Raw genomic sequence first — 576,716 nt, forward strand, 5'->3', positions numbered from 1 at the left:
GCCCCTAACTTGTTCCTACATCAGCTTAATGGAAAGGTCAAGTTAATTACCTGAGACTCCTTCTAAATAATTGCAAAATAAAAACTAAACAACTTTCAAATGTGAGGAAAAACTTGAGTGGCCCATACACATAAGCCTATAGCCTGCAAATCTGAAGTGTGCACTGAACAAAAGAAGCAGGTGTTCAAAGACCAGTTAGATAATTAGATGCTGCAGTATAATGGGTTTTACCAGTAATGACAGTTGCAGAGATCACTGGAAAACCTAACTCTAGAACATTGGAGTGTGAGGAAGGTAAATGGAGGAGTATTAAAATCAATGATCTTCCTGACTTGACTCTGAAACTTGAAGTAACTCAAGAGAAACCATGGAACTAAGTATCTAAAAGCACCACCTTAGCCTTACTAAAGCAAAAGCCAAAGAAAGGATTAATAACAATGTAGCCTCCATGTTCTGGGTACATGCTCTGTGCCAAATACAGTGAGAAGCTCTTTCTGTGCATTAGCTCATTTAATTTAATCCTCTCCACAATATTATTAATCTGATTTTACAGAGGCACCTATTTAGTCTTAGTGAGATTAACTAAATTGCCAAGGTCACAAGGTTTGTAATGGAGGAGCTAGGATATGAACAGATCAATATGACTCCAACATATGTCATTTAATGATCTTGAGAGTTTCAAAAATTCCATCATTTATCAACATTTTTTTCAAAGATCAGTTTAAAAAGTTCTAAATAAGATTCAGATAGCCTGTATGAACATACAACCTGTATGAACATACAACCACAAGAATAGATTGAATCAGAGATGAAATGGGATCATATTATGTAACAAAGCATGCCTAGAATCTCTCACAGGGAGAGGAATGGCACCCTACAGTCTGTGCTAGTGCTGAACAGTTCAACTTACTACTATGGTCTCAATAGTGAGTTGAAATCCTCCCTTCAGTTTCCATTCATTGGTTCCATTCAACTCTGTTACACATAGAAATAAGCTGAATCCCTTCTCCACATTCTTAGGTAGCCAGCATGTCACCTCTCTATTCTCTTCAGGTAAAATAGCTTTGTTTCTTCAACCATCCCTCATATTAGAGTTTTCATGGCCCTTGACCCTCCTGTCTTCATCTAAACTCATCTTTTTCTTTATAAATATCTAAGTATAGTATCAAATCTGAATAATATTTCTGGAATGGTCTAACCATTGGGGAGTATAATGGAACCATTATAGACTAGTTTTGCTACGGATGTTATTACTCGAACCTAAAATCACCCTAGCTGTTTTGGCTGTCATATAACACTACTGGCTTATTCGTATTGGGCCTTCACTTTTTTTTTTTTCTTTTTTGCACACACCCTCATTTTAGACAAGAAAATTTGAAGTTCTAAATATAAAATCCTATATTTATCTTAAAGTTTTTTTTTCTTATAAAACTTCATTAAATCCTAAACTGTCAAGGTAGATTTGAGTTACTCTAAGCCAAAGACTGATACAGATGTTAGATCCTACAGAGTTGTTTTCCCCCTCTGCCATTTTGACTAGCAGTAATCTAGATGATGGCTGCTCTGTCGATCTAGATCCCAGAATGAGGACAACATTGTTGTGAATCAAAGCCCTCTGGTGACCCGTGGTGGACATGCAGTGGAACAAGAAATATTCCTTTGTTATTTAAACCATTCAGATTTTGGAGTGGCATTTTACTATGATCTGGTCTAACCTGGTGAATAAGAGTTTTGCAATATAGCATCTGACTCCCTAGGTACCAGATGCTAGTTCCAGCAGTCCATCCGTGATACAATTCCAAAAGCTAAAAGACAAAAAATTCCTCACTTATTCAATGTTACTAGGAAAGAGCTCTTCAGAATTGCTTCCCTATCTGGGAAATTCACTATTACCACCACTGTATGTATACACACACACACACACACACACACACACACACACACATCCACACCTACCTTTCTCAGATTCTTTTTATTTTTTAAAATATTTTATTATATGTGAGAGACACAGAGAGAGACGCAGAGACACAGGCAGAGTAAGAAGCAGGCTCCCTGCGGGAAGCCTGATGCAGGACTCGATTCCAGAATCCTCGGATCACAACCTGAGCCAAAGACAGATGCTCTAACACTGAGCCATCCAGGCACCCCCTTAAGTTCCTTTCTCCAAAAACATAATTCTGTTTTTGAGACTGGTTTTAAAGTCTAACGACTCCATTACTCTTGGACTGGTAAATCCTAAGATGGATACATGCAATTCTTGTCCAAAGGACTACAATTACAGCATCATGCTGTTTTCAAAATGCCATCAGCACACTACAAAAAATCCTGTGCTGTTTACTTTGGTGGATGGTTAGGGTAAGATTATATTATTGGAAAAGGGAAAGAAAGGTTTAAATAAAAATTACAAATGGAATTTACAATATATGACAAGAGGAATTTGACCTTCAATCAAATAGGTAGTCTGGAGCAGCTCATCCTGCCCATGGGTCCTGTCCCCATGCTTTAATAAAACCACCTTTTTGCACAAAAAATAACAATAACAATAAAATAAAATAAATATTCTGGGAAGATACCTAAATAGTAATTTAACAACTCTCTCAGGAATCACAGATGTATTACTTCAGCTCATATTAATCAATTCTGTACTCAAATAGTGATAGTTTGACATAGTATGTCACTTAATAACTACTCACTGTTTTCTAATTATCTCTTGTGTATTTTTCTTGTTCTCTTAGGTTAGAAATAAAGGGAATATAAAACTTTAAATTTCATTTAAACCAACGACATCTCCCAGGCTTGTGTATAAAGGCTGTTTATGCCACTACCGTACCATTTTGATAACCATAGCTTAATAATATTCCTCAGTGGGCAGCCCCAGTGGCTCAGCAGTTTAGCACCGTCTTCAGCCTACAGCCTGATCCTGGAAACCCGGGATGGAGTCCCATGTCAGGCTCCCTGCGTGGAGCCTGCTTCCCTTTCTGCCTATGTCTCTGCCTCTCTCTCTCTCTCTCTCTCTCTCTCTCTCTCTGTCTCATGAATAAATGAATAAAATCTTTTTTAAAAAATAGTATTGCTCAGAATCTGGATATGTGAATGGTTCCTGCAGTGTTCTCCTTTCTCAGAATTTCTTTAGGTATTCAGTCTTTTGTGGTTCCATATAAATTTTAGGAGTGTTTTTTCTACTTCTGGAAAACAAACAAACAAAAAAAACAAAAAAACAAAACAAAACAAAAAAAACACCACAAGAATCTAGATAGGGATCGCATTAAATCTATAGATGGCTTTTGGTAGTATTGAGATTTTAATAATATTAATTTTCCAATCCATGGAACACAGGATAAGTTTCCATTTGTGTTTTCTTCCATTGCTTTCATCAATGTCTTATAGTTTACAAAGTACAGTCTTTCATCTCCCTTGTCAAATTTACTATTTTATTATTTCTGATGCTACTGTAAATGGTACCAATTTTTCATAAAGCTCATTGTTAGTATATAGAAAGACAACTGAGTTTTGTATGTTAATTCTGTACCCCGCAACTTTATTGAATTCATTGTTTAGATCCAACGGGTTTTCAGTTGAGTCTTTAGGATTTTCTGTATATAAAATCACATCTTAATCAAGAAAGGATGCTGTATTTTGTCAAATGCTTTTCCTGCATCTACTGAGATAATCATACGATTCTTTCCTTTCATTCTATTAATGTGATATATCACATTGATTAATTTGCATATGTTAAGCCATCTTTGCATTCCAGGGATGAATCCCAGTTGATCATAGTGTATGATCCTTTTATTTTTTATTTTTTTATTTATTTTCTTTGTATGATCCTTTTAATGTGATGCTGAATTTGGTTTGCTAATATTTAATTGAGAATTTTTATAACTGTACTTACCAGCAAACTGGCCTGTGGTGTTCTTTTCTAATAGCGCATTTTTCGGGTTTTCAGTTCATGACAATGCTGGCTTCATAAAATGAGTTTGGGAGTGTTCTTTAAATAGTTGATAAAATTTACCAGTTAAGTCACCAGACCCTGGGCTTTATCTTCATTGGAGATTTTTGATTACTGATTCAATCTCCTTACTAGTAATTGGTCTTTTCAGATTTTCTATTTCTTCCTGATTCAGTCTAGGTGGGTTGTATGTTTCTAGAATTTTTGTATTTCTTCTGGGATGTCCAGTTTGTTGGCATATTGTTGTTCATAGTAGCCTCTTATGATCCTTTGGATTTCTGTGGTATCAGTTGTTTTTATAAAAAAGATTTTATTTATTTATTCATGAGAGATATATATAGAGATATATATAGAGATATATATAAGCAGAGACACAGGCAGAAGGAGAAGCAGGCTCCATGCAGGGAGCCCTACGTGGGACTCGATCCCGGGACTCCAGGATCACGCCCTGGGCTGAAGGCAGGCGCTAAACTGCCAAGCCACCCAGGGATCCCCTGTGGTATCAGTTGTAATGTCTCCTTTTTCATTTATAATTTTGTTGATTTGAATTCTTTCTCTTTTTTTCTTGGTTAGTGTAGCTAAGCATTTGTCAGGTTTTTTTTTCTTTTCTTTTCTTTTCAAAGAACAAATTCTTAGTTTGGGTAATCTTTTCTATCTTTTTTCTTCTCTGTTTCATTTATTTCTGCTCTAATCCTTATCCTTTTTTTTTCTTTCTTTCTTTTCTTTTTTTTTTTTTTTAGAAAGAGAGAGCAAGAGCAGGTGGTTTGGGGGGTGTACAAAGAGAGAGGGAGAGAGAGAATTTTAGCAGACTTCACACTCAGTGCAGAGCCTGAGGGAGGGCTTGATCTCATGAGCCCAAGATCATGACCTGAGCTGAAATCAAGAATTAGATGCTTAACCAACTGAACCACCCAGGCCCTCCATATTTCTGCTGTAATTATCTTCTTTCTTCTGTTAACGTTGAGCTCAGTTCTTCTTTTTCTAGTTCCTTAAGGTGTAAAGTTATATTGGTTATTTGCTATCTTCCTTGCTTCTGAACATAGGCATTTATTGCTTCTTCCCTCTTAGGACTGATTTTGCTGCATCCCACAACTTTTGGTATGTTGTTTTTATTTTCATTTGTCTCAAAAAAAAAAACTATTTTTATTTCCCCTTTAACTTATTCTCTGATCCACTGGTTGTTCAGAGGAGTGTTAAATAATTTCCATTTGTTCATGAATTTTCCAGGTTTCATCTTATTATTGATTCCTGGTTTCATGCCACTGCAGTCAGAGAAGATGCTTGGTATTATTTCAATCTTCTTGAATTTGCTAAAACTTTTTTGAGTTTAAAATATGATCAATCCTAGAGAATGTTCCATGTGCAGTTGAGAGGAATGTATATTCTGGCATTGTTGGATAGAATGTTCTGTATGTGTCTGTTAGGTCCATTTCATCTACCACATTGTTCAAATCCACATCTGATCTTCTGTGTCAATGATTTATCCATTATTGACAATGAGATATTAAAGTCCCCAACTATTACTGTATTATTGTTTATTTCTCCTTTTATCTCCATTAGTTTTTGTTTTATATATTTATGTGTTCCAATGTTGGGTACATAAATATTTACAATTGGTGTATGTTCTTAACGTGCTGACCCCTTTATCATTATATAATGACCTGCTTTGTGTCTTTTTACTATTTTAGTTTAGAGTCTATTTTTTAGGCTTTGGGGTTTGGAGTTTGTTTGTTTGTTTGTTTGTTTTTTGGTTACCATTTAGTTGAAATTTTTTTTATCCCTGCACTCTCAGTCTCTGTTTTTGAGGCTTAAGTGAGTCTCTTGTGAGCAGCAAATTTCTGGATCTTGTTTTTTATCCATTCAGCTATTCAATGTCTTCTAATGGGAGAATTTTATCCATTTTTGTTTAAGTAATCATTTTTAGGTAAGAACCTTCTATTATCATTTTGTTCATTGTTTTTTAGTTGTTTTATAGATCCTCCAATCTTTGTTTCTCTTACTTTTTTTGTGTTTTTATGTCTTTTGGTATCAATATACTTTGACTTCTTTATCATGTTCTTTTCTGTAATAACTACAGTATCTTGGGATCCCTGGCTGGCTCAGCGGTTTAGCGCTGCCTTCAGCCCAGGGCCTTATCCTAGAGACCCGGGATTGAGTCCCACATTGGGCTCCCTGCATGGAGCCTGCTTCTCCCTCTGCCTGTGTCTCTGCCTCTCTCTCTCTCATGAGTAAATAAATAAAATCTTTAAAAATTAAAAAAATAAAATAAAAAAATAACTATAGGATTTTCCCTTATGGTTACCATGGAGGCTTATACAAAATATTTTAGGCTTACAGCACCCTATTTTAGACTGATAACAACTTCAGTAGAATTTGTAAACTTTACATTTTAACGTCTCACATTTGAGGTTACTGTTGTTACAATTTCCATATTTTTATATTGTCTAACTAATAACATATTATAGTTGTGGTTATTTTTACTGTATTCATTCTTTAACTTTTAAGCTAGAGTTTTAAGTGAATTATGCACCACTATTACTATATTTCAGAATCTAACCATGACTATATATTTACTATTACCCATGAAATTTACACTACGTTTTATGCTTTTATGATGTTAATTAGTGTTCTTTTATTTCCATTCAAAAAACTTCCTTTAGCGTTTCTTGTAAGGCAGGTCTGGTAGTAATGAACTCCCTCAACTTTTGTCTGTTCAGGAAAGTCTTTGTCCCTTCTTCACTTCTGAAGAAAAGTTTCACTGGATATAGAATTCTTGGCTGACAGTTATTCTTTCTTACAGTGTTTTGAAAATGTCATCCCATTCTCCCTGGCCTAAAAAGTTCTGTTGAAAAATCTACCTATAGTTTTGTGGGGGTTGGGTGGCTTCCTTGTATGGAATGTCTCTCTTCTCTTGCTGTTCTTAAAATTCTTTCTTTGACTTTTGACAATTTAATTATAATGTGTCTTAGTATAGCCCTATTTATGTTCAACCTAGTTGAAGTTCTTTGGACCTCATGGATCTAAATATCTATTTGTCTCCCCAGGTTTAGGAAGTTTTTAGCCATTATTGCTTTAAATACACTTTATGTCACATTCTCTTTCTCTTCTCTTTTGGAATTCCCATAATGCAAATATCATTTTTTTAAGTGTCTTTTATATCATTGCTGTTGGCTTTCTTCACTCTTTTTCATTCTTTGTTCTTTTTGCTCCTCTGGGTAATTTCCAATGTCCTATCATCCAGGTCACTTATTCTTCTGCAGAGTCAAGTCTACTTGAATTCTTTTTGAATTTTGAAACTCTCTATTGAATTCTTCAGTTTGGCTATTGTATTTTTCAACTCTAGAATTTCTAGGGTTTTTTCACTTTTGTTTTTCATGGCTGCGATTTTCTTGTCAAACTCATCATTTTATTCCTGTATTGTTTTTGCTGATTTCATTTTGTTGTCTGGCTATGCTTTCCTGTACCTCACTAAACTTCCTAGGAGGTTCATTTTTAATTCCTTGTCTGACAGTTCATATATCTCCATTTCTTTAAGGTCAGTTATAGCAACTTTACTAGATTCCTTTGGTGCGTCATATTTATATATAATGTTTCATGATCCTTGATACCATACACTGGTATCTACATATTTGAGTAATCAGACTCTACCAGATGTTACAGGTTTGCTTGATAGAGACAATTCTTCACCAGTCACCTCAGTTTGAGTTTCTAGGTATGTTTACTAGTAATGGGCTTAGACAGGTGAAGCCTACTATTAAGTCTACTTTTAGGTGAAGCAACTATTGAAACTCTGAAGACAGGGATGAGGGATATGCCATGGCCTGAGAACAGTTAAATAAAACTGCTGGCTTTGATTTCTACCTAAGTGAGGCAGTAGGGAGGGTTACACACTTGCCTGGATTCTCTGATCAGGATTACTAGATAATAGAGACTGACTACTATATTCAGCAGTGGATGGGGCTATGAATTAACTTCTCTGCCCTGGCAGGGGTGCAGGATGGGACTTGGAGCCTGTATAACTTGTTGCTTGGGTATCAGAATCAAGCCAAAATGTGCACTAAATTCCCTGGTCTGGTGATGGGACTGATTTTGCTCTACAAATGGGGGAAGCCACAGGCTGTGCCACTGCATGAGGGCTGCAGCTTCCCATATGCTGTGGTTAGGTTCCTTGGTCAGATAAATAGGCTGTATTCTGTGATAAGCAGGGCTACACATTAGATTCCCTGCCTGGGTGCTGTGGGAGAAGCCGTTCTACAGCTGGTAAAATTTTGTTTGTTATCTTATCTTAAACTGATCAGACCCCAAGTTCCCTGACTGAATAGGGCCACTGGCTTTGTTCTACTAACTGGCTTTGCTTCCCCACCTGTTGGCTCAAGTGCTACTGGGCCACACAACTTCCAGGAGTGTCTCCAGCCCCTCTAATGAGATGAGGACAGAAGATGCTCTTCACAGCAAGTGGCTCTATGTCTCAGCTTCCTTGCCTGAGTGGGAGGTGGAGGAACTGCTCCAGGCTACTCTCAATTTCCAGAATAGGTTCTGCAGTTGGTAGTGACTGAGAGCTACACTTAGCCTTTGCTATGAATTAATCCTCCTGCCTATGTGTAGCACAAGAACAGTCCATGCCTGATAGTGGTTTTGTTCTAAGTTATGACCAGCTTTGCTTGCCAACCTTTTCAGCTGGAGTGCCACTGGGCCACAATGCTCCCAGGAATTGTCAGTCATCCTGGTCAGATGGAGGCAGAAGATAATCTCCACAGCGGTTGGGGCTATGATTCAGCTCCTTTCCTGGTCAATGGCAAACCAAGCTCTAAAGTAGGCAAAACTCATTTGAGGATCACAATCAGGGAGATTTATACCCTGCTGAGTTCCTTGGTCACAAAGTGCCCCTGACTTGATTCTGCCTATAAACAAAACCACTGCTTGGGATTACTACCTGGGCACTGCAGGTATGAACTTGATCTGCCAAGATCTATGTGCTGGTTGTTGACCTCACTGTGACCAAAATCCAGATATACTTTTTTAATCTTTTTTTTTTTAATTCCAGTATAATTAACATAGAATGGTATATTAATTTCAGGTGTACAACACAGTGATTCAACAATTCTGTACAATGCTCATCATGGTAAGTGTACTCTTAATCCCCTTCATCAGTTTCACCCATCCCCTCACCGTCCCTCCTGGCAAGCACCAATTTGTTCCTTATATTTAAGAGTATGTGTTCTTTGTCTCTTTTTTATTTTGTTCATTTGTTTTGTTTCTTACATTCCACATTTGAGTGAAATATGGCATTTGTCTTTCTCTGACTAACTTATTTCACTTAGCATTATACCCTCTAGATCCATCCATGTTGCTGCAAATGGCAAGATTTCATTCTTCTTTTTGGATGAGTGATATTCCATTACATATGTTCACCACATCTTTATTCATTCACCACATCTTTATTCATTCATCTATGAATAAATATTGGGTTGCTTCCATACCCATCTGGCTACTGTATATAATGCTGCAATAAACACAATGATGTATATAACTTTTAAAATTAGCATTTTTGTTTTCTAACGCTAAATAATAGTAGGATTACTGAATCATTTGGTAATTCTATTTTTAATTTTTTGAGGAACCCCCATAACTGCTTTCCACAGTACCTTCCCCAGTTTGCATTCCCACCAAAAGTGCACAAGGGTTTCTTTGTCTCTACATGCTCACCAATATTTGTTTCTTCTTGATTCTAGCCATTCTGACAGATGTGAGGTGATATCTCATTGTGATTTTGATTTGCATTTCCCTGATTATTAATGATGTTGGGCATCTTTTCATGTGTCTGTTGACTATATGTCTTCTTTGGGAAAATGTCTGTTCATGTCTTCTGTCCATATTTTTTAAAGATTTTATTTATTTATTCATGAAAGACACACACACACACACACACACACACACACACAGAGAGAGAGAGAGAGAGAGAGAGAGAGAGGCAGACACAAAGACAGAGGGAGAAGCAGGCTCCATGCAGGGAGCCCTATGTAGGACTCAATCCCAGGACTCCAGGATCACTCCCTGGGCCAAAGGCAGATGCTTAACCGCTGAACTACCCAGGGATCCCTGTCCATTTTTCAATTGTATTTTTTTTTTTTTTTTGGTGTTGAGTTGTATACATTATTTATATATTTTGGATACTAACCCCTCAAAAGACATACCATTTGCAAATATCCTCCACCCTTCCTTTTTGACTGTCTTTTTGTTTTGTTGATGGTTTCCTTCATTGTACAAAAGCTTTTTTACTTTGATATAGTCCCAATAGAAAAACCCAAACTTTTAAAACAAGCAATTAAATCATTACAACTTTGAATATTCAGCCCCACTAAAACATTTTATATAAGTTGATATATTTTAAAAAAAAAACAGATTACTGTAGTACAGATGATAATAACAAGTAAAAACTTGGGAAAATTACTAGCTAGAAATCAAACTGCCCGTTATATCTTACTTTACACCAGCGATTCTTAATGTTTTATGGGATGCAGATTTACTAAGGAATCTGATGAACACTTTGAACCAACTTCTACCCTCAGGAAAATAGACACACAAAGTTTTATAAGAATTTTACAGAAAATCGTAACACTGAGTTGTGAACAATATTAAAACAAATAAACCAATTAAGATCTACAAGTCTACTATTAATTGGAAGAAGTCTCCAACTTGAAATGAGTTACCTCATGGGACCAATTTAATAAAATGGCACTTAGAACCCCAAGATAGGCCACAATATCAGTAAGTTATGTGGATAAAATACCATATATGTAACTTTTTTAAATAATAGAAAATAACCTCTACTAACTGGAATTGATAATTACCTCTTGGATATCTACTGTATATGCAACTGAAGTAGGCCTATCAGGTATGCAAAAAAAAGTAGAAGACTTGGCCATAACTCTTTAGATAAGGACTGCTAACTATCCCTCAATATCTTTTCTTCTACTTATGAAGAACCCTCAATGTTTGCCTGGGCTTCAGGCAACCAGAATAAAGATTACATTTCCCATCCTCCCTTGAAGCCAAGTTCTAAGTTTTGGCCAGTTGGGTATAAGTGCAAGTGAATTGTTCTACTTTTGGGAAATGTCCTTAAAGGGAAGGAGCTCCCCCCTTCCTTGCCTTACCTCCTTCCTGTTGCTGCAACATAAACATCATGGATAGGGCTTTTGCCTTCATTTTAGACTACATAGTAATCATTAAAATGGAAGCCTCACTTGGTAGAAAAGCAAAATAGAAGGATCCCAGGCCTCTAACATCATGGAGAATCATGCCAGACCCTCACTCAGTTTATACATGAGAAATAAATGTTTTTCTTGTTTAAGCAGCTATTATTTTGGGTGTTTGATCACTTGCACACAAACCTAATCTTCCTTCAAAAAGCTTATAATGGTATTGAGTATGAAAACTAGTTTATGTGAAACTATGCAAGTAAAACAGCACAGCCAGTGTTAAATTAAAAACCAGCTGAGTTCCAGTTGTACAAAAGTTTTCAGTTTGAAATGGGATGTATTTTCCCATAAGAGTAATTTAATAAAATTATGTTTAAGAGACCCGGCATAGCCCACAAAAAGCAAAAGCATAACGTGGTTAAAAACTTGTACTTCAGGCTCAGGGAGCCTGCTTCTCCCTCTGCCTATGTCTCTGCCTCTGTGTGTGTGTGTGTGTCTCATGAATAAATATTTTTTAAAAAATTGTACTTAAGGGGATCCCTGGGTGGCTCAGCGGTTTAGCACCTGCCTTCGGCCCAGGGCATGACCCTGGAGTCCCGGGATTGAGTCCCCGCATCAGGCTCCCTGCGTGGAGCCTGCTTCTCCCTCTGCCTGTGTCTCTGCCTCTCTCTCTCTCTCATGAATAAATAAATAAAATCTTTTTTAAAAAATTGTACTTAAAAAATTTTAACAGTAAAATAAGTAAATTAATAATATATTTGAGCTTACAGAATCTATGAAAGTGTATTCAAAGAGGAACAACACAGGACTTCACAATAAACTACAATATTAAAACTGGGAGAAAAATAGTGAAAAATAATAAAAAATAAATAGTAAAAATTCATCATTAATGCTGGTACATTTGGAATCATGTAATAAGCTTTTAAAACTGCTGATTCCTAAAACCTACCCCAGACTAAATCAGAACCTGGGGATTAGGGGCAAGGCCCAGTATCAATAGTTTACAAAGCTCCTAGTAATTCTAATGGGTAGCCATAGTTGAGAACTACTGCTGGAGAAAATTAAAAGGGCTGTGACATATCTAAATGGGACATTCAAGGGCTTCAGCAAGTGATGCTATCAGTTTTTTTTAATTTTTGTCTGGGTTTTACTGAAAAATAACTTACAGGGCACCTAGGTGGCTCAGTCAGTTAAGCATTTGCCTTGGGCTCAGGTCGTGATCCCAGGATTCTGGGATCAGCCCTGCACTGCTTCCCTGCTCAGAGAGGAGACTGCTTCTCCCTCTGCCTCTCCCCACTTGTGCTTGTGCACATGCTCTCTCTCTCTCTCTCTGTCTCAAATAAATAAATAACATCCAGAAAGAAGAAAAAAGGGACGAGAGAGAGAGAGAGGGAGGGAAGAATAAGGAAGAAAGAAAACTTGCTTTTAGGTGTTTTGTTGTTTTGAAGTTGAGGGTTTTTTTTGACCCAGCTATTATCACACATCACATCTTACTCAAAATTAAGTTAATTGGAGGTTTATAAATGGACTAAACAGTTTCTACTTTCAGTGTGAATATAACATAATTTCTTCAACTGCCAAAGCTAAATATCCCTCTTAATCAACAGTTTTCTTAACCAAGATCTATATTCCTATCTCTCTCAGGGTTTCTATCTCCAACTCTTTCCATGTTTCTCTCTCCACTGACTTCATGTTCTCCCCTCCTTCCAATCCCAAAAGAGATGCTTCCTCTCATCCTCTCCACTGTCCAGTTTTATGGGAAAGGCTTAAGTCCATGAAGATGGAGATAGTCAATGAACAGGCCAAAGCCAAAGACTGAGACCCAGAGAGCAGAAGAGCATCATCAATGAGCATTATTGAGAACACACTGGGAGTCTCCAGGTATAATGAGAGTTTGCCTGCTGAGAAAGATACTGCTAAAAAATATTTTTGAGGCAATCAGAGAAATTTGAATATTGGCTGGAATGAATTATCATTAATGTTGTTAGATTGATGGCATTGTAATTATAAGAAAAAACCCTTATCAATTAGATATATTCCATCAACTATATATGTAATTACATGATGTCTGGGGATTTGCTTCAAAATACTGTGGCCAAAATTAAATAGGAGTGAGGAAGATGGGTGAAACAAGATTAACAGATGTTGATAATTGTTGAAGTTGGGTAATTGAGGCTATTATACCATTTCACTACTTTTATGTTTGAATGTTTGAAATTTCCCCTAATAAGAAAATTGGCTTGAAATATGGTTCCAACTATAGCATTCATGAAGAAAATAATAGAAAATAAAAATAATAGACTATGTAGAAAATATTAGAAACTGCTCTCTAGATCAATTGGCATGGAGAATGTGTCAGTCAGAAAATTAAAGGAGACAGAGATAAGTGGTATGGAAGGGGGAAAGATTTGATTGAGAGGGGAAACTAGATCCAGAACTTTAGGAGTCATAATTTAACATGTTTAAAAACAAGATAAATAGCCATTTTGATTAGGGGAGGGATTTTCTTCAATAAAGATAGGAATGATGTCACCCCCATATCATGATGTAGGAGATTAAAATTAATTTTTATGGAAAAATATTAATAAAGGTATTAACAATAATAATAAAACAACTAACAGCAATTGAGTGCTTACCACTTTCCAGGCAGTATGCAAAGTACTTTATATACATTTCTCATATAAGCTTCACAGCAGTCTTATGACCTGTAGGCTATTATTAGCACCCAACCCCTATTCTTTTAATATTTGAAGAAACTGAGCTCAGACAGGTAACGAGAGATTGCCCAAAGTCACACGCTACCAAAAGCCAGAGCTGGGACTTTAATCCAGGTCTGCTTAAATCCAAATCCCAGGTCTTTAATCATCTCGTTATTCTATACCCTCATGTCATTGTAAACTTCTTTTTGTATAAGGAAGTATAAGGGGTATTCGGGGCTGTGATTCCTGGCATCAGTGATTTCCTCTTGTTGCCTGGAGTGTTTAGTAGGAATCTAATAAAGAAATGCAGAGAATGCCTCAGGGAAAGGGTTACAACAAGGCAAGTACACCATACAAGAACAGAAGTACTGTACCTCTGCCAAAGAGGTAAAAAAGAATAAAGGGAATCACACATCTCTTATACATCCAGAACTGATTAAAAAACAAACAAACAAAACAAAAAGCCCAGCTAGAGAAAAATTGAAGAGTATATATGCCAGGGTTACATTCTACTCTTCGAATCAATTTCCACTCTAACAACAACCCATCTGTCTTCCCAATTACAGGTTCCCAGGTTGTTCTGTGCTCTCCTCCAGGGAACCTTTCTCTTAGGCAACAAACTCCTATCTAGATATATCTATTAGGATAGAATAGTATAGCTGTCTAGCCTCCCCCAGGTATTTGTTTTAAGCCTCTACCACCCCTGGTGACAATCAAAACAATCTCCATCCCTCCTTGAGCAGGTGGGGGTTAGAGGGGAGGCATGTGCACTGGAAAGCCAAGAAACTGTTTCCTGGCCCCTGAAATGTGCATAGTGTGAATGACAGATTCCTTATGTTATGGTGTTAGGAAGTGAGTACACATGAATAAATAGTATCCATCTGGGAGCTGGAGGACCTGTGTTTATGTTTCCCACTTCTGGTACTAGATTATCTTTAGTAAGTCACTTTACCACTCTGGGCTTCAGATTCCTTATTTAATATGAGGGGGTTATAATAAAGAATTTTATAACATTTCTAGTTGCAGAATCCTTTCACCAAATGATAGCTCTCAGGGAAACTAACAATGTATATAACAGACAAAATGTGAAACTACTCTGAGTGAGGGTCAAAGGGACCCTTTCCCATGCCCTATTGTAATGGATCATATTAAGGTGCTTCTTATTTTAAATGTTCTATGATTATAAGTAAACTCCTTGTAGCCTGAGGAGAAGGCAGGGTCCATTTGAGCAGCTGCATCAGAGGATCCTCTGGCCCCCAGATGGCTGCCCTCCTTTATCAGTGAGCCTCTTCCTAAAGCAAATAAGCAAAGAAAAAAATCCCACAGAAACAGAGTCCGACGTGAGGACTCAGGGAGCCAACAGAAAATTCAAATCCATCCAGGCAAACTAAAACACATTCCAAGGAAGAGATAAGGTTTATGAAAAGGAAACTAACACAATCACTTAAAAGAATTTAAACATTAAACCACTCAGGCCAGGCTGCCAGGCCACACGGAGGCTACAAAATGTCCAAGGTCGGCCCTGAAAAAAAAAGACTTCACAGGGACGCATGCCTTGATTTTCCTCTTTTGTTTCTCATTGCCCTGGGGTCAACTTCTTTCAGGTCCCTGTGTGTGGGAAGTGGCAGTACATTGTACACAGCATACATTTCTTCTGGCACTGAGTCCTACAGGAACTCAGCATTTTGGAAAAAGGGATTATAGGAAGCGTGACTATAGATTAATAAATCTGAACTTTTACATATATCAGAACAAAGTAGCCAACTCAATAGGGTCACCTGATGAAAAATACAACACCCTGTTTTTGAATTTTAAACAAGAGATTTCAGATAAACATATTTTTTTTTAGTATAAGTATACTCTGAATATTGAATTCTTTAAAGTATTGTTATTTACCTAAAATTCAAATTTAACTCCACATCTCACATTTTTATTTGCTAAATCTGCCAATCCTAACCCTCAAAATGAAAACATATTCCAGCTATATTTTCAATATCCAAATCATTTTTTTAAAACTCCTCCTTGGAAATGGCCTTTACAAGATGAGGAACATTCCTTCCCCAAGCCTCTATGGAATTAAAGCCTCAGCCTTGGAGACTGGATTAAATTTCTGAAAACTACCAAATGTTATTCATCAAGTGTGTGAGTGAAATGAGAATGATTAAGCAAGGTGACTCCACTTGGGGCCAAAACATGAGGTGTTGTTCTACGCAAATGAAATTAGGTGTCTTATGATACCCACTGTCCTTATTAACTCTCTATTGCCTACAGAATAAATACTCAGTTTTGTAATACTGCATCAAGGTATCCAGCCAAATCTACCTCTTCAGCTTGTTTTTACCCACTGGGGCCACACAAGCTACCCGTTGATGGATCCTTTCATACTACTACTCCTGTTATTGCCTTTAACAAGAAAGTCCTTTTTGGTCCTACCTACCTGATGGACACATGTCTTTCAAGACTCAGCCCAAATGTTACTTTTCCAAAAACCACCTTAAATCCTTTCTGAAATATGTGGAAGGAAGGATGAATGGATGGATAGATAGATGAACTAATAAAATTTCTTCATAAAATCTTCTTGCTTCTATTCTCAACTCCCAAACACAGGTTAAAAACATGGGCTTTGGAGTTAGGTAGACCTGAAATCAAATCTTAATTGTGTTACTGAGTAGATATGTGATTTGGGGGGAGAAATTTAACACCAATAAATTGCAATACCCTTGTCTATAAAACTGGAATAACACAGCTTGTCCCACAAAGGGTTATGGGGATGATTAAATAAGAGTAAGAAAAATCACTTGGCATAGTGCCTAACTCAGAGTAAACATTTGATAAATTGTAGCTATTATCTTATTAGTATTACTCCTTTCTTTGTGTTCTGCATTTAACAATTTACACAGCTTCTAGCCAAGAATCACTTTTTTTTTTTGCAGAGGGAGAAGCAGGCTCCATGCAGGGAGCCTGACATGGGACTTGATCCTGGGTCTCCAGGATCCTACCCTGGGCTGAAGGCGGCACTAAACCACTGAGCCACCAGGGCTGCCCTTTTTTCTCTTTTTTAAAGCATCAGCTCCTACCTCACTGTTCCTAGGGGTGTAGAAGAACAAGGGAATGAAAAGGGAGGAATATAATATTTACTGACTCTAACTATGTAAATATATACAGGGCACTATGCAGGACATTACTACTTAACCTCTGTACAAGAGTTACAAAGTAGATAAAATTATATCTACTTAAGAGATGAAGAAACTAAATCGTAAAAGCTCAGTGATTTACTCAGGATTCAAAGTTAGGTAATGGCATGAGCAGGATTTGCCTCTAGGCCTATCTGACAACATGCCTGCCTGGGCACACCACCCATACAAGAGATTAGTGTCTTTACTTTTCCATTTCCAGCTCTTCCCAAGGTCAAAATGAGTAGTTTGTGGAAATCAATGGAAAGTTTTGCTTAGTAGAGGTAAACTAGGGATTGTGATAAGGAGTAGGGGAAAGCACAAAGGGAAAGACTTGTCAGGCAAAACATAGCAAGACAAGAGGAAGGCTATCTTGTGCCAATTATCTCAATTTCTTTTTTCTTCCTACAAAACTGCTTCATATATGATATTTAATAAGTCTTTAACTCATTATTTTTCAGTTAACATCTAATAACATCAATTATAAATGAGTCGTTATACTTTTTAAAATAAATCAAACATTATAGATAACAAAGTCCTCTTTGCCCCTCTTCAATCCTGCTCCCATCCCTACTTCCTCCAAGGTAAAAAGATACTGGATTAGGTATGTGCTCTTTCAGATATTTAAAACTACATTTGCATAGAGAAATGTGTAGCCACATAAAATATATATTGTTTCATGTATAATTAATGTATAAATTATTTTCACTGTATATGCAAAAAGAACAAAAAAATAAAATAAAACCCTGATTTACCCAACTCCTATTCTATGTATGCATTCTCTAACTCCAAAATGGGTCTTCCCATTATTTCAGACATTTCTGATAAAGAGACAAAGCTAATTTACTATTTAGTATTGGTATGACCTACTCAAAAATGGATTCTAAGACAGACATTGCAAAAGAAAACCAAAATAAAGACAACTACCAGAATTCAGAACTGGCCACATTTTTTTTAAGGTGGTTTGTTTCTTGTTTTGGTTTGGTTTTTAGTTTGTTTGTTTTCACAGAGAGAAAGCAAGAGAGAGTGGGAAGGAGCAAAGAGAAAAAAATCGGCTCCATACCCAGTGCAGAGCTCAATCCTATGACCCTGAGATCATGACCTGAGCCAAAATCAAGTGTCATTTAACTGACTGAGCCACCCAGGCGCCCTTGACCACTTTTTTTTTAAGCGAAATTCAAGCCAAACTTTTGCAGAATACTTAAAGTGCCTTCATGAGTGGAGCCCCATAAACATAGTTTGAAAACACTTGACTTGGTATTTTCTAGGCCTTTCCTAGGACTGTATGTCTATGATTAATAAAGTGAGTGCATATCAAATCCAGACTCTGAAAAGGACTTGATTCTTTGGATGCCTACTCCAAATATCAGAAATCATACACCCATGAGCCTCAGCCAGGTTGGAGCCAGTTCTGAACCTTAAAGAGTGCCTCCCTGCAATGCAAACAGTCCCATATTGTTTCCCCTTCCTGTACCAAAAAAAAAAGAAAAGAAAAGAAAAGAAAAGAAAAGAAAAGAAAAGAAAAGAAAAGAAAAGAAAAGAAAAGAAAGAAAGAAAGAAAGAAACATAGACATATCTTTAAGTGTCAATTTCCTTGTTGAGACCATATTATAATGGAAAGGTTTTGCTAAGAGCTATAAATAGTAATTTCCTTCAGTAGTGATAGACTATTTCTGGTAAGAGCAAGGAAATCCACCAGCTTCTTCCTGGCAACACTATGCTACTTGCATAAGAAAGTGACCAACTGAAGCAGGATGGTCATATATAAGGTAAGAAGATGGGTAAGGAGCCTGGGAAATGGGAAGAAACAGGGGTGATTTTACTTTAATCTCCTGAAACTCCATCACCTGATTTCTATATATGAAAAAAAAAAGTAGAAAGATGTCTCCAGGGGATCCCTGGGTGGCGCAGCAGTTTGGTGCCTGCCTTTGGCCCAGGGCACGATCCTGGAGACCCGGGATCGAATCCCACATCGGGCTCCCCGGTGCATGGAGCCTGCTTCTCCCTCTGCCTATGTCTCTGCCTCTCTCTCTCTCTCTCTCTCTCTCTCTATCGTAAATTAAAAAAAAAAAAAAAGAAAGATGTCTCCATGGTCTCCCCCTCCCTCACCAAAAATACCACCTGGAGCTCTCCTCCTCGGGGCATGAAGGATTTTAGATTAAAGGAGACTTAAAAGACATATATAGACCAAATAAAGCAAGTAGACCCTTTTTTTGGCTCTAACCGGAAAAGTAATAGAAAAGAAATGTTAAGACAATCAGACAAATCTGGACTGGGTATTAATAACAAATATCAGGAATTATTGTTAATTTTGTTAGGTGTGACATGGCATTGTACTTGAGTCAAAATCTGTCCTTTTTTAAATGCATCCTGGAGTATTTAAGGGTAAAATGCCATGCTACTTGTGAGGGTACACTTGAAATTTTTCGTGATATTTTCAAAGAAGTGAAGTAAAGAGTATGGCATAATACTGATGGTTGTTGAAATTAAGTGACTAGTTGATAGAGGTTTGCTGAACTTATTTTTGTATATGTTTGGAAATTTCCATAATAAAAAGTTCACTTTGAGACTTCTGAAATGTGACCCTTTCCTTTACCTAACCACACCCCCATGCTTTTCATCTTTCCCATCCATCCACTATATTGATTTATCACTCCAGTGATTGGCAGCAGAGTTTAGTGGTTAAGTTGCAGGTTCTAGAACTACATTGTCTGGGTCCCTGCCTGGGTTCTAGCATTGCCCACTTGACCTTATGAGAGGTCATTAACCTCTACATCTCATCTGTAAAATGGAGATGTAAAATTTGCCTTTTGGGCTGTTATGAAGATAAATGGGTTAATAAATGTATTTAGAATAGTGGCTGATATAAGTACTCAATAAATCTTAGTCCTTATCATAATTAACTTCTGAAAGTAGGAAGGTATACTACAACATCATCTAGTCCAGTTCTTTGTTTAATAAAAGAAAAATTTAGGGTCAAAACGTCAAAACGCTTTTAAAAAAGAAAAAAAGAAATCTGCCTAAGGACACAAAGCTGGATAAAAGGCAGAGCAGATTAGAATTCAGCTTTCCTAGAATCCAGGTCAATGTCCTTATACTTTATTCACTTTTTTTTTTAAGGTCTTTATTTATTTATGAATGAGAGACAGAGAGAGAGAGATAGGTAGAGACACAGGCAGAGGGAAAAGGAGGCTCCATGCAGGGAGCCCGACGTGGGACTCAATCCTAGGTCTCCAGGATCATGGCCTGGGCTGAAGGTGGCACTAAACCTCTGAGCCACCCAGGTTGCCCACTTTATTCACTTTAATACATATTCAATATTGAATCAGTATTTGCCATGCTCTCTGTGTAGTACTATGTAAAATATTAGATCTTTTAAGTAATTACTACCTAGTTGTAAAATAGTAATAAGGGATCCCTGGGTGGCGCAGTGGTTTGGCGCTTGCCTTTGGCCCAGGGCACGATCCTGGAGACCCGGGATCGAATCCCACATCAGGCTCCCGGTGCATGGAGCCTGCTTCTCCCTCTGCCTATGTCTCTGCCTCTCTCTCTCTCTCTCTGTGACTATCATAAATAAATAAAAATTAAAAAAATAAATAAATAAAATAAAATAGTAATAATACTAGATTTTGTACAGTAACTCACTTTTCAAAGTGCTTCTAACAAGCTCAAGGGCAGGAAAACTAATCTCTAGTGACAGAAACCAGAATAGTGGTAGCTAATGGGTGGAATACAAAAAACTTGAGCAAACTTCCCGGGGTGATAGAAATATAGTATATCCTGAGTGAAGTGTTTGTTACAGATATATACATTTTTAAAACTCATCAAACTGTACACTTAAGACATACGCATTTTACTGTACGTAAATAAATTTTACCCCTAAGTTTTTTAAAATCCCTCCACATACATGTATTTTCCTGGCTTCTAAACACTGTTAACTATAGCAAGTAGAAATTTCCTGAAAGTTGAGAAACGTGGAAGTTTTAAAAGGGCACGTTCAAGGATATACAAAGCTAAAGCTAGAAGTAGGTCTCGATTCCTGGCTCAATATGACTTCAAATTCAAGAGTGAACTCAGACAACACAGGTATTAGTATAAATGGGAAAAGAGGGGAAGACAGAAGAAACACTAGCCTTGTTTGGAGAAAATATGGAAAAGACAGGAATCAACACAGAGCAGATGCATTAGGGAAGACTCTATGGGCAAAGTGGGATTTACCTGAGTCTGTCATAAATGCTCTAGTGGCATCTGCCCCTCTCTATCAGAATGCCTCAGGCTATTTGAGAGCAGGAATCATATTGTATGAAGTGGACTCCAGGCATAAATACTATCACCTCAACTTGTCCTCTGGGCCCTCTAATTCTCCTTTTTCATTGCCCCTTGCAACTCCTTTCCAATGAGCTCCTAGGATGCTGTTCAATCCCCCCAGGATAAACTCTGAGCCAAATGTCTTTACTTTTCCTAATGGCAAAAGCCTTGAGACCAGGAGTAGTAGAACAAGGCCCCAGGCATTCTGTGGGATACAGTGAGTGTTCAGTAGTTAAAAAAAAGTCCATTGTCTCTTATTATTCCCTCTAGATTTTATCAACATGGAAAATAATGCCCTTCACGCAATGGCAAAGTAAAGTACAATGTGTCTTTAATCTGTCCTTCAGTGTTTACATGTGAGCTATTTGGCACCAAGTAAGCAAACAGAGGTTCACTTAAGTGGGGGAAAAGTTGTCACTTTCACACAATGCATATGAGCTAAGTGGTGTGATGTAACTACTGTCTTAAAGCAGAACTACCCACTAAGGAGTTCTGCTCCTGCTGTTACTGGCTTAGATGGCCTGCAGTTTAACTGCACACAGCTGAATGACTCAGTAGTTCACTGCTGTATATAATTCTCATGATCTACAATGCACTACCCTTTAAATCTGGAAGTTTCCTTTAATCCTTTAGATGTGGATGGGAGGTGGGGTCCAGTATCATGTCAGAGCTGCCATGTCTTGTGACCAGAATCCTTCTAGTGGATTTTAACTTGCAATTGGTATTTGACTATTCCCCAGCCTCTTAGTCTCTAATTGTTCCATCCCTAGTAGCTTTGCTTATCTAATGACAATAAGAGTTCTGAGAGAGACTCCTAGGCTCTAGCAGATAATAACTTCATACCTTACTCACAGGAATTGTCATTTCATGAACACCTACCATATGCCAGACACTGAATTTTTACAATGACTCTGTGAGTTGAGTACTGTAATCCTCACTCTACAAACAAGAAAACCAAGCTACCAAAGTAAGTTGTGGCAGAGCAATAGTTTGGTCTTATGTCTAAGTAAGAGTCCCATGTACTTTTCACTTACCCACACTTGAATCATGGAATTTCCATGGTAAGAAAACTTCTGTAGCTTCAATTATCTATTAACTCTAACTTTAGTGATTCCTTTCTGTTATGTTAAATTAAAACTTTTCAAGCTATCCTTCAGCACTGTCTTAACAATTGCTTTTCGGAAGCATGAGATGGAATTATCTCAGGGACCAATGGCTGGATATTCTTTATTTGTCCTGCCAGATCCATTTTCCACTTACCTCTGTGCCCTAGGAAGTAGCCTTTATGCACTACATCATTTATTTCCTTATCCTCTGGCTTTCAGCTGGGTTTACCCACTAGGAACACTAGATGGAAGTTAAGGGAGAGAAAAGAGTCTTGGTAATAATGATGTTTTCCTTTTGCTTTTAACTCTGACATCACTGGACACAAGAGAAGTCCTTCAGGTTGGCTGGGTTTATCTACAATACCCACCAGCTCCTCTCCTGTAGTTCTCTTCTAGAACTACAGCTATTTTCTTTGGGGTGAAACTTCAGGGTACTTCACCATTCCTTGTTACTTTCCCTTAAACCTATTTCACCTGAATAAATAGTTCCTAAATTAATTTTTCCTTAATTGTTCCATTTGAAGATCTCATATATTCTGCAGGTTTTCAAACTGATACAACTTGAGCTCTAGAATCTTCTTGATGCTTTGGATCACTGAACAAATACAAGATGCCTTTTCATGCATGCATTTATATATTCATTCCACAAATATTTATTGAGCACCTATTGTGTGCCAGGCACTGGATTTACAATGGTAACAAATGTGGCCACTGCTCTCCTACATAAAATACAGTAAATAAATAATCACACACAAACTAGAAGAACACTATAATTGTGCCATATGCTATGGCCCAATGAGGGCTAATGAGAGGAGTCAATCTGGTAGGGAGATCAATAAAGGCTTGCATAAAAAAGTAAAACTTGAGCAAAAGACAAAGAGGTGTTTATTGGGCATAGAAGAAAAGAAAGATCATTCCTGGCAGAAGCTGATGGCTGATAAAGGCTGGCGTAGCAGGAATAGAGAAAGCAGGAGATGCTTGAGGAGATATAAAACTGAAAAGGCTTTGCAGGCCTCCTTGAAAAATTGCCTTTTTCCTACAGTTACAGTGTGATATTGGGTTGGAAGGCCAGACTGGATTGAACACAGACCAGGCAGACAAAGGGAGAAGTAATCTAAATGGTGGTGGGAAAAAAAAATGGAGAAAATAGATTGATCTTCTATATAAGTATAGAGAGATACTGAAAAATAGCCTTGCTCCTGGGAGATTTCAGTGCCTGATTCCTTGAATACATTAATACAACTGTCTTAGGGCAATGACATCTCAATAAATGGAAAAACGCTGCCTTCTCATTGTGGGATGGGGTCAAGAAAGATTATGCTATATCTAAGAAAGAGGATGAAACTCAGTAATGCAGTTATATACATAGGGTTGGAACATAAAAACTGTTCCTATATGGACTTCCTGTCTTGACTTCTAACAATTCTCACCCCTTAGAAATTCTGTAAGGAGAGACTAATTCTAGAGAGAGCTGAGAAACTCAAAGAGACTAGAGTTACCATCTTGGCTCTCCCACTTACTGTGTTGACTATGCAATTAGTTAATTTCTCTGATCTTCACATTCCTCTTCTGTAAAATGAGAATGATAAATATTTCATAGAAGTGTTGTGAGAATTAAATAAGGTAATGTATGTGTATACATATGATGTTCACTAATTCAAGTAACAGAAAACTGATTTAAAATAACTTCAAACTTATCTAACATATTGGGAAATCTTAGGTATGACAAACTTCAAGTTTTATTGACTGAGCAGCATAATCAATTTCTAACTTTCCCCTCTGTCATCCTTGATGTGTTGTTGACTCTTGAATTGGCTCCACTTGTGATCAGGAGTCAGAAGCATCACATTTAAAGAAAGAAATATCTAAAGTGGAAAGAAATACCTTTTTTGCTATGCCCGACTTGAATGTGAAAACCTTTACCAAACAACAATAGACTTATATCTCATTAACTAGAACCTAAAGTAAAATATACAAGGGCAGGAATATTTGTTTGTTTTGCTTACTGATGTATCACCAACATTCAGAATAGTGGTTAGGCCTTGAAAATATTTGTTTGAATGGACTGCATGCCTAATTCTAATCTAACCACTAATAAACAAAGTGGGATTACCACATACTGGCACTTTTTCTGTAAAAGACAAAATAGTAACAATCTTAGGCTTCGTGGGCTGCATAGAACCTCTGTAGCAATTCTTCTTCTTTCAACCCTATAAAAACATAAAAAAAAAATTCTTAGCTCATGGGTCTTCCAAAAACAAGTCTAGGAATGGATGTCCCACATGCTATTGTTTGCTGCCCCCTGGCTTAGATTAATCACGTGGGATGAAATGGAAGGACAGTCAAGCACCACAACCAGTAGAATATGTACAGCACTCAGCAGAATCCTCCACATGTAAAAAGCACTCAATAAATATTAGCTGTCATTGTTTTTCGATGATGTATTATTTTCCTTGTTCTTGTTTCTCTAGGATAGCTGGACTCCAGAGACCTCTGTTCTATGATAACCTGTCTTAAGTTGTGGGCTGCCTCCGACTCTGGGCTGAACCATGTCAGCCAGTACACAGAAAGACAAAACATACAACAAGAAAGAAAATAGAAAAAATAAGCTCAGGGTCAAAAACCAAGATGCACAAAATTAGGAGAGGATATGAAAAGTGTATTATGATGGAGGAAATGAATCCTATTCTCAAATACTAGAAAATTCAGTTAAAAAGATAAAATAAATTACTCTCAGAATCTTGAATAGGCTAATAGGCAACCAATCTCACCAAGATAAAAACCTCTGACATCTGTGTTATTTTCAATACAACAGAATTCTTTCTCCAGAGGCCATTGCTATTACATTTTAAAAAATACTGCCTTTTGAGGTTTATAGCTGGTATGTCATCTTCATTGTTTTATACTATCTGATCTTCAGCAGCAGCCCACTGAAGCCAGGAAGAATGTTATTATTATCCCACTCACTGACAATATTACAAATATTTAATTATTAATATAGCTTGGGACCAACCATAGTTCTGGAATGAGAGGAGTCCTTAATGCCCCGTGCTGAATCCCACACCGATGCTTTTGTTAGTAAATTATGAGGAGGTGGGTGGGAATCTCAAAGGAAGGGGTCAGTTAGAGTAGCTATTCACCAAACAGTACAGAAGGGGTTCAATATTTTAATAGTAATGTGGCTATACCAGCGCATACCAGATGACTATGAGCCCACCTATTTTTGCCAAACATAAAAGAAAGGAAGGAAGGAAGGAAAAGGAAGGATAAAGGAAAGAAAGAAGAAGAAATGGCTTTTCTAGGACTATAAAACAGTGAATGGCAGAGCTCAGATTCAAAATTAAGTTTTCAAAAAAAAAAATTAAGTTTTCAAGAATCCAAAACCTCTACTTTTTTTTTCTGTTATCCATTTTCTTTACGTGTATGTTCTATTTCACATCCTGTGGATCATCCTAGTCAATGACTCAGATCATAGAAAAGAATATCGTATTTAGAGACAGAAGATTTATGTTCAAGTCTTACTTCTGCTATTTATTAATTGTGAGACCTTGGGCAATTCACCTGATCCTACAAGGCTGAGCTTCTTCACTGGGGAAATCACAGCAATTATGTCTGCATAGCAGGGCAGCTGAAGAAAAGCTTTGTAAAATACTAAGTACTATTCAGACATCAGCCATTCACATTATGCACAAATTGGCAGTTTTCATCTTAAAAAACCTGAATGTTGGAACTGGAATTCTTTTTCCAGATGAGAAAACTCAGACTTCTGAGAGATTAAGTTACTTGCCCAAGGTCATACAACTAGTGATGATAGAGCCAGGAATGATTTCAAAGCTCTGGACTTCTAATTCATAGCTTTTAACTGGGTGGCCTCCAAACTCACATCACAGGCTGCCTACAAAGATGGAAATGTGAATGATCCTAACTTACAGTCAGAGCTCTGCTGGCAGACCTTTGTCATCAGCTCCTTCCAAGTCTGCAGGAAGAAGGCCTGCTTCTGGCCCACCATACATCTTATATAGTTCAGGGTATACCTAGCCAATTGCTAGGTCATTCCAGCAGCTGCAGGACTGGAATAGCAAAATTATGGAGTTAGCGACAGTATTTCTGCTACGGATATGCAAGATAAAAGATAGCATGGATGGGAACAGAGCCTCCCCCAGAGGATCTGACTTTCAAGCCCTCATCTGCCACAGGCCAAAGGATCTTGATGCATAGTATGACAACTGAGAAGGAAAAGTTATTCTCAGCTTAGGAAAATCAGGCTAGATTGCCTCAAAAAAGTCAACCCTCACTGAAAAGCATGAGAAAGTCAAACGATATGAATATCCCCAATTCCAGAACTCTAGGCAAACTGAGTAAAGCAATGTGGTTTTGTAAAATCTGTCTTTGCAGTCAGGTAGTTTTTGGATTCAGAAACCCAGACATCCACTTACTAGGTCGGGTAGTCATTTGCACTGCCCCTGAAATTTCTTTGTTGTCTTCCAGGTATAGGACTACACTTCCTAGCTTGTCTGTGGTTCGGTAGAGTCATACAATTAATCTTGGCAAATACATCGTGAGTAAAAGGGATGTATGTCACTTCTAGGCCAAGGTTTTATTGGTGATGTGACACTCTCTAGAGGTCTTTTCCTCTGGTACAGCAGTATTTGTGATGGTTGCTGCTCTGCAGCCTGGATCCCTAACAATAAGCAGGGCCCTCCTGCTGACTCACTGTGAACTTGTGACAGAAACCTTTGTGTTTTAAGTCACTGAGATGTGGAGGTTGTTTACTACTGCAGCAAAATTGTGCCTATCCAAATTGATACATTAGCTATATTATTTTTAATAAGTTACTTAGCGTCTGAGTTTCTGACTCTTTAAAATAAGGATGCACACCTTTTTAGGATTGTGAGGATTACCAATAGTTTATGTAAAGCACCTCACAGCTCCTAGCACAAATTTTGTCCTTAAGCAATGTTATCTATTACTATTCTAAAAGTCAGGGAGAAAAGCAGGTGGAAGCAGGACATCCTTAAGCAAACACACAGCTCTTAAAGTACTCATCCAGCCACCTAGATAGAGCTTTGCCAGCCAGGTGCTCCAGCTAGAAGGAGGCCCCTGAATGCCTCTGGTCACTTGTTCATTTTTTCACTTTGTAAATAGATACTGAGTACCTACTATGTGACAGACACTACTTAGAAACTGGAACTATAAGAGAGACAAAGTCCCAGCTCTAATGGTCTTTACTTAGATCATCTAATGCATTTGAATGGGTATTTTTCGGATTACCTAATTGTACCCTCAGAGAAAACAAAGAACCTGGAATTTGTTTTTTGTTTTAAGATTTTATTTATTTATTCATGAGAGACACAGAGAGAGAGAGAGAGAGAGAGAGAAAGAGAGAGAGAGAGAGAGAGAGAGGGAGAAGCAGGCTCCCTGCAGGAAGCCTGATGTGGTACTAGGTCTCGGGGCTCTGGGATCACGCCCTGAGCCGAAAGACAGGCGCTCAACCGCTGAGCCACCCAGGCGTCCTGAGCCTGGAATTTGATTCTTTCCATTTTAGAGATTTTTAATTCCCTGGAAATATTTTTGCATATATTAACAGATTCAATTCTCACTGCACTTTGACAGAAACGCAAGGAAACTATTACCATCTTACCATTCACAGGTGCAGAAATTACGGCTGGAAAAAAATTGTTTTTATTAACATCAGTGGCAGTGCCAGATCTAGAATCTGCACTCTCAAGGTTCCTCATTAAGGGTCATTTTCTTTTTTTAATCCCAGGTTGACAATAAAAACTTGAATCACTATCTTGCCCACGGATACTCCCAGATAACAACTATATTAAAGTACCATAGGTGAAATACAAAAATGGAGTCATTCTGTGATTGTAGCAATAATAAACCGTTACAAATAGGATACTAAACAGAACTATCCTATAACAAATTCTGCCTACTAATGGATTAAATTTCAGGAAGTTCCTACTTCACAACTCCACGTGCAGAAAGAGACCTAAGCACACATTTAATGTAGGTGATTTTACTGCCTTGGTGCAGTATGAAATAAGAAAAGAGCAACGAAAATATTTTCTGGTCTCCTGGAGTCTTTATTGTTGGAGTAAATGTCCTAGAAAGCTCGGCCACATCTAGTTGCTCACTAATAGCTCAGTATTTTTAAGCCCATGCCTTAAAAATCCAACATGTCAAGGATCAATTCAAATGCCATCTTTTAGGGCAGTCTGGGTGGCTCCGCGGTGGACTGCCACCTTCAGCCAGGGGCCTGATCCTGGAGTGCCGGGATCGAGTCCTCTTCCGGCTCCCTGCATGGAGCCTGCTTCTCCCTCTGCCTGTGTCTCTGCCTCTCTCTGTGTGTCTCTCATGAATGAATAATAAAATCTTAAAAAAAACAAGTCATCTTTTACTGAGACGCTCAGTAGTTGAGCATCTGCCTTGTGCTCAGGGCGTGATCCGGGGTCCAGGGATGGAGTTCCACATCAAGCTCCCTGCCAGGAGCCCGCTTCTCCCTCTAAGTCTCTGCTTCTCTCTTTGTGTCATAAATAAATGAATGAATCAATAAATTTTTAAGTCATTTTTTATGAATACTTCCTTAATTGCCTTATCAAAAGTGATATCCTAGCATCCCTCATTTGTATCTTAATCTGGTTTCTACTGTAACCTAAAGTCACATCCAGATGACCATGAAACAGACTGAGCTACTGGCTGCATAGAGGGAAGTGATGGAAAAGATGAGAAATACAGATCTCAGGTGAACAGTGGAGGCCTCTGAATACCAGACTAAAAAGTTAGATTTTCCTCTACAGGCAGGAGTAGCTCCTGGGAAATTTGGAGTATTTACAAAATAGAATCCTATGATCACTGATCTACTCAAAGAAAGGGAGGTGGAAGAGAAATCAGGGTTTCAATCACGTGAGAGTCTAGAAACAGTTCCTTTGGTCTTGGGGATATTTTCGATCCACATTGGAGTAGCTGGATTTGTTTCAAATCTGATAAACACGCTGCAGCTGAACCCCGGAATCCAGACCTGGGAAACCACATGCTCCGTGCCCTCATCTGTGAACCCCTGAGGGAATCCTCCTAGATCGCTGCTACTGTCAAAGAAAATACCCCCTGCTGCTTTCCCAGGAGATCAGAGAACTGCGAAACAGGAGTAGTCTCTCCACAAAGCTAAGAAGTTGAATTCAGAGACGGCCGGGTGGCTCAGTGGTTGGCGTCGGCCTTCCGCTCCAGTCGCGATCCTGGGGTCGCGGGATCGAGTTCCGCAACCGGCTCCCTGCGCGGGGCCTGCTTCTCCCTCTGCCTGTGTGTGTGTGTGTGTGTGTGTGTGTGTGTGTGTCTCATGAATAAATAAAATCTTAAAGGAAAAAAAAAAAAAGAAGTTGAATTCACCACATACTGAGTGGCCTGGGAGAGGGAGTTTGCACAGACGTCCTTGTCCTCATCCCCAGGGGACCCTGGGCTGTTCGGCCGGCACACCCGTCACTCTCGGCGACCAACATCCCGACACCGTCCCGAGTCGGGCGCGCAATTCTGAGGCAATTCTGAGGCGCTCGCTTGCACGCCTTTAGACGCACGGACCGCTGTGCCGGAGCGCGGCTCTCGGCAGGTCCCAAGGGAAGCAGTGACGGCTCCGCTCCCGCAGCACCGACTCCAACTCACCGGCGGGGCGGGCGGGAGCCCTTCACGTCCCATCTCGCGGGAGCCTGTCCCGGCGGCGGCCGTTGCTCCAAGCCGACCCGCCGTCGCCACCCCGGCAGCACCCCGCGGCGCCGCGCCTCGCCTCGCAGTCAAACGGCCGCCATCTTGCTCGCCGGCGCGGGTTCCCGGAGCCACTGGCGTGGGCGGCGTGCGCCTCTCTGTCCCTCGGTCATCCAGCGCCCTCTATGGTGCACCCGGGGACCCGCCGGCCTGCCGGCCCCGCCCCTCGCGCCCGGGCCTCCGCGCCCGCTGCTCCGCGCTCCCCGCCGCGGGAAGGCGCCGGCCTTGGCGCGCCCCCTGTGGTAGCCGCCTCCAGACTTCTTACATTTACTCCCGAAAGATGGAAAGTTGAGCACCCATTCACGCGTTTTTAACTTCTATCCTTCAAAATTTCCCATCGGCAATTTCAATCATGGGCAGCCCGGCTGGCGCAGCGGTTTAGCGCCCCCTTCTGCCCAGGGCGTGACCTGGGGACCGGGGATCGAGTCCGCGTCGGGCTCGCTGCGCGGAGCCTGCTTCTCCCTCTGCCTGTGTCTCTGCCTCTCTCTCTCTGTGTCTCTCATGGATAAATAAATAAAGACTTAAAAATAAATAAAATCTTAAAAATAAATTTCAATCATTTCAAAGGGTGATATTTCCAGTGCACTGTAAATAGTGACATTTAAAACCAAAACGATTGCATCTCTTTATAAATCTGTCCAATGAAGTCTAAATACCACAATGATTTGATAATATCCATCCGTATGAAAATCAGTAAAATGAACACTTCTTTCATCATGTATTTTACACGGTGTTTTGTTTTGCTTTCTGTTTTGTTTGAGAGCTAGAGAGCAGGAGCAGTGGAGGTTGGGTGGGGAAGAAAAGATCCAGAGAAAATCTTAGGCAGGCTCCCTGCCGGGCCTGCAGCTGCATCTCAGGACCTGAGCAGAAACCAAGAGGTGATGCTTCACCCACTGAGCTACCCGGGCACCCACACTGTTGCTTTTTCAGTCATCAAAAAGAACGCCCTCAGAGAATCTGTCCAGAGATATATATCTCTATGCTTTACTGACCCCCCATCATAGTTCTCTACAACAAAAACATGTTATTCAAATATGTATTTATGTTTTTAATTTTGTATATCCATAATTCTTTTATGTTTATGATTTCTTCTAGATTGAGTTCCCCATTAAAATTACTAGCACAAGACTGTTCCAAACAACATATATTACAAAATTTGATAATTCTTGAATAAAAGAGTGAAATTTTACTAGTCATATCTTTTAATATGTAAACAGAATATATATTACGTATTATATATTATACATATATGCATTACAAAATACATATTATGTATTTTACAAATACCTCACAGGAAATGTAGAGCTGAAGTTGCAATAGGAAGGCCATCAGAGCAATGACAGTCTTTTTCGAGGTGCAGAAGGCAGTGGCAACCTCCTTGATTTCTACAAAAACCCTTCAGTGCATATGGGAGAAAGCCCCAATTCCAGCCAGTGATTTGAAAACCTCCCAAATGGAGCCTAAACTTCTCTTTCTAGATTTTTTTTTTTATTGCACTTTCCTTTACCACATGCTCTCTTTTTCTGCCAACACATGTTTTTCTCATTTCTGTTTTCTGCTTAAATGAGAACCTCTCCCCAGGCAATGCAGTATTCAGACTCAGTAAAATTCAGAAATGCTGGGAGGTATGCCTTTCTTTTGTCAAGTGGTGGAAAGGTGACTGTGAAAGGAAAGTTGGGAAAGAGAACTAGAATGACATCCAACTCAGGCTGATCAATTTTAGGACAAAGTAAATGCGGAGCTTTAGGATTTAGAAACGTGTTCCCTAAATCTCTCTCACCCACTCAACCCCTCCCAGGAGTTTCTATGCACCCTAGGGGTATAAGTAATCCAGTTTGTTGACAGCTGATCTAAATAGAGGGTAGATATTTGGATTTCAAACGGCTCAACTGATAGGCATTTCCTGGAAACAAAGTACAAATAAACAGGCAGAAAAGAGAAATAAGTCCTTATTGAGACCAGACTTTGAGTCAGGCACTGGGCTAGGTGCTTTCACACGCAACTAACCGATCTCAGTCCATGCATAACTTTGATAGAAAGATGGAGCATGTGTGAGCTTCTTCCACAGCACTGGCATGCAAATATTATCACATGCTTTTAATTTTTTAATTCAAATCAAATTTGGCTTAGCCTCACCTGAGATAGCTAAAACCCAGCCACCACTTACTTTCCTCTTTCCAGGACAATCTCTGATTTCCAGACAAAAGCTCTGGGTGATGATGGCCTCAGCAGAGGGGAATGCCTAATACACAAAGAAACTTAATTCCGTTAGGAATCAGGCAGCACAGAACTCCTGGATATAGTGCATGTGGAATGTGCCAAAGAAAGGGGAAATTATTTTTTGAACCTCCTATCTTTCTATAACATTGAAACCAAACAAGAGGGGAGCCTGGGTGGCTCAGTGGTTGGGCATCTGCCTTTGGCTCAGGGTGTGATCCCAGGGTCCTGGGATGGAGTTCTGCATGGGGCTCCCCATGGTGAGCCTGCTTCTCCCTCTGCCTATGTTTCTGCCTCTCTCTAGTGTCTCTTAGGAATAAATAAATCTTTTTAAAGAAATGAAAAGAAACCAAACAAGATGGCAGTTAACATCTGAGTAAAACTTCTAGTGGCCTAGCTTCTATTATCCACACTATAGAGGTGAGGTGAGAAAACAAAATCAGGGAGTTTAAGCAATTTGCCTAAAGGCAGACAGCTAGGAAGGGCTATTGATTTAAAATGGCCTTGCTCCAGTTTTAGCTATTCCACTAATTAGATACAGGCATATTTACATTTTGCCCACCCCCCCTCCCCCCACCACCCTGCGATTCCTCTGCAGTTGTCACACATGAGTTTGGAAACAAGACAGGCCTTCTCAGTGGACATATGTAGATATACCTATAAGTGAAACACTGGAGCCTTGGTGAGATTTACTGCTCAAAATAAGATATAAATGAGATGCTTGTGTGCCAAGTGTCCTCCACTTTTCTTGCTTCTTCCATGGACATCTGTGCTTTTGGTTGGCAGAATAGTCACTTGATCGCACTGGGATCATTCCACTGGAAAACTTAAAGCCAAATGGCAATCCAGTCTTTTCCTTTCTTATTCTGTTAGCATTCATAGTATAAACAACACAATTGACCACTACCAGGTACCCAGAGCCCCCACAGTCTGGCTCTGCGGTGTTCTTTGATCAGTCTCTCCTCTTCAAACCTCTAATGAAAGATCTCTTGAGCCTTTCTACCCTCCACCTGAGCTTAGGGTGGAGTCCTCAGACAATAATCCAGGTTCAGTGTTGAGCCAATACTTGATTATCTTCTATTTATCAGCTCCCATACCAGGGTCAGAGGGAAATATTCTGTAGCCACAGAATTCAATCATTTTTAAGATTTAAGACTTTTAATACATAGTCCCAGTGAGAAAAATCTCATCAATGAGTTCCTTTCTACTATTTCAATTCAAATATATTTTTAAACCATTTCTATTTGCTTGATGCCATAGGGTCTATAAAAATAAAATGCTTGCAATAGAGCTGAGGATCTAAAATGTTTAAGAGCAAGCAACTTAGTTTCTTAGTAACTGAAACGGAATTTTCGCTCTGCTTATAATCCTGTGTGTTGGCACAAAAGGAGAGCATTTGGTAAAGGAAAGTGCAATAAAAAATCTAGAAAGAGAAGTTTAGGCTCAATCTGGGAGATTTTCAAATCCCTGGCTCAAGAGTTAGACCTTTCTCCTATATGTACTGAAGAGTCTTTGTAGAAAGCAGAGAGGTTGCCACTGCCTCTGTACCTTGTAAAAGACTGTTATAACTGATGACCTTCCTAGTGCAATTTCACCCCTACATTTCCTATGGGGCATCTGGTAAAATACATAATAAGAAAACTCTGTCACTAAGGCTAGGAGACAGATAGGTCTGTGTTTGTGTATGTGTGTATCTTTGCCTGGAGGGAAGCTTCAGAGTTACTGCAAAAAAAAAAAAAGAAAAAAAGAAAAAAAAATTCAGAAAATTCATATGTGCAAACTGCACTATCTGTAAAATACATAAATAATATCTCACATATACAAGTACTACGATTTGTAAAATGTATATAGATATAAATACTGTTGGGATTAATAAAATATATATTAATCTAAATATATGGACTAAATTTAGAATCACTACTGTTACATATTTCCTCAGTCTGACTCAACTAATCTCATATAAGGCTTGGTGAGTGCTTTGTTATTAGATAGGAGTCTTCATCCTCTGGAATCTTGATAATCACTATGCCAAGGAAAATTCTTCAACTTGGAATCTGATGAGTCATCATTATCCCAGAACATGAACACACACATTGAAGGAAACAAACTCCTTCTCTGAAATTGTCAGTGGGAGAATCTTCACAAGAAGATATAGCCAGACCTATCAGCCGCAAATCTTAAGGTCGAGGGTTCATCTTCTTCTTAAGGAAGGTAGGTAAAGAGTAATTGAGTAGTATTATAATAGTATTGTATGATGACAGATGGTAGATGACAGATGGACTTGTAATAAGCATAGCATAACAAATAGAGTTGTTGAATCACTATTATGTACGCCTGAAATTAATATAACACTATGTGTCAACTATACTACAATACAAAGAAAGAACAATTGGGAAACTATTGGATAATTATCTCACTAATTAATGGGATACAGAAAAGTAAGAGGGAACATGAGCCCCACCACTACGGCAGGTTGATTGCATTAATAACCCTGATTTTTCACCTGTCAGGCCCTTACAGGTCACGTGCTTTGCTTTGCCCAACAGTATATTAGCAGACATGCCATAAGCAGATGCTTGAAGACCACTTCCATGTTTTTGCTTAATGCTCTTGCCCTCTGCTATGCCATCAGATGGGCATGCCTAGGCTAGAATGCTGGAAGATGAGCAAGAAGTGGAACAAAGAAAATTCTAAGTCATCCCGGCCAAAGTCATTCTCAATTAGCCAATGACCAGCCAAACCGCCAAACCCATGGCATGTGAGCCAGCCTCGCCAAGATCAACAGAGCCACAGAGTCATCCCAGAGCTGGCCACAAGAGTGAGACGAGCTAAGGGAAGCTAAATCCATATTAGATTAGCTGAACCTCACAGACTCATGTGCAAAACAAATGTTTGCTACTATATGCCATTGAAGCTTTGTGGTTATTTACTATGCAGTATTATCATAGTGATTGATAACTGAAACTACCACGTACCAGTTCTGTAACCTTCAACTATAAAGTGAAAGTATAAAGGTACTTACTTCAAAGATTAGCATAAGCATTAATTGAGACAATATGCATGAAATTCTTAATACTGTGTTTGGCATATAGAGAGCTTACACTCTAAAAGTAGTTAGTGATATACAGAGAATGAGATAGTAAGAGTGAAAATGAATGAGAGAAGGAATGTGGGAAGAGAGAATGAATTCCTGCTATCCTCACTACCCTGACCTCAGGGGGGCATTACTGGTTTTTGGCACAAATGGCAGTGTTGCCAAGATCAATTTTAAGCACTTTAATAAAACTTCGCTGAAGTTCTCAGATCACAAAGGGGAATTAGAGTAAAATGAAGCAAGATGCTCTGTCTTGTAGAGTATCTTCAGCTGTGTCTTCCAACATATCTTTTGTGAGAGTACTGCTTGATATGCACCCTCTACCTCCAGATAGAAAGAAGAATTTTTCCTCACCACTCAGTAAGGACCTTGAATCCATCTCAAAGTCCAGACTCATCGGGGCACCTGAGTGACTCAGGCAATTAAACATCTGACTTTGGCCTAGGTCATGATCTCAGGGTCCTGGGATTGAGCCCCACATCCGGCTCCCCACTCAGGGAGACTCTGCTTCTCCCTCTCCTTCCACCCCTCTCCCCCGCTTGTGTGTGCTCTCTCTCTCTCTTTCAAATAAATAGAGAAAATTTCTAAAAACAAAAACAAAAATTCTAGACTCACAAAGAAGTAGACTTAAAAGAAGCAGATGTTTTCTCCGTGTCTAAGAGTTGCCTCTCCAAAATTAGGAGAATCAGTATCCTAACAGAAGAATGGTCCCTTCTGTAGATGATGTACCCAGAGACCCATCCCCCTTTAGAGGGGATCCCATTACCTAGTCATGATAGAGTGGCCTTAACAAAATAACCACGTCAGAACATAATACAATAGTTTCTGTACCTGTCCAAGATATGTGAACAGGCAGGGCACATTGGGAGATGAGCTCACGGATAGAAGACAAAACAATGCTGACAGAGTATTTGTCTATTATATGTTCTACCTGCAATGCCAGATCCCCCTCTCTCCCTACTATTTCCATTGTTCCAATTCCAACTCATGCTTCAAAGCCATCCCATTTGGCCTCTTCTCTGAAGTTTTCTCTGATCATCATCCCAGTTCAAATTCCTGCAGGCATTTGTCCATATAGTAATCACATAGAAGAGGGGGAAATAGAACTCTCCCGATCAGAATCCCAGCAATGCCACTCATCAGTAGTGGAATCTTTGGCAAGTTGTTTAATCTATCTGACCTCAGTTTCCTTATCTAAAAATAGAGATGGTAATAGCACTTGCTTTGAATAATGATGAAGTAGTCTGTTAAAGTACTTGGTAAGGCCTGGCATATGGCAGATGTTCAAGAAATGTTATATATTATTATTATTATTATTGAAATAATTATTTTGTAGTAGGTGATGATAGTAGCATAATATTTGCCACATAGTAGCAAAATATGTTATTATTATTAATTAGTAATCACTTTATATTCTATATCTTTTAGTTTTCCTAAGGATTCTTTATTCACATTAAGAACTTCTTTTATAGTGAGTCCCTTACCCATCTTATCCCCTGAGTGAGATTCCAGATTCTTGAAGACACATTGTTCCAAAACAATTTATCTGTGGATGGCAGAGAAATTTGAGGTATTAGAGTTTTAGTGTTACTTGCTCTCTGGTCAGAAATTGCTAACCTCCCTACTAATGAAAGAAATACTACCGTTATATGCAAGTCCAGCTGTGCTGCTTTATAGGCTAAGTGCATTCGGGGTAGGAGGGACACATGGTCTCTTTTGCCCTTAGCATCCAGAAAGAATTAAATTAATGTATCAGATCTCCAGCATTCCCTAGGCAGGCCAGACAGACAGACAGCCTGGAAAGAGACTATATAAGTTGTGACTGGGAAAACAAGATCTTTCTGCAGTGTTAATAAATATGGCAAACCCCAGATAGCCTGGGTGCCTAGGTCCTAGGCAGAATTTGATTTAGGATTTCATTTTTCCCAGTGAATTGTAATTGTCATGGTCCTAACACCTGTCACCAGAAAAAGGCAAAATGAGTGTAATCACCAGAGCAGTTGCCTCAGGAATACATTCTTTCAGCAATTTGGTTGGAGCAAGCTCAAGAATGTAAGTAATGAGTTGATTTCAAATGTGAAGTGACCAGAGTTGGCTTAAATACTGAGCTCTCTGAATTTACAGAAGAAAAGAAGGGAGAGAGAGTTATTTTATTATTAACAACAGCAGGAAATCAAGTTATTGAAGACTCGTTTAGTAATGGATAAAATCAGCTCTGATACCAACATTTGTGGTCTGCCTGAACCTATGAACCTATGAAAAAAAATTATTGGATTCCCCAACAGAGCAATTAGTGATGGGGTTGGCCAGATGAAAAGATGAGAATTAATGGCCAAAAGAATAATTATCTGGGATTTCACCCACCTTTTTAAAATAAAGCCAGACAAAAAGATGCCTAAGCAAGGAAAGGGTCTTTAGATGGTAGGGTGATGGTTACCAGTTGACAGTAGTATGCTGGTAATATTATTTTCTTGTTGTCCATGTTATTAAATTCCTTAAAGTTCATATAGGGAGGGCATCTAGATGAAATGAAAACCACAAATCAATGTAGTCATCTTGTTCCTAAACCATCAACTTTGAAATTCCTGTTGCTGATGGCCCAATATTTTTGAAATCATTTTAGCAAATCAAACTATAATAGAATCTGACTCTAGTTTTGATGTTTAATCTGTAACAACTTTTAAGCCTTACCTCTCCTGCTTCCCCTTTTACTCCACAGCTGAGCAAGCCATAAGGCCCACATATTTTTTTCTGGTACCAGCAGAACATTCAAACCATGCAAATAATGGCCAGAGGTAACACATATCCTGGCCCCACCCCCACATCCCAAGGTAACTTGTCTCTCCTCTCACTCAAGCCATTCCAGACCGGCTTGACTATCTGCCCTATTCTCCCTCTGGAAGAAAAGAAATGAAAGGCATACAAATTGAAAAGAAGACTTAAAACTGTCTTTGTTTAACTATAGCACAACTAGAGGCATCTGGGTGGCTCCGTGGTTGAGCATCTGCCTTTGGCTCAGGCCATGATCCCGGAGTCCTGGGATCAAGTCCTAAATCAGGCTCCATGCAGGAAGCCTGCTTCTTCTCCTTCTGCCTGTGTCTCTGCCTCTCTCTATGTGTCTCTCATGAATAAATAAATAAAATCTTTAAAAATAAATAAATAAATAAATAAAGCACAACTATAAGAAATTCTAAGGAATCTAAAAAAAAACTAAACTAGTATGTGAATTTAACAAGTTTGCAGTTTATGGAGTCAGCATTTTAAAAATCAATTGTATTTCTATCAACCAGCAACAAATGTAAATGGAAACTTTTAAAATTATCATTTATAAAAACATCAAATCATAGGATTTTTAGGTATAAACCTAACAAAATATATGCATGGTCTGTACACAGAAAACTATAAAACATAGCTAAAATCTTTTAAAGACATAAATTGAGAGATATCCTACACTGTGGATCAGAATACTCAATATTGTTAAGATGTCAATGCCCTCCAAAATAATTTATAGGTTCAATGAAATTCCAGTAAAATATCCAAGCAGACACCTTTTAGAAACTGAAAGCTGATCCACAAAAGTATATAGAAATACAAAGGAACTAAAATAACCAAAATAATTTTGAAAAAAAGAATAAAGTTAATTTCAGGACTTATTATAAAGCTACAGTAAACAAGAAAGATTGATATTGGCATAAAGTTAAACATACAGATCAAAGGAGCAGAATTAAAATTTTATAAACAGACCCTCATATAAAGAGCCAATTGATTTTCAACAAATGTTCCAAGGCAAATCAGTGAGGTAAAGGAAATCTTTTCAACAAATGATGCTGAAATAACTGAATATCCATATGCAAAAAAGAAAACTCTTTATGTTCTCCAATATGCAAAAATTAACTTGAAATGGATTGTAGAATCAAACATAGTTTTAACAGAAGCTAAAACTATAAAATTTCTAGAAGAGACTATATGAGAAAATCTTAGTGACCTTTGGTTAGTCAAAGTTTTTAAAATTGGATACAAAAAGCATAAAATATTTAAAAATAGAAAAATTGGATTTCATTAAAATTGAAAATGTTTGCCCTTCCAAAGACACTGTTAAGAAAGTGAAAAGGAGGGGATCCCTGGGTGGCTTAGCGGTTTAGCGCCTGCCTTCAGCCTGGGGCGTGATCCTGGAGTCCGGGGATTGAGTCCCGCATTGGGCTCCCTGCATGGAGCCTGCTTCTCTCTCTGCCTATGTCTCTGCCTCTTTGTCTCTCTCTCTCTCTCTCTCTCTCTCTCTCTCTCATTCTCTCATAAATAAATAAAATCTTAAAAAGAGAAAAGGCAAAGCACTAACTATATGTGAACAGATAGTAGCAAAACATATATCTAATGAAGGACTTTTACCCAAATTATATTTTTAAAAATGCTTACAATACATTAGGAAGAAAATAACAACAAAAGGAACAAAAATTTTGCATAGACACTTTACCAAAGGAAATATATGAATGGCAAAAAAGTCTCAACATCATTAGTCATCAGGGAAATGGAATTAAAACAATACTTGAGGGGCACCTTGGGTGGCTTAATCAGTTAAGCATCCTACTCTTGGTTTGAGCTCATGTTATGATCTCATGGGTCCTGAGATCTAGCCCCCCAAGGACCGGCTCTGCACTCAATGGGGAGTCTGCTTAAAAGAGTATCTCCCTCTGCACCTTCCCCTACTCTCTCTCCCTCTTCTCTCTCTCCCTCTTTGTCTCTCTCTCTCTCTAAAAATGAATAAACTTTAAAAATAAATAAATAGAACCATAATTGATTATACCACTGAGACTCTAGAACTCCTAAAATCAAAAAGAGTGATAACCCAAAGATTGGCAAGGACATAGGGCAACTGAAATGCTCACAAATTTGGATTTCTTAAAAAGTTAAGCATGCATGTGACCCAGCAACTAAGATTTTAAATATTTACTCAGGGCAGCCCTGGTGGCTCAGCGGTTTGGCGCCGCCTGCAGCCCAGGGTGTGATCCTGGAGACCCGGGATGGAGTCCCATGTCGGGCTCCCTGCATGGAGCCTGCTTCTCCCTCTGCCTGTGTCTCTGCCTCTCTCTGTGTCTCCCATAAATAAATAAAAATCATAAATAAATAAATATTTACTCAATAAAAGTGAAAATACATGCTTACATGAAAACTTGTGCTCATGTATTCATGGCAGATTTACTCATAATAGCTAAAAAAAGTGGGAGAAAAACAAATATTCATCATATAGTAAATGGAATAAATATTTTGTGATGTACTTCGTGCAGTAGAATATTACTCAGCACTAAAAGAAATGACTACCAATAAACATGCATGATTGATTCTCTAAAGCACTTTGCTAAGTAACAAAAGTCAGACCAAAAAACAAAACAAACAGAAACATCTACATACTGTATGACCTCATTTACATAAAATTCTAGAAAAGGCGGAACTATAGTGTAAGAAAGCAAGTCAGTGGTTAATGGAGCCAAGGAATGGGGCAAGGGGAAGGATTGCAAATGACATAGAACTTTTTCAAGTGATAGAGAGGTTCAGTATCACGGTTATGATGGTTGTTACACAACTGTAGCTATTTGTCAGATTTCATCAAATTGTGCATTTCATCCCATTAATTCTCTCCTAAAAATCTATTCTAAGGAGAAATCGTTGATATGTGGAAAAATAAGCCAAATCGTATTTATTGCATTTTTAAAATAATGGGGTAATGTCCAATTGCAAGAAATTTAATATTTAAGTTCCAAAATCGAAACCACTGCACTCTCCAACATTCAGACCATAATCATGTTACTTTATTTGAGATACTGAACCCACGTACTTTGCTCATCATCATTTTCTCTCAGAAGATCCGTGATCCCTGACTACCACTTTATCCCTCATCCCAGTACATCAGACAAGTAAAAATATTGATATTTGAACTTCAGTTGTGGATTAAATTCAATTTTCCTTCTACAACAAGTCAAAGATGCACCTAGATAATTGCCTCAGCGTCCTTGAACTGCAAATCCAAGGACAATCTCCAGAGGTCCTCTGGAAATTCCACGATAGAAAACAACCTGCTGAAGGGAATGAGCACTTCTAAAAGGTATCCCCAGTGCCTGACATACAGAAGATGCTTAGTAGTATTTGTTAATTATTTGCTAGATATACTGAGAATAAAAGCATGAGCAAAAGATTGTTTGGACTGGTTATTGCCCTGACTTAATCTGGGAGGATTTCCTGAAAGAACTGGAATTCTCTGGATTAAAAGGAATGTCTACACCCTGCTTTCACCCTTGTTACTGTTATATTTGGAGTAATTCCAAAACAGAAATGTTTTCTGCTAGTCACTAGGATGCTTTCCATCTCATCAGCTGGGGTATCTATAGTCCAAACCTATTTCCAATGTTTTCTACCAAACTTTCCAGTAGTGCTGAGGAGGGCTGAGCAAATCAAGCAATGAGCAGTTTGGTCCAAATTCTCCCACTCTTTTTCAATATTCTGGATTCACTAAAACCCCAATCATATTCCTACCTGGCAGTTTTCTATGTTATTTTTCAAACCCAGTGGATTTTCAACAAAACTGAATCGCTGTTACAAATCTGTTTGTGTTCTATTCCATCCTAACTCAACTTTGCCAGAACCATCCAGTATTTCTACTTAGAAGCCTCCAAAGTTTTATATAAGCCTAAGGAAAGGATAGCAGGGAATTTCAGTTTACACTTGAACAAACTAAGTGTTTAAAAACCAAATTTGAATAGAGACTGTAATATAATAAAATCCAAATTACAAATTTTGATTTAGGGTGTAGAAAAATGAATGCATACCTAGGAGTGGGATATTGAGTCCAAAATCTGCTTTTATGGTTTGCTTGATTAAGGCAGGGCACTTAAACTTTCTGAGAAAGCTCAGTTTCCCCCTTTATTGTCTAGGAGAACTTGTTTCTTTTATTTGGGTCACTAAGTTCCTTTCAACTCTAGTATTCTATGATTTTATAATGTTCTCTTACAGATGCTTAAGGGAGGCAGTCATCTGGCAAGATGCTTCCCCAGTTCCTGCCATGTGTCATTGCTTGTCAGTGTGTACAACAACTGTAAATAACCCAGGGGTTGCAAGAAAAGTACGTGTTGGATCAAGCTGATATGTCTGCTCTTTGCCTTTTGGAGAGAACAGAGGAAGCTTTGATGTTGTCAGAATGGGTTCCACATTTTGACCTAGAGACCCTTCAATTCCAAGGGGCCTCCCTTGCCAAATATATGGAACAATTATTTACAATTAAAGAAACCTTCTGTACCTCTTTCAAAATTACCAGTTTTTTATTTTTAAGAGAAAAACAAAGTATAATCCCAAAGATTAAATCTGTTACCTGGAAATGGAAGAAAAAGGCCCAGGATGAGCAAGAGACCTGGAACGTTCTCTATAAGTACTGTTTCTGTTCAATGGCAGGTAAGGGACAAGGTAAGTGATATAGCCAGTCTGCATGCTAATAGGAGGTTAATCCAGATTTCTGGTTTATCTTATTTTATTTTATTTTATTTTATTTTATTTTATTTTATTTTATTTATTTTACTTTATTTTAAAAAAAGATTTTACTTATTTATTCATGAGAGACACAGAGAAAGAGGCAGACATAGGCAGTGGGAGGAGCAGACTCTAGGGGAGCTGGATGTGGAACTTGGGGAGCTGGATGTGGGGGTCCCGGGACTCCGGGACCACGCCCTGAGCTGAAGGCAGATGCTCCACTGCTGAGCCACTCAGGCACCCCCAGATTTCTGGTTCATAATGAAGAAAACAGACATGAAACAGATATGTGTAATCCTACATGGTACCCAGAAGTCTTGAGGCCTCCTGCTCTCCATATCAACTCTTTCCTTGGGCTGAGACTTTATAGTGGCCCATAGGATGGTAATGTACAAAATGCAGCACAATTCTTGTCACATGAGAATTGTTACTTCCTTTTCCCCCTTCCCAAATAACCTGTAGAGATATCCAAAGGTCTGCCTTCTTCCACATTCACTCAATTCTTTCAGAGTAGAATGACATTTTCTGGAAGGTGTCCTATGGAACTCTAATCCTGACAAATAAAGTGACACATGTACTAATAAGTTTGCAATGTGCTACATAATCTTCTTTTGAGTTTCACTCAGAATATCAAAGGCTCCACACACAATAAATTGTGCTTTTGTTATTGGCTAGGAATGCTGAGCCCTTTATTTGTCTATAAAGATTCTCCATCTTTCCTGATCCCAAACTTCCTCTCCGACTTATACCCCCAGACCACTCCCACCAGTCAAAAATAATCTCTCCTCCGCTAAACTAGATCTTTATTTGCATCTATCTCATAAACTTTTTAATTTTTTTCTATATTATAGATATATATATATAGATATGTCTTATCTTTCCTGATTGCCTGTACCTTGCTAGAGAACAGTCTTCATTCTTCAATTTTTTATCTACGATAGAAGACTTCGTACACGTGGTCTATCTATGCATATTTGGTTGAATGGATCAGTCTAGGAGCTATCAACTTCTAAATATATGTACCTTCCCTTGGCAAATAACAGTGGAATCACAAATTCTCAAATAGTTAAAAAAAGTTAGAGTTGTAAAAATGACAATATTAACACTACAGGTATAAGCACCAAATGTCACTTCACTGATTCAATTACAGAAAAACTGGATATCATCACTCTTGCATCTTCAGATCTGGAAGTGTGCTTCCTAGTCATGCAATTTAAGGTACCTAAATTGACTTCAGAGGGAAATGTTGATTTCAGGGAATTAGTTATAAAGGGATTATATTATTATTTGTGAATAGCATGGTGTGGGTTTAATATTCAAAGAATTAAGATATTAAAGGCTTTGGTGCCATGTCTTATTTGTTAGAATAGTGATTGTGCTAGTTAATTTTACATTGTAATTATTTAAAAATTACCAAAGAAGAGGTAATAAATGATCAATTATGAATCAATTTTAGTTTCATAAAATATACCCAATATTAAAACCAGACTGACAGAATTAAGCAAATTTATGAAGGATGTGGGTATTGATCCCTAGGAGACAAATATGAATAAGATATAATCTCTATCCTTAATAGGTGTATCATATAGTAGGGTATCTCAAACTTGGCACTATTGACATTTTGGACCAAATAGTTCTTTGCTGTATGAGGCTGTCATTACTAAATATACCTGCTGAGAGACAAAACTGCCCCAGTGGATAACTTTTGCCATGCAGGAAGAGATACTTAGCTGAACAGGGTTTCAGAGTCATCTTCTGACCACCAATTTTCATTTTATTATGCTATTAGATATAGGAAGTGGAAAAAACCTTGGGATAATTGTAGACCACATCCAAAACCCAACAATAAATGTTTGATATTAGTTCCTTTATCTGTAGAAGAATAGAATAAAAATAAAAATATTTGTACTTTCTGGGGCTTAAATACATCATAAATAATTCATTTATTGAATTCTTCTTTGCATAGAGCAGCCAGCTAAGCATAATGAAGATAAAAGGGTCTGATATGGTTCCATGTGCAATAGAAATCTACTTGAACAACAGAAGTAATAGAATTAAACAAATGGCATCTTAGAGATGATCTACATATTCCTCTGTTTTTTATATGAAAAAACTAGATCCAGAAAAATAAAAAAGATGATATGACTTAAGGACATCTGCCTAGTAAATGAACTTGGGCGAAAACATAAATGGCTTGATTCCAAGTCAATAACTTAGATAAATACCAAATATTAGCTAACTGCTAAATAATGTAAGACAGGTTACAAATTTGAAAGGTGAGCAGAGTAAAAGGAAACTGAATAAGGGCTGGAATAGTCTGAAAAGGCAACAAAGAAGAGGAGGGACTCAAGGCAGGCCTTGAAGATCACAGGTGGCTTCAGGAAAGTGATTGGAATGGCTATAGCTTTCCCACGGCCTGGGTGCTAAGCCGGGAATGACATGAGCGGAGACAGAGAGGCAAGAAAGCATCTTATATGAGCCAGGAACTGAGTTCATGAAGGGAAAGAATAAAAATAAGATTTGGGATAGTTTTCAAAATCATTCTGAGGAATCCCAGATTACCTTCTTTTCTGGATATTGTTCCCACTTTTGTTCTTCAATCTGCAAGTGCAAAATATCCTACTGGCTCACAGAGGGCCTTTGAGAGCAGCTTTGCTAGAGGTGAAAGATAACCCCAAGTTTTCAGGCACTCTTGGAGCCGCCAGCCCCAAAAGCCATCATCTTTATGATTCAATTTATGAATTCAAAAAATTTTCACACACCAAAGTGCTAGGAACAAAAACAATCTTTGTGTTTCTAAAACTGAAAATTTCATCACTGCTTTCCCTTTAGTATTTGTTCTTGAATATTAAATGGGCTTGATTCCTTTTGTCTTACACAAGTTAAATTTTCCCTGTGTATCAAGGGATGAGTCTGGCATCAATGAATGGATTAAGTAAATCATAAGAAAAACGAATCTGATTATATGGTTCAAAAATTGAATTAAATAAATAAATAAACCCAAAGCATGAAAATTTCATCAAAACCTGGAAAAGATCCACTGACAAGACTTCTTCAGGAAAGCAGATGGAAGTCAGCTCACTAATATTTGAGCTTCTTAGAAAGATTGCCTGGAAAAAAGAAAGAGAGAAGCCATACTTCATCATATCAGTCACTTTATTAAGAATGGAGGTGAGCCTTCCAATGTGTGTGTATACATATGCCTGGAGAGAGAGAGAGAGAACGAGATTGTGATGGAGGACTGGCATTGAATCCAGAAGGAAAAAATGAAAAAGGTAGTCAGCAAGTACAACTCTAATACAGTGTTTAATACCACGATCACAAAGTGAGAGTCAAGGTAAATAAAACAGTATCGTCTTTCTCTCACTCTCCCAGGCATTTCTCAGGCAAAAAACAACCCTGAGGCATTGAGTTGATTTTGCCCTCTGTTCAAGCCTTCTAAACAGATTTGCTTAGTACCAAATATGTATTCCTTTTCTCTCCTATAATCAAACTTCACTTGTATGAAAATGTTTAGAGAAGTAGAACACCAACTGGAGGAGACATCATGGTGTCTATTTCAGATATTACTCTCAACCCTATCTCTGAGTCCAGTGAAGGAGGCTGAAGTAGAAGCCAAAGGAAATGTTTTGAAAGGGACTCTATGAGACATGGGGACCTGCTAAGTAAGACACTGATGTTTTAGGTGACAAAGTATGGCACAAAGCTGGGAAACAGGCCTTCTCCACACCTCTGTGTGAAGCATCTCTTCAGTACAGTGAGAACTTTAGAAAGAACATGAGGAGACTGCACCCTGAATGGGTCGATGCTTAGAAAAAGTACCAGCAGTTGGGACTCTGTTGGGACACATCCCTCAAGGAGCCTTTTCGTGTATTGAACATCTCGATAAAAGTTTATTGAACAGATCTCTATGCCAGCCACTCTTTTAGATGCTGAGGATTCCACAGTGAGCAAGAAGCAAGGGCAGAAGAAGGCAATAAGAAAAATAGAACAGCACATGAGAAACTATTTATGAGCTCCAGAGACTCCCAGAAATAACTGGAGTAGAGTAGAGCTGGAAGGCTATAGTTGGAGGCTGGAACTAAGCAGATGAAGATGCAATTCAGTTAAATTTCGCTTCATAGTCTTACTGTGACCCCCGTTCATATATGCACACTGCTGTATACATGCATATATAAAGGCTGTAAGAAAATACCAATATAGTAACAGTGCTTATTACGGGCAGTAGGATTATGAATATTTTCATATAATTTCATATGATATTATCTATATTCAGATGTTATAAAGTAAATAGATATTATTATAAACAGAAAAAGATTTTGATTGGGGGGGAGGTGGCATTACTTCATCATTACTTTGCTTTTGGTAGTATAATTCTCTAGGGGAAACTGATCTTGCTGTTTATTTAGAAGAAATGTGTTTCATGATAAACTTACCAAAACAATGGATTAAGATGAAATGTGTTTCTAAACAACATTATAGAAAGAAGAACTGACAAATTTCTCTGTTGATGGTTTATAATTAAATCTTTTTTTAAAGATTTTATTTATTTGACAGAGAAAAAGAGAGCACAAGCTGGAGGGGCAGTAGAGGGAGAGAGAAAAACAGACACTCCACTGAGCAGGGAGCCCGATGCGGGGCTCAATCCCAGGACCCTGGGATCATGACCTGAGCCAAAGGCAGATTCTTAACTGACTGAGCTACCCAGGTACCCCTTAAATGTCTATCTTAATGCATCTTTTACTCATTTCAACAAAGTAAATTTTTCCAGAACTGAAAAAAAAAGTGGGTAATTATCTCTCTCTAGGAACAATAATAAAAATCAGCTCTATAACTTCCTAGAAGATCAATTCTACATCAATAAGTAGGTAATTAATTGAACTTTCCAGACAATTCAAGAATTTAATATCACACGTTTGTCTTGGTGTCTCTATAAAGAGATGCAATGGTTTTCATGTGTTCTATATCCTGTTTTCATAAATGTGTACTTTCTACTTCATTTGTAAGGAGTTCCCTTTGAAACATTAGTCTTCAAAAGTTTAATGTTAACTCTGGGAAACAAACAAAGGGTTGCAGAAGGTTAGGCGGGTGGGAGGATGGGGCAACTGCATGACAAGCACTAAGGATGACATTTGATGGGATGAGCACTGGGTGTTATACTATATGTTGGCAAATTGAATTTAAATTAAAAAAAGTAAAAACCAAAAACAAAAAGACCCAAAAGTTTACTGTATGTCTAATGAAACCATGCACCTTAATGTTATCTATATGAATTGCTTCTCCTGGAGAGCTATAATTCAACCTAGTATATGATTCAGTTAGTATTCCTTTGTTTAAAAAAAGAAGCAACAGGAAATTGTATCTAGTTTCTCCCCCTGCAAACCTAATTGCAATTTAAAAAAATGGAAGGTTAATTTTCCTTAAAACAATGCACTTTATACCAACACAAGCCACATGACTTTGCCAGAGTTGGAGAAATGAGTAAGATACAGAGATATGTAGCAAGCCTGGAAAAGCCAGGCTTCGATGGGGCATAAAAATGAGGGATCAGCGTCAGGACCACAAAAGTGGAAATTCCTGAAAGAAAGAGAGTGATGGCATTGATGTAACGTTGTCCCCAAATGGGTCACTCACTAATTACTGCTTGATGATGATGTTAGTGGCAAGTATGCACCTGTATCACTACTCCCAGAAAATAAACTATAAACACGGATCTGGTTGATTGAGACCTTCAATAGAATTTGTCCAAGACCTTCGAAGAATTTCCAAGGAGGTTTACTGTCCATAAAACATTCATAATTCCAATCAGTCCAAACACCAGGGCAAGCTCATTAGGCTTCAGAAGCCAGAATGGGTCCATCATAAAGGATGGTTCAGGCATCCCAGCCAGGACACTTAAATTCATGGGTATGTATGTGTACTATGTCCTGGAAGTGCAGAAGTTAGGGTCTGTTTGTGCCCTTTTAGACCTGATTGTTTAAGAGATAACCTTTGAAATGAAGAAGTTCCCCGTGTTTAGGTCAGGTTCATTGGAAATCTTGGATGCATTAGACCTTCCTTTAAGCCATGTTCCCTTCAGAGGCCATCTATAAGATTTCCTGGAAAATCAAAGAGTTGTGAGGGGCATCACAGATCGCAGCCAACCTATAGAAACGCTTGACAGCTGGGTCTTTCTACCACATTGAAAGTGTGGGAACTCTTCAGGCAATACTTTACTGTTCAGTCTCAGCCTGCCCTGGGAGCCAGGCAAAGCCAGTTGGAAGATATGAGATATTGGGGCAGCTCTCCTCTGTCTCATGGAGATAAACCAAGTTGGATTCTCAATATACCTCTAAGCCTCGCCAAATGAGCTGTTCTGCCTGACTGACAGTCCAACAACCTTATTGTAAAAATGCATACACTTTTCCACATTATGAATGTCATACAGCTAAAAATGCAAGCCCTTCCATGATTGTCAAATCACACAAGAGGATGGGAATGGCATTCGTGTTGAATTACAATTCACCATCCCTGTGGTACTTGCCAGAGCTTTCTCATTGCTTCTACTTTTTTTTCTCTTACAGGAGAAAAACAGATAAAATATGCTCTGAGTTTTTCCCACTTAAAAAAAGAAACACAGACGTAAGTAAATAGTACATCTTTATAGTTCTTCTCATGCTTTGAAGGGAGAAAAACAAGTGGAAAAAGTATTAAATACATGAGTAGAGAAGGAGACTCCTTCCCCTTGAAGCTAGAATGTGGATGAAAGAAATAGTCATATATCAGAAAAAAAAATTATTTTGACCCACGTTACCAAGCTAAATTCCAAGAATCATCTGGAAAATATGTTCTGAGGCAAATTAATCTGATGCTATTTTGTGGCATTCACCAGTTGGAGTTATTAAGATTTGGGTCATATTTCCTAGTCTACACTGCTGAGGCTTAGAAATTCCCTTATGGAAGCTTTCTTAGATAGGAAGGTAAATCTGTCTAAGAAAAGAGTGAGAATGAGGCAGGTGAACTCGATGCCAAAACTTAGGCCTGCCATTTACTAGCATTGTGTCCTTGGGCAGATGAATTAACCTCTCTGAGCTTTGGCCTCTTCATTCATAAATTGATGATAACAAACTTTGGTCTGTAGGCCACCAGTTTTTATAAACAAAGTTTGATCAGAACACAGCCACACCTATTCATTTACATAGTGCCGATGGCTGCTTTCTAGCTACAGGGACAGAGGCCTTGAGATAGAGACTGGGTGGTTTGTAAAGCTGATATTTGTTATCTTGCCCCTTCCAGAACAGAAAATCCAATCCCTGTAAAACTATAAAAAATATTATATGATAGCTTGCTTTTCTTTTTTTTTTTTCTTTTTTTTTAATGTAAAAATAAATTGACTTTCAGAAAAGTGTAGCAACTCAGTGAAAATCACCCAGCAAGGTAGTGATAGGGCTTTTCATCCCTTCTCCCACCCTATATTCCTTACTGTACTTATAGAATCTCAAATGAAGTCGTTTTTTCAGGAAGCATATTTAGCATCTTGTCTCATAATACATTTACTATTTTTTCAACTGATTGACTTTCAATTTAAATTTAACTTATTGGGCAGCCTGGGTTGTTCAGCGGTTTAGCGCCCCCTGCAGCTCAGGGCGTGATCCTGAAGACCAGGGAGAGAGTCCCACATCAGGCTCCCTGCGTGGAGCCTGCTTCTCCTTCTGCCTCTTTCTCTCTCTTTCTCTCTCTCTCTCTCTCTGTCTCTGTTTCTCATGAGTAAATAAATAAAATCTTGAAAAAAATAAATTTAACTTACTGAAACCAACTATTACTATTGACTGCTTTGAAGGTGATTATAAGTTGTACATAGCTTAGTTCATCCCAAGAACCCTACCCCAAAATATTCTGGATACAAATTTAGCTCAGATATCCCTACTGTGTTTATTATCTAAGTCTGGGCTCAGTTTGCTTTGAAGTCAGTGAGAGCACAAAACATCCCCAGAGCGGGAGTGTGCCCAGATAGAGCCCTAATATCTGAAAATAAGTTCAACAAAAGCCTCAGAGTCATCCAAGTCATCATTGAGTCAGTGGGTTAAAAACTGAGAAGCACAGACAAATTGGCAGTTAAAAATTAAAGTTTTCCAGAAAGACAGTTCAACTGAAAAAGCATTTTACTTCCACAACACCCTGGCTCACTTACTGATAAGCTACAAAGAGACATTTTTATAAAGTGAATTTGATGTGCAGCTCTGTTCTGTTCACTTCTACCCTCTGAAGTCCCTTGCTATTAAAATAAAGAGCAGAATTTGAACTAAAATTTTAAAGTGGGAAAAAATAATGCAAGTAACATGAGAGAAAAAGCAACTGAAGCAGGATTTCTGTGGGTTTGATCTCTGAGGTTGAAGAAAGACAGCATCAGAACGCACACGAATGGTTCCTCCTAGGCCTTCATGTTTTCTGCCCTTCCACTGTGTAACCTTTATGAAACTACTCTGTTAAAAACAAGAATATTTTAAAAATAGAATTATTTTCTCACCCAGATGCTTACTTGGTTTACTTGCAGAGATAAAAAGTGCTTCTCTGATCTCAAAATGAACTTCTAAGGTATACTCAAAGTCATACAGATGAGATAACTGAATTCAAAAATAATGCTTTAGGATTTGTGGTTGGTGAAAAATAGCAACTAGATTTGAACAATTGGAGGTTTTTCCTGTTATTTAGACTCTTCAGCATTTCATTCAATTTAAGATAATTTATTTTCATCTTTCCTAAATGGCTCTGGGATTGAGAGCAAGTCTCAGACTTGAGGCAGAACTTTACAGTCAAGTTACAAAAGCCTGACAAATTCGTAATGGGAAAGCTGATACCATCTTAACACAACAATGTGACTGGCACCACTATTACTGCAATCAAAATATTCAGGAAATAAATTGCTTGCCAGAAACAGACAAGAGAATATGAAATTGCCACATTGAAATAGAGCACATTTTCTGGTTATTCACTGGATTCTGACATCATAACCATTTTTGCACAACATGAGGAGACTTGAGGGAATATAGAAATTCAATCACCACATGCTTAAGAGATGTGGACACATGTGATGGCCAACTTGTCTCACTTCCTCATTGAAAGCAACTGGAATCTTCCTATAATAAGCAACTTTCAATTCATAAGTATAAGTTCATCAAGAGGATTAAAAAAGAGGGGGAAAAAATACTGAAGCCTGATCACATAAAGTAGGAAAAACAGCACAACAACCCAGCTGTCCAACCCAGGGCAGATATAAAATAAAACAAAATAGCTTAGATGCAGGTCTTGGTATGGTGTTCCTTCAGGATGGAATGGAACAGAAAAGAAATGAGAATACAAGAGCTGGTCCCTTAGAGTCACAGAGCTCCATCCCAGTTGGAGCGCCATAATATTACACGTGTTCATGAACAGATGGGTCATATCTCAGTATTGGTGCAGAGTGTCCCCACTTTCTTATCCCTGGTGGAATCTGATTACTTTCTATCCTTTGGAAAGTAGATTGGACCTGCTACCACCAATAGAAAAGTTAACTCATGGCCTTCCTTTCTGTTCTGTCTTTTTATATTTTTTTATTTTTTTATTTTTTTATTTTATTTTTTTTTTGTCTTTTTATATTTTTTTAAAAGATTTTATTTATTTATTCATGAGAGAAACAGAGAGAGAGAGAGGCAGAGACACAGGCAGAGGGAGAAGCAGGCTCCATGCAGGGGTCTCCAGGATCAGGCCCTGGGCTGAAGGTGGCACTAAACCGCTGAGCCACCCGGGCTGCCCTGTCTTTTTAAATTTTGAGCTCCTCTGTTTTCTCAGCTTTTCCTAGGAGGATGTTTACATTTACTTTTCCTTATTGTCATCATCTGTATAACTTATAATTAATTATATAGCAGTTTCCACTTTTTATACTCTTTCAAACACCCCACAGCCTCCCTTTGCAGTATTATTATTATTATTATTCCCAGTTTACTCAGGAAATGAAGCCAATATTAACACAGTCAATTTATATACATGATCCATTCCACCCCTATCCTGAGAAAAGGATTTATTGTGATTTCACATTTATAAGCATCATGCAGATGACTTTTCCATATAAGCAAAACTTCTTTTTGGACATCAAAATTTCATTTTAACTATTTTGTAGGAAATCCTTCTCAAAAGATTTATATATCACAAAGGATGGGAAAACTTGGATGGCTACATGCAAAAGAATGAAATGACCACTTTCTCATACCATACACGAAAATAACTTAAAAATGGATTAAAAACCTAAATGTGAGACCTGAAACCATAAAATTCCTAGGAGAAAACATAAGCAGTAAAATCTTTGGCATTGACCATGGCAACATTTTCCTAGATATTTCTCCTCAGGCAAGGGAAACAAAAGCAAAAACAAACTTTTAGGACTACACCAAAATAAAAAGCTTTTTGCACAGAAAAGGAGACCACCAGCAAAACAAAAAGACAACCTACCAAATGGGAGAAAATATTTGCAAATGATACATCTGATAAGGGGTTAATATCTAAGACATATAAAGAACTTACACAACTCAACACCAAGAAATACAAATAATCCAACTAAAAAATGGGCAGAGGACCTGAATAGACATTTTTCCAAATAAGAAATACAAGATGAACAACAGACACATGAAAAGATGCTCAATATCACTCATCATCAGGGAAATACAAATCAAAATCACAATGAGATATCACCTTAAACCTAAGTGAAATCATATGGTGCTTTTCTCTTCTGACTTATTTCACTTAACACCCTCTAGGTTCATCCATGTTGTCATAAATGGCAAGATCTCATTTTTTATGGCTGAGTCATATTCCACTCTGTGTGTGTGTGTGCGTGCATGTGTGCACATGTGTGTATCACATCTTCTTTATCCATCCATTTCACTTATAGGTAGAATTAAAAAAAAAACAAAGTAGAAGCTGACTCATAAATACAGAGAACAAACTGGTGGTTGCCAGAGGGGAAGAGAATGGGGGAATGGGCAAAATAGGTGACAGAGGGTGGAAGATACTGGTTTCCAGCTTTGGAATGAGTAAGTCATGGCAATACAAGGCACAGCATAATGAATATAGTCAGTGGCATTGTGATAGTGTTGTATGATGACAGATGGTAGCTACACTTATGGTGAGCATGGTATAGTGTATAGAGTCCTCAAATCACTATTTGTACACCTGAAACCAATATAACAGTGTGTCAACTATACTTCAATTCAAAATTTAAAAAAGCTTATATGTAACAAAGGTTGGCAATGTAATTTAACTTTTTCTTGAAGACATAATGTCATAAAAATCTTGTCTTTTATAATGATGTATAGTATAGCTTTGTCGGGTTTTTTGAGTCTGGGAATTTCCTCCCTTCTATCAGGCTATCTGCTGTGGTTTCTTATTTTAGTGAGCCTACCTCTTACCGTACCATTTCTGTTTCAAACTCTCCAGAGTCATCTAAACCAATAATTAGATTACCATGTTTATTAAGAATTGCATGTTAGATAAGGTTCAAAGGATGATATAGAAGTTCATGTTAATGAGTTTGCTGCAGAAACTCTGAAAAAGCTGGGCAGCCCCAGTGGCCCAGCGGTTTAGTACCTGCCTTCGGCCCAGGGCGTGATCCTGGAGACCTGGGATTGAGTCCCATGTCAGGCTCCCTGCATGGAGCCTGCTTCTCCCTCTGCCTGTGTCTCTTCCTGTCTCTCATGAATAGGTAAATAAAATCTAAAAAAAAAAAAAAAAAAAAAGAAAGAAAAGAAACTTTAAAAAAGCTATTACACTTTTCAAAGAAAGTCCTTTTTCACTTACTTTCCATTCAGGAAAACCTGAGGTTGCTAAAGTCTAAACTTTAGATAAGCCAGGTGTTTGTGAATTTTGATTTCCATTTTCATTCTCATCTACTCAATTTCTTACATTCTCCAGTGAATTATATGCAAACAGGTCTCAAGGCAGAATAGTAATCTCTAAATAATGTGACTTTTTTTTTGCCCAGTGTTATTGGTATAATCTTAAATCACGGAAATTTGAGCAATCTATCCAAGATCTCCAATTACTCAGGAAGTAATTTATTCAGGAAGAAAAAGAAACAAATGAACAAAAACATTATCAAAGTTGAGAACTGTTGCAAAACATCATTTGCAAGCATTATTCAGTTTAAAAAGAAAAGTCCACTGGACTAGACACCAGGAATCCGGTTTTAATGCTAACTAGCTACATAAACTTAGCTAAGTCATTTTTATCTATCTTGTCAAAATAGTCTGCTTTTGTTTTCAATTAACGGACATGACTGAACAGATATGATTTTTAAGGTCCCACTCAGCTCCCAGATATCCTGGCAAATTTTAAATATAATATGACTAGCACAAAATCTGTGAGAGCATGACATCTAGTGGCTTCTTCGTTTATGTATATTCTGACTAACAATTCCAATGAAGTCACCACTGATGACTACAATCCCATACATTAAAATATTTACAGTTTTAAAACATAGAGGAGTGGGTACCTGGATGGCTCAGTGGTTGAGCGTCTGCTTTCACCTCAAGTCTGTGATCCCAAGATCCTGGGATCGAGTCCCACATAGGCTCCCCAGGGGGAGCGTACTTTTCCCTCTGCCTATGTCTCTGTCTCTCTCTCTGTGTCTCTCATGAATAAATAAATAAAACCTTTTTTTAAAAAATAGAGGAATCTAGACCATCATCTAGTTCAACCCACTCCCTTTATACTTATATCAGCTGAGAACCAAAACAGTCATGTCCTTGCTTAAAGACACACAGCTAGAGGTTACCCAAGTCTACTGAGTCTAAATCTGGTGTGTTTGGTTTGGTTTTTACATTTTTAATTTCCCCACAAAAGCCAAAATAAATAAACAAATAAAAGGCAAGAAATAATGCCAGAAAAGACCAAGGAGGATTTTATTCCTTTGTACAAGATTATTATCTGTTGACGGTTATCATACTGTTTTCTAATGTTTATTTAGATGTTTAACTAACCCCATTAGTCATGAGGTTCATGAGGCTAGGAACCCCAGGTGTCACTCATTTCTGCAGCCCCAGCACTAGAGTTATACTGAACCTATTACTCAGACTCCAATCTATCCATTATCTTTCATCCCTCTACCTATCTTTCATTCAAGGTTTAATAACATACTGTCAATGCATCCTTTTTAGAATTCAGCGAGGAGTGTGCAATCCTATAAGATATGAATGTAACTGTGTATTTTTAAAATGCAACTGTGTATTTTATGTGTGCCCAAAAATAAGACAAATTTATTGAACTATTTTCTTCCCAACTTTCTGTTGGAAAACTATCTATCTCGGGATGCCTGGGTAGCTCAGCTGTTAAGCATCTTCCTTTGGCTCAAGGCGTAATCGAGTCTCACATCGGGCTTCCTGCATGGAGCCTGCTTCTCCCTCTGCCCATATCTCTGCCTCTCCCACGCACTGTCTCTTTGTCTTTCATGAATAAATAAATCTTAAAAAAAAAAAAAGAAAGAAAAAGTATCTTCATTCTGCATCACTTATGTGGGACTGACCCAATCTTTCTCAGTGCCAAAAGTTCATGATGAAGGGCAGGCCAGTCCCTGCTGTCTTTCCCCTAGCCAAAGTTATTGGGTTGGAGACTTTTTTGCTAAAGCCAACGGGAAAAATGCCTCCTCTTCATCTGGAATCTTGAGATGATATAGACTTGAAATAGCGAGTGGCCATTTTTCCAACCACATGGAAGAAACTCCTCTAAAATTGTAGCTAGCACATGAAGGAAATTAGAGATAGAGACTGGCCTGACAATATCAAAGATCCTGAATCTGGCCATTGGTTTTCTTTTTACTTCGAACGTTCTTGAGTGGGTTTCTGTCTCTTGAAAGCAAGTGCTGATAATACTAAGATAAATGACTCCAAAAGCAATTTTGTTTTCCAAAAGCAATTTTTGAGGACAATTCTTTCAAATTTAATTTCTGTTTCCATGTAAGACGAGGCAACAGGATCCACTCAGCATGAAAATAGAAAGCCATATCCTAGATATGAAATACAAATTATCTCTTCCTCCAAATGCCTATAGAATGCATTATCTGATTCCACAATTAAATATTTATTGATAGCCTCTATGTTGAGATATTTTATTTCTTTAAGCATATTGTGGACTCCCATAAGGTACAAATCACAGAATAGCTTAGAGCAAAGCAAGCACTTAATAAATATTTCGTAATGAGTGTAAGGTCTAAATTGTGTGTAACTATTCAGTTATATGTAACACCCTCAGAAAATATTTTATGATAATTATTTCAAATGAAGAAAAAAGAATTTCCTAATTAAACAAAACTTTCAGTAAAGGAGAGACTTATTATATAATTTACAGAATTGTCTCCTAAGTGGCTGGTGTCATGTGGCCCTGACTGCTAGTTTCCCACTAAAATCTGTTCTTCCCAACAATGACAGAAATTAAGCTAGGTACATGACTATCCAGGTAGAGACTGGATTCCCCAGTCTCTAGGAGCTATGCAACTAAGATTGGACCAATGGGATGTGAATTGAAGTGATGATGTGCCACTTCTGGGTCTGGGCCTTAACAAATTTGGCTTGGGGACGCCTGGGTGGCTCAGGGGTTGAGCGTCTGCTTTTGGCTCAGGGTGTGATCTTGGGTCCAGGGATCAAGTCCCACATCAGGCTCCCTGTGAGGAGCCTGCTTCTCCGTCTATGTCTCTGCCTCTCTCTCTCTCTCTGTGTGTGTGTGTGTCTTGTGAATGAATAAAATCTTTAAAAAACAAGCAAACAAATTTAGCTTGAACAATTTCGTTATCTGTTTCCTTTCTTTTTGTACATTACAATACACGAGTGCCAGCAAACCAAGTGCAACCAGGCAGATGAGAACAACACTCTAAGTCAGGGGCCAGTAAACTATAGCCCACAGACCAGTCACTTGCTTTTTTTGTAAATAAAATATTGGAATACAGCTATCCTATTTGTTTACATAGTGTTTATAGCTGCTTTTGCACTACAATGACAGAGTTGACTGAGTATTTGCAACAAACACTATATTTGTCTGCAAGCCTACAATATTTACTATCTGGCTCTTTCAGATAAAGTTGCCAAACATAGGGATTCACTATGGCTAGAAGAAAGCATGAATGTACCACCATGTTCCTTTTGGCTCCAGGAAAGTTGGACCAACAGAGTGTTCCACTTTAATTAACTCTCCAAACTGAGAAGAACTTAGCTAACTATATATGTCCTCTAACTAGCTCAGCAACTCAGATTGAAGTCTCAAAATCAACCCTGCCAAGTCAGTTCTTGGGAAGATAATTAAAGATTATCCAAAAAGTCAATGGGAAGATGTAATAGTTAATTTTCTGTGTCATCTTTAGTAGGCCAGAGGGTGCCTGGATATTGGTAAAACATTTTGGGGGGATATGTCTATGTTTCTAAGTAAGGAAAACATTTGAATAAGTAGACCGAATAAAGCAGATTACCCTCCCCAATGCCGGTGGCCTCATCTAATCAATTGAAGCCCCGAATAGAACAAAAAAGTTGAGTTAGAGGGAACTACAACATACCCTTTGGAGATGGGTCCAGAACCTCCAAAGAGCTATTCAAATATTCTTAGGAGGCAAGGGGCATATGATTTCTTGTCTGCATCAAACTTGAGCTCTTATTTTTAAAGAACATTGATTACTCTAAGGCAAAATTAAGCAGAAAACTAAAAGAGCAAACAGAAGTAAAAAAGTCAGTGCCCAAGCTGTGTCTCTAGACCAGTGTCTCTAAGCCCTGGGTGGCAAAGCACAAGGTATTCAACACTCCCCACTCTGCCCTGCAAGAGTGCTGGGGGAACTAATTTTTAAAACCTGGCAGTCAGCTTTACTCTAAGCTTCATGTATTATCAGGATCCTGGCAAGAATAGCTGGCATTTATAAACTAAGTAATTTGAAGAAAAATTAATAAATGGACTATTTCCAAAGGTATGGGCATGACACCGGGAAAACACAGGATATAGTGTATTACTTTGAACTAATAATACCGCCCTTACTCCTGAAATGTTATTGGGAAGGAGCATCTCACGAACCACTGGATTCAGAGAGCTATTTAGGAAAGACAGTCTAATGAGGGCTATGACATTTAATCAAGGGATGCAGCCAGGCCATGAAGACCCTAAAAGGAAAGTAGTTGAGGAATAAATATAGCCATCTCACTTCCCCTCACTCCTTCTGATTGAATGCTGGTACTTCGTATTGACTAAATCCAATGGGTATTGAGAAAGCAAGAGGATTATTTGATGAAAGTCATTGTCTGAATCCATTCAGGATGCTATAACAGAATACCATAGACTAGGTGGCTCATAAACAATAATAATTTATTTCTCATAGTCTGAAGGCAGTCCAAGATCAAGGCATCAGCAGATTTGGGCTCTGGTGAGAGCCACTTCCTGGTTCATAGATGTCTTCATGTTGCAACCTCAGATGGTGGAAGGGATGAAGGAGCTCTCTGCAGTCTCCTTTATAAGGTCACTGATCCCATTCATGAGGCCTTCACTTCAATATTTAGCACTTCCCAAAGGTTTCACTTTCTAATGTCATCATATTGGTGGTTAGGATTTCAACAAATGAATTGTTGGAGAAACACAAATATTCAGCCTATTAAAGTCCGTCTCCAACTCAGACCCAGGGGAAGAGTGGGAAGTAGATCTGGAGGAAAAAATCAGAAACTCTACAACAGGTTCCATCCATTGTGATCCTCAGCATGCATTCTTGTCCTTAATTCAAATGAAAAATTCATGTCATCAGCATATAAACCATTTAATTCTGATTGTTACCCATTCATTCATGTTTCCACCTGAAAACTAAATGTTAGCTAGCATTATTATTCTTCATATAATGAAGAGGGATAGAAATAATAAGAAAAAGAAACAGATAAAATATATATAGTACAGCACTTCTATAGTTGTTAACTAGCCTAAAGCTGGTAGTCATGGCTATCTGCTTTCCCCACTCATTTCAAAGTCCTTTTACCGCCTGATCACGTGTCAGCTGGATTCTTTAGTTGGTAGGGAAATCCAAATATTTTATTTCCAGGGTGTACTAGTCTTTGCCGACCTTGTCTTTACTGGATTGCCACAGCTTTACATCGAACAGGACTATTTGTCATAGGAATGTTATAAGGTACTCTAGTGACTCTCTGGGTTCTAAACATAATCTTCCTTGCATTCACTGTAGAGTGGAAACCTAATTTCCCACTGATTAACAGAATTAGGCATCCTGGCTAGTACGGTCACATGAAAGGTGGAGAGGAGGTGAGGAAGTAAAGCTAGATCCCAAATAAAAGGACCACATCCCTCTGTCTCTACTCCATACCACTATGATCTACTCTCTATTGCACAGAGTGACATTCCTAAAGCAAATCTGATAGATCACATCCCTCTTACAGTTCTTCATTGTTCCTGGAAAAAGGCCTATGCTCTTTATATCTTGGCCATTATCTCTAAATTCTGGCTTTCTGTCCAAGAGAGGCAGAATTCTTTTACCACCCCCCCCCATTTCCACATGCCCCCTTATAGACACAGGCCTGTAAACGTCTTTCAGTTTTATTGTTTTCCACATGCTGAGGTTATTCTTCACTTGCAAGACTGTCATTCAGCAAAGAAAAATTAGATCATCCCATTTACATATACATAAAAAGAAAACAGCTAACATAACCTATTTATCCTTAAAAACCTTTCTGGAACAATTAACTAATAAATAGACAGTAAACACATGCTATATATTAATCCCTTGGAAAAGGTGCAACAATGAATACAGTGGTGTAAAATAACATTTGTGTCTTCAGTTAGCCTTATAAATAATATGGAGACAATATTCTTAGACATTAAAATAAAAATTAAAAATGATAAAAGATACAAACACTAAGATCAAAGTAACAACAGAAGTTCCTTCATATGCTTTCATATGACCATCTATGATTGCCAGGAAATAACCTAAGGTGGGGGTAATGCAGTTTGTAAGCAGAAGAAATACAAATTTTGGAGACAAATAGACCTGTGGTCCACTCCTAATCCTTTTCCTAACTGTAAAACGACCAAACCACTTAACCTTCCTAAATCTGTTTCCTCAATGATGAGGTATCATGCAGCATGATCATAGGATTAAATGAGTTGCTCAAGAGGAATTGCTGTTATTAAGATAAGATTTCCACCTGGAACACAGATATTTAAATGAGAGGCACCTAGACTGGAATCCTGTTAAAAAGAAAACCACAGTCCCAAGATGGAGTCAGTCATGCTATGCCAAATCACCAAACCAGGGCTTAATACCTAATCTAATTTCAGTTTCAACCTCTTTCAGAAATGTAGTTTTAACAGACCAGGAATTTTCTGGTCACCAATGAGATCATCTTCCAGGCGCCCCTCTCCATTCCCCAAAAGAAGTTGAAGTAATAAAAAAAAAAAAAAAGAAGTTAAGGTAATCTGCATGATTAGACCCCCTGCCCACTCCCCTTCAGGGAAAGAACCTTGGCTGATGCAATACTTTTTTTTGCTAATGATTTCTTGTCCTACCCTCCTTCCTAAAAAACCTTTTCCATTCTTAACTACTCCTCTCCAACCTCTCTTCAACTTGCTAGGTGAGATGATGCCAGATTCATGAATAGCTTTAAAAACCCTATTAGATCTTCAAATTTACTCAATCGGATTTTTGTTTTTTAACACCCTTGAGATGTAAATGACCATTCTGCAGACAGAGGGCCCCTGACTGGTGAGGAACTGAAGAGAAGAATCCCATCTCTATCCATCTTGGAGGAAGAAAAATCTCTGGAAAGAAAAGTGGCTTCTAGCATCTTAAGAAGAATGGGAGATACATTGAGTCCTATGGGCCGCACAGAAAAAGGGTGAGGTGAGAAACTGAAAATGTATCTCTTAATTGCTAGGAGGCATATTAAGGTCTCCAACATTTGATGGATTTCCAAGAGAATTGTATACCTGATATATGCTCTAGACATAAATGGTAACTATGGGTTTGCTAAGGTCTTATGCTGGGTATTGAGAGATGGCAAGATTTAGGTGGATCTGAAGGATAAGTATGTGAACAAGTGAGCAAAGGCCAGGACACAGAAAAACAGTATGTCAGTTTTCCTGGGGCACATCTATTTCACTGGAAGCTATGAGTGCAGAGAAGAAAGATAAACTGGGAAGTGATTAGGATCCAAGCTGTGAAAATCTTTTAATGATAGGATCAAAACAACCATTGCTCTAGGCAATGAAAGACCATCATAAGGTTGTCAGCAGAGAAGAGAGAGGACAAAAGTGAAGATTAATTCCGGGGGATTTTTCTGTATAGCTTCTAAAGAACCTAGAATAAGCCTGAGAGGGTAATTAACCAGAACATTCATTTCCCCAAACAAAATGAACTTTTATAGCCCTTTAGAGTTTTCAAAGTACTTTTCATACATCTACTTTCATTTTACTTTCCCAGCAAGTTCCAGAATCATGTGTTAATCTCATTTTACAGCTAAAGAACGCAAATATATCACACAAGGTCCAAACAGGAAACAGATGGCAAACTCGAATTAGAGTAATTTAAAGTGTTTATTTACAACAGGTCATAAAAGGATAGTGGAGGTGTAGAGAACCTGGGGCCAGTAATAGTGGGAAATCTGTAACCACTCGTAGGCCAGGAACGGTGAGGAAAGCCAGCCGTACTGGAACCTACAAGGAAAGAATTGTGTAGAAGGGATTGCCATGAGATGAGCAGTGCCTTTGGCAGTGAAACATCAGCCCGCCAAAGCAACCTCCTCTGAAGGAAGTGTCAGGGGAACAAAAACCATGATTTTGTTTTCTGCCTCCCCTTTCCTGTTAAGGGTCCCATTGGCTGGACACAACTAGAAGGTAATGACCCAGGAGTCTGTTGATGCAGGCCATAGCTTTTCCCCTTCAACATCTTCTCACATCTTTCCTCCACATGAAAAGTTTATATCCCTAACACGAAAGACACATGAAATCCCTTATGATTATGATTGTGTGTCATCATGGAGTGGTATTGATTCAATAATATCCCCTCATGATACCTAAAGTGTTAGCTACCTCTGGTGTTCTTCACATGTGACAGGAGGAAAAGTTGGGATGGGGGGAGAAAGAAGTGATGTGAAACATAATTACTACAATCCATACTTCTTTCTGATCATGAGGGTTAAATCAGTAACCATAGCACCAGGACAAGCTTCATGGGTGTACATCCCCTGCGGCCACATGGAACCCTAAACTTAGAAGGGTCCTGGACCTTGTCAACACTCTCCTGTTGATATACTGAAGCTCCTAATAATATTTGAGCAAGGGGCCCACATATTTATTTTGCCTTGGGTTCTGCAAATTATGTAGCCAATCCTGCATAGCTTCCTTTTTTTGTAAAGATTTATTTATTTATTCATGAGAGACACAGGGAGAGAGAGAGAGGCAGAGATACAGGCAGAGAGAGAAGCAGGCTCCTCGCAGGGAGCCCAGTATGGGACTCGATTCTTGATCCACATCCTGAGCCAAAGGGAGAAACTCAACCGCTGAGCCACTCAGGCAACCCAATAGCTTCCTTTTTCTAGCATCTAATCAAGTTACCTTAGCCTTTGTCAGAATTTGACCCAAACCTCCTTCCTTGTCTTTATTGGGTTTTCCATTAGATAACACAGTACTTAAAAAACGGCTTGTTAATATTCTGGGTTCCTGACAAAATCCTCCTTTATATAGCAGAAACCCATTTGGCCTTCACTAATTAGGATCAATTATTCTGGCCAGAACAGCAACCTCCAATTCTGCTTGTGGGTATAGCAGCCTGTGGAGCCCCAAAAGGTCAGGGGGGGGCAGTCCCAACCAATTCATTTGAATCATGACTGTACCCGCTTAGGGACTAGGACCTTCAAAATTATCTAGCCCAAAGTTATAAGTACCAGAAACAGAAATTCTTCAGATGAGTTATTGAGGGTTAATAATGAGAAAGATATCTCCTTCATCCCTGAATTCATGAATTCTGGCCATAGAATTAAAAGTCCCATACATTGGCAAAAGTTTAGGGCATATAACCAATGGTATATTGGTAAATGTTTAACAACCAGCTCTCTGAGAAAACAATAAGCCCTGATTTGTAAGCTTTGCCAGTTTCTGAGGTATAAATATTCCCACCATGGCTAATTTCAAGCTACTAACATCTGAACTCTGTTTTAGGAACAGATATGCAGTATATAGTATTTAACATGCTCATAAAATAGACAAAAATGAGCTCAAGAACATAGATAATACTTTATGTAGTAAAATAATTAGGAAGTGGGAAGTTTTGAATATTTATTACCTCTTTTTTTATTTATTTATTACCTCTTAAATACAATATTTAACTTTAGATTATAGAACCATAAATTAAGTATATATGTATTATATATATATATACCATTTATATATGTGTATACATGGCAAATATGTAAAGTTATTTCAGAATAAAAGTTTCTATACTTTGTATTTTAAAATCATTCTATATTTACAGGAGAATTGCAAAAAGAATACAGAGTTCCCATGTGCCCTTCACCCAGATTCTTCTAATATTTTATCTTACATGACTATGGTACATTTATGAAAGCTAAGAAATTAACACTAATGCAATATACAAACTAAATTGCAGACTTCATTTGAATTCCATCAGTTTTTCCACTAATATCCTTTTTCTGTACCCAAATCCAATAATCCAATTCAGAATACCACGTCACATTTAATATAATTTAATTTTTAACCACAGCTATGCTTAACAACTGACGTACAAAATTTCTGAACCGTTTTGCAACTGTTTATATTGTGACCAGGAGCAGATTTTTTACATTAGTTATAGCTGGCATTTAACTGGAGCAAGCCAGGCACCTGTCCTTATAAGCAGGTTGTATGGGCCTCAAAGAATGGCTATGTCAGTTTTTCCTCGCACTGAACACTGGGCTTGGATATTCTATTAGGTATTACAAAACAAAACAAAACAATATTTGTTTTTCACAGTATTTTTCAGCCAATGTACAAGATGATAAAGTACAAAGGCAACTAATATGTATGGGCTATGGAGTAGTCCTGTGTGATAGTAGTAGTACTAGTTTAAGTATTAGGTCTAGGTATCCAGAGATAGATCAACTGCCCTAAAATCTATGCCTGTTTCCATGGTTTTGGAACTGTATTTAAAGGTAAAGATAAAAGTAAAGGTAAAGGTAAAAAAAAAAAAAAAAAAAAAAAACTTTTAAAAAATTTTGTGCTTTGTCCAGAGGTTTCACAAGTAGGTTCTTGAGAGTTAAGAAAATTAAAGAATAAATAAATAAATAAAGATTGGTGTTATTGACAACAATAAAAAAAAAAAGAACATGGGCCTTTTATTATAAAGAGAATATGCTCTCTGGGGTACTGAAGTAGAGAAGAAATTCAATTAAATTATTGTAAACCTAGAGGTTTATAATACAACCCAAAAGTAATTAAATTTTTAAAAAGATAAAAGAAGGCTGGTTGATTATGCTGGGAAAGACAGATGTTCCCTCAAAAATTATTATATTAGAAGAAAGAAAGGAGAAGTGGAATCTTTAAGGAAAGGATAAATACGTATAAAATGGAGTAACTTCTAAATGTAGTAGAGGAGTAAGGTATTCTTCAAAAAAGTAGTAGAAAGCAGGGGTATGTTCAATGTTATTAGACCAGAACAATAACTAAGAGATCCAATGAAATCCAACCTAACAGAAGATGGAAAGCAAGGTCTCTAGACAAACCAGAATAACTCACTTATAAGAAACCAGGATTCAAATACCATAGAAAATGCCCTCTTTAAAGTATAGATACATTCTCTATTTTGGAACTATCTACCAAAGGCTGACACTGTCATGCAAGGTGCCCTAAAGACATTGGAGTTTCAGGTTGACAGTTATTATATCTGTGCCCTGAGTAAACATCATCTCCTAAAATTGCATTAGCATTATCTTCTGTGCTATTGCCTATATAGATGTATTTTGTATGGTATGAATGTGTGTGATGATTGGTATCATTTCTAATGATATTCACAATTTTAATCATATTTTTTTAGATTAACTGTAAAGAAATCAGAAGAAAAAACTCACATCAGTAAGGACCACATGTCTGATAGCTCTAAATATTTTACACTAAAACATAAACCAAGGAAAATGTTATTTGGAAAACATTACGTCAATCCAAGTATGACTGGTGGGCAATTTTATCATAATGAACACCTTGTAAGTGTAGCGTCACATTTCCAAAGTACATTCACGAAACAATTTCTGTTAGATACTGTCAGAAGTTCAGCATCCCTACCTCCCCTTCCAACAAAAACTCCCACAAAAAACTCCGTTTTAAGAGAAATAGCTCTCAAATTTTTTATAGTGAAAGTATTGCCAAATGAATCACAAACACATTTTGCCTTAGAGATATTATTCATAGCACCTGTCATGGTCAGCATCCTCCCCCCTTTTTAAAAAAGATTTTATTTATTTATTCATGAGAGACACAGAGAGAAAGGCAGAGACATAGGCAGAGAAAGAAGCAGGCTCCCTGCAAGGAGCCTGATGTGGGACTTGATCCCATACCCTGGGATCAGGTCCTGAGCCAAAGGCAGATGCTCAACCACTGAGCCACCCATGCGTCCCAGTGAGCATCCCCTTCTAAAGATGCCCACGCTCCATAATGAGGAAAGCATCTTATGGCTGCAGTGTGATGGCTAAACCATATGACCAGCCCCACAGCCACTGCTGAGTAGGCTAGGGGAGACACCTGACCTTCAGGAACAACCAATCAATTCGTAAGCTAGCCTGTGGCCTATGATTATACAGTCTAGTAATTAGCCACTCTCATTCTCCTTGGAAATTTGAACCATGACATATAAAGTAAACTGGTCAGCTGGTAATAGGAGGAGGAGTAAGAGACAAGAGTAACTGAATCATGTTAATAGTGGAGTATTAGAGCTCAAGTCACACCTTCTTGTCACTATAGTTAACTATCAAGCTACAGTCCCTGCCCCCTCCGGGGAGGCCCAATTATTTATTTTTTCCTGCAGTCCACATGGCCTGGCTATATAGATGAGATTTCTATTTCCCCTTCTACTTCATGTAGTTTTATTTTTTTTTAAAGATTCATTCATTTGAGAGAGAGAGAGAGAAAACGAGCATGAGAGACACCATGAGTTGGGGGGAGGGCCAGAGGGAGAGAATCTTCAAGCAGAATCCCTGCTGAGAACGGAGCCCCAAATAGGGTTCCATCTCACATTGTGAGAGCCAAAACCAAGAGTGCCACACTCAACTGACTGAGCCACACAGGTGCCCCTACTTCATGAAGTTTTAGAATAAATTCATTTGTCAAAAATCACCAAATGACTCCGTTTCTTGCAACTAAAAGTGCACCTTTCCCCATTCTCCCTGTAATCAGATTCATAACTAACTGGCCATTTCCCAGCGGTGTGTTTTCCTGAGATGTACTACAACCAAAGCAGAACTTTCCATGCATATTTTCCATTGTTGCATACTCTAATTTTTTTTAAAAAATGTTTTTACATGAGTGATTTAAAAATTATTATATTGAATCTTCTCTACTTCATATTTTTAAAAAGTTGATTATATGCAATCATCTATTATTTGTAAAATTATTTGTTGTATAGTTCATAAATAATTTTGTTTCACTTCTGAAGGCAGAGCTGTTGAGAGTTACTGTCATAAAAAGTGTATAGGTTAGAGGGCATCAATTATAACACTGGAAGTCAATCAACAGTCTTCTTGTTAGTAAACAGACAAAAGTTGAAAAACAACATATAGTGCTCTGGATCTGGGATCTGTTGGAAGCTCCCATTATCTTTGCTCAACCCTAAATGCACATACGATAAGGAAAAAAAACCCTGATCCTAACATTAGAAGGTACTGTGCCATTGGAATAGATATTCCCTGAGAGGTTTCCACACTAGCAGCTAATTTTTATAGCTTCTCCTACATTCCCATAGCATATTCAATCTCCCAGAAAAGATTTCTGCATTTTCTTTCTTAGACCAGGACTGGTTCTGAGGTTGAATGAGAATAAGGGGTTAAGAAAAGCTGCTACAGGCCAAGTTGCATAGCAGTAAAAGGAGCCTGCAATTGTTAGCCTATACTGTTCTTCGTCTAGCAAATTCAGTAATTTTGATCTTTCTGGTCCTCATTATCCTCATTAAAAATTAGGATACAATTCAGGCACACACATATACAATGAACATAATTAAATCATTTTACATTGGAAAGTAAGACTAGATCTTGTTAATTCTCATTCTAATTTAAATACGTCAGATTGGTCTACTTAAGCCTATTAAAATTGTGTATAACTGCTGGAACTTCTTAAGAACACCCAACAAGTAGTAATAGTGATCTACTCTTAATATAAACCTTCCACATACAGTAATTTCGGGAGTTTGGCTTCTTTCTTTGACAGTACAAATTAAGTAATTTTTCAAATAAAATTTGTCTCAACACTTACTGCCCTCACATTTACTGAACAACTGTGTTCCAGGCTTACATCTAGTAGGTGCTGGCAAAGGATATACAAGTTGTGCTTTCGTTTTCAAAGGAGACAATAACCTTCTGGAATCGTGAAAGTGATTGGCTAGGTGCTGAGAGCTACATGAAGCTACCTGCAGATAAACAGGGAGATGTGCTCCATCCAGTAAGGGTGGTCAAGAAATGGTTCCCCTACGAAAATGGTTCTTGAGATCTGACAAATAAGTCGGGGCTCATATGGGCAAAAAGTGTGCAGGGGGAAGACAGAGATGAAGATGGAGAGAGCCATCTCAGTGATGACATTTTGCAATATAGGTGAGGTCCGGAGCCTACAAGCAAGAAAGAATTATTGAGCCATCTTTGGTGCAAAATGATGATTTTATTAAAGCTCGGGGCCAGGTTCCCTTGGGCAGAAGAGCGGCTGCCTCCCCTCCCCCACCCCCCGCCCCGGCCAGGGAAGGGTGGCTGATTATACACACCCAGGAGGTGGGGGAAGTAAGCAAAAGGGAGATTTCAAAAGGATTTTCCTATGCTAAGGAGGACCTACAAGATACTGGAGGCCTTGCCTTCGTCAAGTTAAAGATTGCTTTTCCCTCCAGCAAGGTATTTACGTTAAGACAACTGGAAGCTTCCTGAAGAATGTCACACAGATCCCACCCTGGGGAGGGATTGTTTGTGGGAGATCAGCTGTGCTTTATCCTCAGTTGGCCCTGCTCCCTCATCATTTGCACGTACAAAATAATAATAATAATAATAATTATTATTATTATTATTGTGGGAGAGCACCTAAGGAAAAAAAGTTTACTACGGCTCCAGTTTAATGTGTAGTGAAGGGGCGAGAAAACGGAGCAACCAGGAGCCTTCAAAGCCCTGTTTATTCTAAGAGTAACGGAAAGCCTCTTAAGAGTTTTGAGCAGAATGTGGCCGTGATCACAGGTGCATTTGAAAAAGACCATCCTGGTGCCTTTTGAAAACCGAGACGCTGGGTTCGTTGATGTTTGTGTTAGGAGGACTCGGAAGGTGGCGGGTTGTCGGGGGCTGACGCTGAGTTAAGTGAAATCCGTTCAGTTCGGGGATGAAGTACCGCAGCTGTGGAGCTCACCGCACTTCCGGTTCCAAGTCATCAATTGTTTTGGAGCCGGCTGGGAAAAAAAGGAGAATAGGCCCGTTCGATCCCAAGCACGGAGGCTTCCGCGCGAGATGCGTGGAGCCAGCGCGTGCATTTCCGTAAGTAAGAGCCTCACTGCACTTCCACGGGCCCCCGGACGTGCTCTCCGGGGCGTCCCAGGTTAGAGGCGGCTGCTCGTACCGAGGAAAGGCGCCCGTCCCGGCGTCACCCAGGCCTGGGGCTCGGGGAGCCCGCACTGCCACGAGGAGGGCCCCAGATCCCTGTAGAGACCCCAGAACTCGGCCGTCACGCCAGGCCCGGCGGAGCGGAAGCCGCAGGACGCTCCGGGCTCCACGCCGGGGTCCGTCCAGTGACCGGGACGCCATTCATGTCCCCGGAAGCTTCCCAGGGGCTCGGAGCAAGCCCCGCCCAGGCGCTACGGTGGCTGCAGAGGTCCCCGACTCACGGCGTGGAAGACGCGCACGCGCATTGAGGACTTCAAGGCTCAGGACGGGTTAAACCCGCCTCCGCAGGGACTTCAGCGCCGCAGATCCCTTTCCCAGACCTCCGCTCCGGTTTCCTAAAGGACTGTCACGCAACATGGTTTTCCATTGGTTTACAGACGGAAGGACCCGCCTTCCCCCGTCGTCGATTGGCTGCCCCTGGATCGGGAGGCGGGGTTTGGGCGCCTTCCGATTGCATCAGCGGGTCCCTTCCGGGCCACGTGGCGCAAGCGCAGTGTTCCCGTGCCTCCGCTTGGCTCTGAGCGGCCTCGGCTCTCCTCTCGTCCAGGGCGTCGCTTCGGGGTTGCGTCTTCGGTTCGTGGTGCGTTGATGTCCCAGGAGAAGGACAGAAGCCCTGCAGGGGAGATGGGGGTCGAGGAGAAGCCGGTGAGCGAACTGAGAGGAGCCCGGAGGCCAGCTGGGGCTCTGCTCCGTGTCCGTGGTGCCCGGCTAGGCGGGAAGGAGGAAGCGGCCCGGGCGTGGGGGGCCAGGGGACCCCAGGGGGATGGTGGAGCCCCTGGGCGAGTCAGAGCCTCTTTGGGGGGAACGATCGTCCATTTATAAAGTGGGGCAGGACCTTGCAGGTCGGTCTCTAGGTCCATCCCCTTTTTGCAGATGAAGAAGCTGAGACCCTGAGTGACAGACTAGCTTGCAGCCGGACGCCTAATTAGAAACCGAGACAGAATTGGAATCTAGGACTCGGGATTCCCAGCGTAATGTTTTTGATTCCACCTTAGACGAGAAGAACATTGCAAAACCTCATTTAATCCTAAAGCCCTGTAGGGATGGATAAAGGGCTTCAGTTTAAGGAAGGGAAAACCGAGTCCTTGAGATCTGACCCAACTTAGCCCACGTTTGGGTGGTTTATAATAAGCGGTGGCGGCCGGGTGACCCCAGGTGACAAACCTTAGAGAGATTACACACTTCCCTTCCTGGTGCTGTAGATGTGCCTTATCACATTCACACATGCTGATCGTTTCATCTTTGAGCTTTCCCTTTGGTGTCCTCCATCCCTTAGGAACAACCCCCAGGTCACTGTCACACCCACCAGGATGACTTTTTTTTTTTTTTTAATTATTATCAACAAACATCATGTATTCATTCTGCTGGAAGATGAAGCTAGGAAGGTGAAAAGGACCTAGTGGCTGACATAGAGGTGTGTGAGGCAGGAAAACAGTCATTGTGCAGCGTGATCGGCTCGGATTACTGAAAAGAGGGAGCTCCTAACTCTGCTTGGGAAGGGCTCGTTTGAGTTCATTTGGAAATTATAGGAGTCTAAGTTCACCAGGTAAACCGGGCAGGGCAGTGCTCCCCAGGTAAAGGTAGCAAGGGCCGTGAAAAGGCACACCCAGAAGTGCCTGTGAGGTTGCTTGCAAGGGATGAGCCCGAAGGGGGAGCTACAGTTCTCAGAAGGACTTGAGATACTTGAAATTGTATTCTACAGGTGAAAGTTTTTAAGTAGGGAAATGTTCGATGTGGATTGTAGTTTTAAAGATTCTGGGGACACCTGGGTGGCTCAGCAGTCGAGCATCTGCCTTCAGGTCAGGACGTGATCCCAGGTCCAGGGATCGAGTCCCACATCAGGTTCCTGCATGGAGCCTGCTTCTCCCTCTGCCTTTCTCTGTCTCTCATGAATAAATAAATAAAATCTTTTTAAAAAAATAAATAAGGATCATTCTGGCATGGGATGGAAGGTGTGTTGGAAAGAGGTGAGGCCACAAGCAGAGGAGGCTGTTGCAGCAGTCCAAGTGAGAAGTGGCGATGTCTTAGGCTAAAGAGCCTCAGCCCTAACTCTGAAAGGATAAGTCACATAGAAGCTACAATTTTCTCATCAGTAAAATGAAGATGTCCTCTAAGTCAGGAATAGAGTGGGGGGAAATGCAAATGTGCACATTGTAAACTGTATAAATCAAATTTAAGGGCATAGTTTTCCCCGTTTATATTTTTTCCACTTAAAAATGATATCTTTATTGTTTTGTAACTTGTTTACTTTTTTTTTTTTTTTTTTTGCTTAATAGTCTGTATTCAACAATTTCCCATGTCCACAAATATGTTATGCCATTCTTAACTGGAGGTGATGTAAAGCTATCAAATAAATACATAATTTCTCCTTTCTGTAACAGTAATTATACAATACCTCATATTATGCACTACATGCATTAATTCAACTTTTTCAGTCCTTACAATTGAACTAGGTTCTGTTATTGTCCTCATTATACAGATGAAGAAATAGGCAAAGAGCAAGTAGCTTGCTCAAACCCAGTTTTCTGTAACCAATACTCATAGCTCCAGTGCTGTCCTGCGTCCTGTCACCTGCGTGGAAATGAGTCCGGGACAGATAACTCCATCAAACTACATGACTTCCAGGACATACCTCTCACAGCTGTGCCAGTCTCTGGGGTTGAATTTAATTAAACTACACTGTAGTTACTTTCGGTACTTTCCCTTCAACTCCTAAGTATCGCGAGGAAGGTAATTCTGGAGCTTCCCTTCACAATCCAAACTGTGTTCTAACTTTTGGATTGAAATTTTAGGGCGCTTTTACGTAAATGCATAATGCATAAACTCACATTTTTTGTTCTGTTTTAATTGGAAATAGAGAACAGTCACCCAACGTTTTCCTAATTGTTGTAGTAAAGACGGAATGGACCTCAGGGTTCTAGAGAAACCTGTTTTAATGTCGTGGCTCTACTCCTTACTAGCTGTATACAAATAAGCAAAATATATTACCTTCTTTGGGCCTGTATTCTCATTTGTAAAAAAAAAAAAAAAAAAAAAAAAAAAAAGTATTTAGAACACAAAATCTTTCTGTTAATTTTCTACCTTTTCCTCTATCCCTGTTGGTTTGGCAAATACTCATATATGACCAAAACCAAAAATATATAATCAGAAAAACAAGTATCATTCTTTTTCCAGTTAAACGTGCACAAAAAAAATAAATAAACCCGCATACACCTGCAATTTTATCCCTCCTCTTACCAGGGATAATTGACTAGTTACATTATTTTTATAGTAGAGCATTGGCATATAGAGGATCTTGTAACCCTATAACTTTATTGTTTAGTATAGGCTTTAGTTATGTTCATTATTTATCTATTGGCTATAAATGAACCTGAAAAGTTTATGAAACCCAGAATCCCTGAGTGGGAGAAGTTTTAGTTCAGCTTGAAATTAGAAGTCATATATTTTTAATTTAGTTTATTTTAAAAATTAATATAAGTATTACATTTCAAAATGCCCAATGGTTATATGGGTAAATAAATAATGGAATATTATTTGGCAATAAAAAATAGTGAAGTACTGATGTATGTAACATGAATGATCTTGAAATCATGCTAAGTGAAAGAAACGAGTCACAAAAGACCATATACTGCATGCCTCTCTTTAAATGAAGGCCCAGAATAGGCAAATACGTAGAAACAAAGTAGATTACTGATTTCCAGGTCCTAGGGAAAAGGGAAAATGGAGCCACTGCTAATGGGTACAGTGTTTCCTGTTGAGGTGATGAAAGTGTTCTAAGATTGACCTTGGTGATGGTTTAATGAATACATTAAAAACCATTGAATTATATACTTGATACAGGTGAATTGTATTCTGTAGGAAAAGATCTCAATAAAACTGAAAGAAATAAAAAACCACAAACATATAGGAGACTATAATAAAGTCCCCCCTTGTTCCCAGTTCTCCCCCCAAAACTCCTTCACTGCTGATGATAACTTCCCTCCTTGGAGCGGACCACTGTCAGCACCTGGATGGGTATCATTCCCGTGACTTAATGTGTGAACCTAGAAAAATTATCTAGGTTTTTCCAGTTTAATAGTGTGTGTAAGATGGAAATGATAATGCCAATCTCACAGGGCTGTCGAGAACCAGATATGATTGATTGTGGGAAGCTTTGTAAGTTGTAAAACTTTTGTAGTGCAGTTTGCTTTAGGATGAATCTGTCAGAGCAGGGAAGTAAGGAATTTCTGCAAAGATATCTTCACAGTGTCCCATAATGCATTTCAGGGTTTCTTGACCTTGTGGACTGGATAATTCTTTGGGGAGGCTGACCTGTGCACTGTGGAATGTTTAATAACCTCCCCCATCTCTACCCACTATATGCCAGTTGCTGCACTCCCCAGTTGTGACAATGTTAGCTGATATTGCCAGGTACCCGCTAGGGGGCAAAATTTCTTCCGGTTGACAACCACCAGTATAGGCCAACTATACTGGTTGCCTTTTTGCACAGGACTTAGTACTTTAAAACTTTCTATGGCTTCATGTACTAATAAGTAAAGTCTACATTCCTTATGGTAACCCCATAGCCTTAGATGCTTGGTTGTCTGAGCCCTGGTTAGTCTTAACTGACATGATTTCAGTCTGTTTTAGTCAGCCTGGTTTTATCATTGTCTCTCATTTTTTTCTCATTTTCAATATTTTTTAACAGTTCTCCATTCTCAAAATCCAGCCTGTTGAAATTGTCATCTTTTAAAGTCAGTTGTCCTAACTTATTTGACATCTAATCATAGTGCTGCAGCTGTGTTCTTTCTTCCTCTGGGAGCTTCTCACATGTGTATGCCTCAGTTTCCCTGGAGAAATTAAATCTGCACACTGTAGGGGTTGGGTCTTATGTTTGCGTCTTTCCTAAGGTCTAACAAATGAAATTCAAGGACTGGAACATTATCAAGAAACTCCTGTCTTATTTTTTAAGATTTGTCTTTATTGCAGTGGTGAAATTTTTTAGCCTTTCAAAATCAGATTTACCCCCCTTTTTTTTTGAAATACATGCTAAAATAATATCCTCAGAACTTTTTTGGGTGCAGCATGAAGGAGTGTCGAATTAGAGTAAAATATAAAATCTTATTTCTCCTTTGCTTATGTAGGTTGGTGCTGGGGAGGAAAAGCGAAAGGAAGGAGGCAAGAAGAAGAACAAGGAAGGATCTGGAGATGGAGGTCGAGCAGAGGTGAATGTTTTAGAGCCCTGTTACCAAAGATTGACAGGTGGCGGGAACTGTCTCAGACTTACTCTGCGTAAGGTTGTAATGATTTACATGGCACAAGATGGAACATTCAGGGAGAAGAATTAGGAAAGTCTTAGGGGGGAAAAGATCTGCAGCTATTTATTATTGGAAAAGGAAAACAACATTGAAGTATGATTGCAAAATAATCTGGAGTTAGATATGAAAATCAGAGAAAAAGTGTTGGAAGGAAGGGATTGGTAATTACTCAATTGCAAGATTGGATGCCAGTTGTCCGATCATTTGATTCAGGGAGATAATAGGAGGTAGAGACTTGATGTTTAAGTTTACATTGAATGCACCAAAAACTAAAGAAGGCCCAATTATTTGACCTGTCTCAGTGTTTCCATGAGGACTTGCTACTAGCGTTTGGTTTTGAGCGAGATCTGAGGCCTCTCAGTTGTAAAGAAATGCTTACAGTTCCCCCCAGCTCACACTAAGAGGAGCTGGCATTTCAAAAGTCAGCCCAGAATCAACCTGGTTTCTGGGTAGACTGCTTCAGAAGGCAGTTAAACTTGTCTTCCCACTTTATTTTTGAAGTTGAACTGCTGTGAACCAGGCTTCAGTTTTTGCTTTAGTCATTGCATTTTATTAGAGACTCCTTAGAAGACTACCAGGATGGAGAAGCACAAGGGAGCAGACTTTGTAGAAGTGTACTGTAGCACAGTAAACTGGCTTTACAGAGCTGCTCCTGTTATTGCTGCGTTGCTAAATGTGTAGTGCTGTCATTTACTGAAGGAAGGGTCAGTTTGTAGGTGATCAAGAACTACTAAGTGTTGCTTAGAGCCCTACCTAACCATTTCTCTTAGTTTTTGTCCATTATAGTCCACTGTAATTACGGGGGAAATCGTTGATTGTGAATTTTAAAATTTGCAGGTAAATAGAAAAATGCATGTTTCCTCATGTTTTTCATGCTTTTGGATACAGTGGTACATGTTACTCCGTCACAGCTTCAAAATTAGCCTGCAAAGAGGAAAGAAAAGGTGCAATTAAAGTACCCTTCTGCATAGAGTATTTTGAGTACAAAACATGGTTTTATATGTCTTAAATGATCTGTCTGGAAAATTTGCAACGAGATGTCCAAGACCTTTCCTCCCCCTCTCTGCTCCCATCGCTTATCTACTTCTCTTACCTCCTTTATAAGGGCAACGTGCAGGTATTATTCTCTGAATTTGACAAGCACTTGCCTTGAATGGAAGCCCTTAAGTCAAATAAATTGATAGTTGGTTAAGAATTTTAAGTGGATGTGTAGTCTAACTAGCTGCATCAATTGATCATCCCTTGAACAAGATTGAAACAAAATGGTGGGACACCTGGGTGGCTCAGTGGTTGAGCTTCTGCCTTTTGCCCAAGGTGTGGTCCTAGAGTCCCAGGATCAAGTCCCATATTGGACTCCCTGCGTGGAGCCTGCTTCTTCCTCTGCGTGTCTCTGCCTCTCTCTCTCTCTCTCTGTCTCTCTTTTACAATCTTTAAAAAAAAAAATTGAAACAAAATGGAAAAGCCATTTTATTTCCAGTATTCTTCATAGCTATGTGTCAGTTAGTTAGAAAAGACCTTCAGAGAACATTGTAAAAGGAAAAAAATCACCTTAATGCAAATAGCAAATGGTAATAATAGTTGTCCATTTAAGATATTAATAGCCCACATGTCTATTGTTACTTATATCTTTCTATTTTTTTATTTTTCTATTTTTAAAAAAGTATTACAGTAAAAATTGTAAGAAGACCACATTTATTTCCTTTTCTAACCTTAATTTAAGACAGGATTAAGTCAGTGCTTAATGATTTGGGCAATCCATTTACCATGTTGAATTAGTAATCATAATTTTTGTATTGTCTGTTTTTATTATTTCTTTACTTTTTCTAAAAGAAAGCAAGTATTTACTGATCATTTATTTCTTCATTTGTTGTCTTGCAGTTGAATCCTTGGCCCGAATATATTAACACACGTCTTGAGATGTATAATAAACTAAAAGCAGAACACGATTCTATTCTGGCAGAAAGGGCAGAAAAAGACAGTAAACCAATTAAAGTCACTCTGCCTGATGGTAAACAGGTCAATGCAGAATCCTGGAAAACTACACCATATCAGATTGCTTGTGGAATAAGGTATAAGCTATACCTGTCTTGACCTTCTGTTTGTAACTAAACTTTTTTGGTATTGTCAAGTTTTATCTTCATGATACTTTTATGTTACTGTTTGTGTTTTTAATGTTTATATTATTTGGGATTTAAGAGAATCAAAATGATGTGGAGCTTATACTCAGGATTCAAAATTAATTTCTTAGTCCACTGTGGTCTTAATCTTACAAAGGATCTTATATTATTAGTTCTTCTACTTGATCATAAATACCGCAAAACCAAGTAGACCGTGTGTTTTACCTATTTTTACTTGGCTGTTTTGATGTTAAAAATGAAGGTAGAAATATCACATGGGAAAGTTAAAAAGCTAATATATGACACATGAAATTAATGTACTATTTTTATAAATCCAAAGAATCACCATGTCTGATCTTAAAACTTGTATTGGGTTGGGAAGAAATAACTGAGAATTAGATGCATATTTTGAGGTAGAGTCATCTGATATGATTGGAATCAATAGTTGTTTATAGGAAATGATAAAGATGGGAAAGCGTAAATTGATGCACATATCTAATACCAGATATTGGCAAACTGTGGGTCATAGCCTAGTTTTGTATAGCCCAAGATTAAGCATGGCTCTTAAATGATTTGAAAAAAAATAAGAAAACTAAGGTGTGAGGTGTGACAGGGATCATTTGTGACCCAGTCTGAAATATTAATAAGCCCCTTACAGAAAAAAGTTGCCAACTTCTGTCTTAAATATTTCAACTTAAAATATGTAAAAATAGATACATTCATTATATCCTTCACCATATATATATATGTAATTATTTCTATTCATTTTTCATTATTTCATTCTGTGTTGAATTGAACCACCTGCAATCACCATGTGATTGTCAAAAGTGGTTGATTATCATCAGTTTCATGTTGTTGAACATAAGACCTAAAGAACAAGTACATAAAAAGGTTTGGGAACCAACCTGGCTGATTAGCAGTAAGCCCACTCTCCAGCTGGTGAGTGTAGAAGCAGTTGGCTTATGAGCCGTGAATCTTTTTTTTCTTTTTTTTTTTTTTTTTGAGCTGTGAATCTTTATTGTGCCATGACACCGGTTAGTATTTTTACAAGGAAAATAATATGTTTCAGTTAATTTGAGCATATTTTCTACCTAAAGTACTCCCACCTTACTTCAAAGGAAGTAAGAAGAAAATTGTAATATCAAGCATTTTTCCATGTGAGGTTATAAATAACTGGATAGACCTCCAAATAGACGTTCAGCCTTTCATTTTAGAGGTAACTTGGAAGGGTATTTTGATTAAGATATCCTTCCATTGTTACACGCTGAGATGGTAGCTGTGTTGGTATTGAAATTCAGGCTCCTCTTAGTTCAGAACTTCTTTTCTACATTCTCCAGTATTGTCCTCCAGATTACATTGTAATTCAGTAAATAACCAATTAGAAAATATTTTTTTGAAAACTGCAAAATTTTGCATAAGGCATTGATCTCCAAGTGGGGTTGCTTATGACATTTTTACAAAGCCCCAGAATAAGTTCTTGCTGTTGGGTGAAGAATTATAGCATGAGTAACAAACTGTTGAAAGGTTTGGATGATGAGTTGTGACTATAAAAGGGAAGAAAAAAGAAGGCGTGCTCCATTTGCTTCAAAAGGTTTTTCTTTGAAGTTTTGTCTTAAATCTGAAAGTTTAGATTACTTTATCCCTTCTTTAGAAAATTCAAGTGATCTATTGTGGTCTGTATATCTGCACATTCTGTAGATAATACAGTAATATCTATATTTTCAAAGGAACTCTGCTTTTAGTGTCTTAAGGCATCATTTTGGACCCTGAGGTAATAGCTGTTTTCTTCCCAAAGAATATAGAGAATATTAGTCACCTTTTGGTCAATTCTTTAATTTTTTGAAAACTTTACACTAATATGATAAAATATATTTCTCTCTGCCAAATCCATGTATATCCTACGAAATGTGTATTTTTTTTTCATTGTATTGGCTTTATATGACTGTTTCAGAAGGAAAGAAAACAATGGATGTAATCTGTGGGAAGTTCAGTGAATTTAAAAATGAGATAAGAATTTATGGTTTGTCTTCTGATAGTTCTGTCCTGATCCTCAAGTAGGGGAGGTTGTATATTCTTGGTTGTACTTACACTGAGTAAGAAGGGAACCACCCAACACTGCATGTTTATTAGTTAGCTGAAACCTTCTGGTGGTAGATTTATTTAGTATAAAGACTGTAAACTTTCCCTTCATAGTGTAGAGTGTTGTCCGGTTTGGTTGAGTGGGTAGGCTATTATAGACTGTCACTTCTCTAGCTACACATTTAGACCTGTAATCTAATTAATCTTACTCAGTTCTCTAGCTACACAGCTTCCTGAACTTTTCTTAACTCCCATCTCCCCCGTCTGCAGTGCCATCTCCTCTCCTTTTCTCCCTTTCCAGGTCTTCTGATCCTTCAGCCCCTCATTACTTTATCCTCAAAGCCTGACCAGACTAATCTGACTTTGCTTGCTTTGCAGTCCTCAGAATTCCTGTGTCTCTTACACTTGGTGTGGTCTGGTAGTGTGGTCTTAATCATTTGGTGATAGTTCATACTGTATACTCTGTGCTGTGTGTGTAGATGACTTTTAAAATCCATATTATAAACAAGCTTTATTGAAAAATCCTTTGTTTTACCTATATGCTTGTTATAAATCATACCATTTTGGTCATTTACAGAATTTATTACCTCAGAGAAAAGATCCATTACAGATTTCAAGTAGGAGGAAGGGCAAAGGAGTTACTCAGTGCCCCTTCTTTTTCTTTTTTGGAGTCTACATAGCTTGGCTTTGTGGAAAATGTTTTTTGGAGAAATGAAAAGATTAATCAAACCGCTGAAAATTGTTTATCACAATTGTGTCTGCTTGAATAAGGCATTAAGTGTGAAATAATAGTATTCTGGATTTTTGGGATCCTCTGCTTGGTGCATACTGGGGGTTTGTTGGTTTTTCCATTTTTATTTCAGAAATCTATTATATATATATGTGTGTATGTAATATATGTAGTATTGAGATAGAATAAATATAGTGTTTATTTTCCTATTCTTGTTCTCAGATTAAGTGTTGTACTACAGAAGATTCTCTTTTACATTCTTTTGTTTAAATACATGCTTGTGTGCATATTTTTTAAGTCAAGGCCTAGCTGACAACACAGTTATTGCTAAAGTGAATCAAGTTGTTTGGGACCTAGACCGTCCTCTGGAGGAAGATTGTACCTTGGCGCTTCTCAAATTTGAGGATGAGGAAGCTCAAGCAGTAAGTTTTTATTCAGTTGTCCCTGAATTTCAAGATAAAGGTTCACGTTTTCAGTTTGTTCCTGCTCCCACTGTTAGTGGGTATAGAGTTTATTGGTGTCTCATTGTCATTTCATTTTTCATTTTAGGGAGCAGCATAAGAGAACTTGCCTTGTGTATTTAAGAAGTGAACTTGAATAAATTTATTTTCATTACTGGATATTTCAGAGAGAAAAAATTTCTGGGATTTTTATTAAACTTTTATTAAAAATTGGTAAAGCAAGTAAACATTGATTTTCTACCCTGTCAGTCAATACTTAAGCAAGATCTGTAGATTATACAAATAAAATGGAACATTTCTTTAAACTACTCTCCCTATTAGACCATTAATTTCCCTATTTCCCTCATCTTAAAATGCAAATCTGCTGAAAACACTATGAAAGTCAGCCTGCATTTGATGTCAAGGTTTTCTTCTAATTTCTCCATGAAAGTATACCGTATAAAGAAAAATAAAATCTTTTGTTTTATTATCGTAGTTTACTATGTGTATCACTGGTTTTCAAATGTATTCTACATTCCTTAAGTTTTAATGAAAACTTAAAAAATCCATTTAATACCTTACAGATTTTAAAAATATAACTTTGGATATATTCTAACTTATCTGACAACCTTAAAAACCAAGTATAGATGACCCCTGAATGATATGGGTTTGAACTGTGCAAGTCTACAAATATATGGATTTTTTTCTATGAATAAATATAACTATTTTTTTATAAAGTAGATATATTTCTCATATTATTTTCTTTTTTTCCATTTTTCCCCCCATATGATTTTCTTAATTTTTTTTTCTAGCCTACTTTATTGTAAGAAGAATACAGTATATAGTATACAAAACGTATGTCAATTGACTATGTTCTCAATAAGGCTTTTGATCAACAGTAGGCTATTAGTAGTTGGGTCTTTAGAGAATCATTAAGTTACACTAAGATTTTTGACTGCACAGAAGGTCAGCATCAGTAATCCCTGCATTGTTCAAGGGTCAGCTGTACTGCCATTAGATTTCAGTGTCCATATGTTTGTTCTTATGTTTTATAAATGAATTGTGGGACAAGTTACAGCAACTTAGTTGTTTGAGGCTGATAAGGAAAAAGAGAATGTAATTCTTAAGTAATGTTCCATGGCTCGGTAGTGGCCACAGCAGAGCACATAGGATGTGGGATATATAGGCACATTGACTCAAAAGATTCTAGCTCATTACAGTCACTAAGTTACATTGTGAGTGGCAGTTGTTTTCAGGGTACAGAATCCATCCCTTTTAATTAATGATGCTTATTTGAATTTAATTAGTTTGGAAACAAACCAGATGATCTCTAAAGTACATAAACAACTTAGTGGTTAAAACTTAAATTATTTTGGCTCTGCATAGAATCACACCGAAGTTTATATATTTATAAATTTAGATTTTTCATGTCTTGGGCTTATTTATAGTAAATTTTATATATCTTTTTCAAGATAGCCATATTAATTTATAGCATATATGTTTAGACCATCCCATTTTTTTCAGGTATATTGGCATTCAAGTGCTCACATAATGGGTGAAGCTATGGAAAGAGTCTATGGTGGATGTTTGTGTTATGGTCCACCAATAGAAAATGGATTCTATTATGACATGTACCTTGAAGAAGGGTAAGTTATGTAACTGAATAAAGAAAAGTTCTGAATTATTAAGAGTCCATTATTTTTAAAGAGTTCTCAATAAGGAAAGAATATCAAATTTATTGCTTAATAGTCACCAAGTATTTCCACTATCAAAAGTTGAAGTGTTGTAGTAACTTATGAAGTGCTGGTAACTTATGAGAGCTCTGTTGTAGATTGATCAGGTAGAGCCCTAAGATAATGTCAGGAAGTAAAATGAAGCCAATCATAGAGGTGGAGGGATGGTTCACCAGTGAGAACAGTGTCTATGATGACCAAAATAGAAGTCACTGAAAATATAAAATATAAAAATAATAATATCTAGTTTAAAATTTGAATATATGGGACCCTTGGTGGCTCAGTGGTTGAGCGTCTGATCATGCCCTTCAGCCCAGGCAGGGCATGAACCTGAAGTCCCGGGATCGAGTCCTTCATTGGGCTTTCTGTATGGAATCTGTTTCTCCCTCTGCCTGTGTTTCTGCCTCTCTCTCTCTCTCTGTATCTCTCATGAATAAATCTTTAAAAATAAAAAATAATAAAATTTGAACATATGATTCAAGGGACTATTTCTTTATATTAAAACTTTTCATTTTTTTTTTTAAAGAAATAGTCCTCCAAGCTACTATGTGAGTAGAATAGAGTGGAAGGAGATTAAATTTACTTCCTTTTCCTTCAGGGGTGTGTCCAGTAATGATTTTTCTTCTTTGGAAGCTTTATGTAAAAAAATCATTAAGGAAAAACAGGCTTTTGAAAGACTGGAAGTAAAGAAAGAAACCTTACTAGAAATGTTTAAGGTAAGTTAAGTTGTCTCAACATAATGGCCTCCACCTCGGTATCACTCTGTAATGTTACTTGAAGTTGTCAGGGGTTTTAGTGAATTAATTTGAAGCCTGTTCTTTTCTTTAGAAAAATGTAACTGTTTTTGAAACATGAGGTATTGACATATTTATTTTCCTACAATGCTTCGATAAGATGTATTTTGAGTCATTTTAGCTTTAATATTTAAAGATAGTAGTTAAAGGAAGGTTTTTTTAAAAAATAATTTTTCATATTTTTAGTACAATAAGTTCAAATGCCGGATACTGAATGAAAAAGTGAATACTCCAACTACCACAGTCTATAGGTGAGCATGTCAAATCTCATTAAATGTAACTAGCTGCTGTATATGTCATTTTAAGTCTTTGTTAAAATTGCTTTTATTTTATCTCTAGGTGTGGCCCCTTGATAGATCTCTGTCGGGGTCCTCATGTCAGACACACTGGCAAAATTAAGACTTTGAAAATACACAAAGTAAGCAATGTAACTTTAAAAACGATATGAATGTATATATCTAGTATAGGTATATGTTTAAACTTCCTCTTAGTTTCTCTTTCTGCCTATTTTTCTGTTGCAAGTGTAAAGATGGATTATGGGATTTTTATTAAACTTTTATTAAAAATTGCTTCATGTCCCTAGTCTTTTTTAGCTGAAAATCCGAAGCAGTGACTTGACTTACCATTCATCACCAGAGCCCATGAAGTGGCTCATGGTGATGGAACTTTAGGGGATTCACAAAAATTACACAGTCATGGTCTAAGAGCTTTGAAACTTACGATTAGTATGTGCTTTTGCCTTTTGTTTGTCTAAAGTAATAATTACTTCATTTATGCTTTTTAACCAAACTAGTCCTGCCAGGTTTTGCTGGATTTTTATGACTGAACATTCAAATGCACTTTAAAGTAAAAGAATAAATTGAGTAATTTCAAGATATTTTTTTGTTGGTTTATTTTCCACTTTTACTTAATCTTGTGGGACGTACCCTTGCATCTCATGTTTGTGGAGTTGTGGTTTGGAAGGGAATTGATAGGGAGGTATTTTTGAGGGAATTAAATGGCCAGCTTTGTAGTCTAGCCCAGCCTCAGAGCAATTGTGAGATGTGTAGTAAGTGTGCACTTTTACACCATTTTTCTTATCATAAGGACTACTATGAATTTGACTCATAGGCCACTATAAGAAATAACATCTAATTCAAAATAAGTGAGGTATTAACAAATTTGAATATTGTTTCATGGTTCATCTTTGTTTTCAGAATTCTTCCACGTACTGGGAAGGCAAAGCAGATATGGAGACTCTTCAGAGAATTTATGGCATTTCATTCCCAGATCCTAAAATGTTGAAAGAATGGGAGAAATTCCAAGAGGAAGCTAAAAACCGAGATCATAGGAAAATTGGGAGAGTATGTTTAAAGAATAATAATGTTTCTAGACTGAATTTTATGTTCATTTGCATCTTAGTTGTATTAAGTACTAGGATTTCCTTTTAAAAAGATGAGGTAACTTTCCAGTAGTTATTGTGCTGTATGCTATATAACCATAAATCACTTACTGATTAGCTTACTGCTGTCTTACTGTTTACTGTCCACATTATCTTTCTAGGATGTGCTTGGTACCACACTAGTACTCCTTTTAACTACTTATATTAAGAACAAATACTGATTACCTAGTTTTCTATAAAAGAAGCATAGTAGTGTTTTATAGAGCTGGGAGTTATTTTGGAAATTTCCTGGTCTCACTGACTTATTTTAAAGATGTAGAAACTGATTTCCCCTAAAATTAATCTATTTATTGCCCCAGATGACATAGCAAGTCACCAATGGATACTGTGGTGTCACTTTATCTCACTACCCTTCAGTGTTTTCTTTTTTTTTTTTAAGATTTTATTTATTTATTCATGATAGAGAGAGAGAGAGAGAGAGAGAGTGAGTCAGAGACACAGGCAGAGGGAGAAGCAGGCTCCATGCCTGGAGCCTGACGCGGGACTCGATCCCTGTACCCCAGGATCGCGCCCCAGGCCAAAGGCAGGCGCTAAACCGCTGAGCCACCCAGGAATCCCCACCCCTCTGTTTTCTAAGCTGGAAATTAGGTTTTATAAAAATATACCTTTCTAAAATTGAGTTTACTCTGTGCCATCAACTACTCTTGTCTCTTGATGGCTTGAGATAAATTCCAGTGGTAAGGAAGTATCAACAGTTGGTGGGGCCCCTCTGTGAGGATTCTGGGCTTTTGTGGGGTAGTGGTAGGCAAGAAGGTAAGGGCATGCTTTTTGCCAAGACCCAAAGTCAGGCAACTTCATCTACATCTTCTCTTCCATTATCATTGTTATTTTCCTGGTCTCTGCTGTTCCTACTTTAAAAAAAGAAAAAAATTATACTCATATCTTAGATCTTTGAGGAATTAAAACTACTATGACAGCTCCCACTGTGGATAGTCGAAAAGAACTAAGACCACTGCTCCAGGTCATTCTTGGGTAAACTTGACTGGATTCAGGAATGTAACAGTCAGAGAACATATTTGTGCAAAGTTGTAAATCCACTGCAATTCTATGCTTTTGAATTGTACACCAGAAATGTTGACAGTATTTTCTTTGATTCAGGAATGACACACATTAAAATATGAGCTATTACAGTAGTATTCTGAACTCAGGAACACTGAAGTTTACGTTGATACTCAATGCATATATAAACATTCTTTTGCTTTTCTTTTACTTAGGACCAAGAACTATATTTCTTTCATGAACTCAGCCCTGGAAGTTGCTTTTTCCTGCCGAAGGGAGCATACATTTATAATACACTTATTGAATTCATCAGGGTAAACCATATTCATTATTTTCTTTGGTAAATTTAAGATAGAAGTTGGTTATATTAAATAAGTTGCGCCAAAAGGAAAGTTAATCTTGTATTTGAGAGGAAACATTTAAAAGAATAAAAATGCAAATGAGAATTTTCATAAAATGTTTAAAAAATTCCTTCCCCCTGGGGCACTTGGGTGGCGCAGTCATTTAAGCATCTGGACTCTTGATCTTAGCTCAGGTCTTGATAACAGGGTCATGTTTGAACCCTACATTGGGCTCCATGCTGGGCATGGATCCTACTTTAAAACAAAAAATCCTTCCTCTTAATACATGATTTTGTCCTTATACTACATGGGTACATAATAGGGAAGCTAGTGACCTTGAAGTGGGATCTGCAACCCTTTACATGGGAGCTCTGTATACTCTTTGTATTTTCCTCAAAAAATCAAGTTAGTCTTTACATTGCTTTTTAAATTCTTTATATGAAGTCTTTTAGGCTCAGGTTTGTAAAGAATAATACTGCCACCACCTGCATACTCACCACCTGATTTTACCATACATGTATGTTGGGCTATATTTGCTTCAGATTTTTTTTTTTAAAGATTTTATTTATTCATGAGGGACACAGAGAGAGAGGGGCAGAGACACAGGCAGAGGGAGAAGCAGGCTCCTCACAGAAAGCCTGATGCGGCACTCAATCCCAGACCCAAGATCACACCCTGAGCTTAAGGCAGACACTTAGCCACCCAGCATCCCTGCTTCACATTTTTTTTTATTGAAGTAATACATGTAAAGAAAAAAGTTCCCTTTTAGAACCCCTTTTGATCCATTTCCCTCTTTTTCCTAGCAGAAACTCTTCTTTGAAGTTAGCATAGATTCATGTTATTTTATATCTACCTCATACATATGTGCCCTAAATTTGTGTTTGTGTAGTTCAGATTTACATACATGAAGTCTCATATGGTATCAGTCTGCCTAATGCAAAAATCATAATATTTTTAAAATCCTGTTTATTTTTACTTGTTACTTAATTCTATTCTGTAACTACCATACTATGCCGATTCCTTTATTGATAGACACTGATGTACTTTCTAATTTTCTTATATTACTAATTGTACCAGAGTAGCATTGGTTTGATAGGCCTCCTTATGTGTAGGTGCAGGAGTTTCTTCTTTGGTGTATACCTCCAAGTGGAATTTCTAGATTATAGCATATGTCCACCTTGAAAACTTCACTACATAGTATAAAATTGCTCTTTAAATTTTATTCCCACTAGAAGTATGAACTTCTGTTTCCTACCTGTTGTTATGTTTGTTTTCTCACAGAGTGAGTATAGGAAACGAGGATTCCAGGAGGTGGTCACCCCAAACATCTACAATAGCCGACTCTGGATGACCTCGGGCCACTGGCAACACTATAGCGAGAACATGTTCTCCTTTGAGGTGGAGAAGGAGTTGTTTGCTCTGAAACCCATGAACTGCCCAGGACACTGGTATTCAGCAGTTTTGAGTTTCTATCAAAGTTTCCCATGCTGCAATTTGTCCTGCGTTGCTCTCCCTCCTTTGAAAGAATTTCTATTTAAAACAAATTATGGAATCAGAAGAATATTTAAATGTAATGTTATTGTACTACCATAACATCTTTCATGCCCACTTAGATCCTCAGATATGTAGACATTCAAGTAATGGTAGTGGGGTAATAGCAAATGGGCGGAATATAAAGCAGGGAGACTGAATGCGGACATAGCAGTTCTCTAGATGTTTTTTTTTTTTTTTTCCTTAAATGTTCTTTTAAAACTTACTGCTAAGGAATTGACTTCCTTGGGAGATTTTCCTCACTTTGCAGCTGTTCCACTTTCTATCCTTGAAAGTTAGATGAAGAGAGGCTTCAGGAGAAGACTAGGGAGCTGTGGCCACCACTAGCTCGGTCTGTACAGCTCCTAGCACCAGGGAGGGCCTCAACGGTGAGGGGTGAGAGAAGTCTCCCTGAGGGAGCTGGGTTGTAAGTCAGGGAACCAACTAGGTTTGTTCTTAGTTTTCCCAGATTCTCTAAAGTTGCTGAAGCATCTTCAGACTGACAGAACTGAAGCAGTTTTAGGAGTGACAAGAAAGCGCACAGTCTTTGGTTTCCAGTATATTAAATGATTAGTATGGAACTAAGGTGTTTTTTTTTTTTTTTAATATGAGCACTGAAAGCAGCCTTCAAATTAATGGAAGTATTGAGCACAAGGATTTGACTCCAGACCCATGGGAATCAGTTTTTATTCTCTCTTGGTTGTGTATTGTTGTATTATAATTTATTTATTTCTGCAAGTGCTTACATGAAGTCCAGAATTTGAGAAATGTTGTTTATATGTATAGCCTTTCATAAAGTAGAAAAGCAGTTTTATTCTTGTGAAATTAAATATCAGTGGGTTTTCATTTTCTTCTTCAGCCTTATGTTTGATCATCGGCCAAGATCCTGGCGAGAATTGCCTCTGCGGATAGCCGATTTTGGGGTACTTCATAGGAATGAGTTGTCAGGAGCACTCACGGGACTCACGCGGGTACGAAGATTCCAACAGGATGATGCTCACATATTCTGTGCCATAGAGCAGGTATTATGAGACTCTGGGATAAAATATTTTGAAAGAATTGTGAAGAAAGTCCAGGAAAGTTACTGTTGTCTTTTTTATATTTTAAAGATTGAAGATGAAATAAAAGGTTGTTTGGATTTTCTGCGTACAGTATATAGCATATTTGGATTTTCTTTTAAACTGAACCTATCTACTCGACCAGAAAAATACCTTGGAGATATTGAAGTATGGAATCAAGCTGAGAAAGTAAGTGGTGTTTTTCAGCATGCTTGAATACTATTGGACTGAAATGAACTTGTTCCAAGAAACACAAGCCTCTTTATTTATTTATTTATTTATTTATTTTAAAGATTTATTTATTCATTCAGAGAGAGCGAGAGAGAGGCAGAGAACAGGCAGAGGGAGAAGCAGGCTCCATGCAGGAAGCCCAATGTGGGACTCGATCCCGGGTCTCCAGGATCACACCCCAGGCTGCAGGTGGCGCCAAACCGCTGTGCCACCAGGGCTACCCCACAAGCCTCTTTAAATGGCTAAAAGCAAGAGAAAATGGAAATGGCTCCTGGGTTTGAGCAAGTTAGTTTATGTATGATTTTATGTTAAGTTATGCTAAATAACTTCGGTCTTCTAGCTGTAACTTATAAAAGGGTAGAATTGGAGAAAGATGGTCCAAAGATAAAAAATTCCAATCATGAGAACAGATACTAGACATCGAGATGACTGTAGCGAACACTGCTGTGTATACACAGGAAGGTTGATCAGAGGGCAAATCCTGGGGCTTCTCATCACAGGAAGAACATGTTTTTTTTCTCTTCTCTCTTTTCTTTTTCTTCTTTATTTTTATTTTTTTAAAAATATTTTATTTATTTATATGAGAGAGAGAGAGAGAGAGAGGCAAAGACACAGGCCGAGGAAGAAGCAGGCTCCATGCAGGGATCCTGATGTGGGACTCAATCCTAGGTCTCCAGGATCATGCCCTGGGCCAAGGCAGGTGCTAAACCATTGAGCCACCCGGGCTGCCCTCTCTTTTCCTTTTATTGTGTCTGTCTGAGATGATGGATGTTCGATGAGTCTAAATAAATGTAAATCAAGCCATCGTGCTGTACTTTTTAAACTTAAACAGTGCTGTATGTCCGTTATGTCTCAGAAAAAGGGATTTGTGTGTGACTGTGTTTAGGTGGACAGAATTCTAATGCAGAGACTAGGGACTCATGAAACTAATCACAGTGTTTTTAGTCTTAGGTTAGGCTGGAACAGAAGTTGCAGATGACGAAAATAAAAATCATTTTGCTTTATCCTTAGCAACTTGAAAACAGTCTGAATGAATTTGGTGAGAAGTGGGAGTTAAATCCTGGAGATGGCGCTTTTTATGGCCCAAAGGTCAGTATAAAGTGTATTTGAATAACATGATTTTTATGTTGGGGTGACTTTAAATTAGAAAGCAAGCAAGCAAACCTGTCCTGTTATAACACTGAGTTAGCTTTAATCTAGACAGCATCTTAAAATAACTCCGTCTTTACTTCTTAGATTGACATACAGATTAAAGATGCAATTGGTCGGTTCCACCAGTGTGCAACAATCCAGTTGGATTTTCAGTTGCCCATCAGATTTAATCTTACTTTTGTAAGGTGAGTTGCTGCTGTCTGCTCTGGGTATTTTGTTTTTAGAGGAATATAAAGGGATATATATGTGTGTGTGTATATATATATATATATATACACACATATCCACATTAAAACATTTTTTTTTTTCTATGTAGCCATGATGGTGATGATAAGAAAAGGCCAGTGATTGTTCATAGAGCCATCTTGGGGTCAGTGGAAAGAATGATCGCTATCCTCACTGAAAACTATGGCGGCAAATGGTAATTTTTGTCATTGTTTTTGTCTGGACAATGTAAATTGAAGAAATGTCTGCTGTTCAGTTTAGTTTTGTGGTAGAAAAGGAGATGATCTGATTGGTCACTTCTAGTTAATGACAAGTGTTCACTAAGGAATCCTAAGTGAAACCGAAATTTTTGCTTTAAGAATAATTATTAGTAATTATTTTTATTTCAGAACTCCCATTTGTTTGAATGTTATATAATACTTTCTAATTAGGAGTTAACACTAAGAAGCACATTTGTTGTGGGATTAATATGGTTTTGATGTTTTTGTCTGAGTGAACAAATGTAGGCTTTGGGCTTACCTTGTTGAGTATTGCTGATTATAATAAGCGGGTATTTTGACATCCTTTGGAAGCCAGTTACATTTTTAATTGGAAGTACAGAATCCAAACTGATCAACATTTTTTGTCTTGTTACTACAAGATTATGCTTTTGTTGGCAGGGTATGAGCACATGAGTTCCATTTTATTTTTAAGCTGTTTTGTCTGGGCCCACAATTTGTAAAGGCAACTGAAAGCCACATAAGGTGATAAAACACCCGTTTTGTAGTGTCTGCCGTATCAATTGTATTGATGCAAAAGTTTTGTAAAATGTAAATCTGTTTTATCTTCGTATTGTAGTAATTTAAGTTTTATTTGTAATTTGGTTAGTTTGGACGTTAAGGGGAGTTTGTCATACTTGTCAGAGAAATGAACTGGAGAATCTCTCTTCAGTTCTGTTTCAGATCAAATAGGGAAAAAATTTTATACATGGTATCCAGAGAATAGGGCGATCCTCAGCAGATTGCTATGTCATACCTGTGATAGGTGGTTTAAAGCCAGTTCAGGTACAATGTAATAAAACAATTCAAAATAGAGGAGCAAGGAAGAGAAACACTAGTCTAATATCTGCATCAAAGAGAGGATTTGACACATGAAATACTCCAAAGCTGGAATTACAAATGATCAGTTTTTAATAAGTGAAAACAGGAGAACACAGGGCAGTCAGGCTTGCAAGACTCCAGACATAATCAAATGAGGCGCTGCAGGTGGCAGTCTGCCTTTGGGGAAAGAAAAAAAAAGATGTGAGAACACTCATTTTTATCCAATACTGTCACTAGTTATTATCAGTTACAGTTTGTTGAATCCTGCAAAATGGATCTTGAATACCTGAAGACATGGTCTGGTCCATGTTCGCCATGAAGAATAATTAGTAAGATAATGTTGAATAGTGAATCACTAAATGTAGTTCTTTGTTAACCCCTCTGGCAGCTGGTGCATGGGGTTCTGTTTCCTGATATGTTGACATGCAGGGCATCATCCGTGCCCTCAATGTGCGTTGCCATCTGCCTAGCGAATCAAACCTTAGTTTTCCTGAGTTAAGGTTCCCTTTCTGCTCCAGAATCTGCTCCCTTTAGTCTTTCCTGGATATTGGGGGGTGAGGGGAGTTTTTTAAAGTGGCCCTTACGTATTTCAGGAAAATATACTGATAATGATATTTCTTTGAAAGGCCCTTCTGGCTGTCTCCTCGCCAGGTAATGGTAGTTCCAGTGGGACCAACGTGTGATGAATATGCCCAAAAGGTAATCCTTAAATACAACTTTTCTTTCAATTTAGAATCACTCAGCTTTTCAAATCTCCTAAGCTATACATATCCTTGGTAGATCAAGCTGCTGGTGGTATAGAGAAATGTTACTATTTCTGAATAGATTATATTACCTCTTTCAGACTCTTCTGTTACATGATCAGAAGACATAATTTGGATGGTGTTTTATATACTCTTGTATATTTTAGTGTTTAGTATGAGGAAATTGTGTGAATGCCCCAGTATGATATGTAATTTCAGATGCATAATACAATTTAAGCAGCTCTTTGGAAGAGTAATTTTGCTTCATATTTGTAATGTAAATTTCTTTAATCATTTACAAATTTTTTTTTTTTGATTTACGGAATGCCATATGCATATTTTGCCCTACCCATCAAAAAGCTACTAACAGATACGTAAATAGTTATTCATACTTCACACCTTATAGACTAGACCAACAGTCTGTTCTGTTGTAGAGACAATTCCCTACTAAGGAATTTCAGATCATTAAAAGTGTTACAATTAAGCATTGTTTCATAATTGCAAGCTAAAAGTAATAAACTGGCTAGTTAAAAAAACAAGTCTAAATACCAGGGAACAATATTGTAACACTAAAACCATGATGGTTCTAGATCATCAGAATAAATTGCACTAAGGTCTTAACTGTCTTTTAAAAAATTCATGGACATTAGATCAACTGGAAAGCAAACCATTCAGACATACTATATTTCTGCTATTGCACACAGTAGTTTTGGTTATCGATAATGAAAATCAGTTATGTTCTATAGTTAATTGTTTTTTATCTTTTTTGCATTATGAAAGCTCACATGGTTGGAGAAAACTCTGTAATTAAATAACTCATTTCTCAACTGGAGACAGTACTGACTTGCCCTCATTCCATCAGTGGCAGGGTGGCATTTGGAATTACACAGGGATGGGGATTTTGGTTATATTGCGTGGACACCGGTCGGGGAGCACTTACTGATACTGAATGACCAGAAACCAGAGGTGCTAAATAGCCTGTGATTATCATTCCACTTCCTCAGTTCCAGAGTAGTGTGACTCACGTGCATGTAAGGGCCCATGTTAAGAAACTAAAACACGGGGATCCCTGGGTGGCGCAGCGGTTTGGCGCCTGCCTTTGGCCCAGGGCGCGATCCTGGAGACCCGGGATCGAATCCCACGTCGGGCTCCCGGTGCATGGAGCCTGCTTCTCCCTCTGCCTGTGTCTCTGCCTCTCTCTCTCTCTCTCTCTCTCTGTGTGTGTGACTATCATAAATAAAAAAATTAAAAAAAAAATGCTGCTATATAAAAGTCAAAAGTTTATGTCTCTAGAGAATTTGCAAAGTACTAACGGATGACACAGTACTGACAAAAATGAAAGTCGGTGCAACAATCACTATATCGCCTTTAAAAAAAAAAAAAAAGAAACTAAAACACTAGTGCTTTATTCTTTATAATAGGTTATAGGTGAAAGTGCAGTCTTATCTTGGTACTCTTAATAAACTGTGTAAGAACCCTTCTGAAATTTGCATAGTTAAAAATCCCAGTAGAATTGGTTAATGATCACTTCGACAAAACAACCTATTAGTGAAATAAAAATGTTTTATTCAAACCTTTTTGTTTTATTAGTGGTAATTGGTTGTCAGGTAGATGAAAATTTTAATCTAGTTTAATTTAACTTACAATTAATAAAATTTAGTGTTTTTTGAAAAGGAAAAATATTGAAAACATTGTTTACTATTTAATATACAAAAACATAAGATGGTAAAGTGGAACTGGTATCTTTGAGAGGAGAAAAAAGACATGGAATAATCTCTAATGTAGATTGCCAAACTTTAGATTCCTGGAAGTTTATTTCAAGAAATCTCAATTTTATCTGGCTCTTTGATTTAAGAGGATTTCTTTATAGGTTGCCAGGGTGACTCAGTAGGTTAAGCATCCGACTCTTGATTTTGATTCATGTTGTGATCTCAGGTTTATGAGATCAAGCCCTGCATCTGTTTAAGATTCTCTGTCTCCCTCTCCCCTAAAACCCCCCACCTCTGCTTGCATGCTCTCTATTTAAAAAAAAATTAAAGCTTTCATTTAATCAAAAAGTATCTGTTCAGAAAGAAAAAAATTGTCTTTTAGTATTTCTTAAACTTGATTATTTTCTTTTACTTAAATTACTATTGTAGAGTTCTATTTTGTTTTTCTTACAGAGTTCTTTTAGATCACATAAAGTTATTAAATAAATAAAATATTAAGTTATTAAATAATTAGTGTTAAAAGATTATTTTATTTTATTTTTTAAAGATTTTATTTTATTTATTCATGAGAGACACAGAGAGATAGAGAGGCAGAGACACAGGCAGAGGGAGAAGCAGGCTCCATGCAGTGAGCCTGATGTGGAACTCAATCCCAGGACTCCAGGATCACGACCTGAGCAGAAGTCAGACTCTTAACCGCTGAGCCACCCAGGTGCCCCTAAAAGATAATTTTATATGGCAGTTTATATTTCATTCTCTAGAAACATAAAAAGCTATTAAGATGCTTTTGGCCTATTGTTGGTGCTATCAACATTTTATTTAAAAATGTTGCACACACAAATGACAGCAATGGCTAAATTCTTGTTTCCAATTTGCTGACTATTTGAGAGATCAGAAACATTACATTCTGTATTCAGCTGGACAGCCATCATTATGTATTAATATGGAGACTGTTAAGCAGTTTCCTTGGCAACTATTTAGGGAACTTAAGATATGTTTGCAAAAGGATTTATTTTCTTTTGTAAAGAGGTGATTAAATGTAGCTGAATACCTGAATTCTGATTTTTAAGGATTTTTTGAAACATTTACTTCAAGAGCAAAATACATATCATTTTAATTTTTGAAAATGTAATCCCAAGTCCCAAGTTAATGTATGTTTCAGTGTATCTAATAGCATTCTTTTTAAAATATTTGCATGACTACCCAAATCATATGTTAAATAATTTAAGATCAAAATATAGTTCTTAGATCTGAAGAATTCTGCATCTGTTTAAATAGGTACGGCAACAATTCCATGATGCTAAATTCATGGTGGACATTGATCTGGATCCGGGCTGCACGTTAAATAAGAAGATCAGAAATGCCCAGTTAGCACAATATAACTTCATCCTAGGTAAGAAAGGAAACTTAGCAAAGAAAACCTGCCAAACCTTATGAAAACACTGAAATATTAAGACTTAACCTTAAGAAAATTGTGGTTATCAGTTTAGTTCCTCTAATCCAGATTCTTAAATAATAAGTTTGTTCATTTGTTATATCAAAGGGAAATTTTGGTGTGAAAAAGAATAATCTAAAGGCTTGTTTAAAAATCTCCTTTCCTTAAAATAAAACAAAATAAAGCTTCTTTCCTTTTATTTCCTATTCCTTTATATTGTAAGTTTTTATTAAGACGGCTGGATTAAGTATGTACTGTGGTTTGAAGCATTATAAAGGGATATATTCTTTTAAATGAAAAGATTTTTAAATAGGTCACCCAACTATACATAGTCACCTGAGCATTTTATTTTTTTTCTTAAATAGATTTTTTTTTAGAGTACTTTAAGTTTGTAGCAAAACTGAGGAGAAAGGACAGTTATCTTGTATACCTCTTGCCCAAAATCGACACAGCCTCTTCCACTACCAGCATCCTGCAGCGAATGGGCATACATATCCTTACAAAGTCCACAGATTACATCAGTGTTCACTGTTGGGTTTTGTACATTGTGGGTTTGGACAAATATATAATGACATGTGTCCACCATATGGTTTTGGACAGAATTATTTCACTGCCCCCAAATCCTCTATGCTGTACCGTGGAAAACACTTGCTCTTAACCACAGGCAACTGAATTTTTTTTTAACTGTCTCCAGAGTTTTGCCTTTTTTGCAGTGTCCTATAGTTGGAATCCTACAGTATGTAACCCTTCTCGATTAGCTTCTTTTGACTAGTAATGTGCATTTAAGTAAGATTTCTATGTGTCTTTTCATGGCTTGATAGCTCATTTGAACATTTCAGTGAATCAAAAGCTACAATGGTGGCTTTTAGGTCCTAGGATCATTTCTGTTCGAATGTTCAATAAAATCCTTCCACCTAACAAAGCTTTGTGCCTTTTGTTTTAGTTATTGGTGAAAAAGAGAAAGCCAGTGGCACTGTTAATATCCGTACAAGAGATAATAAGGTACATGGAGAGCGCACAATTTTGGAAACCATCGAGCGGCTGCAGCAGCTCAAACAGTCCCGTAGCAAACAGGCAGAAGAAGAATTTTAATGAAGAACCTGACCCAGATCGGCTCAGTGGGAAAAGAAGAAAAATGTTTTCATAACCTTAATTTTATACTCTAGAAAACATCAATTTATACTGAATTTGGACTAGTTGAACAGTGTCTGCATAGGTGCAGGATCAACCTATTTTGTGACCTAGACAGGTTTTAGACAATGTGTATTTGAAGGAGGTCATTAAAAGAGACATTAAAATGATTTTATTTGTTATATAAACACTGGATCACTGGAAATAAAACATGAGGAATGCTATAATGTAATGTGGGAGAATATTTTTTATAAATTCAATGCAATTGAAAAATAAAAATTTTCAGATTTTAATCTGATTAAAGTAAAAGACCAGAATTAGATGATGTTGTAAAAATAATAAAAAACTTTAATTCACCTAAGTTCCAATGCTGTGTCCTTGGCATACATATATTCCCGCCTGGAAGAAATTGTGTGATTCAGTATTTATCTCTTCAATGTTTTCTAATGTGATGTCAGTTGGGGGTGATGCTTCTCAGGCATAGGATGGCATCTTTTAGGATGTAAACCATTAAAACCAACCATGGATCTAATATAAAGTAGATTTGCACAAATTTTTAAGATGAAGATAAGTCTTTAAAGAAATAGATGGGACTGGCAGACTGCTCTGGGCCATAGCCTCCCTGGTTATACGAATTCCCAGTCCTCTCATAAAGGATAATTGTTGAATTTTCTATCGGTAAATGATGATTGGATGAGCACCACAAAGTAAGGAATTCCATATGTGTATGTATATTAATTCCTCTAACAGCCATCTTGAAAAGCCTCTCAGTTCTCTAATAATGAAGTCACTTTGCATAGATGAATCCTCACTTTAATAAAGAAGACCTTTAATCATAGGGATTATTTTTGAAACTTTATATAATAAAACCTTGCTTGCAAATGTCTTAAGACTTAGCTTTTGATGGGTTTGTAACGAACTTTTGTATGTATCTTGAGAAAAACTATCTATCTGATACAGCTTTGCATTCCCAAGTCATGACACCAAACTTTGCAGTTCATTTTAAAAGTGTATTTGATTTTTATTTCTTCACAATTCATTTTATCTTAATTTGAATTTTTCTTCAGTTTGAAAAAATTCATATTATAAAATCATTTTAAATGGTTTCCATAATACACAGTCCAAAAGCCAACCCTGGTTTGGCTAATTTTTTTCGGTACTTAATTCACACAAAGCAACAAATGGGTTGTATATTAGGGATTCCTTTGAAATGTGTAGAGAAGCTTTATAAACCTCTCAGAAGTTAAAAGATCTAAAAGTGTAATAAAGACAGATTGGCAAGACTGGGAATCAAAGAATCCTCTTTGTAACTGACACCTTAGCCTCACTCAGTCCTCAATCTTTAGGTCTAGTGGAAACATTAGGTGGGGCACAACCCTCTTAAGAACTCTTAGAACTGGGCACTTACCCCGTCAAAACTCTTAAGTGTAGTTCCTTTGTTGTGTTTTGTTTTGGGTGTTTTTTGTTTTTTTTTGTTGTTGTTTTTTTCTGGAGTACAGAGACTTGTATTCACCACGTTATCCATCTGTTCTGGTATTTGACTTCAAAGAGCTGAATTGCTAAGCCTTTATCAAGCATCTGGTCTAGTTTTGGTCATCTTGGTCATAACATATGCAAGACCAATTTTAGAACAGTGACAGCACAGGTGTAACCAACATGTTACTAAATCTGTAAAGACCAATTTTGTGAAGTGAAATAGGTACCAAACCCAAAATATATACCAAAATGAGTAAAATAGGTGCACCTAAACCAAAATCTGCAAAGACAGATTAGGTCAGGAGTACAGAGGCAGGTTAGGAAGGTAGAGACAAATGTAAAGGGTAAAGGAGGTGCCTAGAGTAGTGAGCTGTGTTCACACGGACCCTCTTATGACCCTCTGATGACTCATGTGCCCGATGAGTCGTCTTGTCTACTTCTTCACCTTTATTACAGTGAGGGACACCTGTGTCTCACTTCAGACCCCTGTACCATGATAGACCAGTGCTCCTAGGATTGCTGTGCATGTGAGTCACCAGGAGGGAGTAGGAAATACAGACTCATTCTGTAGGTCCTGGGCTGGGTTCCAAGATGCTGCATCTAACAAGCTCCCAACTGGTGCTGAGAAGCACACTTTGAAAAGTCTCCCATTTCCCATTCTGATGGGTCTTACTCAATTCTGCCTTAAAAAAAAAAAAAAAAAATTAAAGGTTGAACAGTAATAAAAGGCTTATGAGGAAACCAGCCTCTTGTCCCTTTGACCCTCACCTGTCTCCACCCTCCCACATAACCATTTCTGGCCATGCTGGTGTATGCACTTGTTCCTGTTTCTAAAAATCGCTGCTCTCTTGATTGATCATTTTTAGAGGGGTTCCTCTACCGACTTGTCCTGTTTCAAAAGATGAGGATTTTAGTTCATACCCCTTCATCTTCTCCCTCCATCCTAATATTTTACCTTTTTGTTAAATCCATACTAGGTGTCATTTTTACTATGTTCATAAACGCTATTGCTCTAATAAGCCAAAAGTCTTCTATGATTACATTATTTTCTAGTACAATTTTTGTTTTATTGGAGTTAATAATTCTCTTTTAAAATATTTTCTTTGAATATCTGACTTGACCAGCTATGCTATAATCCTTTCACTACAGTTTTCCCAAAAGTCAAAATTTTTTCCAGCTTTATTGAGATATTACTGACATATATGTGAGTTACAATGTAATGATTTGATACACATATGTATGCAAAATGATTATCACAATAAGGTTAACACCTTTATCCTCTCACATAATTACTATCGAAAAGTCAAATTGGACAGACAATTCACTGGTGCCATTTATCTTCTGAGACACATCTCTAGATTCCTGTCTCCTGCTCTAGTCCGGGCTCATGGCATCCATCACTGTATCAGCTCCCCCCTCTCTACCATGTTTGGTTCTCTTTCTTGGATTCCGTGTCTTCCTTTTTCTGGGCTACTTCCGATTGGTGGACAGGATTTTCCACTTGTTTTTCAAAGAAGTATGCATAGGTTCTTAGTTGAAAACAATTTTTTTTTCCTCAGAACTGGGAAAATCCCATGTTTCTCTGCCTTCTAGTGCTTCTATGAGGAATGCATTCCCATTCCCATTCCTTTCTATGTCCCCTGTCATTTTTTATGAAAGGTTTAGATCTCTTTTATTTAGTCTTATCATTCTGAAATTTCATGATGATGATGATGTGGGTCTTCTGACTTCTAGTACAGTGAGCAGCCTTTTCATTCTGGAGATTTGTATCCTTCATTTCTGAGAAATGCTTTTCGTGTTGCCTTAGATGGTTTTCTCTATTTTCTATTTTAATGACTATTATATAGGGGTTGTTTTTTGTTTGTTTGTTTGTTTGCTTTTAGTTTTCAGGAGTTCTTTCTTATTCTTATGTTATTCCTTACCTTAAAGCATCCTATTCTTCTTGACTTCAAGTTCTTTTTTAGAGTATTTGTTTAAACTATATTGAAGTTTTGCTTAGTGCACTATATTATCTCTACTTTCTTCTAAGTTTTTATGTTTATATTTTGGTCTCTGTCATATTGTAAGTATGCCTAACCACCTGAGATCCTTGTTGAAGAGTGAAATGCTAAAATATATAATGGAAGTGCATACGCACATGCACGCTCATGTATGTGTGTGTTTGTGTGTGTTACAGAAGGTAGTTGTAGGCTGGGGAATTCAAGGAATTAATATCTAGTGGGCAAATTATTTTCTCATTCTGTTCTGTTTTTAGTGGAACTTCTATGATTTAGATGATCTGCTTTCAATTCCCTCCACACCAATGAAAGGGTTCTTGCCAAAGTCCAGAGATACTCTGTGCTGCATTTGACCACTCTCTCTGAAGGAATTTATGTGTTCAGTGGGTGGGGTTGGGGAGGGTTACTGGGATCCAACTATGGAGCTGGGGCTTCATAGGCACTGATCACTAAGGACACGATCCTTGTGGAGAATGAGAGGAAGGGACTGATGGAAGAGCGACCAGGAAAGAAGTCCTCAGGCTTGGGGGGAGGATGAGAAGAGAGAAGTAGTAGGGAGTAGGAGCCAGGGATTCTGTCGAATTGATTTAGATTTGCAATGGGCTGCTCGAAGTAACATTTATGCTTTGAAACTATAATGTCATGTGCTTTCTCTGGGCTTTTCAAATAGTCAATTAGGGAGACTTAGGTGAGCCAATTTCTTCGTGGCATGACTTCTCCAAGTGCATTATAAATCTCCAGTGATGCCAGAACTCCATTTATCCAAGAGGACTCCCCTCTGGCTACTAGTGTAAGGAAATCACTCTGGGAAAGGAGTCTGCAGTCCTGAAAAATTAAGGCTATTTTAATTCCATGCAGCAGAGGGCAACCTTGCCCTTCTTATCCAGATTGATACAGGCTTCAGACTATTAAAGTAAAATCAGTTAAAATCACCTTAGTGCTAGTTTGAACTTCAAGGGGAGATTCTTCTGTTTCCTTCATGGTTACCCCCAATGTTTATTTCCATTATTGCACCTAACAAAGAAAGACAACTTTGCCAATCTGAAGGGTAAAATGTGCTATTTATTCAATGATTTTGTTTTTCCTAGTATTAGGATATAAAATACACCTGTTGAGAGTTATGCCTTACTTCCAATTAGAAGATGAGAGATGGCAGAGCCGTGGCTGTGCTGGTGTTCGATGAAGTGTCACCTGAATGTGCAGTCAGGCAGGGTAGCAGTCGATAGTGATGCACACCGTGTCTGTCCCACCCGGATATGACCCTGTAGTCTTACTTCCCATCCTGCTGCCGTGTACATCCTGCACAGCCAGCTTTCCCTTGGGTGGCTCCTTCCCTGTGTCCAAACTTGACTGGCCAGGGAAGCAGAGCAAAGAGGCCCAGCTGATTCTCAACTGTGACAGGAAAACACAAAATAACACAAAACTTTATGATACAGAGAATCACTATTATAATAAGTGACTGGAAGGAAACACACTTTTCTGTGGCACTATTCCCTAAAGAAGATCAGTAAAGGCCTTTTTTTTTTTTTTTTTTTTTGCTAAGAGACCCTGCAGGAACATTTTAACATGTTCATTTTAGTTAAATGAAGGGTGTCATGGGATCAGTAGCTGGGGATTAGATACAAAGGGATGGAACTAGGGAGGGGGAGATAGAAGAATATAAAGGTTTTAGGGTTTGGGAAAATAATTCCCCTTTCTCCCTCTCCTGGGTGTGAAACCAGTTGAGAAAGAGAAGAAGGGAAAGAGAAAGTCTAGCAGCTGGAGAGCCCTTCAGTACCCTTATCACTAAAACTATTCAGAGCACACAGCCCTGTGTCACGGCAGTGGGCTGGCTGCCTCTTCTTTACAGAGGTAGAAGTGCCTGCAGACAGTCCCCGCAGAGTTGCAAAATCCTCTTCTGATTAAACGTGAGGCAGAACATTTTCGGGACTAGTTGGTTGACAGTGAGAGAAAGGGGACAGGGCTAACAGGAGGCGGCTCTTCCTCCTACCCACCCACCAGCTAACTTGCCCCCCTTAGTTGGGGAGTGGGGAATAAAGAGAGGTGAAGGGAAGAATCAGGGGATTGAGTCTAGACAGGAGGAGGGAATAACATGCTGTCAACAATTGTTGTCAAGGCTCTTAGAGATGCTCCAGGCACTAAGCAGGCCCAGGTAGGTTACAAAATGCCCATTTAGGTGTTTAGGTGCAAAGGTCAAAGCTTCAGACCAAGTCTTTTCTTCTCTGAAATGTAGATGGGACTCTGAATTTTTTTCCTGTAGCCACTACTCTCAAAAGTACCTACCGTTTGGAACCGTATCTGCTTACAACTGACTCATAGATAGAGACCCAAGGGCTTTGTTTTTGCGATCTGGAATGAACAGCTTCCATACACCAGCAATTCTCAGCAGCTGCTCATACATGAATGGGAGAAACAGCGCTTATGTCCTAAAATCTTCATCTGGGGCTGCCCTGGGCGATGTGTAAGTTGGGTGTGGATAGGGTGTGGCCACTGGAGCCAGAAGTTGGGGGTCTGGGTTCCAAACTCCAGCTCCGTGCAACCAGAAGTGGTCACATCCTTCCTCTGTGTGGGCTTCAGTTCCATTTCACGGTTGTCTGGTTCTTGCTGGTTTTGTTTCCTCCTTGAGGTCACTGGGATGGTCACAGGAGGCCGGCAGCCGTCACCTACTGCAGGTTGAGTGCCCATAAGGACGGATGAAACTCATGCCTATTTTTTTTAAGATTTCATTTATTTATTCGAGAGAGAGAGAGGCAGAGACACAGGCAGAGGGAGAAGCAGGCTCCACTCAAGGAGCTCGATGTGGGACTCGATCCCGGGTCTCCAGGATTAGGCCCTGGGCTGAAGGCAGAGCTCAACCACTGAGCCACCCGGGCTGCCCCTCATGCCTGGTTCTTAGGGAGCCTTGGAACATAGCTTGGAGTGCAGGTGGCAGGCAGCGGAGCTCAGGGGCGAGCACCGAGCTGCCCGTCGGGCCAGGAGAGCCCGTCCTTAGTGGGGCCAGAGAAGTGCCATTGGACCGACTCCTGACAGCTCAGGGCCAGGCACTCTCGGGTGTGCAAGGCAACCTTGGGAAAGGAAGCCATAGGCCTGTCCCTTAGCAGTGGAGGGGCCTCAGGAAATTACCTGCCTCTCCCAGTGGCATGTTGTAGGGCTTGAAACCCCTCCAAGAAGTGTTTTTCTCCTTCAGGCTTCCGTAGCACTTTTTGAGCCTCTAGTTATTATCTGTGAAGCCATTTCGAGACCCTGCGAGTGCCATTTCCCTCTGCAAACGTGGAGACCACCTGGCCCATCAGAGGTACACATGCACCGAGATGCCCAGCCACGAGCTTGTCTCAACATTGCGTTAGGGCTAGAGGTGCAGGTGGCCATGAAATGGCAAAACTCATGAATAAGAATAAGGAAAGAAGTTGTAGCTGGGATCTGTCTAGTGCCTTACCCTCAAGACAGGAGAGAACGAATTCCAGGCTTGCTAGAGCAGAATCAGAGAGACCACAGAACCCCATGTGGCGACGTCTGGGTAAGTCTTCTCTTTCTCTCTCTCTCTCTTCTTTCCTTCCCTGAAAAACTCAGCCCAAATATCACTAGGTTGGATGGAGCAAAATAGGTATGGATTGTAGGGGGGAGGCACAGAATTAGTGCAGGGGGTCAGAGCGTAGACGGGGTGAGGGGAGCACCCATGTGGGTGAGCGGCAGGGCAGAGGCCGAGGCCCTGCACCCCTGGGAGTCCGAACATTGTGAAGAGGGCAGCCAGTCCAGTAGAGGAGGTGGTGGTGGCACAGAACTTGTGAACACAAATGAGGTGAAGAGGGGTCCCTGGGAGGGTGGGGAAGGGGTGATGGGAGATAATGCAATAAGTAAATCCATGGAGGAGGACAGTGGGAGCCAGGTTTCTCACGGTCCAATAAGGGAGAAAACTCACATAAGTCTCATGATACTCATTTGGAATTGGAGCTATCAATGTGGATCCATGATTTTCAGTAAATATAGATAGGTGTAAAAATAAATATAGATATAAAAGTTTGTGTACACACACACATACTCAGATGCCGCCTTAAAAAAGTGATCGAAATTAACATTCCTAGTGATGGGATGATGTGAAATTGTGTGCCACCTGATGGGACTCAGTGAGAAGAACATCGCATCCCTTCTGTGGTAGTTCTGCCCCAAACTATAACCTGAGTCTTACTGTGAAAATATCAGACAAATCTGAATTTAGAGACATTTTACTAAACAACTGGCCTGTAATCTTCAAACACGCCAAGGAAAAGTCAAGGAAAATCAAGGAAAGATGGAGGCACTGTGAAGGAGTGAATGGAGAAGGAGAATATGGTAACTAGATGCAATGGGTGATTCTGAGTTTTATCCTATTTCTATAAAGGACATTGTTGGGACAATTCGTAAAACTTGAATAGTGTCTGTGAATAGGAGGCTGGATATGCATCAGTGTTGATTTCTTGACTTTGATGGTTGTTTTGCTGATGGTTGTTTTGCTGATGGTTGTCTTTATTTATAGGAAATAGCCTGAAATATTTAGGAGTGATGGGGGTAACGGGTCAGCAACTTATTTTCAGACAGGTTCAGGGAAAGAAGTTCTTTGCATTATTCTTGAAATGTTTCTGTAAGTTTAAAATTATTTCAAAAACCCTATTGAAAGGATTATGTATTTCCTTAAAATTTATTTTGGGATTTAAGAAGTTACTAAACTTGGGGCACCTGGGTGGCTCTTGATTTCGGTTCAGGTCCTGATCACAGGATTGTGAGATCCAGCTCTGTGTTGGGCTCCGACCGGGTGTGGAGTCTGCTTGGGATTCTCTCTCTCTTCCTTTCTCTCTGCCTTTCCCTCTGCTCAGACTCTCCCCTCTCCCCCTCAAAAAGTTATCTTTAAAAAAAATTTTAAGGTACAATTTACATAATGAAAATTCAATCTTTTTGGTGGTGTAGTTCAATGAATTTTCACAAACGTATACAGTCATGTAACCACTACAAACAGCATATGGAAGCCTTAACTGTGGATATCTCTTACTTTTAAAACTGGTCAGGAATTAGTTGGGTTTTTAGAGATGCTTTTATTTTATAGGTATAAATATTAAACCTGTTATTACATTTCATTATTCAATATTTAGATATACAACATGTAATACTAAACCATGTTTGTCCTTTTTTTTTAAGATTTTATTTATTTATTCATGAGAGACACAGAGAAAAAGGCAGAGACACAGGCAGAGGGAGAAGCAGGCTCGCTATGGGGACTCAATCCCAGGACCCTGGGATCACGTCCCGAGCTGAAGGCAGATGCGCTTAACCGCTGAGCCACTCAGGCATCCCTAAATACACTTTTTTTTTTCTAAAATACACTTTGAATAGCATTTTGTACATGTGTCTACATGCATGAACTGATTTAATTCCCACAATAACCCTATGAGGACAATATTATCATTATACAACCAGTGAAGGCAACTAATGAGTGTCAGAGTCTTGGGACCCAGGTTTTGAAACTCCAAGGCCATAGCATCTTGTGGAGGGGAGGAGAGATGTGACTAGGTTTTTCTCATCTTGGAGACCCAAGGTAGAGTGAGCTAATGATCAGTAGGTTGTGGGAAGGGCATGGAATGGAATTAAAGTAAGTTGGAGTGATCTGTGTCATCTAGGAATTGGCAAATGGATGAAATGGCTAAAATTAAATGATTTTAATGAAAAATAAATAATAGGTACAGGTAAAACCAAAGAACCTATGGTGGTGTCCCAGCTTCTAGTTCTGGGGGTGAGGGGAGGTCTGAGACTCCAGAAGTCCCTGTCGCTCAGTGTTGATTATGTCCTTCAACCAGAAGATAAAGAATACAGCTTTCAAAGGATCGCCATTTGTTCTGTGAACCAAATGGCCGATAAGGACAGTTGATTGCAGCTAGTAGAACAATGGGCCTAATTAACCACATGTAGTTGATAGAGATGCTTGACCCAGTTCTCCGTCCTGCTGCCTGTGCCAGTTAGAAGGAATTTCTATTTCTAGAACATTCTAGAAAGTTCCCCTTTTACAGTAGTGTTTTCATGGGAATGGAATAAAATGTTTCCAACCTTTTGTTTTATTCTTGTGACCTGGGAGGTGTGATTCATGGAAATGTGTAGAACAGCCTGCAGATTTTGAGCCGGAAACCCATGGTCCTGGGGAGGGGAACCTGCATGTCCTGAACTCCTGGGGAGCTTGGTCAGGTCTATGTCTATCACGGACTTGGGATCAGTCCTGGGTCTGAGCCAGGTTCTCAGGAGGCAGGACCAGCTCAGAGATGGTTTGCTTAGCTACCCAGAGGGCCAAGGGACGCTGGAGAGAAACCTAGGCTGGGCTGAAGATGTCCCTTGTTCAATAACCTTTAAGCATTAAGACCTGTGGTATGACCTTCAGCCATACTCTACCTCCAGGCCCGGCAGATGCTAAGGGCGAGGCTAAAGCAAACATGTCTTGGGCCTCAGATTGGCAGGGCAGGCACCAACATTTGCCAGAGGAAAAACCTTAGGCAGATTTAGAGAAACCCTGGCACACGCTCCCTCTGCCATGGGGCCTGCCACAGGAGTCTGGTACAGACAGGAGGAGGGGTCAGGTTCGTGTGAGGGCCAGGAGCGAGTACCCATCCAGTCCCCTGCGAGCTGGCCCAGTGTGCCCTTGGTCTCCTGCCATGGGGGGCGAGTAGGGCAGGACACTGTCTCTGCGTTTCAGCCCCTTGGGCATCCCCCTCCTTGGCTCCGCTCCTGGTTGCCCATCCTCTTGCGCCTACACCTTGTCCACTGCAGATAGGCTGCTTTTGAGTCGCAGAGCATGACCTGTGTCTTCTCACCTCTGCCTCCCTCCACTCCTCAGGTTCCAACTTCTTGACCACACACCTCTCCTATGAATTGATGAACAAAAGAAGATTTCAACAGGGATGCCTGGGTGGCTCAGCGGTTGAGCATCTGCCTTCAGCTCAGGGGGTGATTCCGGGTCTGGGGATCGAGTCCCGCATCGGGCTCCCTGTGTGGAGCCTGCATCTCCCTCTGCCTGTGTCTCTGCCTCTCTCTGTGTCTCTCATGAATAAATAAATAAAATAAAAAAATATTTCAACAAAAGTTATTAAATTCTTCCTATATGGCAGGCAGTGTTCTGGACATTGAAATTCTCCAAACATATGGCCTCTATCACTCACTTGCTGAGTGAGATCAGGAAAAGCAGAGGTTTAGCTGCCACAGTGGGTGGTCAGCTGGCTACTCACACTGAGCCTCAAAAGGTAGCATTTTGGGAGGATGGCTGAGTCCTAGTCTAAGTTCTGACTTCAGCTTGGCAGCTTTAGAAACTGAATTTTATCTGATTTGGAGGAATTGACTTATAATAATCAAGCTCATAAACCAGAATATCAATTCATTATATTTCCACGGGTACTTTATCAGTTGATGGTGATATTTGTAGAGGGTGTTGAATGACTTTCTGGTATGGAAAGTGGTGGAGAAGTGCTTGCAACCATTTATCTTTGTTTGCCTTCTCTAGGCCCTGAAGAGCAACCGACTGCTTTTCCCATGTTTTCTCCTTAACAGATCAATTGAGTCAGTTGGGCCTTGGCTGGCCTTCACAGGCTGGCATAACTAGACACGATCTGCAGTTTCAAATCTTACTGCTTTAATCAAAGGAATTCTAATAATTCATAATAATAAATTTAGATATTATTATATTTAATATTTATATAATTGATATACATATAAAATATATTTAATATTTATAATTATTTATTAATAATAATTTATAAATTATTAATTAATTTAATTCTTCCTAATCATGGGGGATGGCCACATACTTTGTCACGTTCTATGAACTCACACCAAAAGTTAGATACTGGTGAGCCTTTCTCCAGTTAGAAGTGAATGAGTGAGGGATGCCTGGATGGCTCAGCGGTTGAGCGACTGAGGCCTTTGGCTCAGGGCCTGATCACAGGGTCCCGGGATTGAGTCCCACATCAGGCTCCCTGCATGGAGCCTGCTTCTCCCTCTGACTCTGTCTCTGCCTCTCTCTCTCTCTGTGTCTCCCATGAATAAATAAATAAAATCTTTTTTTTAAAGTGAATAAGTGAAAGTAGGACATCTTATAAATTTCCTTTCAAATGCTTTTTCCTTTAGACATTGGTGACCACTCTTCCTTCTTTGCAGGGAATGGCTAGCAGAAGCCAAAACAAATGAATATGGAGCAAATGCATAATAACAGATGATCTTTCTTCACTCAGACACATATGTGCATGATTTTTATAGCATGTGTTACAGACTATGCATTGAATTGGTTAATATTCTTAAGCCCATTACAGAAATCTAAGTAGATTCAGGGTGGCTCCGCTAAATAAGAATTCAGCTTTTGGAATGAAATGTTAATATTTCATGATGTTGCTCTAAGAGCCATCACTGCCGCTGTCTTGTCACCCTGGCCACATCCAATACTGCAGCCAGAGACAACTTCTACAGGTGGCAGTTTCCACTCAGGGGTGATCTTACTAGTGATGGGAACGAAGTTTATCGGCTCTGCTGTGCGACCATTTTCCTTATTTCACCCTCAACAAATGGCTAGAGAGAATTTATGTTTTGTTCATGCGTGCTCAGCTTACCTCCAGTGCTGACCCTCTAAGGAGGGTCCTGTCATCGAGAAGCCCAAGTCTGGGTTTTATGCTGCCGGGTGAGGAAAGGTTAAATAGACTAGTGTCTGGACAAGTAGGGAAGGACTGGGGCTTCCAGACAACTGTGGGAAGAATTAGGGTTTAAGAAAATTAGCCTTTCTAAACGTGGGACAACTAGAAGGGAGAAAAAATTAAAGAAATAAAACTAGGTTTTGAATTGTATTCCTTCATGTTCTTTGGGAGAGGCTAGCAAAGCTTGGAAATCCTTTCTGCTTGCTTTTGGTTGTGGGACTCTATTTCTTTCAAGGAGACATTGTAACTTGGATTGGGCCACTCAGATGACTTTTCTCCCTGTGGGTAATTTTTCCAAACTCTGATGGCTGGTTATTCTGATTCCCTATGCCTTAATTATTCTGCTTTGTGGTGACTTTTGATTTATTCTATTTTACTGTATTTTACTTCTGAATTTTTCTTTTTTAAAAAGATTTATTTATTTGAGAGAGAGAGAGAGAGAGAAAGAGGGAGAACAGAGGGAGGGACAAAGGAAGAGGGAGATAATCTCAAACAGACTCCCCGTTGAGTGCAGAGCCTGATGTGGGGCTCGATTCCAGGACCCTGAGATCATGACCTGAGCCAAAATCAAGAGTGGGAAGCTTAACCAACTAAGCCACCCAAGTACCCTTGAATTTCTTTCTTTCTTTTTTCTTTTTCTTTTTCTTTTCTTTTTTTATATTTGGGTTAGCTCTCGGCTGAATGGCAAACTTGTCTTAATACTTAAGGGTGGAGACTTGTCTTAATACTTCTTTGAATTGACAATTGAAAGCGCACCACTCATTGTCTAATGGGCAGTCAATAAAATCCTAGTGAACAAGTGAATGCAGCAATTATGCTAACACTAGGTTTCCACTCTTTTACCTGCACAGACTTTCGTGGCAGAAGAACCAGTCTCACTCATCAAAGACCCAGGACAAGATCATGCCAAACTAGACATGGCCCAGAGGGTTAGCTGCCAAGTAACCTGCTAAGGAGCCCCAGATCTTTCTTTGTTTACTTGGCTGGAGTGGATATTTTCTTCTACTTCAGACCTCAGTGGCCATGCACAATAGCCTAGCAAAAATGCGTCTTGGAGGAAGCTGGCCTTTGGAATAGCGTCCTGAAGATGTATTAAGAATGCTGTGGTATAAATGATAGTAAGATTTCAGCTTGATGAGTGTCTTGGAAAACAAACTCCCTACAAGGGAGCCCACAGCTGTACCACTCTCACTTCTGTCTCCCGGTCCTGTGATCTGACAATTAATCTTAACTGACAACAATTTAATTTTACTCTGACAACAATTTTAATCTAAAAGCAACTCTCTTGTCCCTAGGTTGTTACCCCCTAAGTAAGAAGGGGAGAAGATATGTTTGTCAGCTGGCATCTTCCTTCTTCATCTTCTGAGGTTCAGATGCGCATTCAGACGGATCCAGATTACCATGGGCCCAAACACACAAAAAGGAGAATTTCCTTAATGTTCCGCTCTTTGGTAGATCATAAAGGCAACAAAGGGCATTTGGGTTCCCGGCAATACATAACTAACCCATTTCTCAACTCACGAGGGTTAAGGAGAGCTAATTTAATCTCATGCTTCATTAGTTTATTTGTTGCCTGAAATAAAAAACCGATGCAAAGACAATCAGCCAAAAACCAATTGCCATTTTGTGCAACTGCTCCCCTGCGGCCCCACCCATTGGACCCATTACCAATTATTTCCACCAAGTGGGAGAAAGGTGTTCCCGTTTATTAGCTGGTCAGCACCACCTCTGTCTACCACTCTGATTTCTCCTCACAAGGGATTTTCTTTCCTGTTTAGAGTAAACGTTGATTTATTTATTTTTTTTAAATAATAAATTTATTTTTTATTGGTGTTCAGTTTGCCAACATATAGCATAACACCCAGTGCTCATCCCGTCAAGTGCCCCCCTCAGTGCCCGTCACCCAGTCACCCCCACCCCCCGCCCTCCTCCCCTTCCACCACCCCTAGTTCGTTTCCCAGAGTTAGGAGTCTTTATGTTCTGTCTCCCGTCCTGATATTTCCTACCCATTTCTTCTCCCTTCCCCTTTATTCACCTTCACTATTTTTTTATATTCCCCAAATGAATGAGACCATATAATGACTGTTCTTCTCCAATTGACTTACTTCACTCAGCATCATACCCTCCAGTTCCATCCACGTTGAAGCAAGTGGTGGGTATTTGTCGTTCCTAATGGCTGAGGAATATTCCATTGTATACATAGACCACAGCTTCTTTATCCATTCATCTTTCGAAGGACACCGAGGCTCTTTCCACAGTTTTTAAACGTTGATTTACAAATGGCAAATACCACTTTGTGTGTTGGCCAGGTAGGTTGGCACGGCTTGGCTCTTCCCGAAGACAGCCACCAGGGGGCAGCCCACGCCTGACTAAGCCCAGGTTTGTGCCAGAGGAAGTAAGGATGACCTGGGAGGGACCATGGAAGTGCAAGTCTGAGAAGAGGCAACACTGGGAGAGGTTTGGGAGAGGGAGGCAACTAGGAGGCCAGGAGAACTCCTCTTGCCCTGGAGATCTCTAGAATCAGTCTCCAGAGATGGGTCGTGAAGAGGCTGTGGAAGAGGAGGTGGGAGCTCATTAGGCTGCCGGGGGGAATGTGGGGGAATGGAGGACACCCAAGGCTGGGCCTGCTGTCCCCAAATACCTCCTCACTATGGGTTGATAATGTTTCACTCCCTGGAATCCGGGGAGTTGTGGTTCTTGTTCCTGTGTATGGTGATTATGGTGATGTTTTGGGTCAGGGAGTGTCCCGAGAGGCAGGCATGACTGAGCAGCAAGGGGACGGTGCTTGATACTGAGCCCCCCGTACTCATCCCTGTGACACTGAGCCACGACCCTGGCTTCCGCCCTAACCAAGGCCAGACTGTGAGAGCAGGTAGATCTTTGTCTGCAGAAGAATGGAGGTTCAAATGGGAACTGTGGACACTAGATGTGATAAGGGGGCAGCACAATCAAAGCCGTTGTCCACCATCTTTCTTTTCTATGGTAACATCTTTTCCATGGTACCATTTTCTATGGTAATGATCACTGTTGTGATCATATTCAGTATCCTCTCATCTAACACACACCCACTTATCTTAGTTTGGGTTCCCCCAGAGCCTGAGACAAGGACCTCGATGAGAATAGCTTATTTAGGGGAGTGATCTCAGGAAACAGAAGTAAGGGGTCAAGGAAGGAGAAAGTCAACCCTAGAGTGTGTTACAGAGGTTGCTGCTATGGGCAACAACATCAGCACCTCCTGCAAAGCAAGCAGGACCCCCACATTTGTGCACCTAAGGCATGAAGGTCCTAAACATTTATCTGCCATGTCCACTCCCACTGGTTGAGAGTTGCTCCTAGCAGTCTCAACTCCTCTGCCTTTCAAAGCTGCACATACCGGGGGTGCTCTGGAGCAGAAGGCAACCAGACGTATGGCATGTGCTTGAAGCAAGATAACTCTAGGCTCCTAAAGAACTGAAATGGGGCCTTGGGACTGTGACCAGAGGTGTCTGCTATTATCAATCAAGCAAGACTAGGTCAGAGTGATGGTTCTCAAAGTGTGATTACCAGGACTGGCTGCTGGAAACTTATTAGAAATGCAAATTCTTGGTCCTGAGTCAGAAATCCTGGGCACAGAGCCCAACAATATTTTACATGGCCCTTTCTAGTTGATCCCCAGTCCCACCCAGCCCCTAGAGGCAACTGCTATTCTGAATTTTCCCACTACATATTGTTTTTGCCTGTTTTCAAATTTTAAAGAAGAATTATATGGTATGTCTTCTTTTGGGTAAAGCTTCTTGTACTCAGCGTATGTCTTGAGGTTCTTGCATATTGTTGCGTATCTCTATAGTTCATTCCTTTTTATTGCCGAGTAGTCTCCCATGACATGCATGTATCACAGTTAGCTTATTGTTTTTGCGGTCGAGGGACAACAGAATAGTTTCCAATGTTTTGACTATTTTGCATAAAACCGTATCAAGCATTCTTGTGCAAGCTTTTTGGACTGGTAATGTAGTTCCTGCAGGGTGATGATAATTAATAATTAATTGATATGATAAATAATTAATAATTAATACCACATGAATGCTTTACCCTAACTCTCATGGTCATGGACTACCATGACCTGTGGAGGTCGTTCTAACCCAATGTTCTCTCAGACTTTAGCACAGTCTTCTTGCTTGCGGAAGCACCAGACAGCACATTAGCAGTATACCCAGAGGCCATCTTAACCAGTGAAATCACCAACAAAAAGCACTAAATTGCGAAAAACATGGCACTATATAGACCGTGAAAATTAACACCATTTACTATATGAGAGCTGAAATGAATGCAGCGCACTGCCCTGTTCCACCTCAGCTGGGAATATGTGTGCAGGTGATGCAAATTTTTTTGCAGCTCTGCATGTATCAGGAGAGCATTGCTAGTTTTACTGATTTGGGAGTCACGCTACATTTTAACACATTGGCGAATTCACAAATATGGAATCCGTGAATGGTGAAGTTCTATTGTATACAGAGCTTGGAACTTGGTGCAAGCAGTGGTTTCTAACCAAAGCCCCAGTTATTTGGCACCTGCTCCATTGAGAGGTGGGTCCATGTCCTCTCCCCCGAATGCAGGAAGAGACCTCACTGTTATGAACTCAACTCATTTGTGCAGAAGTGACTGGTGTTTTTAAGGGGGAGGGTGAGAGCAGGGAGGTGGTAGTTAGCAGGGAGGGCAGGTGCCTAAGCAGAGTAAGGAAGTGAAAAATTACCAAAATTGGGTTAGAGAGTTGGTCAGTGTCAATGTGATGAGGTCATCTGTGTCAAAGTGGGGCTTTATCCTCCCACAGGGATTGGGAAGCAGGCACCCTACCCTTCCTGATGATTGTATTTCAAAGGAATGGCTTTCAGTCCTTGAGAAAGACACTCCTGGGTTGTAGGAGATACACATACATCCTAAAGGGATGGAGAATGGATTTATAATAAGCTTTTAATAAATACTCTAAGAGAATCAGGGGCCTCTCCTCAGGCGTTGGCTGGAACAAATGCTAAATTCTTTCCACATGCTAAGGTTTTCCAGACAGAAACTCAACTAGGGTGGGGTGGGTGGGGTGCGAGGTAGGGGTAGTGTGGGCTGTCCCAGGGACAAGGCCTACTGGAATCCATGCTAACTTTTGCTCAAGTCTCTTAGTGCAGTTTGGATGGAATCATTCAGGCAAAGCTTTTGCAGTTCTTCACATCATGGGGCAGGGACAAATTATCCATCTGTGTGTCTGCATACTGAACCTCTGACCCACAGAATCCGTGGGCACAGTAAAGTGGCGGTTGCTCTTGCACCACTAAGGTTGGGGGAAGCTTGGGATGCAGCAGTAGTAACTGGAACATTGCAGTTCATCTCCTCTGGCAGGAGTGGCCCCCAGCCCCCTGCCTCTGACCAGTGTAAGCAAACAGCTGGAGAGAGTGCCTTGGATGGATTGCTCGTCCCATCCTTAGGGTCACGGGCTGAAGGACACTCAGCAATTGGCTGCTATGGGTTGAAACTGGACCAGTACCGCTGTTTTACTTGGCATCCTGCCCACAATTGGCTCTGGGATAGTGTAGGGTGAGGGGGTGAGGGGTGGAGGGGAGAAAGCCAGTCAGCTGCCATCGGGGCTTTATTAACTGCCATGAAAATTGGATTAGCATGTAAGAGCTTGGTGGGGGGGGGGGAGGGAGGTTTGCAGTGAGAAACTGTGTAGCAGGGGAGGGACAGAGAGGGATGTCCAGGGGGATTTTCATAGTGGCCAGATTGTAAGAAAATCATCATGTTACAGATGATCAGATCTGACTTCAGAGAGCACTGGATCTGGCCTTAACAATTTCCACCAAAGAGCCCCAAGTCAGGGGAGAGACCCAGGGGCCTGACTGAAGTGGAGCCCCACAATTGAGGACGTGCCCTTGGAGTTTCCTATTTTATTTTATTTATATATATTTTTAATTTATTTATTCATAGAGACACACACAGAGAGAGGCAGAGACACAGGCAGAGGGAGAAGCAGGCTCCATGCATGGATCCCGACGTGGGACTCCATCCTGTGTCTCCAGGATCACACTCCAGGCTGCAGGTGGCGCTAAACCGCTGTGCCACGAGGGCTGCCCCTCCTATTTTATTTTAAAGATTTATACTTCATACACTACAATTTGTACTTAATTTTTTAAAAAAAATTCCTCTCTTCTCCCAATCTTGCATCAGATCAGTAGTTCAGAAGCTGCATCATGCTTTTCCTATGGTTTGAACAGCCTGGACTTAGTCCAATGGCCTTGCTGCACAAGTAGACCTGTCCACTTGACCATGTCGGGCATGGCGTTAAGAACTGGGGAGACAATGACGAATGAGAAGTGACTCTTACCATCAGAGAGCTGATCACACATTGGGAAACAGAGATGTAAGCGAATGATTGCCCAAGACTTGCCCAAAGTCCACAACTTGGTGGTGGTGCGACAGAGACCGACATCCAGGTCTGCTCCCAGTATGGTCTGTGTGCTTCCCAGCATACTGCCTCTCCTTCAAACGCTGGGAAGATCCCAGAAAGGGGATGCACATCAGACATTAGTAAAGTGGAAACGTTGGGCTCCTTAGTTTTCAGCCCCTGGATCCTGCGTGAGAGGGTAGTTCACAGGACACCCGAATATGTTCCCCAATACCATTCCTGAAAGTTGCTTGAGTGTCTCGAGTGCCTATAATTAGTTGTTGATTACTCGCTATGATGGTTAGTGTAGCTCTCTGTGTTGGTTCTGGATAGATTACCAGAATGATCTTTCACCTGTCAGTTGCTAGGAGAACTCCATGTGCCTTGCCAGCTCCTTTACTTGGCATCAGCACATTTTTATTGAACACATACTATGTGCTAGACAGTGAGCTAAGTTCCAGGAACAGAAATAACAAACAATATCTTCCTTCTCTTCAAAGGGCTGAGTCTGGAGGAGTGCGTGTTGGTAAAAGAATTCTAAGCAGGTCCGTGGTAGCCTGGAATTAAGAATATAGTTAGTGGTAGTTTAAGAGTTAGTTTTCCCTGGATCTGTTCCTACCTGTTCTAAGTGAATTCCAGACCCTGCAAATTCCCGATAGTTTGGGAGCAACAGGAGAATGTCTGATGTGGACTAATCCTCTTAATGATTTACCCCCACACCTCAGTGTTTTCCTGTCCTGCCCCAGCCTCCAGAGGCACCGTCACAGCTGGCATTTGGGCAGGAGACCCCTCCAGCTGGTTCATGCCTGCTTTTGGGAATCCCCTGATATGACCTTGGCCCCAAGCACCCTACACCATCATTGCAGAGGCTGCAGGCACTATCACTGAGGACCCCTAGTCCTGGAAATAAGCCCACGAAGCTGGAGCTGGAGGTGTGCTAGGCTGTACCAGTAAAGGAAGGAGGCTGGGCTTGTCCAGTGAAGGCACGGGCAATGCTTGGTTGGGGAATGAGCACAGAGGCAGGACCACTCTCTCATTAACCTCTGGTCTTGTTTTCTATTACTCCTGCCATGTCTGTTTGTGGTCTTAAAAAAAATCATACCCTCATTTAGGGTTTATGGAAAAGGAACCTTTTTATTTATTTATTTACTTATTTTTGGGAAACTTTTTAGATAATGCCTTCTGTGCCCCCCGCCCCCCCCGCCCCCCACGTCTCTTTCCTTCATGCTACTCTTACCTCTCTCCCATAGAAGCAAGAGGCCTCAAGGGTGGTAGTATTGAGATGCCCTTTTGGAACTGTTGTGATGCCCTTGTCAAGAGCTCTTCCTAGTGCAGGAGGGAATGGTCAACATTTAATGGCCATGGATGATTTTAATGGGTTAATGGGTTGAGTGATCCATCTCTCTCTCTCTCTCTCTCTCTCTCTCCCTGACTTCCATCCTTCTTGAGCCTGAAACCTGCAGATGTAGAGAAGAATAGGAAAACTCATTTCCCTCTGCATCCAAAGTATGTTCTCCAGGCCAGCCTTACCTTTAGTAAAGCTGCTGTTTCGATCTGGCTGATTATGTCTATTCTGTTTGTGTAGGACCCTCAGCTGGAGGAGGAGGATTTTTCCAAATCCCCAATATGTCATTTTTCAATTTTACTTGCATTTGGTTTATTGCCCGTGGCTCTAGGGTCAAATGCCTGAGCCCCCACAGGCTGATTCGAGCCTCTTTTGGATCTATGCTCGCTACCCTTTGTCCCCTCCAACATTAAGATGCTTTTTCAAGCAGGTGTGCTTTGAATCCTGATAAAAATGTTTTCCTCTTTAGAGGTTTCCTGACCCATCTCAACAGTCCTTTTGTGAGTTCTGAATTTTAGGGTGAGCTCGGTTTTACTTAACCCAGAAATGGTGCTGCTCACTCCAGGGTGATAATTGTTCGAGTACAGTTTTTCAACTTCAAACCTTTGACATTCTGAACCAGATACTTCTTTGTTGGGGGAGGGGCTGTCATGTAGCATGTTTAGCAGTATCCTTGGCCCTACTCACTAAATCCCTATAGCACTCCCTCCCCTCCTTCCCACCTTACAAGTTGTGAAAACCAAAAATGTTTCCAGATATTGTCAAGTGTTTCCTGAGGACAAAAAATCATTCCTGATTAAGGACTGTTGTTCTAGAGAAAAACAGACAAGGTGAAGGAAGAGCAGAAAAGTGTCTCAGTCTTTCTAGCAGGGTTAGTGTAGGCTTCTCAGGGGGAAACAGCATTTGAGCTGAGTTTTGTGGGATAAGAATTTCCTAGTCATCACAGAAAGAAAAGTTTTTTTTTTTAAGATTTTATTTATTTACTCATGAGAGACAGAGATAGAGAGAGAGAGAGAGAGAGAGAGAGAGAGGCAGAGACACAGGCAGAGGGAGAAGCAGGCTCCACACAGAGAGCCCGACGTGGGACTCGATCTGGGGGCTCCAGGATCACACCTTGGACCGAAGGTAGTGCTAAACCGCTGAGCCACCTGGGCTGCCCAAAAGAAGAGTTTTTAAGGTACAAATAAGGAGGTATTCATGGCCCTCTGTGATGTCTTCTTGACCAAAAAATGATTCCTACCATTCCTATGCCTTCAAACGTTCTAGGGATAGCCCACAGATGCCTGGCTTTTGTCAGCCTCATTTTTACTCATTCCACCTGAGTCAATTCCATGACCGTATGTCCAAATTCTACCTTCACTGGTCACATTTGCTATGCTCTATACCATTTTGGAAAAAGGATTGGATTTCTAGAGCAAAATCCTCTAGAGGTGGGTTACTTTCTCTTAAACATTATGCCTACATGTTGGATAGATTGAGAGAGTAGGTTGTGCTGTGAGCTGCAAGTCTGAATACACTAAACCTGGTATCGAGGAGAATTTGACCTCACTTCAGATCATTATATGGTAGGTTGTGTCCGTTGTGTAATCATTCACTAGAAGAGACCTATGTTGCCCCTCATCTGGGATGTGATTCATCTGGTGGGATAATGCTCTAGGAGCGGAATAGGAAGGAATCTGCACACAGTGTAGGAGGAAGAAATTGGTATCCTCCTCCTCCAGTTGCTAAATTCCAGGGTAACCCTGGTGGGTGGTGGGAGTCTCACAGCAGGAATAAATGAATCACATGAAAACACCAATGAGTTCAGCCATTTATTAATGCCACACAATGGCAGGCTATGAATACAATCTGGTTTTAAATACTGAGGTACCCACCAAGGTACCCCTTAAGGAGGCTTGGCCTTGCAAAGCAGTGCTGCACAGAGATGCAGGGATAGCAAATAGGTTGGGCCATATACATCATACAACCACTTTGGAGAACAATAATAGGTGGAACTATGTTTTTTTTAAATGACATAACTTAAAATAATAATTAATATGAATAATAATATTTGAATTAGCAATGCAACAAAACAGGAGTAGCATCCAAAATGTTGGCTAAGTTACAGCACCAGGCAGTTCATGTCATGTGGTCTCTCCCCTGAAAGTGAATCGCTGTGTACTGAGCACCAGATACACTGTTCCAGGATTTCATCTTAAAGTTAGAGGAAGAAGAGCTAAGACCTGCAATCTCTGGGGTGGTAATGTGTAGCTTTTAGAGTCTGAAGAATTTTAGCCAACTGATTGGGAAATTATGATACAATACAGATCTCTCAAATTGGTTTCAGAAACTTGAGGAAAGTTATCAAAAACATTCACTAAATATCTGAAAGCACCACATTGGGATGATTGCACCAAGAAAACCCATCATAAAACAAGTCATTCCCACGAAGAGGCAATTGTCATATCCACAAAATGGTTTTTTAGAAAAGTATTCACGGGTCTCTTGAAATATTGTTTTCTCATGGTGCATTAAATTATGTTTTAATGTTCAAGAATTAAATTAGCCCACCACTTTTCAGAGTACAGTGAACTCTACCATGTGAAAGGCAATGTAAACCAAAGTGGGCTCAAGAACCTTGCTGGATTTAAGCACCAGACACTGTGTGGCTTCTCTGGTTCATGGGAGATGTGTATCCAGTGTGTCTTGCTACACTTTTCACTTGCTTGTTCAAGGTGGGAAGAAAATAAGACAAGTATTAAACAAACCAATGATGCAGCTCTGTGCTGTCCCTCATGAGTATCAAAGGAATGGAGAAGACAGCATGTAAGTTCTTGTCTTCAGAGCCTCCCCTCTCCGAATGTAAGCACAGGGACCTGTCAAAACCCTGATGATCCAAAGCTGAGTGACTGTCAAGGTAACTACTGTGTCAGATGACTAACACCAAGGGCTATTTCTATCCTGGAGACCAGAATGATGGATGCTACACAGCTATCCCACAACACAGCCTCCAAATAGGAAGCGAACGTGTGCATGATTAGGGGCTAACTTCCTGTCTTTGAGAAACTAGAGAAAGGCCTAGAATAGAGTATCTGGCTAGACCCCTCCCCACATGTCTATCATCCTCTCCACCATGTGGGTCATAAATAACATGGCCCATTTTGTGAATTGGGAAATCTGGCCTTGTTGAGTTTGCTAAGGTCAGTAGAGATCTGGGTTTGTTCCTGAGTTTTGAAAGACTAGTCATATCCAGGTCTCTGATACACGCAGAAGCCCATGATAGCTAGTACAGTACCAGGTGAAGTAACTCAGCCCAGATGACTAAATTCAGCCCCCTGAAAGTCCACACTCTCCTTGCGGGATAGTCTGTGAAAAAAAAAAATCAGTATATCCTCCACTCACGTCACTAACAATTTAAGTCTCTTCTCTCTAAAATGGTTATTTCACCAGAGAGTGTCACCAGCCAGCAATGTTTGCATTTAAAGACAGAGAACACAGGAATGTCATTATCAAGAAATAAACCCCCTGGCTTTAGGTAAACATGTCTGTTTTCGTCCTGTTTCTCTTCTTAAGTTCCCTCCCAGCCCCAGTGTTTTATTTTCCACAGGAATTTATCAGAATAATTACACATTAATGGCTTGAAAAATAAAAGCACATCAAAAACAATTTTAAGCTTCTGGTATCAAGCAGTAAAACCGGCATTGGCCAGCAACACCATTACACATCTAACAGCTGTAGATGGACTTGCCCACTCGTACAAGTATCTACAGGTTTATACTCTTCCTGCCACCATCTAGATATTAGCACCGTTTTTCAATAGCACCATTCTGCTGAAGGGGTAGGTAATTCAAGGGAGCTACGGGACACTGTGCTCCTGGTGAGTAGTAACTGTGCTGGGCCTGCGCATGAGTCTAATATGCTGCTCCTTACGTGAAGGCCACATCCCTGCCTTCCCCCCTGTCAAGAGCTGGTTCTGAAGACTTCTTCCCCTTGAGGCCCACCCACCCACCCATCCTTGCTGTCTGGGTTCAGTTTATGTAGATGCCTCCCCTTAGAAACTAGGATATTTGCCTCATATTTGAGACCACAGCCTCCTGATAGGTGGTGAGAACATCAAGAACAAGCACTTGCATGTTCATTTTACTGTTTTGGACTCTCCTGACTTACCTGCTCCCCCCTCAAAAGTAACTATTGGGAGTACTGGGGAGTAGGTCATGTTTATCTCACTTTTGAGTTTTTTTTTTTTTCTCAAGACTAGAAGTTTGTATCAAGTTCTTGTACTTAATGAATTTTACCTGGTTCTCTGAAATATTTAAATCTTGAGCTCCATTCCCATCCTAGGGGTAGGTGGGGGTGTATTGTAGCCACGGACCTGGCTATGGCAGCTGTTTGTGTAAACGCCCAGCAGTGGAAAGACAGTTGGACCTCTGAATTGATGACTCAGGCAGGGAACATGCTGGAGAGGAAAAGTCAGACAGGAAGACTCATCTACTCTTCTCCAAAGGAAAGGTATTTGGCAGGAAACTGGGAAGAATAAAGGTTCATGTTTCTTTTCTTATACCAGAAGAAACTGATTTCTATTCATTTCCTCTTTAAGAGTTTTTCATGGAAATTTTCCTTGAGTCATAAATGTCTTCCATGTAATTAAGCTAAATCCCTTACCTTTACTAAATCCTACAGCTTCTGATGATTTCCTCTTATTCTCGTGTCTCTAAGCAGGCACAGGAATCTAAACAGCCCAGATACCGCATCTATAGGGACTGAGTGATATAGCCAGCACTCTCTCTCCCTGCCCCAGTTGAGTACTGGCTGAAGAAAGTGGCCCTCTGCCTGGGGGAATTAAAGGAATGTTCCTGAAAGCTCTCCCATGACATTGACATATGAAACAGCAGCTTCCCCAAGTAGGGAGGGAAAAAAAGGATGATTTCACAAAGGTAAATGGATACAATTATTTGTTCCCTGGATACATGTGGTTCTATTTCCTGATACTCCTGAAGCAGTCTGGGAAAAATCTGGTGCCTTTGTTTTTATTTTTAAGGGGGGAAAAGACATCATGTCACTGACTTACCTAATTTGGCACCTTTCCCTAGGAGCCCATCCCAGGAGATGCCTGAACCTCCTGGATATCTCACCTGCCTATCAAGGAGCAGCAGGCACTTCAGTTCCATGCCTTTTGCAAGGGCATTTTGTGACTAAAAAACACAGTGAATTTTGTTTTCAGCCAAAGTTGGGCCCAAAAAACGTCAGTGAAGTGGTCCCTGGGGCTAGAATGTGGGAGAGTCAGTCAGTGGGCTGCTGCATTCCGTGGTGCGGGGTGACTTCCTTCAGACTTAGAATCCTTTGGGGTTTTTGAGCGACTGTGGCTTTCTTGGCCTTCGGGTGTGGACGATGCGTGTCTGGGAACAGGAGAGGCAGCACTGAGCCCTCACAGTGGGCACAGAGCATTTCTTCATGGATTTTAGTGTTTGGCAGAAACTGGCTGATAAGTTGTCCTTGGTGCAAAGTAAATCTGTGGAAGGAGAGAAAAATAAGAAACACCAAACAAACCAAACAAAGATTATCCTTTGTAAGTGAATGAGCACAATCTCTATTAATGGAAGATGTTATATGTCTCCCAAGGAAGCCTTCATAATAGTTCATAGGAGCTGACATTCACTGAACATTGATTATGTATCAGACACTGTGCAAAGTACTTGTGCTAAACTGAATTATCGGTCACAATTCTTCACTCCTGTGTCACAGTGGTATATATGTCCCCACCCTTGCCATGGCTGCCTGGTGGGTAGTGAACACTTCTCCACTGCTTGACTTTGGCTTCAGCTTAATGCTTGCTCTGGACAATGTGATATTAGTAAACATGATCCCTATGGGGCCTTGGGAGATGCAGGAGGATGAGCCGGCCCCGATGAGCTTCTGCTGTCATCATGAGAAGGACCTGGTTCACGCAGCTAGTGGGCCACAGAGGATGGGAGACACATGGAGTGAACCTAGACTGAACCTACAGCTGGCAGCAAGGCCAACCAAGGCCAAGCCAGATTAGCTGAACCTTAGCTGACCTGCAGGCGCTGAGCAAAATCCCCATGGTTATAGTTTTGAGGCCTTTAGTTTAGAGGTGTTTGGTTCTGCAGTATTGTCATGTGATAGTTGAATGCAATGTTTCACATGCATTGCTCCACTTAATCTTCCCAGCAGCACCATCAGGTAACTGAGCCTTTCTTTCCATTATACAAATGAGGACTGTAAAGCCTACAGAAGTTAAAAATCTGCACAATGTTACCCAGCTGGTAAGTGGCATAGCCAGAGCTAAACAGAAATAGTTTTGGCTCTAAAGCTTACGCTTTTGTCAATCATATCATTCAAAGCACCAAACAATATAACCCAGCTAGCCAACTAACCAATGTATTCCGAGCAGAGCTCAGCCGAGCAAAAGATTCAGATACGTAAAATGTGATCACTGCCCTCCAGGAATGTACCATGTAGGTGAAAGCATAAAGATCCACAGGTAATTCCACCTGTAAGCATACAGTTAGCTACCTGGCTTCTAACCCTTGTTCTACTCTGACAGCTCTAAGCAGGTAAGTCCCTCGTGTTTTTCCTTTGGCCCTGATTTCCTTATACGTGATGCAGGGAGTTTCTCAGGGGCCACCAACACCCACATTCTAGGGGTGGTACTCAGACTGGACTGGTTCACGTACTCCTGGCCTGGAAGAAATTCAACAAGGTCCCGAAGAGCTGATTTTTCTTCTCTATAGTGAAATGGTTTCAAATTTTGCCTCAGTGCCTCTCAGAGCTCTCCGGTTGCCTTTCTTTCTTCTTTACAGAGAAGATTTGAATAATTTTGAAGAAAATCTTCTTCACAAACAGGCTGCTGTCCTTTGTAAATAGGACTGTCAGTAAAAGTAGAAATTGAGGTAATATTCCCTTTATGCAAAAACTGTGATAGTATTTTTTCCTCTTTATGCTTTTGTTCCCCTTCAGGTCATGAAGGAAAAAAAAAAAAAACAAAAAGCAAAAAAACAAAACCTTTTTATCTCCCCATGGCTCATCATTCCCTTGACTGCATCTTGTTTTTTGTTTTGTTTTGTTTTGTTTTGTTTTGTGAAGAAATAAATGTCTTCTGCTAGCTATCAGAATTCTATTTTGTTTGCATGTTTTAATGGCACTTGGGAATAGGTAACACACAATGTTCCCCAAACCCCAAAAGCCTTCACTGCTGATTCTTTTCTTCTTCAGGCCTCTTCTTTAAGCCTATTATAAAATTCAATCTCTCCTAAAATCCCACAGGAAATTTTCTTAGGTGCTCTGTTCAGAAGGAGTACATGTTTCAGCCAAAGATTCCTATCATGGAGTAGGAATTTGGGCTCTTCATCTCCCATAGCTCCACCGGAGTGGTTGGTATCCTCCGTGGGGTCTGGACCATGCATCATGTGTGCTGCTGTTCAGAACAAGGCAAGGATTCCTTTCTAGGCTGCTGGCTTTGGAATAGGTCTGCTCCAGTTTCTTAGCCAGCATCTCCTGAAGCCCTTGTGGATGGTGGCTGGAAGAGGTGCATCTGGCATGGCTCTCTGTCCCATGTCCTCTCTGCCACGAGTATGTGAGTGCTCTGGGGCTACTTCAGGAAAGGAAGAAGGGAGGAAGTGTGAAAGCTCAGCTTGCATCCCATATCTTCACGAAGCTTCTTTCGGCCATGCTGGCCCACATGGATCCCTTCTGTCTCAGGCTTTTAACTTGCGTTATTACTGTAATATTTGCTCAAACATGGTACTATGTTCTATCTTGAACTGCTCTGTAAGTGGTAATGTGAGCCTTTTCTGCTAAGGCTTGAGTATGATCTCTCAAGGGTGTCTACCATTCTAAAAAGGGCTTCTTCCTAGAGACTCCCAAAGCCCTAACCTGTTGTGGGCTGAACTGCATCCTTCCAAAGTTTAAGTGTCCCCAATCACTGGTACATGCAAATGATTGGGAGTCCCAATCACTGGTACATGCAAATGGGACCTTATATGGAAATATTTCTTGAAGGTGTAATAATGATATAAATTAAAATGAGGTCCTACCAGAATAGGGTGGGCCCTTAATCCAACATGACTAGTGTCTTTATGAGAAGAGGAGGAGAGACAAGTACACACAGTGAAGAGAAAGCCATGGAAGACACTGACATCAGAAGGAAACTGGCCATGTAATGACAGAGGCAGAGATTGAAGTTACTCAGCTACAAGCCAAGGAAAGCCAGGGATTGTTAGCAACCACCAGAAGCTAAGACAGAGAGCATGGCCCTATCATGACTTTGATTTTGAACTTCTGGTCTCCAGAACTGTGACAATACATTACTGTTGTTTTAAGTTATTTATCTCTTGGTAGTCTGTTATGGTAGCCCTGGGAAGGTAATGCACCTCTTCCCCTATGACAGTGATAACAACAGAAATACAACATATTAAGCCCTTACCACATACCAGGCAATGCACTTCATATACACTATCTCATTTGATCCACGTAGAAATGTACTTGTAGGTATAGCTATTCTTTTAAAAACTCAGGGTTCCGGAAAGGCTTAGTAATTGGCCCAGCATCACATAGCTGGTATGTAGATGGTGGCTGGGATTTGAATGTTGCTTCAGTGCCTCTAAAACTCTGCCACCAAGGGAATGAAGCTCTTGTACTGGTTACTGAGGGTCACAAGAGACCCAAGAGAGGGTCACATGGACAGATCTTCCTTGAAGAGAACATCTTCCTTTGCTCAACACACAGCCCTCAATTGTCAGGTTAGGTTGACACCTACGGGGTGGACAGAGATTCAACGACGCCTGGTGCTCTTGCCTGGTCTTGGGAACCATGAGATCATGAACCCTGCTTTTCAAGGGTCCTTGGAGCCTGGCGAGCATGCTGGGTCCTGGGGTCCTCCTGTTTGAGGACTTGTAGGAAGAGCAGAGGATAGTGGTGGCCTAAATTGGGAGCCTGTGTTCCAGGCCCGTGTTTAGCAGCTCATTTAGACGATGACCATGAGCCCAATGTTGTGGCATGGCTTAACTGCACAGTTCTCTTTATTAGTATAAAACAATGAAGGCTTGTTGTGTTCATCAGCAGACTGGATCCCAGCCGAAGCCCACATAATGCTTATAATTAGGGGCGACTTGGAGAGGAGATCCCAATTTGTCTCTGCCGGTTCAACAGAAATCAAACTTAGAAATTTAAAGGGACAGTTATAAGCTTGTTTCTTTGTTGTCAGCTGTGTCTAGGTTGAAAGGGTAATATTTTGCCCACAAAAGAAAGTTGAACAACAATTTCAGTATTGCTGACAAATACAGTTTCTCTAAGAGTTTGGGTTCCTCGAGGCCAGGGGCTGTATCACACTCATTTCTGTATCCTCAGCCTTCAGCACTTGTCTGAGACATATCTTGTGATCCCTTATATTTGTTGAATAAATGAAAACCTGAAATCTTATTTATCTGGAAGAAGATTTCTGAGTAGAGAGTTTGCTGACTCAAATGTTCATTTGTACCAACTCTGGTTCTAGGTACTGTCTTTATTACTCTCCTTATTCTTTTTCTTGCCTTCTCTACCCTTTATTCCTTAAATTAAAACAAAACAGACCAGAATAGCCCAGGAATGGTGTGCATGAGTTTTGCCTTTGTTTTTTAATCATGATGAGTGCAATGCCTAGAATATACTGATACTCAGTAAGTATTTCTGAAAATATTTTTTTAACCTACTTAGGGTTTTACAGTCTACTACAGAAATGGTAGTTCTGATTTAGAATTTAAATCATTAGTAATTTAGTTGGCATCTAAAGGAAGTAAAATGGCCCAGAGGAAAGCAAACCTGACGTGGAATTCGTATCTGATCTTATGAGAGGGACACAGGGCATATGTTAACTGTGATGGCTGGATGGCTGACAAGATCCAGACACTGAATGATTTATTTTCAAAGCATTTTAGAGGGCACAGGCATAAGGGTGGCTGGTCAGTTTTTAAAACCAAGGAATTTCTTGAAGCTGCTCTTCATGTTGTTTCTATATGAGTAAGCATGGCTTTGCCTTCAAGAGAAGCTAGTAATTAACTTTTGCTGCCCTGATAATTGTGTGAGTGCAATTCATTGCTATTTACATCCATTGCCAGCCAACTGTTAGTCATCATCTTCTCAGCTGTGAGATTTCAAGATAAAAAAATGTCATTTAACCTGGTTTTGATTATTGAAGATTGCACTGTCCAGCACAGTTAGGACCACCTACGTAGAATTTAAAAATAACAGCCCATAGCACTGGACATGGTCAACCAAGACTATATTGCTGCTTCAGTTATAAAAAAAATCAACACAACATAGATGGGTTCTATAGCCTTAACATTTTAAAATACGTGGTTATCATAGAAGGTGATGACATGACATGAAAGGAAGAGGGTCTCAAATTGGTTCCTTGATCTAGAACAGGGGGCTTCTCAAATACCCAAATCACCTGGGGATCGCATTCAGATGCAGATTCTGATTCAGTAGGTCTAGGATGAGGCCTGAGATCCTACATTTCTAATAAGCTTCCAGGTGATGCTAAGGCAGCCAGTCCAGGTGCCACTACTACTTTGAGTAGCTAGAGTCCAGAAAACTAAAAATTAATCACAATTCTGAAAATGAGCCCTAGGTAGTAGCTTTTTTTGAGTTTCTCTGTGTGTGTGTGTGTTTTGAGTTTCATGTAAGGTCAACAATAGCCACTCTCAAATGCAATTTGGTCAAGAAAGAAGTTGCACATAACAATCACATCTAAAGCATTTTTTCCCTAAGTGTATTGCATTCAGAATTTCCAGTTTAGCTCACCCGCCTAGCCTCCCCATCCATGTACAAAACCAATCACAGGACATTCCTACCTAAATGATTCATAGGCCCATCAACAAACATGTCCCAAACAGAACTCACTTCCCTTCTTCATTCCTAAACCCACTCCTGGGCATCCTGTCTCAGTGAACTGTAGCCTCCTCTACTCAGCTGCCCAAGTCAGAAATCTGGGCTCATCTTCCCTCCTCTTCCCTCAGGAACAGAGTCTTGCCAAGTCTCCCTGTCTGATAGCTCTCGAATCCACTTCCTTCTCCGTATCTGTGCACCTACCACCCTAGCTCTTATCACATCGTCTCTGGCTTGGGGGACAGCTGCAGTCTCCAAAGTGGGCTCCCTTGTCTGTCTTCCACGTGGCAGCCAGCATGACTTTCTCATGTTCACACCCCTATCTGGAATGCTTCAATGCTCCTTCTGCGCTGGGAACAAAGTCCAAACTCCTCGGCATGCATCCCAAACTCCAGCTTTCCCCTCCAGCCCTACCATTCCTAACTCCCCATGACCTTCATACTTGAGTTGGATTCCTGTGCCATGACCTTGTATCCTTCCTGAATATTGCAGAAATGGAAAGCCTGTCCAGGAACCTCCTGCTTGATCCATCTACTCATCCTTCACTTCCTCTGCAGGCCTTCCCTGCTCTCTCCAGTTTATGGTCAATGCCCTTTCCAAGAGCTCTTGTAACATCCTTCCCTCCCTGGTCAGTGTCACTGGGTTGCAGCTTTGTTCCTTGTTTGACCTTATGTTTACATGTAGTCAGTCAGTGCCCAGCAAGTATCTGCTGATTAAGTGCATGACCTGTCAACAAGCAACCTCTAGGGAAAGTCTTCTCAGGGTGTGAACTCTGTTGACAGTCTCCGTTGAATGCCAGCCCTCTCAGTTCTTGGAAGGAGGCGAGGAAGAGAGTAACGGACCACAGGCTTCACTATCTCTCATCTTTAAGAATCTTCAGAAAAAGGCTACCACCTGTACCACCAGAATGCTGGTTTTTCAAGAGTTTTTCGCATAGCTGATGATGTCTACTAGTTGGTTCTTTAATTGGGGCAGAGTAAATTCAGCCTGACCCTCTAAATCCCAATTTGGGGACTATATCTACAAGAGGCATTCTTCACGTTGTAACAGATGTAAGTCAAGTATCAAAAAATTCTCTCTCCCTGCCTGAAAACCTTCTCTCTCTTTTTAATTTTAAAAACTCACATGTCAATGAGGCCCCAAATACCAGTGGAATGGCCATTAGAATTCATGCTTCAACCTATTCATAAACAGATAAGAAAACCGTAGTCTACTGAAATGAAGTAAGTTGCCCAAAGAAGGTAACTGAACTGGTTTGTTGATGGATATTTTTTTCTTTTCAAATGCACTTAATACCTGCTATTTAAAATCTTCACAACAACTTTTGAAGGCTTGTGTTATTATTCTCCTTATCTCCAAAAGGAGAAAGGCTCAGAGCATTCAATAACTTGCCAAGGTCACATAGATAGAAAGAGGCTGCTGAGGGATACACACGCATTGCTGTCTGATTCCAAAGCTGGATTCCTTCCACCCCCGAGGAAGGGCATGTGAGGAGAAGGAGACTGGCTTGGCACTCTGGCTCTGCAATTAGCCCACCCTGTATTCATGAACAGGCCACTTAACCTTTCCAGGCTGTATAGTACAACGCACTTAAAATGTGAAGGTGACCATAGATCATTCAAATTAGGATGCTTCCTGAAGGTGGACGTTGAATGTATCAGACAGCAGTCATGTTCCTCTGTTCAAGTCTCCCTCCTTAGATTTGCTGGTCCATTTTCAGGTGTCACGCCCTACCCCTCATCCCTCTAATTCCCACCATCCCTATTCTTTAGCCTCTAATACTCAGAGACCCTGGCCCTTTTGGAGAACTGCCCACACAGCCTACTGGAGCTGGTTTGTCTGTCCATGTAGAGAGCTTTTAACACCTGCAAATTCACTTCCCCTGGGGTAGCCCTTGACAGGTGGCTAAAAAGTGTGGGAGTGTGGGAGTGTGGGAGTATGGAAGTCCAGCCCCCAGGCCTCAGGAGCGGATGGCTCTGACACAGAACTTACACCCCGGAGCTCTCCTGTGGGAGCAGACTGAAGCAGCAGCCTGGCGGTGCCTTCGCTCTCTTCTGTCTTGTTTCCCCTATTCCCTTTTCTTTGGGAGCATTTCTGAAATGAATCCCTTGCACACAAATTTGCACTTCAGAGCTATTTCTGTGGAACCTGATCTAAGACAGTGGTGGTGCTGCATTGATAGAGAAGGCTGTTCATTACTTGATTGGTTTTCCTGAGAAAGTCTGGAGCATCTCTCAGAAGTCTTTGAAAAAGCAGAAGTGATTCTCATCTGCATAGGATGACATCAGTGTGAATGTGCTTTGAGATAGGAAAATGGATGAGATAATCCTTCAAGGAATTATTGTCAAACCTCTCCAAATTGATAGCTTGCTTTGAGTGGAGCTGGCTGGCCTCTTCCACATCAAGATCCCTGGCTCAGAAAAGGGACTAAAACTATCCACAATCAACTCATGCAGGACACCTTATGTATGAAAAGCCCTCTCCCCACCGGGCAATTTCATTCACCCACCAGGACTCTTCTCGCAGGCCTGCTGGCCGCATTTTTGGAATTCTGGAGGTCTGGGTTCGTGATCACACCGGCATCTGTCTTCAGTTGCATTGTCCTCTGAGGAGACACAATGAACAGTCCTCTTCTGAAAGCCACCTCCACAGGAAACAGTGCACTGAAAGAGAGGGGTGCACAGAGAGTCACAAATCTTCCCCAGGACCGCCACAGGAACTCCAGCAGAGCATCTCTAATGTCACTGTGGGAAAGTCTCGATTATCAGAAATCATTTTGAAGGAGTCCAAGAAGAAAGCACTAGTAATTTGGAGATGTGAATTCAGGAGGAGTCGATATACTGACTGTTGAATTTGGCTGGATGTTGAATTTGGTTTAATTTACTATTTGGCTCTCTGAAGAATGTGGACAAAGGTTGAATACAAGCAAAATAGAACAAAATTTCGTATCTAGGCCCCGGTGCCTCAGAAATCCAGCTTCTCTGAACTAGTTTTGATTTGGGGCTGAAAATCAGACGTGAGGAAAGAGAAACAGGAGAGGAAAACCATGGAAGACTGGAGAGAGAATTTGGAACGGGCCCAGCTCGACTACGTGCGGCCTCAAGCCACATGATAGATTACACTGCAATGTCCTGAAGTGGATTCCGGGAAGCAGAAGGGAAGTTCTCTGGCCTGTGAAAGCAGTTTATGATTCCTGAGGATGTAAGAACATGTATCTGAATTTACCACATATACTCTTTAAAAAATTCTTTTAATTGTGTATATCTATAAAACATAAAATTCACCATTTTAACCATTTTTAAGTCTACCATCCACAGCCTTAAGCGCATTCTCACTGTTGTGCAATCATCACCTCTATCCATCTCTAGAACTCTTTTCATATTTTCAAATTGAAACTCTGTACCCATCAAATAAGAGTGCCCCATCTCCCACCTACCCACCCCTACCTCCTGGCAACCACCATTATATTTTTTGTCTCTATGAATTTGACTCTTGAAGATACCTCATATAAGTGGAATCATACAATATTTGTCCTTTGGCCCTTGTGTGTTCAATTAGCATAATGTCTTCAAGGTTCCTCCTCATTAGAGAATGCACCAGAAATTCTTTTAAGGTGCAATAATATTCCATTGTACATTTATACCACACATCATTTATCCATTCATCTGTCGATGGATACTTGGGTTGCTTCCATATTTCGGCTATTGTGGACAGCAGATACTCTAATGATTAACATCTATTTCATGTTTTATTACTTTTAGTTTTATCTTTCTTATATAATCAAAATCTCCCAGAAGGCAGAAACCAGTAAGAAATAGCTACTGAGATGATCCCGAATAAATAAAAGTGCGCAAAGAGGACAGTGGCAAGAACAAAGGAACTTAATCAAGCCAAAATTTGATGAAGAGTACTGGACCAAGATTCCAGAGATGGGCTTTTCCACTTACTGCATATTGTCCTAGATCATTCACTCAACCTCTCTCTTTTGCTGTAAAATAAGGTTGTTAGATAATGAACAAATGATTTCCTTTCCTGCTTTCTGCTTCTAAGGGTCTAATGATCCTGGATGTTGAAGTCCTTCTACTACTCTTGGGCAGGGAAGATTAAGATGAAAGAACTAATTCCAAGCCAAGCACAAAAATAAGCAGAGAAGTCACTGCTCCTGCATTTATTAGTCAATTAAAATGACTCGTGATAAAAAGAAATAAGTAAATAAATAAATAAAATGACTTGTGATAAAGAAGATGCATGAATTTGTGTTGTAGTTAATTGGAGGATTAAGTAGGAAGCACAGTTGCTGACTTGGGTTTCGTTAACAGTAGTAATACTGTGAGTTTGGGGTTTGTTAATGCTCAGTTTCACTTCTTTGGAACCAGCAACAATAAGGAATCTTTGTGCAGAATTGAACTCCCCCAAACAGAAATGGGGCTGATAGCCTCCCAGCTAAGGTGCTAAGATTACTGAGCAACTGAATTGATCATACCTTAAGCTGAGCTCCACACTAGTCTCATTCAGTCCTGGATGCCCTGTCAAGAGCCCAAGGGTTCTCTTCAGTGGGACGCTATAAAACTCTGTTGTTGCTACCACTCAACCAACATGGATGGAATAGAGAAATACAAAGAGGTGGAACCATTAGATGTTTTAGAGCTAATGCAAGCATCTTCACTGAATAATTTTCTTGGACTTACTATTGATATATGGTAGCACAGTTCTAAGTGCACAGGAGATATCCTTGAGTTCAATCCTGGCAACAACCATGTAGAGTCAGATTTTTTTTCTGCTTTTGCTGATGTAGAAACAGGTCCTCCTCTCTCCTGACTTTCCTTTTTCTTATAGCATTTAATGGGTGTGGGAGACTCACATTCTCCGAATCTGGAAAATTTTCTTCTATCAATTCTTTGCCTCATTTCTTTTTTTTTTTTTTTTTTTTTTTTTTTTTTTTTATTAATGACAGAGAGAGAGAGAGAGAGAGAGAGAGCAGCAGCAGAGACACAGGCAGAGGGAGAAACAGGCTCCATGCAGGGAGCCTGATATGGGACTGGATCCCAGGTCTCCAGGATCAGGCCCTGGGCTGCAGGTGGCGCTAAACTGCTAAGCCCCCCGGGCTGCCCTGACTGCCTCATTTCTATTCCATCTCCATTCTCTTTTTCTGGAATCTTATTTCGATGTTGTATCTCCTGGTCTGATCCTCTACTTACCTTTTATCATAAATTCTTTTTGTCTTTGTTCTCCTTTTCTTGAGAGATTTCTCCACATTATTTTCCCAATCCTACTTACTTTTTTACTTTTGCTATTATAAAAACTCTTAGGTTCTTCTTATATTCTTTTTATATAGCTGCACTAGGAAGCTATGTCATGGATACTATATAGTCTCTTGTTTCTCTCAAGAGATTACTCAGTTTTTTGGGGAGGGTGAGTTCGATGTTTCTTTCAAGGTCTCTATTCCTTGGAGTTTCTTTTGTTCTGTTTGTTATTTTGTCCCTGGTGTGATAGATTTTCTCGAATGTCCAGCAATCCTAGGCTATTGACTTAAGATGACATACCTATGAGCTGACTGGAAGTTCCATGGAGGGCAGTTCCTGAGAGATGGCTTTGTATAAGGTGGTCAGGAAGAGATCTATTGTGGGTTTTTTTTTCTCTTGAGACTAATCCAGTCTCCCTGCCTTTGTGGAACTCTGTTGGGGAAAGGAGGACACTATTTACTGCATATATTTTCACTTGATCTTTGGTGAGATGAGCTCCTTTGTCCCCACACTATGACTAATTCCAAGGTCTCTCTTGATTTATCTCTCCAATGAGAAGACCTTCAGGGTCTTCTCAGGATGTCGGATATACCTAAAGATCCAAAAGCCTCTCTTACAAACTTTCAACCAACTCCCATTCCTCCCCACCCTCACTGCTGCCTCAGGGGTACTTGGGAAATTTCTGCGATGGACAGTTTTTAGCTTTCTCGGACATGCTAAGTCAATTCTAAGTTTTGCTATCTGCTTCTAGCTTCTAAAATTGTATTGACTCCTTCTCTGGTATTGTCTCCTATCCTCTTGTCTTTGTGGATTTGTGGCACTTTTACTTTTTTATGTCTTCTGTTTAATGCAGTTTGGGGAACAGAGGCAAATGTATATGTTCAATCTATCCACATGTGTTACTTGATCTCTATAATTTGCCTTTTTCACTTAATGATAGGTGTTGGAGGTCAAGAGCAATTCCAAAGGCTGGCTTGGTAGGTGTTAGCCACCTTTCATGCCCCCTATTCTTTGATATGCACAATCAATGAATTTTTGACGCATGGCTATTCCAAGGAAACTTTAACTCATGTCTACCTTCAAGAGGCAGTTACCCCCCCCCCCAATGAAATTTTGAACTTCTGTTGTTAGAAATTTTTGCAACTCATAAATATAGTTCTACCTCATTCTTAAAAGGGCTATACTATAATAAATTAATAGATTGACCAGTTCTATCCATCTAAAATTTAGGTTATTTTTAGAAATTGCTATTACAAACAACATGACAATGAACATCTTTATCATTATCTAGGATTACGTTTGATGGTATATTTGTGGGCTAAATTATTACAGGTAGAACTGCTGGGTCAGTCTATGTATTTTAAGTTTTTCATTGATTTTAATGCTTTCTGTTCTAACTCCAGACATGACTATAACTGAAAAAATGTGCTGGAAATCAAAGAACAAAAACCACACAAAACCTCATTTTATAACACCTAAGTGCTGTAATGAAAAACAGATTACATTTTTATAGGCAAAGGGGGCTGTTTTTGACAATTGCTGACTTCTCTAAAAGCAGGATATGCCTCACACATCATTACCGTAATATCTGCTGGGCTATCATCATCTTTCTTGCCAGAAAGAGTATTATCCAGCTTTCCTTTACAATGAATAATAAGGTACTAGAGCCTCGGAGAAATGATAGACTTAAAAGGTCCATCTGTAGTTATTAATCTTCTGTGGGATTTTGAGTTCCTGAACGGGCCCAAATTTATAACATTTTCATGATAGCTCATGTTGTGTCAATTATTTTCTTCTAATGGTCACATGTAATTTGGTCACATGCTTATATTATTATCCAGGATCCCAGAGTATTTTTGAAGGGCCTAATCCTGAAACATACTTTGATTTGTTGGGTATAGTCTTTTCAGGTTCTGAAATCAATGATGGATGAAGAAACTTGGTTTTGGAGTAACTAAATTTCTAGTGAACAGAAAATAAAGTCATTTGCTAAGGGAGATATTGTAAGATGCCCAAATAGAAAGAGATTAAATTACATTTACTTAGAAAAAAATAGAATTGCACATGACATTTTCCACTGTTCACGCGACCCATGGGGACAGGGTGAAAGCTCAGTGATAGCCCTAGTAGACAGTTTAGCAGGATGCACAAACAAAAGCTTGGCCTGACACTAGTATCCCCTTTGGTGATCATCATGAATCAGCATTAGATGCCAATGAAAAAAGGGAATTCAAAGAAAATACTATGTGCTCTATCTAATGAAGTGGCTGGCATCATTCTTCTTTGTCTATTGGGCATTTTCCTAAGCTATGAAAATTTTTTTTATTTTTTGCAGGCTAAATGATTAATGTACAATGTTCGTTTAGCAATAATGAATCATCTTGTTCTTCCTGGATTCGAGTGGGTGATAACTGGAGGCCAGCACAACCTTGAGTTGGATGTAGCAGCAGAAGCTTTTTTCAAGAGTACATGCCAGTATGTGAATTGATCATGGTTGTGCGGGAGCAGCTACACCACCATGAACAAGGAGAATCACTAAGGATATAGCAGCTTAAAAATATCTGGGGCCATTATGTTTGGTAAAGTACTGCATTGGCCTGCATTATAACTATCAAAATATACAAGAACAAGCTACTTTAAAAAATATTCGTAGTTGTTGAGGGATTTGTATATGAGTTGAGACTCCCAGCTATTGGCCTATGATCTGCCCCAGCTGGGGTGGTAGCCAGCTTCATGAAAGCACAACCCACTGGCCTGAATCTTCCATGTCCATGCTGTGTGCCTCTTGCCTCTAACTCCGGGCTTTTCTTATTGAGGCATGTGACACAGTGGGGCCTGCCCAATGCTCACGCAGATGAATAAACCCGGACAACAGGGGATATTAGCCAACTGTAAGGAGACTTTTTACCCAATCCTAAGAGATGGGAACCAGTAGATCATCTCCTCCCTTCCTGCCCCTGGATAAATGACCCTAAGAGGCAGTAGTTCATGAAGCTTTTATAAGGTCTTCTTTTGAGAGTGAGCAACCAGCTGTTCCTGAGTTAGGACAAGTGGTCAGTCTGGTAACATACCAACCTCATAGTTGATTCCCCTCCTTCCTATTTCCTTCCTCTTTCCTATCACCCCTACCTCCTCGGCCTTGTATTTCCTAATAGAGTATTAGATTTGGCCTTAAGACTACTTTCTAGGAACCCAGGATATGACAAATCAGAGTAATGGTACAATCTGTCTATGGGAGAATTTTCTTTGTTTTCAGTGTCACTGATACAGTTCTTTATATAATAAGGAAACTCTGTGAGAACAATAAATCTTTCCCTCATTACAGCTTAATTTTTTGTTTGTCTCTCCATCAAACAGGCTGGCCATCTGGCAAAATGATCTGCAGGTTGATAAGATCTGAAACTCACAAAATCAGGCTAAGCCTCAAGCTGCAGGGCATTTCAACTTCTGTTTGCTTCAGGAAAAGCCACAGAATCCAAGGTGTTGGGATACAAATTGCCTTTCCTTGGGCTTTGTGCCTCTGGGATAATATTGGTATTTGATCTGTTTTCTTTTGAAAGTACTTGGACTTTTCTCTTCTGAGCTCGACAATAAACACTGGCCACAGATTAGCTAAGGATCAACTTTTAGCAGACTTAGAGGTATTAATGGCAGAAGAGTACTAGAATTAAAATATATAGAAACACCCTGTAAATCAATGGATATGCTTACCATTAATATATATTACCTTTGAAACCAAAAGATACAAATCAAAACCACAATGAGATACCACTTTACACCAGTGAGAATGGCTAAAATTAACAAGACAGGAAACAACAAATGTTGGCGAGGATGTAGAGAAAGGGGACCCCTCTTGCACTGTTGGTGGGAAGGCAAGCTGGTGCAGCCACTCTGGAAAATAGTTTGGAGGTTCCTCAAGAAGTTAAAAATAGAGCTATCCTACGACCCAGCAATTGCACTACTGGGTATTTACCCCAAAGATGCAGATGTAGTGAAATGATGGGATACCTGTACCCCTGCTGTTCACAGCAGCAATATCCACAATAACCAAACTGTGGAAGGAGCTGAGATGTCCTTTGACAGATGAATGGATAAAGAAGTTGTGAGATACACACACACACACACACACACACACACACACACATACATACATACACACTCATACCCAATGGAATATTACTCAGCCATTAGAAAGGATGAATATCTACCATTTATATTGACATGGATAGAACTGGAGGATATTATGCTGAGTGAAACAAGTCAATTGAACAAAGACAATTATCATATGGTTTCACTCACATGTGGAATATAAGAAATAGTACAAGAGACCACAAAGGAAGGAGGGAGAACTGAATGGGGAAAAATCAGAGAGGGAGAAAAAGCATAAGAGACTCTTAACTATAGGAAACAAATTGAGGGTTGCCAAAGGGGAGTTGGGTGGAGAGATGGGGTAATTGGGTGATGAATGACAGGATTAAGGAGGGCACATGATGTGATGAGCACTGAGTATACTATGTACTCAAGTTGAAATTGAATTTTTAAAATTAAATTAAATTTGAAATTAAATTTTTAAAATTAAATGAAAAAAGAAATCAAAAGAAAACAAACACTAGGCTAAAAAAAATTGAAGAGAATATAACTGACTCTTACCAGGTCCCAGTTCCCAGTGGCCCAGTGACAGCAAGGCTGGCTGTTGCAGGGTGCAGTGGGTGTGGGCCTTTTTGTCCAGTCACAGAGACCTCCCAGACAAGTCACTGCTCGCTCCTGAACTCCGCCTCCGCAGGACCTGGAACACTGATATATAACAGGGACAAGTTTAGGTAAAAATCACATGGTGACATTTTCAGTGATAAGGGAAGACCTTTTTATTATTTTGTTGTATGCAGTGTTCTTAAGCATATCAGTAACTATACTGGAATCTGCAGCATCTGTGCCAGGTTACTTGCAATAACCAAATAACAGTGATGAAACAAGAATTAAAGAGAAAGAAAGAAATTGATAAAGGACATTCTGAGGAGACAAGAAAAAAATGTCACATAGTTTAAAGTAAAACAGCATGTCAAGGAAGGAATTTTGGTTAAAAACCTAAATAAGTGGTCATTCCAGAATGGACATCATGTTATTGAATAGATCATATATCCTATGAATATGTTATACATTCTTCCCTGACCTCATTCTTTAATGCTCACCCAAAACTGCCTTCTGCCTTCTGGCACAAGTATCTAGAAACCAAATGTAAAATGTAGACGTTTTTATTATGATTAGCTCCAATGGTCCAAACAAAGAGCATGTATTTGCAATACAGTTTTGTTCATTTCCTTTTAAAATGGCATTCAGTCTTCCCTTCCCACTACAAAAAGCTTTAGAATTTAATTTGTCCATATTCAGAAAAGGGGAATTGATAGGTTTGCCCCAGGGTCTGATACACTGACTGTAATGCTCACAAAACAAATTTGAGATGACAAGCTGGATTCCTAAAGGGATACAACTCTAAAATGTGTCAAGTTCTTGCTCACTAGTATAATTTTATAAGATCTATTGTCTCATTTTCACAAGGTTTCTAGGAGGAAATTACATTATCCACCAAGAATCTTTGAGAAGTACTTTGAAAAATCTTAATTATGATATGGTAACAACAAAATAATTATGGTTGGCAATATCTACCCATCCCATCAGGCACAATATGTGTGGTGGTGCCATAGAAAACAGAGAAATTACATGTAATTAACCCATTCCGCTCAATAAAAGAACTAATCTATTGACTTCACAATATTCCAAGTTTGAGGGTCAATGTGGATTTTTCCCACTTATTCTATATGTTTTTAACCCTATATGAGGAAAGAAGGAAAGGGAGCCCCCATATGAGATCACTATGCCTACACTCATGCACAAATTCAGGGCCACCTGGCTATGTAATCTCTAGGAAAGGAGGTGAAGAAAGTGTACACTAGTGATTCTCCAAGTTTGATCTCCAGACTGGCAACCATAGCATCTTCTGGGTGCTTGTTAAAAATGCAAAATTCAGGCCTCACCCCAGACCTTCAAACTGGACACTTTGGGGGATGGGGTCCAGCCATCTGTGTATTGACAAACTCCAGGTGATTCTGAAGTGTGCTAAAGTTTGAGACATTCCCACAGCTGAAATGCATCTTCCATGCTGGGAGTCTGGGCTGGCTGACATGCCAAAGGGGTCCACAGTATTCTCATGATGGCAGTCTGTTAGATAGTGTGTATAGGAAAAGCAGCATCTTGAGTGGTCAGGAAAAGCACCTAAGGGTGTCCAGACCCTCAAAAGCTCCAGAGAAATACTTGAGTGATTTTTGCATTTTTCCATCTCCTCTGCTCCCTCAGAGGGAAGTCTTCTAACTGTGTGGTTTGCTTGGAACAGAGTACCACTTCAGAGAGGAGGGGGGTGGGAGCCCTTCAGGAAACAGCTCCTGATTGGGGTTCCCAGAATATATCATTTTCATAATCATAAAACAGATCTGATTGTTCATCTTTAAAAACCTACAGAAGGCATTTCTCTGACAAGGCTCCTCTGCAAATTCCTGGCTTCTGAAAACTGTCACCAGGTTCATCATATATGGAGGACTACTTGGAGGCCTAAGTCCAGAGCATGGGAATAGCAGGAACTTTATGTGCTCTAGAGCTAAGCAGGTAAGGAGGAGACAGAAGGGACAGTGTGGCTGCTACCCCAGAAATCACCAGGTATTGGCTCGGAGCCTCAGGAATCAGCATGGCTTCTTGACCCTATAGACAGGAAGTAGCTCTAGGGGGCTCAGGCTTCTGTAAGCTTTGACACTAACTCTGTGTCCAATAGTTGTGGTTCACCACCTTCCTTTCCAGGGCATGTGGAAGGTTTGGTTCCCCCTCAGAGAGTTATCGATTCACTCTTCCTCCTCAGTTCACTTTTTGTTCAATGCCTATTGGGCTGATTCCTATGTTAGACAGAACACAAGCACTGCAGTCTGCCTTAGGCTTAAACTAATATTCCACCATTTATTTTCTAGTTGTGTGAACTCATGTAAGTTTCTTAATCTCTGGATTTCAATTTCTTCACCAATACAATGAAATTAATAAAGCCTACCATTCGGGTTGTTGTGAGCATTAAGCCAAATATTGTAGGCAAATGCCTAGCCCATAGACATACTCAAAATAGGCTGGGTTCCTTTTTTTCTCTTCTTTCTACCAGGCATGGATATGGGTGGGAGGATTTTTTTGGAGCTGTTGAGGTATTTGCCTAGTGGCAAACGAGATTATCATACTTCACCGAAGAGCAGTCACTTTGTTTTCATGTGCTGAAGTAGGACCAAGACCTAGCAGAGCCTGGGCCCTTACAAACCAGAGGACACACACACAGGCACAAACACTCTTCCTTCTATCTGTGTAAACAGTGATCTGGGCATTTAACTGAGAGGTGGAACTCTAAAATGCGCTGTGTGTGGAAAGGATCTGGCCATGACCCCCCCAGCTCAACTGCAGAGGCCTAGCCGAGACATGTGAGACCCTAACTGGTTCTTATCAGAGTGGTCCGTGTACATTTCTCCAACATGGACCCCAGTTCCCCAGTATATCCATTTGGAGACTGGCTTGTGATAAAACACTGAATTGTCACAGCTGCAAGCACACAACATAGTCTTCAAGGTGGCCCGTTAGGCTTCCTCCTTACAGTGGTGGGCCCCTGAATGGAGGCCAGTCATTGTCATGATGCACATGTGGTCTTCCCTGACTTCTAGACTCACAAGGTAACACAGCAATTTACATTTGCCTAGTTGTGAGGATGATGTATCTGGAGGCCATACCTGGCTCCAGGGCTCCACCTGCCACTCCTCACAGGGCTCCACGTTACAGCTCCTGCTCAGTGGGGGAGGAATGCCAGCCAGGAACTGGCAGTGAAATGGCCTCAGGCTCTGGTGATCCCGGCTGTCCACGCACTGAATCTCCCGGATCTGGAAGCCCCCGCTGCAGTTTCTGGAGCACTGGATGGAGAGGGAGACAAAAGGGGATATCTGAGTCCCTGGTGTTAGGCTTTCAATCCCCTGAATTCCACAAGCATTTGCAGAGAACCATGAAATTCCAGGCTTCCAGTCATGAAGAAGGGTTAAGTCCAGCTCAAGTGAACTGTTTCCCTCACGGTTCCTCGAGAGGGTGTCACTGAAGCTGCATCCAAAGATGGGCCTGCCTATGTCAGAAAACACAGGTGTGGAAGTATGAGAACTGGGTTCTCAATTTTGACTGAGAGAATGTGCCAGCAGGAAAGTGTGCCCTTTGCTGTAGGTATGTTTGGCTCCCTCTATATATAGTGAAAAATTATGCTCTTTCTGGCTATAGTGGAGTAGTCATAATCACAGGGTTTTGGATGGTGAACGAAAATTCCTCAAAACTTTCCATAGAGGTACACCCCGAAGTACAGTTCCGCCTGCTTCCACCACTTGTAGATTGTACCAAGCCACCTGACTTCAACCCTTGGGCTGTAACATAGAAAGATGCTGGCCCATGTGACAAGGGACAAACTGATGCTCTAATGCTTCCATAAATTGAATGTTTAGTTTCTTAGAAATAAATGATACTCGCCAAACATCATCTTGCTCCCCCAAAAACAAATTTAAAAACCTTACTTTTCTGCCTTGTAGTAAGTACACAAAGGAAAAAGTAACTGTTTGAAATCAGCCACAGAACAAATGGGGAAGCATGCTAATAATTTCCATTCAAAGCACCTACTTGTTTGACAGAACAGATTCCTGGGAAATAGCCTGTGGTAAAGCAAATGGGTTCTTTATTAGGACAAGGGAATTTTACAAGACCTAAGTATGAAATGGGATTTTATTTTCCTATTTTTCATCTGTTGCTGCAATCTTCAACTCCAAAATTTAATTTTCAAGCTAGCATTCCCCTTTTGTTAAAGTATTCACATTCAATGAGAAATGAACTTTATTAATATGCTGAAATAAATAATAAGGGAAGACACTCATTAAATCTATGATATTTCCATTCCATTTTTCAAAACAGCCTCTGGTTCAGCTAGCAAGAGAGAATTGGCAGGATAATTAACCACCCCACTCCAAATGCTGTTTTGCCTTGTTTGCTGAATGCCAATTATTATATTCATTTTCTTACTGCCCTAGAGGAGAGTCACTGGATTCATGTTTTCCTAACCTGGAACCTGTGGACCAGGCTGAGGACAGGAGCCAGACTAATGAGAGCAGAAACCCTGGCCAATTCCCTACTGTGACCAAATAGGCCCATTTTCCAGTTACCACCTGAGTTCAACTAGTGTGATCTGCAGACAGATCAAGTTAAATGAAAAATACCCTTAGCTTACAGGAACCACTGGTAGAGATAAAATGAAATCTCAATTCTCCCTTGTGTAGTTTTTGATTTGGGAAGCCATCCTGATACATTTTCCACATTGGACTCACACAGAGTGTTCAGTGAAGTACAGTGAAATTCTTGAGCATATAGTTGGGAGGTCAGTAGACTGCACTCAGGTGTGACTGACAGCAAGTGGCTACCTGAGTGCGGATGAATCCCTTCTCATCTCTCAGCCTCTATTTCTCCATTGGTGTGGAAAGGAGGATGAACTAGAGGATGAAACTATCCCAACATTCTGGAGTGTTATAAAGTATGGGATCACTGCATTTGTATTCTATTTTGACTTCAGAATACTTTTTTGCTTTCCAAGTTGAATCAAATACTAAATTGGGATACAAAAAAAATATTCTCTTCTGTTCCTTTCCTTATGCTGAACAGATTCATAAGACCCTTATGATTAAATGGTTCATTCCAAAAACTGTAAGTTGAACAGCACCAAAAATTCATCCTTCTATCTCTTCCTCCATCACAACCCCACTTCCCTTTCTCTCAGTTATTGGGCACTTGCTAAGTTCCAAGCTCTATATTCCAATCTAACAGGAGGGGAGAGTTACATAAATGAGCAGAAGGAATGAAGATTATATACCTATTATATATGTAAAGATTATATCATAAACTATTCATGATCTAGTGAGGGCACAATGGAGGAGGTAGGCAATTTCACCTGGAAAGGTCAGGAAAGGTCTAAATTAAAGGAGCTAACATTTGAGCTGAAACATATAGGATAAGTAGATGCTCACTCAGCTGGCAAAATAGGGTGGGGGACATTCCAAATGGACAGAATGGCATATACAGAGGCACAGCATTATGAAACAAGAAGGCTCGCTTGAGAAAAGCAAGCTGGCTAGAATGCTAGGGCAAAGAGTACGGATAGACAGACAGATGGCAGGGGCCATTGTGGAGAGCCCCTGGTCTGGACGTTAGTCCTCACCAGAATGGTCTTGGGTTCATGCTTCCTGTGGTTCTAGATGCTTCTATTTCATTATCATTCCTCTATTTAGGGATCCCTTAATCTAAAACCCTCAAAGGTGTCTAGAGAGGGTAACAGATCAGACATATAACAAGTTATATCAAGAATAAAATAAATGCAGTGATTTCCAATATATAATGACTCAATTTTGGCTTGCTGGGGACGGAGGGTCCCTTATAATATGCTGTGTTTTGACTTTTGCACATTGGACTTTAATATAGTTCCTGGGAACATGTTATATGTCAAAGTTAGGGAGGGTCTGTATTTAGCAAGAAAGGGGCTCTTTCTCTATTAAATTCCTATCTACAGACTCAGATCTAAAAAAAAAATATATCACCGCCATTGACATCTATAAAATCTGATAAACACAAAGGCAAGAAATAGAATAAGACAGAAAGACTAGCAATAGATACAAATATTTTAGCAAATATTTGAAACCCAAGACCACAAGAAAAGGCTGCCACTTTCTCTCACTTTCCAGCAAAAGTCAATTACTGCTAAAACAAAATTGCAATGTTCCCTAGGTTGGAAGACAGAACATTCCAAGAAAAAATGCTAAAATGTTTCTGATTCATTTCAGCAATAATCAAGATCTATTAGACTTAACTATGAAAAGGGAAGTGCTCATTCTCAGAAAGCAAATAAAGGGGCTGTCAAATCGCCAGTTTACAAAACTTCAGAAAATGCAGGCATCAGGATGTTCCACCGGTGGTGAGTGGAGCTGTGGATGATGCTCGCTTTGGTGTCAAACCCAACAGAAGGCTTGTCAAACTCATTTTGTCATTTCCTGAATTTCTTGCATGACAACTCTTCCTTTTTTTTCCTCATACAAGTTTTAATGTCCTGAAACTGGCATGCGTCTTACAACTGATGTACATATTTATTGTGTAGCGCTCCCTTTCTTTCTGAAAAGCTGTCATTAAATTGATGACGTGTCCCCCAATGGATGGTTTCTTAAAACTGGGAGCGTTTGGTAACAGCTGTGTGATCAAGCATTAGTGATTTAAACACCCCGAGCTTTCATTTCCTCAGTGGGAATTATAAAGAAGGTCCTTACAAATGTAACAACTCCTTTTCCTCTCTAATGTATCCTAGTGTGCAAGACAAATTATACAGTTACCCTAATCATGTGACCCAAGTTGAGGAGTTTCCTTTCAGCATAGTCATGATAAATCTCAATCCAATCAGATGAGCCGACACTTATCAAATAGTTCTATTCAGAAACAATTTTTGAAAATAAAAATATTTCTATAAATAAAAATTGCATATATCCATGTACACTGAATCCTATAAAACATATTTATATTGGTACATTTTCTTATGCTTGATGTTACTCAGCAAACCTGGTCCTTATACTATGTCATCAGTATTTTGAAGAAAAAAAATACAGTTCTTTCAATAGTTTTACTTTTCTTTTTTCCTAGAAATGCCTTCAGTATTTTTCAAAAGAGTATATTATGGTTAATAAATTTAAAATTGGTAACAAATTTCTTTGCCTTTTTTTCTATGAGCCATGTTATTTATCACTGAAAATATATTCACTCTAAAGGTATTGATTGCAATCACACAAAATTCTAAGTGGTAGTTAATATTAATTTATATATGTGTATGTGCGTTGTCCATTAAGAATTTCTTTGAGAGATATTTTACAAGATAAAACTTATTAAATTGATTGTCTCTATTCATGACTCATTTGAAATCACAATTACTGCAATATTTTAGACCTTAATTTTATTTCATTTTGTCCAAAATAGAAATTTTCCAATTAAAAACAAAAGCTCCATCAAAAAAAAAAAAATAAAGAAGATCCTGTGCTGGATGATAATGGAATCCATGATCTAAAGCTCTTGTGTAATGCTGGGCACATGTTAGTATCTGGCAAGTGCCAGGCCCTAAGGGAGGTCAGGTTTTCCAAAGTTCATGGCCACTTTGAGCACCTTGTCTGGGGTGGACACCTGCTTGAGCCAGTCCTTCTGTCGACAGGATTTTCTCCACTGTCACCTGTCCACAGGCTTTCCACACCGAGTCCAGGAAGCCAGTGGTTAGTAAGTACCTAAGAGCCAGTCCTAACTTTTATCTGGAGCTCGAAGTTTGCTCAGGGTTTCATCTCAACAATCTCTTACCATTTACAATGTGGTTTCACTAAAATTTTCCTTTTTGATCCTTTTAATAACTCTATAAGGTAAGTAGAGGCAGTATGATCCACTTTATTTCTCAGAGGTGAGAGAAACAAAGTTCCTCAGATGAATGGATCAATGTCATACGCTGGTCATGACAGAACAGGGTTACCAACCCAGATGTGCCCTATCTACCACCCGGCACTGCTTATAGGACTCAGTTCTGCAGAACTGTCTTCCCAAGTATGCCTCTGGCACAAACCTAAGGACTAAGACCTTGAATTTGCTTCAGACAGACTGATGCATGAAGTGGAAGCAAGCCATTCTGAAAGACCACTTCTAGACATGGTAAAGGTAGACGTTTGAAGATAGAGGCCTTATTCTACTGTCACATACACTGGAGCACGTCCACAGCAGGTGCATCAGGGACCCATGTGGTGCTGGGGACAAAGGCCAGTAAAACAACCACAACTCAGAAAGCCATCACACAGGTAGGGGATTGCTGGTGAGTAACCCTGCTACCTGCAGGCTCGGGGCGGTCTGTGGCAGACCCACAGTCCTATGAGAACTAAAGCATCTTTGGATTGGGGGTGGGGATTAGGGGGATAATGCAGAAGATTCAAAGGAAAATTAGAATTCTTCCCCATGAGCAAGTACCTATGAGAAGGTGAACCATCAACACCACAGAATCTAAACCCTCTGGATATTTAAAGACAAGCAAAGGGGCTACTTTCCCACTCTAGGTTTTGAAAGTTTGCCTCTGAGTGAGTTTCAAAGTCCTAATAGAACAGTGACACGAAGAAGGCCCTCAAATCTCTCCTAGTGCTTGATTTGGCCTTCAGACATCCATATGAGCTGGTTAATAATGTAGTAGTTAAAAAGTAATTACACTTAATTATCAAAATTTCAGATAAAGTCTAAGTTGTTAATATGCCTGGGAAAAATGGAAAGCAAGTACGTAAGACCCATAATAATAGAAACTCAGAAGTCAGGGCAGTTGACTATCAGTTGGTTAAGCCATGTCCTTTTCAAAAGTGTGAGTGATTTCACACATCTGCCCTTTCTTCGAGCTGTGCAGTTTCCAAGGAGAGGATTGTTCCCAGAGATAGCCAAGTGGAACTTTAGGACTAGTTAACATTTGGCCAAGTCAGGAATGTAAAAGGTCTCTTGAGGCTCTTCTGGATGTGAAGAGAATTTGCAGCAAAGCACTTAGTCTTTGTTGGATCTTGAGTCTGTTACAAGTTGGAAGAAAAAGAAGAAAGAACCAGCACTCCTTCCTGAAAGAAAAATGGTGTGAAAGCAGAAGAAAGGAAGCGTGGCAGGTATCAAAGGGATGCATGGTAATCTTTTCAGGGAGTAACCCTACTGTCCCTCCCTTCTCCAGAATCGGACCCTTACTTTGGGAGGAGGAGCCTAAAGCAGATAAAGAACCAGGGATGTCTAGTGAGACATCTGGTGGTCCTGCTCATCTGGGAATAGGAGCTCGATACTGGCCACCGGAGCTAACATCTACAAAGGTCACCAGCCTCTCCAAACTTCTGGGTAGCTCTTTCTTTTTCCTTCGGTGTCTCAGCTGTCAAGAGAAACTGGCTGCCCTGAGAGAAGGGGGCCCCAAAGGGCATCCAAGTTGGGGTGTGCTTGGCAAACAGAAGGCGCCAAGAGGCGCCACCTCCTCCTGCCCATCAGTTGTCAACCCCACCACTGACAGATGTCCTATAGGCTGGGTATATCCCCCAGCCCCAGGCTCAGCCCCAGGCCAGGTTAGGGCTGGCTAGTACCCCAAGCAGCAAGGCTGATACATCCAAAAACCTGATACAGTCTTTCACACGGGACCATATAGACAGCACAGCAAATGAGTAACCACAGACAGATGAGCAGAGACAGTAAAATCATACTTCCAAAAGATCAGCACAGGAAATACGCTTTGAAAGACCAATTTTTTCCTTACATTTCAGCTTTCATTTCATTTTGGGTCTGGCAGATTAAAAAGTACACTTTCAGGTCACCCGGGTGGTTCAGTGGTTTAATGTCTGCCTTCGGCACAGCCCATAATTCCAGGATCCTGGGATCGAGTCCTGCATCAGGCTCCCCGCAGGGAGCCTGCTTCTCCCTCTATGTCTCTGCCTCTCTCTGTGTGTCTCTCATGAATAAATAAATAAAATCTTAAAAATTAAAAAAAAAAACCATTTGCTTAGTGAGCAGGTGCTGAGTCATGACCTAGTGATACAGGTGATGATGTATAGTTTTAAGTATAATGCTACACTTAAATAATTTAAAAATAATGTTGCATGTTGGACAAGCAATTAATCATACTAATTTAACTTCTTATTCCAGTTTATCTGGGAAGAGGAGAGTTTATAGGCAGGTAAAAACATGTGGGTTGGTCAGCCCAGGGGGGCCCAGCGGTTTAGCTCCAACTTCAGCCCAGGGCGTGATCCTGGAGACCTGGGATCGGGTCCCATATCGGGCTCCCTGCATGGAGCCTTCTTCTCCCTCTGCCTGTGTCTCTGCCTCACTCTCTCTCTCTCTGTGTCTCTCATGAATAAATAGATTTTAAAAATCTTAAATAACAACAACAACAACTCATGACCAATTCTTTAAAAAAAACCAAACACTTGGGTTAATAAAAACTCTGTATGAGTTCTAAGACTATGGTGTAACTTTGATTGGGCCTGTGATGCCCGTGATTTACTCATCCACAGGTGTATAGAGAAAAAGGCAGAGGGGGCAGCAAGGGAGGAAGAGAGGAGACACACCTGCTTCTCCAAGTGCTTAGAAAGGTTACCTGGCTCTAGAACACTGCTGAGCCAGGTCACTTACCTTGCTCCAGTTCCCCACTTGCCAGCTGGCACAGGGACGGAGGTGGCATCTCTTAGCGGGGTCAGGCTTCTGGATGGTGGCACAGTCAGAGTCCACATGGGTGCTACATTGCACGCTTCTCCAGTATGCCCCCAGGCCGCAGGTGGTGGAGCACTGTGGTGGGGGAGGGGCACAGAGAGGACAGAGGCTGAGGGCCACTTTCTCAGACATACCCCGCGATGCCCTGCAATCAGGAGCTGTCAGTCTGAAATTGCTCGCAGAGCATTAGGGAAAAAAAAAAAAAAAAAAAGCCTACCAGCGCTGGGGTCCCGCCCTGAATTTCCCTGGGTAGGGTTTAGGCATCAGTAGAAACAGAAATGCCCCAGGTGATTCTAATATACAGCCAGTGATGAGAACCCCAATCAGCATGTGACAGGGGAAATTTGCTGCTCTTTAAAATTATCCTGGTGTGAATGTCTGGGGGCTGCAGGCAAACCAACTGTTGAGTTTTGTACCAATGGGACCCCTTCCTAGGGGACATCAGGTTCATGCATCTGCCTGTTAGAACACTGCCGTCACATCATGTCACTTACTCCTCTCTGTGACAAACCGTGGTTAGACTGATACTGTCACTGGCAGAAGAAGCCCCTTGAAGCTTGGAGAGCTGCCTGGACAAAGGAGTAAGCCTGGGGCTCTCTGCTTCCAAAGTGCCGGACACCGTCTGCTGTCGCAGTTCCTCTGGGATTTTAGTGTCCATGTGCGTCACCTGGGCACCTTGCTACATGCAGATTCTGAGTCAGTAGGTCTGGGGTGGAGCTGGAGATTGTGCTGACACTGTGGGTCCTCAGTCCTCAGACCATGCTTGGGGGTAGACGGATGTTACAACATGGTGCTTTTTACCACCTGCTCTGCTGGTAACGTAAGCCCGTTCCTCACATTATGTTGTTCTTTCTTTGTAATTCTTGACGACCTCAGGCTTAGCATGGGGTCATGTTGAGAACTACACCCTCTCAATTTCCTTTATTCTAGGTGCTCAGTTCTTTCATACGGATGATTTTTCTTGCATCCCTTCTCCCCTGCCCACCTTCAGAAGGAGGGGCTATTGGTACACATGTGAAACACAGCTCTGGGCTTATAAAAAATAGTGCAGAAGTTCCATCTATGACATTTTTTTTTAAAAAAGATTTTATTTATTTATTCACGAGAGATACAGGCAGAGGGAGAAGCAGGCCCTATGCAGGGAGCTCGACGCGGGACCCAATCCTGGGACCCCAGGATCACGCCCCGGGCTGAAGGCAGGCGCTAAACTGCTGAGCTACCAGGGATCCCCCATCTATGATATCTTTGAAAGCTCCTTTTGATGCATTATAAATAAAAACCATATTTCTCTTGCTGCAATTTCATCCTCCATATAACTTCGTGTGTCACTTTGTGCAAGTTCTTGTGTTGGACACATGCATAACGTGACACAGACTCTCCGTAGATGACTTTACTGTAGAATCATAGGAAGGGAAGAGTGGGAAACAACCTAGGTCATCATTTTTCCAACTGGCTCATTTATGGAGGTAATGCCTCCTCCTGCTTAAAGATCTTTAGGATTTGGTGTGTACCTAAGTCCCCAGCACTTGCTCTGTTGTGCTGCACTATGCGGATGTGTGGTAGAGGTGGTAACCCTGGAGACCATGGACCACTGTCATAGGTTGTTTGCCCTAGTGGCCCACACCAGACAGGCCATGCGCTCTCTCTGCAGTGGGACTTTGCAGCTCTTCTCGTCAAGCAGTGGGATACATGGCCCCGGCTCTTAAATCAAGGCTGTTCTTATTTTCTTTGGTCAGTAAGATGCAGTGGAGGATGTGCCAGTTCTCAAGAGGGCTTACTAGTTTCAATTCTCTTTCTTGGGCTCCTTTCTCTGCCATGACAATGAAACTGGGCTAGCCTGCTGGACGATGAGAGAACACGTGAAATAGAACCAAGGACCCAGCCGAGGCCACCCTAAACCAGGCAGCCTGCTGCTGGCCCTGCAGCCCATGCACGGCAAGCCAAGCTAAGATCGGCTAAGTTGGGCCCCAATCAGAAGAACCTCCCAGCTGACCACAGACTCAAGAACTCTGGGGTCTGGTGGTGACTTGTCATCTAGCGTTACTGTAGCAATCGGCAACAACGGATACAGCTACATAACAGGTATAACAGACACCTTTCCTACATTTTCTCTAACCTTCTGAGACTCAGGGTACAATTATAGTTCTGCAGTTGGTTAACTGTGTGATCTTTTGGAGGTTCCTAACTCCCTAGCCCGTAAAACTCCTGATGTTATTCAGGACCACAGGGATTCATGCACATGGTCAGGACTCTACAAATGTTACCTATTAAAGACAACAGAACTGTGAGGTCAGCATAGTGAATTCCAATTTCCAGATATGGGGGCCCAGAGATAGAAAAATCTATTTGCTCCAACCCAGGAAAGGACCTAGTGAGACCGAATTCCCAGGCCAGTGATAACGTGGTAAGGTTCAAGTGATGTCTATGATTCTTTGTGCCATATTTATGTGGCAAATAAATGTGTGTTGTCTCTGGGGCTCTGACTTTAGTCCTGCCAGATTCAGATCTCATGAGGAAACAATTTAATTCCTTTTTGACAGCTTCTGCTAAGGCAGCAAACAACAGTGCCAAGGTAAAGCTGACGGGGAAAGCATGGAACACAGTAGAAGTGAGATGGAATTCCATCAGCTGTCACTTGTATTAGTTTCAAAGTGGGAGTAGGGGATCAGACAGGAAAGGAGGACCCCGAGGAGGTGGAGGGACTTCACTTTGTCCTGGAAACCTTCATCCTCATTACAGCTAGTGATCTCGTGGCAGTTGATTTTCTAGGTCAAGGAGCAGATTTCGGGATGTTCAGAACTAGATCTAACAAGAAGGGCTGCATCCGAAACTCATGACAATTGCCATGAGTGGCCATAGAAAATCATACTGTCACTTCCGCTTACACAACTACACAGCTTACACATAAATGACGGCCGGCCCGGGGCATCTGCCTGGATAATGGGGCGATTCAATGAGAGGTGATTTTCTGACCTCATAAGAGCCACATCCATGCACACTGTGCGGCGCCTAGGTTTTCTGTTTTGTAAATAGATACCACAGCAAATACTTCCAGGGTGCTCCCTCTGTGCCCCATACTCTCCCAAGTACCTTACACATAGTTCCTCCTTTTATCCCCTAATGATCTTTGAGTTGGGCATTGTCAGTGTCCTCGTTAGACAGTATGTGAGGACACCGGGCCAGGTTTCCAGCCCAGAAAGTCTGGTTTCAAAACTTTTTGTCTATTTATAGTGTTACCTTAGTCTTTATATCCATTCTCTAATTTTTGAAATCATAATCAGAAGAACATGTTGTGTACAATTGGGAGCAAGAGCAGCCCTTCCACACAGGACAGACAGTAGGAAGACACTGTGAGCACGGCTTTGGATCAAATGATAAGGAACTTTAGAAATTACTTCTAATCTTAAGGATCAGGAGAGGCTTTCTGGAAGAAGCAACTCAAAGCTCGCTCCTGAAGATCAAGGCGGGATTCACAAGCGTAGAGGAGATGGGTAAGAAAATTCGAGGCAGAGGGAACAATGCAAACAGAGGCACGGTGCTGAGCAGGACAGGAGGCTGGGGAAACTGAGCAGTTTGGATCTGCTGAAGCTAATGATGTTCACCATCATTCTCAAGGTTCTCAACGCTGCGTTACGTAATGTCGTAAAGGCTATTGGATGTCAGAGTTGATTTATCTGATTAATGAAGAGACAGTAAAGGTTTGTGAGCAGGAGTTTGGAATGATTAGCAAATTCCTTTGAAGACTAATTTGGCAGTCTTACATCTCTCATCTCTCCTGATGGTGTGTGAAAGCATTGCCCAGGGGAGAGACTGGAGGTGCGCAGGCCAGCGAGGAGCCAAGAGCAGTAACTGAGGGTCCTCCTTTCTTGACTACTGGGGCACCACTGGCATTTTGGACTGGACAATGCTTCCTTATAAGAGACCTCCCTGAATGTCGCAGGGTTTTCATTATCTTTGGCTCTCAGATACCGAATGTTGGTGGCAGCCCCCTGCCCCCCATCGCCGTAACAAACAAAAACATCCCAATCTTCTCCAAGTGCCTCTCACCATTAGGTTGGAAACCACTGGCCCTAAACTAACCAGGAAATAAAGAGGAGATATCAGAGTTTGATGAGGTGACACTGATTTGATAAACTGTTTGGGTCTTTATAGAGGGCTTGGGGAAGACTGATCTCAGTGGGGTGAGAAAGAAACAGCTTCAGAAATGGACAGAATATAAAAATCACAGGACAGTGGGAAAGCCAAAGTTTTCATTCTGACTCCTGATCCTCTGACAATTCTGTGTCCTAAACATTTGGTCTCAAAAGATGCATAAAGGGGGCGGGCACCAAACCCTATCATAAAGGGAATTTCTGCTAAATGTCGCACTCTGTTCTAATAATATCCTTTACTGCTCTGAGAAACTGCAATCTGGATCCTTTTTCTGGTCAAACAACCTGGAATTAACAGCTCTCAGAGGCTTTACTGTGGTTGCCAAATTCTTAGTGAGCCATGATGTATTTCACAAGACAGTTTATGTCTATCAAAGTCAAATGATGACATTTGAGATAAATCAGGTATCAGGGAACTTCTGGCCTCCACAATCATCAGAACTAACATATACTTTTACTTTGGTTTGGTTTTCAGGTCCACTTCGCTTTATGCACAGATAATGCATTTTTTACAAATTGAGTAGAGTCAAGTTAGAAGGGTCATCATCCAACTGACAGTTGTGTCCTTAGGCAAGTCACTTGACCGCCACAGCTTTATCTTCTCCATTTGCAAACTGGCGTAAATGAGACCTTATCTGCTCCTCAGGGTTGTCAAAAGGAGAAACTAAAAGGCTAGATATGAAAGTGGTTTGGAAATCAATATGCCTTATAAATTAAATGTACTGTAGTTATATTAGCTGCAAATATTTCACTTCTCTTTGGCCAGGGAGAGGAGCCATGGATTGTCATAAAGATGCTGACTAATTTGAACATGTGGTTATTTTGCCACAAAGTCCTCTTTTGAGTCGTCAAATTATTTTAACAAGTTCATAGACTGTGCATTCAAAATTCAAATGGGTGAAAACGATTTTGAAGCCTCAAAAGGATACTAATTAGTTCTAGAAATGGAAAAACAAGTATCTAGCCAAATTTCTGAAGCTTGAAACCGGGGGCCAACATTCTGTCCTCATATTTATTTTCTTCTTCCTTCATATTCTAATTCTTTTAATGAGCCAGAACGATTTTTTTTTTCATGCAAGCACTCAAACAGACCAAAGAGCAAAGAAAACCGCTGATAACACACTAGAGAATGCTTTTAAGGAATTGTACCTTCAATATCCACTCTAGTTAGGATTACCTCACAGTTCTAAACCAGAGTCCCAACATCAGCTTTCCTTTTTCTTTTCCTTTCTTTTCTTTTCTTTTCTTTTCTTTTCTTTTCTTTTCTTTTCTTTTTTTCTTTTCTTTTGTTTTCTTTTCTTTTTGAATTTTACTTAAATTCAGTTTCCCAGCACGCCTGGGTGGCTCAGCAGCTGCGCGTCTGCCTTCCTCTGGGGGCGCGATCCCGGGGTCCTGGAATCGAATCCCGCATCGGGCTCCTTCCTGCTTCTCCCTCTGCCTGTGTCTCTGCCTCTCTCTCTGTGGCTCTCATGAATACATAAATAAGATCTTAAAAAAATAAATAAATTCGCCTTGCCAACATACAGTATACCACCCAGTGCTCATCCCACCCCTCCTGTGCCCTCCTTGGTGCCCGTCACCCAGTCACCCCACGCCCCCACCCACCTCCGCCTTCTGCAACCCTTTGCTCCCCAGACTCAGGGGAGTCTCTTAGGCTTTGTCTTCCTCTCTAATTCTCTGCCCACCTCGGCTTTCTGAGCGAGATGCCCCCGCGGGGCCCTGGGCGGCTCGGCCGCTGCTGCAGGAGCGCGGGGTGGTCTACACCCGCTCGGCCGCCCGGGGGCCAGCGGCGGGACACGTTGGCTCGCCCAACCCTCCCGGCCCGGGTGGCTGCCGTCCTCGTCCTCCCTTCATCTCCCGCCTCCCTCTGGGTGCGGGCCCCGCCTGCCGGGCCCTGTCCCCGGGGCCTACCTCACTCCAGTTCCCCGCAATCCAGTGCGCGGAGCCGCCCTGCGGGAGCCGCTGGTAGCCGGACGCGTTGAGCAAGAAGCCCTCGGCCATCAGGGCCTCCGCGTCGGCCTCGGCCAGGCCGGGCCCGGGGCTCCGCGGCGGGGGGGCGCTGCGGGGGGCGCTGCGGGGGGCGCTGCGGGGGGCCGCGCGGCCGGGTCCTGCGGGGGGCGCGGGGGGGCGCGCTAGCCTCCCGGGGCCCGGCCCCTCGGCTGGCGGCGGAGCGGGCCCTGGGTCGGGGCTGGACGGGGCGCTTGGGGACGCCGCCCAGAGGGACGGCGTTGGGGGCGCCCCAAGGGGCATCCCCGCCCCCGGCGCCCCCGGAGCATCCTCCGCCGGAGCTCGGGTTTGGGTCCAGGCGACCGAGTCGTTTTCACTTCTGTTCTCAGACTGTTCGCCGCCTTCCCCGGAGCCGCTGTGGGCGTCCCCGCCGGCCTCTCCGCTCGAGGGGCCGCAGGAGGGGGTCACCTGCCCCCACGCAGGTGCGCCGGGCCGCGGCCAACGGGAACCGCCCACTGTCGCGGCGGGAAAGCCTCCCTCGGAGGTGGGACCCGGGTCCCAGGCGGGGACGCTCGCCCGGCGCGGCTGGACGCTCGAGCGGGACGCGAGGGGGGTCCGGGCGCCCCCGGGGGCCGTGGGGGGAGGCGGGCTGCGCGCGGTCTGGGCGCTCGTGCTCAGGGACTCGGGCCCCGGCGGTGTGGACGGCGACCCGGGGCTGCGAGGAGTCGGAGGGACGGGCTCCGGGGTGGGCTCCGGGGTGGACTCCGGGGTGGCCTTGGGGATGGACTCCAGGGTGGCCTCTGGAGTGACCTTCGGGGTGACCTTCAGGATGGTTTCCGGGGTGGCCTTCGGGATGGGCTCCGGGGTGGGCTCCAGGGTGGGCTCCGGAGTGGGCTCCGGGGTGGGCTCCGGGGTGGCCTTGGGGATGGGCTCCGGGGTGGCCTTGGGGATGGGCTTCGGGATGGGCTCCAGGGTGGGCTCGGGAGTGACCTCCGGGGTGACCTTTGGGATGGTTTCTGGGGTGGCCTTAGGGATGGGCTCCAGGCTGGGCTCCGGGGTGGGCTCCGGGGTGGCCTTCGGGATGGGCTCCGGGGTGGGCTCCGGGATGGGCTTCGGGGTGGCCTTTGGGGTAACCTTGGGGATGGGCTTCGGGGTGGCCTTCGGGGGCTCCGGCTGGGATGCCGGCGGCTTTGTCCCACTGGAAATCGCGCCTTTGTTGGGCTTCAGGACTCTGCGGCTGGACGGGCACTGCTGGAGCCCACAGAGGGCTCGGCTGTTGGGTTTCCTGGTCACATCGCAAGGTTCATCATGGTTCTTGGCACACGTGACGCTGCGGATCCGGACTCCACCACCGCAGGACACGGAACACTGGAAAAGAGACACAGCTGTGAGTTTCGTGGGACTAGAGGTGCCGGCCCTCATGCACCGGTTTATCTATTCACGAGAGACACAGAGACACAGGCAGAGACACAGGCAGAGAAGGAGAAGGAAGCTCCCTGCGGGGAGCCCAATGCGGGACTCGATCCCAGGACCCCGGGATCACGGCCTGAGCCAAAGGCTGACACTCAACCACTGAGCCACCCAACCACTGAGCCACCCAGGGAGTCCCTCTCACACTCAGGTTCACAGCAGGTGAGCTGGAAACAGAACTGTGCCCGCCAAACTTGTTTTCTCCCCTCTTAACATCTGGTTTCCGTGCTCCTCTAGTTTTCTTTTCTTTTTTTTTTTAATTAGGATTTTATTTATTTATTCATGAGACACACAGAGAGAGAGGCAGAGACACAGGTAGAGACACAGGTAGAGACACAGGCAAGGGGAGAAGCAGGCTCCATGCAGGGAGCCCAACATGGGACTCGATCCTGGGGCTCCCGGGGCTCGCCCTGTGCCGAAGGTGGCGCTAAACCGCTGAGCCACCCGGGCTGCCCCCCCTCCTCTAGTTTTCCATGGAAATACCTATCTCCTCGAGACCACATGGGGCTCAGAACCGCCCACTTACTCTCTGCAAACTGAAGATACAAACCACAACACAGTAAAACTGAAGTCTCCCCGGGGCTTTGAACAGGGGACAGTGAATTCACAGAGAGTACAATGATGCATACCTGATACCTACTCAAGAGATAGGAATATTATCTTTTCTAGGGTTGGAATGCTGTTCAATTACATCAAATATTTATACATTTTCTGGAATCTACTAAGTTAGTTATAAAAAACCTTCCCCTTTATATTTAGAAAACACTCAGTATAACCAATGTAGTCTCACCCAGGCACAAAGACTCCATTTCCACTTGCCTGTGTCAGGTGCAATCATTAAATTAAGCCGAACAACTATCATACCCACACATGTACACAGATCTGGGATGTATTCTGAAATTTTAAAAAAATTATTTAATTTTTTTTATTTTTTAAAGATTTTTATTTATTTATCCATGAAAGGCAGAGAGAGAGAGAGAGAGAGAGAGAGAGAGAGAGAGAAAGAGGCAGAGGGAGAAGCAGGCTCCATGCAGGGAGCCCGATGCGGGACTTGATCCTGCGATTCTGGGATCATGCCCTGGGCCAAAGGCAGATGCTCAACCACTGAGCCACCCAGGCGTCCCCCTATTCTGAGATTTAAAGGTGGGTAGTTAATCAAAGGTAGAGAGATCCCCTTTCCAAAGGGTGAGTCCTGTGGCATGATGCTGATATGAGGGGTCACAGCTGGTGCCCCTTCCCACCATGTGCCCTCCACTTTCTATAGGGCATGGCAAAGCACAGGCAGCTGGAGTGCCTTCGGAGGAATCCTAACAGGATGGTTCTCCCTCAGGAATCACGCTAAAGAATCTACTTCCTCAATCTCAGCAGCTGCAAATCATATGTAGTTATTGCATAACAATTTCTAGATGTTTTGAAAAATCTATACTTTTAGCAGACAGCTCCATGTTTACCTTTTCTTTCCAGTTTCAAGTTAGCCACCAAATATATCGCACTAGGATATAAACCATCCAGAGGTCTTCGCTGGCTGTTTCACATCTGTCTATCTTCTCTTCCTGACCTTGAAGCAGGTTTTTGAGGATGGGGATTGCATACTTCTTGACAGATCTCAAAGGGCTCAGAGCCATTCTTGTGTGTGGTACTCACAACCGCCCTGTGAGACTTACGAGGCCGGAATTATGATTCCACCCTCACAGGAGAGGAACCTGAGACTCAGGGAGGGACTTGCTTAAAAGGCTGCAAGTCAGTGGCAGAGTAAGAATCCGATTTATTTCATAGCCTCATGAAATCTAGTGCGACACACAGAACAGGTGGCCATCTGCTGATTTCACCTCTTGACCTGACCACAAACTCAATTTCTGAAAAGCTACCCAAAGGCAAGAACTGTTTCAGATTCATAAGTGAATTCCAGGATTGTTCTTGGGACACAGTGATCACTCAATACACATTTATTAAGTGACTATTTCACCAACAAACAAACAAACAAACAAAAATATGGAATGGGAAAATTCTTCTGTGAGGTTAGGCATTTTTTTTAGCTTATGATTCTTGCCTTCTCAGGTCCTATTTTCAATTTCCATTGTGTAGGAAATCATATGGCTGTATAAAGACCCCCCTTCGTTTTGTTCCAGTCAAGCATAATCCCCCCCTGATGCCTGATAGCTGTGAAATCAGCTCTTCTGAGAAACAGGAGATGCCTGTCAGCCCAGGAGACTGCGCAGCTGAGAGCATGTTCCCCTGCGGGTTGAGGTCACCTCCCTTTGGAGCCTGGCAAGGGCCCGCTGGGGGAGTTAACCAGTTTGCCTGGTTTACTACAGTACTTCTGCCTTCTTGTGTGCGAAGGGGCTTTAGGCCCTGTCCGGTTCGTCCTGCTGTGCTACGTGCCTCGGGCAGCCTGGGTTTTGAGAGCTGATCCATGAAAGAGGCCCTGGCTGATGCCAACTGTCCTCAAGCAGCAGGTGTACCTCCCTTCGGGTTTTTCTTTCTAAGAAATGTCAGAGTAGACAGCTACATGGCAGGAAGGTCTTTGATTTTTTCTTTCTCTTCATTCCAATTTTTTTTTTTTACTTGAAATGCTTATAATGTCGACAGGAAGTTAGAATTCACAACTTTACATGCATTTAAAAGTATGTAGGTGTATGCCCTCCACCCCTACGTTGAACTGTGAAGCTCAAGAGCTATAAAAATACCCACCATTTGCTTCGACGTGGATGGAACTGGAGGGTATTATGCTGAGTGAAATAAGTCAATTGGAGAAGGACAAACATTATATGGTCTCGTCCATTTGGGGAATATAAAAAATAGTGAAAGGGAATAAAGGGGAAAGGAGAAAAAATGAGTGGGAAATATCAGAAAGGGAGACAGAATATGAGAGACTCCTAACTCTGGGAAACGAACTAGGGGTGGTGGAAGGGGAGGTGGGCGGGGGGTGGGGGTGACTGGGTGACGGCCACTGAGGGGGGCACTTGATGGGATGAGCACTGGGTGTTATTCTATATGTTGGCAAATTGAACACCAATAAAAAATAAATTTATATATTTAAAAAAAAAACTGTAAGAAAGGGCAGCCCCGGTGGCTTAGCAGTTTAGTGCTGCCTTCAGCCCAGGGCGTGATCCTGGAGTCCTAGGATCGAGTCCTACGTCAGGCTCCCTGCATGGAGTCTGCTTCTCCCTCTGCCTGTGTTTCTGCCTCTCTCTCTCTCTTTCTCTCTCTGTCTCTAAAAAATAAATAAAATCTTAAAAAAAAAAGAACCTGTAAGAAGTAAGGTGAACTCTCCAACCTGCCATTATTAATTAACTGCACACAGCATAGTGACTACACCTCAGCTTTCTCCTCTGGAAATGGAAGTTAATATTAACCTTTTAAGGCTGCTGTAAAGATTACATGAGGCAATAGTATTAACCCCGTGCACAATAGAGAGAAGACAACTGGCAATTGGAGGCTCTTATTATCACTTTATAATAATGATGCTGATAATAATAAGAACAACACAGGGCTTGGGGGCCTGTGGTTTCTCCTGTTCTTGTGGAGCACAGGGGCACACACCTGGCTGTGGGAAGCTACGAGGTGAGCAGCCGCCTGGGTGAAGGACTTGCAGGCACATATCTAGAAGATACTGTGGATACCCATACGGCCCACTGGTTTATTGCTAGATTTTTTTTTTTTTTTTAAGATTTAGATCTCCTAAGGTTAACAGAGGGACACATATGTATTTTTTAGAATTCATAAATTACAAGTATTAAATAACCTTATTTACTGTGTGAATTTGCTCAACTTAAAGAATAAAACAGTGGTAAATAATAGCTTGTTGTTTAGTCGAAACATTTTAGACTTTGAGCTTTCAAAACTGAGGGTTAAAAAAACCCAAAAACCAAAAAGACAAAAACAAAAAACAAAAACCTGAGGGTTATTCTAGAACAGAGATTCCAAAGTGGCAGCCTCACGACTAAATTTGACCCTCAAACACGAATTCTTTGGTCTGTTCAATCTTTCTTTCTTTCTTTCTTTCTTTCTTTCTTTCTTTCTTTCTTTCTTTCTTTCTTTCTTTCTTTTCTTTCTTCTTTCTTTCTTTCTTTCTTTCTTTCTTTCTTTCTTTCTTTCTTTCTTTCTTTCTTTCTTTCTTTCTTTCTTTCCTTCTTTTATGGGGCAGGGGAATGAGAGGGAGAATCTCAAGCAGGCTTCATTCCCAGCAGGGAGCCTGACATGGGGCTCGATCTCATGATCCAAGACAAAATCAAGAGTCAGATGCCTAACTGACTGAGCCACCCAGGCACCCTGGCTTGCTAAATCTTCAAACAGACGAAACACAAAAACTCAATTAGTAGCCAACATTTAAAAAATAAGCAGATTTCATAGTAAAATTCCAGATTTTACTCTCTCTGTCTCTAATGATAAATAAATAAAATCTTTTAAAAAAGGAAAGAAAGAAAAAAATAAAATTCCAGATTTTAATCTCAAAAAAGCAGATGATCTGCAAGTACTGGTCCCATTCCCAAATGGCAACTCAAAACTTCATTCATGGAGACCTGGGTCTGGGAGCAATTTATGTGTTTTCCAGAACACCTACGGTTCGTCCCCACGTGCTTTCCTTACCAGTAGACCCAGAAGCTTCCAATTAGCCCAGGAATGTGATTCTTTAGCACCGGGGCACATTGTGCCCAGCAGGAGAGTGTTAATTATCTACCAACTACGCGGGGCCAAAACCAAAGTTGCCTTTTCTAGCAGTCACGCCGGAACAAGCAGTGCTATTTTGTACTCAGCCCCATGCTTCTTCCAACACACCTTCCAACTGTGTTTATCTCCTTAGGAGCTGTCAAGCCCTGCAGATGATATAAATGCAGGACACAATGCCACACTCAGAGCTCATCTTGATGGGTAGTTTCCAAAACCACTGTCTGCTATGATTACTTTGTGCTCTTACCTTGTAATTTCGAACTCTTTGTACCAGGCAAGCAACATCTTTTATTGCCCTCCCTGGGAGTCATCTTGCTCCCATGTGCCATTACTCAAGATTAAGATCTCCGGGAGCCTGCTGAGAAAGAGGTGTGCTGCTAAATGAGTCAAGCCACCCACCCAACGTGCGCTGTGGAGGAAGGGAGCTCACAAATGGCTCGGAGCTGTAGTGCTGAGAGTTTACTAAAAAACACAGTCGGGGCTTATCACAGAGTTAGAGCTAAAGGGCTGAGTAGAGAAATAGCTAGTGCTTGGCTGTAAATAACACCTACTGTGTAGTCTTGGGAACTTATAAATGAATGATGGATCTCATGCTAATGCCAGCTTTGAAAACACGTTGAAAAACTTGGGGAACTGTTATGGATTGTACTTCTCCCCCACCCCCCCAAAAAAGATATACTAGAGTCCTAACCTCTGCCTATCCCTTACCCGTATATCTCAGAATGGAGACTTATCTGGAGATGGGGCCTTTACAGAGTCAATCGAGTTAAAATGAGGTCCCCAGATGGGCCCTAATCCAATATGACCACTATCCTTATAAAAAGGGAAATTCAGACACAAAGACACATACACAGGGACAATGCCACTGAAGATAAAAGCAGAGATCAGACTGTTAACATCTACAAGCCAAGGAAACCAAAGGCCACCAGAAGTTAGAAGGCATGGGACAGAGTGTCCCTCACAGCCTTGAGAAGGAACTAATAACTCTGTCAACACCTTGATCCTGGACTTCTGGCTTCCAGAGCTGTGAGACAATAAATTTGTTTTTGATTTTATTTCAAGATTTTATTTATTTGAGAGAGAGAGAGAGAGAGAGAGAGAGAGAGAGTATGAGCAGTGGGAGGGGAAGAGAGAGAAGCAGATTCCCGGCTGCGCAGGGAGCCTGATGTGGGGCTTGATCCCAGGACCCTGCGATCATGACCTGAGCTGAAGGCAGACGCTTAACGACTGAGCCACCCAGGCGCCCAAATTTTTGTTGTTTAAACCACCTAGCTTGTGGTATTCAGTCATGGCAGCCCTAGCAAACTCATGTGGTACCCTAGATAATTAAACAATATATCAGACAGGAGGAAGAGAATCAACATGGTCCTGAACTGGTTTTCTGTGAGTAGTTGTGTCAAACAAGGATGGCTATACGTGTTCTCCAGGAAACCTGGCAAAGCACAGGCTGCTGACATCTGAGAAGAATGAGATGTTGGCACTCACAGACATTCCGAGCCAAAAGAGAAGGTGGTCGAAGCTAAAATATCAGGTGTTCAGCTTTGTACTTGATAGATTCTCAGTTAGTTGGCTAATTGCTTGTTTTGTTCATTTGTTTGTGTGCTTTTATCAGGCACAGAAAGGGCATGTCTGCTTTGGGAGCTCCATCCACACCCCATCAAATACATTAAAAAGATATTACTGGTCTTGAGGGAATATAATTTATTTCTCTAAAAACCATCTGAAAAGCCTTTTCTTCTTTTGCTTTAGAAGTATTTTCAGAAAGGGGCAACTTATTTAATAAGAGTGCTCTGATTTCTCAGCAATCATTATGCATAGTCTGGAATTCAAGAAAAGTGACAAAAGCTGCTCTATAAATTGTTTCCAAACATAATACACTTTTTATGAATACTAAGGGCTGTCATATTGTTATATTTTGTAGACATTTGAGATGCATAATGCAGAGTGTTGATAGTAAAAGCTCTGCTGCCTGCATTAAAATCCTGACTCCACTGCTTTAAGGACAAGCCTCTAAACATCTCCATGGCTCAGTTTCTTTACCTGTAAAATGTGGTTAATAAGGCTGTCACGAGGTATTGTGTTAATACCTATAAACGTGTTTAATACACATACTAAAACGCCAGTATCTGCCATTCAAATGTAAATAATTATTGATTTCTGATTTTGCTGTGGCCTTTGTTTTTATGGAAACCATACATTAACCTTTTCTTTATTTAGGTCTCAAACATTTTTGTAGACCCTTGACTCAAGCCTCGTGCTTACAGTGCTCCATTCATAAAATGGCCTTGAACTCAGGGCATGGGTCTAGATGACAATGCGGAGGGGCACAGATCAGTTCTGTGAGGGCATCTGGGTGCCACCAACTGGACAAGGCTTGCAAAATCACAGTAGCATAGAAGAGAGACACTTGTCTTCTTGCTTGAGAATGAAGTTACCATTTAGTGAACACTCACTATTTGCCCGGCACCAGGCAAGGGGCTTCTGTGGATTATCTTCAAGCCTTACACTAACCCTGTCTTTATAAGTGGGAAAAGGCTGAAGGGGGTTTATCACTAGCTCAAGACCATATAATTAGGGTTGCCAGGGCTAGAGAACCTAGGAAAATTACTCTCCCACTAAATCCATTTGCCTAACTGCCAGGAGTAACAGGGGAATTCATGAACAATGTCAGCCTCATGGAGTTATCATAGATGTTCAATGAGGCAAACTCTATAGTGTGAAAAGCACTGAACAGATGATAGATGACACTGTTATTTCAATCTATTTACCAGGAAATGACTGTTTCTATAGCTTACTACGTCCCAGGCACTTTGGATGTTTGGAACTATTAACTCATTTCATCCTCATGACTTCTCTTGAGTCTAAGTACTGCTGTTTTTCCTGTTTCATAGATGGAGAAAATAAGCCACAGAAAACTAAAAGGAATCACAAAGAGATTAAAGTCACACATCTAATAAGCGTCAGAGACAGGGCCTCATGCCCCAGAGACCATGCACGTTCTTCACCACTAGACTGGCTGGCTCTCACAAGGCAGGTCACCAAAGTGGTATATCTAATAAAAATGGGGGGCCACAGAAACTTGGATACCCTGTCTTTGTTTACGACAAATCCAGTTTCCCTTCTTTACCCTCTGTGCCCATAACGTAGTTTAGGTGAACACAGGGTAAGATTCTTGGTGAAATCTGAGATTGGGGGTAGGAGTCGTGTTCAGGGCATGAGCTTAGAGAGGGAGGGGCTGGTCACAGGGGCAGAAAGGCCCCCAGCTCTTGCTAGGTCCTCCCTGTCCCTGCTGGGTCGGGGAAGAATGTGCCAGCCTGGCACAGCTGAGCTCACTCTTCTTTCATTGCTTGGGTTAGCAGAAGTGTCTTGACAGGGAAGGGAAGTCAGCCTAGGGAGGATGGCGCTGCAGGAGCCTCATAGTTCTTAGATCTTTTGGCGCAGTTACCTCCTAGCTTCTGACATCCAGGGTGCCCCAACCAGCCCAGTGCAGACCAAACGATGAGGTATCCTGGGAGCACTACCCGGCATCCATTAATGTCAATCTCAAGACAAGCTCCAGACCATGAATATTATGATGGCAAGAAGACAGCACTATAACAACTCTCTTAAAAATGTCTCTGGGCCTAGTTAGAATGTCAAAGACATTTCCTTATATCCCAGCAAAGCTCATTAGAGGGCTAACATGTACAGACATTAGCAAGATAGCAGAGGAAAAAAAGGAAGACCCACTGGATGAATATTTTGTTGCTGATTTAGCTAAAAGCACCTGTCATGACAACATCCCCTAAATGAAGGCCAGGGCTCAGCATTTTTGCTCAACTCCATCAAGTGGAAGCTAGAAACTGAATTCCGTGTCTGCTCACAATACACTATGCAATGGCCTGTTTTGGAACAACAGACACGAGTGCTTGTCGCATCGTGCCAACTTTTTGGTCCCTTGTTTTCCAGTTAAGGCACATCATTTTCTTCTCCATAAACATGAGCACAATAAAAACTTCTTAGCCAAATATGTAATTGTAATCCTTTAAAAAAGCATGAAGAATCTGGCAATTAGTAAATTCTACTTGACCAGAATTATGGGCTGCTTCAGATGCAGCCAAAACATCCCTGGTAAACAGATGTAATGGGCCAGTCACAATACCTCGTTCAGCCTTATTTGGACAACACTGTAATTTACAGCAATCTAGGCTGGCCCCGGGCTACCCTGTCCCCTCCCAGGATCAGCCCCATTGCCATATGTGCACAGATTAGTTTGTAGGTATGTTTTCTTTGCATGTATTTGTCTTTCTTTTTCTTTCTTTCTTTCTTTCTTTCTTTCTTTCTTTCTTTCTTTCTTTCTTTCTTTCTTTCTTTCCTTTCTTTCTTTCTTTCTTTCTTTCTTTCTTTCTTTCTTTCTTTTTTCCTATCTTTCCCTTTTGATATAAAGTTCTTACAACACAAGAACCATTTCCTTTTTATTCTCACCTTGATGCCCAAGAGAGCATTCTGCACAGATTTAGAAGCTAAATAAACCTAAACTATGACGATGAACTAATGAAATAAAGCTCTGGAAATAATGTTATCATAGTGGCTGTATTCAAATGAGTGTTTCTGCTTTCAGATAGTCAGCTTCAGAGATGGCACCTTTGCTTATATAAGTTTCCAAAGTCTTCTTTAGATAATACTTCGGGGCAGCCTGGGTGGCTCAGCGGTTTAGCGCCGCCTTCAGCCCAGGGCCTGATCCTGGAGACGGGGGATTGAGTCCCACATCGGGCTCCCTGCATGGAGCCTGCTTCCCCCTCTGCCTGTGTCTCTGCCTCTCTCTCTCTCTCTCTCTCTCTCTGTCTGTCTCTCATGAATAAATAAATAAAATCTTAAAAAAAAATACTTCAGCGTTCCTTTATTAGTACAGATACTACTTACTACACTCTCCTGAGTCAAATATTTTCCATTTGTCTGAAGGTGAGTCCTAAGAGGAGTTTCTATGACATTCTGGTCACTGGTAGCATTATTAACAAAAAGCCCAGGGCTTTCCAAGGAAGCTCAGAAGAAGTCAGCTTTCATCCATGAAGTCAGGACTGTTGGTTTAAAAACTCATTTATTTTTTGTCATTCCTTAGGTCATTGAACTGCAATGTGTGCAGGAAAGCAGAGGCAAGACCCCTGGAGACTATGACACTTGGAGAAAAAAGGGTTCCACTTCCACTACAGACTCTGGAAGCACAAAGCATGACAGTACCAGGTTCCATGGTAACCTAGAGAAAAGTGAGGCCTGGGAGTTTTTTGGGAATTTCTACCCACTGATTTCTAATTATATTCTGAGAATTTGATTGGATTCATTTTGGGAAAATGCAACAACACGTATTTGAATTTATGTGGCTAATAATAGTAGATGTTTGAAACCTTGGTCAGGTCCAGCCTTGACCCATGCTGAATAGAGAGACGATTTGAGGGGCTTCTTCAAGTGTCAAGTTTACTGCCTCTCATTCTATCATTAAAGCAACATTCCTCCAGTTTTAGTTAGCTGCAGTAGTTCTAGTGAAACATAAATGTAAGTGTTTAATAAACTAGCTCTTGGGGTGGGTGGAAGAGTCCTGATTTGCTACCAACGGTTTAACGATGGGACAGCAAAAATCCTGACAATGTACCAATTAGCTGTTGTGAGCCTGTGCAAATGGGATCCCTGGCAGGTATTTGACTACTGGACAAGTGAGAAGAAAATCCTGTAAGAACAGAAAATAAGCAAGATAGGATACAAGGCAGTGGGAAATGCAGGAAACAGGCCAGAGGTGTTAGACACTGGCCACTGCACCATTTTCTCTAGAGTTGCTCTGGATTGGTTAACGAAGAGGCAGGGGTGGCAAAGTGATGAAGCTCACCTCACTCCAGTTGCCCACGGTCCAGTCTGATGGACACAAGATGTCTCTGTTGCAGGAAATGAGGGTCTTGGGCTTCAGCAGGTGCTGGCAGTCTTTAGCTGGGAGGGCCTGCTCATCAGAGCCCATGGTCTGGATGCATAGCACCGTTCGCTTCTTCTCTCCATGGGGCCCACACGATGCTGAGCATGCTTCCCACTCCCCTGCCCACCACCTGCAGACACACATGGACATGAGGGAGAAGAGCAGCACAAATATACATATATATACATTCAGTTCAGCCACTGGAAAAAGAACCAGGTGCAGGGGTGCAGGTACAGAGCTGGGTGGCCCTTGGAGATACTCCAGCCTGCTGGCATAGACAGGGCCACAGCAGGCCTGTGCAATCACGGCTTGAGTCCAGCACCCGGCATAAGGAGATGCCCTAGATGCCCTCTTCCTTTAGAGTCAAGAAAATAGATGTCTAGTTTTCTATTCTACAAAATCAAGCACACTTAAGCCTTATTTTCCTCATCTGTTAAATGGATATCACAATCCTAACCTTACATGAGTGTGGTAGATTAAACAAAATACCAATTTATATGTAGTGCAGAGTACAGAGCCTGACGCATAATAAGAATTTGATCACTTGTAATTTTTGTTGTTGTTTTGACTGTTGCTATACCGAGTAAGAGAATCTAATAGAATCTAGGTCCCCCGGCTCCTACCTGAATGTTTTTCTGTTCTACTGTGAGGTGGGTACTGAAGCAATTGCTGATTTTCAATTATCTAGGAGATGGTCAGTCAGAGGCATTGCCTTCATTCTCCTCATCTCCTTCAGTCTACCTATTACTAGTTTCACTGGTCCCTTTGATAAGAAAGCAGAAGGAGAAACAAAATAATTTCTTACTTGTCAGGTATTCTTGACAAGTCAAAGCATTGAAACTGTTTGCTAAGTGAATACTCTGAATTCACTGTGGCAAAACAGGATGTGAACTCTTCCTCTACACCATTATCATGGATGATTTACTCCAGATTCTAGAAGGCAGACCCCATGGCTACACAGAAAGAGCTTTTCAAAGTAGGAGGGAGCCCTCTCTTCTTTCCCTTCTCCATCACTGTGTAGATCTTGCCCAGCACAAAAGAGAGAACAAGTATCTTGATCCAGTGTGGTTTGGGTTCACCATTGTTAGCAAGTACAGCCCACTTCTTCGGCTCTCCATGCAGTAATAACATGGAAGGCTTCTATTTTTCATGGGAAAATAGTATAGCGTGCGAAGTTGTTAGTTCCTGAATTGAAGGAAGACTTCTAACCTTGAGATAGCATGGAATTTTGAAGAACTTTGTACTATGATTTATATTTAGTAAGTATTGTATTTATTTGGGCAAAACTTCCTTTGATTCTCATGCCTTTAATCTCAGGTTAAAAATATTTGAAGAAAGCTACTCCTTGATTCTATTATATTCTTTAATAAGTTATTTTTAAGTTATTCAGATTACTTAGCTATTCTTTAGTGTTTAACATCTATAATTAAGTTATTAAAACTATTTATTCATTTATTTATTAAGTAATAATAATAAATAAGGTTATTCCCTTATTCCTTAGTGTTTATCATCTGGCTGTCTTGTGTGGATAAAGAGCTAATATTGGAACCACATGATGTGAAAACAAATGAACACCCACTTCAGTAATTATTAATCTACTTTACCCTACTTTTGACATGTCCAGGGGAAGTCAGACATGTTACTGAATATATGAGATGTCATTTTGGAAGGGCTTTAATAATCTGAGTGGACCAGAAGTATACTTTATTGAATTACTTGCTACACGGCTTTCAGCTGTTGTCACCACAAAGTGATAATGAACCTCCCTATTTTCTCTTTTTCTGGAATCTCCTCCATAGTCCCCTGGGGCCTTTTTGCATCTGTTTGTCACTAAAGTAAAAACAGTCTTTTTTTTTTTAAATCTCCATGCGACGATCTCCAGGCCCAGGGCTCAGGAGCTATTGTCAAGTTGTTTTCTGTTCTCCCTTTCATTTTTTGATGTCTGCCATATGCCACCTTTCTAGGAGATGTATAATAGAGTACTATTTTTATATTTATAAGAGATTTGTGGCAGAAGGCTGTTGAAATGCTCTGAGGGATTGGTGAGAAGGGCAATGTAATGCGAAGAACTCAGCAGGACAAGAGCCCAGCCCATTTTGTCACCCCAACAAGACAACCTCCCTGGCCTAATCAGCACAGAATTAACAACAACCTACCCTGATTGATTCTGTTTTTGCAACTGATCTTTATCTTAGAATCTCAGAATGCTGATGACACCACACAACTGGATAACTGGTCGTGCACTGCCTTTACAGTTCTTTAGTCCCCTTCCAGGAGTCGATTTCACCATCCCAACTACAGTGTAAGAGTCCTGGAGGCATGAGGGGGGCGCCTGGGTGGCTCAGTTGGTTAAGTGTCTGATTTCAGCTCAGGTGGTGATCTCTCTGGGTCCTGGGATAGAGCCCCATGTTGGGCTCCCTGCTCAGGGGGCAGTCTGCTTCTGCATTTCCCTCTGCCCCTGCCCCTTGCTCTCTCTCTCTCTCTCTCTCTCTCTCACACACATAAATAAATAAAATCTTTAAAATAAAGTCCTCCGGACTGGGGCTCTATCAGTGATTCTCACTATAACAACACAGTGGGAGGCTTTAAAAAGCAAAAAATGCTACCAAATGACAACAATTTAAAGAGATCCATTCAACTGCTTGCATTCCCTCTTCTTAAGTGTAATCTTCAAATTGTTTGCAGGGAATTGTACGAAATGATGTTTTCCAGGATAATAGCAGAAGTTGAGGAGTAGAATGGGCTGTCTTCCTCCTCCGAAGCGTGACGATGTGGAATAGCAGAAGTGGCAGCTGCAAAACTGCTCATCAGCTCTCGGCCAGAACCTGGGCACTGGGTGGCACATGTGTGCTGGCTGGGATGGCGCCGTGGGTGCCCGGTGCCCAGCTCCTGCCTGCGGCCGCAGCACTTCCTTCCTAAGCGCCAGGGCTTCATTACTGACTGTGGGGCAGGGGGCTGAGTTATCGGTCCATTTCAAAATTTTGCTCTGAATCAACAAGCTGCATCTCATGCACCCAACTAAGAAGCCTTCCAGGGGGGAAAGAGGTAACACTTACCTTGTTCTGACAACGCTGCTTTTAGAACTGAGGGATGAAGAGATGTCAACCACAAAGCCCCGAGGAAGGAGGGCAGGACCCTAGGGACCATGGCCAGGAGGCAGGGTTTTGGGATCCAGCTGCCTGGCTGCTGGTCTAGCCCTGACAACAGCTTGCCTTGCCAATGAATATGCACCTGATAGAGCCTAGCTGGTTGCAAGCTTCCTTAGGCAGTGACCTTATTTGTGCTATTCCAAAAAAATCCTTTGTCATTCCAAGAAGTCCCAGTCACTTGGTTTTCCAAGCTCTGAGCTTCTGTAACTTCGTTGGGGGGATCTCCTGTGCTCTTTTGCTTGCATTAAGTTGCCTGCATTAGTTTCCTATGGCTGCTGTGATAAACTACCACAAACTTGGTAGCTTAAAACAACAAAAAATCTGATTTCTTATAGTTCTAAATTCAATAGTACTGGGATGAAATCAAGGTGTCAGCAGGGTTATGCTCCTTCCAGGGCTCTATGGAAGATCTGTTCTTTGCCTTTTTTCAGTTTGTGGTGGCTGCCAGCATCCCTTGGCCTCCAGTCTTTAAGGCTAGTATCTTCCCATCTGTCTGTTCTGTCTTCATATCATCCTCCATGTCTGTGTGTGTGTGCGCACATGACTACTGTGTAAAATTTCCCTCTACCTCTCTCTTAGAAGAACCCTTGCAATGACACTTGGGACTCAAGTGGATACTTGTTCAAGACCCTTTAATTTAATAACATCGGCAAAGATCCTTTTTCCAAATGGGGTAACATTTGCAGGCTCTAGAGATCTGGATGTAGATGTCCGTCTAGCCTATCCCATGACCGCACTGAGGGCAGGTTCAAGTCCTCACAGCTCAGCTTGTATCACATAAGAATTCCTTTATGAAGGCTCCTCTTCTGTGTCCCCTTCAGCTCAGCTCCTCTGGAAGGGTCCTTCAGCCTCTGGACTCTTGCCCAAATATCCTTCTCCCTCTCCCACCAGTAGTACCCTACGGTAAAGTTACCTCCAACTAGAAATTTCTAATGGTTGGGGTGTGGACACAGGTAAGATAACCACCCTCATGGAAAGTGAATTCTGAAAAGAGTGAGGCCAAGTGATCAGCTACAGGTAAATCAGAAAATGTCAGCAACAGATTGATGTGTTCTAAAACCAGAGCTGATACCAGAATCTTTTTGGATTATGTTGCTTTTTATGTACATAGCCCATGTCCCCAGAGCCCTACCTTGGCTTCAGCAGGTGAGTGTCTGCATCAAGATCCTTTGGAGCCCACCACATCTAGCACAGTACTTGCTTTGCTTTAAACACAGCCTGGATAGGGGAGAGGTGCTTGTCTTTCGTGGGAGGTATGTAATGGTGACCATAGGCTATAGCCAGACAGCCTGGGTTCAAATCTCTGTCGTCTACTAGTTGCATGATGCTGAGTGAGGTAAGGAATATTTTTTCCTCTATAAAATTGGCACAATTATAGTTATTTTTCTGAGTAGTCGAGAATAATAAAGAGAATACATAAGATATCTCTAAAACAGCATCAGAAGTGAGGTAGGTGCTTAAAAACCCCAGTTTTCCAGATGCCTGGGTGGCTCAGTTGGTTAAGTGTCCAACTCTTGATTTGGCTTAGGTCATGATCTCGGGGTTGTGAGATCAAGCCCTGAGTCAGGCTCTGCACTCCATGTGGAGTCTGCTTGACATTGTCTCTCTCCCTCTGCCTCTCCCCTGCTCATTCTCTCTCTCTCTCTGTCTCTGTCTCTCTCTGTCTCTATTTCTCTCTCTCAAAAAAAAAAAAAAAAAAACCACCGTTATTTTCTACTCTACTTTCCCATTACTTATGTTTCAACAAATGTGTGGGTTTTCCGCACCAAGCAATTCTGATCCTAACTGTCTGGGGTTAGCGCATACTGGACAGGTTAAGGGCTCAGCCCCACATCACCACCCCCACCCCCTGCTCTTCATGTCCAGGTGGTGGTCACCTGTGTTTCTCACCAGCTGGCTACGAATCAGGGGTTCCCACATCCCTGCCAAGGGTTTGATAATTTGCTAGCATGGCTCACAGAACTCAAAAAACAAAACTTATTTACTAGATTACTCATTTATTACAAAAGGATATAACTCAGGAACAGTCAGATGGATGAGGCTCACAGGGAGGGTCCAGGAGAATGGTGGCAAAGCTTCTATACCCTCTTGGGGCACACCACCCTCCCAGCACCTCCATGCTTTCAGCTCCAGGAATCTCTCCTTCCCCTCTAGCTAGACTTTGTTTTTGTCTTTTTAATGGGGGTTTTGTTACATAGGCAGGACTGATCACATCATGGGCCATTCTTGACTAACTCAACCTTCAGCCCCTCTGCCCTCCCCAGACTTAAGGGAGTAGAGCTGAAAATTCAAACCCTCCAGTCACAGCATCCTCTGTCAGCCAGCTCCATCCTGAGGCTGTCTGGGAGCCCTGGCCACTTCGTTAGCATACAAGACAGTCCCTTTGGTGGTTCTAGAAGCTTTAAGAGCTCTGTGAGGAACCAGGCACAGAGATGGCATATATAGCCTCTATTGTGTCACGATACCTCAGTGTTCAGTAAATGGTAACTGTTATATGGCTATAATCACCATTGTGCCTCTCGTGAGAAATAACAGAAGCTTAATAAATATTTGCTGGCAATAGTAAGGTGGAGGGAGACTATGTATGTAATAAGATGAAATGAGAACCTGAACACCAGGGACAAAGTTAGAGGCAGGAAATAATCAGCTGTGGTTTTAAGAGGACATCTAACCCACAGAGAGTGGCTTTGAAAAGCAAGGTGAGAATCCCAGGCTCGTGTGTCCCATGGGGAGCAACAGGTATGTACTGGTAGAGGATCATTAACCCTGAGGGAGACCGAGTGTGAGGAAGCATGTGAGCACAGCAGAGCATGGGTGAGTGATTAGCCCCAAGAACTGTGCCTCCTTCCTGGCTCACTCTTCCCAGAGAAGAAATTATGGGAAGGGCAGCTACAGACAAAACCTAGGGCTGGCAAGAGCTGTGGCTGGGTGAGGTGGCCCTGGAGAGGTGAGGCAGGTCAGGGTCTGGCTCCCTGCCTCCTGGTCTGCTCCCCCCTAGCAGAAACCACAGAGCTGGACACAGAATAATCCTTCTGACTCCGGCCTCTGCGTCCTGCCTGTCTGCCCTCACCAGAGGCCATCGTTGCCTGCCTTCACTGATTTGTCTGGACTCTTTACCTAGTTCTTTGAGATTTATCACATTCTTCTGGCTTTTTCTTTAGAGCTCAGTTCGTCACTTATTTTTTTTAACTGATTAATTTTTTTAGAGAGAGAGCATGCATGAGAGTGGGGGAAGGGGCAGAGGGAGAGATGGAAAGAGAGAGAGGATCTCAAGCAAGCTCCATGCTGGGGAGAGCCCAATGCAGAGCTTCATCTCACAACCCTGAGATTATGACCTGAGCTGAAATCAAGAGTTGGACGCTTAACTGAATGAGTCATCCAGGGGTCCCACTTGTTTGATTTACAATACCAATGAGTCCCCTCCTGTTTACCTAAACTCCTTTTAGTGTGTCTCCCTAGGCCTGGAATGAATGCCTGATGGAAGCCACAACCTAAGTGCACCCCTGCTGAAGGTCACTAGAGAATGAAGACACTCTTCAGAATTAATTCTTTTTTTCTCCCTTCCCTTTTCCTTCCCTCTCTCTCTTTCCCTCCCCTCTCTCTTCCTCTCTCCCTCCTTCTGCTTCTTGCTGTTTTTCTTTCTCTCCCTCTCTCTTTAACATAAGTCCCTAATAATAACATTCTAGCCACCTTCTGGGATTCCAATATCTATCTAGAACAGCAAATGAGTAGCTCTGTAACACTGTTCTCAGCCAAGGGTGCTTTTACCCTCTATGAGACATTTTGAAGATATGTTTGAATGTTTGAATGTTTGAAGATATTTTTGTTGTGACAACCTGGAGGAAGGGTGGAAGTCGCTACTAATGTCTAAGCAGGTACAGGCTGGGGGTGTCGCTAAACATCCTACCACACACAGGACGGCTCCACAACCAAGAGTCATCCATCCCAAATGTCAACAGTGCTGAGACTGAGAAAGCCTGCTCTGGAAGGCCACTCCAGGCTGCCTTACATGCAGATGGGCGCTGTGATCTGACAGTGAATGCTATGCTGCCCTGGCACAGTGTCCCCAGGCTGGCCCTGACAGCCACACCTGTCAGCTCAAGAACTTTGGGGGGATCTATATAGCATTCTCTTCGGCAATGCTTTGAGACAGTCTTACCAAATAAACAAACACAGAACACACCAGCTTTGTGAGAAATACTACTCTATGGGGAAAAGATGTCCCTACTCACAGCTTGTCACAGGCTCTAACAGCACAGCCACAGAAACCTGTAAGAGTTTTCCTGTACTTATTCTGTCTTTTTTTTTTTTTTTTAAGATTTATTTATTTATTTATTCAGGAGGAGGGAGCAGCAGGCTCCATGCCAGGAGCGCTACGTGGGACTCGATCTGGGACTCCAGAATCACGCCCTGGGCCAAAGGCAGGCACTAAACCGCTGAGCCACCCAGGGATCCCCTCCTGTACTTATTCTAATAACAAAGCCTCACAACCCTCCTTTATCACTGAGCATTAGATTACTATTAAATTAGTCTTTTTTCTTTCTTTCTTTCTTTCTTTCTTTCTTTCTTTCTTTCTTTCTTTTCTTCTTTCTTTTTCTTTCTTTCTTTCTTCTTTCTTTCTTTCTTTCTTTCTTTCTTTCTTTCTTTCTTCCTTCCTTCCTTCCTTCCTTCCTTCCTTTCTTTCTTCCTTTCTTCCTTTCTTCCTTTCTTTCTTTCAGAGAGAGGGAAAGCACAAACAGGGAGAGCCAAAAGGAGAGGGAAAGAGAGAATCTCAAGCAGGCTCCATGCCCAGGGCAGAGCCCAATACTGGGCTTGATCTCATGACCCTGAGATCATGATCTGAGCCAAAATCAAGAGTTGAGTACTCAACCAACTGAGCCACCCGGGTGCCCCAATCAGACATCATTCTAAGCAGACACACAGAGCTCTAATTCTTATCACTTCTTACCTGGGTGGACAATCCTTTTCATGGCACTTCTTCTGTCTCCCGTTGGGCTGTGTTTCTGGGTCACAAAATGTAGCTTTCACCATCCCGTGGCCTTTCTTCACACAATGGGCAGTCTGGCGGCGAATACCTGGGGGTCAGGCAGAGGGTTCACATATATTAAATCCTGAGCCCACACGCTTAGTGTCAAGTGAGGCCCCTGTTCAAGTTACCATGCTTATGGCTGATGGGGAGGCTGTCCATAGGTTATCTGGTTTGTTCCAGGGGCAAACGAAGTACATCTGTAAGCTGGGTTTAGCTTTGGATAAATAATAATAGTGAACACGTACTGCTTTCCTTGTCCCAAGCACTGTTCAAAACTGTATGTGTGCATGCCAACAAATATATATATATTTAATATATTATAAATATATTAAAATGTATTAATTATTATCTATTTTGAAATATAATGACCCAAACCTCGCAACAATCCAATGAGGTCAACACTACCATTATTGGTATGTGAAAGATGAAGAAATGAAGGCACAGCGAAGTCACACAGGTGGAGAGAAGACAGGGACCACAGGTTCTGCTACCAAAGACATTAGCAAGAGAGGAGAGAGGGTGGTCAGAATGTCATGGATGGAGAGGCAGAGGGATAGAGAGAAGGAAGTCATCATGTCGCTTGAGGGAGGTAATGCTTCAGTGTTAGGTGTGAAATACTGGGGACTGGGATGCCTCTCCTCCCAGGGACAGAGCATCAGCTTGCACAAAGGTTGGCGCTCTGAACCCGCAGGGCATCCAGGCCTGCTTTGAGAGGGCTTACTGTGTACAGAATTCCCATATTCGAAAGGCTACGAGTACACCAAAAGCCGGTCACCTCCCCACTTCAGCACGTGGAGGGGCTTCCCCCCAGGCACACAGCTGGCAGGACAGGACCTGCCATCTGCCACCTCCCGCTGCCTCATGTGACTCGTTCCAGCCCCGGTGCCCAGGCTGGCTTTCATACTCACACACCAGCGATCACATCTCAACATTTAAAAATGTCAGAGGGAGTTGTCATAGGGTAAGCGAATCCTTCAAAATGAATCAACAATATTTTATTGCTAAATAAAACAGTATTTTCTTCTTTTGGAGAGATAGGTAACCTTTCAACCACTCAGGCTTTGTCAACTGATAAGACTGTGTTATTCCTCTTTCGTTATATAAATCAGACACTGTCGACAGCTGGAAGCAACATTGTAAGAGGAACTTCCAGGGCCCAAGGACTGAGTCATTGGAAAAGACACAAGCACCTGTGGAGGCATCTTAGACAGTGTGAGTGGATTACAGGCTGACATGGCCGAAGCCAGAAACACTGGCATGCACCTGCCGTGGTAGAGCAGAGAAAAGAAGAGTTTAGGTACTTGGAAATTTCATGAAAACGTTGGCAAATTCTTCCTGTCAAAACCTAAAAGGAAACTGTCAGGTGACTCTCGGAGGTTAGAAACATCCCCCCAAAAGGCCTGTTTCTGTGCACGAATAGCAAAGATAAATGTGCTTACTCAGAAGTAGCAGAAGGACACAAAATATTACATAAAATACCTGTCGCAAAGTTAATGCTATTGCATAGATAAATGTGCTGGATCAGCAGCTAGCTGAACAGATGGACTGGCCAGGCAAATGCTGTGCAAAAGGCAAAATTAATAATGATGTTTCAGTTTCTCTATTGGAATGAATGGTGTCTATCATTACATACTACTTGTAATTTATCTGATAAATACTATATATTTATGTGTATGGTAAACAACATAAACCTATTCCTCAGCCTATGCTTAAATCCATCTCAGTAAATTTTCTATTATTTTCACAAAGTCCTAAATATTAACAAAAATCTTCCAGATATTGTCAGAGATCAATACCTTCACTTGGTTGACCCTGGCAGTTACAGTGGATGAAAGATGGATCAGTAGCAAGACGAATGAAATTTTAAAATAGCCAAAGAAGTATCTGACTAATTTTCCAAAGAAGTGAATTGTCCTCTCAACATCAGTGTAGGGTCTCACATCCGGGTCAGAGTGGAACGTGTGTTCCTATTTGTGATTCTCATGCTTTATCACGAACATGTGGACCTATCTCAAATGCACATGGTTACTTTGAGCTTTGGAAATATTGAGGAAAGGTGTTCATTACAGCATTACAAAGATGTTTATAACTGCAAAATAGTGGAATGTATAAATAATTGTATACTGGCACAGTGGAACAGTATGCAGCCCTTCAAGTGAAGGTACTAGAGCTACTATCATTAGTGGGGATTTTTCTTTTTCTTTTTTTAATAATTTTTTTTTATTCGTGTTCAATTTGTCAACATACAGAATAACACCCAGTGCTCATCCCGTCAAGTGCCCGCCTCAGTGCCCGCCACCCAGTCACCCCCACCCCCCCGGCCATCTCCCCTTCCACCACCCCTAGTTTGTTTCCCAGAGTTAGGAGTCTTTCATGTTCTGTCTCCCTTTCTGATATTTCCCACTTATTTTTTCTCCTTTCCCCTTCATTCAGCGGGGATTTTTCTCAAAAGCATAATACTGAGTAAAACCAGCAAGACAAAGAATAATGCACAGATAATGATCCTATTTATAAAAAGCTTAAATACCTGAGAAACAATATTTTTTAATGTATATGGCTATTCACATATATAATAAAAGCATTTAACAAGATGCATGAAAACAATAAATACTAGTTTCATGACCCTAGTTAGCTCTGGAGAAAAACGAAAGGGAGTGGAGCCAGCAAAATGCTCTTCAAGCATATTTGTGTGATTTTTTTTTGTTTAAACATGAAGATTGAAATAAGCATGAGCGATGGTAAGGTCTGACAAGGCTGAGTGGCTGGTATGCAAGAGTTTGCTGTTAAGTTCTCCATTTTTGCTAGGACATTTGTAATGCTTCCCTGCAACAAAGCATAAGGCTAAAACAATGTAATACCAATGAAAATAAAGCAAAACAAATAAAGTGGTTGCCACTACTTGTTTGTAAATCTTTTACTATGGGAATCAATTTGGTAATAAGGTTCTGAACATTACCATAATATTTAAATTCTTTGAACCTAGAAATTCCATCTATAAATCAACGCTAATTAAATCATTCTTTACACGGTCCCCAAAAGCTCACCAGAAGATGATGATCAATGTAGAATTGGCTCAAGACATTTTGCTTTGTCTTGCCAGAGAAATGCAACACATCCATAAAAATGATAGCTATGAGGATGGAGTAGCACATGGAAAGGCACCCCTGTTACGACGTTAAGTGAAAGCTTGTGTATACATATAAGGATATTGGAAGGCAAAAAAAGCAAAGTACAAAAGTGCATGTGTCAGGGGAGTGACTTTTCCTATTTTTACTTTTCCGGTAAGCTATTTAACTTAATTTTGTAATATAGAAAGTTTTAACTCAAAGAAAATACAACGACATCGATGACTGATTCAGTGTTTCAGGCAGTCTCTGTCTTTAGATTTAGCAACGTGTGTCCTATGGGAATATTAGCATTTCACCCTCTTTGTCTGACAGCACGAAAGGAGAAATGTTGTCTTTCTTCTCCGCCAGATGAAGACAGCTCAGGGTCACTGAAACAGGCAGTGTGACTGGGATTCGGGGGAGAACGTGGACGCCGTGACAGCTCCCTGACAGCTCCTGTTAAGGTTTAAGACCCAGGAGGACATTTGCCCACGCAGGCCGAGGTGCTGCTGAAGGATCCTGATTCACATTTGGTAAGGACATCTCATTTCCTAGCCAGGAGGAGCCTGCTTTCTGATGACTGTGCCGATTGGCCATTTACCTTGGATCCCTGTGTTCTGAAACACTGCGTGTGTGATGCAAAGAATTCACCCCATGCTGAAACAGAAAAGGGGTGGATGGGTGTTCTGTTTTGTGGAGGAGCACCTGGCCCCTCTGGACTGGCTGAGTTTTCACTCCTTGGTGTCCTGAGACAAAAATGATTTAAGCTTACAGCTTACACCTGTACTTTTCTGAAAGAAGAGAAAAATGGGGATGTGAGCTGGAAAATGTATTTGTGACTACGGTCCCCACGACCTCATTTTCCTCACAACTGCTCCTCAGAGAAATTTTTTTCATGAACTTCTTTCCTGCTTAAATTGCTTTTGTGCCACAGCCAGCCCAGCTTCCCAGGCAGTGGGGCAGGATGTCTGGAAATGCTAGCCACAGTCAGGGGATAACAGCACTGACCCTAACCCCACCACCAGCCGCTGCCACACATCACACCTTTGACCCTAATGGATCTCCAGATATTTAGGATTTTCAAAACATCACACATTTTGAAATGAACATGATCCCCGTGCCTTCTCTAAGCTAACCTTTCTGTACTGAAGGAGGGAAAGGAAGAAGTTGGTGATACAGAAATTGTTTATTAGGTTGATAGTACATGGACTCAATGCCTGTTGCTGGACCTCTTTGCAGGACTAGTTCCTGGGGCAGGGAGCGAGGACAGGGGAGAGCAAGTGAATGAGTGGTGCAGGGACACAGTATGTGAGAGAGAAGCCCATGGGGGAGTAGATGGTGTTCTTCTGGCCCATTCACTCCTTCACCTTCATTCCCTTGGTTGCATCCCTGAATCTGGCACTTCACCCTGTTGCTGCCCTAGTTTATAGGTGGTAGTTATACAGGATCAAGGCAGGAAGTTCCAGAACAGACCTGGACACGATCTAAAAGGAGAGATCAAGGCAGAGGCCTTCTCATGGGTACTACTATTAAAGCTCCCCAAAGAGTGAAAAGTCCCAAATACCTGATAGGCTCTGAGCCTGTGCTCCCAGGCCTCACAGAATTTCATCTAGCCTGTAGCAGAGAGAGTCAGTGCCCTACAAATGCCCCTGTGCTTGTTCACAGTTCCTGGCTTCCCTCTGCAGTTAACAGTACCCAGAGGACTAAAGGTTTGCCAACGAAAGGTGAGCAGAAATGATCTGTGTCACCACCAGGCCAAAGCCCTTCATGAGAGCCAGTCTGCCTCTGCCAAGTCTTTCTTCTCCTGTGGGGCACACTGGAAGTCACACATTTCAGATGTCTTAGCTCCAAGATGATGCTGGGCCACCCAACCTGTATCAGACTTAGAATGGGTTCGAAATAAACCTTCATTGTGTTGCATTCCTGAGGTTTTGATTTCTTTGTTACGGTAGCAGAACTTAGTCTATCCTGGGTGCCTGGGTGGCCTCGGTCTGTTAAACATCTGACTCTTGATTTTGCCTCAGGTCATGATCTCAGGATAGTGAGATTGAGCCCCACGTTGGGCTCCATGCTTAAAGCCCTCTCTCTCCCTCTGCCCTCCTCTCTCCCTCTCTCTTAAATAATAAATAAATCTTTTAAAAAAGGAACTTATTCCATCCTGACATACTTGACAGCAAGGAATCTCTCCAATGCTCTATTTTATAAGAGAAAACTACTCTCCTCATAGATACAAATACTCGGTAAATAGGAGACAGAATAAAGAACATTGGGTGGGAATCAGGAGAGCTTGTCATGGTTTGGATTTGGCCATTACTGACAGTCAGCCTCTGAGTGGGGTGTTTGACTTTTGTAGACCTCAGGTCCTCAACCAGGTTTTTAAGTCTCTCTGTTTTGCTTTTTAAAACACCTGTCATACTGTATTGTATACTTGAAAGTTGCTAAGAGACCAAATCTTAAATGTTCTCACCACACACAAAAAAGGTAACTATTGGGGTGATGGATGGGCTGGCTGACTTTATGTGGTAACCATTTCACTATATATACGTGTACAAAATCATCCAGTTGTACACCTTAAACTTACACAATGTTGTATGTCAGTTATATCTCAATAAAGCTGAAACCAAAACAAAACACATGTTAACATTTTTTTCAAGGAAAATCTTTCATGAAGTGTAAAGGAAAAACTGCCTCTCTCTTTAGACCATGACCAGAATATTTGCTCCCACAGGGGCTCCTGGGCCGTGTTTCTGGTGCAGATCCACAGGCACTGAGTATGAACCATGGGCCCAGAATGCCTCCATGGCTCATTCTGAAGCCGACATGGATTCCCAGACACAGCAGCTGTTGCTCACCTGTCCCGCACGTTACACTGCACTCTGTCCAGCGGCCATACTGCCAGAAGTACACCAGTTTGTTCACGTCATTGTCAAGGCCATCTTTCCGGATTGTGTACTCATACTTGATGCCAGGGTTGGTCACTTGGAACAGAAGCTAAAAGGCAAAAGAAGGGTGACATCACTGTCATGACTTTATACTGTAAAACACAGCTGTGTGACAACACTACCGAAGGTACATCATCGTAGAGCGGTTATGAAGGCGTGCATTGGAACAAATGCCAATAAATGAATGTATCTCCACCCCCACCTCTACTTCCACCAATACATCTATCTATATCTGTATCTATATCCATCCATGTCTTTATCGATCTATACCTCATATCCATTCAATTATTTCTTGGCTGAATGCCCAGGGAGGTCTAATCTTCTGGAAACTGCTCTGAGGGAATGAGATAGCTCTTTGCCAACAACAGACTGGTGGGTCACCTTGCACCCTTGTGAACTTACTAACTTGATGATTACAGGTAAGTTACTTAATCTCTTTGTGTTTCTCCATTTCCAGAGTGAGGATAATAATAGTGTGTGACTAGTAGGGGTGTTGTGAGAGTTAAATAAGTCAATAAATGTACAGTGATTAGCTATGAATAGAATAGTGACTGGCATGTAGTCAGCATTCAATAAAGAGTAACTTTTATTATTGTTGTTGCTGTTGTCTTATGATGCTCTTCTCTAGCTCTCAGGATGGTTAGTTCCTATAAAATATATAGTTCTGGGGTAAAAATGTTCATAGGCTTTAGCCAAGTCATGCCACTCTTGGGGCCTTCCCCTTACTTCCCTCTCCTGCAGGCAGTCTACTTATCACATATTTTTTTAAAAAGATTTTATTTATTTACTTATTTTAGAGAGAGAGCGAGAGAGAGTGTGTGTGTGAGAGAGAGAGAGCACTTGAGTGGGGCAAGGAGCAAAGGGAGAGGGAAAGAATCCCAAGCAGACTCCATGCTGAGTGCAGAGCCCACTGTGGGGTCCAATCTCATGACCCTGAGATCACAACCTGAGCAGAAACCAAGAGGCAGACACTCAGTTGACTGAGTCACCCAGGCGCCCCTCACCACACATTTAAAAAGGATTCATCTTAAACTTAGAGCTGATGGATTGATTGGTTGCTCCTTGGGATCAGGGTTCCCATATATAAATCCTTTGCCATGTATGGCAGGTAAGATGTCAGGTCCCCAGACATTTATGAATCATAGCAGTCAAGCCTTCATCTCTGGCTTCTTTGAGTGCTCTGATCTCTGGCTCTGGAATCATCTCCCTCTAACTTCTGAGTATGGTTAGGTCAGACTCTCTCTGGAACCATCTGGCATCCCCAACCTGCCTTATCTCTACTGGTATGATGATTCCACTCTTTCTCTCTGGTTTCTTGCCAACATGAAAGACCATGCCCTTAAGGTGCACATGCAACATTCTAACCCTGTTCTCCTCCAAGAGCTTCACAAAGTCAAGCCTCTTGCCTAAGAACAACCACATGATAACATGAGAAAACTGTGTTGGTCCATCGCTGCTGCTGGAAAGCTACCTGGAAACTCAGCCCAGATGGAGAGCATCCTTTTTATGCCTGAGAAAAAATCACTCTGAAATAAACAGCCTGTGTCAACCATACTGGAAATTGAATTTAAAATTCCCAATAAATGACTTTAGGGCCCCTGGCACTTATCAGGGTTTCAGCAATTTCTAGGCAATAAAGGATGATTCGCACAAAGTAATATCTTGCTTTCCTCCCTGCTCCTTGTTAAACGAAGTTTTAAGCGTTCTTAGTCTCCCCTAGCAAATACCCTGGAAATGAAAATCAGAAATATCTTCACTAACACACATATCAGCAGCTACCTTTACTTCTGCATTACCTGGATCCACACCGACTCATTGGTGGGGCCTGTGGCCATCAGTTTCTCTAGGTCCCCTTTCCTGTCGTATTGGAAGATGGTCCCTGCCAGCTTGTAGTTCCCGTTCCACTGGATAATAAAACCTCCATTGAGGTAATACTTTTTGGGATCTTCACTCCTGATGGCCAAAAAGTTTCCAGCTCCCTCAACCTCCATTACCCGTATGTCCCTCGCTCCTTTTGGAATCAGCCCAATGTCAACATAACCTAAGGAGAGAAGACACAATGATGAAAGAGGCACACCTGCTTGGCTGCACACACTCTGTTTCTGACTCATTATTCATTCCCACTGTTTAGTGCCCTTATCTTCCCCCTGGGTGGTTACTGGGATTAGCAGATACACTAGTCATGGGGAATTTTATTTATTTAGTTATTTATTTAGTTATTTATTTATTTAGTTATTTATTTATTATTTATTTATTTATTTATTTATTTTTAAAGATTTCGTTTATTTGAGAGAGAGAGAGAGAACAAGCAGTGGGAGGGGCAGGCAGGAGAGGGAGAAGCAGGCTCCTCGTGGAGCAGGAAGCCGGGTGTGGTGCTCTAACGCAGGACCCTGGGATCATGACCTGAGCCAAAGGCAGATGCTTAATGGACTGAGCCACCTAGGTGTCAGTCATGGGAATTTTATTAATTTTTATTTTTTTATTGGAGTTCGATTTGCCAACATATAGTATAACACCCAGTGCTCAACCCGTCAACTGCCCCCCTCAGTGCCCATCACCCAGTTATCCCAACCCCCCACCCACCTCCCTTCCCACCACCCCTTGTTCATTTCTCAGAGTTAGGAGTCTCATGTTCTGTAACCCTCTCTGATATTTCCCACTCATTTTCTCTCCTTTCCCCTATAATCCCTTTCACTATTTTTTATATTTATTTAGTCATGGGGAATTTTAAAGAGCTTGGGCAGGAGCAGAATTCCCAGGTACTCTGTGACTCAGTACAGACACAGTTTTGTGAGAAGAGGTGAAATAAATGCAGATTAAACTCTGAAACATTTGTGGTTGAGCCAGCATTGACTTTTCTGTGATTTTAAATTGAAGTTAAAAAAACGTATAGCCCCTAATTAGCTCCCTATTAGCATTTCTGCTCCCCCATTTGCCGTGGCTATCAGATGAATCTTCAACATTGCACTGGATACACCCTTCTGCTCAGCTGTCCTCACTGCCTGCAAGTTAAAGATAGACTCTTAGAAATAATCTAATCATAGCTTAAATTCATTAAGAGAATTCCTGAGGGAATCTTGGATTGATTTGCCACCTGGTCCTCCTGAATATAGCTCATGATGAGAAACTTAGCTCTGAGCATAGCTTTTTATGTTGCTGGGCAATTCTATTCACTAGACAGGTTTCTTTTTTCTTATTTTTCTATGTTTTGATGAAATATGAACTCACATTTTATTTTCGTGAAAAAGCACCAGAGGGCATCCATTTAAAGATGATGATCAATTCTAGCTATAGACCTATTCTTATTTATTGGTTGTCATGGTAGGAGACGTACTGGGGAGAAAAGGAATTAACACATAATGGTTTCTTCCCTTTGGCAGGCTCCACACTAAGCATTTTATGCATTTATCCTATTTGGGCTTCTTAAGAATCATCACCTTATAAATGTGATACACTGGAAAGAATGGACTTTGGGGATGGCATGAGAAAATGCCAGACATGGGAGTCAGAACACTTGAATCTTAGTTTTTGCATCACCTTGAATGAGCTATATGGTGTTCACTGACTTATTTAACTTCTTTAAATGTCATCTGCACAATGAAGGGGCTCCAACCAGATGATGTCTGACAGCCCTCACAACTCCGATATTCAATTATTTTTCTCTTTTCTAAGCAAAACATTCTTTGTTCTTTTAACCTTTCTATATAAATGCTGGTTTTAAGATCCTGATCATCCTGGTCATTTTGCAGCGGATGGACACTAGGTTTTTCAGCCACAAGCAAACCTTCATCTCTGTGACCTGGGAGGGCCTTGACTGTTTTCTCTCCCTCAGACATGAGAGTAGCAGGGGTCCTGGGAGCTAAAATCCTAGGGCTGGTCAGCAGGTATGATTTGCTCAGATCCTCAGGCCACAACCTTAGCTCCATTTTTCATACTGGCATTTCCCATCCAGCAAGACCAAAATGCAGGTCTTGTAGTACTTGATTAAATTCCATTTGGCTCTCACAATACTTACCTGAAATAGTTGATTAAAACTACAAAAATTTTTTTAAACATTTTATTTATTTATTTATTTATTTATTTATTTATTTATTTATTTATTTAGGAGAGAGAGAGAGAGAGGGAGGGAGAGAGAGAGAATGTGATCAGGGAGGGGCAGAAGGAGAGGGAGAGAGACTCTGAAGAAGGATCTGTGCTGAGCATGGAGCCAGACACAGGGCTCAAGCTCACAACCGTGAGATCATGACCTGAATTGAAATCAAGTGTTGGACACTCAACTGACTGTGCCACCCAGGTGCCCTAACACTGTAGATTCATAACTAGCTCAGGGAAAATATTTATCATGTGTAATTGAGGCTAATGCAATTTATTGAAATGCCTTTGGAGCATCTTGATCTGCAGCCCCTTCTGACTTGGGATGTCATATGCCTTCTCAGACCAGAACTCATGCAGAAAAATCAATTGGCATCAAATATTGTGGTTACCACCTTATCTCCCTTGTTTACAAAGAATAAACAACCCCTCCCTCAAAAAAAAAAAAAAAAAAAAACCAAAAGCAAAGAGAACTAGATGGAAAAAAACCCCAAAAACAAAGAGTGTGCTTTTATCTTTCACTTAAGAGAGAAAATCCAAAATCAGAAATATTTAACGCGGTGGACTCTGCCAAATTCAAAGGGGAGATACATTAAATTTAAAATAAAAGCTTTCAGTGAATATTAAGTGCTGCTTCTGAACAGTTTACAGACAGAAGATATAAACTGAGACAGATCTAGTGATGAGCAAAAGTAATGCACATTTGTAACACATATTTGCAAAAGAGTATCTAAGGAAAAGCCAAAATATAAAATTACGGTAATTTTGAGTTAAAAAGAACCACAATATACCCACCAGACTCCTTTGCGTGCGACAAAAAAGCCCAAACTTGAGAATAAAATGAAAAGTAAAAATTTCAATCTTCCTTCATCTCCAGTCCCATGTCCCAAAGACAATTACAGTGAACAGTTTATTGGATTCGTTTTCAAAATCTTTGTTTGCATGTATAAGCACATAAACACATAATTTTTTAACAAGTGGGATCATGGTACATGAACTATTCCAACTATCACTTTTTATTTTTTATTTTTTTCCAACTATCACTTTTAAAATTTAATATACTTTACATATCTTTTTGTATTTTTGAGCATTTCAACAACTGCAAAAATGACAGAAACCCATTTACTTAACCCATCTGCTATTAATGGGCATTTAATTGGAAATGAATGGCTACAAACCTTTCTGTTTACCAAATGAGAAAACTGGGTTCCATCTATGCCAACATCACACATATAGGTGGGAAGTACATATGCCTATAACTAGGGTTTGCTAATCAACTCTTAAAATAGCATTTTTAATTTAAAAAAATGTGATTGGTAGAAAGGGCTTTAAAAAATCCTCCAGAGTATCTTATCCTCAAGGGTCTTCTTTATAGAAAGGAGAATCTTATTAAAAAGTAAGGGTAGAGGGATGCCTGGGTGGCTCAGTGGTGGAGTGTCTGCCTTCGGCTCAGGCCGTGATCCTGGGGTCCTAGGATCGAATCCCACATCAAGCTCCCTGCGAGGAGCCTGTTGCTCCCTCTGCCTATGTCTCTGCCTCTCTCTGTGTGTCTCTCATGAATAAATAATTTTTTTTTTTTAAAAAGGAAGGGTGGAAAGTTATTGAGACATTTATTCTGTATCAAAGGAAGGCTACCGGGATTGGTAAGACCATGTCTAAAGTGTTAAGAATGGTGAATTTTGCATTCAGAAAATCACTTCTCTCCCAGTTCCCTGGTAAACGTCAGTCATTTGCACCAGTAGTGGGGCAATACTGGGAAAATTAGGGGGGAAGTAGCAAAATGTAATCTTGACCTCAAAGAAGGAGTCTCTGGGCCCATGGAGCCTCACCTGGAGAAACCATCCCATTACTGAGTCCTGAGCCCCTTGAAGTAAAAGAATACTCAGGGCCTCTGAGGATGGAGCAGAAAATTGGCCTCACTTCTGAAGCCATTATCATAAGAGCTACAATAGGTTATTGCTGCTAAAGTGCATCTTATCCAACTACTCTTTGTTATTCACAAAAAGGATTTACCCAGTAGCATATTTGGTTTCCAATCTGTCACTTCTAATAAAAATGTGCTCCTAAAGAGGTCATACTATTAACCCCAATTTATCTACAACGACCAGCTCATCTTTAAAAAGATTTATGCTGTCAGTTTGCAGCGGACAAAACAATCCTCACTGCAAGCCCAAATCTGTTGGTTTCACGTGAAGAGGCTCCTGGGAAATGCCAGTCCACTTCTTGATGCCTGCCTTGACAGTAATGACACGTCAATGTCAAGTTCAGGTAAAACCCTGCATTTGACCCGCTCCCAAATCAGAGTGAGGAGGAAATACGTACACACAAGTGTGCTTGGCAGATCTTTGGAGAAGTCAAATTGCTCTATCCTAGATTGAGTTTTAGCTTTAATTATTTCAAAAAATGTGTTGTAGGGGCACTGGAACCTTGGAACACACCATAAGCAACTAAAAACCTTTTGCTAGAAGTCAGTGGAAAGAAAACATAGAAGAGAGAACAGATGTTGACCCTAAATGCTTCTGGGACAAGGGGTGGCAGCCCTGAGCTCCCTTGATATGAAAACTGTCAAGTAGAGTGTCCAGTCATTCTCTTTCTTCCCATTCCTTCCAGTCTGGGATTTTCTAGAAAACATGATCTAGGACAGTCACCAAGTAAGGTGATACTCTGGTTTCAAGGAAGCCACATTCTTTCTTTTTATTATGCATTTATTTCTGCCTTGGATTTTCTCTGAAATGTTTTCTTATAAGATTCTCATCCTGGGGCACCTGGGTGGCTCAGTGGTTGAGTGTCTGCCTTTGGCTCAGGTCGTGATCCCGGGGTCCTGGTATCACCTGCTTCTCCCTCTGCCTGTGTCTCTGCCTCTCTCGCTCTGTGTCTCTCATGAATAAATAAATAAAATACTTTTAAAAAAATTCTCATCCTATCTATGTGGACTCAGCTCCTGTCACCAGGCTCCCATGTCCCAGGCAGTTGTGTATGTTGTTGGCAAACCAGTGTTCTATGACACTGACCTTCTCACGTCAATCACCCACCTAAAATCATGGAGTGGACACTATTCTCTCTTAAGCCAACAGCAAACAAACTGAATCTTGCCGTATAGCATAGAAGCAACTGTGAGTCAAGAAGCCATGTCATTTGTTCCTAGAAGTGTCTCTTCCTTCTCACTGTCCAGACTTGTGTCTCGACCTTACACACGTACTGCTGCCACAGATCCCAACATGTGTTGTGAGGTGTTCTTGAGGGGTTCCTTTTATTCACGAGCTTCCTCAGTTTGTCACGGAGACTAAATGGCCCCAAGAAAAAAGTCCAGAATCTGTCTCATTAAGCAATTAAGACAGCAATCTTAACTTGAAATTGGTATCAATTCCTAATTCTAGGTGAACTGAATCCAACCAAAAAGATCAGTGGCAGAGACTAGGGAGCTATAGGTGGAAGAATGAAACCTGTAAACACACAGGCTCGTGAAAGTGGATGGGATCTGGGTGGTCATGTTCCACCATAATTCCAGGTGGTTGCTTCTTTCACCACATTCCAGGAATCTCCTAAAGATGTGGATACTGGAGGCAAGTGTTTCTAGAAGAAACTTTCTGTGTCCTTCCTCTGTTTTCTAAACTGTGGAATTTTTTTCGACATACTTAATTGTGAAAATGAAATTGTGATGTATATAAGAGGAAACTGAATTTAAACATTATGCCAAGAGAGTTGCCATAACTCTATTATATGCATCAAATGCACTAAACAGATGTGCAAATGTATTTAATATATATTTAAAAACATCTAATAAGGTGAATTTTGTATGGTAACTGTTGTAGTTCCATAAAAGGAGTTTAAACTAAAAGTCTGAGCACATCCTGGCTAAGATTAAATAAAGGAAGTAGGAACCAAGGCTGGAGGTTTGGTCACTGAGTTAAGTGACACAATTACCTGTATGAGAGTTCCAGGACACTCAGAGAATGAGGTCCCTTGTTCCCAGCAACAGAGGAAAGCAGCCAGTGTGAGCAAGACCAGGAGCTGGTTTAGTGGTAACTGGGTCTGCCATTAGTCAAGTCTAGAGACATTGGCAAGACCGGAAGGGTCCAGAGTGGTGGTTTTAGGAAGTCAGTGAATTAGTCCAAGATACTAAAAACTGTCAGGTCTTAACGTTTAAGACCAAGGTAGGTGAGTCATATAGAATCTAGGAAATTATACAACAGGGGGAAAAAAAACAACCTAAGGAACTATATGACAATGGGTCAGCATTCTAGGGAAGGGACTATAAGAGTTTGGGACGAAGGTCAAGGTTCTGGGTAACTAGCCCAGGGTGCCCTTACAAGAACAGAGCTTAATGCTCTACCAACTTCTTCCTGAACCAGGCTCCTTATTTAAGTTCTGCCTAAGGGCCAAGTGGCAGAGTGCGGCCCAATCCTGTTACCTGGATGGGGTGAGGCAGAGACAGCAATGGAAAGAGAGTTGTTGTCTTATTTGTCATTCTATCCCTCTGCCAAGCACACAATAGGTACTTAATGTTTCTCAGGTAATAGAGTAAATGAATAAATGAATGAGCTGATGATATCTGTACACAGCTCACTGTATTCTGGATCTAGATTCTTTAATTCCAGACACTTCTACAGTAACCATGGCACTATACCAAGACAGCAATTCTTTTTTCTTTTATCCTTCTCTAAGAGAGGAAATGGAAGCTATTCTGGAGCATCTACAAGAAAGTGGGCCTTATGGTCCCCAAATATGACACTGACTAGAAGGCATGATGCTGCCATCTGGCACACACTGTCAAATCTACTACATGAGTTCCCCCTCGCAGAGATAGGCAGGGACTTAGTTGTTGGGACAGCCAAAGAAGGCCATGGATAAAGACATCTTCTCCTTCAGGGACTCCTTCAGGGACTGTGCCCAACTTTAACACTTGGATATCAACAAACATATGACCAGCTTGAAGGCTAAGGGCAAGGAGAAGATAAATACCAGAAAGGGTTGAAAGGGGCCTCAGAAATGGTGGTCCAAATGGGTGACTTTCCCACAGTCAATGGTAACCTAGATCAGCACCTGGTCTCTTACCTCTCAGTCTATTTTAATTCCACATCATTCATCATTTTCTCTCTTTCTTAGGAGCACTCACAACACAACAAAACAAAACAAAACACCACCACCACACACACAAAAAAACAAACAAAACAAAAAACAGAAAAAAGGACTTGGCTAACATTTCAGGCTTCCCTAGTCAAAGGCAATAGCAGCCAGAGAGGAGGAGAAGCTCGGTCTGACCACCATGTGCGTCTCTAAGGCAGACTTCTCCACTTACACTTTTGTTTTAAATTACTGTGTTAAAAAGAAAGCTACAAGCCAGAGTAAAGCAGGAAGGGAGGAGAACACAGGCAGACACATGGATCAGTTAGGCCATGAAAGGTTTGAAAGACTTGGATTCTTCTGGGTGACTGCATATTCCCGTTATTTCCTAGTCTCGGATACAACCTTGCCTCAAGTGCTAGTTGTACCAGTTGCTCAAGTTCATTGTTATCCTGGTGTTTTCTGATGGTTGCTAACTCCCCCAGGAAAGGAGACATTGGGTTTTCTCTCAAGGTCGTGGTTGTAATAACAAAGCTCTGACGCCTGAGTGCTGGGATAACGAAGCTATTTCCAGTCACAGCCCCCATGTAACTCACTGCAGAAACGTCCTTGCTCTGAGAGTTGTCCTCCATGAGGGCCCCCCGCATGTCACAAGTTCTTTTTTTTTTTTAATTTTTTTTTTATTTATTTATGATAGTCACAGAGAGAGAGAGAGAGAGAGAGAGAGGCAGAGACACAGGCAGAGGGAGAAGCAGAGGGAGAAGCAGGCTCCATGCACCGGGAGCCCGATGTGGGATTCGATCCCGAGTCTCCAGGATCGCGCCCTGGGCCAAAGGCAGGCGCCAAACCGCTGCGCCACCCAGGGATCTCAATGTCACAAGTTCTTGAAGGCAAATGTGATGCCTTGACCAGGGAGATCAAGCCAATCACTGCCACCCACCAAAGAAACCATGGTTCTTTTAAAAAAAATTTTAAGAAACCACAGTTCTGGGTGGAGAGAAAAGGAGAAAAGAATAATTCGGGATATGCATAAGGGAAAAACTCTGAGCTTTATGTCTTTGGGTCAGAATCATAAAATGACCAAAGCCCAGCATTACAATATTGAGTTTACATTACAATCACAATATTGTACCAATTCATGTTAAGAAACCAACCAACCAAACAATAAACAAACCAGAGCTATAACACTACAGCTGAACCAGGCAGCATATCACAAAGGAAAAATACTCAATATTCCATCAACATAACTGTAAAACAATTAATGATTTATCTCCTTTATTGTCAAGGAGATATGGACTCAACCTTAAAAAAGCTATTTTCATTTGAATTTATATGAGCACTTATTGAATACCTCTTTAGATAGAAATTATGTTTGTTGACTTGGGGTTCAGCAGGGTGATGACAGAGCCTAAAAGACAATTCATCTTTCGGTTTATAACCGCACTAGAGAGAAAGAATACAATGCAAGGAGAAGCAAGGAGCACGTAAATACACACAGAAAACAACTAACTATGCCTTGGCTGTCTTCAGAAAGAGGATGTTAAGTTCTCTCTTTTGACTTTGGCCTTGGTATTCATCAATCTACCCAGTGCAATCTCACTCCATTTCTCATATTTTTGCATTACTTCTTGGTTTCATTCCCATGGTGGAGTGGCAGCAGCCAGGGTCTTTATGATGTATCTAGCTTTATTAGGCAGGCTGCAAAGGTGGGATTTGCCTGGTAGGTGTGAGGAACACAGATGACCCAGATGGCTGTTAACAGAGTCCAGAGTGAGATCTGGCTGGATTTCCCCACTGTGCTGGGGGTAGCAGTGCCAGAGGGCTTTGAGGCTCTCAGGATACATACAGTCTAAAGTTGACACCCCTCCCTGGGTGCAAGAGCCACCAGAAGCCCTCTGGGAAGCAAATGGGAGAGGGGAACCAAAGGCACAAGGGATGCCAAATGCTCAGTGGTAGGCACGTGGCCAGAGGTATCAAGGTCTCTAAGGCAGGTGTGGAGGTGGGAGGAAGCTCAAGATGCGTCTAGCCTTTTTCCTCACTCCCAAAAAACAAGAGAAGAGTTAAGAACCCAGAACTAGAGACCAATTTCCTGAGGGCTTAGTTAAAAGGTTAAGTGGTAGACATTCAAGAATGAAAACTCTGCTTTTCAAAGGAGTTACCATAATGAAAGGAGCATAACATATCTGAGGCCAAAGACATGAACCCCAAAGATAAACAAATAATACTGAGATTAAATGTAGAAATGATTTTAAAGGTGATTTTATAATTAAGTAAATAAGGTCACATCTAAATAATGGAAAATATTTACATAGCAACTTTAAAAGAGTGAATAAATCTCAGCTAACATAGGATGCTTGATCATAAGCTTAAGATGCACCGAGTTATCATTTGCAATCCTAATAAGTAATGCAAAGGATACGTTTCATGCATAGTAAAGTCATCAAATAGATAGACATAAAGTATAATCCTTCAGTGACAATTCTAAAGGGCAAGATAAGCCTATCACTTTACAATTTAACCTTATTAATTCAGTAGTTGAAGATCAAAAAATAGAGATGAAATTAAATAAATTCAGGTCATCCACTGGTAGGTGTCCTAGGGACAAACAGGGCACTTAATCAATGTGCCTGACATTCGAGGGCATACTTAGTAACTTCATCCCGGGTGGGGAGTGTGTCTAAAAGAGAGGACTGGCTTTTGGAACCCAGGAAAAGGGTGGTCCACTCTATCTGGGAGTCCTGTCACTTCCTGATTTCCAGGGTCTCCTGACCCACAAATAAACTCTTGGTTCCTGAATTCTTGTCTTTCTTGTAGTTCTGGGGGCGCCTAAACTATGATACTCTGAGTTGTCTTCATCATCTCTGCATCTAACTTAGCCTCCTCCCAAGACCCCTTCGGCTATCGATCACTCCTGGTGCCTTGAAGACAAATGTGCAGGTAAAATCATGGCTCATTTGGGGTCAGGGTGGGCTCTTCATTCCCGAGGATTATTAGTAGCCCGGAGCTACACAAAGAAAAAGCCCTGTGGGAGGTCATCATGGGAAAGGAACAACAGAGCATGGGTCAGGCGAGGACGTCGGGTGGCAGCGGCCACTGGAGCACTATAGGGCACCAGGGGTGGGACCCCTTACAGGGAGAGGTAGGAAGAAGGGCAAGCTGAAGCGACCTTGCCTTGCCTCTCTTTTGTCCTTGAAGGTACACTTGGGGCCTTCTGCCTCGAAGCCCACAGCTGGCTTCTCTGTCTCTCTTTTAGAGCCTGTCCTGGGTCTGCACCCTTCCTGGGCAACTTTTGATCTGTTTCCCCCAGTTTGGGTCCATTCCTATGCCACTGGCTTCAGCCCTGGATGCTCTCCCAGGGATCACACTCATTCCGGCTCCTGGGGACAGCCCCCAGGCCATTTAGGTCCCTGTGTGGGGTGAGGCCTCCTGTAAGTGCCTGGCAATCAGCCCTTCCCTGAAGCTGTCAAGGGGCCCTGACCCATTTGTCCTGAAGGCTGCATCCACGTTGAGTTCTTTGAAAGTTACAATCTGTTGTAAGAAGTAGCCATCAATCTTGCCCTCCATTCTCAGTCCCCTGCCACTTCAATTATTTGTTTGTTACCAGATCCTTCTTTCTGTTTAAACATCTTCTTCACGGTCTGGCAGGCCGAGCCGTCCCCCAGGCACACACCGCAGCGATCCTCCGTGGCGTTGGAGCCGATCTCATAGTCACAGCCGACCATCTGTGGGGGAAAGAGGCTGAGGGTGACTGTCACAGCCAGGGGACACCGCACCTGCCTTGGACATCTGCCTTCCCCTCTCCCCCCTCGCTCTTGATGGGATCGAGGCTGGGGACAGACACGGGAACAAACAGTTCCTTGTCTTGGGGGCAGCAAGAGGAGTAACTGAAGCATCCACTGATGGTAAATGAAATACTTGGTTAGGGGGGAAAGAGGCACACACTGGGCAGGTCTCCCAATTTCCCCGGAGCCACAGGTAGACTTGAAGGCCGTTCCATAGATTTGACATTGAAAATGTCTTGGGATCAGAGTTGCTGCAGCAGTAAATCCCCTTCTGGTGTGCAAACCTCATGTCCCCTCCTCTCTAATGAGAGTTCCCAGGGTACAGTTACTCCACCTATAATGTGGTTGTTCGACCCCTTTACATTCCTCACTGGGGTGACCTCTGCTTCCCTTCTGCGCCAGCAGGTGAACCAGCAGCCATGGAGAAAGAGCTGGCTCAATGCTGAGACTCCTTCAGGGCCAGGAGGGTGAACTCTGACCTACAGACCATCATCAGATGCTCTGGAGCCTCCTGGGACCCCAGCCCCACTGCACTTCACCCATAGCTGTACCCCAGCCATCGCACACTTTCTCCTGTGAGCGGAGACTGACTCTGCCCCCTGCTCTGGACTTGATCCTTTCCCAGGGCTCTGCCCATTGGCCCTTCTCCCATCACTGTCTTTCCCTCTCCATGGATCCTTCTCTTCAGCCAAGTCTCTCCCACCCTAAAATCCCCATGCTGGAAAAGGGGAGCAACTATACTGGGGGGTGTTCAGTAGCATCAGATGCCAAAAAATCATGACACTTAGACAGAAAGCCATGAAACACAGAGGCCTCCCCTGAATGTCTTTGTTGCGTGGTCTCTAGCAAAAGAGAGAGGGAACCTGTACCAGATTCTGTTAGTCAGACTTCTTTGTCTACAAAGAATTGTACCTTTGTAGGTTTTTTTTCTCCATCAAAGACAATTCCCTTCCTTATTTTATTATTTATTTCTTTAAGTCTTTATTTTAATTCCAGTAGCATTAACACACAGTGTCCTATTAGTTTCAGGTGTACAACATAGAGGTTGGGCACCTCCATATATCAGCCGGTGCGCATCCTATTTCCTTTCCTATTTTAAAGCCAACTCAAATCAACTGAAAGGAAGGACAGCTTGGGTTTTTAAACACACCCTCCCTCCATCAGCCAAACAGAGAATTAATGGCCAGGGACAGAAAATACCTCTATTCCTCAAACTAACTGTCTCTTCAGGTCCAAGGATTGTGCTACTGGACCTAATTGGGTCAATAAAATACTAAGAGATTAAAAAAAAAAAAAAAAAAAGAAACTGTCTGGATGTGTATTTCGTGGTCATGAGGAAATGTCAACCCTTCACAAGTGATATGTTTACATCCAGTGTGAGGTTACTCTAATAAAGCTGATCGTTATAAATCATACTCCCAGAGACTTTCATTCCTTTGCTGATTTGGGATGAGCCAGGAGATCAACACTGAGATACAGTAATTTTAAAGTGTTTTTAAAAAATCTCTACCAGAAGAGGATAGAAAAAAATGTGAAGAATAAAGGAAATAAAGCCAGGAAAACAAATACCTTGAACATATATCTCTCTTCTCCAGCAACCAGCCTGCAACCAGTCCCTTCCCTGAAGCTGCTGGAGGTGGGGGTTGGGGGAAGGAGACACAGCATATTCGTGTCCCAAAGCATACGTTCCACAGCATATTCGATGGGTTCTCATAGAAACCACACCCTAACTGCTTCTTCCATCGGCTGCACTCAGCACAACCAACACTGAATTAAGTGTCTAACACAAGGCCTAGGAAGACACAAGCCAGTCTTCCTTGCTGCATATAAAACATAAGGGCTCTTGGGGAAAACTAAACAGACGTCACTATGCTTTTTCATGCCATGTGCTCTGGCAAGAGGGCCCACAACAAAATTGTCTGTCTGCCTTTGGCAGAATCAGAGGTGACTCTCCTGCTGCTACCAAATGTGGACAATGGCTCCAGCAAGGGTGTCTTTTGATGTGACTCCTACCATGCCAGACAGCCATTCCAATGAGCAACATTAAAAAAAAAAAGAAAGAAAGAAAGAAAGAAAGAAAGAAAGAAAGAAAGAAAGAAAAAGAAAAAAGAGAAAGAAAATCATTTAAATTTCCCATTACATAATTTCTTTAAAAAACAGCTTTTTGAGGTATAGCAGATACCTAAAATACTGTATACATTTAATGTAAACAACTTGATTGAGTTTGGATTTACACAAATACCTTTGAAACCACCACTATAATCAAGGTAGTAGTCATATCCATCCCCTTCAAAAGTTTCCTGTGACTCTGTGTGTGTGTTAAAAACATTTAATGGCGGATTTACGCTTTCAACAAATTTTTAAGTGCACAATACGGCATGTTAACCATAGGCACCATATACGCAGGATGTCTAGGACTTTGCATCTTGCATAACCGAAACCTTGTACACATTGAACAACAAATCTCCATGCTTCCCTCTCCTCAGCCCTTGGCATTCCCAGCTTTATTCTTAGCTTTTATGAGTCTATTTTAGATTCTCACATAAGTGGAATCATGTGGCATTTGTTCTTCTGTGATGGGCTTGTTTCACTTAGCATAACGTCCTCCAGGCTCATCCCTAATTGTCACAAATGGCAGGATTTCTCTTTTTTAAAAGCTGACTAATATTCTATAATATGTATACAACATGGTATACTACATTTTCTTTGTCCACTCATCTGTTGATGGACATTTGGATTGTTTTCATACCTTGGCTGTTGTAAATAATGCTGCAATGAACAATGAAAGATATTTCTTCAAGATCCTGATTTCAATTCTTTTGGCTATATACCCAGAAATCCCATGTTTGGGTCATACGGTAGCTCTATTTTTAATGTTTTGAGGAAACTTCCATACTGTTTTCTACAATAGTTGCACGATTGTACATTCCCACCAATAGTTCTACAGGGTCTGCATTTCTCCACATTTTCAACAACACTTATTTTATGGTTTTTGAAGACAGCCATCTTAACAGGTATGAGGGGATATCTTATTGAGGGCTTGATTTGTATTTTTCTGATGTTTAATGAGTTTAAGCACCCTTTCCTATACCATTTGTATGTCTTCTCTGGAGAAATATCTATTCAAGTTCTTCACTCATTCTTTTAATCAGGTTGTTTTTCTACCATTGAGTTGTAAGGAGTTTCTTACACATTTTAGAGATTAACTTCTTGACATACATATGATATATATGGTTTGCAAATATTTTCTTTCATTCTGTAGGTTGTTTTTTTATTCTAATGATTATGTCCTCTCTGTCAGGAGCTTATCATCAATTCTTAACCCTGTCATTTGGACTGAAGAGCACATTATCTTGAGTATTAGAGAATTCAGATTCCAGTCTTACACCCGGGCCTCCTGCTCTATTAGTGAATAAGTAATACGTATTCTTAGCAATTCTCATATTTTGCTTATGAGTTAACACTGCTTTACTTTGTAAATTCTCAAGTGACTGAGAAGAACTGAAATACCGACTGGCACCGAGACCCAATCCACCTGGAATGTCCTCACTGCTTTCTATAGCAATTACCTGGGAGATTTTAAAGATGTCAATGCCCAGGCCCCAAATCCCAGAGGTTCTAAACCAACAGGTTTGAGATAGAGTCTAGACATCATTAGTTTTTAAAAGCTCTTCAGATGATTCAAATAGGCAGCCAGGCTGAGAACCACTGTTTTGGACAATGATGGGGCTGCCAAGGCCTGAATTAGCTAGATAAACCTCGTCCCACTCTGGAGAACGGATCTAACCTAAATACATATTAATGACTTTTGGCTTTTTGTAGCCATAGTGATCATTAGTAAAGGGTCTGAAAGAGAATTTTGCTTGAGCTCTTACAAATATAGAGTACAATTATGACTTGCTTTTAACTCACTCATTCCTGGGGATCGTCACATGGCCTCCTATGCTTTGGTCACTAATGAAGTAAGTCATAGACAACTTTGAGGTGATAAATGTATCTTTTCAGGGTGCTGAACAGTTATGGGCAGGAGCTTTCTATAATAGCAATTTAGTCCAGTGGAAAAAAATTATGATAAACATTTACAAAAGGAAATAAAATGCATTAGAAATTTATTGTGTGCTGGGTGGGGCTCTGTTAGGGGCTTAACACATATGTCTTTATTTAATCTTTTTTGACACCAACTAGGAAGATACAACAATATCCCAATTTTTTAAAAAAAGAAACCGAGTCTCAGCAAAATTTATAGAAGTATACAGTTGGTAAACAATGGTATTAAGTTCATATTCTAGAGCCTGAGCACTAAGCATTATGCTTTACTAACAGCTAATTAGAACTTTCTACAAAACTTTTCTTTCATTGATTACAAACACCTTTGCTTAAAACTGAGACGTATACCTGAGTGTTGGATTACAAAACTTGTTCATTAGTTCCTTGCAAACTAAACTGTGAGCACTGGAAAGGATTTCTTCAATGGTTGCACACATAAAAGCACGGACAAGTCAGGTCTTAGCAATTTATAAAAAGGTAGAGTTGATTAACACAGTCAGCATGGAAAAGGTAAACAGATATCAGAAGACCTGGTTTAAAATACCTGGTTTTCGTGTCATCTCTCTTCCTAAGAAGATCATGTTGGTAAACAATGGAGAATTAGAAGTAAAAATGCTTTGCACAAAACACTATACAAACTATTATTAATTTCAACTTTATCTCAAGTTTAAGTACTCTATTGGCAAGTAACCAACGAATAATTTAATGTCACAGAAATAACCAGGGTCGTCTTTTCCTAATACTTCTTCCTTTAATTTGGTTCTTCTTCAATTTGACCCTGTTCTGTACCTAAAATGATATCACAGAGCACATCAATACCTCAAGAAAGAAAGACCACAGCAGGAGGGAAAGCATTCAATTCCAAACTGTGGATTCTGATCTACACTTAAAATACCTGTCTCACAGATCACATATAAAAACCAGACCACGTGCCAATGTCATGAAAGCAAAAGCTTAGAACATCTGACTTCCTGAATTAATAAAAATCATGATTTTATAAAGTTGTAGATTAAGGAAACATACCCAATACCTTACATATGCCATTAATACAGACATTTCTGCTGTTGCCACCTTCAAAGCAAGGGGTACCATCAATGACAGCATCCAGCATTTTCTCGGAAAACTGGCCATCTATGGGTCGGCAGTAGAGCTCACAAGGATGTGCTAGAGTGAAAAAGAGACAAATCCTTGCAAGTTAGCTTTTTTAGCTTAGCACCCTTCCTGCAGGATTCTTTTGTTCATACTACCCCCCAAAGGTAATTTTTTCTGGACATTCCCAGAAAAAATGACACATGCTGAAATGCATGGTTTTCTTTTCTTTTCTAGTTAAAGGGTTTTACAACAAATTAAACTGGGAAAATTGTTTTAAAATGCTATGCCCTTTGTTATAACAATGAGACCTTTCAATCACTTAACTGTGCTCATAAAAATATGGTGCAGAGCTCCTGGGGTTAGCCTAGAAAAGTAATAGCAACCAGTGCTACAGGACTCCAGACAAGAATGGCACCTGACCACCATTTGCTGCAAAGTAAGTAGACCCCTAGGGAAGGGTCAGTCCCCTCCCATGGGGCCAACTCTCCACCAAGACCACTGCCACTATCATGACCCCACCCTCAATGAATATTTTCTTTTATTCTCAAGTCCAAGAAGTCCTTGGACAGAGATTTACAAACACAGAGAAACAGCCTGATTTTTTGCTGAAGCCGAATGAAGCCAACGTCCTTACTATAATGGCCTAGCCCATCATGCTGTGTTCTACAATGAATACATTCTGGGGTTCAATTTTCTACTCCCTCGTGAATGAAGATAGAGTGATTTCTAGCACAGGAAGTGCTCTAAAATTTACTTAATAAAATGTGTACCAATAAATAGGTAATTACAGTAACCAGAAAGATATAAAACTTTAAAACACAAATTGCCTTAAAAATTTTAATAGGCGGGGATCCCTGGGTGGCTCAGTGGTTTAGCACCTGCCTTTGGCCCAGGGCATGATCCTGGAATCCCGGGATCAAGTCCCGCGACTGGCTCCCAGCATGGAGCCTGCTTCTCCCTCTGCCTGTGTCTCTGCCTCTCTCTCTCTCTCTATGTCTATCATGAATAAATAAATAAAATGTTTTTAAAAAAATTTTAATAGGCAATACATGTATATAATAAGAATTCAAATAGTAATTATTTTCAAATAGTAATTTTCTTGTGAATGTTACATCTTTTTTTTTTTTAATTGAAAAACTTGAGAATGCCTTTTTCAGAAAGGTCTTTCTTGGGGGGAATCTCTTTTGGATTTGTTTACTCGGGGGAAGTACTTGAGTTTCCTGGGGGTGTGATCAGTTGAGCATTCAATGAGACAAGCCATAGGCCATGTGTCATGGACCCACCCAGTGTGGATGCTAATACAATATCCAGCTAATACAAAGCCAGAGTGCTCAACCCTAGGTAGCTACGCAAGAATGCATTGATCCATTTGGTAAATAAATAAAAGTATAAAACACAATATATGTAAGAGCAGAAGCTCTCAACAAACTTGAGACAAAGGTCAAAAGCATCTGTTTAAAGCTTAAAGTAGAAATGTATAAGAGCAAAGAAAGAATACTGACTGATTTTATATAAAGAGCTTTGGATAAGTTGTCTGAGAAAATGAACCAACTCAAGATGAGCTGGAGAGATCACAGCACAAAGTGCCAATGGAAAAGGGCCAGAAGACTCTGAGGACAAAGCAAGACTTAGGATTATTATAAATCTTTATTCCTGGCAGTGTGACTAGCTCTGTTACTGCCTGAACTGGAACAAAAGTACTTAGAGGGAGCCATCTGGGTACAGCTCTCCTCTCCTAGAGATGGGATCATCCATCCCAGTGTGCTGAGTCTAGGAAAGCATCTCATGAAACATTGGGCTATTAAGTAGAAGGGTGGAGGCAGGGGAAACACTGTTAAATAAGACTTCGATTTGAGTTTTAGAATTTGGATTTAAGATTTTGGATATGTACACATAAAGCAAAAAGAGAAAGCAGCCCTGAATAATTCTGGAGCTTCTCTAAAGGAGTTATCTGTTTCAGCCTGGGAGAGGCTAGGACTAGAGGTGCCTCGGGCACAAAATTTAAGAGGGTGCTCACTCTCGGGGGGTTGTATAAATGGGTCCTCCTAGCAAGAAAGTCCCCAACCAACAGCAAGTGTATTGAATTCTAGAATGGTGAGGTTCCAATGTCTGCCTTAGTTTTACTCCCTCTGGGCTTGTGCTATTTGACTCATCCCTGAAGAAAAAACTATCCAGAGACTTTCACTAGTCTTATTTATATAGTGAGTTAAGAGGAATTTTGCTTAATAAAATAATAGCCAATGCATCATTTACATACACTTCCAGATCCTGTTGTGCTTCATAGCAGTTATCTCTCATTTTGACAATCACAACCACCCTATGGTGTTAGTTCTTTTATCACCACCATTTCATAGATAAGGCTAGAAAAATTAAGTTTTCCAAGCTCTCATAGCATGAGTGACAGAGCTAAACCTGGTGCTTTAGCTTATGGCCTATTCTACTAACTTCTAACCTACAAGCACAGAATTTTCTTTAACAAAAACTCTCTAAATTATCCTCTTTACGTTATTAGGCAATGCATTTATTTACAGATCGTATCTAAGGTGCAAATTTGGTAGAATTCCAGCGGGACTCCATTTTAATTTTCTCTCATGGCACTTAAATATAGTGAGAATCACCAGCCTCTGGAGACATTTATTTCTACAGTGCATACAAAAGTCTTGGCTCCTGAAAGTCCAACATTTCCATGAGAAAGTTACTTAAGCTTTCTGTGACTCAGTTTCCTCATCTGAAAACTGAGGATAATAATACCTACCTTGCAATGTAATCGATGACATTTAAAACAGAGAAGGTATGTTGAGCACTCAGCATGCTATCTAGTATACAGTAAGCACTTGACAAATGGCAGTTATGATTTTTGTTTTCACCTCCTCATCATGAACTCAATGAATTCTAGAGGTCTTGCAGTTGCCCCACCAGGCTATGCTTCTATCATTCCAATCTTCTCCCACAGCAGCCAAAAGACACATGTTTTGGAATATTGGTTCAGTTCTCCTGCCCACACAAATTTTCCTGAAATAGCCTCTTCTCCTTCAGATTATTCCATCATGCCACTTCTAATCAGTGCCACCCTAAATTCATACTTTGTTTTACTATTTCCTAAATGACTTCGGTCTTGTCAGTTTAGCATAAAAAATTCTAGTTCCTGTTAGGTCAGCAAGTGGTTCCAGGATTTTCCTTCACAGTCACTCTGGACCTGGTTCAAAGATGTTCTCCTCATACAGTAACTACTGAGGTCCTCACAGCTCTACACTTTCAAGACTATGGATTTTACAAGCTCCTCAACCAAACTGCAACGTCCTCGAGGGCACTTTAGTCATCTGTGCCTTAACCAGCTACTGCCAGCCAGCTCAGCGTGTGAAGGAAGAGCCATAATATGTGCTGTGGAGGACTCAACAGCACACCAGAGGGGAGGATAAACACAGTCTGGGGGATGGATGTGGCATTAGATCCATAGGGATTGGGTTCTCTGCCTCGACTCTTACCCTAGGCCTTCTCTGTCCCTAGTCTGCACAGAGGGACTTTTTGGAGAATAATATTAAAACCTCTAATGAGGCCTGGCATAGAGTGGCTGTTTAAATGTGGCAGTTACTACCATTAAGCCTTCCCAATGAATACCAGCAGGACCCTCCATCTAGCAAAGGCTCTTAACCCATGTTTTCTAATTAATGGACATGACAGAGGTCAACACTGTTAGGGAGAAAATTGTGGACCAACTGGCAAAGAGATCATCTCCATCCTGAGAGGTCATCAACTCAGTCATAAAAATGAACCTTAACCCTAGTAATAGAAATCAAGGACATCCACTGCAGCAATTAAAGGCTTATCCAGAGAGAAAAGGACAGGTCTACTAAGTTGCATTTACATAATGTTGTTTAATATATTTACAGACTCCCTATGCAGTCGCTATGAGGAATGAGGTAAAGCAGTAACACTGGGACATTATGCTCATGAATAAAGAAAGTTGTAGAATTGGCAAGGAATGATTTAATTTGTGTGCAAACTAAAACCTGCTATTAACACCGGTTGCCTCTAAGGAGTAAGTTAAGCATGGTGGTATAAGAATTTATTTTTATTTCATTCTATTGCACGTTTTTCAAGAAAACATATATTCCTTTTAAAAATAATGTCTTGGCTGTCAAACAAGAATGCAGGAAAGGTCTCCTTTCTTCAGTGATAATAACACACCTCCATGAAGAGAGGCCCTCATTTCAAGACTTCTTTTCATTTTGCTGGTGCAGTACAGGACTAATACATCCTTCAAGGTTAGACAGGCTAGCTGAAGTATACTTCACGTAAGAAACATACATTTCTACCAAATCTAAGCACAGTGGTCCATGGAGTCTTAGAAATAATTGAGTAAATAATCTTTGGGCAATAACAGTACACAGACTCGCAGCTTCCACTCTCCCAGAGCTTGCACACCTATGACCCATAGGGGTGCCTACGGCCAGAAAGAATCCTGGGCTTGAAAGCAGCAGCCTTTGTGAACAGAGGTTGAGAGTGATTTCAGCACTTTTCAAGCCTGGACCTGAAGGGCCATTTCCCATCCTCTCCTCTGGCCTTTGGCTTCCATGGTGCTTTGGGTATGTCATTAGGTTGGCCCATGGCACAGGGTGTGTAGAAGGAGACAGGAGTAGCAATAGACGAAATACTCTTAGCTCTCCATGGTCATCATGGTAATCAGAGAGTCTGTCCCAACCTCATGGATTCCATAACATCCATAGAGTTGAGTATTTTCAATGTCTCAGATTTATTCATATGCCCTGACACATCCCTTTGGATCATTAGATTTTTTTTTCTTGACTTTTTAAGAGCTTTCAAATCCATTTATAATTCAGCTAAGGGAAGACTCTCAGACTCATTTACTGGTAAGCTTCAGCCTCACACTGATTAATCCCCACAAGGGAAGCTTAGGTAACTGAATGAACCTCCTGAATCAAAGGTTGCATTTGCAATTCTGGTGAGATAGGATGGCTCAACATTTTCAGATAATGATTTTAAGAAGTGGTCATGAGAAGCCAAAGATAAAACTTGGTAAGAAGGATAAAAATTTCTTAGGTCAAGGAAACTTTTGGTGCATTTCACATTTTGTAAGTAGTTGCTACTTGAGTTCCACCATTTAAAAAAAAATCCAGTTTCTACACTCCATTTCCACGCAGGGCTCCATGGGTATGAGCCTCATGCAGTCGGCCAAGGCCTCACATTTTTTCCTTTTTTTAAGAGAGAGAGAGAGAGAGAGAGAGAGAGAGAAGTGGATAGCAGAAAGAGAGGGAGAGAGAGAATCCTCAGCAGGCTCCATGCCCAGAGCAGAGCTCAATAGGGGGCTAGATCTCACAACTCTGAGATCATGACTTGAGCCAAAACTCAAGAATCAGATGTCTAACCCACTGAGCAACCCAGGCACCCCTTGAAACTCTTAATTTATATTTGAGCTTGTGTTTTCTAAGTGAGGTCTGATGGGACAATGAAATGTGTACATGAGCAGAAGACATGGGTGATAAGCACATCTCCTGTTCCTTGCCAGATTTTAAGAAATAGTAAACCTTAAGCAAAAAGCAAACTTAAAATGTTTTGTTGTTGTAACAAGTAATATTTAACTTAAGAAAGAAACTCAGGGGCAGCCCCGGTGGCTCAGCGGTTTAGCGCCGCCTACAGCCAGGGACATGATCCTGGAGACCCGGGATCGAGTCCCATGTTGGGCTCCCTGCATGGAGCCTTCTTCTCCCTCTGCCTGTGTCTCTACCTCTACCTCTCTCTCTCTCTCTCTCTTGTGTATTCTCATGAATAAATAAATAAAATCTTTAAAAAAAAAGAAAGAAAGAAACTCAGTTTAATGATTAGGCTCAGATCAGCTTGAGGGAAAAAACAAAAATATCTGAAAAGTCCTCACCAAAAACCCAACCAAAAATCAAATAATTGCTAAGACTCTGTAATTTGGGCTGGTCTAAACTGATATATTCTTTTACTTTCTGATATGGTAATATTATAATTCCCAAATATATCAAAATACATATTAGTTAAACAGAAGAAGGCATTAAAATTAACATAATCTACAGTAACCACGGTGGTATAAAAACAAGAATAGAGGTAATTTTTAAAAAATAAATTAAGTCAGTTTAACCGATGTTTTAGGAAAGGCTAAGTGTAGTAATATTTTCTTTTTATTATATATTTTTATGTTCTGTCTTTTGATTAATATGTTTAAGAACTATGATACACATTTAGAATTACAACTTAAATTATTTAAGAAATATAATAATTTTGTCAAAATGCTTAAATGTTTAGAAAAATTTGGTTTTCAAAGATTCAGGACAGATCAGTTTAACAAAGCTAGCATTTGTCATAATGCAAACAGTTGTTGGGGCTCTTCTCCCCTCACCAGAATTCCTTGACAATGAGATTATCTTTTTAAAAATAGGAACATCATCTTAGGTAAAATACAAAATGCAATGCATTGTTGTTAAGGACACAAGCTTAGCCCAGTCTCTGTTTTACTGGTTAGCATTTAGGCTGCAGTCAGGCCTGGGCTAATTCCTCCTGGCTCTACTCTATAGTCTGAGTTTGGGCAAGCTGCTTAAATTCTCTACATCTCTTACTTAGGTCTGGAAAAATTGAGTCAAAACCCTAAATTCCCATTATCAGTTAGGAATTAGTTTCACTGCAAATAACAGAAAATATTGCTTCCTTGTCTGAAATAGACAGGACTTTGTTTTGCCCAGAGGATAGGAAATTCAGAGGTAGGAGTTTAAAGCTATCCTCCTTCCAGTCTTCCAGCTCAGCCAGTCAGCATGGGGGGTCAGCTTCCTGGCTGCAGTGTGACTGCTGTACCCCTACCCCTACCCCCCACCCCCTCCCGCCCTGAAGCCCCCACCCTCCCATCTCCCCACCCTGGGAAGCAGGAGCAGGGAGGGTCAATGTCAGAAAGGCAAGGGGGGTGAGGGCCAGTTGGTACCCATTAAAAACCCTTCTAGAGGCACCTGGGTGGCTCAGCCAGTTAAGCATCAGACTCTTGATCTGTGCTCAGATCATGATGTCAGGGCTCTGTGCATGCACTGGGCGTGAAGCCTACTTAGGATTCTCTCTCTCCCCCTGCCCCGCCCCCTAACTCTCTTTCCCTCTCCAAAAAACAAATAAACAACCCCCCCCCCAAAAAAAGAACAAAAAAACCAAAACAAAAAACAAAACCCCAAAAATCCTCCCAAAAGCCTTACCCATGGGGCCTCCATCTTTATATCTCTTTGGTCAAAATTGGATCTCCCAGGAATATGAGTTCCTGGGTCTTTTCATTTTTCCTTCTGTTATTGTAGAGGAAAGTGAAGGTGAAGAGGGTCAGGACGGCTTTGGGGTGTCTGCAAACATCATCCTTATTATTCAGTCATTTCCTCTCTTGAAGCCACAGATTCCTAACCTGTCAACTGAGAGGCTCCTGGCTAGAAGATCGCTCAGGTTGCTCCGCACACTTACATTCTCTTTAAAGGCTGTTTTTATCACAACCTCAAATATTCCTGTAGTAAGCTCTGTGTGCACCACCCAGGCCCCCAGGTGTGGGACTTGGCTCTCCAGCACCTGGGAGCGCTGCCAGCACTAGCCCCCAACTGTCACCTTGGCTTCAGACCCAAGGACACCGACTCCTTCCCTAGGCAGACCACAGCCAGTGGCCAGTCCAGGTGGGCCATAAAGTACTGGCTCTCCCACTTCAACCTGGCAACTCTGAACGTCTGTGCCAGCGGCAGGGCTCCCTGGGGGGTGGGGTGGAGCCTTTGCTGAGTGTGCTCTGCAGCTCAGCTATCGCCCTGCACACCCCCTCTTCCTCCTCCTGCTCCTCTTCCACTCCCTGCCTGCTAGGGCCCAGCTCAGGGTCTGTTTCCCAGGTAGCCCTAACTGCAAAAATCCCTGAAAGGAATTGAATGTTCCTGAAGGATCCGATTCCAGGAGAAGCAGATGTGGTCTGACTCCACATTTGCTGGAAACCTCACTGGCGTCAAGTATTAACAGGGCTTAAATATCTGGAAGCAACAACTAAAAAATTCGCCTAAATGAATTTGGGCTAAATCGGGTGTTCTGAGAAAGATGAAAATCTAAAAAAGAGAGGGATTCCAGGAAAGCGATGACATTTGAGATCAGGCTCTGGTCATGTCCTCATAGAAGATGCAGGATATAAACACATTTCTATTAACACAGGCTAATAAAGTCCCCGAAATCTACATAGATTGGTTTAAATCTGTATTTATATCTATCATTTATCTATCTACCAGCTTCTTAGTCAGATTTATGCTTCAATTCCAGCCCCAAGGTAAAAAATCCTGGACCTCGAATAGGTTATTGTCTGCTCTGAGACTAAGCTTCTTTATCTCCAAAGATACGGAGGGGAGAAGTGAGAAAATATAGAGTAGCATTCTTATATAGATACTGGCTTCAGAAAATGCAGTTGATCATTGCAGCTCTTCACACTGATGCCTACATGAAAGTCGTCGAGTAGAGTTTGGATAATTTTTGCTGTCAGGAGTGCTGGAAAAGAAAATGTCTATCTTGGAAAAAGGAAGTTGATCTAGACTAGTAGTTTTCAAATCTTTGAGGCAGAAGAATTATTTTTCTTCTTTCAAACAAGATCTTGCAAATAAAGCAGATCAAGTCAGGATTTTATTAAGCAAAATTTTGTAAGTTCAAGTATATGATGGTTAAAAATAAAAAAAATAAGTCAGTGGGATCTAAAGAAATTATTAAGATGAACAGAAATTCTGAATTCACACTTATGGATGGCAGTTACAGACTTAGGCTGGCTGCAGCATCTAATTCTTTTCTGTGCGGTTTTTTTTGGTTGCACAGTATCGAAAAATCTTGACTCATTTTGGCAAACAGTTGCAAATAAGAACAGTTTAGAGCAACTCAACCTGCAATCTTAGGATATTTCTCAATTACACTGTGTTGATGGGAGACTTTTATTCTAAGGTCTGCACAAAGCCAAATTAATTTGACTGTGTGAATTAGCGCATTGGTGGTCTTTGGTATGTTAAAACTTGATGTATAATATTTTTGAGCGTAAGCACTGTTCTTTATTGCACTTTTAAAGACTAGTTTAAATTTTTTTTTTGAAAAATGAAATTAGAATCAAGCATTTTTGCAAGCCCAGGGATTCCATGGAACACAGTTTAAAAACGACAAGACTTGATGGAGTTTCTATGCTTATTGCAAATGCTTAAATCTACGATTCTTCTTCTGTCATTGGCTAGTTAGCACATCTGCCAAATATCACTCACCAAGACACTTACCACTGTCCACTGAATAGGTTGGAAACTTTGCTGTACATTTACTTTATTCTCTGGTGACTTCTAATGGTAAGGCTGGGAGGATAAAGTGCTCAATACCCAGCACAGAATAAGTGCTCCCTATATAGCTGTTGACATGAATGACCTACTGCTTGCCACCACGGGTGCCCATCAACTAGGCAAAGAATTCTGTATGTTGGAGTTTAAGAAGGAAAATAAACCAGTGTGTTGGTCAAGGTAGTAGCTACCTGGATGAGCAGATAAGTCACTATGCTTCAATAATGGCATAGGAACCTGCAAGAAAGCCACCAGGATAGAGTAGATGTAGGCTTACAGTCCAGGTAGATAGTTCAGCAGATGGCACCCAGCCTAATTCCCTCCTATGGGTTACACAGACTCAGTATCAGTGACAGATGCAAAACAATCACTCTAAAGTGAGTGAAATTTATGTCCACTTTTAGACTCATTTCTTTAGCACCTATTGCTTTGCTATGCAATATGCAGGCATATGGCAAATGTTTTGTAAATAAATAAAGAGCCAAGCTAAATCAGATCTCCTTATTCTAACTCCAGCTACTCGAGCTTTCAGAGCTCAGCACGCACAAACCCCACCCTTCATCAGGCAGGAGGTGGACCCCTAGAAGGTTGCTGGACCCCCACACAAAGGTTGCTCAGTTGGGATCTCTAGTACTGCTGTTCCAAATAGTTCCAACAAAAGAGAGACTGTCCAAAATATAAAAATAGGTAGTACTAACTAGATACACCTTTCATCATTAGTTCGTGTGTGTGTGTGTGTGTGCGTGTGTCCACATGAATGTATACGTGAGTTCTGCTTTACTCAAACATCTGAATTAGGAGGCTGAATTGCCCCAATAACCAAATGACTCACTCTCATAGAACATGAATGATGCTCAACAGGGTGGGGGCAAGGAACAGACACTGTCCATGCCAATCAAAAGCCATCGGGGTATTTCAGAGATTCCCAAATGGCAAAGCCCTATTGGGTCTTGCTTTCAAAAGCAACTGACTGAATCATTCTTTAAATGTCCAAACGTGTAATTTTCATTCCCACATTTCCTCTTGTGTTCTATCACACAGAAATTTCAGAAACTTAAAAAAAATCAGGAAAAATTTGCTCATTCTTTACTGCCTTGACTCAAATCTCCTTAGCTCAGGAAAATCTTTTCTCTTTCATGCTCTACTTGAATAATAACACATTGCACAGATATTTTTTGATGCTAATCTGTACCTAATGGTTAATGATTCTTCTTCATGTTCAGGAGAGCAGGTGTAGCTGGTGTTGATACAGGGGAAGCATCGTCAAAGCTGCTACCCCATTCTCCAGCTCAGTTAGTCCCCATCCCTGATGTGTATCCTATAGATGCTTGATTTTACTTCTGACCCTTCTTATCCTGTCCTGTACATACAAAATATTGTCATCTGGCCCAGAGCTGGCTCTCATTTATTTCTGATGAAGGTATTTATTTCTACCATCCTGTTTTATCTTGTGCTTTTGTCCTGTCTACTGGAATGACTGGTTTTATTTTGGATGCCTTCCTTTTCCCTTCTTCCAGTAGAAAGACTTCTCTTGCTTAACAATCATCAACACTTCCTCAGCAGTCTTCTGTGAACTTATTCCAAACCTACAATGACTTTCTCTGAACTTCTGCCAAAATTAAAGTCAGTCACATGCTCATCAAGGAGCACTTTCATGAGTAATCTGGTATGAATTCCTGGTTGCCCCCCGATGGCTTAGCTGCACCTCAGCAATCTGAAGTGAGCCATCATGTTGGATAAGCTTCTCTTTTATTTTCCACAGAACTCAGTACCCAGTTGGGTATATTCAGCCTTCAACATGTACTGATCAACGTAACCAGGCCAACGTTTCCACTTTTTAAATATAAAACTCCTCCTGGAGCTATTCTCTCCCTGTGGAACTTTGCAGGGGATCCCAGACATTTTGCCATGGAAACGCTCCGAGATCTGGAATCTTCTGTCACAGCTCCTTACCTGGATTAAAAACTGGAAACCAGCGGTAGAAGGCGTTCTTGTAGGGGACGGTGTCAAACTCACTGCACTGCATCTGCCGGAAGGTTGGTGTGTCCGGGCGGCAGGGGTGGACATTGCACAAGCGATAGCGCTTCCTTTCTCCAGTGCAGTACTTCCCTCCAAACTTTGGTCTATGCGTGAAACACACACGTTCAGTTCATTTCCTTAAAGGCTACCATTTCTCCTTAAACATCCCTTGGCATCTGGTCATGCCTGTTCTTTGCCAAACCGCATCTTGCACTACCCTCAAAACTCGCCGTTTACATAAATTCTTCCAATTTCATATATTTTTTGGTTGTTGCTGCTGCCCACGGCCATTCAGTCCCAGGTCTATAGTTGCCTAATTTGAACCAGTGTGTGTATCTTTCCTACTTGTATAACTTCCTGGCTTCTCAAACTCAAAATATATGCTGATATGGGATACGTGACTTTCCCTCCAAAATCCACTCCTTCTCTAATTCCCATTTAGCAAGTTAAAGGTGGTCAGATTTCAGAAGCCTCCATCCTTTGTCTTCCTTTGACCCCACTGTCCATCAGCTGCCCACTCATCAATCATGTCTTTGTATAGGTTTCTTCCTCTTCATTCCCACAATCACCAAATTAGTCTAATCCTTATCACTATTCCTGCCTTCCCTCTGTCCATCTTTTCCCTCATTCAGTCTACTGTACACGTATCTGGTTAATTTTTATGATGACCTTATTCTAGTTTCTTGTTTAAAAACCTTTCATGGCACCCAATGACCACAGAATCAAGTCCAGCCTCTGTGGTTTAACATTCAAGGCTCTCATGATCCTGACTTCATTCATCCTAACAGCTACTTCTCATCCTCCCCCTCATTTGATACTTTTCCAGTGCTACAAGCTGACTTATTTACTATTTCTCTTCTGTGCCTCTGGCTTGACTTCCCCTCTCATAAGTCTCTATCTACATGCTATCAATGCTTTCAGGATCAAATAATGCTCTATCTCCATCATGAACTCTTCCTGGATTTTTGCCAGAAATAAACTCTTTCTCCCTTTTGTGATACCTGAAAGTACCTACTGTATGTACTTCCTATACTTATCACTCCAAAACATAGTTCACTGATGATCCAATCCAGCTTTAGCTCATCTATGGTCTCTAAGTCATACTTTGAGTGCAGAAGGCTCTTAATAAACATTCAATGAAAAAATAAATTAATCTTATTTTAGAATAATCCTTCTCAACTTTTTATTTCCTTTGTAATACATGCAAGGGCAATAACAACCTTCCTATTAGGATCAATTAATCCCTCAAAAAGGGAGGAGATAGGGCTCAGTCAGTGATTGACTGTCTGACTTTGGCTCAGGTCATGATCCTGGGGTCCTGGGATTGAGTCCTACATCAGGCTCCCAGGAGAGAGCCTGTTTCTCCCACTGCTTATGTCTCTGCCTCTCTCTGTGTCTCTCATGAATAAATAAATAAAATGCTTAAGAAAAAAAAAGGAGGAGGAAATATAGCAGAATGACTGTCACAGAAGAGGAGGAACTCTCTGTCCTTTAAGAAAGCTTCAGGCAATCTATGTCTTTTCTCTTGTCTCCACCTGGCTGTATCTGAAATCAGGGATTGTGTCTGCTATTGTAGTGCAGCATAATGGGGTCATATAGCTTGGGGTTCGAATTCTGATTTACTTTGTATTATTAGTTGGATGATTTTTGAACAAGTTATCTTAGTTCTCTGGGCCACAATTTTTTTTTCACTTGTGAGATGAGCATAATAGTTCTTATCTTACAAGATAGGAGGACTGAATGAGAAAATGCACATGAAGATTTAGTAGAGTAGCTGACACAAGGAAGAGCTTAGTAAATGATAGCATTGTTAGATTATTGTAAAAAATCATCAGCAAATATTTATGTACCCAATACCATGTGCTCAACATCATTTTCAGGAGGACAGAGTCCAAAAAAAGGTCAACCTTCCCTAAAGCCAAGTTAGAGATTCATCCTACAGTTCCTCAAAAAAGATGTCCCTTTCTGACAACCACAGATCACAGAACATCCTCCCAAGAGGCTCCAGACAGGTGGTGGTTGAATGCAGAGCACTACAATAGGTCCCAGAGCAAATCACCTACATTTTATGATCTCTAAAATGCAAATCATATTTTTGATCACATTGAAATAAACCATAAAATGAAGATTTTCTGTAAAAATAAGAAATCCTTCTAATTTTTGAAGTCACAGAAATCTTCTATTTACACAAAAGCAACTTTTATCAGAGAGTAAGATTTAAAAACAATTTCATCCAAAGTCCTCTAATGTATTCTTACATGTGTGGCAAATGAGAAAAGATATCATAATAACTATTATATTATCTACCATTTACTGACAATTTAATGTAGTCGGTATTGTGTTAAGCTCTTTATATATATTAACTTGCTCTTTAGGAAAAATTTATTATATACATGTATTAAATATATATCATGTATGTGTACACATATACATGTATGTACATATAGTAAAAAATTAATAAAAAGGAGAAGTGATATTTGAAACTGAGATACTGAGGAGACTACAGTCACATTTATCTTTTTTTTTTTTAAGTGACTCTTACACTTCAGTGCAGACTAATAAAAATCTAGGCAAGAGAAACTTAACATATTTTCTACTTACCAGAGGCATTATATGTACACTTGTTAAAAATTTTACTTAGGAACTCATATACCAGAAAATAATGAAGAATGTCATATATATATTTGGGGGTGTGCCTGAGTGGCTCAGTTGGGTAAGTGCCTGCCTTCTGCTTAGATCATGATCCCAGGATCCTGGGATTGGGTCCCACATTGGGACTCCTGTTCAGTGGGGAGTCTGCTTCTCCCTCTCCCTATGCCCCTCCCCCACTCATGTGCATGCTCACGCTCTCTAACAAAATCTTTTTTAAAAAAGTCATATATATAAAAAGATTCATATATAATTGGAAAACAAGGGAATTTAAATTTAATTCATATGTTGTATCATTATATAAATTTAAAATAATGAAAAACTTAAGCACTTTGATTAAAAAATTGAAAGCAGTTTTGTGAAATAATTTATTTTTTTAAAATAATATTTTTATTTATTTATTCAAGAGACACACACAGAGAGAGAGAGAGAGAGAGAGACAGAGACACAGGCAGAGGGAGAAGCAGGTTCCATGCAGGGAGCCCAATGTGGAACTCGATCCCGGGACTCCAGGATCATGCCCTGGGCCAAAGGCAGGTGCTAAACCTCTGAGCCACCCAGGGATCCTGTGAAATAACTTCTATAGAACTTTTACATGGCTAACATGGAAGCTTAAGGTTCATAAAATCCTTATCTAAAACATTCAAAATAATTATCCTCAAAAATGTACTATTTTATTAGTTATTTAAGGGTAGAAAATTATTTTTATAAAATTAAATGTTCATTATGATTGAAAGAAAGCTACAGTCTTATTACAAGATTAAGTATAAGTAATCTCTCACTGACAGAGTCATGTTATTTAGAAGGAGTTAACTGCATAGTCTCCGAAGACCTTTCACGTAGATTATACTCTTGAAAATTTGCTTATTTTCCCAAAAAAATGGAATCGGCTTACTTATCCAAGTTCTAGGAAGAATCCGGTGCCACACCAAAATGAAACAAAACAGAACCATGTTTTTAACAACCTTTTAAATTTCTCCTAGGAGGCTTGGGGTCACTGGTTAGGTCCTGTTATCCAAAACTGGTCTCCCTGGTGCTCATGGGAGGAAGGCAAGTATTTTTGGCCAGACTTACTCAGGATTGTTGCAGAGCCTCTCTGCACTCTGGGCTCCGGCCCCACAGGTCCTGGAACAGTGGGACCAGGGTGACCAGCGGCCCCAGCCCCCAGGAATGCTCTCTGGTTTCTTCCCCACTGTGATACACTTGCCAGCCATACACCACTAGAGAGGGAAGAGGCAGGAGATGCATATGTCATGAAGGTTCCCAGAGTAAGCTCAGCCAAGATCCCTAGAAGTCTAAACCCAGTTCTCCCAGAGCAAGAAGGCTTCTTATGGTCACCCAGCATATGGAGAACAAAGAAAGGCTCACAAAAAAATGTCTCCCAAGAGTCTTGGGTTTTAGAATCAGACAACGTCAGGTAACTTTATGCTGCCTTGTTACAGCCAGCCAATGCAGGACCGTTACTCCAAGTGTGGTTGACACATTGCATGCCAGCAGGTAAATCCACACACCACTTCCTTCACTGAGAAAGTCCTGCTATGATACGCACGTCGGCTCAGTCTGCTTAGTAACACAGTGGTTTTGTACTGTCATTGATTTACCTTCTGCTGCAAGCTCCTTATCTCGCTGCAGACCATAAACAAACATTTTGTAGACTGACACTGAGCTAATACTTGTCTCTAGCCTCTGTGGGTATTTAATAGCTGCAGCAGATAACTCATCCTCTTGCAAAAAGTCCACTCATTGCCAAAAAAAGAAAACACACACACACACAAAAAAAAAAACCCAACCACTTGTTGGAGTTCTTTCTAATATCGAGAACCATTTTTGCTTCCCTGTAAGTCTAACCATTATTTTCAGTTCTAGCGCTTCATGTGGCTCAGAAACAATTCCATCCTCACTCTTCAAGGCAATCATTCCTCAACTGTCAGATTAGGAAGGTAAACATTCAAAAAAGGAACAAAAGAAAATGCAACTTGGTTGTTCGATGATTGTGGCATGTTTTATCTGCCGGCCTCCTTTCCTCATTATTTCTGGTCACTGTGTATTGGGACCAAGTTCTATAATCTTGGTGATGGATCATGCCATTCTCAAGCTGCGTGAAGATATCCACTAAGTGTCTAAATCTGAGGCTCACAACAAACATAATGGTCGTGTTGAGCAGCACATATTACCCTGTCCTCAAGCAGTCTGGGGGATTTCTAACATCTGAATTCTTGGGTGTCTGGCTTTCCTCCAACAGTTAAATCAGATGATGAGAATGTACATAACAAGTGGCCCAAATCCAACATCTTTGGAAGGCAGAAGTCACTGGTTTGTCTTTTCAGTTTTTAACATGGAGTGGGGAAGAAGTCCAAATGAAGGTTGATAATAAGCTCAGCAGATGTTATTGACCATAAATTCTGCAGAAGTTCATCAAGGAAAGATGGGACGGATGTTTTGCAAGTGAATTGTGGAACTGGGCCCCAGCCCTCTCTCCTCACTGTTTCCAATGAAGTCTCAAAAGGCGTCATGGAAATACAATCCTTTTCCCTGGCTAGCCTGACAGTGTGACCTCCATTCACCCAGACAGCTGCTCTCCAGGGTCCTCTCTCCACTTCTCCCAAGAGCCCTATGCCTACCACCCTCCCACCTTCCTTCCTCAACCTGACACGTCACCTTCTTCTCACCACATCGCGTCCCATCTGCAGCAGCGTCCAGCTTAGAGCGACAAAAGCCTTTCACTGAGCACCACAGGGTCTGGCAGACATTCTGGAAAACAAACGTGAAACTGTACTCTTGTATTTTCCAAACTTGCATAAAAGCACTTCTACAGTGATGGTGAAATACACACTTGGCCATCCACAGACCCATAATAATGCTGCTGTTGTTGAGTGATAAAAAGTGACCATTCGAGACCTCTTGATCCAAACTTAATTTGGACTTTGTTGTCATTCATACACAGTGGCATGGTCTACTAAGTAATAAGGAAACAGGAGACAAAACACATTTCCTAGGAGTTAAGATTAATTTCTATATGGGTGACACAGCATCACTGACCTCAGGCAGTGTAACTGGTGACTGAAGCCATCAAAGGCCAATGCAAACTATGGATGAAGGAATCGGATTACAAACAGTTGGGTGGTTATAACTTGAGCCTGCTCACTGAAGGAAATGGAACTATTCCACCCAGACAGCCTAAGCGTGTTGACTTTTGACTCAGAGTAGCCAGCCTGTGTATCTGCCAGGGAGTGAAACGGGTCTTTCCTATTCATTTCTCCTCCTGTAGTAGGAACAAGGGAAGGTTGACAAGATTCTCACATGTCATCAGAAATGGCTCCACTGCTAATATGTCCACCTTTTAGTCTTTCTTCTATTCACTCATCATTCATCATTCCATCCATTTAACTGTGCTCTTGATTCAATTTTTTTTAAATAAGATTTAATATTTTTAAACAATTTTGGAAAATTCTCTATCTTGACCTCTCTAAATTTTGCCTCTCCCTGATTACCACTATTCCCTCCCTCTGGAACTCTTAACTGATGAGCCTTCCAATCCTCTTCTTCATGTTTTAACTTCACTTTTATATTTTTCAACTCTCAATTTTCCTGTATATAAAAGTTGAGAAAGTCTGGATTTTTATCAGGAATAGACCAGCCTCTCCATCATACAGTTCATTGATTTTTTTCTTCAACTATGTCAAGTCTGCTGTTTAACCCAAACACTGAATTTAAAATCAATGATGCTATTTTTCATTTCTAGAGGCTGTAACTGTTTTTCATATCTACCTTACAAATACCTTCTAGTGTATTTTTCCTTTTCTCAAATTGTAACTTTTCTTTTATGCATTCATTTTATTATCCTTACCTAAAATATTCACTTATTCCAAAGTCATTGAGGGTTGATTATCTCTCCTCACTTAGCTGTAGGTTGTTTTAAATTTTGAATTAGATGCCGAATGGTGAATTCATCTAATCAGAAGCTTTATCTATTGGATTTTTGTGCATCTTTAGCTGAGCATTGGTTTCTCCAGGGCAGGTTTTTAATCTTTGTTTCTAACAGGCATCCCATGGTTCTATCGGGTCAGAAATATATTTATCTTAAATTTTTTTAGCATGAGGATTCTCTGTTTCAGGATTTTTTTTTCCTTTAGTGCCCATGGTTCTTGGCCATGCCACCTCAAAGAATGAAGAGGTAGACCAGATGAAGGGTGATGGGTAGCAAAGAGAAGTATATTGGGGATAGTACAAAGCTCCCAAAGACAGAGGGGATCCGAGAGGTTTGCCATTTTGGTGTTTAAATCAAAGGGTTTTTATGAGATTGTTGGTGGGCGATCTTCATCTAATAGCCCAATCGGACAATTGGCTGTCACCCAATCAGGTCTTTGTCCATGTGCTCATCTACCTATCAGGTAGGTGTTCGCGTGGGGAAGGGTGGAGGGCTCCTTTCAGGGTGGTGTGGACTAACAGAGGATGGTGGTTTTTTTTTTTTTTTCCTTTTAAGGGTGGTTTCCTCTTAGGAATGGGGTGGGGGGATCTCTTGCCTCTGTCTGCCTTTCTTCCCACTATCCTCCATTACAACTATACAAGAGTCTAAATTTGAACTCAATCAGTGTGAGGCTTGCTGTGGTAAAGTATTTTCTAGTGATAATGTTCTCCACCAGCATTTCTCCCCCTCAAAACCTTAGCTGAGATAAAAAAAAAAAAAAAAAAGACGCTTCTGTGGCATCTATCTTTATTGCCGGTAGTTCTTCTAGCCTCCTTCTCATTAAGCATAGCTCCACAAGGCCCCCAGCTTCCTGTAAGGGCCTCACTTCAGCTCTCTGCTCTGCTCCAGGTGCGCACATCACCATCTGTTGCCCCTAGATGTTAAAGTCATGGCCCTTTGGTTCTCTCCGCGTCTGCCTCAATGTGCTCATCACTCCCTTTTTTTAGCTTTTTCCCCCTGATGATTTTTTTCAGACTTTCTTATAAGTTCATTATGCATTTATAAAGGATGATGTGCTCAGTAAAGGGTACACAAAAACTCTCTTTGTTATATTTCTAACATTTTTTGAGTTATAAACTATAAACTATTTCAAGATAAAAAAGGTTTTAACAGAGAAAGTTGATGCTATATTCTTTGTTTTTTTTTTTTAAAGTATGTATTTATTTATCTTAATACCAAAAAGGATTAGGTTATCCTGGCTGTGATATGCAGGCAGGAATCTAAAGTCTTCATTCATTTGTCTCAAGTCTTCACTCTATTATCTATTTAATCTACATGCAAAGCCCTGCTGAATGTCAGGAATAAAAGTTCCCTCCCACTTTACGCACATAAAGTAGGGGAGGGTTTAAATAGGAAGCAACTATAATATTGTCTAATAAAGTCTTTGTCCAAGAAAATATAGACTAGAATGTGAAATGATATTTAATCTGAGCCCCAAATGATGAACAGTAGGGATGGTGTAGAGGAACCAGAGCATGCAAAGCTCTGGAGGTGGTGGAGAACCCACAACACTTTGAAGGATTTGGGTTGTTCAGTATATGGATAAATACAGAATATGAAACAGTAATTGACCAGAGATAGCCAGAGTGGTCTGTTTTTAGTACACCAAAGGATACCCTGAAAAAATCCTTACCTTTTTAAAACATCTAAAATTGTAGATAAAATATTTAAAATGTTTTAAATGCATTCCTGAGCTGGCAAGAAAGTAAGAGAAATCCCCAGAGGCTAAGAACGTACCAGAAATGTTGGAGATCCAGAGATACAAACCTGGTCACTTAGATTTTAGTTTTAATGGTCACCTGAATACTGGGAACAATGATCTGGGCCTGTGTAGTGTGGAAAGTTGGACTGGAGACCTCACGAAGACCGTAACTCCAAAGGACTAGCCATTGTGTGAAAGGGTGAACTAAAAGAAACCTGGAGACACAGCTGGAAAACTTGTCTGTTTTGACTTTAACTCTAGAAGGAGTGGTAAATGTTACCCCTGAGAGTCTGTACCTACATTGGCCCCCACACAACTCATGTAGTCAAACAACATCCAACCAATAATTTGTTTTTATTGACCCACATTCTCAGAGCGTGTCAACCCTCTAAGCCATAAAGAGTAACCTGATAGGGGATGCCCAGGTGGCTCAGTGGTGAGTGTCTGCCTTTGTTCAAGTCATGATCCCAGGGTCCTGGGATCAAGTCCTGCATCAGGCTTCCAGCGGGGAGCCTGCTTCTCCCTCTGCCTATGTCTCTGCCTCTCTCTCTGTGTCCCTTATGAATAAATAAATAAATAAATAATCTTAAAAAAAATAAAAGAAAAAACCTGATAGGAAGTTCACAATCAAGAGCTCACAATAAAAACAAAAATCAAGACAAGGAAATAATCTATAATAAGTGAGACCTGGAAAAAATCCCAAATAGGAAGAATGGATCACATAGACTTTGGATATTGGAATTATGTAACATAAATTGCAAAATAAATGTCTCAAATACGATTAAAAAATAAGAGATCATACTGAAAGTGTGAGTTAGAAACAAAAAACTATAACAGATAAAATTTAGAAAAATAAACAAATGGACTGTCATAAGTAAAACAAAAAACAAAACCATAAATGAGATTAAAAGGTCAACAGGTTAAATAGAAGAGTAGATGTATCTGAAGAGAGACATAAAGAACAAAAATGGAAGGCAAGGTCCCAAGACATGGAAGATTAATGATAAAGCCCAACATATAAGCGGTTAAAATTCTGTGTTACAGAATGGAGAATTAAAACAATATTTTAAGAGATAAGGCTAGAGAACAAGAACTGGGATGAATCCTAGAACCCCTTTCAAGCCATTTTAGAGAATTTAAGCTTTATCATAGGGAATGGGGAGACTGAAATATTTTAATCAGAGAGGAACACAATCCAATTTCCATTTATAGAGGTCACTTTGGCTGCATTTTGAGGGATGGATCAGAGTTGAGAGAGGTAGTCAAACTCCAGGAAAGGAGACCAATCGGAGAACTAGCGCAGTCACCTAGGGCTAGGTGCATTTTACAGATATTCAGGAGGTAGGACTGGCATGACTTGGTAACTAACAGGAGTGAGGGGGGAGGGATTTCTGCACCAACTTTACCTTCTCTATTGAGTCTTGCTCCTTGTGTTTAAGCACAGTCATTTACTTTCTCCTCAAAGGTCTTTCTATGTGTCTTTTTTTGTACTGATCTCACTGCATTCAGATTGTTCTGTGCCTCCTCCACCAGAGCACAAGCTCTTCAAGGTCAGAGAATTTATCCTATAATTTCTGAGGGCTTAGCTTTTTCATCTTACTCAGCACCCAATCCAGGAGGGGTTCAACGAGTCTTGCCTTGCCCGTGTCTATGTGTTAGCACTGGTACCTTCACGCTGAAAGGGATGCACTCAGAGAATAGGCAAGATTCAGATCACAAAGGAATGCCACACAAAGGAGTCGGAATTCATCCTGTGGTCTGTGGACCCTAAGAGTGGAGCAGAGCCATGGTTAGGTTTGTGTTGTTTTGAAATAACCTGACTGGGGCACCTGGGTGGCTCAGGGGTTGAGAATCTGTCTTCTGATTGGGTGATGATCCCAGGGTCCCGGGATCGAGTCCTGCATCAGGCTCCCCACAGGGTTCCTGTTTCTCCTTCTGCCTGTGTCTCTGCCTCTCTCTCTGTGTCTCTCATGAATAAATAAATAAAATCTTTAAGAAAAAAAAAAGAAATAACCTGAGCAAGAATTTGAATGGGGGAGACACTAGGTAGGAAGTAATTACAATTGTAAGGAGAGAAGATGAGAGACTGAATCAAGGCAGTACAGTAGGAATGAAGACAACAGGGAAGAGCCACAAACTCCTTAAGAGGTTAAAGGTCAGGGCCTGACCTAACATCTGGATGTTGAGGGGCTCTTGCATGGCTCAGTCAGTTAGGCATCTGACTCTTGATTTAGCTCAAGCCAAGATCTCGGGGTGGTTGAGCCCCGTGTTGGACTCTCTGCTCGGCACAGAGTCTGCTTATCCCTCTTCCTTTGCTCTCCCCCCTGCTCTCTCTCTCCCTCTCTCTCTCTCTCTCTCTATCAAATAAATAGATAAAATCTTAAAAAAAAAAACCATTTGGATATTGAAAATTAAGGAGAAGAATGAATTGGGATGAATCACATTCCTACTTGGGATCTGAGGGTTCTCTATAACCAGATGGGAAATTGAGCAACTTTAGGTTCCTGTGGAGTCTACAGGTGTGAGTCACTGTGATTCTGAAAATCACTATAGCATTTTCTTCACCACCACCCACTTGCAAAGGATTGCTGTCTCCATAGGATACCAAGGAGGTGGGGTCAAGGAATGTAAATGACCCCAACTTCACACCTGCTGCCTTGCAAACACCTTGCCATGAATGGAAGGTTTCCATTTCTGTGTCTGGCTCTTTGGATCACCAGATAGTTCCCTGGCCCTTCCTTCAGCATGCTGGGGATCTCAAGCCCAACGCATACCCACCAGAGGCACTGACATACCCAACACTTACTTCTACTTCCTGGCAGAAGGTGGCATTGGGGCCATACTGCAGCTGACATTGATGGTGAACATCGTAGATCACTCCAGGGGCAATGACTTTGGACTTCAAGCCTTTCTTTTGGGGGGTGTCATCAAGACAGAACCCCCAGCCCCGGCTGAAACAAGTTAACAGAAATGAGAACAGTTGCTTATGATTTCCTTCGTCTTTAGTCTTTCACTGAACAGAAACTTCCATCCTATAGTTTACTCTTCATCCTTCAAGACAACTTGATTTCCACAAGGCACAGAAACCCCCAGGCCCAAGGATAGAACAGTCTGGGAGGAAATGCAAATCATACCCCACATTGCTACTTCAGCTGTGAGCCAGGAAATCAAGCAAGAGAGTAAAATAAAATCATCAGACGGGTTTCAGTGACCACTTCTGACATATCCTAGCTGTTCCTGCCAGTTCCTGGGGGACCTACCGCATCCTCAGATCATAAAGAGCCTCCCTGAGCAGGAGCAAACAAGGGGATCGGGATACTCCCCTGACTGTGGCTGGAAGGCAGGACCCATCGACGTGCAGGGTAAGAAAGTAGAAGTGAAATCCAGTTCTTTTGATGCCACCCTGCTACTATGATCTATGGGAGGAACTGAGCCTTTCCCAGGCCTTGGGTCAGACTCCAAATGACTTCCAGTCTCAAGACCCCCAAGCCAGGCTGTCCTGAAACTCATTGTCACTTACTCCAGGAAGCGGGTGATATACTCCTTGCTGCACTGGGACCACGTCAGTGGGGTGGGATTGTACTGGAGCTGGCGGGACATGATGTATGGGTGCCTGCCCACGGGCTCACAGTCGTTTTCTTTCCCATCGTGCTGGATGCCGAAGCTGCAGGAAGGCACAAAGCACAAGGGTATTGGGGAGGCAGGCGTGAAATAGGGAGCAAGTGAGCTTCTCCGAGGTGAAAATAACCGAGATCCCCTTTTGTACAGAATGCACGTGTTTACAAAGTGGGACTCTGAAGTTGGAGAGAGAGAGCGCTAAGCTTGAACGAAAAAGCACAGGAGACGTTATAAGCATGGCTTGGCTTCAAATATGCAAGGGTGGGAACCACGTGGCTAATTCAAAAACTTCTGCTTGGCTGAGAGCTGGCAGTTTGACTTCCAAGGAGTAAGGAGGGCAAGTCCTGCCTCAAGCGATCTTCTTCCTCCTGCTTTACCAACCACAGCACAAGAAACCCAAACCTTCCTTCTCCCTTTTCATTGTCGTTTAAGGAAGACATGAAAGAGAAAACCTATGCGAGACTTTGTCAAAAGCCATAAGCTTTGAGTGATTGAATTTCTTTGGAGTCTTGTCATGAGCATCCTCCAGTATGGGAGACACTGGGGAGACCTCACACAGTTCAGTGGTTAGAGCGGGGTTTTGAAGACAGATGATCTGGACGGTATTCCATCTCCACCACTTAATGATCTGGGAGTTCCTCTCCTGGAAAATGCAGAGTCACCACAGTGCTAGGGTCAGATGTGAAGGGAGAGTCTGAAAACCACTTAGCAAGGGCCTGGCTGCTAAGAAGGGCTCTGTGAATGACCGAAATCCTTTATTGCTGCTTTTATCCTTATCTAGCCTATTCTCAAAAATCACACAGCTACTTAGTGCTAAAACCAGGTCTTCCGCTGTTTGTGCTGCTACATCAGTGCCCTTACCCAGGTCTTGCTCAGTGCGCTTCTGCTCTCTGGCCTCCTACTTCCAGGCTGACCAGGTGAAGCAGCCCTGAACACCCCGACAGAGTTTATCCACCGTGGCAAGGGGTGCCTGGGAAGGAAGCAGACTCAGAAGCGTCTGCTTATAAGCTGAGTCCTCAGGATCACTCCAAGATGCCTTCAGAGCCCCCACAAGATCTCTTTTCACTGGAATCTGCTTATGGCATACTTGCAGCCCAGAGCTGTTGGCTCAGATTTCCAAATCTGAACAGAGGGAAGTATGACCTTTTACTCCACTAGTGAAATTCAACTCCTCTGCCAGGGAAGCTCATATGTAACCTTAACAAAATCTCCAGATCAACATTAGCAACTCTTACAGAGAATGGTCTTTGGGGGATTTAGAAATTTCTTGTATTTTGCTTAAGCCATTATGATCTTATCAGCTTATAGATTCTGATCACGGCCCACTTAAATACAAAATTCACAAAGGAATCAGAGAATTAATGTACAAAACTACTCTTATCACTAAGCCACAAAGAATGTGATTCAATGAAAGCTTTCATTCTAAGCAGGCCTTTCTTATGCTGTTGCAAATTCATTCTTACTCAGCTCGTGAAGTAGAACTTGTAGACTATAAGTTCACCTGCGCAATAATTAGTAATAACCCTAAACTGTAAGCATGGTTCAAAATTATGCATGAATAATGGTTTTTTCTAGCAATAGATAGTCTAATACAGGAACCATACAGCTGTATCCTACATACTGGGTAGATTCAAACCTGCCCTCAAAACATATCAGTTCCCTCAAAGCTCATTTTGTTCTACATAAAGTTTTTTCTTGTGTATTTTTTTAAAAAATGTATTTATTTATTTGAGAGAGAGAGAGTGTGTATGTGTGTGCCCGGGGTGGGTGGGGTGGGGAAGGCAGAGGGAGAGGGAGAGAATCTCAAGCAGACTCCCCACTGAGCATGGAGCCTGATCTCATGATCCTGAGATCATGGCCTGAGACAAAATCAAGAGTCAGAAGCTTAACCAACTGAGCCACCAGGATGCCCCTGTTCTATCTAAAGTTTTCAATTCATTAAAGGATTTCCCCCTCAAGCTTTATCACCTCTCTGTACTCCCATGTTAGGAGAGAAAAGCAGTGCTACTAACCAATGTCCCTCTGGACTGCGTCTACTACGTTTAAATGTGTGGAGTACTCCTGTCACATGGGCACAGGGGACCGATGAAAAATGAAGGCCAAGAAAGTACATGGGGTCATGGGATGGAAGGTTTGTTTCCAGGAAGCCTCTCTCCAACAGATAGGATGGAAGCTGAAGAGCAGCTGGGATTCTGGAGCCCTCTGCAGTCCCAAACAACTTACTGAGCTGTTGGGATTCACCCGCTTTACCTCATGTTTGGCTTTCAACTCCTGTAGGAGTTGGCCAAATTATAGATGGGAAATAGCAAGTTGATTACTTAGCTGGGTTTCAGGGTATCATTTGATGGATATTACTTGCCTTTTATTATTCATTTTTTTCATCTGAGTATAGTTGACACAATGTTAGAGTAGTTGCAGCTGTACAACTTAGTGATTTGGGCAAGTGTATATACATCAGGCTCCGTTCCCCATAAGTTTGCCTGCCACCTGTCCAGTCATATCGCTATTACAACACCGTTGACTATATTCCTTATGCAGTACCTTTTATTCCTATAACTCGTTATTCATTTTACAGCGGAGAGGTAACAGCAGAGAATAAAAACCATGAGAGTGGGGCAGCCCGGGTGGCTCAGCAGTTTAGCGCCACCTTCAGCCCAGGGCGTGATCTTGGAGACCCGGGATCGAGTCCCACATTGGGCTCCCTGCATGGAGCCTGCTTCTCCCTCTGCCTCTCTCTCTCTGTCTCTCTCATGAATAAATAAATAAAATCTTTTAAAAAAAAATGAGAGTGTGACTGTGCACTTTCCAAACTCATTTAGGAAATACCAATTCCATGTATATAACACATAAAGGTCTGTAATGAAATCCAGAAGCAGGAGAGAAATATTGGGTGAATATTGCTTTATGAGTGTTCATCTGTATCATGATATTTTCATTACTTAAAAGGAAAGGATGCCAGGTCTCAGAGAAGCTTGTAAATTTCCCCCTGGAATTCTACTTTCAGTTTTGGTAACTTACCTAAGGAGCCTCATAAAGGTGGTACGAGGCCAAGTGACTGATACAATCTGAGGTCCTCATAAATGGATTTTTAAAGAGTTTTCTCTCAAAAATGAAATTATTCACATAAGGCCATAACACAAGTTAGTTAATTTTACTTTCTATTTTGTATCACACATAATCTGTAATGAAACAAACAATGTTTCCAAGAAACAATGGGGTATCTATGTTATTAAGCTATAATGAGAGTCTTTTGGAGACACTGGTTTATCCCAGTTTTGGCTTTTTTTTTATTATTATTATTTTTTATCTGCCACAGTCCATTTCATTGATCTTCCCAGTGTCTCAGTTTGCTCCATAGAAAATTAGAACTACACAGCTAAAGAAAGAACTAAATACCTCAGAAGCATCTTTTGCTATGAGCAAAAGTTTCTTAAGAAGTTCCTAAAGTCTTCTCTGGTTTGATTTTGTGTTTTACTAAAGGATTTTTTGCATCACTCAAGCTTACATGTTCTTTCAACTTTCTCTTTGTATCAGTGACTCTTAAATTTTTTTTTTTGTCCATTAAAAGACAGTGTTTTAATGCAAATCAAAAGCACCATGAAATACTCCTTTCAAAATGGCAAAAAACAACGACAACAACAACAACAACAACAACAAAAAAACAAAAAAAACAAACAAGAAATAACTGTTGGTGAGAATGTAGGGAAAAAGGAACCTTCATGCACTGTTGGTGGGAATGTAAATTAGTATAGCCACTGTGGAAAACAGTACAGAGTTCTTCAAAAACTTAAAAATAGACATATCATATGATCCAGCAATTGCACTACTGGGTATTTACCCAAAGGAAATAAAAACACTAATTCCAAAAGATATACCGCAATTATGTTCACTGTAGCATCATTTACAAAATAGCCAAGATATGGAGCCTAAGTGTCCATCAGTAGATGAATGGATGAAGATGTGGTGTATCTATTTACAGCAGACTCAGTCACAAAAAGGATGAAATCTTGCCATTTCCAACAACATGGGTAAACCTAGAGGGCATTATGCTAAGTGAAGTAAGTCAGACTGAGAAAGAAAAATACAATATGATTTCACTCATGTGGAATCTAAAAAAGCAAATGAATAAACAGATAAAAAGCAGATTCAGGGGTGCCTGGGGTGGCTCAAATGGTTAACTGTCTGCCTCTGGCTCAGGTCATGATCTCAGGGTTCTGGGGTCAAGCCCTGAATTGGGCTCCCGGCTCAGGAGGGAGTCTGTTTCTCCCTCTACTCCTCCCCCTGCTCATGCTTTGTCTCTGTCTGTCTGTCTGTCTCTCAAATGAATACATAAAATCTTATGGGAAAAATAAAGAATTGAACATGTAAACACAGAGAACAAACTGGTGGTTGCCGAGAGGAGGAGGGTAAGAGTGTGTGGGCAAAATGGGTGAAGGGGGAGTGGGAGATACAGGCTTCCAGTTATGGACCAAATAGGTCATGGGGATAAAGGCTCAACACAGGGTATAGTCAATGATACTGTGATAAGGTTGTGTAGCGACAGATACACTATGCTGTGGTGAGCATAGTATAACACATGGAGAAGCTGAATCACTATATTGTATACCTGAAACTAACGTAACATTGTGTGTCAACTATACTCAAATTTTTTAAAAAAATTAATAAAAAATGACAGTGTTTTATTTAGATCATCTGTACATGGCCCAATGCCTTTTTAAAATTTACTTTTATTTTTTTTTAAGATTTTATTTATTTATTCATGAGAGACACAGAGAGAGAGGCAGAGACATAGGCAGAGGAAGAAGCAGGCTCCCTGAGGGGAGCCTGATGCAAGACTCAATCCAGGACCCTGGGATCATGACCAGAGCCAAAGGCAGACACTCAACTGCTGAGCCACCCAGGTGCCCCCCGCCCCATGCCTTTTTTTTTTTTAATTAAACTTTTTATTTTGAAATAATTGTAGGCTCACTTGCAGTTTTAAGAAATAAACGAATAGGTTCCTGGTCTGCTTTGCTCACCTTCTCCCCAATGGTAACACATCGCAAAACTATAATCCAATAACACAATTAGGGTTTTGATGCTGATATGGTCAAGACACAGAATACTGTCGTCACCACAAGGATCTCTCATGTCACACTTACAGCCACACTTTCTTCCTTCCCTCCGCTATTCTGTCCTGAAGCCCTGGCGGCCACTAATTAATATGTTCTCCATTTCTAGAATTTTTACACTTCAAATATGCTATATAAATGGAATCACACAGTATGTAACCTTTTAGGATTGCTTTTTTTTTCACAGAGCATAACTGTTTGAAGATTCATCAGGTGGCTGTGTGTATCAAGGTTTCCTTTCTTTTTATTGCTGACTAGTAAATATTGCATAATATGTATCAAACCCAGTTTATGTAACCCTGTTATATTCACCCTGTTGGGTTGACAACAACCCTGGATTGTTTCTGGTTTTTGGCTATTAAGATTAAGCTTCTGTAAACATTCATGTAAAGGTTTTTGTGTGAACCTAAGTCTTCATTTTTCCAGGATAAATGCTCAGGAGTACAACCTCTGGATCATATGGCAGTTGCAGGTTTACTGTTTAAAAAACTGACAACCTATTCTCTATAGTGAACCATTTTACTTTCTCACCAGCAAGCTATGAGTGATCCAGTTTCTCTGCAATCTTGTCAGCATTTGGTGTCACCACTATGTAGTCATTCTGATTGGTGCGTGGTGATATCTCATTGTGGTCATAATTTACATTTCCCTGATAGCTAATGATGTTGAATATATTTTCAAGTGCTTATTTGCCATTTATATACCCTTTTTAGTGAAAGCTCTCCTCATGTCTTTTGCCCATGTTCTAGTTACTGTTTGTTTTATTACTATTGAGTTTTGATAGCTGCTTATGTATTTTGATGCTAGTCCTATTGAATAGATGGTGTTAGTTTCCTAGAACTGCCATAAAAATTACCATAAGCTCAGTGGCTTAAAATAACAGGAACTTATTCTCTCACAGTCCTGGAGGAGAGAAATCTGAAATCAAGGTGTCAGCAGTACTATGAACACTTTAAAGGCTCCAGGGGAGAATCTGTGCTTGTTTCTTCTAGCTCTTGCTAAATACAGGCTTTCTTGACTTGTGGGAGCAAGACTCTAACTTCTGCTTCTGTCTGTACATGGCCTCTTTCTATTTGATCTCTCTGTGTCCAAATCTCCCTTTCCAGTCATTGGGTTTATGGCCCAACCTGAATCTAGTGTGATTTCATCTCAATTATTAACTCACAACATCTGCAGAGACCCTAGTTCCAAAACAAGTAACATCCTGAAGTTCCAAGTAGCCTTGAAGGGAAGGGAGACACTGTTCAAGCCACTATACAGGGTTTGCAAATATTTTATCTTAGGCTATGTGGCTTGTCTTTTCATCCTCTTAAAAGAGTCAGAAGTTTTTAAATTTTGATGAGTTCAATATTTAAGTGTTTCCATTTATGGGACTACACTTTTGATGTCAAGTTTAGAAACTATTTGCCTAGCCCTAGATATTGAAAATTTTCTATTTATGTCCTAAAAGTTTTTTACTTCAAAATTTTACATTAAGTTTATGTTCTACTTTAAGATAATTTTTGCATATGATACAAGACTTAGGTAGAGTCTTTAAATATATTTATATATTTAAAATTTTTGCCTATGGATGTCCAATTGCTTCAGGACCCTTTCCTGAACAGGCTATCTTTCCCCTATTGAATTGCTTCCATATTTTTGTCAAGAAATCAGTTGGATATATTTGTTTTGTACTATTTTTGCATTCTCTGGTTGATTCCATTGATCTTCGTGTCTTTCCCTCCACCCAAACCACACAATCTTGATTACTGAAGGTCGTATTTTGAAATATCATAGACTGATTCTTTCCATTATTCTTTTTCAAATTGTCTGGAAAGCTTACTCTAGTTCCTTTGACTTTCTATATACATTTTAGAATAGTTTGTCTATATTTCAAAAAGAATCTTGCTGGAATTTTGGTAGAAATATCATTAAGCCTATATATTCATTGCAGGAGAATTCCATTTTTACCATCGTTGAGTCTTCCAATTCATGAACATAGTATGTTTCTCCATTTATTTAAATCTCTGATTCTTTTCTCAGTGTTGTGTAATTTAGAGCCTACAGTATGTCCTGTACACTTTTGTTAGATTTAAAAGTATATAATAATTATATGTAAATATTTCATCATACTTTGGAGTCATCATGAAAGGTACTACATTTTTCATTTCAGTGTTCACCTGCTCATTGCCAGTTTATAAAAATGTGATTGATTTTGTATGATTATATTGTACTTTGTGAGCTTATTTGTTCTAGTTTGGAATATCCAGTCTCCATGGCTCTTTCCAATCCCTCTTCTTTTCAGGCTGCACACTCAAAGAATGCCACAGGGTTCTGCTTCCTTCCTTCAAAGGAGGAGACCCAGACTGGTGGCTATATAACAGGGAAGGGGTATAGCTGAGTCATTCACATGGCTCCCTAGTTAGCATGATCTTCTCTTATTTGTGGTTAGTGTATATATCAACAAATTAAGTTACAAATAAGCTAACATCTTTTCTCTTTACTTGGAAAATCCAGAAACCTCATTATCTCTTCACTGCAACCTGCTTTTCGTGCATTTATCCAATCAAATTCACACATTTTTGAGACAAATTGCACCTCCTGTTAACTGACCTTTGCTTGATGGTCTTTTCCCATTTATTGTAGTTTTAAATTTCTGCTTTATTCAATATGTTCCTGTAATCCATTTAAGTAAAGTGGGATTAACAATAGTATCTATTTCACAAGATTGTTGAGAGGATTCAATGACACAAGACAAAGTGTATGACGTAAAGGTGCAAAAATGTTAATGTTTGTGAGTTTTTGGTGACATTAATATTATTACTATTCCATAATAACTAAACAGGAATTGTTACTTCTGAATTAATCAAGTGAGTTAAAGCTTATGTCTTTGTTTGTTCTCAATTCATTCTAATCCAGAAAATTGTAGTAGCCTCTTTGATTCTGCCTTATAGATGGGTACATGCGGTCAGGGAACAAAAGACCTGAAATTTTTGATGTATGTGATTATCCTCACTTTACAGATGAGGTAGCAGAGGTTTAGGAAGGTGAGTCAAGACACAATGCACCTGACTCCTGATTCCCCATGTAGGGTGCTTTCCCCTCTCTCTACTGACATAGTATGTGAACATGGCAAGGAGATATCAGTTTCTTCCACCCTTTACCTGTGTCCCAGCTCATGGGCAATTGTGAAAGCCAGAGGGAGTCCAGAGTCTTCATTGATGTTACAACTCCGGTGAGGCTGGCACATTCCTGACAGGTGGGACAGACCTAGAGTCTCACAGGGGCGATTGACACCAGCACAGATGTCTTTTCTGAAAGCAGAGAACAGAGATGCATAGGCTTCCAAAGAAACATCTGAAAAAAATCCTGGAAAAAATCTTGGTATTAATTCACATTCAATGTGGGCTGGGGAGCATAATTAATATTGTTTTTAAAAGTCCACATAAATATAGGTTGCAATTCTGAATTCTTAATTTTGATTTCACCTCTTAATTACTGAATCTTACAAACACCTAAACAATAAAGGAAGATATGACAAATGTTTTATTTTGAGTTGAGCTGCTTTTTGCCTTTAATCTCAGGAGGCCAAATTACATTGTTTTGTCCAAAAGAGAAGGATTTAATTGAAAATTTGAGATTATTTGAACTTTTAAGTAAAGAAAGGACAACCAGTAGTGGCTGAAAGGTTTCAAACATGAAACCCCTTTTTTGGTCGTTCTGAGGTCTGTGCTCAAAATTCATCTGAGAACTTTTGCTTATTCACGAAAAAGGCAATTGGTCTCATTAATCCACCCAGAGCTCAAATCAGTGGTCTTTCCAGTCCCTTTACCCAAACAAGATGGCATAAGGGAGGGAATGCATATACAAATAAAGACTCCTAGCATCTTAAAAAATTTGATTATAGTCTTTAAATGTAAAAATGTGCTCCCGTATCTTTGTAGGAATTATTTCAGTCATTGACAAGAGTTAACTAGTCCTATGGTTTTCTTCAATTCCAGAAGAACTCTTTGCCAAGAATAGCTGCACAAATGCCAATAAGGTTCTGAGCTTCAGTTAGTTATAGACCTTCAACTCATTGGGCTTGTGTGGGTACCATTCCTGGCAATGAATGGTCTGTTTTTTTGTTTCCACTGGGCCATGGAAAAGACCCAGGCTCTGAAAAATCCTGTGAGTCCTCAGTTCTGCAGGAGACAATTACTGGGACAATAGGATAGGCAAGAGAGGCAGCTCCCATCTCGGGACATGCCAACTGATTTGATCTCCATTCTAATAGCAATAGTTGTTGGGTGGTTTTGTATTGGAGAGCTAGATTGAATCATACAGCCTAATCATTCTAAATAATTGCTTGGTCTGTCAGAGGACCAGCCAAACACTTTTCCACCCCTATTACAAATGTACTTGTCACTAGCTCCTTTTTTAAAAAAAAAAAAAGTACAGGCCTGTATAGAGCTGCTGAGAAGAGATGATTAGTATCTACTGCTTACTCACTGGATTTCTCATTCTGATAGGAAAGGAGTCAGGTCCATTAAATCATTGTCTACTGAGTGCCTACTAAGTATCTAGCACTACAGTGGAAAAAAGGTGGTAATAAGAGAAATGTAGGAATATGAGTCTTCCAGGCCAAGAGCTTCTGCTCTCCAAAGCAGATTGGCTCTACCTCTAGCATGCACTGGGAGTAGTGAAAGAGAAAACATGCCGTGGCATGCGGGTACAAGTCCCACTTCATGAGGCATGTTCAAGACAAATCCACCTTTCCCTCAATGCAATTCTGCAGAGAACCCTTTTGACATGGATCTCAACCCAGTCCTCCAGGGGCAAGTCATACACTTCCCTCCCTGGTCTTGCCTGTTTTTTTTCAGACCAGAGGTTCTCAACAGGGGTTTATTTTGCTCCTCACCCATTCTTAGAGGATATCTGGCCATCTCTGGAGACAGCTTTTGGTTATCACACTTGAAGAAGGGTACTATTGGCATCTCGTGGATAGATTAAATATATGTCCATGCATGGGATAGCCCTTCAAAGGAAAGAATTAAGCAACCCAAAATGTCAGTTATACCAAGGGTGAGAAATCCTGTTTTAGAATTTGAAATACTTGCCACTGTTTAGGAGTTGGTGAGTTTCATCATACACTGAAACCAGACTTTTGTTCCAAGGGAGAAAAGTTATAATAAGAGAATAATTATAATAATAAAAGAACAGATCTTTCATATGCTTATGGGTATTAGTTGAGAGTATAACTATTAGGGCCCAATTGCCTGGATTTAAGTCCCAGGTGTACCTGAACAGCAATGAGATTTGGGGCAAGTGACATAACCAAGCCTCAGTTTTTCCATCTTAAAACAGGAATGATTGATAGCAGTCAGCTAGCAGGATTGTTGTGGAGATTAATGACTATTCTAATAAATGTAGCACAGTGCTACATAAAACACTCCACAAATGCCAGCTATCATCAACTCACCCCTTTCTTCATGTGAGAATGACAGAAGAAACGATTTCTGTTTTCAGAAAAGAGATGGAGCTGATGCAGCTTCCAATGGAGGTCCCAGATCTGGGGTTCTTCCCTATAGATATACCCTGCCTGGACTGAAGTCTCTCTGTGGCTTATTGCCCAGGATCTCAGTGTTTCCTGCCTGCTTGCTGGCTCCCCAGAACCCCTGTGCTTACATTCCACACTCACAGCAACCTACCTCCCAGTGGAGCTACTAATGTCACAGGTCCTAATACGAACCTAATGTTATAGGTTTGTGTCACAGACTTCCTTTGGAGATTGTCTGCATTCAATCAAAGTTTTGACACTCTCATTCCAAAGAGTGATTCTGTTGTCTGGAATGAAGGCTGGTTATCATCCTTTGCAGGCATCTCATGCACTGGGATACCAAAGGGACAGATGACAGGCCAAAATGTTCAGGGGCAGCCTATTCTCCCCGGGGAAGACAAACACACAGAGCCTTCTAGTGCATGAAGCTCTCTGTGGCTGAAAGGCCAGGTCAAGCAGCCTCTTCTATTACATATCCCTGGATTTCTTGATGTCTCCAAATCTGCACATGAGTGCCCCATGAGAACTTACCTCCCCTATGAATGAAAGAATTTCATTTATCTAAATTAAACTACTGTCTGATACATAGCAGGTATTCAATTAATACTGATTCATTTATTGAATCAATGAGAAAACATAGCCTCCAAGAGCCTGAGTTGATCAGAAAAGTTTATTAGCCTTTCATAGCTATGAAGCCTAGAAAGTTGATGGTTTTTATTAGTGCCATAGGGTCTATTTGTACTCAGAACAAAATATTATCTTCATGAGGGTGAAGGGAGACAAGTGTAACCAAACACCTTTGCCTATTCAGTGGTCAGGGTTGGGGGGTGGGCTGCTGCCTATATTCTGTTCACAATACCAGTCAGGGATGGGTTACAAGGAGGACTGACTTCTGTAGAGATAGTTTCATGTTTCTAAACTGGAGAAAAAAATTTTAAAAACAAATCAAAGGATCAGAAACCCCATGCTTAAGAGTTACCAGAGTCTTTAATGAGGATCTGCAAACAATCTTCCTGATTGTTTACAGAGCTGCATGAAAAAGCCAATTTTAAAGATGAAATCATCATTGGGATAGGAAAAAGGCCTGCATTTTGCCAGCAGATGCAGTTTAGTAACATGGAGAGTTTTGCTCCACATGTGTACTAACTGCCCCCTCACTGGTATGGGCTTCAGGAGTTGTCTGAATCATAGAAGCTGCCTTTTTAAATGACCAAGAGCGGGCACCCCGGGTGGCTCAGCGGTTTAGTGCCACCTTCAGCCCAGGCCCTGATCCTGGAGACCTGGGATCGAGTCCCATGTCGGGCTCCCTGCATGGAGCCTGCTTTTCCCTCCGCCTGTGTCTCTGCCTGTCTCTTTGTTTCTCATGAGTAAATAAACAAAATCTTTAAAAAAAAAAAAATGACGGAGAGCAGCAAAGAGTAGGAGACTTGCATCAGTTTGAATACCTGATAACTCTTTGACCGGCCCGCCCCCGTGCCTTGCAGCCCCTGGCTTCCATGTAGTCCCGGGGTACCTGGTGAGGAGGACAGCCACATCATGATGGGCAGGGTTGAGGTCACTCTTCGGATTGATGCTCTTCTGCCACTTACAGAAGCTGGACAGGGTCTTCTCCGCATGGTGAACTATTTTCAATCCTTGCTAGAGAAAGAAGAGGAAGAGACGGGCACGGGTGAGTTTCCTGTGCTCAGAGCTCATCACATAAGTCCCTGGAAGCAGCCCAGCAGGATGAGCTCTGGGTGGGCACCTCAGACATCCATTTGGCCAAAGTTTGGCAAAGGCCAACTTACTCCCTGCTCTCAACACCATTACTCTCATGACATTTATTAAAAGAACCTGAAGGGCAGAAGTGCAGGACATCAATTTTCACTGCAGCAAATAGTCCTTGAAGAAAAATGAAAAATACACTGGCCAAGACCAAGAGCTGTTTGAAGTTCCATCTCTAGCAGCTTTCTGCTTCCTAAGCTAGTAAAGAGGCATTTTTATTTCTAATGCAAAAAAAAAAAAAAAAAAAAAAAAAAAGATTTTCAACAACAAGGTTCTTCCTTACATGAGAACTCCTACAAGGCTGCAGTTGCACTCAATGTTTCCTTGCCCTTTGGTTTCCATTTTGGTCTCACATTTGTGGGTGAAGGGCAGAGGATGACATAATCTCTCCAGGCTTCTAACCCGTTAGGATCACTGGCTATCTGACAACAATTAGGATGCTGAAGGGGCAGCTGCAGGCTGCCCCCAGCCTGCAACTTCCAGGGCTTCTGAGTCACCCACTTGGTGACTACTGGGGATGGGAGGAGAGGACTTGTTCCAAATTAACTGGATGAACACTTGTCAAAAGGAGGAGGAGGGGGCTCCCATTCTAGGAGGGCCTCCAGCTTAATTTGAATTTCTGAAGGAGACATCCCTTTCACTTGGCCTATTTCTTTGGGTCTCTCTGTGGAGCTGTCCCTCACACAGGGTGGGTTCTACCTGGAGAATAACTACCTCCACTGGCCTACGCTAATCTAAGTCTACCACTCCGGCCTCAGTCCAAGGAATTCAGGACAATCTCTATGTGAAACTATGAACTTGCTTCTGTACCATTCTGTGTTCTGCTAAGGCCCACAGCCAAAGCAAATAAGACCTGAGAGGCTTCAGTTGCTTGTTAAAGGCATTTCCAGGTCTGCTCCCACCCAGGCCAATTAGCCACCATAGACAACTGCCTTTTTTTTTTTTTTAAAGATTTTATTTATTCATGAGAGACACACACACACACACAGAGAGAGAGAGAGAGAGAGAGAGAGAGAGAGGCAGAGACACAGGCAGAGGGAGAAGCAGGCTCCACGCAGGGAGCCCAACGTGGGACTCGATCCCAGGACTCCAGGATCACACCCTGGGCCAAAGGCAGGCACTAAACTGCTGAGCCACCCAGGGATCCCAGACAACCTGCCTTTTACAAAAACACAGAAAGGTGGCTCATCATCACTCATGAAAATTCACCGAACTGCTTAGCATTATGATTTTAAATAGAAGAAACAGACTTCACTATTTACTAATCCTCACTGTTCCAATATCCAGCAGAATGCTGTCTGGAGGAGGAGAAGGAGTTGTAGTGGACTAGCTGGGTACAGGGGTCAGCCTCCTAGTCATCTCATCAAGCCAGGGTAGAGTAGCAACCCTACCAGAGGCAACGCCCCTGCCCACCACAGAGAAGCAGTAAGGTGGCATAAAGCAGGGATGGAAGGAAAGAGAAAGGAAGGGAAAGGAAGGAAAGAGAAGGAAAAAAAAGGGAGGAAGGAATTATTTCTTGATCATTTACTATATGCTCAACACTTTGACATATATTCTTTCATTTGACCTAATTGCATCTTCTTGGCATTATTTCTAAAGCAAGCGTGGTTATTTATGTTCATTTTAGAATAAGAAGGAATTAAACCTCAGAGAAGTGAAAAACTAGCTGCAGGTGATTTGGGTCAGATATCAAGTCAAAGGCTCCAAGAACAAGTGCTCCTCAGTGAAGCGTGCTCCCAGCGGGTGGCCAGCCTCATTAGGAGCCCCCCTGGGTTACAGCTCCTTCACACTGGATAGCAGATTATTCAACAGAGCATCAACTATGATTGGATTGCTTTGAGGTCTGTTTTCAACCCTACATTTCTTTGTTTATTTAGTTGTGGGCTTTTGTTGTTTTGTGTGTGTGAGCAAGGAGGTCTCTGAGGGAATACTCATTAATTAAAAAATAATACCAACTGGAATTATTCTAAAGAGAAAGAAATCCTTAGGCATATGCCTAATGGAACAGGTGCAGGGTCTGTATTGGGAAAACTGCAAAATGCTGATGAAAGACAAGAGCCTCAATCTAAACTTCACACCTTGCACAAGTACTGACTCAGGATGGATCACAGACCTAAATGTAAAAATATACCATTTTTAAAATATTTTATTTATTTACGAGAGAGAGAGAGAGAGAGAGAATGTGCATGAGCAGAGGAGGGGCAGAGGGACAGGGAGAAGCAGCTTTCAGCTGGGCAGGGAGCCCTACTTGGGGCTCAATCCCAGGATCCTGAGATCACGACTTGAGCCAAAGGCAGATGCTTAACCAACTGAGCCACCCAGGTGCCCCCCAAACTATAAAACTTTTAGAATAAAAAATCATAGGAGAAAATATTGGGCAAGGAGTTCACAGACTTGACAGTAAGGACACCGATTCATACAAGAGGAGACTGAAAAACTGGACCTCCTTCAAAATTAAAGACTTTTCCTCTGAGAGAAACCTTCCAAGACAATGAAAAGATGAGCTCTAGCATGGAGGGAAATCTTTGTAAGGCAAAGTACTCAGACCCAGAATACACAAAGATCTCTCAAAACTCAACAATAAAAAGACAACAATGAGAAAACAAGCAAACATGAAGTTTCATCTCAGTGAGGAGGATGTACAGATGACCAACAAGCACAGGAAAAGATGTTCAACGTCCTTAACCATCAGGGAATGGCAAGTTAAGGCTGCAATGAGATACTCCTGCAGGCCTAGCAGAATGAACGCAATTAAAGGCAGCAGCAGCACCCAGGGATGTGGTAAAGTTGGTCACCAGTAACACTGTTGCTGAGAATGCAAAATGGTACAGCCACTATGGAAAGCAGCTTGATAGTTTCTTTAAAATATGAAACATGCAACAGCCATATGACCCAGCAGTTGCATCTCTTGACATTTATCCCAGAGAAATGAAGACCTGTGTTCACACAAAGGCCTATAGTAGAATGTTTATAGAACTTTGCTCATAACAGCAAAACCCTGGAACAACCCAAATATCCCTCAGTGAGTGAATGGTTAAACAAGCCGGTAAATACTGCGAATGCTACTCAGCACTACAATGGAACAAAGGCTTGGAGACACACAATTTGGATATATCTTGAAGGAATTAAACTGGATGAAAAAAATCCAATCTCAAGAGGTTACATACTCTATGATTCCATCTGTAGAACATTCCTGAAATGACACAATTATAGACATAGAGAACAGACTGGGGCTTTCCAGGAGTTAGGTTGGTAGAAAGGAGGTACAGACTTTGTGATGAAACCGTTCTGTATTGTGGCAATAGTCACATAAATCTACATGGGTTAAAACTGCAGAGAAAAAAAATGTACACACACTCACCAGTGCTGGTAAAACTGATGAAATCTGAATAAGGTAAGGATTTGTACAAATACTAACTTTTCGGTTATGATATTGTTTTACAGTTATGCTAGGTATGATCATGAGGAGAAAATGGGTGAAGGGCATAAGGGAGTTCCCTGCACTGTTTCTTCCAACTGCATGTGAGTCTGTAACTATTTCAAAACAAAAATATTTTTAAAATATCTTAAAAATAATAACTGGTCCAAATTAAGGCTTGAGGGTTGCAAGAGAAAATCTTACAGTGCACTTTTGAGTCCTCTGTGGGTTCAGACTCTATAGAATTCAGATTCTATGTGGGTTCTGTGCTTCTTAATTTTACCTGAAATTCCGTAGTTTTGAACCAAAGGGAACCCACAGTCTTTCAGGCGGGTTGTAGTGGGTAGGAAAAGCCCCTCCACACACACACTCACATACCCGTTACACTCAACATGCTCACACACCCACACGAAGGGTCAGTTAAGTTCCTTGTCTAAGTAGTCATACATATAACCACTTACTAGAGTCAAGAGGACCACAAGGCCAAAGCAGAGGGGCCCCATTTTGGAATGTTCTCCTTTGGCTCACAAAGTCCCTGGTAGAGGCCCACGGGTCAGGATGGGATGCCAGCAGATCCGAGAAGCTCAATTTTTGTTTCAGCATTGGCTGGACTCACTATTTTGTAAGACTTACATACCAATCCATGAATGTTTGTTTAAAGAAGAGTGAATGTTTGCAAACTTCCACACTTCCCAGTACCTGAGCCAAACTCCGTGTCAGCAAGGACACATCTTCATCATCGTGGGGAGAGCAGAGTCATTTTCCAGATGTTGCAGCATGAACTCTGCCTCCAATTTTCCCATTATTTCTAAGAGCCCATTTCCCTGAAGGGTCCTAGGTATTATGAATCCAATCTTCTTACTTCCAGTGAGGAAATCCAGGCCATAGAGGGGCACTACCTTAGCCGAGTCACACAGCAGGTGTGGGCAAGGCTAGGCTTTGATTCCAGGTTCGCAGCTACTAGTCTGAGACAGGTAGTTTCCAAACTGTCGAAGACTTCTCTAGACTTAGGGCTTGAATAGCTGGAAAGATTTAACCATTAGCCAAAGGATGATTATTGCTTATTTTTTACTCCCCCAGGTCACACTCCCATCCCTGGGGAGGAGACAAACACAGGAAAAGACCCTCCACTTCCGAGACACCCAGCTAGCTCTCATCCTCCTCCGGCTCTCTGACCACTTCTCAGGCTCCTCTACAGGCTATTCTTCTGTCTTTTTTTTTTTTTTTGGCTCCTCACTTAGCTTACTCTCAAACCCAGTCAGGCTGGGGGGGGGACATAATCTATATGCTGCTGACTCTCAAATCTGTATCTCATTCCAAAGTTCTCCTAGAGTGCAAACTCATGCACCCAAATCCCTTGATGGGCACCTTCTAAATGGCCCCACAGGAGCCCCCAACTCAGCATCCCCAAAGTCCTCCCTCTACAATATTAACCTGCCATTCTTCCTGCTTCCTCTTAGCTGAACCACCATCAGCTAAGCAGTCTAATCTAGAAACACCAGTGTCCTCCTGTTGGTCTCTCTGCCTCCACATCCTGCATCCCCAGCTGTCCTCATGTGCTGCTAAGTCTACTTCCCCCTCCATCTCTACTCCCAACCACCCTTGCTGAAACTCTCATCATTTTATGCCTAAGTTCATGCTTGCATCCACCTCTTAACTGTTCTCCTTTCTTCCTTGTTCTTAAATCCTCCATGCTCTTGCCAGGCTGATCCAGTCAAAACCCAAGCCTGCCCATATCACGACCGACAGCTCAAGACCCTCCAAAGTCTGACCTCCAGGAAGGAGGACCTCTCCCTTTATCTGCAACCTTGCAGTTTATGCTCTGGCAACATTCAAATGGCTGATATTACCCCCCACAGGCCATATAAAATACTCTTTTTACTTTGCTTTTTTTTTTTTTAAAGATTTTCTTTATTTTAGAGAGAGAGTTTGTGGGGAGAGGGGCAGAAGGGGAAAGAGAGACAAACGGAGAGAATCTCAAGCAGACTCTCTGCTGTGCACAGAGCCTGATGCAGAGCTTGATCCCATGACCCTGAGATTGTGACCTGAGCAGAAACCAAGAGTCAGATGCTTAACCGACTGAGCCACCCAGGCGCCCCTTTACCTTGCTTTCTTCAAGCTGCTCCTTTCTCCCCTCTCTTACCCTTATAACCTATTCAACATCCGTTCATTCTTTCAGACTCACTCTGAGCATCTCCAGGAAGACCTTCCCTGACCTCATCTGGATTAGGATTAGGTTCCCGCCAGTTTATCTCGAGCAGGCCTGGCTCACGGCACTTGCTGCCCTAGGTTAAAATGATCAAATTGCATGCTTTTTCAGAACGAGGACTGAGGTTTTTTTCCCCCTACTTCTCTCTGGCACTGCAAGGAGCCTGGCACACAGCAGGTAGACACACCAACCTGACACAGCACAGCACCCCTCATGGAATGGGGCAAAGGTGAAGAATACATCTACTGAGCCAGACAAAAGTGCATATGGGTTGGAGGTTATGTGGTGAGTCAGTAAAGAGGCAGGATCTCCTGCGGATTAGAGAAGAGGAAGGCAAGGGGTCAGAAGTGTAAGAAGAAAGCAAAGCCCATCTGTAATAATAATTCTGGTGCCTGTGGTAGGAACTGCTGGGAGGCAGCTCCACAAGGATCTCTCGGGTTTCTTCACATCTTCTGAGAAAAGGCCCCGACAGCTTTTGTATCTTTCCAAGGATGTTGTGTAGAAATAGACTTGGAGGACAGAGACGGTGTTCCCCTCCAGGAAAGAGGATGGATTTATTTGCTGTCCAGAATGGAAGGGATAATGGCTCCCTCTGGGGCACAAGCCGACAGGTTTGCACACAACCCCCTTTCAAGGGCTGATGTTTCCTTAGCTTGGGACTCCTCAGCTGCGATAAAACCCACTATGTGCACAGCATCCATCTGGGCTGGCCTCTCACCCCGGTGAAGGGACAAGAGGGGCAGCTGCAGACATGAAGCTCAGGCCACCTATTGTGCTGTAAGAAAGTCCTGACCCCTGCCCTGGAAGGCACAGGCCTTCTCCCAGCATCACATCCAGAGAAGGATGGCCAGACAACTGATGAGCTCACTCGCAGGGAGAATAAAACCTAAGACCCTTCATAGTTCTTGACCAGAATGAGGACAAGAAGGGAGAACAGGTGACCCAGCAGTCATGAGGATTATGTCAAAGCTAAAGCATCTATACACATGGGCCAGGTCCACGAGATTATCGAGATTTGCGCATAGTGGTCCACGAGATTATCGAGATTATCGAGATTTCCTTCTACTGGCAGAAGGAGGGAAGGAGAGGAAAAGGACCTGAGAAGTAGATGTCAACAAAGGGGATTATTCTTCCCACATTCCAACACTCCTTCAAGAGCAATTTTGGAATAAGCTGGGGATTAGTCACTGAAAAGGAAAAAAATGTTAGTGCCTGAAGCCTCCCCTCCAAATCTTGCTTGTTTTTTCCCTACTGCTTTCTCCATGCTTTTTGTTTTTAGTTTTGTTTTGTTTACAAAGCAAGTGCACAATTAACTAAACTGCTTATCATTTGTGGCTGAGTACCTTGCCCCTGTGTAGAACTTCCATCTACAATATGTGACATTTAACACAAGGTCAGAGATAGGGTCGTCAGGATACCTTACTACTTTTCTACTAAATGTCATGACTCTGCTAGGAGGTTTGAAGTGAGCATAATTTTTCTGTACTCCTTCAGCCTTTTCATCTCCAAGTCTCATAAAAGGTTAGTTCAGGAAACATTTACTCGTTTAGCTTCTTAAATGCACTTGATCACAGAAGCCTGGAGAAGCATAATCAACTATGCCTCAATACCATGTGCCCTGAGCATGTCCAAGCTGCAAAAGGACTTTGGAGAGGTTCTGCTGGTTCACCAATTATGGGGAGACTTGGACTACACCTGTTCCATAAAGCATCCTCGTAATTTTTTGAGCTTGTCAAAACAATCCCCATTCCTCCACCCTCGACCCCTGTCCATACTGATTCCCACCCCCCATTTCCTCTGTAAACAAAAACAGATTCCCCTCTTTGTTCTTTTGCTGTTTTTGTCCTCACCTCATTTTCTCAAGTGAGTCCAATTCACTCTTCGCTCCCCCTTTCTTACTCATTTGAGTATGTGACACCAAAGGACAGGGAGAAAACCTCAAGGAACTCAGCAACAGCTCCCAGAAAGAGCCCCAAATGGGAGACAAGAAATGATTTTGCAAAATGCGGCTTTTGCTATAAATTGTTCTCTCTGGGTAAGCTCCCTTCATAATGAGAAAAGAATCTTGTATTGATTTCCTTGGGAAGTCCTAGTAGCAGCTTGTGATTCAGTGCATATTCTGATTATTCTCTTACAGCCAGGGTGATGCTCCTAAGAGAAAAGAGATTGTACAGAGAAGAGAAAATAATAAAGTTTCACCTGAAAACAAAGGAATAACTCATCTACCGGAGGAAAAGATTCTTGATTAAAAAAAATTATGAGTATACAAATTATTTGCCAATATCTTTGTCATTTATCCTGAAAGAGCTACAATTATATAGGTTATTACAGAGACCTACTCCAAAATCCTTCTGGGGATAGGGAAACAACCAGCCTGAATTCCCAAAGCTAATAGGCTTTTAGCTCCAGAATTTCACAAAAGGAAACCCAACATTAAATCATGTGGGAAATTCATTCTCTGTGAAGATAGTTACCATCTTCCCACCTGTCAGCCCTCCTGCCACTCCTCCAAGCCAGTAGGACACCCTCAGGCTCTGCCCCCAAATGGCACAGTGACTGGGACCCATCTGGCCTCATCCTAACTCACTCCCATTCCTGCTTCTTTTCTACCTTGTTCTTAAAAGAGGTCTCCAACTTAGGATCCCAATCTTGTCCTTTTGGTGTTCTATTTTCCTTCAACAATTCTGCACAATTCTCTGAAATGAGCATCATGGCAGCGAGTTTACAGGGTTGCAGTGTGACCTAAGTGATGATGATGATAAGGATCCCGCACACCAGTACCATTTACCCAGTGGTTTCTACAAGCCAGACACTATGCCAACTAATACAGGAATTCACCTATCTGATTCTCACACCAACTCTAAGAAGTAGATATGATTATCCCCATTTTATAAAATAAAGCTATAGAAGGACAGACGCATCAAATAACCAACCTATCAAAGTTCCTATAGCTCAAAAGGGGAAGGACTAACAATAAATCTGGTACTCTTTCTGATGTCAACTGCTCACAAGAGTTGGAGGGAGGAGAGGAATTCTTTCCCTAATGGCTAGCCCCAAAGGGGAACAAGGAGGCCATCGAATGAATTGGTCTAAAGTGGAAAGTGCTGAGGCCAAGTCTCTGTCCAAGTTCTTACGGGGGAATGGAAAGTTCAAAAGACAGGATTAGAATCGAACTTCATACATTATCATCATCTCTGAAAAAAAAAAAAGACAGGATTAGGGTCATAAAAGGAAAATGAGAGCTTGACTCAGCACTGGGGGGAGGCAGGATAGGAATGAGAGCACACTGCCTCCTCTCAGAAGCTACTGAGTCTTAGTATGCCCGACATGTCTTTCCAGGGCATGGGTTTGGGTACCTCAGTTTCCACTGGTCGGAAACGTGACAACCTAGTCTTTGAGGAAGCCTCCAGGATGCTTCAGATTGATATCATGTCAGATCATCCTGGTTATTCTCAAAATGTGATGAAAATCCATAGTGGTTTTTACATAGCAGTGACTCACCAACAAAAACTGTACTTTATGTATTAACCACAATAAGTGTCTTTAACCCACCAAGGAAATGAAGTCCAAAATGATGTTAGCTGTCAGATGTGATTTGAATAAGAAAGACGAGAGTTGTAGGAAGTCACTATCGATGAGGCCTACTTCAGGGACTCTGCCTCAGCATTCCCCACCTTGTATCACTTTCCACAGAGCCCTAGAACCATCTCTCTAATGCCTTTCTCTCCATTTCATCCCTCAGTTTGGAACCATCCAGAGGCTCCACAGAATAAGATCCACATCCTTTTATATGGGCTCTATCGTTTTACAAGGCTTGTCATGACAGTGGCCACTGTTGACCCTAATCTTTGCCCCCTGACTACTGACTTCATGGGCTCACTCTTTCCCTTATCTATTATGTACCTGTAGGGCTGGGAGGTGAGCAACACCAGAGCCAGCCACTGCCTTTAAGTATTACATACTCATGAAGGGAAGTGAGTAAACAAATAGATGTAAAATTACAACTATGATATGTGCTATGAAGTAGAAATGTGAAGCCTTGTGAAAGTATATAACAGAATCTTGCTGGGCATGAAGGTCAGGAAAGGCTTCCCCAGTGAACTGGCCCTTGAGCTAGTATCTGAAGAATTAAGGGGTCAGCTAAGCAAAGACAAGAAGGAAGACAGTCCAGGCAACAATAGGACCAGTGGCAGGAGATACCATGAGGAGAGGACTACTGCTCTCTCCCAAAAGTAAGGGGGGCATGGTAAGCGATGAGAGAGGCAATCAGGAAAGCACTGGATGGCTTTAAGCCAGAGGTGAGGGTGGAGGAGGCACCAGGGTGTCAGGTAGGTGGGTATGACTGGATTACCATTTTGAGATTATCTTGGCTGCAATGAGAAAACAGATTGAAAGGAATGTTAAGTAGACCGAAGTAAATACAACTGTAGCCCAGGAAAGAGATGACTCTATCTTGAATTTAAGTGACAGAAATTCAGATGGTCATGGGGCGTCTGGGTGGCTCATTCAGTTAAGCATCTGCCTTCAGCTCAGGTCATGATCTCAGGGTTCCGGGATTGAGCTCCACGTGAGGCTCCTGCTCAGCGGGGAGTCTACTTCTCCCTCTCCTTCTGTCCCTTCTCTGCTCCTGCTGGTTTGTGTTCTCTCTCTCTCTCTCAAATAAATGAAATCTTTAAAGAAAAAAAAATAAATGCAGATAGTCATACAAAATTGGCAACACTTAATGATGAACTGGATATGAGGGGTGGGTGAAGGAGGTGTCATGGATATCTTTGGATCTCTGGTTTCCATACCTGGAAGGGTGATGATGTCAGAAGAGAGATGGGCAACAAGACCAAGTGTGCATGGAGATGGGCAGATTGTGACCGGCTATTCTCTCTCCTGCCTCCTACACAGTCCACTGTCTCCTTTGTTCATAACAAAGTTACTCAGCCTCCCATTTGGGGGTTCATTGTCAGTGATGTGTCCACAGTGATGCACCCTTGTGTGTAAGATGCTAGTTTACGTGCGTAAGCTACTGACCATGCAGGCCCCTCCACCTGGAATGTCCTTCCTCACTGGTTAATTCCTTGTCATCCTTTAAAACCCAGCTTAGCCTTCCCTAGGATGGGTGCTCTTTTATTCTTTTTTATACTCACGACAATCTCAGTTTGAAATTTTCTATTTTGTGCTTTCTATGCATTAGACTCTAAGCTCCTCAAAATCAGGAAATGAGACTTATATTCATATTTGTTTCCTCAGAGGCCAACACAGTGTTTGACATATACTACATTTCTCTTCTGATTTACAGATGGAGAAAAACAGGGTATGGAGTGATGATGTCACTTCTTCAGAGTTACCTACTGGATAAATGCAAAGTGAGACTAGAACTCAGGTCTCCCTGTTCAATACCTCACACTGTACTTTCTGCCTTTGGCTGTCACCATGATGTCAGTTAGGGCTGGAATCATTGTTGCTTGTTGTGGTTGGGACTGCTCATTAGTCAAAGATATGAGACATGATCTGGGCTTCAAGAAAATGAGAATTGCGAATTTGTAACTCTTCAATGAAACAGCAATTCTATTGTCAAATTATAGACTTTGTACTACATGGAGATTCTATAAAAGCCTGGATGAAGAAGACATTTGGCAAGTAAAGGAAAGAAAGCCATGGGGATTTTTTTTTTTCTAGCAAATCATTTGTGTCTCTGCTCTTACAAAATGAGGACAGGAACATGAAAACAATGTTATTATGATGGAGTCAGAGAGGTAGCTGCCGATCACATTCTTTCAAAGGATTCTGTTGAGGTTGCTTTTAGGCAACCAACTTGAACCATGGAAATATGTGTAAGGTAGAAGGGCCCAAAGCCACCCCTTGGCTGAAAACAGACAGGCCCATTAGGTGACCCACTTCAAAATATCCATAAGCCCTAGCTGACCAATACGTAACTTTCACCCAGAGTTAGCAAAAATGCAAAATTCCATATGTTCCCACACCTCCTCACCTTCCTCCTTAACTATAGCCCCCCATCACTGTCTCACAGCAGACGGTCACTCCCTTGCTGTCCTGCCAGCTGCTTCCTTGCAGTAGATTCAATAAATTCCTAGCTCTTGTTCTGTCTCAGGTGAATTCTTGCACTGCCCCACTGCCAGGCTCCACCCAGTGGTCACCCCACATTTGGTGCTCCTCCCCTGCTCTACAGATCAGGAGACCTCCACGGTCTCCAAGTGGCATTGTTTTCCTGAGGATGGAGGTATGTGGAGTTATAAGGGGCCTGATCCGTGGAAGCTACATTTTGAGGTCTGACTAGTGTTACCCATAGGGATTGCAGAGGGGAAAAGCTTTTCCTTTTTTTTTTTTTTTTTTGGTTGTTTTTGTCTGAAAACCCTAAACTTCTCCACATTCTGCAGCTAAGCATGAATATATAGGCCATGATACAATAGTGAAAATTGGTCTTCCAACTTTTACAAAGCTAAAAATGTAATTCTCATACAAATATGAGCATGTTAGGGATATATTCAACTCATTAATAAGAAGGTAGACAAGATGTCCAAACTGGTTCAAAGACAGATAGAGGGAAGTGATGCCACAATAGTTGGTGAAACTATAAAGAAAGAATGCTGGAATACGATTGCTAAATTAGATACAAAATTAGTCAACAGATCAATAAAACCGCAACCTTGAGAGTTCCCTTCTCTGCTGGACACAAATTATTTTCACCCCTTCTGGATAAAAACCATCTGTACTCTGTCAGTTAATATCGAACTTTACTGTGTTTAAGCTCCAATCAATAGCACATAATACTCAGACACAGTTGCATTCCCATAGAGTCAGATAGGTCATGTTAGACACTGAAAGGATACATAGCTTTTGTTTTGCTTGGTCTCTTAAGTTTTGGGAAAATTTTTGTAACAAAGATTCACAGCAAGGAAAATAATCCATCCATCAGTATTCCAAGATCCCTGAACTACGCGTCAGGTGATTTGGGAGGTGGGGGATGGAAGGTGGAAGAAAAAGGAAAATGAATCCATGCTCCACATATTGTTTTTCAATCTTCTGATTCTGGAGGCTGGAAAATAATAAATCCTGCCACATGCATTTTGACCTCAGGTGTCTTGCAGAGGGAGATTTGATCGGGGCCATTCATTCTTCACATATTTCAGCTGTAGGGTAAGGTCTGTAGATTGCAAAGGTATTTCACCAAGTTGGCTATTCCCTCATTGATTGAATTTGACTTCATTCATTCATGTCCCAGGCACTGTGTTAGGTGTTAGGGATATAGCCAAGAATAAAGCAGGAATTCACATTGTGATAGTGGCTAAGATAAGCAAGAGAAGAGTAAACAAATACACAGAATGTTAATGAATTGTGAGAGAAGTACCAATAAAGGAAGTAAACTTTATTCTATGATAGAGAACAGCAAGTAGAAGTGGCTTTGAGTAGGCTGGTCACTGAGACTTCTCTGGAAAAGCAGCATTTAAAGAGAGGTCTGACAGGTGAGAATGTGCCAGCCATCAGCAGAGCCAAGGGAGGGGTGTTTCAGGCATTGGGAACATTAAGTACAAAGCCATGGGGCTGAAGAGGGCTTTGTGTATTCTAGAATCTATCTGAAGTCTAGGGAGTTTGAGGGTAGAAACAAGGCAGAGAGTGACATAAGGAAAGACTGGGAAGGGGGATGAGGGCATGATCATGAAAGTTTCTGCAGGACACAGTAGAAATTTTTTATTTTGTTCTAAAACTATAGAAAGCTATTTAACAGTTTTGTGCAATGGAGCAACTCGATTTTCATTTAAGATTATAATTCTAACTGCTAATTTGAGAATGGATTATGGAGGGCAAGTCTTAAAACAGGAAGACCATTGGCTGCTCACTGCAATAAGATGACAATAAGGCCTAAAGCAACATTAGGACTGTAGAGATGATGAACAGTGGGTGGTCCTGAGATGTATCTTGAAGGCAGCCTTGTGGGTCTTGCTGTTGACAATGGAAGATAAGAAAAGGGGGATTCAAGAATGACTCCAAGGCTTATGCCATGGTGCAGTGGCAATATTTACCGAGATGGGTGACATGGAGGGTTGGAGAATGGAGGGGAGGCAGAAAGGAGACGATCTGGGCAGGGAGCAATCAAGAATGCCGCTGTGGATTTACTGAGTTTGCAAGTCTGAGTGGGCTCTGACACATCCAGGGTGAGATGTCAAATAGGCAACTGGATGTGAGTCTGGAGCACAAGTAAGAGGTCCAGGTTTGAAAGAGCGATTGAGAATCTCAGCATGTAGAAGACCTGTAAGGCTCTGAGAACAGATGACATTCCCGAGTGTAAACGTACAGAGCGACAAGACAGCCCAGAGTTGAGGGATATGTGTTAATATTCATGAGGTAAATAAACAGTATAAAGCGTTCCACATTTCCATGTGCCTCCTAACTTTTACTGAAACCATGCAACCGTTTCGTGATTCAGTCTTTTTCACTGTGGAACATTCTAAGTCACTGCTGTAAATCTGATCTGTGTGTTACTAGATGAAATGACTGTCAGGTAATTCTAATGATATATATATATCTCAGAGACATCCTCCATCTTCCACTTGATAGCACAGAATTCCCAAGAAAATAATATAAAAATATTATTTTCCTTCTCGATGGGTTTCTAAACACTTTCCTGGTACCCCTTTTCTTATCTATCAAGAGCTCTCCTGAAAACAAGAGGTAGGGCGTGTAAGGATATAGGTCAGAAGAGTGGAGAGAAACTCCTCCTTACCTCCTCTTCTTCAAGGAGAATGAGCCGAACCACAACAATGTGAATTGCATTGCCAATGCTTGGGTTATGGAACAACCCAGTGACCTAGAGTCAGAAATGGAAAACCATGAGCTCACATGTATAGGTAACAGATAAATGCCAGAGGAGGGGGAAATGGCATTGTGATGCACTTCGAGGAAATGTCATCTTAGAGGTCAGGAATTCTGGGGCAAGTACAACAAGGAGTGAGAGATGCCCCTGGTCCAATCCACATTATGATACTTAAAGGCCACCTTCCCAATGTGACTGACCAGCTGTGTGCTTGAGGAGCTGGTTTTTTTCTTCTCTCTGACCCTTACCCCGACCCAGGTCTTTCTTTTATTATCAGTTCCTGAGGCAAATACCTTTCCCCAACTCAAAAGGACTAATACTCTCTCTGAGAAGGCAGAAACATCAAGAATGCAAAAGGGAAGGTTGGAATCAGAGTCATTAACTTTATTCTAATTACCTTAAGGAAATCAGGTTCTAATTCTTTGCCTCAATTTACTTATCCATGCGCTAACATAATTGGTGAGATAAACTCACACTACAAGGATTGAGTCACTCGAGAAATACCTAGTAGGAGACATGTGACAAATTCCAAATTTCCCTAGGATATACATTTTTAAAAAACAGACAAATTGGTCCTGAATTTCCATCCTTCCTCATTTAGGCAGGGAACAGATTCATATGTGTGTGTGTGTGTGTGTAAACATATATATGAAAAGAACAAAAAAGGTCTCTGATTTTTGGAGGGTGACACCTGTTTGCCAGCTGCCTCTCCCTACCCCAGAGACTGACATACCATGTTCATGATGGTGAGGATATAGGACTCCACATTGTCACTCCCATGATACTCGATCATCTTCGTGTCAGCCACCACCAGTGTCTCCACCCATCGCTCTTTGCTGATGGAACGCCGAGACAGACCTTTCCTGGGCCAGTGGTTCCTCTCCCACTTCTCCCTCTGTCGCTCCAGCTTCTGGGAGGTGGCAAGGCCGTCTAAACATTAAACAGAAAACAGTGGGCAAACTCTATGTATCTCTCATATACATTTTGAAGACGCAAGGCCGTAGTTTAAGCTATGTTTAACAATGTAGGAAGGCAACGTTCTTATATACATGTCTGAAGGGGAAGTGGGGCCAATGAGGATGATTATGGCCACGTTAACTGGAATTTGCATCTTGTGGAGAGGTTGAAAAGCACTTCTCTGAAATAATGATTATCTATTTCATTAACTAGGTCCTTCACTATTAAAAAGATGTTATAATTGAAACTGGGAACTTTCTCTCCTCCTCCTCCTCTAAATTATTCAGCAAAGCAGTGTACTAGGTTTTAAAACGCCGGGTTGTTTATCCTCATGAACATTTGAGGGACGTACTTCTTTTTTTTTTAATAATAAATTTATTTTTTATTGGTGTTCAATTTGCCAACATACAGAATAACACCCAGTGCTCATCCCATCAAATGCCCCCCTCACTGCCCGCCACCCAGTCACCCCCACCCCCTGCCCTCCTCCCCTTCCACCACCCCAAGTTCCTTTCCCAGAGTTAGGAGTCTTCCATGTTCTGTCTCCTTTTCTGATATTTCCTACCCATTTCTTCTCCCTTCCCCTCTATTCCCTTTCACAGTTATTTATATTCCCCAAATGAATGAGACCATATAATGTTTGTGAGGGACGTACTTCTATCTCTGGTTGGCACATGTGGAAATTAATGTTCAAAATGCATTCAAGTTCAAGAATTTGTTCAAGAATTTCCCCTAAGTCACACAGTCCATAAGGTCTAGAAGATCCAGGGTTGTTTTTTTTTTTTTTTTAATTTTTTAAATTGGAGTTCAATTTGCCAACATTTAGCATAACACCCAGTGCTCATCCCGCCAAGGGTTTTTTTATGTCCTAAAATCATACATGTTGCATATACGCCACATCATCTCCCAGAGAGTAAACAGGCATACATCTGGAGAACATGTAAGCTGGAAAAGCTGCATATACTTCAGAAAGGTATAAAGGTAGGGTTGATTTGCTATGTAGCCCTTCCTAGTTCCTCAGTTTCACTGTCTATATGAAGTTAGAACACTTAGGAGTATTTGCTCCCCCCCCCAAAAAAAAAACTAACTAATTAACTAACTAACTAACTAACTAGAGAGACACATAATAATAGGTCTAAATGATTCCAAATTCATTTATGAGCTTTACTTGAAAATCATTAAGCTATACTTTTGTCAAATAACCCAGGATTGTGTTAGCCTTGAAGGGAAGTCCTGTGAAGTTTGAAAATGAGGAGATGGTAGATCTCTCATCCGTCCGTTGTAGAATGGCCTATTATCCTTCTTCACCGGCTTTGCATGGATAAGTATGCTTTCCCTAAGAACTCTCCAAAGATGTTATCAATGGGTTCTAAGTCTGCATCCTACCTATCCCGCCATCTGTCACCCTCTTCTTGAAGCTCATGGGAGCGTTTCAAGACTGTATTTCCAAATCTCTCTGTGCAAGCCAGGGAGCAAGCCACACTTGAACCCATGTGGGGCCTGTGTCCTGAAGGGCTGTCAGCAGACCAGGCCAAGAAGAGGAATCCTATCAACCTGGTTAGGTGCAATCTCCTTCTCTCAATCCCTCTTGTCTCTGCCCTGGGTGGGGGTGGGGGGGACTTCCTCCAAGCTGCAGGAGTGCTCAGCGCTCCCCATAAGCCCCTTCACTTGGTCCCAGAGGCTCACACCCCACCTTGGTGAGGGTCCCCTCACAGAGGCTTCCACTGGCTCACTGCAGTCGGCACAGAGGGTGCAATAAGCAGCTCGTTCCTTAAAGCAGGACCCTGTGCCACAGGCCTGTGGGCGCTACTCCTCTCAGGCCTCAGGTGTCTAAGGGTTAGGAGCTGGCAGGGGGCTGGCACTGGTGATACTGGTAGGTAAAGGTGATCTCTCTGCTTCTCCCAGTCCTTTCCTATCTCACGTCTCTGCCTTTACCCTTCCTCCTCCACCTTTTATCTCCTCAACATTGAGCGACAGAGTTTAAAGGAAAAAAAGATACCGTTAAAGCCCATCGAGTTATTTCCATTCTTTCCAGCAAACAAGTCAGACGAGTCCTCAGTAAATGCACACGCAGAAGAAATGTGGAAACGAGAATGCAGTCTGGTAAAGACACGTATCAACCTCAAATTTTCAACAAGACCTACACTAAGCACTTGCTCAAAGCCAGATCCTCGTGCTAATGAAAATCTCATTGGGTTTCGAATAATTCCCAAGGAGAGAGATGTCTGTTCTATTATGGATAGTGCCAGAAGCTTTGCAGAAGTGGTGGGATTTAATCTGGGCTCTGATGGGACCAAGTAGAAGGAGAGGATTGTACTGACTTTGTCGGGTCCTCAAGAAGCCATCCCAGACTTCACAGAGGAAATGCTTCTGTTCAAAAATTTTAGATTGTACAAGAAGCCAGCCCTACACGTTTTCTTTAAGGTCTGGTGACAAAGCCAGACAGTTCTCCAGGGGCAGGTGAAATGCCAACAGTTCTAGAAAGCTCCCCTGACCCCTGTCATCCCCCAACACACACAGACTGTCTTAGTTGGCTCAGGCTGCCATAACTAATACCATAGCCTGAACAACAGAAATTTATTTTCTCACAGTCCTTGAAGCTGTAAGTCTAGGATCAGGATGCCAGCGAGGTCAGGCTCTGGTGAGAGTGCTCTTCCTGGTTGCAGATGGCCACCCTCCCGCGTCTGCTGACATGGTTTTTCCTCGGTGTGTGCATGTGGACAGATCTCTCTCTCATCCTCTTCTAATAAGGCCACAAGTCCTGGTGAATTAGGACCCCACCTTATGATCTCATATAGCCTTAGGTACCTCCTAAAAGCCCTATATCCAGCTACAGTCACATGAGAGGTGGGAGTTTCGACACAGGAAATTTGGGAGGACACAGCTCTGTCCATTAACCACATACACTCTGTTCAGAGATCCCTCTTCTGGGCTTGGATGGCTTCTGGGCAGGCCTCACACTGAGAACCTTCCAGACTCCTATAGCTTCCTGCTCCTCAAGGGGCCGTCCAGTGAGGCTGTAACACATACAGGGCCAGAAGGCCATCTCTTTTAGCTCTGTACCAAGTGCCTAATACCACGCTTGGCGAACAGTGGTGCCCAATAAGTGCTTGATGACCAGGTGAAGGAAAAACTGAAGATGAATTGGAAACAATTTAGGAATCACAAATACAGAAGCATTGCAAGAGCTATCTCCTTTTCCCTCTGGGATGACTTGTTTCAATTAAAGAATTCTCTACACCGAAACTGTGAAGCACTTATTTCACGGGGTGAAATCTAGTCAAATGGCCAATTTGGATTACACAAGAGAGGTGAGACATTGTTTCCAGAAAGCCAGTACTGAAAAGGCTCGTATTACCTATTGAGCTTTTTCCCAGACAAATTTCCTTCAAGCATCCAGGACAACTTTCAGCCCTGACCCAGGATGGACTTCCCCAGGCCTGGAGCCAAGGAAGGGCAGCCGTCTGTGCAGCGCCGGGAGCTGTGTGGGGCTCCCCTGCACCGGCAGAGCAGAGGGCCGACGGATCCCTGGGAAATACAAGTAACTGACTCCCTTTTCCCTTCCTCAAACCCCATATGCTTCAGGCAGCTCCTTAGAGCTTTCCCAGGTAGCAGGGCCCGTAACCGCGGCCCACCTCTCACCCCCGTGGGGTCGCCACGGGGTCTGCAGTCAGGCGTGAAGCATGGCGGGGGCAGGCTTGCCCAGGGACTTGCTCTAGGACTTCCAGGGACTGAGGAAAGTGAGCACGGAGAGAAGACCCAGGGAACGGCCCAGGTGCCCGGACTTTGAGGGTGTGCGGGAGCCTGCCCGGAGCTGCCGCACGGCAGCGAAGCCGCGTCTTCCACTGAGGTGCCTGCTCGGGGCCTGCCTCCCTCTCACTCGCTTCCTCCCTCGCCTCGATTCTCCTCCTCGCCTGGTGCACGGTTCCTCACAGGAAGGATTCCCGCCTCCCCTCTGAGGGACTGCCTGCCCCTGACTGGAAACTGGCCGTTACCTGCACCTACCGCCAGACTCGAGGCCCAGCGTCCCCCGGGCAGATCCTCTCAGGTTAATCTTCTCCGGGCCACGCACTACAGCCTCTGGACAGAGGAGCCCCAGGCCCCTGACGGCCACCTGGCTGCCACCGCAGGAGGGAGGTCCCTGAAACACAACAGGTCCGCAACAACGCCATGGGGACAGCCACCTCTGACCGAGTGCCTGACAAGACCCCAGCCTGAGGTCAACATTTTTTTTTTTTTAATTTGGTCATTTGCTAGTTAGTTCTCAATAGCTATATGAGATGTCTTATTATCACCATTTAGAAATAAGAAACATGAGATTCAGAGAGATTATAGAATTTGTTCAAAGTCTCACAGCCAATACGCAGCAGACCAGCATTTAAAAATAATTTTTTTTAAAAGATTCATTTGAGAGACAGGAGTCCATGCACGCAGGAGAGGGATGGAGGGGTGGAGGGGGCGGGCAGAGGGACAGGGAGAAAGACAATCCCAAGCAGGCTCCACAGTAAGCACGGAGTCCCCCTCGGGGCTTAACCCTAAGACCCTGAGATCCCCACCTGAGCTTAAATCAAGGCTTCCAGGGATCCCTGGGTGGCGCAGCGGTTTGGCGCCTGCCTTTGGCCCAGGGCGCAATCCTGGAGACCCGGGATCGAATCCCACGTCGGGCTCCCAGTGCATGGAGCCTGCTTCTCCCTCTGCCTGTGTCTCTACCTCTCTCTCTCTCTCTGTGTGACTATCATAAATAATAAATGAAAATTAAAAAAAAAAATCCAAGGCTTCCAGAAATAGCATGTTCAGAAGGGCTATATGCCAACTCATGTTCCGGGGAACACAATGCCATGAGCCCTGTGTATGACCTTTTTAACAGATCTGAAGGTACCAAGGTATCGTGGAAAGGGGAAGAAAACATTATTCATGTTGGGAAACTCAATTCATATGTACTTTTAGATGAAGCAAGAAAATTCTTGGTAATACCTGCTGGTTTGACTATTAACATTCCCCACGGTCATCAAAAAGGCTGAGCATGTCTGTTAGGAAGAACGGGAACAGTCAGCTACTTTGCTGCTACTACCTCCTAGATGACACACAACTGCCTGGTATTTCATTTCACCAACTTGACTCCAGGGCATTAATAGATCTAAGCTCTTCTGCACCTCCAGAGTCCCTCGGAAAATGGATATCCTGAGTAATAAATGTTAACTTGGCAAGACGGCAGGAGTCAAGCTGCAAGTGATGAGTAGAGAAATCTCTGAGCACACTGATTGGACAGATGTATCACAGAGACCCGAGGAGCCAACTGCCCCATCTTTGAGCAGATAGTAAAACAAAAACTCTACCCCAATGAGATAATTTTTAAAGAAGGTGAAAGGGCCCATATTTACATATGATCATATAGACATGCTATGGGCATATTATATACATACATATGTAATGTGCATATTTACATACTCTACATAATGCTTAATTTCATGACAATACAACTTCTTGCATTCTGGTTTATTATAAGTATGATAAGTATATTCTTATAGGTATCAAAATGTTCTCTTTTTCTCCTAGCATACATGGGCCTCCTCCATCTAGACCAAAAGAAGTGCATTTCCTTACATTTTTCCTCTGTGTGATATTTTGTTGTTGTTGTGGATTGGTTTGGTTTGGTTTCTAATATATCTCTTCACTGAGAATGGCACTTTTTCTGAGTTTCAGCTTTATGTAGATGTCTCCTTCCAGCTGTCTACTTTCTGTGGGTTCATAAACTTGTCCACACATGGACTCTTAAAACCCAGAGTTCAGAGCTTTTTTTTTTTTTCATGGTGAAATTCAGCCCCATTTTATTTACAAAATAGTGTATTCAGTTTACAAAAATGTTTTTATAGAATAGGAAATGCTACAGAGTATAGAGTTTCCCGGTGTGTTATAAGAATCTATTTCCTAAATAGTCTAAAGTCACTGAAAGCACTGAATATAGCTTTTTTTTTTTTTTTTTCTTAACCCTCCCTGGACATCACACACTTGACAAAGTAATTCAAGGCTGGGGGAACTCAGAAAACATAAATTATAATCCTAGAGGACATTATATCTGCTGCCATCATGGATGGGGTTGCTCTTGTGACAAATGCCAAAAAGAGAGATTGCAGTTGGCTTTTTTTTTCTAGTAAAGATCAAAATGATATTATTACTGTTGTGAATCAAAGGCAGGATTTTAACTGTTCTCAAATGTAGCAAATACATTTGCCAGTTATTTCTCTCAGCTCTAAGCTCTGTTTCATTTAATCTTTCACCTGGGTCATCCTGCTAGTTTGGACAGCATCCCCCTCGGTGGAAGCAGTGGTGCGGGGGCAGGGGTGGGAGCCTTTCTTTACAAGGAGGAACTGGATTGGTGTCTTGGTCACCTCAAGACTCAGCTGAGCCTGGTGTCTTCTGACATGTGGTATGTGTCTGCTGAATGAGTATATGGATCCACTCACTTAATATTTATTTGTGGGGCTGGGGTGTCACACAGGGCATTACATAAAACAAACAAACAAAAAGTATTCTAATTCTAGTGAGTCTGATCTTCATCTGTCATTCATTCCAGCATCTATATTTTTCTCAACATATTTACCCACCTCCAAGCTCCAATCCCCAAAGCAGAATGCTAACAACAGATATGCACACATCGAAAGCAGGCAGGTTTTGTTTCCTAAAGGAAACACTCTTGTGGAGGAAGGTGCTCTCTTGACTGTAACAGATGAGGGAAACATAAAATAACAAGGCATTCCCACTTCAGCTCTCAAAGTTCTTGGAAGTCCTCTACAGAAAGTGGAATTTGAGGTAATTTTTTTCTTTTATCTGCTTTATTGTGTTTTCTGTTACTTTCATGGTTAGAAAGATAAACTTTAAAAAATGGGAAGGCCCTTTACTTTTATTTTCTTCACAATTTATAATTTATTTTTTTTCTTTTCTTTTCCTCCCCCCCCAATGTATAATTTAATAGCATTTTTCTTTTTCTCCAATTTTCTTGTTAATGTTTGTCCTTTTAATCAAGGAGCCAGAGGCTATTCTCTCCAGTTAACTGAAAATGCTTCCCTAGCAACAGCAATCACTACATAATTATTGAGAAATATCTGACCCAATTTGTCTATTTGTTTGTTTTCTGGTTCTCCAAAGGAAGACAAATAGATCAGGGTGGAGGAAGATTTTTTTTTATTCAAATAAGTCTCAATTTTATTAAGATCCTCTACATACACATTTGCTACTAAAAATTGAAATAGCACATCAAAAAATTACAATTCAATTTCTGAAAACCAGAAAAATCTACCTTATGCACACCCTCCCCTAATTATACTCTAACCAAACCACCCCAAGTTTTCTGTGTATTCCTTCTGCACAAGTTACTTGGCTTCCAATTTTTTGATGTTAGGTTTTATCTTAATGACTTTAGGCTTCTCAAACACCTAGGCAACACTCAAAACCTAGTAGTGCTTCCTTAGGTCAAATTGAAAAGTGGACATAAACTGACATCATTCAAATGCAAACTACAGGATTCCTCACAAACTACCAATATCAAACTAGAATAGATACAAGACAGTTTATATCATAGATTATTAAAATATTACAATTTGTCTTAACATAGAACAGCTTTCCCGAGCTGCTGCATAATGATCCTAGAATTAATAATCAGAGGAAATAGTACAAGTTTATGTTTACATTTTCCTCCTTCTTATGTGAGCAGCCAGTCATTCTTCTGTGGCAAAGAGCTTTGAAAATACGAGCCAGCATTTCCATTAAGGGACTAGAGATCCATGAAGTATGAAGGGAGACACTGAACTTAGCTGGATAAACACACTTTCCTGGGGCATGAAAAGAACACTACGGTCCAGGGAAGCACAGGCCAATACACAGCCCACCAGCCACATGAAAACCTGAAATGTGCTATATGTGTAAAATAAACTCTAGATTTCTTTTTCTTTTTTATTTAAATTCAAATTTGTTAACATACAGTGTATTATTAGTTTCAGAGGCAGAATCTAGTGATTCATGCGTTGTGGAGAACTCCCAGGGCTCATTCCATCACCTGCCCTCCTTCACGCCCATCACCCGGCGCCCCATCCCCCCACACCCTTCCCTCCAGCAACCCTCAGTTTGTTTCCTAGAGTTAAGAGTCTCTTATCATTTGCCTCCCTGTTTTTATCTTATTTTATTTTTCACTCCCTTCCCCTATGTTTACCAGTTTTGTTTCTTAAATTCCACGTATGAGTGAAATCATATGATATTTGTGTTTCTCTGAGTGACTTATTTTGTTTAGCATAATACCCTCTAGTTCTATCCATGTCCTTGCAAATGGCAAGATTTTATTTATTTATTTATTTTTTGATGGCTGAGTATTAGTATTCCATTGCCTTATACCACATCTTCTTTATCCATTCATCTATCGATGGACATCTGGGTTCTTTCCATGACTTGGCTATTGTGGACATTGCTGTTATAAACATTGGGGTGCAGGTGCCCCTTTGAATCATTGTTTTTGTATCCTTCGGATAAATACCTAGTAGAACAATTGCTGGATTGTAGGGTAGTTCTTTTTTTAAAAAAAAAGATTTTATTTATTTATTCATGAGATACACAAAGAGAGAGAAAGATAGAGAGGCTGAGACACAGGCAGAGGGAGAAGCAGGCTCCATGCAGGGAGTCCGACTTGGGACTTGATCCTGGGTCTCCAGGATCATGCTCTGGGCTGAAGGTGGCGCTAAACCGCTGAGCCATCCAGGGTTGCCCTGTAGGGTAGTTGTATTTTTAACTTTTTGAGGAAACTCCATACTGTTTTCCAGAGTGGCTGTTCCAGTTTGCATTTCCACCAACAGTGTAAGATGGTTCTCTGCATCTTTTCTCTGCATCTTCGCTAACATCTGTTGTTTCCTGAGTTGTTCATTTAAGCCATTCTGACAGGTATGAAGTTTTGACTTAATGCACCCTGAATTTCAGAGTTAGTATGAAAAAAAAAGAATGTCGACTATTGCATTAGTAATTTACATTATGAACTGAAATGGTATTCTGGATACCTTGGGCTAAGAAAATTATTAAAATTCACTTCACCTATTTTTTTTTAATTTTTTTTATTTTTGGCTGCTACAAAATTGAGAATTACATGTGTTGTGCATTCGATTTTTATTGTATAGAACTTGTTTAGAGCTCTATACACTTGCTTATTAATCCAGAGTCCCTTAATTATTTTTCTAAAGTCGGCCTCACAGAATTGCTATAAAGGAGTGCATTACAATGTGCTGGGAGTGTCAAGCATGGTACTGCTCATACCAGAGTCATAATAAGTGTTATTTTGTTTTCCTTCATCTTATTTGCAACTAAAGATATGATGTTTGTAACAAGTCAAAACCTCAGTTCCTCTTGTTTTCAGTTTTGCTTATGTAATTTCACTGACTGAGGAGAGCCATGACTTAAACCAGCCTGGCTGCTTTATCCCTGCCCTAGCCTTATAAAATATCTTAGTTCCTTATGCACTAGAGCAAAACAACAAGGGAGCAGCCCTTGCACTTCAGAAGCAAGTGATTTTGCCTATTCTTTTTCCATACTTTTTTTTTTTAAGGAGGGAGAGAGAGCAGATAGTTCTGATACTTAGATTTATTCTATAAAGTGACCTCCTGGGATGCCGGCATGGCACAGTCAGTTCAGGGTCCCACTTTGGTTTCAGCTCAGGTGGTGACCTCAGAGTCAAGAGATCAGGCTCTGTACTCAGCGCAGCCTGTTTGGTTTTCTCTCTCCCTCTCTCCCTGTCCCTCTGACTTGCACACGCTCTCTCTCTTTGAAATAAATAAGTACATCTTTCAAAAAAAATTTAAAATGTGATTTCCTGTCCATTGACAGATGAGCAGATAAACAAAATGCAGTGTATACACATACGTACAATGGAATGTTATTCAGCATCCTGACACCTGCTACAACATAAATGAAATTTGAGGACATTATGCTAAGTGGAATAACCAGTCACCAGAGGACAAATACTGTGTGATTACCCGTACACGAGGCACCTGGAGTAGTCAAATTCATATAGATAACAGGATGGTGGATGCCAAGGGTTGCCAGGGAAGGGAGAGTATGAGGAGTTATTGCTTGATGGGTATAGAGTTTCCATTTCGAAAGATAAAAACAGTTCTGGAGATGGTAGTGGCGATGGCTGCACAACAAAGTGAATGTACATGAGGCCACTGAAATGCACCCTTAAAATAATGAAAATGGTCATTTTATTTTATATAGATTTTACCTCCATTAGAAAACAAATTTAAAAAGGGTAATTTCCATGGTAGATGGTGGATGTCGAAGTGAACACAGATTCACTCAACCTACCGCATTTTCTATCACCACATTAACAAGCCCCAGAGTGAACTTTAGGTCCCTAAAGAACTCAGTCACCAATCACTGTTCACAATCACTGAAGTGTGCTTATTAAAGCATTAATATTTCAACAAGTAGAGCTGTCTAAGTAAGACTTTTCCAAATAAACTAACATTTTAATTAGCCAAAATTCCATTTTCCAATACATTACAGGGAAATGACGTTTGGCAGTGACATAGGTTAAAAGACTTCTTTCAACCTTTCCAGGACTCGTCACTGCAGCATGGCTGGTCCTGCCCTCTGTGACTTCCTCCTCCTGCCGTAAGGCTACAATCCATCCATCAATGTGAGACAAGCTGGTCTTAGCTGAACCTTTATGCCTCTGCCCACTTCCGCCCTCTAGAGGCTGTTCGAGTTTTCCAAGCAGCTCTTTTTTGGCTTAATATTGTCAACCTGAGACGTGTCCCCTGTAGATTCCCTTGCTTTGTTGGACTATATTTCAAGCATATAATTTTTCCTCTGAGTCTTCCACTGAACTCCTTGTTTGCCCAAGAAGGCAACTCTCATACATTTACCACACGTAACTCTTTTCTCAGATGTTGCTTTGGACTTCCTGGCTTTAGAAATAGAAACTCTACAATTTTCTTTTCTTAAAAATGGGGTAGTAAATTCAATATGTATAAGATCTCCCTTGACATACAATGGGGTTATGTGCCAATAAATGCACTGTAAGTTTAAGATATTGTTAAGTCAAAAATGGATTTAATACACCTAACCTACCAAACATCATAACTTAGCTTAGGTTACTTTAAACATGCTCAGAGCACATACACAAATCTACAGTTGGGCCAACACAAAGCCTATTTTACAATAAATCATTGACTATCTCACGCAGTTTATTGACTACTGTACTGAAAGTGAAAAATAGCATGGTTGCGTGGGGATAGAAGCTTGTAGGTATATCAGCTGTTTCCCTCATGATGGGGTGGCTGACTGGGAGCTGTAGCTCCGTGATGCCCCCCAGTCCTGAGACAGACAAAGAATCAGCCCAGGAAAAGATCAAAACTCAAAATTCAAAGTGTGGTTTCTACTGAATGCATACTTCTTTCACACTATTATAAAGTTGAAAAACTGTAAGCCAAACCATGATAAATCAGGAACTGCCCATAAACTGTGATATTCAATTAGGCATAAGATATTGTGAATGTATTCAAAACATGCCAAGCCTGCATTAGCCTCTCTGGGGAAAGATAAAGTAGAAACTATAGTTCTTAACCTCAAGATGTTTTCTCATTTATTGGAGAAGGAAAAAAACCATCAGCCAGAAACATAGAATCATATAAACAATAAATGATTAAAAACCACTGAGAGAGAAGATAAGCATTTGGAAGGGAAAAAGATTATGGAAAGCTGGATTCAATGAGCAGCTGTATTTTCCAATCATGGGGCCAGGCTCTGAGATTAGAGAGATGAATAAAATCAACTTTACTTTCATTGAGGAGCTCTCTGTCTGGTTAGCAGATGGAACAGACTTAACTTCTGGAGGTGGAAGGTAGATTTTCAGGGTGGGTAGAATGTAACTAGACAGGGAAGAGAGGAGAGCATAGGGGGTGATCAGAATGAACAAAGCTGCAGAGAGAAGGATCTATGGTGCAGCTTTTCAAAAATTCACAATGGCTTGGATAATTCCAACCCGCCTAATCCTAAATTATTTTCATTGGCCAAGTGATTAGGGGACATCAGCTCTCCTTTTTATTATGCTTTGCTTATTAAAATGAGCTTGTATTTCTAAACCAACACACACTGGAATGGTGGGATGAACCCCGAGAGCCTGCGCAAAGGCAGCAGATGGACACGAAATTTTAATTTTGCTGTAAAGACTCCATAAAGTGAACCTTTCCCATGTCCACCAGAGAGGTAAGTCATCATGGTTCCTGGTTTCATATGAATATGAAAACTGAACAATGCCAACTGGATAAGCTGGAAGAATTTAAAAGGGATGAGTGAACTTACTCTTTTCAACAAGAATTCGTACCTTATGCAATCACAGTTGCCTCTCTTGACAACCTAGCAGTAGGAGAGTAGGTATTACTAATCCTGTTTTCCAGATAGGTCAATTTAATTTTATAAAGCTCAAAGTAGGAGGTATAGACACATAGACAAATGGAGCAGAATAGAGAACCCAGAGGTAAATGAAGATGCCTAACTGATATTCGGCAAAGTTGCAAAGCAATTCAATGGAGGAGACGCTGGAGCCATTGGTCATCCATAGACCAAACAAACAAATGGGAAACCTTGACCTAAGCCTTACTTCTCGCACAAAAACTACTTCAAAATGCATGCATTTAATGATAAAATATGAAACTATAAAATTATTTTTTTAAAGGAGAAAATCTTTGAGATCTAGGACTAAGCAAAGTATTCTTAGACCATCCATAAAACTTTTGCTGATGTGAAGCACAGAGCTTCACTTTGGGGTGACAAAAATGTTCTGATGTTGACTGTGGTAATGGTTGAACCACTCTGTGCATATACTAAAAGCCAATGAATTGTACATTTTAAATGGGTGAATTATATTTATGTGAATTATGTCACAACAAATTTGTCTTTAAAATGGAAAGACGTGCTGCAGACTGGAAGGAAATATATGCAAACCACATATCTAACAAAAGTTTAGTATCAAGAATATAAGGAATCCTCAAAACTCAATGGTAACCAAAAAATCAAATTAAAAATGAGCAAAAGACCAAAAAAAAAAGTTCACTGAAGAAGATATACAGATGTCAAAAAATACATGAAAGGAAGTCCAACATTACTTATAAGGGAGATGAAAATTAATGAGATATCACTATATAGCTATCAAGAATGCTAAACTTAAAAATAGCGACAGTATCACTTTTATGATATTGGATGTGGAGCAAGTGGATCACCTACACACAGCTGGTGGAAATGTAAAATGGTATAGCCACTCTGGAAAATACTTGGGCAGTTTCTTATAAAACTACCCATGCACTTACCATGTGACCCAGCAGTTGAAATCTTGGGCATTTACCCTCGTGAAGTGAGAACTTATGTTCACCTAAAAACTAATACACAATGTTTAGAGCAACTTTATTTCTAATAACCAATAAGTAGACACAGTCCAGTTGTCCTTTCACAAGTGAATGGCTAAACAAATTGTGGTACATACATATCATGACATGCTACTCAGCACTAAAGGAAACAAACTAACGTGGGTGAGTGTCTAGGAAATGATGCTGAGTGAAAAAAGCCAATTCCAGAAGGTTACATTCTGTATCATTCCATGTACAGGACACTTAAAAATGAAAATGATTTTAGAAAATTTATAACAGCTTGGTGGTTGCCTGAGGATAGGAATGAAGGATGGGGAGTATCATGGGGAGAAGGTGGTGTGGTCACTGAAGAGCAACATGAAGGATTCTCATAGAGAAAGAACTATTCAGTATCTCAACTATGTCGGTAGATGCATGACACCACACCTGTAGTAAGATTGTGTAGAACTAATATCACACATGCACACAAACACACACATGAGTACAAGGAGGCTGGGGAAATCTGAGTGAGACCACTGGGATATGTCAATGTCAATGACCTGACCGATATTTACTGGGGTAAACTGGGTGAAGAGTACATGGGATCTCTTTCTATTCTATCTTAAAACTGTATGTGAATCTAGAAAGACTTCAACAAAAACTTCATTAAGATAAAAGAAATTCTTTGTCTGAGTTCACAAAATAGTAGCAAAAGCAAAAAAGTAAACTTAAATCTCCCAATTCCTAATCCTAGTCAGTGACTCATCACTACTCCTCTGGCTCAGACAGCCCTTCTGAGCTTCTGATCTGTGTTTCCTGCTTGAGGGGATTTAACACCATAAAAAGCAGCCTCTGAGGAATGGAGGTAGGGTAGGGAAAGGGAAATTGCCCATAACAGTGACAGCATGCATGATATAATCCCGGGAGTGGAAATCAGAGGTGTGTGCATAAATAAATACAAATAAGATAAAGTAAATCAAATACAGTTAGCTTATAAAAAAGATCCAGCTGGGCTGACACCTGCTAGGGGAATTTCTCCAGATTTTGCTTCTTAAACATCCATCCACCTTAGAACCTTCATCCCTTCTGGTTTTCCTGGAGAGGCAAGAGCATTGCTCTCTTCCAAAATCTGTTCTTTCTTCCTTTTCCTTCCTAGTTGGCCCTGTGGCTGCCTGATTACTCCTTTTATTAAGTGTGACCTAATGAACTCCTCCTGCATGCATTATGGACCATACAGACCAGTGTCCACTTCTTTCCTTTGAGCTTCCCTTGAAACTCAAAAGGGCATGACAACCACCCCACTATCCCAGGACAGGCCCTGGGAGCAGGTCTGAGTCATGAAGCTATCCAAAATGTGGATGTCTAGAGTTACTGAGGAGCTCTCCTCATCTTTTGTATGTTCAAAATATTAAATAAGATTAAACAAAATTAAAAAGCTCATCCAGGCCATGGCAAAAGGTGCTTTGAGATTGCAAATCCACAGACTTGACCTTCCAAGTAACCACACTCAGACCTGGCAATCAGGACAGGAACCCTCGTCTTCCAGGTCTTTTACCAACTAGAGACCTAATCCGTGATGATAAAATTTGAAGATACACACCACCTAACCAAAGGCACAACACCTTTCCCAGAGTCGGCCTGAAGCCATTTGAAATGAAGATGGAAAATCTCCCAAAGCCACAAAGCCCCAGACATCCCTGTCATGTTTCTTTTTCAGGTTTCCTGTCAATGTCAACTTAAAGGATAGTGACAACCACCACCGGCAACCTTTAAAGGATTTTTGTAGTTCACGCACTGGATCAAATGGATTTTCTGGGTATTCACAGATGGCTAAAAACAGATTAAAGTCTCCCATAACCTATTCCACAGGAGAAGTGATATTAACGCTACACTAAATGACTCTGTTCACAGAACCTGAAGGAGCAAAAGTTCATTCTGACACAGAACTAGGACTTCATTCTCCCCCTAAGCACTCCAGGAAACAAAGGCATTGGTATCAATAATTTGTATAAAGTAGCTTCCAGCCTTCCTTCTAGACTCAGCCCTGCTTCACTACAGGATACTCTTTCGCTACAGTATTACGTGGCATCGATGGTGGTTGGACTGTAAAGATCTATACATGCCTTATCCTGTGCCCATCTGAGCTCCTCCATTGAATCCTTTAATCATCTTCTGTGATTTCAAGTTCTGAGGACATGCAGGGGCACAGATAAAAGAGTGTGAGCCAAACAGAAGGTACGATCCACGTGAACCCTTCAGCAGCTAATGCTTCTGGACAGAACGGAGCTTCAAGCGAACATACCCAGTACAAAAACTGTGCTAGAGGTGTCTGTGAGTGGCAAGTGGCACTGGGTCTACTTTTCACCTCAATCCCCCAAACCTTCCTAGGTAAGAGCTGTTTTCTTTAATGAACCAACTACACATTTCTACTGAAGTCATAGAGTTTCCCTAGAATCTTCTCACGGTACTACTGAGATTTGGAGAAGTTGGTGGTTTTGGTGTTGGATCAGTACAGTGAGCTGAAATCTGTAGGTTTTCAATGATGTTGGCAAAGGCCTTAGGTTTTCCATCTGCAAAGAAGGCTAACAGCACCGTCTACTTCAGGGCTGCGTCCTCCATGGAACCTGGTAACGAATAGTAAAGATGTACATGTAGCTTCTTCCCTGAATCCATGAACTTCCCTCCTTTTGACGCCACCCCAATCTCTCTTTTCTCCTGCCTCCCGGATTCTCCAGTCCATCTCCTTGTGGGGCCCCTGGCTCTCTGAACTCCATCCCCAGCAGCCTTACTCTGATACTCGAATGCACCCTGCTCTGTCTCACCCTAAGGCCTCCACATTTAGATGCTGTCCGTTCTGCCTCCATGCTCTCTCCTTCCTCCTAACTCCCAGTCTTCCTTCAGATCTCGGCTCAGACGTCCCTTCCTCAGGGGCCCTTCCCAAGCTCCCCAACTGGAGTAAATCTCCCACAGCTGTAGCGCTCTCATGCCATGATGTCCTCCCTTTTCACACTTATTACGCTTGTAATTTGACATTTATTAGAGTGCTTTTACATTGATGTCAATCTCTATCTCTAGCCTATAAGTGCTTTGAAGGCAGAAACCACAGTTAAAGGCAGGGATGGGGGACACCTGGGTGGTTCAGAGGTTGAGCGTCTGCCTTTGGCTCATGGCAAGATCCTGGAGAGCCGGGATTGAGTCCCGCATCGGACTCCCTGCATGGAGCCTGCTTCTCCCTCTGTCTGTGTCTCTGCCTCTCTATCTGTGTGTCTTCCACGAATAAATAAATAAAATCTTAAAAAAAAAAATAAAGGCAGGGACAGCTTTTGTTTGTTTTGCTTTTTTAACTTTTCATGTTGAGATAGTTTCAGATTTATAAAACATTTGCAAAAAAAATAGTACTGAGAGTTACTGCATACCCTTCACCCAGCTTCCCCATATGTAAATATCTTATCTGACTATAATACAACTGTCAAAGGCAGGAAACTAACACTGCCGTGTGATACTGCTACCTTATACAATTTTGTTAAGATCCAGTGAACGTTCTTCATCTATTGCAGGATCTGATACAGAATCCCACATTGCATTTATCTGCCATGTTCCTTAGTGTCCTCAAATCTGTCTGAAGTCCTCAAGTTCTTCAGGCATGTCTATCACAACCCTGGCACTTTTGGACAGACTCGGTCAGTAATTCTGGTTTCTTCAGGAGTAAATCAGATTATGTTTTTTGGGAGGCAAAAATAACCACAGACACGATGCCATGCCCTTTTCAGTGCATCATAGCAAGAGGCACATGATATCAACATATTTCACTATCAATGACACTTTGATCACTTGGTTAGAATGTTACCTGCAGTTTTCCCTACTGTAAAGTTACAGTTTGTCCCTTCGCCACCATGTTTTCTATTATCTATTTATAACAGTTGGGACTTATGAATATTTGTTTTGTCCTATGGATTATATAACTCAATATTATCATCATTTATTTTATTGCTTAAATTGTCCCAATTTTGGCCATTGGGAGTTCCCTCAAATTAGCTCTGTGCACTTCCAACATGTCCAACATATCTGAGCACTTCCTTGTTTTCTGGCACCATCAATAGTTCAGGTTCATCTTGTATTTTCCTTCCTCTAGAGACAGAATCAAGCATTTTATCAACAAACCCGGGTTCCTTTTATTGTAGAGTGGTATTAGAAACTAAGGTCTGGGTGTTAGATGTTCTTGTTGCTATGGGGGTGTCACTGCTTCTAGGCCCTCTCAGCAGACAGGGCTGGGAAATACATGTGCCCACACATATGTATACTCATCAACATTTGTATCTATTTGTCTGTCAATCAGTCTGTCCATCCATCCATCCATCCATCCATCCACCTATCTCTTAAAAACCATGAGTTCATGCTAACACCTCTGGGTATTCAACATCATAGAATTTACTTTAGCCTACTTTCTTTTTGTTTATAACTTCCCTCTCAGGTTTATTCATTGAAAACCCTGGGTGTTATTATCTATAGGATATTAACTTACTGTCTCAGTGCCCCTAAAATGTAGTTTCAGAATTGCTAACCTATACCCCTGTGAAAAACAAATTTACTATAGTATTTCCATCCTTTTTTTTTTTGTTCTTTAGCCTTACAATAGTCAAAACACTGTTTTCCTTTGTTAGGTTGGTTCTTTTCTTCCCCACCCACTTAACTGTAGCTATGGCATTCATTTATAATACAGCTAGGTTCATTTGCCACTGCTTGTATTCTATTTTGGTCCTCCCACATCTCAGTTGATTTTAGTTCCTTCTTCATTTTTTTGAAAATGTGAACTATGACTATGATTTTAAAAGTCAAAAGTATAGGGGCACCTGGGTGATTCAGTTGGTTAAGCCTCTGACTTGATTTCGGCTCAGGTCATGATCTCAGGGTCCTGCGATCCAGCCCTGTGTTGGGCTCCATGCTGGATGTGGAGCCTGTTTGACATTCTCTTTCTTTCTCTCTCTCTCTTCCTCTGCCCCATTCCACTCACTCTCTCAATCTATCTCTCTAAAAATAAATAAATAAATAAATAAATAAATAAATAAATAAATAAAAAAGTCAGACCCATTAAAAATGGCATGCTCAGAGGAGAAAGTAAGAGGATCTTCAGGGTCACATCACCAATAGTGTAGACACAGAAAGAGAGCAAAATTTGGGCCATAAATGCAACCAATCCACATAAAAACAATACATAAAAATAAACAAAACAAATATTTATTTTCATTTATTTATGATAGTCACACAGAGAGAGAGAGAGACATAGGCAGAGGGAGAAGCAGGCTCCATGCATCGGGAGCCCGATGTGGGATTCGATCCCGGGTCTCTAGGATCGCGCCCTGGGCCAAAGGTAGGTGCTAAACCGCTGCGCCACCCAGGGATCCCAAACAAAACAAATATTATTTGAAAAAAATGTAATAAAAGCGCAGTCCATACAAACCAATTGTCCTGTATTCTAATCCTAGCCATTTGACACTCTAGAAGTCTCTTAAACTGGGGCGCCTGGGGCTCAGTGGTTGAGTGTCTGCCTTCATCTCAAGTCATGATCCCGGGGTCCTGGGATCAAGTCCCACACTGGGGTCCCTGCAGGGAGGCTGCTTCTCCCTCTGCCTATGTCTCTGCCTCTCTCTCTCTCTCATGAATAAATAAAATCTTAAAAAAAAAAAAAAAGAAAGAAGTCTCTTAAACTCTCTTCACATCTGAAATGGGACTAAAATTGTGTGTGCTTGTCACTTCCCAGGGTTATTACAGTAATTCAAGGATACAACAGGTATGATCATTCCGCCATTCTATGAAAAGTTCTGTGTACATTTTAGGAATTAGTAACTGATACTACTTCAGAATTCTTCTTAAAGATTTGCATTTTAAAACCCACAAAACTCCTGAAGGCTCAAATAGCCTGCTAAATCACTGTTCAGATCAACCTTCTGCTTCTTAGGTCTACATCCCAACCATCATCATAAAGAGAACCAGAGAATCTGCATGTAGAGATGATCAAAAAGATCATCAACAGCAGAAAGCTGTTGGAGCATATAGTCAAGGAGCTTAAGGCGGTAGGTTGGATCCCCACAAACCATGTCAGGGGCTCACCATACCTCCCTTTTCAAACCCAACTGACAAGTCTTCTCTCCAACCCCTCCCTTTGCAAAAAACATTTATTAAGTATATACTATGAGCTAGTCATTGTACTAGATGTTGAGAGACAGCTGTGAGCAATAATGACAGGGTCCCTGGCCTCATGGAACTTGGAATAAAATAGTGAAGAATCACAAGCAACTGAGATAGTCAAACTGATCAAAAGTCAGAGGTTGTAACGTGCACCAAGAAAGACACAGATAGACTGAGAAGATGACCAGGGCAGGGAAGAATGTATCTCAGCTAGGCCAATCAAGAAAGCACACCTCAGGGGAGGGATATCTAAGCTGAAACTTAGATGGTGAGAACCTCATGTGCAGACACAGAGAAAGAATATTCTGGACAAAAAAAAGCAAGAGTGAATTCCTCTGAACAAGCTTAGGGAGGTACTAGAAACTATCAGAAAGATTGAATGGGACACAGTGAACATGGGGCAGGTCGCATAAGAGATATCCAATAGACAGGCAGGGCCGGATGATACGTGGCTTTGAGAAAGGGCAACCAAAGAAGCACATTAGAAATGATGTGATCATTTCTGTCTCTTTTCTCTTGCACTGAAGATTCTAATAAAAACTTTCACCCCCACCATTTTTAAATACAGCTTTATTCGCCCTGAGCTTTATCCCTAGCTCAGGACCCATACCATGTCCTTCACATCTAAATCCTGACAAAACGTGAGAGACTCTGGGAAATGAACAAGGGGTAGTGGCAGGGGAGTGGGCGGGGGGATGGGGTGACTGGGTGACGGGACTGAGGGGAGCATTTGATGGGAGGAGCACTGGGTATTATACTATATGCTGGCAAATCGAACTCCAATTAAAAAATACATATAATAAACAAACAAATAAACAAACAAACAAATAAATAAATCCCAGCCCAGTGAGTAACTGACATGCCCTATTCAAATTATTCCCAGGACCCTGAACCTTCCTCCACTTGTAGACTCACCCCACCCTCCCCATCCAAATTAACATGAAACTTTCCAAGGCATATTATTACTGATTCTCACCACGGGTGACAACCACTGGTAACCTGGCCCCATTGTTAGATATCATACAATTTTTACAGCTGACTTACTGTTTTGCTTTCTTTTCAATTTTATTTTGAAACATATGTGACATACTTTGGATCCACAAATGGCTTAGGAAATTCTAAATTAAAGCCCTTGCAGAGCTGGTGCAGCCAGGCCTCCGGGACCCGGGGTCCATGCTACACAGACTTTGGTGCCCTTCCAAACACACTGCATGGTCCAAGGACCACTCCCTATTATCACTCTTGGAAAGAATGGAATATGTCAACAGACACACAAGCAACATCCTGCCACAAGAAGCAAAATGTAAAACTAATGCCACCAGTGAACATCATCATTGCCTCCCTCTCTGCTTGTCCAGTCTCTTCTATGAAAATGTCTATAGAGCTAGAACTGCAGTATTAGTTATTTTTTCAAACCCAGGTATAAAATGGACCCTGGAGACATAGAAGGCCCTGAGGACACAAGCAGAATAGAGGTCAATATCATTGATCTTCATTTTGAGCATAGAATGATGTTTATGGGTAGAGTCTCAAAGCCAAATTAGCACTGCTTCTTAGGTGCACCTGAGTGATTGTAATTTACCTCCTTCAGCCTTAGTTTCTTCATCTGCAGATAGAACATAACAGAATTTATCTGATGGGAATTACTACAAGCATTAAATGAGTTGATGCATAAAATACCTTTAACAGTAGTAGATACACTGTAAAAATTTAATAAATGTTAACTATTACTGTTAATAAATGATTTGATAAATAAAAACTGGTTGGAACCTAAAAGAGTCACTGTCAATTAATAACAAAGGGAGCCTCAGGGCTTTGGATGATGACAGCAGGTCTCAACATATAGCCCAAATACACATAAAAACCCCGAGAGGTAAGTAAGCCTTCAAATGCTCTTCAAAGATAGGCCTCAAATATAGAGAAAGATGAATGGGGATAAAGAACTGCATGGAGAAGGGAAAGCAGGTTGTGAAAACAAAGTCGTGAAATCCTAATCTTTGCAGTAGATTTGCCTCTTGCAGGGGCAGGATGATTTGGCAGCATGAAGGGGCGTGGATTCAGTTGAGTGTGTATGTGAGTGAAGAAGTTATTATGGGTTTTAGGGGTGCCAGAGGTGGGGAAGAGAGTCAATGAGGCTTGACAAGGTAAAGGACAGAGATAGGGCCAGGTCCAAGATCAGTGAAGTAGACACGCCATGATCATTCATTTAATCAACTGGCAAAGATGAACTAGTTTGGCCTTTCAGTTGAAACCCCATTCCTCTTGAGCCTACTGGGAGTCCCTCTTGCACGAAGACATGGATCCAAATTAGATAAACTCATGTCTCCTGCGGGACACTGGGGCTTTGGCTCACTCAACCCAACATCTGGTCTTGGGACTACACAGTTGCCTGTAGACCACTGGCTGGATCACGGCCTAGACTTAACAGCAATTCAGGTCACAGCAGAACACAGGCATCTGGCTAGATTTCATGTAGCTTGGCCTCATTTTAAAATAAATTTGGAACTTTGTGGAGATTCACATCTTGATTTTAACCAAATACTAGCCAAATACCCCAAATTCTACACTGGATTTGTAAATGTAGAAGGCCTAGAATCTGCGGTCTTAAAGCTCTGAACTGATGTTTCTGAAACTAAGGAGATGCTTCCCACTCAGTTCTTAGTGTTTGATTCATAGTGTAAAATGCAACAAAGGGAAAAATCAGTATTATCAAAAGGGCCAATTAGGGAACCACATTTATATTCCTCATCACATATTGTTTTATCAAGATGTATTGTATATGGATGTGTCCAGTCAGCAGCAGCACAGTGCTACTAGCTCATTGTTGAGGAAATCAAGTTCTAGGGGAGTCAAACAGAACAAAGTAAACAAAAGCCACAAACATACAAAATAATGTCCTTAATAGTTCTTACAAAGGGCTTTTCAAAAGCATAGTTTTAAAGCCAGAACACCTTTTTCTTATTCACTCTTTTGATCTTCAAAACTACAAAAGGGCATCACAAACTAAAAGTTGAAAATGGACCCAGAATGGGACTTTAATTTATATATATATAATATTTTATATTATATAATAATAATATATAATTATTTATATATATATAGTGTGTGTGTGTATATATACATACATATATACACTATCTCCAGGAAATTTAAATCAGACAACAGTAAAAAAAAAAAAAAGGAAAAAAAGAAAAAGAAAGAAAGAAAGGAAGAAAAACAAGAGAGAAGATAAAATTTGTGAATAATTAAAAAAAAAAACTAGTTACTATCTTCTTTTTTGCTTCAGTTGATCCACAAATTTGGCTAGAGTTCTAACTATTATTGAAAAAAAAGGGAAACATGATTAGTTATTCAAGATGGACAAATGTTTATATGACAAAAATCCACTGGTCAAGAGAAGCAAAACTATGAGACCTGAAAAAAAAATGTTAGGGCCTAGTGGTTCTGGTTACTATCATTCTGAGAGAGAGTCTACAAGATCTAGTTTGACCATGATCTCCTTTCCAGGGTGGTAGTGTGATTGACTTGATTGGACACCTCTCCTCAAGATAGAGACCCTTTTACTTTTTTTACTTTTCATGTTGAGATGGTTTCAGATTTATACAACATTCGCAAAAAAAAAAAAAAAAAAAAATAGTACTGAGAGTTACTGTATACCCTCCATTGAATGTCTATATCTGAATGTCTGATAAAGTAATGGTCCATAACTATTTCTGGGAAAAGGACCTATACTATTTTTAAATTTTTTTTTTATTGGAGTTCAATTTGCCAACATATAGCATAACACGCAGCGCTCATCCTGTCAAGTGACCCCCTCAGTGCCCATCACCCAGTCACCCCAACCCCCCGCCCACCTCCCGTTCCACCACCCCTTGTTCGTTTCCCAGAGTTAGGAGTCTCTAGGACCTATACTATTATCAGTGTCTGTTGACTCGCTGGAGTTTTTTTTTTTCCTTTCTTTCTTTCCTTCATTCCTTTTTTACTCCAGACAGAAGTTGGTTGGTTGGTGGGTGGTAGGTGGGTCTGATATGTTTCTGTGTCGGTATCTGCATCTGTGACCCAGTTGTGAAGCGGAAGCTACAATCTGCTGGTATGTACATGTAAAAGAGATAGTGGTAGGTTGTGTTATCTGTGTTCATAAACTTTGCTGGTGTCTGATGGGGATTCTCTATAACACATAGTTCTTAAATATTACCTCCCAGTTTTCAGTCTGAAATAGAAATGAGGTACTTTAGTTAAAAATTACAAATGAGTGATTGAGATACACTGAGAACAACAGTGCCAAACAAATACGAGTATAAAAATATGTGCGGGGGGAGGGGCAAGATGGCGGAGGAGTAGGGTCTCCAGGTCACCTGTCCTCAGCAAATTACCTAGAAAACCATCCAATCATCCTGAAAACCTACGAATTCGGCCTGAGATTTAAAGAGAGACCAGCTGGAACGCTACAGTGAGAAGAGTTCGCGCTTCTCTCAAGGTAGGAAGACGGGGAAAAAGAAATAAAGACACAAAAGGCCTCCAACGGGGAGGGGCCCCGCGAGGAGCCGGGCTGAGGCCGGGGCGAGTGTCCCCAGGACAGGAGAGCCCCGTCCCGGAGGAGCAGGAGCTGCAACGACCTTCCCCGCGGAAAGCGGCTCCCCGGGAATTGGAGCAGGATCCCCAGAAAGGCGGGGACGCCCTCGGGCTCCCTGGGACAGTAACAGAGGAACTGAGCCCCGGAGAGTGCGCCGAGCTCCCTAAGGGCTGCAGCGCTCGGCGGGACCCGGAGCAGCTCGGAGGGGCTCGGGCGGCGGCTCCGCGGAGGGGGCGGGGCGGCTCCGGGAACAGCTCAGCGGCGGCGGCTCGGGCGGAGGAAGAAGCTCCGCGCGGAGGGGGCTGCGCGGCTCCGGGAACAGCTCGGAGAGGCTCGGGCGGCGGCTCCGCGGAGGGGGCTGCGCGGCTCTGGGAACAGCTCAGCGGCGGCGGCTCGCGCAGAGGAAGAAGCTCCGCGCGGAGGGGGCTGCGCGGCTCCGGGAACAGCTCGGAGAGGCTCGGGCGGCGGCTCCGCGGAGGGGGCTGCACCGCCGGGAGCGCGAATCCAACAGCGCAGGCCCCGGAGCACAGGGCGCCGGGACACAGCCCAGGATCCGGCCTCCCCCGGGACAGGCAGAGGCCGGGAGGGCCCAGGACAGCAAGGACGCTCCTGCCTGGAACTGAGCAGATCAGCGGCCCCGCCCCGGAGCCCCCAGGCCCTGCAGAAGGAGAGCCCCGGAGCTACTGCGGGGGCTGGATCCAGGGTCCCAGAGCTGCCCCCGCCACTGTGGCTTCCTCCCGGGGCCTCACGGGGTCAACAACCCCCACCGAGCCCTGCACCAGGCAGGGGCAGAGCAGCTCCCCCAAGTGCCAACACCTGAGAATCAGCACAGCAGGCCCCTCCCCCAGAAGACCAGCGAGACGGACCAGTTCCAAGGGAAGTCAAGGGACTTAAACTACACAGAATCGGAAGATACTCCCCCGTGGTTTTTTTTTGTTTTTTGTTTTTTTGTTTTTGTTTTTGTTTTTTTTTGTTTTGTTTTGTTTTGTGCTTTTTTTTTTTCTCTCTTTCTTCTTGATTTCTGATTGCTTCCCCCACCCCCCCTTTTTTCTTTTTTCTCCTTTCTTTCTTTTTCTTTCTTTTTCTTCTCTTTTTCCCCTATTTTTTTCTTCTTTCTCTTTTTTCTTTTTCTCTTTTCTTTCCTTCTCTCTCTTTTTCTCCTTTTCCCAATACAACTTGTTTTTGGCCACTCTGCACTGAGCAAAATGACTAGAAGGAAAACCCCTCAAAAAAAAGAATCAGAAACAGCCCACTCTCCCACAGAGTTACAAAATATGGATTACAATTCAATGTCAGAAAGCCAATTCAGAAGCACTATTTTACAGCTACTGGTGGCTCTAGAAAAAACCATAAAGGACTCAAGAGACTTCATGACTGCAGAATTTAGATCTAATCAGGCAGAAATTAAAAATCAATTAAATGAGATGCAATCCAAGCTAGAAGTCCTAACGACGAGGCTTGACGAGGTGGAAGAACGAGTGAGTGACATAGAAGACAAGTTGATGGCAAAGAGGGAAACTGAGGAAAAAAGAGACAGGCAATTAAAAGACCATGAGGATAGATTAAGGGAAATAAATGATAGCCTGAGGAAGAAAAACCTACGTTTAATTGGGGTTCCCGAGGGCGCGGAAAGGGACAGAGGGCCAGAATATGTATTTGAACAAATCCTAGCTGAAAACTTTCCGAATCTGGGAAGGGAAACAGGCATTCAGATCCAGGAAATAGAAAGATCCCCCCCTAAAATCAACAAAAACCGTTCAACACCTCGACATTTAATAGTGAAGCTTGCAAATTCCAAAGATAAGGAGAAGATCCTTAAAGCAGCAAGAGAAAAAAAGTCCCTGACTTTTATGGGGAGGAATATTAGGGTAACAGCAGACCTCTCCACAGAGACCTGGCAGGCCAGAAAGGGCTGGCAGGATATATTCAGGGTCCTAAATGAAAAGAACATGCAACCAAGAATACTTTACCCCGCAAGGCTTTCATTCAAAATGGAAGGAGAGATAAAGAGCTTCCAAGACAGGCAGGAACTGAAAGAATATGTAACCTCCAAACCAGCTCTGCAAGAAATTTTAAGGGGGACTCTTAAAATTCCCCTTTAAGAAGAAGTTCAGTGGAACAATCCACAAAAACAAGGACTGAATAGATATGATGACACTAAACTCATATCTATCAATAGTAACTCTGAATGTGAACGGGCTTAATGACCCCATCAAAAGGCGCAGGGTTTCAGACTGGATAAAAAAGCAGGACCCATCTATTTGCTGTCTACAAGAGACTCATTTTAGACAGAAGGACACCTACAACCTGAAAATAAAAGGTTGGAGAACCATTTACCATTCAAATGGTCCTCAAAAGAAAGCAGGGGTTGCCATCCTTATATCAGATAAATTAAAATTTACCCCGAAGACTATAGTGAGAGATGAAGAGGGACACTATCTCATACTCAAAGGATCTATCCAACAAGAGGACTTAACACTCCTCAATATATATGCCCCGAATGTGGGAGCTGCCAAATATTTAAACCAATTAATAACCAAACTCAAGAAATACCTTGATAATAATACACTTATACTTGGTGACTTCAATCTAGCTCTTTCTACCCTGGATAGGTCTTCTAAGCACAATATCTCCAAAGAAACGAGAGCTTTAAATGATACACTGGACCAGATGGATTTCACAGATATCTACAGAACTTTACATCCAAACTCAACTGAATACACATTCTTCTCAAGTGCACATGGAACTTTCTCCAGAATAGACCACATACTGGGTCACAAATCGGGTCTGAACCGATACCAAAAGATCGGGATAGTCCCCTGTATATTCTCAGACCATAATGCCTTGAAATTAGAACTTAATCACAACAAGAAATATGGAAGGACCACAAACACGTGGAGGTTAAGGACCATCCTGCTAAAAGATGAAAAGGTCAACCAGGAAATTAAGGAAGAATTAAAAAGATTCATGGAAACTAATGAAAATGAAGATACAACCGTTCAAAATCTTTGGGATGCAGCAAAAGCAGTCCTGAGGGGGAAATACATCGCAATACAAGCATACATTCAAAAACTGGAAAGATCTCAAATTCAAAAGCTCACCTTACACATAAAGGAACTAGAGAAAAAGCAACAAATAGACCCCACCCCCAGCAGAAGAAGAGAGTTAATTAAAATTCGAGCAGAACTCAATGATATCGAGACCAAAAGAACTGTGGAACAGATCAACAGAACCAGGAGTTGGTTCTTTGAAAGAATTAATAAGATAGATAAACCATTAGCCAACCTTATTAAAAAGAAGAGAGAGAAGACTCAAATTAATAAAATCATGAATGAGAAAGGGGACATCACTACCAACACCAAGGAAATACAAACGATTTTAAAAACATATTATGAACAGCTGTATGCCAATAAATTAGGAAATCTAGAAGAAATGGACGCATTCCTGGAAAGCCACAAACTACCAAAACTGGAGCAGGAAGAAATAGAAAACCTGAACAGGCCAATAACCAGGGAGGAAATTGAAGCAGTCATCAAAAACCTCCCAAGACACAAGAGTCCAGGGCCAGATGGCTTCCCAGGGGAATTCTATCAAACGTTTAAAGAAGAAATCATACCTATTCTACTAAAGCTGTTTGGAAAGATAGAAAGAGATGGAGTACTTCCAAATTCGTTCTATGAGGCCAGCATCACCTTAATTCCGAAACCAGACAAAGACCCCACCAAAAAGGAGAATTACAGACCAATATCCCTGATGAACATGGATGCAAAAATTCTCAACAAGATACTAGCCAATAGGATCCAACAACACATTAAGAAAATTATTCACCATGACCAAGTAGGATTTATCCCTGGGACACAAGGCTGGTTCAACACTCGTAAAACCATCAATGTGATTCATCATATCAGCAAGAGAAAAACCAAGAACCATATGATACTCTCATTAGATGCAGAGAAAGCATTTGACAAAATACAGCATCCATTCCTGATCAAAACACTTCAGAGTGTTGGGATAGAGGGAACTTTCCTCGACATCTTAAAAGCCATCTACGAAAAGCCCACAGCAAATATCATTCTCAATGGGGAAGCACTGGGAGCCTTTCCCCTAAGATCAGGAACAAGACAGGGATGTCCACTCTCACCACTGCTGTTCAACATAGTTCTGGAAGTCCTCGCCTCAGCAATCAGACAACAAAAAGACATTAAAGGCATTCAAATTGGCAAAGAAGAAGTCAAACTCTCCCTCTTCGCCGATGACATGATACTCTACATAGAAAACCCAAAAGCCTCCACCCCCAGATTGCTAGAACTCATACAGCAATTTGGTAGCGTGGCAGGATACAAAATCAATGCCCAGAAATCAATGGCATTTCTATACACTAACAATGAGACTGAAGAAAGAGAAATTAAGGAGTCAATCCCATTTACAATTGCACCCAAAAGCATAAGATACCTAGGAATAAACCTAACCAAAGAGGTAAAAGATCTATACCCTAAAAACTATAGAACACTTCTGAAAGAAATTGAGGAAGACACAAAGAGATGGAAAAATATTCCATGCTCATGGATTGGCAGAATTAATATTGTAAAAATGTCAATGTTACCCAGGGCAATTTATACGTTTAATGCAATCCCTATCAAAATACCATGGACTTTCTTCAGAGAGTTAGAACAAATTATTTTAAGATTTGTGTGGAATCAGAAAAGACCCCGAATAGCCAGGGGAATTTTAAAAAAGAAAACCTTAGCTGGGGGCATCACAATGCCAGATTTCAGGTTGTATTACAAAGCTGTGGTCATCAAGACAGTGTGGTACTGGCACAAAAACAGACACATAGATCAATGGAACAGAATAGAGAACCCAGAAGTGGACCCTGGAATGTATGGTCATCTAATATTCGATAAAGGAGGAAAGACTATCCATTGGAAGAAAGACAGTCTCTTCAATAAATGGTGCTGGGAAAATTGGACATCCACATGCAGAAGAATGAAACTGGACCACTCTCTTTCACCATACACAAAGATAAACTCAAAATGGATGAGAGATCTAAATGTGAGACAAGATTCCATCAAAATCCTAGAGGAGAACACAGGCAACACCCTTTTTGAACTTGGCCACAGTAACTTCTTGCAAGATACATCCACGAAGGCAAAAGAAACAAAAGCAAAAATGAACTATTGGGACTTCATCAAGATAAGAAGCTTTTGCACAGCAAAGGATACAGTCAACAAAACTAAAAGACAACCTACAGAATGGGAGAAGATATTTGCAAATGACATATCAGATAAAGGGCTAGTTTCCAAAATCTATAAAGAACTTATTAAACTCAACACCAAAGAAACAAACAATCCAATCATGAAATGGGCAAAAGACATGAAGAGAAATCTCACAGAGGAAGACATGGACATGGCCAACATGCACATGAGAAAATGCTCTGCATCACTTGCCATCAGGGAAATACAAATCAAAACCACAATGAGATACCACCTCACACCAGTGAGAATGGGGAAAATTAACAAGGCAGGAAACAACAAATGTTGGAGAGGATGCGGAGAAAAGGGAACCCTCTTACACTGTTGGTGGGAATGTGAACTGGTGCAGCCACTCTGGAAAACTGTGTGGAGGTTCCTCAAAGAGTTAAAAATAGACCTGCCCTACGACCCAGCAATTGCACTGTTGGGGATTTACCCCAAAGATTCAGATGCAATGAAACGTCGGGACACCTGCACCCCGATGTTTCTATCAGCAATGGCCACAATAGCCAAACTGTGGAAGGAGCCTCGGTGTCCATCGAAAGATGAATGGATAAAGAAGATGTGGTTTATGTATACAATGGAATATTACTCAGCAATTAGAAACGACAAATACCCACCATTTGCTTCAACGTGGATGGAACTGGAGGGTATTATGCTGAGTGAAATAAGTCAATCGGAGAAGGACAAACAGTGTATGTTCTCATTCATTTGGGGAATATGAATAATAGTGAAAGGGAATATAAAGGAAGGGAAAAGAAATGTTGGGAAATATCAGGAAGGGAGACAGAACATAAAGACTCCTAACTCTGGGAAACGAACTAGGGGTGGTGGAAGGGGAGGAGGGCGGGTGTTGGAGGGGAATGGGTGACGGGCACTGAGGTGGACACTTGACGGGATGAGCACTGGGTGTTTTTCTGTATGTTGGTAAATTAAACACCAATAAAAGTTAAAAAAAAAAAAAAAAAAAAAAAAAATAAAAAAAAAAATAAAAAAAAAAAAATAAAAATATGTGCGTGTCTGGGTGGGTACAAAATCATTGGATGTGTTTTTGTTTATCAATGAAAAAAGAAAGTAACTCCATCTCACAGCAAAATACCTGACTGTGCTAGATTGTGAAAAAAAAAAAAAAAAAAAGACTGGCAAAAGCCAAAACCTGAAGGGTGACATGATGTAGAGGGTTCAACAAAAAGAGACTTTCTTGCCTTTGTTTATAAAACCTGCAAATTTAAGGCTGTAAAGAAGAAACTTGTTAAAAATGTTGACAGAGCTGGCTCAATTTTCATTTAAAAATAAAATGCTTAGGCAGTCCCAGTGGCGCAGCGGTTTAGCGCCGCCTGCAGCCCAGGGTGTGATCCTGGAGACCCAGGATCCAGTCCCACATTGGGCTCCCTGCATGGAGCCTGCTTCTCCCTCTGCCTGTATCTCTGCCTCTCATTCTCTCTCTGTGTTTATATGAATAAATAAATAAAATATTTTTTAAAAATGCTCATATATTTTTTTACTATCAAATATGACATTAATGCAAAATTAAAGTGTGGTTTTCATTCCACTAAACTGATAAATTGGCCTTGGAGTATCCAGTCTGTTCTTAACAAGAGGCAGTTCTTTATGGTCTGTGTCATTTGTCCAGATACTGTTATCTCATCATGTTTTGTTTTGTTTCTCATCATGTGTTGTGTGACTCTGTATGTACTTAATTTAAAAAAACATAGAACAGGGAGCTGAAAGGGCTGAAGTTCCTTATGTTATTCTTGACACATTTATTTCTGAATATTAGATTATTGTTCTGGTAAACAGGTTATGAGGCAAAGCCATTTACTATCGTTCGGCAGTTAGGTTTCTGGTTGAATAAGTACCTGTTCTCCTTTTGATGGTGCCTTTTCAAGTTCAGACCCTAAATTCAGAAAAAAAAAAAATGTCACTGCCAAAATGTTAAGAGTCAAGTCGTCTTTGGCCCTTGTTATATCACAAAAATGCCAACAACTCACTTCTTCACTTTGACACCAAAGCCATTAACCCTCTTATGGCAAGATAGTTGTTCACATAGATTTATTAAAAATCTATCTTTAAAAAAAATCTTTTTCTTTTACAAAGATATAATTGAACAAATTGATTACTAAACTTGGGTCACACTTGGAGTGTTATACCTGAGTTAAATCTCATTTCATCTGGTACAACAAGTCTATTGATTATTAAGCAGCAAAGTTTGGGCTTCGTACATGGAACTAATGCCTGTCAGACCATCCTTGGCAACTGGTATGTATCTGTTTTGTGGCTTACAAGTTCCAGGCTTACAGGCAATATGAAGGATCACTTCCTGCAGTCTGAGAGCTTTAGCAATTTGGGGGAACCTTGAAAAAAGAAGGTTTCTTTTTTTTTAAGATTTTATTTATTTGAGAGAGAGAGAGAGAGCGAGCACAAGCCAGGTGGAAAGGCAGAGGAAGAAGGGGAAGCGGACTCCCGCTGAGCAGGGAGCCTGATGCAGTTCTCCATCCCAGGACTCTGGGATCATGACCTGAGCCAAAGGCAGATGCTTAACCGACTGAGCCACCCAGGTGCCCCAAGAAGAGAAGATTTCACTTGCGGTTGTAGACATTGTGGGTAAAACCCTGGTGGAGATGAAGTTCTTAATTTTGTTTCTCTAGCTTTGGAATAAATAAGCTTATAAGGAGGCTTAACACAAACGTCTGGGGTGGTGACCTCTGGAATAATAGATGTTATTGAGATGCAATGCTAGATTTTTTTTTACAAATTCTTCACACCAAAGCTACTTACTTCTCTGGCTTCTGTAGCTGCTTAGCTTCTCGTGGCTGTACATGTGCCGGCTGTACAATGGTGGTTTGTGATAACACACATGTATGCTGCTCCTCTGTAAATGAAGCAGGCAAAGGACACAAACCACCATGAGACCAGCCTTCTCTTGTGATCAAAAATAATCTTAGGAGAACGTTTAAGACCACACAGGATACTATTAACAAATAATATCCAAATCTTGGAACAAAAGTAAAAAGATAACTAGGCAGTCTTTGTTATCACGCAGGAAGTTGTCTAATGAGCCCACCCAAGGTTCATCTCACTGCCTAGGCTCAGGGATATAACTTTGTTTGACTTACTATTTACTACTGATAAGGACCTAAGCATTTTACAACTCTGTAAAGATAGATGTTAATTTGTAGAAAACTTATGAACTACAAATGCTTTTTGTCCAGCAGATAAGATAACCCGAAGGTTACAGTTGGCCTATGGAGGAAATGAACCAGTTGTGTATCTAAATTAGCAATGTTACTGCAGTTTCTTCTTTATTGAAGTGCTCGTTTTGTTTTCCCTTTACTGGCTGCTTACAGGTTGGTTTTCCACGTCCTATGAATTGGCTCTGTCATGTGCTGGTCCTCTCATTATTGTGGCAGTTACAACCTGGCACACGCTCATCAGAATTTGTGTCAGAACTGTGCTTTTCTGATTCATTGAAAATTATACTTTGATATGAACCAAGAAACACAGATTATCCACACACAAATTTAAAATAACTCGAATAATTTACTTGCTAGGATGAATCATCACAATGGTCATTAATCTCTTATACTCCATCCTTCCAAAATTCTCCCCAAAATCTCCTGCCCCAACCCAAGCCTAAGAGCTTCAGATTCTCCTCCACTTCCACTGAACTAGTCCAGGTCAACTAAGCCCTACTCAGAAGATAGAGGAGAGTCGCTGAGCTTGCCAAACAGAATCCCTACTTTTTTGGTTTAGGGAGGGGGAAAATCCAATTCTGGTTCCAACATAGAGTTAAAAAAAAACTTTATGGATTTAGAGGTTGGAAAGTCAGGTGTGAGTAGAAAGTGATTGAGAGAGAAATTCTGCATTTTGGGCTCTGTTGTGTGTGTGCCACAGAGGAGAAGCACGGTTGGCCAAGGAAGCATATCCTCCCCGCTGGCATCATGGGGGTTTGCATGGCTTCTACTTCCCTCCTGAAGGCTTGTCAGATGAGCCATGAAGAGAGGGAAAGAAGCACTCATGTTATGCTAGCCACCATGTCCATCAAATAGGTGAAAAACTGAGGCTTGTGCAGACAGCTTTTTAAAAATAGATAAAATAGGGATCCCTGGGTGGCACAGAGGTTTAGCGCCTGCCTTTGGCCCAGGGCGCGATCCTGGAGACCTGGGATCGAATCCCATGTCAGGCTCCCGGTGCATGGAGCCTGTTTCTCCCTCTGCCTATGTCTCTGCCTCTCTCTCTCTCTCTCTGTGTGTGTGTTACTATCATAAATAAATTTAAAAAATTAAAAAATAAATAAAAAATAAAAAAATAAAAATAGATAAAATAAAATTTGCACCCGTCCCTTGGTACTTTCTTTGAGCATCACTTTGTCTATTTTTTCAGGCAGAAAAGCTCAGTCCTGCCAAGTAAACTGCCTTTCTGTGCATCGAAATTTCAAATAGTCTTACCAAGGCAACTCAGAGCAAACTCTTTATCTTCTTGTCCACTGGAATAGTTTAGTGCATTGAAGAAAAGGAAACAATGAACTAATTATGGTCCTGAACTAATAATAATAGCACTGCACCAGATCCTACTAGAAGTGCTTCACATTTGTTAAGTCATCTACACAATAACTCCATAAGGTAAATAGAAACTATTACCTCCATTTTAGAGATGACCTAAGTTCCTTACCAGGTGTCACAGCCAGGAAGTAGCAGAGCAGGGATTCAAACACAGGCAATTTGGCTCTTAACCCCCACACTGTCTCTTAAGTACCCTCCACCCTCACTGCCCACCCTGTACCAAGGAAAAGACTTCTTGGTCATTGTGAATAATGCAATGGTCCTAATCTTGATAGCTTCACCATTATACGGGCATTCCTCAACTTACCCAATATACCTATTTAGTCAGTTATTATGAAATTAAAATTGTACACAAGCCAAAATCCAAAAATGAGAGTTTAACCATTCTTGCAGTCTACTTGGGTTTTTATTCATAGGTAGGAAGGTAGATGGGTTGAGTGGATGCATGAAGGAGACAGATAAGTAAGTAAGCTATGAAACTGTACAAAATATGAGTCATAAAGAAGAGATGGATTGGTGCTAAGGAAATGCAAAGTGGGGCTGTAAAAGGAGGCTCTCAAGGGAAGCCGAGAGGGATTTGTTTTTATGACAGGTTTTAAAGGAGGTGATGAGAAAAACATACACTCTCATATGTACAGTCTGGACCAAGTGAAAAGTGATGCAACTGCTCTGGACCACAATTTGGCAGTTATTTCTAGAATGTTTAAATATTCTTACCCTTTGACCTAGCAATTCCATTTCTAGAAATTAAGCTTCAAAATAGTTGTGTATGTGATTAGCTTGTTCTTCTGACCAGGGAGTGATAAGACAGTCAGGTGACGCAGCTGTCTGACAAGTACGGAGTACTTATAGGGGTTTCATGGCACTATCAACTTCTGAGTCTGAAGTGGGTTCCTCATGCAAAGCGGTATCTAAAATCCCTTCACAACAAATATCTTACCCATAGGACAAATGCTCCTCAATGCCCAGCCACTGGCTTTGGTCATCCTTGCTTGCTGGAACTTAAATTAATTTAAGAGTATCAGGCAGCACGGAAAGCAGCATTTTTAGTAGTTCTCTCAAAACTGGGGAAGTTACTATGTGAGAAGAATGCCATTTATTTTTGTCTTTTGCTGAAAACCCAATAAAAAGAAAAAGCTGCTCAACAATTATTGAATAATAGAAGCTAAAGAGAAATATTTGGGGGGTGGGGAGGAAACGAAAAGTCAAAGAACTTATTTATACCTAATTTAATTTCAAATGTTACCTGTTGGTTTATTTATATGGCTTTACAAAAAAAATCATTTATCTAATTTTATCCATCTGTATCCACAACCTCAAATCCAAAATCTTTATTAAAGATGTTTGCCAAACATTCCACAAGAAAATACACTGCTTGCAAAAACATCCAAATATCCACAATAGTAGTTATCCAGAGACTTCTAAAATTGTGAGCAACTCTTATCCAATTGGACAGTGGGATTAAAATGAATTATTCAGTGAGAATGAAAAAGATTTCTGGCATCAATGTATGAAGCTTTTTAAATAGGCTCTTAATGCTCCCTTCACCCCCCAAAATATGATTGCCAATTCCAGGAAGTAGCTTTATTTTCCAATTCCAGTCTAAGTATTTTTTTCTGGATTCAGGAATAGACATTCCCAGTTCTTCCACCCTTCTTGTCATAAATAGGTCTTTTGACAGCAACCGTGAACAAAAGGTTGTTCAGCAGGATTCTCAATGGTCTAAAGAAAATCAGAACCAAGGATCTGATCTGTGCTTCTATCACCAGGGACTTAATGATTCAAGGAAACATCTCATCAGTCAGACAGCAGGTCACTGAGGTGAGCAGAAACAATATGAGCTCTACTCTGAAAAGAACGCTAAATTGCCTATTTGAGATAAAATTGCATGTTCCCTGTTGTATGTGTTTATCCCATGTGCAGTCTGTCTGTCATCCTAGCCCTAGAATCTGGTGAGACAAAAGTTGAATGGAGAGTAAAAGGACCCCCCCACACACACCAAATCGGGACAATCGTTTTGTAAAACTGTCAGTACCAACTAAAGCTGACCATATGCATACCGTACGACCCAGCAATCCCAATGTGTGTATCCCAAACACACACACCCCCTCCTAAAATGTGCACAATAGCATTCACTTGATGGGCTTCTCTATAGCAAAGAATCATCTCCAACCACAGGCAATTTTATGGACGAATCTTGCCAATGTACTGTTGAGGGAGAAAAGCCAGGTATGAACAAGTGTATACTGAGTTATTGCACTTTATGAAGTACCGAAAGGGCAACAGTAATCTATTCTGGTAGAAGTCAGGGTAAAACAAAGTCACGGAAAGGCTTCTAGAGGGCTGGTCATATTCTGTTCCCGATCTGGGTGTTAGTTATGTGGGTGTGTCCAGTTTGTGAAAACTATAAATTGTGCATTTATATTTGATAACTTTTTTAAGTTGAATAAATCAAAGAGTTAAAAAAAAAAAAAAACAAAACCAAAAACTATATCCAGTCAATTGAAATAGTGTTCAGATCAGGAGGTAGGATGGATCATGACAGGGATCCTTGCCTTTTCTTTCTTTTTTTTTTTTTTAAATATTTTCTTTTTTATTTTTAAGTCTTTTTTTTTTAATTTTTATTTATTTATGATAGTCACAGAGAGAGAGAGAGAGGCAGAGACACAGGCAGAGGGAGAAGCAGGCTCCATGCACCGGGAGCCCGACGTGGGATTCGATCCCGGGTCTCCAGGATCACGCCCTGGGCCAAAGGCAGGAGCTAAACCACTGCGCCACCCAGGGATCCCTGCCTTTTCTTTCAAGACAGTTCCACGTGTGGAGCAAAGGGTTGCATGACCTCCCAGTATGGAAGGGGTTCCTTTTCTCTAAATCTGGATTCCCACCTGCAAAACGCTAGATGTTGGTAATTTAAAGGCTTCAAGGGCTTCAAGACTGGTAGTGACAGAGTACAGGGCAGAGGAGGTTGCTGAGACAGCAAAGCAAACACTCAACCCAGCCATTCCTGTCAATGCCAGAGTAAATATTTTAATTCCATATCCCGAGTTGGATTTATCTCAGCTTTCCTGGGTCTACGGCATGGCCTCCCCCTTCACCACCTGCATCTTCCTTTGTTTGTTTTCAAGCAGAAAGCCTTTGCTGAGGGCGGAACTCAGCAGCTGCCTACCACCTCCCTAAACTAGACTGCTCTTCTTGCAAGAATCCTGTGAGCCTCCAAAAGCCCAGGCCCAGCGCTGTGGCCTCTGCTCACAGCGACCTGAGGCTGCGATTGCTCTATGTAAACAAGCAGCAGGATCAGTACGTAAAGACTTCTTTTCATTCTGATGGCAGTGGGACAAGATTTCCCCCTCATCCTGACTTCAATAAAACTCTCCCTTATAACCTGAGATAAAAGCACTCCCGTGGTCAGAGTATCGCCCATGCAAGGGCATAAAAGTGCAGTCTGACCAACCCCGCAACCACATTTCCATCAAACTGGGAAGATACGTTTTTATATTTGAACCTAATGAAATGCTCTTATCACCAGAAGAGTCACAGGGTCCACCATAATTATTTGCTATTAGAATGTAGCAAACAGTGTATAGATCTTTCACCGGAGAAATAATAAAACCACTGTCACTACCAACCCGGTAGTGTGTTATTTGTGTGTTTAGTAACAATAATGATGATGGTGAGCAGTTAAACCATTCTTAGGACTGTTCCAAGTGTTTTACACATATTAACAGATGTTAATATTTACATATTTACAGATATTAATGCTCAGAAACACCAGATGAGGTAGAAATTATTGCTCTCCTCATTTCGCAGTTGAAGAATGAGCAAGGCCCAGAGATTAAGGACTCTGGGTTGAGCCTCAGAGTTGGGTGGGTGTGCAGCCGAGTTTAAACCTAATAGCCTCACTGCCTCCCCTAAGGAGGCTGGATCTTCCTGGACTCAGACCGCATATCAAAATAAGCTTGATTCCTTGAAATGCATTTTAGCCTGCAGATATGAGGACTAGCTGGAAGGATGGAGAGAGTATAGGGGGGCAGCTACTCTACTAACAAGCCAGAAGGGTAGAGAGGAATCCACCAAGAGTGATTTGGAAGCAGGTGAGTCACAGGCAGGCAAAGAGTAGGTGAGAACAATCGTCCAGGGAGTGATAGCCAAGGCACGAGGAGGCAGGGAGGTGTTGTGAGCAGAGGGCAAGAACCCAACAGGCAGTTGCAGGAGCAAGAGGGGAAGGAGAGCAGGTCTGGGACGCCGGAGAAAAGCCAGAGGGCTCGGTGACAAGAAGGGCACTGCTACAGCATGTACAGATGGCCCCCGCCCCTTCCACTGTCATTTGTCATCACAACCTCGAGTTTGTATATAGGCTTTGGAAGGCAAACTCCATTCATCCTTCTATAAACTACTCTCTTATTCTCCTTTTTGTGAAAAGGAAGAGATGCAATCCCATCTCTCTCTGGTTGCTAACATTGTATCTGGGCTTTTGATCCTATTTTCCTACTAAGATTTTCTCAGTCTTCCTCTCAGCCTCCCACACTTGAACTCCTTGCCACCCTGTTCCTGCCCCCTCTGCTTCCAAAATGCACGGAGCTGTCCTCCTCACAGCAATCTGGCTTTGGCCTCCTCCTCTGACACCTCTCTTTCCCTAACAGGATGGAGGAGAGACAAGAGTGCTAATCTTCAATCAGATCTAGATTCAAGTGCTGCCCAGATCCACGTATGTGACACTGGTCATGTTGCTGACCCTTGCTGCTCTTGAATTTTCTCCTCTAGAAGCTAGAGGTTGAAAAACAGCACAAGATGGAGCATGTGTGCACCCCCAAATCCCAGGTGACTCAGACGTAGTCAGTGCTCACTGAGTATTTCATATGCTGCCCTACGTTTCCTAGCCTCTCCTTGTGGTTAGGTTGGCCAACAGCCCATGCACAGAGTGGCCATGTAATTTCAGCTGCAGTTCAGAGGTCAAGTGCCACCTCCTCCCCCTCTCTCTTCCTCCACAGCACTTTGGAGATCATGTGTTTCAGGTCACAATGCTGGAGGACTCAGGAAAGCTGCCTGACTTCTTCCAGCATCATTTACGAGAGAAGATGCATTTACCAGGTAAACTACTGAAATTCTGGCGGTCACTTGTGCCTGGGCCCAGTGTTATTCTCTCAACTGCCCCAGGGGCATGGCAAAAGGTGGCACAGGAGTGAGCTGTGCACTGGACCCCGACCCTCTGCTTTCAACCAGTGTGACTGTAAGCAATTGCATCACCTCTCTGGGTCTCAGTATTCTTTTCTAAGTGGAGATTTTTAAAATATAGTTATGGATTTTTAACCCTTTTCAAAACACGAAGCCCCTTCTTTCAGTGAAATCTGATGTAGAGACCCAAAGTAGAAAATAGAAAAATGTACTCATACACGGAATAGAAGAAATAGTGAAAGGGATTATAGGGGAAGGGGGGAAATGAGTGGGAAAAATTAGAGAGGGTGACAAAAATGAGGGACTACTAACTCTGGGAAACGAACAAGGGGTAGTGAAAGAGGAGGTGGGTGGGGGGATGGGGTCACTGGGTGACAGGCACTGAGGAGGTCACTTGATGCGATGAGCACTTGGGTGTTATACTATGTGTTGGCAAATCAAACTCCAATAAAATATACAAAAAACAAATTTATAAATATAATATAAATATAAAGGAAGATAGAAAAATGTAGACATTCCCTAAGTTAACTGAGAGGCTGGGGTAGGGGCCCCACATAGTCACTTGCTCCCCTTGATCCCAGAGAACTGAAGCCAACATAATTTCCTTTATTTCTTTATGCCAAGTGGTGCTGGAAACAGGCACATTTTTAAAATTTTTATTAAAACAATTTTGAAACCAAGGAAGAATACACTAGCTGCCTGTTCTGGACATTCCTTTTTCTGAAGGATAAGGCTCTGAATCTCCTAAACAGCCTAGTTATCAATTAACAGCCTGCATATCAAGGTCTACTTCATGATGCTCACCTTGTTGAGCCCAGCAGGCCAGAGATATCATGTCATAAAGTCATCCCAACCCCATCTATTTCCTCCCTTACCAGACCTGCCTTGACATCATTCACCCTGGGCCTGAAAATCCTATCACTGCCTTGCCCTGACTTCCCCACTGTGGGACACTGCTCAGCCCGCCTTGCTGCAGCATGTCTAACCAAACTAGCTAAGTGAGCAAGGTGTTCCTGGTGGTCTTTGAGGGGTGGACAACTGGTACCCCTGAAAGGGCCCTTACTATGGTTCAGCAGACTTTTAAAAACCCCTGAGTTAAATAATCTCTGAAGTCCTACTAGCTTTAGCAGTCTGCTTTCAGTTGCAATCCTGATCTCCTCCAGGCTTGTCTGGCTCTCCAGACACAGCTTCTCTTTATCTGATTATATAAGACCAAACATTAAGGGAAGGCATTTGGCACAAGAGCCAGCCCTTCCTTCCCTGCCTTATCATCTCATCCAGCCCTGAAGAATGAGACTTTGCATTACCCAGAACATCCCCCCTCCCTTAACAATATAGAACTCTGTTGCCATCCCAGAGCTCAAAACTCTCTGAAATATTTAAAACTCTTGTGTGTATAATCTTGCCAAGTTAGAGGAGGGGGAACAGGGGGGCTGAGGTGAAACATGTGAAAGTAGATCACATGGATCAAAACACAGAACTAGGTGTGCCCAGGAGCTGGGCACCCTTTAGAGCCCCAAGGAAACAGGTACGGGAGCTTCAAGTGTGCACGACCTTGCTGGGGGCGGGGGGTCAGTGAGGAGGTCCCCACCTTGTGAAGTTTGAACCATAGCTATAACTCAGCTTGACAATGCCTTCACAATGTCCCTTCTCAAAGCTCACTCCCAGGACCACCAGCAGCAGCATCTTTTGGGAATCTATTAGAAATGCAAATTCTCAGGCTCCACTCAAGTCCTACCAAACCAGAAATGCAGGAGGGGTGCCCACCAATCTGTGTTTTCACAAGGGATTCTGGTGTGCCCTCAAGTCTGAGAACCACTGCTATCTTAGAAAATATATCCCTAACCCTTTCATCTACAGATGAAGAAGCAAAATAGGGCCCAGAGAGGCTGATTCACTTGGCTCAGATCACATAGCTCATTAATGCCAGGCCCAGGCCGAGAAGCTAGGTCTTCTGTGTCTTGTTCTAGGCCACCTACTATCCGACCTAAGCAATAACCTCAGAAGACTCAGTATATACAGTCGTCACCAGAAAAGGTCTATACACAAGGGGCCTAAAGCATCAATCTGGTCAGAAGGAAGAATGTCCAGGGGAGTAATGTGGAAGCCCATTTGCTTGGCAAGTACACTGATTTCCCTCACACTGTGTGCTTATGTGAGGAGGTCTGGGCAGGGGGCTGTAGCTCTGGGATTCTAAAACAATTCAAGTCTCTGGTCAGGTGATCTCCTAGCAATCATCAATATGTCTTCAGTACTATACTAAAAATCATCCCTTATACTTTTTTTTGGTGCTCTCCACTTCACATTCTCTCATTCAAGTACTAACCAGGCCCGACCCCGCTTAGCTTCCGAGATCAGACGAGATCGGGCGTGTTCAGGGTGGTATGGCCGTAGACTCCACTTCACATTCTAAAGCCACATGAATTCACCCTTTGGAAGGCTGCAGAAATTTGCTTGTCAAGACAGCACTTCCTTGACTTGATCTTCACCAGCTGCTCTTTGGCTCTTTCTGGCTCCAGGAGAAGCTCTTGGCTCTAACCAAGTCAGCTTGCCACCCCCCTGGGACAGAGGCCCCCACAGAGAGTCCTCTCTCCTCTCACCTCCCCTCACCTGCTGGAGGAATAGGGCTGTGAAATAGGGAAACCAGACAGAGTTGAGCTGGTGACCATGAATCAAGGTTTCCCGGGTCCTGTAAATCTGGGTCAAGGTCAGGTCCAGCCTGGAGGTCTGGCCAGGGATGACAGGTACATGTACATGTCCTTGCATTTCTGAGTTATTTCTCAGTTAATCCCAGAGCAGCATTTGAGGCTTATTATCTGTTCTTTTTCCTCAGAGGCATTTCACAGCTTTGCAAGTCATGTCTCCAGAAGAGAAAGTTAAGAGCAGTTCTCTGACGCTGCTTTGAAGAGAGCAGACCCAAAGCAGATCAAACATTAGCTTTACAGATCATCCTGAGGGTCTGTTTCCTGAGCATTTTCATTTTCCAGATTTTCCAAGGCCTTGGATTATTACAGATGCTTGAGGGACAGGTTAGGGCTTATTCAAGGGGGCTCCTGGCTCTCTCCAAGCTCATTCATTCCCTTATTGTCTCTCCGGCCACACTAGCTTTCTTTCAATTCTTCAAATGACCCAAGTTATCTGTGCTGAAGGCCTTCATGCATTTTGTTCCTAGAACACGTTTTCCTGGATTTTGAGTAGATGGCTCCTTCTCCTTCCCTTCTCCACCTAAGAGTCCTGTGGGCCACCCTATCATTCCCTTGGTCCTCCGCTGCCTTCTGCTACTAATTCCATTTCCGGCATCTACTAGTTTACATTTATTTTTATGTTTAATATTTCTTGGGCAGCCTGAATGGCTCAGTAGTTTAGCGCTGCCTTCAGCCCAGAGCATGATCCTGGAGACCCGGGATCGATTCCCACATCAGGCTCCCTGCATGGAGCCTGATCCTCCCTCTGCCTGTGTCTCTGCCTCTCTCTCTCTCTCTCTCTCTCCCTCTCTTTCTATGTATCTCATGAATAAACAAATAAAATCTGTAAAAATATATTTATGTTTCTTTATCAGTCTTCCTATGAAACTGGACTCCCCAAGGGCCAGCCGCCTATTCTGTTCACACTCTACCCTCAGCATCTAGAACGCAGGCACTCGATCAAGACATATCTGCAGATTGAGTGAAAGGACAAAGACTGTAACCCTTCATAGTTTCTGAAGGAAAGGACAAAACAACAGAAAAAAATTGGCTCAAACACCTGGTGTGTCCGTGAAATGCCCAGGTGGCAGTGAAATGAGTCTTAGACATCCTGTCCCCCTACCAGGACAGTCCTGAGACTCAACTTTCCCTGTCCCCCCTCGCAAGAAGGCTTCATCTCTTTGTAAGCTGCTAGATTCCCTAGGACTGGAGAGAGTTATTCCATTGAGTATGTTTATGGAAATAATACATTTCAGCTGAAATCCACAGGCTAGAGAGAAAGGAGAGGGGAGGAACTGAGCCAAAGCACAGACCATGGACAGGCTACTATGAGGAAAGCCTGGGAGCAGAGCCAGTTTCCCCGGGGCGCTGCCTGCCTAGGATGAGACGCTCACACCCCAGGCCCTCGGTGACACAATCAGCCATGGGCTGCCAGGTGGACAGAGTGAGTTTCCAGTGCCCACAACCTCCAATCCTTCCCGCTTCCCTCCACTGAGTTGTGACATTAGACCCACAAGTCCTGCCTGGTGGCCCTCACATGCTCTCGGGCCGCGGTCCGATCACCAGGATTTGATGAGGTGGGCCATCCCAGGAGCCTCTCTGCCAAGCCATTAGCTTTCTGTTTCTTTTTTTTTTCTTTTTTTTAAGATTTATTTATTTAATTGCAAAAGAGAGAGTGAGAGTGAAAGAAAGCACAAGCAGGGAGAGGGGCAGAGGAGAGGGAGAAGCAGACTCGCCACTGAGCAGGGAGCCCGACTCAGGACTTGATCCCCAAACCCTGGGATCCTGACCTGAGCTGAAGGCAGATGCTTAACTGACTGAGCCACTCATGGCCCCAAAGTCATTTGCCCTTTAAGCCTTCCTTCTTCTCAAGCCTTACTTCTTCTCACTGAGGGCAGGGCAGTGTCCATGCTAGCAGGTGTTCAGGCTACCACAGCCTCTTCCACAAACCCCAGGCCAGGTAGGGCCACCTACCCTGTGGAGAACTCAGACAGTGCTTAGTGGAGGAAAGGCCAGTTAGAACAGAGATCAAGGGGATCCCTGGGTGGCTCAGCGGTTTAGGGCCTGCCTTTGGTCCAGGGCATGGTCCTGGGATCTGGGATTGAGTCCCGCATCAGGCTCCCGGCATGAAGCCTGCTTCTCCCTCTGCCTGTGTCTCTGCCTCTCTCTCTCTCTATCATGAATAAATAAATAAAATCTTAAAAAAAAAAAAAGAAAAAAAAGAACAGAGATCAAGAGAAAGAATTTCTAGGATCAAATGACTACTCAGGAATATCAAGTATGGCTAAACCAGTCATTTAACCTCACAGTTGTGATGATCTCATTTATAAAGGATTCCGTTACAAAGTAACACGTGTCATGTGTGTATGTACACATGTGCATGCATACACACGGACAGGCATTGTGTACATGTATGTGTATGTGCACATATACGTATGGATGCATAGGGAAGCTGATGCACATGAAACAAGACACATTAATATTAGCCCTGTGTGTTGAGGAGTACACTGATATTTTATATTTTTATACCCATATGAGGTTTCCAAATGTTACATTATGCAGATATAACTTACACAATCAGAAACACAGTTTAGTAGGAAAATAAGTTCCAGCCCACTTGAGTGCATGAGTAGATAGGAGACCCAACAGGAATCTGCTCTACAGTACTGTGAAGAATCAGAGCCACTGCCCAAATGGCTGAACATCTGGGATTTTGGCAATGGGCAAGTCAGGCAGATCCTGCTTGTTAGCCAGCAGCAGAATCTCCCCAAATTTCCCTCCAAATGAAGAGACCTGGGCGGTGTGAGATCCTTAACACCTAGTTTCAGGCAGCAGAGCAAGAGGGTTGGGCATGTGTGTGTGTGTGTGTGTGTGTGTGTGAGTGTGTGTTTTATAAATTACTAGCACAGAATGTGTAGCTTTAAAAACAGTACTTATTAAATATCCAACATTTAAAAAATACATAATAATTATGGGGGTTTATACCAGCAGAAGTTCAATTCTGGAACTCCAAGCAAAAGTCAGAAAGTAGAAGTCTCCTTTCCTGCACCTTGATGCTCTTAACAGTGTCCCTCACCACCCACCCAGGGTTAGAAGGAAGACCCCAAGCACAGGGTCAACCTGAATCTCTCCGTATGAGATGGGACTATACACAGTTTATGCCAATAGTTGCAAAAACAGCATATCCGTGACATTCTATAAGGATTAATATTGCACAAGGCCACAAGATGGCGATATTATGCTAGTAAAGTCTGTCGGTGTGTGTGTGTGTGTGTGTGTGTGTGTGTGTGTGTGTCTGGTAAGAGTTAATCCTTTTTGGAAGAGGACACTGGACAGAAAGGTGGGAGGCAGGAATGACCACAGAATCTCTTTCCTCTGTTTCCTTCCCTATGTCTCTCGATCTTGTCCTTGCTCCTAAAATATAACTTAAATGTACATTTTATTATTTATTTATTTATTTATTTATTTATTTATTTAAAATATTTTATTTATTTATGAGAGACAGAGAGAGAGAGAGAGAGAGAGAGAGAGGCAGAGACACAGGCAGAGGGAGAAGCAGGCTCCATGCAGGGAGCCCGATGTGGGACTCGATCTCGGGTCTCCAGGATCATGCCCTGGGCTGAAGGCAGCGCTAAACCGCTGAGCCACCGGGGCTGCCCTAAGTGTGCATTTTAATTTTTAACATAAAACTTTAATTCATTATCTTAATCTCTAAGAGGATGGATTAAAAATCTGTAATTTCATTATTTTTCACTAAGAGGAAAGTATACTAAAATCAGTCCGTGGTTTTCCAGAGGCCAATTCCCACCACTGATCTACAGGAAGCAAGTGTCAAAAGATAGAAAGGTCCCTCTCCTACTTAATTCTACAGCAGGGTTTGTTTCTTTAGGAGTCTCCACTTCATCCAGCGTTTTCCACCCTGTACAATGTCATTAACTCCACTGATGTGTTTGAACAAATGCCTAACTGTGGCCGTGAAAGACAGGCAACTCCTTGCATGGTCCTTTAACTTTGCTCACTTAGGATGAACTAATTATTTTCCTGAAGCTCTTTGGCAATGGTGGCCCCTGCCTTAGCGGAGACTGTGGGAGGGTGGAGTTGAGGGAAGCAGCTCAGAAGTCAGGCGGATCTGGACACGAATCCCAGCTCCAGCTCCACCACTGCTTGGAGGATCTCTGACCTGCCTTGTTTTCTCACCTGTAAATAGGGGCATTAAAAATGGCCTTAGAGATATTTTAAGAATGAGACACATGGTATTTGCAGAGCTATTTCATTCTGTATCATACATATAATAAATGGCAACTTATTTTTAATCAATGTTATTATAAATTACAAATTCACTTCCCCTCTGCTTGTTATCATTCTTTCCTCTACCGTAGTGCAGTGTGTACTGAAGACAACAGGCACACATGCAGGAACTCCTGCCGCCTGGTCATGCAGTCCTAACTTCACGCAGACAGGCTGACAGACCCAGAATGGAAGCTGGCTGGAAGGCAGCAGCAGGGATAGGGATAAGATGCTCTGTCCCAGCAGAGGCTGGAAAGATGCCAGAAGTCTGCACATGGCTCTCCTGACCAAGACATGTTGAGAGTATATCTTTTTAGACTGTGTGAGATGAAGAATTATTCCAAATACACAAGATTGATGGGATACATAGGATTTTTAAAACTACTCATCCTTATTGTCGATATCAGAGAATGTGTTCTTCGGTAGGGGTGTCAAAAAGCTAAAATCGTATTTTCCAACTCTGACTGGCTGGTAGCAGCTAAAACTGCAGCTTCATGGAAAAATGCTCTGGGGCTGCCTCCTGGCCGAGCCAGACAGGGTGCTGTGATAGCTCCGTGGTGTCTGCCCAGACACCGGGAGCCAGAAGCAGCAATGCATGTGCCACATACTTGCCATCTCCCTCCTCATTCAAAATCCAACTGTAAGCCATGAAAGAGGTACCAGGAAAAAAAAGGTGAATATTTATCTGACACTAGGATGGGAAAGAACTTTGTAAGCATCAAAGGAATGAAAGAACTAGCAAAGAAAACCAAACATCTCAACAAAAAAATATCTGAGTATTGAAAAATATTCAAAAGAAAAAGAGCGGGAAAACTATTGCCCCTATTTTTCACAAATAGGGCAAAAGTATTACATACTTATGAAACTCTTATGAATTATTAAGAAAAATATTAATAATCCAGTAGAAAAATGACAAATGATATCTCACAGAGAGATGATTCTTAAGGAAGAATTTTAAATGACTCAAAAGCTTAGGTAACCAATGTGCACACTCATATTTACAGAAATAATTCAAGAACTTATGAGATCACATTATATACATAATAGCAGAGAAGAGAGTCCTATACTCAGTGCTGGTAAGAAAAGAAGTGGATACTTTTATATGTTGCTTTTAGAAATATAAATTGGCCTTTAAAAACATTTTATTGTTTATTTGAGAGAGAGAGAACACTCAGGCACAAGTGGGGGGCAGGGGCAGAGGGAGAGGCAGGCTCCCCCCTGAGCAGGGAGTCTCATGCAGGGCTCAATCCCAGGGCCCTGGAATCATGACCTGAGCTTAAGGCAGATGCTTAACCTACTGAGCCACACAAGTGCCCCAGAAATGTAAATAGCCTTTTAGAAAATAATTGAAAATACTTCTAGTAATTCAATTATAGGACTCTAATATTTTTTAATGTGGGCAAAATTTGTAGGATAATAATCATAGAGAGTTTTATTATAACAAATTTTTTTTTAAAAAATCTAAATGTCCAAATAAAAGTTGATCTATCCAACAGACCAGTTTCAAGCAATCCTTAAAATTGTTTTAAAATAGTTCTGAATGGGACACCTGGGTGGCTCAGAGGTTTAGCGCCTGCCTTCAGCCCAAGGCGTGATCCTGGAGACTCGGGATCGAGTCCCACAGCAGCTCCCTGCAGGAGCCTGCTTCTCCCTCTGCCTGTGTCGGCCTCTCACTCTCTGGGTCTCTCAGGAATAAATAAATGAAATAGTTCTGAAAAAGATTTATTACTATTATTATTAATGTGAAAAGATTTTGCACATCCCAATTATGTGTTTCATTATGTTATACTGCATTGTGCTTTTATAATAGTAAATTATATTGTCATGTCATATTATAGGAAATAAATAAAATATAAGTAGTGGTTCTTTTTTGGTTGTGTGATGTGTATTTGTAATATATGTTCATTATTTCCTTTAACTGTGAAAAAAACTTAAACCGATTTGATTACAACTATCACATGAAGTTTTTTTCAGGCAAACTAACACGGTAGGGCCAGAAGACAAGTTCTATACTCACACAGACCTTTGTCACTTTCAACAATGTGAGTGTGGGTGAGTCACTTAACCTCCCTAAGCCTCAGTTTTCTTGTCTGTGGAATGGAAATAATAATAGCACCTTCCCATAGGATAGCTGTGGGTCTTCAGTAAGAGATCCTCTCAAGTGGTTATATTACGTCTGGCACATAGGAGGTACTTAATCCTGATCACTAGCTGGTCTTAGGGGAACTGGCAATCGGCTTGCAACAGATGAGTGTCAGCCAGTGAAAGGAGTTGTGGCATGTCTGCTGCTTTACATTTCATATGAACGTCAACACAATCACGCTTTGTGCAAGGCCAGGCGGCTTTGTGGTGGGTCAAAAGAACCAATGTGAGCTGAAGTTTCCTGAGAACCGTGATCGATGCCATGTCCTAAACCATCATTCCACAGTGCAGCGAGGGAGACTCATCAGCAAGACACAGCTGGTACCAGCCCCCGCCACTGAGCCCTTCATCTTCTCCGATTCCTACAGAAATGTAGCCAAGCAAGGACCACGTGCATTTTACAGATGAAGACAATGAGGCTGAAAGAGAAACTCATCTGAGGTCACAGAGCTGCTCCCTGTCAAGATTCACACCTAGATTTCATGTGACATCAAAGCCTGGACTCTCACACCACCATCAATACACAACACACATATGGACTCTCACACCATCATCAGTACACAACACACACACACACACACACACACACGTGTAGCCCTTAGCATCAGGATGCCCCTGGAGGATGGCTGAGCAGTCAGCGCGGGCATGGCTCTGAGCAGTGGCCAAGCCATCAGAGGGAGTGGAGAGGCTCCAGTTCCCTCCTTTCTCTCCTCCACCCCATAACCAAGGGATGCGCCTCCTGCCTCTGCTGCTGGCAACTGGAGACCAAGGCTCTCTGCCTCTCCAGTGGGTAGGCATCTCTGACACTCCTGGCGCCCCCTTAGGCAAAGGCGGACTCCTCAGGCCCTGCGTGAACTGCTCAAGTGCCACTGGGTAGACAGAAGACAGCCCCGCAGAGCCCATCCCTGGGAAGCAGTGGAGGACAGAGGCACAAAGCCCTGCAGGGAACAGCAGCCTCAGCAAGAAAACCTCAGCTGACCAGATGAACGTACAGCATCTCCTGACTTTAGCCAGCTGGAGACATAGTCATCATGTATTTTTGAACAATTACAAATTTTAAAAATTATGATAGCAGCTCATGTGTATCACATGTTCAATTTAATGTACTAAAACATGCGTAGCTTTTTGCATTCCTTACAACAACCCTATGCCCTGAGAGTGATTTTTATGGGCCCAATTTCCTGATAGTGATTCACGACTAAAGTATGTGTGCTCATGTTCAGGGTGGGTGAGGAAGTGGGATGCCTGTTGTTCCGAAGATTGAAAATCCCTGGAGGCCTGACAGGAAGGGTGCTGGCACCAAGAGTGTGTGTGTGTGGGGGGGGAAGCAGGCTGGGGGAGCACTGCCTTGGGACAAAGACCTGGGGGGGGCACTAGGTCAGGGTGGAAAGATGCCCTGGGGCCTGGCTGGAGGAGGACTCATGGTCCACCCTGACAGGGTTTCTAGACCTTGGCCCCCAATTTCTAGACCAGCATGTCTGATTTCTATCAGGTCATAACTGCTACAAGGTACCACGATGATTCCTGCTAAAATCTCAGGTCTCTGGTGGGTTCTCCCGATTCTTAAATGACCTGAGACCTAATAAAACGTTTTTTAATGACAACAATAAATTTGAAATAACAACTGCATTAAATGCATTAAGCATTTAATATTTTGTATCTGTTTTAGCTCTTTTAATGCCCTCCCAAATTCTTACTGATGAAAAACCCCAGGCACAGAGGGGTTGAGTAATTTGCCCCACGTCTTCTTTTTGTAAGGGACAAATGAATGAACTCACGATGAATAGCTGCATTAACAGTCTAGATTAGTGGTTCCCAGAGCTTTAGCCTGAATCAGAATTGTCTGGAGAGCCAGTTAAGACATGCACACTGGGTCCCACTCCCAGAGTTTCTGAAGATCTGAATTTCTAAGAAGTTCCCAGGTGATGCTGATGCTGCTAGTCCAGGGACCACACTTTGAGAAGCAATGGTCTAGACAAAGGGTCAGCAAACTTTATGAAAGAGCCACAACAGTTATATTTTGTTTTGTGCATCAAGAGGCAAAATCCAGGACATTATACAGGTACCCAGACACCTATTTTAAATGTAACCATTTAAAAATACAAAAATCCATTCTTAGCTCTCAGGCCATAACAAAAGATGGCAGGCGAATTTGCCTTGTAGGCTGGACCTAATTTCTGGTCTTGGTCCCCCCCCTTTCCCTCACCCCACACCAGTTTTCCTGTTTTTCTTGAGGTGCCAGCTGCCTGACGGCTGAGTCAGAAAAGTGTACCTCAGCTTTGGCTGCTGACAGTTTGGCCAACATCCAGCATAGGCCACAGAGCAGCAGTGACTATGATAGCAATGCCAGTAAGGGGAAAAGCCTCCTCTCCAGCTGGCCCCAAACCTCTGACACTCCGGGGCATGCCGGTCACCATGGATTTGGAATGTCCCATGCGGATGGCTGGAAGCTGATCATTTGTTTGATTTTTCCAGGGCCAGATAACATTAAAAGTTGCCTGTTTAGCGTTGTTTTCTCTGGGAAGTAAGAGGATTCTCATAGCTTTTTGAAAACAGTAGTGATGGCATTAAAGATTATATGATTATTAATGAAGACAAGAAAAATTAGTGCCATCTGCTTAAAAAGTACCTAATTCTTTGCATATTTCAGATGACCCCAAAGTGGAAAAATCTGGTACTAAGGTTATTCTGTATTTATAAGGAGTTCTCTATCAGAGGGTTTTGTGTTCTGAATGTTTGTGTTCGTGGGCTTCCAATTTTTCAAGCATCCACTTTTGTCCCCAGTGACTAAAAACAGGGGAAGAAACCACAAGCCTCCTGCAGTGAACATCTCCATCTGCCCCCAGGATGTTCGCAAAATGAGTTGTGTGGAGGAGACATTCCAGTAACGATGCTCGACCACTGCCGGGTTTTCCACTGGTGACCCTGAGAGGTCTGTGCCCTCCCACGACCATCGGAGATGTGTAAAGAATTCCCTGACTCATTCCAGTTCTACAAGACATGACTCAGAGCCGGTCTCTGTGCTGGATCTGCTGGGAATGAGGAGGCAAGCATTACTGCTTTTCATGGCCCGCCTGGAGAGTTCTGCAAAATGCATGAATCCGGCTTCGAAGGTCTCCCGCAGGGTCCAAAGAGGTTGACAGCACCTTCCCCGGTGTGCAGTCCGAATGAAGACTTAAATGCTTCTGCACTGTGACAGCATCCTAGATCATGCTGCACGGCAGGGCACTAAAAAGCTGACCCCACAACCCGCTGCCAATACATGACCCTCTGCTTCCTGGGGAAAAAAAAACTGAGATGGAGGGAATGACAGAAAAGAAGAGCATTAGCCACTGCACTCGGGCACCCACACTCTCTGCTATGCGTCAGGATGCAGCAGAGCCTGTCCCTGGTGGTTTGCCATCTTTCACACACGGCCCCCCATGGTGGGGACTGGAGTCGTGTGGGAGATAGCTCCCTGCAGGGCCAGAGGAACGGGGCTCCCCAGGACCGTCTCCGCAAGGTGGGGACTGCCAAACGTGGGCCATGCCTCTTCCCCAGTGAAGGCCCCTGAGCCCTTACTCAAAACCCTTGGGGCCACATGCGCTGGAATTCCAAGTTGCTGCAATTACAAAAAGCCTGAAAGCAGTAGGATGCTGGTTAGTTGCGGGCGGAGAGGAGGGAGGAGCTGTTGAAGGGCTGGGGAGGTTCCGTTTGCAAGATGAAGAGTTGCAGACACCGGCTGCACAGCTACGTGAATGCACTAACACCACTGACCTGTACACTTAAAAAAAGGTTAAGATGGTCAAGTTTGTGTTACATGTCTTTTGCCACAATTTGACCAAAACAAACAAACCAGCCTTGGGTCATATACTCTGTACTAGTGGACATCCGTCCAGGGGCTAGGGTAGTACCCTGACACCAAACACGTGGATCCAGGAGCCTCACCGTGACCCGCGGCTGCCACGGGCACAGATGTGGTCAACGGGATCCTGGAGGAGTCCGCTTTCGATTGCGGCCGTTCCCCGGAAACACAAGGTGCGCAAACGCTCCCCTCAGCCTGCCACGTCTCCCGCCTGTTCCCGGGGGAGGCCGACCCCAAGGGGTCCCGAGCCCACGGCGCTGGCGAGGAAGGGCCCCCCGGGGGAGGTCGGCCGTGCTGCCCTCCGTGACGCGCGCCTGCGGCTGCAGCTGCCGCTCGGTGCACCCAGCGGAGGCCCCGCCCACCCCGTGGGCCCCGCCCCGCGGAGGCCCCGCCCACCCCGCGGAGCCTCCCATCCCGTGGGGCCCCGCCCCGCGGAGGCCCCGCCCACCCCGCGGAGCCTCCCATCCCGTGGGGCCCCGCCCCGCGGAGGCCCCGCCCACCCCCGCGGAGGCCCCGCCCACCCCCGCGGAGGCCCCGCCCGTCGGGGGTCCGGTGCGAAGGCTGCCTGGCAGCTCCAGGTCCCCTGAGGGGGCGCGGGGGGGAGGGCGGGGGGACCGACAGACGGAGGGCGGGGGGGGGGGGGGACGGGGCGGGGGGGTCGGAGGGACAGACGGACGGACGGACGGACAGAAGGCTGGAGGGCCGTCCCGAGCCTGCGGCCCCGCTGTGCAACACGGCGGTAGAACACCCGCTCCCCAGCACACCCCCCCACACCTGCCCAGCACACACGTAAACACACGTGTACACACACTACACAAGACAGCACACACACCTGCATACCACACACGTAAAATCACATGCACACATACCATATAAGACACACACCACACACATGAACACACGCGTGCACATACTACACAGGACACAAACCACACACACACCTACACACCAGACATACTCACATGCACACATACTTCACGAGACACCACCCATAAACACTCACCTGCACAGCGCACACACTCCACACAGACACACGTGTATATGTACTATACAAGCAGTACCGCACACATAAACACACCTGCATGCCACACGTATACCACACACGGAAACACAAGTGTACACATACTACATAAGCACACAACATGCACTGCACGTGCACACACACACATACACACCCCACTCGGGTGTAATTTAGCTAAAACACAAAATCCTGAACCTAGAATAACAATCCCACTGTATCTGACATCTCTCAAATATTTGTGGAGTCTTTTTAATCAAGCATCACATTTCAAGAGAAATTTGTGTGTGTGGGGGGGTGTAGAACCTGGGTCAGTAGGCCCTCTGATCTTACTACTACTTGATATTCTCATCTCTCTCCAAGATGTTAAGGACCTTGGGTCCAAATTCAGTTTCTGGACTGCTACTTCTTCCCTCTGAGGCCCCAATTCCTGCTGACACACCAGACACACCCGCTAACGCAGGGCCCGAGGATGTGCTGCCGCAGCCCCAGCAGCCTGAGTCAGCAGCCTGAGCTCCCCAGTGTTAGTCATGGCAGTTTGGGGTGGGGGTGCGGACAGGGGCAGAAGACCCAGAGGAGAACGCCACTTGGCAGCCCTGCCCTGCGGGTACTGGAGAGATGGGGCACGGTCCTTCCCTTTCCAGTGTGGGGCACCAGTGTATACAAACCCACTTGATGGATTTCTAACCACACTGGTATGAATCAAGAATGTCATCATTGCTTTGCTTCTAGATGGCGCAAATAAAAACAGAAACAGACTCACAACATATGAGTTGTGAGAGTTAAAAGAATCCACTAAGATCTTCCAAGCCCCTCATCTGACTGATAAGGAAATTGAGGCCATGGTTCCATACCGTGTCCCCATTAGCGAGTGACAAAAGTGGCACAGAATGTGGTTCTCCTGATTTCCACTCTGTTCTTCCTTAAACTCTACTGTGAGAGAAAAATGGAAAACTCATTTGCTTATATATGAGCAAAACTAAAAATAATGATTAATAATAATTACTTTTCACCGATGGCTAATTCTACAGCAGTCTCAGGCGTACGTATGTGTCAGAGTCACTTTAATTTTTTGCCAGCAAAGCAACTCTAAACCCAAAGCCATGGTCTGTAGGATGCAACACAAAAAGAAAATATTAAGGCCCTGGGCAGGGGCAGAGAGGTCAATCTTTCTTCTGTAGCCTGTGACCTCAACCCACCCAGGTGGGTGACCCCATGGGATTGTAAACACCACCCCAGGACATGTTCAGTACCTGAATGGGAAGTGACTAAGAGGTCCCTTCCAGGTCACCTCCCAAAGGCCAGCTTAGGACAGAGAAGACTGTTGCCATGTGTCATCCCGAGATACTGTAGGACACCTAATCCTGAAACTCCTCATTTGTGTGCACAGGCTCCCGTTGGGGGTGGAAGACAGCCAGGGGAGCAGGCCTCCCTACACTGGTGTGCCTGGGTCACTGCCCAGACAGGGTCACAGTGGAAAGTAAAGGGGGCCGAGAACCCATCCTGGGAGGCAGGGAGGTGGCAAGAAGCAAGCACACGTAGGAAGAGCTGAGGCTCCAGGCCCACGGCGCATGCTTCATTGCCTGATCAGACTTCACTTGCAAAACACAAAGTCAAAGATAAAATCATTAAGAATTTCAAGATTGCTACCACGGAGCACCGCTCTTCTGAGTGTGGCCCTGCGTGGCCGCACTCGTCACACATCTTAAAGCCAGTCCTGACTAAACCTTCTTGTCGTGTGTATGGTCTTCTGTTGCTCGTGCAGCACAACCAACTGTTCACAGCTTGAAAGAACTAGAGGATCGCCGCGCAGGTGGCCCGCAGGGAACTGCTGTGTTAACCTTCTAGGGCCGCCAGAACAAAGTGCCACAGACTGAGCTGCTTAAACAACAGGAATTTATTTCCTCACAATTCCGAAGCCCAGAAGGCCGCGATCAGGATGTTAGCAGCCTGCTGTCTTTCTGAGGACTTTCTCCTTGGCTTGTAGATGGCTGTCACCCCTCGCGTCCTCACATGGTCCTCTCTGTATGTGTCTGCGTACAAATTTCCTCTTCTAAGGACACCAGTCATATTGAATTAGGGCCCACCTGAATGACCGTATTTTCATTTAATTACCTCTTTAAAGATCCTATCTCCAAATATAGTCATGTTTGGAGGTACCAAGCGTTAGAACTTCAACAATAAAATTGGGGTGGGGGACACAATATAATCCCTATTAGGCACCATTCCTCAAACGTTGGATGTTCTGCAGAAGTGATCTTGGGAAAAACGGCTCCCTGAGAGTTTATACCCAGGCTATGGCTTCTCTCAGAGCTTCTCTAATGCTCCTGATCATATTGGGTTCCTCTACTGTACACTCTTATGGCATTTGTCACAATGCTCATATGTACTATATTTATGATTTTTGTTAAGTTCTCCCCCTGCGATCTTATAAGCCCATGAGGGCAGCGTCCATCCTGCATGTTCAGAGTTGTGTCACTTAGTATCTGGCCCATAAGAAGCATCAAATTAATATTTCCTGAAGGAAGGAAGGTCAACCAATGACACATAAACTAATGTAAATTAAATTCTGGAACTTTCTAATCTTCAGTTTATTGGCCCAGAAAGCCCAGAAAAGGGATCCACTTCTCTGCCTTTAGAGGAGAGGACTTCAAGCATAAAGTGCATTCATAATTTCCTCAAATATTTGATTTCAAACCTAACAAGTAAACTTCCTTCCCCATACAGAAACAATTTCATGGTTATTTATGAGACTTTCAGCTGCTGCACAGAAATGGGACTATGTGGGGGTGGGAATGTTTGTCTTCCCAAACACTGACATTAATCATGCTGTGGGACAAATACATAGTTAACATTATCTGCTGCCCAAAGAACACATTTGCCTTGCCTCAGTGACTCAGAGCACTCTTGGAATGCTGCCCCCCAGCCCTGGTAAGACGAGTGTCTGCTCACACCTGCAGGACCCTGTTGTAAGTACACATCATTCGCTCATTCAATGGACAAACATTTATCAAGAAATAATTATTACAAAAAAAAATAATGATTACGTCTCAGCCACTGGACTCAATTTTCAGGACACAGGTATCCTTGGTACTTAGGATACAAAGACGAGTTTAGTGGTGGAAACAGAATACAAGTTGAACAGGATAATCACTAATGAAGCTGTGATTCGTTCATTTACTCACTGATTCACTCAACATTTACTGGCTGACTATGGCTGGCTCTGTTCCAGGCAGTGGGGATACAGCAGAGAACAAAAGTGAGGAAGTGTGTGCCCTCATGGAGTCTACGTTCTAGTTGGGGGAAGACAGACAATAAACGAATACACAGATAAGTAACATGAGGTGAAGACAAATGAGAGAAAGCAGGATAAATGGTTTACCAGGTGACAGAAGGACAGCTTCTGTCAGGGAAGGCTTCTCCGATTGGGTGAATCTGAGCAATGACCTGAGCAGTGGGAGAGAGAATGAACCATGAAGAAATGGGCGGGGGGGTGCTGCCGTTTCCAGGGGGGGGGACAGGAAATGCAAAAGCCCTGAGGTGAGTCCAACCGAAGGAACATCTAGGAGGCTAGGGAGGGGGAGGAGGCAGGGAGGTAGGAAGGTAGAAGGCTCCAGGGGCCACATCAAAACACAAAGTGAGCTCAGGAAAGGGACTCATCATCAGTCCATGTAGGGGAGGGGGAACTCACAAGGAAGCAGCTTTTGAAGCAAGATTGAAAGGCTGCCAGAAATTTGCCTCATGGACCAGTTGAGAACTGTCCTCCCAGCTCTCCACAGGAAGCTGAAAATCTGTGTGTCCCAGGTTCCAGGGCCAGCACAGACTCGGCCCTCTCATCTTCCAAGGCATTTGCTCTTCTTTATCTCTCCCCAGACAGCACACCTCTCCTGCCTGCTTTAGGCTCTCAGGCCTCCGTCACTATATTCCTGCAGGGGTCACTATTATGTTCACCACTGCATCCCCAGGTCTTTGAACGGTGCCTGGTGCAGAGTAGGAGCTTGCTGAGTAAATAAGCATCACTTGCTCTCTCTTACTCATCCATCCTCTTCCTTTTTGTAATATAAAAAATTGAAGTAGTCACTTTCAACTACAACCTCAGGCTAAGAATCGCCACCACTGTCGTATTTTATCTTGTCCACACTGCTCTTCAATAACCAGGCATCAGAGTATCCACTAAATTTCTTCAGGAAAGTGTGGGTATTCTCAGAGGTTAATCTGCCAAATGCATCAGAGATGGTCAGTAAACTCAACAAGTACAAGTTCAACATTTCTGAGTTCCTACCCTGGTAGGGAACTCTGAGAGATCTTGGAGACACGCGTGTGAATAAGTAGACAGGACTCCTGTCCTCCCTGAGCTTACAGTGCAGAGAAGGACACGGACAGATGTCCCTCATATGGTAAAGCCTGACGGAGCAGAAGTAGCTGGTGTTAAGAGTCATAGGAGAGACATCTCATGCAGATGGAGCCAAGAAGGTTTTCTAAAGGAAGGCGTGCATGAGTCCTAAAGATGAACAGAAATAACTCAGTAAAACTTTTGGGGAAAACACGTTTCAGGCAGAAGGAACCTAAATGCAAGGGCTAGAGGCAATGAAAATGAGGCTTCTTTGAGGAATAAAAACTGGTTCAGAATGGCAAGTGCTATGTTTGGGGTGAAAAGAGGTGAAACTGGAGGAACAGGCAGGAATTACACAGAAACGGGCACTCCTAACGCTTATTAAGGAGCTGGGTCTTTATGCTGAGGGCATATGTTTATAGGTTTTCAGCATGGGAGAGATATGATCTGATTTATGTTTTAGAAATATTTCTCTAACTTTTTTTTTTTAATTTAAATTCAATTATCCAAAATAAAGTACATAGTGTCAGATGTAGTGTTCAATGATTTATCAGTTGCATGTACCACCCATGCTCAATGACATCACGTGCCCTCCTTAATACCCATCATCCAATTTCCTCATCCCCCCACCCACCTCCCCTCCATCAACACTCAGTTTGTTTCCTAGAATTAAGAGTCTGTCATGGTTTCTCTCCCTCTCTGATGACTTCCCACTTAGTTTTCCCTCCCTTCTTCTGACCCTCTGTGCTGTTTCTTATATTCCACATATGAGTGAAAGCATATGATTATTGTCTTCCTCTGACTGACTTATTTCACTCACCATAGTACCCTCCAGTTCCATCCACATCAATGTAAATGGTAAATAATCATCTTTTCTAATGGCTGAGTAATATTCTGTTGTATATGTATAGACCACATCTTCTTTATCCCCTTCATCTGTCGAAGGGCATCTCAGTTCCTTCTGCAGTTTGGCTATTGTGGACATTGCTGCTATGAACACTGGAGTGCAGGTGCTCCTTCGGGTCCCTACATTTATACTTCTCTAACTTCTAATAGGAGAGATCAAGGGCAGAGAGACTAGTCAGGAGGCTCTGCTATAATCTCGGTGTGGTTACGATGCTGAAGCACAGTAATGCACTGGAGAGAGGCAGACAACTGAGGAAACTATTTAGGAGGCAGAAATGGCTGGGCTTGGCAATCTGGATCGATTGAAAACATAATAAAAGAAGAAAACCCCACCAGGAGCTTGTTTGCCACACAGGGCTCTGTGTTAACTAGCACACAGCAAAGTAAGGTATGAATCACTGTGGAGTGGCTACAATCACAAGGCGATCAGCCAATCAGAAAATTCAAGACAAGTCTAGGGCTGGTTGTATTAAGAAAGTTTGCTGTTAGCCAAAACAAACAAACAACTTATGTACTTTAGACCCACTATGGAGTATGACACCGATTTAGAATCAGCTACCTGGATTTCCCCAGCCCGGCACACACTACATCAATTAGTGATCTTATATGCTAATTATTCTAATGTTAATGTCATAACATTTATAACATTTGTTAGCATTAGTAATTTCTGTGCACGCCATTTAAAAGGCAACTCAGGGGATCCCTGGGTGGCACAGCGGTTTGGCGCCTGCCTTTGGCCCAGGGCGCGATCCTGGAGACCCGGGATCGAATCCCACATCAGGCTCCCGGTGCATGGAGCCTGCTTCTCCCTCTGCCTGTGTCTCTGCCTCTCTCTCTCTCTCTCTCTCTGTATGACTATCATAAATAAATTAAAAAAAAAATAAAGCTGGTGAAGCCAAAGCTCAGAATTTAAGTGGATTATTATAGACCTTGCAAGTAAACGCTGGAGGCAGGATGTAATGTAGGTCTACCTGATTACAAAGCCTGATCTCATTTAAAAAAAAAAAAAAAAAAGGCAACTCAAGGGATGCCTGGGTGGCTCAGCGGTTGAGCATCTGCCTTTGGCTCAGGGCATGATCCTGGAGTCCCAGGATTGAGTCCCGTATCGGGTTTCCTGCATGGAGCCTGCTTCTCTCTCTGCCTATGTCTCTGCCTCTCTCTCTCCCTCTTTCATTAATAAATAAATAAAAAAGTCTTTTAAAAAAATAAAAAATAAAAGGCAACTCAAACAACAACAACAACAAGAATAAATAAAAGGAAACTCAAAAATTTCCAAAAGACTTCCATAAGAAATCTACTCAGACGGATTTCTGGCAATATAGGTAGTCCAGATACTCTGAAAACCTCTCCCAGTATTAAGTCCTTAATAAGCATTTAAAAAGGGAAGAAATCTTCAGAGGCCAAAAACAGAAAAACAAATACAAGTAAGCAGAAATTCAGAAAGAAAAGCAAAAGATGGACTGTGATGATCCTTTCTATGTGTCCCCTTTGGCTAGGTGCTGATCCCAGTATCCAAACAAACAGTAATCTGACTGCTGCTGGGAAAGGTGTCTCACAGATGTAAATTAAAGTCCTTTACTCATTGACTTTAGTAAAGTCAAAGAGAATTATTCTTGGTAATCTGCAGGCCTGACTTAATCAGCTGGAAGACCTTAATAGTCGAGCTGAGACCTGCCTTGGACACCACCGCTTCAGCCTATGCCTGACACTTGCAGCCTTCCTGCCTTTCCTGACGGCCTGCCCTTGGATCTGGGATTTGCTTAGCCAGCCCCCACTGCAGTGGTAACCAATTTCTTGTAATAAATCTCCTAATATATATCTTCTACTGGTTCTCTGGCTGAAAGCTGATTGATGCACACAGCCAGCTGCTACACTGGGGTATCTGCTGCTTGTTATTTTGCTCCAGAGGGGGAAAGGAAAAAAAAAGACAAGTTTAAAAGTCAGATTAGAGCCTAAGTGAAAAAATGAACCAGAAAAAGAAGAAACAAGTAAGCAAACCTACATTTGGTTCTCTGCGCATCAACTCTGGGTACAGGGGAGAAAACTATCCATGAGGAATCTATAGCCACAAGCCATGGATTTGGGGCCCAAGTTCATAACAAATATCTTCAAGTTCAACATTAAGCACAGAGAGAAACCACTTCATATCCCTGACTAGCCAAATTTAAAAGTGAGAATAGCAAGTATTGGACAGAATGTGGAACAATGGGACCGCTCACTCACCACACTTGAACATCAGCTTTGGAAAGTAAGTTTGTGTCATCCGGTAAAGTCAGGTGTACATATCCCATGAGATATTCATTCCACTACTTGGTACGTATCTTTGATAACCCTACAGGCTCGAATCCTAAGAAACATGTTCAAGAACAGCCTCTATGACATAATATATAATAGCTCCAAACTGGACGCAGTTCATGTCTACTCACAGGAGACTGGATAAGTGGAAGATGCACATAATGGAATACAGTTACAGCAGGGAAATGAGTGAATTACAGCTACATATCCTGGCACAGAACATAATGCAGAGTGACAAAATGCCCCATACATGCATTAAGATTCCATTTTCCTTCATGGTCTTACCATTTAGTATAAAGATAAAACCGGGACCAGATCCCTACTTGCCCATGTCCTATATCCAGGATGTCAGCTCTGAGGACCAAGAATTATATCCTATTCACATATGAACCCACAGAACCTAGGAGAGCACCAGACATAAAGAATATACCAAACAGATATTTGTTAAATGAATAAATTTTGAACACAAAAACACATGCCAGGAACCACGCCCTATGTTCCCAACCTAAAGTCCTAATGCATGAAATCCCAAACTCTGATCTTATCTGCCTCAACCCCTTTCTGCCATAGATGATCCTGTAGCAGTTAGCATTTGATTGGACTAGTGTTAATTCCCCTTCCCCAACTTCCTAAAACCATAGTTTCCATTGATACTCCATCAGTTAGTCACTTTAAGTCCCAGAATATGTTGACAAAAAACAAAAAAACAAAAAACAAAAACAAAACTTCAGATAAAGGAAACTGTGTTTCCTAAGATAAAATGAACTTCTAAAGACTGTAATAAAATGAACTTTTGGACCACTGTGATACTCCTGGACACCTTTCAATGTGGGAGATCAACATTAAGTAAAGGTACACATTTTAGAGGAACGTAATTGATAGATTTTCCTTTCTGAACTACTAGAACACTTTTAAAGTACATCTTTTTTTTTCAATACCAAAGGTGTTCCTACTTTAAACATTATAAAGACAGACCATTTTATACAAGTAAAGGTGATCTTTCTTGACATAATCACAGTAATTCAATCTTGAGACACCAACTGACCTAAGTATAAAATGTTGGCTAATGACATGGCCACTGTAGGTTAATTCCATCATCTCTGCAGGGTAACGTGGTATAAGAACACCGCAATTACCTTGTTTAGCAAGACCAAGTATGTTTAAATATACCAAGATTTTTAAAATCCAAATGTCAAATATATTCTAAGAATATTCACAAGTCGGGACGCCTGGGTGGCTCAGCGGTTGAGCATCTGCCTTTGGCTCAAGGCGTGATCCCAGTTTAGGGATCAAGTCCCACATCAGGGTCCCTGCACGGAGCCTACTTCTCCCTCTGTCTATGTCTCTGCCTATCTCTGTGTCTCTCAGGAATAAGTAAATAAATAAAATCTTAAAAAAAAAAAGAATATTTGCAAGCACGTCAGATTACTCTTGAATCTCCAGCTATCATTTAGGCATTAAATCATGCTTGCTGTCTAGGGAATGGATGATCACAAACAACTGATACTTTCTCAACTTCTAGAAAATACACATTTCTTTTTTCTATCAATGTTATGTAGACGAGAGACTAGTATATTCTAGTTTCATCTATTTGGCTATGGAGCACTCTTTGTTTCATTCCAGTGATTTACCAGATTTCTACTTTGCACCTTACACTGTGCTACATACTGTTTGGGAAAGGAATTCTTACTCTAATAGAGCTTTCAAGACAGTTAATAAAACAAGATTTATATATTCAAGGAAGACATAAAGAATAAACATGAGGGAATATAAAGCCCAGGGTATAATAGAACCTTGACTTCTAAGCTTGGCTATATTCTGAGCATCTACTACCTTGATGGTTTTGAAAGTTCACTCCTTTCTTTGAGTCACAATTACTTCTTTGGTGAAAACAATTAAAGGTCCTTCCAACAGAACTATCTATTCAATTCTGACACTGAAAGGTTTTAAGCAAGCTTAAGAGAATACCTTTTAGAAGATATGTGTGGAGAAATTCACAATGCAAAGATCATTCCAAGTGGGATTAATCAGAGGAGTTTCCAGTACTGGTTAAGTCTTCAGCTGGCAGAGAACGAATAATGAAATGGCATGACAAGCACTATAGCTGAGGTATTGTGTGTGACCTAAATGGAGACATGACATTTGTAAACCTCACTCCTGTCCTATCCATTCCTTCTGTCTTTATGACAAAATATGTACCAATATCAGTTCATTATTCATCAACTCTACCTCAACAGAGAAGGTGTTCACGGTGGATGCATGAGGAATAGCCTAATTCATTTCACAGCACAACTGTGGCTATAGAAGTGATTCTTAGGCCCTGTCCACTCACTGCCCTAATAACTTTCCCTGCCATACTGATGACTCACTGATCTAAAAAATAGTGAATAACACATACAAAGTGTTATACTATCATCCAATGTGTAGGAGTTGGGAAATTCTTCAGGTGATTAGATCAGAGCCATAAAATTTCACATAGAAACTAAGTTATTTGGATTGGTAACTTAATCAATAGGACCATCCAGACGAAGAATCTCTTTCCTTCTCTTAGCTTCTGCAAGAAAGAGATTTAGACAGTAGCTTATCTGATTTAGGACAAAGTTGGAATAGCTTCCTAAAGTTAAGGAATACAAACAACTGTCCATTTTTGTATACAGGAAACATTATAGACTCAAAATTTCTTATTCTTTACATACTCTGCTAAGATTATAGAATAAACTCCAAGGAAAGTTACCATCTATCCCAGGGTCTGGGTGAAGTCTATTGAGAAATTACTTGTCCCCTTGTCCTCTCCGTCTCCTGCTTGCCAAGTTCTGAGTCCTCTCAAACCTTTATTAGCATCAGCCTGCCCTAATTCTTTCACTATCTATCTATTTTCCCATAGAAGCCCACAGTTTCCAAATCCTTTGGACATATAAATAATATTAAGGATTCCTTTCGTTAACTGTCCCTCTGGCCCATTTTTTTCTTTTTTTAAATATAAATTTATTTTTTATTGGTGTTCAATTTGCCAACTTTTTTTTCTCTTAAAAAAAGGATAAACTATACAATATTTAAGAAAATGTCCCAATTTCCAGTGGCCTTTTATTCATAGATCATTATTTCCTACAAATCAGAGAGAATATGGGAATTGCAAGGAAACAACTTGGGTCAGTTCACCTCTGAAAACTATCTGAAACTGTTTAGTACAAGGTAGAGAGGACCAGTTCAGATCACTCCCAAGCAAGATGCAGGGAACATACGTCAGTGAACTACAAACAAAAGGCAGCCAAAAGACGCTTTGCTGAATTCATCATCTGATAATGTGTGGATATTTCTTTCAGTTGCTCTTCACACATCATTATCAGCATCATCATACATTTAAATCCGCCTTCCATACGCAGATATGACAAGCAGTTCAGTAATATTGCACACTAAAGTATTATAACTTTGCTAATACTAAAACTAATTGTCTTTAAAGTATCTTTCTCTAGGGATTTATAAAGTTTAAAAAACAAACAATTCACCATTATGAATATCAATTGAGTATCACTGATTAATGTAGCAAGGATGTGGAGAATGCCTCTTTCCCTTCCCGTTAAGAACACAGAGACTAAAGTATGAAGAAGTGAAATTATTCCTAATAATTCCTAAGCCCAAGGGTATACACTTTATGGCAACAGAGGGCGGGGGGTAGATAACAGATTTGAGTAAGAACTACCCACATTATAATAGAACAATAATGGAACAAAACAGACTCCTCAATGCAGTGAGGAGATTTAAGTCACCATACCCTTTAATCCACATGTTGGTTCCTTCTGTTCTGGAACTCTCTGCCTCAGCCTCCTGTAAATGATGTGTGGGTGGTACTCTCCCTCAGCCACTGGATGCTTTTTGATGGGCTCAATGAAGAAGTCTCCATGTGGTAGATGGAAAAACCCAGTCTGTAAATATACATAATACAAAGATCTATTTGAATCAATTCTATATCTATGCAAAGAAGATTAGTACAGTGAAAAATACGTAGATCTGATGATACCTGAAAACCTGTAAGACCAGTGCTTTCAAAGTCTGCCATTTCATCTCACAGAAAAGCTACACATGAACAAGCTAATAAGGTGTCTTTATAGTCACAGTTATTCAATATTTTGGGGTCATGGATCCCTTTGAGATTCCAATAAAAAAATGTACCCACACACATGTATCCAAAATGTGGCATGCAATGTTGCAGGTTCATTCCCAGCCCCTAAAACCATTGCTGGTTATCTATGAATCTTAAATTAGGAACCAGTGCTTTCCAGTTGCCCTATTATGGAATTGATACCGAAACCCCATATTCCATTGATAATTTTTTGGAAAACCCGTATGGAGGTAGTCTAGCAATATGTTCACATAGCTGCTTGACTTGAAGTGTTTTGGCCACAATACTCTCATGGAAACAATAGAAACAGAGCACAGAGTTCCTGATCTGAGACTGAGTTTCCAGGAATCCACAGTGCAAAGTCCTCTGTCAGTTTCCAGGGGAGGGGAGCCCTCTCACTCACAGATATGGGAATCAGTGATAAGCTGGAAAAAGCCCAAGAATGAATAACTCTTTCTGGAGCTCAGATCTAGAAGTGGTATATGCTAGGACTCTCTTTTCTCTTCAGGAGAATTTCTTAGTGCTCATTTGAGATGTTTAGAAAACTCTTTTGCCAATGATCTGCTAGGCTGGACTTGAGGCTCAGGATCTGAATTTTATATTAACAAAGAAAAGAACTTGCCCTAGAAGACCTGCCTAAGGCACCATACTGAGGTGATCAGGAGCTCAGCCTCTGGAATTCAACTGGATTCAATCCCAGCTCCTGGGATCCCTGGGTGGCGCAGCGGTTTGGCGCCTGCCTTTGGCCCAGGGCGCGATCCTGGAGACCCGGGATCGAATCCCACATCGGGCTCCCGGTGCATGGAGCCTGCTTCTCCCTCTGCCTGTGTCTCTGCCTCTCTCTCTCTCTCTCTCTATGTGACTATTATAAATAAATAAAAATTTAAAAAATAAATAAATAAAATTTAAAAAAAATCCCAGCTCCTCCACTTAGTAGCACTGTGACCTTGGGCAAGTGACTTGCTCAGTTTCAGCTTTGTCAAGTGAAAAATGGGGATAACCAAGGATTGTTATGAAGGCCAAATGAATTAATATATGCAAAGCTCTTAGAAAAGGGCCTGGCTCATAGTCTCATCTATCACTAGTCTCTTTCCAGATTTTATGTCATTTCATTGTATTAGGATCAATATAGCTGATCAGTGGGTAGTAAGTTTTGCAAGAGTAAGCCTGGAAACACTGGAGGGGTTAGGGAAACCATGAAGGTTTCTGAGTTCAAGCCCCCTCACCATCCCTCAGCAAGCCACAGCTGCCCTGCTCTGCAGATGAGTCTGAAGACTAGCTGAGCAGCCCCCATACTCCAAAAGACAAGAGGGGCTCATGAAAAGAGGCTTGCTGTCTGTGGACAGTCCGTGACTTGGATGTCTTTCCAAAATGTTTGCTTCCCTGGACCAGTAACATAACTGGATCATAACATAAATCTCACAAATGGCTTCCTGTTTTCATTACTGACTTTGAAATGTCTTTAATAACAAGGGGAATAGGAAAAAAAGGCACACTTTACTGGCAGTCATAACAACAGCTGTGTGATTTTGAATAGGTCACCCCACCTGTTAAATGGGGGTAAAACGTACTAATTCATAGGGCTGTTAGAAGAATCAAATGAGTCAAGGCTTATAAAAGTGCCATGCAACGTACTTTACAAATGCAGGCTGGTAATGCTTTCTCTGAGAAATCCCATGCGACATAAAGAACTGACAAGACCCAGATTGTAATAGAATAGCTGCCAACAGACTTGCGCAGTGCTGAGATTTGGTTCCATTTCTACTCTGAGACAAAGAGCACAGACATGAGAATGTAAGCCTGTTGCTGATGGAACTCATTTGTTCACAGAAAAAAGGAGGACTCAAAGACTCCTCAGGGAAGGCTGGTGTGGGGTCCCTTTGTGCAACTGCTATCAACCTAATACTGATATCCTTGAAGAAAAAAACATTTGCCAACAAGAATGATTTATTGGTATTTCTTTAGCCTCAAATTCTGGACCCAGGTGGTACAGAAGAAACAGATGGGTCTCCAGCTGAGAAGATAATAACTACTTATGAGCAACATGAATGAGAATGCCTGAAAGCCAAACAAGCATTTTCCTAAAGGTTTACTTTCATCTCATTCCTCCACGAGGCCAGCCCTGCACCTGGAAATCACCTACTCAGCCTAAATATTTCTCAGAAGCTGGATGGTGACAACTAGGAGGGCTGGCTGACTCACCAGCTGGAAGGGAAGCAGGACACCTGCTCACATGCATGGACCCCACATGTGTGTCACACAGGAGAGGGGATGAAGAGACACCTACTGGTCTGGAGGAGAATGAGGTGGGAAGATTTCCTAGCAGAGCTCCGCCCCTCTTCTCTCCACCAGTATATACACACAGGGCTTTATACAAGAGTATCCAGGTGGCAATGGTTTATTGGTCTCTCCTCACCTAACCAGAGCCAGGTCATGCCGAAAGAACTCATATATGGTTTGCTTTCCAAACAAAGGACTGGCTCCATGCTTTCCTGAGGCTAACTGCCCTACTACCAGTTCTGGAAGAGGCACTCTTCATTACAATCTTCTCCATAACCTGCTCACCTTTCTTAGATCTTTGAAGAATGGGAATGGACTTGAAAAAAGGTATCCATTTCACTGGGGGCTTGCACTCTGTTCTCAGAAGAACCAGGGCAGAATGAACCCCAGGTAGAAGCTCAAAGACAAATCTGCCCTTCTCTCCATTGTCATCTACTCTTTCCCTCAGGATCCAGTAGTCTGAGCACACTGTTAACTCCCTGTTGGAAATAAACTCACGTCCTTGTTTTTTTTTTGTTCATTTTTTAAAGATTGAATTCATTTATTTGAGAAGCAGAGAGAGAAAGCATGAGTGGGGATGGGGGGAGAGAAGTAGATTATCCATTTGCAGGGAGCCTGATGTGGGGCTTGATCCCAGGACCTGGGATCATAACATGAGCTAGAAGCAGATGCTTAACCAAATGAGCCACCAGGGTACCCCTCACATTCTTGTTTTCTTTTCTTTTTTTTTTTCACATTCTTGTTTTAACTAAGTTATAAATACCTGTGAATGCTTCCTGAGGCTATCTTCTTCTTCTTTTTTTTTTTTTTTGAGGCTATCTTCTAAGAATTGTTTTAAATAAACTTTATTTTGAGGATTTATAGACATATAAAAAGATATACAAATCATAACTGTAAAGTCCCATAAATCTTTCCTAGATTGAACAGCTAAATGGCGAAACAATATTCCCAGCAGCTGATAAACTCTCTATTTCCCTCCCAGTCAATATTATCCCCACTCAAGGATAACCATTATTCTGATTTCTAACACTAATAAATTAATTTTAAGCCTGTCTTTAATCCTTTATAAGAAATATTACTTGACAAAAAAGAAAAAATGTCTACTAATTCATTTCAAGTGTTAGGGACTGACTAATGGAAAAGATTTTAAGGCAGGTGGATTTCTTAAAGCTCATTAAATCACTTTTCAAGTTGCTTTCTACTCATCAGGCAAGCCCAGCTGGGGGGCATGAGACAAAGGGCTGAGCCACTTAGGTGTGAGTTGTGGCATTGAACTTCTACTGCTCTCTGCTAAAGGAAGGTGGGAAAGGACCTTCACTGACTCTTTAGAACCAATTTATTTTTGCCAGTCTTGGATTGAGAATAATTGCCTACAAACTCTTCTCCTCCTCCCAACAAAGTGTTAGTCATCTTGATATAAATGACATTATACTTCCATTAGTGCAATGATTTGGGGTCCTGTAGGCAGCATCTAACAAGGAAGTTGTGAACAGTGTTGTAGAACCACACAGCCTAGAGACCCTAACCTATGCTGGCATGCTTTCATTTAACCTATGCTGGCACGCTGGCATGCCTACCATAGGCAAAACGTAACAAACTAAAGAGTAACAACCACGGTATTGTAAAATACATAAGAAAGAATTACTAAATCAGTTCTGACACTCAGAGCTCTGTGTTGCACAGCTCAAGGGGGTGCTGTTGACATAGGAAAAAGGTGTGAATGGCACCCCTTGGAGTTGTGCAATGGCACAGTGCTGCCAAAACTTGTCAGCCTGTCCTGGAAAGAAATTCCTTTTCATTTGAAAATTTAAGAAGTTACCAGATCGGCTTTTTCTTTCCATGATGATGCAGACAACAAGAGCAATATACTGGTTTGGGATAAAGAGGTACTCAGATTCTCAATTACAGTACATGAATCCCGGAAAAGATACCCAGTTCCTCACTATAATAGTAGTGGTCGGCATAGCCTAATGTATAGGCTTGCTGACTCACTATGTTGTACTCCTCTCAATGACACTCAAATAAAAATTTAAAAAACAACATTAGGTAAAATTAAAACTTCAGTTCTGCTATTATATTAGCCACCTCTCAGATGCTCAGTAGCAGCATGCAGCTCGTGGCTGTCAAATTGGATGGTACAGATGTAAAACATCTCCATCATCACAAGAAATTCTCTTTGGCAGCATTGTTGCAAGAGGTGGGGACCAGATCGGTGTTGTTATAATATCTGCCCTATGTATGGTAACTCCAGGTGGATGCACCCGAGCATGTCTTCCTGGCTTGAGCTTTTTCTCCTCACACATCAGTCACTAGCACTGTCAAGACTAATATGCAAAATCTTCATGAATTTATGACATTACCAGTCACTCTTCCCTTTGGCTCCTCACTATAATAGATAAGAAAGAGGATAAAATGCACCCCAAAATCATCCTTATTGATTATCAATCTGTATCTATCACTTGGCCAACTCTATGCTAAGAACTCTAAGAGAGATACATAAACCTCAAGGTTTACAATGCAGCCAGGAAGACAGGACTTGATATGCAGCACCCCTGAGAAAGGTGTATATTTGGGGTGTGATGGATACGTAGGTGTACCTAGGTGCTACAGATTCCATTGCTGTGGTTCAGATGAAGACTAATGAGGAAAAATGCTTTCAGAGGGCAAACACGGAAGACCGCACTTCTATAGTCTCTAAGATACTAGGCACAGTTGTAAAGCCAGGACAGCCTCCCAGAATTATTAACTTTTTTGTCGCTGGCTTGCAACAGGCATTTTATAATTTATTATATAACCTAAGTCAGAAGTCAAGAGATGATAGAAGCCTCAGAATAATATGTAAGACCACTGGGAAGATTCCCCTGTGATCCCAAGAGCTCCCTGAGTGGCCTGCATGGAGCCAAAGGGAAGAGTGACTGGTAATGTCATAAATTCATGAAGATTTTGCATATTAGTCTTGGCAGTGCTAGTGACTGATGTGTGAGGAGAAAAAGCTCAAGCCAGGAAGACATGCTCTGGTGCATCCACCTGGAGTTACCATACAGGACAGATATTATAACAACACCGATCTGGTCCCCACCTCTTGCAACAATGCTGCCAAACAGAATTTTCTGTGATGATGGAGATGTTTTACATCTGTACCATCCAATTTGACAGCCACGAGTGCAAGTTGCTACTGAGCATCTGAGATGTGGCTAATATAACTAACAGCAGAACTGAAGTTTTAATTTTACCTAATTTTATTTTTTAAATTTTTATTTGAGTGTCATTGAGAGGAGTACAACATAGTGAGTCAACAAGCCTATACATTATGCCATGCCGACCACGAGCATAGTCACCATCTGTCACCATACAACGCTACTACAATATCATTGACTATATTCCTTACTCTGTGCCTTTTATCCTCATGACTTATTCATTTCATAACTGGAAGCATGTATCTCCCACTTCCCTTCACCCATTTCTCCCATCCCCCACCCCCATCCCCTCTGGCAACCATCAGTTCTGTCCTCTATATTCAAAGGTCTGATTCTGTTTTTTTTTTTGTTTGTTTTATTCATTTGTTTTGTTTTTAGTTTTCATATATAAGTGAAAATCATAGGGTATTGGTTTTTCTCAGTCTAACTTATTTCACTTGCGTCATATCCTGTAGGTCTATCAATGTTGTTACAAATGGCAAGATCTCATCCTGTTTATGGCTGAGTAATATTCTGTGTGTGTATATGTGTGTGTGTGTGTGTGTGTGTGTATACACATCTTCTTTATCCATTCATCTATCAATAGACATTTAGGTTGCTTGCATATCTTGGCTACTATAAATAATGCTGTAACAAACAGAGGGGTGCATATATCTTTTTGAAGTAGTGTTTTTGTTTTCTTTGGATAAATAGCCAGTAGTGGAATTATTGAATAATAGAACAAAGCTGGAGGTACCACAGTTCCAGATTTCAAAATAGTTTTAATCAAATATATATAGTATTAATCAAAATAGTATTAGTCAAAATAGTATGATACTGTCACAAAAATAGACACCCAAATCAATGGAACAGAATAGAGAGCCCAGAAATAAAGCCCCTGCTTATATGGTCAATTAATCTATGACAAAGGAGGCAAGAATATACAATGGGGAAAGCACCCTCAATAAATGGTGCTGGGAAAACTGGACAGCTACATTCAAAAGAATGAAACTGGACCACTTTCTAATACCACACACACAAATAAACTCAAAAAGGATAAAGATCTAAATGTCATACCTGAAAGCATAAAAATCCTAAAAGAGAACACAAGCAGTAATTTCTTGGACATCAACCATAACAATATTTTTCTAGCTATGCCTCCTCAGGCAAGGAAATAAAAAAGAAAAATAAACTATTAGGGCTCCATCAAAATAAGCTTCTGCACAGCAAAGGAAACCAACAAAATAAAAAGACAACCTACTAAAAGAAAATATTTTCAAATGATCTATCTAATAAGAGTTGAATATCTAAAATATATAAAGAACTTCTACAGCTCAACACCGAAAAATACATGATTAAAAAAATGGAGAGAGGACCTGAATACACATTTTTCCAAAGACGTGCAGATGGCCAACAGATACATAAAAAGATGCTCAACATGACTCAAAATCAGGGGAATGCAAATAAAATCCACAATGAGATATTACCTTAAACCTGTCAGAATGGTTACTCTCAAAAAGATAAGAAATAACAAGTATCGGTGAGGATGTGGAGAAAAATGAACCCTTGTGCATGCTGGTGGGAATGCAAACTGGTCCAGCCACTGTGAAAAATAATATGGAGGTTCCTCAAAAAATTAAAGACAGGGGTACTTGGGTGGCTCAGTGGTTGAGTGGTTGCCTTCAGCTCAGAGCATGATCCTGGAGTCCTGGGATCGAGTGCTACATCGTGGTCCCTGCATCATAATCTGCAGGGAGCCTGCTTCTCTCTCTGCCTATGTCTCTGCCTCTCTCTCTGTCTCTCATGAATGAATAAATACAATCTTTAAAAAATTAAAAACAGAAATACCATATGATCCAATTTCATTTAACTTTAATTATTATCTTAAATTCAAATAGCCATAGGTAGTTAATAGCTACCACATTGGATTGTATATTTCCAGAGACTGGCTAATGACCAAAGGAAATCCACAGCATAAGCATCATAGAGTGATGAGTTCTGTAATCAAGGCAAAGTTGAAGACTTGTCTTAAAAGAAATACAATCTGCAAAAATGTGACATCTCACTACAACAGTTTGCTTTTCAAGATCAAGTCAATCAGGAGCCAGCTTGGAAACACCAATGAATGTACTGACACAAACTTCAGAGAAATGAGAGAGATAAGTAGGTATAAACAATTCAATGTTTGCCAAAATTAAAATGAAACACTGGGAGCAAATTTGGCTGGATGAGGGTTGTGGGAGGGGGCTGCCATTGTCCTGAGACCAGAATGGAAGGGGCGTGAACCCTGGGACTGGAGTTGTGATCATATAGACTTGGAAAGCAGATTCCACTTCTAGAAGGTGTTGTTCCCCTGACAGCCCTGAAATATCAACCTACATGTCCTCATACCTCTCCCATGCTCTTCAGAGAAGCTTGCCACAATCCTAATATACACAAGACCACATCCCACTCCCTGGTTGGTAGTTTAGAGTCTAAATAGAAAATATAAAGCTCTTCATTTAAAAAATCTGATGAGGGGGATCCCTGGGTGGTTCAGCAGTTTGGCGCCTGCCTTTGGCCCAGGACACAGTCCTCAAATCCCATGATCGAGTCCTGCGTTGGGCTCTCGGCATGGAGCCTGCTTCTCATTCCTCCTGTGTCTCTGCCTCTCTCTCTATCTCTTTCTATATCTATCATGAATAAATAAATGAATAAATCTTTTTTAAAAAATAAAAATAAAAAATAAAAAATCTGATGAAATGGATTCCAAAAAATATATAAGTTCAAAAAGTTATGACAGGGTTTACTAGAAATAGCATGAGCTGTGTGACCGTGGTCAAATTGGTCAATATAGTGAGCCCCAGTTTTCTCACCTGTAAAATGGAACATCATCTATCTTAATTTGCAGGGTTATAACTATCAGAGACATTGTATGTGAAATGCCTAGTGGAAGGCTTTACTGTATTTATTGGTACCAAACAAATGCATAGCAGCTCATGTTGTCAAAGCACCATCCACAGTGAACACAATACAAAGTGGTGATGAAAGCAAGTCCATCTGCTTGATTCATCTCTTAGCTCCAAGTAACTTAACTTCCCTGGGCCTCAATTCCTTATCTGAAAATATGAACAGTGAGAGTAACTTGTTAACTAACTGATTAAGACTTGTCAATGTGTATTGAATGAGTCAGTGTAAAGCACCTGGATGAATGTTAGCACAGAGGTGCCTCATAAGCATAAACTGTTAGCTATTATGATAGTCTAAGGAGCATTTCCCCCAGATGCCTGGTGTGATAGTGAATTTTACATGTCACCTTGACTGGCTGTCAAAAGTCCTGATTTAGGGCAGCCCGGGTGGCTCAGCGGTTTAGCACCACCTTCAGCCAGCCCAGGGCCTGATCCTGGAGACCCAGGATCAAGTTCCATGTCGAGCTCCCTGCATGGAGCCTGCTTCTCCCTCTGCCTGTGTCTCTGCCCCTCTCTCTCTCTCTCTCTCTCTCTCTCACAAATAAATAAAATCTTAAAAAAAAGTCCCGATTTAATATTACTTCTGTGTGTCTGTGAGGTTGTTTCCATATGACATTAGCATTTGAATTTAATGGGATTCAGTAAATGAGAATGCCCTCCCCAATGTGGGTGGGCATCATCCAACCCCTTGAGAGTCAGATCTTTACTCTGACTGTCAGATAGGATTTATACACCATGAGCTCCTCTGCTTCTCAGGCCTTCAGACTCAGATGAAATTACTCCATGGTTTGCTTGGTTCTCCAGCTTGCAGACGGCAGATTATAGGAGTTCTCAGCTTCCTTAATTGTGCAAGCCAATTCTTGACAATAAATCTCCTATATATAGGTATATACTACACTAACTAGGGGAGAATCAATGGCCAGTGGGTGTACACTGAGCTGTCTGGAAAAAATCTGAAAGGAGACAAAATTAATAGATTTCTCCTCCTTCCTTTTTGGTAGTCTGAGAGCTCAAACTGACGGTGGGGGCCTTCTAATGAAACTTCCAACACATCATGGGCATCCCCTCAGCCTGAAAGGCTGATTTTCCGGGCATCTCTCAAGCAGAATTGAGCTTAATTCACAAACTGGAATTTCTGCAAAGGAATGAAGGCTGAAATCTTCAATTTCAAACTTGAAACTTAATTTCAAGTCTCTAGGTCAGCCCTGGATACCAAATCCTGGCCTCTTTTACCCCTGAAATCAGAATCTACAGCACCGTTTTTCTGCCTCTAATGGGAAAAGCCAAACTGGAGACAGGCTGAGTTACAGTCAACTGCAGCACTAACAAGCCATGTAGCTTTGACAAGTAATTCAGTCTCTCTGAGCCAGTCTGTTCATCTGTCAAAATGGTGATGACAGATGTCCTTTGCTGAGGAGCTTTAGTAAGAAATGAATAAAGTAATACACAAAGATGATCCCAAGCAGGGGCTGGCCTTCGGTAAATGTTGCCATCTCTTATAGATTTCCTCAAGGTGATAGTGTTTGGACTCTTCTCTGTGGCTAGATCATTTCTTCATTTTGCAGCATGGTGACCATAGTTATTTATTTCTGAAAGTGCTCACTTATTGGTTCCAGAAGAAAACTTTCTGCTCAGGTAAAGGTAGAAAAGCTGTCTCTCATTAGTTGTTCTCAATAGATAGTCCTTGGAACTAAGTGCATTTGCCCCATTCTAATTCCCAAGAGATGTTCACATAGCTTCACTGACTATTGTTCTTAGGGAAGAAACACTAAGTCCCTGTGAGAAGAATAGCCACTCAGCCCACTAAAGTGGATCTTTAGAAATAAAAACACAATGACTAAAAACAACAAGTTATCAGATGGTCCACTTATTTCTAATTTTTGTGTGCAAAGGAATCTTGGAAAACTTATTAAAAATGCATGTTCCCAGGAGTCTTGCCCAGAGATTCTTGTCAGACATCTAATGTATACCCAGGAATCTGCATTTTAGCAAGCACCTGGGATACAGGTAATTCACGTATCCTACATTGGAAAACATGACACTATTCCAATAGGTGTTGATTTTTTTTATCCTCTTCTACCACCAAACCAGCATAACATTAAAGATATGGAGAAATACTGTCAATGGTCCCAATTAAACACTCAATCAAAAGAAGTTTAAACTATAATAACTTGACTGCAATTTGTGGAGGATGATCCCCTGAATCTGAGGTTCACAGAGAATGCCCATAACACCTTAACAGATCAGATCGATAAAAGATACCCAAAACAGGTTTAAACATTCTAGGAAATAGATTTTCTAATTGAACAAATGTTTTGGATTTGAAATGTGGTATCATTCGACATTAAGAAGATGGGCCATCTGAAAGAAGGCAACTTGACACAAATGCTGAAGAACCCTACCAAACCTATTCTTCTTGAAAATTAAAAAAGGAATTTCATTACATCTCTAACCATGCATTCCATGATAAGCTAACAAGTTCAAGGAGCATTGGCTAAGAGATATTGTAGCAACCAAAAACTCATTATAACTTTTCTCTCGCAGTCTTCAGGGACAGGGTGGGAGCCTCATGGACGACAGTGACTTACAAAATGGTCTTTCCCATCCTGAGCAAAAGGAGGGATGTCAAAGACATAGGACAGTTCTGACTACTTCTCCTTCTCTCAATAATCTTCTATCAGAAAAATATTGTTCCTCAGAATTTCTTTATGGCTTTGCCTTTGTGCGGGAGAGGCTCTAAGTAGCAATCCATGTTCGTCATCACCAGAAAATTAGAAGTCCAACTAAAAAGAAGCAGGAAATTGCCAGCACACTGGAAGCCCAGGAAACATGTTATTAAGGAGAACAATGGAAGAGAACCAGCTTTGCAGAAGTGAAAGCACTGTCTCCCAGGGGGAGCAGAAAACCATTATGGCGGGTATGGCCAAGATACAGCACTATTTTTTCACGATGCCCCAGCAGGTCATCATTCTCAGTCCAGAAACCATCCTCCACTATAAGGATACAAAACCCTTCCTGGGCTGTGGAGAACATGGCCCTGGCTCTGCTTCTCCCACCATGATGCGCTACTACCCTTGGTTGGGAGTGCTTCCACTCGGGCAGGAAAGAGCACAGCAGCCAGCCAAGACTGTTGCTATGGCCACCAAAGTGATTTTGGCCTGAAACATGGCATTCCAGGAATGTTTAACAGTGGTTTAGGGACAAAGGTGGATGTCTTCTCTGGTGGCTTAGTGACGGCAGTAGGCAAACCATGAGGGATTTGATAGATGCTAGCCTCACCAACTGCCACAGCAGAAAAAGGGGAGAAAAAAAAAGAAAAAAAAAAGAAAGAAAAAGAAAAAGACAAAGAAAAGAAAAGAAAAAAGAAAAAAAGAAGAGAAAAGAAAAGAAAAAGGAAGAGGAGTTCTGGTGTGAGATCTTAAAGACATGGATGTAAACACTGATATTTATAGTGCATTACATCTCTAAAATGAAAAGATAAAAAAAAAGATTTGCCTTCCCAAGGGCTCTTTCATTAAAGAATACGTCCACACTCACAGTCTCTACTTTCTAAACCCCCCTGAGGTCACAACTACAGCAGAACAAATTTTAGTTATTTGTAATCCCCCACTGACCTATAAGAACAGGTCTGGGCAACTAACATTTTTGGCCAAGGACAAACAAAACCTTCTTCCTCAGCAGAACAGAATTTCACATCCTTGAAGACACTATTAAAATGGTAAGGGGAAGGGTTCTAAATGACTATATTCAAGAAATGCTCAGAGGTTTCTAAATGACTATATTCAAGAAAGAAGGAAGAAGTTGAGAGAGTCCTAGAAATAATCCAGGGTATAGACAAAGCAGCCTCTGGAAATGGAGAGGCCGGAAGAGAGAAGATCCACAGAGGATCTAAGATGGGCCAGCTGGCACCCAAAGTGAAAGACCTGCAAAAAGAAACTGGAGCCTTTTACTTGATGCTTGACAGGAAATGTATAGTATAAACTCCTTTACCTTTTTCACCAATGAAATCTTCAGTAAAATAAACATTTTCTATAGTCACATGATGTGACTAGAAGTGCTATGTCCTCCTCCAAAGATGGCATAGGAAGAAAAAGAGAGGCGAGCCACTGAAGCAATACACAGAGAGAACCTCTTTTTCTCTTTCAGTAGAGGTAAGATCGTCTGCTTATGGCACGTAGGCAGGGCAGCTGGGAAACTGCTCTGAAGAGTGGGAGAAGACACTGCCCTATTATGGAGCCTGCCTGAATGCTCAGCTGACCCTGAACCACTGAAAAGCCAGGCAAAGGAAATGACAAATAGGGCAACTGCAGGAGACGTTGTGGTTAGGAAAGGGAATTTAAGTGTTCAGATGTGATGAAGTATGGAAGGATCTTGAAATGGGGAGACTGTTGACAATGTAATCACAAAGGTCCTTAACAAGAGGGAAGCCGGAGGATCAGAGTGAGTAGCAGGAGATGGTATAATGACAGAAGCAGAGATCGGAGGGATATGGGAAGGGGCCACAGGCCAAATATCACAGGGGCCTCTAGAAAGTGAAAATAGCAAGAGAACAGATTCTTCCATGAAGCCTCCAGAAGGAATGAAGCTCTAATGGCACTTGATTTTTGACTTCTAACTTCCAGAACCATAAGAGAATAAATTTGTGTTGTTTTAAGTCATGTTGTTTGTGGTCATTTGTTACAGTGGCCTCAGAAAACTCCTACACCTATGGAGTGGTCCACAAAGTTAACCCAGGCACAGAAGTCCAGGGAAGGGGAGTCAAGAAGGTCAAGGGTACGTGAGGTTAAGAAATGGCCTTGACGCACAGTAAAAAATACATTTCACATCGAGACTCCAGTACATAACCAAACCAATGTTTCAAGAAGTAATGCTTCCCTCTTTTCCTATGTAGGAGGCATTCTGATATATTCTGCTCAGTGTTCTAGTTTTTTAATTTAAATTCTGTTTCCAACACACTACGTTGATTTCACATCCATGTAATGGATTACATTACAGATTCAACCCACAGATTGAATGGATTACAACCTACAGATTCAAAAACATTGATACGGTGTTTGGGACTTTATTGCCAAATCTGCATCTGAGTTCTTATCCTGAGTCTATACTCTCTTCCTGTGTGACCTTGGCTCACAGGAAGATTGATGAGTCTCGGGCTGTTCACGTGAGCAATGGGCAATACCTATTTTGATTAAGCTGTTATGAAGGAAAAAGGAACTATAATTAAAAAGCACCTATTACAGTGGCTAGCACATAGCATTAGTTCAGAAAAAAAATAGTAGCTTTCTCTCAAATCAGAGAATCTTATCATCATAAGACCCTTCAAGGGTTTACTTTTGCAGCTCATACTGGAACTCCATCCTCAACGCCAAGCATCCACACCACAAATGCACTTCTACCCACAAAAGATAATTTCTCAAGGTATCCACTATTGCTAACTTATGTTAATTATTAGAAATCCCTTTCCTTTGTGGAGTTAAAAATCTTTGTTCCCATAACTTCCATGCATCATCTTAGGTCTGCTTTCTAGATTTATACTGGAATATGCCTATTATCTTTGTACATAGTATTTACTTAAGTATACTGGATAACATTTATCAGGTGCCACTCAGACTGCTTTTTTTGGAACAAATATTTCCATTTCCTTTAACATTTTTTTCCCCTAAATTTCCTATTGTGCTAATTATCAGCACTCTGGTTAATCTCCCTGGAACCAGCTTGTCAATATTTCTCTTAAAATGACCCTAGAATTGAGTATCAGGAGGCCTGCACTTCAGTACCATCAACTTTGGAGAAATAAAATAGTGGGAAAAGTATATATATTTTTCCTACACAATAATCAATTCTGCAGGGAAGAAATTGCTAAGGCAAAAATTTGGTCTAATAAGGACTTCTTTTACTGGGGCTTAACAAAAAGATCTCTTTTCTCCATCATATCACAAGAGGTTCAGGAAATGGGCTCTAGAATTGAGGAAAATATATCATGACAACAATGAAGATAAAACATCTCAGTTCTCACTGAAGTTTAATAATTTTTTTTTCTTATTTATTTATTTATTTATTTTTATTTTTATTTTTTTTCTTGAACAGGCTCTGAACTGACCAGGCATCTTCTTCATTAGAGTTTGATTTCCCAGCCATTCGGACCCTTCCCTCAGCATCCAGGCAGAGGTGGCCTGTAAACAGTTTATGGCAGTGCTGTTTGGGGAATGAACACACCACACCAAACACAGCCCTCTGCAAACAGTCCCAATCTCTCTACAAAATGAACAGCCAGTGTCTGGATATTACTTTTCGGGGGAAACGCTGATTTCCAGAGTACATATGAATGACATTTCTCTTTCTTTTTCCAATATTTTATTTCCAAAGATTTCCAAAGCACAGAGAATTCAAGGGATTGTATAATCAATACCCATATGCCACCACCTAGATTTGACAAATATTAGTATTTTTCCACCTCTGAAGTGCATACGCTGCATTATTTGAAGACACTGGGGGAGTTCTGCATGAAGGCCTTCGGCATGCTTGTCCTAAGCAGCATTCCCTTATATAGTCACAGTTCCGTTCCCTCACCTAAGAAAATGAGTAGTAATTGCACAACATAACCTGTTTTTCGTTCCATGTTCAAATGTCCCGAATTGTCCCCAGAATGTCTTAGAGCTACTCAGTGTTTGTTTGTTTGTAACCAGAATCTAATAACGTTTAATACAATGCATTTGGTTGTTAAATAATAAGTTATTTTTTTAAGTAATTCATATTACCTCAGGCACGTGGCTTAACATAGTGGAATATTTCTTACAAGTCTGTTATGAAAAACAAAAATCTTTTGCTCTACCTCATCAAATCCCCAGAGGCAATGACTTTTGGCTTTTTTAACATTATTCTTCGGGAAGCTATCTCCATATTTCTGAATAACATGCTGGGCTTCTTGTTTGGTTGTTTGTGTGTTTGTTTTAATCAGTTTTGGACATTATCTGAGGTACTGTGCGGGCCGTAACATAGGTAAGGTTTTGGCTCCCTACACAATCCCACTATCATTCTCCCAATATTGGTACTTCCATCAAACCAATACAAACAACTATATTTACATTATTAAAACAGTGTCAAGGCAAACCTGGTCCTCAGCCAGTATGTGCTGATACAATTTACCAGCCAGTATCTACTCTAGCGGGCTGGTCTCTATGCCATGTAGGTTGCTAGTACTTTCTTTCTTGCGTAGCCCTTTGTTTTTCTTGGCATCTTCACTTACCTTTCTTTTCTTATGGCATTGCCTTCTTTGTTACTTCAATCCATCCTTTTAAAAATCCCCAGCATACCAGGCATTATTTTATGGAGTGCTCTTATTTCTTAGAGGTTTCCCCCGAGCTCTCCAGCTCCCTGTTCCAAGCTGGTCTTGTAGCTCCCAGGCCAAGCCCCAGCCATTATCTTGGGACTCCCTGGTGGCCACCTCAGGTGAGATCCACTGATTTCAGGGCTCTCACACCAGCATGTCTGCTTTATCCAACATCGAAGTTTAAAAGGAAGAAATCTAGTATCTTTCCTGGCTCTCCATCCTTTTTGGATGGCCTCCACCTCTTATCCCAGAAAGCACAGGAATCTTCTCTTTACACATGCTACATCGAAATTTCACAATTATGTGCCTTCAAATGAGTCTTCTTCCACTTACTGCACTGGACATTAAATGTACCTTTCATTCCAGAGACTGTGTCTTTCAGTCATCCAGTTACAAAAAATATTCTTGGATGTTAGACCTCCTCAATTGTTCTTCTATCTCCCGTACTTTTTATCTCATATTTCCCAGGCATCTTGTTCATCTACTTTTTGAGAGATTCTCTTGGCTTTATCTTCCACTATTTCTATTGGTTTCTTTCTAAATTTCATCAATCCTTTTTCCCCTCAGCGGGCTCTTTCTTGGCCTCTAGTTGTTCCACTTCACAGTATCTTCTTCTTGTTTTATGTACACAATCTATTCTAGAATATTTCTATGAACACTAATGAAAGATTTTGAGGTTTCTTATTTGTTTGTTGCATTCCTTTCTGCTTCCTGCATTATCTGATTTCTCCAAAGTAATTTTTCCTGTTTATTTACTTTGGTCTACCTCTTTCATGCTGGATGTTTTCCAAAAATATCCTGACATCCATGCTTACCCTTCCATTTTTATGAGGGGTTGCTGAAAAGCTGGCGAAGTGCTCTATGTCAGCATGGATGACTTCAGACTTTTGAGGCAGAGATCTAGCAGGTACTTGATCTTTAGGGATGGAGGATTTCCTAAATGCCAGAATGTAAAGGTCTTTTCTCTGGGCCATTTAATTCCCACAGAGAAGAAAGCTCTAGCCTACTGCTGAGGGGGTAGACACCTGGCAGTAGTAAATCTGCCCAAGTTTGGGAAGCAGATGACCATTCCATTTTCAGCTCCAGCCTCCCTGCCCTCCAGCACACCTGGAATCTCCAAGTCCCAAATCCCTCTGGGGGCTCCTGTGTCAAATCAACTTTCTTTTTGTCTATATCCCACCAGTATGCACACTCTGAGGTATGGCTCATTTGGCCATGAAATCCTGATTATTAATTATCCCACTTTTTTCTTCTAGAACGTTGTCAAAATCTCGTATCCTAAGATGGAGGATATTATTCTCTGTTACTGTTAGAAAGGCAATCTACTGTTCCATATGCCATCTTTAAAAACTTGTTGATGGTTTTAGGAACACTGAAAAAAAAAAAACAATTGGATTAATTAAACATACTCCTAACACATTTAAATAGACAATGAGTTAAATCTTCTCACCAACACCAAAGGGATTACTACATTAAATTCCTCCTTTTTAAAACTTAGAAAAATAAGTCGACTTCTTTTTTTACTTCACAATTTAAAACTGTTTATGCCTCCAAATAGTTCATAATAGAGAAACGATATATGTTCACAAAACAGTAAAAATCCCTACTAATGGAATAATTCTACACTAAAACATCGCAGCACTCTTGCCAAAATCTAAATAGCACAAATAATTTACTTAATTCTAGAAAGTATGTAGTGAGTGCTATAGAGCTTTCTAGAACAGCTGAATGGCTAAACTTCAGCCACCATTTGTGAGCTTTTCAGTGACCTCAATCCCAATGAGGGCAATGTTCTAGGAGATGAGTTGGCCTAATGCAAATGCCAACCTGTTTGACACTGAATCCATGACCTCCCAAATTATTAATGAATAGTAATTGTTAAGCAAAGCACAAAGGTATGATCAAGAATTTGTGACCACAGCAAATATACCAAGATGAGGAGTATTCTCTCTTTTATGCTTTTTCTAATTTTACATTAATTCCTAAATTTGATACATTTCAAATACAGTATATTTGATATGTATGTGTCTATTTATAAACATACATGCATATATACATATATACATTTGATATATATTTTTCTTCTAAACAAAACAATTATTTTTAAAAATTTGCCAGCGATAGCTCTCTCTGTATGACACATTTATTTCATGGGATGAAAATACAAACTACTTCTCCTGTCAAGAAGAAAAACAGACATTTGGGTAAATATTCTTTCTTCCAGGAGATGGAATTTAACTTCTCTGACCCCACCTTTTAGTGGCGGCTTTGTTTGGTGACTTAGAGTGGAATACTGGAAAGACAGAAAACAATTAACTTTATAGTGAGAAACATGGTGGACACTACTTCAGCCAGGTGATCAAGGTTAGCATCATTAGTGTTAAGTGACATTGACAGCATACATCCTTGATATGATGCCACAAGAAGGGCACTTTACTCCTGTTGTGTTCTTCCCTAAAACCCATAACCCAAGTCTAACCATGAGAAAAACCAGACAAATGCAAATTGAGGGACATTCTTCAAAATACCTGACCGCTACTCCTCAAATTGTCAAGTCATCAAAAACAAGGGAAGACTGGGAATGTCACAGTCCAGAGGAGGCTAGGGGGACATGATGACTAAATGTAATGTGGTGTCCTGGATAGTTTCTTGGACCAGAAGACTGACACTAGGGAAAACTGGTGAACCCTAAATGAATTATAGTTAACAGTAATGTGTCACTATTGATTCTTTAGCTGCAACAATTATACCATTTTATCAGATGTTACTAATAAGGGACACTGGGTGCCAGGTATATGTATACAACCATATGTGTTTTCTTTGCAACTTTTCTGTAAATCTAAAACTGCTCTGAAATAAAGTCTAGGGGCACCCGCATGGCTCAGTCAGTTAAGCAATCAACTCTTGATTTTGGCTCAGGTCATGATCTCAGGGTTGTGAGATCAAGCCCCAAGTCAGGCTTCACGCTGGGGGAGCCTGATCGGGATTCTCTTTCCTGCTGCCCCTCCTCCACCCCCACATATGTGCTCTCTCTCTTTAAAAAATAAATAAAATAAAAAGTCTCTTAAAAATTTTCAAACAATTCATTCTCTCCCCTTTTATTAGTATTAAAATTGATGGAACTTTAATCAAAATCTGAGAAAGGAAATTAAAAATCTTCCACAGTAAAACTGCAATTACTCTGCCAATATGACCATATCATAATATTATGGTTAGGTGGACACTCACACACCTCTGGGGAAGTAAGGGAGGACTGCTTCTCCCTTTTGGGACAATCTGCATCAAAAGCCTCAGAAAGCATACTTGTGACCACAAAACTCCCCTTCTAAAATTATTTCCAAAAAAACTGATCCAAAAAAAAGGAAAACAGTTCGTGCACAAAGATATCCATCACAGCATTATTCCTGATCATCAATAATAGGAAACAACCCATATGACCAGCAACAGAGGACTGGGAAGTAAACAATATTTACACAATAGGATATTGTGCAGCCAATAAAAACTGTACTATGTTTTTAATAATGTTGAAAAATATTCATTATATGAGATTAAATGAAAGGATATGAAACTGGACATTCTGCATGTTTCATATTATTTAGAAATATAGAGAAAAATAAAGGAAAAATATAAATATATTTATTAACATACATAATCACTTTCTCTTTTACACTTTTGCTGAAAACTCTGAATTTGCCACACTGGGTATGTATTTCTTTTATAATAAAGTTATCTTCAAAACATTTGCTAGTGCTTTCCTTTGTGTGGTTACACACGATTTTTATTTTCTTGTGCCTTTCTGAATTGTTCAAATTTCTGTGTTAGCATGTGATACTTGAAAAACCCAACAGAATGTATAAAATGTTGGATTAGGTTTTTGTAATTCAATGCCTTGAGTAATAACACATGTTTTAGGAGAATAATTTTAATGACTCTTAGTGATCTACACAGATAAAGTATGATGTTTGGGGGCTATGTATTTAGGAAGCACAATTTTAATTGAAGTGCTTTCAGAATACATTCTGTTCCTAATATCCAGTCACTAGTGTGTGCAATCGCATGGCTAACTGGGGTCCGCAGGTAAAGCAGGTGAGAGCAGGGGGTTGGGGGCAGTGGGGCTGGAGAGCATGGATGGGGAGGAAGTCAGAGAGAGAAAGGACAGATACACTGGATCGGAGGAGATGGGGAAAAAGAACAGAAGAACTAGAACAGGGAAGGGTGGAAGGATGGAACTGGAGCAAGGAGAAACAGGCAGAAAAGGAAGAGCAAAGCATGGACTTCTTTCAAATCTATCCAGTAGGAATTTGGAACTGACATGAAATAAACTCACTAAAGGGCAGTAACACAAGGTGAGAGATGTTCTTAATCAATAAACTAACAGGGTTCTGTCAGACACCTGTTTTGTTCAAAAATGTTTTAAAGCTGTAAGAAAATGTTCTGAGAGGCAACCATTCATGCCCCTGCCAGTCAGTAGGTAAGAGCGCTGTGCGTGTGGACATCCAGGCATCTCGGTGGCCAAGGGGGGGTCACACTGTTCATTCTGGCACCAGGCTCCCCTGCCACCGTCACTTCCTCTTCTTGGTCATTTGCTGTTGACCCCATAGCAAAAGACGGAGAAAGGTATACAAGTTTTTGAAAAGCATCTCTCCAAAGCCAGAGGGGTGTTGAACACAACTGCCAGCCCTTTTGGAGGCTTAGGGTTGCCAAAATCACTATTTCAAAAGCCTTTCTGGAAAAAAAAATCAAAAGCCTTTCTGAATCATAAAGAAAGGAAATTCTTACTAACCAAGTATTTTATGGATGTCTGATTTGTCAAGATACTAGTTTTTGGTCATATTTCAGTGATGAAGCTAAAACCATACTTTGCTAGCTTTTTCATTTTAGGTACATGAAAATGCAATATGTAATTACTGGACAGAATGCCTTCATCTTTGTTTTATAGAGTTTATGGTTTAGTATTGTTATTCTAACTAATTTAAAAGGTTTTTAATGTCTGTATATTTAATTTTATAACATATTGTGGGTTTTAGCTATAATTTATTTGGTTCAAAAAAATTTTATTTGGTTCAAATGTTCCTAATAGGAAAACAGGATCCCACTTATTACAGTGATCAGGAACATTTAGTAGCATGATAAACTATCCAAATTAGGGCTTTGGTTTTTTTTTAAGGTTTACTTATTTATTTGAGGGTTGGGGGAGTGCAGAGGGAGAGAGAGAATCTTCAAGCAGACTCCCCTCTAAGCAGGGAGCCCAGCGCAGGGCTCCATCTCATGATCCTGAGATCATGACCTGAGCCAAAGCCAAGAGTTGGATGCTCAACCCACTGAAGCCACCCAGATGCCCCTACCCAAATTATGCACACTGTTAAAAAGGAGACAGCTAGAAAACAAAATAATATATACATGGAAAGCTAAATAAGGCTCTTCAAAGATATCTATATCCTAATTGCCAGAAATTGTGAATAAGTTAGATAACATGGGAAAGAGAACAAAAGAATGCTGATAGAATTAAGGTTTCTAATCAGAGATGGGGGATTAGCCTGGATTATCGGGGTGGGGGCTGATGTAATCCAAAGGATTATTACAAATGGAAGATGGAGCTAGTGAGAACTAGAGAGACAGCAGTGTGAAAAAGACTTGGCCCAACATTGCTGGCTTTGAAAATGGAGAAATGAGGACATAAACCATGAAAGTGACTTCTAGAAGCTAGAAAAAGCAAGGAAATAGTTTAATCCTCAAATCTGCAGAAGGAACGCAGCCCTGCTGACACCTTGCTATTGGTTCACTGAGACCCATGTCAAATTACTGACCTCCAGGAACTGTAAGATAATAAATCTGTGTTGTTTTAAACCACACGTCTTGCAGTAATCTGTTAAAGCTGCAACAGGAAACTCACACAATATGCTTCTATACATCAAGTGCAAAAGGAGAGATGGTGCCAGCAGCTAGAATTGGAGTGCCAGCTCTAAATAAGAGAGGATTACCTAAATTTAGATGAAAGCTAGTATCCAGCCCTGGGGTTGATGCAAAGGGCTAATTTTGCTCCCTGGAAATTGTAGCTACTTGGTTCAGGCCAAAGAGTTTAAAAGAACTTTTAAAAAGAGGCCACTGTAATCACCTTAAAACAGTTACCAGTAGGAGTTCATCTCAGCCTGGGACTTTCTGCCAAATCAGCACAAAGAAAATGTCAAGTATCTTAGGGTAGAAATATAGTTCTCTTCCCATTGAGAAGAAAAATTAGAAACAGATGGCACTGAGGTATTTAGTTGTCTTTCTAGATGTCTTAACATAGGATTTGGGACTCTGAGGAGGGGTGAATGGAATAATGTAAGGCAATCAGGAGATGCAGAGTCTTATCCCAATATGTGACCTCATGCAGTCACTGAATCTCCTGGGCCTAAGGCTTTTCAGATGAAAAATGAAAATTATAATACCTGCCCTGTCTTCTTCCCATGGGCATAGTGAAAGGCAAATGAAGCTCTATCCATGAACCTGCAAGTAAAATGTATGCACATCCCTTTATCATTTTCAGCTGAAAAATCGCAATGACTTATTTTGCTGCAAATCACAATTATGCTTTATAATGGTTTTCTTTCAAATTAACTCATGCCTGGGGTGGTGGGTGGGCATTTTTTAGTAATGTGACAGCCCATCTGAAAAAGTTTCATCTATGGAAAGCATGAGCTCATGGTCTTAAATGCATTTTCATTCCAAAGGTTCCAAAGAGACCTTCCCAGAACAGTCTGTTTGACCTTAAGGGCGTTAAGGAGGAAACAGTCTTATGCACTGGGATCTGGTTGTTTCCAACCATGAACTGAGTATAGGAAAAATCTGAAATCTGTAGGGAACAAGAGATCTCATTCGGATCAAGTTTCAATCTTCCTGGAGTCCCCTGGGAAATGGCAGGGACATTGCTGAATCTTTTCTCACTATTTGTAACTGGCACACTGATGTACACTGTTTGGGGGGAGGGGAGTCTTCAACTGTCTGTGATTCAGCTTCTCCCAGGACACATTAGGAACTTGAAATAAATCCATCTCTCACTGATTTTATGTGCCCAGCTTTACCTGGGGTTTTGTGGCAATTTAAAAATGGTTTAAACGGTGTTTCTCAAATCTGTCTGAAATATACGTTCAGAAAAACTCAGTGGTCTAAGTAGAGTCCCCTTTGTGGAGGTCTAGGGGGAGATCATTGAAATCGTGGTTTTTTTCTTTTTTTCAGGGTCCTTGCCTTTAAATTCTGCCCCTGTCCCCTTGCTCCAGACACAGATACACTTCTTGTATCATCTTCTAGAAAGCCCTTCCTGATCATCCAAACAGAAATGTAAATAGCTCCCACCATAGCACTCCCTATCCACTCTACCTTAATTTTTCTCCATAGCACTTATTTCATACTGTATATACATAGGGATATATTTACCAGTTTAATATCATCTAATGTCACTCTCCACACTACAATGTCAGTTCCATGAGGCAAGGAGTTCTTATCTAGTTTGTTCAATGCTGTATCACCATTGCTTAGAATCTGGCCCAACACCTGGTAAGTGTTCAACACATATCTGTTCAGTGACGAATGTTGAATAACTGATGCTTAAATCCATAATTAGATCATTATTCCTTTGGCTTCAAGTGAATAAGGAACTTGTTTCTTCAAAATTAATTAAAATAACTTTAGAGGAAATATCTTACTAAGTTTTCAATCTGTCTGAATTAATGGCCCTCAGTCCTTTCTTGGGATCAGATCCTGATAAATCACAGGAAAACAAGATCAGAGCCTCAGTGGTTAAGTGGAGAGGCATTCACCAAGACACTGAGTCTCGTTCTGTATGATATTTTCCTCTTTTTTATTTTCTTGTATATTCTAAATGTCCTAAAGTAATTAGTTTTTATTACTAAAAATTTTAACTAAAATATAAATATCCATCTGGCAAAAATAGGTACACAGAAGAGGGTTTCTAGTTTCCCATTATGCATTTAAGGACCTAAGAAGCCATCATGCCATCTTAGCAAGTAAAAACTTCAACAGACTGAAAAATCAACAACTCTTCTTAGATGCATAAAAGAGAGGAGGACATAGGGCAAACAGACTGGTGAATGCAGAGAGCAGCTTACCAGAACACTCACGAGTGGAAACCATCATGGAAACCAAAACTGGGAAAAATGAACTATAATTTTGAACACACTACTGGAGGCTCAGCATAGACACAACTCTGAGAATTAACAACAAGGGGACTCATTTATAAGAGGTCCTACAAAACTGAGATCTACCTTCAGAAACTTGGCCAAATTCACACAATAAATATCAGAGGGAAAAATCACCTCATTCTTCTGGCAGGAGGAGAGCAAAAGGAACCATCTTGAAACACTCCAGAAAGAACACTACGTTCTTCACAAAGCCTGCCTTCAGAAGAAACTAGTTAACCAGAGCCTAATCTGCTTGGGTATTATCAGAGACTGACTTACCTGGGGGAAAGGAAATACCCAACTCCAGTCCATTTAAGCAATCTTGTCCCATCTCAAGGGGAGAAAAAAACTGAGAATTTCCTCTGAAGTTCACAGCCCAGAGGCAAGGTTCACTAAAACACTGAGACCTAATAATAGGACTACAGAACACCTTCCCTTCCCCTAAACCTTACTACTGCATTACTAAAGGCCTATTTATGGCAGTTCCTTTTATCTGGTGTATCATATCACCTATTAAGAAAAAATTACCCCCCCAAATGGTAACTCTGTGAGAAGATGGATATGTTAATTAGCTTGATTATAGTAATCATTTCACTGTGCATATCAAAACATCATGTATGAACATACACAATTTTTCTTAAAAAAAATTACAAAGCATACCAAAGGCAAGAAACACAATTTGAAGAGACAGAGCAAGCATCAGAACCAGACATTGGCAGGGATGTTGAAAGCATCATACCAGGAATTTAGAACAAATATGATTAATGTGCTAAGAGCTCTAATAGATAATGAAGACAGAATGCAAGAACAGATGGGAAATGTAAGCAGAGAGAGGGAAATCTTAAGAAAGAACAAAAAAAATTGTTGGAGATCAAAACCACTATAACAGCAATAAAGAATGCCTTTGATGGGCTTATTAGCAGATGGGTCACACCTGAGAAAAGAATCTTTGAGCTTGAGAATATATCAATAGAAACCTCTAAAACTGAAAATCAGAGAGAACAAAGACTAAGAAAAAAAAAAGAACAGATTATTCAAGGACTGTTGGGGCAACCATAAAAGCTATAACTTACCCATAATGGAAATACCAGAAGGAGAAGAAAGAAAGAAAAGAAGAAATATTTGAAATAAAACTGAGAATTTCCCCAAATTAATTCCAGAAACCAAGCCACAGGTCCAGGAAGCTCAGATAACACCATGTAGGATAAATGCCAAAAATACTACACCTCAGCATACTAGGAGGAAAAAAAACTTGATAAAAAGTATCTATAAAAATCATACAACTAACATCATACTTAATAGTGAGAAACTCGAAGCTTTCCCACTAAGATCAAGTACAAGGCAAATATACTCTATCTTACCACTGCTTTTCAACATTGTACTGGAAGTTCTAACTAATGCAAAAAGACCAAAAAAAAAAAAAAAAAGACCAAAACAAACAAACAAAACCCAAACCAAGGAAAGAAAGAAGGGAGGGAGGAAGTAAAAGGTATACCAATTGAGAAGGAAGAAATAAACTGTCTTTGTTTACAGATGATATGATTGTGTACATAGAAAATACAAAAGAATCAACAAAAAACCCTCCTGGAACCAATAAGTTTTATAGCAAAGTTGTAGGATACAAGTTAACATACAAAAGTCAATCACTTTCTTATATACCAGCAATTAACAGATGAAATTTGAAATTAAAAACACAATACCATCTATATTAGCACCCCAAAATTAAATACTTAGGTATAAATCTAACAAAATATGCAAAAGAAGGTATACAGGGAAAACTACAAAACTCTGATAAAGGAAATAAAAAACTAAGTAATTGAAGAGATGGTCCACCTTCATGGATAGGAAAACTCAATATTGTCACAATATCTGTTCTTCCCAACTTGACCTATATATTCAGTGCAATCCCAATCAAAATCCCAGCAAATTATTTTGTGGATAGCAACAAACCAACACTAAACTTTATACGTAGAGGGAAAAAAAAAACCCTCAGAATAACCAACACAATATTGCAGAAGAACATAGAGGACTGACACTACCCAACTTCAAGCTTCATTATAAAGCTACAGTAATCAAGGGGCGCCTGGGTGACTGGGTTGGTTAAGCACCTGCCTTCACAGCTCAGGTCATGATCCCAGGGTCCTGAGATTGAGCCGCTCAGCAGGGAGTCTGTCCCTCTGCCTCTGCCCCTGCTCACGTTCCCTCCTTCTCCCCCTCTCAAATAAAGAAATAATCTTTAAAAAAATGTTTTCTGAATCACATTGCTTCAAAAGATGAAGAGCTAATTTCATCCCACTGGGTCAGGCACCTTTTGCTGCCAACTGACTTCTTTATTTTTATAGCTCTCTCCCGAGCTGCGTCTGATAAATGTGGAAGAGGTCTTTCCCCTTCTCATCGCCAGCAAAATTTCAGGAGTTACTGAAGTCATGCACCAGGAGTAATATCATCAGAGAATCTCAGTGGTGGGACAGCAGAGGTTTCCAGGTAAAACTCGAAGTTTCCAGGTAAAAACCTCCTTCTCTTTTCTTCTGTATTTTTTACTTTCACCAAGAATACTGTGGTGGCAGATACAGAATACTCGCTGCAGTAATGCAATAGGAACAGCAAATGTTCTCTGAGATCAAGTCAACATTTCAGCCATGGCCACAGACATTTAGCCTCTCAGACTTTATGCTCTAAGGTTACAAGATGGACAGTCTCGATTCACATATGCAACAAATAAAATTTTTTTTAAACTTGACTTAGTAGTTAAAAATTCCCCACCAAGAAAAGTTTAAACCCAATGACTTCCCTGGTAAATTCTATCAAGTACTTAAGAAATAATACCAATCCTATACAAACTCTTTCAGAAAGCAACATAGAAGGTAAAATCTCCCACCTTTTCCTGAAGCCAGTATTACTAGGATATTAAAGTTAGCAAACACAATAAAAAAGAATAGAAAAATTACAAGTCAATTTTTAAATATGTGTGCAATATTTATACCCTGAAATCTATAAAACATCACGAAATTAAAGAATTTCTAAATACTTGAAGAGATAATACCATGTTCAAGGACTGAAAACACAGTTTTGAGAAATTCTCCCCAAACTGATCTATAGATATAACACAATCCCTATCAAAATTCTGGATGCCCTTTTTTTTTTGTAGAAAATTATCAGCTGATCTTAACATTTATGTTGAAATGAAAAATACCTAGAGTAGCCAAAATAACTTTTATAAAGAAGAACAAGGTTGGAAATTTACTACCTAATTTCAAAACTTACTGTAAACTACCATAATCAAGACAGTGTGGTATTGGTGTAAGGAAAGATATATGTACATCAATGGAAGAGAAGTGAGGGCTCAGAAATTAACCCTTACTCTTAAGTCAATTAATTTTTAGTGAAGTAACCAAGGCAATTTAATGGGACATGACAGGGAAAAGGGGAAAAAGGAAATGGAGCTGAGACCATTGGATATCTACATGGAAAAGAATAAAGATGGTACTTACCTCACACCATATACAAAGTTTAATTCAAAATGGATCATAAGCCTAAATGCAAGGGCTAAAGCTTTTTTTTTTTTTCTTTAAATCATTGCAACCTTGGATAAGGCAAAAAAATTCTTACGTATGACACCAAAAGCACAACACATAAGAGAAAAATTAATAAAATGAACTTCAGCAAAATTAAAATTTTTTCTCTTCAAAAGATCTTTTAGAAAAAGAAATGACATGACAAACAAGGAGGGAGAAAATATTTGCAAAACATGTATCTGATAGAAGACTTGTATTCAGTATATTCTTACAATTCAATAAGAAGACAAACCAATTACAAAATGGGCAAAAATATTTAAACAGACACTTTAATATAACGATATGACTTGGAGCCCTTGGGTGGCTCAGTCAGTTAAGTGTCTGACTCTGGTTTTAGCTCAGGTCGTGATCTTGAGATTGAGCCTCATGTCAGGCTCCATACTCCGCACAGAGTCAACTAAGGTTTCTCTCTCCCTCTGCCCCTCATTTCACACGCGCGCTCTCTCTCAAATAAATAAATAAATCTTTTATTTTATTTTTTTAAAAGATTTTATTTATTCATGAGAGACACACACACACGCACACACAGAGGCAGAGACACAGGCAGAGGGAGAAGCAGGCTCCACGCAGAGAGCCCGACATGGGACTCGATCCAGAGTCTCCAGGATCAGGCCCTGGGCTGAAGGGGGCGCTAAACAGCTGAGCCACCTAAATAAATCTTAAAAAAAAAAAAAAAGATATTACTTGCCACCGAGCTTCCAAAAAGATGTTCAACTCCATTAATTACTAGGGTAATGCAAATTAAAACCATAATTATACAGCATACATACCCATTTGAATGGTTATAATCTCAAAGACTAGCAATGCCAAGTGTTGGCTAAGACTTGGAGAAATTACAACACTCGTATGTTGCTGGTAGGAATGTAAAATAGCAAAGTTATTTGGGAAAACTGGCAGTTTTCCAAAAGACTAAACATATACTCTTCATATAACCAAACAATTCCATTCCCAGGTATCTACTCAAGAGAAATGAGAGCATAGAGTCACCCAGGACTTGTATGCAATATTCACAGCAACATCATATAAAATAGCTGAAAGCTGGAGGTCAAAGCTGGCAATAATCCAAATATCCATCAACTAGTCAATGGATAAACAAACTATATCAATACAATGGAACACTGTTCAGCAATAAAAAGAATGAGGCACTAATATACGCAACAACACAGATGAACCTCAAAGATATTATGCTAAGTGAGAGACGCCAGACACAAAAGATTGCATCTTGCGTGATTCCACTACATGAAATTTCCTTAAAATGCAAATCTTGAGAGACAGAGAATACTTTTTTGCCTGGGGCCAGGCTGGGAAAGGGAACTGCCTGCAAATAGGCATGAGTGAACTCTTTGGGGTGATAGAAATATTCTAAAAAATGTATTGTGGTGATGATCCCACAATTGCTAAGTTTACTCAAAAATCACTGAACTGTATATACAATTAACAGCGGGTGATTTGCATTTGATGGTATGCAAATGATACCTTGAAAAGCTATTGAGAAACATTTCCTAAAAAAAAATATCCATTCTTCTGGGTCAGTGGTTCTCCAATGAGGGTAGGTAGTGGGGCAGGGGAGGAAGACAGGAAGCAGCATATTAACACTTCAGCAGGTTTCTTCTAAACACACATATTTGTTCCTCTGTACAGTTTAATACCAGAAATCAAAGAATATCATCATCTATTATGGGGAGATCTATACAGTTTGCAAATGAGTGATGACTACAGGCAATTCTTTTTTTAAAAAAAAAAAGATTTATTTATTTATTTATTTATTATAGACATAGAGAGAGCGAGAGAGGGAGAGAGAGAGAGGCAGAGACACAGGAGGAGGGAGAAGCAGGCTCCATGCAGGGAGCCCGACATGGGACTGGATCCTGGGTCTCCAGGATCGCGCCCTGGGCCTAAGGCAGGTGCTAAACCGCTGAGCCACCCAGGGATCCCCGACTCAGGGAATTCTGATATGCATTACCGCACACACACATACTCCTGAGACCCTCCTCTTGACCAGACTGGGTCCCAGGAATCCATGTTTTCAATAAGCAAAATGACTGATTCTTGTGATCACAAGTTTAAGAGACACTGCCCGTGGTCTACAATGCCAGAAAGCTTCAGCATTGTGGCAGGGCACAGTGGGATTAACAGGACTCTGGGAAGACCCATTTTCTGACCCTCTTTCCATCATATCTATGCAGTCCACCGCCAGTGCCAGACACCAGGGATTGCAAACACCCATTTGATCCTAATGAATTAAACCAACAATTAAAATTCCCAATTCCTCCACCTTTGTAGCGATTCTGGTTCACTGAAAGGGATCCTTCTTAGCTCAACACCTAAAAAGGCCAACCATTTCATTATGATTATGACCTAATCACAACCATTACACACACTAACCATGAAATAATCTGCTGACTTTATGCCTCGGTGTGGTCCTCTATGGCTGAAAAGCACTTTAGGCCTTTTCAATTCAGTTAAAAGTAATGTTTTTTTCTTTGAAACATCTTGCCATTCCTTAGGCAGGAGGAGTCTCCCATCCTTGGGAGAACATAGGAAACATTTAAAAATCAGCATTGGCAGTCACCTCCTACTGTTTGATTTTACTGACTGACAGATTGACAAAAAAAAAAATCAGGTTGCTAGAAATAAAGGCTAAAGATTTATAATTTTTTGAAAAAGGACAGATTTGTAGCAGAGGGATCATGGGGACTTCAATAAAATTAAGGTAACCATCCATCGAAGGGTTGCAGCCAGCATTACACATGTCAGCAAGGCCCCTAAATCTGTCTAGCGAATTGCCTGGAACTCCTACCATTGCTAGCACTTGTGGATTGTGACCCATCCTTAGGAAGGCCTGTCTCCTGGTTCCCATCCCAGCCGCCCACATCCTTGCTCCTTCCACATCCCAGTCCCGGGGGAACCCTCAGGCATGACTGCTCCTAGGAATCACTACTGCATCATTGCGTGGGCTCACATAAGAGTCTCCCCTATATAAAAGGGAGTGAGTTTTCTCCAGATACTTAGAGGCACAGGGAAGCAGGACAGGGAACAGTGCTGTTTTCTCCTGACTCTTCCACATGAATTAACCAGACACTGAGCACCTACCATGTGCAAGGGAGTGTTTCAGTGCCAAACAACTGAAGACCAATGTGGAGGCTGAGAAAAATTAAGGCCATTCCACCTCAAGTTTAGCATTAGCACAAGTACAGCCATTTTAGGCCCCTGGGAATAAGAGCTGAACTTTACAGGAAAAACTGCAGAATGTCCTAGGCAGGGAATCCTCTATCGGAGAGACATTAAAGCACAGAATGCCCTTGGCAGAGAATCCCATATCAGATCTTAAGAAACTCCCCCACTATTTCCCCCATATTGGAATGGAAAAAATTCCTCCACCCCTTGTAAAAATCCCCTAGACCAGCCCATAAAAAACCCAGCTGTAACCCACTTCGCGGTCCAAGCCCCTGCTCTGCTGTATGGAGTATACTTGGACCCAAGCTCGAGCTGGTAAATAAACCCTCGTGTATTTGCATCGGTGTGGGCTTCTTGGTGGTTTCTCAGATTCGCAATCTTGGGCACAACAACAAATAGAACACAGTCCCTGCCACCAAGGAGCTCCCAGCCTCACTCAACGGGATGGAAATGGTGACCCTTGGTCACCCTTAATCAAGATGATCCCATAAGGATGCCAATTAATTCCAGAACAGATGGGCGCCCCTGTCCCTGCCTTGATCGCCAGCTAATGGCTGCAGAGCATGCCCAGAACCTCGCACTGCAATCTGTTCTGGGACAGACACCTGCCCGGGGGTGGCTCCTCTGAACAGCTTCAGTGACTCCTATCACTCAAGAGATGTAACAGACCCTGGAATAACGTACCTGCAGCCAAAACAATCAAGCAACACTGGGAGAGGTCTGGAGCTCTCTCTCTCCCTCTCACTCTCTCTCCCAATCTAGCCAATAAATAACTGCATATCCAAGGTCATAAATGTATTAGATTTCCTAATGACTCACTGGAATGGTATGAAAATGTACCAAGGAGGGAGGAAGAGGGAGGGAAAGAGTGGAAGGAAGGGAAAGAGGAAGGGAAGGCAGGAACGAAAAGTAGGAATCTAAAATATACCCGGCAGAAGTGTACACAAAAAAGCAGACGTTGCCTTTCTCTACTTGGTAGTTCATGGGATTGCATTTTCCAGGGCATCCAGGTGAGGTGGCAGGGAGACAAATGGGGCATGTTTGGGAGACAAACCAGAAGCAGGTGCACCAGGCAGCTATTCTGAACTTCTCCAGCTGTGAGATGATCCTTGCATTACGGCCTTAAAGGAAGGGAAGGGCTATTTAAGAGGAGCAGGTGTCTCTCACCTACGCACACCAATACGAGAGAGCCCCACTTGACATTTGCGGACACTTCAGTGCCCAAGGCCCAAGGCCCCTGCGGTGTCCCCACTCCATCCTACAGATACAGCAACCCAGTTTCCTCTGAATCCTCAGACTGTTTCCACGGCACTCGGCCAGGAGCTTCTTCACTCCCAGGAGCCTGCAAAGTCCTGCTCTCAAAGAGGGAAAAGCCAGCTCACTGCAAACATGATTCAGGGCACAAGTCACAGACGCACACACCGCTCACTCAGGATCATGCGAGTCCCGTAGCAGAAGCACAGAAGCGTGGGCTCTGTAAGGAAACAGCCGGGATCTATGGGCACGTGGGAGGTTTAGTAGGTTGTGCCCATCGTGTGCGTTCCCTGCGGCACAGAAAGGCCACATGGGCCGAGCAGGGGGACGTGCCCCGCGGGGACATCGTGCACTGTGGACCCAGACCCTGAGCCAACCAAGCCGTGGCTGGCACTGCCACACGCTTGTCCCCTGGCCGAGGCCGGGCCAGGCCCCGACGGAGGCAGGCACAGAGTGGCCCTTGCCATCTCGCCTTTACTCGGGCAGAAAGAGCCCAGGGCGGCTTCTGGGGCCCTAAGGGGGTCCCCGGGCCTCCCGCAGGGAAGCAGGGATGCGGCCACGGGGAGGGAGCCGCGGTGGCCCGGGCGGCATGTGGGCCACAGTCCCAGCGGCCTGAAAAGAAACGATGCACGTGCCAGCAGCAAGCCTCCCGACGCCCTGTCGCTGGCATTTCACGCCTGTGCTTGGCTTCCCTCTACCTTGAAATCTCTCGGTGCTCCTGACTGACTGACTCCAGGGGACATCCATGCTCCGGCCCTGCAGCTCCGCTGGCTTTGCAGCCTCCGCCCTCTGGCTGGCCTGCCCTCGGGCCTCCCCTGCAGCTGACCGCAGGGCCGAGCTCGAGCTCGCCGCGGCTGCAGGATTTGCAAGCAAATCTCAGCACCATGTCATTTCACACCAAAACCACACTATGAATCTTGTAAAATTATGGACATTTTTTAAAATTATGGACATTTTCAAGTATAAGCACTATGCCTTTATCACACCTACCAAGGGTAAAAAAAATTATAATAATCTCCCAATTTTTTTAATAAAGATTTTATTTATTCATGAGAGACACACACAGAGAGAGGGAGAGAGAGGCAGAGACACAGGCAGAGGGAGAAGCAGGCCCCATGCAGGGAGCCCGACATGGGACTCGATCCCAGGTCTCTAGGATCACGTGCTGGGCTGAAGGCAGTGCTAAACCACTGAGCCACTCAGGCTGCCCTAATCTCCCAATTTTTGACAAAATTGCAATTCGCTCAAAAATGGTCTCTTTACAGTTCATCTGTTCAAATGTGGTGCAGAGAAATTCCACACTTGGCATTTGGTTGTTTTGTCTCTTCTGTTTTATCCTATTGGAGGCCCACCCACCTTTCCCCCCTGCCATTCGCTGGGTGCAGAAACCAGGTCTATTATTCTATAGGATGTTCCATATTCTGAATCTGTTTGCTTCCCTGTGGTTTTCTTTTTTTTTACCCCCTGTGGTTTTCCTTAATCCTGTTTTCCTATAAACTGGTTAACTAGATTGATTAGATTCAGGTTTGTGGCATGCTTGTGTATGCATATATACGAGTTTGTGTGTAAGTATATATATGTACCTATGTATACACATGTATTTGGATCAAATCAAGTTTCTAGCTCCATGTACAGATGTGCATATGCGTATTGATACATATCTGTGGATAAACAGTAGATATCAGCTTCCTTTATAGACATATGAAAGAATTCTTCCTATAAACAGGAATACTTCATAGGTTGTGCTGGTGTTCTTTTAGATTTTATTTACTTATCTGAGAGAGAGAGAGAAAGAGAGAGAGAGAGAGATTGTGCATGAGTGGAGAAAGGGGCAGAGGGAGAAGCAGGCTCTCTACTGAGCAGGGAGTCCAATTCAGGGCTCCAAACCCAGGACCCTGAGATCATGACCTGAGCCAATGGCAGATGCTTAACCAACTGAGCCATCAAAGCACCCCACAGATCGTACTGTGTTCTTCCTGCTGCATCATACCTAGAGGTGTCCCTGACATCTGTCTCCCACATCTAGTGATACTAACATTTTTTTAAAAGATTTTATTTATTTACTCATGAAAGACACAGAAAGAGAGAGGCAGGGCCATAGGCAGAGGGAGAAGCAGGCTCCATGCAGAGAGCCTGAGGTCGGATTCGATCCCAGGACTCCAGGATCACGCCCTGGGCCAAAGGCAGATGCTCAACCATAAGCCACCCAGGCATCCCATGATACTAACATTTATCAGAGGCTACGTGGTGATTACAATCCCTCCATTGTAAAGTGTGAGCTCAGACACTCATGATGAAAGCAAACCATGTCCAGATCTGAAAGCATTTCAGGAGATGGAGGCCAATGCCTCTGGCTTATGCTCTGTCCCTGATCCTCTTGCCCACCTGACCACAGCTTCTCATGTGCACAGCAGTACAGCTGGCACACGGCCTCTGGCTTCCTGCAAAAATTATCTTTCTACAAGATAATGGGTTGAAATAACCCACAGAAAAAAAAGAAGAAAAGAAATAACCCACAGGCATGATCAGGAGTTTTAAGATCTTAAACTACACAAAGAAAAGGGCCTGGGCAGCATAGAGTTCTGAAAAGTATGAGATCCTGAACCTGATTCTGATGTCCACAACTGAATTTATTATCATATATATATTATATATATTATTTATAATATAATAATATATTTATAATATATTATTTATTTATATATAAATTTCCAAACTGGGCTCTTTTCTAAATGAATCTCAAAGTCTGGTACTCAGCAAGATAGTACCAGCAATTATTGTTTATTGCATGATCTTGGGCTCTACCATAGAGGGAGTAGACACAACCTGACCTCTTAGACTGGTAGAGAGAAAAGACACCTATAAAAACTGACCAAGACCAATCACGGAGTGCTTCATTATTAGGCATCAATAATGTTTATATGTTTATGCTTATATGGGACAAAATCAACAATGTTAGGCCTCTTGGGGTGGGGCAGGGGGTGAAACTCAGAAGGAACCTTGAAGGAAGGATAGAATTTTAAAAGTGGGGAAGGAGAAATATAAAACAAGAGGAACAGCTGGATTGAAGGCCCAGAGAAAGACATGGCAGAGGAGAAGAAATATTTGGGATTGATTGAAGGAGAAGGAACAGTCAGAAAAGTGAAAGATTAGTGTGGAAAAATGCTAATACATCATCAGCCTTAGTTGTCTTCAATAAACTCAATCCTCATAATCAGGGGGAGGAGTTGACTAGATGATCCTTCAGCCAAGCACAGTCATTCTCTAGCTCAATGCACAATGCACTTGCTTTCCCTCTGATCTCTAACCCAAGAAGTCATAACAAATGCATTATATATGAGGATGGATGGATAGATAGCAAACACACAAACACATGTCAGGATGTGTCACAGACTTTGGAAAGTTTGAAGGAGGGACACCTGGGTGGCTCAGCAGTGAGTATCTGCCTTTGGCTCAGGGCGTGATCCCGGTCCCGGGATCGAGTCCCACATCAAGCTCCCTGTGAAGATCCTGCTTCTCCCTCTGCCTGTGTCTCTGCCTCTCTCTGTGTGTCTCTTGTGAATAAATAAATAAAATCTTAAAAAAGAAAATAAAAGAAAGTTCAAGGAAAGACACGTAAGTGTCTTCAGAGGAGTCAAAGAAAAATTGCCATAAGAGAAGAGCCTCCACTTTCTCCTTTGAGCATCTTCATTATTTAAAAAGAGTAGAATCAAGGGCACAGGAGCAAGCAAGACAGCGTTGGCCTGGTGAACGGGGAAAAGCCTGGAAAGATTCTGGTTTCTTTGGCTCCATCCTGGTGCAAGAGGGGATGCTCACCCTGCTGTACTGCCTTTCCTCTTTCTAGTACAGCCACTCAATTAAGTAAATCAGATATGGCAGGTCCACTGGCACTGGAGACAGCAGTGCATAGGGAGCAGCCAACAGTCTAGCTGACATCCTTCCTATGCTCCGTTTTCCTCTGGATCTGCCACTGCAGGCAGCACATGGGTAGCAGAAGGAGCAGCAGCAGCCACAACAGACGTGTGTTTCAGCAGCCTCTGGCCTGGCAGGCAACTGAGGCCCACACACACACCTGAGCAGCGTCCTCAGTGTCTAAAAGGGGCCAGTGGGAGAAATATCAGGCTCCACAGCTTGAGGGAAGAGCAAGGAGGCAGTGCACTCTCCAACTCGACGAATCACATCTTGAGCTGTCACCTGTAAGGAATTTGCTCCAAAAATAGCCTCCCTGTGGCTTGAAATATTCTTAAATGGACAACTGCCTGACCATGTCCATTTCCTTCCAGAGAGGCCATGATTTACATTTCTTTTAGTCATTACAAAGTTCTAAACATTCAAAAAAGATGCTTGAAAAGTGTGATACTTTCAAGCAGCTATCACAACAACACACTTCCATGTACAGCAACATCTGGATTTTATTTGGAAACTAAATGCACAGCACAGGAAGGTTGGGAAGAATTTTCTCTATTTCTGGTCCTAAAGCAAGCACCATATGCACAAACTTCTAAAGCTCCTGGCTGATATTTCTAGTGTAGAGGTAGGGGGGCTGGGATGAGGGGGCCAGAGGGAGTGCACAATGTTCCTCTCCCTCAAGGTCAGTAGAGCTGCTTCGGCCCAAATAAGGAGGGCTCTAAAGTTTGCCGCGGCTGCCCCCACTGATTCAAGTAAAGGCTGAAGAGAATGAAGGAACCAAGAACCTTAGGCCAACTGCCTCAATAACGATGAAATGCTGGAGAAACAACAGCAACAAAGCCCAGGAAAAACATCTAGAAACTTCATCTGGAGTACCACACTCTGGACTAGAATCCTGCCGATAGCTCCATTATGACAAATAGAACCTTCTTGAGCACACAGAGAACCCCCAGGACCCACAACATTTTCTCCACTGTTGGTGCAAGAGAAAAACTTACATAAGTGCTCAAAGGTAGAGGTACCATGATGTTGCCTACAGCATTATTTGTAACATCTAAGTGTCCCATCAATAAAGACATCAATAGCACAACAGACTGCAGTGGATATGCTACGTGGTAGCTACACAGAATGTGCCAGTAGAGCATGGCTGCAACGTCTGTCCTATTCACTCCTGCACCCAGTGTGGAGCCTGGCAAATGGCAGCCTGGATTCATGAAAAAGTAAATGGAATGAACACACCACTGTGCCAACTTTAGAAGAGACAAGATTTTTATATACTGACATGGAAAGATGTCGAGGTATATTGCTGCATGAAAAAACACCAAATCAGTGAGTGGTATGGCTCCATTTTCATTATTAGTGATACACATACATTAATTTCTTTATATATTTTTCTTAAAATTATTTATGTGCATATAGCTACATAGTGTTTACACACACCTGTAGTACCGATAATGGTGTGGCTCGCTGATATCCAGTACTCCTCTCTTTCCAGGCACGGGGAAAGCTGAATTTCCTGGCCCCCCTGTGGGGCCACAGGAAGTCTAGTTATGGCCAAGGAGTTGTGAGCATACATGACATATGTCACTTCCAGGCCACAGCATTTACATACCAGCATGTACTTCAGAGCAATCTTCCCTCTCCCAAGTTTTCTTGAAAGTATTTGTTGCGATCAAGCCTCCGGCCACTTGGATTCTGGGATGACTATGAAGAGCAGATCCCCTGGTCAATGTCATATAGCATGAGAATGAGAAATAAACTTCTGTTGTGGTCAGCTGGGTTCGGGGTTATTTGTTACCACAGCATAATCCAACCTATTTCTGACAACTACAAAACACACACACGCACATACCTATACACACACACACACACACACACACACACAGATACACTAGGCTCTGAGTGCAGGTATACACAGATGTGTATATGTGTACAAATATATGTGTATGGATACACACATGCAAGTATCAACATGCATACAAAATTTGTAAAAATAAACAACAATCAGGTAAGGTGGGAGATTAAGGAGGGAGCTTTCAATATGTATTTTATGTAATTATTTTAAAAATCCCTTTACACTAAACATGGTCTCTTTTGCAACTAGCAATTTGGACAACCATCTGCTCTTGACTTGTCCAGGTGTAAGGCTAAACCAGCCAAGGACGATCTCGAGCTGTAGATCTCTTTCAGTTTCTGATGTCTTCACCTCCTGGCATCAGGTGGTATATGATTCCTGGGAATCATTTAACTGAGTGGGTTAAAATGGAAGGAAGCTTTCTCCCTGAACTCATCTAGGCAAAAGTGAGATCTGAGAAGCCTGTCTTCCCCTCGGTCAGCTGTCTCTTCTGTGCTCTTCCTCTTCTCTGTTCTCTCTTTTTGTACCAGTCTATCATCCCTACTTCTAAGGTACCCAGATATCTTCCTCCTATGCTTCTCCTCCAGCCCCATCAAAATCTCCAGCAGCATCTTGCTCTGTGCCATTGATTCCCAATCTTGACTGTGCTTGGAAGTTACCTGAGAAGCCTTAAACCATCCCAGTGTCCATGTTGCATCCCAACCAGATGAACTCAACTTCCTAGAAGTGGGTAGCTTCCCCAGCTTTTCAAGTGCTTTTAACATGCAACCAAGGTTGAGAACTGGCTTAGAGAAAGGAGCTGATGGAGAACCACTACTCTAAACTGGTAACAAACAGCACAAGCAGTTTTGTGACCCCTCCTAGTAGGAAGCAAGCATATCTGAACAAGGATCAAATCCTTAGGTTAAAAGACTATAAAGCTCAATGGGTAACACAAAATGGAGCCCCCTCCCTCCAAAGCCTCTAGAAACCAAAGCTTATCTCTCCCATCTCTCCTTAAACATAGAGAAAGGGAAAGTGGGAAGGACCTCAAGATCAGTTGTTATGTCATAATATTTGTCTGACCATGAAGATGCATCTCCATGAGCCAAACTTTGCCTGTTAAAAATCCTTTTTATCGTACATCATTAAGTTGTTCAGTTCCAACTTGGTAATTGCTAATATCACAAGTGCTACTTGCCATTTCAATTCTGTGACAAAGCTGCGGTGCAAGAAGCAATTTCAAAAGCCCACCCACAGCCTAAATTTCATTTGTCTCATATCATCATTTTCTTTAAAAGGTCAAAACTAGAGAGTGGGAAGAATGGCCAAAGCAGGTTAAAAGGTACAAACTTCCAGTTATAAAATAAGTCACAGGACTGTAATGTCCAGCATAATGACTGTAGTTAGTAACAACATATTGCGTATATGAAAGTTGCTAAAAGAGGAGATCTGAAAAGTCCTCATTACAAGAAAAACAACTTTGTAACTATGTACAGTGACAGGTGTTAACTAGACTTATTGTGGTGATCAGGACACAATAACACACAAATATCTAATCACTATGTTGTACACCCGAAGCTAATGTTAAATGTTATGCCTCAATAAAAATAAAAAAGTAAACAAATAAATGTCAAAATAATGTGATTTCAAATCCGAACTCTGCAACTACTAATGGCCAGAGAATCCTTCAAGGCAGCTTCCTTCTTCCTAGCTGTAACAGAATCAAATTGGAGTCCAAAATTTGGAGGGCATTCACAGAAGGCGGTGTTGAAAAGAATCTGAGAAGGCTTCCGTAAAGGAATCTCTAAGTTCAGGCATGAGAGGGTAACACACTGACGACAAGAATGTAAATTTAGCTTATATCATACCAAAAAATTTAAATACTTAGCTTCCCACAGTCCTAGTACCAGTTGCTAGAGAGGGAAGACTTAGCCTTCACTTATATACTCTAACAATGGTCAATGGTCTATAATCTTCCTGGCCACGCCTGTTGAGGAGGGCTCCTGCCCTATAAGACTCAAGGCAAAAGTATTCGTGTTATAATCTATTTAAATGCTAGCCCCTAGAAATTCACACACCTGTTAGGTGTAGCCCCTAATACCTCACACCTGTTAGAATTACTATTATTAAAAAGACAAGAGATAACACGTTTTGCAGAGGATAAGGAGAAAAGGGAACCCTTGTGCACTGTTAGTAGGAATATAAATTGGTGCAGCCACCTTGAAAAACAGTATGAAGAGTCCTCAAACCATTAAAAAAAATAGCATATGATCCAGCAATCCCATTTCTGGTTATAATCCAAAGAAAACGAAGTCATTATCTCAAAGACATATCTGCACCCCTATGTTCACTGCAGCATTACTCACAAATGCCAAGATATAAAGATGATCTAAGTGTCCACTGATGGACAAATGTAACAAGAAAATTTGTGTGTACACACACACACACACACACACACACACACATGCTCATAACCATACACATGATGGAACATTATTCAACCTTCAGAAAGAAGGAAATCTTGACATTTGCAATGACATAGATGAACCTGAAAGGCATTATGCTACATGAAATAAACCAGAAACCCTCCACCAAAAATACTGCATGGTATCACTTGTATGTGGAATCTAAAAAAAAAAAAAAAAAGACAAACTTAAAAATAAACAGTAGAATAGTGGTTCAGAAAGGGAGACAGAACATGAAGACTCCTAACTCTGGGAAATGAACTAGGGGTGGTGGAAGGGGAGGAGGGCGGGGAGTGGGGGTGAATGGGTGATGGGCACTGAGGGGGGCACTTGACGGGATGAGCACTGGGTGTTATTCTGTATGTTGGCATTCACTCATAATGCCAGAAGGTTCTGATGATGGTGGGGATGGAGTTTCCCACAAGAGAAATTCAGGACATTCTTGACCACTTGAGACTGTGTGCATTCTTTGTAAAATGCGAATGATAATACCCACCTTATTGATTTACCACCCATTCATCAGACACCTTGGCCATCTGTCAATCTCATCATCCATAAAATGGGGTGAATACCCCATTGGCTAGGTTGTAAAGGGAATTAAACAGGAAACTATGTTGTAAACCACCTAGCTCAATGCCATATTTAGTTCATGTATTTCCTGCCTTTTTCTCTGCTGGTCGAAATGACTGAGTAGAACATATAAAAGCAAGACTATGGGGGCACCTGGATGGCTCAGTCAGTTAAGTGTCTGCCTTCAGCTCAGGTCATGATCCCAGGGTGATGGAATCGAACTCCACACCAGGCTCCCTGCTTAGTGGACAGCCTGCTTCTGCTTCTCCCTCTCCCTCTGCCACTCCCCCTGCTTGTGCTTGCTCTCTCTCTCTCTTTTCTCTGTCAAATAAATAAATACATTTTCTAATTTAAAAAAATATAAAAGCAAGATTGTGGAGGGGGCCATGTCAAAGGGGCCATGCCAGAGTCAACTGCCCTGGGTCCAAAAAAAAGACCAGGAAGGTATCTTGGAGGGTGTCCCCTCTACATGTTGCACGCACCATCTTCCCCTCAAACCAGGTAAATGGACACTAAGGCAAGGTCACTAAGTGAAGGAGCAGAAGAGAGCAGAAAGCCAGAGTATGTTCTGGGGCTAGAGGAATTGGTGACTGACATTCTTTAAAATGCTTTTGGCTCCAGGACTATGGCCTCCTATAGGGCCCAAGCAACACAAGCTGTGCCAACTAGGATCTGGAATTAAGGGAGACACCAATACAATACACTTTTGGGTAAATTTGAAAAATACCAGGCCTGTTCTAGGTTGCACTCATTGTGCGGTCTTACACATATACACACATGTATACACTGCCATGTGGTGAGTGGTTCAGGCAGTCAGTGCATAATAAAATAATTGTGGAGGCATTAATTCAAGGCACTGTGGTAGCATTGCAGGACTGGGTACAGGGTGAAGGGTAAGGTAATGAGGAAGCTTAACACACAATCCCTGCCCTGGGAGCTTAGTAGCACGGCAAATGAGATAAAGGACATGAGAGGAAAAAGCCAAAGAACAAAAAAACCTACAACTAGAAAACTTGATCCAAGAGGAATGTTCAGAAAGAACCATTAGAAATAACATGGGTTTTTCAAAGAGCTCAAAACTATGTCAATTCTGGCCATGACTCACTGGGTTTTCTCACAAGGCTAGTGTGAGTTCTGATCACGTCCCTGAGCCTTTGACTATGTGTTTCTACTGTAATTCTCACAATCTGAAGGTTTTTCCTAGAAAGAAACAACCTGGGTGGTTTTACATTAACTAGCATTTTACATTTTAAGGTCTCTTAGAGTCAATGCAAAAATATTTTTTAAACACTAGCTCATACTTGCTTGCACGAGACCGAGGAGTGTAGAGGATACAAACTAAGGAGTAATCTCAATCTTTTTCCACAAGCAGCTTACATTCAATGGTGTGCTGTAGCCCCCTGTACCCACTTGTGAGAACCATTTGGTAACATTCAGGATTCTGTAAACTAGTTGTTCAATGAGATGTGAGTGCTTGAATAATGGTTTTCCAAAAGACATCATGTCTTAATTCCCATTGCACGTGAATGTTAATTTATGTGACAACAACAACAACAAAAGGACTTTGCAGATGTGATTAAGGATCTCAAAATGTGGGGATTATCCCTGTGGGCCCTAGGAGGCAATGTGACTACCCAGGGAGAGAATGGAGTGACATGGCCATAAGCCAGAAGCTAGAAGAAGCAAGGAACTGATTCTAGAGCCTCCAGAAGGACATGTGGTCCTGTTGACACCTTGATTTCACTCCAGTGGAACTGATTTTGGATTGCTGGCCTCCAGAATTGTGAAATAATAAATTTTTGTTGGTTTAAATTTGTGGCAATTTGTTACAGAGTCCATAGGAAACTAAAGAGGATGGGTATCTTGAAATCAGCCATGGTGCGGGGGCCGGGGTGGCTCAGCGGTTTAGTGCCGCCTTCGGCCCAGGGTGTGATCCTGGAGACCCGTGATCGAGTCCCACATCGGGCTCCCTACATGGAGCCTGCTCCTCCTTCTGCCTGTGTTTCTGCCTCTCTCTCTGTCTCTGTGTCTCTCATTAATAAATAAATAAAATCTAAAAAAAAAAAAATCAGCCATAGCGGAATATTTATACCACAGAAATTGGCAAAGCTACAAATCTGGGCATTTAGTTTCAGGGGGCTGGTGTGTACTTAGGTTATAACTGGGTAGTGCAGCCTGAGTAAACAACTAGAGAATGTCACTTTGTGGCATGACAGGACATGATGTCCTGTGCTGTGAGGTAATATACTACTGGAAAATGCACTTAACTTGTGGCTAGGCTCCTCATTCTGATTCTCCCCCCCATTGATTCCATCTGTCCTGACATAGATCTCTGCTTTTCTCTGGGGCTTCCTTCCTGAAAATATAAAGCTTCGAAGCAATAAAGGCCTCATTGAGTCCAGAAACATTTACTACGTAGCAAAAACAGTGCTGAAGTTACAAAGATGAGCAAGACAAGATGCCAATCACTGAGGAGGGGACACTTCCTGTGACATTGACTAGCTAAGTGGCCAAAAGAGGCCAGTATGAGGTAAAGGTCAAGGGTGACTGTTGAGGTCTTCCTAATCTCCGAGATTTTCACTCTTTCTGATCGCAGAGGCAAATGACTGAGATATCTTGTCACTGGGAAGTGGAACTCTCAGCAAGAGATGTTTTCACAGATTAATCAAAGAGCTATCTCTGAAAGGGGCTGAGCTGGAAAGTTTGTTTTTCTGTTGAGCACAGGACCAAACCACTACCTCCCAGCCAAGTTCAACTGGGGTAAGTAAAGAACTGAATTCTAACCACAGGCAGGTTGCATCTGTCAAACAAAAGGACACCACCCACGGTGTCACCATAGAGATAGTGCTCATCACCAAAGATGCCTCCACTCCCACCAATGCTATGGTAACAGTACCATGCAAACCAAGTTCTGATGGATACCTGAGTCCCTATTTTCTGCATCTTTTCCTATTACTCCTCATAAATGTCCTCACTGAGTGCTCTGCTTAAAATTTTGAGATTTCAGGCAACTTCCTCTCTTGGCATCTGAATATAACACCCAAGAGTAGCTTACTTACAAGAGTAGTCTTTACTTTTTAAGACACTGCACCTCTAAATCTTTCTCTGTCCTTCCCCCATCCCAAGTAAACCTCTTGAACAGTCTTTGAATAGCCAGGCAGAGTAAATATCCCATGACTCGTCTCTTATGGGAGAGGTAATATATTTGCTGTTATTAGGCAATTTACACAGGTAACAAGTTTACTACTCCAGGTGCAGGATCTATTTAGAGCAATATTTTGATTATTCTTTAAGAAATGCTTACTGAAGGACTCTATATGCCAGACATTATCTTAGGTACTAGAGATCCAAAGGCAATTAAAAGGCAACATCTACCCTCAGAAGGAGACTTATCCATAAACAGCAAGTGTCACTGGTATCATGCACTAAAGATATCCAGGGTAGGGTAGGTGCCAATGGAGGTGGTGGTCAGTCACTCTAGGGGCCCAGGAAAGGCTCCATAAATGATCAGGCATATAGATTTCTGGAAAGATAGAGGCATTGATGGTATTGTTCTTAAATTTCTCCAAAATTCCTCCCCCAAAAACAGATGGGCAGACTAGGATAACTGAACAAAAAACCCACAGACAAAAGTACCACAACCCCAAAAAGAAGAGTGGTGGAAACAAACAACCAACAGCATCAGAAACATTACCAGGGACAGGATAGAAATCCCACTGGTGAGAACCTTACACCCAGAGCAGCGGACAACTGAGAACACTATATGTGACCTGAAGTGCTAAGTGCTGTGACCCGGGAAAAGGCCAAAGGTGTCACACAAACTCACTCTTAGTGCGTTGAAGTTTTGAGAGGCACTGGCCTGAACCATTCTAGTTTGAGTACTCTTCCTCAGGATACATCAACAGGCAACACTGAGAACTACCCACAGCCACGTTCATGTTCTCTGGTGGTATCCAGAGTGCAAAGGTCTCTATGGTTCATGGAAGTCAGATGGGGAATGATGTAGGGCAAGAAGACAGGAGCCCAGCTGTGTCACCTACTGGCAGGTCATCCTTCCCCAAAGATCTTTAACCTCCTTATGCCTCAGTCACTGCTCATTAAAAATGGAGACATACAATAGGCACTTCACAGGGCCATTATAAGGGCTGAATGGGTAACTGTGTGCATAAATTTTTGCAAACCAAAAACTGCCCCCAAGGATCGATGATGTTCATTCAGGGCCTGTGGTATATTAGGGTGTCAAACATATTCTCTTCTGCCCCGCACAAGGAATATAGTTCTCTGCTTTCTGACTTTGGCCTTGTCCACATGACCTCTTTTAGTGAAAAAGATGTTAGCAGACTTAGTACAACTGAATGTGCGAACAAAGTTTGGATAGTGGCACTCACCTTCCACATCTCTGCCATTGCTCTGGGAAGAACTTCCACCAATAGCTGCTGGCCTCAGGATTATGCTTGGAGCAGATCTGAGCCCAAACCTGCATGGGGAGCCAAGGCCAGCCCACTCAAGCTGACCTGCAGATGTATGGGCAAGAATAAATGACTTTTAGGCCACCAAGTCTTCACTTTTTTCCTCAGACTAAGAGATCCTGAGAAAATGACAGTACTCTAGAAGCCATTTCAATAAAATGCAATTTATAAGTGAAAAGAAGAATGCTTTGTCCAAAACGAGATACTAGCCTAAGGCAATTGAATGGGGAGATAAAGTATCAGAACCACTTGGAAATTGCAGATGACACCTATCTGACCTGCTCACCATCCCCACTCTCCTTAATTTCTATAAGATTTACCAGCCTAGGAGTGGGGGGGGTGGGGGTACAGACACTGAAATCCAGTGAGTCATTTAAAGAGCACCGTGGGCTACAGAATAGAGAAATATTTGAAAGCCAATGGGAACCGGCATAGCAAAGACGAAGTTCCCATTCATTACATGTACTTTTTTCCCCACAAACACACAAACAATGTCTGACTAGTGCCAGTGTAATCATGGGAGCAGAATTAGGAAGTCTATAATTTACTGTAAAATATTATAGTCTAGTCAGTATGATATTATACATGCAAGTTAAAGTTTAAGTACTAAGATTGGCCAAGCTAACAGTCATCTAGTATTAAGATAAAAAGAGGTACACTGCCCAAATGGCTCCCACAAATCCTGCTATTTGGGTCAACATCATCAGTCTATTACCTTGCTGATTACCACAGTGTATATAAAAATATATTAATGAAAGTAGTGTCTTGTGGATTACCATATGAATATTAGAAATGTGTTCTCACTGAGGAAACTAAAGATGTTCAAGGTATATAAACTGGTAAGATAGCTGAGCAACACTCTCCATTCTTGTATGAACAAGGTATAAGAATCTAGCAAGGCCAGAAACCTATACAGGGCATACGAGCCTGAAGCCTTAATCAGACCCACATCTGGCTGCACAGCATCCTGCCCAGGAAGGTAGCTAAGTCTGCCTCAAATGAGCTGTTCCATATTGGAGGTGGTGATGGATGGGGGAGTAAAGCACCTAATAAGAGAGACAGGAGGGTTTCGCCAAGCTTACAAGCTTACAGAATGTATCTATGCAATATTCTGTGCCTGCCTTGTTTATGAATGCTTGTTTAAGAAGTGTCTGTATGTGTGATGGAAAAAAAAAAAGAGGTTATGATGTCTATGCCACAAAAGAAAAAAAAAAAAAGCCTTTTCTAATTTGGTAAAATATCTTTGTAAAAAATTATAGGACATTTAAAAGTAAATTAGATGTAATCATGTTTAATTAGAATCCACTGCAGTCTAGGGGGTAAATACATACAAATGTCTAATATTAGATGCTAAAGATCCGCTGCAAGCTTTAACTTTCTCATCTGTAATACAGAGGTCATATATACTTTAAAGGAATGTTATATCAAATGGCATAATGCATTATAATAATTACAGAGTACTGAGTACTCACAGCAGATTTGGAACATAGCAAGAAATACTTCGTTTTCAAAAGGTGTTATTTCCCCTCACTCCTCTTGCCTCCAATATACAGATGTTACAGATATACATTCGGTATATATACAAGGATGTATTTAATGGAAGCCCAGTTTCTTAAGGATGGAAAAAGCACTTCTGATGACAGTCTAGCTGAGTACCTTCTCAATGCAGGCCTACAAAATGGATGATACTGGTCAGTTATGGCCGGAAGTGGTAACAACTTTTCAATATGGAAAAGTACATAGAAAAGTAAAAGCATCAACAACCTCAGGTTAGCCTTTTACTTTTTAAAAACTGTTCACTGGAGTCCAAGCCAAGGAGTTGCAGGTCAGGACCAGTGAGGCAGCCACTGCTAACCTCCCCTTTTCCGTGGTTCCTGTCAAGAGTATATTTCAGGCTCTGAGTTCTGACCCGCATAACCACATTACTGAGGCAAAAACCTGAGGAACTCTTCGCCTTATGGCCATTTTTTTCTTCAGCTGAGACAGCAGAGATGATTTATTATACGTGTGTTACTTTCAGCCACAGATGAAAACAGAATTAGTCCCAAAAAGTCATGGGCCAGGGCAAAGGGCAAAAAGGGACTGTTTTGGCATGAGGAAGGTGGGTCTCTCAAAGGTGGTCATATCAATCAGATGGCAATGGATGTTCTAGATCCATTGAATCAAGTTCTAAAAAGTAGACATGCAGTCCAACAATTGGTACCAGAGTCCCTAGCCTCTAGCTTTATTTCTGCTCCTGTGGCTTCCATGGGTGCAGAAGCCACCAGTCTACTTGGACCTCTGCTTCATCTTTTGTCTTTTGCTGCCTCCTCCACTTGGCTCTCATGGTGTAGAGCTTTCCAAGAAGATTGTGCTAAGGCTCAGAGAGCCTTGTGGCCATTCTTAGAGAAACTCAGTTTTTAGTGTAGAATTTAGATTCCAGATCCTCTAAATGTGTTAGTAACTATAGAACTTACTGGGGGAGAAGGTCTATAATACTTCATTTCTAAGAAAATGAATTTTCTCATGTTAGAGATTTCCAATGTATTCTAGTTATTCCAATCATATTCCTACAGGAAGAAACACCGTCTGGCTAACCTTGGGCAAGATAACCGCGGATTTGGTGCTTCCCTTCATATGATGGAAAAGGACAAGCTTGTGACCAGGCCATATAATGGAAAGCATGATACCTGGAGTCTGGCAACTGAGGATCTGGTCCCAGTCTCACCCCTAAATTGCAATTTCGTTTAAAATGAAATGAATGAATTGACATGACCTTGGCAAATGCTCAATTCCTCTGAGCCCTAAGTCTTAATATGCAATAAAAAAAAGAAGCTGATTGAGATTGGACCTAAAATTCTTTCCACCACAAATATAACAGAAGAATAAGTTAGCTACAAATACCACTTGCCATTTTGTCCATATTCAACTTGAACACATATTGCTGATCATGACTCTCCTTGAATTCCACACGATGTTCTACTTGCCCTGCCCTGGTATATATTCACTAATCCTTCAAGGGATACATGTAATTTACTGTCCAGTTTTTAAGTGCTTCTGTATTTCTGTTGAATTAATTATGTCATAATTTTTATGGCATTTTTATTCATTTTTCGATTTAAGTACTTCTGTGTTTCTGAATTAGTTATGCCATCATTTTTATGGCATTTTTATTCATTTTTTGATTTAAATCCACAGAATCAAGCATTGAGTCAACTGAGGCTGAGGACAATAATCAAATCAAAAATACAATACCAGGCTTTTATTTAATGCTTATTTTGTTCCAATCCTTCAAGGAAGAATTTTACATCAATCATATCTCATTGCATCCTCACAGGTACCCAGTGATCTCCATGTTACAGACGAGGAAAACAGGGATTACGGAAGGGTTAGGATATTTGCCCAGGCGCACCCAGCTAGTAAGAGATGGAGCTAAAGCATGAAGCTAAATGTGTCTGGTTCTGGAGTCATGCTGTTGTTCATCTCTGATGTACCCTGGGATTTTAGATGCTTCCTTAATGAACAAATACACAAATGTCCACAGGTAGGTCATTTCCTTTCTCAAACTTTGTTTCCTCATCTATAAAATGACTGTTTCGGGTAGAGAGAGACAAAATGAAGCACATACAGTGGCCCTAAGGGAACGTGGAACTCTGGAGGAGATAAAAGTCCAATATTGTTGAAACAGAAAGAGAAAGGAGAGAAATGATTGCTGTTACAAAGGAGCCAGAGAAAAAAGGGCCCTGTGAGCTGTGTGAAGGGGTTCAGGCTTTGGTCTGAGGGCATCAAAAGCATTAATGGGTTTTACACAAGGGAATGACACAAGCCAATGTACGTTATCAAAATATCACAGAGGAGAAAAAGTGGCAAACGCACCGCCAGGGTTAGTGTGCTGGCAGGAAGCAGCGGGGAATCTGCAGTCGTGGTACGGGAGACTGCCCCGGGCACTGCAGCAGCACTGGGTGATGGGGACAGTGAAGAGAGATGTACAAGGGAGAATCAGCAGAATGTGCGGGCTCACTGGCTATTGGAGATAACAGAGGAGACAGGGACACTGGCAGAGAAAGGAAAGGGATAGAAAGGAAAATAAATACAGTTTTGGACAAGTTGAGCTTTATGACCTCCAAGTGGAGATCATCCATAAACACTTGGAGCTCAAGACAAAGATTTGAGGCAAAGGGTAGAAATGCATCAGTTGTTTCATGCAGGTAACAGTGGGGGGAAGATGAGACAAATAGCACAGCATAAAGATGAAATAAAAGGTTTGGGATGAAGGCTCTGAAGAAGAGCAAACCCAGTAAGGAGAGAAAGGAAATGATCTGAATAATTAAGAGGCCAAGAGAGAAAGTGTGAAGTTGGGAGAAAGCCAAGGGAAGAGCTGTGGGAAGAGCAGATGAGCTGTGTCTGCCGAATCCAATGGTCTGGTAGGTGCTGGGGACCTTGATAAGAGCTGCTTTGAGAAGCAGGCAGGTGTGGAAGGCAGAGGGCAGCTGGTTGGTAGGGGCCTCGTGCTGGGAAGGGGGTAGCAGACAGCTCTGCTCACTCAGAAAGCTTCCTTAGGAAAGAGGGGAGGAGAGGGTTGCTTCCTCTGGTGGGTAGGGCTTGTTGAAATGGAGTAAGGGGCATGCAGGGGCCAGGTAGGGAGAGATGGGGAGGGGGCTTCGGGATCAGGCTCCCAGAAATCCCCAAAATGTCGAGGCATAAGGAAACCAGAGATAAGGGCACACACCAGACCAGCTTGCCCTAGCTGTCAGAGATGAGGTCTTGTTTTAACAATCACTTGTGACCAATTATCAGACCCTAAAAAAGGAAGTAAGCCATGAAAGGCATTATCTCAATGGTGCTGTCAGTAGAGATGGTAAAAGAATTTAAGTTCCTTGGTTAGTCTTCGACCCTAAAGGCCTCCATGTCAGGGACCCACTCACTCCTGAGAGCCTTCTTTTCCCCCCTGTATCCTTGCTTAATAAAAACTCTATCACTTTACTCACTCCCTTGTGCCCGAGAGACTCATTCTTGGACTCCGTGAGACCAGAACCTGGCTCTCCTGCTTCAAGATGCCCATGGCCATGGGGACAAGCTGTAGGGAGAGCAAGGTGAAGAGCACGACACGAAGGTGACAGCTGATCCTACAGTGTTCCCAAGGAAGTGAGGATGACAGGATCCAGAGCCTGAGAGGAGATGCATGGACTTTAGATAGGAGGAAGGATGCCTCTTCTGGTAGAGCCTGAAGGAATTAGAAAAATGCACATCTTTAACGGACACGAGCATGATCTGCTGCAGGGACCACCCAAAAGCCAAGCTTGGGAAAAGCTATTTCCATGCACTGAGATGTTTTAGGCACAGGGGAGCCTCCGTCAGCAGTGCTTCTCCAACTTGACGAAGCTGTGGACCCTGTGAGAAGCTTTTAAAAATGCTGACCTCAGGCTACACCCCCTTACCAGTTAAACGAGGACCTCTGAGGTGGAGCCCAGGCTCCAGAGATTAGGAAACTACCACCCAAGAGATCCTAACTGCCGTCAAGTTTAAGAACCGGGTATCTAGAAATAGGATTTAATTTAACATTTTCCATTAAGAATTAACCACATATTGTTAGAATCAAAAAAGAACTTTAGAGAGACTTCAGTTTTAGAGCACACCAGCAAATTTATAAAGGAAAAAGAACAGAAAATCTCTGGGTGCACATGCAAAGGGCAAGTGTCATTCTGATACACATTTTTTTTTTACTTGCATAGGTTCGCGTGAATGAACGGGGTCGAAATAAATGTATTTCTTATTGTGGGTCAGCCTCCAAAAAGTTGGAAAACCAGTGACCTGAGTAAACTCCTTTCACTGGTGACAAAATGAGGCTTAGATAGATTAAAATAGTCTTCTTTAAAGTCACACACACACACACACACCACACACACACGGGATAGCAACTCCCAGCCTAGAACCTAGTGTTCCTGACAACTACCTGCAGAGCACCTGCGATCTTCAGTTTCCTGTGTGCGCTGGTTTCCCCCTCTCAGCTCTATAGTGTAAACTCCCTGAAGGCAAGGATTCTGTCTTCCATGCTTCAGGTGTATCGACATTTGCAGCTTTTAAAAAACTTTAGGCCTAACACCGAGGCAGTACATAAGAAGCAGCAGACATTTCAATCCTTAAGAAGATGAAATTTAATGGGAAAGTCAGGTTAGAAGTGCTTGAGAGTGTGATGTCCCGGGAAATGCTAAATTGTGGGGTGCTAAGAGTGCTTGGAGCAGCAGCAAGAGTAGAAGCCCAGCGTGATCCTCACAACGCACATCTCTCCTCCCTGAAAACCCTGCCCAAGCATTCTGCATCTTCATCTCTAGCCAATGCTACTGGGTAAGTAGAACGCTCATCTGGTAGCAGTGGAGAAAATAAAAGGCTTTAAAATAGGTCTGTAAAAATAAAAATCCACCAAAGAATTTAATGTCCCTTAAATAGGATTTGTGTGGTGGCTTCCTCTTAGGCTTTCATCCTCCTAAAAATTCCAAATGCCTGTAACCAAATATTGAGCGTGTTTTACCCAGGCGGTAACTGCTACTTTTCATTTTCTCTCCAGCTTCCAGGATGATGAAAACCAAATGTTCGGATCACAGTAAATTCACTAGAAAAATGTTTCTGACTCATTACATCCTCTTGCCCCCACATGTGCTCTTTATCGTTTATGTTTATGCTATGGGTCCTCTTCAGTTGTGACCTCTTGCAAATCTACTTAGAAGGAGAGGTGAAGAATTAGACCTGATTCTCATGTGAATCCCACGGATGATCTGAGAACCCAGAAAGGCCCCCGGGCACTAGCAACGCGAGGAGTGTAACACCAGAATCTAGAAACCTTGCCCTTGAAACAGAGCTCTGGTCACCAAAGGATCTGCCTTCCTTCTGCTCCACTTTTGGCCTCTGGACACAGAATAAAGCCAGGACTGTCCTTACTTGACTCCGTAACGGCCTCTGGGGACAGTGGCAGTTGTCTCTTGGCCAGGCTCTGTCGTTTTTCTGTCCATACGCTCACCACCCGTGTCTTGCTTCATAACTACATCAAGTCTGGGTCGCTCCCTCTGCTCCCTGGCCCACCTCTTCGCTGGGCTCTGTCCTCGGCCTCCTCTGCCATTTAGCTACAGCTGTTTGCCCTAGGGGGTGACATGTGACGGCAGAAAGAAGAGTGGCCTTGAAGTCATCGCCAGGTCTTGGCCCTGCCGCTTCCTAGCCCCCTGACCTTGTTCTCTCAAGATGCAGTTGCCTCATCTGTTAAAACAACAACAAAAGGCCAGGAGCCACCAGTGCTCATTCTGTCCACTCAAGGGGTAAAACCAAACTCAGTAATGGGCTGTAAAAACACTCTGCAGCCGGGAAGATCAAAACCTGAGCTCTCCAAACTTTAAGTTGCTTTAAAGTTCCTCCATGATGTTTGTATAGAGGGGAAAGATAAATGACATGCAGAGATAAATAAGGAAAATAACATAGTTTGTTAAAAGTAATAAGCACAAAGGTGAAACTCAAAGCACGGCAGGGGAGTGCAAGGAAAGGGTGATTATAGCTTTAGTCTTCGGGCTTTTAAAATTTTTTTACTTAAATTTAATCTAATTAATACAGAGGGCACGATTAGTTTCAGAGGGAAAATTCAGTGAGTCATCGGTTGCATATCACACCCAGTGCTCATCCCATCACATGCCCTCCTTCACGCCCATCACCCAATTATCCCATGCCCCTACCCACCTCCCCTCCAGCAACCCTGTTTGTTTCCTAGAGTTAACAGTCTCTTATAGTTTGCCTCCCTCTCTGATTTCATCTTCTTTTTCCAGAAGGGTGATTTTATAAAGGGAGGTCAGAGTAAGTCTTGTTGAGAAGGCGATGTCTGAGAAAAGACTTAAAAGAGGTGATGGCCATTTAGCTACGGGGGTGAGGGAGTGGGGAGGCACTGATCAAGAAGGGAAAAGACCTTATGGGGAGGGGTGTGTGTGCAGGCTGTTCAAAGAACAGCCACGAGACTAGATAGCTGGAGGTGAAAGGAAGCAAGAAAAACAGAGAGTTGTTGAGGTCATATTGCTCCAGACCCTGTAAGCTGCGTTGACTTTGGCCTTTACTCTGAGTGAGGAACAGTACTGAAAACAGCCTATAATGAGGGTGAAGGTGGAAGCAGCCAGACCAATTAGGAGGTGATGGCAATAACAAGGTGTCCAGGACCAGGATGGTTCCAGCAGAGGAGCAGGACAGGAGGTGGAAGCCAGACCTAAGCTGAAGGTATGGACAACTAGATATGCAGACGGATCTGGTGTATGAAGGAAAGAGTGAAGTCAGAGACAACTCAGAGGACAGGGAAGCCATTAGGTCAGATGGGAAGATGGTGAGTGGTACAGGTTTGGGGAGCAAGGTGAGAAGTTCCGTTTTAGATAAGTTAGTGCCTTTAGCTCAGGTGAACATACAGAAAGATGCACACATCTTACATGCACAGCTCAGCGACTTCAGACACGAGGAACACACTTGGATAATCAGTATCAGGATCAAAGATGGAATATTTCTGCCAACAGGGAAGGCCGTCTTCATATCCCCCCTAGTCACCATTCACCCCAAAGGTAACTCTTATGCTGACATTCATCACCATAGATTTGTTTCGCCTGGTTTTGAACTCCATATAAATGGGATCACACATATGAACTCTCGGGCCTATTTTTCTCATTCAGTATTAGCTTGTGAGAAATATCTACGTTGTTAAGCATAGCACTGGCTCGTATTGTTTTCATTGTTGTATGTTATTCCATTGTTTGACTACACTACAGTTCACACAGCCATTCACTGTTGATGGACATTAGGTTTATTTCTAGTTTGGGGCCATCACTGATGCCCTCTTTCTTCTCTTCTCTTTTACTCATCACTTTATATACCACCAGGACAGAAAGAGACAAGCACCCAGGAACCTCTCATTGATCTCCTTAACTCAATCTGCAAACTCATCGCCACTTTGTCATCCTGTAAGTAACAAGTAGTGTGATACTCTAGAAAGACCATGAGCACCCAGACTGAGTTCTGGTCTGGCTCTACCTCTTGTATCTCTGGGCAAGTCAATGGACCTCCTTAGGTTTCAATACCCTGAAGTGAAAAGCAGACTGAACTGCCTTTGGGGTCCACTTTTGTCTTCTGATTCCGTTTTCCTCATCTTCAGGATTGCAATATTCCACATGCCTCCAGGGATATTTTATCCAAAGAATCCAAGCAAAAAAAATGACTATGAAACACTTAAGTGCTTAGTGCTGTGCTAGGTGTGCAGTTAGAATATAGACCAGTGGGAGGATTCCAACAAGAATACAAAACCAGCAGAAACAGCCAGGCTGGGAGGAAATATGGGGTTTCCTGGGAGCACTGTGGGTGAAGTTGAGGAAATGGATAGCAGATGAGGAATGAGTGAGTAGGATTATTCTGAATCAGTTTTACCTTAGTTGCCTACTTGTACGTCTTTACCTCAGATACCTTTACTTTATTGGCCTCTGTCAATATTGAAACCTTCCCACACTGAACATTCTTTAATTCCTATATCTTTCAGGTGAAAGGTAAAATTTCTGAGCAACATAAACCTATTTTTCCTCTTTAAGTGTCTGTGTGGTTTTCAGTGCTCCCTTCTTGTGGTTCTGAGTCAAAAATGAGAAACAAACAGCCACTAAGTCTACAAGCTGATCACAGTATGTGCTGTTAGCCAACTCAGGCTGTGCTCTTAAAAAATACTAGACTTCTACAGAAAACAGCTGCTTGAAGGACAATAGGAAGGATATAACTCTGCCATTTCCAAAAGGCGATGAGAACATCAATTTGTGCAACCACAATGAAAACCAGCACAGAGATTGCAAAAATTAAAATAGAACTACCATATGATCCAGCAACTCCACAGCTGGGTATTTATTTAAAGGAGACAAAACCCACTATCTCAAAAAGATCTCTGCACCCCCATTCATTGCAGCACTATTTGTAACAGTCAGGATATGGAAACAACCCTAAGTGTCCATTGACAGATGAATGGATAAAGAAGTTTGGGCATATTTATAACAATATTATTCAGCCATAAAAAAGGAAATCCTGTCATTTGTGACAACATGAATGGACTCTGAGGGAATTAGACCAAGTAAAATAAGTTAACAAAAGAAGACAAATACTGTATAATCTCACTGCACATGGAATATTTTTTAAAAAACAAATCCTAGATACAGAAAACAGATTGGTAGTTGCCAGAGATGGAAGCAGAGGGAGTGGGCAAAAAGAGTGAAGGTGGTCAGAAGGTACAAACTTTAAAAAGAAAAAAAAAAAAGGCTTAAGAAAAGAGAAAGAAAGAAAGAAAGAGAAAGAAAGAAAGAAAAAAGAAAAGAAAGAGCAAGCCAGTCACAACACAAATTCAAAACATGTGGAATGAAGGAGGGAGGACAGACCATAAAGTACAATGTTGAATAAATAAGCAAAAAAAAAAAAAAACCCAAAAAACCTAATCTGAACCCCACAGGTGATAACTAGTCCACATCTTAATATCTTACAGAACGTACTCACTTGAACTTCACTGGAAATTGCCCTGCACCAGAATCAGAAGAATCGTCTTTGGTTATTCATTCATCCACACCTGCCACCTACCATGTAGTCAGTCAGGAAAGATAGATGATCTCGAAGTGTGGGAGTCCCTCACACGCATCAGTCCCTGCCTTTAAGACCTGAGGTCTTAAGCTGGAGTTCCTGCTTTTCCCATTGAACATCCTAATAGGAGTTCCTCCACTTTTTATGATGGAAAATAGCCAACATTACAAAAACAGAAAAATTTAACAAACTTCCACATCCTTATCACCCACTTTTGACAATTACCAATTTGTGGACAATCTTATTTAATCTATAGCCCACTGTTTCCCCAACTCCATGTCCCGGATTATTCTGTGGCAAATCCCAGACATCAGTTAATTTCATCAATAAATATTTTAGTATACATCTCCAAAAATACAGATTCTTTTTAAAAAAACAAAACTACAACATTATCACACCTAACAAAATGAACCATAATTCTTTAATTTCTTTTTTAAAGATTTTTTGTTTGTTTATTCATGAGAGACAAAGAGAGAGAGGCAGAGACATAGACAGAGGGAGAAGCAGGCTCCTTGGAGGGAGTCCGATGCAGGACTCAATCCTAGGACCCAGTGATCATCACCTGAGCCAAAGGCAGATGCTCAACTAAGCCACCTAGGTACCCCCATAATTCTTTAATTTTATCAAAATATTCAGTGTTCGGATAACCATGACTGTCTCATTATCTTTTTAAACACATGACTTTTTCCTCCCCCTTGTTTTTTTTTTTTTTTAATTTAACATCACATCATGAAAACCATTCCATAGTATGATATATATTTATTATACAGCGATTTATTTATTTATTTATTTATTTTTTATTTATTTATTTTTTATTTATTTATTTTTTTTTATGATAGTCACAGAGAGAGAGAGAGAGGCAGAGACACAGGCAGAGGGAGAAGCAGGCTCCATGCACCGGGAGCCCGATGTGGGATTCGATCCCGGGTCTCCAGGATCGCGCCCTAGGCCAAAGGCAGGCGCCAAACCGCTGCGCCACCCAGGGATCCCTATACAGCGATTTAATATAAAAAAGCATGAGGCTTTCCCATGTGAACAGAAAGCTGCATTAGCCACATGGGGATTTACTCGTCTGTAGATGCTCCTCTTAGAAGAATCTAAAAGACACAAAGGCTTCCTCCACTAAGCTGCAAGGGGTCGTCCCACAATGGGGTCATGAGTGATGTCATTCCTATTCTTGACCCAGATGGGAAGGGCAGAAGGGCAGAAAAGAGAAGAGAAAGGAAGACCAGAGAGAGAGAGAAGCTCTCAGGACTCATATAAAGCTAAAAGTTGCCCCCATGGAAAGAGAAAAAGGAGCATTCAGCATTCCCTGGCTGCCATTTTGTATTTGTGATTATCTAGTAGTAATTTCACTAATCCTTTCTGTTGGTAAACTACACATGCAGGCCCTTCAAGATGTTCGCATAGGGAGAGGACATTTACTTAGGCATCTCTGGCACTGACTGTGACCTTGGGGAAATCACTTAATTTCTCCAGGTCTCGATTGTATCATTTGTAAATTTTGAGACTACGTTACAAAATCCCAAATGTTCCTTTAAACTCTTAACATTTTGTGTCCTTTTTTTTTAAAAAAAAAATTGAAATAATTGAAATCACCAGAATTATTTGTGATATTTAGAGTAAAAAAATATGAGGACTTCGCTCTTTGCAGAGGGCACTTCACTCTTTGAAACCGAAAGCAGATTGAAATTAAGCACAGAGCAGAGTGCTAACAACAACCTGGCTGTTATCATGTGGGAATACCGAAGGAACCCCATGGATTGTTCACTTCTAAAAAACCTTTATGTGTGGCATGTCCAGAATCTCTTAGAGAAAGACTTTATACAAAGCTGTTAAAATGTGTTTAGGAGGGGCACCTGGGTGGCTCAGTTGGCTAAACCCCTGGCTTTGGCTCAGATCATGATCTCAGGGTCCTGGGAAGAGCCCCACAAGGAGCCTCATGTTGGGCTCCATGCTCAGTGGGGAGTCTGCTTCTCCCTCTCCCTCTGCCCCTCCCCCAAATTGTGCTCCTGCTCGCACGCTCTCTCTCTCTCATAAATAAATAAAATCTTTTTAAAAATGTGCTTAGTAGATCATGTATGGCATCTGCACAAGATGCTGCAAAATAATTCATGGGCTGAGGACATAATTCTGTAGCCAGTAGAACTGAGGCCAAAATCAGCTAAGTCAGGAAATTTGTTTGATGATGGGGTTGGATTTTTTAATTACTAAATGATAACTTTTTATCACTAAAGCATAAAGAGAGTTTGGGAAATAAAGATTAGGAAAATATTACCAAGTGATTAGTAACACCGGTAACAACCACTGATGACATTCTTAATAGTTTTAAATATCTATGATCTTTATACTTTAAAATTGTGAGTCATGTTCTTTTCACATTTAACAGTATTATGAATTCTCTTCTTTATTATCAAATAATCTTCCAAAATACTGAGAACGGCTACATAATTTCCATTGTATGAAGATACTCCAATCATTTGAGCATTTCCCGATTTGGGGGAATTTGATTTGTTTCCAGTTTATGTTTTTTGTTATTATGGCCAATGCTTCGACAAATATACTTCCTGACGGCTGAATTTTAAAGAGTATACTGGAAATAAAATTCTAGAAATGGAATATTTAGGTCATAAAACATGCAAATTTTTGTTCTGATCTATATCAACATACTGTTCTCTGAACATACTTATACCATAAGTCATCCCAACCAGTGGTACATGAGTGTGTCCTCTCTCTTACCATGGTCACTCCTTGCTAACTTTCAGGTAATTAAAAGTTGATAGGCAACAAATACATTTTAAATAAAATTTTAAATAAAAAAGAAAGACTCATTCCTGTAGCTCGCTACTCTAAAGTCCTATTTTTATCAAATCCATCAAAGTGCTTGCTTCGTTTCTCTAGCTCTGAACTCATTCTGTAGATCCTAATCAACAACCGTCACTCCTTCAACCTCTTTACAATAAAATAGTTTTCAATAAAATAATGGATCTCTGCCAAGCAAGTCATCGATGACTAAATTCTGGCTCTTTGTTTGAAATTGTGGAATTTTAGATTTGCTAATTACACTGTTTACTCCCTGTCTAGACCAAAATAGTAAAACTATTACTCCAAGTGTATCTGATCAAGATTTAGGGGTCCTCAAGTCATGTTCCATTTCGTTGCTACAAATGTTTCTCTATGATATTGCTTAGAAAAAAATTATTATTACATTTTTCTTTCATCCCTTATCCCCTCTATTCTTGGACTTGATACTTATCATCATGGAATATTCCACTTCCTTTTTTAAAAAAGATTTTATTTATTTATTCATGAGAGACACACAGAGAGAGGCAGAGACACAGGCAGAGAAAGAAGCAGGCTCCCCACAAGGAACCCGATGCAGGACTTGATACTGGGACTCCAGGATCACACCCTGAGCCAAAGGCCATCGCTCCAACACTGAGCCACCCAGGCATCCCAGAATATTCCACTTCCACAATTGTAGACCTATTATTTCTGTCTTTCACGGCATGCCTTAAACCTTGATTACTTTGATTTTAATGCCTGGAAAATGAAAAGCCATGAAGCTCCATGTGGTTTCTAACCCTGCTCTCCAAGTGGCAAACCTCTTCCTGGGGGCATCCAACTGCCTACCTGAACAGTCAGAAAACAGAAGCACTACTCTGGGAGGCAGATTTGGGTCCTACCTTTGGTTGTGTGATTGTACTTATTTTTCTCTGGGCCTCAGTTTCTCATATCTGAAAATGAGGGAATTGGGTATATTCTCTAGAAGACTTCTTTCATCTCTATGATCTTCTCCAAAAGTTCCTAAGTTGCCGATGAAAAGGGAATTTCCAGACATCGATAATTTTAAAATGCCACTGCCCAGCAATTTAACTCAATCAAGAAAAATACAAAGCCCTCCTTCAGAATGCCCATAACATCTGTTATACTGTCTATTCTAGTATCTTCATTATATTCGATTGCGAGCCTTTCTCCCCAGGTAGCAAGCACAGTTGCTTTCAGGGGCCAAACCAATAATATTGAGTGAAGCATGCTAGCTTTCATTCTTTCGAGAGATTAGCACATGGTTTACTCTCAGACACACAGATGGTCTTCTCTTTAAAGGATTTTGCCCTCTCCCACTTTTCTGATACATTTAACACCATGGGCTTATTTTTTTGTTTCTCTCCTTTTCATAGTTATTCATGAGAAAAACAGTACTGCTCAACAATTAGAAAACAAAGGTCCAAATACAATGATAAAGGATGACTGCCCCAGCGCAGCCTTAGTGTCAGATGAAACGCAGGGAGTGGTGGGGGCTGCAGTGACCTTGATAGGACTTAAAGGATCCAGCTGGGAGGAAGAGTTGGCCCCCATGACTCTAGCCCCACTGGCATGCAAGCCCATTGTTGTAAAATCTGCTTTTTTTAGGGACGGATCTTCATTTTTAGGTAGAAACTCCTGAAATTTTACCTGCCAGCTCTGGTTTATGTAAAGTATAATGCAAATAAATACATCTTTGTACAGTCAGTTTAGGATCTACCTTGTTGGAAAACAAAAATGAGAAGCAACCATCTGATGAGACAAAGGTCTCATTTTGGAATCAAAAAGTGAAGGTGAGTGGGGGCAAGAAAGAGAGAAACATGAAGAAAAGCAACCTCCAGGGTTTGAAATTATTAAAGATTCCAAAGCATATCATGGTCATGAGTCAAGCCACCCACTGAAGAGGGTCCTTTCTTCTCAATAATAACAGATAAAAATAACAAGAATTGAGATATACTGAGAATATTCCAGATTCTGTGCTAGGGCTTCATACAGTTCATTGCATTTGAAACCTCAAGATCCCACAGCTTCAAGTGTCTTACCCAAGACTCAAACCCAAGACCGTGCTCTTAACCTCTATGCTCTACCCTCTGAAGCTGCTGGCCTGAGGAAGGAAGCAAAGGAGGTGAACCGTGCACTTGTAGCAGCCTCACTAAAGGGCTATGGGCCTCAAGTGCCCGTGAAGGAAGGAAGCCTCCCTTCTCCTACACAAGACCATCTGTCCATTCATCTTAGCAGAGAAAGCTGCCCCCAAGTTTACATTTTGGCAAGCTTCAACGGGGCAATTTAGTCAATGTTTAAAAATTTCAAAAAGGAACAATAATAATATAAACATGCCTGAAAAAGTCACTTCTCCCACTCTAAGTCACCCAGTCTTCACCCAGAGCAAAGGGAGACTAGGAAAGAACCCTGCTTGTTGCCTAGGAAGAGGAGCTAGTCAGCTAGCATTTATTAAATTCAACAAGGAGGCTACTACAGTGAGGTGGGTCAGATGCCATGACAGCCTCTATGAATAAACCAAAATCTAAGCCTATACACATCTCAAGGTTACAAAATCAAAAACCTAAGGACAACCAAATAAACAGCCAACTAGACTTTAAGTTGTAGCCAATCAAATACTTTCCTTTCCTTGCTTCTATGCCTTACCTTGGTACCTGTCGGCCAGATACTCCTAACTACTTTTGATTTCACATCGCTTGATTCCAATCAATTTTTGCTCAAATAAACTCTTCCAAATTTCAGTATGCCTCAGTTTACCTTTTAACACTCTAAAGAACGATTGTCTAGGGATAGGCCATCAGTTCAGGAATACAAATCAGGAAGAAAGGTCCTGGGATGGTATTTGTGGCTGAACCTGCCTCACTATTCACCAATCCCATTTCCTCTTTCTGGGCACACAAGACAACCTCACTTCCCAGCATCCCTCGCTCCATAAAGTTATGCAGTCATGGCTAGGATAACACTTCCTGACCTGGCCCCTAAAATCTCCTAGGAGAACCTCAGCACACATCTTGATACCTTTCAGCAGCAGGGGGAAGTGAATGACTCCAACATTTCAGAGCCACACATGATGAAGGAGTCTGGATTCCTGAGTCACCCCTGGAAGGGGAGCCATTTCTTGGAGCAGAACCATCCAGAAGGGATGCTGACCCAGACTGGGTTGAGTGATGTGAATAAGAAACAAAATGTACTAAGATTTGGGAATTATGTGTTAAAATGGCTAGAAGCATATTCTAGTAGAGTACCCAGAAAAAAAATGAGAGTGGTTTCCTCTACGCTTAACCAAAGGTCCAGTTGGCATAACCAATTCTGCCCTTCAAATGATCAAAGAGCATACTGTTAAGGAAGTCTCCAGAGATAACCCCACAAAACTTACTAAAAATCTCCTTAGCTATGTGAAAAGTCAAGTCACCTACTGCAATTCTAGACAAGGCCTCTTGAGAATAGAGGTCCTGGGTGGGGACAGGGGACAGCTTGTGGCCAGGAGTCTAGTGATACCTATGGATGCGCTTCTTCAGGGAAAGAAACTGAACTGGACAAACTGTTTCACTGGACAACAGTTTTAGCCAGTGGCCAAACTTTCAGCTAACAGACAAACCCAAAGCAGTGAATGCAGCAGAAACTCTTGCCAAGAGAAAAAGCTGTACACTCAAGATTTGGGTTTCAAATGCCACACAAAGCCCACAGGAGCTGTTCGTTTTTTAAAGCATTCAAGTCTCTTAACTCCATAGTTGTATAAAACAATTTGATCAATATGTAGTGATTTAAAATTTTCATGTGATCAGAATTGCTTTTGTTTTTCAAAGAAAGACCAGATGGTTTCCAATGGATAATTCTAAAATGTACAGGTTCTGCTAAGCAAATCATGACTGAGGTAGCAACAATAACTGATTACGTGAAAATTCTTTGGATATGGAAAAGAAAGCTAGACCAGAATGCAAGCAATTCCTTCCCGTGATTCTTTCCTTGATTCTTCTAAGGAGAAATCACAGGCAGCATTCTATCACGCAGGTCCTACATCGCATAACCCGAAAAGTGAGTCCAGACTACAATCAGGCCTATAGGATGGGGCTGAGCCAGGTCATTTCTGCAAACTGGATTTAGAGAACACCACACTGGAACTTATCCTTCCCCTGCCACAGCTGAACAAGTTTGGACAAATCATTTGACTCACTTCTTGAACTGCAGTTGGGGGAGAAGTAGAGGGTTATAAAAAGCTCCCCCTTCAAAAGAAGGGGGATGAAACACATGATATTCTCATCTGTATGTTCCTAGATTATTTGTTGGTGATAAGAGAGAGAGACATTTCCATGGGAAGTCAAGAGATAAATTGGTTTTTCTACTTCTTCTCTTCTAAAAGTTTATATTCAACCTATGCCTTTTGATAAGATCTATGAGTATACTTGAGATGAGGGGGGGAAAGTTTTTCTTCCTGAGTCATGGATCTGAAAATTTCTTTTAGCAACCATCTATTCAGTGGGGACAGAAGATTCACAGCTCACCTAAATCATCTATGTTCTTAAAATTTTATTTTATTTTTATTTTTTTTAATTTTATTTATTTATGATAGGCACACAGTGAGAGAGAGAGAAGCAGAGACACAGGCAGAGGGAGAAGCAGGCTCCATGCACCAGGAGCCCGACGTGGGATTCGATCCCGGGTCTCCAGGATCACGCCCCGGGCCAAAGGCAGGCGCCAAACCGCTGCGCCACCCAGGGATCCCTGTTCTTAAAATTTTAATGGGAAAAATAGTGGTGCAGTACTAGCAAGTCTCTGGAATATTACACAGTTTGAGCAATGGGTTTAAGCAGTAGGATGTGAGTAATTCAATTTGCACCTCAATACACACATCCCTAGGCACATACACGTAAATGACTTACAGTCTGTTTGAAAACATGTCTACTCTAGAGAACTGAGGATTACCAGAAGGAAGGTGGATGGGGGGATGGGTGAAATAAGTGATGAGGATTAAGGAGTACACTTGTTATGATGAGCACCAGGTGATGTATAGAAGTGCTGAATCAGAACATTGTACACCTGAAACTAATATCATGCTAATATTAAACTAATATCACCTAAGCCAATATTAACTAACTGGAATTTAAATAGAAACTTAAAAAATATTTTTGATGAAAATGAGTATCACTACATGTTTTTTGGGTAACTATATAATAGACAACAAAGTAAATGAATAAAAAGTATAATTTGTAACTAAAAAGCAATAGTAGCAAATAAAAACCAACAGCTAAGTACCACCCCAATAGAAACTAATAAGAAGCTTCTGCCCCAAACCTGCAGAACTGCAGCCACCCATGTGTTTGGATGGCAGTGGGCTCTCTGCCAGGCATTACAGGGCAACTGGGCTTATTAGCAAAATACCAAATTAGAGCCCATAATAAGCCTCAGTGATGCACTAATTTTAGTTTATGAGTAATAAAATGTAATAACCCTTAACAACTCACATAATTGATTGCTGTTTAATAGGTCTTAGTCATCCACAAAAATTAAGGTCTATGGAACTGTGCATACATCATTCCCCTCATAAAGACCTGGCCCCTTTCTCAACCCATTAGGAGGCCATAAAATTCATGCACATCATTTTGCGCAACTGCTGGCATATCAACACTGAGCCACTGTTTGGCTCTTGCATTCTGTTACTTATAAAAATTAACTTGTGAATTGTTAGGACCTACGAAACAGTAGAGAACAGTTAAAAATGAAAACTAGATTCTGGCACCAGGTCCTCAGAACACTTGGTATCAAAGAAGATTCACCCAGACATATAAACACATAAAATAGTTTTTAAAAAGAGCTGGTTTGATTGACGCCATGGTGAAGGGCCTAAAAAAAATACTGCATGACACATACATAATGATGTAGGTGTTCTTAAAACCTGGGGAAATTATCTGGAAACAGGAAGTCCAAAGTCTGAATGCTAGCCAGCGTTTTCTTTGATTCTCACATGCATTTTTATTCTCACCTATTATTCTAGAAAGGCACAAAAGTAAGTAGCAGCAATAGCTGTTAGGTACCCAAACCCTCAATATCCCTCCCAGAATAAGTGAAGATAAACAGATGGTTTCTCAGGTCACCCTGGCTGCATAAAATCTTATCCTCGCCTCTTATTTTTACTCTATGCATTTCCAAAGGGTCTACTTTGCAGAAGAAGAGATGGACTGATGTTACGCTTGCCTGGTAACTCTTGAGAGTGGACGGGGAAGTTGGTGGTGGGGGGGGGGATCCTTGGCATCTCAGGCACAATCTTTCTTCTGCCCTGTCAGGAGGCTGCATTTCTGATGCCAAGGCAAGCAAGCACCAGCAGAGGATAATGCAGACTAAGGCTGGGCACCAGAATGCCAGAAAAACAGCCCCAAGCTACAAGGACATGGAGAATGTAACTGAAAATCTATTCTTCAAAGCCATTCACGAACAGCACCAACCCCATCTTGAGGGAATGTTCCCACTATACTTGGCAGGCTGCTGGAATCGGATAAGGCAGCCTGACCAAGGCAAGTCACTCAGGAACATGGTGTTTTTGTGGGGTTTGGAATAGTGGCTTCAGCTTGATAAATGTAAGGTGGCTTCCTGCATAACAAGAATGCACGCAGCTCATTACATGCATGGCAAGATCAGGCTCCTCCTGGTGCCTTCTATGACATGCTGACTCCCAGATCAAGTCAAGACTTAAGATGAGGATGAGGTCTTTGCACACTGGGAATACTAAGTGAAGAAAGATGAATAAACATGAAACCCTTTCCTGGAGATCACAGACTCTGAAAGGAAAAATGCCTAATCCCTAGGTTAGTGTGGTAGGCACACTTCCAAGATGGTCCCAGTCCCTGCTGTAAACACAGCTTCTCCCAGTTATTCAGTGGAACGCTATTCTGGGTGCTGCTGTGAAGGCATTTCACTGACATAGTTAAGGTCCCAAATCAACTGGCTTTAAAATATGAAGATTATCATACTGGTCATCATCTAATCACACGAGCCCTTTAAAAGCAGTTTTCTCTGTCTTATCACTTCCAAATCAGAAGTTGGAAACCTGAGAGAATTTGTTGTGTAGCTGCTGGCTTGAAGATGGAAGGAATGCAGGTAACTTCTAGAGGCAAGGAATGCAGGTAGCTTCTAGAAGCTGACAGTGTCCCTGGCAGCTTTCTTACAACCAGTGAGAAAACAGTGACTTCAGTCCTACAACCACAAGGAACACAGCTCAGAGACACTTTTCCCCAGAGCCTCCAGACAAAAACTCAGGCAACCTATCACTTTGATTTCAGCCACATACTACCCTCAGCAGAGAACCCAGCCATGCTGGGGCAGATTTCTCACCTGCAGAACAATGACCTCATAAATGGGTGTTATTGGAAGGAGCTAAGCTTGTGGTAATTTGTTTTAGCAATAGAAAACTAACACCTGGGCAAATTTCTTTTTATCCTTATTCCTTTCTCTTTCCCCTTCACTCACAGACAAGCTTCTGTTTGCATCCTTGAATTTGTATACCTCCCTGAAAAGATATATTTTTATATTTTTTAAAGACTTTATTTATTTTTCATGAAAGACGCAGAGAGAGAAAGGCAGAGACGTAGGCAGAGGGAGAAGCAGGCTCCAAGCAGGGAGCCTGATGTGGGACTTGATCCCGAGACCAAGGATCACACCCTGAGCCAGGAGCAGGTGCTCAACCGCTGAGCCACCCAGGCGTCCCAAGGTAGTTTTGTCAAAACTCTTGTTTGTATGTAGTTTGATTTACATCGATAGTATTGTACTATAGCTGCCATGCTATTTGGGGTGGGGGGATATTTTGTTTTTTAGGTTTTTAGAATTTTTTGTCTTTTTACTCAGATCTACCTTGTTAAGATTTATCCATTTGCTCTGGGTATATCGAGGATTCCCTTCTAATTGCTACAAAGTATTCCATAGTGTGTATCCACTGCATTTTTTATTAATGCATTATTCTAAGTTGGTCTTCAACTCCCTGCTACCCAAACCTGCGCTGTGATAAGCATCTCTCACAGAATTTTTCTTGGTATCCTAAGAATCCCTCCAGAGTGTACACCCACAAATAGGATGGATAGGTGACAGGATGTATGAATACTTAATTAACCATATGCTCTCTCAAAATGGTCACAACCAGCATTCCCCTTGCATTGCCCAGGATCCTGTTGTCTAGCTCCTCGAAGATTTGACATTACCAACTTCCTAATCTTTGTCAGTCTCCTGGGTATAAAGCATTATTAGGTTATTTGGACATGCACTTCTCTGATGCAGTGGTTTGGAATGTTGCTTCATGTAATTATTAGCCATTTGGATTTCTCCTTTTGTGAATTGCCTGCTCCTATACTTTGCAATTTTTCTACTACATTTCCCATCTTCTTCTAGATTTGATTTGATTCTAGATATTGGCTTTTACTAAGTCTTCATATCTTTTGGATACCAGACTCTTCTGGTATCTTCCAATGTAATATTTTTCTGCTAATGCAGCAGAAATTTTTAATTGTATATAACCACGTTCATCAATCTTTTGCTTTATAATTTGTACTTTACTAAAATCTTTATTAAGAAATACTTTTCACCATTAACTCACTAACATATTATCCAGTACTGTCCTAACTTGGCTTCATATTTTTACCCTTCACATTTCAATCCTTAATCCACCTAGGGTCCAGATTTATATGAGAATATAGTTTCACTTTTCTCCATACTATAAGCTAGTTTTCTTAACACCATCTGCTCAACAATCTACCCTGTGTAGAAGTAAGATGAGAAATATGGATGTGTTTTGGGTTGGGAAACCAAAGTGATCCCATCATTCTCTGAAGAAGGGCAAGATGTAGTCACTCGAGATGTTCGTGGTGAGAAGAGGTAAAGGGAAGGATTTGTCTCTGTAGATACTATCCTGAACATCCTCTTTAGCCCATGTGTTTTAATGACTAATCTCTGATTTATCTGCTTTTACTGAAAATCAGAGTTCCTTTCCACTTGGGAGGGTGGCAGAGAAAGGGTCATTCTTACATATACCATGTAAGCCCCGGTTACATCAGCAGTTGCCATTAACCGTACTGCTCTGGATGTGTTCCATTCCAACACATGCCCAACTTATATTAAAATCTTTTTCATCATAAAACTGATAAGGTCCAATAAGATAAACAAATGGTTCAGTTTCGTAGGACAGTGATGGAATAAGAACCCATTAAAAGAACCACACTCATGAGCTGGCATGCCCTGAATGTAACATGAGGGAAGACTCTTGAGCCTGCTGCAGGACTTGGTCTCAAATGTCGGGCATTCTGACCTACCCTGTTAGCAAGGCCTTCCCCAAATACGATCTTCATTGTACACTTTAAACTCACTGCTCTTTTTTAAAGCTTTGAGGGAAGGTTTCCCATGCCTCTTCTCTTCTCATTCAGCCAGAACCTTCCCTCTCCACCTTTCCAAAGCAGTACAAAACTAACTTTCTGCTTTATTCACTCCCCTCTACTTCTCATTCAGTCTGAAGTTCAGAAGTGATTTCCCAGGAACTGCATGGAAGGAGGATCTGACCTCTGGCCCACAGAATGCCCCTGCCTTCTTTAACCCCCATGGGTCTTAATAATTAATTCCTCCCGGGGCCTCTCTGTTTCCTTGAACTCATTCCCTGGAAATAATTCCACCATACAGCTGTAAGCAGTCCACTGAACTAAGCATCTATGGTCAGCAAGTACAAAGCCTCCCTTAAGAAGGGCCCTTTCTAGTCCCACTGTAATGTCAACCAGCTTTCCTCAATTCTCAAAGAATTCTGCTTCCCTTTACTGAGGAATCTATTTGGCACCAGGAATGGAAAGTCTATACACCCACAGGGAGTGCCAACAGCCTCAAGCCTCCTCAATGGCAGTCAGAAATCCTTCCGCATTACCTTCTGGGTCAGCCTCTACTCTACTGATTCAAAATGTTAGTATCTTGAACCCTGATGTATGAAGGAAGATAGGTAAGACATCCCAGAATAGAAAAAGACTAGGACTGTTGAATTTAAATCAAAATCAGGAAGAACATAAAGCAGCCATTTCTGGCCACCCCCATGGGAATGGGGTTCTGATAGATTAGAGAAGAAAGTGGTGAAACAAGTTTGGGGTGAAGATCAGGGCACCTGGGTGGCTCAGTGGTTGAGTGTCTGCCTTCATCTCAAGTCGTGGTCCCGGGGTCCTGGGATCAAGTCTTGCATCAGGCTCCCAACGGGGAGCCTGCTTTTCCCTCTGCCTATGTCTCTGCCTCTCTCTGTGTTTCTCATGAATAAATAAATAAAATCTTAAAAAAAATGTTTGGGGTGACGTCAAGGATCTATGAGCAAGGCAGACCAGAGTGAAATAGCTCCTGAGAGCCACAGCTGCAGCTCTGATCCTCTTGGTGGACAGAAGGAGGGAGGGACACAAAGGGATGGTGGCAAAGAGGCCAGGACAACTGGAGTGATGTGATGTGATCCATGTCACAATTTGGCATAAAGCGAACCCAATTATATGGTTATATTCATTTCCAAAAGAGATGATAATCAGCAAATGCTCAGCCCGCTAAGAAAGCAGCTGGTTAACAGAGAACAAAATAAAGGTCTAGGGTCAATGGGGGCCTAACAGCTTTAAAGCCACCTATTAAAGAAGTCTGCCTTTTCTTCAGCTTCTTCAAAAAAAGCTCAACTGTTGGCCGCTGCTGATTTGATGCCTTGATTCATGATTTAATTCCATTTTCAAACTGATTTCCATTGTGTCGATGCTACAGACTCTTACCTTATGAAGTACACACACACACACACACACACAACTTACACCTAGTAGCAGAGTGCAAAAAAAATTAATTGCAATAATAGGAAAAAATAAATAATATTTACTTAGAGTCACTCTGTTAGCACACAACATACATGAACTCACGGAGTCCTATAAAGTAGCAACTAATTATATCTCCATGCACTGAGGCATATAGAAATTGAATACCTTGTCCAAGATCATACAATGAGAAGGGGACAGAAATGGGATCCCAATTCATGCACTCTGGCTCCAGAATCCATCGCTAAAATCACTCTGCCACTCTGCCTCCTAAATGATGGTGACTTATCTGCCCAACAAAAATAAACAGTGACCTTAACTTGAGCTTTCCTGTGAATGATTCCCTCCTAATTAGCCCAAACAGTAGTATAGCAGCTAAAGGCAAATATTTTGCTTTGACACTGCACTTTAAGTAACTAGTTGCCAAGAGGCACATCATTGGTTGCAATCAAAGGGCCCTGGTTCCATCTCCTGGTTGGTCCTCAGCTTGGATGACTTCTCATTCCTCAAATCTCATTCCTCAAATCCAAAGCCAAGAGCCTGCCTCCATCGCATTTACTACTTAATTAGTAACAGAATGACAGTTGCAAATGAAGCTTGCCCCTTCAAGATCTCCTTTACATTCTGGCTACTTTTCACAATTACTATCCCACCTGTCTTCCCAGGAAACAAAATACATTGCCATGGCAAACAATTAGCTCCCCAGGTGGCAGAGAGTCACCCACAGCCAAGGCCACTGCAGGAGCCAGAAGTAGGCAGGTCCTCTCAAGTACCTCCCAATACCCAGGGTGAGTTCTTCCAGAAAGGATAAAACAAGGAGTGCTCCTCAGTAAGAGACAGGGGTTCACAGGATCCCTGAAGGGTAGCTGATACCAAGCACCATTCCTTCCTTCCCTTCTGAAGAATGTGCACTTTCCAAGGGTTTCAGATTCAGAGTTCAGGTGATCACCAAGACTGCCATTTGTGACTTTTGCTGAAATTATCTGAAAAGGTTCAAATAGAAGACGGTGAAACAGTATCAGTAATTTGCTTTCTAAAGGCAAAATCTTAGGGCAGCCCGGTGGCTCAGTGGTTTAGCGCCGCCTTCAGCCCAGGACCTGATCCTGGAGACCCAGGACCCAGGATCCAACCCCACGTTGGGCTCCCTGCATGGAGTCTGCCTGTGTCTCTGCCTCTCTCTCTCTCTCTCTCTCTCATGAATAAATAAATAAAATCTTTAAAAAAAATAAAGGCAAAATCTTGGATTCTATGGGTTGAAGTAATTAAATATTAAATGAAAACTTTTATTCATTTCCGAGGTATGTGCCCTGACTCATTGTGGAGCTTCATCAAAATCTAGAAACATACCACGCCTCAGTTTCCTTATTTGCACTCTGTGACTAGCTCCTACTTAACCATGTGCTTTGCACAGAGAGTGATCAGCTAATGAACATTTGGTGATATAAGAAAAAAAACTTTTTGGCATGGGCACTGTACATCTATTTAAAATTACAATATGGGGATACCTGGGTGGCTAAATGGTTGAGAATCTGCCTTTGGCTCAGGTCATGATCCTGGGGTCCTGGGGTTGAGTTCCACATCAGGCTCCCTTTAGGGAGCCTGCTTCTCCCTCTGCCTATGTCTCTGCCTCTCTCTGTGTCCCTCGTGAATAAACAAGTAAGATCTTTTAAAAAATAAAATAAAATTATAATATGAAAGCCAAAAATAATGAATAGTCTGAATTTTCTCAAACACAAAATATAACCTTTTCAGGTTTAAACTGAGTTCCATTCAACTTCTGTGCTGGCAAATATGTGTTATATACTAAAAACTCTGCAACACACCTAATGTGTACAGTTTCTACTACTTAGTATGACACAGGCACAGAAAGAAAATCTCCACTCAGCACTGGAGGGGTGGGTAGTATTTTCCCTGGGTATGTTTGGATTTGGGAACAATGATACATTTGAAATGATGGTTTACAAAAGAGCTGGATTTCCCCTTCTTTAAATATAACCCATACTTTGCCTCCATTTATATAAACATAAATATAAGGCTCACTCCTTCTAACTCTCACACATGCACCAGAGACAACCATGGGAGGCAGAGACCAGACAGAAAAATTGGCCTGACATCAAAAAGTGAAGGGAAGTCCAAACTTTCAGTTATAAAATAAACTAAAAAGTCTTAGGTACAGCAAGATAAATATAGTTAATAATACTGGATTATATATTTGGAAGTTGCTAAGAGAGTAGACCTTAAAAGTTCTCATCACAAGAAAAAAAAAAAAGAAATATTTGTATCTATTTGTGGCAATGGATAACTAGATTTATTGTGGTGATCATTTTGCAATATATACAAATATATTGTACAACAAATCATTATGAAACTAACATAATATTATATGTAAACTGTATGTCAATTTTTTAAAACGGTCACTTGCTATTTCTCCATCTTTTGGTGAACTTTTTCTTCTTCCTTCCTTTTTTAAAAATTCAGTCAATAGAGTCCTCTTATGTTTTTTCACTTATAATTTTTTTCATTTTATTTTTTTTCATCACGGTAAGTATACTCTTTAATCCCCATCACCTATTTCCCCCATTCCCCACCCACCTACCCTCTGGTAACCATCAATTTGTTCTCTATAGTTAAGAGTCTATTCCTTGGTTTCTCTCTCTCTTTCTCTTTTCCTTTGCTCATTTGTTTAGTTTCCTAAATTCCACAATGAGTGAAATCATATGGCATTTGCCTTTCTCTGACTTATTTCACATAGCATAATATTGTCTAGCTCCATTCATATCATTTTTATGGCTGAATAATATTCCATTGTGTATATACACCACATCTTCCTTACCCATTCATTAATCGATGGATACCTGGGCCGCTGGCATAGTTTAGCTGTTGTAAATAGAGGCCTTCTATTAGCACATATTCCAGGAACACACTGAGCTCTCTCTAATCCTAGATATTTCAGGAGCATAATAGCTATAAATAAAAGGAAAAGATATGAGTCATTGCCCCCATAATTTTATAAAAGCACACAGAAGTTAGCATGAGATGATGAAGATTAACTAACCAAATGGAGGTGTGATGAGGAGAAGAGAAAATAAAATTTCTGTTCATAAAAACTCTGTTCCATTAAGTTCTAACTATGTCTCAGGCCACGTAGCAGTGTACTCACTTTTTTTACTCTGTAAGTTGCTACACAAATTGGCTTCACTGGGACTAGGCTCAACATAAGTGGTGGGACAAGGGGTGAATTTCATTTTTCTCTTTGTAATTTTTATGAATGTTTCAAATATTCTACAATAAAATGTGTTATTTCTATATTTAGAAAAAATAATAAAGGTTATTTTTAAAACAAGTTTTTAGCATTCTTAAGAAACACAGGAAGGCCTTACTGCAAAGCTACATACTTCACAAGGAGCTATCTGCCAGATATGTGTCAGTGAATGACTTATTCCTCACTCAGGAACCTTTGACTGCCTATAAACTTTTGACTTATGTTCCAGGAGGCCAGGGCCCTGCCCTTCTCATAAAACCCCACTGGAGGAGTCAGCAGGGCAAAGCCCACCTGCCAAAGTCAGATCAACCCCTGTTAACCACCCCCTCACTCACACATACAGATTTCACCCAGTTCCCTGGGCAGACAGGAATTTAGGACAGATGTCACCAGCTCTGGAGGATTAGGACACTGTGTTCCAACCATGCATACACACGTGCTGCTTTTGGCCAAGAATGCTTCTTTCAAATGCTTGCTTGAAAATACATATTTGGGACACAAGTCAAAGGCTTGTGATACTTACTGATCACAGGAAGACTGGTGATTCTAACTCCCCTACCATCCTTGGGAGTAGTTAAGTCCCAAGTGGCACCCAGGAGGAAGGGGAGGCAAGAAAAAAAGCAGAGAAATCACCTGCCTTGTGACAACACCTGGCACAGAACTAGCAATGGAATGTATGGATTAGGTGCCCTCTCTTCAGGACTCTCTGGGACCTGAGAATGGTGTGAAGCACTTTTTAAATACTATTCCTTTAATTCTCAGGACAACCTCTGAAGTCTATTGTGTTTCTCACAAATGAGGAAACTAAGACTCAGAGGAGTTGCTTGTCCAAGGATGCCCAGTGAGTGGCTGAGCCAGGACTGGAGCCCAAGCCTATCTCCAGAGGCCCCATTAACAAGCACTCAGCACCATAAACTCCACAAAGGCAGGGCTAGGTCCACTATATCCCCAGTAGGGTCCATAGTCAGGATTCACTGAATAAGGAGGAAGATCATACAGACTGCCCTCCAAATTAGCTTCATTCACAGAGAACCACCATTGCCAGTTAGGGCCTGGTCAAGCAATACCCTTAGTCCTTATACTAACTTTGCAAAACTGGAGCCACTATCCTCATTTTAGAGTTGTGACAATGGGGTCTTAAAGATGTGAGACCTGTGTGACATTCTCAGGATTGGAAGATACAGAGCAGGATAGGACCTTCCCCTGCCTGCAAAGCAGTTATAATCAAATTGAGTGACATCCATGCATCACCTATCTCAGCAGTTTACACAGAGACCCAAATGAAACATATGTGCTGCAGAAGCTCAGTACAAATATAAACACTCCTGGTTTTGTTTATGTTTTCTTGAGGTCTACATCCTCAGTACAGTACATTATCACAAAGCACTCTCCCAAATGAGAAAGCTGAGAGAATGTGAGCACAGAATCCTGAAACCACGCAGCCATCCTCACTGTGGTCTGGTTGGGTCGGGGGAGAAGGGTGTTCACCAACCACAAGAAGACTCCTCCAGCCTAGATGAGCAGGTAGTACTAATTTGGAAGGGCTTGAAAGCAGCCAGGCAGCCCTTTCACCCCTAGAAATTGTCCCTCCCCTAAACTCTAACATTCTCAATGGGTGATTCACTCCCTGTGTTGGTGCAAGCCTTCTCCCAAAATCCTCCTTCAATATGCAAATACCCAGACAGGAGTGGCACATTACATTTCTGGGAGGAGAGGATAGTCAGCTGGACAATGTAGGAGGCTAGAAACAACTCCATTCAACAATATTTAATATTCACTAGGTATTGAGGATATAACAGACAATAAGAGTGAACAAGACAAGGAATCTGCTCCTGGGTGAACTTCCATTCTGGGAGATGCAGACAATGTGGGCTTAAGGCAATGCAGAAGCACAAATTAAACAAAGTGCCAGGAAGAAGAAAAATGGAAGAATGGAATGGAAGATAATACAGTGAGGCAGACACTGACTTAGAGAGCTTGGCTGACTCTCAGAGGACATCATAAGTGAACAAAGAACTGAAGGACCAGAAGGAACTGGATGCAGGTAAAGAATGTTCTGACCAAAGACAGCATCACTTACACAGGTAGGAAAGAGCTTGAGGCATCCAAACACATCTAAAGCAGACCAGGGTAGCTAAGCCTTGAGGACCAGCAGGTAGACTGGGAAGACCAGAGCCTGCAGGGAGAGGTCACGCCCAGCCTCTTGAGCAGTCTGGGTTTTAGTCTACAAACAATGCGTAACCACTGGACGGGCTTCAGTGTGCCAGAAAGACCCCACTTAAGTTCTTAAAAGGTGACTCTAGCTGTTCTGCGTAGAATGAATCATAGATCAGTAAGAAAAACAGGAATGAGACTACATAAGACATGGGGGGCCTGGACCAGAGTGGGACAGTGGACATGGAGAAAAGAAAAGGACCTGAACTGTACTTTGGAGACAGGACTATGGATGGACCTAAGTGTGGTGATGGGCAGGAGGAGGGGGGACCACAATTCCCCAGTATTAGGACAAATATGTATCATAAGAAAATCATCATAAGAGAGGCTCACTACACCCACATGAACAAACAAATTCCTCTGATGATGGACCAAGTGGGTCCACCAAGAAATTCTTGAAAAGCATCCACTTTTTGTAGGAATCTAACCCTGAGGGGCAGGGAATGCTTTTATTTCCAGCTGAATGGGATGCCTGGGCTTGGGTAGAGCTCTTTCTACTACCTCCCCAGCATCTGCTGTGTCTTTCCTGCTTGGTACTTCTTGGAGGGTATGATTATTCTGTGAAAGAAAGTTTTAAAAAATGCATGGAAAATGATAATAATGCAACCAAGGAGACAGGTCAAGGGCAGTGAATAGCTGGATTCAATAATAGCATCACTCAGGAAACACTTCCTACAGCACACTGCTGAGAATTAATTATTGAAAGAAACCTCACTTGTAACTTTTTTACCAGGGAAACAGATTTCCTGCTGAGGAGGGCCTGCTTTTCCGAAAACTTATTTTGAAGAAATTTAAAAATTGTGGAGCACCTGGGTGGCTCGGTCAGTTAAGCCACTGACTCTAGATCTCAGCTCAGGTCTTAATCTCAGGGTAGTAAGTGGGTGTGCAGCCTATTTTTTAAAAAATGTAAGAGTTACATGCAATACGGGTATAATATGAAAACTAACTTCCTAGAACATTAAAATATCAAAATAAAATTAGATCAGTATTTGTGGTTAGGCTTAACATCTCTCCTATTTTTTTTTAAAGTAAGAATCATTAAAAAAAAATAAAAACCATGATGAGGAACCACATTGCATTGTAATTACTCTCTACAACATCGCCACAGAAAAGCTCACATTGAAATTCCCCCAATGCCTCCCTCAGAAGAACTCACATGGGTGTCTAGACTTCCAGGATGAGCAAGGACTATACAAATTTAGAAAATATGAAGCAACAGGGTTATCTTTAAGAGTTTAAAGAACTAAACATGTTCCATCACAAGAACCAAGTCAGTTGCAGTTTCCTAGTTTCCCAACGGCTGAACTCATTGGTGTCAAAGTACAAAAGAGAAAAAAGTTAAAAAGAGAAAATGATAGTATTAGAGGAAAAGGAGAGAGAAGAAAAGGGAAGCTCCGTGCAGAACAATGAGAATTGTAGGACATAAAAGTATCAGAGAAACGGAAGTAACAGGCGAGGTGAGACCCAGAAAGAGTGAGTGTGGGAAAGATGGAGAGAGGGATGAGGGAGGGGATGAAGAGACAGAGTGCAGGAGGGGAAAAGACAGAAGGAAGAGCTCAGTGAAGGATAAGGTTGGTCATTTCCTTTTTTGCTTTGTTTTGTTTTGTTTTGTTTTGTTTTGTTTTGTTTTGTTTTATTGGAGTTCAATTTCCCAACATACAGCATAAGACCTAGTGCTCATCCCATCATTTCCTAAAAGAAAATGTGCCCATGCCCTGAGGCTACACAATTGACTAAAACACTTGGAAATGATAGCATAGGTATCCTCACTTCCTTTTTCTGTCTGAAAAACAACTGGTTTCTGAATGTCCCAACTCAGAAATTAATCTGAGATGCTATTTCAACTCTGAGCCCAACCTCCCTCATCTATAAAGGGAAGCACCTAAAACAAGTCTTTTCAAACTCAACTCCTCTGTGATTTTTTTTTTTTCAAAAAGTAGAACAGTGTTGAAATTAAGACCACAGGTGGCCTCTCTCCTCCCTTGGAGAGTAAATAAACTCTGTCCTGCTTGCTGCTCCAAAAAAAAAAAATAGAGAAAAGACAAGAAAAGAAAAGACAAAAAAGAAAAGAGAAAAGAATGAAATTAAGACCACAGGAAGAGAAAGTAAGCTTCTTCAATCCCCTCCTTTAGAAAGTCACTTAATTGTGTGCCTCAGTTTCCTTGCTTATAAATGGGAAGAGATGATACCTACCTTGTAGGGTTCTAGTAAAGATAAAGCCAAAACAGAGCCTGGGAATGTAAGTGTGAGCTGTTTATTAGCAGAGAGATCTTTTATCCCAAATTTCAAGTGACCTTTCTGGGCTAATCCATGTGGGAGGTTGTGGACTAACCACAGTTTAGATCAGAATTTTGCTCCATGCTACTTACACATTTTACAATTGTGTAAATTCCCAAGTGCTCTTCCCAAGTCTAAACATAACTGAGGCAAAGCGCTTTCCCTTCTTTACTAGACCCCAAGCCACCTTCTCTCCCAGCCTGATCCCAAGCTGCCACTCCCCCAGCTCCCACCTCGGGACAGAACAAGAGAATGGAGGTCTGCACTCCATGCCCAGGGATGGAGGCAAAACGGGGGGGGGGGGTGTCCTTGCTTGGTCCCCACTAAGATCAACCTTCTTACCTCCTAGGTTGGACCATCTGGCCACTTCAAAACACCTTCTGTGAATTCCGTGCTCTCCCATCCCTATCTCTACCCTCTTGCTCACACAAAAAGGTTATAAGGAGCTTTTTTACTGAAACACAGGCAACAACAACAACATAACTTAACCCTGCTCCCCTACTTTTGTCCATCCTACCATTTATGGTTCGCTATAAATAACCTACAGTATTTTGCTTGGTAGTTTCATGAAATGGGAAAAAGAAAATTCTCCTGTGTTTTCATTACCAGCTAGGGGAGGGATAGGTACTACAAAATGAAGATGGCCTTAGAGTTAAAGAATTTAAAGCTATTTTCCTACATGTATCCTGATGAAAAGAAGAGTTTTTCTAGGCAACTCCCCATCCATGGACATTCCTTTGACAAAGCCTAAGTGGGCTCCACTTGCAGCGAGAGGCCAAAGCCCAGTGAAGGCATCAGCACCCTGGAAGCATGTGCATTGCTTATGTGCATTTTTGCTAAGGCTTTACAAAAACAACATGATCTAGGTCCGGGACTCATATTAGCACAACCTATTTTATTCCTTTCTTTCTTCGCCTCACTCTTTAGAAGAACTTAAGTAAAAACAACAGTGCTTGGGCTGTAGGGCCCCACTGCCTGTGTTCAAATCCTTCTTCCCCACCCTCAGCTGTGAGTTGGGCAGGCTTCCCACCACCCCCCTCAGTTTCTTCATCCCACCCTTGAAATGACCATGGTTAGTAGGCCATTTTAAGAGCTCAAGATCAGGAACCCAACAGCCTGGATTTAGTCATGGCTCAGTCACTTACTCGAGCAGAAACTTGAGCAACTCACTTAACTTCCCTGTGCCTCAGTTTCTTCTTCTGAAGGGTGGAGATCATAACAGTACCATCTCATAGAACTGGGCTGAAGGTTAAATGAAATTAAAAAGTAAGGCACCTATTATAATGCCTGGCACACACAGCTGAGAGTTCAATTTAGTAAGAATCATAGCAGGAGCACCAGTGTCCGGGCTCTCTTCCAAAGCCCCAAGAGTGCAGCAGCCTTATTTATGGCCTTGGTCCTCTATCACTTGAGACCCCCAAGGCCAGCCAGCAGGGGTAGGAATGACCTTCAGCTTGCAGACTCAGCCTCTGCTCAGTTTCTGAACCAGCCAGTGTATCAGCCTCAGGCTCCCAGCTACCAAGGCCCATGGTCTAACGCAGACGTCCCTGAGACTAGAACCTTCCATGTCTGCTAAGCAGAGCTGCCTCCATGACTAGTCCAGTCATGTTCACCTGGTCTTTGAGGCTGACCTCCCCCACAGTCTCTTGGCTCATACACCAGCCCTGGATTTTCACCCTGAACTCCAGACTACCCAGCCAGGGGATGATACCCACAGCCCTTGCCAGTACTGGCCAGGGTTCAGAGGCTCCAGACACTGCTAGAGCTGCCTTCACCTCCTGCTCTCCAACCTCATGCTTCCCTGCATCTCCACCCGCTTCACTTCCATCCTCCTTGTACCAGCAAAAGGCATCCAGCCTCCCAGCCCTGCTGCACCCTAAGCCCTTGTTCTTTTTTTTTTTTTAAGATTTTATTTATTTATTCATGAGAGATGGGGGGGCGGGGCGCAGAGACACAGGCAGAGGGAGAAGCAGGCTCCACACAGGGAGCCCAACACGGGACTCGATCCCAGGACTCCAGGATCGCACCCTGGGCTAAAGGCAGGTGCCAAACCGCTGAGCCACCTAGGGATCCCCCCTAAGCCCTTGTTCTGGAAGACCTCTGCCCGCCCCCAGACATCCTGGTGTCCAAGCTTCCCCGGTGAGCACACAGCTGCACAGAACCTACGAGAAGCAGCCGGCGGCGGCCTCATGGGCACCAGGCTGGCCCCAAGAGGACAGCCCCCATGAGGACACTTGTTCCCGCGGGCACAGGATCCACTGGGGAGAGAGGGGTGCATGGCCGGAGGAGCAGCCTGAGGGCACCCCTGGGGGTTCTTCAGGAAGGCAGCCGCCCACGTGCGGAGCACCTGCACCCTGCTGCTTGGAGGAAGGGGTCTGGGACACCTGCAGCGCGGCTTCTGCATCAGGGACCTGCGCTGGCCCAAGCCCACGCCACACACCCCGAAGCCACCCCGAACGCCCCAGATCCACACCAGATTCCCAGTCCCACACTGGATGCCCCATTGCACATCACAAGTTCCAGAATCATGCCCAGTGTCCCAGATCCACACCAGACGTCCCTGATCCACACAGATGCCTTGGAATCCATGTCAGGTACACCCTGCATCATTGCTGGTCACCCCAGAACCACACCAGAAGCCCTCGATCCACCTCGTATGCCCAAGCTTCACCCAGGATGCCCCAGGACCACACCAGACACCCCGGAGCCACGACAGATGCTCTGGGATCCGTGGCAAACACCCCAGATTCACAGAGTACACCCTGGGGTTCATGCCCAAGGATCCGGATCCACATGGGACACCCCTGATCCACATCAGACAGCCCTCATCTATGCCGCACACCCCAGGGTGCACGCTGACCTCTATGGCCTGGCTTTCTCTCTGCTAAAAAATGTACAGAAGTACAGACATTCTTGAAAAATCTTTATGAAAGTCACATCCTACTCATTTTCTCTCCTTTCCCCTTTAATCCCTTTCAATATTTTTTTATATTCCCCAAATGAATGAGACCATTTAATGTTTGTCCTTCTCCGATTGACTTACTTCACTCAGCATAATACCCTCCAGTTCCATCCACGTTGAAGCAAATGGTGGGTATTTGTCATTTCTAATGGCTGAGGAATATTCCATTGTATACATAAACCACATCTTCTTTATCCATTCATCTTTCGATGGCCACCGAGGCTCCTTCCACAGTTTGGCTATTGTGGACATTGCTGCTAGAAACATTGGGGTGCAGGTGTCCCGGCGTTTCATTGCATCTGCATCTTTGGGGTAAATCCCCAACAGTGCAATTGCTGGGTCGTAGGGCAGGTCTATTTTTAACTCTTTGAGGAACCTCCACACGTTTTTCCAGAGTGGCTGCACCAGTTCACATTCCTACCAACAGTGCAGGAGGGTTCCCCTTTCTCCACATCCTCTCCAACATTTGTTGTTTCCTGTCTTGTTGATTTTCACCATTCTCACTGATATCAGAGAGGGTGACAGACCATGAGACACACCTAACTCTGGGAAATGAACAAGGGGTGGTAGAAAGGAAGGTGGGCAGGGGGATGGGGTGACTGGGTGATGGCCACTGAGGGGGGCACTTGATGGGATGAGCATTGGGTGTTAGCTATATGTTGGCAAATCGAACTCCAATAAAAAATATACAAAAAATAAATGAATAAAATCAGAAAAAATATGATATTAAAAAAAAAGAAAGTCACATCCTTTCAAAACATCCTATCCATTTGAAGTCTTCTCACTGTGCTCTGGGTCTTGGACATTCTTACTTCCTCAGGGTCCTTGTTTGAATGACTGTCCTGTCTCTGTAGGGTTAACCTCTCGTTCCCCATGGCTCCTCTCAAGTCTCTCCCAACTTACAAAAAAGAAAAAGTCAACTCATACATAATCTTGTGTTTCTCCTTATTCATTGACCTGAAATTTTCTTTCCTTCAAAAAGAACTGTCCACATTTTGAACTTAATTTCTTTCTCTGCACTCTTCAATGTAACACATTATGGTTTCTGCCCTCCCCATACCACTGTTCATCATGCTCACCATGATACACATATCCTGACAACTCTTTGTTTTCCCCCTACACCATCTCTTTTCTGACTCCATGATCTGGAACACCTGGATACCTGAATGAACGGTATTAACAACACATCACATAAGACTCAGTCTTGTCTCCTTACTATGTCTCAGCAATGCCTTCTCAATCTCCAGAACAAAAAGATTATGATTTTACTTTGTTGGGACATCTAGATATATAAGCCTAACAAGTAATTAGGAATGTTCATCTATGATTCACAGAGAGAAAATCCTTGGTAATTCTATGTACAAAAGTGAAATGTGTTTTGCTGGTGGCATTTCCAATCATGCCTCTGCTCCCTTTACTCACTCACATTCTTTCTTTTCAGTGCTTACATAAATGTAAAAGATGCTTTTCTTAGAAATAGATTTCAAATTATACAGCTGAATCAATGGTAAAATAGCATAGAATTTGGGGATGACTTCAATGTAAATAAACTTACAGACTGGTGCCTATCCACAAAGGGAGGGTTAACAAAAGTTTAAGTCACAGTCCCATAAAAGCTTTTCATAGCAAAAATAATCCAAAACAGGAGTCATCCACACTGCAACTCTTAAACATACCTTTTCACACTGAAACTAGCATAAAGTTTACTTAATATCCACAATGTTCCATAAAGAACTATTGAGAAAACTCCACAGGCAGCTGGAAAAACATAGTGAAATAGGAAGCAGGCATGGTGCCAACCACTGGGGCAGCCTCTCTAGCTAAGCCGCCTAACAGTTAGGGCAGAGGCCCTGCAGATAACCCATACAAGGACAGAAGACTCCAGGACATCAGCAAAGTGGGCATGACTTCCAGAGCCAGGGCAGCAGGTGTGAACACAAAGGCAGGAAGCAAAGGCAAGGACAGCTACCAAAGGCAGAGCTAGACATGGTAGGCATGAAAGAACTACCAAAGCAGAGCTGAGAATCTGTCATCAACCCTGATGGAATCACAGAATACCTGAACTGGAAGGGCATTTGGTGATCACCAAGACACACATGGTCAAATTACAGATGAGGTGTCCTTCCCCCTCCCTACTCTCTTCTCTTCCTGAACAATTCAGTTATAAAGCCCTTGAGTAGGTCAGAATGCAATAGGCATCTGTGCAGGGTTGGAGCAGTGATGTCGGGGTTCAGGGAACACAGGTGGAGCAGAGCAGAACATCAGTGCTTGAGTAGAGTGCAAAGATGTCTGCAGAGGGAGAAGGTGTGATGCAGGATAACAGAACCCAGGATGCAAAGAAGGCAAAAGCAATGCTGGATTGCAGTGCTAGTTTCTGAGCTCTGACAACCCCACAGGGCAACAGCCTAGCTAGAGAATCAAAGCCCCATGGCCTGCCATGAGGGTCAGAACCTAAGCAAGATGACAAAAGCAGTCACATGAGGCTTCTGGGGGGAGCCAGCATGGAACAGGAAGCCCATTTGAGGTGAGAAGGGCATCCACACAAGAGAAGAGGTGGTTGTAGTAATGATAGCAATGGGGCACAGGTTATAGACAGGGGGTATGACCCAATGGGAAAATATACTAACAGTCATGGTGACCGATTTTGTCATTGTCAGAGAAGATATGTTTACCACTTGGAAAGAGAAAAAACTAGAATGAATCCTGTGGTGTTGGACTGGAATTGAAGGTATTGGTGTAGATTCATGATTTCCTATGTAGATACAGAGACTGATAACTCTAGGCGTACTTGTGTGCTTCAATTTATGTGACACATTCTAGTAAGAAGACTTGGAATAGCAGCATCCAATAGCAATGAGCACCTCTAATACCTAGAGTTTTGCTTAAATACCACTCTTCAGGAGGCCGGTGGGGCCGGGGCAGGGAGCCAGGTGAAAGTAGTCTGAAGGAATGACTGGTTCTAGGACTGGGAAAATATAAGATGAACTTAGAACATCGTATTGTATCTGAAAACAACAGTGCTCAAACAATGATGAGACAAGTCAGAAGGACCCAGAACCCAGACTGAAGGGCTCCCACTGGTCAAATTGAGATCACTTGGCATCACAAAAAAATAATGATATATCACACTCTGTAAAAATGTATATAGTATGGGCATATTCATGTAAATAAGGGAATGAGTAAATTGGACGTCTATGAGGAAGACAATGCTCACAGAGTTTCGGAGTCTTCCCCCAAACTATTTATTAATTAGGAAGAGGAAAAAGACTAACTTTCTCTCTGCTCTCTGGTCACACCACTTTTTTGTAATTTCTCCAACAGGCTCCCTTTGCCCCTTCTTGCTCACAGGCCCACACGCATGCCCAGAAATGCTCTCTTCCAGCCTTTTCTCCTGTTTGTCCTCCAAGTTCAGATAAAAAATTATCTTCTCAAAAAAAGCCTCCCAGGACGCCTGGCTGGCTCAGTACTTTAGTGCCTGCCTTCTGCCCAGGGTGTGATCCTGGAGTCCCAGGATCGAGTCCCACATCGGGCTCCCTGTATGGAGCCTGTTTCTCCCTCTGCCTATGTCTCTGTCTCTCTCATGAATAAATAAATAAAATCTTTTTTTTAAACCCTCCCAAATCCCACACACATCATTGGGTCCTTCTTTTATACAGTTCTATAGCATTCTTAGTGCCTACCAATACCTCTATTATATGCTTGCAGTTAGCCATCTAATATCTAATCCCAACAGTGAGGCACAGTGACAGCATTCTTACATAGTGGACACTTATTAATGGTAGCAGTCAGACGCTGGCATTTGCACTTCATCTAAGCACTTGCTGTGGAATATTACCAATGTGGACATTAACATAATGCATGGAGGACCTATGGGGAGCAGTCAAGGAGTCATTTATTATACCTAGCTGTCAAAACCATCTCCCCGAATGAAGCAAGCTATAGTCCCAGGAGGACTTGGAACGCAGATCATCTTCCTCCAAGCTCAGAGCTTAGTCCTACTGTGCCACCAAGGCCATAGCTCTGGTCTGGGAATTCTAATTTACATTCACAAGGTCTGTTCTCCACACAGATGCTGAAATTTTTAAAGTCTACACTTAAAATTTCCTTCCTACTTAAGACTGGATAATTAATTAGAAGGAGGAGATTATTACATACTATTCTATATATTATTATTAATAATATATACTATGTACATTATTATATATCATAATAATCAATTATCTAGATTAATAATAATTGATATCATTCAGCCTCAAAAGGAAAAATACAAATGGCCAACAAGTATATGAACAACATCATTAGTCATCAGGGAAATCCAAATCAAAACCACAATGAGACATCACTTCATATCTGTTAAGATAGTATTATTTAAAAAATTAAAAGTTAACAATCATTGGTGAGGATGTGGAGAAACTGGAGCCCCCAAACATTGTTAGAGAGAGTATAAAATAGTACAGCTGCTTTAGAAAACAATTTAGAGGTTCCTAAAAAAAAAAATCTAAGAATAGAACTACCATGTCATCTTGTAATCCTGCTTCTGGGTAAACATCCAACAGAATTGAAATCAGGATCTCAAAGAGCTATCTGCGCTTCCATGTCCATCGCAACGTTACTCACAAAAGTCAAAACATGGAAATAATCCAATGTCCATCAATAAATAAATGGATAAAGAAAATGTGAAATACCATGGACTATTACAGAGCCTTAAAAAAGAAGGTAATTCTAACCATTTGTGACAATGACAACATGGATGGGGCTGGAAGACATTATGCTCAGCGATATAGTTCAGTCACAGAAGGACAAATGCTATAGGACTCCTCTTATAAGAAGCATCTAGGGGCACGTGGGTGGCTCAGTGGTTGAGTGTCTACCTTTGGCTCAGGTTGTGATCCTGAGGTCCTAGGATCGAGTCCCACATCAGGCTCCCCGCAGGAGCCTGCTTCTCCCTCTGCCTGTGTCTCTGCCTCCCTCTCTCTGTGTGTGTCTCTCATGAATAAATAAATAAAATCTTTTTAAAAAATGAAAGAAAGAAAAGAGGACACAAGGAAACTTTTGGAGGTGATGGGCAAGTTTAACTTGCCCGGATTGTAGTAATGTTAACACAAGTATCTACATAAATCCAAACTCATCAAACTGTATATATTAATTATGTACAGGGTTCTTGCATCTCAAATGTACCTCCATAAAACCCGAGGGGCTAGAAAAGGAAACTCTGGCACATGCTACAACATGGTTGAACCGTGAAGGTACCACACTAATTGAAATCAGCCAGTCACAAAAGAACAAATACGGTATGATTTCATTCATATGAGGTACCTAGAGAGGTCATATATATGGAGACGTAAAGTGAAATGGAGATTGCCAGGAGCTGAGGGGAAGAAGAGAATGGTGAGTTACTGTTTAGTGGGTTCAGAATTTGGAAAGCTGGAAAAGTTCTGGAGCTGGATGGTGGTAATGGTTGCCCAAGAATACAAATGTACTTCATGCCTCTGAACGTCACACTTTAAAATGGTTAGTGTTTTTTTTTTTAAAGATTTTATTTATTTATTCATGATGGACACAGAGAGAGAGAGAGAGAGAGAGAGAGGCAGAGACACAGGCAGAGGGAGAAGCAGGCTCCATGCCGGGAGCCCGACGGGGGACTCGATCCTGGGACTCCAGGATTGCGCCCTGGGACAAAGGCAGGCGCTAAACTGCTGAGCCACCCAGGGATCCCCTAAAATGGTTAGTTTTTGTTACATATACATATATTGACATGCACAAAAACAGTCTTTAATAATACCTCCTGGGGGCTGCGCAGAGCAGTTGTTCTGAGAAGGTGAATTGGGAGGCTCTGGGAGGCAGAGGTTGCATCATAAACCTTCCGATTCAAAAAATAAATAAATAAAAATAAAAATAAAAATAAATAAATAAATAAATAAACCTTCCGATTCTTTTAAATGTTGCAGCATGTGAATGTATTACCCGCTTAAAAAACATTCTAAGTGGAGAGGAAAATCTAGGGTCCTCTCCTATGGTGACTCGTGCCCTAGATTTTTTTTCCCCCTGGATCCATAATAAAAGGTATAGGTGGGCAGAGAGTGAAAATTTTAAACGGCCAAACTTAAGGTAAAAACATATGTTTAAGAAAAAAATAATTGAAAGCATTAACTTATTTTGTCCAAAGACTAAATGATGAATGACAAAGTATATGTTAATTCTAGGGCACTGCAGATAAATGTGAATATGCAAAATTATTTACTTGAACACTGGAAAAGCCATTTTCTGGAGGACTGAATCTTCTAGTTTTCTGCAATTGTAACAGTAACATTAATAATAATAGTAACGATAATAGAAATGGCTATAATTTCTTGAACATTTTCTCTGTGCAAGACAGTGTTACATAATCTATATTTCATTTAATCCTCACGGCCAACCAATAAAAAACGTATTGTTAGATTAGCCACATATTACAATCTCAGGTACCTTGCCCAAAGTTACAGAGGTAAAGACCAAAATCTATCTAACTCAAGAGCCAACCAGGCTCTAAATACTATATGCCTCTCATCGCGGTAACCTCGGGAAACCTCCAGGAAAAATAATCACAAGAAAAGCTCTCATATCAACATCCTCCTTCTGCTACCCATCCATTTCCAAGCACAGATGTCAGCACCCACCCGGCCACTCGGCCTAGAACACAATTTCTCACTCTCACATTTTGACATTTTAATTTTTCAGATTCAATTTTCAAGGACAGGTTTTTACCTAGCCATGTCATCATCACCACCAGCAGCAGCAGCACCATCATCATCATCCTGGTTTTGTACACGTTCTTACATGACAATCCAATGCCTTGGCCCCATCGGTCACGTGGTCAGAGTGCCTGAGTTTGATGAGATAGTAGAAACTTTTCACCCTTCGTTTCTCAGACCAGGAAGCTGAGATTGCAGGTGTGAAGGGACTTGCCTTAGCGCTCCTGCTAGCTAGGAGCAGTCAGATCAGCACAGGTCTCTGGACTCCAGGTCCAATGCTTTTAATTAATAAAACCCTAATTATCAGTGGACTAGCCAAGGGATTAGAATAAAAAGGAAGAAAAGCCTGTTTGCCAAACTTGCATCTCTCTATTAAACCAGTTTAATGTATGGGATGCCTGGGTGGCTCAGCAGTTAAGGGGTCTGCCTTTGGCTCAGGGCCTGATCCTGGAGACCCAGGATGGAGTCCCACATCGGGCTCCCTGCATGGAGCCTGCTTCTCCCTCTGTCTGTGTCTCTGCTTCTCTCTCTCTGTGTCTCTCATGAATAAATAAATAAAATCTTTAAAAATAAATAAATAAATAAACAAACAGTTTAACGTAAATAGAATTAACTAGTAAAAGAGCAAATCCTTTCCAGAGAAAGGATGTAAAGCACTTATCAGTGGATCTCAAATTATTTCCTGGTCATTTGCCATGGCTCCTGCCATCACAACCTTCCAAAGAGAAAAGAATACTGGCTGGTTGCCTCCGATCCATCATCCAAGCTCAGATGTGTCCTCTGGTCCAAATGCAATTTCAAATGAATGAGGGTCAAGGAATTTTTTTGACACATTTAACTATCATTATAACTGTGATTTCAGCCATTTCTTCTGCAACACAGCTTCAGAAAAAAAAATCCTCCTGAGGACTTCTTCCGTATTAGCTAGCTTCCCCTTCCCACACCTAACACATACACGCACACACGCACACACACACACAGGGTCAGCTCCTCTATCTCCAATAAACTATATCGTATCTGGAAGCTCTGCTGTGGACAGTCTATTTCCACTATTCTTTCTCTATGAAGCTACACAGAGGTTGGGAAGGAGATAAGAAATATCTTTTTAAGTTTATGTATTCATTTAAGTAATCTCTACCCCCAACCTGGGGCTCAAACTCAAAACCCCAAAATTAGGAGCTGCATGCTCTTCCAGCTGTGCCAGCCAGGTGACCCAAGATAAGATATATAACTGAGATGACTGGGTGGCTCATTTGGTCCAGCATTTGACTCTAGATTTTGGCTCAAGTTATGATCTCAGGGTCATGAGATCAAGGTCCTCCTCCAGCTCCATGATGGGCATGGAGCCTGTTTAAGATTCTGTCTCCCCCTTTCCCTCTGCACACACCCTGGCTCACTCTAGGCTGCACCCTCGCTCTCTCTCGAAAAAAAGAAATATCACCCAGTGCTCATCCCACCGCCACTGGGTGTTATGCTATATGTTGGCAAATTGAATTCCAATAAAAAAATAATAATAAAATAAAATAATAAAGTCTGTAGGATGTGATGGTGTCCTGATAATGCTGATATGTGCTTCTTTCCCATATCTATCTGTCTTCTTGGCAGTGGTGGCTACAATTTATAAAAGGGACCATTATTTACAAAACTGATCATTTTTTTATTTATTGACCTTTCTCTATTTTTTCTTTATTTTCATGGTACCTACTCTTGTCATTATTTTCCTACTTCTACCTTCATTTGGAATCATTTGCTATTTTTTTCCCTTCTTTGTATATTTTTTTTTCCTTCTTTGTATATTTTTTATTGGAGTTCAATTTGCCAACATATAGTATAACACCCAGTGCTCATCCCATCATTTGCTATTCTTACTCTAAATTCTTGATATGATAAGATATGTCACTCATTTTTAAAAACTTTTTCTTTTAAAATAAAAAAAGGGGGCTCCTGGGTGGCTCAGTGGTTTGGTGCCTGCCTTTGGCCCAGAGCGTGATCCTGGAGTCCCAGGATTGAGTCCCACATTGAGCTCCCTGCATAGAGCCTGCTTCTGTCTCTGCCTCTCTCTGTGTCTCTCATGAATAAATAAATAAAATTAAAAAGAAAAGAAAAGAAAAAAGAAATATAATTCAATATGATATATGAGATACAATTAAATATAATTAATTTAATTTAATACATTCTATGTATTATATATAACTTACGTAAACTACATAAATCAAATAATTCACAACTAATATATAATATATATTGTAAAATATAGAAAATATAAAATTATATAAGTTAAATAACTTATAGGCTATATAAGTCAATAAGCCTCGTTTTAGCTAACTGCTCAACTTCATGTGTTCCTGCTGCAGAACTGCTAAAAAACAAAACATAGTAAAAATAAGTAAAATACAGCAAGTGCACAGAAAGGGAAGGAAAGCCAAAGAAAAAGCCCAGAAAACTCACAAATTGTGGGGGGTGAGGATCAGTCATCAGAGATAAGCTGAGATTGTTGGAGGATCAGAAAAAGAAAAATCAGTTGCAAACCTAAAAGAAGAATAAACAAAAAACCAAAATGGCAAGAAAGGAAGCCTGCTTGGAAGAAAGATGGAATATCTGATAATTCCAGTCAGGTACCATGGAAGTTGTGCATTTTTAAATTGTGTGAGTCATTCCTTAAAACCAAAGCAGAAATCAAGTGAGGAAAACATTTTCAGAGAAAAATGTCTATCAACGGGGTGGTGGTGGTGAGGGCAGGGCGGATTGGTGATGAAGGAAATCAGTGACATCAAATGGGACCACTTAGTATGAAAATGTATCATTTTGACAAATCTGTTTCTCAGAATAGCTTATTGCCCTCCCAGCCAATTTCACTGCTGAACCCTGATGGAATGTATAAGTGGGAACGAGGCTGAGTTAGAGACAGTAGATCTGATATAGGATGCATTGGGGTATGAAAGCCACTATTTTATTTTATTTTACTTTATTGTATTTCATGAAAGAGAGAAAGAGAGAGGGCAGGGGCAGGGGGCAGAGGGAGAAGGAAAGAGAGAATCCCAAGTGTGGAGCCTGACTCTGGGGCTCTTTCTCACAACCCTGAGATCATGACCTGAGCCAAAATCAGGAGTGGGATGCTTAATGGACTGAGCCACCGAGCCCCCCCCCCCCCCCCACCAAGTCACTCTGTTTAAATCAAAGCCTGAAAGACCTCAAGGAAGGAAATAAGCAAATCCAACAACATACACCATTAGGAAATCTCAGAAGATCATATATTTTTAAATGTATTTGTTTAGAGGAAGATTTTCAGTGCTTGACTCTTTGAAAAGCCTTAAGAGCAAATAACCATGTATAATCAATGAAGAATGCAAACAGGACAACTGTGACATTACCAAATGGTTTATGGAGAAACAGAGAAACCTATGCACATCTTCTCTAAAACCCTAATGTATTTAGTCAAGGATGAAGAACTTAATGGAAGTAAGGTGGTCTGGCCCAGAAGCAGAGGCTGCATCTCCTATTCCTGTCGTCTGTGGGGTGCACAGTCCTACGTGGCCCTCTCTGCACAGTGTCCTCCTAGAACTGAGAGGAAAGCCTCATTCTTGCTTTGCCTTTTATTCCTAGACTTTCCTAAACATCTTGGAAGAGTCCACACTTACAATCTCTTAAGGGAATATTTATAAACATCAAGGTTTCTTCGTTCTTAACCCAAACTTAGCAACAGCAAGGCTCCATCCCTTTGGGAGTAGGAATGAAAGTCTAAACATTATCAGTTGTTAATGTCTGTCCTAGTCTTTGGAGGGCCAGGAAAGCCTATCTGTTCTCAACAACTTAGATGAAGACACCAAAACAAAAAATTATTGCTTAGCATACTCACCGGAGATAAGACTAAAGACCATAAGAACAACTGGAATTTGTCTTGGTAAGAGCTGTCTATGCCAAGGAGAAGAGTTCTAACATAATAAAACACCAAGGAGGACAGAAGAGCAGCAAAGGATGACAGTGAGTACATCTGGCCACCATAACCCATCTTATTTGGCTCCCAAGGTCTCATGTACCAAAGTCTTTTTTTGAATCAGCTCTTCTACCCTTCTATCCATCAACATTGATTAGAACAGCAGCATCCCTCCTACTGTTTATCATTAGACATTCAGACCAACAATTTGCCAAAAGGATGCAATATATAAAAGGGAGAACTCAGAGAACTGGTATCCCTGGGTTTGGTGGGCCAATGCCTGTCAAATTTTAATAGACATACAAATTACCTAGGAATTTTGTTAAAATGTGGATTGTGATTCAGCAAATCAGGGTAGGATCTGAAGATCTGCATTATTAACAAGCTCCCAGGTGATGCTCATGCTGATGTGCCATGGGCCACACATTTAGTAACAAGGATCCAATCCACTCAAATGACAGACCCAAAAAGACAAAAGGGTCTCAACTAAGGTCACATCATTGGTAAGTACTGAGCTAAGACTTGAGCCCAGTTCCTCTGACTCCCAGATCCAGTGGGATTACTCTGTATGAAAAATATGCCAAGTCTCCGCAGACCTCGCTATAATCTCTCTCTGACATAGGTTGTCTGGTCAAAAACAAATCAGTTATGTCACACTGATGATCATCTCCAACAACCAAGCAGAACATTTCTTTAAGTTACAAAACCTAAAACCCAGGCCTCCTGTTTTCTCATCTTACAAAATTCTTATTAATATCTGTTAATCAATGGAGACATTTTTGAAAGGAACTAAAGCTTGCTGAAAGCTAATATTTAGGTTCCCTTGGATGTACAATTCATACTGGATCAAAAAGAAGAGAAATGTTAATATATGAATATCAAGTAGGAAAATCTGGACATCTCATCTTCAGTCTCTGTAATGAAAACAGAAATGAGATGCAAAACAAAGTCTTCAGAGAAGAGATATATGGGGGACAGAAGTAACACATCTCTAGGTGCATTTGTGTGGATTCATAAGCCAAGTAATCAACCCAGTAACAGAGCATCTGGCCTCTCATCTCCCATAAGATGAGGTCCATTCCTTCTGCTGACCTGTGCTTGGTTCATAGAGAAGGTCCCTGATTCAAGACCTAGCAAAGGAAAGAATGTTGCTGTTTTAAATACAGTTTCTTCAGTTCTCTCATTTCCAATCCATCATGCTGGGAACTCACAAGACGGACTGTATGAACTGAAAAGGAAGCAGAAAGATGGCAAAGAAGGAGGAGGGAAAAAGCAACACTCATATTTATGAGCCTGTAACACAAAGCACCTATAGTTGAGGAGAGGAATCTCCCGCCAGCCAGAGGCTCTGTTCCAAGGTCTCACGTCAAAGTAAGCATGGGTCTGACCAGGCAACCCCAAAGGTCAGGGGTCATGGGGAGTTCCTCAGCCTGGGAGCAGAGTTAGGGGATACACAGAGCATTTCTTTCCATCCCTCCTGGCGAGGAACAACAAACACTGAGACACAGGCATCCCACAACTCAAATGACTATTTTCTGCAAACGAGCCACGAAGTTCCAGATCAGGAAGTAAGGCAAGAAGCCATGCTGGGAAAGTTTTCCCACACAGTTCTGCCAATGCATTTCATTCCTTGGCTACATCACCCCAGGCTTCAGCCGGAGTTCAAGAACAAGAGGGCAGAAATGGTTACATTCTTTGATTCTATGGAAAAGAACCCACAGAACTTTCCATCTGGGCCAAGAACTGAACTGCACTTGAGAGAGTAATGTGCCATGAAGCACTCCTCTCTCCTCTCTCAATGTAGGCGCCATCATAGAGCATAGAGTTTTAAATGCCACTAATCTCATTTTTAGCATTTGCACAGAAAAACACAGAAAACACTCAATTCTTGTATTTTTAGAAATTAGAACCTAACAAAGTTTAAAGAGTTAAAATGATATAACAGCATATCTTGGCAAAAACTGAGATCTTGCTAGTTGGAGGCTGGAAGACCACACCAAGGCTTCATACTGTCCTGCATCCTGAGATTAAATTTCTTTTTCAAACATACTTTCCATTTGTTCTGATGACAAAAATTAAAACTCTCTCCACCTCAATGTAAAGATGGCTAAACAAGGAAACAGAGGGATGCCTTCAAACATGGTCATTGGGTAGAAATGGTTTTCTCTGCACATCTCAGTAGGATCTGAGCATTTATGTAACTGGCTCTTCTTGAGAAAGCCTCCTCCCTTGTTCCAGCTCAAGCAGTTGTTCATTGGAAATCAGAAGCAAAGAGCCTATTAGTTTCAGGAAATAGGCACAGACTGGTTCTTCACCTTGAATTGAAGAAGAGATTGGGGAAAAAAGTATTGACCAAGACTCTCAAGAGCTCAACGTAGAAGGATCTGTTATTAATGCAAATACACACCCCACTTCTCCATACTGCTGTATGAAACTGAGTAGCTCAAGCTTTGAGAAACATGCTAATAATGGATGACTGTGTCTTCATGTGGCTGTTACCTGGGGGCCACAGAGCGAGCCCAAATCCTATGAGTAAGCGACTCTGTGATTATTGTAGTAGCACACATTCGTGCAGACTGCAAGAAGTTGTACAAGGGAGACAGATGACATTTTAAATGGTGTCCCTTTCAGACAGATAAAGTTTAAAAGGCACCCATCTAAGTAGACAAATTACAAAAAGATGCTTCACTTTGGGTAATGGGATTATAAAAGCCCCCTTTTCCTCCTGAAGCTAGGATTTGGTTCAGTTGGCAGAACCTGAGCTGGATTCCAGCCCCTTGACCGGGTATTTTTGTGGAGTTGGCAAAGCACAAACTGCCCTGTGCAGCCGTTGCTTTAGGTTGGGGTTACCCCTCAGATGCATAGATATTCCTCACAAGAAACACCTGAAAGAAGGACTAGAAACAAAGATGGGCCTGAGTGTGGGGTGGGGAAATTTTCCTCCTTTCTCAGAGGCCTCGTGACTGGGCCCAGAACTCAGTAGAGAATTATGTTTCAGGGCACCCCTTAGCAGGGAGATGACCAGTGGGGAGATCCTTGCTATAGATCCAAAGGCCAGGTGCTTGGAGTCCCTCTTGGAGCTCAGCCTAGACTCAGCACAGCCAAGGTGAAGAGAAGTTACAGGTGATTATGTGTATTGTACCTTCCTTCTTTTGTATGCAAACTTTCTAAAAAAGTCTGACTGAAAATTACAGTTTGGAATCCGATGTGCTTTGCAGAACTAAGAAAAGGCCTGACCCAGGCTGAGAAGAGATCAGCAAAGTTAATAGCAGTGTCCCCTTCCCAAAGTCAACAGGATGATAGCAGTCACAGTGTTCTTAGAGTGATGAACCCAGAAAGGCCACATTGCAGAGCAACATCACACTGCCATGGTGAGGAGCCAGTGCCCTGGGAACCCACCAGAAGGGATTCAGGGACCATTTAAGCAGACTGCATTCTAGAAGTCAATAGGTGGCATTTGAGCCATTGTTTGGGTGGTTGAGGAAACATAATATTGTGAACCCCCAGCCTGGGAAGTTCTAGGGGAACATAGGGCAGTAAAAGCCTAAATGCCTAAATAAAACATTCATCCCTTCAACCACTATTTATTGAAGGTTTACTAAGGAACAGAGCTAAACATGATGAACAAGATGGGGTGAGGGAAAGAAAAGTTAGGCAAAAAAGAAAAGAAAATATCAGGTATTGTTGGTTCTTTTTAAAAATAATATAGACAATGTGATGGAACACTGGAGGCATCTACTTTAGATTGGTCAGGAAAGATGATAAGTTGAGATCTGACAGATGAGAAGCAGCAGTTAGTAGAAATTTGAGGGAAGAGTGTTCTAGGCAGAGGGAACATGAATGCAAAGGCGATGAGGCTAGAATGTGCTTGATACATTTGGAAAACAGAGAGGTCAGTGTGATGGAGTATGAAGCAGGAGGGCAAGGTGATGGGGAAGGAGGGCAGAGAGGTGGGCAGTGAGCAGGGCAGGGTAGTGAGTCTGGAAGCCAGGACAAGACATTTGGATTTTATCCTACTGCGATGGGAAATAAGTAGAGATTTTAAGCAGCAGAGTGCACTGCTCTCTAAATGTGTTTAAAAGTCCAGTCTGGCCACTGTGAGAAAAGGCTTGCAGGGAATTAACACAGGAAGTGGAGGACACCCAGGAGGTCAATGTCATGGTCCAGAAGAGGCAGGATAGTGACTAGAACTAGGGCAGAGTTTCTCAACCTCGAAACTGTTGACATTTTGTACCATATAATCTTTTGCTGTGGAGGTCCGTTCTGTGCACTGTAGAAAGTTTCCAACATCCTTGGCCTCTACTCACTGGAAGCCAGAAGCAATCTCCCCTTCCCCAGTTGTGACAACCAAAAATATCTCCAGACATTACCAAATATCTCCTATAGGTCAAAACTACCATTGTTGAGAAAGACCGGACTAGGGTGTCTGCTTTGGAAGTGACAAGAGTGGTAGATTCTGCACATATTTTGATGGAAGAACTGACAAGATTTGTTGATAAGAATAAATACAGAGCGTGAGAGAAAGAGATGAGTCAATGATAGGATAATTCCATGGGTTTTGGCCTGGCAACTGGAAGAATGGAGTGGACATGTAGAATGATGGGAAAGACAGCAGAAGGAGGGAATCAAGAGTATTGCTTTGAACATGTCAAATTTGAGATTCTTATTAGGCGTTCATGTGGAAATGGCAAAGAGCTGGAGTTCCAAGGGAATATCAGAGTTAGATACTACATTTAGTTGTTACTCACATACATATACAGAGACAGAGGCAGATGATATAGATGATAGGCAGATGGTAGATAGATAGATAATAGACCAATAGATAGACACAAAAGACAGATAATTATACAAATTGATGATTAGATAGATGATAGATAATAATGTTAGATGATGAGTAAACAAATGGATGGATGGACACACAGGCTGACAGATAAGTAGACAGCATTTGGGACTGATCAGGATCACCCAATAAGAGGTTGAAGTTAAAGAAGAAGGATCCATAAAGCCCCAGGACACTCTAATAATTAAAGATATGGAAAGGAGCAAAGGATGCTGACATAGAACTCTCAGAGCGGCAGGTAAGAGTAAAATCATGATAATTGTGGTGTCACTTAAACCAAGAGACAAAACTACTTTAAAAAAGGAATTGTACCACATGGTGCTGAAACACAAGTACAAGGAAACCAGAGAGGCACCCCCTGGCAACACGAACTTCACTGATGCCTTGACAAGAGCAGTTTTAATGAGGTGTCCCAACAATGTGAGTAAAGAGATTCAGCTACTCCTACTAAACCAATAAGAGAACTAGATACTTTTCTAAAGTATTCGAAGCTGTTATCTACAACAGTGTGAGATAAGCAGGGCTGACTAATGGGATTATCCATCTCTTTCATGTAGGAATAGTATGTAAGGGGCATGTAAAGGGTTAAGGCAGTCACTGAAATGAAGGTTCTTGCTACAACTTTTGAGACAGCTTGCACACTTAAAAATCTATAAAAAGGGGAAAAGGCACTGGAATTCTTCAGACCAAAAAGAAATAATAAATCATACTAATGAGGCATAAAAATGTAGGTTACATCAGAGCAGACTCTACTCCAAGCCTGCTCTGAATCACTGAGCTAAGTCTCACCTAAGAATAAAATGCAGCCATGCCACTGGGCCCCATCTTTCAGCAGTGGGGGAGACAGAAGAAATTGCTATCATTCTACCAGACTAATTTAGAATCAGAACACTCTCCAAAACAGAATACTTCAAGAATAAATATGAGTGAACAAACCAAGCAAACAAATTTGCAAAAATTGTTTCACTAATTTTTCCCCAAATAAATTCTCTGACTCATAAAAGTAAATTAAAAAAAAATACAAGGCAATTATTGAGTCCATTTCATAGCCTCATTCTCGAATCACACTAACGAATTGATAGGTAGAAGGGCCTGCGGGCCCACAAGAATAGCCCACCTAATGGGTGATACATACAAAGATAAAGACTGGGAGAATTTCTGGTGAGAAATGCCATCAGAGTGAGACTTCTTCCCAAGGATCTATAGAATTCTCACCTTGGGAAGGAGGGAAAACCAAGCATCATGGACCTTTCAGTCCCATCAGTCAACCTGGATAGGTCTCATGGGAAAAAATGGGAGAGACCTACCATGTTCATGGATTGGACTAAACAAATGTCAATTCTCCAAATTTATATATAGGTTTAATAAAATTCCTACCAAAATCTCAGCAAATTTTTGTGGTCAGATTATTCTAAAACTTATATGGAAAGGCAAAGGAACTAGAATTACTAAAACAATTTTGAAAAACATAAAATGGTAGGAATCAGTCTACTTGATTTCCACACTAATTATATAGCTATAGTAATAAAGATTCTACTAGTGGAATAGAACATAAAACTCAGAAACAGACTCAAAAAAATACGTCTAAGTGATTTTTGACAAGTATACAAGCAATTCAATGGAAGGAAGGTAGCCTTTAAAAAAAAAATGGTACTGGAACAACTGGACATCCATAGGCAACAAGAAAAAAAGAGAGAGTTCAAATGAACCTCTACCTAAGCCTCATATCTTACACAAAAATTAATTCAAAATGGATCATTACTTAAATATAAAACATACACAGAAGGAGGGGCTGAGGGCAGGAAGGAAATGGGTGTGTCTATAAAAGATCAGCATGATGAGGCACCTGAGTGGCTCAGTGGCCTTTGGCTCAGGTCATGATCCCGGGGTCCTGGGATCCAGTCGGGTATCAGGCTCCCTCCAGGGAGAGAGGCTTCTTCCTCTGCCTATGTCTCAGCCTCTCTTTGTGTCATTTATTCATGAGAGATGAATAAATGAATAAAATCTTTAAAAAAAATAAAAATAAAAGGTCAGCGTGAGGACTTGTTTGTCATGGAAATGTGGAGCATCTTGACTATATCAATGTCAAAATGTTGGCTATGATATTGTACAGTAATTTTGCAAGATGTTACCATTGGGGAAGACTGAGTCAAGGGTACATGGGATCTCTCAGTACTAGTTCTTATAACTGCATATGAAACCACAACTATCTTAAAATCAAGCACTACACTGAAAAATAGAACTGAAAATAACACCTCTTTGAAAATTTTAATCCAGACTTGAGCTCAAAACAATAAAGAAAATCTCAATGTGCCAAAAAGGAAAAGGAAAGAGAGGTGAGTAGGAGTTGAAGCAGAGTGGCCCTCAAGAGAGAGTGCCATGACCATGACTTGCTAGCTATTCAGATTAGGGTTCAGGATCTAATTCCCTGGTAGGGGCTGGAATCGAGGCTAGGGTTTAAGATAGAACCAAAAACCATATTCACTGTAATAAAGCCTGAGCTGAGAAATACTGTCCCTGACTATGAATAAGAACTTAAAATTTTTATTAAAATAATAAACAGCAAAATATTTACTAATTTAAGCATACAGTCCAGGCAATGGGAACCTAGACCAAGCCATCAGTGTTAATGGGGTACCCATGAAGGGTCTGAACCCCAATCCTATATCATGCCTAAGTGTGGAGTGTAACAGTTTGCAGAAATCTCAGATAAATAGTAACAACAAACTAACCTCAGACAAATCGTTGTAGGGCCCCTGATAATAGCAAATCCAAAAATCACCCCACGAGGATTCTCAAAGGTAACGACTCCCACCGAGGATGATTAAACAACACAGTCTCTCCATCAAAGAACTTAGAATAGAACTAAGTTCCCAATCAACTAAACTGTTCAAAAGAAACAAATTCCATAACTTCAAGGTTATAAAGACTTGAAGGGAGAAAGAGATGAGAATGGCAAAGACAACAGAGGGAGAGCTGCTGAGCAGCTGACTCAGTCAAGAGCAGGGTCCAAGAGGATGAGGACCAGAGCCATGTGGAAGGTATTAAAAGGAGGAAGGAGGTCACCCCATGCCCTGTCATGAGTGACCATTCTTGGGTCTTCAGTTTGCAACCAGCTGAGCCTGCTCCAAGGGAAGCTAAGTGGGCCTTAAATTATAGACAACTCCAAGAGAACACAGCCTCCCACATTAGGATGACTACATCTAAAGCAAAGAATATGCCAGCCCTGAGCCAGAGAAAGGAGGAGCAGATGTCCTGCTCCACATGAAAATGCTTCCTTCTTCAGGAAGCCTTCCTGAATGCCACCTCTGTCCTTAGGGGTGGGGGGGGGACATCCTGTGAATTTGAGTGTGGGGTCATGTTTGGGTGAGAGGGAAAATAAATATCCCAGAAGTCAGATCCCAGATTAGTGATTAGGAGAAATCAGATACAAATCCAACCACTACCCTTTTGATGAGGAGACTGGTGATTATGGCAAATGAACTTGAAGCCATCCAGCCTGAACGCTCACAGAAGGGAAAGAAACTCATTTGGATTTTAGTGCCTATTTTATAACTGTCCATTAGCCATTCAATTCTGTATGAAAGACTCCAAAATAATTCCAGTAGATTGGTTCCTTTTTTTTTTAAGATTTTTTTAATTTATTCATGAGAGACACAGAGAGAGGCAGAGACACAGGCAGAGGGAGAAGCAGGCTCCATTGCAGGGAGCCCGATGTGGGACTAGATCCCAGGACTCCAGGACCATGCCCTGGGTCGAAGGCAGGCACTAAACCGCTGAGCCATCCAGGGATCCCCTAGATTGGTTCTTCTCGCAAAATCATTCAGCAATTTGAATCTAGAATTTTCCATCATCTTGGCTACATTAGTCCAAAATTAATCATTAGTTAATATTTGCCTCTTTGTGCAAATGGGCCATACAGTCCTGATCTCAACTACTCAGTTCTGCTGTTGTAGTTGGAAAGCAGCCTTAGATAATATAAACACATGGGCTTATCTGTGTTCCAATAAAACTTCATTTACAAACCCTGGCCTCAATTCCACTAACTGCAGTTAGTATGAAACAGGAATTGGAATCTGAAAATGCCCACATGATAGTCAGGACTGCTCCCCGGGGCCATTTTAAATGGAAAAGTTCCCAATATTCTGTGCCCAAGCCTGGAAAAATGCTAAACAGTGTGCAAGCTCCCTTAGAAAGCACAAGATGAAAAGAGGGGGCAATTGAGAGCAGCGGTTTCTCAACTCTGGCTACACGCTGGAGTTATTGGGGGACAGCTGCTACTTTAGAGTAATATTGGCTAATGATGCTAATTAATACCCACTTATGCTAATCTATTAGCTGGCAACACCTACCGCACATTAGAATTTCCCAAGGAGCTTTAAATAATCACTGATGTCTAAGCTCCACCCGCAGCCAGTTATATCAGAATATCTGGAAGGACGGGTGGGGGGAATGGACACTTTTTAAAAGCCCCCCAGTGGATCCTAATGTTCAACCGGGGTTATGAATGACTATTCTACTCCAGTGCTTCTTAAACTTCAGTGACCATCAGAATCTCCTGGAGGGCTTATTAAAATAAGGGCTTCAAATAGATAGCAGAGACAGAAAGTAGATTAGTGGTTCCCCAAAACTAGGGGAGATGAAGGAATCAGAGGGCGACTGGTAAAAGGTAGAGAGACTCGGGCTCAAATTAACCCGTGCAATAAAGTTATTCAACATCTCCAAGCTTCATCACCTACTAAAAAGTAACCAAGATGGGGACCTGGGGACAGAAGAGGACAATGTACATAAACCACCTCATAAACCACACATTCCAGTACCTGGCATATTGGAAACACTAAAAAAAAATGATAATAGCAGTCAATATCCATGGAGTGTATATTATTCCTAAGCACTCTTCTAAGGTGTTTATATATGTCAATTCATTTAATTCTCACAATAGGGCAGCCTGGGTGGCCCAGCGGTTTAGCACCGCCTTCAGCCCAGGGCCTGATCCTGGGGTCCTGGGATCGAGTCCCGTGTCGGGCTCCCTGCATGGAGCCTGCTTCTCCCTCTGCCTGTGTCTCTGCCTCTCTCTCTCTCTGTCTCTCATGAATAAATAAAATCTTTTAAAAAAAATTCTCACAATAGCCTACTACAGGGATTAGCAAATTTTTTTTTCAGTGGAAGCCAGATAGCAATTTGGGGGCCTCATGGGCCATACAGTCCTGATGTCAACTACTCAGCTCTGCTGTTGTGGCTGGAAAGCAACCTTAGAGAATGTGAACACGTGGGCTTATCTGTGTTCCAATAAAACTTCATTTACAAAACCAAGAGGCAGTCGGATTCGGTCTGCGGCCGGTCCTTCGCCAAGCCCTGCTCGAGGAGGTGGGTTTGCCGGATGAGGACAAAGGCACGAAGGGATAAACCGACAGCCTACGTTCCCTACGAAGGATGACCACGAAGTCCACACCGTCAAGGACGATACCGCCGCAGCTGCTACCACCACCATCACTGCTAGTGAGCCTCGCCCTTCAGCCCACATCCAGGCTTTCCTAATCCAAGAGCAGCTGGCCAGCCAGCCAGGCGCGATACCCTCTGAGCGGCCTCCGGGGTTGAAGCCCCAACTGCATCCAACCCTCCCTTCCCGCTGTGTGGCTCCTGGTTGAGTGTCCCCTGCTCGGGGCGGGGGCCCCCCAGCGCCCTTACTCTCCACGCTTCCCAGATTGCTCTGTTGGACTCATATGCAGGGCTCCCCAGGCCACGTGGCAGCCGGGACCATGCGCATCACAAGCGTTCGACTGGCGTGCACTGCATGTGTGGGTGAACCCACTGGTCCCCGGGGTGCAGGCCGAGGGGACAGGAACCTGGGGGCGGGGAAGGAGGGGACGGACGCCGGCACTCACCAGTCCCTGGCAGGCGCTGAGTGCGGCAGTCCCCATCCTGGTGCCCTGTTGCAGAACCGTGCCCGTCAGGTGGCAGGGGGGCGCCGAGGAAGCCACCATCTCCACGTGGGACAGGTTCCCGTGTCTCCTCTCCAAGATATAGCTTTCGGAAAGAAATCCCTGAGTGACCGACAAGTTAAAGAACAGGTCCTTGTCCTCGTGTGAAATCCTGTAATAGGCCCGATCCTCCGGGCCAGCCAAATCTCTCCTCCTCCGGTTGCTGGTGACGGGAGGGTGCAAGCCATAGGACAGAAACCGCCCGCTGGCGTCTACCCGGACGGGGGCCACCACGTGGTATTCGGGCAGGGCCTTGATGAAATGCTCTGAAAGAAAAGGAGACAAAGAATAAAACCGAGGGCTGCCAGGGTGGCTCAGTCAGTTAAGCGTCTGTGTTTGGCCCAGGTCCTGATCCCGGGGTCATGGGATCAAATTCTGCATCAGGCTGCGTACTTCTCCCTTTCCCTCTGCCTCTGCCATTCCCCCAGGCTTGGGCTCTCTGGTTCCATCTCTCTGTCAAAAAATAAAATAATAAATTTTTTAAAAAATCTTTTTAAAAATTTATTATTTAATAATAAGTAATAAAATAATAAATTTTTAAAAAAATCTTTAAAAAGACTGATGAGGGAACCCTGGGTGGTGCAGTGGTTTGGCGCCTGCCCTTGGCCCAGGGCGTGATCCTGGAGACCCGGGATCGAATCCCACGTCGGGCTCCCGGTGCATGGAGCCTGCTTCTCCCTCTGCCTGTGTCTCTGCCTCTCTCTCTCTCTCTCTCTCTCTGTGTGACTGTCATAAATAAATAAAAATTAAAAAAAAAAGACTGATGAGCACTGGGTGTTATGCTATACACTGGCAAGTCGAACTCCAATATAAATAAATAAATAAATAAATAAATAAATAAATATTGAAAATTTAAATAAATAAATAAATAAATGAAAAAACTGAGAGAACTTTCTGCTGAGTCTATGGCAAGGTAAACGCTCTGCCATTTGGAACTTAGACGTTAGCTTGTTGATTGCAAAATACTGCTAATGACCGGGTTTCCAGGTCCTGTCCACCGCACAAGCACTGTCCTTATAAATTCCCTGAACAACTCAAATCGACCTGGGCGGGGGGGGGGGGGGGGGGGGGGGGGGGCGTGGTGACCCATAGCAGCCTGGGCCGACCCAGGGGCAGCGCTCGGGTGGCAGATGCTTCAGCAGAGACGAATTAAGCCGGGAATTCATTGACGAGGTACTGTTAGGAAGGGGCAAGGTCAGCACGAGGAATGTTTCAAGTCCTGAGTTCATTAATACAGATCACAGAGCTTCACTGTGTATCGTAAGGAGCTTAAGCGCCTCAGGAACTTCCCATTAACTCGGGTTCGAGAAAAATGCGAAGCAGCCCACCGGTGGGGTCCACTCTGAGAGGCCCACACCGGCCACAGATCGGTGCTCCTTAGGCGGGGCGCCTAAGGACACGTGGGTGTTCCTTTTTGTTTTTACAAAATCTACAAAATAAAAATGGGAAGATGAAAACAGTCACTCTGAAAATGCAAGACGGGAACACCTGTCCCTTCCACACACGAGAACACACGGACCTTTGGCTTGCTCGTGTTTAAATCCCCAGCACTTCCTCCGCATCCCGATGTCTGAGGATAACAAGGAATCTAACTGGCAGGGCCTGATCATCACCCAGGATTACAGACTTCTTCAGGCAAACCAGTAGCCACTTAGAAAAATGACTAATCTTTTGGGGATCCCTGGGTGGCTCGGCGGTTTAGTGCCACCTTCAGCCCAGGGCGTGATTCTGGAGACCTGGGATCGAGTCCCGTGTCGGGCTCCCTGCATGGAGCCTGCTTCTCCCTCTCTCTCTCTCTCTCTCTCTCTCTCTGTCTCTCATGAATAAATAAATAAAATCTTTAAAAAAAAAGATTAATATTTTGCTTTACAGGAAAAAAAGGAAAGAAAAAAAGAAGGAGGAAGGGACAAAGTGAGGAAGATAAAGAAAAACAAATTCCACTTGTTGCCTCCCAGATGTATTCCTTGCACTTTTCAGCTTTCATTGCTTTGTTCATGTTACTCCCCAACTACTGTGTCTTTTGCACTCTCTACCGATAATCCTGTTTATTCCTACTTATGCTTTGAAGTTCCCAGTGCTAGTCCCCCTTCTTCTTTCTCCTAATGTCCCTGGTTGAAGTCCTCTCTCCCTCCTCTGCACCCCCAGGTCCTTACTTTCCATACCTTCTGGAACAGCCTCATTTTACAAAGCCTTTTGTTCGTCAGACTTTATTCCCTAAGCTTTTGGAGGCCAGAATTTTGCACGTTGCAGGTGTCTGGCTTGTAACGTATTGCCGTATCAGTGAGCAGGTTTGTAGCTGATTAATTAAAAGAATTGGACTTAATGGGGTACATTTATAAAATGGCCTCCTTTCCCAGACAACCACCTTCCAACATATTTAGGAAATTGTTCATTTCTGCCTTGGATGAAATACAGAGCAGAGCACAGAGTTTTTACTCTTAGGTACTAATAAATAGTCTCAATATTTTAGATGTTTACATCTACATTTTTTTAAAAAAAATCCAGAACCATTATTTCTAATTGCAACCATTAGGAGCAACAGATCACATAGCAACATAGGCAAATCTTTAAAAACAATATTCAGTGAAAAATAAGATACAAGTTAATACAGAGCCACTGACATCAATGGAAAATACACAAAAACAATACTACAAAGTCGGCCAGAACATATGCAAACAAAAAATACATATGGAACCCATTAAAATGGTTTTCCATGAGGAAGAATGAGAGTAGGGACAAAAATGCATTAAAAAAATAAAGGGGTTTTGTACAAATCAATGACGCTAGTGTGCCATGACTGAGTCACATTGACTCAGTCCTCTGTACTGCCTTCTCTCCATGGAATATCTGGACATATTTAGTATCAGAGTTTCACTGACCTTCCAGGTTCAGAGCTTAGGAGAGGCAAGGCCAGGGTGGGTGGAACAAGGGTGGATACAGTTGGCTTCCCTTCTATTCTTCTCAGCTTACTCTTTTCTTCTACTACTCACAGTGATGTCTCTGGCATCTCCAGGGTTAGAAGTAGATGGAAATTAGGGGCAGAAAAAGTCTTACTCAACAGTGCATAAGCCATCATCTTCAGGTGGGCCCAGCTGTGTGTGGTCACTGCCCAGAGGCTGACTTCTCCCTCAGGAAATGCTCCTCTGGGCCTATCTCTGAAGATGCATCTCAAAGAATTAAACAAGAGTTTTGAAAATATAAAATGAAAGATAAAGCTTGCCTAGGTTCCAGGACCTACTCCTCAAAAAATAAAAGAGCAAGCAAATTAAGGGCTCTTGACCCAGTTGCTTTCAATCTTGTGGGTTTTGAAGAAAGCCAGCATAAGTTGGCTATACAATAATCTAATGATAGTAACCATAGAAGCCACTTAACGAGCACTTGCTATGAGCCAGGTACCGTAAGTCTCTTCTCCTTCAGTACTTAACAATCTGTGACACAGATTTAGTAAATTCCCAGTTCATAGATAAAGAAACTGAGCCTAAGAGAGGTCACAGAGCCAATACGCAACATTACTTATTACTGAAATCTCATGCTTCCTCTTTCAAAATCATGTTCTCAGCCACTGCACTTCATGTACATAAGCAGTTGCACTTGGGAGAGAGTTGAAGGGCAGAATAGTAGAGTAGAAGTGATACTACTGCTCCTGGGATATGATCGGACAAGAAGAGGAGGGCTTGACTTCTTTAAGAGGCCTCAATATGGGATCTCTGGGTGGCTCAACAGTTTAGTACCTGCCTTTGGCCCAGGGCGTGATCCTGGAGTCCTGGGATCGAGTCCTGCATCGGGCTTCCTACATGGAGGTTACTTCTCTCTCTCTCTCTCTCTCTCTGTCTCTCATGAATAAATAAATAAAATCTTAAAAAAAAAAAAAAAAGAGGCCTCAATATGCTCAGCAGTACAGGGAGATAGATAACAATGGCCTGTTTATCCGGTAGAGTAACAAGAGATAAGACTGGATTTTCTTCTTGAGTTTATTGTAAATGAAGCAGCTAAGCCATGTCAGCCGGTAGGTGTGGATAGAAATAGGAGTGTGACTTATACTGGTGGCCCACCCCTAGTTGCCTTATCTATACAAGGGCATCAAAATATGAGTATTTACCTCGTAGGGTGGCTATGAGGAGCTGGTGTATTAATACATGTAATAAATGTAGAACAGTGCTACATTTATTACCGTGGCTATAATTAGTATTAAAGATAGACAGTTGGCCACCAAGGATCATTGTGGTCATAAATAGATATAACCTCCAAGCAGAGACAGGGGAAAAGCCCACACCCACCTTGGCTTCCTCTCAGTAGGTATTTTGTTTGGAAGAGGAGGCAGCCAGGAGAAAGCAGAGCCAGGAGAAAGCAGAGCCCAGAGGGGATATGACAGGAATGGAGAAAAAAACATGTCAGGAAATAATAATAGGCCCTCATTTTTTTACCTCCATTTTTACCATTGCTACCGTTAAGCACAGCATTCGGAGTATACCAACCTGGTCTCCTGCCGTATCCTTATGGTTCTCTGGGACAGATATTACTAACATAGCCCCTCATCTCATTAGCCCTCATTCCCACTCCTGCAAAAAGACAATGAAGAGGGGTGAGGATTCCTTCCAGGGTGACCTGACCCCAGAGCCCTAACCGCGCTGCCCTTGCTGCTTCTCAAGGGTCTGCCACTGAGAACCAGATGTCAAGATGGGGCATCAACAAGGCTGTGGCTGTTGGAACTGAGACACACTGTAATCACATCAGTCTGCAGCTTTACGGAAATACATTATCAGCCCTGAGCACCTTGCTTTACCTTACCTAAAATTAGACTCGAAACCGTCGGTCACAAGCATTGATGATACTTCATGAGAAACTCTGCGCGAAGCCTGTTGGCACAAGTGCTTTTAGAGATACACACCACCAAGTGATCTTTAACCTTCTGCTTACGAAGAAAGGAGAGCAGTGAGAGAATATTTATCTGCCAGATTTCATAGTTTTGGTAAAATCTATACTTAACTCTTTATACTGTGTATTTCTTTTTTTTTTTAAGATTTTATTCATTTATTCATAGAGACACAGGCAGAGGGAGAAGCAGGCTCCATGCAGGGAGCCCGACATTGGACTCGATCCCGGGTCTCCAGGATCACGCCCTGGGCTGCAGGCAGCGCTAAACTGCTGTGCCACTGGGGCTGCCCTATACCGTGTATTTCAATGAACTTCTAAGACTCTTTACTAAAAATGAGCAATGAAATTCTCTAAGAGTCAGAAGTTCATTTTCTTTTTTTAAAGATTTTTTATTTATTTATTCATGAGAGACACAGAGAGAGAGAGAGAGGCAGAGACACAGAGAGAGGGAGAAGCAGGCTCCACACAGGTAGCCTGACATGGTACTCGATCCTGGGTCTCCAGGATCGCGCCCTGGGCCGCAGGCGGCGCTAAACCGCTGAGCCACCTGGGCTGCCCAGAAGTTCATTTTCATAATTCTCTTCCATGGAATGTTGCAACCTTTCGAGTATATTTTTGTCATAGGAAACTACACATGGCAAGATATAGAGGATTACGTTGATCCCTTCAAAGTTGGAAAATACGCCACAGGAAGCTGGATTTGCTCACCAGCCCTATGACTACTGACCTCCAGACCATAACTGCTTATGATAACTAACACAAATAAAATACCAAAACTGTGAAGTGTCTTCTTACATAAAGAAGATATATGAAATAATTTCCTTCCTTATTTTTTTTCAAATAGCATAGATAGGTGATTACAACATTCACTTTGAAGCCCACGCGAACCATTTGCCTTGAAACACTTCCCCTGTTCCCGCACAAACCTGTGCAGCCTCAAGCACAACTCTACCACAGGCCAAACTGTCTGCTCTGTTGATTTCAGAGTCTCTGGGAGCAAAGGAAATCATAGCAACAGCCGGTGACTTGTAGACAGCACAAGGAATAAGGAACCCAAGGGGCTAGCCCTGGCTGTACAAGAGAGGCAGTGTGTTATGTGCAAGACCAGTATTCCCCATTGTTCTGGTACTTGGTTGGGAACCAAGAAACCTTGTGGAAGTCGTTGCACGTTTATATATCACAAGTGAGTAATCTGGAAAGAATACTGGGCAGAGGGTCAAATCTGCCTCTTCTGGTCCCTGAAAAGACTGGATATACCTCTGTGCTCTTTCCCAGGGCTAAAATCCTGCCTCTGCCCAACCCATAGAACTAAAAAGAATGTTAATGATTACCTAGGATCAGAATGTTTCCAACCATGGGACCCTGTGCAATCCCCTTGGGTGAAGTGGCACTTAACAGGTGCTCACTGAATACATGCTAACCCACTTCTAAGCCCCCCCCCCCATTCCTCCTTGGAAAAATAAGAAGGATGACAGAGATGATATCTGAAATCATTTGTAAGTTTAAATGTGCAGAAACTGGGTGCGATTCAAAAATGTTGTCAGAGTAGAAATGGAAATCTAGGGACATTGGTTCTTTGTGAAATGATAGACTGGTCACCGGGGCAAAACCCAGGTCATCCTAGTCCCAAGAGGCTTCGAGTTTTCTCATCCCTTCTCTCCATCTCTCTCTTTCTCTCTCTCTCTCCCTCCCTCTCATTTGTTCTTCCTCTCTCCACTCGGTTCTAGGTTCTAAATGACGCCTGCTCAGAAATGTCTCTGTTGCACCAAATGTGGATTACTTTTAAATCCATTGGCAAGCTGATTAAGAACAAATACTCTGGAGAAAGACTTTTAAAAACGGAAATTATTTTTAAAAGCTAAGTTTCTGTGCATTGCTAATAAACTCAGAGCACTCTGCAGCTATTTTTCTTTTTCTTTTTTTTTTTTTAAGGTTTTATTTATTCATTCATGAGAGACACAGAGAGAAAGGCAGAGACACAGGCAGAGGGAGAGGCAGGCTCCCTGGGGGGGGAGCGGGATGCGGACTCGATCCGGGACCCCGAGGTCACAACCTGAGCCAAAGGCAGATGCTCAACCACTGAGCCACCCAGGTGCCCCAATACAGCTATTTTTCAATATCAAATATTTTCACCACATAATCCCAAAGGTGACCAAGAAAAATAACCATCTCTCACCTTCCAGAGAGGAGAGAGCAAGGCCTGGGGAGTATCTGCTCCACACTAGGCTAAATTCACTTACAAAGAAGATGGGGAGCAAGGAGAGCTGAAAGCCAAACCAGGAGAATGCGTATCTTTGAAGCAAATCATGTCCAAATGCCCTGGGAAGTGCTCACAGGCTTTGTCTGTGCTGCCAGAAGGGAGACTTTTCACAAAGAGGCTGTATTTCAAAGAAAAACAAATGCTGCTATTTTAAACTTGGGGGTGGGAGATGGTATCTGGAACGTTTACACAAGCAAGTGCTGGCTGATTGACATCTAACCCTGGTGTTCGGGCTCCAGCTTCCAAGGAAAGCAAAGGGGCTTGCTTCTGATGGCTCTCGAAGTCACAGCAGAGGAGTTCTCAGCAGTGTTTGAACTTTGCCACGTAGGCAGCCACCTGTGTGGACACCCTCTACAAACACAGGCTGGCGAGCTGTCACCCAAGTGGTCCTGGGCATTAATGGGGTCAGAATACTAGGGCGGCTTCTCAAGGCCTGAGCATAGTCAGCAAACACTGGACTGCGCGTGTGCGCGTGTGTGTGTGCGTGTTGTTCTTATTGCTGCTAAGAGGACAGCCTCCAGAGCCAGGCTACCTGAGTTCAAAACCTCACTGCACCATGAGCTGGGCCCCTAAACTCCCCAAGCTTCCGCAGCTTTAAAACAGGGACAGTAACAATGGCCCAGCAACCCCAGAAGACCGTTGTCGCTGGTTGCTGGGCTGACACAGGGTGCCTTAGCGGTCTTGGCACATGACAGTTTCTCCAGCCACACGGGCCATTGCTGCCGCTCTGTCTTGTCCTAGAAGCCAAGGAACTCCCCACCAAACACAAAAGTGTCTCTGATCTTTCAAAGTCCAATAAAAAAAAGCAGAGGCAGCAGCGCTGCTCCCCTCGAGGTGTTGGGTTTAAATAACAACTTGTCCGCACACCCCCTCCAGTGTTTTCCAGAGCATTGCAGCTCTCATAACGTTAGCAAGGGGACGCATCCAGCTGCCACGGGGAAGCCGGGGAAGTCGGGACAGGCAAAGGTGAGCCCCTGCAGGGGTAATTCCCCCCTCCCCCCCAAAAAAGAACTGCTATTTTCAAAACACAGACCTACATCTTTCCAGGAAACCAAAACACAGCCAAACTCGCTCAGCAGGGGGCCGGAATCACATTTCCCCTCCCCTGTGCAGAGCTGGAACTAACTAGAAACACTGCAATGACTGCCAGGGGCCAGATGGAACTTTAAAAAAAAAAATCATTTTCCCTGTTCAGAATTTGAAAAAGAGAGGACTGAAACAGTGCAGCATTGAGAGGGGAGACAAAAGGGGGTGGAGGGAGGCGTTCCCAGCTACCTCTTGGGCCTTTCTGCTGCAGCTACGGGGTAGAGAGCGGGCACCCTCGCCTTTGGGGGAGAATTCAGGACTGGCCACTTTCTGCACGGAGCTCTGAGACGGCCCATGTCACTGAGCTCCAAATTTCCTTAGGACTCCGCCGAACGGTCTTTGCAGAGTTCAGCCGGAGGGGGGGGGGCGGGGAGGGAGGGAGGGGGAAGCCAACTTTCCACGCGTCTCTCCGCCACGGTTTTCAAAGGAAATAAAGAAAAGCCACTAACCTTGCCTCCTGTCCGGGAAGTGCACCGGGCCGGGCTGAGCCTGTCTCCCATGGCAAAGGGCCCCAAAGTTAAGGAGGTGAGCTACAACGGAGAGCCTTGCAAGCCAGCTCCTCCGGGCACATGGCATGGTTCAGTTGTTGGGGGCAGAAAAGTCAACGCGGTCTAGCGCTCAGCTCAAGGGATCAAGTCCCCGCCCGTGGCCGAGCAGAGAGGCAGGGGACATGGCCCAGGGGCGGGACGGAGCGGCGACAGGGGCTGGGGACCTCGATCCCCCCTTCCTCCCCAAAGGGACTGACTGAGCGGGCAGCGCCTGCTTTCCGCGGGCTGTGGACCGGCCGCCCAGCCCAGGTCCCCAGCCCAGGTCCCCAGCCCAGCTCCTCACCCCAGGTCCCCACCCTCCCGCCCGCGGCCGCCGAGCCTCCGGGCCGCGCATCTTCCCGCGGCCTCCCGCCCCCGCGCCGCCGGCCCCGCCCAGGGCCCGCCGAGCCGGCCAAATAGGGGAGGCCCGGGACAGGCACCCGGGGCGGGACCGCAGGGGGGTGAGCCCCCCACCCCGGGCGCCGAGGCGGAGGTGGGCCCGGGACCCCGCTCCCTCCGCCTCTCCCCTGCCAGCTCCCCGCCTGGCCCTGCGCCGCGCAGGCCCCTCCGTGCGCCAGGCCTCTTGGGGTTCCCTTCCAAGGCAAGCTGGGGCCCCCACTGACGGGCAGTCTCTCTCTTTGCCGAGTCACGCAGAGCAGAAATGGCCTGCACTCATCTTCGAGGTCCACCCTGGGCAGGCCCCTTCACGGGCACCCAGAGATGAGGAGACCAATGGTTAGGGCCCCACGCGGAGCCTGCGGGTCCCCCAGGTGCTTCTCTACGTTTACAGCAGGGCCTTGCCCGGCCCCTCTCCACTCACCCAAAGGGAAACCAGGACAGTGGGGGAGATAAAGAAGCCTGAGACCACGTGAAGGTGTTTCTCCAGTTTACCTGCGCAGGCTGCTCGGGGAGGGGGACACCCATTGGGCTCAAGCTTTACCTTGCGGAGAGAATGCTGCAAACCAGGGAGCTTGCCAAAGCATCCTGAGAATTTACTGGATAAACCAGCCAAGATTTCACACCTCTGGGCTGAAACAGACCTCCTTACCCCATTCAGGAGGAATTTGACCCCATACTGGTCCTCATGGCTTCCAGCCAACCAGATGTGTTCCGTGAGAGGTGCAGGAAAGCAAATCCCTCAACCTCCTGCAGGCCTGGGCAGCCCCGGGGAAGCAGGGATCCCAGTGCCTCTTGGTCCTCACCGGCTTGGGGTGGGTATGAATCCTTCACACTGGATACATACCCGCCAGGATATTTGGAGGGACCTGAATTAGTTTCCTATTATTGGCATTACAAATTCCCATAAGGTTGGTGACTTAAAATAGCACCAATTAAGGATCATGCAGTTCTGGAGGTCAAAAGTCTGAGATGGGTCTCAAGGGACTCAAATCAAGGTGTTAGCACAGCTGCATTCCTTTCTGGAGACTGGAGGGAAGAGTTGTTTTCCTGCTTTATTCACCTTCTGAGGGGTTCTCCTCATTCCTCAGTCCCTTGCCACTTACCCCTGGTTTCAAAGTCAGCAATGGCCAGCGAGTCTCCTAATGGCATCATCCTGATACTATCTCTTTTCCCTCCCTTTTCTGTTTTTAAGGACTCTGGTGATTCCACTGGACCCACTCAGATCATCCAGAATAATCTCTTTATCCTAAGGTCAATCCATTAGCAACCTTAGTTCCATCTGCAACCTTTATCCCCTGTGTCGTGTAACAGAACATGTTACGTCATCACTGGCCAGTCATAGAAGTCCTCTGGGCCTCTTCTCCTGTGACGTAAATATTAAGTAGGAAGAGCAGAACTTAAGTGCAAAAGAAACTCAGCTATGGGGTACCTGAGTGGCTCAGTCAGTTAAGTGTCTGCCTTTGGCTTGGGTCATGACCCCAGGGTCCTGGGATGAGCCCCACATTGGGTTCCCTGCTCAGCTGGGAATCTGCTTTTCCCTCTCCCTCTGCATGCTGTTCCCCGCTGCTTATGCACGCTCTCTCTCTCTCTCTCTCTCCCTTAATACATAAAATCTTGAAAGAAAGAAAGAAAGAAAGAAAGAAAGAAAGAAAGAAAGAGAAAGAAAGAAAGAGAGAGAGAGAAAGAGAAAGAAAGAAAGAGAGAGAAAGAGAAGAAGAAGAAAGAAAGAAAGAAAGAAAGAAAGAAAGAAGAAAGAAAGAAAAAGAAAGAAAGAAAGAAAGAAAGAAAGAAAGAAAGAAAGAAAGAAAGAAAGAGAAACCCAGATATAACAGGCACATCTGGTGAAATGACATGCAGACCTGGCAAAAATGCAACTGCAAAGGCACTGAAGAACCACTTTGAGCTCCTTTTGTTTCTTTTCCTTTCTTCTTCTCCTTCCCCTCAGTCTCCTCCTCATCTTCCTCTTCTACTTCCTCTTCATTTTATCCTTTTAATAGCAAACAGGGTCTCATCTGAAGGGTGGGATCACTCCTGGCTTCCAGGCCTTGGAGGAGAGCTGTGTCTCTCAGGCAAAAAACTCTGGGAGCTTTTCAGTCCCAGTAATGTCAGGGAGATCAGGGAGGATCCATGGAACATTCTGGACTCAGTTTCTTAACCTCTTCAACTCTAATGGATTTCCCCTTACTTTCTCTCCCTCTCTTACTTTCAAGACCATGACCAGAAATACCTGTCATCCAGAGTCATCCAAGTCTGAAATATTAAAACTATAAAATCCCACCAAAACCTTATATATTGTCAGCCCCTTCAGACTTCCGTGCCCAGTACCTTGGGTCTTCAGCCTAGTAAGGCCTGTCTCCTGATCTCTCCATTTTGGTTGTCTCATTACCTATAAGCATCTCTCTGGCTTTACTTCCTCTTCTGCCCAACCACATAGGATTCATCTCTTTAAATAATCTCTCACGGGTGCCTTCAACACCTCTTCCTCATCAAACTCTAACCTTGTCATACCCTAACTGCTGATTTTCTCTGCTTTTTGTTTCCAAGTGCTGTTGAAAAGACTCACCTGATTACACCTATTGGTGCAATTCTCGTCTCCAAGTTCAGCAAGATTTCAACACTACTCAACGCGAATATACAAATATGCATCCTGCTACTATTCTAACACCAACTTCCTCCTACTTTTTCCAGAATTTACAAAATACCTCCAAAGCCTGGTATTTCCTCAGCGTGGAGGGGAGAGTCAGTCCTATTCAACTTTTCCTCTGCTCACTGGGAAAGGCAACAAACGTTCTTGTTGACAAAGGTGGGTAATAATAATAATAATAATAAGCCAACTGCCTTTCCTGATAATGTCCACTATAGAGGGCAGAGCTGTGAATCACCACAGAGTGTCCAAATATCCCTGAGCTGGTTAATCCAAATATACTACCATTGAAGAAAGACTACAGAAACATGTAAAATTCAAGTATTGTGTAATAGCTAAGAACAGAAAAAAAATTATTACACATTGATTTATATGGGCACTGTGCTAAACACTGTATGTGCATGACTGTATTTAATCTTCACAAAAAACTTTTAGGTAGGTACTATTATTGTCCTTGGTTGATAGATGGGGAAACACTGAAAGGTTGTACAACTTGCCTAGGATCACATCACTATCCAGTGGGAAACTGGAATGAAGTAGTGAGGTCCAGAAAAAGGAAAAGACTTCGCCAAGCCACTAAGCAGAAGCAAATACACATTTGTCTTATTTAAGGCCCCTGGTCATGCCCTCATTCACGAAGAGTGGAAAGGCTAAGAATACTGACTTACAGACCTCATCAGAGCATCTCAGGTAGTGGTTTAGTTCACTATGGTGATGTATTTTCTGTACAAAAATACAAATTATGACAAAAGATGTAAGGTGCCTCACCAAGAGCTCCCTCTGTTCCCTGAGCAAAGAAGGCTTTCAAAAAGCTCATACATTCTGACTAAGCCTATAGAAGCAGAAAGGATAGCTGATATTCAAGGACAGTCTAATGCATTTTCAGAGCTGTCTTTAAAACTGGAAAGGCGAAAGAAACTGCCACCAAAACCAACACTAAAACCAAATCAACCTTGTCTTAAAAAATCACACATTTAAATATTGTTGTCACATATATTGTTTTCTTTTTTCTGAAGTTTTATTTAAATTCCAGTTAGTTAACATACAGTGTAATATTAGTTTCGGATATACAATATAGTGGTTCAACACTTCCACACAACCCCTGGGGCTCATCACAAGTGCCCTCCTTAATCTCCATCACCTAATTCACCTATCCCCCCAACCATCTCTCCCCTGGTAACTCTTAATTTGTTCTCTAGAGTTAAGAAAGAGTCTGTTTCTCGGCTTGCCTCTCTTTCTCTCTCTTTTTTCTCCCCCTTTGCTGATTTGTTTTGTTTCTTAAATTCCATATATGAGTGTAATCATATGATATTTGTCTTTCTCCGACTGACTTATTTTGCTTACCCTAATACTCTCCAGCCCCATCAATGGCATCGCAAATGGCAAGATTTCATTCCTTCTGATGGCTGAGTAATATTCCATTGTATATGTATACCACATCCTCTTATCCACTCAACAGGCATTGGACACTTGGGCTGTTTCTATATTTTGGCTCTTACACATAACGCTGCTATAGACATTGGGGTGCATGTATCCCTTTGAATTAGCATTTTTGTATTCTTGAGTAAATACCTAGTGGTGCAATTGCTGGACCATAGGACAGTTCTGTACTATTTTTTTTAAAACCTCTTTGCAGTCTTGGGCAGCCCCGGTGGCTCAGCTGAAGGCTCAGCGCTGCCTTCAGCCCAGGGCGTGATCCTGGAGACCTGGGATCAAGTCTCACATCAGGCTCCCTGCATGGAGCCGAGCCTGCTTCTCCCTCTGCCTGTGTCTCTGCTCTTCTCTGTGTGTGTGTGTGTGTCTCTAAAAAACAAAACAAAACAAAACAAAAACAAAAACAAAAAACCTCTCTGCAGTCTTAAAAGAAGATGAGGTTAAATATTTGTAACCCTCAGAAGTGTAAGTTCATTTTTATTCTTCCGTCCAATTGTATTCAATGCACAAGTGGATCAATAATCAACACTGCCCACTCTGTACCCTCAACCCCCAGAGAGTTCGCCTTCCTGGCTCAATCTGCAGATCGTGGAATCTATACGTTGCAGATTTTGTAAAGTTACTTGGCTTTGTATCAAGTGGATTACATTTTGCACCATTCTTCTGATGTTGTAATTAATCAACTTAATTAAATAAACAATGCCATGGTAATGCCCCTTTGAAAGCCATGGCTGAAAACGCTATGGATCCTGATTAATGAAACATACTATTGGCTGAAAGAAAACAGCACACTTCAGAAAAAACGTGTAGCACACAGATCAAATTATTGCAGTAAATTGAAAGTAACTTCAGTTTGTAGTGCATCTTAAGGCCAATAAAAATGAAATATAACAAGATTTTACCGGGTTGGTGGGGGGAGATTCACATAGGAAGTCTGCCAGAGGGAACCCAAGTCATGTGGTGGTGAGGGATATGGGACTGGATAGAGCCTATCGAAAGGTGTCAGAACCTCAGCAATTCTGTCATCTGTGTAGGATAGCTGCCCAATGCATGGTGTCAGAACCTGAGCAGAATGAAGAGGGCATCCACCTGAGAGGGAATGTCTCAGCAGGGTGTTGAAATACTGACAGCATAAGGAGGGGTGGGGTGATGGTAGCAACTGATGGCGGTAATTGGAGATTGGTTACATTCAGGGAGATCAAATAAGTAAACATAGCAAGGATAAGGGAGTCAAATTTCTTATTACCAGTAAATAGAACTACCAGTATATAAAAATAAAAAGAAAAGTGGAATAAACCCTATGTTGCATCACAACTGAAGGTATTGGTATGACCCCAAAATTGTTGATGACTGTATAGATGCACATAGAAATAAAGATATAAATAGGCATAAGTATTAGTATACATGTATGTTGATAGGCCTATCAACTTGAGGGTGTTAGAGCAATGACAGCACTGTTAGAGCTCAGCAGCACTGAGCACATCTGACACTTAGACCTTTGGATTCTAAATACCATTTTCCTTTAAGGCAAACCAGGACTCCTTAGAGAAACAGCTGACTTCAGAACTATGGCTTGAGAGATAGAAGATAAACCTGAAACATTTTATTGCTTAAAAAAAAAAAAACTCAAAGAAAGATGAGAGCTAATCAAAAGGAGAGAGGAATTAAGATGAAAAGGCCCCCACTGGCCAAGCCTAGGAAAATATAAGCAAAAAAATATAAAAGTAATAAATAATTTTATCATTTCAAAATTATTTTTTATTTTTATTCATGGATTCACAAGAATTCATGAATCCATACTGATACAAATAGATAAATGAATAGAAAGATTGATGAGTTGGTAACTTTATAGCATTAAAATGTATCTCTTCCCAAATATTTATTAAATATAAAGGCAAAAAGAGTACTTTAGAGTGGACAAGCATAGCAAATATCCCCTTCATCAAGTAAACAAAGAAAACACCAATTAGTAGTGTGGACAATCAAAACTGTGTGCTACCACATAGGCTCCAGTAAGAACACCATCACTCTGAAATATCTGCCCAAGATACATAGCCTGAATCTAATCATGAGAAAACATCAGACAACCAAAATTGAGGTACATTCTACAAAATAACTGTGGTGTGTGTGTGTGTGTGTGTGTGTGTGTGTGTGTGTGTGTGTTTTAACTTCAAAAGGCCAAGAGTGTCAAAGGAAAACTTTCCAGATTGAAGGAGACCAAAGAGATAACACCTAATGGCAACACATAATTCTGAAGATCCTTTTCTTACAAAAGACATTGTTGGAACAAATAGTGAAACTTGAAAGGAGACAGAGAATGGGATGTTAGTATTGGATCACTGAATTTCCTGATTCTGAGGGTTGTGGCTATGTGGAAGACTGCTTTGTTTGTTAGAGATACACATGAAAATATTTGGAGGTGAAGGGGCATCCAGTTGACAACTTACTCTTAACTGATTCAGAATAAAAAATGTTGTCTTTATTCATCACTGCTTCTTTATATCCTCCTGAGGTCATTAAGAATAGGTCAGCCATGTCCCCAAGAAACTTTGGAGTGAGTAAATGGGATTAGTTCAGGTAGCAGTAAAGATACACCATAATAGTGCCCCCCTTTTTAATGCCTTATTGAGGTACAATTGACATGCAATAAACTGTGTGTGTTTAAAGTATATAATTTTATGTGTTTGCATGTATATACACACCTGTGAAACCATCAGCGCAGTAAGTTTTGACCACATCTATGTGTATGTGCCCATGTGGTACGTGTGTGCTAGTGTGCATGTGTCAAACTGGAAATTTCCTCTTGCTCCCTGGTAGTCCCCTCCTCCTGTCCCTCCTTGTATGACCCCACAACCACAGGTAGCCACTCCCCCACTGTCACTGGAGATTCATTAGCAATTTCTTGAATTTCACATAAGTGGACTCATACAGTATGAACTAATTTTTGTCTGCCTTCTTTCACTCGGCATAATCATTTGGATATTTTATGTCCTAGTACTCTGTTCCTTTTTATTTCTGCAGAGAGTTCCATTGTAGGGATCTAACACCATGGGTCCGTTCATTCACCTTGTCACTCATTTATCTGTTGACCATTGGAAAACTGATGGAGAGAAAACTTGGTCACCAACACCTACCTTAAAATCAGGCAGAAGCATGCACACTATGAATCCCTATTAAAGATATTTCCTTGAAACTTATGAAGCAAGGTCTCTAAGTCCTCCAACAATTTCATTTCAATGGACAGTATATGTCTCTCTTTGGGATAAAGTGATTTTAAAAGATACACATGAAAATAACAACAAACGGGCTTTGAAGTTAACCCTGGATAAAGATAAAGCTTCTCTTTATGGTTTTGTTTATGGTTAGAGTTTCAACATAGCTTGTCCACTCTGCCAGATATAGGTGTAGGTTATCTCTACAGCCACGAGATGAATATTTGCGGCACTTTGGATCTTAAGAGCACAGAAAGCCAGCTCTGTGCTCTCAGAGACTCTTTCATGAGGACCAGAGGACAGCTGGCTGAGGGCTAGATGCTTCTGTGAACACCTTTCTCGACCTTGACCACGCTCTCCAAATGGTGCCTGTCAGGATCACCTCCTTGGCAACAAGAAGGCCTATTCTGTTGCTTCACAGCCCCTGTGAGTGTGGCAATAAACAGTGACTTGCACTTTTAGTTGATTGTTTGTTTTGCTCTGAAGTCTGTACCCAGTCTCCTGAGAGGTCTCCAAGAGCAAAGGGCTATATTGATTCAGTCACTGCTTCTTGCAGTAAAGCAGTGGCTGTGATCTGATTAAGATGTTGTGATTCATCTTTTGAAGGTGAGAGGCCCTCTATGGATAGATAGACTGATGAGGTCTTTGAAACCCAATGTGAGAAAATTGGATACACAGGATATGTTTATTGAATACATGAATTCGTATGTAAGGCAGAGAGAAATCTGTGAAAGACTCATAGGAAGAACTGAGGTTATCAAGCAGTGAATTAGAAAGCAGGCAGCCAAGCTGAATTTCATGCAGTGAAATTCAAGCTAATAAATCTCATGATTCCTTATGATTGATTTTCCACTTGATTACAAACTGTAGGTACAAGGACTATGTTATTTATTACTGCATTTCCCTCAAAGATAAAAATGATAAATAGATATTTGATCCAAGGATGGGTAGCTGGGAGACTTAGTGGGGAATGTTCTGGGAATGGTATGCTTTGAGACCCATGGACACAGCTCTCCGTTAGAGTTGGCTTCCCCTCCCAACTCCCACCTGGAGTTGGGAAATAGATTCTGGTTTTAGTATTAGACTATTCATTCCTCCCTTTGCCCTCAGAAACAAATATTCTCCTTTGTGGATATGCTGAAAGCCTCCTAAGTAACCCCACGTTGGGCTGCTCTGGTCTTTTCTTGAGACCTCCTCCACCCACTCTCTGTGAGTCAACAACTAGAAGGTTGATCCCTGACATAGTAGGGGCTGTCCACATATTTATACCCTTATTTTTAATATTCCTATGCTGCTGCTTTCTTTGGAATTAAAGTGTTTATCTTCCTCTAGGATTTTGAGTTGGAAGCTTAGATCAAGATGTTTAAGCTCTTTTCTTTTTAAAAATATGCACTTATAGCTATAAATTTCCCCCTAAGCACTGTTTGGATTGCATCTCACAAAATGTGATGCCATATTTTATTGTTATTTACTTTAAATATTTTATAATTTATTTTATAACACTTTATATTTTAGTTCTTTAATCGAAGTTGTTTAAAATGTATGGCTTAGTTTTGAAACATTTGAGGACTCATAGTAATCATTCCTTTGTTGATATCTAGTTTAATTCCACTGTGCTCAAAATGCATGTTCTGTATGATTCCAATCCTTTGAAATGTGTTGAAACTTGATTTTGGCCCAGCAAGTGGCCTGTCTTGGTGATTATTCTATGTGTATTTGAAGAAAGTGCATATTTTCTGGTTGTTGAGAATAGAGTGGAGAACTTACCCTTAGGATGTGCATCTTTTGGGGTTTGGACCGAAAGCCTAGACTGCTTACTTACTCCCCTGCATTTAACCAGACTTGAACTTCGGTCTTTATTGTCCCAGCACTGTGTGGCTGTTGAGATAACTACTCAATAAAGTGGCCTTCAGCTCCTGTTTCCTGCTGAGTATTGTGACAACCTGCCCTACTGTGGTAGTCAGCTTTCAAGATGATCCCAAAGATTTCTGCCTCCTAGTAATCATATTCCTGTATAATTCCCCTCTTCTTGAGTGTGGACTGGACTTATTGATTGGCCTTTAAAGAATAGAATAAGGAAGAGTGGCCTCTAAAGAATAGAATAAGGAAGAAGTGGTGGAAGCATCACTTCTTTTACCAGATTATAAAAACACAATAGCTTTCATGCCAATTCCTCTCTCTTTCTCTCTCTCTCTCATCATTCATCCTGCTGGAAAACAGCTGCCACATTGTGAAGCAGCCCTATGGAGAATCTCACAGAGTGAAAGATCAAGAACCTTGTGAATGAACTTAAAGGCAAAATACCTCTCCCTACCACTAAATCTATTAAATAAACCTGCAGCCCCAGCTGATAGCTTGATGATAGACCCTGAGCCAATGATGACCTTATGCTGCACCTGGATTCCTGACCTACACAAACGGTGAGATGTTTGTTTTTTAAAGCCCTAAACTTTTAACATGTTATTATTTAGCAAGAGATGACTAACATAGAGAAAAATGTAAAATAGAAAGAAGTAGATAGATTCAGGAACTTGGGGGTTTTGTTTTTGTTTTTATTCTTGAGAACATGCTAATAAGAACTTCTAGACTGAGTTAAAGTGATATAAAGGGGAAATGAGAGATAAAGAGTTCCTCTTGTTTTCTTTTTTTTTTTTCCTCTTGGGTTTTTAGTCTTAACAGTTATGTGAGTAGTAATGCCATTGACTAAGATTGAGAAATCTGAAGGAAATCACCAGCCATGTAGAAGTGCCAGCTAACAGTTGGACATGCAACTCTGGATTTCTGAGCATAAAAGACTGGATATCAGATCCGGGATGATAGTAATATCAAACTCACTGATTCTGAGTATTAGGTGAGAAAATACAGATAAAACCCTTTGCACAGTGCACATAGTTGTTACCTGTAGTGGGTAGAACTGTGTCCCCTAAAAAGATATGTGCAAGTCCTAATCCCTAGTACCTGTGAATGTGAACTTGTTTGGAAATGTAAATGTACATTCTTTGCAGATGTAATTAGTTAGGGTGGGGTCATATGGGATTAGAGTGGACCCTAATTCTATGACTAGTGTCCTTGTAGAGAGAAAACAGAGACACAAAGATATACACAGAAAGGAGAATGCCACCTGAGGACAAAGACAGAGATGACAGTAACGCAATTATGAACCAAGAAATCAACATACACTCACCAGAAGTTAGGAGAGAGACGTGGGATGTTTTCTTCCTCAGAGTCTCCAAGGAACCAACTCTGCCAACACCTTGATTTCTGATTTCTAATCTAGAGGACTTTGAGATAATAAATTTCTGTCATTTTAACCCATTTTGTTGTAATTTGTTACAGCAACCCTAAGAATATAATATGGTGTCCAAATAGCCTTTACTTACCTGTTGGCTATATATTACATTATTTAGATTATGATCTTGTATACTAAATGATACTCAACCACAACTAATATGTTTCTCTCCTTCAATTTTTTAGATGAGGTTTGAGAAAAGCACGGCCCATGCTTTTAAGATAAATGGTCTAAAATATCTCAAGTTCATATTGGAAAAGTTCATTTCATATTTGAAAGGGGATTTTTGCTTCATGACAAAGGCTTAGTTAAGCGATACTATAAATTCCTGACCATGATCTCTGGTTCATTTTCAGCGAGCAGATTTGGAAATGAAGCACATTCTAGGCTCAGAAGCATTCTGGCCGCATTCTCAGAGAGTAGTACTTGGGAACAGGCTCTCCTAAGGGCTCAATCTAAGTTGTGCTGGCTAGTATTCAAGGTCTGGCGTACCTCAGGAACGCTTGGCGCTCCCAGTACACAATGAAGAATATGCCATTGTTGGGACCAAACGTGGTATTAGGAAAACTTACTAAGATCTCCTTGTCTTCCTTTGCTTCCAATCCTGGTGTGTGATAAACCATCATTGGACATTAATTACTTTCAGGGACCTAATTTTTTTAACATGGAAAGTTAGAAAAGGAATAAAAGTCCAGATGTTCCCAAACTTGGGGAAAAAAGTAGTATCATCTGGAAAAATGCTTTTAAAATGTGATCTTGGGCCCTTTTCCAAATCCACTGAGAATCAGAATCTCTGGACTAGTGTGGGTCTGGGAGGAGAGTCACAATTTTTATTTTTAGCAAGCTCCCCACCTAACTCTGATGTCACCTGCTTCGTACTTATCCTCAGAATACTTGAAAACTATAATTCCTTCAATATACAGGTGTGAAAATAGAGGCAAAGGGCTGTCAGGGAATGCTCTAGTCTTCCTTGTTTTTCAACAACACCTTGAATTATGTTTACTTTTTTTTTTTTTTAATAAAGGAGAGCTAAAAATTAGATGGAGAAAGAACTGGTAAAACATGAAATGAAAAGTGAACTTGAAGGTGAGACTACTAAAACGGAGATAAGAGGTGTCCACAGAGGCAACCTGTGGATTGGGAGCAATAATCAGAACAGGGCTGAGCTTCTCCAGATTAGAAGGTTCAAAGGTGGTTTGCTTTTGGGTTGTTCTTTACTAAAGCCCTGTCGCCCTCTAGCGGGCAAGCGGAGATGTCCAGAGTCCGCAGCGAAGCAAGTTCTCTGCTTGGAACCCGGTCCTTGCTTGGGAATCCAGACTGTTTCAGTTTCCCTTCATATGTTTTGGGTACCACATTTCTTTTTTAACTAAGTATTTTACTACCTCCTCTGCTTTAAAGTCACATCCGCCTCATCTCTCTAAGTTGGGGACTCTGCAGGAGAGAGGACAGCTATTCTTAAGATACATTTGTCTCGGTTTCGTTGAGGAAAATATTTCAAATTTCTTAAGTCCACTCTAAGAAGTGCAATTTACACTAGAGCAGTTGCACTGGCATTTAAATAAACTGCAATTTGAGAAGTCATTCAAATAGTTTACACTGGCTCCCCTCGTCCAAAGTAACTGAGAAGATTCCTTAGCATTTGCTTCCACTGGTCTAAAAAAACACCTGCTAAAGAGTTCTGATCATAATAGGAGATGGTGGTCCAAAAACAGCCTCATGGAATCCTCTATAAGGATTTCAACTGTGGGACACCTGGGGGGCTCAGCGGTTGAGCGTCTGCCTTTGGCTCAGGGCCTAATCCCAAGGTCCAGGATGAGTCCCGCATCCCGCTTCCCAGACAGAGCCTGCTTCTTCCTCTGCCTATGTCTCTGCCCCCCCCTCTCTCTCTCTCTCTCTCTCTCTCTCTGTGTGTGTCTCATGAATAAATAAGTAAAAAAAAATTTTTAAGGGATTTCAACTGCATCAAGGCAAAGAGTATGCAAGGGACCAATTTGTGGGAGAGCTTTGGGCTGACAGCTGGACAGGTGGTAACTTGCATCTGTGAAATCCGCTCACCAATTATACATTCTCTGCTTAGCTTTAGTTCTCAGAATATACCAAAGGCAGAGGGCAACACTGGAATCAAGAATTTTGCTATACGAGGATGCTTTGAAAATCCTGACAATCATAGACACCAAGTAAAGTTAAGTACTTAGGGATCCCTGGGTGGCTCAGCGGTTTGGCGCCTGCCTTTAGCCCAGGGCAGGATCCTGGAGTTCTGGGATCGAGTCCCACATCGGGCTTCCTGCATGGAGCCTGCTTCTCCCTCTGCCTGTCTCTCTCTCTCTCTCTCTCTCTCTCTCTCTCTCTATCATGAATTAAAAAATAAAATCTTTAAGAAAATAAAGTTAAGTAATTAAAGGAGAAGTGGAACTTGTGTATTCGGTAAAAACACGTCATCTGACTTGCAGTCTAGCCATGAAAAGAGGCCACTATCATTGCTTTCAAAAATAAAAATGGGCAAGAGATCGTGAGGTTTTAGAACCCCCTTTCATTACACGGGATCATTTCAAAGATAAAGTGGGAGTAAGGAAGAAAACAGATTCTAATGCCTGTAGTTACGTTTGGGAATAAGAAAGATCGCAACTCAAAGCCGGCTTTCTCCAGCAACACGGGAAAATAAAAGGTCACCACCGTCTCCTTCTGAAACTTTGAAGTGGGAAAGGGGAGGAGCAGGCTGGGGGGCTCTGCGCGCAGCCCGCGGGCGTGGCAAGTTCAGCACCTCGGAAAGCGCCCCCTCGGCCCCCGCGCATGCTCCCTGGGAGCCCGCAGCCTCGGCTTAGCGGGAGCGACTGGACTCCGCGGGCCCCGCGGGCGACTGCGGAGGTGGGGGGGGGGGCGCGGGAGCAGCGAGGTCCACAGCGGGAGACCTCCAGAGGCTCGGAGCGAGGGAGACGGAACCCTCCCAGCTCCTCTTCCTCCTAAAGGACGGAAACCTTGTCCAAGCAGCGGCAGCAGCGGCAGCAGCGGAACCCGACGAAGGTATTGGAGAGCTCAGGAGCGAGCCCCCCAGGAGGGGTCCCGAGCGGCAGGGCGGGTGTGGGCCGGGGCGCAACAGGCGCAGTGGGGGACGTCCGACCCGTCCCGCAAGGACTCGGGGACTCCGACCTTGGCCAGAGAAGCCTCGGACGCCCCTGGCTCGCCTTAGGAGTCACGCCGCTCAGCTCTAGAATTCCCCTCCAGAACAGACGCCGAGCGCAGCTCCTGCACCCAAGGCCGTGCACCCCGTGCGGGGGAAGCGTTTGGCGCCCATTCTCGGGACCCAACCCACACCCCCACCCCCGCACGCCTTGCGCCCTCCACGGGACAGAGCGCCCGCGCGTCGGACTCGCTTTGGCCTTGACGCCCCCCCGCCCCCCGAGCGCCCCAGAGGCACCTGCGCTGGCAGCGGGGCGCGGCAGCCACGACAGTCACCATGAGTAAGGAGGCTGGCGGAAAGGAGCTCGCGGGAGCCTCCAGTCTGGCCCCGCACCTGCTACAGGCGGCCAACAGCAGCGGCAACGCGTCGCTGCGGCTCCAGGACCAGCGCTGGGAGCTGGGGCTGGAGCTGCCCGACGGCGCGGCGCCCGGGCCTCCGCGGGGCCCCGGCGGGGCGGGCAGCGCGGACACCGAGGCCCGAGTGCGGATGCTCATCAGCGCCGTGTACTGGGTGGTCTGCGCCCTGGGGCTGACGGGCAACCTGCTGGTGCTCTACCTAATGAAGAGGCAGCAGGGGTGGCGCAAGTCCTCCATCAACCTCTTTGTCACCAACCTGGCGCTGACGGACTTCCAGTTCGTGCTCACTCTGCCCTTCTGGGCCGTAGAAAACGCTCTCGACTTCAGATGGCCCTTCGGCAAGGCCATGTGTAAGATCGTGTCGGTGGTGACGTCCATGAACATGTACGCCAGCGTCTTCTTCCTCACCTCCATGAGCGTGGCGCGCTACCACTCGGTGGCCTCGGCTCTCAAGAGCCGCGGGCCCCGGGGGCACGGCCGGGGCGCCTGCTGCTGCGGCCCGAGCCTGGGGCACGGCTGCGGCTTCTCGGCCAAAGCGCTGTGCGCGCTGCTCTGGGCCTGCGCCGCGCTGGCCTCGCTGCCCAACGCCGCCTTCTCCACCACCGTCAGGGTGATGGGCGACGAGCTGTGCCTGGTGCGCTTCCCCGACAGGCTGCTGGGCGGGGACAGACAGGTGTGGCTGGGCCTCTACCACCTGCAGAAGGTGCTGCTGGGCTTCGTGCTTCCGCTGTTCACCATCAGCCTGTGCTACCTGCTGCTGCTGCGCTCCATCTCCGCCCGCCGCGTGGCTGGGGCCGAAGGAGGGGACCCCGCGGCGGGGGGCGGCCTGGCCGCAGCCAGCGCCCGCAGACGGTCCAAGGTCACTAGGTCAGTGACCCTCGTGGTCCTCTCCTTCTTCCTGTGTTGGCTGCCCAACCAGGCGCTCACCACCTGGAGCCTCCTCATCAAGTTCAACGCGGTGCCCTTCAGCCAAGAGTACTTCCTGTGCCAGGTGTACGCGTTCCCGGTGAGCGTGTGCCTGGCGCACTCCAACAGCTGCCTCAACCCCGTCCTCTACTGCCTGGCGCGCCGCGAGTTCCGCCAAGCGCTCAAGAGTCTGCTCTGGCGCCTCGCGTCGCCGTCGCTCCCCAGCATGCGCCGGTTCACGGCCACCACCAAGCCAGAGCCCGAGGATCAGGGGCTGCAGGCCCTGGCGCCTCTCCACCCCGCGGAGCCCGACCTGGTCTACTACCCGCCCGGCGTGGTGGTCTACAGCGGGGGGCGCTACGACCTGCTGCCCAGCAGCTGCGCCTACTGACTCGGCCCAGGGCGCGCAGTCGGAGCCCAGGGGCCTCCCCGGAGGGGGGAGGGGGAGAGCGGATTAGGAGGTGCTGGGGCCCACCCGGGCGGTGGGAGGGACGAGGACCCGGAAAGGCCAAAGGGCAGCCTGGCAAGAGGCGGGGAGGGGCGGCCGGGGTGCGGGGTGCCCCCGGGGAGGGAAGGCTTCCAAACCAGGTGGAGGGAGGCCGCTGGCAAAGGGGCCCAGATCAGCGCCCCAGGACCAAGCCACCAGCCTGCGTCCCCTTCTCCCCCTACCCCCGCCGCACCTGTTCCTCTCCCTAAGCTGTCAACCCTGGGCAGGGTCGGGGTGCCCAGAAGCGGAGAAAAGAATCCGAAATGTAGGGAAACTGGGGCGCGAGGAAGCGGGGCTCAGCCAAATGGTGCGCGGACAGCTGGGTGCGTGTACTGCAGAGACGGCTCTGGAGCTCCTGAGCGAGTCCTCCAAGCGCATCCAGCTGGGCGGGGGGCGCCTACGGAGCCCTCCCTTCGCGCCCTGGCGCGGGAGGCCGCGCTGCGTGGCCGTGCGGGGACCTGGTTCGGAAACTTCCCCGGAGCTGGAAGAAAGAGGTGACGACCTTGCCCCGCCCGCCAGAGAGAGGCACCGCGAGAGGCACCTCCCACGGGGCCACCTGCAGTTTATGGCACCGCACGCGAGAGTGTGCACGCGGGACCCCGGGCTCAGGTGTCCCCCGAGGCAGAATGCTGGTCTCCAGGCCGCGCTGGCGATCATGTCGCTGCGGGAGGGAGCGGCTGCAGCGAGCGGGGGGCTGAACGGAGACCTCCGCAGGCCCCCCCTAAAGGGGAAAGGGCAGCTCACGTGCCCCCTCCGTGACTGAGCAGAGGCCTGGCCGACCCGGCTCCCCGAGCCCACTGGGTGCCCGGAAAGGCTGCGCTCCAGTCTGCGCGCTGCAGGTGAGCTGGGCCCCGGAGCAACTTGAAAAGATCTGAGTCGACCTGGGAGTGGGAGCTGTTCTGCAGCCACGCACCCCCGTGCCCCCCCACTGGCCCCCACTCTTCGAATATCCGAATGTCCATTTGATAGAGGCTCTGGACCAACCAGCAAAGGGATTGGCTGTGCCAGGGTTTCGTAGGCTTAGACAGAAAGCTAAGAGATGCTGTAGGGATGTGCAGGGGTGGCGGGTGGAGGCGCTCCTGGAAACCAGACTCCTAGAAGCAAATTTCACAGGAGGTAGGAGATGGGAAAGGGAATGGAAGGCTCCAGAAAGATCTGTCCTAAAGGGAAGAGAGCACAGGAAGCCTGCTCGGAGGGATCGCCAGCATTTCTGGTGTGAGGCGCTCTCATTCTCACAAGATGAAGGAGGCAAGGCGGGGCGTAAGAATTTCCATAGGATGCGACCTTAACCAAGTTCCACCTATTCTAACCAGGGCCCTGCACAGTGAGCGTCTATTACGAATTCCTCCTTAGTGCCCAGGCAATGCAGGGAGCCATCTCTGAAGAGTGACACGTTTCTTAGGACGATTCTGTTCTGGTCACAGCAATCGAGTCCTTTCTTGAGGCTACTTAGAGAATGGGGTTCAAACATCAGTTTACCCATCCGACTGCCAGTTTTGACAGAGGTGCTACTCTTCTCTTTGGTGATCTAGTTTGGGATAAAAACAACAACAACAAAAACCCAGCAAGGTGGGCATCTACTGGTGTGATTATTTTAATATAATAAATAATCATTATACAAACATGTCTGTTTAGCATCTCAAACTGTAAATATTTTTGTAATTTTGTTGGATATGTCCTGTATTGTCTGAGATTTAAGGATCAGTGTGGCCATTCACAGCCCTAGCATCCCTTATCCTGCTTTCTGTGACACAACACAGTGCAATTACTAAGCATTCATACCTTTGCCGCAAAAACAAAAGCTTCCTGATCTCAGTCCTGAGCAGTCTTGAGAAGTCAGCTTTTTTAGAAACAGAATAATGCTTTCCTTTTAAAGTAGTCAAATTCAGGACCCCTGGCTGGCTCAGTCAGTAGAGCATGTGATTTTTGATCGCTGGAACCTAAGTTCAAGCCTCACCTTGGGTGTAGAGTTTACTTTAAAAAATAAATAAAGTAGTCAAATTAGTCTTTCTTTGCCCTCTAGGAAGAAAAATTATTGATACTGATATTGAGTAGCAATTGGGCTGACAAAAATTGAACCGCAAGCCCCTCCAAGTCCCCCCAAACAAAATAAACATGCACGTGAACACCCAGAAAGAACAAACAGTAGTAGAATGGTAGGGTATCCATGTATGATGCTGATATTAGACTCATATTGAGAGACTCTCTTTATTAAAGGACCTTGCCATTTCAATTTTGACAATAAAATTCTGTGCTTGGGGTTTTTAGGAAAGTATGTTGAATTGTGTGCTTCTGCTGTGATGGGTAACAGAAACACAGGAGGGGCTAGGGACACGGCCTTCATGAAAGAACACTGCAAAAAGAACAAACTGGTCCCCTCTGCACCTGAGGGCTTCTGAGAAGCTGGCTGGGGGGAGCAAAGACTATGACTTCTGTCTACTACAAAGAGAAAAAAATAAACTAGGAAATGGCCCAAATGTATTTTATTTTTTGGATGCCAGTTGTGTGCCAAGCCCTGTACGGGGTGCTGATCTGACATATATCAACTAGATACATTACTTTTACATTTAAAAGGAGACACAGCCATGCACACGAGGTCAATAAGCCATGGAACAAGGAGTTGAAAGTCATAGTAAGGGCTAAAAGAAAGGGCTATCGGAATATAGGGGATGGAAAACTTGGCTCTGCTGGGAAGTCAGAGACTTCCTCATCACAGCAGTATTTGAGATGGACCTAGAAATATGGGTACAATGTAGATGGGCAGGAATGGCAATTTAAACAGGCAGGGCCCTCACGTAGGGCCATAGAGAGGACATTTGAAGCAGAGGAAAAGCAGTGACTAAAGGTTGGAGATTGGAATGTCAGCTGCATGGTTGGGGAAGAAGGAAGCAAAGTGGTTTGGCTTCCTTTTCTTTCACAGAATTTCCTGGGATTTCTATTCATAATTTAGGTGTCCCTGTATTTGTTTTATTTGTCTGGGAATGGAACATTTTTGTCCCAGAGAGGAAACATATCATAGGTATACTGATAACAAGTATACTCAGTATACTGAGTTCTCAAAGGTGGTTAAAGGCTTTTGAAGTTGGCTTCTATCCACTCATTCAAACCTCAGTAAAGCTGAGTTAAAAGAACAGTGTTTATTTGAATATTTGAGTGTGTGTGAGTGTGTATATGAGGATGGGGGTGGTGGTGGATGCATGCTCTCGCTCCTACCTTAGTGCCAGCTGCCCCACCCATTGCTCCTACTGAAAAGAGCTTCACTTGTAATAAAGACCATGCCCTGTGGTTGGCCAGAGATGACTACTTTTAACTTCTTGGGGTCCAGGTAAGATGGTCCTCAGCTGCAGGTCACTCTCCTAGCTCACCTGATGCACTGATTTCAAAATCTTCAATCACCAGAACAGTCTTTGGAGAAATGATCAGGAAATAAACATTGAACTCTGCAAATAATTCCATTTTTAAACCTTACAGAGGTCAGGGACAGATGGGTAAAGCAAGAGAGGTGGCTCAGTATCATTTCTTTTATAGTGCAGGGTATTGAGTCACATGGGGTCCTCTGAGCATTTGCTCATCATCATCCCACACTTATGGGGAAGGGACCAGGTGGTGTCCCTGATGGCTCCCCTAACTCAGTCATGGCCTTGCAGCTCTAGGACAGATAATGTGACGGAGAGGGAGGAAGGAAGACTGGGGAAGATAGAGTGGTTTTGAGTGTTGACTATCTCATGTAATTTATTGAATACTATACTGAACATGAAAAAGACAACACAGCTGTATGGGGACAGAATGGTCATCAATGTACCAGTTGTCCACCTTTATGATTGTGAGGCTGACAGGGAGCTGTGGCTGCCACTGCCTAGCATCATGAGAAAGGATCATACCACATACCATCTAGAAAAGATCAAAATTCAAAATTTGACGTATGGGTTTCTACTGAATGTGCATTGCTTTCCAAGTGTCATAAAGTAAAAAAAAAAAAATTGGTAAGTCGAACTGTTGTTAAGTCAGGGACTGTCTATATGAGGAAATCAAATATGAATTAAATACCAGTAAATTAATATCATAAAAATAAATCATCAGTAATATTTTGAGTATTGGTGAATTAGTGAAAACTATGACCCTCCAACAAAATACGGACCTCTGATTAAGAAAAAGAAAACACATGATAGAATAAACCCAGTTGTCATGTGGACAACCAGTCTGCTTCTCGAGTTCTCTCAAGGCTGGAAATATCCGGAGAGGTAGACGCTCTCTCCCACACTCAGCCTTTGCCCCACTGAATGGAGGCAGAACCCAGCCTCTCCTAAGATAAGCGATGCCTGACAGCGGCAAACTGTTGTGCAGAGGAGTGAGGTGTGGGCAGATTGTTGAGGCTGAAGTCATAACACAGGGCATCCAGTGGGCAGACCCCAAAGCTCCAGAGCCAAAAGAAGAGACTGATCTCCTGCCATGTACTTCCCTGTGTCTGAGAGTAGGGACAGTGTCTCTTTATTGACCTAATCCACGTATCTAACAAAGAGAGCCACAAAACAGCAGCCGATCAGCGCCAGCGCAGAGGCCGTGATGACCACGATGACGCTCCCGGCCTTGTTGACCAGAAAGCCCAGGCCACCTCCAACCAGGATCTGAGCCAGCTGCACCATGCAGGTGAGGACTGCACAGTCCAGGCCCTGCCCTCTCTCACCGCTGTCCAGGCTCCCTCCTCGGGCCTGCTGTCTCTGCAAGAGAAACACAGGAAGACATTTAATCTACATGAACAGTCCATTGGGGCAAAAGCTGGCACCCTTTTTCTGTGATGAGCCAGGTAGGAAATCCTTTCATGGTCTTGGTTGCAACCACACAACGTTGCCATTGTGGTGTAAAAGCGGCGGCAGTGGATAAACGAGTCAGTGTTCCAATATGACCTAATGGACATTGGTATTTGGATTTCATATCATTTTCACTTGTCACAAATGTTACCCTTCTATTGATTTTCTTTTAACATAGCATTTAAAAATTTTAAGAGAATTCTTAGCTCACCAGCCGTAGAAAGCAGGCGGCGGGCCACATTTGGCCCATGAGATGTAGTTTGCCAGTCACCAAGAAACTGCATGAGGCTGCTTTTCCTACCTTCCACAAAGTCTCACACACCCCTGTGAATGCCTGGGAAGGTTAAATGATTAATATATGCAAAATACCTCTTCCTAAGAAGTCAGTAGGTATAATATAATAGAAACTCAATAAATATCCCATTTCTTTCCTTCAGTAGAGTTAAAAGTTCAAATATGATTAAGAAGGGTGTTGAAGCACAGATCTACATAGGAGAAGCAATATAAAAAAAGTAATTCAGCCTTTCAGAATGTGCTTGGTATGGACTGGTTGTAATGTTGCCATTTATCTGGTGTCTTGTACGTGCTAGGCCTTAGCCTTATGCAAGATTCTCTGGTTGTGTCACTTCTCTTTGTCCTCCCCTCTTCCCTGGATGCACACACTACCATGCCCATAGGACAACAGCAATACTAATTACCATTTTTTGAGTCTCTGCCAGGTGCTAGGTGGGCAGCATGCTAGGCAGGCCACTGTACTACCTTGTTTTATTCCATTTTCCAATCACCATAAGGTGGGCATATTATTCCCATTTGCTTAATTAGGAAGCTCAGGCTCTGACAGTTTGAATGATAATTCCTATACAATTAAAGCATTAAAAAAAAAGCATTGTGCAGAAAAATGCACATTATACTTTGAACACAAGAAGGAAAATAAGAAAACAGATTCATACTTGATTTTCATTTTTAAATGCTGGAAAGATAAACAAAAACCTCTTAAGTGCTTACACGTAGGCCCCGGAGGGACATAGAAAATGGGTAGGTGGAGCCACATGTATATATTGCTGTGGTTGTTGAACCATGTGAACATATAACCTTATCTAAAAATGAACTCATTTTAACTGATGTTTAATAAATAAATGAATAACGTCCCCAGTGTCACACAACTGCAAAGTAGGGGCAGCAGGATTTGAATCCAGGTTTCTCTGAATCGAAAGCTTATGTGTTTTTGCCCTCATACCACCTAACCTTCTCCCAGGAGGGACAGTTCTTCACGGTAACTATCTCTAACAGCAACTATCTCTAACAGGGACAGTTCTTCACGGTAACTATCCCTTGCACACATGGAAACATTAGTGACAGCGTTCGTCAGGGGAGAGAACAGCCACAGACTCTTGTTTGGAAGCTTTTAACTCCCCTGCAACTCCACCCTGTGGCACTGGCCAGGTCAGATGGTAGAGAAGCGGGCCTGCAGTGGAACCACAGAAATGTGTTCAGTGTCTTTCAGCTTCACACTGTGACAGAGTGAGCTTGAAGTTATCTCTTTAGCATTTTTATCTCTACGCCAAGTAAGGAAATGTTATACCTATTTTCATAGAGAAAAAGTTACATCTTTTGAAAAGAAGAGCTGCTGATCTTGGAGCAGAAATACCCAACCTACCGTTCTTTGGGGGCAGTTTGGTGCCTTGCCCTCCAGCCTGATCTCCAAGACAGAGATGGGGGCAGGCCTCCCTGGAGGCAGCTGGTAGGGTGACCACCTGCAACCTCAGCTTTCCTGCCTGCCCACAGAGTCTGACTTGCTAAAGCCTGGCCTCCAAGGGAAATGTGGGTTAGGAATCTCCTACCCTTAACCAATAATTCCCAGAAATTCCACCTTTGCAGCCACTGGGGGTGGGGGCCCCAGGAAAGCTGCAGGTGAACTGGACATTGGGACAGTTGTCAGAATCCCCAGGCTCCCCTTTCTTTTCTTGCTGTGTGACTTGGGCTGCTTTCTCAGCATTCCTGAGCCCCCTTTTCCCCCCATCAGATAACAGGGTAACAGTATCTCTCTACTGCCCTCTAGGTGCACAGAGCTGCAGAGGAAAGAGGACAGTGAAGCTGCTGCTTCAAGATCCTTATTTTCTAGCTCTGCCCTACACTTTCTTACCCCATCCCCCCCTCTGCCTTTGGGGTGAGGTTCAATGACACACCTTCTCCTGCTCCTCGCGGTGGTACTTGGCAATGAGGTTAAAGGGCACAGTGTACAGAGTGCTGGACATCACACCAAACATGGTACACAGAGCCAGGGTGGAGTAGACATTCGGGAAGAGCCCAATAAATCCTGTTCCCAGGCCAAAGAGCAAATACCCTGTGAAGTAAAGACCCTTTAATCCGATGTAGGATACCAAAGGTTTCTGAAAGTCTGTGGGGAGAAGAAAGAAAGAAATTACAGCTGGCGGTGCCTCACAACACTTGGTAATTTAAGACAATCTTTATTTTTGAAGATTCACTTTTTTTTTTTTAGGAGTCTTCCTTTGATGCTGAGTCAGGAACAAAAGAACCTCCTTATCTGTGCTTAAAAACAGCTGGCTTTTGGAATCAGTCAAATCCTGTGCATACAGAGGGCTGGAAACTGCCTTGCGAGGTTGCTTTTTTCCACAAGGAAGGACCAGGCACTGTCCGGCAGGCAGTTGAATAGCAACAGAATGCAAAGGTGGGAAAAAGCCCACATTGGCTATGGGATTGTGGGGATGCAAGACGGGAAAGAAAAGTAGGTCCTTTTGATTCACAGAGTCTAGCCTAACAGGACACAACAATCCAGGCCTATCTTGGCCCCGTGGCCCAAAGTCAGGCTGGAGGAAACTGAAACAACCAGATTTTAAGAATAATCCAAGTCATTTGGCCCTTTCCCCTCCATCTGAACATCATCTGCACACCTGAGAAGGAAGTGAAGAATGTCCTTTATCTAAAGACAGGTTCCCTGACTGGCCAACACTTCCCAGGCTGGTGAGGGGCCCTCACTGTACCCAGAACCTCCCTACTGCTGACTCCCTCACCATCTGTCCATTCCCTTATCTTTTCAAAATCTCAGCTTCCTCAACTAAAAAAAAAAATTTTTTTTTTAAAAAAAAAGAAGAGGCATTAATAAAACCCTTCTTTGTGATTGTCTCCAGGATCAAATGAGATCCCTAAAAATCTTTGCTCTTTCAAATGAGATCCTAAAAAAACTCTGCTCTTTCTTTTTAAATAGCTGTTTCTAATCTATACACTCCCTATCTTTCCCCTGACCATTCTACTGGAACACATGAACCCAGGGGATGAATGCTAAGACCTGAAATGTGTCTATTCAAGAATGAAATTTCCCCTATCTATACAAAGAACTGTTGGACTCACATGACATAGACAAGAAACCTAACCTGGATTACAACTGAATATATTATGAAACTAAACACTGTCTCAGATCATGCTATGGCAATCAGAGCTCGGAAAATGACAAGTGGGCAACGTTGCTTTCTCTATTAAATCCATACCATCCCCCAGGGAGCTGTTGTCAAGGTTAAGAGTGAGAGCAGTATATAGTTAGTTCAGTTTCTGTTTGCTTAATGATTATACGAAAAATGTAATCTAGGTATCTCAGTATTTAAAAGACACCATCAGTAGTCACTGGGGAAATGCTCTCATCCAATTATATAGGCCAGACAAGAAGAAGGTAAAAAAGCATAAAGGGCTATTTGGAAACAGAAGTAACTTCAGAAAAGACTGAAAGCCAAGCAAAGAATCCCTTATCCATGAAGAGAAATCATTAAGTGTAAAGGCCAAGCTGACTCGCCCTCTCCTGGGTCTGATACCCAGTTGTGGTTATGTCCTCACACTGTGCCTCCCATTGGGATTGGAAGGAAATGATGGATTTAAGCACCAGCTATGAATAGTACTATAGGATATGAAAAATTGGCTACTTTCCAGTATTAAATATTGCCATTTTCATGGATCTGAGTATGCTTGCTATGCAAAAGGAACTTGAAAATATCATACCTCACCCTTCACCCTAGCAACCAGATTGCCCTGCCAAACTGCATCTGGATAGAAATTCTGGATTCTCATCTGATGTTATGTGATGAGTCCAAAATAGAGGGTGCACTCTGGAATTGAAGGAAATGATTGATTTTGCTCAGGGTGGGTTGGAATGCAGGGAGAAAGAACTTGGAAGACTTAACAGACAAAGTCACATTGGAGCTGAGTCTAAAAGCATGATTAGCAGTTGTCCAGATGTGGAATTAGAAAGAGCATCTGGAGAAGGAGAAACCAAAAGCAGTAGAAAATCCACAGAGCTGAAGAAGCCTGTGTAGTGAGTCATGAGGTGTAGTGAATCTGAACTGGAGTGAGAGGGGTCAAAGTGCGAATCAGACCAAACTGAAAATCATGGAATGCCAGGCTGAGGACTTTGACTTTATCTTATGGTCATGGAGAGCCCCTGAAGATCCTTAAGGGCTGGTTGGTATTTTATAAATAAAATTTTAGTTCTAATTCAAGTGAAAGGGATCCCACTGGTTTATACATTAAAATAACGTTGGAAAACGATTCAAATAATAGTTTATTGTACACAGAGCTTTTAACTCAACGGGGCCTAAAAATAGCATGCATTTTAATTTTCAAGTGCCATGAAATGGAACTAAGACTAGACCAATAGAATGGTCCCTGGTAGGGATTCTTTGAAAAAAATTATTTTTTAATTGACACAAAACTAAAATACTTATTACTTGTGGAAAAAATGAGCTCCTCTTACAAGAATGAAGGTGGTAGTAAATAGTGCCCCATCTCTAGAAAACATAAAGGGATTGAGATGAATAATTAGACCCTTAATCTACCACTCTCAGATTCTATTTTAAGTACTTGACATCTTCCTCTAAGAATGTTCTTAGTTCATGCACTCTAAGGGGGAAAAAGGAGAAATATAAGGTTTAAGCTGCTATTATTTGCTTATCATAAATTTTTTTAAAATAAATTTTATGGCTTCATGATTACTAGGCCATGAATTACTTATATGTTTGTATTTAGTCTCCTTTCCCCAGTTGTGCTATATTTTGAAGATATTTTTTTGATCTTGCAGCAGGTTTCCTGCTGTGCTATGGCTAGTTGGAGGTCAGACAAGGGGTTAATATATACATTCACTCTCTTCCCCCTAAAAAGCACACTTCAATGACAGAATGAGTGCCCCTGAGAATGATAACAGGGATTGTCCTCCATCACTTCCCCCTTTCCCACTTGGGTCACAACCTTGCTGTCCCCTGGGCCTGCCCAAATCTTAGAGCTCTGAGTTGGGGTCCAGCTATCTCCCCACAATCCAGGAGAGCTCCCTTTATTATTAGGAGCCCAATTTCCATTCCAATTCCATTCCAATGGGAGGCCTGGATACATTTTATTGGCTAGATTATTTCACTTAATTCAATGTATACAGAGCTTGGAGATTTCCGTATACATTGGTGGGCACCAAATGATACTAGTGTTATAGTACATTAGTTTGGGATGTTTGAAACTAGTCACAGGGGTGCCTGGGTAGCTCAGTCTCTTGAGAGACCAACTCTTGATTTCAGCTCAAGTCATGATCTTGGATCCCTGGGATTGAGCCCTGCATCAGGCTCTGCACTCAGCGCAAAATATGCTTATCCCTCTCCCTCTGCTCCTCCCCCCACATGTGCACTCTCTCTCTTAAATAAATAAAATAAATAAAATCTTTTTATAAAAACACAATAAATAAAACCAATCACAGAAATCTCTTTGTTTGCAGTGTCTTTAGAACTGAAACTTAGCTAAGCAGGGGTTAATGGACTCCAGTCCTCATGGAAAGCTGGTACCTGAGAAAGAAAGTTGTCATCCTTAATCCTGGAACAGTGCTCCTATGACATGCCTTCCTCCCTCACTTGAGCTAAGGTCATTTTGCACATTAATTCTGTCACCTAGCATATTAACCATCCCTCCTATGTTCTGTCATCTACAGATCTAATAAACATATCTGTGAAACTCCACCAGTGATCTTTCTCCAGTAGAACATAGACCTGATAGTCAGTGCTGGGACTGTAGCCCTTGTGCATCCAATACTTCACTAACTTGTTTACAAGGTTTCCCTTTATTTTCTAGAGAACTTTCATCAAGAACCCATGGATTCCAAGGAAAGGATAATCAATGAGGAAAATAACATAGAATTCAGTATGGAAAAAGATACTTCCTGTGGTCCTTTCTAAGGGAATAGTTTTTCCTGATTTCCATAATTTATCAAGAATATGATGTTTTACTTATTTCATTTATTTATTTGAAAGAAAGAAAAAGAGAGAAAGAGAGCATGAGTGGGAGGGTCAGAGAAAGAGGGAGAGAAAATCCCAAGCAAATTCCATGCTGAGGGAGGAACCCAATACGGGACTTCATCTCTTAACCCTGAGATCAGGACATGAGCTGAAACCAAGAGCTGGATGCTTAACCAACTGTGACACCTAGGCACCTCAAGAATCTGGTATTTTAAGGAGCAAAAGAATACATATAAATACATAAAATCCAATATTCTGCTATACCAGAGCCTTCTAGAAGACACCTTGAGGAGGAAGAGACTTACAAGAATAAAGTGAGGAAAACACGGAATTGATGCACAAGCCCCAACATCCAACCTCGACCCCTCTTTCGTAGATGAGAAACTCTGTGGAGTTGTGTGCACTGTAGGGATCCCCGTGGTATACAATCTGAAAGAGATTTGGGGCTGTTGAGATACAAATGCAGTGTGGTAGGGACCCCCTTTCATGTACTCTGCTTCTCCATCCTGAGGAGCGACATGTCCCTGCCCAGGGGGCCCTTCCCAGGACACAGAGTTCATTCTCCCATGACCGCATCACCCCTTTCATCCTTTTACACTTCTACTCAAGGACCTTCAAGAAGTCCTAATGCCATGCCATCAAGTCTAAACAGTATCTCCCTGGATCATTAACACCCTTCCTTCCACCTAATATCCAGCCCCCACCTGACTAAGCAACCCTGGCACCCTTCTTCTGGTATAACCAACAGGCTTCTTCTGACTCATTTCCACAATGCCATTCCTATTCCTGCTTGGAATGTTTTCTCCCTCTTCTCTCTCTGTCCAACTCCTATTCACCTTTCAATGCCAGGACTATACTATACCTCCCTTATTTAGCCTGCCATGACTACTGCAGCTCACATTGATTCTTTCCTGTTTGTTGTATTTGATAAGTCCTGGTCCCATAGAGATTTCTAGGGTGTAGTAACTTGTCTCCAGTTCCTGTCTGTAAGACAGCTCCTTTTTTTTTTTTTAATTAATTTTTATTGGTATTCAATTTACCAACATACAGAAAAACACCCAGTGCTCATCCCGTCAAGTGTCCACCTCAGTGCCCGTCACCCATTCCCCTCCAACACCCGCCCTCCTCCCCTTCCACCACCCCTAGTTCGTTTCCCCGAGTTAGGTGTAAGACAGCTCCTTAAAGGTACTCTTCCTTACATTCTTACTGTGCCCATCCTTGGGGTGAGCCCAGAAGAAACTCAACAGGTGCTGACTGAAGGACTGATATGCAAGTCAAAGAGTTTGTGCACAGACATGTTTATTACCTGGCCCATGAAATCTGTGAAGAAGAGCATGTTAGACAGGAAAGCAGTCCATCCAATGAAGTGGCTGATGCAAAGGCAGAGGTAATGGGAAGGCATATTCATCAGCACCCTCAGCAGTGATGTCATGGTCATCTTCTTACTAATCTGGAATAAAACAGGAAACAGGCGTGACCTTCAGTGCAGACATGCAGCCAGCTGTGTGAGCCAGAGCACACAGCCATGTCACATACGTGTCAGTCAATTACCCCACAGCATCACACTTTCTGGGCATGGCACCAAGGTTTCCACAGAGGGGTCTTATAGGAAGTGCTCTGTCAAGTATGAGGGCCCTGAATAAGGTTTTGGAGACCTAAGGGTAAAAGGTCTGGAAATGGGGTTTGCTTTGGGCCAAGATGTAAGAGATATCTAGCATCCTGTCTTTGGATGGCAGAACCACTACATGAGGACAAGGCTCACAGATCTAAGCTAGCCCTTAGATGATTATAATTCTTAGATTTCTTGAATCTGAAAGCATGGTAGGCTAAATTCTAAGATGGCCCCATGATCCCTGTCCTCTGATGTTACCCTATAATTATGCCATGCTACATGGCAGAGGGATTGTGCAGATTTAATTAAGGTTACTAATTTCTTGACTTTGAGTCAATCAAAAGGGAGATTATCTGGGTGACCTTAACCAAATCACATGAGCAATTTAAAAAGCAAAGAATTTTCTCCAGGTGGGAGCAGAAGAGGAAATCGGAGTTTCAAAGCACAAGGGTTGCTGGCTTTGAAGGTGGAAGGGATCACATGAAAGGGATCTTAGAGTAGACTCTAGGAGATGAGAGTGACTTCTTGCCATCAGTCAGTAAGAAAATAAGCAGTTTAGTCCTACAAACACAAGGAACTAGATTCTACTTGGATGAGCCCAAAAGCTGATTCTTCCCCAGTTGAGCCTCCAGATGAGAATGCTCCTCCATCAACATATTGATTTCAGCCTTGTGAGACCCTAAGTAGAGAGCCCAGTTGAGCCCACCCAGAACTCTGATCTACAGGACTGTGAGATAATAAATATGGTTTTAAGCTGCGCAAACTGTGGTAATATGCTAGGTAGCAATAGAAAACTAATACAGAGAGCAAATCAGCTCCCTGGTTTTGGTCAAGTACCTCTTCCTAGTTTATTTCTCTGGATCCTGCCATGAGCCAGCACATGTAAATGATCCCTTTGTGGGCAGTCCGGGTGGCTCAACAAGGTGGATTAGCCCAGGGCCTGATCCTGGACACCCGGGATCCCACATAGGGGTCCCTGCATGGAGCCTGCTTCTCCCTCTGCCTGTGTCTCTGCTTCTCTCTCTCTCTGTGTCTCTCATAAATAAATAAAATCTTTTTAATAAATGAGCCCTTTGTGGAGTCTAAAGTGAAGACAATATAGAATACACACACACACACACACACACACACACAATCAATACACATACCCATATTCTTTAATTTAGACTTAAATTATGTTAAAACCAGCAGCTATACTTTTTTTGTATCAGAAGCTTTGAGAAAATCAGAAATTTTGAACTACTGACACAACTGTTTTGAAATACAAAGAATAAAACAGCTTTCAGCATCTTGTTATATAAGAAGAGAAAGAAACCTTGGGAATATTAAGATACTCACTGAGACTATAAACATCAATCATTGTGGGATGATAGGTCTTGTCAAATATTTATCTGTTCTTAATCTTGACACAATGAAATTGAGTCTTGGCTAGTTTATTTACAAGGTATTCTCATGGGAGTTTCTATTTTAACTATAACAGCTATTTTACAATTCTTAATTTTATATAATAATGCTTTTTAATTCTTCGTTGTGGAAAATATATTTACTTTTTGTACATTTATTAGATAAATTGATTTTTTTTAATTTTTCAATTTTGTAGTATTGAACCTCCTGGCCATGACTGAACTGATCTTCTCATGCAGTCATTCCCACCCTTATCCATGGCACATACGTTCCAAGGCCCCCAGTGGATGCCAGAAACTGCACATGGTACTGAACTGTATATAGGCTATGTTTTTTCCTATACATGCATACCAATGATAAGGTTTAATTTATAAATCAGACACAGTAGGAAATTAACAATAACATAATAAAATAGAACAATTATAACAATATACTGTAATAAAAGTTGTGTGAATGTAGTCTCTCTCCCCCAAAATACATGATTATGTTATACTCACTCTTCTTATTCTCGTGATGCCATGAGATGATAAAATGCCTATGTGATGAAATGAAGTGAGGTGGACGACATAGCATTAAGCTACCTTTTAACAGTAAATTGACCTTTTAACAGTAAATCATCTGCTTCTAGATAGTGGTTGACCATAGTTAACAGAAAGATAGAAAGTGAAACTTCAGATAAATGAGGACGACTGTACTTAGTATTTAAAAAGTATAGACATTCCTCTGGAATTAGGAAAAATAACTTTCTTGCCCATAGAATATGGTAACTGTCAAAATAAATGTTGACTGAAAAATAAATTCAATGCACGATTGTTACTTTTTACTCAACCATAGGAAGAAGCTAAGGGCATAGAACAAAAATCAACAGGAGCCCGCAGCTGGAGCAGTTGGTAAAGCATGCAGCACTTGATCTCAGGATTGTAGGTTTGAGCCCCTGTTGGGTTTAGAGATTACTTTAAAAAATAAAAATGAAATCTTTAAACAACAACAGCCTGAATTTCATGCCTCAGACTCAATGATTTATTCTTATTTTCTTTCTTTTCTTTCCAAAAATCCAAAATTTTTAAAAGTGAATGTGGCCAGAAGTATTCATTCTCATTCCAAATATTAATTTATGCTTCTGCCTTATACATAATCTTCATCCTACTTTCATTGTTAATCTAATTTTCCCTGTCATCCAAAAATAAATATGAGCTTTCAAATTGTGCCTAGTATTTCTGTAAAAGCTGGGAAGGTAAATATTCAAAGCCCTTTGGGTATTTTAACTCAGAATGAAAATTCAGCTGGCATCTTATTATGTGACTCATCTGTTCCCTTGGTGAAGCCCTTTCCATGGTTCTGAGCCCTTGGGAGTTGCTCTACTGAACGTATTGTACACTTTTGTCAACTGGAGATTGGGTGGTGGTGCATTTATACCTGAAAAAGGCCCAGAGCCGAGAGTGGGGAAGAGAACTTCCTAAGAGTACACTCAAAAGGAGACTATTGAAATGATAAAGTAAGCAATGATGGCATGAAGGAATTGAGGATGAATTTTATGGGATCCAGTTTGAATCCTGAAATAATTCAGGCCTCCTCTTGGCATTAAAAACAAAGTTCCAATTTCCAAACTGTACTGCCACCTCTCTCGTTTTGGAAAATAAGTATATTTGACCTTGGAATATGTATTGGTATAAACTGGTATTATTATGCCCTCTGTTATGGCTGTAAATTCTTGAGCACAGGGAGCAGAGATTAATAATCTGTTTTATGATCCCTCAATACCTAGTAGTGCTTTCCACGTACTTGGTACCCGAAGTAGTTTGTTGAATGAATGACTATAATATGCTCATTTACTTATATAAAGCTTAAAAAGCACCTTTGCATGCCTTATCTTAGTTAAATATCCCAATAGTCCTAGAAAATAGGCTAACCCAAGAGAAGTCAGACTCACAGAGATTGACTGAGCTTGTATGAAAGTTGTTAGAGCAAAAAAAAAAAAAAAAAAAAAGAATAATTAAAAAAAATAAGAAGGGTAAGAACAAGGATATTTTTCCTGAGTAAAGAAAAAAGAATTTGCATCTTACCTGTTTAGAAGGATTTGGGGTTTTTTCTCCCTGCAATGCCAGCTCTGGGTTTACACAACAGTTCTTAGCTTTCTCAATAGACCCATACTGGTACATTTTGTCTGATGACAATAGAAAATCCTGGGGAGCTTGCTGTGGGGGAATGTCCTTTGTAACATCTCTAAGTGGGGCTTCAGGGATACTGCAGAGATGAATAATAAAACACAAAGTAAGCACCAAAGCGGAGAAGAAGAACATGACCTGGAATTCTGAACCCAATACTCTTCCTATCTCCAGATGGGCCCAGTCGATGGCACCCAAAAGGTAACCCAGGGCACCTCCAAAACCTGGAAAACAAGAAAGAACTGTATTAGCATATTTAGCAAACCATCTTCTTTCTCATGGTGTCCGGACCCTCCCCTTCAGTGGGAAAACCCCCTGAGGTCAGCAGAGGCGCCTGCTTATGATGGAGAGTTAACACAGCAGGAGGCCAAGACATTCGCAATCACAAAACAGGGGCTCAAGCTTGGCTCTGGCATGTACTTGCTGTGCCCTCGGACTTCACTCATCATACGGGGGTAATAACAGAAGAGTAACCTACAAGTAGGGTCATGATTAGAAAATGGACGAGTGCCAGACACAAATATTGCCACCATCAGAAGTCCTGTGGCCTTTCTAAATTGCAGTCTCTAAACTGCTGCAGAACTATAATTCCTGCCCTTACAAAGCTCCAGAAAAAAACTGGGGCTGGACTGCAGTAAAATTATTTGCATTGGCATTTATCTGTTAATAGGCTTCCTTTGCAAAGATCAAACAGCTTTGGACTCTGTCTTCTTTCTTCTGTTAGAAGCTAAAGGAACTTGTTCCAATTGATAGTCACAAAACAAATGACTTGGATATGTTGAAATATGGAAGTCTCTCTGATGTTTGCTTCACCTGCTTTTGCTAAAGACGGTGTGATTTGGGGGACATTGAGGAAGGACTTCCCCAAATCAATCCTGCCCTAATGGTCTAATATTTGAAATCCTATTAGTAATGATTCATCCCTTTTGGATTTTAAAATACAAGTGCCCCTGACCTGGGCAAGACACATACTACTCAGCACCAAAGTAGTAAGTGCTCCTCAGATGTTTCTCCTGGTGGCAAGCATCAGTGATTCTGGAAATGCAGGGCAGGGGGACACCCAAGGGTGGGAGGGTACCCAGGGAAGTAAGGAGATGGATGCCAAACACACCTCCTTACCTACATCACAAACTTAAATAGGGCTGATCACTCTGTCAGATACCTTTAAATGTCAACTTCCCATCATGCCTTACCAAACACATGTATCTGCCTGGCCAGAAATACTTTGTTTTTGTTTTTCTTGTGTGAATGAAGACTCTATTTTATTTCCCAAATAAAGACAATATTCTCACAAACAAGGGAATCAAGGAAGAAAATGAAACTTAAGGAATTTTCTAACTGTAACTCTAAACACCCAGAATAAACCCTGACCCCAGGAACACAAATCTGAATGTCAAATACCATGACTCTTAATTTATCCCGAATGGTGGAAGAATGGGTGATTCTAGTCACTCTTCATTCTCATTAGTTGCAATTTACTATAGAGGATATTTACAGATGACAAACTCCTTAACCAATGAATTTCAAAAATAAAGCATCATTGAGTGCCAAAGCATTATAAGACAGACTTATGGGAGACTGTGGCAAATGAGTGCAATGAGGTGAAACATACGTCTTGTGCCAACAGGAGTATATGGTCTAGTTATGGGCAATGGGCATGTACATAAACAGATAAATGACACATATGGGACCTGTCCTGGATGGTGGGTCCCAGGCTTTGAGAGGAAGGGAGGCCCCTGAGCCAGCCACACTCTGTTATGATACAGAGGGCAGTTCTGGGACTAATGGTGCCTCTGGATCACTATTAGACAATGACTCTCTTTATCTAATCATGGAGATACCAAGGGTGTCAGAGGTCATGTGCTGAACCAAGCAATCAACCAATAAAGATGTACTAAATTTCAAGCACTATTTGGGGTTGTATTATAAATCAAGATTTCCCAATTTCAGAAGTACTGACATTTTGGGCTGAAGAATTCTTTGTTGTGAAGGGCTGTTCTGTACATTAGGATGTTTAGCAGCATTTCTGGTCTCTCCGCACTAGATGCCAGTAACAACTTCACCAGCCTGACAAACAAAAGTGTCTCTAGACATTGCCTAATGTCCCATAGGAGGCAAAATGGCCCCCAGTTGAGAATCCCCTTAATTAATCCTATGAAAAGCTTACACATTCCTTTTTTGAAACTATTTATCATTTGTTACCAGATCATGGTTGTTATATTGTCATTTAATTCTGTCATTTATGCCTCTTTCCTTCACACTTACCATGCCACTGAGCAAAGGAAATGTAGAGCAAAAGACTCCTGCCTATTTAAAAGAATTTATATGTGAAATAAATCCTCTGCTGTGCAACAGAATGGTGGTTTTATTTCATGCATATAAATATGTGGGTATAAATATAATGACAGACTTATATTCAATATCGACTAGACTGATCGAGTCCTACAATTGGAGGGTTTCCAAGTCTATTTTTATGTCTGCTGGCTTAGTGTACATCAATAAAAATTGTTGAGCACTGAACATATGTAAAGGACTCTCCTAGCTTCAGCACCCCATCCCTTCCTCCCCAGAAGGCAGTTCTAAGTGAGAGAAGCAGGTAAGTAAACAATTACTAAAATAAACAAAACAAACAAACAAACAAAAAACTAATAAATGATGCTAGAACTGTGAGCTGGGTACTCAAAGAGTATAGAAGATTTCTGAAGAGTTTATTTGTTATTGGTGCCTAGTTAACAGTACCGAGAGGATGTTGATTATTAATAATTATTATAGGATCCCTCTTGATTAGCAATGAAGTTCATAAGCTTTCAATATATCAGTGCAAAGATGCAAAGATTTTAGAGATAGATATTTAAACTCTTCCAGTTGAATTAGATCTGAAAGCCAAGGGCTTACATGGTTAAGTGACAGGGGACAGCATGGAAATTAGGGGTTTGGAATTTACTCTGCTTTCAATCCCCACCTGGGTGTTTTCTAGTCATGTGATCTTGGGCATTTCTCTGAGAAATGGGGATGATGATACCTCCTCCTATGAGTTTTGTGAGAGTTAACATGACAATACATGTAAAGCATCAGTCCATATAGTGGTAGAAGCAGGGCCCAAACCGAGTCCCTATAGACTTGCTACAGAAACCCTAATTCAGAAGTGGAAGAAGAGGGACGCCTGGGCAGTTCAGTGGTTGAGTGTCTGCCTTTGGCTCAGGTTGTGATCCCAGGGTCCTGGGATCGAGTCCTGTATCAGGCTCCACAGAGGGAGCCTCTGCCTCTGCCTGTGACTTCTCCCTCTGCCTCTGGCTCTGGCTCTCTCTGTGTCTCTCATGAATAAATTAATAAAATCTTAAAAAGAAGAAGAAATGGGAGAAGACAACTACTGCCGGGTTGTCACTCAGGGTGACAATCTGCCTAGAGCTGGCTGAAAGGACTTGGACATTGAGTCCAGTGACTAGAATCCAAGGATCATTCTGGAGGCTAACCTAGGCCTACCACAGACCAAGCAGGGCAAGTGGGAAGTACTGTGGAAGCACCACGTATCCCAGACCTGGAAAAAGTAGCAACTGTAAGTGCCTGATTTAAAAAATACCAGTCTAAAGCAGTGCTTCTTAAATGTTCATGTGTGCATGAACATAGGGACATCTTATTAAAATGCAGATTGGCCTGGTCTGTTTGAGTTTATATAACAAAAATGCCCTAAACTGGGTGGTTTATAAACCACAAAGATTTACTTCTCACATTTGTGTTAGCTGGGAAGTTTATAATTGTGGCATCAGCAGATTGTGTGTCTGGTGAGGCATGCTAATTCCACTCATGAGGCCTCATGACCTAATCACCTTCTAAAGGCTCCACCTCTTCATAGCATCACATTGGGTATTAGGTTTTTAACATGTACATTTTAGTGGACAAACATTGAATCTATACCACAGGTTCTGACTTTAAAGATTCAGGGTATGGCCTGAGAGTCTACATTCTTTTCAAGCTCCCCAGTGACACCAGTGCTGCCAATCCAAACATCATTCTGCATAGCCTGGTAAGACAGCAGTTTGCAATCAAACGTGCTCCACCCTTATCTAAAACTCTAACCTAGGGAACGGGACTTTGTTGTCATAGGATATTTGACCAACAATGCAAAACTGATAAAGCACAATGATGTGCAGTTGTGAAAAATTGAGGTTAATTTGCAGACATTATTAGGGTTCTCTCATTTGTATTGCTTTTGTAGCCTAATAGAGAAATTACCCCAAAAATATTACAGAGAAGTTATAGTTTTACTGCCCTGTAGAAAGTTAGTCAAATTTATATCCAACCTTTTACTTTTGCTAATCACATACACACACCCTGTAAGAACTTAGAGAAACTGTTCTTTATGTCTTCCCTGTCAGTTCCCTCATTAATTAGTTGAGCAAAATTTTGACATCTGCTTCAAGTAATTTAGGGAATTTTCAATCCTCTCTTCTTTTTGGGAGGGGGATAAAAAAAAACAAACAAACAGACAAAACTATTTCATTTGTCCAAAAGCTACTATAGGATGTAGCTAAATGTTACAACAGAACATGCCCTGAGGGAACAGTGGGCCATTAGGGTAATTATTCCATAGGCACCTATTACAACTCTGGATAGAAACATTTAAACTGAATCTATTCACACCCTCAGATATGATAAAGGCCAGCAGAGGGCTGTAGGGATTCACTGAACGCATTCCTGTCTGCTGCTGCTGCTTAAGCTAAGGATTTTATCCTCAAAGATAGTCTCCAAGACAAAGCCAAGTCATCTTAGCTGCAAGAAAGGCCAATACCAACCCCCACATCTAAGTCCAAACTGCATTTATCTCTCTGCCAACATCAGCCTCGTTGGGGCCTCTGGAATTAATCACCAGGTTATTGGCCAAACCAGAAGATGGAACATCTACAGGACATCTGCTAATGTCAGATAACTAGGCTTTACAAAAACTTGACAAAGAAGAGCCCACAAATGATCCAGCTGGCTCCATCACGGAGCCAGGCCACGTTGTCACACTCAGACCACAGCCAATCTCAGAACAATGAGCGTCTTGACAGACAGATGTTATATTTCATAAAAACTTATGATGCAACTTGAACAATGGCTCATCGTGGAAGAAATCCAAGCATATAGAAATAGGGTTGTTTTTCTTTAGTTCACAGCTATAACAGGTAAAATGGGTAGCTTGGGGAGTTTCAGGACCAAGGAATCTAAAGGGTCTGTGTATCTACTAGGTGCCTATAATTGCCTCTCTGCTTCAGGTGTGTGGCTTAACAATCCGCATTCTGATGGCAAAATAGCTCAAGTCAAGAGAGCTAAAAGTGTGGTGCCAGCTACTTCACCTCAACAAGAGATCAGACTAAAAAAATCCCCCAAATTCCTATGGAGTTCATGAGAGAGTGATTCTAACTCCATTCTATATGCTAAGAAAATAGCAACGAAAGTGTTCGATTAGGTATATGGTTCCTACCTTCCCCCGACATATACACGCTAACAAACTAAGTACTAGCTACCATGTGTGGGTGTGTGTCCTTGAACCCATTTGTCATTAAAGATTGATGGAGCACCCACTCTCCAAGAATTGTGCTAGGCACTGTGGACACAGGAATGAATAAGACAGGCATGACCTGTCTTCTCAGAGGCTGAGAGTACAAGGAAAATCAATCAAGAAGATATATATACTCTGGTCAGAGACAGAAGACACAAGTAGCTTGACATTCTTCAGGTTTACAAGGCAATTGTTCTCCTAAAAGATGGTTACATAATATATTTAAAGTGTTCACCACTGTTTTCATCCACCCACCACTACCTGTGGTCCTGTGGTATTTCCATATGTTCTTGTCCCTTTGGGCCCTCCCTTCACATTCAAGCTGAGCCAGGATAATTTATTGCTTTGGAGAAAGGACATGAAAGTAGAAAGCAGTGAGACAAGAATGTCTTCTTGCTTCTGAGTTTCAAAAGCCCTTAGGCTTCAGAGGCACAGTAGGAAGATTCAGTAAAAAAAAAAAAAAAAAAAAAAAAATGTGATTTAAGAGCAAGGCATTCATAATGGGTGCACATGTGCTGGTGAATCCTAGGGCAGTGGTGGTTCTGCTCCCTGCTCTTAGGGCCTATCTGGTACTGAGGGAGTGGGAGTTGGAGAGCAGAACCACCCCCAAATGGCTTGAGGAGGATCCCAGAACAGAAGGGACCAATGCTTCATTCTTCTAGGCAGACCCCAGGGAGGCAATAAGACCTCAGGGAAGAAATGGTTCGCAGTGGGTCTAGATAGACAAGCTTATTATGTGTCAGGCTCTGTTCTAAGTGCTTGACATATATTGACTCATCCAATCCTCACAAAAACACTTTGAGGAGGGTATATTAAAGATATTTAATATATATTATTGCTTCATTAGCATTGAGCCCATGGACAACAGCACTGAAACTCATGCCTGAACAACACTTCACACATGAATTTTCTCCACAAGGCACATCACAATGTTCTTGCCCTTTTGAATTCCAGACAGCACTTTAGCAGTACATTTGGGACCATTTTAAACAGTGAAGTCAGATACACACAAAAAAGAATAAAAATGCAAATAATTTGGCACTAAATACCTCATGAAGAGGACACTTGTTTACAACATGAGAACCCAATGAGAAGTAGGAGGTCACCTTGATCTATCTCACACAGGGAATGAGCCTTGGGCAGACTCAAATTGCCCCCAGTACAGTCTGCACTTGTTTGTAAATGACTGAAAATGAGCTACCTGTATTGCTTTTGATGTTACACATAAGATTTACTGAGTGAGTTTGCAAATACGAGTCCATGAATAATTGAGCAACTGCATTTTATCTCTATCTTAGAGAAGAAGAAAGAAAGGAAAGCACGCAGAGTCACAGAGTTCGTTCACCTCACCCTGGCATGGTGTGGGAAGCGCAGAATGGCAGGGAGGGAGCCAAGAAGCCCGTGGTTCTGCAGGGCCCTCACAGATGAGAATAAGGGTTACTCAATTGTGACCACTTCAGCTTGAGCATTGAGATGCGGTAGGACAGTGGACATCTCAGTAAATACCATCTCAAACAGGTGACACTAAAACCCAGGAACCCTCTGACCCAAACCCTTGCATTCTAAGTACCCAGAACTTAGAAGTAACTTTGGGGAAAGGGATGGGGTAACATTCCAAACCGAGACTAAATTTTCACCATCCTGTGGCAATGAGGCTCAACACTGGAGTGATGAAATTTGTGGCTTGGGATCCACGCCCATTTCAGACATAAAGATTTATTCAATACTTTGCATTGTTGAGCATTATTGACGCTGTAGGCAAAAAGTTTGCAGTAAAGCAATGTTGAAATCATATTCTTCTCCATCATTAAACAAATAAATGCAGAGAACTGGAGTAGGGTGTTTGCCAGAGGTCAATGCACTGAATTTGCAATTTGTGTTCCTGCCGAAAGTTACTAATATGTGCTAGTACATCTAATGCAATAATGGTTCACATGACAGTATCCACCTTTATTATCCCATCACTTTTCCAAAAGTCAGTTTCTTTATTTGAGCATATGCATTACTATTGCTCCCCTAGTTCAGATAAGATACCTGAAACTTCTCATTTCCTGACCCAGCACATGAAACCTAACTTTTGTTTCTCTGAGATTCTTGGAGAGGTGTGTTGCTCACGCTTGAACAGAAAAGAAATGGCAGTTTGGAGACAATAATCGTTTTGCTCTAAGTCATCCGTGTTGCCCACAAAGCTGGCATGCCTATGTCCTTGGCTTATATTCCGGCCACATCCTTTCCAAGCTAAGTCACTGATGAAATATGAAAGTTCACCAGGGACGGAAACTTCAAAGGGAACCCAGCTGACACAAGAAACCCACTCAGGCAGCAATTGCTCATGAAGGAGAAAGCATTCCAATAATCTCTAACACAAAACATGGCATCTTTTCCACTTGTGCAAAGGGCTTGCTCATAGGAGCCCATGTCTATCTAAACTTCATTTTTAAGATTCTTTTCTTAGTCCTTAAATTATTTCTTTTTTTTTTTTTTTTTTTTTTTTTTTTTTTAATTTTTATTTATTTATGATAGTCACAGAGAGATAGAGGCAGAGACACAGGCAGAGGGAGAAGCAGGCTCCATGCACCGGGAGCCTGACGTGGGATTCGATCCCGGGTCTCCAGGATCGCGCCCTGGGCCAAAGGCAGGCGCCAAACCGCTGCGCCACCCAGGGATCCCCCTTAAATTATTTCTAATCAGTGTTTGTAGCCTGAGCATTTTTATGTTGCTTTGAGATATTAAAAAAAAAAAAAGAATAGTTAAAAGAGGTCGTGCCCCAACAAGCTACCCATCCTTCTTCCAAAGATGTACGTGGGACAAGTTCCTCTGAGTTACCACAAATAAAACTTTGATGGGTTTTATAAGCCCAGTGGGAATAGAGGAAATGAACTAAATATAGATATTTGGTGTTTGATCCTTTGAAACAAACGATTCCTGGCTCTGGGCATTTGGCAGGATATTAATAACTAACATTGTGTAAAGATTCACAATCCTGTGAGGAAATAAGAGTTCAGAAATACTAAAACCACTCAGCAGTGGGCCAGGATTTGAACCAGGACAACTTTTCCCATCATACCTCATCCCGGCTGCTCGCTGCAAGATAGAGCCAACTGCTAAGGACAGCAAAGTGGTGGGTTCAACTTAGTAGATATATGCTCAGTTAGAAGCATTCTGACACAGGGAAGGAATTTCCTACTAGTGAATGTGGTTTCCACAGGCCTAGATGCACCCAGAGGTGAAGGCATAGGGTAGCACGACAAGGGTGGATCCACTAAATCTACCACATGTGTCAGGGATAGAAAAAGGATAGTTAGTTACCTTTAAATGTAAGGGACAGAAGCAGCCAGGGAACAAAAATGTCCCTTAAGAACCAGAAGAGTCTTTTCTTTAGAAAAAAAAAGAAAGTCAGAAATATGCTGGGAAATATTTTGGCAACAAACCCCTTGACACTTATTTGCAAAGCATTTGGAATTGTTGGGCTTGGACTAAAATGAAATAAATGGCTCTGAAATAAATAAGAAAAGAAGAATTTCAATTTACTCAGATGACTAGATTCCTTGGGTAAACAATTTCTTGCTGCTGCTGAAAATCAAAATGGGCCCTGACACCGAACATTCCTTTATCATAAAATGCTTGATTCAAACAGAATGTTATAGACATCTCTTTGCCAAGTTCATGGAAATTCGGAAGGTCTAGCCTGTATGCAAAGACAGAGCAGTATGGTAATGCATTGCTTATTATTTTTCACTCTGTTTTCCAATGTGGGCTTCCATTCAGAACAAGGACAGTATGGTGGGGTCACACATCTATGTTTAACTGGAAAGAATTCAACTATTCACACTTTGAAAAGAAGGGGAGAGAGATTAACATTTTATAAATGTTAATAATAAATGTTAATAAATGTCTTCTATCCCATTCATTGAGCCCATGTCCAGCAGTAAACGTTAAGGAGGATATGTTGCTGCAGATATATGGATCCGTCACTATGCAGGTCCGTGCACACAAATCAAGGCATACTATATTTTATCTGTGATCTAAGAGATATTTATGAATAATGTAGACTCTCTATGATCATCACTTGGGCAGGGACTTTAGAATCTAAGCTTTAAACAAGGTGAGACTTCACTGTACTATTTTAGAAGAGGATGATGTTTTCTTTTTTTACTAATTGGAAAAAGATTTTGCTTTGAGCCATCCACACACACTCAGGGGTCCTCCTATAATCAGAGACAGTTGGCTGGGATTGAGAGCTCAGTGCTGATCGTGAGACAAAACAAGGTAACTAAATGAACGTATTCATCTGACGGATGCAATTTGCCAACTTGGTGTAAAGCTACATGAAATATAAGGGTTATGAAACCAAGAGTCTCCTTTTACGCAACTAACATTTCTACGTACCTGCTACCAAGAAGGCAATGGGTTAGAAGCCATGGGGAAGTAAACCCTCATATTTTTACAAATTGTGTAGTTTATAAAATCTTGTAAAAAGAAGATAAATACATACTGAATCAGAATACAGGGGAGCCTATGAATAGTATTATAATAAATGTGATCAGATAACATTGTGAACTGGAGTATAATTTTAAAATACAATTACCTCTTGATTATTCATCAATAGATTGGGCTTTGTAAGTTCTTTCTTGTCTTGGCCTTTAACTGTTCTCATTAAGCTAGTACTCGATTGTGTTTGCATTCTATGTGATAGCTACCAACTTTGGCCTATTCCATAATAATTACCCCTTCCTCCTAGCTAACAGAATTAAAATTCAATTTAAGGATTTACCTCTCTCACCCTCCTCTAAACCCTCACTTTTCCAACCCCCTGGGCCTCTGGGTGTTCATGCGGCCTAATTCTGCCCAATGAGACACAAGCAGAAGTCTTGTGGGAGTTTTGCTTTCTCCTTTAAAAGAGACAAATGTTGAAGTCCCAGTGTGACGACACATTTGGAGAAAAGGCCTTTAGGAGGTAATTAAGGTTAAATGAGGTCATGAGGGTAGGGCCCTAAACCACAGCACTGGTGTCTTTCTTTCTTTTCTTTCTTTCTTTCTTTCTTTCTTTCTTTCTTTCTTTCTGCTTTCTTTCTTTCTCTTTCTTTCTTTCTTTCTTCCAAGATTTTATTTATTTATTTATTTATTTATTTATTTATTTATTTATTTATGAGACAGAAAGAGCACACAAGCAGGGGTGGATGGGTAGGGGCAGAGGGAGATGGAGAGGCAGACTCCCTGTGGAGCAGGGCACCTGATGCGGGGCTCAATCCCAGGACCTCAGGGTCATGACCTGAGCCAAAGGCAGACACTTAACCGACTGAGCCACCCAGGCACCCCAGGACTTGTCTTTAAATTTGGATAAGACTCACTAGGAACGTGTGCACAAAGGAAAGGCCCTGTGAGGTCAGAGTGAGGAGATGGCCAGGTAAAGACCAAGAAGTAAGGTCGCACCAACCAACCCTGTAGTCATCGTGATCTTGGACTTCCAGCCTTCAAAAGTGTGAGAACATAATTTCTGTTGTTTCAGCACCCAGTCTGTGGTATTGTGCTATGGTAGCCCAAGCAGATGACACCAGGGCAATGAAGTTCAGGATATGGATGAGATGAACTGTAGCCTCCACCATCTCTTCCTGCTGGAGTTACACAACATGTCTATACCTCTATCTTCATCCACTTGATAAACTTTTCTTTTGATTACTTTATGGGTAGGTAGAGTCCCTGACCAACTCAGAAGTTGTTTGCCTGCAATTTAGGAGAGGGGGGGGCGGGTGGTTCTTCTCCTCAGGAAATCGGTGGCAAGTTTCCAAGCAGCTTTGATTTCCAAAGGGAGAAAGGGGGAAGGCAATTTGGAAGTTGGAACAGAAAAGGGCAGCCTCCTTTGTTGGAACAGAAAAGGCCAGCCTCCTTTGTTTTTTCCATTAATATTTATTCTGAGCACTTGTGTATGATGTGCCAGGCTGCGCAAAAGGTGAAAAGGGATGCAATGAGTAAAACAGACCTGGCCTCTGCCCCTGGGAACACGATATTTTCTCAGACCCATAGAAATATTACCTAACGTGCTAGCCTTTGAAAAGTTCCCCAAATACCAAATTCAGCCTTCTAATAACAGGGGCAGCACGGGAGAGACTGGTTGGCCAGGACAAACATGACGTGAGCTGGGAAAGGGTGGCCACACTGCCCAAAGTACATTAGAGCAATAAAATTCTCACTGTGTTAGGTTGGATGGGCTTGAGTCCTGCTCCTCCATTTTCCCTGAAGCAGGGAAGAACTACTCTCTTGCCTGGGCAGCCTCTGCTTCCAGAAGCTACCATTCAAATGTTTGTTCAAACAATGAATATTGACCCAAAGGCTTCCGTGCGCAGGCACTGGAAACATAAACTTAAGATCTTGCTTCTCATGGGACCTACCTGGCTATGAATGGAGACAATATATCAAGACAAAATAAATATTTCGGTTGGGCCTTAAAGATATCAAATAAGGTGGACTGAGAGATCCTCCCCACCCCCAACTATATATAAAACCCCTCCCAAATGTTGGAGAGGATGTGGAGAAAAGGGAACCCTCTTACACTGTTGGTGGGAATGTGAACTGGTGCAGCCACTCTGGAAAACTGTGGAGGTTCCTCAAAGAGTTAAAAATACACCTGCCCTACGACCCAGCAATTGCACTGTTGGGGATTTACCCCAAAGATTCAGATGCAATGAAACGTCGGGACACCTGCACCCCGATGTTTCTATCAGCAATGGCCACAATAGCCAAACTGTGGAAGGAGCCTCGGTGTCCATCGAAAGATGAATGGATAAAGAAGATGTGGTTTATGTATACAATGGAATATTCCTCAGCCATTAGAAACGACAAATACCCACCATTTGCTTCAACGTGGATGGAACTGGATGGTATTATGCTGAGTGAAATAAGTCAATTGGAGAAGGACAAACAGTGTATGTTCTCATTCATTTGGGGAATATGAATAATAGTGAAAGGGAATATAAAGGAAGGGAGAAGAAATGTTGGGAAATATCAGGAAGGGAGACAGAACATAAAGACTCCTAACTCGGGGAAACGAACTAGGGGTGGGGGAAGGGGAGGAGGGGGGGTGTTGGAGGGGAATGGGTGACGGGCACTGAGGTGGACACTTGACGGGATGAGCACTGGGTGTTTTTCTGTATGTTGGTAAATTGAACACCAATAAAAATTAATTAAAAAAATAATAATAAAAAAATAAAAAATAAAAATAAATAAAACCCCTCCCAGGCCAGGATGGTGCTATAATCTTCTGTATAACCCCTTTCCCCAGGGGGTTCCTGACTGGTGCTCTATAAATTCATATTGAATATTGCTAGCATCACTTTAAATGAATGACCCAACAGCAACCAAAGGAAGCCGGCAAAAGCCCCAAGAATCAAAGAGAACCCTCATTGTCCTGGCATGGCCTTTTTCAAACCAGGAGGTTGAGGAAATGCCAACTTTTTATATAACTAAGGACTAATGGGTTTTATTTAAGTTTGTTTGAATTTGCTTGGTTTGTTTCTATTTTTGCGTTTAAATGCGGTTCTTAGGAAACTTGCCACAGAATCATCCAGGATCCTTTTAAAAATGCAGACTTCTGGGTCCCATCTCAAACCCACTGAACCAAAATAACTGGAGGAGAGAGGCCCAGGAAGCTGCATTTTTAACAAGTTCCTAAGTAATGCTGATGCTACATTACTGATTTTAAAAAAGAAAAAAAAGTAAAGTGCACAAGGGCCCCTTTTCATTGCAGTTGTAAATGTCTCCACAAATGATTCCTCAGAAAGCTCTTATGTAAACTTCCTTTGCAAAACCTCCAGAGCCCAGTCACAAGCTGATTTGTTTAGAGAAATGCACTGAAAGACAGAGCCGCGTGATGGGAGCATTCCATCAACAGACCCTTTCATTCAAAAACTCTGACGCGTGTAGACACTGGCTGGCTTTAGTGGAAATGCCTCCCTGTCTGGGGAGCTTAAGGAAAGATTTTCTGGAATATTCCCTACCTGTGAAGAAGGCATGGTAGTGGAGGCCCCTCTCCTTATCCTCATAAGAGCAGACATCAAATAAGTAGGCTTTAATGGGCCCATCAATGAAGTCAGCAGCAAAATCAAAGAAAACTACACCTATCATCGTGATGGTTATGGCCCAAATCCGCTTCCTTCTTGGATCAGCAATCAAGGCTAAAAAGGAAATAAACATACATCACCTAATCCTGCACTAGAAGGATTTGCATTTTTATTTTCACCAAAAGGTCTTGTCATCAACTTACCTCCCTTTGCTTTTCCAAATAAAAATGGCTTCATTTTTTTTTCAGGTTTTAAAAATTACACAATGTGAATGCCAGAAAAGGTAGATCTGCAGAGATGGGAAGTAGATTGAGGGGTTGCTTAGTCCTGATGGGGAGGAGGGAATGGGAGGTGACTGCTAATGGTTACTGGGTTTCTTTTCAGGGTGATAAAATGTGGTAGCCTTAGATAGTGGTTGGTGATGGTTGTACTACCTTGGGATATACTGATACAGCACTGAGTTGTATGGATTTTAAATCATATCTCATTTTAAAAAGTTGTTTCAAAAATTCTTGTAAACGGCTTATTGTAAACCGTTCCAATAATCTAGAAAAGTCGAGAGAAATGCTTCATCCCAGCCCCACTGATGGCCATCTTTCAGATATCTCTTTACGTACTTAAACACATACAGAAAAAATGTACACCAGTACCCTAATACAGTGCTCTCAAACTGCAGCATCCTTAATCATTCCTTGGACAACTTGTTGAAACAAATTTATTGGGCTCTGTCTCCCACTATTCTCCATGATTCTCCCATGACTCATGACTCTCCAATAGGTCTGAGGTGTGTGGTTGGGCATTTGCATCTCTAAACACCCTCTGCCCAAGGATGCTGATGCCCTGGCTCTGAGACCCATACTTTGAGCACTGACTAAAGGGATCAATCGGACACATTTATCTATAACCAACTCTCCTCAGATCTTTGCATTTCACTTAATGGAGAGCAGCTGCACAATTTTTAACAGCTGAATAATATTCACTCTGGGTGTGCTGGAATTCATGCATCCAGTCTCCTATTAGAGAAAAAAAGAATGTTTTCCCTTGTTTTCAGTTTCGCTTAAGAATAAAACAATATATGCACATATTTTTAAAAATTATTATTTAATTTATTTTTAATTATTGTTTAACTTATTAAAATAAGTTAAAAATAAGCCTACACTCCACTTTTTACATCCAAAGTCTTTCAGTACCTCCTCCCAAAGGCAACTATTCTTATCAGGGGTTTTTGTGAATATTTTGCAGATATAACCAACATTTATGGATTTATGCCCTCTTTTAAATATATACAAATGAGGGATGCCTGGCTGGCTCAGGGGTTGAGCGTCTGCCTTTGGCTTAGGGCGTGATCCTGGAGTCCTGGGATCGAGTCCCACATCGGGCTCCCTGCCTGGAGCCTGCTTCTCCCTCTACCTATGTCTCTGCCACTCTCTCTCTCTCTCTCTCTCTCTCTCTCTCTCTGTGTCTCTCATGAATAAATAAATTTTAAAAATAAAAATAAATAAATATATACAAATAATAGCTACTATCCTGCCTCATTATCATCCATTCTGCTAGTCTGAGAGTTAATGATCCAGAAATGTGTGCTATTTTTAACAATTCTTCTTTCAATGAACCTTTTTACATACTACCACCAGTTACTGATGAATTGGTGGCTGGTTAATGGCAAGAAAAAGTCCTCACCATCAGGTTTGTTTTTGCCCAGAGTTTACAGTGCAAAAATATCCCCTTGAGCTGACAGGCTGATGCCCTACACCCATTAAAAGACTCTACATAAAGCTATGAATAAAATTAGCTCTTATTTAGACATGTAGGTAATTTATTATAAGTATTCATGGAGTCATTTGGCAAATGGTTAATCTGACAATTAACCATTTGGCAAATGGTTAATCTGACAAAAGTATAAAGCATAAGCTCAAAGAACACTGCAACTGATAAACATGTAAAAATATTGGAGTTGACAAAACAGATTTTAAAAATATTTCTATTTTTAAATCCTCACAACAATAAAACAGCAGCAATGCATCCTAGATGTTTCTAAAAGTAAAGATTCCCCAGCCACAGAACTTGGAATTGGGTCATTCCAAAGTGGAAATTTATTGTAATCTAGGAGAGACAATCCGTTCTAATCAATTTCCAATTGTACGTCACATAAAGAAATCTGCATTCTACTCCTATTGAGTCAGACAATGGGCCCTTTCCACTGCCTGCCCACCTGTACAGACCACTGACCTGATACAACAGCATCCCCGTTGAGGTACAGAGCCATGCCCAGGAGCATCATGATGCCCAGGGTGAGGATGTAGGGTCTCCGCCGGCCCCACCTGGCCTGGCAGTTGTCGCTGGCTGATCCCCCCACGGGTTGCAGCAGGAATCCCAGGATGGGGCTGAGGAGCCACACAGTGCTGTACAGACTCTTGGGCAGCCCCACGCTGAGCAGGACTGGGGTCACGTAGGCTGCCTCCACTGCGTAGCAGAACTCCCGGCCAAGCATGGCCATGCTGTGCATGATGAGATTGCTCGTGGGTCTTTTGGGAGGCTCCACAGGATCAAAGAGGTCATCCTCAGCTAGGGACTTACAGGTATGAATGCCAAGCTGCCCAGTGTTGCCGCCCATGGCCACAGGGTGAGGAACCTTGCCTGCAAGCCCACCGCCTTCTGAGTGGACCTCGGGTTTCTGCTCCAAGCTGGATTTGACATGGAGCCTGGCTGAGCAGCCAACAGAGATGGTCAAGCTGGGGGAGGGGCTCAAATTCTTTCATGCCTCTAAGATCACAAGTTATGATGAGAGGGAAGGGGGTGGAGTCAGGAAAGCATGAGGGAGATTAGTGGCTGTGAGCCCTCTGGCTCCTTAGAATGTTTGTCTAAAGGAATCTCTCTTTGTACTGTTCTTTCTCCCTCTGTGTCGTGCACACACATATACACACACTGTTACACACGATCTCACACACAGCTTTGAGATGGTAGAGCTGTATGATGCAGGTGTCCAGTCAAAATATGAATGCCTCAATATCTTCTTCCAAACTTTTTCTAGATATAAATATTCTGTGTCTTCCTGAACCCAAGTTTCTATACGCACACACCTCAAGAGTCCGTTAGCTAGACCTAAAACCACGGGAAGTTGCATCCTCTCTCCAATCCATAGCTGTCTCATAGCACTGTGATATGTCCCTTCATTGCACTTAACACACTTTATAATTAGATAGTTCTGTGTTTATTCTATTTCTCCTGTTAGTCTGATCCCTTTACGAGCAGTGATCAGATTCATTTCAGTCATTATGGTATCTCCAGCATCTAACATGACACCTGACACCTAGTACGTCCTCAAAAATATTTGCTACAGGAGTTACTGAGTAAATAAAGCGCATTCACTGCATTTTGTAGTATCTGTCAACTGCCTGTTTGTTCAGGTCCATTCCTTGCTCCTCCTCATATATCATAAGAGACTACATTTCCCAGGGTTCCTTGCTCTCTAGCTTCTAGGTAGGTTGGGCCAAAGGATGGCATTGGTGGGAAGACTGGGGCCAGGAGGGAAGATCATGTTATTTCCCTTGCTTTCTCCTTACTGAGCTGTCAGTGGCTGCTTCTCCACAGTGGGTCCGGCTTCCACCAGGCAACCTTAACTTCCAGGTTCTCCTTACACTGCTTTTCCCATCATGCCTGCAGCCACAGAAGTGGTCCTAGCTTCCCTGTTGTAGCTCATATCTGGATTGCCTGCCTCAACGCCCCCTGGTCTTCTCAGCTCTTTTGTCACCGGTAAAATTCTCTATTACATTTCCCGATTGATTGATATTTCACCCATCCCCCCACCTGCCTCCCCTCAGGCAACCACTGGTTTAATCTCTGTATTTTTTGTCTTTTCTCTTTGTTGTTTCTTCAATTCCACATATGAGTAAAATCACGGCATTTGTTTTTCTCCGACTTTTTCAATTTGCTTTATACACTTGAGGTCCATTCACATGGTCACAACCGACAAAAGTTCATCTTTTCTATGAGTAATAGTCCATTGTGTATATACATACCACATCTTCTTTATCCATTATCAGTGGACACTTGGGTTGCTACCATACCTTGGTTATTATAACTTTTGCTGCAATAAACATAGGGATGTGTATCTTTTTAAATTAGTGCTTTTCTTTGGGTAAATGCCCAGTAGTAGAATTACTGGATCATAAGGTAATTTTATTTTTAATTTTTGAGGAACCTCCATATGTTTCCCTCAGTGGCTGCACCAGTGTGCATTCATTCCCACCAGTGGTGCATGAGGGTTCATTCCTTTTTCTTCACAACCTCTCCAATACTTGTTACTTCTTGCATTTTTTTATTTTAGTCATTCTGACAGCAACTGTGATTCTTATTGTGGCTTTAAATTGTATTTTCCTCATGATTACTGATGTTGTGGACCTTTTCATGTGTCTGTTAGCCATCTGTGTGTCTTCTTTGAAAAAATGTCTATTCAGGTCCTCTGCCCATTTTTAATTGGATTATTTGTTCTTTTGGTGTTGAGTTGTATAAATTCTTTACATATTTTGGATAGTAACCCCTTATCTAGATGTATCATTTGCAAATATCTTCTCCCATTCAATTGGTTGAACTTTTTTTCTGTTAATGGTTTCCTTTGCTGTTGAAAAGCTTTTTATTTTGGTGTAGTTCCAACAGTTTAATTTTGCTTTTGTTTTCCGGGCCAGAGGATACATATGTAGAAAAATGTTTCTACAGCTGATGTCAAAGAAATTACTACCTATGTTTTCTTCTAGCAATTTTATGGTTTCAGGTTTCACATGTAGGTCTTTAAACCATTTTGAGTTTATTTTTGTTTATGGTGTAAGAATAAATCTCTGTTTTAAAGACTCTGAGTGGGTCATATTTTCTTTGCTCCACCTTGAGGAGTTCAAGTGAAAAGTCTCTGGAGCAAGAGGAACACAATTTTATGGGAAGGGCCCTTAAAATGGTTTAGGAGCAAGACTCAGAGTGGGAATATTGAAATTTAAATTCTTGTTCTGCCTCTTCTTACTAGTATCTTCCTAGGCAAATCACTTAAACTGATGGTTCCCAAACTGTGTGCCAAAATGCCCCAGGATACCACACTGAACACAAAGGGATGCCTCAGGATATTTAAAATTTTGAAGATAGTAAACAGAGTGAAAACCAGCATCTGTTAAACAGACACCACATGAAGTATCAGTGAAGTAGATGGCACTTTGAACATAAGATTGCATTATAATCCAGGTGGCTCAGCAGTTGAATGCCTTCGGTTTAGGGCATGATCCTGGAGTCCCAGGATTGAGGCCCACATAGGGCTCCTTGCATGGAGCCTGCTTCTCCCTCTGCCTCTCTCTCACTGTGTCTCTCATGAATAAATAAATAAAATCATAAGGGACCCCTGGGTGGCTTAGCGGTTGAGCTTCTGCCTTCAGCTCAGTGTGTGATCCTGGGGTCCTGGGATCAAGTTCCACATTGGGCTCCCTGGATGGAGCCTGCCTCTGTGTGTGTGTGTGTGTGTGTGTGTGTGTGTGTCTCATGAATAAATAAATAAAATCTTTAGAAAGAAAAATCTTGGGATCCCTGGGTGGCTCAGCGGTTTGGCGCCTGCCTTTGGCCCAGGGTGCAATCCTGGAGTCCCGGGATCGAGTCCCACGTTGGGCTCCCGGCATGGAGCCTGCTTCTCCCTCCTCCTGTGTCTCTGCCTCTCTCTCTCTCTATCATAAATAAATAAATAAATCTTAAAAAAATAGAATAAAATAAAAAAAGAAAAAGAAAAATCTTAAAAAAAAGATTGTACTATAATCCTTTCAATGAAGCAAATATTATATGAATATAAATGTGGAACAGAAAATGATAGTGGTGTCCAATTCTAAGGAATGAGAGGCTACAGTGTTTAACACGTGTATGACCCATAAGTGTGTCAAAATGAAATAAAAATAATTCTCTCAATTTATGTGTATTATGGTTTTTCAAACAGCTAATTAGTTGCTAAGGTGTGAATACTTAAGTTGTTGGGACCTAATAATTTAGATAGAATGGTTAGGTATTTCTTTTGGCCTATATATATCAGAACCATGAAAAAATTACTCAGACACAAAGGGAGATGTGAACTAAGAAGGTTCAAGACCATCTGAGTCTTGCATTCTCATCTGTACAATGAAGAAACCTGCCCCACTTACCCCTGTGATTGTTAAGAAAGACTGGAATACTGTATATAATGGATGTTTTTGGCTGCCTACCCAACATCCATTCTCCACTCTTTCCATCCTGGAACCTGGATTAGGTTCCAGAATCCCCCCCTCCTCACACACCCATGTGCTTCCAGGTAGCTGAGTCCAGAAGCAGGCTGGTTTTATCTAAGGACAACCCTACCTTCTCTGATAAAGACTGGAAAGGACCAGCTTATGACTTAACTTCATTAAAAGAGACACAAGATTTGCTGATGGTTCCTGAGAGCATCTCTTCTTCTGGATGTCACAGTGTATGCATACGAAATCCAGAACTTGTTAGCAAGCTGAGGATAAAGTGAACATATGGAGGATGGCAAGTTGGCAGAGCCACGAGAATGCAGGGAAATCGGGTCTGCGTGAATAGGATTCAGGCAAATCTAAAACTCAATATCCTTTTAGATTTGAGGTGAGCCAAAACATTTCATATTTTGGATATTATTACTGGCAGTTAAAGGCATCCCGATATGACATAGGTAAAATTATTTTGTGAATTACAAGTGCAATGTAATTGTGACTGAAGCCAATAATGTGTTTACAGGGGTGACATGAAAAAGAGGCCTGGATGCAACCAGTCATGTTGTTCATTGCGATTTATTTATCACCATACAATTTGTGGCATCTCATCACTCCCTATATTGTAGAATCAAAAGAAAGTGGAAATCAGTGTATTTCCACTACCTACACATTCAGGAATAAAATTTCTATGTACTCAATATAATATGTCTTTCATTAGAATCTGCCATCTTTAATGCCTGCTTCTCCTCTGTCTTCCTTACTGCTTCTTATGTTCTCATCTGCCCCCTTGCCTATTCCTAAGTCTACAGTTTGACATGGGACAACAAAAGAGGAAGTGTAGCACTTTCTGCACAAGGTCTTAGATAGACTCTTCAAAAAAAAAGTATGAATCGCTAACAAAAGCAATTATTAACCTTATTTATATATCTGTATTCTTTAAAAAGTTTATATCCTACAAAAACCAATTTTTCATTCAAACATTTTATATGAAGTCAATTAGAAATCAGTATTTTGAGCTAACCTGTTTATTTACAGATTTTTGCCAACTGGCTTTTATCCTTTCCCTCATCAATTCTTCAACAGATATTTTTTTTTCTGAGCACTTATTATGACAGTAACAACGGGAAAAAGACTTAGTTCATATCCATTTAGGACAGTGCTACTCAAAGTGTGGTCGTTGAATCAGAAGCATTATAATCATCTGGAAAAAATACAAATTCATAGGTCTTGCCCTAGATACACTGCATCTCTAGGGGTGGGCCTAGGAATCTGAATTTTAAAAGTATCTCCAGATGATTCTTTTGTGTGCTAGAGCAACTACTCTAGGAGCTTATGACTTAGTGAAGAGTTATGTAAACTAAAAGCAATGACTATCCTTGGAGATATGTACAAAGTACAATGGAAACATAGGAAGGGCTCCTTAGAACTAAAAATTTGTGAGTACCTAGAATTGTCCTAGACACCACAATGATTGAGTGATATCTGAACCCAACACCCTTCTGACTCCAAATTTCACAACACTGTATAAAACTTCCCAGGACTGACAACACACAAGAAGTTTCACAAAGAAGGCTGTGTTTGAACCAACTCTAAATTTGCAAAATCAACAAGCTGGAGCAAGAGGGGCTGGGAGCATTGTTAGTCCTGGAAAATATTACAGAATATGAAAAGGAGTGGAAGGAAGAGAGACCATCACATAATTAGGCACTTAAGGCAGTCCAATATAAAGCACTAGGGAGCAGGGATCATGGATGGGACTAAATAGCTAGGGAGAAGTCTTGTTAAAAATAAAGAGTTGATATGCTATATACGTGGCTTTATATTTTGTTATATAGGAAAAAGAGAGGACCATTGAAGAATTTTACAGGAAAGACCAGTCTGGTGTGGTAAAGATTACCAGTAGAGTAACATGATAAAAAGAAAAAAAATGAAGGCAGTAATACTGGAGGTCAAAAATCAGGTAGGCTGGCTGAGCAGTAGTCTAGGGCAGAGGTAATGGGGGCCTGAATGAAGGCAGCATTGGGTGTTGGACTGAGGGGACTGGTACAGAGCTATGAAGATGGAAGTGACGGTACTTCACTACTGACATTCACTTCTTTAAAATTTTGAAGATAGTAAACAGAGTGAAAACCAGCATCTGTTAAACAGACACCACATGAAGTATGAGTGAAGTAAATGGCACTTTGAACATAAGATTGCACTATAATCCAGGTGGCTCAGCAGTTGAATGCCTTCGGTTCAGGGCATGATCCTGGAGTCCCAGGATTGAGGCCCACATAGGGCTCCCTGCATGGAGCCTGCTTCTCCCTCTGCCTCTCCCTCACTGTGTCTCTCATGAATAAATAATAAATGCAAAAATGCTTTTTAAGTGCTATTTAAAGGACTTTCTTAAAAGCTTTTCAAAATTAAAAGCATAAGTAAATTTTGAGGGGTGAAAGGCTTTTTTTTTTTTTAGTAAAAAGCGTATCTATTTATTTAAGGTATATTATTAACATTTTTATATTAAAAATATAATCTGTCAAGTAAATTGAAAGGCAGAAAACCTGTCACAACTTAATATTGGTAAACTAAAAGTACTCCTCAATCAAAAGCTATGATTTTAACCATTTTCAGTATTCAATCATTACTGTGTAATCAATCTTGTTTCTTGATTAGAATAGTTGGTGCCCTGTGATACTGTTCCTTCATGTTTCCACACAATTTTATGTATTATTCTATACTGAACATGCAATATTCAAATTCACTTGCACTGGGAGGCCTGGAACTCAGAGATTAGCTCTTGGCTTATTAATTTCAATAATTTTATCTGAGGTAAGCTGATTGATCTCTGTCTGGTTGAACCCAAATTCTCTAAGTATCTCTTCAGTATGTTCTCCTACAAAAGGATTCCTTTTGCAAGAAGGAACAGCTGGGGTGCCTGACAGCAGAGGTGCAGGGCGGGGACTCACACTCTGTTCCTCATTAATGATAAATGAGCCCCGTTCTTTGTTATGATCGTGGTGGATAACCTCTTCAAATGTCAGAACTGGAGTCACACATGCATCTGTGCCATCAAAGATCTGACACCACTCTGCCTTTGTCTTCTTTGCAAATATATCTGCAAATCTCTTCTTCATTTCTGGCCAATCACTCATGCTCATCTGATCAGGAAGTTCATCAGACTTTAGTCCAAGTCCTAAGATAGAAACACAATTTCTTAAATTATTATGCATTAGGTGGAGTGATTATAATCACTAATGAATGAAATGCATTTGTCACTAATGAAATGCATTTGTCCTCACCACACCATCCCAAATAGGATGTTCTATAAGAGTCTCTCAACTGGGTCAAGAGAAGAAATTGAAACTCAACTTGAAGTTGAAGCCAATGGCTAGAGGGAAGAGGGTGGCAGGACTCCAAAGAGACTTCCCACTGCCAGGGTGATGTTATTTATATTTCATAAAAAGTTGTCTATTTGTAAAGGTCTAGTTTCTAGAAATTGATTTTTCCCTGAGTAGGTTTTCAAAAAGAAATTTCCTCATGATGTTATTATCAGCCATACTAAATTCAAATAACCCCACATTTTATAATAGTGTACCCGAACCCTACAAAAGATAACATTTATGACTTTACATGACTATCCCATTTTTTGAAGGAAGAAACCTAAAGAGAAATGATTAAATTCAAAAATTGCAATTTTTTTGTATAATATTCACTTCTTTTCATTTTTTATTTTTATTTTTTTACTTCTTTTTATTTTGGTCAAATAAAATAGCTCTAGTAGAACAGTGATGTTTGACTTATCACCCTCTTAAAACACTGCTGTGAACTAGAAACAAAGGATTTGTAAGGTAACCAAAGACACATGTAACAAGTTGTCCCTACAGATAATAGGACAGAAAGTGATCACCCAGCCAAATCATGAGTGAGGTACTCAGACTTCTGTGTCAAGCATGAAGGAGACCTTGAAGGCCTCATCAACACATGGTGCAGAAAAGAGGAAAGCATCCAGCTGGGGATTTAACAGAAAGGACGGCTTCTCAGGCCCATGACCTGATCTGTGCCTCCTTTATGGACTACAAGCACTTACACCTGCAGATACACCTGAACTCCAGTGCTGATTAAATTATAGCCGAAAGGCCACTTTACTAGAGTTTGGTATAAATGTCATTTTTACTCCCTCATGGAAGAAGATTTTTAAATGTAGATGGTTAGAGTGGAGCAATAACGAAAGGCCCTTCTTCTTATGCATGTTATTCTGCATTAGTTTAGTCAAGTTAATCTAATAATTCTCACTTTTATCATCTTCTCCTTCCCTATTATGTAGGAGAACAATGACTAATTGTAAGCTGCTATGAAGAGGAAGATCCTTACACACACACACACACACACACACACACACACACACACACAGATATATATACTTTTTTTTTTTTGAGGAAGATCTTACAGAGGTAAGAAGACATGAATACTGCAGGCCATTCTTAGGATTCTGAGGTATATAAGGAAATAAAGAGAACTCATGTAGTTTTGGATAGTTGTGAAAAGACACCTATGGGATATACAGAAAATAAATTTTTCTCTGTAGCCACTTGTCCTATTCAAATACCAGGAAAAACATGGAGCTATAACTTCAGGTTTGTCACTAAAATCTAAAAAAAAAAAAAAGTTTCTAAGGATGTCTTTTACTTTGCTTTCTTTTTCCTGATTGCCCCAAACTCTGTGACTGAAAAACAAACAAAATGACCAATTAACCAAAATTAGGGATAGATCATAGCTGTTAGAAACCTATTTGCATGTTTTTAAACAAGTTTTTTTAATCAGAATGCGATCAGAATCATAACACTACATAAAATTGGATCGAATATGTTCTTTCTGTAACAGACATTATATTTGAGATCAATGGTCTCACGGATTATAGCTTGTATACTGGAAAAATACTAGAAATCAAAAGACCTCAACTCTACCCCTAATTCTGACACCCCAGGTCTTCTACTGTTTTATCATCCTCTCTCAGCCCAGTTTCCCATCCAGTCCATGACCCTGGATCAAGGCCACAGGATTAACCACCAATGGTTTACGATACCGTACTTCCTATGCTCTTGACACTCCTGTATAGAACTCTAAAACTACTCCCCCATGTAAATATAACTGTAGATTGTGGCTAGTTTTTAACAGCATAACCAAGGTTAAATTTCAGGTATTTTAAGTCAAACAGATTTTCAAGGACTGGCCTGTAGACTCAGACACCACTTAAAATTTGGGAAAGTATGTTTTAATTTCCAAAAAGCTACCTTATATATACATGTACGCATATACATACACATAGGCAATTATAAAAAATACTTATAATTTTAAGGATCTATCATAAACTTTACTGGTCTGTAACACAGTATTAGGCATATATTAAGCAGTCAAAAATTCATGTTGTAAGTATCCAAAGATACATATTTACAAAGACTAGAGTTTATTACAAAGACTAGCGTTTATTAATAAGTAACAAACATTTGTTACAATACAAAACTGGAAAAATGAAAATGAACTTGAATAAGGAAATGGTTAAGTTTTAGTACAAGTATACCATCGAATATCATATGGCTGCTATATAAATCATCAGGCTACAGATTTTTTTGTATTGACAAGAAAAAACATCTTTAGTAAACTGTTGAATAAAAAAAGATAGTTATTAACTATACATTTACATAATTTTATATAAATATAATTTATAAATAAGTAAAACAATTATGTTGATATGTACACAGAAAGTCCTTGAAAGCCACATCCCAAACTTTCCCAAAGTGGAAGTACAAGAGAGAATTCTTACTTCTTACTTGACAAATTCCATACTACACTTTTTTCTAAAACACACATTATTTTGAATTATTTTTCATTTTTAAAAAATTGTCGTAGCATAAAATTTATAGTAATGGTTTTAAATTTCTGAGGAATGGCAATACAGCTTTCCACAGCGGCTACACAATTTTCATTCCCACCAGTAATGCATAGGGTTGCAGTTTCTCCACAACCCTGGCCACACTTGCTATCTGCTTTTCTTTTAATGATATTTTGGAATTTTAAGACAACTTAAAAAAAATTCTCTATTGCTTACCGATTATACTACACCAGTCTTAACATCCCAAAACATGTCATGAAATTCTTTATTTTCAGATTTCTTTGCCCCAGAAAGCAGTAGGGCCACAGTACAATAGAATTGATACCTTACAAATATCTCGTGTATTTATGTTCAGATACTGAAGAGTTTAATTGAAGTATGGTCTCAAGGATCTCAAATATAAGGTAAAATAAATGAGGCATATAATTAATACTACCTAAAAAAAAAATTGTTATAGATGTGGCAGTTTGTCCAATTGGCCTGAGAGAGTAATAATGTACATGAGATTAGTAAGTACTATTTTTGTATACAGATAATACAAAATAGATAAATACTATTAAAGAAAGAAAATGCTGAGTTATTCTGGCATGGACTACATAGATTAACCAAAGCTGATTTAACATGGCTAAGTCAAGCCTGAATCACAAATCACCTGTCAGCTAAGGATCCCTAGTGAACCCTGAAGGGACAGGGGGTTAAGGATACCATAAAAGGCTGTGGGTACAAAAAGAGGAGGCCAAAAAAAAAAAAAAAAAATCAGGATGTTTAAGGAGTTTAGATTTAGAAAGAGAAAATCCAGAAGGTGGTAAGAAGTTGAGGGACTGGAGCAATCAGCCAACTAGAAAAATGTCTCATTTCATTTTCAGTATTTACAGAAAAACTCACTCATTGTGGTGGAGTGTGGATGTTAGCAAATGATCATGCCACACATCTATTTCAGATGACAGTAAGATACACCAAGGAGGGAAGTTAACTCCTGGAATGGCAGAGCAAGAACCTTCAGAAACCTGCTCTTTCATAAAAGCAACAAAAACCCTGGCACAAATGGTCAGAAATAAGCTTTTTGCAACTCTGGAAATTAGAAGTTTACTACAATTCAAAGAGCATTTACTCAGGAAAAACAACTACATCTCAAGATCAGTGAGACCTGTGGTGTTAGAACTTGCACTAATTGAGGGACACTGGGGTGGCTCAGTGGTTGAGCATCTGTCTTCAGCTCAAGGCGGGATCCCAGGGAATCAAGTCCCACATAGGGCTCTCCACAGGAAGCCTGCTTCTCACTCTGCCTATGTCTCTGACTCTGTGTCTCTCATTAAAAAAAAAAAAAAAAAAAAAAAAAAAAAACCTTTAAAACAATAAAACAGAAACTTGTGCTAATTTCATCCCTCTCTCTATGGCTCTGTGGTAGCCATCAAAACCAATGGGCTCTCAATCACAGTGCTGTAATAATGAACACGGTAACAGCAATGATGTAGGAAGTAAATGAGTTTAGAGCTTCCCAAAAATCCCATCCCCAGAGAACTGCCATTTATCTAGCAGCTCCCTGAATGGCTCCATTCTCAGGGCTTGCTTCATTTGATCGGAATTAGAGCTCACAATGCCCTATGCCTGGAACATTTTTTGACATTTGTCAAAAAAAAAAAAAAAAATCAAAGGTAACTGTTTAATAGCGTAGCTCTCTGAGGTGGCATTCCCTGTTGGGACTAAAAAGAAGCTAACAATCAAAAGAAAAAAGTAGGGAATAAGATGCTCATGGGGAACTTTGAAATGCTCTAACAGATTCCAGAGAATTTAGAAAGCATCTATGTAGGGCCCAGGAAAGATATGGCCAGGTCCTAATCTTTCACCTCTGGCTTAACCCTGAATCTCTGCACAAGTAAGAAGTGAAGGCACAGCACCTCAGAAAAAGATGGGAAATTAATTAGCTCAAAGGATTTGAGGACATCTCTACCCAACCATTACCTACGTGATCACCAACCTAACTGAACAGACTTCAGTGGCTGCAGATAACTAAAGAATACAGAGTTAGTCCAGAAAAGTCATTAAACAAACAAATAGCAGCAACAGCAAATCCAGGACTGGAGAGATGGCAAGGGAAGAGGAAACCTGATTTCCAGAGTTGCCACATCACAATATTTAAAATATCCAGTTTCAACAAAATTTGTGAGGCATGCAAAGAAGGAAAATATGGTCCATACGCAAGACAAAAAGCAATCATCAGAAACTGTCCCTGAAAAAGCCAGACATTGGACTTATTGGAAAAGACTTTAAATCAGCTATTTATAATATGTTTAAAGCACTGAAGGAAACCACATCTGAAAAATTAAAAGAAAGTTTGAGAATGAAGTCTAATCAAAGAGAATATCAATAAAGAGAAATTACTGAAAAAGGAACCAAAAACTGGAATTGAAAAGTACAATTACAAATACAAACTCAGGGCAGCCCAGGTGGCTTAGCGGTTTAGCGCCGCCTTCAGCCCAGGCGGTGATCCTGGAGTCCCGGGATTGAGTCCCACATCGGGCTCCTTGCATGGAGCCTGCTTCTCCCTCTGCTGGTGTCTCAGCCTCTGTGTGTCTCTCATGAATAAATAAATAAAAAATCTTAAAACAAAACAAAACAAAAAACTCAGTAGAGGGGACTCAATAATAGACATGAACTGGCAGGAGAAAGAATCTGTGAACGCAAAGAGAAGTAAACTGCTTATCCAGCCTGAGGAACAGAAAGAAAAAAGAAAAGAAAAATGAACAGAACCTCAGAGATCAAGAGGACATCATGGTACCATCGAGAATACCAAGAAGCTCCAGCTGGAGCTTCTTCCACACATGCCTCTGCCCTTGTTTCCTGGACTTTCCTCAAAGCCTGGCCCCCAAATGCCAGTCTTCGCTCCTACCTCAAACCAGGAAACTGAGACTGCCTCCTGCCTCCAAGCCAGAGGAAGATGTCAACTTCGCAGCACTTGCTAGAGGGAGAAAAACAACAGCAAGCAATTGAACATGTTGATGAAGTACAAAATGAAATAGGCAGATTTAATGAACAAGACAGTGAGGAGATTTTGAAAGCAGAACAGAAATATAACAAACTCTGCCAACCATTTTTCAGAAGAGTCAGAACTGATTGCCAAAGTTCCAAATTTGTAAACCATCCACAAGTATCTGCACTGCTTGAGGAGGAGGATGAAGAGGTGTTACATTATTTGACAAGAGCTGCAGTGACAGAATTTGAAGACATCTAATGTCTTCAAATCAGGTTACAGACCAGAATATTATTTTGGTGAAAATCCATAAAGTTCTCTCCAAATAATTTCATCTGAATGAGAGTGGTGATCCACCTTCAAAGTCTACCAAAATCAAATGGAAATATGGAAAGGATTTGATGAAATGTTCAAGTGAAACAGAATAAAGCCAGCAGGGAAAGACAGCATGAGGAACCAGAGAATTTCTTCACCTGGTTTACTATCATTCTGATGCAGGTGCAGATGAGTTAGGAGAGGTCATCAAAGATGACATTTGGCCAAATCCATTATAGTACTAGTTGGTTCCTGATACAGATGATGAAGAGAGAAAAGGATGATGATGATGAAGAAGAAAGTATGGAAGATATTAAGAAGGAAAGGAGGATGAAGGTGAAGAAGATGAAGATGACGATGGGGGGGTGAGGAGAGGAGGATGAAGAAGAAGAGGACTAATGGAACACTGATGGAGTCTAACCTTCCTTTTTAATTTTCTCCAGGCCCTTTGGGGCAAGTTGCAGTCTATCTCTCTCTTTTTTTCTACTCTGGTGCTGATTTGCCCTGCTTTTTTTTTTTTTTTTAAGTCTTTTTTTCTCTCCCTTTATACCATGCTTCTCAACTTATTTTGAATGGAAATACCTTGAGTAGAATACAGAGGGAAAAGAATGTGTACCCCTTTTTGTTCCAAATTTATTTTTATCCCTTCTTGTCTCAACAAAAACTTTATGGAATCAATGCCACTGTGCTCTGTGGGAAAAAATAAAAGCCTGCTTCTTTAGCTCTACTGGAAGCTGAAGGGTGCTAGGGCCCTGTGTGATAGTGCGTAGAATTCCAGCTTTTTTCCTCCTTTCTCTGTATACGGAGCTTGGAGGTTACACTGTCTCTCTTTGTGAATATGGACAGTTAGCACTTACCAACATGTATCTGTCTACTTTCTCTTGTTAAAAAAAAAAAAAAAAAAAAAGGAAAAACAAACTTCAAAAAATGGGGTTATTGAGGGTCAGCAAAGGGTGGGTTTGAGGTATTTTGGTGGGTTAAGTGAGCATTTTGACAACATGGCTTCTTCTTTGGCGGGTTTAATTATGATGTTTAATGGCTATCCTTGCATTTTAAGATGACACTTTTACAATTATCATATGATCTCACTCATTTGTAGAATATAAGAAATAGTGAAAGGGACCATAGGGAAGCGGGGGGGAACTAAGTGGGGAAAAATTAAAGAAGAAGACAAACAATAAGAGACTCATAACTCCAGGAAACAAAAAAGTTACAGAAGGGGAGGTGGGTGGGGGGATAGGGTAACTGGGTGACAGGCACTAAGGAGGACACATAATGAGATGAGCACTGAGTGTTGTACTATGTGTTGGCAAATTAAATTTAAATAAATTTTTTAAAATAACAATAAACATGGACTATCAATAAAAAAATGACACTTTTAAAATAAAATTCTCTAATGATAACTTGAGCCCTGCCACATAATGGGAGAATCAGCAGAACCTGTAGGATCTTATTTGAAATTGACATTCTCTATTTTAATTTTGTTCCTGTTTCTTTTTAAATTTTCTTTTTGTTTCACTGGAAAGATGATGCTCAGTTTAAATGTTAAAAATGTACAAGACTCTTTGTTACAATAAAACTAAATGTGTACACACACACAACATAAGTCTCATAAGAAGAGACAGAAAAGGCAGAAAAAAAAATCCTTGAGGAAATAATGTCTGGCAAATTCCCAAATTGATGAAAAACAAATTAACTGCACATCCAAGAATCTCCAGGAACTCAAGCAAGATAAAATCAGAGATCCGCACTTAGAACAAACAAATGAGCTCAGTGAGGTTGCAAGAAACAAGACCAATATACAAAAATCACTATATACTATATATTTCTATATATTAGTAAGGAACAATACAAAAATGATACCATTTACAATAACATCAAAAATAGTAAAATTCTTCAGTATAAATTTTACCAAATAAGTGTAGGTTTTGTGCATTGAAAATTACAAAGAATCACTGAAAGAAATTATAGACCCAAATAGATGAAAAGCATCCCATGTTCATGGATATTACGGCTTAATATTAGTAAAATGGCAATAATCCCCAGACTGATGCTCAGATTCAACACAACCCCTCTCAAAAATCCCTTTTTTGCAGAAATTGGCAAGGTGATTCTAAAATACATATGGAAATGGTAAGGGCCCTGAATAGCCAAAATAATCCTGAAAAAGAACTTTGGAAGAAAAGAAAATTGGAAGACTCATACTTTCTAATTTCAACCTTACTACAAAGCCACAGTGATCAATACAGCATGGTGCTAACATAAGGAGAGACATGTGCATCAATGGTACAGAATCAAGTCCCAACATAAACCCTTATACTTATGGTCAACAGATTTTCAACAAGGATGCCAAAACCATTCGATGGAGAAAGAACAGTCTTTTTGACTAACAGTGCTGGGAAAATTGGATAGCCATATGCAAAACAATGAAGTTGGACCTTTACCTCACCCCATATATAAAAATTAACTCATAATGTGACAGAGACTTAAATGTGAGTGCTGAAACTATTAATATTTTAAAAGAAAACATTGGGGTGAGACTATAAAATTGGGAGTTCCCTGAATAACTTCCATGCAATACTTACTAAAGGATAAGTAATAAAAATGTCCTAATAACAGGTGCCCAGGTGGCCCCTGACACTAAAGATTATAGGTGACATCTATCAAGGAATAAGAACTGTGGAACAAGCAGGTCATTTCTAAGGAAGAATAATATGTGGGCATACAGGGCAATATAAACATCCAATTCTCGAGTATGAAATGCAATAAAAAATTGAACTTCTAGGGCAGCCCGGGTGGCTCAGCGGTTTAGCGCCACCCTCAGCCCAGGGCATGATCCTGGAGACCCGGGATCGAGTCCCATGCTGGGCTCCTTGCATGGAGCCTGCTTCTCCCTCTGCCTATGTCTCTGCCTCTCATGAATAAATAAATAGAATCTTAAAAAAAAAAAAAAAAAAAAACTTCTACAAAATGGATACTTTTTTTAAACTCTGAGCTATTCTACAGACTTGTCAAATTACCTGTCCTTTCAAAACATAAGGGAAATGCCCCACAATATAATGATGGCTATAATTAGGTCAATTATAAGGTAGACACAAAATAAAAGACATAATGAATTTCAAAATGCTCCAAGATAGAGGTTAAAGAATATCCACAAGAAAAGGGGAAGTGGAGGAGGCACATGAAAGTTACCCACCGTTGATCAGCAGCTTGTAGAACTGGGGTTCCAATGCTCCAACAGCCATGAACTCCCCATCTGCCGTCCTATAAGTTGTGTAGAAAGGTGCTCCACCATCTAATAAATTCTGTCCTCGAGGATTTTCCCACAGCCCCATTTGTAAAGAATGCCACAGGAAAGAACTCAGGTATGCTGTTCCTTCCACCTTTAAAGAAGAAACAGCATACACTATGAATCCAGGTATTTAAACTGTAAAAGCATGATTAATTTCCACTTAAGATTTTTCAACATTTGTATAAAAATGTTTGAGTATAGGAAGATTGTATCTAATTATACAACTTCTTTGATATTTCAGTGAAATGTGTTAAAACAGATTTATGATACAGGATTTCTCCACTATTTAGGTTAGAAGGTACTTTTCAGAAAAGACATAGAAGGAACTACTTTTGTTCTCCTTTTCAAATAAAACTGCCAAATGTTGACAATTTTTTAAGCCAAGTGAGGGCACATGGAAGTTCATTAAATACTCTATATAATTATGTATGTTAAAAAATAACAGGATAAAAAGTTAAAAATAAAACCGGTTTTTAAAAATCTATCTTCTGATCTCAATATCTATAAACACATACATGTAAATATATGAAGCATATCACATTATAATGGTAAATCATATTACAGTTAAATTTCACTTATTCTAGTTTGATTTCAAGCCCAAGAAAATTATATTTGAGTATTTAATATATTCTAATTTTAACAATCACTAGAAAGTTACAAAATAAACAGAAAATGTAAGTGGCACTTATAAACAAGTTTTCTGAGTCCATACAAACTAGTTTGGGAATGCCAACTTCCCACTGAATGCTGAAGTAACAGGAATGGATTCATATCCTTAGGTACAAATGTTACAGGCTGCATGCACTGGACTATCCAAAGAAGACTACTTCCCTATCCTTATGGCCTTCTAATCCTAATGATTCTAGTACCCCAGGAGAAGGCCATCAAAGCATCCTCATCTCCAGGAGTTGGAATGGGGTGGGCCTATGGAATTTATCAGTTACTGGCTGTGAAATAAATGCAAAATATATCTTTAGATACATCCCAATTTTCCCTTTTAACTTGAAATCTCATGTATATCTCAATTTATGGCTCCGACATCTCACATACCAAATAGTATGTGTATTTTGGATTAGTGGCCTAAAGAGATGCTTTTTTTGAAACTGGGTTACAAAGATTTTGGAGAGTCCCCATATTTATACATATACACATTCACACAGAATGATATACCACAGAGAATGATACATACACGTACACACACGTGTGTATACATATTTATATATAATTTCTTTTATATACCAGATATACTGATTAGTCTGTTGACAAAAGATGCACTAATACAGTTATGGGTCCAGTTTGGCCCATTCAGGACACAGAGAGGCACTATTTTAATCCTTCCTTTATTTGGGGCCACAGGAGAATACAGGACAGAAACAGAGCAGTTACAATCCTCACCTCCCTATGCTACCCAGACATATGGCTTCTCTTGCCCTTCACCCACATGTGGAGAAGCTAACGAGTTTTTGACACAGGAAAACTGCAGCCTCAATTTCCCCACCTTTTACACTGTTCTCATCATGTGGGACAACAGCCTATGTGCCAGGGCGCAGCCACCCCAGCTGAAGTCAAGTACACATCCCCAGATCAGGGACAACAAACACAGGAAAATAGATGTCATGTTTCTCAGTTTTAACTTGACAGTTTCCAAGGAGATGACTTCAGGACATCATAGGCAGGCCTGAGTCAAGGATTCTGTTGCTAAAAACATCTGAAAACTATGGCCTAAAAGAATAAGGTATCTGGGGACACCTGGGTGGCTCAGCAGTTGGGCGTCTGCCTTTGGCTCAGGGCGTGATCCCGGAATCCCGGGATTGAGTCCCACATCAGGCTCCCTGCATGGAGCCTGCTTCTCCCTCTGCCTGTGTCTCTGCCTCTCTATCTCTCTGTGTCTCTCATGAATATATAAATAAAATCTTAAAAAAAATAATAAGGTATCTGTTCCCACTAATCAGCTTCTAAAACTATTTTGTATTACAAGGGTTCCCAGAGATCAGAAAGTAAAGAATGCCATGCTTTACTAATCCATTAGGCCTTGAGTTATTAGCCAACACTCATTTTACCCTGATGCAACAGGAACCCTGAATCAAGTTTGCATTTCCACATATATTAAAAACCTATCTTCCTAATCATCATGTAACTCTAATTAGACACAGTCTGATGAAAGCAGCAATTATCTTTTATTTCTATTTGACTATAAATGAGCAATTACATTAGTAAATTATTTAAATTATTATTAAGTATTTAATAATACTTGAGTAACCTTAAGTTCTCCTTAAAACTCCCAAGGTCCAATGTTTGTTTTTAGCTCATTCCTTTTGGACCACAGTGACCATGTCCATAGAGTGGGTTTTGATAAGAGTATCAGATGACACAGAAATAGCACAGGGGGTTAGCCTTTGAGAAGGCAGTGCAAGCCAGGCCCAAGATGAGGGCCCTGGAAATGACTTTTGTAAAAGGTCACCAATGGCAAATACAACTTACACCATTCACATCTAAACTCTTGAGGTTTGCACCAACATCTGACCCTCTAATCATTCCTTTTTTTTTTAGCTCTCTTTCCTTTGCTTCTGTGAAAACACTCTATGGTTCTCTACTTTGCTCTCCTTAGCCCGTGTTTCTCCTCTCCTGCCCACTCTTCAAACAGTCTCAGGTGGCTCCCAAATGCCTCTAAAATTGTTTCTAGTCTTTAACTTTGAGGATTCATTGTACCTGAATATCTGAAAGCAACTTCAAACTTGAAATGACCCAAACTGAATTCCTTTTAAGATAATAATACCATATTCTCAGAGTACCTCCTCTATGCCAGGTATTGTTTAGAACCTGAACAAAGGATAAATTCATTCAGTTCTCTAATGATGCTGAGGTAGGTACCATTGTTATCTCCATTTTACAAGGAAGAAGCTAAGGCACAGTGACGTTAGCACCCTACCAAAGATCACAGAGCTAGTCCTTGGCAGAGCTGTGGTGGAAGAAGCAGGCTGCTAGAATCATGCTCTTACCCACTAACTCACCCTGCCTTCCATGGTACCAGTGATACCACCCACCAAGTCATCCATGCCAGAAACAAGAGAGTCAGGGTGCCTGGGTGGCTCAGTTGGTTAAGTGGCCAACTCTTGATTTCAACCACGTCATGATCTCAGGGTTCTGGGATCGAGCCCTGCTTTGGGGTTCCCGCTCAGCAGGGAGTCACCTTGAGGATTCTCTCTCTCTCCCTCTCCCTCTCCCCTCACTAATGTGCACACATGCACACAAGTTCTCTCTCTCCAGTATGTAAATATTAAAAACAAAAACAAACAAACAAAAAACAGGAGAGTCACCCTTGACCCCTTCTACTCCCCTCATTGCCAATGCATCACCAAATCCTGGCAATTTTACATCTCAAATATAAATATCCCTTAAATCCAGGCTCATTGTACCACCAATGACTTCAACACTTGTGCTTCTCTCTCAGCAACAACCCAGTAACTCTCTGTCTCCAGTCTTGTCTTCCTCACATCCATCTCCATTCTCCCTCCAAAGACCTATCTAAATGCAAACCTGTAATGGTGCTGGATTGGGCTCCTCCCCTGTGGCTTTGAGAACTTGGGCAAATTTTGATGCTTCGGTTTCCTCCTCTTTCAAATAACGCATTCTAAGTGAAACTGCTATTTAGGATTAGGAGAAATCACACAGGGAAAGTGCCTAGCATAACACGAGGCATGTGCTCAATGCATGACAGTGAAAAAACCAAAACCTCACAACGTTGGAGTCTCCCTTAAAAATGTAGAAGGAAGGTCCAGACTGGCCCATTTTACTTTAGCACTCTTTTTTTTTTTTTTTTTTAAGATTTTATTTCTTATTTATTTATTTATGAGAGACACAGAGAGAGGCAGAGGAAGAAGGCAGCCAGATGTGGGACTCCATCCTGCGACTCCAGGATCACATCACCCCCTGAGCCAAAGGCAGGCACTAAACTGCTGAGCCACCCAAGCATCCCTTACTTTTGAACTCTTAAGAATCTTTTCTATCTGCTAAGGGAGATTTCCTGAGCCCAGTTTTAAATGAAGAATGCCTGAAAACTATATTCTAAGCACAAGAATTAGCATGGGGAAAACTGTTGAAACTAACACAGGAATTAGATGAGCCATGAAAAGTTTAGAAAGTTGACTCCACAAACAGATAATCAATTATGATGTCCCAACACACATAAAGGATATGAAGCTATTTTAAAGAAAAGGATATCCTTGGTAATTGGGTTCAAACTTCAAATCTCAATGATCTCTTGTCATGTTCAGAAAAGAATCTGAGGCAGCTGCCTATCATACTTAGGAATAACTGGTAGACTTATCACTTCCCCTAATTAACACTTACCATGTTTGCATCGATGACCTGACCTTTACCAGAGCGTGTGCGTTCAAACAGAGCCATCAAGATACCAAGTGTGCATATGAGGGCACCACCACCGAAGTCAGCCAGGAGATTCAGTGGGGCATAAGGATTCTCACCACTTCCGCCAATTTTTGACAGAACACCTATATTATTAAATAACATCAGGGGATAGTACCCATAGATTTAATGCCTATTTTAAATAAATACATGAACACCGTAAAAGGAAATAACCAATCTCTCTAGTTGCTACTATAGTGAATACTAATACATAATGCTTTTCCAAATCTAAACTATTTAGCATATTTATAAGCAGGCTTTTCCCCCAACAAGGCTCCTTGTTTTGTTTTTCGTTTTTTTCTTCTTTAAAACGTTATTGCAACTAACGCTTTCAGGATTTTATTGCTAAGTTGTTGCTCACTAGTTTCAGGGAAAAAAATATTGTTATCAATTTATCTTATGGCTTAACAACAGTATAATCCACTTCCATTCTTATTAGAAAGAGATGCAAGAAAATAAACATAAGGAAAAGAAAAGTGATTCCATTTTAAAATAGCTGGAAAAAACAATTTCATCCTCACTCTTTTCCTCTACCTTGGATTTGTACTCACAGGAAACGTGAGACTTTCTTTACTCAAAAACACAGTTTCTTAGGAAACCCTAGGACTGGGTCATTTTAAGACTTGTTCTCACAGGCAAAAATTCTAATAAAGTGATAATAATGACTTGAAAACTACAGGTATTCATTGAAGTCTAAAATGGTAACTCAAGCAATCATTCATTTTTTTAAAAAAGATTTTATTTATTCATTCATGAGAGACAGACAGAGAGAGAGAGGCAGAGACACAGGCAGAGGGAGAAGCAGGCTCCATACAGGGAGCCCGACACAGGACTCGATCCTGGGACTCTGGGATCATGCCCTGAGCCAAAGGCACCCACTCAAACTGCTGAGCCACCCAGGCGTCCCCTCAGGCAATCATTCTTAATGAAATAGCAAACAATATAAGCATTTTCAAATTACAGAACAATCACCTCTATTATCACCGCATCTCTTACTCCCTGACAGGGGCTTGCCTGAGAATCGATCATACAAATGTAATAAGTAAATGTTACTAGGAGAGTACATTATTCCTCAAATGTGTTAAGACAGGGGGAAAAGGGTTGAGAATAATTCTTCTAAGACAAACCAATTCCCCCTTCCTTTTTTTTTAAATTTTAACTAGGCTCCATGCAATATGTGTGGCTTGAACTCACAACCCCGAGAACAAGAATCACATGCTCCACTGACTAAGCCAGCCATGGTCACCTGATTATGATAAATATTTAATTAAGTCTGCACCTTTACATATTCTTTGCAGTTAGTATAACTGTCAATCTCAATTGGGAACAAAATGGTAAGTACAGAGAACTTACTTTGTCTACCTACCTGACAAAGCCAAAAAGTTGATGTCATGGCCTGCTGTTTTCGAGAATCTTCCTGACTGGCCAAATCCACTCAACCTGGCATAGATAAGCCTTGGATTCTCCCTCTGCAGAATCTCCGGGCCTAGCTGGAGTTTTTCCATGACACCTTAAGAGAAAATTAACAATGATTTTTTTTTTCTTAAAGAGGGATGAATTGAGGATGGGTGTAATCCCGTCTCTGGCAAATAGAAAATGGCACTCTTGCAAGTCATACTAATAACATGTTTTATGGGTTTTAGCACGTTTCCTATACTTAAGGACACAATGAATGAGGTCACCATATCTAGAATGTGTGACTTTTGTTCCAGAATACTATTTGCTTCCAGGCCTTGCTTATGTCCCTTCAGGCATATCCAAGTTCTTTTAATCCCGACAGTGGGCCTTGCATTCCTTAGGTCAGTGCCTTTATGGTTCCCCAAATCTTTTCCTTGGTCATTTATCAGAAATGGTTTGTTCTTGGGGTGCCTGGATGGCTCGGTCGGTTAAGCATCTGCCTTCGGCTCAGGTCAGGCCCGGGGTCCTTGGTATCCAGCCGTGCATCGGGCTCCCTGCTCAATGGGGGCCTGCTTCTCCCTCTCCTCCCCACTTGTGCTCTCTGCCTCTATCTCTGTCTCTCTCAAATAAATCTTTAAAAAAATGTTTTGTCGGGATCCCTGGGTGGCGCAGCGGTTTAGCGCCTGCCTTTGGCCCAGGGCGCGATCCTGGAGACCCAGGATCGAATCCCACGTCAGGCTCCCGGTGCATGGAGCCTGCTTCTCCCTCTGCCTATGTCTCTGCCTCTCTCTCTCTCTCTCTCTCTCTCTCTCTCTCTCCCTCTCTCTGTGACTATCATAAATAATTAAAAAAAAATGTTTTGTTCATTTTCTTAAATTTTTATTTTATTTAAATTCAATTTGCCAACATACACTATAATACCAGGTGCTCATCTCATCATGTGCCCTCCTTAATGCCCATCACCCAGTTACCCTATCCCCCGTCTCCCCCATCTCCCTACTGCAACCCTTTGCCTCCCAGTTAGGAGTCTCTCATGATTTGTCTTCTTCTCTAATGTTTGGTTTGTTCTCTTGTAACAGTTACCCTGGGGCTTTATTGGTCAAAAATATACTTTTGAAAGCGGCTATCCTTTTTAAGATCTTCTTTTTCTGTGCCTGCATCATTACCTACCACCTTCTACCTCATGCTGTGTTTATGTTTGTATATACACCACTATCTTCTCTATCATCTTAGAAGTTCCCCTGGTAGGATTCATACCTGTTTCCTCAGGCCTCTCAAGTGCCTGGTATGGGTATCTTCACAAAAGGCTTGCAAATATCTATGAAAAGATTTGCTAAAATAAGCGTCTAAGAGCTCTTATCAGTAAGTACCATATTTACTGCACAAAATCCAAATAACTAGTATTTTAAATCACCTGGGATTAGAAATAATAAAGATTATATTTTTACTGTGTCTTCCTAAAGCTATGTAAATTACAAAAAAAAAAAACAACAACAACAACAAAAAACAAACTCTAGTCCTCTGCCTAAACACACCCCAGCCCCAACTGTCTCACCCAGCAGCTAAGTCTGTATACGTGGTTCTACTTTCCTCCTAATTGCCAAGAACCTGGAGTCGATCATGTTGAGCCTCCATCCTTAAACAGGGCATTATTATATTGCGACACAATCCTGATTATGAAATTATTACATCCCAATCTGCTGTGAGCATAAATGAATTAACACATTTAAGATGTCTGGTGCCCTACAGCCATTCAATTCATTCACCATTTACTGACTTCCCGCTATGTATTAAGCAAGGCTTTGGTTTAGTACTTGAGCAAGATTACCTTGGCAGCTGTGTGAGAAGGGATCCAAGTGGTGCTAGACCCCCAACATCCGCTTTCAAAAAGCGGTTACAACAGTGCGAAGGAAGCTACAGCAAGTATGGAAAGTAAAGCCTAAGCCAGAGAAAGGAAGAAGGACGTCTGGATTCCTGGTAACAAAGCATATGAAGTGAAGAGTATTTGGAGTTACGGTCGGAGTGCAGGTTTCTGATTCAGGCAACTGGGTGGGTATTGGCTCCATTTCCTGAGATTATATATAAGGAGGAGATGCATATGTTGGCAAATTGAACTCCAATAAAAGAAAAAAAAAAGGAGGAGATGCTATTTTAGGAGGTAAGACAGTGCAACTGTTTTGGGATTTGTGGAAGTTGCCATGCCTGGGGGGGCAGCCAGTTAAGAGACGTGCACGGCGTGTGTATTCCAGCAGCAGGTGGCTCTCCCGGGGCGGGGGGGGGGGGGGGGGCGCGGCAGGGGGCACAAGTTATAGGCTTGGTCATCATCTATAAGAGGTGAAAACAGTCGGAATAGATAAGGTGGCTCCAGGAAGCAGAGTGTAAACTAAACTGATCTGTAGCTGGAACTTGGGCAGCCCGGAGGGCGGGGGGGGGGGGGGGGGGGGCAGCGGTTTAGCGCCGCTTTCGGCCCAGGGCGTGACCCTGGAGACCCGGGATCCAGCCCCACGTCGGGCTCCCTGCGTGGAGCCTGCTTCTCCCTCCGCCTGTCTCTCTCTGTTGCTCATGAATAAATAAACTAAAAATCTTGAAAAAAAAAAAAAAAGCTGGAACTTGGGAACACCAGGATTTATAAGGCAGGGAGTGTTAGCCTCGGTCAGGGGGGTGGCTTGTAGAGGGTTCACCAACCCCCCAAAACTGCTGCAGAGAAACGACCCCTAAATGCAGATCATCGGTGACCAGAAAAACGAGGAACCGGGGAAGGCGCGGGAAATGGGTCCAAGGAGAAGACGGCAAGAGCGGTGTCGGGGATCCCAAGTACGGGAGCCCAGCGCCTGGTCCACGGAAGCCTCCAGAAGCTCCGCCTCCGCACGGCCGCGGGCAGCAGCAGCGACGGGTCGGGCGGGCACCCCCCCCCCGCGGGGCCCCCCGGGGCCCACCGGGGCTCACCGTGGCGGTAGGGCTCCAGCACCACGTCCGCCCGCGCGCTCAGGCGCCGCAGCACCGCCGCCCCCTGCGGCCGCTGCAGGTCCAGGGCCAGCGAGCGCTTGCCCCGGGCCAGGATGTTCACGTTTCCGCGGGCGCCCAGCCGGTCCACACGCACCACCTGCGCGCCGAAGTCCGCCAGGATCATGCCGCACAGCGGGCCCGGCGCCAGGCCGGCCAGCTCCAGCACCGACAGCCCGCGCAGCGCCATGACAGCCCCGCGCGGCCGGCGTCTCCTGCGCCTGCGCGCCGCCGGGCCCCGGAGTCTGCGCACTGGGCGGAGGGATCCGCCCCGCCGTGGGGGCTTTCCCGGGGACTGCTCTCCGTCCGCGGGCTTCCGGGTCGCTGGGCCCCGGCGAGCTCACGCCACCTCCCTCTCTGCGTATCCGCTGTTAAAAGGGTGCAGATTTTTTTGAGCAAAAGATCCAATGGGAAAAAAAAAAAAAAAAGATCTAATGAAGCAGCACCTAAAAGCAAAGGGGTTAGGAGCCTCTACCCACAGGAGCTGGGGAGTGGCTTTTAGAGAGAAAAGCAAATAAATTATTGACTAGCTATGGATTAAAATCTAATAGGCTGTTTGTGATGGGTTGTTCTTAGGTTCCATTTCATGACCTTGAGGCATTGACAGGGTTGGATTTTGGGTTGTTTAGTAAGGCTGCCTGGGTATTAGAGCCACATGGATCCAATGGCCTCCTTGTTTAATTAGTATAACACCCGCCTGTCGCTCTCCAGCTCACGTTCCTACCTTTGTCCAGACGTAAGCTGCCTCACCTCATTCTCTTGTTTTGTTTTCATTAAAAAAAAAAAAAAACTTGAAGAGAAAATTGCAAAGAATGATAAAGAAGACATCCAGACTGACACAATTATTTTTTTTCATATTTGCTTTCAGAGTACTGTTCCTTTAAAAAAATAATAATGACAATAAATGGTACACATATAGCTTAAGCTAACAATCAGGCTCAGATTCAGGTGAATCAAAGATATTATCCGGCATCAAATTTCAACAGTAAGTTCAAAGATACAGGTCATGGAAATGATTCTGCTCAGCAGAATCAGACGTCTGGAAAATCTCACATGGCCACAGTCTATTGGACACATAACCTCTGTAACAGGCTGAATTATGTCCCTTCAAAATTTATATATTGGGTGTCTGAGTAGCTCAGTGGTTGAGCTTCTGCCTTTGGCTTGGTCTTGTCCTGGGGTCCTGGGATCGAGTCCCTTATCAGGCTCCCGGAAGGGAGAATATGACTCCCGGAAGGGAATATGACTGTATTTGGAGATAAGGCTTATAAAGAGGTAATTTAGGTAAAATGAAGTCATATGGGTTGGCCCTAGTTAACATGACTGGTGTCTTTACAAGAAAAGGCTAGGACACAGAAAGCAAGTACTGAGGGATGCCCATGCGAGGACACAACAGAAGGTGACTATCTGCAAGCCCAGGAGAAAGGCCCCAGGAGAAACCAAAGTTGCAGATAATTTGATCTTATACTTTCAGCCTGTAGAACTGTGACAAAATGGCTTTCTGTTGTTTAAGCTGCCTAGCCTTTAGTACCTTATTATGGCAGTCTGTGGGGACTGATATAACTAATTAGAGGGTTGGGAGTGGGGAGTTATGATAGTTTGTTATAGCCCTAGCAGACTAATATACCCTCTTGCTATAGTTTAGGTCTCTAGTGAGATTCTCAGGTACCTAACAGACTTCCTTTTATATTCCAGAGAGTTACTTAGTTCTGGAACCATGCTTCCTAGATTCTGGGCTTATTTAGCATAAGTAATCCTATGGCCAGGGCTATCCTGTTAGATGTATTAAATAGATAAATTCTCTTCCTTCTAGAAAATATCATTCATTTACCCAGGGTGTCTAAATATAATAGGTACAATTGACAAGGAGAATCACCTGCTTTTTTCTTTAACCCCCAAGTCATCCCTGTACTAAAGGGAATCAGTAGATCACAGGCCAGCTGCTTGTAACTCCTTCCATAGCTAAAATCTCCTTTACCCACCCCCACCCCCCACCTAAAGTTACATCTCTTTGGTCCTGTTTACTCCACCAATCAAGACACAAGCACTCCCATGATTTTTATATATGGTCCACAGTCTATTAAATTTGCTGATGCTATAGTTATACTATTTATATACTATATTTTGTAGTTTTAATTTACATAAATGATGTTACATTGCAGTCACTCTTTTGAACTTGCTTTTGTATTCCATCTTATCCTAACTTGTCTCCCTGTTTTTCTGCCCTTTACTCTTAGATCAACTGGATTCTTGGCTTAAATACCATGGAATTCATTGGAAGGATGTCAAGTAGCTTACATAATTGCCTGCTGCTGCTGAATCCGGGCCACTGGAGTCCCATCCAAGGTCAAAGAATGAAACTGAGATATAGGTCTAGGTCTACAAAATTTCCACTCACCTCTGCCCTGCTGAGAGATTTACACCAGTCTGATTCTGGGTCAAAATAATAAAGGTACTAACTTGAAGGGCCTCCTACTGACAATTAAGATGAGGCCATTAAATTGTAATAATGACTCTAGTGCATTGAAACAATACATTATATATATGAAAAACCATCATAAGTTAATAATAATGCTTTTTAAGAGATCTTTTTAATCACTGTTGAGGATTTCTAGGGCACGAACTCATTATTCTAAAAATTGATAGGTAAAAGTGAAAAAAAAATCAAGCATCTGTCTTGTCTTCCGTATAAAACAGTATTTCAGAATAACCAAATAACTAGTGAAAGAATGTATTTCTTTTAAAAATGTCACTATTTTTGCACAGTGAAGGAAACCAACAACAAACCAAAAAGTTAACCTACTGAATGGGAGAAGATGTTTGCAAATGATATATCCAATAAGGGGTTAATATCCAAAATATATAAAGAACTGACACAACTCAACACCAAATAATAAAATAATAATAATAATAATAATAATAATAATAATAATAATAATAATAATAATCCAACTAAAAATGGGCCGAAGAGGATGCCTGGTTGGCCCAACAGGTTGACCATCCAACTCTTGGTTTTGGCTCCAGTTATGATCTCATGGGCCAAGGGATCAAGCCCCATGTCAAGCCCTGCATTGGGCCCCATGCTCAGTGTGGAGTCTGCTTGAGATTCTTTGTCTCTGCCTCTCTCCCCACTCATACTTTTTCTCGTTGTCTCTCATAAATAAATAAAATCTTTTTTTAAAAAAATGGGCAGAGGACCTGAATAGGCATTTTTCCAAAAAGACATCCAGATGGCCAATGGGCACATGAAAAGATGCTCAACATCACTAATTGTTGGGGGAAATGCAAATCAAAACTACAATGAAGGGGCAGCCCAGATGGCTCAGCAGTTTAGTGCCACCTTCAGCCCGGGGCCTGATTCTGGAGACCCAGGATTGAGTCCCACATCGGGCTCCCTATATGGAGCCTGCTGCTCCCTCTGCCTGTGTCTCTGCCTTTCCCTCTCCGTGTCTCTCATGAATAAATAAATAAAATATTGGAAAAAACAAAAAAACAAACTACAATGAAGTATCACCTCACACTTGTCAGAACTGCTAGAATTAAAAAGACAAGAAATAACAAGTGTTAGCATGTATATAGGGAAAAAAGGAATCCTTGAAACAGTTGTTGAGACTGTAAATTAGTGCAGCCAGTGGGAAAAACAGTATAGAAGTTCCTCAAAAAAATAAAAATAGAAATACCATATGATGCAATAATTCCACTACTGGGTATTTACCAAAAACAAAAACTCCCCATTGAAAAAGATATATGCACCCCTATGATTATTGCAGCATTATTTACAATAGCCAAAGTATGAAAGCAACCCACAAGTCCCTGGATAGATGATTGGATAAATAAGACATGGTGTATACACACCCATACCATGGAATATTACTCAGCCCTTAAAAGGGGTGATATTTGGGACAACATGGATGGATCTATTTTTTTTAAGATTTTATTTGTTCATGACAGACACACAGAGAGAGAAGCAGAGACATAGGCAGAGGGAGAAGTAGGCTCCATGCGGGGAGCCCGATGTGTGACCCCATCCTGGATCCTGGATCATGCTGAGCCACCCAGGCATCCCAAACATGGATGGATCTAGAGGGTATCATACTAGTGAAATAATTCAGACAAAGACAAATACCATATGATTTCACTTATATGTAGAATTTTAAAAACAAAACAAATGAACAAACAAATGAAAAAAATCCAAAGAGACAAATACAGAGAACAAACTGATGATTGCCAGAAAGGGGGGGTGAAATAGGTAAAGGATTTTTTTTTTAAGTTGGTTTCTGAAATGATAACTACCTACTATCTCCTTCTTAGATCCTCAATTTTATGAAACTTGTAAAATTAGTCTTCCAGATACAATTCTGGTCATGGGTAAAATTGTGGAACACTCAATTTTGACCTTCCCCTACCTTCCTTACTAATCACTCTTTTTTTTTACCCAGGACTTATTTACAAGCCCAAAGTCTCTTCTGCCTGCCTGCAACCAAACTGGGTGTCTCTACTAAGAAGAAAACTAGAATTTACGTCAACACAAAAGACCTCATTTATGTGATGAAGATCCTGTTCCCTTAGAGATATTCATATTTTACTAAAGGACCTCCAAACATCAGAGGCTCCTGGGTGGCTCAGTCAGTTAAGTGTCTGCCTTCAGCTCAGGTCATGATCCCAGGGTCTTGGGATTGAGCCCATGTAGGGCTGCCTGTTCAATGGGGAGTCTGCTTCTTCCTCTCCCTCTGCCTTCCCATCCCCATGCTCTGTCTCCGTCTCTCTCTCTCTCAAATAAGTAAATAAAATCTCAAGAAAAAAAAGACCTCCAAACATCAACGTCTTAGAGTTGCAAAGAGTTGAAGTCATAACAATGGAATAACAGAAAAGTGGAGTATTTTGTAGACAAATGACCATGCTCTGTGCCCACATTATCAATGTATGGCTGTTTACATCATCTACATGAAAATATTTTAACTTCATGTCAACAAACCATAGTGATTCCAATGTATGACTATTCAACTTTATTAAGAACATTATAAAACAATACATTTAACAAGAGTATGTTTATTTCCATACCATGCTTTTACATTTTTCTTGCCTCAGTTTTATCTAAAGCCAAGCCAATATCTTCTTCTAAATCACTTTATTAATAGTGTATGTTCTTTAGACATGAAATCCCTTTGGGCAACATGCAACATTCAAATGTCTATTGACAATACACTTTTACAAAATATCAATGATGTTTGAAAGTAGTAACACCCATGACCACACAGCAGAGGACATACACAAAATCACAAAAACATTATCAACCAATCAAGAACATTTTGGCTAACATCCATTCACTTTAAAATAGCATTGCTTGTGCTGGTCAGGAAGAATTTAAAAATATTTATAGATCAAAAGAAAGGGTCAAAGAAAAGTGAGCATGGAGAACACTAAGTTAGCTAATAGGGCAGCCCTAATTCTTTCTGCTTCCAGCTATAGGGGGTAATCAATACAACAAAACCCATAGTTTAAAAGGCTTTGTGGAAATTCAAATTGTCATAGAAAATAAATTAAGGGCTAATTGCTTCTAAGGGAATTCATTAAGTGATATGTGTCAGATAGGTACCTCTCTAGTGCATTTTATTTTTTTTTTCTAGTGCATTTTAAATATGATTTGACATCAGGGTAATTCCAATGATGCTTCCTTTGCTTAAAATAAACAATTTTGGGTACTAGCTTCTGAACTTGTCCTTTCTGGGGAGGGATAGGCAAAAGTAAAGGAGCAGAGCTCCTTTGTTAAGTATTGCTTAAATATGGTAATCAAAAAAGTCATATCATTTTTGTATTTTTAAAAAAGTTAAGAGACTTTATTTTATGTCTTCAAATGGAATGAAACTAATGTATCCATTAGTTTCAATATAACTGAGTTTACAAAAATAAAAAATAAAAAAATGACTGAGGTTACAGCTCCTTCAAATGACATGTCAGTGTGTATAAAGTTTATTGGGGGTAATTTCTAAACTGAGAGAAAAGAAGCTCACTATATCTGTATATAGGGATGTAACCTCACCTCTGCTGGTTCTGCAGGCTGGGTCAAAGATCTATTGTAATCTAAGAAACACAACAGAAAAAAGTCAATATAATAAGTCAGATCTGACAAAACTAATTTTGGATTGCAAGAAAATTCTATATCCAAAAATATAGGCCATTACAAGTCAAGATTTAATTACAGCAGTATTCTTATAAAAAAAATAAAGAAGGAATCCATTATTTATGGGCGTTGTGAATACTTTTTCCTTTTATCTAAAAGCTATCTGGAATTACTAAAAATATCTATATTTACTCATAAATATTGACCCACTGGATCAAAGTGTTGCTTCCCAGTCTAGGCTTTACAAAGGTTTCTGGTAACTTGTTCCTAGCAAATGCTCTTGTTCCTGCCCAGCCCCATTTTAATCACTGCACCCTGTTCTCTGAAATGTTATAAAGAATGATGAACCCCAAACCTCAGGATCCTGAAAGTTGCTATTAAATTAAAAACAGAGCAGCCAAAATCTTGCAAATGACCTCTTTGATGGGAACAATGACTTCCAACCTGTATCAAATTCCTTTTTAGATGCCTAGGGAAGAGCAAAGGTGCTGAGAACATTAGTCAAGGTCATTTGAGAAGACCGTTTTGTGGATTCTTCTTCTGAGCTCCTGAGTAGAACCCTCAACTCTAATGTTCCTCAGATCATAACAAAACCAGCTCAGCCATAAGTCTTCCCAAAGGTAGAGCTGGTCTGTTCATATATTTACTTGGTTTCAAAGAGCAGGAAGCCTGCAAAGGTAGAGAAGCGCTGGTGGTCCCCATGAAGAGCACCATTGCCCATTCTCAGCCAAACCTCATCCCCTTTAGCCAGCTTCAGGACTGCATGGTTGCTGGATGTATCCGACTTCCCCTTTGTTTCATAGCTGAAAAGGAAAAAAAGGCACCAACTAGTCTTTGCAGTAGACAGTCACCTTTCTTCACCAAAATATGTCCTCCCCTTCTCCTCCAGACTCTCATGCACTTAGAGTCCCATGATTAAGTTCTCTAAATGGCATGTGAACAGAAATGACATGTACCACTCATGGGATTGGCCAGCACAACTGTCCCAAACACCTCTCCTTGCTTCTTCCTCATTTATGACTGTGTGGAATGCTAATGACAATGACCAGAATGACCTTAGAAGCCAAGTGTTATAGCCTGAGTTCTTGAAGACTATGTAGAGGGAAGCTCTCTCTCACTTGCCCTGACCTGGAACAACCACTCTGGACTGTTCCATGAAAAGAAAAGGATTGTCAATTATGTTTAAGCCATTGGGTTAATGTTATAGCAGTTTAGTCTACCCTAACTTATTTAAAGTTTGGTAGTGAAGTGGAGTTCTGCTATAACCCAACCTAAAATATGTTGCGTTGGCTCATGGTCAGGCAGAGAACACTGAGGAAACAAATATTGTGGGCTTGAAAGCTGGAGATCCATGTCGTACTGTGGCAAAACATTTACGAAAACGTCTGACAACGTGAAAGCAGGCCTTATGTCTACCAAGCCCACCCCCAAAGAAAGGAAGTGACTGGAAAAGCCAAAATACTGCTTTTAATAAAATGTTTCTACCAGATACAAGTTCAGACAAAACCTGAAATGTCTGAAGCACAGGAAGCAGAGAGAGTCTAGAAAGCTGAGGCCTAACAGGGTTGGAAAAGCCAAGTGCTTTTACACCAGAGAGAGCAGAGATAAAGTTGATGTTGTCCCATGAAGACTTCTCATTCAATCTAATAGACACAGCCTGTGGCATAACCTGATTGATTAAAGATATTACCTTTCTACCTAAAACTATAGTTTTAGGAGGCCTTGTGGCAGCTATCACTAGTCAAGACCAGAGGGTGTGAAGACAAGGAATCAAGAAAAGAACAGGTTGAAAAACTATGTCAGAGAAAGAATCTTGAGTGTAGTTTCCTAACACATAATACCTGACTGGTAGCAAATGGAACCAAAGGCTGCTAAGTTTCTGAGGAAATGGTATTACCTAGAAACCCAAACTTGGCTTATAAAAGGCTTGGGGTGTTTGACTAAGTACTCTTACTTAGCCCTCTAACTTGCACCAGCAGGAAGTGGGCTATGAAAAACACCAGGAAAAATCTACTCACCTTTATGTGGAGACAAATAAACAAGGAAGATCCTCCCAGAGGACAGAATCAGGGGCCAAAGAGAAAAACAGCTGAGAGCTGACTTGATTAAAAAGATCGCTCATTCCTAAGACTTGGGGCTTTGAGCTGGATGTGTGAACTGCAGTTTAGGTCATCTTCCAGGGGACGGAGATGGGGAGATGTATATTCTAAATGTAGGAAGAAGAATTTACCAGATACTTGATTGCCAGAGGAGTTAGAAGCCTAGCTGTCCACCAGACTCCATTTCCCTGCTTCTAGAGGAGGAGCTCTACATTTCTTTGCCTCCCTTGCATTGGTTAAGAGGAGTTGGAAGTGGGGAATAATGTAACTGCATTCTCTGAATAGAATGTGTGATGTATAAAAATTTTCAGAGGACTGTTGCTCTTTTCTCCTTTTGAGCATGGCAATGACAATTTTACAGGAGACAGAACTGCTTTCACCAGTCTGCATCTCTCAAAACTCAGATGGAGCTCCTCCCTCCTGACCTCCACACAATCCTTCCTCCACCTTTCCTGCCCTGTCCCTCCCTATCCTGGAACTGGTCAGGCAACATAGAGCTCTATAGTGTTTGAGCCACCATATTGAGTCTCTCTCTCTTTAAAAAATTTTATTTATTTATTCATGAAAGAGAGGCAGAAATATAGGCAGAGGGAGAAGCAGACTCCCTGCAGGGAGCCAGTGTGGGACTCCAAGGCAGATGCTCAACCACTGAGCCACCCAGCTGCCCTCTCTTTCTCTCTTTTTAAAAGATTTTATTTATTTATTTATTTGAAAGAGAGAGAGAGAGCATAAGCAGTGGGGAAAGGCAGAGGGAGAGGAAGAAGCAGATTCCCCACCAATCAGGGAGCCAGATGTGGGACTTCCTCCCAGAACTCCAAGATCATGACCTGAGCTGAAGGCAGCCACTTAACTGACTGAGCCACCCAGGTGCCCCTTGAGTCTCCTTTTTGCAGCACTTTCACCTACTGTCTTTCTCATTTTTGATTTTTCAAATACACCTCCCTACTAGAGGCCAGGCTCTAGAAGAAATGGCAATCCTCCCAAGTCATCAAAAATGACAGGGATAAATAGCAACCACAGAGTTTTTCATAGATAACTCACCACCCACTTAGTTACGGGAAAGTTGTTGGGTCTCTGCCTCTTGCCCACATCCTAAGCTTATATCAGAACAAGTTGTAATATTTCTTTTCAAAATAATTTTTTAAAGATTTATTTATTTATTCTAGAGATGGAGAGAGGGAGAGAGAGTGAGCCCATTCACTCATGAGAGCAAGTAGGGAGAGGGGCAGAGGGAAAGAACCCTCCAAGCAGACTTCCTGCTCAGTGAGGAGGCACATGCAGAACTATATCTCAAGACCCATGAGATCATGACCTGAGCCAAAACCAAGAGAGGGTCACTCAACCAACTGAGCCATCCAGGTGCCCTAAAATAATTTTTTTTACAAGAAGCTCTAGGGCCATCTTGCTAAGATAAATATCAGAGAAGCAACACAACCTAAAAAGAGGGGCCCACAGCCAACTCTCTACCTGCCAGTTGAGGAAGATAGTAGAGAACACCATCAATAGGGCTAGACACTGGCAAAGGGAGTAGGAAAGTAGGAAAATAGAAGAAAAGACTGAGAAAGAAGAAAATAAATTATGAATTAAGGAAAGAATACAAATGATTAGTTATGGGAAGTATTGCTAGTAATTAGCTCAAGGCCTCTTATCAACCTGCTTATTCTCAAGTTCATCAGATTTATTTCTTCCCAAATAGTAATTATAATCTGGCCACATATTGGTATATGGGAGCTCTCGGTGATGATAAGTCAGGAATATTGATTCTTAAACACTCCCTGGCATTTGCCATCCTTTGAGTAAGCAATGGCAGCACGGTTGACCCCATGATAAAGACCACCCACCTGTACATACTGAAGACTGTATTGCCATTGTGCATGAGGTACACATACACTTCTTCAACATCTTCATGTTTCATCATGCTGAAGGTGAAGAAATACACACCTGAAAAAGGCAAGTATTTATCTATTTATATTGATATGTTATACACCGAAGACCAGGAGATATACTGTATGACTTTACATTTTTTGTTTATGTTCTATATGGCATGTATGCTCTTCTTGGCCCTTATTTGTATCAATGTTCCTTTATTTGCTCTCACCTTCAAATTACTTTAAATTTTTTTGAGACTTTCTCAGTGTGTATACTGTGTATCCCTAATAACTGAGGTGCCTGCTATTCCTAGGTGTCAGTTAACTATCATTAGCTAACAGGACTCATATTGGACAAAGTACAGTGCCCTGTGTGGATGACACATGACTTCTGTGGCCTAACAATGAGTCCTGAATAGCATCACAATGGATGAATGCACTTAGCACAGAGATGTTAGCCAGAGATAAGAAGTATTTTAGCAGATTTGTGTTTATCAGTGCTGAAGAAATAGTTTTATCATGTTATTCATTGTAAGTAGATGAAATTATGTACAATAAAGAGAGAATCAACTATGACTCAGCAGCATGTCTTTGCTACTAAAAATATGGATCCTTCTCATTTGTAAAGGATCAGGTATTTTAAAAGATGTGAGTTGTCTTGTAAGATTCTAGGCCACCTAACAGAAAGGAACTGAATATGCCCTGATACGCACTCTTTATGCCAGTGTAGAGACCTTTATTGTGAGATGAAAAAGAATACGATAGCAGAGAGATTCACAGAAAGGAAAATCTTCCCAACTCCAAATGATGTGGGATTTGAGAGTGCATTTTATAAAGATGAATGAATACATCATTGAGCTCTTCTGGATTTCCATGCTACCTTTTCTTAACTAATGACCTTGTCTTGGTTCATTTGAGCTGTTATAACAAAATGCCACAGAATGAGTAGCTTAGAAACAATGGCAATTTATTTCTTCTAGAAATCCGAGACAGAAGTGCCAGCATGGTCATTTGGGAATCTTTCTCCACCTCACAGACTTCTGATTGTATCCTCACATGGCAGGAGGGGTTAGGGAACTATCTGGGGCCTCCTTCATGAGGGCACTAATCCCATTCATGAGAATTCCGCCCTCATGAGGTACTTACCTCCCAAAGGCCCTACCTCCTAATACCATTAATTTAGGCATTAGGTTTTCAGTGTATGAATTTTTGGAGGGTCATAGCTTCAGGCTTTGTAAGGGAAAAACCCAGAAATGTATTTTTAAAAAATAGCATGATACAGTTCTATGCTCTTTCTCAAAGGTGCAATCAAGTAAGAAGCTATAAGGGTATACCATGTGGAACCACCTGCTTCTGAGTCAAGTTGAACCAAGTGAAGAAGTGTAATTATGCTTCATTTAGTGTCAGGCTTGCATTTTCAATATGCTGAGAGTAAAGGAATTGATATAAAAATCAGTCATACCCATTATTATGTCTAGAGATATGTTTACAGGTGAAAAGTAAAGGCAGATCAAAATTAGAAGACTTGGAGACAGTAGTTTTTGTGTGTTTATAGGTTGTTACATTTTACACAACAAATTAGACACATACACATGCACACATATACAAGCACATGACAATTTTCAGTACCTCAAGAAGATAAAGCTGGAATCAAAATGACAAGAAAAGATATTGTTTTCCAGAAACAATATTGGCTACTATACAAAATAGATTGCAGAACCATGTTAGAGCAGACTAAAAAAAGCAGATGGGGAATAAATGAAATGCCTGGAGGTGGAAATAGAAAAATGAATATATATCATATCCACCTATGGCTTTCTTCTGGAAGGGAAGATACTGAAAGCAGAGGCCTCACACTTGGGCTCTGATTTTCAGGGTCTTTGCATTACTGTAATTGCAAAAATCAGCCTTCTGTCTCATTACTCCCAAAGTCGAAGAGTAGAAAATGATTAATTTGTCATCTACTAGATGAGGTTTAAAGTGGGAGGCAAATGATGGTTGTTATCAAATGATGGCCCAAGAGAGTTCTAAAAAACTACTAAATCTTTGAGCTTCAATAATAAAGCCCTTGAAAGCAATGGAACCATCTGTGTATGTAAACTGCAGCCTAGATAATGTTTAACAAAATAGCTACAGAAAAATTATAAACTTTCAGAGCAGAAAATCACATAAGAAGATTTAAAACTGCTTGAAGTGTGATGAAAGAAGATTGCTTCTATCACATCAAATGCCCATTTGTTTCTGAATTCAGCTGGGTGGAAAACTAAATCAAGGTGTTAAAAGCACTTGTGTCAAATTTAACAGGGCCGTTGTGTTGATGATAATTGTCCTCTCTTCCTTGTGGATACCATATAGAGAAGGAGAATCAGAAACAAACATCAGAAAGAATTCATTTTTTGTAGAACTAGGAGACAGAAAAAAAAAGAATAAGCTTTAAATACTTGTAAGTCTATCGAATGCAACAGACAGCAGGCATGGAGGCAGTTCTCTCCTGCGCAAGGCTCCTAAAGGCATAAAGGCAAGAGAAATGCAAGTGCAAGGCTAGTCTCAGGAGTCTTCCCAGACCCAGTGTGGCCTAGAGGAAGTGTGGCCACACAGAAGGGCCATAGTTAAAAGACCAGAGTGAGTCCCCTGATAGCAAGAGAGGGAGACACAGGAGGCACAAAGCCTGGAAGTATTTTGAAGTCCCACCCCCTTATGAAGAAACTACTGCAAGTCTAGGGAAATCCAACTCATTCAACCATCAGTTACTTTTAGAATGTAGAAAAAAAGAGCAAAAGCTATCAATAGAGGAGGAATACTCACCAAGAAGAAATGTTGTCATGTAGTAGATGAAAACTGTAACCAAATATTTCATCCTGAGTTTAAAATATTTAATGAAGCAAATCCCTCTATGAAAGAACATTATTAAACAGGATGCAAGAACTCATGGCAAAAATGTCCAGACAGGAGAAGGAACGAGAAACTGGGACTCATGAGTAACGTAAGACATAGAAAAAGTAAAGAAAGCATCACAGACATGAGACAGAAGAAATTGGAAGAAGCAAAAAGGAAAACTCATCCTCAGAATATGCACTTAAGGACATGAAGAATAGTAATGGATAAAGCAAACAACACGAAATGGAAATAAGAAACATCAAGAAATTCGAGAAAATAATAGGTACAGAAATCAGATGAAGAAAAGTAAAACCAAAACCAACAAAACTTCCAAAGTTAGCTGGTGCTGTACTAAAGGGCAGGGGGAGGGAAGAGGGGGTGCTTGTAAGTGATCAGCCCCAAAGGGGAGGAGTATTTTATCACTGACATTGTTTAGAATTGCTGTTCTATGATGACGATAAAAATCTAGTGAGCTTTTCATCAGTCTTATTATAGTTCAAAAATATCCCATAGAGAACATGCCCACTCACTGCCTGATTTTCTAACTCCCAATGCCACCCCACCTTAGTATAACAATGAGAAGAAAAAACTGTGTTTAAATTTATTTTTGAATATATAATTTAAAGAAACTATTCAGGGCAAAAAGAAGCTTATATTCACCTCTTCAAAAGACAGCAGGAAATGTCTACCCAGAATGATCAGCTTGTGGCTGCTAAAGTAAGGAAGTCGTAGAGGCTGAACCATGACTCCCAAATCTGCCCAAGGCCTAAAATCCCCGGGAGCTGGGAATGGTACCTTACATAGCACAAGGGACTTTGCAGGTCTCATGAAATTGAGGCTCTTGAGATGGGGAGCTTATCCCGGATTACCCAGGTGGGCACAAGGTAATCACATGGTCCTTGAGGGACAAGGAGGTAGGGTGACATGACCAAGGAAGTAGAGACTGACATGATGTGGCAAACAGAGAAGGAATGTCAGCGCCCTCTCAAAGTTGCAGGGGGCAAGCCCCTAGAGCTTCCAGAGGAACCAGCATCGTCTCTACCTTGACTTCAGCCCAGTCAGACTGATTTTGGACTTCTGACCTCCAGAATTACAAGAGAATAATCGTGTATCATTTTAAGGTCTTTAGTTCGTGGTACTTTATTAGAGCAGCAATAGGAAACAAATACAGAAGTGCTCAAGAAATTTAAAAAATTCAAAGTAAAAAAAAACTATTCAAAGGATCAGGCCTTCTTCAGGGTGGTGGCAAGGCGTGGACACTGTCGTGACTCATTTAAACTGTGAGAATTAGGATGGAAGGAGCTTTAAGGTCAGAGGTAACTATGCCCTCTTAGGGATTATTTGCTTCAGTTCAAACTGGAGTTAAAAATCTTAGTAACCATGGTTATCATTTTAAAAAAATGTGTTCATCTTTTTAAATTCTAATTCATTTACTTTGAAATCCAACAGAAATTTATGCATGAGCTGATTGTTTTAACTGGAATCAGAAAGAATTCTCATCTTTCTTGGTGTCTTCCTTTCTTTCTTTCCTCTTCCTTCATCGTTTTCCTTCCTCCCTCACTCCCTCACCCCTTTCCTATCTTCCTTCTGTCCTTCCTTCTAGATCGCTAGTTGTTTAATTCAGTCATTCACTCATTTTTACATCTCACCTGATACTGGGGCTCCGAATCTACCAGTCATGACATCAAAGAAGTTTCCGATGTTGGTCTCCACACTGCTGAAGATAATCCCACTGTTCTGATTACTGAAGTGGGTTGCCAGAGAAGCCATGAATGCAATCTAAATAAAGGGTTGGTAGTTGGTTAATAGGAAGCTTATCTTAAAGACATGAGGTTTCTACAAAATTAAATTTAGTTCAACATTATTCGTAACAGCGAGTTTGGAAATAAACAGAAAAAGAATGAAATCAATCACGGTAATGTCTAACATTTGTATGCTATGAAGTCATTAAATTATAGTGTATATCAATAGTTCTGACCATGTGTTTCGAGGCATTAGACTTCAAAATGCTTTTTAAAATATTAAAACTCGGGGTGCCTGGGTAGCTCAGTTGGTTAAGCATCTGCCTTCAATTCAGGTCATGGTCCCAGGGCCCTGGGATGACCCCTCATTGGGCTTCCTGCTTAGTGAGGAACCTACTTCTCCTCCTTCTGCCTGCCACTCCCCTTTCTTTTGCTCTTTCTCAAATAAATAAGTAAATAAGATATTTTTAAAAAAAAAAAAGAAGAGAAGAGAGAAGAAAAGAAAAATTAAAATTCTATTACTGGGAAAATTTGGATGCAATCTACTTATAGCTATTAAATACACATTAGCAAAAAAAAAAATACACATTAGCATATTAAAGGATCTGAGAAGGCCTGCAGCCAAATAACCTTTTAAGTTTGTTCACTCTGTGTTATTTTTCCCCAAAAGATCTGTGATATTATGATTTAGAATAAATATACATTTAGTCTTTGTCCTAGCTTTTGGCAGAGTTCCTAAAAATATTGGAATATCTTAAGCGTTTAGAGAGATGGAGAAGTCTTTTGTTATGTTAATGAGGTGACTTTTGAAAAGCCCCTCAGTAATCTGAAGATGAGGGCTCATTGCCATTGGAATCAACCAGGTGATTAGAGGGTTGGAACTTCCAGTCCCACACCATATCCATGAAGGGCAGAGGGGCTGGAGATGGAGTTCAGTCACCAATGGCCTGTGATTTAATCAATCCTGCTTCAGTGAAGACTCCATAAAAACTTAAAAGGAAGGGGTTCAGAGAGCTTCTAGGTTCATGAACATGTGACTGTGCAGGAAAGCAGTGCTCATCTCTGAGACAGCATGGAAGCTCTGCACCCCTTTCCCCAAACCTTGCCCTATGCACCTCTTCCACCTGTCTGTTCCTGAATTATACGTTTTTAACATAAAACAGTGATTGAGTAAGTACAATGTTGTCTAAGTTCCCACTAGCACATTAATTGATCCCAAGGAGGGTTCATAGCCTCCCCTTCGTAGCCAGCAGGTCAGAAGCACAGGTGGCAATCTGGACTTGCGAGTAGAGTCTTGAAGTTGGGGGTTACCATCTTCATAGGGCTGAGCCTTTAACCGTGGTATCTGACGCTTTCTCCAGGTAGGCAGTGTCAGAATTGAGTTGGATTGTATGACACCTCGCTGGTATGGGAGAAATCCTTGATGGTGTGGGAAAAATACCCATAGTGGAATTGTACCACTATTGAACAGTCACATTTGAAAATCAATGCCAATCCCCCATCCAAATGAGTCACTCTGAGTATGAGTTAGATCAATAAATTCTTCGGCTTCTGGGATTACCTGTCTTCAGTGAATGGGAGTTTTTAGAAAGGAGGTGAGAGAGGAGAGGAAGGGAATAATTTGAGATTCAGAAGACTCGGGAAAGCAGGCTTGGGAGAATCAACAGGGAAAGGATTTGAACAGGCAGAAAGACAGCATGAGGGCTGTGGACACAGAAGGAAGTGGAAGGAGGGGGATGACACCAGAGGAGGGAATTGGAAATGGGAATGGAGGGGCCTGGAAGTCACCCTTCTTTACAGGCTGATTGAGGCCAAACGTTGCTCCTTCGTCACACCTCCTTTAAAACATGTGAATGTGGTTCTCCCAGATTATTACATTATGGTTTTAGGGTAAAATAGTTGACGGAGCAATTTAATAATGTCCTAGGGTGTGCTCCATCAAACTGGCTACTCTGGGGCCCCCTGGCCCTTGTATCACCATCACAGGTTTGGAGTTAGAGTTTCTAGCTTTGGGAATGTTTATCATCCATCTCATTAGACACCTTTAACCTGGCCAAGTGGCATCTGTCTTCTTTTCTTTGTAATTTTTGCTGGCATACTGATCCCAGGTTGCTAAAATTATTAAACGGCACTCATGTGCAAAGGATAAAACCGCAAAAGCAGTTAGAGAAACACAAAAGACGTTTTAGGTTATTACTTAAAAAAACTCGAGGCCCAGAAAAATGATGGAATTTATCCAAGGTCAAATAACTGCTGGAAATAACCAAATAAAAGGCCCCCAATTGATCTTTCAGATGGGCAGCTCTGTATTCTGGTTCTTTAAAAATCTCTCACGCTGTGGTATCGTCTCTCAATTACACACAGCCCCCAGCTGTCGATGGTTCCACTTAACAGTATTTCAACTTTTGATGCTGCCATAGATAGCAATGCGCATTCGGTAGAAACCTTATTTCAGATTTTAATTGGCATTTTCTCCTGGACTGTCAATATGTAGTAGATCCTCTCTTGTGATGCTGGGCAGGGGCATCGAGCCCCAGCTCCCCGTTTGCCACACCATCAAGATGGTCAATTACAGATGATACACTTAGAACCATTCTCTATCCACATACCATTCTGGTTTTCACTTTTAGTAGACTATTCAATAAGTTACATGAAAGTCACCACTTTATTACAAAATAGGCGTTGTGTTAGATGATTTTGCCCAACTGTAGGCTAATGGAAGTGTTCTGAGCATGTTCAAGGTAGGCTAAGCCAAGCTATGATTTTCCTTAGGTTAGGTATATTGAATGCACTTTTGACTTATGATATTTCAACTTAGAATGGGTTTATTGGGACAAAACCCCATCATAAGTTGAGGAAGATCTGTATTTTACTTCAACCATGCTTACTGTTTCATATCAGCCAAAAACAAGCTTAATAATAAATGCTAGTTTTCATTGTCGATGGGGATCCCTCGGAAAAATCTATTTAAAAAATATCAGCCAGAAAATAAGTAACTAAGCAAGACTTAGTAATTTTCTTGGTTACCTAACCTTGCATTTGCAAGTTTTAGATGTTATTGGCAACAAGAATTTTGAAAATCATTCAGAAGAGAAATAAAGAATAGACAAATGAGCATGTAAGCTTAGGATAACAAAATATTCAATTATAGCCTCATAAATAGATCCAAAACACGTTAAGTTGAAATAAATATAATCTAGTCTAACCTAAACTAGGATGGATGACTCAAAAATAAAATGTCTCTAGCGATAAAGAAGATGCTAATGAGAAATATCTAAATAAAAACAGTGCCACAAAATCTTGAGTTGATTGAGAACAATACTTATATGTTAATATTCATATATGTGATTTAAATTGGTAAATGTGGGATGCCTGGGTGGCTCAGGGGTTGACTATCTGCCTTTGGCTCAGGGCGTGATCCTGGCATCTGGGGATCAAGTCCTGCATCAGGCTCCCCGCAGGGAGCCTGCTTCTCCCTCTGCCTATGTCTCTGCCTCTCTGTGTGAGTCTCTCATGAATAAATAAATAAAATCTTTAAAAAAATATAAATAAATAAATAAATTGGTAAATGTAACAAAATAAATAAAATCGTAAATAGACACATTCCATGTATACATCTAACATTTACATATTTCAGTGGCCAAAAACCTTTTTATTTACCATTTCTTCTGATTTGGAAAAGGAGACATTAGCCAATAGGCAGAGTTGCTGCGTATCTGGTCTAAGGAGGGAGCTGAATTTCAACTTCTTAAGGATTTCAAAATGTCGTTGACCAGCACGGGCTGCCTGTGAACACCCTGCATGGGGGTGAGCAGAGCCAACTCGGGCACCTAGGCACGTGGGCACCCCATGGCCCAGGCACCCGGGCACCCGGGCCAGCAGCCATCAGTGAGGGCACGGAGAGGCACTCCGGCCTTCTGACTCCCTCACTGCCAGGGTCAGGGCAGTTTAGGAGTCACGTGGAGATATGCCCACAGTGACTTACCTGCAGTTCTGGAGGGATCCCCGGGTAGCCCTTTTCTCCTTTGGGACCGTGCTGCCCTCGTTCCCCTCGTGGCCCCAGGTCACCTTTGTCTCCTTTTTCACCTTTGGCCCCTTCGTGGCCAGTGGCTCCATTATTGCCATTGTTTCCATGGTTTCCTTAAATTATAAGCAGAAGTCATCACAGGAGAAAGCTCCCATCACTCCCACTGACCATCTATTGTTATACAAATGCAGACCCTTTCTTTTTTTTTTTTTAATTTATTTATTTATTTATTTATGATAGTCACAGAGAGAGAGAGAGGCAGAGACACAGGCGGAGGGAGAAGCAGGCTCCATGCACCAGGAGCCTGATGTGGGATTCAATCCCGGGTCTCCAGGATCGCGCCCTGGGCCAAAGGCAGGCGCCAAACCGCTGCGCCACCCAGGGATCCCCAGACCCTTTCTTCAAAGATGTTTGATCTTTGGTGGCACCTGGGTGGCTCAGTGGTTGAGTGTCTACTTTTGGCTCAGGTGGTGATCCCCGGGGTCCTGGGATCAAGTCCTGCATCAGGCTCCCTGCAGGAAGCCAGCTTCTCCCTCTGCCTATGTCTCTGTCTCTATCTCTCTGTGACTCTCATGAATAAAATAAATAAAATCTTTAAAAAATAAATAAATGAACAAAAATGTTTGATCTCAATTGCAAAAGAAGACTTTTGGAAATTGTCCAGAACACAGCCAAGGGGACATCATCAAATGGGATCTCTTTTACTTGGGATGCAGAAGACAGATTAGCTACTCAAGTCTCCAAAGCCTGAAGCTTGTTTTTCCTATTAAGCAAGAACTGGATGAAGAATTGTGAGAACTGATGATCAAAGTATCATTTATAATAGCAGGGCTTAGAAACCACCTAGGTGTCCACCAGTACTGGAAGAGCTAAGTAAAAAAAAAAATGGTGCATCCCAGTAAATAATGTTATATTGTCAAAAAAGAATGCTAAAGAGAAATATTTAATAACATTTAATAATGTTCATGATACTTTTAGATTAAAAAGTTATGAATCAGTAGAGATAGTGTGATATTATGTGTAAATAGTATTTATAGATTATGTAAAAATATTTCCAGTGGTTTTTTTCTGAATGGATGAAACATGGCTGGCTTTTATGTCATATGATGTACTTGTCTCTGGATTTTTCTATAAATGACATGCACCATTTTCATAACCAAGGGAAATGTAAAATCATTGATAGTAATTTTAAAAGCAAGACTTGAATGATCATTTCAACCCTTCACTTTGCCACTAAGAGACAATTTCTACAATTCCACCTTCATTTTGTATTTGATGAATTTCACAGTTGGCTGTTTATTTTGCATGCTACCTTTGGTCAGGTACTATACCAGGCTTGCAAACCCTCCAGATAGATGAACTTTGTATTTACAAGTTAACGGGCCAACAAAAAAGCCATTCTGATTGGGAAACGTTTAGCCAAGGCCAGCCTGTTAGGTAACCTCAGGGGCGTGTAGCCCTCAGAAGACTTTAAGTCTGTGTACTCTCTACCCCCTGTCACTGTGCCTGCTGACTTCTGCCCTTGACATTCAATGACATAGACTCTTAGGCAGTAGCCATTGTTTAAAGTCTAACAGAGGGGGCAGCCCCGGTGGCCCAGCAGTTTAGCACCGCCTTCAGCCCAGGGCGTGATCCTGGACACCCGAGATGGAGTCCCACGTCAGGCTTCCTACATGGAGCCTTCTTCTCTCTCTGCCTTTATTTCTCTCTGTGAGTCTGTCATGAATAAATAAATAAAATCTTAAAAAATAATAAAAAAATAAAGTCTAACAGAACGTTTTCTTATTTTAAATTTGATTTCATAAGAGAAGCCACTTAAAAGTATGTTTAAAAATTAAAACTAATTTGATAAGTGTTAACATCAATGAGGTAAGTGAGAAAAGAGCAAGTAGACTTCTGTCAAACTCTGAGAATTGATCATCCAGGGAAGAGGAAAAAATTAACCCTCAGGTGGATTTGGAAGTCCTAAGACAGGGAGGCTCTGGGCTACCCTCTCGTTGGCTGACCCCAGATATGAGCAGTTTTCAGAACCTCGCATGCCTGGGCATGCCCACTCAATAGGGTAGGATGGCTCAATGGAGCCCTACAACATTCATTTCCCAGACCACCATGTGGTACTGGAGCCCAGAAATGTTCCTATGAGTGCAAGAGAGGCATGAAAGTCAATTAAGAGATAGCTAAACATGGGCAGACTCTGAGACTAAGGGAAGAAAAACTGAGCTAGACGCAGAATCAGACAGAAGGTTGTGTAGTTCAGATAAATGGCACTATGGAGATGGCTGTAGCCTGCCCAGTAGGTGCTCCTCTCTTCCCCACCTTCACTTCGTAAGTTCCCTAAAAGTTAGATATAGTGTGTTGCATGAGGCACGTTACAGCAGAAACACGAAGACAAGAGTACGTCCAGTAAGATCCCATAGTTCTGTACTCCATGCTGGTGAAGTGCGCTCCCACCCCCAGGGTAAATCTGGTGCCCCAAGGTGCCTAACACCTGTGAGAACCTGCAAGTGAGATAACTAATAAATACTAAAGAGTTTATGGTATATTGTTCCACCTAATGGGCTTTGTAAACACAGTCCTCTCCTGAACTCTCTTTTGGGTTTTCCATGTACAACCCTTGGATCACACATGAGGGAACCCAATTTTTTTAAAAAAGATTTTATTTATTTATTAGACACACACACACACACACACACACACAGAGGCAGAGGCAGAGGCAGAGGCAGAGGCAGAGGCAGAGGCAGAGGCAGAGGCAGAGGGAGAAGCAGGCTCCATGCAGGGAGCCCGATGCAGGACTCGATCCCAGGACTTCAGGATCACGCCCTGGGCCAAAGGCAGCCACTAAACAGCTGAGCCACCCAGGGATCCCCTGAACCCAATTATTTAGATTCGCCCTGGCTCCTCTTTAGGCACAGTGCACAATTAGGCTGGCAACAAACAGTACATCTCTCTCATCCTTACCTGGAATGCCAGGGGGCCCTGGGGGCCCTGGGGGACCTTGGTAGCCTCGGAAGCTGTACTCTCCATGGCAACACTTGCTGCAGTCTGGGGGCAGTCCTCCGGTTTGTGGAGACTTAAAAAAGACACAGAGAGAAGCTTCAGAGAATGAATGGTACTTGGGAATAATTAGGACTTGTGAATTTCTTCTGATCTTGTCTTTTGGGTAATTTCAACTCCAATCAGCTACCAGGATGTCAGAAAAGCTGGTGTCGGGGTGGGGGTTTGAATGGCATGGTAGCTAAAGACAGCCAATGACCAAAGGTCAAGGAAGCCAGAGGGTCAATAGAAGGGCATGCTCTGTGGAAGGAGTGTGGCGCTGGTAGGGGACAGGGCAGTATTTCTGAGAAGTACTGTCCCTATTTCTGGGATGCTACTGGTGACAGTTAAGAAGGAAACCCCTCCAGGGATGGACTTGGAGGCAGCTCTCTTCCCAGCTGCCAGTAGCCTCACATGTAGCTTCTTTGGGTAGGTGACCCTCAAATGGTAAGAATTATCAACTTCCAAGATAGTTATTAAGACTTTCTATAGTCATGATCCTGGGATAAGAGTTCTTAGAAATTTTGAATCGTAATGCTACACTTTCAGTGACAGCATGCTTAAATTGTCTTAGGACATGGAGGAAACAAAGTATTCTTTAGTCCAGCAAATCTGTATTAAGTATCTACATCTCAAAACAACTTTATCTTAATAAGTATTTAACCTCATATTATGTTTCATATTTCACTTCAAAATTTTATTTTTTCACTTCAAAATTTTAGGTGACAATCACGTCGTTCGAACCAATTTTCAGTAAGTACTTAATAGGTACTATATGTATTCAAATATGACACTGAGTGGACTTGCTTATATATTTGAAGAAAAATTTCTAGGGGATCCCTGGGTGGCTCAGTGGTTAAGCACTTGCCTTCGGCTTGGGGCGTGATCCTGGAGTCCCGGGATCAAGTCCCACATCAGGCTCCCTGCATGGAGCCTGTTTCTCCCTCTACCTGTGTCTCTGCCTCTCTCTGTCTCTCATGAATAAGTAAATAAAATCTTTAAAAAAAAAAAAAAGAAAGAAAAATTTCTAAAATTCATGCTTATAGTCAAGGAGCTGTTACAGATCAAGTGGAAGAGTTAGATTCAGTTATAAAATTTAGAGAGTCACTAAACTGGTGACTCGCCTTTAAATTATACCATATAAAATACTTATGGAAACTTTCCTAGATTTGAATTATAACTCAATGGTCTTTTGAAAACAGCGTATTGTTTCTAAAGGATTCATTGAAAAAGGAAGGGAAAGAGAAAGAGAAGGAGAAAAAGAGGGAGGAATGGGAAGAGGAAGAAAGGAAGAATTTGAAATTCAAGTTTTCTTTGTCACTAGAAATCCACGCAGAAAAGTGAGTCAAGATTTTGCATTGCTGCACATTTAGACTTCAGTTTTTGTTTTTGTTTGTTTGTTTGTTTTTTTAATCAAAAACGGCTTGGATGTTTCCCTCACTCCCTCGTTCCTTTTCCCTAAAGGCTTCCACCACTGTCTTCAGGGGAAATGCAGAGTATCTGTAGTCCAAGCAGTCTCTTGCAACAGCTCAGAGCCCAAGTCTCAAGTGATCAGGGGCCGCAATGCGGCGCCAACTCCTGTCTAGTCTTCTGCCCACCAGACCCCACACTGGACAGATATGGAAGTCTGTAAAAACCCTTTGTAAAACTGGTGGAGAAAAAAAGAAAATCAGCTAAAGCAATCGGTCTGAGACAAGCAATTTCAGACACTTGGAAAGTCAGACCCCACAGCTCCGCCCCACCTTCTAATCCAAGGATGCAATAGGAGAAGCAAGTACTCCATAATTTCCTGCTACGAATTTGCTAATGTGAAATACAGTTTTTTGAGTTCCAAGAAATCCAAGGCTCTGCCAATAATGGGCTTGGGAGAAGAAGAAGGGAGGAGAAGGAGGGGGAAATTCTGAAGTGGGAGCCATCAAAGAACGGAACTGAATTGCTGAGATGCTAAGAATGTTAAGAACATGTCTGTGCTGGAAGCCAGAGCTCTCGTCTCAGTTCTGTGTGGCTTTAGTAATGTCACTTTCCCCCAGGCATTATTATTATTATTTTTTTTGTCCACTAAGTTAGGGCACTGGATAAAATGGTCATGAAATTTCTTTCCAGCTCTAAGAGCAAGCAAAAATACCAAGGTCTTTTCTAAGTCCTCAAATAATGGTTTAGAAAGATTTTATTCTTAAAGCTTAGTATCTGAGTGGGAGAAATTAGCTCCAGGAGAAGGGACTGGCTCAGTCCCAGAGCTAATTAGTACTGGGAAGTGTGTCCAAGTTACATGGGAGGACTTCAAAAGCACAGAGCTGCCACCCTAACAGGTTACTACTAGTTGAACATCTCCTGAGACCCCTTCTACAGCATTTCACATGTTCCTCTGGCTCGTCTTTCGCAATACAGTCAAGTGGAATAATGCCTGTGAAGTTTTTGAGGGACTCTCAGGACAAGTTGGACAAGATGTGTTAATTCCGAGGTTATCTAGGTAATCTATGTAAGGGACAATTACATGCTAGGGAGTCACTGCATACACCCTCTTACGTTTATACCCTTTTCTCATAATCAGGCCAAATTTGAAAGCCAAAGACATGCAAAGGAGCAGCATATGAGGCACAAGTTTTCCCTAAGATAAGTCCCATCCATTTTGTGGACGGAGGAGATAGGACAGCTACTCAGATTCAAGCTCTGCTATTAGTGACTGACTTCTCAGAAAGACACCCACAGCTTCTTCCTTTGCCAAAGAAAGAGGGAAGAGAAAGGAGAAGGGAAGTGGGAAGATGGGGGAAAGGAGGAGGAGGAGGAAAGATTGATAAGGAAGAAACTGCCTGGAAACAAGAGCCCAGGTCTGCTCTCCCCCAATCTCTGCACACTCTACCCACCAGAAACCCCATGGCCGGTATTCCTCCGAGAACACACACCAGATCACCCTGTTGCCCTGTTGTGAACAAGCAAACACAACTTTTTCTGGCAAACTAAGATCTGAGCTCTTAGACCGGCCAACAGAATCTTCCAGGCTGGCGCTGAGATCATCCTGTGTCTTCCTCCTACAGCTCAGGGGCTCCACCTATGCCCATCCCTTCCAGGCTCTCTCATCTTTTTGCTGTCCCACATTTTTTTTAAAGATTGTTATCTATTTATTCATGAGAGACATGAGAAAGAGACAGAGACACAGGTAGAGGGAGAAACAGGCTCCCTCTGGTGAGCCTGATTCAGGACTCGATCCCAGGACCCCAGGATCATGACCTCAGCCAAAGGCAGATGTTCAACCACTGAGCCACCCAGGTGCCCCTGTCCCACATGTTTTTAAATTTTATTTCTTGCATGTATAGCTATCCTCTTTGTCTCACTTTTGAGGTCTAACTCAGTGGCCACTACTACTCTCTGCACTTTCTCCGCAACTGCCTTTTGTGCAGAGATTTTGTTTATTACATGGAATTCAATTATCTGTTCATTTATCCCCACGAGAGCCCTTCAGAACTGTCCAGAGATAGGCTTGGGCTCATAACCCCCACAATAAAGCCTGGCACATAGTAGAAGCACAGGAAATCGTAGGTGAAACAATGAATGAGGGAAAAAAAGAATTAAAAGAAGAGAGGTGGGGGACACAGTAAAATCCTAAATGCAATGTGTCTCCATACCCATTGGCAGATGAGTTGTATTGAAAATCTCCAAAATATCAATGATTCTAAATCTCCTCAGTATCTCCTGTTGGGGGTTTGTTTGAAAATATTTCAGGAGCCCAGGAGGGCTTGAATGCCCCCTACTCTGAGTAAAAAAAAAAAGGCAGGAAGTGATTTCTTGCCACCCTCATCTGACTCTAGCATGCTGGTTGCCTACGACCCAAAGGTAGGGTGAGGTAGAAATATAATTTGGATTCCAGTGGCCTGCTGGGTACTCGTTGCCAAGAAGTAACAAGAAATGACAACCCACATCTGCCTTCTGCTGTGTCTGGGAGCTCACAGTGCAAAGGCCAGGAAGGGCCCAGCAAAGATCCCTCCACTGAAATGGAAAGTCTAAGTCAAAGATTGAACAAAAATGAAAATATCTTCACCACTAGGAAAATACAAAGTAGCATTAGTCACTCTCCAGCCAGAAGACTATCAGATGAGGGGACGCCTGGCTGGCTTAGTCAACAGAGAGTATGACTCTTGTCCTTGGGGTTGAGTTTCAGCCCTGCAGCGGGTGTAGAGGTTACTTAAAAAAAAAAAAGGTGGGGGTGGGGGTGCCTGGGAGGTGTACTTGGTTAAGTGTCCAACTCTTGGTTTCGGTTCAGTTGTGATCTCAGGGTGGTGAGATCAAGTCACACGATCAACTCTACACTCAGCACCGGAGTCTGCTTAAGACTCCCTCTCCCTCTGCCCCTGGTCCTGTGCACTGTTTCTCTCTCTCTCTCTCTCTCTCTCTCTCTCATAAATAAATAAATCTTAAAAAAAAAAAAAAGATTGTCAGATGAAAGGACAATCTCTAAAAGTGGCCTTTCAAAAATAAGATTGGGGGCAGCTGGGTGGTTCAGTGGTTGAGCGTCTGCCTTTGGCTCAGGTCATGATCCTGGGGTCCTGGGATCAAGTCCCGCATCGGGTCCCTGCAGGGAGCCTGCTTCTCTCTCCGCCTATGTCTCTGCCTCTCCCTATGCCTCTCATGAATAAATAAATAAAATCTTTTTTAAAAAAGTAAGATTGTATTTGGAGGTTATCATTTCTTTTGTGGCTCCTTAAAGAAACAATTTTGTCTTGACCCAGCCTCATGGAACCGTGTGGGTGACTGCCCTGTGCAGCCGAGTCAGAAGTCCCAGGCCCGCCCCAGATCTCCAGCTGCTGCTGTGTGGGCTTTCAGTCTGACCACTTCGCTAGTCTCAACCCAAGCTTCGTCTGTGAGAGGATGGGGCTTAGATCTCGACTGCAGGAACCCTCGCCAGGGCCTATTTAATGCAAAGACCCAGTGGATTCTTGTGGTAAAACCTCTTTGTTCAAAGCTCCTGTAATTCAAAGTTACTCTTTTTGCCTCTTTCCTCTGATTTCAGCGTGCTAGCTGCCAGAGAAGGTAAGTCAAAATCCGTTTTGTCCAGTTCTTAAATGTTTTAAACAAAAACTGAGTTTCACCAATTTGCAATTCACTACCCTGAAACCTGACCTCACTCCAGTAATACCCCAAAAGAATTACCGATGTTTCCTTAGATGCTGGGTTTACACCCAGGGAAAGAAATCAAGTCCTCTGTGATCATCAGGCTTTAAATCATACAATGAAGTTTTGTTTTTTAAACCCATGCAGTCTTTTCTGTTCTAGCTCGACGGTTCCCAGGCTGAACACAGAGGCTTAGCAGCCTAGAGTACTATAAATCAAATAAACAAGCCTGGCATGAAATGTCACAGTAAACTAACACATCAAAGTGAAAACACACACACACACACACACACACACACACACACACACACACAGAGCATCTTCTCCCTGCTGGGAAGGATTAAGAAAATCCAACTCTCTTAGGATCTGCAAATGCCTCTTTCCAGTGATCTGTGTATCTGCCTAGGTCAGCGCTTCTTTCCACACCAAGAGGGCGAGAAAGAAATCAGGTCATAGCACAGCAGGGACACTTCCTCCTTTCCCCGGGGGGACACTTTCTCCCCCACATCCTGGACTGATTTTCTAAGCAGAGATCGGCAGTCCCCCTAGCCGCCCCCCCAACCCAGAAAGACGCCCGCCCCCAAGCAGCACAGCAAACTTCTCCAAAGCATCGGTCCTAAGAATCACGGCTGGAAAAAGAACAACACAACTTGTTAAGCTTTCACAGTAATCCTTAGAAGAGAATTCCGAGTACCTGGCCCCAGAATGGGGTGATCTGGGCTAGGTCATCTACCTCGGGGTGCGGTAGCTCATCTGGTCTCAGGGATTTTAGGTCTGTAGAAGTGTTATTATCCACAGTCCCAGTTTTAGGATGGCTCCGCTCTCTCACTTTCTCCCTCCTGGAGCCGCTACGGCCAGTCTGCTGGTGGCTTTGCACTATTCTCGCCACTACTTTATTAGCTCTTCCGCTCACCTCCATGTATTCATCTTGACAGAGGCAAAAGGGGAGGAAAAGCAAAGCCAGCAGGTGCCAATAGACGAGCTGCCTCCCGAGCATGATTCTCAACAGAGCCCCAGAGCCTCCTGGAGAAGACGGCGGGGCTTCTCGGGCAAATGCCAGGGCTGGAGATGCGAGCTGCAGCCGGCTGGGCGGTTTTATACTTTGGTGTGTAATAAATAAGGCTGCAGGCATGCCAGAGGGAAGCAGTCCTCCTCCCCAGGCAGGACGGCCCCCATTCATCACTTTCCCACCCCACAGGCAAGCGGATTTGTGTGCACAGCTCCCAGTTGGTGGGGTTCATAAATGTCACACCTTGGCACGTTTTTGTTAAAGGGTGAAGGAAACATCCACAACCAGCTGGAAACAGAGCGTGTGTGTCCAGAGGTTTGCTTTCGTGATTAGACATGTGCCTTCGCGGTCTGAGATGCCTTTTGGAAAAACCTGGCCTCAGGCTTGCCAGGAAATTTGGGCTTAACTGCATCGGCTCTGTCTGAAAAGGCAGGGGAAATGGGTTCAGGGCAACCCCAACCCCGAGGGCTCCTGCGCTTGCGTTGTGCAGTGAATGCTTCCCCACTGTGGTCCCCTGAAAATAACCCCTTTCTCCTTCCAGACGCCAGCGGCCGAAGGCAGTTGGGTGACTCCGGGACACCGAGCTAGGTTCAGGTGCATACAGAGTCTCCCCATTTAGCAAAAGCATTTCCCCATCCTAGGTCATATTTCCTTTTCCCCAGAGTTTCCAAAAGCCAAGGTTAAATTAAAGTCAGTGATTGCCAGACGAAGATACAGCGTCCTGCTTTGTATTAAAAGAAGGTTGTTTGTTTCTGACTACTCATCTTTCTGACATATTCTTGATTAAAATGGAAGAAAGGGAAAGTGCCAAACCAAACACACTGATTCAAACAGATCAGAATGGAGCGCATTACCATTTATTTTATTTGCTACACTTTTATTAATCTGGCCGAAGGACAAATGGATAGTCCTAACTTCTTTATGATGAGAAAGTAAAGGAATTGAAGTAGCTTTGTCACTAAAAACTGCTTTTATTTACACGTCATTTCATCTGATATTACTCATTCACTCACAGAATAAAAAGTCGCTGGCCCTTCCCAGGAGAATTGCAGAGACCCCAGGACTCAGATGATGAGCGGCAAGTGTCTGATGCTAAGTGGACAAGCATGCACTGCAGAGAGGGAAGGAGCAGGCGGGCTGCCCACAGGAAAGGGCGCCTGAGAAACGAAAGCCACTGATGCAGGTTGCATCACTTCTGCAGGACAGCTGCCTCTGGAGCCCGCATTTAATGTGGAGAAGGAATCTGGTCCAGGGGGTAGAGTGAGGAAGTGAGAGAGAGCTATTCGGTAAAATAGAAGCTCTCCGGTTCACCAGGGTAGGGGTCTTAGGAGTCACACTTCTTCAAAGCGAGCAGTTCCGACCCCATGGAGTATAAGAGGCTCCACCATCCTATCAGTCTACCCATCTGAAATTTCCTCCCTGGACAATTCTATGAGACCTATGATGAGCACCCCTCGGTAAATATCCCCAGGGAGGGTAGCGCATTGAGCTGTTATCTGGCATAACCAGTCCTGGAGCTGAGAGGGGAAACCTAACATCTGTGTCTTGTGGGCAAGCAAGTGGATGGAATATCCCTGTGAGAGAAAAAGCCCAGGGGAGTGTCTCAGTGGGGATGCTCCCTCATTAGGGAGGCCTGGAAACAATTTTACAGGGAGACCACAGAGCAAGAAATGGCTCTGAAATCTAGGTCACGTCATTTAGAAGTTTTCTAAGAGTGTCCTTGGCATCTCCCCCAACCTGGACACTGTCTGGCTAAGTAGCTACAAGTCAACCTCCTCTGACTTTCAACTGCATTGAGATTTCAATCCTTTCAACTATTCTAGTGGTTCTCAGTCCTGGCTGCCTATTAAATTAAACTGGGGAGCTTCTAAATATATCATTGCCTGGATCCCATCCCAGAGCAATGGAGTCAGAATCTCTAGTGGGGTCTGGGCGCCAAGAGTTTTTATAAAGTTCCCTGAGATGATTCTAATCTGCAGCCAGGGTTAGGGAATCACTGACCCATCCTCTTCTTGTAGTTTATTGAGCACTTACCGTGTGGCAGCCAAGTACTTCTTTGTTTTAGGTCACTGAGTTCTCTCAGCAAACCTATTATTACGATCTTTTAGATGAGGAAATGGGGGCTCAGAGAGGGAAGGGAACTCACCTGGTGTTACATAGTTGGAAAGGGATCCTTAGGATATGCATTTATCTATTCTTCTGCCTTTCTACAGAAAAGCAGGAGGAGACCAATGACAGGCTGGCTGCAGAGGGAAGGCCAGCTCCATAGTTGCCAGGAGGCTTGCCTGCAAGAATCAGGTCAGAGGGTTACGAATGGAATTATGTCACCCAAAAAGATGCTGGAGTCCTAATCTCTGTACTTCTGTGAGATGACTTTATTTGGAAATAGAGTCTTTGTATATTATCAAGTTAAGATGAGGTCACTGGGGTGGGGCCTAACCAGATATGATTGTGTTCTTAGAGAGGAAAAATTTGGACACAGAGACAGACACGCACACAAGGAGAGTGTCGTGTGAGGACGAAGGCAGGAATGGCGGTGATGCATTTACAAGTCAGGGAATGCCAAAGGTTGCCAGCAAGCCACCGGAAGCTGGGAGAAGGGCATGGAGCCGATTCCCAACCCCCCCCCTGCCCCCCAACAGCCTAGAAGGAACCAACTTGATTTCAGCCTTCTAGCTTCCAGAACTAGGGGTCAATGAATTGCTTTGTTTAAGCCCCTTGATTTGTGGAACTTTGTTGTAGCAGCCCCAGCAAATGAATACACAGAACATATGGGGAAGCTTGGGGGAAAAACCCCAGTCCCCATCATCTTGCAGATGAGCAGATGGCAATCCGAAAAGACTTGGCCCATTGCTCAAGTTCAAAGATGCAGAATAGCAAGCCTGGCCTCATCTAGAGGCCCCAGCATTTAGACATGAACCCCTTTTACTTTTCTCCAGGAATGTCTCATTAGATTCATTTTAAACTTTGGCTTATTATTAGATCTCTCTTGGGGTTATCATTTCACACATGTTCCAGCCATATCTCTTGTATCCAGTTTCCAAAGATATGAATTAGAGTTGGGCCATCATTTCTTGCCTGTGAATTGAGTACTGGAAACATCTAGAACCTGCCCCAGGTCACAGGCAGAGACCCCTTTGGCACAAAGGTCTGTGAAAGCTCACAGAGGATGCCTGGGGGCATTTAGCTGCTCAGATGCACTGGGGCTGCCACTGCATACATCTTGTTTGCTCAGCTGGCCTGAGGGGTCCAGCTAGGAGTTTGGTGCAGCCACCACTGTGAGCAGCAGAGGTACACATGAATACGTGTGAAAACTCAGGCCTGGGAATCGGCTCTGCAGGCTGGAAGCAAATATTTGTTTAGCTTACAAAAGAGGCTGTTATGAGATGTGTAGGTGCCCTGTGGCCTCCCCCAGGGTGCTCCACTGTGGCCTTGGCCAAAAGGAGATCAGCTATGGTCTGGCAAAGGACAGTCAAGGATTGTGTGGGATTGAACGTGTCTTTATATCAGTGCCAACATAAAGGGTAGCTAAAGAAGGCATCTGCTTGTAGGACTTTCAGGAGCAGTTGAGTGTCGGCCCACCTCTCTCCTATCCCTTCTCACTGAGAAATACTCCAGTACTCAGCTCAGTGAATTCTGAGATTCTAAAATCAATGCTTGATCCCTTGGATTTAAACCAATTAAAGTTTATTAAAATGCAAATAAAATTAAAATACTCTCTTAGAGGAGGTGGTTTAGCTATATTGGTCATTTATATCTTAATGTTCAAGGCTTTTTAGATTCTCTTCAGAGAGGTTTTATTTGGAAAAGAATTAAAAGAAAGGAATATAATGTGTTCGAAAAGAGGACATTGTCTTTTAATATTAGCTATTGCTATTTGAAGAAAAATAGGTTCATGCTTGACACCAATATGGGGAAGAATAAGAGAGGAGGTTGATCAGCTGGTCAGGGTGTCCTCATCTTGCTGGAATCACACAGTTTAGGCTCTGACCCTCATTCGGCAAGTACAGGATACCCATTGCCAGCATCCCAGAAATAAATCTGTGTCTGTAGCTGAAATAAAGCTGCCAGAGAATGATGTATAAAAACCAGCATTCAAATGTATTCACCTATAATGAAAAATATAGCTTTCAAGTGGACTATCCATGGTTTACATGCCTGCTGAAGAAAAACTATCTCTGTAGAAAACCTATGTGAGAAGACAATTCTAATCAGAGAGATGTATAATGCGTAGGAAAATATGTGTGAACGCGTGTGTGCACGCATATGTGTGTTTGTGTGTGAAGTCAAATTTTTCAGATAATATTAATGGCTCATATCATCAAGCATTTGTTTCGGTCAGGATCCAAACAGAAAAGCAGATAACATCCCAGGTATTTCAACAGAGAGAATTTGATATAAGGAATGGATTAAACACAGAGATAGGAACTGCAAGAAGCATCCTTCTTCATAGATGACTGTGAGTCTTTCTCATTAAGGGGACTTGCAGACTACATACAGGACACTAACATAATAACCTTCCCCCACACTAGTCTCCCCAAGCTCATTTTTGCTCATAGAGAGAAATGGAAGTTCGGTTAGGCCTATGGAGGCCAAAAAAGCTTTATCTAGACCCTGAAGAAGCCTGAGGTGGAAGCTCTCTGACACTCAGGAACTCTGTCTCCCAGTAGGGCCCATGCCACCAGGCAAATCATTTGACCAGGCAAGATGCATTCACATAATGAAAGCAAGACAAGTGTTGTTTTCTCAGAGATCTTATTGGGTGGGCTAAAGCTAGAGCCTAGAATCCAAGCTAGTCTTCACAATGACAGATTGTTGTCATCAGAGGTGCTGTATTAGTCAGGTTGTCCAGAGAAACAGAACCAATAGGACACACACATAGAAAGAAAGATCTATGCAAGTGCATGAGTGGCCCAGTCAGTTGAGTGGCAGACCCTTGATTTCGGCTCTGCTCATGATCTCAGTGTCCTGGAATCGAGCGCTGCATCAGATGCTGTGCTCAGTAGGGAGTCTCCTTGAGAATTCTCTCTCTCTCTCCCTCTCTCTCTCTCTCCCCGTCCCCTTCTCATGCTCGCGCTCTCTCTCTCTCTCTCTCTCTCAGTCTCTCTCTCTCTAAAATAAATAAATAAATCTTAAAAAAGAAAGAAAGATTTACATTAAGGAATTTCCTCATGATACTGTGGGGTGGTGGGGTCTGAAATTTACAAGCCAAGCCTATAGGCTGGAAGTTCCAGCAAGAGTTTATGTTGCAGTCTTGAGTCCAAAAGCAGCATGGAGGTAGAATTCTTTCCTCCTTGGGGATCTCAGTCTTTTCTCTTAAGTCTTTCAACTGATTGGATGAGACCCACCCACATTGTGGAGGTGATCTATTTTACTCAAAGGCTACCGACCTAAATGTTAATCATATCTAAAAGATACTGACATCAAGACTGGTATTTGGCCAAACAACTGGGTACCAGAGCCTAGCTAAGTTGACACATAAAATTCATCATCACAGATGTCATCGTGAAAAGTAAATAGATATCCCAGGAGAGCTGAGTACATTTGGTGACCACAAAGAATAATCTGGTAATATCTGAACTTGGAAGATAATGTTTTCATCCTGAACTATCCCAAAGAGGGTGGGATAAGCACCTTGGGATGGGCCTGTGGACATCACCTCACTATCTCTACCCCCTCGTTCCCCAAGCTCAGATTTCCTTAGGCTTCGATAGATTTCCCTGCTCCAGTCAGACAGTTCCTTCCATTGCCCATCAGTCCTTATACATTCCTCTCTCTTGGTCATTGTCTTCTTGCCTGAAAAGGCTTCTCTGATGCTAGAGTCTTTCTTCATGAAATTTGGCTAAGCTTATTCAGGTAACCCCACAGTGGATTCTCTTGTTATAAAACATGTCTGAGTACTTCTTTAGCACTTAGCACCATCTCCATGGCAGAAACTGTTTGGAGCTATGTAACTACTATTCCTGGGTGTCTGGGTGGCTCAGTTGATTGAGCATCTGCCTTCTGCTTGGGTCATGATCTCCAGGTCCTGGATTCGAGCCCCGTGTCAGGCTCACTGCTCCGAGGTGAGTCTGTTTCTACCTCTCCCTGTGACCCTCCCTCGCCCCTCACTCATGTTCTTCCTCTTCTCTCAAGCAAATAAATAAAATCTTTTAAAAAATAGCTACTATTACTTTTTTTTTCTCCTTGTAACAGAATCTTTATTTCATTCTTCATTCTGAGGAAGCAAGTCCCCCATAGGAAGTAAATCATGATTGACATCATCTTTTTGGCCATGTTTATTCTGGGCATGTACATTGACATGATACAGTGTGAAAGAAATCTGCCAGGGTACCTCGGGGAAGGACACACAAAAAAGAAATGTATCTTTTCTGTCTCTTCTTCCGCTTAATACTGCCATGTTTGCATATGAAATGTGGTGATACAGCCAACCCTAAGCATGGCGGAACTGAAAGACAAAGAATTTGGTCCTTGATGGCATCAATGAACCATGGATTACCTAATTTCAAACCACTCAGCTGTCTTGCTCTGAGAAATAATACATTTTGGTTATTTAAACTTTGATAAACAATACTGTCTTTATTTAATACTTTCTACACATTTGTCTTATCTTTTCATCTAGATCAAAGATCCCGAGGGAAATAACAATGCCACGTATTATTGTGGAGAGCCTTATTCTACAACTTTCACCTAGCAAACACTCCATAAATGCTTTTCATTAGTAGAAGAAGTAAATGGAAAATATAAACCAAATTAACTATTAAATTTGGACTGGTTAGTTAAAGCCTGCCTAAGCTCAAATAAACCAATTATAAAGGAGCTAAGGTGGGGGGCAGGGGGGCCTGACTGGTCAGTTATGCATCTGACTCTTGATTTTGGCTCAGGTCATGACCACACAAGGTCATGAAATCAAGCCCCACATTGGGGACTCTGTGTGGGATGTGGAGCCTGGTTGCAATTCTCTAACCCTCCTTCTGCCCTTCCCTCTCACTGTCTCAAATTAATTAATTAATTAATTAATTAATTAATTAATTAATTTTTAAAAAGAGCTGAGGGATTTAGAGGGCTGGAAATCCCTCCCCATTTAGGTGTCCCCCAGCACTTCCTCGGGAGGCAGTGTACCTGCTTCATACCTCAGTCGCTTTTTCCCCAAGGAAGCCTTCCATGACTTCTCACAGCCGAAGCAGTGCCTTGAGTTTCCCTTTCCTTGTTCTCTTCTTAGACATTTCGCAGCCTCCTTTGCATTTCACTTGGGGCTGGACGACTGGATTCTGGTGAATGGACGTGAGTGAGGTGAGCCACTTCTGGGCTTGGCCTTGAAAACATCCAGTGAGGTCATCTTACTTTTCTTCCTCCCTCACACTGACAGTGGAGACCTATGAGAGCTATGATGGTAGAGGCTGTGTCAGCCTGGGTCCCTGAATGACTAGGTGGAGGAGGACTCTGCTGACCCTTATAAAACACATACTGTAGGTTAATAATGAGCTTTATTGTATTAAACTGCTGTGCTTTCAGGAATAATTTGTTTCTACAGGTAGTCTATATCCTAGCCCACCTGGTATGCATCTTTAACTAGGTCAGTTCCCTCTTTCATATGTTCTTAGAGTACTGACTCTCTTTTTTGTAGTACTTTCTGAGTTAAAATTTATATTTATCTATTGTACTCTTTTTAAAAAAATGTTTTCTTCACTAGACAGTTTATTCCATGATGAGATCTTTTGTTTTCTTACTATTGTGTTTCTAATACCTAACATAGTGTCAGGAATAAGATAAGCCCCAAGAAATATGTGGTAATGATGGACAGATAGATGGATGGATGGATGGCAGATGGATGGAAGGATAGACAAATGGACAGATGACCATTGGCTTTGGCTTCAGACCCAACTCAAGTTTGAGTCTCGACTTCCCTAGCTATGTTACCTTAATGATTCTAAGCTTCAATTTCCTCATTAGCAAATGAGACTAATGATCTCTGTCTCACATGGTGATTGTAGCACCCACTAAGATTATAGTGCAGAGGTAGAAAAAAAGAGTGGAGCTGGAGGAAATTATTACAGAGAAAACATTGGGTTAATATAAACCTTATTATACTTCCTGCTAGTGGTTGGGCAATTTAAAAATAGCATTTGAGTCATTAACCCTATTAAGAGGTCAGTAAAAACAATCAGTTTCTCTTTTTAAGAAACTTTTCCTCCATTGAATTAAGCTTCAGGTACTACAGGGTGTTGGTGTTCAGTAAATAGTTGGGGAGACTTGTGTAACTTTGAAAGATATTTTATTAACCTCTTTTATTTCCCAAAGATGCATTTGAGAAAATGCAGAAACAAACTCCCAAAGGAATAAAGTTCTATATATTTATGAATAACTCATATATAACTTTGAATCCACCTTGAAAATTAATCATTTGATTCAGCAAATAGTAGGGCAGCCGTCTTGCCTGCTTTCATGGTCTGCCACAGCCTGTTCCAGGATCTTCTGGAGGTATTAAAGAGCAAAATGTTTCCACATGAGTAATGCTGATTCCAGACACTCCACCCGAACCACAGAGGGAGTAGATCTGGGGTTGGCATCCCAAATACATTTCTTTATTCCAAGCCTAAAAGTAGGCCGTAAAGGAAAGGCATTCTTGGATTCTGAACCAAGAGTCCACCCAGCCGTGTCCCCTAATGAGTTTACTAATCTCATTGGTTCCTGTCTGCTGGTGTGACATGGTGCTCTCATCTTTCAGAGCTGTTTGCTCCATTTGTCTGCAGGCCTTCCCACAGATCCTGTCAAATGCTCATGCTCCATGACTCCTTCCTTGGCCGGACCCATTTAAGATGGATTTTGGTGCAAAATCAGCCAGTTTTTATGCATCTGGTTGGGATGCACCTCAGTGGAGAGGTCACATGTTTTGTGAGCAACAAGAGCATCCCAAGATTTTAAGAAAAGCAGAGTCAACTGTGGCCCATTTAATCTAATCTCTGTGCCCTGTTATGTGTGAGCACATACTGGCCCATAAAGGAGAAGTGACACACCCAAGGTTAGGCAGCTAGTTACAGGCAGCACCAGAACTAAAACATAGGTCTGTTGACTTCTAGATCGATGAGCTTCATGTTTCCTAATAAATGATATATTATGCATCCAGTCCAATGAAATACTGCTTTGCAGTCTGGAAGGAGATTACCAATGGTCTCTGCTTGTCTAGATTGCACTCAGGATTCTAGGCCAGACTCAAACCCCACCACCTCCAGTAAGACTTCACTGATGAAGTGGAGTGACAGTGGAGAGAGTGCCAGGCCAAGTATGGGAAGACCTGGCTTTGGGTGTCAGCTGTCATTTACTAACTAGCCCTGTGGCCTTGAGCACTATAGTTCCCCACATTACCTCCAGAAGTGGGTCTCTAAGTCCTCCAGAGCAGGGCCTCCAGGGAGGGAGGAGGAAGAGTTGAATGGCTTCTACCTTCTCTCCCTGATTTGTTTCTCTTTGGGAAAATGGATCCTAGGCCTCTGAAATGGTGCAGGATCCTGTGTTAACCCTCAACACAGGGGAAAGTGTAGCTGGGAAGGGAGTGGAGGGTGGTGAGTAGAGGTGAAGAATGAAAAGAGGGAAATAGATTTCTGTACCCCAGTTCCCAGAGATTCAGATGTCCTATTCCAGGAGTCAACAACCTCTTCTGTAAAGGGCCTTAGAGTAAACATGTTAGGCTTTGCTGGCCGCACAATATCTGTTGTGACTACTCCCTTGTGCCACTGCACTTGAGAGCAGCCAAAGACAATATAAGAATACATCCCCACCTTCCCTTTTATCTTATTGTTTTTGTCTATATTTTCATGATGTGTTTCTTATCCCCTTCATCCTCTGCCTTCTCCTCTTCTCTCTCCTCCTCCTCCTTTTTGATTACCACCATCACTTTTCCCCACCATACACAGACCAAAAAGTATGTGTATCCATTAGGGATGTGGACTTAACTGAAATTGTCACTGGATGTGATGAGCAGAAAAGGCTTGCCTTGGAAAGTTGTGAGATGCCCACATAATTGGGAGTCAGAGGGCCAGACTTAGAAAACAAATAGGAAAGGCAGTATAGAGGGTCCCACACGGGAACTTTGTTATCTAGCAGTAGGAGCCATCTGGCTCTAATGTCACCATCCTGGAGTCAGATCTCGCATACTCCTGGACACTTCCAAAGCACTGTGACTAAATCTTAACTCTCTCTTTGTTCTTCATCACTTATTCCTAATTCATGTCCTGAGTGGGAGTATGTGATTCCTTGATTCTAGACTGCACACCTAGGCCGTAGCTAGCACAGGTAGGTAGGAAAGAAAATTTCTGTACTTCAAGTCCTAGGGTAGAGAGTAGGGCAATTGAGTCCCACTGGTAGTACACACTATGGGGAATTCTTGCCATATGGATTGGATACAAACGCTGGACAGCCAATACAATGACAAAAGTCAATCGGCACAAAAGAGAATTCAAGGCCAAATTTGACCCCTGGGTGAAACACTGAGTTCACATATGAGGATGAATATGTGAAGAGTAGATTCTAGATTAACCAGAGTATTGTTACTGTGTGTTGCCTATGCCTAAGGGCTGAGGCACGAGAGGGAAGTGGAGATTGTCAACACAACCAGACTCACATTCCCTGGCTGTGGAAGGATTTTCAAGTCTCAGCAAGAAGCATGAGGCTGCAGATTAATCCCTGACGTGGATTTATATCCCTGTGGGCACTGGTTGGTCTGCATCTGTCTTCTAAGGCCATGGAGGCTTTATTAATAAACTGAAGCTCTAGAGACAGATGCAATGCTCTGGCAGTTATGCCCATGAAAAGCTCATATTTTCCAATTTGCAGGGGAAATCTGCATACATCTGTCTTCGACTCTGAAACACGCAGCAGCTGAGGGACAGTTGCTCAGCCTTGAGATAATGGAGTTCATTGCTCCCTGACATCCACCCCTCATAATCTGCTCATTCTTTTCAAATAACTGCAGTTCTAGGTAACAAGCTACTCTGGGATGTATCCTGTAACTTGGTCATTGTCACTAGAATTTCAGGGACCTCTTCTCCGAGTTAGAGGCATCATCCATCCATTTTACCCTGAAATGCATGATTTTATACTTGTTCCCAAAAAATTAATTAGTTTACCAGAAAAGATCTTTTACTTTAATTGGAAATTTGGTAAAGCTTTGATGAGTCCCAAGCCAGTATTTTATGGTTTCACAATAGACAACACATGGGAAGAGGGAAAGAGGGGAGACTGAATGAATACAGAATCAATGAAATGCACTTTTAGGTTATTCATTTTGGTACATCCTCTTTGCATTTTCTCATATAGTCCCTGGTGGGTGTATTTATCACATTCATGATTTTACCTGTCCCAGAACACACCCAATACTTGCCCTGGAGTCCTGGTTCACCCTTTTCTGTTTTTAACATTATTCTGGATTGTAGAATTTTACTTGTTAATTTGTATCATGACTTTTATATTTGAATGAGCCAGTCCAGGTAGTTAAAGCACTTTTTTTTTGGGGGGGGGGGGGGTTGGGATAATGCAGACCAAAAAAGTAACAATAAAAAAGGCAACTTTAATAAATACAAGCAAACCTACTAATGGTGGGTAGTTCAGTCAGTTAAGCGTCTGCCTTTGGCACAGGCCATGATCCTAGGGTCCTGGGGTGGAGCCTCACATCGGGACATCAGGCTTTCTGCTCAGCGGGGACCCTGCTTCTCCCTCTCCCTCTGCCTGCAGCTCCCCCTGCTTATGTGTGCATTCTCTCTCTCTCTCTCTCTCTCTCTCTCTCTCTCTCTTTCTCTATGCCAAATGAGTAAGTTTTAAAAATCTTAAAAAAAAAAACAAACTACTAATGGTATCAGCAGACTCCAACCACATTTTTAATTGACTACGAGTAGAGCCCAGCTGACCAATATAGACCTTGAGTTCTCTTTTTTAAAAATCTTTTTTCTATGAGAGAGAAGGTCAGAGGGAAAATATTAAGCAGGCTCCATACCAGGCACAGAGACCCACGCAGGGTTCAATTTCATATCCCTGAGATCATGATCTGAGCTAAAATCAAGATTCAGACACTTAACCAACTGAGCCACCCAGGCACCCCTAGACAGTGAGTTCCCTTAAAAAACACAACACTTATTAAGAATGTTGTGGTACTTTGGGGATAATACATCATCTTACATTTCAAAATTTGTGAAATTTATGTACACTAAGTTATTTTCTACTGAAACTGTCATACTACCTGCTATCCACTTGATTGGCATGTGACAAGCATCTGTCCAAAGATCATACTTCAAAAAGTATTTCACCTTCATGTCAAGTGATAAGTTGAGGAAGTGGCACAGAGATTTTTAGAGCCCTAGAACACTGACTTTATGATTGAACTATAGGAATCATCTACAATAATGTTGAAAGCTGTGGGCTGGATGAATGGCGAATTTTATGTGTCAAGTTGTCAAATATCTTTGCCCAGATATTTGGTCAAACATTATTCTGGATATATCTGTGAATGTGTTTTTTGGATCAGTCTAACATTTTTTTTTAAAGATTTTATTTATTTATTCATGAGAGACCCAGAGAAAGAGAGGCAGAGACACAGGCAGAGGGAGAAGCAGGCTCCATGCAGGGAGCCCGATGTGGGACTGGATCCCAAGTCTCCAGGATCAAGACTTAAGACTCAACCACTAAGCCAGCCAGGTGTTCCGGATCAGTCTAACGTTTAAATCAGTGAAATTTGAGTAAAGCAGATCAATAAGGTGGGTGGGCCTCATCCAATCAGTTGAAAGTCTTAGTAGAATACAGACTGACCTCTTTGAGCAAAACAGAATTTCCGTCAGTGGTCAATTTTCTTTTTTATTAGCAGACAAATTTTGAATTTGAGCCACAAAATGACTATTCCCAAGTCTCTAGCCTGATAGCCTGCAGTAACAGCTCCATAATTGCATGACTCAATTCTTAAAATAAATCTCTTTCTCTCTCTCATATATATATATATATATATATATATATATATATATATATATATATATATACAGGCAACCCCGTCTCTGAAGTTAGTCAGGAGGTAATTCAAGTTCCTAGAGTCCACATTTCCTCAAGCAGAGTAAACACTTTGCTTCCTGTCATAAATATGCCAGTGTTAGTGGATGTTTTTAGGAAATGGTCTTGGGATGAAGCCCCAAGTTGTTTTTCTGGGCGGGAAGTTTGCCTCCCTCAGCTCCTCAGCTGCCTGAGCTCCAGCCTGGACCATCCTCGATGTGAAGAAGAGGATCTCCCAGGCTTGTCCTCTAAGAGGGCTCAGTCTGCTCAAGAGTGAGGCTGTGAGTTTCCAGACACTTTACAGGGTGAAGAAGAGTATCAGTGAGGGGGAGCTTTCTTTTTTCTTTTTTTTCTATAATTTTTTTAATTTTATTGGAGTTCAATTTGCCAACATATAGCATCAACACCAGTCCTCATCCCATCAGAGGAGGAGCTTTCATGGGAAACTCAGCGAAATTTATTTTCCCATCATATGGATCTCCTCTCTGTATCATATGAAGTTTCTTTTCATTTTAGATCCACTTCCATCCCCCACCCAATACCTTTGCCCATCTTCTCTGAAGTAGAGACCATATGCTTTTCTTGGATTCTGATTCTGTCATCATCCACTGAAAGTTGCTGATTTGGGGTAAAGGGTGAGGGTAGAGCAAAGGAGAGAGAGAGAGAGCGGGAAGTGAAGTGAAGACCTGCTTAACTGTTTTCCTGCTGGATTTCCTGCCAAAGTCTGATGCTTAATCACACTTTGTTTCCAGGGATCATTGGGTGGCTACTCAGCACACTTTCAGACACTCCAGGGGACTCTGAGAAATGTCATTTCTGTCAAAATATGATGGTCAACCCAGGCCAAAGCCCAAGTAAGACAAAGGATAGGCAGGCAGGAGAGACTTGGTTTGCTGTCTTACTTGTACTGGTGCAAAGGGGAGATGGAAATGTCACCAGTGAGCTAATTCTGAGCTTCCTCTTTCTCTAGGAGTTGGTCCAGTTCAAAGGATTAGGCAGTGTTTGCAGAAAGTAGACTCTCAGAGCCCACTGTTGGAATCACAAATGTCCTACCCTCCAGTCTGTCGTCATTCAGCATGAGACACAGTGAACCGTCCTATTTCTATCAACTAATCTGACAAAAGACGTTCAAGGCATACATAAGAGTTCTCTCTCACCCTCTTCAGGGTAGAAGATGGGCACAACTCACTCTGCTTACCTACTGGTCACAGCAGTTTGTTCTGTCCTTCATTACGCATTATCATACTGCATTGCAATATATGTATTTACTGCTCTGAACTCCTAAGTTCATTTAGGTCAGGAACCCCACTGGTATTTTGTTTCTCTAGAATAAAGCCTATCACTGTAATTTAGGTTGTAATTGTGACTGTGTGTTACTCTTTCAATAAATGAATAATTATCATCATAAAGCAGGTGTTCAGGAAATACACTTTGAATGACTGAACAAGTGAATGAATGATCGTAGCGTCAGCAAGATGTGCCCAATGGTACCTCCCTGAAACCTTCACAACAGAATCAAAGTGCTAGACATTGAGAATACAAGTTGACCAACTGTCCCTCCTCTCCAGGGACCCATGGTCAAGAGAAAGAGGTGAACAAGGGAGAACAAGGAGTTACAATCACATGAAAAGTTAGTGCAAAGATTTGAACTAAGTGCAGGAGAACAGAGGAGAAGTTGGGGATGCCAAGCAGGTCCCCTCCTCTTAATGGCTACATACTATGCTCAGGCTGCCACCACAACTAGTGACACTGACTGGGTGTCTTGAACAACACAAATTTATTTTCTCCCAGCTCTGGAGGCTAGAAATCTCAGGCAGATCAAGGCGTTAGCAGGTTTGGTTTCTCCGGAAGTTTCTCTCCTTGGCTTGCCAATGGCTGTTCTCTTGTATGTCCTTACACAGTTGTCTGTGTGCATCCAAGTGTCCTCTTGTTATAAAGACATCAGTCAGATTAAATTGGGGCTCATACTAAAGGTCTCTTTTTAACTTAAGTACCTCTTTAAAGGCCCTTTCTCCAAATGGTCACACCCTAAGGCATGTATTTAGAGGGAACACAGTTCAGAGATGTATGGCTCATAAAAAGAGTCCAGCTCATGTCTCGAGGCTCCTGCCTCCAGCATGTGCCAAGTCCACCACAACTACCACAGCCCCTGGGCTCTGGTCCTCCATCACTCCTGGGCCTCTGAGGGGTATTATTACATAATGGAGAGTGACCACCTTCCTCAGTGTCAGATTAGAGGGTTAGTTGTGTCATCAAATCATACCCTTCTAAAGATGTGATCAGCGTGTAGAATGTGACTATATCAGCTTGCCCACAGAGGCTCCTCCCTCATTTCAATGACATCACTGTCTATGGGGCTAGCTTTGAGCAAACAAGTGACATATATTCCTTCACATTTACCCTGGCCACTGGACCCTTCTTCCCTCTTCCCCAGAAAGGCTGGTGTTCCCATGATACTCCTTCCTCTATGTGAAAAGTGTTCATGGATAAGCCAAGCACTGGGACATTAACATTTTCATGATGGCTATGTATTCAAAGAGGGTAATTTTTAATTCAAAAGTTAAAAAAAAAACCCTAAGTTTTATTTTTAACTCCAAATAAATGGCTCTGATGAAATTTTGTCCATGAATGCCTGGCACATAGTAAATGTTCAACAAAGAGTTGCTAAATGAAGGGATATGTTCTTGCATGATCTATCCATAGTGACTACAGCTTCTGGACACTGCCTCCTGCCCTGTCTGAGCCTGCTGACGGCCGTAACCATCCCCAATACCAGAAGAAGCTCCAGTTCTAGAAATCTCAGCTTGACCAGGTCTCTTCCTTCCTTCAAGGTTTTCAGTTTCCCTCTCTTTGACATAAAAATGCTACCAATGTTGATCCGCCAGTGAGCTGCAGCCTCAGGTCTCACTTCCTCTAGCTGTCATCTTCTACTCCGTTATGCTGGCCAGCTGGTCATCCCCCTTTGTGCAGCTCCCATTCTTTCAACCAGTTCAGTCCACAGTACTTGTCGAGTCCCTCCCACACACCCACCAGGCACAGTCCCAGGCACTGGGATGTGAGCCCCTCCCGGTGAGCTTGCATCTGGCACTAGCACTGCACTGACCACATAGCACGGGGACTTCTCCATCCCTGTGTGTCTCTCACCATACAGATCCCATGCTTCTGTCTGCATTGTCCACTGCTCCTAACACACCCTCTGACTGGAGGAGATACCTGTTTGTCCTCTGGAACCACAAGGGCAGCCCAGTCCCCACAGTGGGCCTGAATGACCCCCTTCCCTAGGTCCTTCCACCATTGAATCTCTCTTCCCAGTCCAGCATCTTACCCTTGCAGGCTAATGTGCAAGTGATTAATACAACTCTTATCTCTTTATGCCTTAAAAATCACAAATATTTAGAGCAAAAGATTCAGAGTAAAAAGTGTTAAAAATATTTAATTAATATTTTCTCTTGAGGGGTACCTGGGTGGCTCAGTGGTTGAACATCTGCCTTCAGCTCACGTCGTGATCCTGGGGTCCTGGGATCAAGTCCCCCATCAGGCTCCTCGCAGACAGCCTGCTTCTCCATCTGCCTCTGTCTCTGCCTCTCTATGACTTTCATGAATAAATAAATAAAATCTTCAAAAAAAAAAGATTTTCTCTTGAAAATATAAAATTGTAAAGAAGTTGATATTATCTCTTGTGGAACTAAATTTATGCTGTGCTTGTGAACATGGGCTATCATGTAAGTGAACAAATAATGACTAGAATTGGGATTTTTACTTCTGGTGCGTTACAATCCAAAAGAAGTGATTTTTACAAATTTCATCTAGTGCTTCTCTCAGTCCTTAATGAATTAAATAATCTCCTTTTGAAGTGACTTTATGTTTCCTCTTTTAACTGCTGCTTAGTCATGCTATCATAGGCACTTGTCTGTCATTGGTTTTGCTGTGACACAAGAGGTTCCTTTTTGTCATTTCATGGACCTCATGAACCCCTGGACCTGCGGTAATATTTGCAATGTCACTTTGCAATCAGATGGCCTGGCATTTGCCTTCTGTTGCATCATTGAAAGTTTTGGAAGAGACTGAAGAAGAATTCTGAGCAATTGGGCAGTGACAGAGGCTAGCACCGAGTGAGGGACAAATGGTGAATTTTACATGTGGTCAGTTCACTGGTACCCTTATCCTCTTGTACGAGGGCTTAAATAATGAACATTTAGACAATATAATGCCCTTCTGTAGTTTCTTTGTACCTTCCTGGGCATATACACAGTTTACCAGAAATCTCTTTTGTCAACCAGCAGGTGGAAGACTCAGAAGAAAAACTGAAGACCATTTTAGATTTAGGTTGATGGCACACTGCTACTTTCCTCCCAATATCTGTTCTTCTCTATTCTTTAGTAAGAGCATCACTGACTGGGCATAACGGCTACTTAGAATAGCGATGACATTTCCCAAGATCTCTTGCATCTAAGGCAGCCTTTGTGACTAACTTCTGGCTGATGGAATATATGAGGTCTTATTATATCTTCATTTTTTGTCCTTTCTGCTTACGGGAATGTGCATGTAACAGCTGGAACTCAGGCAGATATTCTGTACCATGAGGTGGAAGCCATTAGGACCAAGTGAAGCAGTTATGTGAAAAGAGGCAGGGCCCATGGCTATTGTGGAGCTAATGTACCAGCTCTTAAGTATACAATTCTGGACTACATTTATATGAGACAAATAAACTTCAATCTTGTTTAAGCCCCTTAACTCTTTTTTTTTTAAAAATATTTTATTTATTTATCTATTTGAGAGAGAGAGAGAGCATGAACCACGTGAGGGGCAGAGGGAGAGGGGGAAGCTGACTCCCCGCTGAGCAGGGAGCTGGATACAGGGCTCAGTCCCGGGACTTTGGGATGACGACCTGATCCAAAGGCAGACACTTAGCCAACTGAGCTATCTAGGCACCCCACGCACTTGAACTCTTTAAGGATTAACTTTTCTGTCATTGGGAGCTGTGCCTAATCCTAAGTGATACAAGATTTGTGTAGGTGCTTTATTTCTCTTGGTCTTCAATTCTCTATTCTAATGCACAGAAATGTATTCTACATTTTTGTATACAGGAAGAAGTAAGTGGGATTACAGATGTGGCCTTTTCCTTTTTCTCAAAAGCTGACCCGAGATATGGAATATGTGAGATACGTGACCCAGGTAGAACAAAACAAAGAGATTTACTGTAATGTTATCTACAGAAATAAGAGTGACAAGAATCCGAATGGCCATAAAATGAAGTAATTAACACTTATAAAGCACCTAACTGTGTGTGTAGTTGGTCCAAAGAACAGTGGCAGGTGGAAGCCCTCCAAAGATGTCCATGCCTTAATCTTTGGAACCTGAGAAAATGCTGTGTTCCATGGAAACAGGACTTTGTAGATGTGATTTGGATTGCAGGCATAGGTTAGGGAGGACCTTTCCCCTGGTGGGAGGCAGGAGGGGAAGCCAGAGAAATTCCAAGTGTGAAAAGCACCGGACACACCATCGCTGGTTTGGAGATGGAGGAGGCAACCTGCCCAGGAATGCAGGTGGATTGGGGGCTGAGAATGACTCCCAGCTGACAGCCAGCAAGGAAAGGGAGTGGTTGGGGGAATGATGGTGCAGCCGTTGGACAGCATACTACTCGACCACTGAAAACGAGAAGCATTTAATCGACATGGAAAGATACCATACATTAAGTATTAAGAAAGAAATGTTCAGTGAATAAAGCACTCATACAATAAGCACCTCTGCAGTCTAAAATTTTTCAAAGTCACAAAACTAATCTGTAGATCTTTGTTTTTTAAATTTGTTCTAAACCTAAACCAAATTTGGGTGTTCAGCTGCCATTCACCTTGGAACTGGAAGAGATACTGCTAGTAAAAGACATAGTTGGTTAATTTACTAATAACTCAATCATTTCATGTATGAAAATCTTCAGTTTCAGGACGCTGCCTTTGTCTATTTTTTTCCCCAGGGTGACAGCTAAGTTCTTGGGAGAGTTTCTGCCAGAAGGTTATAGCTGACCTATGTCCTTGGTCACTTGGGTGTTCTGTGCCCCTCTGAGGCCAGAGGAGACTGAGGGGACGATGCCAAGCCCTGCTGCTGGGACAAAACCGACAGCCATGGCTACTCTCTGTCACTGGTTTTTCTCTTTTAGCGTGCTGCTTCCAAGGTCTTCACCCTAGAAGTCTAGACAGCATTTCTCTGCTCTCAGAAGGAAGGAGGGAAGAAAGGAAGGTTGAGTGGGAAGAATCGGGCTTTTTTGTTTTGTTTTGTTTTGTTTTGTTTGGGGAGTTTTAAGATTTTATTTTATTTATTGAGAGGGAGACAGAGAGAACACGAGTTGAGGGAGGAGCAGAGGGAGAAGCAGACTCTCTGCTGAGCAGGGAGCCGAACACTGGGCTCGATCCCAGGACCCTGGGATCATGACCTGAACTGAAGGCAAACACTTAACCGCCTGAGCCACCCAGGCGCCCTGGAAGAGTTTGGGACTCCAGTACAATTCCAGGAACATCTGGCAACACTGATGGGCACTCCTCGAACCAGAGTCACCCATCCCACAAGCAGGCCCGCCTAGCGTCCTTGCTGTGCTCAGCTGGCAGCTGGGAGCAGCCTGTGGAAAGACTGGTCTCCATAGGAACCTGATGATGGATTACTGAGCCCAGCAGCTGAGTTGTTGGTCACATATGAGATAAATAATGAGATCTAAAACATTTCCAAAGCATTGCATCATCCAGATTGAGAGGTCAGCATTTTTTTGAGAAAGCCGTTTAGCTAAGGCATGGTAAGGAAATGGAAACATAATACATTCGGTTGCTGGAAATTCTTCATTTTTTCATTTGGTCAAAAAGTCATTCCTGTCTTCCAGGCTCCAGCTAACATTATCCCTGCACTCAAGGAGTTTACACTTTGGCAAGGAGACAGATATTAGTCATCAACAAATATACAATTTCAAATAATTATATATGCTCGTGCATATGCAGACACACTTTTAAGAAAATTGAGGCTGTGCGTCAGTGCTTTCTATACATTCTTTTATTGAATTCTTTTGATCTTAGTGGATTTTTATCTCTATACTTAAGAGTTCTGGCCCCGATGACAATCTGTAGCTGAGGAAATTATTTAAAATGTCTACCACACAGCCCAGGCATTGGCTTTCCTGTGATGTCTGCCTGCGGGGTTCTGGTACGTGGCTGAGTCCCATGAAATCCATGTAGGCAATCAGAATATGCAGCTTCAGATGTGCCACTTTGGCATAAGGATTATTTTGAATCAAAGGCAACCAAGAAACAGCAGGCGGATGGAGAGTCTTTCCTTAATCAAACTTTAGTCGGGCTCCTCTGAGCATTCAGCTCAACTTTTGTACTTCTGTGTCCATCCTCTCTATATTGCCCAGTTTTAGCAAGAATATACATCAGTTGAATTGGAATCTTCATTTTTGATATCTGTTCACCCCCAATATCTTAACTGGGCTCCTCATCCTCCATCATCTCCCAGGTAGCATCTGAGCATCCTGGCCTGCCTTCAGCAAGAGTCCTCTTAGGTTGGCCTGGCCACCCACCCCCCTTACTCTTAATGTTTTTTCTTCATAATTTTTATGTCCACCGACCCCCACCCTCACCCTCTACTATATATCCCCACTTGTCCGTGCTCTGTTTGGAACTGAGCCCAGTTCTGTACCAGGCTCTCTCTCCCCGCATTACGATAGTCCTGAATAAAACTTGTTTTACTTCTCTAACTATTGTCCAGCTCTCATTTTATTCTAGCAAGACCCAGAAAATCTCTCTCCTTTTCCCTTATTTGTGTCAAAGCAGGGTGTAAGTTTCCCTTTGTGGAGGTGTCACCTTTCTCTCTCTCATGCCTGGAGGGACAGAATGACTCTGAGCCACATTTATAATCACCAGAGGTGACTCTAAATTCTTATCAATCCAGAGACACACTCACAGCAATCTGTAGACACACTTGACCAAACAGCCCTTGTCTTCTGTTAAGATTCCCACCTACCTTTATCTTCCCACAGCTTCTCACCTCTAGGAACTCAAACTCCTTTCCCCTCATCTATCACATCACCACAACTCATCGCTCTTTGGTAAACATGGTATACATGCTCTCAGGCCTAACCACTTCTTTGGGTCTTCATTTCTTTTACATTAAGACTCCATGTACACATAAAATTATTAATATCAAATAAACTTCATATGCCTTTTTCTCCTGTTAATCTGTCTTTTATCAGTTTAATTTCCAGGGCCCCAGGTGAAAAACCTAAGAGGTTAGAAGAGGTTTTCTTGTCGTCCCTTACAGTTTAACAAGGGTAAAAATAAGGAAAAGGAACAGATCTGTGAAAGGGAGAACCATCTTTGACATCATATCACTTGTGAGAATTATGTGATTCAAAGTTTGGGTCAGAGAGCAAAGGGTCAAGAAAGAAACCTTGAGACATTTTCAGTGCAAACAGGTGTGACATTTTTATGATCGTTCTGTTTTAATAATGGCACAAGTACCTCTTCGTGATACTCTTAGGACACCTAAAGCCATTCAATCTTGTAGAACTGCTTTGTGTATTTGTGTGACCTCATATTAAGTAAGGAGATGCTGCTTTGTGAATCACTGAATGCCTTCAGGGCATATTTATTAAGGGCTTCCATATGCCAGATTATACTTTCTAACCCTACAGATGGAACAAAACTGGACTCCAGATGGTCATATCATTGAAAAACAGATTGTGTCCATCTTTGTTTTGAACTGGGAAGATGACTTGGAGTTGTGAGGGTTTTATAATGCACCCATGAATCCAAGAAAAACCTAAGGTGCTACGACCTATCCACTCTGGAGGAAGCCAGGGGTGTAAATTAGTTCCACATAACCTTCGGGCTCTATTTAGAGCTAGCCGTCTGATTCCAAGTTCACCTTATCCAATTAGTAGCAAACCAGTCAGTAGCCTGCAGTATAATGGTTTGAAGACAGGTTCCTAATGTTAGCCAACCTAAATGTCAAGTGTTATTTGCCCAGGTATCATACATATGATTTCTTTGTTCCCAGCATTAAACTACCTTTTGACTGAGCTGCTCAATGCTGGGTGTGGACCACAAATATGTATCCCAAATTTGATATATACCATTCTCAATATAGCAACAATTAGGGTTTTGTAATTTAAGCACTTGTTGACGGGCATCAATTTGTGGGCTTGCAAAGTCAATTAATATTTTAATAGTTTGGGCAACCCGGGTGGCTCAGTGGTTTAGTGCCACCTTCAGCCCGGGGTGTAATCCTGGAGACCCGGGATCGAGTCCCACGTCCAGCTCCCAGCATGGAGCCTGCTTCTCCCTCTGCCTGTGTCTCTGCCTCTCTCTCTCTGGGTCTTTCATGAATAAATACAATCTTTAAAAAATAAATAAATAAAAATTTTAATAGTTTGAGGGAATTAAAATGTCTGGTCATGTCTTGGTCAATTCCATGTCCTATTGATCATGAGTCAAGAAGAAACACCCTGATAAGTGATAGATCTATCATGAAACACGGTGCCATTAGGGTTATATATTATTTCTGAAATATAAGTATTTACAGAGTGCCAATCAGTGCCTTGTAAAGGGGAAACCCACATGGGTAATGCGTATATACTTGACATGGGCAAAATTCAATTCATTCCAATTGAATTTTGCAGTTCAATGTAGAGTTGTACCAATTGTAGAAAGGAATTGTCTGCTAAAATTAGTGAACAGAAAACAAAGAGAAAATATACAACCTTCATCATCTGAAGAGGAATTTGAGATCTTCTACAGGTTCACAGGACTAGAAAGGCACATTAATTTGTTCATGGGTTTCCTATGAAGGTTTTATTGTAGATATATGAGCCCGTGAAGAGCGTTCCTCTAACTGTACTGCACTGGAAATATATAATATTACCCAATATTGCCACGGAGCCGGGATAGTCTGGAGGTGACGATATGAAGAAAGACTAGGAGTCTCACCGAATTTTATCTGGGAGACAGGGGGACCAAGAATTGGACTTGGACTTGGACTTGGAAGTCGAGGCTGTGTCTCCTCTAGCTTTTATTAAGAGAGCTAGCAATTAGCTATAGGAATGATTGACTTTGGGAAGCAGAGAAAAACATATTTGCTTCCAAGGGTAAAAGAATGGTCTATTAATTCAAGGAGGGGAGCAGAGGAGCTGTATTTGGAGGACAATGCAGTCAAGAGTCCGTGTGCTGACTCAGGACCTCAAGTATCAGTGTGCCCACGACTGCGAGATTCAGTTCTCAGATAAGCTCCCCAGCTGGTTCCCCACGATATGGACCTTTCCATTTTGGATTTAAGTCCCCTGCTGTATTTGACTTCTAACCATGTAAATAAACCATTATCTCTGAGGCTTACATGGGGTAGACTTTCAGTTATAGTTAAATCAGGTTTGGTTTTGGGTGCATGTGATCAGCATATTTGTTAAATAACTTATGAATTAAACCAGCCTTGAGTGAATCACTTAGAACATTATGACTTTCATCTAATAACAGCTCCACTGTAAGCCATGGTTTTCCAAATAATAACTCAAAAGGGCTAAGTCCTAGAGATTGTTCTGGATCAGTTCTTATTTTGAGAAGCCCTATTGTTAAGAGAGTAACCTAATTTACCTGGATCTCTAGACTAAGTTTAGTAAGATATTGTTTTTGTTTTAAGATTTTATATATTTATTCGTGAGAGACACAGAAAGAGAGGCAGAGACAAAGGCAGAGGGTGAAGCAGGTTCCCTGTGGGGAGCCTGATGTGGGACTTGATCCCTGGACCCCGGGATCACGACCTGAGCTGAAGGCAGGTGTTCAACTGCTAAGCCACCCAGGCGTCTCAGTAAGGTATTGTTTTAAAGTATAATTAGCTTCTCTACCTTTCTGATGTTTGTGGTTATAGGCTGAATGTAGGAAATATGTAATTTTTAAAGCCTGTGCTATTTGTTGAGTTATCTGTGCAGTAAAAGAAGGACCATTGTCACTTTGAAAGGATCATGGAAAGCCAAATTTAGGAATAATTTCTCAAAACAAAGCTTTGATTACCTCTGTGGCTCTTTTAATTTTACCTGGAAAGGCCCCTATCCACCTGGTAAAAGTATTAACAAACACTAGTAGGAACTTCTAGCCTTTGCAAGGAAGCATTCGTGTGAAATCAAGCTGCCAGTCCTCTCTTGGTATGTTCCACCCCTTTGGACTGGTTTTAAAAGTTGGGGAGGGGGCAGCCCAAGTGGCTCAGCGGTTTAGCGCTGCCTTCAGCCCGAGACCTGAGATCAAGTCCCGCTGCATGGAGCCTGCTTCTCCCTCTGCCTGTGTCTCTGCCTCTCTCTCTCTCTCTCTCTCTGTGTATATCTCACGAATAAATAAATAAAATATTTCAAAAAATCAAAATAAAAAATAAAAAATAAAATAAGAGTTGGGGAGGTGGGGAGGCCATACCTTCCAGATTTATTCTACTTGTGCACAAGCAATATAAGATCAGCAGACCTGTTTTATTGTAGTTGTTAAACTTACTCTAAATATATTTTTAGTTAAATGTCCTAAAACATTTGAGTGGCCTGGTGAAAACACAAATGAATGACCAGGTGAAAACTCTGTACTATCTTCAGCTGATTATTTTTGGGTATGAAGATTTTTCCCTCATCATTAACAAGCCAGTCCTGTGCATTTTTTTTGAATATCCTTGTTCCTGGCTATGGAAATTTCTTGGTCTAAGTAGACTGGAGTTATGGACTTTATCGGAGTTAAGACTGGCTATGGAAATTTCTTGGTCTAAGTAGACTGGAGTTATGGACTTTATCGGAGTTAAGACTGGTATAAGACTTAACATTTGTTTACTTCACTCTGCCTTCTTGGCTACAGTCTGCCAAATTGCTTCCCTTAGATCCCCTAAGGTCACATCCTTTTGATATCCTCTGAGGTGAATTATAGCTACCTCCTTAGGTAGGTGTATAGCCTTGAGAAGAGTAATTATTTCAGGCCCATATTTTATTGGGGAGTTATGGCCTGACGACAATTCTCCTTTTTTCCAAATTGCCCCATGGGCATGTAGCACCAGGAAAGCATATCTAGAGTCAGTATAAATATTAATCTTTAGGGCTTTTGCCAATTGAAGAGTAAGTGCTATTAATTCAGCCTTTTGAGCAGAAGTATTTATTGGAAGGGCTTTTGCTTCAATGGTCTAGTTAAACTAACTCTAACATGTCCAGCTTCTCTTTCTCACTTGCCCATAAAGCTACTGCCATCGGTAACCAATTTCCATCTGCATTTTCAATAGGGGAATCTTTTAAACCTAATCTGTTAGAATAAACAGAATCGAAAATCTCTGAGCATTCATGTTCTAGCATAGAAGTATGATGGTCAGGCCCAGGCATAAGGGTAGCTGGGTTGCAAGTTTGACAGGTTTTAAGCATTATTTCAGGTGTGTCTAAAAGCATAGCCTGGTATTTAGTAAGTCAGCTTCCCGTCATTCATTGGTCACCTTTGGTCTCTAGGATACTTTGGACCCGATGTGAAGTCATCATTGTCAAGGATTGTCCCATAGTAAGTTTTGAAATTTCTTCTACCAGGAGGGTCGTTGTAATCACTGCTCAAATACAAGCTAGACACCCCTGTGTTGCATTATCAAGTGACTTTGAAAAATAGCCCACTAGTCTTGTTTCATTTCCTCATTTTTGGGTAAGAACTCCCAAAGGTCGTCTGCTTTTCTACTACATATAAAGTGAAAGTTTTTCCTAAGTTTGGCAAAGCCAAAGCTGGGGCTGACAAAAGGTTGGGTTTTAATGATTGAAAGACCATTTGCGGGCAGCCCAGGCGACTCAGCGATTTAGCGCCGCCTTCAGCCCAGGGCGTGACCCTGGAGACTCAGGATCCAGTGCGCATTGGGCTCCCTGTAGGGGGCCTGCTCCTCCCTCTGCCTGTCTCTGCCTCTCTTTCTCTCTGTGTCTCTCATGAATAAATAAATAAAATCAAAAAAAAGAAAAAAAGAAAGAAGAAAGAAAGAAGGAAAGAAAGAAAGAAAGAAAGAAAGAAAGAAAGAAAGAAAAAAGAAAGAAAGAAAGAAAGAAAGAAAGAAAGAAAGAAAGAAAGAAAGAGAAGAAGAAGAAGAAGAAGAAAGAAAGAAAGAAAGAAAGAAAGAAAGAAAGAAAGAAAGAAAGAAAGAAAGAAAGAAAGAAAGAAAGACCATTTGCTGGGCTTTGGTTCAGAGTAAAGGTTCTTCCTCAGAGCCTTTAATTGAACCATACAATGGTTTGGCTAAGAACCCAAATCTCAGAATCCACAGGCGGCAAACATCTGCCATACCTAGGAAAGTATGGAGTTGTTTTCTTGTAGCTGTGTGTCTAAGATTTAATACAGCCTATCAGTGGACAGGGTAGGGTGTCCTGGTGTTAATTCATATCCCAAATATTGTACCTTTTGTTTAGATATTTGTGCTTTTTCTTAGGGGAGATGCAATACCCTCTGTCTGCCAAAAAATTAAGTAAAGTTATAGAATTACTATCAGACTTCTTTTGTGGGACACAGATTAAAAGATCATCCACATATTGAATTATAGTTCCTTGAGGCAAGGAGCTCTCACAGAGGTCTTTACAAATGCAACCCTGAGTGAGTGAGGACTGTCTCTAAATCCCTGCAGCAAGACTGTCCAGGTTAATTGAGTAGTCTGTGGGCTTGAAGGTGAGGCCCATTCAAAAGCAAGTAGTGGCTGTGTTTCCTCACTTTAGAGGAATGCAAAAGAACACATAATTTTAATTAAGTACTATAAACCAATTGGAGTCACCAGGGACCTGGGTAAGAATAGTGTATGGATTTGGCACCGTGGGATGAATAGCCACCACTGCCTCCCTTATAGCTCTTAAATCTTGTACCATCCAATATTCTCCATTTGGCTTTTTTTACTGGTAAAATTGGATGGTTATAAGGAGGTTGACAAAGTTTTAACATACCACGTTTAAGGAACTTATCAATAAATGCTTGTCATGCAGCTTTTGCCTCAGGTTTTAAGGAATATTGCTTTTGTGACATGTAGTGCTTGTATCCTGTGAGTTCACTTTCACTGGCTGGGCGTTAGAGGCCCATTCCAGGCCATCACAATCCCAGACCTGTGAATTTACTTCCTTCTGGATATTAGAAGAGATACCAGGTAGGATTTTAATTTCCAGGTGTTAAAGAGAACAGCTGTTTTCTTCCTTAGTAAAAGCAAACCTGCTTCCTAGTACATACATTAAATTTCATCTAAGTAATGGAGTGGAACAAGATAGAAGGACTAGAAAAAATGGTTAACCAATTGGCTTTTACACTTACAGGTGAAAGACATTGGTGACATGTTTTAGCTCCTTCTTCTTCTTCTTCTTCTTCTTCTTCTTCTTTTTTAAGATTTTATTTATTCATGAGAGACACAGAGAGAGAGAGGCAGAGACACAGGCAGAGGGAGAAGCAGGCTCCATGCAGGGAGTCTGACGTGGGACTTGATCCCGGGTCTCCAGGATCAGGCTGTGGGCTGAAGATGACGCTAAACCGCTGAACCACCTGGGCTGCCCTACCTCCCTCTTCTATGCCAACAAATTTATGGTTAAAAAGACTAGTAGGGCCTGAGTGCTGAATGAGAACAGAATAAGTGGCTCTTGTATCAATAAGAAAATTGATAAACTTACCTTATATATCCAGGGTAACCTGAGGCTCAGTCTTGATGTCCAAGGAGCTGCACGGGCCTCAGGCCACACACACACACACACACACACACACGCACACACACACAGACACCCCACCCCCGCCTCAGTCATGACAGATCTTCTGATTCCTGCTCTTGGGTGTGGAACTCACTAGCTCCTATCTTCCTCTCTCTCTGGAGATGAGGACAGTCTTTCTTCCAATGTCTTTTTTTCTTACAGACAGGACGTGGCCATGGTGGAGAGCATTTGTTTGGACATTCTTTGCTCCAAAGTCCAATTTGGCCACATCCTTAGTGTGGGGTGTCCCCTGGTCCTTTGTCTGACACTGGCTTTTCATTGGTCCCTGATTACTCTGGTGTGGAGAATCAGCAGTAGAAGCAACCAATATTTGAGCCTGTATTTTACTCTCTCGTTCTCTTCCTGCTGTAAGGCCATAGCTCTGTAATTAAAGACTCCAGTAGCTACCTCTAGTAGGCGCTGGGTGGGAGTTTGAGGGCCTAAAGCCATTTTAGTCCCTTTTCAGCTGATGTCAGGTGCTGACTGACTTATAAAATGCATGTTTAGTATAGTTGTTCCCTCAGGTGAGATTGGGTCCAGACTTGCATATTTACGGATGGTTTCTTTTCTTTTCTTTCTTCCTTTCTTTCTTTCTTTTCTTTTCTTTTCTTTTTTTTTTTTTTTTTTACAGATGGTTTCTATCCAATAACTCTGAAATAGAGCTGGATTCTCGTCAGTTCCTTGAGGAGTGACTTCCTGAATTTCATCAAAGTTTATAGGTTTAGAGAATCCTTTTTTCATTCCTTCTATTAAACAAGTGATCAGATGGTCTTGTCTTTCCCTTCTTTGTCTATCTTCTTTGTAATCCAGTGAGGGTCAGTATTGGGAATAGCAGTTCCCTCTACTTGATGACAATCTCTATTTCTGGCAGCTTGCTCATCAGCAAATTCTTGAGCACCTGCCCAGATATGGTTCTTTTCCCAGGTGCAATAATGAATTAATATACGGTATATATATATCTTGCCGAGTCAAATCAAACATAATAGATAATTGTTGGAAGCCCTCAATAAATTGAGAAAGGTATTCAGAATATTGTTCTAGTTGCTGTTTTAGCTGAGTCGGGTCTGCCATAGAGAATGGGACATCGATTCTAACTGTGCCCATTTCTCCATTATCAGTCTCCCTAAGAAGATGCCATCTAGACTTATGTAGAATCACAGCAAGATAGGGAATTCTGTTCCTGGTATATTCAGCTGGGCTGGGGAGCAGAGGGGTCCTGGGGTTTCCAGAGAGGAGGGTAGCAACAAGCCAGTATTCTCTTTGTTCGGACTGGCCAGTGATTCCTCCAGTAGCCCAGTTTTATTAGGAAGAATGGGCCTATTTAGCAATCACCATTCCCTCTCCTTCCCATCCTCTTCTGTCATTTTTTATCTCTTCTCCCACCATGAAATTAATTTTTTTCATATTTTTGGTCAGATAGAATTGGGAGGGTCCCACACTCCCCTATTCAATCCCCTTACCATCCCAAGCTCCCTTTTCATTTCTGGTCTTTATGAATATATTTATATGGACAGAATTAAGAAAAGCAAAATTGATTTCCCCTTTCTCTCACTTCCCCCATCTTGTCTCCCCAAACCCCAAAGAGTTAACACTTGGGCCTCCCCCCCACCTCCCAGAACACTTGTATATTGTTTGTTTGAGGTTCATGTCGTAGTAACAGACAGTATTTAATTGCACATACAGATGTTTGCTGGGTATATTCACTGTAAATTTTTTTAATCTGATTTTTTGTTTGTTTGGGGGGTTATTTGGGGGGAGGTTGATTTTGTTTTTAAATATAAAAAAAAAATCTGTCACTGGAAAAAAAAAAAGTCCAGAGGGCTTTATTAACTTGGTTGATGGTTAGACACATTCTGCAAGAGGCTCTTAGTTCTGGGTCCTGATTTAGGGGCATGAAGGCCTGAACATAGGATATCTCAGTCCATTTGCCCTGTTTTTTGCAGTAGAGATCTAACTGATAGATTGTATTAAAGCTTAATATTCCATTAATGGGCCATTTTTCCTCATCTCCCACGGAGTACTGAGGCTATACAATGTTACAGAAGAAGATCTGTTTTTTCTTTCTTAAATCATGCAATCTGAATTAATTCCAGTGGGTTACAAAGTATCCCCAGGAAGAATCCTTCGGGACTGAAAGGGAGTCCATGTTCCTAGAAGCATAGAGAAAATCCATTACTAAAATAAATCCCTCCCACCCTGACTCTCAGGAGGCATTCCATGGAGGATATATTAGAGGTTCCTGGTGTCAAAGTGACCAGAGGTGTCACTCTAAGAAGTCGCTATGAACCCACCTTGCCTCACAGGAGGGATGCTGAGATCCTCCAGCTTCCCCATTGTATACAAGGCTATAAAAGGGTGCTAGTGAATGAACCAAAATGCCATGCTATACTGTGAAGAACCTGCCATTTTTAGCTCATGGAAAACATTTTGAAAAGTTTTACAAGGGGAAATTACCCAATTCTGTAATTTAAATAGTTAGTAGGAGACACTGACAAAAACAGTAAAAATAAATCCACCATGATCCAAGCCACACCCAACGCAAATAGTCCTTATAGCCGACTTCCCTAGGAATCAGTCCCCCATTGGGTTTTAATTCAATGGAGCACTGGTTTGGCCAGCTCTGGGCATAGGTTTCAGGGCCAGAAGTAGCTAGACCAGAAATGTGAAGATCACATTAGATCAATGAGGAGGAAACATAGGAGTCTTAAGATGAGCGGCTGTGCTAGTCTCTTAAGTGGCTGTCCCGTGCCCTACACAGACAACTTTGTATAAAAACAGGAATAAAGAGAGGGCATCAAGTGTCCGAGTCTCATTACCATTCCGGCTAACTTCCAGTCAAAAGGCAGGCTTTGGTCCTCCTCGTAGGATAGGCACAGGCTAGAGGCTCACAGCCTGAGCAATGGACATGAAAGTGTTCCAATAAGACCACACTCTTTGAGAAGCCCCTGAAATGAAAGTGAAGGAAGAGAAGAGGAAGTACTCATCGAGTTTGCACCAAGGCTCAGAATCTGGATGGGAAGACTTGAGCCCCACACTGGGCGCCAAAATGATGTGAGTTGAAGTTTGGATCCAAGAGTGAGGGGTCAAGAAAGAATTCTTGAGGTGGCTTGATTAAAGCTCGAGGACAGGGCCCGTAGGCAGAAAAAGCTGCATTATATGTGTGAGGAGTGACTGATTATGTAAGGGTGTGTTTATCCTGTGGAGGGGAGGGTGACCTTAGGCCTCCAGAAAATTAAGTCTATAGGTTCCTGGAGGACTGGCTATTATTAAGATTGTACTTTTCTGATAAATCATTAAGATGGTTACAAACGGATGGAGTTTTTTTTTTTTTTTTAATCGGATGGAGTTTTATGTCATGAATAACTGATCTTTATCAGTGGACCATTTGTTTTTCCTTTCTTTGTTCTTGGGCAGTCAGGAGTGCCTGAAGCATGTCACATATATCCCACCTCTGGGGGTATGGTCTGTGGAGCCTGTGTATGCCTTTGGCCCTCAGCTTGCCTTTTGTAATCTCATCAAGGAGAGGAGGATTTTCCTGTGTAGAGGTAGAATGGTTATTTGCAAACTGAACTCTACTTAAAAGTGATGTGGGAATTGGAATGTGGTAGTTAATTACTGTCCTTAAGGGTATACTCTTGGCATTTGACCTTTACACTCACAAGGTAAGATGGGTCTGCCACAAAGTGTACATCCCCAGCATCTGTCTGTTTCTACTTATTAAGGTGATGGCTATTCCCAGGGTCATCATGAATGACTTTTTGTATAATTTTTTTAATCTACCTGGGACCCCCTATTTGAGTCCTGCAGGTAGACCTGCCTTCTTGACGGCTCAGTGACTTATACATATTGTTTGCTCAGTGAGCACCACCACTGACAACCACTGTTCAATCACCACACCAGCACAAGGGCCCCCCACCACTTTATTGGGACAAGAGAGGCTCCCATCTAAACGCTTCTGTTCCATGCCTTGGTTTTGGAGGGAAGTACTCACTACAGTTGGTGAGGGAAAGCTCTATACAAACAGGCTTTCTGGCTTTCTGACCAACGCTGTGAAGTCAGCTCCCAAATGCAATTCCCAGCTGCTCCTCGGACTTGACCACAGGCCACATGGCAACTGGAGAACGCAGTAGGGAGCCAAGGCACTCTCCGCTCGTCTGTGAATCTTATTCTTCTAGAATTACAGGAACATCTGCAAGGTTCATTTTACCAGGCAGAGTAAGGAAAAGAAAAATGCCACATACTGGCTTGCTTGTTAGGAATGAAAGACTTTCCATTGAGCTAGGCCATTTGTTTCTGAATAGCAATGTAAATGAAATCATTCCGCAGCTGGAGCCCTTGCAGCCAGATGCCCAGGCTCAGACACTAGGCTGTCTGGGCCTGTCCCATCTTGGCAGATAGGAAGGTTCAAGGTCAAAGCATGCTGGGCAGTTGTTGGCTGGTCTGAGACCCCTAAACACAAAGTAAAACAAGAAAGATGTGGAATCTGAAGAACCCCTTAGGCTGAAAGCATTATAAAACCCTGAAATAGGTAAAGGCTTATGAAGATCATGTTCCTCTGCATCTTCAAGAATAAAGGACACGCTCTGTCCTCCATCAAGAGGCAATACTAGTCCACCTGACATTCATTTCTACACCACAGCCTTCTCTTTTGTCCTCCTCTAGGGGGTTTTCATTTGAGGTTTCTGAATTTTATTATCCATGCCCATCCCTGCAGAAAATTATGACAACCATAACAAACCAGGTTGAGATGTCCAGAGACAGAAACTGGGTAGTAGGAAATTAGCACAGCCATCAGGTGGGTAAAATTCTAAGTGGATGATTTGGTTCTCACTGATGCATAGTTCAAAGTGAAGGTTCTGTTCTGGTATATGCTGCATAATGCATCATATACATTTATAAATGCGCCTCAATCGTGTCCCGCGAAAAGACGGGTTGAAGTGCTAACCCCCGTACCCATGAATGTGACTTTATTTAGAAATAGGGTCTTTGTGGATATACTTAAGAGGAAGTCACACTTACATACTTCCTCTTATTGAAGTCAGACAGGCCCTAACTGAACAACTGATGGCCTTATAAGAAGAGGGAAGCTTGGACACAGACACACCTAGAGGAAGCAATGTGTTGACAGAGGCTGAAATTAGAATAAGGCAGCCACAAGCCAAAGAATGCCAAGGCTGATGGCAGGACCAGAAGCTGGGAAGAAGTGAAGAAAGGATTCTATCCAGGGTATCAGACGAAGCATGGCCCTGCTGACACCTTGATTTTGAATTTCTAACCACCAGAACTGTGAGAGAAGGCATTTCTGTTGTTTCAAGCTAGCCGGGTCACAGCCCTAAGCAACTAATATGGCACCTTACTTTTTCTTTTCCTTTCTTCATAAGGAACCACATGAAACAGAACTGTGATGGGACGCCTGGGTGGCTCAGGGGTTAAGCACATCTGCCTTTGGCTCAGGGCATGATTCTAGAGTACGGGGATCCCTACAGGGAACCTGCTTCTCCCTCTGCCTATGTCCTTGCCTCTCTCTATCTGTGTCTCTCATGAATAAATAAAATAAATAAATAAAAAAGAAAAGAAACAGAACTGTGTTGCTAGGGCACAGACCTAAGGCAGTACTAGAAGCAGCGAGTGCATGGAATTACATATTCCTGCATCCCAACTATCAATCGTAATATGCACATTTAAATTAATCATGATGAAATAAACACTGAATTTCTATTTTTGTTACAGAAAATAGAATTACAAAGTTATTGTCATATGGAAAGGCAATCAAAGAGTACACAGCCAAAAACTGTAGGAAAAAAGTACTCAGAAGTATGCCAGACAGTTATTTAATGAAAATAAAATGTTAAGATGTCCAAAAAGATGTGTCTGCGTCCTGACCCCCAGAACCCATGAACATTACCTTATTTGGAAAAGGGGTCTTTGCAGATGTGATGAAGTTAAAGACCTTGAGATGAGATCATCCTGGATTATCCAGGTGGACCCGAAATCCAATGACAAGTCCTTATAAGGGACACACAGAGGAGACAGACAGAAAAGGAGGAGGCAGGTGTGACCATGGAGGCAGAGTCTGGAGAGGTTCAGCTGTAAGCCAAGAACACCAAGGCCTGCCAACAAAGCCAGAAGAGAATCCAGGAAAGGATTCTCCCCTAGAGCTTCTGGAGGGAGTGTGGCCCCGGGACAACTTCATTTCTTCCTGGACATGGTCTTTTATTTTCCTTTGTGTCTTTTGTGTTGTCATAAAAGGGAATTACCCATAAGGCAGACTGCGGGCATCGGCCCTATAAGCTACTATTTGAGCACTTCTGGTGAGTTCACTTTTCTCATCAGATCAGCATCTATTTAGACAAATCTTGCTGGGCATCCTGTGTCAAGATAGGATGTGGTTTTTCCTTTTGTCTTGTTCTATGTCCTAAGAGCTTGGCTTTGTGACCAGTGAGAACATTCACTTTGGTCTCCACCTTCTGGAGTGTGCACTTACCAGGGTCTACCTTGGTGGCTGGTCAAATAGACTGGGAACCTGAGACCCCCAGTTACAGTACACTCTGTCTGGCCACGCCAGCTGTCAGGACAGTTTGCCATAAGCGGTCCTACCCCGAAAGAGGCCTTTGTTGCCTTAGCCTTCCTTGCCTGTTAGTGCTGGAAAGTCCCATTCCAGTAGTGTCTGCCTGGTGACAGATTAGCAGATCTGTGACTGGAATCATCTCACATTTATGGGAGATTGGAGATACACGCATAGTCACCGCATCATTCTTACTGCCTGTGCAACGAAGGTCTTTGCTTTCTCACATTTTTCTTGGGAGTAAACTTTTGATCCCAGGGCTGCATCATTTACGCCCTCCCCAGGGACACCTCTTGTGTACATGGTGAAGTTTTATCCTAAGCCTAGAAGGTTGTTTTCAGGTCTTTCCATAAAGAAGCTTATTGGATTCACTCACTATTGGAATACATATACTAAGGGTCATCCCATTAATCAATGGCCGGATGATGGATTTTTTAATTAAAAAAAAAAAAAACTTCTATATTTGAAAGCATTTTTAGAGAGCTCTCATTCCAAATAGCTGCTTTATTGATGACTATGGGAAGATGCAATTGAAAGGAAAACATACAAAAATTTAATGGCTAGCCTTAGAGAACCCCTTAATAAAATGAAAGAACAGAAGTCAGGCTTACAACACAAATCAAAAACCAAATCTCACATCAGTCCATCCCCCTTACTACACTTCTCTTTATCCCCAACTCCCTGTCCCTGACCCTCCAGAAGATCTTTGGTATTCCTGGGCTCCTGGTCTAGGCTTCTTCCTTCAAAACCAACCCCAGCTCCTTACCTTAAATCCTAATTCTGGACTTAACTTGGCTAGTTAACAAAGCTAAGCTTTACAGCTGCCAGAATGAAACAACAGGCCTCCTAAATAAGCTATTTTACAGCCTATTCTACTCTCATAGACTGATGGGACCAAGTGAGATATGGAGATGCATGGATCCTTATTAATGGCAAAAATCATGGAATGCTCCACACTTTGAAAATAGTAGGTTCCAACCTAACCTTTGTCTATAAACCACATTGGTCTTTTTATTTTATGTGGCAATAAAGTGTATGCAGGGCTCCCACTTAAATGGTTAAGACCATGGGGACTTGGACACCCAGCTCTTTCTGTCACTAAGTACTCCACCCTAAATGCCAACCAAATCACAAACTTGTAGTCCTTTGTTCATAAAATTGTGCTGTAAAAACACACTATTGAGATATCCTAGAAAATCCACTAACATATCATAATTCCAAGTTCTATTCAGCACTAAGGTTCTTATTCCCAAGTCTTGGAGATTATGAATTAGAAAGAGAAATCCTAAATCTCTCCATGGTAATGGAACAAAAGTTTGTTTGTTTGTTTGTTTATTCCTGAGAGACACAGAGAGACAGGCAGAGACATAGCAGAGGGAGAAGCAGGCTCCATGCAGGAAGCCTGATGTGGGACTCAATCCTAGGACTCTGGGATCATGCCCTGAGCCAAACGCAGACACTCAACTACTGAGCCACCCAGGCTTCCCTGGAGCAAGAGTTTAAAACCACAACACAAACTTTCAGAATATGCCAGTCAGAAGTTAACATCATTGTACCCTAGATACACTGGCCATCCACCCAGCAAGGAGCTTGTGCAATCAGCAGTCAAACATGTTGCTTTTATGTAAACCTAATGGGACAAGTAATACCTAACTTAAATCTGTTAAAAGAAAATTAGTATTTTTTTCATCAGATAAACAAACCATGGACATTATATTAGACTGATCCATTTCTGGGGTTGAGGGACTGGTTTCATGGGATATAAGGAAATGTGAGAATGGAATATTCATCTTCATTCTAATTCACCTTCTTTTTGTCTTTTGTAGATTTCCTATCACTCATTTACTGACTTGATTTCTCCTTCCACTGTCACCATCTCAGCTTTTAGGATGTAGAACTTCCAGGGAAGTTTCAGAGAAGGGAACTATAAGGGTACTGGGCAGGCCATCCCAATATGTACCACAATGGCATACTGATTATTTGTCACTGAAACTACTTGGGAAACAGCCAGAGCAAGAACACTGTCCCCTTGAAAGCAGAGCATCCTCTGTCCCCTTGAAAGCAGGAAACAAATCTTTCATTTGAAAAATACCCTCCCTGTACTAAGAAGTAAAAAGATATCCTTATCACCAGAGATAGACATTTTAACAATGAGAAAGCCATAGAAACAAATCTTATTATTTTTTTTCTTATCACCTCAGCCTGAATTCCTAAAGTTTTTTACAGATTAACGCTTCCAAACTCCTGTGTTCTTTATCTTGCCAATTCCTCACAAATTTATTCTACAATGCATACAATTACCTGCCTTGGTCATTTATTTGGGTCTCATTTTCATTATTGGGGCCCTGTGTGCACGTAAAACTTTGTGGAGTTTCTTCTCTTGTCTCATAGCAAAGTAATTCTTAAGCCAGCTGGAAGAACCATGGGGGGGAAAGGAAATTCCCCTCTCCTCTACACTTATTTGTTTAAAGGTGACAGGAAATGCAACCTCAGTCATATTTTGGTGATCTCTATCCTCTCCTGGGATCATACAAGAATCCAAAGAGCCTACATTTGGAAAAACAGGAGCTCTAGACATGAAACCTTCCCAATCACCAGTAAGGCATGACCCTTTTTTTTTTTTTAAGATTTTATTTATTTATTCATGAGAGAAACAGAGAGAGAGAGAGAGAGAGAGAGAGAGAGAGGCAGAGACCCAGGCAGAGGAAGAAGCAGGCTCCATGCAGGGAGCCTGATGTGGAACTTGATCCCAGGACTCCAGGATCACACCCTGGGCCCAAGGCAGGCTCCAAACCACTGAGCCACCTGGGGATCCCGGTATGCCCCATTTAAATCAGAATAGTTGAGTGGCTTCATTTCCTCTGAACTAAGTGAAGTAGGGATGTTTACCCTCAGTCTCCAAGACCACTGCTCATTGTTTCCTTCCCCTGCACATTCTCAACCTCTGTAGAAATCCTACATGTGTCTTAGCAAGCTCTGTGATAACAGAGCACAGGCCTCCACCATTTTTAGAAACCCCTCAAAAGCCAAGTGCCCTCTGCAGTTACTGGGAGTCCTGTCTTCTCTTCCCTGAGCCCTTTTGCTTCTTCCCCACACCCTTTCATAGGCCAACCCCTCAAACTGAAGCCTGACTGGCAGCTGCTCCCTGATGCCCAGAAGTCTGTCTTCAGTTCTAAGACACAGAAACTGTGAAGAAGGGATCCCTGGGGATCCCTCCCTGACTCCAAAAAGGAAGGCTTGACTACTCTCTTAGAATGCAGGAGAGAAAAAACTCCTGTTTCTTATTTTTGTAAAGCAAACATGGGTAACAAAGCAAAACACACAGAAAAAAATCAAAATCTGTCAATAAGCCTCGTGCATTACTATTACTTTTCCAATTAGTTATGCTGAGGTTCTTGAGGTGAAGCAGCTGAAGTGGGATTTAAGCAGCCTGGCCCTTACCCTGGTGGGAAACAAAGCTCTGTCAGAGAGGAGGGCCCTTGGCCATCCTTTGAGGAGTCCTAACTCCCTATTAGAGCTTCTACCCCTGTTGCCACACTGGTGAGGGAGCAGAAGGCTGGGGGAGGACAAAGCCCAATCTGACACCCCACAACCCCCCCCCCAATATATGCAACATTCCTCTAGGAAACATCCAAATATCTTAATGTTAATACTTTGATAGAGGGAAAAACATACTTAGCTCAATGGTAGCAAGGCCTCCAGTATCCAAAGGGTCTTCTTTAGCATGAAAGTTCTTTTGGACACCTCCCTTTTACCTTACCTCCCTCAACCCCATAGTATATAATCAATTGCTCTTCACAACCCCAGAGCAACTTTTTCTGCCCATGGGTCCTGTCCCTGTGCTTTAATAAAACCACCATTTTGCACTAAAGACATCTCAAGAGTTCTTTCTTGGCCATCAGCTCCAGACTGATGTAGTTTTGGAATATAGGTGAGGCTTGATGGGGTGAGGTCTGGAGCCAACTACCAAGACACATCAACATGACCTTTAAACTTTGAGAACTGAGATCCACTCTCCCTTCCTTTTCCAGACCAATCCCTATTCCTATGCAACACAAGAATGATGGAAAGCACTGCAGCTGTGACACCTCCAAGTCTTCCCACCATCCAGAGCATTGAATACGGGACAGACAGGGTTAAGTAGGGGGCCATGGAAACAGGCTCACAAAAATCCCAAAATTGTGGAGATCAAAGGAAACCACAAATAAATATACGGGACCATCCTGTCTCAGGTGTCAGAGGTGGGATCTTGTTATAACAGCTACTTATGACCAACAAAGAATACCAGATCCTTAAAAGGAAGTAAGCCATTGAAGGTGTTATCACTAGTCCTTACTAAACCGTGATTTCAACAGAGATGTTAAAAGCATTTAGGTTCCCTGATTGGCTTCCAATAAAAAACCAACCCTACAAGCCCCCAGTGGCAACCCTGTCAGGACTCTACTCACTTTTTCTGAATCCTTGCTTAATAAACTTCTATGGCTTTACTCACTCTCTTTTGTCCGTGAGATTTATTCTTCGATTTCGTGAGACAAGACTTGCTTCAGCATGGTCTGAAAAGACACAAGAAAGAAAATGACATTTGTTGGCAACATCAGGGGCTCTGGGACACATTGTCTCCCACTGGCTCCTGCCCGGATATTTTGAGGAAAAACATGTATCAGGGGGAAAAAATACACAAATGTGCATTCCTGGAGGAATAGTCAGTGGCAAGCTGTCTGCCCAAGTAAAAATCTCTCTTCTCTTGAGAAGAGGAAAACAGTACCCTGAAACAAGCACCAGTTTCTAGAAGTTTCTGGAAATTTCCAGAAGCTGTAGGTTAATTCTTTTTGCTCATTAAAGATAAATGAATAGATAAAAATCCCTCTATAATTCTACTTGTTTCTGTTATTTCACATAGGTAAAATAAAAACAAGGAGATTCCCCCTTCAAAATAGCTTTGGTAGTCCTTTTCATCTCATCATCACCATTTCTATGGCTTTATTTTAGGGCCTCGATCCAGATGGCTGCCATTATCTCCAAATAAATCCCCCATCTTTATCTCTCCTCACTGCACACAGTCCCTGGAAGGCCTTTCCCACATGTCCACTTTCCAAATGGCCTTCCCTACTCAAGTGGAGGACAGAGGGATGAGGACTTAGACCTCTGAGGTAGTGGAGTGATGAGGGACCAAAAGGCTACCTGAGGACAAAGCACAAGCTGACACCCTGCAGCCCCTGCTCCCCACATTCCTGTAGGATATGTGTGACATTCCTCCAGGAAGCTCCCAACTCTCCTAATGTTAATGCTTTCCTAGAGGGAAAAACAACCTCAACTTGACAATGGCAAGGCCTCCAATATCTTGTAGGTCCTCTTTAACATATGAAAATCCTTTTGAAACCCCCCTTTTCCTTACCTCCCCCAATTCCCAAGTGTATAATCAGCCACCCCTCCAACCCCAGGGCAGCAGCCTTTTCTGCCCATGGCTCCTGTCCCTGTGCTTTAATAAAACCACCAATATGCATCAAAGACATCTCAAGAATTCTTTCATGGTGGTTGGCTCCAGACCTCACCCCACCAAACTTCACCTACATTCTAAAACTACATCATTTGGCTCCCAAAAGTGGGCCTTCCGAGTCTTTTTATCTGGACTTTGAGCTTCAGTACAAACTCAGTGAGTACTTTCTCCTCTCTCCCTTTTACTCTCCTTTCAGGGAGCCTTCAAGGAGTGCGGTCTTATTGGAACACTTTCATGTCGATTGATCAGGCTGCGATCCTCTAGTTCGTGGCTGCTCGACAGAGAGGAGAAAGTCTGCCTTTTGGCTGGAAGTTAGTACCCTGCCCGGGATGGCAATAAGACCCAGAAACTTGATGCCCTCTCTTTATTCCTGTTCCCATACAAAGTTGTCTAGGGCACGGGACAGCCATCTAAGTCACCAGGACAGCTGCCAATCTTAAGACTCTTGTGTGAGGTTTCCTCCTCATTGGTCTAAAGCGATCCTCTTCACATCCCTGGGCAAGCCGTTTCTGGCTGTAAGACCTCCACTGGGATCCAGCTGAACCTGATTGAATTAAAACCCAACAGGGGACCGATTCCTAAGGAAGTTGGCTGTAAAGACCATATGTGTTGGAAGGTCACTCAGACCATGATGGATTTCTATCCTCTACTAACTACTTAAATTACAAAATTGGGTGATTTCCCCTTGTAAAACTTTTCTAGTGTTCTCCATGGGTTAAAAATGGCAGGTTCTTCAAGGGAAGCTAAAATAAGGTGTGATCTTCAGAGCATGACCTTCAAGGTGTGATATTTTGGTCCATACTTCGGTACCCATCATGTGTGAAGGGTAGGAGGGGGAAGGGGGCATAGGGGATCAAAGGCCTCCCTCATACAGGGTCCTTTAATGGCTGTGGTGATCATACGATTTTGTTCAGGGGACGCCTCAGGTCGCTTTGACACCAGGAATCTTTGACACTGTGCATGGGACGCCACCTGGGAGGTGTTTGTTTTTTTTGTTTTGTTTTGTTTTTTGTTTTGTTTTTTTTTGGTAGTAGACCTTCTCTACTATTTCAGGAGCATGGCCTCAGTAGGCTTCTTTAATCCCCAAGGACTCTCCCTTGGGGTTCCTTTTAACCCACTGGAAAGAAATGGATTACAAAATTTAGGAAAAGACTGAGCTCCTGTACCCCTGCATGGCCTCAGTGGGATCAATCAGTTAGATCTCTTTGCAGGAAATAGGGCAAATGGACTTAGTGTATCTTCATTGCTCATACTCATGGCTTCATTGTTCTACACCAGGACCTAAGGGCCTCTTGCAGAGTATGTTTGCCTGAACATGTCAGCTAGTAAACTCCCTCCTGACATATTGGATGACAATGATCTAGATAGGCCTCCTCCGAGTAAACCCAGGTTGCTGGAGGAAACACAGGCCATGCCAGACAAAGGGGACTCCCTCTCTCACTGCTCCTCCTCCTAATAGATGTGAGGTTTCTCCCTCACTCATTTCCCAGGTTAATGGCTATAATTGGAGCCAACTGTGATTAGTCTACCTCAGGACAGGGACTTTAAGGAATATTCCCAAACAGCTGCCAAAACTCCCTTCATTTTGGGGAAATTCTCTGTCTTCTCTGGCCAGACAAGGATGGCCTATTCTCCCTTATTGGTGGGAAAACATGGCATCTGCTCCTCTGTTGGAGCTGATGAGCTGTAGAACCAGGAACCCTTTCTCTGCCTTTTGGGCAGCACCCTCTTCTGCCTCCCCCTGCCCCTTCTCTTGTTTCTGCATCCCCTTGGGTGCGGCCTGCATAACTGGCTTCTAGACCATCCTTGGTGCCTCCAGCACCACTGGCTCAACTTCCTACCCTCTCTATCAAGGAGCAAAGAAGAGCACCTCCTGGACTTAACTCTGCCCACTTCAGATTTTCCCAGTGTTTCAGGTAAAAATTGACAATGGAGAGGATCCAGGTGGAAAATAATTCAGCATTTAAACTAACTTAAGTTCATTGGTTTTAAGGTAGACATGTCTTTAAAGTTATTAGCATTAAATGTGAAGCTTTTATTCTACCTAGGTTTACTGAAGATCAAATAAATGCACGTTACCTCGTTTGCAATTTGTTAGCAAAAAGATGCTTAAAATCATGGTTAATCTTGTCTGTTTTGAAGTGTTCACAGGTAATTGTTAAGATAGCTTTCAAAGTTTTGCTTGGACGATAAGTGGGATTAAATTCATTGGACATCTAGGTCTTTTCCAAGTAGGATAAAATGCTAAAGCATTGATTACTAGATGTAGGTTTGTGCTTTCGACTTCTGATGACAGAGAAACTGAAGATATTTGAGTCTGTTGGTAAACATTCTTCATGCTTAGTGGATTCATAAATTTGTCATTTATCAGGTCTTTGATCACATGGTTAAAACTTCTCGGTATTAAAGGATCTAAGTTTTGCTGGCAACTATATAGTCCTACATATTTGCCTTTGGAATTTCACTGTTCTCTTGGTTAAATATGAGTTTTGTAATAATCTGTAATCCTATTTAGGCATGTGCTATAACTTCTAAGGTTTTAACAAACTTCCCGGGATTTAAATTGAAAATGAAGTCTCTTTGACTCATTAGGCCTTTTTATTTGGTGTGCTAGGTTACTCTGAAAGCACTGTAAAGCAAATGATAAACCTTAGGTTACATTTAGGTAAATGCTATAACTGTTCTAGAGGTTACATGCAATTCCTAAAGTTTTCATGTCTTAATATAAGGTTGTCACTTGATATTTTGATTATTGAAGTGGTAATGTCACAAAGAAATAGATTTCCTTGCCAGCTATGTTGTAACCTCTCCTCAGATTTTTTAATCATGTTCATTTTTGAGTCTTTTGTCATTTCGAATTGTTCTTATTCTCTTGCAAAATGAATTTCATCTTCAACAAGATTCATATAAAGGACTTTTAGGAAAAATACAGGCTTCTGATATCTTTAAAATCCTATAGTGAAATGGATAAGGATTTCCAGAACTAACTAAAGCTAAATTCAAACTGAACAAGGATTAGCAATATGGGACTAAGCAAATTGGGAAAAATTATTATAGGGTTTTTTGGTTTTTGTAGCTCTTGGTTGAAAAATTGCTGGTTCTCTAATATTTCCTCTTCCAGACTAAGGAAACTTTCTCTTAAGACATCAGTGATACACAGAAATAATAGTAAAACAAATTAAAGCATTTAGCTTTTCTCTCTACTTGAACCTACTGAAATTCAAAAGGTCTCTCACTAAGTATTCTTTCTTCCATGATAATCATAGTCATTTGCTTAAGTCAATAAGAATCTGTTTTCCTTGTTACAGGACATCATTGGAAATGTTGGTTATTTTACCAAGGCTTTGACTGGAATGTCCTATTTGAGAGCCATGCATAGACACAGATGTGACCAAACAGCTTTAAGGAACTAAGGTTGACTTTTTAAAACCTAGAGCCATAAAGCTACTTGGAAATGTTGGCCTAACACCTTGCTTACAGAGTTCCCAACAGCCTTACCAGGTGCGTGAAGAATGTCACTTCCTGGCAGATGCAGGAACTTCAGGATAGAACAGCTCATGTATGGACACTCTTCCTGTTTCTTATTCTGTGGGGATAACAGGACCTCATGGGCATATGATTATTTAAACGGCTAAAAAACAATGGGATTGATTCCCCAACAATTGTATAGCCCAGCTAGCACTCTGACCAATTCTGTTTGCCTGGGATGATAAAAATCTGTCCCATAAAAGCCAGAGCATACCACACTCCATGGGGCTAACTAGGGACTTGTAGAGATCATGGATGATCTCACATTCCCTGTGACTGGACTGGATGATGCACTTGAGGATGCCCTCATCTCTCAAGACAAATCTTCTCCCACTTGCCAGTGATTCCTTGTCATAAGGATATTGTTAAGGCTGGATCTCAAACAAAGAGGGCTTCTTGATGGTTTTATTCCTTAAATGTCATTTCTGTCCCAGGAATTACCTCTATTAATGTAAAATTACAAGTAGAGGCTTTAGCCAAGCATACAGTGACTATTTAAGCATGACATGGGCAGTCCCCCACAAATTCAAAAGGTGGCCCTTGAAAGCCAAATAGCCTTTGATTTCTTAACTCCAGTTAAGGAATGTCCAAAATTATATGACTGTCTTCTAATGGGACCCAACAGCTGTGCCACTCTAACTTGTGGGCATGGCTTCCCCCAGGCTGGATGGGCCGTTCTACTCTGGGTTTTGCCTGGATACATGGACACATTAATACCATTACCAAACCAGCCAACCTTCCAAATTTAAAACAACAAAGGACACGTTTTGTGTTTCCTTATGACCACTTAATATCCACCTTTGTTCCCTCTTTGAGACTGGATTGGAACTGGATATTGTTTGGAACTGGCACCTCTTAATAAGTACATAGTCAAAGCCCTAAATGTTACTCAAAGTAGCATTTTTCTGTTAAATACTAAAATAATACAAATGCGTGAAGCAGGTTTACAAAATAGAATGGCATTAAATGTTTTAACGGTTGCACAAAGTAAATCTTGCACTGTCATAAAAACAATACTGTGTGTACGTTCCAGATTACCATAAAAATATTTCTGGATTTCTAAGTGACATAAATGCTCAGGTTCATGCTTTAAATGATCTCTCTTTCCTTTAATGAATGCTTTAAACTCCTGGACTGGAGGAAAATTATGGAAGGTCAACTATCAAAGGTCTTTTATTCAGGCTTCTCTTTCTCATTATAATGTTAACCTTATTTTGTTGACATTTCTGGTGTCTATTTACCCACCGCCAAGACTCCCTTTTACTGCCATGACTTCGAGCTGACAGATGGTCCTTTCTACTCAAGGAGATTCATATATATTGTCCTCATTGGATTCAGCCGCCTCCCCCTTTTTGTAACTCCCTCATTATGTGTTGTGCCCAAGATTGCGTATCCGAGAAACCACCAAGTACACAAGGGTTTATTTACAAGCTCGAGCTTGGGTCCAAGTATACCGGACATAGAGGAGCGGGGACTTGGACCCCAAAGTGGGTTACAGCCGGGTTTTTTATGGTCTGGTCTAGGGTATTTTCAGAAGGGGTGGAGGAATTTTTTCCATTCCAATATGGGGGAAAGGTTGGGGGGAGTTTCTTAAGATCTGATATGGGATTCTCTGCCGAGGGCATTCTGAGCTTTATTGTCTTTCCGATATGGGATTCCCTGCCTAGGACAATCTGCAGTTTTTCCTGCAAAGTTCAGCTCTTATTCCCTGGGGCCTAAGATGGCTGTACTTGTGCTAATGCTAAACTTGAGGTGGAATGGCCTTAGTTTTTCTCGGCCTCCACAATATGTTCCCCAACTGACCACTCACTAATGGCCCATAGGTACGGACATCTCTATGTCACTACTCAGCAGGAAGAAGGTACAAAAGGTGAGACCTTCCACCTTCAACAACCTTAAAGATTTAAGGGTCAAAATTGTTCAGGGGGGAAATGATGAGGGACCAGAAGGCTATCTTAGGACAAAGCACAAGCTGACACCCTGCAACTTCACACCATGCACTCCTGGGTGGGATATGTGTGACATTCCTCCAGGAAGCTCCCAAGCCTCTTAATGTTAACACCCTGCTAAAGGGAAAAACAACCTCAACTTGACAATGGCAAGGCCTCAAATATCTCATAGGTCCTCTCTAGCATAAAAACCCTTTTGAAACCCCTTTTTTCCTTACTTCTCCCCAACTCCCAAATATATAATCAGCCACCTCTCACAACCCCAGGGCAGCAGCTCTTTCTGCCCATGGGTCCTGTCCCTGTGCTTTAATAAAACCATCAGTATGCACCAAAGACATCTCAAGAATTCTTTCTTGGTGGTCGGCTCCGGACCTCTCCTCACCAAACCTCACCTACATTCCAAAACTACATCATTCACAGATGACTGAGTGTGTGTGTTCCTGGACCAAACAGAACGGGCTCAGATGAAAGACTTCTGAAACTTCTGAAACCTGCCTCCTCTGCATTATGAGTTAATAGTCATTTATGAATAGTTTAATTTTAACTTGGTGCCATTGTGCTGTGTTGTACTTCTCATGCAGTAAGCATTTAATTCATAAAAGGTGAGTATCTGAACAGTGCCCTTGTGTTTGCAGTCTCATTTTGTCTTTGCTCTCCATCTCTAACGGACCCATTTATCTAAATATCTTGAGATAAATCTTCACGACTTCTAAGATGCTCCAAGCAGAGGAGGGAGACATACCATCTCCTTGGGACCACCTGCCCTGGAGATGGGAGGCTAGATGGGGAGGACTAATCAGAGGAGCAGATGGAGACCCCCAGGGAGTAGGACCCTCCCCTCAGGAACCCAAGGGGAAACACTGGCTTCTTCTCAACTGGAGAGAGGCTCCCCTTACCCAGGCTCCAAGGGCACTCTCATGGAAGAAAGTCAAATACGGAGAATGGGAGGCTTTCAGGAAAGCTCAGGGGGAAGGGCAGTCAGTGTTTGGTCACTGTATTTATGGACTCTATCCCTGTATTTATGAGATTTCCAAACAAAGAGCTGATTCAGTGAGCTGAGGTAAAAACCAGTTAAAACAGTTAAACGTTATTTAGAGCTGCATGAACTGCCAGCGGACTGAACTCCACACATTTTGATATTAAATATATCCGTTATGATTCAAAGATATTTATAGGCTCCACAATGTGGCAGGCGGAGATGCCAGGCCCTGAGGAGGCAGTGGCAAACTGAAGTCCCGGCCTATCGTGTCCAAATGGAAGATCCCCTGTGTGTGCCCGCCTATGTGAGTGATGTGTGTGCAAGCATCGACCTGACCTCTTTTGTTTCCTTAGGATGCACAGCCTAACACTTCTACTTCCCCCACTATCCGAATTCCCTTTTATCTTTGAAGTGTTTGCATATTTAACCTCCTAAACATGAGAACTCCTGCATTCTCTGTGCCACAAAATAATGCTGCCCTAAACTGTCCTGTGTTTCTTTGGGCTCAATTCATGTTGAATTACCCAGTTCATAGAGCATATGCTCATCGGCGGTCCTGTTGTAAACAAACATCTCCACCACAGGTGAGCTGGAAGTTGCAAAAAAAAAAAAAAAAAATTCAGTCTGGAATTGCCTAAATTGGTGAATTTTCATAGACCAGGGTGGGAGCCGCCGCGCAACAACTGGAAAATGGTTTCGTGGGACTTGAAAGTGGCTTTGTTGGGCAACAGCGTCCTCTGTTGGTTTCTCGAAGGAAAACAGGCAGCGTTTCCATTGAGGGCTCCTTTTAAGAAAGAGCTGTCTACTAACGTCCGGGTGGAGAAAATGCCAGTAGTTTGTTGGGAGGCATTTATCAGCGTGTTTGTCTGCAGGGTGCCCTCCTATTAACCCAACACCGGTGACAGCCACACCATCCCCTTCAGAGCCTGCCTTCCTCAAGGTGTTATTCTCAGGCAGCTCGGGATTCCCAGCCAGGACGCTTCCCTGTCCTCCTTCCATCCATATTGCTACCTCTGTATCTTCTCAGCCCTGTGGTCCCAAGCCTTGGGCTTCTGTAAGATCATTGTGCTAAGGGACTAATGGTTACAAACAATATTAAAGAGGCTTCCCTAACCCCCCCCCCCCGACCCCACCCCATTATCATTCCAAGGGTACTAATTGGCATCTTCTTTTTTTAGAAAAAAAATTATTTATTATATAGAGAGAGCACATGAGCAGAGGGAGGGGCAGAGGGAGAGGGAGAAACAGACTCCTCACTGACCAAGGAGCTGGACATGGTGCTTAGTCCAGGACCCTGAGATGATGACCTGAGCCAAAGGCAGCCGCCTAGCCAACTGAGCCACCCAGACACCGCTAATGGTCCCCTTCTTCAGATGATGACCCAATCTTTGTTGTCTGGCCAGAGGCTCTCAGTAGGAAAGATATTTCATGCCTGGAAGAAAGGAGGGAGCTATCCTACATATCAGTGGACCAAAGAGGGAAATGCTTCTAGAAAGCTTCCTCAAATCAAAACTGTAGGTAGCAATGACAGGGGCATGAGCATTTCAGGAAAAAAAATCTTGCTAAGAGTCAGAGATTCCTTTTTCAGAACACTTCCATGGTGCCATTTCTGGAGGGTTCACAGTGCTCTCTGATACGTCATCATGATATAACATGTCTTCAAGAGCTACACAAACCTGGCCTGACCAAGTTCCATTTCTTTGAGTGAAATCATTCCCCAACTCAAAACTCAGCTAAACTCTGCTGAAATGTGTAAGTGCCCTGCCTGTATTATGAGAGACTTGCTCTTAAAACTTCCCTTTAACCTCAGGATTTCCCAGGCCCTGCACTGCTAGGGATCAGCAGCTGACCGCCACCCGTGGAGTATGCTGTGCAGATGTCTCCTTGCTGGGGTGATGTGAAGACTAACGCAAGGAGAGAGGCCACAGCCTGCCTAAACATTTCAGACAATATGCCACAGTTCATTTTCGTGGTTGGGTTAGTCCATAGCTGCCCTTCAGCATCTTCATCTGAAGTCCATAAATGGAAACTGTTTTCCCACTTTTTTGTGACTCAGGGAACCTGAACTCTAATTTAAAAATGAATAAGTAAGTGAAAGGAGGCAGGACTAGGAAACTGTAAAATTTTTTTCAAACTTATTCATATTCACTTGATGTTATTTTCCTCCATTTCTTACTTGGCCAGCAAATTCTAACCCAGAGTAGCTTGGGCGATGTCATGAGGGCCCTAGAATAGAAAGTGACACCATTAAACTCCTTTAGAATTTGTGCCATTTCTACCCTGCTGTCAAAATCAGTCTTTACTTGTACATTGCTAGCTTGAATGTCCCTTTTCTGTTCTGGGATCCCACCCAGAATACCATGGGCCACTTAGTAGTCGTGTTTCTTTAGTATCCTCTGGCCTGTGACAATTCTTTGACCTTTCCTTGTCGTTCACAACCATGACAGTTTTGGAGAGTACTAGTCAGGCATTTTGCAGGATGCTTTTCCTTTTGGGTTTGTCTACTGTTTTTCTCAAAACCAGACTGGGGTTATAGGTTTGGGGGAAAAATACCCAAGAGGTGTCATACCTTTCCAGGTGGTTGATTTGGCACAGGCTTATGGTACATCCTGCCACATTGTTGGATTCTTTCATTTTTTTGTGTTGGTACAAGCATTGATTATTTAGTTTCCAGGTATATCATCATGTCAGCTACACAAAAGGACAGTTTTACTTCTTCTTTTCCAATCCTCATGCCTCTAATTGTTTTCCTTCCCTTCTCTGACATATCTTTCTCTATCTCTTTTTCCCTAAAGCCATCTCCTCTGAGGCTCTGGTCCCCTCACTGTCCCAGGTCTTCCAGGTCCCCCTCTCTCCACAGTGGCAGGATTTCCCTCTTCCAGCTCTTCTCCCCACAGGCCTTCCTGAATTATTTCTGTTGTAATTGGGTGCTTATTGCTCTTTTTATGATTTGGAGTTTGTGATAAACTTGTCTCCTAGTGATGCTACAGGTTTGGGGCACGTGTGATTTTGTTTGTATTCCATGTTGATTTTATGGCTTGGGGGAAAGATACGTGGAGACTTCAGACTCATGCGGCCACCGTCACCCAAAAACCCATCAGAACTCTTCTAGAAATTGTTTTAATGGTCTTTGATTTACTGGCTTCTGTATTCTGAAAACAGTTCAAAATGGCTTAACTGAACGGAGGTCTACATCATAGCCATGTGTAAGTAGGAAGGCAACTTCCTTCAGCTGATTTCTGACAATGGGTGGCTCTCATGGTCTGGCAGAAAATTTTTAATGGGAGATACTAGAGCCTCGGTTTGCTCTACAGCCTTTCAGAGTGCAGCAGGTAACAACGTTCTGCTGCATAACAAAGATCCCGTGTTTCCAGTCCGCAGTGTCTGAATCCTCACTGCCCTCTTCTTCACCACTTCCAATAAGCCATTATCAATAGATTGCTCTCCGCAACATGCAAAAAGCCCTTCCCAGGGGTCAAATGCTGTATTAAACAACATAGGAATGTACTTCTTTTTCATATAAAGTAAGTCTGGAGATAAACAGTATGGGGTTGGCATGGCGGCTCATTAATGATCAAAAACCCAGAAAATTTCTGTTTTGATGCTCTGCTATCTTCAGCAAAATCTTCCAGCTCTCTGTTCAGAACGGTTCCTTGGGCTTCAGCCATCACACTCATATTCCAGCTACTCAGACAAGGTTGCAAATAAAAGTAGAATTGAGTCATAGGATCCTACTGGCAGAAAAGGCTGGGAAATTCTATATGTATTCTTTACTCCGTGATTTCATCTGACAGCTAAAAATTCGGAGGTATCATTCTAAAGAAGTGGGGAATGGGTGTTGGGAAACCAGAAGAGAAGCATGAACTTTTAACCCAATGTTTATTGTGCAAGCTGCACAGCTCACTCCCGTGAAAGTTATCGCAATTCCTGCCTGGAGATTATAGGAATGGGGTTGGGCAATTGCTTTATGATTATGATGATTTCATTATAAAAATATTTTTCATTACTCTATAGCTCACTAACACATTGATTTAAATACTTGCAGTTTCTAGAGGGGCTGGGAGACCCCAGAATTATAAAGCTACTGTATTGTTTTACCTCTTCAATTTGAGGCCTTTTTAGAAACCCTGTTTGTGGAATAGGTAATCTTTCACACCTTCCTTATTTTATGTAGCATATTTCTACTATTTTGAATTTCTCCAGAGAAGCGCAAGATACAGAATATTGAGCTTCTCTTGGTTCTGTATGCAGATTCTAACATGTTGCATAACCACTAGGTGGCGACTGTGTCCATGTTGCTAGAAATCCTTTGCTCCTGGACCAAGCTGGGTATTTTGGAGAAAAGTTCAAGACCAAATCTCTTTAAGGAAGTAATGCAATAGGAGTGAATCTCAGTCCCCAAGCTCTGGGGTGTGAGAAATACTAAATGTCTTTATTTTCTATAACTCAGTCTATGTGCTGCTTCAAGATCCAAGGAAAATTAAACTTCATTCTTGGGGCTGCTCCCTCTTCTACTCATCCCCAGAAGAGGGCAAAGGACCAAGGTTTTGGGTTCCACCAACACACCGGGTGCCCCGGCTGGCATTGGTCATCTGTCCACACTGAGGATCACGGAGATGCCCTTTGTTCCAGTTCCCATGACCTCACTTGGCCACCCACTGTCTTGTTTGTGCCACCTTTGGAATGACAGTGGCTTTGGAAGGATGGGGACCCAGGAGCCTGGATGAGTCTCTCTGATGCCCCACAGAACTCATTCCTCTGAATTCCTTTCACATCCCCAGGACACTGTCAGGGACCAGCGCATGAATATTTGCTATCCACAGAACCCCAGGACCTCTCGTTGTCCTAGGCTGGGCTTGAAACCCACCCCCGCCTCCAGGCTTCCCTCAGAGGCCCTTTCTCTCTCAAGTCCCTTCTCCTCAATGGATTCAGGCATTTGGAAACAAATCTCAGAGGAGCTGGTCTGTAGGCAACACCCGCTTTCAACCTGCGATAAACCTTCCTTTAAGCAAGGAAGCACCACCCCACTATTTTCTATAGAAGAAATAAATATAAACTTACAACCCCTAAGTAAGTAGCTGCCGCACCAACTAAACATGCTCCGTAACCAGCTGGTAATATATGCGTCCCTAAAATAACTTCCAAAGTAAATCAAGATAATAAAAGCTGCTC

General features: G+C 41.7%; 6 protein-coding genes and 3 long non-coding RNA genes across 15 annotated transcripts; 5 read left to right on the plus strand and 4 right to left on the minus strand.

Annotated features, from left to right (window-relative positions):
* The first annotated feature begins 70,354 nt into the window (after window positions 1–70,354).
* On the plus strand, window positions 70,355–96,492 carry TARS1 (threonyl-tRNA synthetase 1). The gene is made up of 19 exons (XM_041750051.1): window positions 70,355–70,512; window positions 74,991–75,071; window positions 77,043–77,233; window positions 80,389–80,512; window positions 82,055–82,176; window positions 82,862–82,979; window positions 83,244–83,308; window positions 83,397–83,475; window positions 84,254–84,400; window positions 85,713–85,811; window positions 87,120–87,286; window positions 88,228–88,390; window positions 88,478–88,615; window positions 89,669–89,746; window positions 89,894–89,994; window positions 90,126–90,230; window positions 91,740–91,812; window positions 94,844–94,958; window positions 95,944–96,492. The coding sequence occupies exons 1-19, from the start codon at window positions 70,456–70,458 to the stop codon at window positions 96,090–96,092; spliced, it is 2,172 nt and encodes a 723-aa protein (XP_041605985.1). The 5' UTR covers window positions 70,355–70,455; the 3' UTR covers window positions 96,093–96,492.
* A 21,357-nt stretch (window positions 96,493–117,849) lies between these two features.
* Window positions 117,850–424,595, minus strand: ADAMTS12 (ADAM metallopeptidase with thrombospondin type 1 motif 12). 2 transcript variants are annotated; one of them, XM_041749284.1, is made up of 24 exons: window positions 424,045–424,594; window positions 415,279–415,640; window positions 313,477–313,627; window positions 248,848–249,044; window positions 248,025–248,108; window positions 233,413–233,537; window positions 229,525–229,674; window positions 221,173–221,316; window positions 220,459–220,603; window positions 214,642–214,734; window positions 213,058–213,203; window positions 209,269–209,438; window positions 197,928–198,061; window positions 192,670–192,790; window positions 181,709–181,953; window positions 179,823–179,961; window positions 173,783–173,909; window positions 165,605–165,815; window positions 153,571–154,974; window positions 147,431–147,583; window positions 139,954–140,130; window positions 136,802–136,945; window positions 129,418–129,571; window positions 117,850–121,533 (listed from the first exon to the last, which is right to left on the minus strand). In XM_041749284.1, the coding sequence occupies exons 1-24, from the start codon at window positions 424,169–424,171 to the stop codon at window positions 121,355–121,357; spliced, it is 5,082 nt and encodes a 1,693-aa protein (XP_041605218.1). In that variant the 5' UTR covers window positions 424,172–424,594; the 3' UTR covers window positions 117,850–121,354. The 2 variants fall into 2 exon arrangements, 1 of the variants encoding a protein (XP_041605218.1); XR_005986849.1 differs by lacking the exons at window positions 117,850–121,533; window positions 129,418–129,571; window positions 136,802–136,945; ... (4 more) ...; window positions 173,783–173,909; window positions 179,823–179,961 and having other exon boundaries at window positions 181,926–181,953; window positions 197,921–198,061; window positions 424,045–424,595.
* On the plus strand, window positions 174,216–179,816 carry LOC121487495. Its single transcript, XR_005986851.1, has 3 exons — window positions 174,216–175,160; window positions 177,340–177,503; window positions 179,699–179,816. It is a non-coding gene; the product is annotated as an uncharacterized LOC121487495 (long non-coding RNA).
* On the plus strand, window positions 423,403–435,122 carry LOC121487494. The gene is made up of 4 exons (XR_005986850.1): window positions 423,403–423,475; window positions 427,210–427,324; window positions 434,032–434,231; window positions 434,887–435,122. It is a non-coding gene; the product is annotated as an uncharacterized LOC121487494 (long non-coding RNA).
* Window positions 435,123–436,140: 1,018 nt separating this feature from the next.
* Window positions 436,141–439,931, plus strand: RXFP3 (relaxin family peptide receptor 3). Its single transcript, XM_041748465.1, has 4 exons — window positions 436,141–436,373; window positions 437,797–437,965; window positions 438,067–438,121; window positions 438,502–439,931. The coding sequence occupies exons 1-4, from the start codon at window positions 436,141–436,143 to the stop codon at window positions 439,929–439,931; spliced, it is 1,887 nt and encodes a 628-aa protein (XP_041604399.1).
* A 4,538-nt stretch (window positions 439,932–444,469) lies between these two features.
* SLC45A2 (solute carrier family 45 member 2) lies at window positions 444,470–472,595 on the minus strand. Of its 3 annotated transcripts, none has more exons than XM_041750816.1 (7): window positions 472,120–472,595; window positions 469,828–470,004; window positions 456,190–456,515; window positions 452,417–452,560; window positions 451,416–451,539; window positions 447,022–447,179; window positions 444,470–444,745 (listed from the first exon to the last, which is right to left on the minus strand). In XM_041750816.1, the coding sequence occupies exons 1-7, from the start codon at window positions 472,502–472,504 to the stop codon at window positions 444,524–444,526; spliced, it is 1,536 nt and encodes a 511-aa protein (XP_041606750.1). In that variant the 5' UTR covers window positions 472,505–472,595; the 3' UTR covers window positions 444,470–444,523. The 3 variants fall into 3 exon arrangements, with proteins under 3 accessions (XP_041606750.1, XP_041606749.1, XP_041606751.1); XM_041750815.1 differs by having other exon boundaries at window positions 447,022–447,233; XM_041750817.1 differs by lacking the exon at window positions 469,828–470,004 and having other exon boundaries at window positions 447,022–447,233.
* A 4,079-nt stretch (window positions 472,596–476,674) lies between these two features.
* On the minus strand, window positions 476,675–497,809 carry AMACR (alpha-methylacyl-CoA racemase). Of its 2 annotated transcripts, XM_041748359.1 has the most exons (5): window positions 497,337–497,801; window positions 494,359–494,502; window positions 492,918–493,078; window positions 488,472–488,658; window positions 476,675–479,292 (listed from the first exon to the last, which is right to left on the minus strand). In XM_041748359.1, the coding sequence occupies exons 1-5, from the start codon at window positions 497,581–497,583 to the stop codon at window positions 478,883–478,885; spliced, it is 1,149 nt and encodes a 382-aa protein (XP_041604293.1). In that variant the 5' UTR covers window positions 497,584–497,801; the 3' UTR covers window positions 476,675–478,882. The 2 variants fall into 2 exon arrangements, 1 of the variants encoding a protein (XP_041604293.1); XR_005986772.1 differs by lacking the exon at window positions 492,918–493,078 and having other exon boundaries at window positions 479,155–479,292; window positions 497,337–497,809.
* On the plus strand, window positions 496,071–502,240 carry LOC121486919. Its single transcript, XR_005986773.1, has 3 exons — window positions 496,071–496,439; window positions 499,631–499,845; window positions 501,833–502,240. It is a non-coding gene; the product is annotated as an uncharacterized LOC121486919 (long non-coding RNA).
* Window positions 502,241–502,386: 146 nt separating this feature from the next.
* On the minus strand, window positions 502,387–525,350 carry C1QTNF3 (C1q and TNF related 3). 3 transcript variants are annotated; one of them, XM_041748362.1, is made up of 6 exons: window positions 525,180–525,350; window positions 519,086–519,197; window positions 516,086–516,240; window positions 512,008–512,137; window positions 507,455–507,554; window positions 502,387–504,317 (listed from the first exon to the last, which is right to left on the minus strand). In XM_041748362.1, exons 1-6 carry the CDS (start codon window positions 525,261–525,263, stop codon window positions 504,158–504,160), a joined length of 741 nt encoding a protein of 246 aa, XP_041604296.1. In that variant the 5' UTR covers window positions 525,264–525,350; the 3' UTR covers window positions 502,387–504,157. The 3 variants fall into 3 exon arrangements, with proteins under 3 accessions (XP_041604296.1, XP_041604295.1, XP_041604294.1); XM_041748361.1 differs by having other exon boundaries at window positions 525,000–525,350; XM_041748360.1 differs by having other exon boundaries at window positions 524,961–525,350.
* Between the last annotated feature and the right edge of the window lie 51,366 nt (window positions 525,351–576,716).

Source organism: Vulpes lagopus, chromosome 3, assembly GCF_018345385.1.
Source record: "Vulpes lagopus strain Blue_001 chromosome 3, ASM1834538v1, whole genome shotgun sequence".
In the NCBI taxonomy this organism is placed as follows: domain Eukaryota; kingdom Metazoa; phylum Chordata; class Mammalia; order Carnivora; family Canidae; genus Vulpes; species Vulpes lagopus.

What these genes read in the sequence shown, in the direction of transcription:
- TARS1 (XM_041750051.1), top strand. Translation starts at nt 70,456, where the DNA reads ATGTCCCAGGAGAAGGACAGAAGCCCTGCAGGGGAGATGGGGGTCGAG. An exon ending in TGGGGGTCGAGGAGAAGCCG is followed by an intron (nt 70,513 to 74,990) that starts GTGAGCGAACTG and finishes TTGCTTATGTAG; the next exon opens with GTTGGTGCTGGGGAGGAAAA. An exon ending in ACAATATAACTTCATCCTAG is followed by an intron (nt 94,959 to 95,943) that starts GTAAGAAAGGAA and finishes CTTTTGTTTTAG; the next exon opens with TTATTGGTGAAAAAGAGAAA.
- ADAMTS12 (XM_041749284.1), bottom strand. Translation starts at nt 424,171, where the DNA reads ATGCCATGTGCCCGGAGGAGCTGGCTTGCAAGGCTCTCCGTTGTAGCT. An exon ending in TTCTCCTTGAAGAAGAGGAG is followed by an intron (nt 233,538 to 248,024) that starts GTAAGGAGGAGT and finishes TTCTTTCTCTAG; the next exon opens with CAAGGATTGAAAATAGTTCA. An exon ending in GTGGCTGTCCTCCTCACCAG is followed by an intron (nt 229,675 to 233,412) that starts GTACCCCGGGAC and finishes CTCTGCTTTCAG; the next exon opens with AAAAGACATCTGTGCTGGTG.
- RXFP3 (XM_041748465.1), top strand. Translation starts at nt 436,141, where the DNA reads ATGGAGAAAGAACTGGTAAAACATGAAATGAAAAGTGAACTTGAAGGT. An exon ending in CCCCGCGGGCGACTGCGGAG is followed by an intron (nt 437,966 to 438,066) that starts GTGGGGGGGGGG and finishes TTCCTCCTAAAG; the next exon opens with GACGGAAACCTTGTCCAAGC. An exon ending in AGCAGCGGAACCCGACGAAG is followed by an intron (nt 438,122 to 438,501) that starts GTATTGGAGAGC and finishes CCGCCCCCCGAG; the next exon opens with CGCCCCAGAGGCACCTGCGC.
- SLC45A2 (XM_041750815.1), bottom strand. Translation starts at nt 472,504, where the DNA reads ATGGGCGGCAACACTGGGCAGCTTGGCATTCATACCTGTAAGTCCCTA. An exon ending in CTACCATGCCTTCTTCACAG is followed by an intron (nt 456,516 to 469,827) that starts GTAGGGAATATT and finishes CTTGTTTTCCAG; the next exon opens with GTTTTGGAGGTGCCCTGGGT. An exon ending in ACCGCGAGGAGCAGGAGAAG is followed by an intron (nt 444,746 to 447,021) that starts GTGTGTCATTGA and finishes TTTCTCTTGCAG; the next exon opens with AGACAGCAGGCCCGAGGAGG.
- AMACR (XM_041748359.1), bottom strand. Translation starts at nt 497,583, where the DNA reads ATGGCGCTGCGCGGGCTGTCGGTGCTGGAGCTGGCCGGCCTGGCGCCG. An exon ending in CAACTTTTTGGCTTTGTCAG is followed by an intron (nt 493,079 to 494,358) that starts GTAGGTAGACAA and finishes TTAATAATATAG; the next exon opens with GTGTTCTGTCAAAAATTGGC. An exon ending in AGGTCATCGATGCAAACATG is followed by an intron (nt 488,659 to 492,917) that starts GTAAGTGTTAAT and finishes TCTTCTTTAAAG; the next exon opens with GTGGAAGGAACAGCATACCT.
- C1QTNF3 (XM_041748360.1), bottom strand. Translation starts at nt 525,263, where the DNA reads ATGCTCGGGAGGCAGCTCGTCTATTGGCACCTGCTGGCTTTGCTTTTC. An exon ending in TCACCCCATTCTGGGGCCAG is followed by an intron (nt 519,198 to 524,960) that starts GTACTCGGAATT and finishes GTCTTTTTTAAG; the next exon opens with TCTCCACAAACCGGAGGACT. An exon ending in ATTCGGAGCCCCAGTATCAG is followed by an intron (nt 507,555 to 512,007) that starts GTGAGATGTAAA and finishes TGCCTTTTTCAG; the next exon opens with GTGTGTATTTCTTCACCTTC.